Genomic DNA, 576,716 nt, shown 5'->3' on the forward strand with positions numbered 1-576,716 from the left:
GATTTAGCCTATTTTTAAATTGGACTGTTAATGTTCCTTGTCCAATGTAAAGAATTCTTTGTGTATTTTTGATACAGTCCTATATCAGATAAGTCTATTTTCTGCATCTATGACTTGTGTTTTTATTTTCTCTATGAACTTCCTTTTTGCTCTTCAGATATTTTCAGAAAAAAAGTAACTTTGAAATAGTTGGAAAGAAAGCAGCATTGCTCTGATAGTATACTTTACAAGGATATTTATATCTTCATCTTTCCCCCCCTACTTTTTAAAATTACCATCAATTAATTGTATTACCTTTTAAGTCTTGAGCTAACTTGAAATTCTGTAATTTCAGAAAACTAATAATCATGATTCTCCTACTGAGAAATGCAAATAGGCTGAATATGAAATGAAATTGATTTTTGTCCTTAGGAGAGATGAACCTGTTTGCAAAATTCAATTCAGCATTCCTTATTGCTTAGATATGCATGGAGTTTTAAAATTATCCTTTGAATTGACTGTATCAGTCTTACTGCTTTCTTCATGAATTAATCAATTAAATATAGTTTTTGCTGCAAGTATGACTCAAGTAGTAGCGTGCTGGCCTAGCAAGCATGAGGCCCTGAGTTCAAACCCCAATATGCACCAGTAATGGAGGCTGGAAAGATCACAGTTTGAAGCCAGTCAGGCAAAAGTTACTAAGAACTTCCTACATTAATCAATAAGCTAGGCATGGTGGCACACACCTAGGATCCCAGCTATGCAGGAGGCTGAATACAGGATGACCTCAGTCTGAGGCTAATCCTGGGCAAAACTTCAACACCTTACCTGAAAATAACCATAGAAAAAGGGGCTGGGAATATGGTTCAAGTGGCAGAGTGCCTGCCTAGGAACTGTGCATTTATTTCGATGAGTCATAATGTTGCCATTTTTTGGGTGCAAAATATTCCCTAACATACAAAACTTGACTCTCACACAAGATTGCTAAACCAAGAATCACAAGCCCTCTTTCATTATGTCATATTTGGAAGTGAAAATAATTGTGAAATAAAAGCAAACTGCTAGGGACCAGTATGTCAATGGTTAAAGCCATTGCTTCCTATGGGCCAATCAGCTGAAAAGGAGAGCAGATAAAATTATTTGTAAGAAGTTAGATAATCTTCATTTCATGTCGAGTAAGTGCTGCCTCAAAGCTTTACTAGCATTTGAGTATCAGAGCAATTACCAGAGAAATCAGGCTTCTCTGCTAGAGTGTTCATTGAAATTCTTATTTATTTGTTTGTTTGTTTGTCTGTTTATTTATTGTGAGACAGTTCTGGAGCTTGAACTCAGGGCCTGGGCATTATCCCTGAGTGTTTTTGCTCAAGGCTAGTTCTCTACACTTTGAGCCACTTCTGGTTTTCTGGTGGTTAATTGAAAATAAGAATCTCATGGACTTCCCTGTCCAGGCTGGCTTTCAACCATCATTCCTGGATCTCAGCTTCCTGAGTAGCTAAGATAACAAGCATGAACTACTGGCACCCAGCTTCTGAGCTTTCTTTGCTCAAGGCTAGTGCTCTACTAATTGAGCCAAAGCTCCACTTCTAGCCTTTTGATGGTTAATTGAACATAACAGTCTCATGGACTTTCTTGTCTGGGCTGGTTTTGAACTGGGATTCTCATCTCAGCCTCCTGAGTAGCTAAGATTGCAGTCATGAGCCACTAGCACTCAGCTTGGATATGGAAATCTTAACATTCTAAGAGTTGATCACAAGGGGCTGTGTGCACAGGGTGTTGTAGCATTGTGAGAAGTTCCCTTGAGTTAACAGTTGGGTATCAACAGATTCAATGCAGACAGTACTTGGACAGACAATTGAAAAGGTAATGTTTTGATGCTTTCTCCAGCTGTTGCTGACAGATTAGCCAGGATGTCATTCAGGTTCCTGCACCGTAGCTAATAAAACTTTATGGGACTGTACATTATGGTTCATTTAGTTGGGAAAAGAATTGGAAAATTCTGTTGGACTTCTTTTATGGGCAGTGAGTCAAATAGTGTGTTTTGCTTGCTGGGCATTTCTTTTGTTGGGATGGAACATATTACTATAGACAAATGAAGGCAAAGAAAACCACAGCATGGTTATTTCTTAGTTGTCTCGCTGTCATTCATTCTACTTTTGTCCAACTTTGCCGTGATCTATGTCTTCTGCTCGCAATGGAGTAGGTGAAGCCCATCAGGACTATCTGATTTCCTTTGCCCCAGGATGGGGACTCCTAGCCTGTGTAGAGGTGAGTGTGTGGACGATATTCCCTCTGGGAACAGTGATTGTTCAGGGGATGGTGTAAAGTTTAGCGTTTTGGTCCGTTGGTGTGGAAACCTACCATTTTGTTCTGCTCACGGACGCTGTTGCCGTACATTTTGTTCCATGGGTGTTCACGGAAACTGTTGCCGTATATTTTGCTAGCAGTGCTTTCCATCCACGAGAAAAGCCATTTTGAAAAACAAGTGGCTACAGAAACGAGAGACTAAAGAAACATGGAGGACAGTAAAGCACTAATGAAATTGCACTTAAAAGCCAAGTGCTGGCTCATGCCTGTCATGCTCACTATTCAAAAAGCTGAGCTCTGAGTATTGTGGTTGAAAGCATGCCTTATCTCCAATCTACCAGCAAAAAGCCAGAAGTAGAAGTGCAACTCAAACGGGTATAGTGCCAGTGTTGAATGGAAACGCTAAAGGAGAACTGAGGCCTTGAGTTTAAGCCTAAGTACTGATGGATGTATGCAGGCATGTGCGTGCGCACACGCGCACGCACACGCACACACACACGCACACACACACACACACACACACACACACACACACACAAGCATTGCATTTAAAGTCAATTCATTGGACCTCTGGGCTGTTGAGTGACCTGAGCTTGTGAATTCTCCGATTTGAGTCCATTTGAGTTTGATTTTCTATCACTTGTTACGGAAGGAGATTCTTACCACCAAATACTGGGTCTTTCTGTGATCACAGTTGCTTCCTGTCATTTCTGTGGTGAAATGGTAAGCTTGAGTTTGATCCTTGGTGGAAGAGCTAAGATGATGATCATTGATCCCCTTTGGGAGTTCTTAACATTTATTCACATCTTGGAAATTCATTCCCTACCACAACAGTGATAGTCGTAACTGTAACAACATGCCTAATACATTTAACTTAGAAAAAAACCCATAGCTATGAAAGTTCAGTCCATGATTGGTTGGCCCCATTGCTTTTGAGCTCTGTGATGGGCAGTACATCATGATAGAAGCACATGGAAGAGGAAGTTGCTCAAGAAGAGAAAGAGACAGTATCCCATAATTCCCTTTGACAGTATGTCCCCAGTGAGAAGAATCCTTCCACCCAACTCCTCTTAAAGGATTCCACTATGTTCCAGTAATGCCAAGCAGAGAGCCAAGCATGGAATGCATGGGCTCTTGAGGGGACAGTCCAGATGCAAATGACAGCGAAGGTGCAGTTCCGCCCTGGCTTCTTGTCACCTTCCAAGGAAGTGAACTTTCTGAAGCGAGGATATGGGAAAGCTAGAGAACTCATGGAACTGTCCCTGGAAAATGCAATTCCACACTTTTGTAGATTAGGTTCTCATTTATGAGTCTATAAGCTTGTCTCCTCTGTTATGTCACTAATCACCATGGTGTACCTCTTCCCACACTCCTCTCCGCCCAACATAGTGGATGGCCCATTGGTAATGTTCAATAATTATTGATTAAATTAGAAGGACAAACAAATGAATAGGACTCAAATGATACAGAGTTTTGAGTAATTAGCTGAGCGCTGGTGGCTCACACCTGTAATCCTAGCTTCTCAGGAGACTGAGATCTGAGGATCCAGTTTAAAGCCAGCCTAGGCAGGAACATCCTTAAGACTCTTATCTCCAATTAACTTCCAGAAAACTGGAAGTGACCTAACTCAGAGTGCTCACCTTGAGCAAGAGAGCTCAAGGACAGCATCCAGGCCCAAGTTCAAGCCCCACAACTGACAAACATACAAAACAAAAACCAAACAAAAAAAAACCCCTCTAGAACTAAAGTTTTTTTTTTAATCTCTAGAACCCATGATTGTAATTATTGGATCCAAGCCTTTTTAAATTAAGCTCATTGGAAATTTTTATTTCCTTATCCAACTCTTGGTTAATTTTGTCATCCCTCTACTTTCAAAAGAAACTCATCATCTGATTTTCTCTAAGAAGAAAGTTGCTAAATTTGTTAATTGTTGAACAAATATTGGGTTGATGAAATCTATATGAGTCCAGAGTAAAGAAATGAATAATATATACTGAGTATAATTCCTTAAAGAACTGTCACATTATTTTTTTGTTTGTTTAGAGTTTAGTCCAAGCTGGCATTGAACTCAAAATCTTTACAACTTAGCCTCTCAAGTGCTAGTGTTGTAGACATATGCCAATGTGCCTGGTCTCTTTCTCTTTTTCTTTCCTTTCTTTCTTTCTTTCCTCCCTCCCCTTCTCTCTCTTTCTTGCTTTCTTTCCTTTTTTTCTCTTTCTCTCTCTTTCTACACATTCATCTATAACTGGATAAACTTCAATTCCTATTTTCTCCTCCCTCTCTTTATCTTTCTTTCTGTTTCTCTTCTCTTCTCTCTCTCTCTCTTTCTTTCTTTCTGTGGTATTGTGGTCTCATGTTTGCTAAGTAGGTTCCACACTGATTGAACAATGCCTTTAGCCTTTTTGGCTTTCATTATTTTTCTCATAGGATTTGTCCAGGCTGTCTTGTATTTTAATCTTTATTTAATTGGATTTAATCTTTTTTTTTTTTTTTACAATCTTTATTTTTACTTACCCCATAGCTGGGATGACAGGCCTATACCACCATGTCCAACTTTTTAGTGGTCAATGTGGGGTCTTATTAATTTATTGTCTAGGTTGGCCTTGAACACCAATCCGTTTGAGCCACTATACCTGACACACACTCTCTCTGCCCCTCCCCCAATAGTACTAAATGCAGCACCTCTGGTTTAGCTAAGCAGGTGCTCCACCACTTGAACCACAAACTCAGCCCTTGACTCTCCTTATCTTTAAAAAAAAAAACCATAGAATAGCATCAGAATGAAGGTCCATATTTTTGACCAGTTTACATATTTTTTTATTACCATCTCAGCTGCCAAAAAGCTAAATATTATAAATATGGAGGAAAGAAAGACCGCATTGTTAGCTCTTTTTTCTCCATTATATTAGTGAAAAGACAAATTTTTTTCTATAGCTAAATTCCACGAACTTCCAAGGAGGACTAGATAACCACCATTCAATTACAGGTTGCTTATTTATCTAATTCTCTTGACAGGATTTGCTTTTGGTGAAACAAATCACCTGTTGAAGAGGGAAAAAACCCATTTAAGTGATTACAATCTACTTCAGCTAATTTCCTCTTTAACCTATTTGTAAGCCAGCAATAGCCCGATAATTGTAATGAATAGTTCTTAGGAGAAGTTTTCATTGACATTTGGATCTCATTAGACTTTGAAAAACTTCTACCATTCCTATTCTTTTGAGCTCTTTGGCTGGGATTATAGTTTTCAAAAAAAAAAAAAAAGTCTTTGTGGCATGAAATTCAGTGCAGCAGCTTTGAAACACCCCTCATTCGTTCTCCCAAGCTTAATTCCATTTTCATACATGTATGTTGAGTATCATGACTGTGTTCATCTGGGAACTGGTGACTCATGCATATAATATAATCCTAGCTACTCAAGAGGCTGAGATCTGAGGATCATGCTTCAAAGCCAGCCGGGGCAGGAAAGTCCATGAGACTCATCTCCAATTCACCACCAGAAAACTGGAAGTAGAGCTGTGGCTCAAATTGGTAGAGCACTAGCCTTGAGCAGAAATGCTTAGGGACAGCTCCCAGGCTTTCAAGTTCAAGTCCCATGACCAACCAAAATAGAAAGAAAAAAGAGTCTTGAGATCTCCATAGACAGAGAACAAGGGCATCTACAAGGGCCTCTGATATCCTGCCTGCTGGTCTGAGCGTTTCCAGGTCTGCCTAGCAATAAAGCACCTGGGGTGGGGGAGGACAGGAGAACTGACCTGACCCTCTGGGGCCTGGGTTCAGAGCCGTGGGCCTCAGCTGGCAGTGACTCCACTCAGCAGCAGAGCAGTCTCAGAAGTTGAGAAGTCCTTTGGCCAAGGGCTCACGCGTGCGTGTTTCAGTCACCGCGGTGATACCCAGAGGTTCACTCTTTGGCACAGAGGGTGGAGCCACCAAACCATGTACCATTTCTTCACTCAAGTCCCCGACCCTCAGACATCTCTGTGGGTGTGAATCAGAGCCTCTGACTCTCTAGACTGTCTCCTCTGGCTGTTTCCCTCCCAAACACCGCAGGGCGAGTCTCCAAGCTCCTTGACTAGCAGGTCTTCCTTATTTTCAGCTTCTTCAAATGCTCAATCTCAGACAAAAGGCCCTCTCTCCAGATAATGCCTGTTGGAGTTATGGTGCATGACACAATGGATTTTATTTTTTTTTGCCCAAAGTTGGCCTGTCACTCAGAATGAGGACGGTCACACCAAATTCCTGCACAGGCTTTACGACTTGTGAGAACTGTTAGTTTGACCCGTGGCTGGGACGGCCTGTCTTCACCACAGTCTCCTTGCCTTACTTTGTGGTTGTGGCTTCGGCTCTCTTGCCACTCCTGGAGCCAGGGTGTGTGCTGTGGGCTGTAGTCTGCTTCTGTCTGTCTGACCTTTCTGTTTCGCTCTGAATTTTCAGCTCTCCTGTTGCCTCTTCTGCGGTTTCTGATGCTCTTCTTCTCTTTCTTTGGAGTAATGTCTGTGCTTTAGCATCTTGACTCTTTAAATTGCTAGAATCATGGAAGAAGTTTCTATCCTTCCAATTTCCAGAATTTTCTCTCTCTATCTCTCTCTCTTCCTTCCCCCCCCCCCCCCCCCTTTACCTTTCCTCAGAGTCTCCCTTCCTGCCTAGTCACATGCCTGGGCCATGATCTGCCTACTTTAGGCTTCACCACATTGCTGGGGATCTTAGGCCCACACTAGCACATCTAATTTCCCTCTGTGAAGATGAACTCTCAAGAACTTTTCTGCTTGGGCAGGCCTGGAATCACAATCCTCCCAATGTCAGCCTCCTATATAGCTTAGAATGACAGGTACATGCGACTGCATCCAGCCGTAGGTTGAGAAGGGCTCTTGCAAACTTTTGAGTCTAGGCTAGCTCTCAACTGCTATACTCTCAAGCTCAGTCTCCTAAATAGCTAGGATTACAGACCTGAGCCACCAGCTCCTAACTTCCTGAATTCTTTATGGACAACATCTTACCTTAAAGGACAGAATATCTAATACTTCTTGGATAAGAATGCCTTATTCCTAGTGAGGAATTATAAACAGTTAGTATGAATGTCAACTGCTCCTCTTCATGCTTTTATGTGTTTAAGTGGAAAAAAAGTAAAGCTGAAAGAAGTGTCTATAAAGTTTAGAGAATGTAGATGGTATGAAAAAGCGTGAGAAGCAATGGAAATCTATGTTTCTATCAGGAAGAATGACATCGCTCCATTTGTGAGGAAATGGAAAGACTTGGAAAAAAATCATATTAAGTGAAGTAAGCCAGACCCAAAGAAACATAGGCTCCATGGTTTCCCTCATTTGTAATAATTAGTATATGTCTAGGATAGTCATAGAAGAGGATCACAATAGCTCAACGGCTATGTACATAGGACTATATAAAATGATGCTAAGTGAAATAAACTCCAAGATATGGAAACAAGAGGTTCTTCTTTTGTTGTTGTTTTTAATGTACTATGTGAAGGTACTTCTTTATTCTTGCTTTTTTTTCTTTTCTTTTTCTCCTATGGTTTATCCCCTGTCCTCACTGTATTTGATTTTGGTACCCTGGGTATTGTATATACATTTATCTGAGTTAGGGAAGAGAAGGGGAACAACAGAATGATGAGACAAAGGACAAAGGACAAATCAATGCAACAGCGACACTCACAAGACAATGTTTTGGAAACGAATTTTACAACTTGGGCAGGGGGAAGAGGACAGGGAAAATGGAAGAAAAACTAGGGAGGGGGTTACACTGTTCAACAAGAAATGCACTCACTACCTTACATATATAACTGTAACCCCTCTGTACATCACCTTGATAATAGAATAAAATTTTAAAAAGATAAAAATTAAATTTGAAAAAAGAAATGGAATGGGAAAGGAGAGATAGATGAATAGCTTCTCACTGCCCGTGGGTTGAAGCCACACCTTTCATTGTTTCTTTGTAGGTATGCTATTAACTTTAACTTGTAACTTTTTTGGGGGCTAGGAGTATAAATACTCTTCTTGGGCAAATAACCTTTTATTTTCCGTGCTGAGGAAGCACAAATGTTGGCCAAACACTGATTTACAAACACACCAGAAATGTCTAGTGGGGTATATATGAGAATGGTTTAGTTTTCACCATCTCAAAATAATTTGTTCAGTCTAATCATCACATCGGTTCACATTCTTAAACACACATAAATTGTTTCTGCTATCAGGCAAATTATTTAAGGTCTGTTTAGGTACATTCATGGAAAAATAATTCATACTGTGAATCATCTAAGATGTAGAGAAAGTCGTGGAAGGTATTCATTCTTATTTATTCACTCTTTACTTATTCAATATCTTTCTTTAAATGTAGATTTAATCTCTTGTTTATAGTACAAGGGTAAGATAGTTTTCCTAGTCTAGAAGTGGTTTAGCTCAGAGATAAAAGTGGTCTCATATTGCTGTATAAACAGAGTTTGGTACCTCGACGCTCACTTAAAAAATGTTCCCTAATCTGTTTTTGTTTTTGCTGTTGTCTTCTAATTTTCTCTTTTCTTTTTCTTTCCCTTCCCTTCCCTTCTCCTCTCATCTCTTTTCTTCTCCCCATCTTCTCCTTTTCCATTTCCTCTTCTCCTTTCTTTTTGTTTTAGCTCTTTTTTTTTGGTACCAGATCTGGGGCTTGAACTCAGAGCCTTGTACTCTCTCTCTCTCTTGCTCACAACTCTTTGGTGTGCTACCACCACTTGAGCCATGTCTCCACTTCTAATGTTTGCTACTTTTCTACCAATATGCTAATCAGACAAAACCCAAGCCTTAAAATGAGGTAACATCAACCAGAAATGAAATGTCCAGGAGAGCAGAGGCTGAATTTGAATTTCTCTTACTTTGTAATTTCTCTTCATATCACCAACATGCATATTTAGTTATCATTTCTGTCTTGATAACTGATCTTCTTATCAACTTTTCTTTTTTTTGGGGGGGGGGTCTGGTTGTGGGGCCTGAACTCTGGGCCTGGGCTCTGTCCCTCAGCTCTTCAGCTCAAGACTAGCGCTCTACCACTTGAGCCACAGCACCACTTCGGCTTTTTTTTCTTTTTTCTTTTTTGCTTATGTGGTGCTGAGGAATCGAACCCAGGGCCTCATGCATTGCAAGGCAAGCGCTCTACCACTGAGCCACCTTCCCAGCCCCCTCTATCAACTTTTCTTTACCCCAGTTCCTCCAGATTACTTTATAAAATGGCCTGAATACCATCTTGCTCTTCTGAATGAAGAGGGTTACAATAAGAACATGGGAAACACAGAATGCTTTTTATTTTATTTTTTTGTCTGTCGTCTGGCCCGTGATCTATTCAAATAGATGCATTTCTGTTTGAGGAAATATGCCTCTATACCATTTTTCTTTGGACAGAGTGTCATTTAGCTCTTGAGAAGTCTAGGTTATCTATATTAGAAACCTGTATTATCAAGGGACTTATGAGATGGAAGTTATTTTAGTTCTTGTGTTTGTGTTACCTATAGGTTTAGTTTATCTTATTTTCCACCACTTTTATGAGCACATATTGAGTTTCTAGGGATAGGGAATGTGAGATAGAGAGGAAGGATTTGTGGGCGTGTGCAGTTTTTATAAACAGCTGGGGCTAAGAGTGGGAGCTCTTGAAATGGCACATCTGAATGCAGCATCTGGTGTGGTGGGAACAGCAGAGCTCCAGGGACCAGAGAAGAGGCAGAGTGGGGGGAGCCTGTCAGATTATTTTTTGTAGCTTTGACACAGAGCCTTAAGGATAGAATAATCAACAAACGGTAATAAGATTTCCTGTAGCAACTCAGGAAACACAGTTGACAGAACTCTAGCTTTAGTGATGAGCATGGAGACAGTTAAGAAAGAGGTAGGAGTTAGAGGTAGGAGTTAGCCACTGCCCTAAGCTAAAAGGACAAGTTTCTCAAGGTGTGGTTCCTGGAACATTAGCCTCCACATTACCAGGAAATGTGTTAGAAGTGTCATTTCTTAGTCTCTGACTCAGATCTACAGAATCAGAATCTCTGGGTGTGGGACCCAGGAATGTGCATTTTAATATCACCCTTTAAGTGCTTCTGATGCATGTTAAAATTTAAAAACAAATCCCAGCACCAGTGGCTCATGCCTGTAATCTTAGCGACTCAGGAGGCTGAGATCTGAGGATCACAGTTCAAAGCCAGACTGCGCAGGAAGGTCCATCAGACTCTTATCTCCAATTAACCACCAGAAGACCGGAGGTGATGCTGTGGCTCAAGTGGTAGAGTGTTGGTCTTGAGCTGAAGAGCTGAGGGACAGTGCCCAAGCCCAGAGTTCAAGCCCCATGACTGACCAAAAAAAAAAAAAAAAAGATATATACAATGAACTCTTTTTAAAAGCAAATAGAAGTTTGTTCTAGGTGATTGCCAGTTTTATGGGAGGAATTTTTTCTTGATAGTAGAAAGTGGTCCTTCTATTTTTAAAAATTTTATTGTAAGGGTGATACCCGGAGGGGTTACAGTTATGTAAGTAAGTACAATTCCTGTCGAACATTGTTACTCCCTCCCTCATTTTCTCCTGTTTCAGTCTATCTTTTACATTTCCATTTCATTCAACTGCGAGATCAGCTTTCCAAAAACATTTTAACAGCAAAATTAAAGTAGCCATTAAATTAGTTAATGTACTTTTATTCTAGCTGAAAGGTAGCAATATATAATATGCAATTTAACCTTAAGTGTTTGTTTTTTTATTTCCTCAAGGAATTTAGGCTGTGCACATGAAACTCAACTCTTCATAATGCTAAGTTCTTAGCATGTGTCCTCACTCAAAATCCTACCACAGTGTACTCCATACTCCGGCGATCAGTTTATTAGCAGAGGTGTTTGTAATCTGTGTGTGGATTTTTCTTTTTCTTTTTGTTGGTCGTGGGACTTGAACTCTGGGCCTGGGTGCTGTCCCTCAGCTCTTCAGCTCAAAGCTAGCATTCTACCACTTGAGCCACAGTGCCACTTCCGGTTTTCTAGTAAGTTTATTGGAGATAAAGAGTCTCATGGACTTTTGTACCTGGGTTGGCTTTGAACTGTAATCCTCAGATCTCAGCCTCCTGAGTAGCTAGGATCACAGGCGTGAGCCACTGGTGCCTGGCTGTGTCTGTGGATTTTATGATGATTGGAATGCCTTGCTATAGTTGAAAACAGAAGAGTTGATTTTTGTCTCTGAGATCATGAATGGGCTTCAAATACGATGTCAAAAAGAGAATTGAGCTTAACATTGAAAAGGTTTGCCATTAAAAAAATGCTTTGATGGGGCTGGGAAGGTGGCTCAGTGGTAGAGTGCTTGCCTTGCATGTCTGAGACCCTGGGTTCGATTCCTCAGCACCACATAAGCAGAAAAAGCTGGAAGTGGTGCTGTGGCCCAAGTGGTAGTGGTAGAGTGATAGCCTTGAGCTGAAGAGCTGAGGGACAACACCCAGGCCCAGAGTTCAGGCTCCATGACCAGCAAAAAAAAAAAAAAAAAAAAAGAATCTTTGAGATCCTTTTTTGCAAGGTAGAAAATATTCCCTTAGTTGGAAGACAAAGCAAATAGCATTTATATACAACCAGAGCTACTTTTTAGAACCATAAACAGATTTGAGAGACTTTATTTTGCCAGAGTATTATCTGGCAAAATAAAAGTTTATGGTTATAAATAAAAATATGTCACTAAGATAACATGGTAGCTATTAGACAAAACTAGTCCATAAATTTCATATGTTAAATAATTCTTCTTTCCTCTTTTGCTTTAAAGGAAAACTTCTACCTCTAAATGTCTCTGTTGCTAAAACTTTCTTAATTGTGGCAGTCGACACTGGGTGTGAATTGTCAGATGAACTGATGCTTTATTTGAGCCCAGTTATTTCTGGAGAATGATTACACACATTTGGGTCAAACTGGGTCAGTTCAGGTCTTTGGGCATCTGCCATTCCCCAAAATGGTATGTTCTTGAATGACAGCTGCTGAAAATTCAATCAATAAGTGATGTCCAAATGTCAGAGAGAATAGCTCAAAGTGGGGACAGCCTGAGAATTGTATGGTGTAATTCTGGGTGGTCAGAATTTAAATTTGAATGAGGAAAGAAGGAAGTCAGCATCTTTAAACTCCACACATTGCACACCATTTAGTTGGTGGACTTACTAAAGGTCAAGCAATCAATATGGCTGGCATTAGCAGGGATAGGTTACAGGAGGGGTTTGGATTTCTTGAAATTGTTTTATACATTCCAGTGTATAAAAAGGTAGGCTGACTGTCAGGTGCGGTAAAATAATGGGTACCATAAGAAATTTGGGGGTTTGGGAAGAAATGGAGAACTGAGATTTCTTCTACATTGGGTTTTATCAAAGATTTAATACTTTGAATGTGCATGTATCTTTGGGTAGAGAATTGAGCTGCTTTATATAGCATAAATTGAGGGAGATGAAAATGCCAAAAGAAACATATGTTTCTTCATATGTTCACATGAAGAAACTTCATATGCCGTAGCATCTTATCTTGACTTAGATGAGAGGAGGGCCAAAAGGAAAAGAAAACAAAATGAAACAAGATTAAGTTTTGCCCTGGCTCTTTGCAAAATCAATTGGATTATAGTAAAGATAATTTACTGAAAGTATTAAGTTGGCTCATAAAATTGTATTTGTGGATTTACAAACTGAGGAAAATATTTTCCATCTACATATTATTTCTAGAAAGGCAATAGAAATTATTGGCTGAAAAAAATGAGCAAATATAACAAGGAATGTAAAACCTTGTTACTTTAGAGCCATTGAATCATTGTATAGTAAGAGGATTCAGTGTGGTTCTTCTTAAACCCCCAACTACGCCCAAAAGACAGAGTTTCTTAGTTGCTTTTTGCAATGGAAATATTTGTAGATAAAAATATTGATTTTGCAGTTGGTTAAGAAAATGACTTCTACTTTTCTAGGGTGTTAGATTTTATTTCATCATGTGTTACTACAGTTTTTTTAAAGAATGAATAATAACCATTATTACATTTTTAAAGAATATCTATCTATCACCTGCCTCTCTCTACCAACCAAACATTGTATAATAGGAGAAAGAAATTAGGTAAAAAAAGTCAATTTTTTTTCTTGAAGCCTGAACTACTCATGAATAAAGTTTGGATAAAAAATCTAAATTAAGGGTATGATCAGTTTATATCATATACAAAGGCCTTAGAATAAGTCTGGGCTCCTCTTCACTCAGGGACAAAAGTTGTCCTTAAGCTTCAAGCATTTCTTTTTTCTTTTTAATAAGTTTTTATTGTGAAAATACTGTACAGAGAAGTTACAATTTACAATTACATGAGCAAGGTAATGAGTACATTTCTTATCAAGCATTGTTGCCTCCTTTGTTTTTCTCCTACCATCCTTGCCCTCCATCTCCATGACAACACTCCCCTCCCCTTGCCAAAGTTGTAAAATTCGTTTTTCGACATAATGTCTTGTATATTATATCTCATTGTTGCAATGGGTCCATCTGTATCCCTATTTAAGCAATTTGTTTTTTCCCTTCCCCTCCCCAGATTATACCAACATCAAATACAGTGAAAACAAGGGTGATACCATGGGGAGAGATATATAAAGCAACAAAGAAATCATCTTATAAATATGTTAGAAACAATTGCAAGAAAGAAAAACCATTTGAGTCCTTATCTTGGGGTTCATTTTGCCTAACATCAACTTATCTGACCATTTCTGCTTGTCTCAGACATATACTAGTAATTGCAAATAAGGGAAACCAAGGGACCTATGTTTCCTTGGGCCTGGCTTACTTCAGTTTATATAATTTTTTCCAAGTCTTTCTATTTCCTAACAAATGGGGCAATGCCATTCTTTCTGATGGAGGCATAGAATTCCATTGTGTATATATACCACATTTTCTTGATCCATTCATCTACTGAGGGGCTTCCGGGTTGATTCCTTATCTTAGCTCTGGTAAATAATGCTTCAATAAACATAGTTGTGCTAGTAGCTTTAGGATGGTCTTGTTTGTGATCATTTGGGTAAATGCCCAAAAGTGGGATTGCTGGATCATAGGGGAGCTCTATGTGGAATCCTTTGAGGAAGCTCCATACTGCTTTCCAAAGTGGTTGAACAAATTTACACTCCCACCAACAATGCAGTAGGGTTCCCTTCTGTCCACATCCCCTCCAGCGTCTGTTGTTATTAGATTTCTTGATTCTAGCCATTCTAACTGGGGTGAGGTGGTATCTCAATGTTGTTTTGATTTGCATTTCTTTTATGGCTAGGGAGGTTGAGCATTTCTTCATGTGTCTATTGGCCATCCTTCTTTCCTCTTCAGAGAAGTTTATCTTTAAATCTTTAGCCCACCTGTTTATCAGTCAGTTGTTTCTTTGAGGATTTGTTGTTGGGGGATTTAATTTTTTGAGTTCCAGATATATTTTAGATACGAGATCCTTGTCCGTTGTATGGCTAGTGAAGATCTTCTCCCAATCGTGGGCTTTCTATTGATCTTGCTAGCTATGTCCTTTGCCATGCAGAAGCTCTGCAATTTCATGCAATCCCATTTGTCCAGCCTTTCTTTTTTCTTAAATCTTCCTTGGGACTATCTGGAGGGAACTGTTTGTATATTATCCACTGGGGAGAGTGTATGTAAAATATGGACATGTGAGGAATTAGCTAGTGAATTTTATTGACATTTGGGCTTCTAGTTATCGTCTCATTTTTTTTTGTTCCTGTATCAATTTCCATATCCTTTACCTGGTGACTGCATTCCTACTCAGTAAAAAGACAGAATCTATTTCCCTTGGATCTGAGCTCGCCTTGTGCATTGTTTGGCCAGCAGAATGCAGTACAAATGACAGCATGCTATTTCTGAGTCTAGCTCTAAGAAAACTTTATGTGTTTTAGTTAGTTCTCTTGTGAAAACCCTACCACAAGATGATTACTGGTCTAGCTTGCTGGATGATAGGAGATACAGTCTTTCGAGCGCCAGACATGAGAGAGAGCCCAGGAAGTGTCCTCAGACTCATCTCCTTGACAACCTCAGAAATGTGGGCAATCAATGCACAAATGCCATACGCTCCTGGTACCTTGTGACGGTTTTTTACACAGTACTATTGTAGCAATAAATAAATTGCTACAGGGACTGGTTTCCAAATTGACTGAAGGTATAGATTTGATTAACTCTTCATGGACTGCTTGATGCTTCATTAAAAATAAATATGAAGCCCCTGAAGTGACAATCTTGCTTGGCCCAAGCACCTCCCACAAGACATTTATTTACTGAGTAGATTTGACCTGGAGGCCAAGATTTCAGTCTTCCCCTTGGCACTGGTTACATACAAATATATACATGCCTTTTCTAGTCATGACAGATAGACATGTGTTTACAAGATATTAATGTTCACATTGGATCTTCTTACATCAGTATTCCCCAAATCCCAGTAATGAGATTACTTCCATGGAAGGTTAGAATGGCTTAATAATGCTAGGGTAAAACTTTGAATAGTTAGCGGACAGTTTAACAACCTATTAGGAAGCTGCACTGTGTTTTGAATAGGGGATAGTGGGCGGATGAATGGAAAAGGCAGTGGTGGACAAATACACTCACAACATTCTGTTGGTGAAAAAGGAAGTGGGAAACTTGATATGATTAGAGGGGGAAGGGGTAGGTAGGAGGGGGAGGGAAAATGATGAAGGATATACTGAATACATAAATGGATAGGTAAAATAGTTACCCACCTCTACAACCATTTGAACATACAACAATAAATAAAAATTTAGGGGCTGGGAAGATGGCTCAGTGGTAGAGCGCTTGCCTTGCATGCATGAGGCCCTGGGTTCGATTCCTCAGCACCACATAAGCAAAAAGGAAAAAGCCGGAAGTGGTGCTGTGGCTCAAGTGGTAGAGCGCTAGCCTTGAGCTGAAGAGCTGAGGGACAGCACCCAGGCCCAGAGTTCAGGCCCCACGACTGGACCAAAAAAAAAAAAATTTAAAGCCAGGTGCTGGTGGCTCCTGCCTGTAATCCTAGCTACTGAGGAGGCTGAGATTTGAGGACTGTGTTCCAAAGCTAGCTTGGGCAGGAAAGTCCATGTGACTTTCATCTCAAATAGAACTACTCAAAAGGAAAAAAAATAAAGAGCCAGAAGTAGAGCTGTGGCCCAAGTGGTACAGCACTTGAGCATAAAAGCTCAGGAATAGTGCTCAGGCCCTGAGTTTAAACCCCATGGTTGACATACACAAAACTTCTTTTAAAGCAAGAAATAACTTTATAATTGTCCTTGACTTTATTTGTTTTTACCATCAGGTGAAAGAGCCGAATTGCACACGTTTTGAGGGAATTCAAACACATTTTCTGCTTTGCTATGCCATTCCTAAAATATGTGTGGAGCGAGTCAGCGGGCCATCATTTGAAGACTTGTTCCATTGTTTTCTGGCTTTATTTTACCTCTGATTTCTCCCCTTTACTTGAAGAAAAAAAAATAGAATGTGGTAGAAGCCCAGGGCTTTCTGAATCTTAGGACAGGCTTTTATCTGTGCAGAGAAGAGGATTCTGATTGAAAAAGAGAGGCATATGATTCACTCAGAAAAATCTTCTCCTCCTCCATCTTACTTGCCTCCTGGGAGATGGCCGAGCTCCAGACACACTGGATCTTTTCCCAATATATATTTTTTCAAGGACAAACATCTTCCCCTGTAGGTTTTCTCAGCTGCAGTAAGTGTCTTGTACGGGGATCATATTCTGATTAATTCAACTTGAGCTTCCTCACTGCTTCAGTGGATTCCACATTTGTCATGGTTTAACTTTTTTTTTTTTCTCTTGGTAAGTTTCCTGAAAGATGTTGGTGAGAACAGAGTTTAGTCTGCTGCACATCCTTTAGAATGTGCTGGAGGTTTGAGGCGCATGGATTGAAAAAGCATGGGACGAATGCCAAATTCTTCCTGATAAATGCTCGCAGGCCAGGCATCATTCAGGAGTTTTGCAGACGTTTGAATGGAGGGTCTCCACCCAGACAGCCAAAAAGACTGCAGTAAGCAGATGAAGCCAGCAGAGGGCGAGCACACCACAGCCACAAGATACAATCGCTTCACTGTTGGACCAGTCACTGGCTGCTCTCCAAACCAACTGGCTCCTGAGAAGCAAGCCTTTCTTTTTTGAGCTGGTCCCTTCTCCCGACAGCATGGCCAGGAGTCAGTGTGGATAGATTTAAATCCTGGGCACCTACACACATTGTCTTTCTCATGTGAAAAATGGAAAGGCAATGGGTGTGAGGAGGAGGGCTTATTTAGGACAATGTCTGCCACCTAAGAGATGACTTGATAACTATTGTCCATTACCATCCTATCCTGTCCCTTTAGGATCTATTTTCCATCTTCCCTGGTTTGAATGCAAAAATAAGTTATTATGGCAAGAGGTTCCGTAGGCCCACTCTTCGTCACTCTAACCAACCAACTCATCTCAAAGAACAAAACTCACTTCTTTGGTCAATCTGCAAAGTGATTGTCTTTAACATCCAAATCCCAAGAAAGCAAAAGACAACCTAAACTATGGAAATAGGCACTTAGAAAACGACAAGGTCATGAGAGACAGGCTCTGGAATCATTCTAGATTGGAGGGTACCAAAGAGATGTGACAGTGAATACTGGGAGAGGAGGATTCTTTTTCTTTCCTTCTTTATTTTTTCCCTTTCCCTCCCTCTACTCCCTCCCTCCCTTCCTTCCCTCCTATTTTCCTCCTTTCTTCCTTGAATCCCTTCCTTCCTCACCCCCCACACTTTTTTCTCTTGCTCTCTTACTTGGCTTTTTTTTTTGTTTAAGGCTGGTGCTCTACCATTTGAGTCACAACATCTACTTTTGACCCTTTCTGGTTAATTGGAGATGAAGAGTCTCACAAACTTTTCTATCAGGCCTGGCTTCAAACTGCACTCTTCAGATCTTAGTTTCCTGAGTGGCTAGGATTAGACGCAAGAGCCCCCAATGTGCAGCAAGAATTTCTTTTGTCATGAAATATCGATTGGCACAATTACTGACATTTCTGAAGAAGGGCTGTAGATAATCTAGCAGTAATCTATCAGAATTAATTTCCTGGTTTTGTTGAGGCATGGACGATCATGTCTTCACTTTTAGCATCCTGGAGTATTTGAGTGAAAAGGGAGTCATTGGTTTTGCAAGTTACTCTAAAATGCTTTTATATCAGAAATTGATATTTGTGTGTGTGTGTGTGTGTGTGTGTGTGTGTGTGTGTTCATATACATGATCCTATTGGTATAACATTAGCACACCTGGGTATGAGGCTGGTTTATATCATTCTTGAAACCATTTTGTAAGCTGGAAGCTACTACCAAATACGAAGTTCAAAACTAAAAATCATAAATAAAAACTAGGATGCTGTATTTTGGTTACCTCTTTGTCTGTCTGCCCCTTCAGATGGATTAGGAGGCCCTGTCTGTAATCTTGGTCTATGTCACAACACCCACTCGACTGTATTGTGATGATCTGTAATTTATTAGACTTCGAGCACAGGCCAGGAACGCAGGGATGCTATGTCATTGTTTGTCTTTGAATCTCCTGAGCCAGCGGATGTCTAGCCGAGAAGTACATTAAGGATTTGCTGAGAGAATAAGATAGTAGAACTCAGCCTTATGTCCAAAGTTTGATTTTTCAGGGATCTGTTATAAATTTTGTGCTGGCTTTTTAGTTTTTGTAAAGGATGTAGCACAGGTTAGGGACTCAGCACGGGTGGAAAGCTGAGCCCTGACATGGGATGCAGGGGAGACAGTCTCCAGTTGATTTATACCTTAGTGTTGTGACTCTCTGGCTTAGAGACACTGTGAGCTCCATGAAAGAAAGGCAAATATGCAGCGGACTCCCTCTAAAGAGGCCTTTAACATATAGCAATTCCACTGTGCTCAGTGCCGAGTGTATCTAGTATTAACAGAAACATATTTCCTTGTAGCCCCAGAGTGCAAAATATTATACATAATATCATCTTGCATACAATGGGAGGAAAGACAATTGAAATGGACGTTGGGGGACAGATGTGACTCTAAGGACAATCATGCTAATTGTGTGTGTTTCCTAGTGGTGGTTCACCTTTCTTTCTTTTCTTTCTTTCTTCCCTTTCTTTCTTTCTTCCCTTTCTTTCTTCCTTCTCTTTCTTTCTTTCTTTCTTCCCTTCCTTCCTTCCTTCCTTCCTTTCTTTCTTTCTTTCTTTTACTCTTTTCCCTTTGGTGCCACTGCTAATGCTTGAACTCAGGGCCTAGATGCTGTCCCTAAGATTTTTCCATTCAAGGCTGGTACTCTACCACTTGAGCCACAGCTTCACTTCTGACTTTTGATGGTTACTTGGAGATAAGAGTCTCATAGGTTTTTTTTTGCCCAGGCTGGCCTCCAGCTGTGATCCTCAGATCTCAGCCTCCTGTGTAGCTAGGAATACAGGAAGTGAGCCCCTGGTGGCTCCTGGCTCTAATGGTTCCCCTTAAAAAAACTGGTGATGGTACAGTTTTTCTAAGATCAGAGTTGCCCATAGGCAATGAGCGGAGGTTAGAATGTAATGCTATGGAGAGGCACAAGTGCCCTTGCTTGTACTCTCTCCTCTAAAGCAGTCCCATAGGGAGGCTTTTAGTCTGGCTAATTCACCTCTATTTGTATTGAATAGTGACTTACAACTTAGATGATTTGCTATTTGCTAAAGCTAAAAATTTAATCAAAATCAATATGATTTTTTTATCTTTATCAGAAGTCATTAGAGCTCATCCAGAAAAAAGTCTCAAATATTAATGTATGGCTCTAGAAGAGAAACTCACCTACAGACCATGAGAAATGGAAGACATGCGGATAAGGTTCTTTTTATTCTAAACATATATTTTTATTATCTTTAAGTAGTTGCACAAAGGGGTTGCCATTCAACAAAACGGTTTATGAATACAATGAATACCTTGATTAATGTCACCCCTTTCAACATCCCCCTCCCCCACCATGCCCCCCAGCCCACCTTTTCCCTAACTTTTTCTTACTGTTGTTGGATAGACATTGAACTTTACGACTTCATCCTTTGCCCCCTTCCTCTCCTTAATCATTTATATCCCTCCCCTTGGTCTCATCCCACCTTTCACATACCCTTTTCCTGGTATTTCTTTATTTACTTATTTATTGGTACCAGTCCTGGGGCTTGAATGCAGGGCCTCTGGATGTTTGAACACTGTCCTTGAGATTTTTTTGCTCAAGGCTAGCACTCTATAACTTGAGCCACAGCTCCACTTCTGGCTTTTTGGTGGTTAATTGGAGATAAGAGTCTCACAGACTTTCTTGCCCAGATTGGCTTTGAACCACTATCCTGAGATCTCAGCCACCTGATTAGCTAGGATGATAGGAGTGAGCTACCAGCACCTGGCCCTGGTGTTTATTTTCTTGGACTGTGGGTTTGCCTTTCTAAGGAAATCCACTGTTTGAGTTTTTCCTGGAATCTGCCATGTTTCAGTGAATACATTTGTGTATACTTGCATGCCCACTCTGATACGTTTTCTTATATATTTATAAATTAATACTACCTTCCATATATAAGAGAGAGGTAACCTGGGGCTGGAGCATGCCTGGGCTTTAGTTCAGAAGAGAATCTCTTTGAAGATGAAAACTTGGTGGTCTATATGAAGATTTAAGGAACATGCTTAGCTTCTTGTGCCTCAAAAATAAGTCCCTCTAGAAGTTTCTACAGTTAGGTGCTGGTGGCTCTTGCTTGTAATCCTAGCTACTCAGCAGACTGAGACCTGAGGCCTTGATAGGGAAGACAGTGAGATGCGGATCTCCAATTAGCCACTAAAAAGTGAAAAGTGGAGTTGTAGCTCCAGTGGGAGAGCATTTGCCTTGACTGAAGAAGCTCAGGGACAGTGCCCAGGCCCTGAGTTCAAGGCCCAGAACTCTCCTCACCACCCCCCCCCCCCAAATAAAAGAAAAGCTATGAAGGTAAGCCTCCTACCTATACTGTAGTTTTAGTGTGAAGTAGTTTAATCAAACATTTTGATTGCTTTTCTTCTAATACTTCACTTAGACAATAAAATAGTGGTCTTGTTTGGAGGGAGTTGGAATAGGAGGAGGAAATGGCAATTTCAGATGAAGGGATGATTGGTACTTAGAATAGCTGGCAAGTCTTTCAGTTCTTGGAAATTGGAAGGCAGATGTAGCAAGAAGGGCAGAAGTGGCTACAATTCCATAAAAAAAGATCAAGTGGCCCAAGGCTATGTTGACCAATTGATCATTATGTTGAGGATCCTGCTTGTCATACCACGAAATAACACATGGGTCCTAGCACAGTAATTTTCTGTCCTTAAGACTTGACTAGGTTGTTTTTCTTCAGGAATGCACAATGTCTTAAGCAATCAATGCATCCCTTCAAATAGAGTACATCTATGTTAATGTTCAAGCATATATATTTCTGGCACCTTTGCTATATATATGTTGATACTTGTAACAGATTTTCTCTACCCAGGAGTTGACTTTCCAAAGATGTTTACAAAGTTTTCAGCCTAAATTCTTCTTTTTTCTTTCAGAACTTTAAAAATAAAATCAACTAGCTGGGCACTGGTGCATCACCCTTGTAATCCTAGCTACTTAGGAGGCTGAGATATGAGAACTGTCATTCCAAACCAACCTGGGCAGGAAAATAGATGAGACTCTTATCTCTAATTACTTACTAAATGCTTACTAAAATATTGGGAAGTGGAACTGTGGCTCAAGTGGCAGAATGCTCACCTTGAGCAAAAGAGCTCAGGGACAGTGCTCACACTTTGAGTTCAAGTCCCTAAGGCCAGTACAAATAAAATAAAGTTAACAAATTTTATTTTTATTATTTAGCAGCTAATTGAATGATTCTGGCATCTGAACCATGACTATTAAAGGACTCTTTTACCTAAATGTCATTCAATTTCATACAGGAATTCAAGAGCTTCAAGACAAAATTCTTTAAACTCTAAAAATTCCATTGGACAAGGGCAGTGGGGCAGAAAGTTTTCATTCTTGTCAAAATCAATCTTGACTTTGGTCATTACAATGACGGTGTGTCAATGTCACATTCTTGTCCACTCAGATGGATGGGTTTGGTCACTCAGCCATCATTTTAGAAGCAGGAGCTTTTACAGTACAAATCCCAAACTTGAAGAATCGTGAAGGGCAGAGTTCAAAATCAGGAAGAAATGGCCAAGAATAGAGGAGCACAGAGAGGATTCTGACCATGCTCAGGCATTGTGAGGGGGTGGGGGAGGGGAGGAAAGGAGACAACTTCAAAAAAATGGGTAAAAGGGCAAAGCATACACACATACACACACACACACACACACACACACACACACACACACACACACACACTGCTGATACTGGGGCATGAAATCAGGGACTCATGCTTCCTCATCTTGCTTGCTCACAGCTATAGCTGGTGCTTTACTACTTGAGCCACACCTCTGACACAGCTTTTTGCCATTTAACTAGAGATGCAGTCTCACAGATTTTTCTGCCAGGCTGTCTTCAAAAAAGAATCATCCTCCAGGTCTCAATCTTCTGAGTACCTAGAATTATAGGTGTGACCCATCAGTGCAATTTTGGGGAAAAATATAGACATAAGTGTGTATTTGTATATACATGTATATATGAACAGGCACATGTATGTATATGTATATACCTATACACATACACACACACATATATATATATATATATATATATATATATATATATATATATATATATATATATATACACACACACAATGTGTTACTGTATATTTTCTACTTATCTGATCCCAAAATTTCCCTAGAAAACTCTCATGATAATTTTAAAAAATACTATTTGGAGTCAGTTACCAGTGGCTTACCCCTGTAATCCTTATTACTCGGGATGCTGAGATCTGAGGACCATGGTTCAAAGCCAGCCTGGGCAGGAAAGTCTGTGAGACACTTATCTCCAATTAACCTACCTCCAACAAGTTGGAAGTAAAGCACTGGCTCAAGTGGTAGAGTGCTAGCCATGAGTACTTTCCCTCTCTTTCCCTCCCTCCCCCCTCTCTCTATATACAGATATTCTCTCTCTCTCCTCTCTCTCTCTCTCTCTCTGCTTCTCTCTCTCTCTGCTTCTCTCTCTTTGGAGAAAAGCAAGTTTAAATTAGGCTGATGAATTTCTGGATTCCTGATGATGAATCTAACACACTCTTGCTTGCCACCGCCTTGATTTGAAACTGTCTTTTCTCCATTGGTCAGCCAGTCACTCTGTATCTGCTGATGCTGTTTCTGTAGCTTTGCTCAAGCCAGGCCTGCAAAGTCATCTGCTGAGCTACTCCAGGGAGACTTTTCTAAAATGGAAATTGTATTGTGTGACAGTCTGGCTGAAAACCTTCCAGTGACTTTCTGCTTCTTTAACCTTCTCTGACTTCTCTTTATGAGCTTTAGCTTCACATGGTGTTTTGAACGTGTATTTCCAGTTCTTTAAGTCTCAGAATCTGTTTGTTCCTCTACCTGGCAGTGGTCTGAAAGCCGCACAAGCCACCTTCTGACTCTCAAAGTGACAGGATTCATTTATGTTGCAAGTCTATTTAGTGAATATAGCTGACTAGGTGAAAAAATCAACTATCATACTTGTTTATACCTGTATCTTTCCTGCAACATTCTGATTTTCTTCGACATTGATATATAATTTATGTGTGTCTTATGAGCTCAGAACTTAGCACATAAGTGCTTAAGATGGATTATTGGATAATTGCATGAAGTTTTCATCTCAAATTCTGGGATTTAGTCAAATAGCTCTGTAAGGAGAACTAGGGACTGTTTGGTATGAGTCAGTGCTCTGCCTAAAATTGAGCTAGGTGATGTAGAATGTGGGAAGTGAAGGAAATTCTGGTTTGGGCCAATGCACATATGGAGTGTGTGTGTGTGTGTGTGTGTGTGTGTGTGTGTGTGTGTGTGTGTGTGTGTGTCTGTATTCAGACTTGAACTCAGGGCCTCATGTTGTCCCTTGAATTTTTCCCTCAAGGCTGCCAGTACACCACTTGAGCCACACCTCTCCCTCTGAGTTTTTGCTAGTTATTTGGAAATGAGAGCTCACGAATTTGTTTGCTTGGGCTGACTTCAAATGGCGATCCTCATATCTCAGCCTCCTGAGCAGCCAGGATCAGAGGCGAAAGCCACTAGTGTTCAGCTTGGACTTATTTATTTACCTTTTTAAGGGAAACTAACATTAAAAAGACAAACAATAGTAGTGGAATGGTAGTAATTACTGAATAAGGGAGACCTTCACGTCACAATGGAAACCCGTTGTTAGATTCAATGAGCCTTGGTCTAGCTAGCCATGCACTTGTCTCTATAGGAATGTATTGGAGCAGAAGTAGATTTGGTGAATTGGTGAATTGGTCAGCAAGAAATTGAATGTTGTGGCCAGTAAGGTACTGGAAGCTGCTGGTGTAAGATAGCACAAGGAACTCCATAGTTTGGATAATTTGCCAAGGGCATTGAGAGGGAGAGGGAGATGGGAATGGGATCTGAGAGAAGTCTGCTCAGAGAGCTAAGAATGTAATCAAGTGATTCCCCGCACCCCGCCCCCCCTGCCGGTATCAGGACTCCCTTTCCTCTAGTGTGGGAAACCTCCTCTGTCCACAGGGCAATAACCCTAAGGACGATGGGTAATAAAGGTTCATGAATTTTCTATTGGTTGCTGCTGTAGCAGCTGCCACAGTTAGAGGCTCACAGCTTGGAACCTCAACTGTGCAACGTTTCTGGTTTTGTGTGTAGTTTCTTGGAAAAATATTTTCTAATAAAAATTCTCACACATAGGATATTGAGAGACTTTGCTTATGTGCCTATGAGCTAGCACGAATGAACAGCAACATTTGGTGTGCACTTCCTTTCTGAGGATTTTTTTTTTTGGGGTCTGGTCGTGGGTCCTGAACTCTGGGCCTGGGCGCTGTCGCTCAGCTCTTCAACTCAAGGCAAGCGCTCTACCACTTGAGCCACAGCGCCACTTCAGGCTTTTTTCTTTTTGCTTATGTGGTGCTGAGGAATCGAACCCAGGGCCTCATGCATGCAAGGCAAGCGCTTTACCACTGAGCCACCTTCCCAGCCCCATTTCTGAGGATTTTAAAAGCAAATTCTAAATCCATTTTATTTCATCTGCCCCTATATCAATATGCATCTCCTATTGATATGGACATTAAAAATAATATAACCCCCAAGACAAGATCACATTCAGTGGTGTTTCTGTCCCTTCTTCCTCTCTCCCTTCCTCTCTCCTTCCTTCCCTCCCTCAAATCAAGCATGCGCTCCATTACATTCTATTACCAGTTGTCTTTCTAAGAAACAATGACTCTATCTGTTCTCTTTGTGGTAGAATAATCTGTATTTGCAATATCATCATCTGTGAAAAATGAAGGTTTTGGGTTTTGACTTTGTCCAACCTATATCTGATATGTTAATTAGAGGAAGGTGTACTAAAAACCAATCTAGTGCGATTTTGAGATGTGCCCTCTCTTCCATGTCAAAGGATTCATTAATAAAAGTAGTTTGAGAGTTCTGTTATTTTTTCAGTACTGAGATTTCAACTCAGGGCCTGGCTCTTGCTACATAGGTGCTCTACCACTTGAGCAATGCTCCTAGTCCTAATCTTAAGGTTCTTAAAGAATTTAAAGCCCTGTAATTATTCTCAGCCTTCATAGATGTGGAATTGCCGTTCTGCGGATTAGTGTTGGGAGAATTCAAGAAGCCGCTTCTCCTGGTGGCTTTCGCATGTGACCCCAGGCTAGTGATCCTCTTTGCCCCTCTTTGCTTCCAGAGAGGCTGAACTATATCTGCAGAGAGTGGGGTCAGTTCAAGGAGAGGATCCAAGGGATTCTGTCCCTCAAATATTTGTGCTTTGCTTGCTTGGTGCAGGCACTAAAAAGAGTGGAAGGCACGTCCAGTTGTAGGTGTTTTGAGAAAATGAAATTCCTGGACTTTTGCTACTTGTAATTCACAAATGGGGAGGAAGGATGGGGGGGTTGGGAAGGAAAACAGGACAGGCAACATGTTGAAAGGAGGAAACACAGGCCGGGTGGTCTTTCAAGCCACTACCACTGAGCTATGCCTCCAGCCCCCTTGGGCACTGGCTGTCACTGCTATTGTTATTATTATTACTGTGCCAGTCCTATGGCTTGAACTCAGGGTGCTGTTCCTGGAAATATTTTTTTTGGCCCAAGACTAGCACGCTACCACTTTAGCCACAGCTTTGCTTCTGGCTTTTTAGTAGAGTCACATGGTCTTTTCTGCGCAGGCTGGCTTTGAATCGTGATCCTTACATCCTGTCCTATGTAGCTAGGATTCTGTGTGCCTATGTTTGTGCTTATGACAGGTGCTCATCAGCATCAACACAAATGACATGATCTTACAGACTTTTCTGCCTGGCCTGGCCTGGTACTGTGATCCTCCAGATCTCACATCCCCCTGATCACTAGCTGGAATAAGAGGCATGCACCAAAGCGTTCAGCTATTGGTTAAGAAGGGGTGGATCTCTTGTTTAGGGATGGCTCTGAACCATACAAAATCCTCCCAATCTCATTTTCCCAAATAGCTAGGATTACAAGTATGAGTTGGCAGCAACGGGCTTATTTGTTTGTGTTTTGAGACAAGATCTGACTCTCTTACCCAGTCTGGTCTCAAGTGACTGGGATCAAGTGATCCCTGAGTAGCTGGGATGTGTGCCTCCTTACCTGGATGTGGATGCATTCTCTTTTCTTTATTGTGTTCTTTCCAGCCTGGAACAGTAGATACGTGATGTGATGGTTACTTTTAGAAGTTAATTTCACTGGGATGAGAGGGCACAGTTTATTGGTAGCATACTAGTTCAAGGGGTATCTATGAGAGGGATTCTGTAGCAATCCATATTTAAATTAGCAGATCCTATAACGATGATCGCTATTATCAAAATGGGTAGACACTATTCAATCTGTTGAGGGCCCAAGTACAACAAAATGACAGACGAAGGGCAGATTTGCTTGTTTCATCAAAGACATTCATCTTCTTCCCTTAAGCAGTAGGCACTAGGACCCTTAGTCTTTAGAGTTGGGCTGAATTATACCATCACTTTTCCTGGTTCTTTAACTTTACTCCATACTGTGTGAGCCAATTCCTGTAATAATAGATTTATCTCTTTTTCTGTCTCATGTTCTTGGTCTCTTTTCTCTTTCTCCCTCAGTGCTTTTTCTGGAGAGCCCTAACACACACACACACACACACACACACACACACACACACACACACACACACACACACACACACACGGAGTGATTTATACTTAATGCCTAATAAAGAGGTGTAAATATGCTTACTTTATATATATATATATATATACTCTAAATTAAAATATATGACCTTATTTAATGTGTTTGAGGCTGAAAATGGAGCTCCATTTTATTTGGGAAACAAATAAAAGATGCGGTTAAAAGTTTTCAGAGCAAAACTTCCTAGGAAGATGGTCAGAATTACTGTTTATCAGAGCCATGTTTTGATTTTTGGTTCAGAAACTAAAACATTCAGATTTATATTTAAGCCACGAGAGGGTCTTTTTAGAAGTTTCCTAATTGATGTTCAAGTCCATAAAAGTAATTTCTTCTGCGATTCTTTTTTTTTTTTTTTTTCACCAGAAAAGGATGTGAAATCCCTTGGCACCTTTGATTGATAGAAAGTGTGGTGGGGACAGTCCAGAGTATCGGGTCAGCTTCAAAGCAATAGACCCCTAATTCCTGTCCACTTCAATGCGCCTCCATTGTGTGTGGTACATTCTCAATAAATACTTGCTGCATGAACAAACAAAAGTAGTGTACAGTCTCCCCTCCACTGAAAGCATCTCATTACCGAGGCAGAGATTTAGCAAGATCTCTCAAACTGTTTTCTTTGCCCCCAGCGAGAAAGCACAGATGTGAATTCCTTCTCGCTTTCCTGCCTCCCCCTTGCCTGGTTTGGATGGCATCTCTCCTCAGCAGATTTTCTCATATGCCACTGCCATCCGTTCTTAGCACATGGCTGACCCAGCATCTGTGCTTTCCTTCTTGAATGCTGCACTGGGGGAGAAAGGCAGGGAGTTTACTATTTCCACTCGATCACAGTCTTACCTTCAGGGAGGGATTGTGTGGGTATCAAGAGAAAGATAGGGAGTGAATTGGGTAGAGGTATTCGAGTTGTTTGTATAAAGGATTGAGCAGATCTACAGCGATTGCCAATGGGAGCAATGGATATTTGCCACAGTGCCCCCCTGGGTTTTTAAGACTAGAGGCCACCATTTACTATAATATCAAACAAAAAGAAAAACAAAAACAAAGTGTTCTTCCCATGAGGACTTTTACACGTTTTGGAGAATAATTGCCCTCATTTATGGCTATGTGTAATGTGGAAATGGAGTCAGTGAGCTTCGCTAGCTGCATCTGGCATAGTCTCTTTGCACTCCTAAGATCATTGCTTTTGTTAGTAAAATAAAGATGGCGCTGCAGAGCATATAAGGAATCTGTTCCCCCTGGGGGTCATAGAGAAGAGGGTTGGAAGGAGAGTGAGAGTCATTTTTAAGCAATGCCTATTAACTGTGAATTTTGAAAAGCTGTTTTTTTCCCCACAAATTGATGATTAAAATACATATGTGTATACATGTATGCATTTCTAGATTTGGTGTGTTAGCTTTCCTTCCTTCCTTCCTTCCTTCCTTCCTTCCTTCCTTCCTTCCTTCCTTCCTTCCTTCCTTCCTTCCTTCCTTCCTTCCTTCCTTCCTTCCTTCCTTCCTTCCTTCCTTTCTGTCTTTCTTTGTGAAAATATAATACAGAAGGTTACAATTACATGAGCAAGGTAATGAGTACATCTCTTATCAAGCATTGCTGCCTCCTCCTTTGTTTCCCCTTTCCATCCCTTCCCATCTCCCCTCCACCATTGCCCCCCTCAACCTCCATGCCCCCCTTCCCGCGCCAAAGTTGTAAAGTTCGTTTTTCAACATAACATCTTGTGCATCTTATTGTTGCAATGGTTCCACATGTATCCCTATTTAAACAATTTGTTTTTTCCCTTCCCCTCCCCAGATTATACCAACATCAAATACAGTGAAAATAGGGGTTTTACCGCGGGGGAGGGACATACAAAGTAACAAAAAAAATCATCTTATAAATATGTTAGAAACAATAGCAAGAAAGAAAAACCATTTGAGTCCTTATCTTGGGGTTCATTTTGCCTAACATCAACTTATCTGACCTTTTCTGCTTGACTCAGACATATACTAGTTATTGCAAATAAGGGAAACCATGGGACCTATGTTTTTTTGGGTCTGGCTTACTTCACTTAATATAATCTTTTCCAAGTCTTTCCATTTCCTAACAAATGGGGCACTGCCATTCTTTCTGATGGAGGCATAGAATTCCATTGTGTATATTACCACATTTTCTTTATCCATTCATCTACTGAGGGGCTTCTGGGTTGGTTCCATATCTTAGCTACGGTAAATAATGCTTCAATAAACATAGTTATGCTGGTAGCTTTAGCATGGTCGTTTGTGATTATTTGGGTAAATGCCCAAAAGTGGGATTGCTGGGTCATAGAGGAGCTCTATGTGGAGTCTTTTAGGAACCTCCATACTGCTTTCCAAAGTGGTTGAACAAGTTTACACTCCCACCAACAATGCAGTAAGGTTCCCTTCTGTCCACATCCCCTCCAGCTTCTATTGTTATTAGAGTTCTTGATTATAGCCATTCTAACTGGGATGAGGTGGTATCTCAATGTTGTTTTGATTTGCATTTCTTTTATGGCTAGGGAGGTTGAGCATTTTTGCATGTGTCTATTGGACATCCTTCTTTCCTCTTCAGAGAAATTTCTCTTTAAGTCTTTAGCCCACTTATTTATTGGGCGGTTGTTTCTTTGAGGATTTGTTGTTGGGGGATTTAATTGTTTGAGTTCCAGGTATATTTTAGATATGAGACCCTTGTCTGTTGTATGGCTAGTAAAGATCTTCTCCCAATTCGTGAGCTTTCTATTGATCTTGCTAGCTATGTCCTTTGCCATGCAGAAGCTCTGCAATTTCATGCAATCCCATTTGTCCAACCTTTCTTTGATTTCTTGTGTTTCTGGGTCTCTATTAAGAAAATTCAGCCTGTGCCAAGGAGACCTAGGGTTTCTCCTATTCCTTCCTGTAATGTTTTCAGGGTGTTTGCTTTGACTCCGAGGTCTGTGATCCATTTGGAGTTGATTCTGGTACAGGGTGATATATAAGGATCCAGCTTTAGTTTTTTACAAGTGATTAACCAATTTTGCCAGCACCATTTACTGAAGAGGCTGTCTTTCTTCCATTCTATATTTTACCTCCCTTATCAAAGATGAGATGGCTATAAGACTGTGGGTTCATTTCTGGGTTTTAATTCTATTCCATTGGTCCTGAGGTCTGTTCTTGTGCCAGTACGAAGCTGTTTTGATTACTATGGCTTTGTAGTAGAGTTTGAAATTTGGTATTGATATTCCAGCACTGTTCTTTCTGTTAAGGATTGTTTTTGCTATTCGGGGTCTTTTATTGTTCCATTTGAATTTTTGGATTGCCTTTTCTATTTCCTTGAAGAATGAGGTATTGCATTGAATTTGTAGATAGCCTTGGGAAGTATTGCCATTTTCAGGATGTTGATCCTTCCAATGCAGGAGCATGGGAGGATTTTCCACTTTCTAAGTTCTGCTTATTGCAGCATTATTTATCATAGTTAATATATGAAACCAACCCAGATGCCCCTCAGTAGATGAATGGATCAAGAAAATGTGGTATGGCATTCTATGCCTCCATCAGAAAGAATGACATTGCCCCATTTGTTAGGAAATAGAAAGACTTGGAAAAAAGTATATTAAGTGAAGTAAGCCAGGCCCAAAGAAACATAGGTCCCATGGTTTCCCTTATTTGCAATAACTAGTATATGTCTTAGTCAACCAGAAAAGGTCAGATAAGTTGATGTTAGGTGAAAGGAATCTCAAGATAAGGACTTGAATGGTTATTCTTTCTTGCTATTGTTTCTAACATATTTAGAAGATGATTATTTTTGTTGGTTTGTATTTCCCTCCCCCACGGTATAAACCCTGTTTTCACTGTATTTGATGTTGGTATCATCTGGGGAAGGGAAGGGGAAAAACAAATTGTTTAAATAGGGATACAGGTGGACCCATTGCAACAATGAGATGTACAAGATGCTATGTTGAAAAACGAACTTTACGGCTTTGGCGGCGGGGAGGGGGACGCAGGGGAATGGGAAGGCAGGGATGGTAAGGGGAAACAAAGGAGGAGGCAATAATGCTTGATAAGAGATGTAGTCATTACCTTGCTCATGTAATTGTAACCCCTCTTTATGGTATTTAAACAATAAAAACATAATAATAATAATAATAATAATAAATAAAATTATTTTGGACATCTTGGAATCATTAACCATCATTGAACCTGCCAGTTTGATCTTGGATTTTTCTTCCTCTAAGACTGAGAAATAAAATTTTCTCATTTACACATGATCAAATATCAAGACAAAGGGAAAGAGAATTTATCCCCCATGCTCTCTCAGACTCTCTTTCTCTTGTGTGTCATGTGACCAGTAAGGAGGAATTCCTCCACACAACTGGTTTACATCATCCAATACTATTGTACCTTATTTATTTAAATGCATTTTATCATTATTGTCAAGGTTATGTGCAGAGGAGTTACAGTTCCATAGGTCAGATAAAGAGTACATCTCTTTTTGAACAATGTCACCCCTTCCCTCGCTCTCTCTTTCCCTCTTGTCCCCATCTCCAATCTGTATAGCTTATTTTCAGCATAGTGTCTAGTGAGTATCACTGCTCCAGTTGTTCATCCTTTGTCCCACCATTTCTGTGCCCCTCTTACTCTTCCAAAGACAAGTAAGCAAACAGGACAAAAGGAAAAGAAAACAAAAAGAGCAACGAAATAAAACAAAACTTCTTGTTTTCACTTTCTGGAGTTCATTTTGATAAATATTATTTTATGTGGTCAGACGCACATAGGTATCATATCTCTGTGTTCCTCTGCTAAGAATATCCTCCTTTGGTCTCACTGTGTATGAATGCCTAGAGATCTGTATAGTGTGTCATGTCCAGTGTAATTTTTATTTTTTTATTTTACCATCCAGTGTGTTTACTTGTAGATTTATAGGCACATTCTGGCTGCTATAAGTGAGGGAAACAATGAAACCTATGTTTCTTTGGCTCTGGCTTACTTCATTTTTTCCAAGTCTTTCCATTTCTTTACGGATGGTGCAATATCATTCTTTCTGATGGAGGAATTTAATCCTACTCAACCATTGTGTCTTGTCAGAAGTCAACACTAACCTTCTATGTTGTGCTATCTCATATGAAAAGTGGGAGAAAATGGATCGAAGAGACTTTGGGATGTAGCCAGTTAGCCTCATTATAGGAGGGTGGGTATGGTGAAAGAGAAGCCAGTTTGAAAATTCGCAAAGATTCCTCCTTGTACCAATGAGATGTCTTTGTACCCCGGTTATATCTGGTTGATAGTCACGGGCTTTTCTCCTGTGTTGCCTCATATTAACCCCTTCCCCTCCTCTCCCCTCTCCTGCCTTCTCCTCCCCCCTCTTCTTCCCTTCCCTTCTTACATCCTTCCCTCCCTCTTCTTTCCCTCCCTCCTTCCCTCCCTTCCTCCTTCCTTCCTTCCTTCATTCCTTCCTTCCTTCCTTCCTTCCTTCCTTCCTTCCTTCCTTCCTTCCTTCCTTCCTTCCTTCCTTCCTTCCTTCCTTCCTTCCTTCTTTCCTTCCTTCCTTTCTTCCCTTTCTTTTTTCAAATATCAGACATCATAGCATCTTAGGAAGCAGAGCTACAAATCCAGTCAATCATAGGGCCATCTGAAAGTTGGATTTTCCTACAAAAGAGACTCAGTGAAAGTTACTATAGTTCCTGATGTGAGAGCTGGTCCTAAGGCCATGCATGATATTTACCATGTCCTTCCACTCCATCCATTGCATTGCAGAGATGGCTTACCATTTCACTTTATCGTGCTCACTAGGCCCAAAAGATTAACTATTTTTTTTTTTTTTTAGAGAAGGTTAAGATGGATGCTAAAAGTCTTATTGTTTTGTATTTGTAATTTAAGACTTATGTTTTTGACTCTTTCCTCCTAAGGACCTTGACTCTATTAGCAATTATTTCCCGGCCCTGCCCCCCCTCCCCCAAGGCGAACTGCTTTTGAGTGTGTGTGTGAGTGTGTGTGTGTGGTGTGTAATACCCAAGCTTGAACTCAGCACCTCACATTTTCTCTTCATCTTTCTTGTGCATGATTAGCACTTTAATACTTGAGTCATTTCTCCAGTCCAGCATTTTTTCTTGTGCTGTTAATTGGAGAAGGCTTACAGACATCAAGAAAAAAATCTTTTTTAAAATTTAGGATGACTTGGGATGGAGATCCTCCAGATCTCAGCCTTCTGAGTAGATAGGATGATAGGTTTAAGGCACTTGCCATATTATTTTTATATTATAGATTCTTTTTGAGAGATTTAAGTTTTGGTTTAGATTTTTTTTGTACGTTTAAAAATGTGCTTTATATAATAACTTATCTATGATAATTGAAGACGTTTGAAATATTGTTTACAATCGTACTATGTTTAGAATTGACCTTAGGGCAAATTTCTTCTTGCCCTTTGTCAACAGTGCATTGGTTTCCTTCTCAGTTAGGGACCTATAACCTTAGAATACAGTGTCTTGGGTCCCAGCCCAGACCTACTTCCTAAATCAGAATCGGCATTAAAAAAATATCTCTAGAAAATTTGTGTGCACATTCATGTTTGAGGAAAAAAAATCAATTGGACTTTATTATTATTTTTTCTTTCTGAGATCTGTCCTGCTGCAAAAGCAGCTGAGTTATAATGTAATGTTCAATTCCATCCACAGTTTGGAATTGTGATTTATTTGATGTCTTAATGTTTATCGACTGCACCTGGTGTGCTAGGTGCGGCAAGGAAAACTCAAGACACTCAGCCCTTATCTGCAGTTACTTTTCTCCCAAATGAGACAGCGATAATGCACTATTTTTCCTTTCATTGATACTTTAAAAACATATGCATGCAGAGTGAAAGAAAAAAAGAGTTGAGCCAACATGTTTAGAATGCCACTCCAGAGGGATGTTAAAATAAGTTAGTAAAAATAAGAGTTAAAATAAGAGTAGTTAAAATAAGAGTAGATGACACATGTTCACATACACAGCATTGGAAAGAAGTCCATGAACCAACTAGATGGTGGGACTGAGAAAACAAACATCTGGATGCTAAATTGTGTACAATTATTCGCATTTCCTACTTCCCTCCAGATGTTTCAGCATTGTCTTCCCTGGCCTAAGCCCATGGCTCTCAGACATTTCACATTTTTTTTTTTTTGCTAGACAAAGTTCTTTGATTTCATATATACATTTTATACCTCAGGAAAGCTATAGTGTTTTCAACCTTCTATCTGTCAAATTTTTCTCCTCCTCCCCCTCCTTTTGGCTATATAACATTTGTTTAGTCAGTGTAGAAGACAGTCTATCATTAAGACATGATGATGTGGTGAAATAAAGATCTGCAATAGGCCCAAAACACGCTACCTTGAACATAACACTTAACCCCTGTTTTCACTGTGTTTGATGTTGGTATAATTTGGGGAGGGGAAGGGAAAAACATTGTTCAAATAGGGATACAGGTGGACCCATTGCAACAATGAGAGATACAAGACGTTATGTCAAAAAACGAACTTTACAACTTTGGGGAGCCGTGGACTGAGAGGGCAGGGATGGGAAGGGGAAACAAAGGAGGAGGCAACAATGCTTGATAAGAAATGTACTCATTACTTTGTTCATGTAATTGTAACCCCTCTGTACAGTATTTTCACAATAAAAACATTTATTAATTAAAAAAAGATTATTTTTGAGCTGAAGGTATCATGCAGAAAGGCTGCTCTACAGCCCCTCTGCATCTACCTGAAAACAGCACCTTTGTGAAGGAGCTCCTCATCTTCCCAGGAAAAGAAAGGGATGATTCCTATGACCAGAGACAGAACTGGCACTGAGATCAATACATACAACAAGCCTTACGCCTGACAGCAACCCCCTGTCCCACAGGTTCCCCTCCCCCCCCAGGTGCCTCTCAACCACTGTTTCATAATGTAGCTATCCTCAGAATCCTCATCTCCTTTCCTTCATTAAGGAAAGGATTGTTTAAACCCCTGTTTCTATGAGTTTCACTTTTTTTCTGTGAACTTCCATGCATGTAAAATATAAATAAATGCTATATTTCCTTTTCTCCCATTCATATATCTTCTTTGAGTCAAGTTTGAAAGGCCTCAGGCATGGATACCAAGGTGGCACAGGCAAGATTTTTCATCCCGGACATTTAAGCTTACTAAAATTTCCTAAAAAGTGGTTGAAAATCTATCTTGTGAAGAGAAGAAAGGATTAAAGTAGCGAAGATAAAAATTATAGATGTGATGTGTGTGTGTGTGTGTGTGTGTGTGTGTGTGTGTGTGTGTGTGTGTGTGTGTAAAGTCTAAAGCATCAATAGAACTGGACGGAGAGTTTTTAGAAATTAGCTATTTAGTCATCTGCTTCATCTAATCATTACTCAACTTGTCAAAGACTGTAGGCATGCTGGATGGAGAGATTATTATTGTCACACTAAGCCTGCAGTGAGGTCAGCTATTTGGATCAATAACAACTCTGCTCTGTCAGATAACGAATCTAAATGAGAATTGCCACTGTTAATCAGGTATCTTGAAATCCTTGAGCAGTGCAGGGTGATAAATGATTGCTGACTTGTTGTTCTGTCTTTAACCTCGGTGGACTTTGCTCACCCATATATTTAATTAACTCATTTAGTTCAGGACATTTAAAATGCTCAAACCCTTTTGCAATTCTCCCCAAGGGATGTAATTTCTAGGATAGCCGTCAGAATGAATGTCCTTCCTTTCTTTGTAGAGAGATATTTTGAACATTTTAATTTTCTTTTTTTTTTGTGTTTCCCAGGAAGACTTAGGTTTCACATTTCACTTAGTATTTAGTTCTTTACGTCATAGAAAGGTAGCATTTTAAAATTCAGCAAAAATATACAATGTTCTTTACGGGGTATTAAACAAAAGTCAAAGCTTTGGAAAATTATCACCTTCAGTGCAAGAGGAGATGCCTTCTGCTTTTTTTTGAAAGTTAATTAGCAATGAAAAAAATTCTTTCAGAACAAAAGGACTGAGGTATTCTGAGCTGATAGGGAAATCTTAACCAGAAATATTCTTTCATTTTTATTAAATGCTTAAAACAGACTAGGTTTGTATAAGTCGTGAAAAGATAAACTTAGTTTGACATTTCTATGATTTGTGCCTTTTAATCTGCATTTCTAAAGTTGTAGAACTGGTCTGTGTTCTCTACAACACTGAGAAAAGTCCATGACCTTATTTTGGTTAGGTAATTTCCTAAAGTTAGGGTTGGTGTGTTGGCAGACAGGTAAAATCATTTACCCACATTTTCATTTTCTAATTCCTACATCTCATATTTTGGAAATGAGACTGTGACCAAGATGAGATAGTGAGTAATTGATAATTATTTTATTTTCCTTTTTTCCTTTTTTGTTTTGTTTTTGAGTCCAGGTGTGGCTAGTAACCTAGACTGGCCTTGAAATTATAATCCCCTGTCTGAGTCTCACAAGGTCTGGAATTACAGGCATGTTTTACCAGGCCAGGTTCTTTATCATTCTTATTTGAGTAAAAGGTCAGTTAAAACACTATGTGTGAAGTTGGGCATAGTGGTACCCAGCTATAATCCCAGTGTTTGGGAGAACAAAGCAGAAGGATTACTCTGTGTGAGGAGACTCTAGGTTATACAGTGTGACCATGTCTCAAAGTAATAAAACAAGCATCACACAGGCTGTGGTGGGAAAAAATCAGTAGTCCCTGTATTTCCTTAAAGAGTTTTCTGAGTATTGAGTACAACCTTCTGTATCTAGAAATCCTTCTGTCTATTCATAGGAGGTCTGAATAAGTTCCAGCATAAACAAACATATTAATTTCCTTTAGTCATCTAACTATTACACATTTTTATTGTTATCATTTATGTAATTTATGTACTGTCATTTCTGGTTATTTATTGCTATAAAACAAAGCACCCAAAATGTAGTCATGCATAGTAACAATAGTGGGGTAGTAATTCAGACAGGGTTCAATGGCAATGATCTATTTCTGTTGCAAGAAATCTAGGGCCTCACCTGGGAAGACTCAATTGGTTGAACAGTATGTCAAATAAAAAGGGCTACAACTATTTGTAGATTCTTTGCTCACATGTCTGGAATGTAGGCCAGAATGGTTCAAAGGCTGGGCTCCTTAGAGCTATTGATAGGAGTGTATATGCATTGTTTCTCCATGTGGGCTTCTTATAGGATGGTGATTGGTTTCTGGATGGAAGCGTCTGATGGTGGACATCAGGAGTGCAGGAGCTCTAAGAAAGCCAGTTGCACTTCTGTGACATAGTCCCCCAAATCACAGAATGTTGTTTTCTTGTATTTTGTTGATCAGGGTGGAAAGAAGCCAGCCCATCTTCAAAGGAGAAGATACATAATGGGATCATGCTCAGAAATTTGTGTTGAGTTTTACAAATGACTATAACACACAATTCCTTCCTCCCTCCCTCCCTCCCTCCCTCCCTCCCTCCCTCCTTCCCTCCCTTCCTTCCTTCCTTCCTTCCTTCCTTCCTTTTTCCCTCTTGAGGTTTTTCCCTAACAATTATCTAACCAAGAAGTAGTAACTATCTAAAACTTTATAGAGGGAGACCTGAGGTGAGTCTCACATTTGATTATAATTTCAAGTGCAGTCTTAACACTTTTGATTTCCCCAGTTTATCCATCTACATGCAGTGAGTTACAAAAAAATGCTACTGGGAAAAAATTAATTACTCAGGGCATTCCACATGAGTTCTGTTTCTTCCTAGCCTCCTTGTAGTCTATCGGGTGGTTACATTAGTGTTCTTTCTGATGGAGTTGTCATTAACTACAGCTGTATTAGCTGTTCATTTGCAGCATACAATGAGCCCCAATGCAGAGGATTATATTTGAACCAAGTCATTGTTTCATAAATATTAGAATATAAATCAATGCATATTGACTGAGTTTGTGAAAGCATTGCCCTCAACAAAATATGGCTCACTTGTTCAAAACTGCATGTGAGGCTTACAACAAAAGTAAGAAGCACTTCAGTTCTGCAAGATATTGAACTCTTAGGCTCTGAGCTAATAAGTTTATTACTTGAAGTTGAACGAACACATAGTACACTTTCTAAAGTCCTTGCCTCTGTGTGCATAGTGTGGCAAGAGACCAGAGAATGACAGTAACTAGGCAACAATCCTGACATTTTAATGAGCATGTATCATCTCCATTGAATATAAAAAAAACCACATGAGACAGATATTATCACCCCCAATTTATAAGTGAGTCAGCTGACCTTAGAGTTTTTCAACAGTGTGTCAAATGTCATTACTTTACAAAGGTAGAAAGGAGATTTAAGCCTCTCAGACAGAGCTGTTTCTGGAGAGTCATACCTGACTCTCATCAACCAAATTAAAGTGCTTCTTCGCTGAGCTCACAGAATACCTTGCAACCTAATGGTATCTACCACTGGCTGTTGAAATAGCTGCTTTTTAAAAATATTGTAAAGGTGATGTACAGAGGGGTTACTGTTTACATTTGTAAGGTAATGGGTACATTTAGTCTCAAACATTGTTACCCCCTTCCTTGTTTCCCCCCTCCCCAGGACTTTTCCTCCCAAATTGTAAAGTTCATGAAATAGTTTCTTTTGTGTTTGCTTCTCTTCGCTTGACTACAAAGGAAGGATGAGTGTATGTCTCATAAACCTGCTCTCAGTGAGGCTCTGACCTGAAGTGTCTAACGAGCGCTTATCTAGTAAATGAATGAATGATTACAGTTTTCCTCACTTTAAACTTATTTCAAGGGATCTGGGGTGCATTTCAAGAAAGAAATGTTCTGTTAGAATAGCACGAAGAGAAGCCATTATTTGTGGCTAGAACCCAGGAAACCTGGCTGGAGGGATCAAGCACAGCTCTTGGTGCTCTTGCTTCTAATCCCTTCATGTGGTTCTCTTTCCAGCCTTGGATACTTTTTTCCATGTATGTTGATTGGTTTTCAGCTACAGAGAAACAGAAGCCTCTGAGATCTCCAGAATACCATTGCTGTTTTGTTTTGTTTTTCCCCTTCTCTTGGTGTCTTGTCCTATAACTCTAGCTACTTTGGTCTCTTGAATCCTCTGCGTTGTTTCAATTTAGGGAGACAACTGCGCTCTTCTGAGAATCCTTCTTGCTTCACCTGGCCTGGAAACTCATCACAGGTAGTAAGCTGAGGACACTGTAGGACACACATCTCTTATTTTCCAGCTTTCAAGGATATCTCTACTTTTGTGCTTGGTGCTTGAAAACTACTGTTTTAAATGTTTTGTTTTGCATCCTGCTGTTGTTTCAGACAGGAGGATACGTGTTGTCTCTCATACACCATTTTAGCAAGCTCAGAAGTCCCAGTAAATTTGTTACAATTCAGTTCTTTTTGTTGGAAGATGCTATTCATACAATGTGGATTAGCTTGTTGGATTTATGACTCAAAGCAGGACTGTGAGGTAAGGAGGCTTTAAGAGCATTTCTGAGAGAGACAGGGTATAGAGTCTAGATTAGTGGCAGTTAGGAGTCTGATAATACCAGCCAGAGGAAAAGTATCTATTTTTTACTTCCTTAATTATTTGGAAAAAAAGAAAAAATTATTACTGTAGAAAATGAAGTTGTTAAGTTGTTAATATTAAGCTGCTCATTATCTTTTATTTGCCCATCATAAATCAAGAAAAAGATGAATAGCCTATTTTTTCCCTTTGGCTTATTTGATTTCCATAGTGGTTTTACTATAGTTGTAAAGGAAAATTGCATTGATAATCAATATACTGCTTTTAAGATCTGTGCTCACCTGTAAGAAGCAATTCTCTCTAAATGGAAAAAAATGAAAGCTATAAGAGAATAAGACAAAGGAGGCCGGGTTTTCAGAGCTAGAATTTCAATAATTACTCACAAAAGTTCTACCGACAAAGGAAAACTACTTCAAATCTACATGATGGGTTTCTAATGAATTGTTTCTCTTGCTATAATGAATCCCTTGCCCAGCCTTATCCACTGGCATCACCACAAATCACTGAGCTTAAGAAGAGCTGATCAGTTATGAAAAGAACCCACATTGTGTGTGTGTGTGTGTATGTGTGTGTGTGTGTGTGTGTGTGTGTGTGTGTCTGTGTGTCTGTGTGTTTGTGGGCATGCACGTACCATCCTTGTTCTTGAACTGAGGGTCTGAGAACTGTTCCTGAGCATTTTTTACTCAAGCAAGCACTCTACCACTTGAACAACAGCTCTACTTCTGTTTTTGTTTTTTGGAGGGGTGTTGTTTAGAAGAAACCCACAGACTTTTCCTGCCCAGTCTGGATTTGAATCGTGATCCTCAGATCACAGCCTCCTGAGTAATTAGGATGTGAGTCCAGCTAGGATTCCCAATCCCCCTTTTTTTTTTGGTAGATCTCAATCATCAGCTGTACATTATCTTTGTACTCCTCTGCTCACAGTTTCTTTTGTTTTTTCTTCTTCTTTTTTGTTAGTTGTGGGGCTTGAACTCTGGGCCTGGGAGCTGTCCTTCAGCTCTTCAGCTCTACCGCATGAGCCACAGCACTACTTTCAGTTTTCTGAATGGTTCATTGGAGATAAAAGTCTCAAGGACTTTTATGCCCAGTCTGGCTTTGAACTGCAATCCTCAGATCTCAGCCTCTTGAATAGCTAGGATTACAGGTGTGAGCCACCTTATTAATAAGGTTTTTTATTGTGAAAATACTGTACAGAGGGGTTACAATCACATGAACAAGGTAGAGTACATTTTTTTATTGTGAAAAATACCGTACAGAGGAGTTACAATTACATGGGCAAGATAATGAGTACATTTCCTATCAAGCATTGTTCCCTCCTCCTTTGTTTTTCTCCTACCATCCCTTCCCTCCCATCTCCACAACTACATTCCCGCACCCCCCCCCCCAAAATCCCCCCTCCCGTCCCCCTCCCCCTGCCCTGGTCTAAAATGTATGTTAAGCAAAATGAACCCCAAGATAAGGACACAGGTGGTTTTTTCTTTCTTGCTATTGTTTCTAACGTATTTATAAGGTACCACGTGATTTTTTTGTTTCTTTGTATGTCCCTCCCACACGGTATAACGCCTGTTTTCACTGTATTTGATGCTGGTATAATTTGGAGAGCTGAAGAGAAAAAACAAATTGTTTAAATAGGGATATAGGTTGACCCATTGCAATAATGAGATGTAAAAGACACTATGTTGAAATACTCATAGTTTCTTAAAAGCAGGATACTCATTGGGCACTGGTGGCTTATGACATAATCCTAGCACCTCAAGAAGCTGAGCTCAGCCCAGGCAGACAAGTCCATAAGATTCTTATCTCTAATTAACCATACAGAGAATGGAAATAGAGGTATGACTCAAGTGGTAAGGCATCAACTTGGAATGATGAAAGCCAAGCAAGACCTGAGCATGTACAAGTGCAGGCATGTGCACAAAGACACAGACAGACAGACAGACAGACAGACAGACACACACACACACACACACTCTAGCAACAGTTCTCTCTACCCTACTCACATTATAGATAGTAGGTGATTATAGGCACTGGTCTCTCCCCTCTATTATAATGAACTACAGTACTCAATTTCCTCTTTCCATCCAGAGGAGCTGGAGAGGAGGAAACAGAAACCATGGAGATTGAATTAACAAGCTAACAACGGATGCACCATGAAGACAGTTAAAAATAAAAGAAAAAAGGTAAAATTAAAAAAATAAAAGTAAAATTAAAAAATTAAGGGAAGTGAAATTGCTTATCCAGCTCATGGTGTATTTGATTCAAACAGGGTAACAAACAGAGCAAATGGGTTGAGGCAAGGATGTCATTTAGTGACAGTCTCCTACTTGGCAGTGTGAGTCACATCAAAGTAGTCAATAGCTATGGATGAAACTGGATATCTCTTTTAATCCTGATGGTAGAGTAGCCAGTAAAGACTCCATTCTAAAGAAGACATGTGGGAGCCAGGCACTGGTGGCTCATGCCTGTAATCCTAGCCTCTCAGAAAGCTGAGATCTGAGGATCACGGTTCAAAGCCAACTGGGGCAGCAAAGTCTGTGAGACACTTATCTCCAGTGAACTACTCAGAAAAAGTCTGAAGTGGTGATGTGTCTCAAGTGGTCAAGCACTAGCCTTGAGCACAGACAGGCTCAGGGACAGAGCCCAGGCCCTGAGTTCAAGTCCCAGGACTGACAGAAAAACAAAAAAAAACATGTGGGGTCATTCTCTACTTAATGTCTAAAATGAGCACAATGAAAGCCACACGTGGTGAATTTATAGCATTCTATTGGACAGTTTGCTAGATTCGAGCATTCTCAAAATCAGGTATGATGTGAATTGTGAGGTGGACATAGGCATGATTCATCTCATCACCATAAGAAATGTTGAAATGTCCAGTGTGAGACTCTTATTAAGGACTTGGGCTCTGAGCAGACTTGATAAATTGGTATAATTCTATTATTATAATACTCCAGATGCAGTAGCCAAAGACATTGTATTAGAAAGAGAGTAAGGACATAATCTATTTGGAATGAAATGTAGTCAGGTCAGGCTGAAACAAGCTAGAATAAGCAACATGATTAATTGTGTTTTTCTTTTAAGTGTGTCAAATGTGTCTAATGAGAGTTCTTGAATATTTAAATACTTAGTGTACTGGTAATAAAATGCTCATGCAAGTTCAATAGGAAATGAGAATTCAGACCTGAAAGACCTTAGATGTCTAATGATTCTGACAAATTTCCCAGGACATACATTGGGCAGTGAATCACACTCATCCTTACACTATGTGTGTATGTATGTGTATTTAGGTGTGTGTACAGACCTGTTTATTTAGTCTCCCATGTAACAACTATTTATTGAGTTTCTATTTTTGTACCATGCTAAATATTGGGGATAAAGAGATGAGCAAGTCACTCCTCATCTTTAAGTTTCCTGTATCTCGTAAGATGTGACTGGGGTAATAATTTTTATTTGTTATATGGATTTTGAAATTACATTAGCTGCATTGACCAGAGTCCATAAAGAAGATAAGTAGAGGGTGTGAATCGTGTAGTGAGTTTCAGGTTATCTTTGCAGAACCAATTCTTAGGTAGATCCAAGAAAGCTAAAGATTGGAACTCATCTGTTTTATTAAGAAATTGAGTTCTGACATACTTTCTGCCTTCAGGGGAAAAAGCAATTTGCTTTGCAGAAGTGGGAACACATTCACTTCCACTCTCCTGAGGTGCTTTTCATTTTTTTTTTCCTAGGCAGTTGAGATCATTTTTTAGGTTAAGACTAATTCACAGGTGGTGCCTTCATATTCTGATGTCCTTTAGCATTGACTCTTCCCTGTGGGGAACACTAGGTAAGTAGAGGTTTTATTTCCAAGTTATAGACTGACATCCAGGTAGAGTATGCCATTTGCTCAAGGTCACACAGCTACTAAACGTCACAGCAGGGGCTCAATTAGCTCTTCTACCCAAATCCAAATGCCTATATTAAACGCAGTAAACTTTTTCTCAGGGAGGCAACTTCCAGTGTTTTCCCCAACAATTTTAAGAGAAATCAAGTAAACATTCTTCTCTCAAACCCTCACTATTTTCTTTTCCTCTGCAGTGCAAATGGGTATCAAGAAGTACATACTGTCTCTCCAGCAGTCTCAGTTCTCACTAGAAACATTGTTTTTGCAAGAGGAAAGTATTTCTTTTTCTTTTTTCTTATTTGTTGGTAGTGGGGCATGAACTCTGGGCTAGGCTCTGTCCCTCTGCTCTTCAACTGAAGGCTAGTGCTCTACCACTTCAGCTACAGCGCCACTTCCAGCTTTTTCTGCTTATGTGGTGCTAAGGAATCGAACCCAGGGCCTCATGCATGCAAGGCAAGCACTCTACCACTGAGCTACCTTCCCAGCCCCAAAGAGGAAAGTCTTTCTTGAGTGCTGACATCAGACTTGTGTCTTTTTTGCCCTTGTTTTCTAACAACAAAGGGGTAAGATATCATGTGAAACTGAGAAAACAATATTAGACAGTGGATGTAATTTCTTCAAAACCACACAGCCTGTAATTGGTCATGTTTATTTAGGTCACATCAGCATTCAGGTATTCTTTGTCCTCTGACATACTCAGTCCAAAGCAGGAATACAGGAGAAAAATGGAAGGACAGGTAGGCTGTAAATGTAAATGCCTTGGTATTGAGGGTGGTGGTAGGTACTGAAGGAGGTATGTGCAGTATCTTGGATGTGGGCAAGAATTGCTCATATTCTGGCTCTCCTCCAGCCAGAGCCCATCTCTCTCTCTCTCATGTCCTTTCTTCACCTTCAGGATTATATAATTCTATCTCTATTTTTTTTGGGTGGGTAGAAGTACAGGAAATGTCTTTAAATTGCACTTTCACACAAGAATAATGACTTTAACTTGTATGTTTATGTAACATATATTATCATAGCGATTACATCCTAAAATTAGAGTTCCAATAAAGGCTCTTTATTCACAATTATATCATGGATATTGCTTATAATGGGTAGGAGCCACACACTGCCTTTTCTGTAGGGAGCTGAAACTATTCAGTAGGCGGCTGCCTTGAGGCTTGGAGGTAAACGAAGACAGATGGATTTTGAATTCTGGCTCTTGCATGGCTTTGAGACCTTGGTAAGGTTCTCAACCTCCTTTACCTTATATACTTATCTACAAAATGGGGATAATTTCTCCCCCACTGAGATTTTGTGGGGACTTAATGATAAGTGATAAATGCATGGCCTTATATAAAAAAGTGGCCAGAAATGTTTGTTTTCTTCTACTTTCCTTCCCACAGGTCTGAGAGCTGGCTTCAGTCTCATTGCTTCAGTTTTCAGCGGGAGAAATAGAAGGAACACGTGAAGACTTACTGTATTTCCCAGCAGCATTTTGTCCTATTAACATCCAATCTGCGATTCTAGTTTCTGATTCTGTGAAGCTTGCATCTAGAGGCAGCTCTAGAGAAAGGACTATGCTGTCAGAAGATATTAATTGCTGTCAGTTTGATATTTACTGAGGTTCTATGGGAAAAATACTTACTCTACTTCCAACTCTCTTTGTGATGTTGGTCAGGTCATTAGGCCCCTTAGGCCCTTGATGTTTCTAAAACAGCTGGATTTGACCTCTCCCCTAGGACTTACCTTCTTTCTTCACTATCATTACCTATGTACCTACTCACTTTCACAATTAGATCCTAACATTTTTTCACCTGGTATCTTGCAGTGTTTCTTCCAGTATCTCATGTTGTTGATGAGAAATCTTGAATCAGATTTTGTATGTGATGGTATAGCAAGACTGACATTTATAGAAGAGTTACTAATCTCTTAGTGCAATGGAACCTACACACACACACTCCCTTTCTCTCTCTCTCTCCTCACACTCTACTCACAGACTCCTGCCCCCTCCCCCATGTAGGATATTACCATCAAATGAGAATACTGTTGTCAACTGGGCATATTGACGGACAACTATCATCTCAGCACTAGGAAGCTGAGAAAGACCATGAGTTCAAAACCACCCTGGGCTACATAGCGAGTTCTAGCTCGGCTTTGCCCTTTCTTCAAACACAAAACCAAAATTGGAACCGAAACAAGGCACAATCTCATCAGTATCGGTATTTTCTATAGTACTTTTCCCAAATAAACTTGAAATCCTTGTAACCATTATAAAAATAGTCCTTGTCAGATTTATTATTTGCTTGTTTATTTTTTTCTCTTTCTAGTTGTACGTGAGTACCATAAAAACCAGAACCTATTTACCACATTCACTGCACAAAAATAATTCTCAGACATAGTAAGACTTGAAAATACGGTATATTTGAGTAAATTAAATTGAGCAAACAGGAAATTACTCCTCAGGCCAGAGTTACTTGCAAGATGGCTGGGAGCAATTGAACAGAGATGGTGGCAGAGGATGGAAAGATGGATGGGTCTGACTAGAACTCTTGTTCCCTATACAGCAGAAGATCAAGAATAATCCTGAATAGCATGGGGAAGTTGTAAAAGGACCAAGTCTGTAAGAGTTTTCTAGGGAAGAAGGGGCTATAAGGTCAGAGTCACAGAGTCTATTCAAGGCTGGATGACTGAGTCTTAGCATCTCCCCTCTGAAGGACTAATGTCCGATTGGCTCTATGGTCACAGCTCAGGGCAAGGCCTAAGCCTGCACTATATAGCAGTTTTCAGAGAACACTGGAAATATGAGAACCTCACATGATACCCTCCTCTAACCCTGATATAACGTAAGAGCTATACATTTAACATTTCCATATGCTGACTTGGAGTAAAAGACAAGGAGAGGAATATAACCTCAAATATGTGAGCATTTCCTTCCATCATCTAGGCAGGAGCTAACCACAGATTAGAACTGCTTTCACCGTTGCATACTGGTGTCAGTTTTGGGAATGGGACCACAGGAAATACCTGCTCTGCCACCCATGGGCTGGAGATTTCTTTTCACATGGGAAATATTGAGTCTCATTTGCCAGCTGGATTTCGCCACCAACAACATGACTTCCACCATCAGGTTTAAATCAGTTCATGTAGAGGTCAAAGAATTTTATACATCTGAATAAATTCTATAAATCCTATTTCCTTCAGTCGAGCCCTATCCTCTTATTCATGTTTGATATTAAAACATGCAGCAGAGCTGAGGGCAATGGAGGTTTTAGGCATCTGACCTCTAGGACAGCAACAATTTTACTTGAAAAAAAGTTTTCTTTGTATTTACACCGGCTACGTTGGGGCTAGTTCCTAATGTCTTAATGATCTTCAAAAATGTTGAGCATGGAACTACCAACATACATCATCAGCTTTACATCTAAATGCGATTCTTATTTTATTATAGCCAGTATAACTATTGCACACAAAGGTTATGATCTCAACTACCCTGGGAACTTCCACAGATGGAATGATTGGACTTCAGAGGCATTTTTCCTCTTCTTAATCCTTAACTGGCTGCAGACATCTGTGAGCCATATAGTGATTTCTTAACATTGTCCAGTGGATCTATGTGATGCTTAGATGCACTTCAGATTTGAAAACTTCTGGCTTTAAATCCCCTAACATATACTTTAGGATTAGAGCTGAAGTTTAATATGTAGCCCGTGACCACCCAATGCTGGGTCACTCTCCACTGCTCACGGTGGTGGTCACACAGGTGTGACAGAAACTCAGCAAGTTTCAAGGGTAAGCCATCGGACCTCTCCATCATCTCAGAGGGGCATGCCCTTCCTCCTGTCCTCCCTCTCTCCCTCGTCTGCCATTCTGTCTTAACAAAATGCAGAATGGCAGACAAAAGGAGTTGGCACCCACTCTAAGTCTTCAGGGAGAATAGAGGGAGAAAGTGCAGTGCATTGCCAGAAAAGCTGTAATACTCTGTTCTTGTAAGTCTTTCATAAAAGAATCTGGGCTGTTACATATATGAATCACCCTGTCCAACGCAGAACAAACACGCTGAGAACTATGTGAACTGTTGCGACTCCTGTGATTATGGCCTCTGGTCTCGTTGTAAAACTATCCAAGAACATTTTATGATAAAGTTCAAATCAGTTCAGTTATTGACCCAGCAGGGAGCAAAAGGGGAACAATTCATCCACATGGTCCTCAGGCAAAAGACCAGAAGGCCCTAAGATGACAGTATTTTCCCAGTCATGAGATCTATCAACTTGTACTCTGGGTGATCATTGTTTTGTTTTATTGCAATGAGTTTCAGAACAGGGTGGGCATACTTGCTTCTGACTTGTTGAAACGCCAAGGGTGAACGATAATGCGTGATAATGTCACACAAGATTGTAGTTGTATATGTAAATACAGCATGCATGTTTGAACACAATGGAGATTTCTGCTGGTAAATTAGAGAAAAGAAACTTGTGGATTTTTCCATTAATTAAAACTCTCAGATGTCAGCCTCCTGAGCACCTAGTATTATGAATTTGAGCCACCAACAGCTGGCTTCTACATGTTATTCTTATAGAAGGCAAAATAGTCCTTTCCCCAAGGAGAGAGTCTCTGCCCCTACCACTTTATCTGGGTGGTGGAATTGTGATGGCTCTGGCAAATAGTGTATGCCAAAAGCCTCCTCTTCCTCTCCCCGCCTCTCTCTCCATTTTCCCTTGTCAAATGGCAATATTATTATCAACCCTATGTTATGAGGAAGCCCAAACTCAACTATGCAGAGAGTGCTCTTGGGAGTTAATGTCCCCCTTCACCCGTAACAGCCAGCATCAACTGCCACACTCTGGTGAATGATTCTGGCCTCAGCATTTAAGCCTTCCAGTGGAGACCCCATGGAACAAATGTTCTCTGCAGTGCCCCTTCCAAGTTCTCAACCCACAAAAACCACAGCAGAGCACAAGTGATTACTGCTATTACTGTGTTTAAGCCACTGGGTTTTGAGGGGAGATTGATTATGTAGCCTAGTAAGTGAAACTGAAGCCTTCCTTCCTTCCTTTCTTTCTTTCTTTCTTTTTCCCTTCCTTCCTTCTCTTTCTTTCTTTCTTCCTTCCTTCCTTCCTTCCTTCCTTCCTTCCTTCCTTCTTTTCTTCCTTCCTTCCTTCCTTCTCTTTCTTTCTTTCTTTTCTTTCTTCCTTCCTTCCTTCCTTCCATTTGTTTTCTTTCTTTCTTTCTTTCTTCCTTCCTTCTCTTCCTTCCTTCTCTTTCTTTCTTCCTTCCTTCCTTCCTTCCTTCCTTCCTTCCTTCCTTCCTTCCTTCCTTCCTTCCTTCCTTCCTTCCTTCCTTCCTTCCTTTCTTTCTTTCTTTCTTTCTTTCTTTCTTTCTTTCTTTCTCTTTCTTTCCTTCTTCCTTCTTTCTTTCATGTTACCTTGGAGAACTGTGGGTTCTGACCTATGGGTTATGTAAATGTCTCCCTTTCCACAGAGGTTAATATATTGCAAGTTTTAATTTTTTTACTGTTCTGGGGTTTGAACTCTGAGCCTGGGTGCCATTCCCGAGCTTTTATGCTCAAGGCTGGTATTCTACCAATTGAACCACAGCTCCACTTCTGTCTTTTTGTTAATTGGAGATAAGAGTCTCCTGGACTTTCCTGTTCAAGGCTGGTTTCAAACTGTGATCCTCAAATCTCAGCCTCCTTAGTAGCTAGGCATGAGCCACTGGCAGAAGTACTATATTAAGTCCTTTGGCTGTGGGGCTTCAGGCATATATAGTAGGAAAATTTCCTTTCATATTTCACAGATAAGGCATTTTTAAGGAAACTTACCCTGTAACTCCTGGGTTTATTAAGTGCTGTTTTTTTTTTTTTTTCTGGGCTTGGGTAGATAGGTTAGCGGTGATGACAATGCCCTGCCATCATCCATATACTTGTATTTTCTTTCTTTAAGCTGTGAGTCCCAGACAGCAGGATGCTCCTCCCTCACTTGTATGTATGACATTTAAGGTTTTCTGACATCTGGTGAATGTTTCATATTTTATCACTCTAGATTAGAGCCTAAATTATCTAGGCTTTGACTCAGAGAAAGAGGGAAGAGAAGTGAGAGGCTCTAGAAGTAAAGTGTGATATAGGAGAGTTTAAACAATGTTCTGAAGGAAGTATTCCCTATTAGAAAGTGTGTAAAACTCTAGCTGGCTGGAGAGTATGACAGGCCTATCTGTCTGACTGGCTTTGCTCTACTGTGCCTATTGTGGCCAGGACTTGACCTGGAGATCACCCATCATATCTACAGAGGCCCGAGTCCCGCTGTAACCGGAGCACAACATAAACCTAGGATTGATGCGTAGGAGAGGTACAAGGGTTGTTTATTCTCTAAAGAGACAAACATATTAAAATTTTATAATAGAACTTCCTGGAAAGAATGAAGGGATTAATGTTTAAAAGATTGTTTTATTAGCAGCTACTAATTAGTTGCACAAGGCAGTTTTATTGTGATGTTTCTATATTTGTCCACAATGTCTTGTGCTCAAAGTCACCTCCTCCATTACTCTCCATGCTTCATATAACAATTTCTACAGGTTTCGTTGTGTATTTGCATAGGTGCAGGTGAAGGTTTTCTACCACACTTACTCTCATTCACCTTCTTCATTGTTAAGATTGCTTTAAAATAAAAAGAATCTGGGCATGGTGGCCTGGGCTTGGACTGTCAGTGATTACTCATGAGCAACCCGCATCCTACCAAGATACTGACACCATTCCAGAAAAAGATTTTTTTTTTCATAATTCTTCCATTAATCTTCACATCCTTCTCCATCTGAAGCAACCAACATTTTATTATATTTTTCTTCTGTCATGATCAGATTTGCCTGTCTTAAGAATTGATAAAGTGAAATTGCCCAGGATATTTTCTCTGATTTACCATAATCTTGTAATATGTTTTTGACTTTTGAGATGCATCTGTATTATGTCAGTAGTTCCTTTTTTATTGTTGAGTAGTATTTTCTTTCTTTCTTTTTTTGAATAGTATTTTCTTATGACAAGAGCACATTAGAAAATTCATCCTTTTATTTTGGGCCACTGGATTGTTTCCCCCCCCTTCTCTCTCTCTCTCCTGGTCCCGAGGCTTGAACTTAAGGCTTAGGTGCTGTCTCTGAGCAGTTTTGCTCAAGGGTAGTGCTCTACCACTTGAACCACACTGCTACTTCTGGCTGGCATTTTTTTGGTGGCTAATTGGACATAGGAATCTTACAGAATTTACTGTCTGAGCTGGCTTGAACTATGATCCTCAAATCTCAGCCTTCCAAGTAGCTAAAATTGCAGGCCTCGTTTCCCTTATTTGCAATAACTAGTATATGTCTGAGTCAAGCAGAAAAGGTCAGATAAGTTGATGTTTGTGAAATCAACCCTAAGATATTCAAATGTTTTTTATTTCTTTCATGTGATTGTTTCTAACACATTTATAAGATTATTTCTTTGTTGTTTATGTGCCCCTCCCCCACGGTATAACCCCTGCTTTCACTGTATTTGATGTTGGTATAATTTGTGGAGGGGAAGGGAAAAAACAAATCGTTTAAATAGGGATACAGGTAGACCCATTGCAACAATGAGATGTACAAGTCGTTATGTCGAAAAACGAACTTTACAACTTTGGTGGGGGGTGGGAGGAGGATTGGGTAGGGGGGGCAGAGGGAGGAAGGGAAGGGATGGAAGGGGAAACAAAGGAGGAGGCTACAATGCTTGATAAGAAATGTACTCATTATCTTGCCCATGTAATTGTAACCCTTCTGTACAGTATTTTCACAATAAAAATAATTGCAGGCCTTCTCTTTTGGTTTCTCTGATTATCTCTTTTGGTTTCTCTGATTACTTATGGGAAATGAGTGAATAGCAGGATTGGTAACCATCTTATTTGTATTAGAATAACATGCTTTAAAGTATGACAGTGTTTCCTTAAGACTTAGAAGCATTTGTTAATAAGCTTCTGTGTTTGCATTTTTTCAGTTAAGAACCTTAGTGCTTTGCTGTGAGAACCTATCTGTGTTTATGAAAAGCAAATGATATTGCCAAGAAAAATCTCATTTTTTTTTCAAAAGAAAGTTTGTTTTGAGAAGCAAAAGGAAAGCTTCCATAAGCCTTGGTTAAGCATCCTAGGTGTATTGACTGCCGGTAACTTGGCTTTTGACGTCCTGGTGTTTCTGGAAATGACTTTGGACCTGAACTGAATGGGCTTGTGAACAGCTTGAGGATGCTGACTGTGCATTTTGTAGAGCGTTGTTCTCCTCAGGGCTCAGGAGGTAGCATGTGCTGTGATGAGAACCTCATAGGAATGAGTTCTTGGTGTGCTGTGGACATTTCTCCTCATCGCCAGTCGGCCTCGAAGAACTTAAAGATAAGAAAGCTCATCCAGTGGCTGAGGTCTCCTTACATCTTAGGGAAAGAAACCTGGTTCACATGGTAACTTAAACGATGCTTGCACATTGTTTCATGGGGTGTTTGTCCATCAGGCGTGACAGGCAGGATTCATACTTTATTTCTGTTGCTCATAGCTGTTGAAGAGCTTCAGTCTCCAGACTTGTCAGAGACAAGAGAGAGCAAACGTCCAGTGGGAAACCCACAGATGCAGTGTTACATAACACATACCTTGAAGTGCATGGATTAAAATTATTTTTTCCTCTGTAAGATGAAAGTATTTTTAAAACTTGGTTCATTTTATTATAATGGTAGTGATTTAGCTTTCCACTGTTACAGGAATGTAATACTTGATGTCCCGTGGGGAACTTCTCAACCTTGGTAACATATTTACTTACAAAAAATATTCTGGTGCTTTCTCTGTCATCTAGCTACTAGCTAGAGTTTCAGGATGTGTAGCAAAATCCGAGCCAGATCAGGCATTAACTATGGAAGTTCATTATATAAGGTATTAGTAGTCCATGGAAAGCAATGTTGTTTGTCTTTAATTTAGTGCTAAAAATACTTACGTTTAGTTTTTGATCTTTGAATAGCTGAGATCTTGAAGTAATTTAAATCTTTATTAGTCTGCATAATAAAAGTGCTTGAAGTACAGATGGGTTCTACTCACATAAGTTTTTCCCCTTTCAGAGATGGGAGGGGAAAAAAACCAATTCTAATGATGATCAGAAAATATCATAAGGTTTTCTCAGTAATATGCTTCATTAAATCCACCTATTTGTACATTACGGAGATTGTTTGGTTTTTCTCAGAGTAATCATTAGCCATTTATAGAGAGTTTGATCTGAAATCCACCAACAGATTTAGAAATTCGGACATCCACAAGGCAAGCCGCCACTAGCTGTGCACAGAGTGTGGCAGAATTCTGACTCAGGTGATGCTGATAGGCAGAAAAGGAATAATGGTGTAACAATTGTTCATGCCATCCTTACTCTACCTTGTATGTCAGATTCTTATGTCATTTTAAAATCCATATTTAGGATCTTTATGTAATTAGTAAAATGTCATGGTAGTAAGAGAGTATGATGGGATTAAAGTAGCAGGATAATGACATTTGCATTCGCATCCAGGAAGTGGAGTCAGTATGGAAGGGAGACACCATATGTGCAGCTTGCAGAAAGGCACCAGACAGGAAAGCTGTGAAAGTCTGACCATGTTTCCTAAGACAATCATTAAGGATTTGGGAGAAATCGGGTTGTATCTGTGACCCCCTTGTGAATAAATGTGGAACTATAGCTACACATTAAATCTGTGTCTTCAACTGGCACTATTTATACTTCCAAAATCAGAAGCTTTCTTAAAAATACCCATCCTGATCTTTTTCTACTTTTAAGAGCTACTTGGATTTATATGTATTTTTCTATGTGAAAATGGAGGAACTCCTTATTGTTATTCCAGTGCTCACAAAATTGTTCATCTACTGTCTGACTTCTCTGAGAACATTCAGTGGAATAGAATTGGTCAGAGACTCGCTCAGAGGCTGAGCCTCATCTGAGTGGTGGAGGGTGGCTTATTTCTAGAACAGGGAAGATGGCGGTGCCGGGCACAGGAGAGGAAGGCTGGCTGGGATGACTACAGTGTTATTATCCTTGGAACAGTAGAAGCCAGCAGGTAACTTCTCACAGTAAATACCTTCTCTGTGAACAAGACCAGGGAAGCTTTAATTTCCTTTTTTTTTTTTTTTAAATCTGTGAACCTCTCCACACAACAATTTTTAGGTGAAAGTTAATGGAATTGTTAGTACACCAAGGGAAGCCATGGGTTGCTTTTGTTTTTTTTTTCTGTCTTTGGCTTCTGATAAGAAAAGTTAAAAATGTATAGGTAAGACCCAGCTGCCACATTCCTGCTAGAGGGCAGTGCTGTGTTTTTCTTACAAGTATTTCAGTATTTAAGCAGTAGTGTTCCCTGGAGGAAAATTTCTTGTCCAGTTGGCAACTTAAATTAACTTTTTGTCTACTTTGGATAAATCAGTTGAGTTTTAAGTAAATGTCGTAGTGTGAAGTGTGATGTCATTTTGTTTGTGATGTTAAGTGAGCAAATAAAAATGTTAAACTTGTAAAAAAAAAAAAAATAATTGCAGGCCTGAGCCAGCAGTGCCTGTCTCAGTTTGTCTGCCATGACTTACGTAAAGCCTCTTGGAAATGAGTGAAATGGGGCATGGAGAACCACAGGAAGAGGACTGGGGATGGAGCTTGGTGAAGAATCGCTTAGGATGCCTGAGGCCTTGGGTTCACTTCCTAGCAAAAACACAACAAATCAAAGGAAGTTTGGACATATGGGAATGCATGAAACTGCAGAGGTTCTGCACGGCAAAGGACATAGCTAGCAAGATCAATAGAAAGCCCACGGATTGGGAGAAGATCTTCACTAGTCATACAACAGACAAGGGTCTCATATCTAAAATATACTTAGAACTCAAAAATTAATATATACATCAGATTTTCTTGATATCTATCTATCTATAGATAATCAAATTCTATGCTTCCATCAGAAAGAATGACACTGCCCTATTTGTAAGGAAATAGAAGGACTTGGAAAAAATCATATTAAGTGAAATAAGCTAGACCCAAAGAAACACAGGTCTTATGGTCTCCCTTATTTGTAATAATTAGTGTACATCTTAGATACTCTTAGCAGATGAGCAGAATAGCTCAATAGCTATGTACATATAAGATGATGCTAAGAGAAATGAACTCTAAGACATGGACACAAGAGGTTTTTCTTTGTTGTTGTTGTTCTCAATGTACTAGATGATTTCTTTTTTCTTTTGGGTTTTTCCCCCAGTGGTTTTTCCCCTGTTGTCACTGTATTTGGTTTTGGTACCCTGGGAATTGTATATACGTTTATTTGAATTAGGGAAGAGAACGGAACAACAAAATGGTAAGACAAAGGATAAAGGGGGAACCAATGCAACAATGATACTCACAAGACAATATGTTAGAAATGATCTGTACAACTTGGGGGGAGTGGTTTAGGGGGTAGGGAAAGAGGGAGAAAAATGAGGGAAGGGGTAACAAGTTAGACAAGACATATAATCACTACTTATGTAACTGTAACCCCTCTATACAATAAAATTGACAACAAAATTAAAAAACAATAACGAACCAATCAACAAATCAACTTCAGAAGAGATCCTTACACAGGAGAATTCTAGTCAGGGAAGAGTTCTTTTGAAGGAAATTCTTCTCAAATTCTCTTTCTGTAATTTAACTTTCTTGATTAAAAAAAATCTTCCTTGGAATACAATCATGAAATAGATTCTTTGTTGCCTACTTTGGACATTAGTATTTCATTCTGTTTGATCGCACACATTGGTGTCTATGGGGTCTTGTATCAGTTAAATCACTTGGTATTAATCTTTGCATCTCAGTAGGAAGAAGGACTAATGTAGATTGAACAAACTTTAGAGGAGGTAGACAGGAGGAATTTGCTCACAAATGGCTTTGGATGTCAAGTATTGCTCCAGGCATATGCTTCTCACACAGTATTAAAGAGTACAACCAACTGCCAGTCTGCACTTGAGCTTACTGGCCTGGTGAAGGAGGCTCTTCAATTCCTGGCATAGTGAGTTAGTTGATCAATGATGGCCATCAGTCACTGCTAGAGAAGATAGCCATGGACAATGTGGTAATGGGTTTCATGATTAGCTTTGGCCCTTGTGACTCACTGGGCAGCCCGGTGACACTTTGAATTATTGCTAACTACATTGCTACCAAGGAAATATAGACCTGTAGAGGCCCAAAGGGGACACCCCAAACAAGGATTTCAATGGATAGAGCCGCAGAGCTACCAATAGTAGCTCTTCTTGTTTTATTCAAAGTAAAAACAAGTAATCAGTTAATGAGTAATCAAAGTAAAAATGATTCCTTTTCATTTTATCACGGAAATTTGCAAAGAATCTCAACTAACGTGGCAAAGTTGTTTAATCTCAAATTGTGAGGATGGTTGGAGATGAAAAAAAACACAAGAGAACATTCTGATTTAAATGTTTGGTAGAAAGAAAGTAGAGGTGAAGAAGCCAAAAGGCAGAAAATAAGATTATACCTCTTGGGAGAGAGAAAAAGGAAATAGATTGAGAATTCCAGGATGCTTGAGGATGGGAGCAGAGATGGAACTGTTTTGCATACTCAGCACATTTGTCACTGAAGTTCATGGCTCTTTACAGACTAGTTAATATCAAGGAAATAACTTAGTAACTTTTCTCCTTACCTCAGTCCTAATTTAATCCTGAGAACATTTATCAAAGCTTGAGTTTGCTTCTAAAACTTTTTATTTATATATACTTTTGCATTTTATATAATTTTCTTTTCCAGATTATTGCTAATACATGTCTCATCCTTGTAATTCTTTTACTCTTGGAAAGGCGATGCTAGAAGATTGAGAGTTTGCTGCTAGCCTCAGCTATATAGTGAGATGCTGTTAAATTTTATATGTAAGTAGTTTTTATATTTTCACATTTGAAAGCATAGTGATTTTCTTTTTTTTCTCTTTTTTTTTTCTTTTTACCAGTCCTGGGGCTTGAACTGGGGGCCTGGGCACTGTCTCTGAGCTTCTTTTGCTTAAGGCTAGCATGCTACCATTTGAGTCACAGCACCATTTCCAGCTTTTTCTGTTTATGTGGTACAGAGGAATCAAACCCAGGGCTTCACGCATTCTAGGCAAGCATTCTACCACAAAGCCACACTCCCAGCCCCAATATAGTGATTTTCATAGGCTTAATATCACATGAGTTTTCCTTTAATAAAGAATACAGATACTTGGGAAAAAACAAAAACAACAGACAGGCCTTTAATTTATTATTAACTGAGAACTTTGCTTTACTTTATTAGAAAAATGACAGTTCTTACTGGATTTTCTTTCCTTTAAATGGAAAAACTAAAAAAAAAATAAAAAATAAGAAAAGGAAAAACTAGTAAAGATCTAACATTTACAGCATAGCTTCCTTTATGAATTTGAGAATTTTTGAATAGTTTTTCATCTATTCTTGATATTGATAAATTTTTGCCTGAACTTAAGTGTCCAAATCCCAGTTAAGGTGTGTGAAGTAGGGAATAGGTCACAGAAAAAGGTGTCATGGTACCTTAAATACTAAGAAAGCGGTAGTTGTTCTGTTAAGTGAATCAAATTATTATAACTATCATCCTTCTAACAAAGTGACTGACAACATTCTCTATAATGAATGAGAGTGCTTTATCAACAAGAGCAGAAAAATGACAAAATAAGGGCTTAACTATCAAGGAAGCTTAGTGGAAAAAATTAAAATGTGGGTCTGAAGCCATGGCTCAAATGATAGGGCACTTGCTTAACAAGGACAAAGCCCTGAATCCAAACCCCAGTATAAACAGATCAAATGTAGAATATACTCTGTAAGATCCTGAAGATATCATCTAGCATTTCCATCTGAACTTTCTGGCAGATGATAGAAGTGGGAAGCAATCAGGACACAAAGCAGTTCTTCAAAGGAAGGCACTCCATTATTCATTAGTGGGAATAATTTTACCGGTAGCTCCTCTGGGGCTGGCTATAGGGAGAGATCATGAATGGTCTTCTGAACATTAGCTTTGTAAAGCCTTTTTGCAGTGTGCAAACAGGGTCAGTACAACATACTTTAGCAAAATCTGGTTTAATTTTTCCTTTCAGGAAGGAGGATGCAGAGATAAGACGTTGAGTGCTGAGTGCCAGTGGCTCATGCCTGTAATCCTAGCTACTCAAGAGGCTGAGATCTGAAGATCACAGGCTGTTCAAAGCCAGCCCGGTCAGGAAAAGTCTGTGAGACTCTTAGCTCCAATTAACCACTAGAAAACCAGAAGTGGCACTGTGGCTCAAGTGGAAGAGCACTCACCTTGAGCTGAAGAGCTCAGGGACATTGCCTAGGCCCAGAGTTCAAGCCCCAGGACCAGCAAAAAAAAAAAAAGAAAAGAAAAGATGGTGTGTGTGTGTGTGTGTTGTGTGTGTGTATTGCAAGTGATCTGGTTGGTTCGAATGGGATTGTTGAGAATGCTCGTCAAACTTTGGGTCATGGGAAATCATATTTCTGGGACATTGCCTGAAGGAGAAGTAGTCCTATATGATTTCCCATGACCCAAAGTTTGACAAGTCCTGAGTATCAGGGATTTATTTTTGCCAGTCTTCGGGCTTGAACTCTGGGCCTGGGCTTTGTCCCTCAGCTCTTCAGCTCAAGGCTAGTACTCTACCCCTTGAGCCACAGCACTACTTCCAGTTTTCTGAGTGGTTTATTGGAGATAAGGGTCTCATAGATTTTCCTGGGCTGGTTTTGAACCGTGATCCTCAGATCTCAGCCTCCTGAGTAGCTAAGATTATAGGAGTGAGCTGCCAGTGCCTTCTTTTCTCTTCCCGTTAAAGCAGATTATCATGCTCAAGGTCAACAAAGTCTGCCCCAACCTATGTACAAACGGTTACCTGGGATAGGTTACCTGATGTCACGTGCCTGTCCATTATAATTTTCATTTGCACAAATGTTTCCATATATCCGCTTCAGCCACAAAATTCTCAAAGAATACTAAGACCCCTTTTTATTTATTGTTATTATTACTTTACTGTTATTTTAAAGCCAGAGTCTTGCTATGTAATCCAGTCTGTTGATATTTGTCTCAAGATCTTCTTTTTGCCCAGCTTGGCTTTGAACTAGTCTTCTTGATCTCAGCCTCCTGAGTGGCTAGCTAGGATCACAGAGATGAGCGACTGTGCCTGCATCTCCTTACTTTTTGAAACAGATCTTGCTGTATGCCACCATAGCTTGGCCTCAGATTTGAAACCTCTTGTCTTAGCCTCCTGGGAACTGGCATTATAGGCATGCACTACCACCATATAGCTTGTATATTCATTCTTTGTTCATGGCATGAAGGACTGGTCTCACAATTGTCCTCAGTACTTGCCCTTCTAGTAGTCTACTTCTACCCCCATCTGACAGTGTGCCCTGTAGGTAGACATGGACTTTTTTTACAAATGGAAAGATCTAATATCATGGAGTTCTTACATGACAAACATTGGAAGGACATCTGTACGTACAGATGAGCATGTGTTTTTTACCAAGAGGAGATATGGAAAAGAAATAGTAGTTGAGGTAATGTGACTTTTGTGTTATATTAGTGGTATTGGTAGATAATTACCTTGTGAAAAAATAGGATGTCTGCTGCTGTTGGTAATAACACTCAAAGATAAACCAGTCAACAAGTAAGTTGTAGCCTAGGTCTCTCCTAATGACTTCTGTCCCTGCACACTGGTGTGAAATCCATCTTGATGTCACTGTCATAGAAAGAAATATAGGAAAATGATCTGGAACACTAATGCCTCATGGCAGGCCTGAAAATGCTCATGATCCAGAGATAGCCTGGGCTTTGCAAACAGCTGAGTGAGAGAAGAGTTGGCAATTTGGGAAAGAAAGAAGTGGAAACTTTGGGGTTGAAGAGGCAGAAGAGAGGCTCCCAGTAAAGAACTGGAGCTGGAGCAGAACATGCATGTATATGGTACATTCTCCTGCTGTCTAAGGAATTTCTGGCTAGACAAACAAGTTTTCCTATAGAGCACAAGTAATCAGTCACCAATACTCGGGGGCTGAGTGTCTGGCTTTTCACCCTCAACTTTGTCTTCTTGGAATTTTCTTGCATGGCTCTATCTACTGAGAGAAGTCAGCAGTGGAAATAAATGGATCTATTCTGTTCACTGCCCTCTCCTTCACCCCTAAAGAAGAAGAGATCACTAATGGTCCACAGAGGAAAAGGCCTAACTCACCTAAAGATTGGAACAGAGGAAGGATGGCGCCTATTCTGATGTCTACATTTCCCCAGTCTGTGATTGTCACTAACTTAGTCTTCCCCTCCCCGAATGCTGAGTGGGCCGTACGTTCCCAGACCCTCTTGGAATTACTAGTCACTCTGCATTAATAGGACCTGCGCTAGTCAGGCTTTTCTGAGCATTCCATCTTGCACCTGGCTCTGCCATCTGTCACTGTAATGCCGGTGTCACCGAGGTTTGAGCTATAATACTCATACTTCATCAGCTCCCAAATGCTTCCATGGTGTGTCAGCAGTGATCAGAGCAGTGTAATAAGACAAGGCAGGGCATTTCCAAGTACTGTTTTAGGGAGGACTGGGAAGGAAAAAAAGAATCAAAACCTACAGACATTTGAATTCACTCTGTGCTGAGTCACTCATGAGGTATGTGCAATACTTGAAGTGGGCCTATTTTACTTTTTTGTACCCCACAGAACAGAACTGATTGGAGACTGATGTGGCATGATGAGCAATTAGAAGCATATTGTATAAACCTGTGTAACCCTCTATGCATCCAAGACTGTCTGTGTTGGCGGGACAGAGGAAGAGAATGGATATGTTCAGGGTTAGGATTCATGGTGAAAATGGAGATGGAGGTATTGCCTATGTGCTTGTGCGCCTGTGTGCCTCTGTGTGTGTGTGTGTGTGTGTGTGTGTGTGTGTGTGTGTGTGTGTGTGAGAGAGAGAGAGAGAGAGAGAGAGAGAGAGAGAGAGAGAGAGAGGAGGGAGCTGGGAGGTTATTCAACGAGTGTCAGAAAACCTCAGTGAATGGGTGAAGGAAGGTCACTTACACTACATTTTTTAGAATCTGTTTTCTCCCAGGTGTTAGGCTAGTGTCTGAAGTGCATTTTGTAACTTAACATTTAAGAGAAATCCAGGTAAGTATCAGGGTCCATATTTATTAATAGGTTAAAACTATTTTCTTTCATAGGTAGAGAGTAGACCTTGATCAAGGTCATATGGATAATTCTATGTCACACCATAATCTTGAGCAATTTAAAATGTGCCAGATTCTGTACTATATGCTAGTTCTATAGTTCATTAAGCTTTTTGACTATCCTGGTGAACCCCATACCTCCCACGAACAGTTTGGGGATGGCTTAAATTCTCAGGAACTATTATCTAAATCTATCTCTCAAGATACTTTTCAGCCTTATTTCCTATCATTTGAAAAACATTTATTTTATCTTTACCACTGTGGCAGTCTGCTTGGAAATAGGTCCAATGTATCATTTTCCACAATAATGGAAGGCAGGCTAGGAATTACCTATAATTTGTTTCTCCATCCAGGCACGTCAAACTAAGTTATGATGAAAGTTGGAGCAGCAACCTTGATCACCTACAGTTTTATAGCTGATGTGATTGTTTTTATGATGTCTATAACATTTTTTTTAACATCACAACTGAAATGATCTTCATTCTGGTCTTAGAATAATACTGTAAGAGTTGAGTCAATTCTGATTGCAGAGGACAGGAGAATGGCTTTTAGTGACAGGGTTTGAAAGAAAATTGCTTAAGCCTATTCTCTTGGTCCCCATGAGCTGATGATTATGTAAGTGCCTATGCCCAGCATTCTACCACCTCCACGAATCATTCAGTTTTCTGTTTGGTGAGAGACGTATCTATTGAAGCCAAGTTATTTGCAAATAGCTAGAAATTTAGGACAAAATTCCTGTTGACATTGAAAGAAAAGACATGGGTTAAGGCTACTAGTAGAATCAGATTGTATTTTGAGAAGATTTTAAAAAATCACATACAGAGTATAAATGTTTTTCCTTTGCCAAAATTCTGTAGTAAGAAGGAAGAGACATAGGGAAACATGCACTGGCAATCACATCCCAGATACTGTCTTTGGTATCTAACTTGATTTGAACAAACATTGACTATCTGCCATTCTTATGTTCCATAGAGAAAATAAAATGAAGTACTCTGCACAGCAAAGCTCAGGGATCTAGACTTTTAAAAATTGTGATACATCTTGACAAGTGCTATAATAACATTATGAAAATGAAAATGATAGAACTTCTAGAAATGATCAGGAAAGACTACAGAGAAGTAGTAGTATTTGTGGTAATAAGGACATATGGTAGGTACTTCTGAGAAGGCTTGGAATTAAGCCTCGTAAATTTAAGATGGAACAATTTTTGATTGGCTTAGAATGCCATAATGAACAATTTAGACTCGGCATCGTAGGTCATAATATTGTCTCCAGGGACCAGGAAATTAAATAACTGAGAGACACTGACCAAGACGTGATTGTGGTCTCTGAAAGGTCCCTTGTAAGTAAGGCAGCTGTGTATCCATTCTCATAGATGGTGGCTTTCTGCGTATATGAGCCTCATATTGCCAAACAATCTCAACTTGCCAAGAAACCTGAAATCTCAAGTTCTGTGTGAGCTGACATGATAATTAAATGCTTTGTAACTAATAAAAAAAATTGTTTTGAAGCAGAGCCAATTTTACATGCAAGTCTGCCCAGATGCGAGTAGCTTGTAACTAACAGCTAGAGACAAACAGAAACCCACAAGTATTTATACTCAAGAAGCCCACTCACTCCCACTTGCTTCTGAGAGCAGAAGGAAGATGTCACATGAGGTAAGGAGACACTCAGGAGGTGGTAGAGAGGCCATTGGCAGGCATGGAGGAGGGGAAGTGGAGCTGCCAACTTGGATTGGAATGGACTCCTGGGAGGAACTTTGGGAGGAAAATAAAAGGAGTAATGACTCCATTTTGATTTTTTACCTATTCCACAATGACTCTTTTTTCTTTTTAAACCATAGCTTTTGTTCTTGATTTCTATGACCTATTCTAAAAATCTGGAAACTTTATTTGGTGGAAAAGAAGATAGATTATTTTCCCCCCTTCACCTAAAGAAATTACCCTTTTTCCTTCTTTCCATTCATACTCCAAGATGAACCATGAGCATTAACTGCTAGATTTGAGATTCTCGGTGTAGCATTAAACACATTGATGTGGTTGAGGCAATAAGCGGAAAGTATTTTAATCCTTGATGGATAGCAGCGGAGGAGGAATTTATGAGTGCAATTCTTTTCAAGTTGGAAGATAATGATTCTTGCCTTTTCTGCCTCTGCTTTCTCTCCCCCTCGTGCATTTTACATTTTGCGACAGCAAGTCAGACACACTATTATTCTATTCAGCAGCCTTGACATTCATAGCAGATTTGCAATTTGCACCAACTAAGGAAGGGCTGTTTTCATCTTATTGTCTTCAATTGTAAGCAGTGTTTATCTCAGTGGAGATTTTAGGTGGTCTTTCCATTTATAACTCCTAATTTTGTAAGCACCAGCTATTGTTTGTTGATTTGCTTACAGGACCATTGGGAACAGAAGAGAACCCTGCATCTTGGATAGCAGGGTTATGAATTAATTAATTGAACACTGCTCAGGTTACCTATGGAAAAGCTATTCTATAGTAGGATCCTATCCTGTGGGCTGAACTCACTAATATTTCCCAATTGTACTGTGTAGAATGCCCTTTGGTGTTTGACCTCTGGCCAGTTAGGACTGAAGATTCTGACTAACAAATTGCCAAAGGTCACACATATTTTTGTTCTTTTTTTGATTGCTACTCTCTCAGGTTTTTATTTCTGCCCCAAACTGGATAAATTCTCATTAGATTGAAACATTTCTCAGTATCTTAGGATATGGTGACTTTGATAGGGTTTTAAGGTAACTTGGAATACTAAAAGCAAGTAGATGCTTTAGTCATCTTCACTTCTCCCTAGTTACTCACCTAGAGTTGAGGATTCTGTTCTGTCTCAATTTCTCTGAAATGATCCATAAGGGATTTCTGAGATAGGAAGGCTTGGCCATATCTTTTGTGCCTTAGCAGGAAATAATCATTTATATAGGACATGCATGCTTAGAATTGAAAAGAGCATGCGCAGATTTGGAGAGATAATCCAGTAGTAGATTCCTGTAGGGCTGCTGTTGTTGAGTTGCTGTTGTTCTTTCACTTTAATGAGATTATAAGTTTGCTTAGCATCCTTTCATCTTTTATTTTAAAGTGTGCAAATACTGAGATTCATTTGCATACAGTAAAAATGCCAATAGGATCATTTATTCTTAGTCCTTGTTAGATTGTGTCAAGGCCCCTAGAAATGAAGAGATTTGATTTCCAGTTCCACTACTGACTTTTGCTACCATTGTGACAATTATAGTCCCAGTTTATTCACCTAAAGATGAGAAATGGGAATCTTTGCTTAATATTCTAAGCATTGTTTTAGAAATGTGCTTTCTCTATTCTCTGGTCAGGTTTGAAGACCATCAGTGTTAGTTCTCTGGAGGTTTGGCAAAAATCAGGCAAAAATCAGTCTGGTCTTAGAATTATGTTTGGAGTTCGTTTGTTTTATTAAGTTTTCTTTTTTATTGTGAAAACACTGTACAGAGGGATTACAGTTACATGAGCAAGGTAATGACTACATTTCTTATCCAGCATTGTTGCCTCCTCCTTTGTTTTTCCCCTACCATCCCTTCCCTCCCACCTCCTCAGCTGTACCCCCTTCCCAGCCCCCTCCCACCTAAATTGTAAAGTTTGTTTTTCTATATAGCATCTTGTACATCTCATTGTTGCAATGTGTCAGTCTGTATCCTTATTTAAACAATTTGTTTTTTCCCTTCCCCTCCCCAAATTATACCAACATCAAATACAGTGAAAACAGGGCTTATACTGTGGGGGAGGGACATACAAAGCAACAAAAAAATCACATGGTACCTTATAAATACATTAAGAACAATAGCAAGGAAGAAAAAACCACTTGTGTCTCTATCTTGGGGTTAATTTCGCTTAACATCATCTTATCTGACCTTTTCTGCTTGTTCCAGACATATACTAATTATTGCAAATAAGGGAAACCATGGGACCTATGTTTCTTTGGGCCTGGCTTACTTCACTTAATACATTTTTTCCAAGTCTTTCTATTTCCTAACAAATGGGGCAATGTCATTCTTTCTGATGGAAGCATAGAATTCCATTGTGTATATATACCACATTTTCTTGATCCATTCACCTATCGAGGGGGCATCTGAGTTAGTTCCATAACTTAGCTATGGTAAATAATGTTGCAATAAACATAGTTGTGCTGGTAGCTTTAGTATGGTCTTGTTTGTGATCCTTTGGGTAAATGTCCCAAAGTGGGATTGCTGGGTCATAGGGGAGCTCTATGTGGAGTCTTTTGAGGAACCTCCATACTACTTTCCAAAGTGGTTGAACAAGTTTACACTCCCACCAACAATGCAGTAAGGTTCCCTTCTGTCCACATCCCCTCCAGCATCTGTTGGTACTAGAGTTCTTGATTATAGCCATTCTAACTGGGGTGAGGTGGAATCTCAAAGTTGTAAAGTTAGTTTTTCAAAGTAATATCTTGTACATCTCATTGTTGCAATGGGTCCACCTGTATCCCTATTTAAACAATTTGTTTTCCCTTCCCCTCCCCAAATTATACCAACACCAAATACAGTGAAAACAGGGGTTATACTGTGGAGGAGGGACATACAAAGCAACAAAAAAAATCGTCTTATAAATATGTTAGAAGCAATAGCAAGCAAGAAAAACCATTTGAGTCCTTATCTTGGGGTTCATTTTGCCTAACATCAACTTATCTGACCTTTTCTGCTTGTTTCAGACATAGTTATTGCAAATCTTATTTCCTCTTCAGAGAAGTTTCTCTTTAAGTCTTGAGCCCACTTATTTATCGTGCAGTAGTTTCTTTGAGGATTTGTTGTTGAGGGATTTAATTTTTTGAGTTCCAAGTATATTTTAGATATGAGACCCTTGTCTGTGTGTGGCTAATGAAGATATTCTCCCAATCTATGGGCTTTCTATTGATCTTGCTAGCTATGGTCTTTGCCATGCAGAAGTACTGCAGCTTCATGCAATCACATTTGTCCAACCATTCTTTGATTTGTTGTGTTTCTGGGTCTCTATTAAGAAAATTTTGTCCTGTGCCAATGAGACCTAGTGTTTCTCCTATTCCATCCTGTAATGATTTCAGGGTGTCTGCAGGGTGATCTATAAGGATCTAGCTTTAGTTTTCTACAAGTAGTTAACCAATTTTGCCAGCACCATTTACTGAAGAGGCTGTCTTTCTTCCATTTTTTTTTTTAGCTTGCTTATCGAAGATTAGGTGGCTATATGTCTGTGGGTTCATTTCTGGGAATCTTTATTAACACCTTAGTCTCATTCCTTTTGGTAGGTCATATATGTCTAGGTAATTATCTGCTCAGTTTCTCTATGTGTGAAGCCCCAAAGAGTCTGGAGTTGTCTCTCAATCTTTGATGCATAAAGCAGATGATCTGAAGACTGCTTTGTGTGTGCTGTCATGTCCCAGTGCTCTATGTCCTTTTTTATGTAATTCAGGTGAGGGATTTGCAAAAATCACAGAGTCTGGTGTGTCTGGTAGGTCCTTGCCTCGTGTTTCTGATGTGGTTTGTCCTATTTACCATTGTCATTGCTATTGGCACAAATACATTATTTATCAATTTGTGTTTATCAAAGTGTGCTGCTGAATGGTACCTGTTTACTTGCATAAACAAGATGTGAAGTCATTCTCTTTTTGCCACTGATACTCAAGATGGAGTAACTTAGGTTAAAATTATTGCTTTAAAAATAGGGTCAAGCTAGGCATAAGCCTGAAAGCTGCTGTTCTACAAGTGTAGGCCCAGCTTGCTCTCTTCATTCTTTATAAGCTCCAGTGGGCCATGCTGCTCCCAGAGCATGGAAGGTCAGACTGCCTGTGTGTTGTGCATCTGTCCTGTGCCAGTTTCATTCACTTTGCCTCTCCCTTCCTGTTAGTGTCTACGCTGTTGTGCTTATGGTGGACTAGGCTCTAATGTAATGTTTCTTGGCCTCTGGTCCAATAACCCAAGTCTCTGGCTTTCTCCAAATCTATCTGTCTGTCCCACATAAAACTTCAGAGTGTCCTTCAGTGGGGAGCATTTCAATACTGGGCAATGACAACCTGAAAACAATGCTGCTTAATGGACGAACCTGGAAAATATTATGATAAATGTAGTAAGCCAGGTCCAGAGATACAAAGAATATATGTTCTCTCTCATACATAAAAGCTAGATCTAATTTGTAAATGTTGCTTATTTATAATCTGCCATCTCTTTTTTTTTTTTTTTTGTTGGTCATGGGGCTTGAACTCTGGGCCTGGGCGCTGTCCCTCAGCTCTTCAGCTCAAGGCGAGCGCTCTACCACTTGAGCTACAGTGCCACTTCCTGCCATCTCTTCTCTAATAATTCAACAACATTTTATAATGATTTCAAAATATATCAAATGTGTGTAGAGGAATTAGCCAATTCCTATGAACTAGATATTGGTTTCCATTTTTTTTGGGTCACTGTATGCAATGTAAATTTCGTTGTTTAAGAGTCTTTGTGGGCATCCTAGAGATGATGCTCTCTGAAAGAGAATGGGCATCTTTAAGCCTCAATATATATTGCCAAGTTGTCCTAGAGAAAGGTTGTACCGATTGATTCTTCCTCTGAAGCTCTATATTCTACTTTCCTGAAGATGACAGGACAATTATAAAAGGCTAAATTAGGACAGGACCTTTAAGGTCAGCACATGTGCTTGTTCAGGTCCTTGCTCTGATGCAAGGTAAATAAGGAAGAAGTGGATAATTTGTCCAAGGGCACAAGCAAAGGTTGAATCCCAATCTCCTAACTCTTGCTCTGAAGGGAATGTCACATGACTTCTAGCAAAATGACAATGGTACTCATTAATGATTAAACAATGGATGGGGTAGGATGTGCCCATGTGGTAATAGGAATAATATCAGTTACCATTCAGTGCCTTTACTTGATGCAACTCTCTCAAATCCTAGATTCTTAAATCCTGAGATCTCAGCAGCTTGTTCTCCTCATTAGAACTATCCATCATGTTTTTTTTTCAAGCAGCAATTTCAAAATGACAGTGGGAAGACTGAGAGCAACAGTGTGGGAAGAGTTCAGACCACATTTACAAAGCTTCCTTTGAGCACATGGAGCTACCTGTCAATATGGCAAATATCAGTTGTTTGCAAAAGACATGTGTTTCACAGTGTCAAGAGCAATGCAAATAAAAATTAAATTTGAAATCAAAGGAGGAGATGAGGAGACTGCAGCCAAGATAAGGACACAAGTAGTTTTTTTCTTTCTTGCTACTGTTTCTAACGTATTTATAAAGTGATTTTTCTTGTTGCTTTGGATGTCCCTCTCCCATGGTACAACTCCTGTTTTCACTGTATTTGATGTTGGTATAATTTGGGAATGGGAAGGGAAAAAAACAAATTGTTTAGAGATACAGGTGGACCCATTCAACAATGAGATGCACAAGATGCTATGTCGAAAAATGAACTTTAAAACTTTGGTGGGGGGAGGGTGTAATCGTGGAGATGGGAGGGCAGGGATGGTAGGGGAAAAACAAAGGAGGAGGCAACAATGCTTGATAAGAAATGTACTCATTACCTTGCTCATGGAATTGTAACCCCTCTTGTATGGTATTTTCACAATAAAAACTTATTTAAAAGAAGATTCACACAAAAAAAGAATTCATTGTATATACAGCACCACAAAATTAATAAAAGTAAGGGAAGGGGTGGCTCAAGGAGGGGGAAGATGTTGGCAGGGTGACACAGATCAAGATACATCGCAACTGCTTTGTACAAGGGAAAAAATATATATCTTAACGACATTAAGAAAAGGAAGGGAAGGAATGGGTTAGGAAGGATGGGTGAGAATGTTGAAAGGCGTGACATTGATCAAGATGTACTATATTATAAATTACTTTGTTACAGGGCAACTCTTCTGTTACGAGTAATTAACGACAATAAAAAAACATCAATGCTTTTCTTTTTGGCCATTTGTGTTATTCCACAGTTTTTGGTATCGCTAGATGATATGGCTGTGATAGGTAAGAGTTTGCACAAATAAGTCTCCTTGACATCATTTGTAACTATTCAGAAAAAGATTACTGCCTTAAAAACTATCTGAATATCTTATGAGTGTTAATATATGGTGCAAGGTACCTTCTGAAATCCTGGCATGATTAAACAGCCAATATATAGTATGGTATTTTAGATATAATTTAATATTCAATGATTCATGTTAAAAATTTTATGTCACCTGAGCCAACTCTAGTTTTTGTTTGTGGGGACATGACTGCTTCCTTTTTAGAGTGTTTGTCTATCATGTATTTAGTCAAGTGACTCATTATTTTCCCTAGCTTGGAGAGAGGAAATGCTATAAGATAGATGGCCATTCAGCCAGTGCCAGGCATAGATCTGGCCCAGCATTACCTTACATCTATAGCTTGGGGCCAGGATTTTGTCTGCTTGGGACTCTCTGACTTGTAAGGTTGTATTTGTCTTTCCTAACTCTGAACATAGTTTCAAGCCCTCTCCTTACTTGTTAGATTTGCTTTAATGCTTTGATGAACAGCTAACAATGAGTTCCATGACTTTTTGGATCATTTCTTTCTTATCAATTTGTTAGTTTTGACAAGACCATATATAATTTTTTGTATGTGAGAAAAAGACACAATAATTTCTCAAACATATTTAAAAAAATTTTTTTTGTCAGTCATGGGGCCTGAACTCTGGGCCTGGGCACTGTCCCTTAGCTCTTCAGCTCAAGGCTAGCTCTCTACCATTTGAGCTACAGCACCATTTCTGGCTTTTTCTGCTTATGTGATACTGAGGAATCCAACCCAGGGCCTCATGCATACAAAGCAAGCGCTCTACCACTGAGCCACCTTCCCAGCCCCTCTCAAACATATTTTTATCCAACTGCCTCATTGGGTAAGCACTATTAGTAGAAATTGAAATGTAGGGATATTGAGGAGAGAAAAATGAGCTGAAAATTTAAATTTAACTTGATATCCGAAGATGACACTAGAAGGAAGCTCTCAGGCTATAACAGCAGGCTTGCTACCTTGGAAATCTGTGGTAAGAAAAAATGAGATTTGTAATAGCAGAGAGATGGTAGATAAAGTGATTATGATCCTTAAAAAGAGCAAAAGAGTTAAATATCTTCGGGAGATGTTAAGAATGGGAGCTCGTCCCCAACGACCCAGCAATCCCACTTTTGGGCATTTACCCAAATGATCACAAACAAGGCCACACTAAAGCTACCAGCACAACTATGTTTATTGCAGCATTATTTACCATAGCTAAGACATGGAACCAACCCAGATGCCCCTCAGTAGATGAATGGATCAAGAAGATGTGGTATATATACACAATGGAATTCTATGCCTCCATCAGAAAGAATGACATTTCCCCATTTGTTAGGAAATGGAAAGGCTTGGAAAAAATTATATTAAGTGAAGTAAGCCAGGCCCAAAGAAACATAGGTCCCATGGTTTCCCTTATTTGCAATATCTAGTATAGGTATGAGTCAAGCGGAAAAAGTCAGATAATGTGATGTTAGGAAAACGAAACCTCAAATATGTATTTTAATGTTTTTGTTTCTTTCATGCATGTGTTTCTAACGCATTTATAAGATTATTTCTTTGTTGCTTTGTATGTCCCTCCCCCACAGTGTAACCCCCCGCTTTCACTATATTTGATGTCAGTATAACATGTGGAGGAGATGGGGACAAACAAGTCGTTTAAGGATTCAGGTGGACCTGTTGCAACAATGAGAAGTACAAAATGTCATGTCAAAACCAGCTTTACAATGTCGGTGGGGGGGGGGGGGAGGGGGGGGTACGATTGGTTGGGAGGGAGGGGGGAGGCCGGGAAGGGAGGTGAAGGGTAAACAAAGGAGGAGGCTGCAATGCTTGGTAAGAAATGTATGCATTATCCTGCCCATGTAATTGTAACCCCTCTGTACAGTATGTTCTCAAATAAAATAAAATAAAATTTAAAAAAAAAAAAAAAAAAAAAAGAATGGGAGCTCGGAGTTCAGAAATGTAACCTGGATTAAAATCTTGAGTCTCACAACAAGTTGGAGAGAGACTCGACAAATGGGACTACCTTAAAATAAAAAGCTTCTGCACAGCTAAATCTATCGCAACTAAGCTAGAAAGACAACCAACTAATTGGGAAAAAATATTTACCAGCAATATATCAGACAAGGGGTTAACATCCTGTATATACAGGGAACTCAAGAAACTAATCCCTCCCAAACCTAACAAACCAATTACTAAATGGGCAAGGGAACTAAAGAGGGACTTCTCAAATGAAGAAATAAAAATGGCAAAGAAACACATGAGGAAATGTTCATCATCCCTGGTGGTGAAGGAAATGCAAATAAAGACAACCCTGAGATACCACCTTACCCCAGTCAGAATGTCCCACATCCACAAATCAGCCAACGACAAATGCTGGAGGGGATGTGGAGAAAGAGGAACCCTATTACACTGCTGGTGGGAATGTACACTTATACAACCACTTTGGAAAGCAGTCTGGAGGGTCCTTAGAAAGCTAAAGATTGACCTCCCTTACGACCCAGTCATACCACTTCTAGGCATCTACCCTGAACAACAGGAACCAATATACAAGGACACGTGCACCTCCATGTTTATTGCAGCACTGTTCGCAATAGCTAGGATATGGAAACAACCTAGGTGCCCCACCACAGATGAATGGATCCAAAAATTGTGGTATCTATACACAATGGAATATTATGCAGCCATTAGAAATGACAAAATAATGGCATTTGCAGGGAAATGGATGGAGCTAGAAGGAATCATGTTGAGCGAGGTAAGCCAAGAACGAAGAGACAAACGGTACATGGTCTCCCTCATAAGTGGATGCTAAATCCAAAAGGTTAGTGACACGACAAAACTAACAGGACTTAAGAAACAAAGAACTCCCGCTCATCTGGTTGAACCACTACTAAATATCCTCATGCTGCTGATCACAAATATGGTATATAACATGTGAACACTGTTATATATTACAGACTGTGGTAGACAATTTGCTCCAGGGAAGTTAGAATGAACTTGTGACTTTGAAATTATGTAATCATTTAATCACAATCAAAAAAAAAAAAAAAAAAAGAACCTCGGGGAAGGGAGGGAGGGAGGGGATGGTAGGGGGAAAACAATGGAGGGGGTAACAATGTTCAAGAGGAAGTGTACTCATAACCTCACTCATGTAACTGTGACCCTCTGTATAGTAGCTTTACAATAAAAAAATAAAATTTAAAAAAAAAAAAAAAATCTTGAGTCTGCCTCTCTTAGTTTATGTCCTTGAGGATGTTATTTACTTACCTGGTCTCATTTTTCATTCCTCCTTAATGGGCATAATACCATCTACCACTGTAGATCTGAAGAGTGAATGAGTACTCCAACTTTCTAAGAATAAATGAATGTTAGTTATTGCTATAAGATCAAAAGCAAATAATTTCATAATCTTCCTTAATTTCAGAAAGGTTGATCTAACCACAAACAAATGGGTAACCAACCAGAACTATTTCAGTTTTAGAAAAAAAAAAAGAATTGAAATTTCCCCCTCCCCTCTTCTTTCTTTCCCTGTGCCCAAAATTAGAATTTCTATTTGGGGAAATATAGTTCAGTCTTTGGGCACTTGCCTTTATTCATATTTGCTAAGAAATTGTCCCTGCTGGAAAAACAAAATGCTTAAATACGGATACAAATTGACCCATTGTAACAATGAGATGCACAAGACACTATGTTGAAAAGGAACTTTACAACTTCAGGGCGGGGCGGGGGGGGGGGGCAGGAGTAGTTGGGGAGGTGGGAAGGAAGGGATAGTAGGGGAAAAACAAAGGAGGAAGCAACAATGCTCGATAGGAAATGTTCTCATTATTTTACTCATGTAATTGTTAATTGTAACCCCTCGGTACAGTATTTTTACAATTAACAAACGTATTGAAATAAAAAAGAAACTGTCCCTACCTTAACTGCCTTCTGGGGCTTTTCTACTGTTGCATGCTCAGAATTGCTGCAGATGGTGTTGCTCAGATGATGTTACCTAGAACAAACACAGAGAAGGGTTATGATACCGACAGAACATATCTTAGTGTCTTACCTTGGAAAAGGATGCTATCCACTTGTTTTGCATGACATTCTGTACAAATGTTTTATCTTCCCTAATAAGCAGAAAGAAATCTAGATGTTCCGGGCATAGCTCTCATTTTTTCAAAGATGATAGGTATGAAGCTCTGTTGTTTGTGTGGCCGGGTTCTAGTGCTGATTGGACTACTAAGAAATGTCTTGCTAATTTTCTAATAGAATATCAAACTTGAATCTCAAGGTACTACCTTAAAGTAGTTTCCCAGTGGGTTCACACATTCTAGTTTCCGGAAGAGATTTAAATAGTTTTGGGAGACATTGATGAGAGAGTCTTTGAAGATTGGTTGGAAAGTGATTGAAATAGCTCAAAAAAGGAACTGAGTAACTTTATAGAATCTGTGCCTAAAATTATTAGCTGTTTTTTTTTTTTATGTTTTATTTTTTCCTCCCCCCTCCCTCCCCGCCCAATCATACCCCCCCCCCCCACCACACCGACATTGTAAAGCTGGTTTTGACATGACATTTTGTACTTCTCATTGTTGCAACAGGTCCACCTGAATCCTTAAACGACTTGTTGGTCCCCGTCTCCTCCACGTGTTATACTGACATCAAATATAGTGAAAGCGGGGGTTACACTGTGGGGGAGGGACATACAAAGCAACAAAGAAATAATCTTATAAATGCATTAGAAACACATGCATGAAAGAAACAAAAACATTAAAATACATATTTGAGGGTTCGTTTTCCTAACATCACATTATCTGACTTTTTCTGCTTGACTCATACATATACTAGATATTGCAAATAAGGGAAACCATGGGACCTATGTTTCTTTGGGCCTGGCTTACTTCACTTAATATAATTTTTTCCAAGCCTTTCCATTTCCTAACAAATGGGGCAATGTCATTCTTTCTGATGGAGGCATAGAATTCCATTGTGTATATATACCACATTTTCTTGATCCATTCATCTACTGAGGGGCATCTGGGTTGGTTCCATATCTTAGCTATGGTAAATAATGCTGCAATAAACATAGTTGTGCTGGTAGCTTTAGTGTGGTCTTGTTTGTGATCATTTGGGTAAATGCCCAAAAGTGGGATTGCTGGGTCATAGGAGAGTTCTATGTGAAGTCTTTTGAGGAACCTCCATACTGCTTTCCAAAGTGGTTGAACAAGTTTACATTCCCACCAACAATGAAGTAAGGTTCCTTTCTGTCCACATCCCCTCCAGCATCTGTTGTTGTTAGAGTTCTTGATTTTTGCGGTTCTAACTGGAGTGAGGTGATATCTCAATGTTGTTTTGATTTGCATTTCTTTTATGGCTAGGGATGTTGAACATTTCTTCATGTGTCTATTGGCCATCCTTCTTTCTTCTTCAGAGAAGCTTCTCTTTAAGTCTTTCGCCCACTTACTTATTGGGCAGTTGTTTCTTTGAGGGTTTGTTGTTGGGTGGTTTAAAATTATTAGCTGTTTTGTGCGAGGATCACTCTTGATCCTTAGCAGGCTAAGAAAGTAGGTTTTATTCAAGATTAGTACCAGGAACTCCTTTAATAGGCAAGATTTCTGCAGCTCACAGGAGAGGAAGGGGCACTTTTGCTTGCAGCATATGATATTTATTGCCTTACATTGCACAGAGATATGCCTTCATGCACAGCTCAGGAAAGTAAATCTTTGTAACACTTAATATCAGAAGTGGCAACAAATGGTACAAGGCTGAGTTTGACTTGCTGAGCTATGTATTTGGTCCTGAAAATATTTAAAAAAAACTATTAGATAGTTGCAAGTATTTTAAAACTGGGAGGTTTCCCACATAAATTTTCATCTGGGCTCCTGGCAAAAAGCAGTCGGTCTGACATTATTTCAGAGTTATTAGGTCATGCATAATCAGAGTTGAGTAAAAGTGGCCTTGCTTGCAGCACCAGTGCTGGAAGTCCTTATTTGTGTAGAGCAAGTGTTTACACATGCTCGCTCCTTGTTTCTCTTCTTTTAATCACCATGTTAGTCCACATCTCATAACTAACAGTTGGGAACCATTATTAAGAAAAGAAAGTAGGCCAGTTGCTACCTCTCGAATTTCATTCATAATCTTGTTTTAGGTCTTTGAGGTAGCATATTTGCTCTAGCCAATGGATACATTAGATGATTCCTCTTTGGGTGAAGGTGCTTCTGAAACCAAAGTTTAGGGATAATGCTCTAAGCAGTACTATCTTCTCTAACACACAGCATCAACGCACCAATATACCAAAGATAAAGCTAATGTTAACATTGTATTGATCTTATAGAGAAACTATTTGTGCCACAGACATATCTAAGGCAGAAAAATCCATAAGATTGCCTGAGGTAGAAGGGCCTGTAGGATGTCACACAGTGTGCAGACTGAACTTGTGAGTCAGGTTTGAAAGAGCTAGCAGAGATCGCTATGCTTACAGCGATATATTTTTAACATCTGTTAATATCAGAAGGGAATTAAACCGAAGGAAGTTTAGATAATGCATGGGACCTGACCTAGAGAATGTCAATATTCAAAGGCTGGATATCAATACGGCCAGCACATATTTATGTGCTGGGTCTGTGCATACTTTTATCTACTTAAATTACAATTTTGTTTTCCGCGTTAACCTATTTTAAAGTAGTACTATCATCAGTGTTGTTTGTACCTATTTTAGGTTTGCTGACTGTAGATTTGAGGTCTCCTTAGGTCACTAAGAAAATATTGAGAGAACAGACATTAGACTTTATTGAGTGTAATACCCATTACTCATGAAAGCAAGCAGTGTGATGCTCAGATGACATCTCAGAGAAGGAACCTGAACCACATGGCAGAAATGAGCCTGCAAATGAGCTCCTTCTCCTTGATGTGGACAAGTTATCAACAAACACAACACTGAGTCACCCCCCTGCCACTTGACATGTAGTGGCTCATCATCGTTTAAAATTCTCATTTGTGTCAGAGTTTTGTTCAGGGTCTGATACTCTCAGCCTAATTGGCAAGATAAAGAATTCAAGCCTTATGTACTGTATCCTAAGTCAAAGGGAATCTAAAATAAAAGAAATTCAAGGCTGTAAGAGAGAAGTAGGAGTTCTAACTCCCTATTTAAAGGAGGAGAAAATGGTACTCTGGCCTTCAAGCTAGGTATCTAACAGAGATTCTTTCAACTTGTTAGAATATCTTTCTTCTTTTCTTTCTTTTCCCTTTCTCATCTTTTCTTCTTTCTGTCTCTTTTCTTGTTTTAGATGTTCTCTTATTTTAATACCTTTCCTTATTTCTTCTAGCCCTCGTGTGTGTGGTTGTGTGTGTGTGTGTGTGTGTGTGTGTGTTGTTTGGTCACAGGGCTTGAATTCAGGGTCTAGGTGCTCTCTCTAAGCTTTCCTGTTCAAAGCTAGTGATCTACTACTTAAGCCATATCTCCACCTCTGGCTTTTTGGTGGTTAAATGGAGATAAGGTCTTATAGACTTTCCTTCCCAGACTGTCTTTGATCTCTAATCCTAAAATTTCAGCCTCTTGAGTAGCTAGTATTTCAGCCACAGGTGCCTGGCTTTAATATTGCTTTTGTCAGCAATATAACTTTTGAGCTGTTTTTCCATATTTCTTTATCTAAAATATGAGGGCGATAGTATCTTATATATATATATATATATATATATATATATATATATATACATACATATATATATAAAACTTAACAGGATTTGGTGTTTGTGTGTGTGTGTGTGTGTGTGCGCACACACGTGTGTGGTCTGACATTACAATAGGTACTAAAATTTGTTTAGGTTCCTCTATGAAGCTATGCATCTCTATATTTGGTTTTAGCTGTATGCTTTTCCATGTTTCTTTATCTAAAATATGAGGGCGATAATATCTAATATATATGCATATATATATATATATATATATATATATATATATATAACTTAACAGGATTTGGTGTTTGTGTGTGTGTGTGTGTGTGTGTGTGTGTGCATGCACACACGTGTGTGGTCTGACATTATAGTAGGTACTAAAATTTGTTTAGGTTCCTCTCTTTATGAAGTTATATTATATTTGGTTTTAGCTGTATGGAACAGAATAGCTTAATGAAATGGATTTCTATAATGAAGAACATTTATTATATCTATTTTGTTATATCTGCATTTGTTATAGTATAAACTACCTGAAGGCTGTTTTAGGATTGGGTGAGTCAGTAACTCAGGGATATCAAGAATACAAATCAGCTTTTTACCATAGTCGTATTCTCAAAATGGCTATGACAGATCCCAGCAGTTCAGCTTTACATAAAACAATATCAAAGGTTAGGGAGAAGAAAGTGCTTGAATTATATCCATTTTTTAACAAATGGTAGACTATTGCCAGCAAATTTTGTATTCTCTGGTTGGGTGGGGTGGATTTCTTTTTTTTTTTTTTTTTAATTCAATTTTATTTTATTTGTAAACATACTGTACAGAGGGGTTACAATTACATGGGCAGGATAATGCGTACATTTCTTACCAAGCATTGCAGCCTCCTCCTTTGTTTACCCTTCACATCCCTTCCCAGCCTCCCCCCTCCCCCCCAATCCCAATCCTTCTCCTTCCCCCCCTCCCCCCCACCGACGTTGTAAAGCTCGTTTTGGACATGACAACTTGTACTTCTCATTGTTGCAACAGGTCCACCTGTATCCTTAAACAACTGGTTTTTCCCCATCTCCTCCACAAGTTATACTGACATCAAATATAGTGAAAGCAGGGGTTATACTGTGGGGGAGGGACATACAAAGCAGCAAAGAGATAATCTTATAAATGCATTAGAAACACATGCATGAAAGAAAAAAACATTAAAATACATATCTAAGGGTTCATTTTCCTGACATCACATTATCTGACCTTTTCCGCTTGACTCATACATATACTAGATTTTGCAAATAAGGGAAACCATGGGACCTATGTTTCTTTGGGCCTGGCTTACTTCACTTAATATAATTTTTTCCAAGTTTTTCCATTTCCTAACAAATGGGGCAATGCCATTCTTTCTGATGGAGGCATAGAATTCCATTGTGTATATATACCACATTTTCTTGATCCATTCATCTACTGAGGGGCATCTGGGTTGGTTCCATATCTTAGCTATGGTAAATAATGCTGCAATAAACATAGTTGTGCTGGTAGCTTTAGTATGGTCTTGTTTGTAAACATTAGGGTAAATGCCCAAAAGTGGGATTGCTGGGTCATAGGGGAGCTCTATGTGAAGTCTTTTGAGGAACCTCCATACTGCTTTCCAAAGTGGTTGAACAAGTTTACATTCCCACCAACAATGAAGTAAGGTTCCTTTCTGTCCACATCCCCTCCAGCATCTGTTGTTGTTAGAGTCCTTGATTTTTGCTGTTCTAACTGGAGTGAGGTGGTATCTCAATGTTGTTTTGATTTGCATTTCTTTTATGGCTAGGGATGTTGAGCATTTCTTCATGTGTCTATTGTCCATCCTTCTTTCTTCTTCAGAGAAGTTTCTCTTTAAGTCTTTCGCCCACTTATTTATTGGGCAGTTTTTTCTTTGAGGATTTGTTGTTGGGGGGTTTAATTTTTTGAGTTCCAAGTATATTTTATATATGAGACTCTTGTCCGTTGTATGGCTAGTAAAGATCTTCTCCCAATCCGTGGGCTTTCTATTGATCTTGCTAGCTATGTCATTTGCCCTGCAGAAGCTCTGCAACTTTATGCAATCCCATTTGTCCAACCTTTCTTTGATTTGTTGTGTTTCCGGGTCTCTATTCAGAAAATTTTGGCCTGAGCCAAGGAGACCTAGGTTTTCTCCTATTCCATCCTGCAATGTTTTGGGTGGGGTAGGTTTCTGTGCTCATATCTAAACTAGCCATTGGCACAGAATCAACATGATCTGATCAGTTTGATTAACATTCAGTTCTTGAAGATGGGGGGTTAGTCAGCTCCCTAAACACACATAGAGAAAAGCACTGGTGGTGATGGGGAATGGCTGAGAATATTAACTTCCACTTCCAGTACTAACTTCCACATGCTTCTGTAAGAAGTAACTTTAATGGGCTTGTCATCTTTGTTGTTGTTGTTGTTGTTAAATTCTAAATAATCCTCTTCATTGTTTTTTGCAATGTGTATTTGGAGAAATGGAGAAGCTTATGGACTTTAATACTTACATTTCCCTGGAAATATGTTTGCCACTTTTGTATTGATTTTTATTTTAAATTCAGTCTTGAAAGAACGATAAAAGTCATTTGTAGATTAAGCAGGGTAGTAGTGATAGAATGAGAATATGTAGCAAGAGAGAGTGTAATTCCAGTCAACAGGATCAAATAGTCACAGTTAAACATTAGATGGGAAAGAGAGTGAGCTAATGTCTTCTGGATGACTATCAGCACCTGTTTCTATCTTTTGTGTCATTCCTCTTGATTGTTCAAGATACTTTAGCAGTCATACACACACACACACACACACACACACACACACACACACACGTATATATATCACATTGCTAAGCTGGAAAGGATGGCAGTTGAGAGAGAAGGAGTGTTGCATTTTCAGGAATGGTCACATATTCAATTAAACCATTGCTTTACTGATAGCATACTTAATATGGTTGGCTTACAAAGGAAAGGAGTTGTTTAGATCACAATTCTAGAGTCTGACAAATCCAAGGGCAGGGCACTGGCCATAACTTTTGAGCTCAGGCTGTGTCAGGACATAGCATAAAAGTGGATGGGCCAGTGGGCCTGTGCTGATATAACAACAAGGGACAGACTGGTTTTATAGCTGGTCTTGACAATCTACTAATCCAGTCTTATGGGAATGACATGAACCCCTGTTTATGAGCTAATCATTTCTTAAAAGGCTCTACCTCCCATTACCAGAGCAAGAGCAATTCAACTTTGCTGTGTGTTTTAGTGGGAACAAACTATATTCAAACCCACCAACCATAATCTATTTTGGAGTATAAATAAGAACCATGACTTCTTCATGGAGGGGAAAGTTCAAAAACTGTTATCACAGAATTGCCTACTGGAAAGCAAAACCAAAATAGGAATATAGAGAACACATTATTTTGAGTGATTGCAATACAGTTAGTTGTATTTCTCAGCAGAGTTAAAAAATTACCCACTTTCACCAAAGAAGTTGGAGCATCCATATAAAAAATTCTCAGGAGGTCTTAGAAAGCAAGCACGCAATTAATAACTAGCTTCGAATCCTACGTAATCTTGCAAGAGACATTATTAAACAAGAGGTCTGAGAGTAAGAGATCATGTTAGGTTGTATCTTGAGTGTGAGTTTTGGAATTAGACTGCCTGAGTTCAAGGCCTGTTGTGAGAAATTTCTTAACACCATAATCTCAGGTGTGAAATCTGTGCTTCAATTTCTGCTTTATTTTGGGGGGGAGGTTGGGAGGCTGGTTTTGGAGCTTGAACTCAAGGCCTAGTTGTTGTCTCTGAGCTTCTTTTGCACAAGGCTATTACTCTACTACTTGAGCCCACAGCTCTACTTCTGGCTTTTGGTGGGCTTAACTGGAGATAAGAGTGTTGGGGACTTTCCTGCCTGGGCTTGCTTTGAACTTAGATTCTCAGACTCTTGAGTAGCTGGGAGTACAGGTGTGAACCACTGGTGCCTGGCTCTGTGCTTCTATTTCTTTAAGACAGACAATTATAATAACTCCTGGATGGGGTTGTTTTCATATATACATAAGGAAATACATAAACACTTTGCACTGCATTTCATACATTATGAATTTATCAATTTATTGACTCTAGGAGTAGGAGAAAAGGATCGGACCCTAAATATGTTCTCTCCTCGCTAGAAATACTCATACTGACTTTGCCAAATCTCCTATTTCATTAATAGAAACAGACATAGCTCTAGGGTGTTATAAGTAGAGACCTTTGGTGGCCAACGTTCAGGCCAAGAGGACCATTACCAGAATAGCACTTGCTACCATCCATATTTTTTACTACGAAGGAGGGTGGAGCCTCATTTGGATTCATGAATGGAATGTATGTCCTTCTTTGTTTCATGCATTTCATGTGAAATTTACTTCTTTAGAAACCTGGATGTGAGTGCCCAATTTGACGGTTCCTGCGAGAGTTCAAAGGGAAATGAATGAGCTGAGTTCACTAATTGAATATCCAAACGCTTCAGTAGATGACATCGGTTCTAAACTCAAAACAATAATTTCTGGCGCTTAATGCCCTTGGAACCTTTAAAGTTGCTTCAAAACAGGTGACATAGTGTCTCAAGGAATTAAACTATGAATTATTAAAAATGTTTCTACTGAGGCAAGCATACAGAAAATTTGCTCTAAAAACCATGTGTTCTATGTACAGCTTTTCCAGAAGTGGCATCTGCTATCCGTTTTTTGAAAGAATTTCACATTCTATGAGGCAGGGACTCCTTTTCTCTTCCCTCTATCTGAAACACTTGCTATTGCATACATAAAAAAGATATGAACAAAACATATGTTATTAACATCAAAGCGATCAAAGAGGGAGGGAGGGAAAGGTGAGTCAAATCATAGATTTTTGTTGAATATTGGACCTAAAGTATTTTGTAAGTTAACATCTTTAATGAGGATAACAAGGTGTGAAAAGATTCTAAAAAGGAAGATTATCTTCTTAATTAGTCTTGAATATAGATTTACTGTCTTGGTTCTCCAAAAATAGACTTCCTCTGTTATTTCTACCATCTCTTAGTCTTTGGTGGAGATCGAGGACCTTCCACAATAATTAAGGGAGGGAAAATGAAATTATTAGTATGAAAATATTTTACATGGTGGGGCTTGAGTCATAGTAGTGATAATAAAATGTCCTTTTCTCTTTCTTCCCTCCCTTCATTATTTCCTGTCACCCACTGCACACTGAAGTTAGGAATGTGTTCAGAGTTAAGTACTGTTTCACCCAGGCTTACTCTAGAAGTTATAGAGAATTAGGGGGTTTAAAAAAATGTTTTTTAAATCTATGCCTTGTTGGTTTTAACCATATCAGTAAGGTATTTTTATTTTGTTTTAAAAAATGCATTCTTAATCCCTTCAGGCCTTATATTTCCTTGGCTATTCTCCATTTTAGCCAGGCTAGACACTGGGTACAGTGGTTTTTCAGTACTTACTGAATGAGACAAATGTGTGTAGTGTTTGAATTCTATAGAACCAGATTTTATATAGGTGGCTAATGATGTTCTGTTTTGAAGAGTGAACAATAAAAATACTTTTTTCATGGACCTATTAGGAACTTCATATAAACAAGCTTTATCAAAGTACAAGACTCTTTAGCCTTTGAAAGGAAAGTGGACCTGACTTTTCCTCTTGTTTCTAAATGGTTTCTGGAAGGGCTGGGTGTATTAAGAGAAATAACGAGTTTATTTCAGCAAGATTGTTGATTGGCCTATTTCCCAGCAGGTTTGAGAGATATTTCCTTCCTATCCTTTTCCTTTTAATTTATGTGAAAACTTTGATCTATTTAGGGAATAAGAGAAGAAGGGAGACATCTGGTCATGTCATTTTCCAGTAACGATTGAGAATCTCATCCAAGAGACCTTCCTAACCCAGTTTTGAACTGCCTGAACCTTCTCTCTAGAAGTAGATACTCTGAAAGGAGCTGAAGCCAGATGGGAACATTTTGGCTCATATTTTATTCCTTCATGGGATTTCTTTTCATCTTTAATCCAGGCACAATTTAAGAATTTCTTGCCTTCAGAGTGAGACAGTGAGTTGAGAAAATAAGTCTACAAATCTTCCCTTATGCCTTGTTCTAATGATAATTTTTTTTTATGTTTAAAGAACTGTAAGACACCAGGCATTTATTGGAAACCTATCATTTTTTTTGCATAGAATCTAATTTCTCATGGGTAGGATCAATGTTCATTTATGACAATTAGCTAATTTGCAGGGTTAGAATGGAAGGAGTTGAGGGGGATATAGATTAAAACAGAAGGAGAATATGAGACCTGGAAGCAAAATGGACAGATCCATTTTGCTGATGATGTATGTTCCAGGCGTGATTGGATTATCCCTTAAACACTACTGTTATATAGAAGGGATATGAAAAGTTGAGGAAAGTAGATATGTTGATTGTATTTACAAAGGAGATAGGAACATACATGTATTACTTAGAAAGCACATCATAAACCCCGAAAGCTGAGACCTAAAACCAGAAATTAGGCACAATTGAAACAGTTCATTTTAGTTAGTAAAACTTTTTAGAAAGTATATACACTGAGTATGAATATTTTCTCCCTTTATATTGTACTCATTGTTGCTGTGAGCTATGTTAAAGCTCTTCTGGTAAAATATAGGGCATGCTGGGAAACCCATATGGTTAATTACCCATAATCATGGGTGTAATTTTGTGAGTCTCAGCCCTACTTTGTTCTCCAGACAGTATGGTGGTGACCAGGTTCAAGTAGGCCTTGGTTATTTTGAGGAGAAGCAACCTAATAACATCTTGATTTGGGCCTATGCTATACAGCTCGCTCTTCCTTATAGGTGTTTCAATATTAAAAGGGAACACAGCTGGGTGCTAGTGGCTGATGCCTTCAATCCTAGCTACTCAGGAGGCTGAGGACTGCAGTTCAAAGCCAGTTGGAGAGGGAAAGGCCATCACACACACACACACACACACACACACACTCACTCACTAAGAGTACATTTTCTCAACATTTGTATATTGCAAAATAGAAGTGTAAATGAGTTTATACTTATGAATAATGAGTAGAAACAGAATTCAGGGATAAATGCTTCTGTCCTTTGTACCGATGGGTGCTTTTCAGATACATTTAATAAATATTCTTAGGACACCCTAGAGAACTGAGCACCAGTTGCCTGTACTGATGGATGAAAGCACATCCCTGCATTTAGTGACGACTCCTAATTTTCCCTTCCTGCTTTCTGAGATCATGCTAGTTTTCTCTTGGGGTCTGTTTTCTGGGGAATCCAATGTAGGATGATACATTAATAGTGGCATTTTAGTATTTCTTATGTCTCAAGTGCATTTGAAAACATTTTTTTCAGTCTCTCTTTACAGAAACCCTATGAAATAATTTACCCATTTCATACACAAAGAAACTAAAGTTCAAAGACTTTCACTTATTGCCATTTGGAACAGAACTAGTAACTGGGTCTCATATTCAGATTTTCATTTTGTAGATACAACGTGCATTCTTGTGATCATATACATATAAGAAGAGCTGGAGCTCATTTTGTTAAACAAAATAAGCCAAGTAGATAAAGACAAGTCCTGTATGTTTTCACTTGTTTGTAGATCTAGATACATGAAAATAAACCAATTGGTAGTGAACATACATGGTGGACTGTTTAGAGGGAGGAAGGAGCAAAGGTTAGTGACAGGTGAATAAGATGTAAGTATATTGTATGCATATGTGGAAATGTCATAATGAAGCCCATTATCTTGTACAATAAAAAAGATGAAAATGAAACTATACTGTAAAACCAAACAAAACAGAGGCCCCAAATCTCATTTTTAGGCTGAGGATGGAGATATTCAGGGAGTGCTTGCCTAGTCTCATGAGGTCCTGCTTTTGCTTCCTAGTATCGTACACATATACAAAAGCTTATTTTTCTTCTTTCATCCATATATTTCAAAATCAAATGCCTTCAGGGGTAGACACCTAATATAAACACAGGAAAACATTTGGGTATAAGACAATAAGGTTTAGTAGGGTCTTGGCAAAATGAAGAGTACTTTCAATATCTAAATACATTTAAATTCAATGCATGCAACTACTTGAAGATAAAAAATGTTACATGGCTTAAAGAATAAATTCAATGCATGGAAATGAATCTGATCAATAGCTGCACTGTGAAGATCACTGTTTTGCTGCTTGTGTCTGATGCTTATTTAAGAGAGTGGAGTAAACTGAAGGACTCAGAATTTAGGATTTTTCAGTTTTGGCACTGAAATTAAACGTATTACTTTCCTCTAATGCTTGTTAATACTCTGCCACTCACCACTATTCTTGCCTATAAACTAGGTAGGCTGTTAGAAATAAGTGTATCTGGCATTTTCAAAAGATGCCTAGTATGTGGATTTATTACATGTGGTTTTCACTAAATAAGTTTTGTTCTGCTTATGAGACTTCATTGTCTTTTATAAGTAGATTTTTGCAAAATTAAGAGAAATGTAAGAAATAAAACCTTTTAATTTCCAAGCATTCATCAGTGGATGCCCAGTGGATGTTGCATCTTTGTTCAGTCCTGTGTTATCATTAGTGGTGTTTAAGCCATTATTTCCCTGCCCTTAATTTTTTGGAAAAATAAGTAATGCTTCTCACGAATCAAATGATACCCAGAAAGCTATGTAAAAGTTGAGGTGCTTAATTGATCACATGAAAGTTTTAGACTTGTTGAGAGGCAGCTTGTCTTTAGTACAAGTTGAGAAGTGCTAGAGAAAAAAGTGAATCAAATATACGCAATACAACACTACACTCAATGCAGCCTGATTATGCGCAGTCTTTTTTCAATGGTAGCTTCATTGAACCCATAGATTAGTGTATATACTAAGGGTCTAATGTATGGAATTTCACCCAAAGTGTACGGGAAACAGAAAGAAATATTTCTGTCCTTGGGTCTCCAATGGTGGGGTTTTCCCCCCAGTGTCTGGTGTATTGTCACTGCTTGATAATAAAAATGTATAGCTTTGAAGGAATTCTTCTTTCAAATGAGGTAAAGACTATGAGGAAGAGGTGACTGTTGATGGTGATGAACATCAAGATGGAAAAAAACAAACAGACAAAACAGTGATGGCAGAGAAGTAAACGTGTGACTATCTTCCCTTCTTTTTCAGGCAGTACTGGGACTTTCCCATTTGTGTGGCCATTTTGTCATTTGTGTTAGCACTTAAACAGGAGGGGACTTTCAGAAACTAGAAAATCACACCCTTTTCTACCTCTGTTGGTGTTTCAAAGAGGAATGAGGGGGCCACATACAGCCGTGACCTTATGCAAAGCTGTAACGTTGAGTATCTTAGCATATTTTTAATTCTCCTTTAAAAAATTATCAATTCAATTTTTTTCTTTTAGTGCTGGCTCTAGGGCTAGAACTCAGGGCCTGGGCACTGTCCCTAAGCTTTATTGTCCATGCCTAGAGCTTTACCACTTCTGCCACGACTCCACTTCTGGCTTTTTGATGGTTAACTAAAAGTAAGAGTCTCACAGTCTTTCCTGCCAAGCCTGGTTTCAACTACAATCCTCAAATCTCAGCCTCCAGAGTAAGAAGGATTACAGGCATGAGCCACCACTGGCTCATCTCAAAATATTTGGAAAGCCTTTCTGTTGGATTGAATGTGTAAAGGTATTTTTCTTGTCATAATTCTGTGAAAAAAATATGCTATTTACATAGCATTTACTTTGTATTAGCTTTCATAAATATTCCAAGAGATGACTTAAATAATGTGTATAGCTTGTATTCAAATACTGTGCCATTTGATATAAGTACATGATCATCCCTGGATTTTGGTTTTCACAAAGGGACGGGGAAGCAATTCTGCATGGATACAGACTGATGACTGTATTTTATTTGGACAAACTTTGTCCAGTCTGTGGTAACTCCAGTTTATGGCTTTTACCTTACCTCTTCCCTCATTTCTATTACTTTGTAGATTCTGAAAGCATGAGTCTGTAAACTGGATGCGTGACAGAAGCCAAAATAGGATGTGATGGATGAAGAGAAGAGGTATTAGTCATTTCTTTCATTATGGCTCAAAAATGGCTTTGCTGATGCGACACTACCTGCAGTTAGAGGTGTTGCACATTAAAGGTGTCTGTGGAAAATGAGAAAGGCAGGCTTAGCAGAAATTTCAGCGTAAACATGTCCTGCAGTTTTGAAGAGGAACAACTTTCATGGAATATGGATAGAATGATACAGTGTCCCACCCCTTTATTTTTACATTTTATATGAACCAAATTTATTTCCCATTATACACAATTTTCCTAATTTATATTAGGTAGAAAGGTAGTAGATGTTTCATTTTATCTAAAATATATAAAAAATTAATGAACCAAACAGAAAATAAACTTTACCATATAAATTAAAGGATGAGACCATCTCAAAATGTAAATGTGCTACTATTAATTTTGACTTGAAATTTGAATTTTTAAATGTATTTTTTGATTTTTTTAACTTTTATTTTATTGTCAAGGTGATGTACAAAGGGGTTACAATACATAAGTAAAGTCATGAGTACATTTCTTGTCTAACAGTGTTGCCTCTTCTCTCGATTTCCCCTATTTTCCCTTTTACCTGTTTCCCTCCCCTGCCCAGTTGTAAAGTTCTTTTTCCAACATACTATCTTATGAGTATCACTATTGCATTGGTTCTTCCTTTGTCCTTTGTCTCATAATTTTGCGATTCCCCTTCTACTCCTCAAATCAGATAAATATACATACACAGAGTACCAAAATCAAAAGCAGTGATAACAGGGGATAAACCAAAGGGAAAAAAAACAAAATGAAAGAAAAAAAGAAAGAACTTCACATAGAGCATTAAAAAAACACAAAAAAATCCTCTTGCTTTTTCACTCGGAGCTTATTTTGATTAGCATTGTTTTGTATGGTCAAATGTACAAAGCTATTGAGCTAATGAGATCCTCTGCTAGGACTATCCTAGATTTACACTAATTATTACAAATGAGGTAAACCATGGAGCCTGTGTTTCTTTGGGTCTGGCTTACTTCACTTATAATTTTCCCCAAGTCTTTTAATTTCCTTAATAATAGGGCAATATCATTTTTTTTCTGATGGAAGCATAGAATTCCATTGTGTATATATACCACATTTTCTTTATCTATTCATCTGTGAGGGGCATCTGGGTTGGTTCCATAGCTTAGCTATGGTAAACAATGCTGTAATGAACATAGTTGTGCTGGTAACTTTAGTGTGACCTTGTTTATGATCATTTGGGTAAATGTGGGATTGCTGGCTCATAGGGGAGCTCTATATTTATCTTTTGAGGAACCTCCATACTGCTTTACAGAATGGCTATCCACATTTACATTCCCACCACCAAGCATGTTCCCTTTTGGCCACATCTCTACCAGCATGGATTATTATTTGTTTTCTTGATAATGGCCATCTAACTGGGGTGAGGTGAAATCTCAATGTAGTTTTGGTTCACATTTCTTTTATGGCCAGAGATGTTGAACATTTCTTCATGTGTCTACTGGCTATTTTTATTCCTCTCCAGAGAAGTTTCTCTTTAATTCTTTAGCCCACTTATTAATGGGGTGTTTGTTTTTTTTTAGGATTTGTTTTTGGAGGGTTTGATTTTTTGAGCTTCAAGAATATTTTAGATATGAAGCCCTTGTCTGTCTTCTTCCAATCTGTGGGCTTTCTATTTATCTTGCTAGCTATGTCCTTTGCCAGGCAGAAGCTCTGCAGTTTAATGCAATCAATTTATCCAGTCTTTCTTTGATTTGCTGTGTTTCTGGATCTTTTTTGAGGAAGTTTTGACCTGGGCCTACAAGGAGCCCTAGTATATCCCCTTATCCCTTCCTGTAATATTTTCAGGGTATCTGCTCTTACCTTGAGGTCTTTGCTCTACTTGGAGCTGATTCTGGTGCAGGATGACATATAAGGATCGAACTTCACTTTTCTGTACATGTATAACCAATCCTGCCAGCACCATTTGTTGAAGAGGCTGTCTTTCTTCCATCTTCCTTATCAAAGATTAGGTGGCCATAAGTCTGCAGGTTAACTTCTGGGTCTTCAGTTCTATTCCATTGGTCCTCAGGCTTGTTCATGTGCCAGTGCCAACTTGTTTTTATAGCTACAGCTTTATAATAGAGATTGAAGTTTGGTATTGATGTTCTTCCAAAACAGTGGCCGGAATGGTGAGCAGAAGCCTGAGGCATCTATGTGCTTGTTTATAGAAACATTTCTTTTCAGGACCTCATTGCAACATCTATGAATGCATGCAATGCATTTTACTCCTATTCTAACATTACAACACCTAGCATGGAGATTTGGGAAGGACATGGTTTGTCCAAATCACAATGAGTTTGCTTGCCAGTCAACCTTGTGAAGGAAATGTCCTACTTGATGAATACCAGATGACTGAAATACCAATAGAAGTCTTTTAGCACAATTAAAGAAAGGCAAGAATAATTAAGACAACTATGCATGTAGTAGAAAGTAAGAAAGTAATCAAGTAGTAAAAAAAAATTCCACATGTGAGTAGAAAGAAGTTGAGCTGTTCTAATATACTGATAGGAACTAAATCTGTTCTTATAAACTTCATATTTCAAGTAGCTGAATTGCGAATGCTTAAATATAGATTAGTTCAGTCATATAATCCATTTTTACTCTAGAAAACATATAAATGCATGGTAGCTTTCATGACCCAGAATGTTCAGGATTGGGTATTGGCTAGGTATTGGCCAGCAATACCTTCTCACTAGTTGTGGATGAAAATTTGTCAAGTTACTGATGAAATAGCATATTGTATTAGGTTTCTCTTTACATCTTTTTGGTGTGACATTATATATATATATATATATATATATATATATATATATAGAGAGAGAGAGAGAGAGAGAGAGAGAGAGAGAGAGAGAGAGAACGAGAGATAGATAGATAGATAGATTGATAGATAGATAGATAGATAGATAGATAGATAGATAGATAGATAGTAGGTCGTGGGGCTTGAACTCTGGGCTTGGGCACTGTCCCTGAGTTCTTCAGCTCAAGGCAAGCACTCTACCACTTGAGCCACAGCACTACTTCTGGTTTTCTGGTGGTTAATTGGAAATGAGTCTCATGGACTTTCCTGCCAAGGCTTGACTTTGAACTCTGATCCTCAGATCTCAGCCACCTGAGTAGCTAGGATTATAAGCATGAATCTCTGGTGCCTGGCTATATATATATTTCAATTGATCTATATTGGCCTTAAGCAAAAAAAAACCCATTTTTATATTAAGACTGAGATAGTAATTATAGCACATTCCAGTCTATTTTTATGCAACGACATAAAATTTGCAACAGAAATTCAGTCATCGGTCTTATTCTACTACAAGAGCTTACCAAAGTCACTATTTTTATTCCTTTCAAATTATGGGACAAAATTGTTTAATGCAGAGCTGACACTAACTGCCTTCTTCAAACTACCTTGTGTCATTGGAGCAAGGGTGGGTTAATAGGTGTCGGATGGCCTTTCCCTCTCTCTCAGGATTAAGCAGAGGAAATGTAGTTTCTGAGATAAATAGGGCCTGAAACACATTTCTCTACTGCTTAATTTTTTCTTTCTATTTAGCTCTTTCTTGCCTCTCTTGATTAAGGATTTTCCATCAATTGCTAGAGGAGAATTTAAAAACTTCACACTTTCTGAGTGTTTTGTTTTATTACTGTTTCAAACTGATTCCATGTTGGAGATTATATCCTTTCCATCTGCATTATTGGATGATTAAGTGAATATAGCATATAGAACATATAGCATATAACATATTGCAATGGCATTTGATAATCACTTATATGAACTAAATGGAGTAACATGAAGTATAAAAAAGTCATTAAAAAAGTACCATGAAATATCAATACAGGTTTAATGACTACAGTAACCTCTAGTACAAGATGTTAACCACTTCCGGTTTTCTAGTGGTTAATTGGAGATAAGAGTCTCATGGACTTTTCTGCCCGGGCTGGCTTTGAACCGTGATCCTCAGATCTCAATCTCCTGAGTAGCTAGGATTACAGGCGTGAGCCACCGGCGCCTGGCGACACTGCACATTTTTGTATTTACACAAAGTCTCAAAAATTTTTACTGTTGATAGTAAATTAATTGTTGCTAGTATCATCATCACAGTTTAATGAATCAGTAAAATGCACAATGAGGCCTTTTCTAATTACAGGGATAGAAGTGTGAAGCCTGAAATATCACTGTGGATGGTTCTGTCTTTCTCACTGCACAAATCCTGTGTAATAGTTGTTCATTTGTCCTCTTCTGAACTGACAAGTTTAGAGATGATTCATAAACCCGCTTTAGTCTCACTCTGTAGACTTTAATAGAATATGTTAAAAAAATAAAAACAGCTGACACAAGGAAATAAGGAACTGATAAGAAGCAGAGGAGAGAGAAGCAACAAAAGCCCCCTGCTTCTTTAACCACACAGACATGATTTTCTATTCTTTAGCGGGGAATCCAGGGCTGGACTGATTTCACCTGGGCCATTTCAGAAATTCGAAGATTTATCCTTGTGTTTCTATGAAGTTTATAAAGAAAGAGTATGGATTTCGAATCAGACACTGGGTCTATACTCATTAGCCCTTTAAGCCCAATATTTTTTAAAAAATATTTTTATTATTTTTAAGTAGCTGTACACAGGAGTTGCCATTCACTGACGCGGTTTATGAATTCAATGCATCTTGATCACTGTCACGCCTTTCAATATTCTCACCCATCCTACCCGATTCACTTCTTCCTTTACTTAGCTTAATTTTAGGTTATGCATTGAAATTTTTTGTAATTTAACAAAGCAGTTTATGTGTACAATGCATCTTGATCCATATAAGCCCACTCTTCCTTCCTTCCTTCCTTCCTCTCTCTCTCTCCCTTCCTTCCTTCATTTCCTTCCCTCCCTCCCTCCCTCCCTTTCCTCCCTCCCTCCTCCCTCCCTCCCTCCCTCCCTCCCTTCCTTCCTTCCTTCCTCTCTCTCTCTCTCTCCCTTCCTTCTTTCCTTCATTTCCTTCCCTCCTTCCCTCCCTCCCTCTCTCCCTCCCCCCACTCTCTCTCTCTTTCTTTCTTTCTTCTTTCCTTTTTTCCTGGAGTAGTAGGTCTCCCTCTGTAGCCCAGGCTGCTCTTGATTTTAAGATCCTTCAAGATCCCGCTGTCCTATGACATGTGCCATCATGCCCAGCTTAAATCCCTTTAGCCTTTCGGGTTCCTTTATTATCACTTGTATATTTTCCCTTCCGGTTGCAGGTTATCTAATGCTTTGTAGTCAGTAACTTCAGCTACTCTTTTCAATTCTGGCGGTCTTTGCATTGGCCCTGTGAATCTTGGCCTTCCCAAATACCAATTGCTATTCCTGTTTTCTCATCTGGGAGGAAGAACACCAGCTTATGACTGGCTGCCACGGAACTTTACTCTCTTCCCATCTCCCTAACTTCAGTGTGGCTCCTCTTAATGGGCGGGCTCTGGAGTGAATTTCCCAGACTACAGCCTCACTCTCACGATGACCTTGCTTCCGTTTGCTTGGAAAGGTTGGTGCTCACAGATAGACACCCTTCGGCTTTCTATAACAAGCTGCAAACACATCTGGATCTGATCTCACCTTATCGCTTCCATCCTGCCTCAGAGAAAATGGAAGAGTAAGCTTCTCTGTGCTCTTGATACCGTCTTTTAATTTTCCTCTCAGAATCATGCTCCTCGTCTTTCCTACATTTAACACCCTCTCTTTCCACTGGCATTTCCTTCATAGCTGGAATCTTACTTAAGTAATTCTTAAAAAAAATCAAGTCTTGCTACTTTGTCCTATTTCTCTTTTCAGTCTTTATATAAAGCAGAGTCAGTTCTAGGAATCACAGTCTTAAATATCTATTGGAGACCAGACCAGTAATAATAACAGTAACTCAGTAGGGCTGAGTTAAAGATTATTGTGGGGTTCACCTTTGTTTGAAGCCGACAGTCTTTTCTGCCCTTTGTTGTCATAATAAAAATGGGGGTCAATTGTGGCAAGAATCTCTGAATCCCTCCCACCCAAGTCAAGTCAAAAATTGGCATTTCTAGCTTCAGTTTCTCAATGTTTACACACACACACACACACACACACACACACACACACACACGCACTTACCATAAAGCACACATGTGGGCTGAACTTAGGTAAGGTGTCCCAGTTTTAACTCTTGCCTTGGATCAACTATATTGTTATCTCATTTAATCAATTGACTGACCTAACACCCTTCTGACAGTGCTTTAGACCAGCACGTTTCAAAGATCTATGTGCTTCTGAATCTTTAAAGGCCTTGGAGAATTGCAAATACAAATTCTAATTCAGTGGATCTGGAGTTAGGGTCTGAGTTTTGAATTTCTATCAAGTTCCTACACGATGCTGCTAGTCTAGGTGCCACATTTCAAGAAGAAATGCTTCAAGAGGACCTGCTGGCCTTTAGAGAGTTTTTCTCAGAGTAAGCCTTTTGAAATATACCGATTCTTTTTCTATGCACCTGACACATTCGAAGCACTCTCCATAAAGACCCTATAATTCTTTGCTTTGGTTATGTGTTTATATGTTTTTATCCAAGCTCTTCTATGGCAAAGACTATTTCTTCCTTGTTTCCTCAAGTACAACTACAGTACTAGAAAAAAGTCAGTCTTAACAAATTTGTCTATCTGTCCTCATTTCACACCTCATGGTCCCTAGAAATATGTGCCCAGTATTTCTTCCCACTGGGGTTAGATTCCAGTGTGGGAGTTCATTATACTAAAGGAGAGTCTCTTTCCACAAAGACTTCTGGCTTATTAGTTGGCATTGTTGGCTCATGCCTATATCCCTAGCTACTCATGAGGCTGAGATTTGAGGATCACAGTTCAAAGCCAGCCCAGACAGGAAAGTCCATGAGACTCCTATCACCAATTAATCACACACACACACACACACACACACACACACACACACACACACACAACTTCTGGCTTATAATGGCTTCTCCAAGAAAGATTAAGTGCCGTATTTTAGTACATTTTCTTCTGTCATATAAAATAGTCTCATAATGTCATCCTTTCAATATGTGTTGCCAATTTGGAAAAAAAAAAAACCCTAAATCCCTGCTGAGTGTTTTCAACACTTCAGTTTGCCAATACAAAGGACATCTGGAAGTTGTCTGTTATCTCTTATTATGGCTTAGTAAATATCATCCAGGGTTTTTCTGGTTTAAAGGCAGCCGGCCAGCTGTCTGAAGAGATCTGCTCTCACTTAGAAGGGAAGCAGAGACAGCAGTACCTGATAAGGAGTGCAAACACTTTCTAGTTACAGGCTTCAGCCGTCATCTTAGCTGCTTCCTTCTGTCTCATCACACCAATCAGCCATCAATCACATCAATTGACCAATCTTGCAGTGTTTATGAACTGCAAGTGCCAAACGCCGCAACAAATGCCAAACACGATGAGATGTCTTTATGCAATTTCCTACTAAGATGTAGATGTGGGATTTTAAAGAAATTTGCAGTGATTGGAGTACCTTCTGGTCGCACAGGTTCTAAAACATATCTGGTATTCTAAAGAACTCTACAGAATTCCTGTATTTAATTGACTCAAAAACATTAGCCTAGCTACTGAGGAGGTCGAAATCTGAGGATGACAGTTCAAAGCCAGCCTGGGCAGGCAAGATTGTGAGACTTATCTCCAATTCACCACCAAAACCTCAGAAGTGGAACATAGCTCAAGCATTAGCCCTGAAGCATAAAAGCTCAGGGACAGCATCTAGGCCTTGAGGTCAAGACCTAAAACGGGCATATTCTCTCTCTCTCTCTTACACACACACACACACACACACACACACACACACACACACACACACACACACACACAGCCGATTGGTGTCTTCTTTGCCTTTTGTACAACTGAAGAAATTGAAACAAGGAAAAATATGAAACAATTCATTCTAGCTAGTAAGATGTACAGCTATAATTGAACAGTTATGCTTGTCTCTGGGCTCTAGCTAGAAACTTACAGTTACAACTCTTGGCAAGAACCTTAATAAAATAGAATGCATCCTATTTCCTACCTTTTGGTTTCTTTCCATGTTTGTTTTCAGGGATATCTAGGTTTAGAGAGAAACTAGGCTCCTACCATGAGTTGAATCTTATAAAGCTTACTTTGGTTTTCAAGACAGAGATAGACAAAAAGGGTTAAAAAATAAAATGAAGCAGATATTTTTTTTTTAATTTAATTTAATTTTATTTGTGAACATACTGTACAGAGGAGTTATAGTTACATGGGCAGGATAATGCGTACATTTCTTACCAAGCATTGCAGCCTCCTCCTTTGTTTACCCTTCACATCCCTTCTCAGCCTCCCCCCTACCCAGCTAATCCCAATCCTTCTCCTTCCCCTCCCCCCCCGCCCCCCCCCCCCCCCCCCCCCCCGCACCAACGTTGTAAAGCTCGTTTTGGACATGACAACTTGTACTTCTCATTGTTGCAACAGGTCCACCTGTATCCTTAAACAACTGGTTTTTCCCCATCTCCTCCACAAGTTATACTGACATCAAATATAGTGAAAGCAGGGGTTATACTGTGGGGGAGGGACATACAAAGCAACAAAGAGATAATCTTATAAATGTGTTAGAAACACATGCATGAAAGAAAAAAACATTAAAATACACATCTAAGGGTTCATTTTCCTGACATCACATTATCTGACCTTTTCCGCTTGACTCATACATATACTAGATATTACAAATAAGGGAAACCATGGGACCTACGTTTCTTTGGGCCTGGCTTACTTCACTTAATATAATTTTTTCCAAGTTTTTCCATTTCCTAACAAATGGGGCAATGTCATTCTTTCTGATGGAGGCATAGAATTCCATTGTGTATATATACCACATTTTCTTGATCCATTTATCTACTGAGGGGCATCTGGGTTGGTTCCGTATCTTAGCTATGGTAAATAATGCTGCAATAAACATAGTTGTGCTGGTAGCTTTAGTGTGGTCTTGTTTGTAAACATTAGGGTAAATGCCCAAAAGTGGGATTGCTGGGTCATAGGGGAGCTCTATGTGAAGTCTTTTGAGGAACCTCCATACTGCTTTCCAAAGTGGTTGAACAAGTTTACATTCCCACCAACAATGAAGTAAGGTTCCTTTCTGTCCACATCCCCTCCAGCATCTGTTGTTGTTAGAGTTCTTGATTTTTGCCGTTCTAACTGGAGTGAGGTGATATCTCAATGTTGTTTTGATTTGCATTTCTTTTATGGCTAGGGATGTTGAACATTTCTTCATGTGTCTATTGGCCATCCTTCTTTCTTCTTCAGAGAAGTTTCTCTTTAAGTCTTTCGCCCACTTATTTATTGGGCAGTTGTTTCTTTGAGGATTTGTTGTTGGGGGGTTTAATTTTTTGAGTTCCAAGTATATTTTAGATATGAGACCCTTGTCCGTTGTATGGCTAGTAAAGATCTTCTCCCAATCCGTGGGCTTTCTATTGATCTTGCTAGCTAAGTCATTTGCCCTGCAGAAGCTCTGCAACTTTATGCAATCCCATTTGTCCAACCTTTCTTTGATTTGTTGTGTTTCCGGGTCTCTATTCAGAAAATTTCGGCCTGAGCCAAGGAGACCTAGGGTTTCTCCTATTCCATCCTGTAATGTTTTCAGAGTGTCTGCTTTGATCCATTTGGAGTTGATTCTGGTGCAGGGTGATATATAAGGATCTAGCTTTAGTTTTCTACATGTAGTTAACCAATTTTGCCAGCACCATTTACTGAAGAGGCTTTCTTTCTTCCATTCTATTGTTTTAGCTCCCTTATCAAAGATTAGATGGCTATAGGTCTGTAGGTTCATTTCTGGGTTTTCAATTCTATTCCATTGGTCCTGAGGTCTGTTCTTATGCCAATACCAAGCTGTTTTGATTACTATGGCTTTATAGTAGAGTTTGAAGTTTGGTATTGATATTCCTCCAGCAGTGTTCTTTCCATTCAGGAGCGTTTTTGCTATTCGGGGTCTTTTATTGTTCCATATGAATTTTTGGATTGCCTTGAAGCAGATATTTTTAATATTGAAAACTTGCAGGGAGTTCTAGTTCAGGGATTCAAAAAATCTCAGTGCATGTCAGAATCCCTGAGAAGCCTTGTTTTCTCATTCTTCCCTCAAAGGTGATAAATTGCAAGCTTGCTCTAGCATCCCCAAAATGTGCATTTCTAACAAGAGTTTGGATGAGGGCAATTTTGGGGCCTCATTTTGAGTAACACTATTTTTTTTGCTGGTCTTGGGGTTTGAACTCTGGGCCCAGGCACTGTCCCTGAGCTTTTTGCTCAAGGCTAGCACTCTATCACTTGAGCCATAGCTCCATTTCTGATGGTTTATGGTTAATTGGAGATAGAAGTCCCACAGACTTCCTGCTTACATTGGCTTCAGACTGTGATCCTCAGATCTCAGCCTCCCAAATAGCTAGGATTACAGATGTGAGCCACAGGTGCCTGGCTCAAATTTATGTTTTTACTATTTTTAAAATTAGGGAACATTTACTTATATACTTCATCTATTCATATTTTTGAGTTATTAATATGAATATGATATGACATTAAATATAGGGGACTCTTTGGTCAGTCCCTTATTGTTGATGATCAAAATAATATTTAATTTTAAAAGACTCTAGTGATGATGTAATTAATATCCTTGAGAATCATACATTTATGACTTAGTTTCTTTGGATAAACTTCTGAATAAGAAAAAAGTTACCTAATTATAGAGGAAAATATATTTAAAGATTTAGATAAGAAGTTGCAAAGATATTTTCAGGAAAAGGTTTGCTAATTTATTGCCTAACAGCAAATATTAATTTTAACAAACCCGCATTACCACAAAGTATTATAATTTCTATTTAGGTTCTTTATCAAAGATATTGACCTTTCACAAAGCTTAATGATTTCTGAAAAGTCTATCAAAGTTTATGCCAAGTGACCTTGAAATAATTGCTTTGTGACTTTCTGGATGACAGAACAGAGTTGTGGCAGGTACCATTTGCATTCCAGGAGAAACATGTTACTACATGATTTTTAAAACATGAAGTCTTCAAGAACGTATTAACAAACACTAAATAGGCTTTAGTGGTTGTTTTGCTAGTTGAGTTGCTTTTTTCAGCCCAGCAAGGCTTTGAATGGAGGACGTAAAACACCTTAATATAGACCGGAGATGAATCCCAATAGCTTCTTCCTGCCAAGTCTGAACACAGGGCTCTTTTCTGCTTATATTCAGTAACGCAAGCAAACTGAAAGAGACAGCAAGCAATGACACTAATATATCATTGACCTGTTTTGTATTCATAAGTTTTCAATGATAGCACCTTTCTTTAATGCAGTATTGATTTAGCCAAGAAATGTTACTCTATTACTTTCTTGAACCATTGAATTAGGTTAAAGGACACTGTGATGACTTTAAAGTGAAGATTGAGAATTTTTATAAAGTAGTATCCCTTATGATTTCCTGAAAGGTACTGGCTGGAAAGTGATTTTTTTTGGTTGTTAGCACATTCTGTGTGTGTGTGTGTGTGTGTGTGTGTGTGTGTGTGTGTTGTGTGTGTGTGTGTGTATGTGTGTGTGTGTGTGTGTGTGTGTGTGTGTGTGTGTGTGTGTGTGTGTATGTGTGTGTCCTGGGGTTTGAAGTCAGGACTGAGCATTGTATCAGTTTTTTTTCCCCGTCAAGGCTAACACTCTACCATTGGAGTCACAGCTCCATGTCTGGCATTTTGGTGGTTAATTGGAGATGAGAGTCTCACAACTTTACTGTCTGGGCTGACTTTGAACCATGATCCTTAGATCTCAGCCTCCTGAGTGGCTAGGATTGCCAATGTGAGCCATTGGTGCCTAGCCCTTTTTTTAAAAAAAATTCAGGAGACCTACAAAACAATTGGAAACATATATAACAACATATAAAGCTGGAGGTGAGAAAGGAGATTTGCCCATCTGCCCTTGGATTCAACCTCCAGTCTATGAAGTATTGGTGGCAAGAAGAGGTGCATACATAATGGCTGTGTAATGAAAAAATAATGTCTGGATTTGTTTGGAAAGACGTGGCTTGCAGAACCTTTTGGATGCAGTGGGGAAATTTTGAGACAAGGTCAGTAGTAGGTTTATGATACAGGATGGAGACAGTTGGGTTAAAGTGCAATGGCATGTTGTCTAGAAGTATACTGATAGTTGAAACACTTGGGAATCAGGTATCCTGTTCTATTCATGAAATTAGCATTAACAAGCATGTACTAATTCTATCCATTCATAAAGCTGGATGCATTTCCTAGCAGCAGTGCTATGTACCAGAAGAAGTAGATGACATAGCTCACCACCTAGCTCTTCTAGCAGGGAACTGTAGATCTTTCTTTTTCCACTATACGTTACTTTTCCTGGATCACTATCTCTGAGAGGTACAAGATGAAAGAGAAGTTTACCCTAATGTGATAATGGATACTCCTAAGAAAAGTGCACTTGTGTGGGTAAACGCAGAGACAGAAAAGGATGGCAGAGATTTATAGAGATTTGAAACATAAAACTCTTTCCTGTGATGGGATTTTCTATAAATATGTATGTAATCAAAGAAGTTCCATAAATGTAAATTTCTTAAGGGCTAAAACACACTTTGGGATACTTTTTATTGGTCGCAAAACTAATGGGTGTTAGATGTTTGTCAGAATGAACTTTTATTTTCTAGGAGAGGTTTCTCCTCAGTCTAGAGCTTATTTGCATTTATTATCTTTTGAAAAACTAAGGTTCTTTTTTCTTTCAGGACACGAGAAGTGTGTGTAATGATTCATTGAGCGGCTTTGCTGCTGTAATAAGAACGTTATTGCACGTTATTTTCACAGCTTGATCCACCCAGGCTGTATACCTCTCCTCTCTTTTCTCTCTTTCCAGGGTCACCTTTGTCTCCCATGTTGATAGCATGCGAGGGTATAAATATGTTCCTATAGTGATTTCTCACAAGTAGTAGACAGTTCTGAATACGTGTCCCTCTGTGCCTGGACTTTCAAGCACTTTAGGAACAGGGTTCTTTCCTCTTGCTGTTTGGATCGAAAACGTCTTTCTAAGGTGAATTTTTTCCTTCTTCATCTTTTATGTATATATTAATTGCATAAAATAATTTTTTGTCGGTGATGGGGCTTGAACTCTGCGTCTGGTTGCTGTCCCCGAGTTCTCCAGCTCAAGGCTAGCACTTTAGCACTTTGAGCCACAGTGCCACTTCTTGTTTTCTGGTGGTTAAATTGGAGTCTAATGGACTTTCCTACCCAGGTTGACTTCAAACTGTGATCCTCACATCTTAGCCTCCTAAATAGCTAGGATTACAGGTCTAAGCCACCAGTGCCTGGCAAAAAATGGGTTTTATTCTGTCATTTCATATGTGCATATGCTGAACTTCTATTGTATTCAACTCTCCTGTCTAGTTCTCACACTTCTACTTCCGTGTCTTTTTCTCTTCTGAATTATGATTATCTCCTGGACATGAGAGATAACTTGAAAAACTCACATTTCTGAATCTGGTTTATTATTCCTTAAGACCATGGACTACAGATCCATTCATTTTCCTGAAAGCCTTATGAGATTGCTCTTTATGGCTCAGTAATACTCCATTGTATAATAAAACACATTTTCTTTCCATTCATCTGCTGAGATCACTTAAGCTGTTTTCATAACTTAGCTATTGTGAACAATGCTATACCTGAGTGTGCAGGTATCTCTGTTATATGCTGACTTTGCTTCTTTTAAAAATATACTTGAGTGATATAGTCAGATCAAAGGGTACTTTTAACTTTTCATTCTATGTGTTTATTTTCATAGCAAATGAACTAATTTACATTCCCATCAACAGGGGGTTTCTTTTCTCCCCAAATTATCTCCAGCATTTGTTACTTTTGGTTTTCTTAAATGACAGCCATTCTGATTGGGGTGATATATAATCCCTATTTTTTTAATTATTAGACATGAATTATCTAAGGAAGGTTTCATTGTGACATTTCCACATATGTAAACAATGTATTCTGATCCACTTCACCTCCTCTATCATGTTCTTTTATTCTAGTTTTTGAGTGGTTAATTGGAGATAAGAGTCTCATGGTGACCTTTCTGCCCCATTTGGCTTCGAACCACAATCTTCAGATTTCAGCTTCCTGAGTAGCTAGGATTACAGGCGTGAGCCACTGGAACCTGACAAGGTGATGTGTTTGTGTTTGTGTGTGAGTGTGTGTGTGTGTGTGTGTGTGTGTGTGTGTATGTTGTCAGTTGTGGGGTTTGAACTGAGGGCCTGGGCACTGTCCTTAAGTCTCTTTGTGCTCAAGGCTAGTGCTTTACCACTTGAGCCACAGTGCCACTTCACTAAGCACTCTTCTTAAAACAATTTTCAACAGATTTCATTGTTCTGTTTTCATACATGCAAATATATCACATTGACCGTATCTTCATTCACCCTCTTTCTTAACCGTCCCCTCCCAAGCCTTCAATTTATTTTTAATTGGTTAAAGAAATAATACAAATTCTCATGCATTTACTGTACTTTGTACTTTTTCTTTTGAAAACTGTTTAGTTCATTTGCCTATTTGTTGATTGGATTACTGGCTCTTTGAGTGTTTAATCTTTCCTGAGTTATTTATAATTTCTAGATATTAATCATCTGATGAATTGCCAGAAAATATTTCCCCTTGATCTATAGGGTATAGCAGAAGTAGTTGGGCTCCCGATGGGTTACTTGTTCAACATGTATGATTTGGGGCTTGAGAATATGTATTTATGACTTCTATTAACCAGGGAAATGAGGAAAGAATAAAGAAACACAAAGGGATACAAATAGAAAAGTAAGAATTCAAATTATTCCTCATTTGATCCTAGATGATACCTTATTCTTAGAGGATCCAAACTCTCATAAGGCTGGATAAACAAATTGAACTAATATCTTAAGTACTCTATTAAATAAACACTGTGAAAATGGGCATACTTAACTTTTCTTGATTTGAGAGGAAATGTTTACAGTTTTTTCCTCACTCTGTGAGATATTGGCTCTGAGTTGGTTGTATATGGCCTCTGGTATGATGAGGAATGACCCTTTCTTCGTTTTTTTGTTTGTTTGTTTTTAATCACAGAGGCATGTTGAATTTTGTCAAAGGCTTTTGCTGTAACTATTGTAATGGTGGTGTGATCCTTGCATTTGATTCTCTTTATATGATGTATTGCATTAGTCGATTTGTGTATATTGAACTGCAACCCTGTGGTGAAACCAACTTGATCATAGTGTATGTCCCTTGGAAAGTGTGATGGAATCAGCTTTTCAAGTATTTTGTTAAGGATCCTTGCAGTTACTCTCATCAAGGAAAGTCTATAGTTTTCTTCTTTGGCTTTATCTTCTTTTATCTAGCTTAGAATCAGGATGATACTGTTTTCATAGAACCAGCTTGGCAACATTTCTTCCCTTCCTCTTTCGTAGACTAGTTTGAGGACCATGGGTGTTACTTCTTTAAATGGTCTGGCAGAATCCAGCAGTGAATTTACCTAGTCCTGGGCTTTTCTTTTTTGAGAGACATTTTGTTAATGAATCAATCTCCATATTTGCTATTGACAAATATTGATAGAGTATAAGCTGTCAGTTTCTGATTGGCCCTGTGTTAAATGATTTAGATTAGTCTGCCATTTTTTTCCTTGTTTGCATTTTTAAAAACATATTTTAAACTGAATTGGGTATATACTGATCATTTATAGCTGATGGTTATTCAGTGGTGCTCTTCTATATTCTTATCAATAATTTTGCATCAAATTCTTCTTTGTGAGCCATTACTGTTTCTTTCCACCTTCATGTCTATTATTTGTAAGATAGATTTTTTCCTTCCGTGTTTTTAAGTTTTGTTGCTGTACTGTTTTCAAGGTGATTTTGTTGCTGTTGCTGTTGTTTCTTGCTACAGTGCCCAGTTTGGATTCAAACTGTGAGCCCATGTGATCCTCCTATTTCAGCCCTCTGAACAGTAGGGACTACACACAATGTCTTATTTTGGTTTGTGTGTTACTAAGCTTTGAACTTGTTCTCAACCTTACTAAGCAAGTGTTCTACCAAATGATCCATACCTCTTGTCCTAAAATGTGATTGTTTCCTATTTATTCATTGTGCTGGTTCTGAGGCTTGAACTCAGGACTCTGTGTTCTCAATTAGATTTTTTGCTCATGACTTGGCACTCTGGCACTTGAGACACCCCTCTAGTCCTATAATGTGATTCTTTTCTTATGGTACTAGTCCCAGGGCTTGAACTCAGGGCCTGAGTACTGTCCTTGTAGTTTTTTTTGTTTGTTTTTTGCTCAAGGCCATCACTCAACCATTTGAGCCACAGCTCCACTTACGGCTTTTTGGCAGGTTATTGGAGATAAGAGTCTCTAATAAATTTCCTTTCTAAGCTGGCTTTGAATGACTATCCTTAGATCACAGCCTCCTGAGTAGCTGGGAACCATTGGCACCTGGCTATAATTCTTTTTTTTATTTTATAGTTTTTTTTATTGTGAAAATACTGTACAGAGGGGTTATAGTTACATGCGCAAGGTAATGAGTACATTTCTTATCAAGCATTGTTGCCTCCTCTTTTGTTTTTCCCCTACCATCCCTTCCCTCCCACCTCCACAACTACACCTCCCCTCCCCCATATGCTTAAATTGTAAAGTTCCTTTTTCAACATAGTGCCTTGTACATCTCATTGTTACAATGGGTCCACCTGTATCCCTATTTAAACATTTTGTTTTTTCTCTTCCCCTCCCCAAATTATACCGACATCAAATACATTAAAAACAGGGTTATACCGTGGGGGAGGAACATACAAAGCAACAAAAAAAATCAGATGGTACTTTGTAAATATGTTAGAAACAATAGCAAGCAAGAAAAAAAACCACTTGTGTCCCTATCTTGGGGTTCATTTCGCTTAACTTTATCTTATCTGGTCATATGTACATAGCTTTTGACCTTTTCTACTTGACCCAGACATATACTGTTATTGCAAATAAGACCATACTAAAGCTACCACTACAACTATGTTTGTTGTATATATTGTAGCATTATTTACCATAGCTAAGATATGGAACCAACCCAGATGCCCCCCAGTAGATGAATGGATAGAAAAGTGGCATATATATATAATGAAATTCTATGCTCCATCACAAAAAATGACATGGCCCCATTTGTTAGGAAATGGAAAGACTTGGAAAAAATCATATTAAGTGAAGTAAGCCAGGCCTCAAAATACAATGTAATTCTTAAAAGCAGTATACAGATAGATTTGTATTTTATGTCAGTGCCCTGCATCTTATATATACACTTCTCTAACTCAGGGAGGGGAAGGGAAAAAACAAAATGCTTCAATAAGAATATGGGTTGAGGGCTGGGAAGGTGGCTCAGTGGTGGAGAGCTTGCCTTGCATGTCTGAGGCCCTAGGTTCGATTCCTCAGCACCACATAAGCAAAAAGTAAAAAGCCGGAAGTGGTGCTGTGGCTCAAGTGGTAGAGCTCTAGCCTTGAGCTGAAGAGCTGAGGGACAGTAGCCAGGCCCAGAGTTCAGGCCCCAAGACCAGAACCCCCTCCCCCCCCAAAAAAAAGAATATGGGTTGACCCATTGGACCCATTGTAACAATGAGATGTACAAAACACTATGTTGAAAACAAACTTTACAACTTTGGTGGAGGGGGGTGGTAGTTGTGGAGGTTGGAGGGAAGGGATGGTAGGGGCAAAACAAAGGAGGAGGCAACAATGCTCAATAGGAAATTACTCATTACTTTGCTCATGTAACTGTAACCCCTCTGTACAACATTTTTACAATAAATGATGTACAAAAATCTAAACAATCTAAAGTAGATATAATTTCATTGTATTTAACAAATAATATTTTGATATTTTCCATTTTCTTTTTGTCTTACTTTTTTACCTCTGAACGAGACACCTTTTCCACATTCCTTTATTCCTTTTTGTTTTCTGCTGATTTGGAAAAAGTCTGCTTTACTGTTATTAGATTCACAATTTCTCCTAAATGTATAGCTTATATAAACTATGTCTGCAAAGTTTTATGTAAATACAATTGTATTTAAATGTAAATACATATAACAGTATGTATTTACAAACTCTAAAGTTATAACCTCTTCATCAGTATAGAAGGGACTGTATATTTTCATTACTCATTTTATATAGGTCCTTATTTCTTCTTGATTGGTTTCTTGTTTTGACTAAATAATATAAAAACTCAAAAATACAGTCATTTTATAGTTAGTAACTATGCATTATTCTTTTTTTATTAGAGACTGGGCCTCAAAGTCAGTATTTGACACTTTCACTCATTTGTTGGTATTCACATAGGTTGTGCCTCCAACCCCAGATTTTTGTTCTTTATTAACTCTTATATGTACTGTTATCTAACTGTTATCCTGGGCTCTTCCTCTGATAACCTTTAATACCACTGGCAGACTGAAATACTTGGTTTAGAGATCACATTGGAGTTTTCACAGATATAGTCACCAAGACTTTTAGTCTTATTTAGATTTGTTAATGGCTTTTTCACTTTCCTTCTAAGCTATTTCATTTATTACTGTTATATATGTGGACTAAAGTGTTTATACTAATGTAGAGGTTCTTGGTCAGAATCTATTGTTATCAAATCTGAATATGTTTGCTTGGTGCTATTAACTCTGCTTGGAAAGTAATTAAAAGGCAAAATAGCACATTATGAATGAAGTCCAATTCATTTCCTGATTTCTTTTGTTGTTTAGCAACTGAGAGGATTGGGGCATCCTATTGAAAAGGAAATGTGAATAATCTGCTTTCCTGGAGTTTAAATGGGTCATCTGACCAACAGGTCAACAGGGATAGTTTTACTCCCTCCCTTTCTCCTTTGGTGACAAGTCTCACTAGTGAATGACCTAGGCTTACCCTTAACTTTAGGATTCTCCTTGGAATTACAGGCATATGCCACGATATTTAACTTTGTTTTTTTTTTTTTTTTCTCTTTAAAAAACCTGGACTTTGTTTCTTTTTACAGCTACTTCCTATGTTAAAAGATAAATCTATTTATATAATCAGAGCCACTATATCAGAGGGATTTTCTACTTTTAGTTACAATGAAAGCAATCAAGGATAAGCCTTCAAGCTCTCAGGTGATTAATCATTTCTTTTTCCTCATTGTTATCTCTTCTAAAAAGTGCTTTTATAAAAATAGTCATCTATGTTAAAGGAAACTCTATCAGAAAAGAGGAAATGAATATCAATTTGTAGTATGATACTAAATATCATGAAAGACATTCCTGTCCCCTTTTAGGGAACCATCTGCAACTATTGAAATTAACATGATTTTTAAGATATAGTTAATTATTGCTGTTTATAATAAAGACATGTAATCATGATAATAGCACCTGACTTCATTTCTGAATAAGAAAATTTGGTAGTAATACTAGGGAAAGACTGCAAAAAGAACTCAGATTGATGTTTCTTTGTGAATTCTATATGCTTTATTTGCCAAGGTATAAAAATGAATATTTGTATTTTTAATCATGATGTTAATTTTCATTGTAACTTCAGTGTACAAAATTGGCTGTAACAGTAGTAAAATCTTCCAATAGGAACCTGAATAATTGGTCAGACAGTAGGAGACACTTACAAGTCACTGACTTAAGTGCATTTGTTTTGTCATTCAACACCTATAAGAAGCTGGTCAGATGGATAATTAGTCTATAGAATCTTTGCACATTTACTTACTGAAAAATACCAGTGAGTTAATCCTCTTCTATTGGGAGTTCTCAGTAGCTAATCAGACTTGAATGTTTAAGCATCAACCCATAAAGACTGATTTCAGAAAAACATCTTTAAAGACTCAGACCGCTGAAGCAAAGTGAAAAGTAGATAGAAGTCAAGGAGCTGCTAATTCTCAAAGTGCAGAAAGAGTCTATGCTCTTGAAAGCTGAAAATAAAGATTACTTGCTCCAGAGTTATGTTTCTGAAAACTTCTCAGAGAACTGTGCGACTTGGTAATTGAAGTTGGAAAGGCTGATATTTGTTGGATTCTCCTAAAAATAAATACCCCTCTTCCCTCCAGCCTGGTGCGTGTGGCTCAGGCCTGTAAGCCTACCTTTTCAGGAGGTGAAGATTTGAGGATCTTAGTGAGATCTTAGGATTTTTGGGGTTTAGAATGATTAACATCAGCCAAGCGATCCTGTTTAGAGAAATACTTAAATAAAGCAAATACGTACACCATTTGTTGCTATACGTTGTAAATGGATTTCTCATTTCTAGAGCTGTTTGAGCAGAAATTGGTCTTAATATCAAAATCACTGTAGAGAAGACTTTAGCATAAGTGAATGTTTGGGCTAGATTACCTGTTATGGTACTATCTGTGAACCAAAATTTTCTTTCTTTCAGCTTATAGTATTGAAGTTAATTAACTTAAGAATAACTTAGGTCATGTACATATAAGAGGGTAAAACTTCCACTGTTCTCTCCGACCCTGAACTTTCTCTTTCTCTTCATCTTTCATTTACTATCATATTTGGGTTTTGTCTCCCAAAAGCAAGCAGGAGCATCCAGTGATGGGGCTTTTGAGAGGTGATTAGATCATGAGGGCTCTGTTATCAGTGGACCAATCTAATGATGGAGTCACACTTAATAGATTATTAGAGAGGCACTGGAAACTTTAGGAGTTGGGGTTTATTTAGAGAAAGTAGGTCATTAGAGGCATGCCCTTCAAGGGAATATTTTGGCCCTGGCCTTTTCCTTTTTCTTTCACTACCTTTCTAGTGAGGTGAGTAACTTCCTTTCACCTCCTACTTTGGTCATGGTCTTCCATTCTTTATATGCCCCAAGGCATTGTGGACAGAAAACTCTCAAAAAATGAGCCAGAGAAAGCATTTCTTGTTTGAAGCGGATTTTGTGATGTATTTGGTAACAGCAACAGAAGCTGTGTAACACATTCTTGCTTCTGATTGCATTCCCCACCTTCCCTCTTTGCCTTCATTCCACTCAGAGCACTCAAAAGAACCTTCAGGATGTGTCCAAGCACATGAAAACGAAATATTTTGCAAGTTGAATCATTGTTTTATTATCTCCTAGCAACCTCTAATTTTATTCTCATTCCATTTGGTAGTGGTAGGATTGCCTTGCAGGTTGAGAAGGGAGCCGTTGGTGAGTACATTTAGCTATTTTACTGAGCTCACTGCCTAGCTCATATAAGTAAAGAGAGTCAATGTGCTTTACAAAAAAATAATGATCTTGGCTTAGAAAAATGGGCTGATGGTTAAATTGAATCTCATTACTTATTTCTCCTATACTGTGGCCTTCACGTGTTCCAGGTTGAGTTTTTGTTTCATATATTTATTAGGGAGACGCTGATTCATATCCACAGCAATAGGTTACTGCATGAAGGTTTCTCCTCTCTGTCACAGTAATTCACTCTTCCTTGAGCCTAACTATAATACCTTTTCAGTACAGCATATTGAATCATGTCTCAGGAGAGGATTTCTATCTCTGATTTATACACACATCCATTTTTGTTGTCACTCAAATGCTGAAATATCTATTGCTGTATTTCAGCCTTTATTAATCTTTTCTTAACTTCCATTTCTGTGGAAATCTCGGCTATACACACATATAAATGGGATTGGATGTTTCATGCACCTCCAAAGCATCTTCCACAAGGTTAGACATGCTGAACAGAAAGAAGGAGAAGGGAAAAAATGTCAACCGTAACAGTCTGATTTTTTTTAAGGATTCTTAATATTCTGTTATATCTTCTTTTTCTTTTTAAATTTTATGGACATGTGATTTTTTTGTCTTCTCTGTATTTTTATATAAATAAATTATTTCAAAGTTGATATCTTTTATAGTTTTATTTGTCACCATGGTAAATATTCTACATATTTACTTTTTCCCTTACTTTATTTTTCCACTTTTTTGTAATTCAAAATATAAATTTGGCCCATGTGTTAGTGTCTCATGCCTATAATCTTAGCGACTCAGGAGGCTAAGATATGAGGATTGTGGTTTAAAGCCAGCCTGGGCAGGAATATCTATGAGAGTCTTATCTCCAGTTGGCTACCAAATGAGCCAGAAGTAAAGCTGTGGCTCAAATGGTAGAGTGCTAGCCTTGAATGAAAAAGCTTAGGGACAGTTCCCAGGGACAATGCCCAGGCCCTGAGTTCAAGCCCCAGACTGGCACTATATATACATACATATACACACATATATATGTATATATGTACACACATACATATGTATATATATATACACATATATTTGTATATATATATATATATATATATATTTCATTTTGCTGTGGGGGAGGTCAAGGGGAGGAGGAAAGACAAATGGAGAGAGGAAGGGTGGGTAAATACAATCATTCTTTTCAATGTACATATGTGAAAATGACCCACTGTAACTTGACAGCATGAGTGGGGTTGGGATTTTGGGGAAGAACAATGGAAGCAGTGATATTGATGAAGATGTATTGTTCTCATGAACTGATTTGCTGAATTCAAACCCTTTTATACAACTACTTAAAGATAATAAGATACTTAAAGTAATATATATGTATATATAAATCTGAATTAATTGGTCTTTTTCTTTGCTAGTACAAAGTGAGAGCTGCATAGTATTGCAAGATTGACAAGTCTATACATGGATAGAAATAACAAGCAAAATGAACCCCAAGATAGGGACACAAGTGTTTTTTTTTCTTTTTTGCTATTGTTTTTAATGTAGTTATAATGTACTATGTGATTCTTTTGTTTCTTTTGTATGTTCTTCCCCCATGGTATAAACCATGTTGTCACTGTATTTGATTCTGGTGTCCTGCATCTTGTATATACATTTTTCTAATTTGAGGAGGAGAAGGGAAATAAAATGCTTCAATGAGGATACAGGTTGACCCATTGTAACAATGAGATGTACAAGACACTATGTTGAAAATGATCTTTACAACTTTGGGGGAGGGGAGGAGGGAAGATTTGGGGAGGTGGGGAGTAAAGGGATGGTAGGGAAAAAACAAAGGAGGAGGTAACAATGCTGGATAGAAAATGTACTCATTACATTTTCTGTAATGAGTACAGTATTTTTACAATAAAAATGTATATCAAAATAAATAAATATTAAGAATAAAAAATATCTTGAACAAGTGGAAATTGCACACTTTTTTGGAGTTAAAATATGGGATATATTGCAAATAAAAGAAGAGAACAAGAGCAAGGGGTACAAATCTGAAAATATCTAAGTAAAAAGAGGGCAGGAAAAGTGAAAACACAGCACAGGTTAAAGTGTGTGTTCCTGGTAGGGACCAATGTTAGTCTTAACTTCTTAAAAAGCAGAATCAATCTCTTCTGAGCTGTCATTGGGTGGCTGCTAATTAAATGATAGCACATCTTCTTATCTTCAGATTTTCATGGTTCTACAGCTAAGTGCTGAACTTGCTTCTTCAGCTGATAAGATTTTCCTTTGGCAGCTACCTATAACTTTCCATGAAAGCTCAGAGCTCCAACTACATTGAGGTATTCAATTGCCAAGCAAGTGAAAGTAGCTTAATTTTGTTGACTGAAATTAGGCAATAACAACAACAACAACAAAAGATTAGGAGTTATCTCTGGATTGTTTTCTCCTTAATTTAAAGGAGAAAGAATTTAAAAGTCATCTTTTATTTAGCAGGAAATTTTAAGCTAGATCCCTTTGATATTTACATGTTTTGTTGTTTGGAGTACACATATTTTTCTTTGTTTCTGTATCTATGTTTGACTTTAGAAAGATTTTTTATTATTATATGCTAATTGTACAAAGGGGCTTTATTGTGATTTTTCCATACATGCATATACTCTGATCAAATTCAGCAGTTTCTTTTTCTTTTTGTTACAATTATTAATTATTTTATTTGTTCTGTTGTGGGGCTTAAACACAGGGCCTACACACTGTCTCTGAGATTTAAGCTTCTATCACTTTGAGTCACAGCTCCACTTCTGGATTTCTGGTGGTTAATTGGAGATAATAGTCTCATGAACTTTCCTGCCCAGACTGGTTTTGAACTCTGATCCTAAGTTCTCAACATCCTGAGTAGCTAGGATTACAGGTGTGAGCTACCAGCTATAGTTTTATTTTTTAATTATTTATTTTTCCCCACTGATCTTTTTTCTTTTTCATTCCTTCTCTCTCTCTCTCTCTCTCCTTCCTTCCTTCTTCCCTCCCTCCCTCTCCTTCCTCCCTCCCTCCCTCCCTCCCTTCCTTCCTTCCTTCCTTCCTTCCTTCCTTCCTTCCTTCCTTCCTACCTTCCTTCTTTTATTTATTTATTTCTTTCCTGCAGTTTTTTGGAGATAAGAGTTTCACAGACTTTGTTGCCTAGTTTGGCTTTGCACTATGCACCTTATATCACAGCCTAGACAGGATTACAAGCGTGAGCCACCAGCACCCAGCCTAATTTTTTTTTTTTTTATTGTTGATCGTGGGGCCTGAACTCTGGGCCTGGGCGCTGTCCTTCAGCTCTCTTCAGCTCAAGGCTAGCGGTCTACCATTTGAGCCACAGAGCCACTTCTGGCTTTTTCTGCTTATGTGGTGCTGAGAAATCAAACCCAGGGCCTCATGCAAGCACTCTACCACTGAGCCACCTTCCCAGCCCTCAACAACAGCAAAAAGCTTTACAAGATTACCCAAGGGGTTATAATTTAACATGTCCATTTAAGTGTCCAGTGCTTCTTGATCAGTCACCCCTTGCACTGGTCTCCTCTATTCCCTTTGCCTCTTTCGCGCAGACTCACTTCAAATTTTCTTTTAGCTTTTCATACCTGCCCCCTTTTGTTTTGTGCCAGTCTCCAGCTTGGATATGTCCCTTAGGTTTTGTTTTGTGATTAAGGCTAATTAACGTTCTACTGCTTGAGCCACACTTCCACTTGCAATATACCCCCTCCTTTTAACAACACATTTTAGTGGGTTTGGTTGTTTATTTATTTTGCTGCAACCAGTTTTTTTTTTAAGCATGAGAGAGAGTTTATTTTTCTCTTTTTTCTTGAACTTTTTAAAGTTCTTCAGAGTCCAGCAGAGTAAGGCAGGCATTACTGATATGACTTCTAAGAACATGCTTCTGGCTCAAAGCAAGTCATTTGCAGGCAGGATGAATGTTGATCTCCCTCTGAGAAGCGTGTGGGTGGAGCTCTGTTCTTGGTTCTCCTTACTCTTAGGCCTCAAGACCCTCATCTCTAGACTCAGATTCGCTGGTGCTTCTGCTATTTCTCATCACAGAGAATCTGCAGGAATTTAGGACTGTCTTAAGTCCAGGGTTTAAACTCAGGCTGTGATATGTGCTCAGCTTGTTTTCCTGGCTTTCTAGCACCTAAGCTCCATCCTTTTGCTTGTCTTGTTGGAGATGGAATCTCATGGACTTTTTGGTCTAGCCTGACCTTAAATTACCATTCTCTGTATCTCAGTCTCCTATGTAGCTAGGATTATATTATCATCCACCAGAGCCTAGTCTGGTTTTTTTAAAAAAATTATTCTTGATACATGGACATACTTCAGAAACATCAGTTGTATTTACCTCCTTGTCTTAGTTTTTATTTTTATTCTTTACATTGACTACTGAGTCAAATGGCATAGATTAAAAAATGTGGTAATTTACAATGTTAGTATGTACTTCAATTATATATAATTTGGTCACTTAAGAACTCCTGTCTTTCGCAATTCTGAGGCATTAGTGCTCTGGAGATATTACTTATTTCCTAATGGTATGGTGTCCCGAGTCCTGTATGGATCCAAAACTATAGGCATAGGCCATCACTTATGTAGGAGGAGTAGGGAATAAGAATTCAGAGTAGCTTGTTGTTACTCTGTTTCTCTGTTACTCTGTTTCTCTGTATAGGTGAGAAATTGGGACTGACACTCAGAATGAGAACTGTGTGATCATTTTTAAATCTGGTGATCAAGGATCTACATCATGTTTGTATATGTCGGTCTCTATCATCTTTCATCTTGGCTAAGATACTGGTGAGATATAGGCAATGTTTGAAGCAACCTGGATTCTCTGTTGCATTTATGTCTTGCTTCAGTGTCTCTTACTTCTCTTACTGTAATTCGTCTCTTGTGTTTTCAAATTCTCCATAAAATTCTTTCTTACGTTTTTGCTTGAATTTTTAAATCCATTTCTTCATGTCATTTTTTAATCCAATGACTTCAATAAATTCCAATAAATAAAACCAACCTGGGATGTTTCTATTTAAATTTTTTTTTTTGTTGGTCATAGGGCTTCAACTCAGGGCCTGGGTGCTGTTCCCTAAGCTCTTTTGCTCAAGGATAGTGGTCTACTACTTTGAACGACAGGTCCACTTCTGGATTTTGAGTAGTTAATTGGAGATAAGAGTCTCATAGGGACTATTCTGCATGAGCTGGCTTCCAATCACAAAAATCCTCAGATCTCAGTCTCCTGAGTAGCTTGGATTACAGGTACGAGCTCCCAGTGCCCAGCTTAAGATTTCTTTTTATCAAGACATCAATTTAAGTCTAGAAGCATTACTGGATCCTAGTACATATAGATCAGTGTGAAAGAAAAATTTTGTATTATACACAAATGGTGTCCACACACACACACTCACACACACACACACACACACACACACACAGTATTTTAGATATGACCTTGAGAAAGGAGTAATTAATTCTAGCCATACCCTTTTACTCTGGTTAAGCCAGTAGAGTTCCACTTGAGTCCCATGAAAAAAGGAGAGAGATAGAGATGATCAAGCAAATTAAAGCAGGAAATAAAAATAAAAATCAATAGTGAGCCGGTAATTCCAGCACTCAATTGGCAGAAACAGAAGGATAAACATTTCCAGGTTAAAAAAAATGCATGCTAAAACCAAGATGAGTTAAACCAGCTTAACAGGCCCATATCAAGCATTGAAATAGAAACAGCAATAAGAGACCTCCCAGCTAAGAAAAGTCCAGGACCAGATGGTTTTACAGCGGAATTTTACAAGGCCTTCAAAGCAGAGCTCACACCAATACTCCTCCAACTCTTCAATGAAATTGAAAGAGAAAGCTCACTACCGAACACATTCTATGAAGCCATCATAACCCTCATCCCAAAAACAGGCAGGGACTCATCAAAGAAAGAGAACTATAGACCCATTTCTTTGATGAATATTGATGCAAAACTTCTCAACAAAATTTTGGCCAATCGACTTCAACAATTCATCCAAAAAATCATACACCACGATCAAACAGGATTCATTTCAGGGACGCAAAGCTAGTTCAATATACGCAAATCAATTAATATTATTCATCACATCAACAGGAGCAAGAATAAGAACCACATGGTTATCTCAACAGATGCAGAAAAAGCATTCAACAAGATCCAACACCCCTTTATGATGAAGGTTTTGGAAAAATTAGGAATCCATGGAACATTCCTCAATACAATAAAGGCTGTATATGACAAACCTACAGCCAGCATTATACTCAATGGTGAAAAACTAAAGCCATTTCCTCTTAACTCAGGAACAAGACAAGGATGCCCACTCTCTCCACTTCTCTTCAATCTAGTATTAGAATGCCTAGCTACAGCAATAAGACAAGATGCAGACATAAAGGGGATCCAAATAGGGAAAGAAGAAATAAAACTCTCCCTCTTTGCAGATGACATGATCTTGTATTTAAAGAATCCCATAGACTCCACTCCCAAATTACTCAAGCTGATTCAAAACTTTGGCAAAGTAGCAGGGTATAAAATTAACCCCCAAAAATCAATGGCTTTTCTGTATGCCAACAATGAGAAAAGTGTGGCTGAAATTAGGAAAGCAACTCCATTTGTAATAGCCCCACAAAAAATAAAATACCTAGGAATTAACTTAACTAAAGAAGTGAAGGACCTCTATGATGAAAACTTTAAAATCTTGAAAAAGGAAATCAACACAGAACTTAAAAAATGGCAAAACCTCCCATGCTCCTGGATTGGAAAGATTAACATCGTGAAAATGGCAATACTTCCCAAGGCTATCTACAAATTCAACGCAATACCTATCCAAATTCCAACCTCATTCTTCAAGGAAATAGAAGAGGCAATCCAAAAATTCATATGGAACAATAAAAGACCCCGAATAGCAAAAACGCTCCTGAATGGAAAGAACACTGCTGGAGGAATATCAATACCAAACTTCAAACTCTACTATAAAGCCATAGTAATCAAAACAGCTTGGTATTGGCATAAGAACAGACCTCAGGACCAATGGAATAGAATTGAAAACCCAGAAATGAACCCACAGACCTATAGCCATCTAATCTTCGATAAGGGAGCTAAAACAATAGAATGGAAGAAAGACAACCGCTTCAGTAAATGGTGCTGGCAAAATTGGTTAACTACATGTAGAAAACTTAAGCTAGATCCTTATATATCAAGCTGCACCAGAATCAACTCCAAATGGATCAAAGACCTTGAACTCAAAGCAGACACTCTGAAAACATTACAGAATGGAATAGGAGAAACCCTGGGTCTCCTTGGCTCAGGTCGAAATTTCCTGAATAGAGACCCGGAAACACAACAAATCAAAGAAAGGTTGGACAAATGGGATTGCATAAAGTTGCAGAGCTTCTGCAGGGCAAATGACATAGCTAGCAAGATCAATAGAAAGCCCATGGATTGGGAGAAGATCTTTACTAGCCATACAACGGACAAGGGTCTCATATCTAAAATATACTTGGAACTCAAAAAATTAAACCCCCCAACAACAAATCCTCAAAGAAACAACTGCCCAATAAATAAGTGGGCGAAAGACTTAAAGAGAAACTTCTCTGAAGAAGAAAGAAGGATGGCCAATAGACACATGAAGAAATGTTCAACATCCCTAGCCATAAAAGAAATGCAAATCAAAACAACATTGAGATATCACCTCACTCCAGTTAGAACGGCAAAAATCAAGGACTCTAACAACAACAGATGCTGGAGGGGATGTGGACAGAAAGGAACCTCACTTCATTGTTGGTGGGAATGTAAACTTGTTCAACCACTTTGGAAAGCAGTATGGAGGTTCCTCAAAAGACTCCACATAGAGCTCCCCTATGACCCAGCAATCCCACTTTTGGGCATTTACCCTAATGTTTACAAACAAGACCACACTAAAGCTACCAGCACAACTATGTTTATTGCAGCATTATTTACCATAGCTAAGATATGGAACCAACCCAGATGCCCCTCAGTAGATGAATGGATCAAGAAAATGTGGTATATATACACAATGGAATTCTATGCCTCCATCAGAAAGAATGACATTGCCCCATTTGTTAGGAAATGGAAAAACTTGGAAAAAATTATATTAAGTGAAGTAAGCCAGGCCCAAAGAAACGTAGGTCCCATGGTTTCCCTTATTTGTAATATCTAGTATATGTATGAGTCAAGCGGAAAAGGTCAGATAATGTGATGTCAGGAAAATGAACCCTTAGATGTGTATTTTAATGTTTTTTTCTTTTTTCTTTCATGCATGTGTTTCTAACACATTTATAAGATTATCTCTTTGTTGCTTTGTATGTCCCTCCCCCACAGTATAACCCTTGCTTTCACTATATTTGATGTCAGTATAACTTGTGGAGGAGATGGGGAAAAACCAGTTGTTTAAGGATACAGGTGGACCTGTTGCAACAATGAGAAGTACAAGTTGTCATGTCCAAAACGAACTTTACAACGTTGGTGCGGGGGGGGGGGGGGGGGGGGGGCTGGGGGGGGGGAGGAAGGAGAAGGATTGGGATTAGGGGGGGAGGGGGGAGGCTGGGAAGGGATGTGAAGGGTAAACAAAGGAGGAGGCTGCAATGCTTGGTAAGAAATGTACACATTATCCTGCCCATGTAACTGTAACTCCTCTGTACAGTATGTTCACAAATAAAATTAAATTAAATTAAAAAAAATGCATGCTAGGGAATATAGCTCAAGGGTAGAGCATTTGAATAGCATGTTGTGTGCCCTGGGTTCTATTAACAGCAGATCAGTGATGATGGAGGCAAAAGTGTTAGGAAACCGGGCAGAAAGGAGAATACAAGTCAGGAAAGGGATCTAATTAGATTTGTGATTTTAAATGTGGGATCAAGAGGGAAAAGGTTGGGGGCTGGGGAAATGGCACAGTCCCTTTCACTGAGAAGAATTAGTTATTTTCATCTAGCTTCCAGCATGGTGGATATAGTTAATAAAACTAGGGGGTTAAAATGTAATTGTAACCCCTCTGTATGGTACTTTCACAATAAAAATACTAGGGGGTTTAATTGAAATTTGGTTTGAGAGCAGATTTTAAGTGTCTTCACCACCTACGTGCACACATACAATTTATGGATGGCTATTGATGTGTTAATTTGATTGCAGTAATCAGCACACACTATATACATATATTAAATGATCACATTGTTCGCTTGCCAATTAAAATCTTTAAATATTAAAAGAAAAAGATCGCAATAACTTCTCAGTATAATGTTCTAAGAACTTAAATGTACTAAAAGTTATACTAGTTTTTTTTTTTTTTGGTGGAGAGGATGCCTGTCCTGGGGGTTGAACACAGGACCTGGGCACTATCCCTGCGCTTTTTTGCTCAAGGTTGACGCTGTACCACTTGAACCACCGCTTTAATTCCAGTTTTTTTTTGTGGCTAATTGGAGATAAGAATTTCATGGACTTTCCTCTTTCAAACTATGATCCTCAGTTATCAGCCTCCTAAATAGCTAGGATTATAGGTGTGAGCCTGGACTTAAATTATAGTATCATTTTGAACTTGAATATCACCAGAATGGTGACCTTTGGAGACAGTGGGCTCTTTAGAAGGCTTTCTGAGAGATTTAAGTCCTTTGGAGTATGCATCTTTATTTCCATTTCTTTAATATCTACCCTCGATGAAAACAAAACTCTTATCCTTTCTATGTGGAAAGACCCATTGCTGTTGTAGGAAATCTTGGATCACACGAAGTAGTGTTATTTTTTAAATACATTTTTATCTCACTAAATAAATAAATAAATACATTTGCCAGGTGCCAGTGGCTCATGCCTATGATGATAGCTACTCAAGAGGCTGAGATCTGAGGATCATGGTTCAAAGCTAGCCCAGGCAGGAAAGTCCATAAGACTCTTATCTCTAATTAACCACCCGAAAAGCGGAAGTGATGCTGTGGCTTAAGTGGTAGAGCCCTAGCCTTGAGCTAAAGAGCTCAGGCACAGTGCCCAAGCCTAGAGTTCAAGCGCCATGACTGACAAAAAACAAAACAAAACAAAACAAAAACATTTCTAAACTAATAGGATAGTTGTAATGCTACCTATAAATGAAAACCAAACAAATAAATACAAATGACATAATTTTACAAAAAGAACAGAAAAGTAAAGGCATTCCTGAGGTTGGCAAGTAAACCCGTGAGACTAGAATAGTCATTTTATTTGTCAGACAAAAAGCAGGAGGGATTTAGAAATGTGTTTGCACATCTGAAAGAAAAGCATATGTGAATGGTATCCTTACATCACTGTTCAGGAGCTTTACCTCAGAACCTTTCTAAGTTAACAGAGTCAGCTGAAATGCTGCACAAGGGTACTATCCACCTGCTAACTGTGCTCTGCAGAATGAGGAATTCTTTGCTGATGGGCAGGCATTTTCTCCCATGGATTTATATTTCAGATGATGGCTTTTTTTTTTGCCATCTGACTCCCAGTTCTCTTGAGGTTATGCATCCCCAATGGTTTGCAACGAGAGCATTCTACTTAACTGCCTGGGTCACATTCAGCAGAGCAGGAAAGAGAGAATCATTTGTGTATTTTTAGAACACATCCGCCATTTGTGACACCTTGTGACTTACTGAGAGAGAATGTATAGGAGAAATGGATCACTTCAGGCCAGGAGAAATGAACCAAATGAGTATTTCAACATGAGAGGGGACAAAAGAAAAGAAGACAGAGGGAGATGCAGTTGACAGAGACCTGGACGACTGATAGCAAGTACGAAAACGGGAACTTATCCTTTGGGGGCTAATATCCATCATTAGAAATGACTTAGCCACATTCATTATCACTGTCATAGGCCACAAATTAACTTGTCTCTGAGATGCCAGCAATCTTGAGGAATTGTGCACTGTTAACATTGCTAAAAATATATTTGTGGAGGCCAATAAAACATAATCAATTATAAATGAGTGGGAATGTATTAAAACATGTGAAGAAGATGATTTTAAATAAAAGCCAAATATTCAACCTAGAAAAGAGATGCTAGACAAAGTCAAGAGAAGTAGTGACGGGCAATAGAATAACACACATACTCTAATAGTAACGTACCCAAGGGCCAAACTTATTTAGCAGCTCTTGGACCAGTTATAATTTTCAGCCATATCCTTTAGTGTTGGTAAAGACCTGAAATTCATTTAAGAGGACAGAAAATAGATTGCTTCCTGTTGTGACCATATAAAATGATCAGGGAGATTTAGGTAAGAGGTGATGAATACACCTGTCTATAAGTCATTACTTTTCATATTTCAAATGTAAGAGTGCCTTTTGAGTATAGCCATGTTTCAGGTGCTGTGAACATGAGGTTAAGAATGAAAGTACAGTCACAAGCCAAGGCAAAAACTTGGAATTCAACAATGCAAGGGTCGAGAAGAGGAGGGAAGTGTTCCATATCCATCAGATATAATGATTTCCTTATTGAGAGCGGAAACATGTTAAGCATATGTGTTTCTACTCAGCTGTCTATAACACATAGAAAATTTCTAGTTGGAATCTATTTAAAATATTATTAAAATTTATTTTAGTGATTTGTTTTGAAATACATACACACACATATAGGTATATGTACATGTACATGCCATTAATTATTTATTTATTTTTGTTCCAGTCCTAGGGCTTGAGCTTAGGGCCTTGGGGCTATCCTTGAGTTGTTTTTGCTCAAGGCTAGTACTCTATCACTTGATTCACAGCTCTGCTCCTGCCTTTTTGGTAGTTTATTGGGGATAAAAGCCTCATAGACTTTCCTCCCTGGGCTAGCTTTGAACTTCAATCCTCAGATATCAGCTTCCTGAGTTAAGATTATAGGTGTGATCCACCAGTGCCTGACTAATTTCTTTTTCAAACTTCTTTCTGTTTACCACATGAGAATTACACAATTTTATAGGACAATTTGGGACATGTCTACAATATACCGTGATGAAAATTATAATTTCCATCTGTAAAATGCTCTCTCAGTTCTGTTTAAAATGTATAAGAAATTTATCATACTATGCTGAAGGACATTAGGACTTAGTATTTTGTGTGTGTGTGTGTGTGTGTGTGTGTGTGTGTGTGTGTGTGTAGGTGTGTGTGTGCTTGTCCTGGGCTTCAGGGCCTGAGCTCTTTCCCAGAGTTGCACAATTGCTCAAGGTTAGTGCTCTACAACTGGAGCCACACCTGTACTTCCAGTTTTTTGGTGATTCATTAGAGATGAGTCTCACTGACTTTCCTGCCTGGGCTGATTTCAAATAGTGATCCTCACATCTCAGCCTTCTCAGTGGCTAGGATTATAGCTGTGAGCCACTGGTGCCCATTCTCTTAATTTAACTCTATTTGGAATTCATTACCTAGTGTTCTTCTGTTGCTTTCTTTCCCACCTTTTCTAGCCTGTAACATCTAGTGAGCACTAATCTACTCTGTATTTTGGTTTTGGATTCTGTGTATAAAAGCAAGCAGTATTTAGCGTTCTATAACTAGCTTATTTCATTGTATGTGTGTATGTGTATATACATATACTCACATGCTCCAGTCTTTTTATAAATGAATTCTGTGTTTTGGCCATTTTGAACGGTTGTGCAGAGTTTTGATCAGAGTTACAGGTATACCTTCTCCAGATGATTTTATTTCATCTGGCTATAGTCCAACCAATGGAATAGCTGAGCCATATGTTTAGTTTTCTGAGGAAATTCCACACTGCTTTCTACGATGACTCTACTAATTACCACTCTTGCAACAGCTTAAGAGTTTCCTGTTCTCTGCATCTTCCCCATTTGATAATTTTAAATTTTTTTAGATAACAGCCATTCTGACAGAGGCAAGATAATATTTAATTGCGGTTTTGATTTTCATTTCCCTGATCATTAATGACGTTGTGCATTTTTTTTTTTATTTGTGGTAGATCCTGAGGCTTGAATTCTATATCTGGGTATGTCTCTGAGCTTCCTTTTGCTCAAGGCTAGTGCTTTACTGCTTGAGACACAGTGACGTTTCTGGCTTTTTGTGAGCAGTTTATTGGAGATAAAAGTTGTGTGGACTTTCTTGCCCAGGCTGGCTTTGAACTGCTATCCTCTAATGGCATCCTCCTGACTGGCTAGGATTATAGGTATGAGACATTGGTGCTTGGCTGATGTTGGGTATTTTTTTTCCTTTTTCTGATTGTGGGGCCTGAACTCTGGGCCCGGGTGCTGTCTCTCAGCTCTTCAGCTCAAGGCTAGTGCCCTACCACAGGTCCACTTCCGGCTTTTTCTGCTTATGTGATGCTGAGGAATTGAACCCAGGGCCTCACGCCTGCGAGGCAAACACTCTACCACTGAGCCATCTTCCCAGCCCCGATGCTGGGTATTTTTGAACAGGCCTTTTTGGTCATTTATCTTTTTTTTTTTTTTTTGGAGAAATATCTATTCAGATCATTGTCCATTCTTATAATCATTATTTGTTTCTATTGTGCTGTTGAATTTGAGTTCTTTGTATATTCTGGAATCCCTTCACAGATGAATGGTTTGTAAATAGGCGCATGCGCAGTAGAGTGCTTGCCTAGCATGCATGAAGCCAGGGGTTCAATCATCATCATAGCAAAATAAAGACACAAAAGAATGAACTAGTACGTATTTTTTCTTTCATTCTGTAGGTTGTCTCTTCACTCCGTGGTCTTTTTTTTTTTTTAAATTACAGTGAAGCTTCTTAGTTTGATATAATCAGTTATACATGGGACCTTCCTGTAGGGAAAGTGGATGGCAGAGATTCTGGGTGTTCCCTGGGGCCTCCGTAGCTCAGTAGGTCAGAGTGGTCTGCATGGCTGCCTCACAGAAAGCCAGATGTTCTGGGTCTCAAGAGTGCCCCGGCTAGCAGGAGACCAGCTGTGGGAGGGAACAAGTAGGGGAAGTCACAGCTTGGATGGAGTTCTTTAGCCATTCAAAGCAACCCCTGACAACTCCCCTAACTGGGAACAGAGACTTAATAGGAAGCATTAAGGCCATAGCTTACCTTTTCCCTGTGATATGATGACCCTCGTGTTTCAGGGTTTACTTCAGGGAAATGCAGAGTCTTATATGTAGCACAATGTAACCTCAACTTCCCAATCTTCCTGTCTCAGCCTCATGAGTGCTGGGATTATAGGCATGCTCTATTATACCCATCTCTTAGTTTCCTTTTTGTCCCAAAGACTATAATGTAACTGCCATGTCTTCTGTGATGCTCTGGCTGAAGCAGTCTAGTAAGTCATGAAGAAAAGGAATTAGAGATGACAGATTGGAGCAGGGAACAGATTTATTGGGGATCTGTTTTTTTTTAGACTGCTTAGTTACTATTGTGTATATATCATGTGCATCAGACACAAAGATATTTGACTGTGTGTGCATGCATTTATAAATTTTTCATTTTTTATGATCTTCAGTTGTTCTAAGGAGTGATCATTCAACAAATCAGTTTATAAGTACAAGGCATTAGGATTGATGTCACCCATTTCATAGGTCTCCTCTATCAAGAATGCATGAATTTTAAGACCCTTAGAAGGCTGAGATCTGAGAATTGCAGTTCAAGGCCAGTTGAGGAAGAAAAGTCTGTGAAACTTTTATCTCTAATAAACTAGCCAATGTGGAGCTATGCTCAAGTGGTAGAGTGCTATCCATGAGCAAAAAGAAGCTCAGGGATAGTGCCCAGGCCCTGAGTTCAAGCAACAGGAGCAACACAAAATAAAAACAATAACAAACACCATGAAAAATTACACGATTGACCACTTGTGAATTTTTATTATTTTATTGGATATTTTGGAAGCTATAACCTATTTATAGAAGGTATTGTTAGACATTATAGCAATGAATCATCTTTGTTAATTGCTATGTTTGGATTCGTTTAGCATATTGTTTCTTACTGTACTCAATTTGCATTATATGCATATTTAATGTTCTGTATTTTAGTTACAAAGAACCCACAAAACATGCAGTTTTTTCACTCTTCAAGTAAATTCAGTTAAAATCTACCACTGCGTACATAAATGTTCCTTAGCTTTGGATGGGTTATGTCCCTCAAAAAAACTTATGATAATTTGAAAATATAGAAAGTAAGAAATGTACTAAATATACTTGACCTATGAAATAGTAGTTTAACCCAGCTTATCTTAAATATGTTCAAAATACTGATTTTAGCCTACAGTTGCAGAAAGTCAGCTAATAGAAAGCCTATTTCATAATAAAGTATTGATAAGCTACCCTTTTCCAATATACATTGGAAAAGAACTCTGGCAGTACTATAGTGTGTATAAAGTGCTATTTTCCCCAGTATTAGCAATCGAATCCAGGACTCCATGCTAGGAAAGTGTGAGAGTATCCACTAAGTATTTGTTTATCTGTGGTAAAATTGACTGATGATACTTTTTGGCTTTGGTGCTCACGGATATCCTTTCTCATTGCAGAAGAAGATGGAATTGAAGAATACAGGACTTTTTTTTAATTGTGTTTTTTGTTTTGTGTGTCTGTAGTCCTAACATGGACAAATTACAGGTGGGTTTGTGATGTGCTAGCAATTAGTCCAGGAAATTCAGGCAAAAATCATTAGGTTACAAGTGGATTGCCACAGTGGTATTCCACGGGCTGGAGTCCATTTCCGAAGGTATGTCTGCGGCTTGTGCTCCCTGAGTAAGATCTGACTTCTACACAAGGAACATTTCTGAAGAGGAGGGGGAAGGAGAGAGCAGGCAGTAATGATTTAAGGACACATCAGGATTTTTGTCCTCTGATGCCAATTAAACAGAAAAGGCAGTGGAGCCAGTTCTTTTCCCCACTGGTCACTGATCACTTGTAGTAAATTAGCGTTGCATGTATTACATAGGCTGGTCCAATTGTTTTGAAATCTGGAGATAACTCTTTTAAAAGAAGAAAAATAAATGAGTGACTTGTGGAGGTTGGAACCATTCATACGCATTGGCTGTGCTCTGGCACTTTCCTTCCTCAAGGGCAATAAACACGCTCAGCTTATTTTATGGCTGCAGTGTTTTTATGTTTGTGTAACTGCATCCTCTGAGTCCCCCTCCCTGCCCACGTAATTCCCACAGAAGGCAGGTGGTGCTGCTGGGTTGGTGTGGCTGTGTCAGACAGGACAATTTGGCTGGTGTACTCATAGCAATGTCAGATGTTTTGCCTTCCAGAGAGAGGGGATTATGTGGGATGAGGCACCACTCCAAGATTTCAGCTGTGTGGGTTTGCATTTGGAAATACATCTCAGACTTTGGATCCTCATTTGAATGTAGGCTAGAAACCTCACTGAACACTTTTTACAGTTCTTCTTGTTGTTTTCTTTTTCTTACTGATTGGACTTGCAATGCTGCTTTCTTTTGTCTGGTTGCTCTTCTCATTCTTCTACAAAATTGTGCAAGGAAATATAATATGGTAAAACAAAAGCAAAATGTACACACTGGACTTATGCTTGATAGTACTGGAGGTATAGCAGGAGTAACAAACAACAGCTACTCAGGAAATTCAGAGTTCAAACCCCAGTCCCACCAGGAGTAGGATGAAGTGAGAAAAGAGAATGATACTTTAAAACAAAAGGTTATTCGCTTAGTTGCATACCTTCCATGTCATGATGTTAGATATCCAACAGTTTGAGATATAAAATAAACGCTCAGCGTCGCTTAGGATGCCTGCTCACTTGAATCTGGGGGATCCCAGGTCTTTCTCAGTTCAAGACTGGGATTTGCATCCCTATTGTTTCCTTCCTATGATAGGTTAGATAATCCCTTAGGCTGGCTAGCTAGTATTTCCCCTTGATATTTAGCTTCTGAGCAATATTGAGGAGAAGTACATATTATAGGATAGTCCAATGTCCTCTATTTGTGGGTTCATAAGATAATGAACTAAGAAGTTTTATAAGTAGAGTACAGCTGCAAAAAGCCCCACTGTACTTATATGCTTCATGAGGTTGCTGACAGATGAGCACTTGCCCAGTTGAATGCAAGTTGACCTAGATCAATCCTAGCCTGCAGCATGAGGACAAAGGGTTGTTCTGTGTACTTCTCTTTGATTCCTACCCAGAAAGGCTGTTACTATTTTCTATTCTCCCTTCACTGTGTCTCCTCTGAGACTGGAAACTCTGCTTTCTGAGAAGGTCTTTCTATGGTTTTCTCATTCAACCTTTCAGTTTTCGAGGGGCCAGTTAAGGACAGCCAGTGGGCCAAAGCTGCCCTAACATTGGTTTTGTATACAAAGTTTTATGAAAACATATATTCATTGTTTAGATTGCTTTTGCTTTACTATGGCAGAGCTGAGAACATTTAAATAAACGACAAGGGTGGAGCTGCTACAAACGGGATGACTCATGAAAACTATAATTTTTTTATTTTTTAATTGTAAAGATACTATACATAGGGGTTACAGTTACATGAGTAAGGCAATGAGTACACTTCCTATGGAGCATTGTTACCCCCTCCTTTATTTTTCCCCTACCATCCCTTCCCTCCCTACCTCCCCAATACTTCCCTCCTCCCTGCCCCCCCCCCCAAGTTATGAAGTTCGTTTTCAACAGTGTCTTGTACATCTCATTGTTACAACGAGTCAGCCTGTTTCCTTGTTTCAGCATTTTGTTATTTCTCTTCCTCTCCCCAAATTAGAAAAGTGTATATACAACCAGAATCAAATACAATGATAACAGGGGTTATACCACGGGGGAAGAACCTACAAAGAAACCAAAAAAAATCACATAGTACATTAAAAACAACAGCAACAAAGATAAAACTTCTTGTGTCCCTATCTTGGGGTTCATATACTTTGTGGTCCTTCACAGATAATTTTTGCTAACTATACAAATATGTCCTCATCTAAAACATAGTTGTTGATGGGGAAACATTTGACTATGTACAATTTTATTGGATCTCTATATAAAGGATCCATTGCAATCTCTTCAATAGTGAATAGTCTTGTGGGAGACACAGGCACGTTGCAATAGCTCAATTATATAATACAAGGACTGAAACAATGACTAAGCATTTAATAGAACAAGAGACACATAACTCTAGGGCAAGAGCCCAAAATCATGGCCTAGAAGAAGGCATCATGCAAATGCAACCTTTCCATTTGAATTTCCAAGATGGAGGAGAGGTTGGATCCTGATGGAGAACAGGAACCCTCAGCCACTTTGCTTACAGAGGACCAAAGTGAGCAAAGTAACTGTGGAAGGAGAGATTTCACTGGGTGAAGAGCAGGTAACTCTTTTATGCTGAAGCCACGGGTGAAGTGAGGGATTGGCAGGAGCTGGGAAGGTAGGCAGGACCAGATCCCAGAATGGCTAGCCGTTAAGATATTTGCACTATCCACAGTCCTTGGATGTTTTCTTGTGTAGTGGAAAGCAGAGGGGAGGGAAGCTGACTGAAGCTGCTTTTGTAACTTAGCTGTGATCTTATCTGTTTTCTTGATAGCCTCTTTAGGGAAAATGGGGAGAAAGAAAAAGGTGAAATTACTGTTATTTTGTTTCAAGCTGGCATAGGTTTCTCCTATGGGAAATGCTGGAAACGCTTCCTCTTCGAAATATTTGTTGCACCCAGGTGCAGGTGGCTTGTATTTGGAATCGTAAGCTACTCAGGAGGCTGAGATGTGAGGACTGTAGTTTGAAGTTAGCCTGGGCAGGACAGTCTCTGAGATTTATGACCAATGAATCACCAAGAAGTCAGAAGTGGAAGTTGGGCTTAAGTGATAGAGGGCTAATCTTGGGCAAAATAGGTAAGGGAACATGCACAGATCCTGAATCCAGGCCTGAATACTGGCATGAGTCCAAATCTTTGTTGTAAAAAGAATGTAGGACCACCTTTATTAACCCATCCAGGGCCCCTGTGCATCATAAATAAAATAACAATGTTTAGTAGTCAATAATGGATTTGACTATTCATGGCAAATATTAAGGTGCAGGAATAACTGTGTAGATCAATGATCTGCTCTTTTATTGTTTGACAGAGCCTCTTGGTGCTTGAAATTACATTGTCCTTCATACAGTAAGCAGGGGTGAAGCAAAGGAAGGGAAAGAAAAGCCCTTTTCTTAGCCATGAAAATGATTCTTGGCTTAATTAAAATATATTATTAATTAGTAGATAACATGAATGGAGATTAACACAGCCAATTTATTTTCCCTTCATCAGAAATGATGTATTATTTATCTTCACTCAACTTCAAATTCTTCTCAGCTTTCTTTGAAGTATAACAAAAGTGTTGCTACCACACTGCAGAGTCAGACATAGTCTTCTAAACCCCTGATCAACTGGGCCATCCACAGGGTAACAGTGGCCAGCGTTTGCATAGAACTTTCAGCATAGGCATGTCCTTTGATCTAAATTATCTCACTTTACCTTCCAACACTTGAGGGGTGGAAGCAATTCTTACCTTGTCACAAATTGGAAACGGAGGCTTCAGGAAGTGAACTGTTTCCCTCAGAGTCTCAAACCACCAATTAAATGGCTAAAGTTCAGAATCAAAATGCTGACTTCAAAGCCTGCCCTTAAAAAAAAAATCTCATGGATGGATTCATTTATTTTTGCTGAAGTAATACAGATGTAACTACCAGTGCTGTAAACAATGGCTCCTTGCCCTGAGAACCAAACCAAGAGGGTAGATCTCACATGCAGGGGTGAAGAACACCTGTGCTCAGTGCTCATTCAGGCAGAAAATTTGCTGCAATGTCTCCTTTTATTTTTCTCTGATGCTAATAAACTTTTGCAGGCCAAGAAAAGTACACAGCCAAACAATGCCCAGCTTCTGACCTAAGATCAAAATTCACACTTACTGCTAATTTATTAAAAAACTTTCATCAGCGTGTGGTTCTGAAAGTCCACTAGCGTAATGCCAGCACCTGCTTAGCATCTGGTGAGGAACTTCCTCTTGGGTCTTAGCATTGTGGCGGTGATGCGATGGTGAGACAAAGCAATCTTGCTGACTTGGGTCTTCTCCTCTTATAAAGCTACTCATCAAATTACAGGACTCCACATTTGTGACAATTTCCAATCCTATTTATTTCCCGAAGGTCCCAAAGGTATGGTACCTAATGTTCCCAAGGGGCACATCTAAACAATAGCATTCGCTTATGTAATTATCATTCTTTTGCTCTTTCTTTGTCTTTGGAAGCTGGACTCTGAAGATTGTGGGACCCCTTGTGTATTTCCTGACTCACTTAAACGAAAGTGCATTTTACTACAATTGAATTCTATTTCATTCAAGTAATATTGTTGGAGCATTATGATACATTCAAAACAAAGTCCTGAATACTTCAGATGGAGAATTATAGAAAAGAGTAGATGTATGGTAGGTGGTTGATGTTCATACATCTGCCATTTAGTTGCTACTTCTCAGTTCCAGACAAGTCTTTCCAGTTTCAGTCCCCATTTCTGCATAGCGACGTTGGTGATGATACTCTTGGCAAGAATTGGTGAGAGAGTTTGTTGCTGACAGCTTCCATCAAAGTAAAGTTTGGTTTATGGGATTTATGGGTATGAATTATTTCAGAAATCATCATCAATGTATAAAGAACATGCTCTGGCTTTGGCAAGAGAGGATGTGAAAAAGAAAATAACCTCTCTCTTTTCCTCTTTGCTTGTTCTTTTTTTTGGTGCCAGTCCTGGGGCTTGAACTCAGGGCCTGTCTGCTGTCCCTGAACTTTTGTGCTCAAGTCTAGTAACTTACCACTTGAACCAGAGCTCCATTTTTGCCTTTTCTTTTTTGTGGTTGATTGGAAAAAAGAGTTTCATGGACTTCTCCTCTCTGGCTGACCTCAGCCTCTTGAGTAGCTAGGATTATGGGCATGAGCCACTGGTGCCCAGCTGGTCTTTCTATTCTTAATTGACAGTTGTTATGGCTTGGATTTTAGCTTCCCATGAAAGGTCATATGCTAAAAGCATGGTGGGCATCTGATGCACTATAAGGTGGGGCTTGGTTGAAGAAAGTACATCACTGAGGCTTACCGATAGAGGGTATATTGGGTCCTCTACCCCTTCTCTCCTCATTCCTGGCCACCATGAGATGAACAGCCTTGCTCCATCATGTGCTTCTTGCCATGATGTCCTGTCTCACAGCAGGCCTGGAAAAATAATTTTAAGTGACCATATACTAAAACCATGAGCTACAATAAATGTTTCTTTCTTTAAGGTGGTTTTCTCAGGAACTTAGTCTCAGCCATGGAAATCTTACTAACATATTATCTCAGTGGTTTCCAAGTGCTCATTTATAGACCATTGCAGACTGTGACCAAATTCTCTGGGTATGTGCAGAACAAATAAGCAAAATGTCTCTTCTGGGAAGAGACTGATGAAAATAAGTGATAACTTAAATAGAAAACAATGGCTTGAAAGCATACACACATAAACACGTGTGCACATGCACACACATGTACACATTTCAATGAAGCATATTCCAAATCCACTTTCCATTCTCCTTTCACTTTATTAAACTTTGGGGATAGGAGAGTGAAAGTTCTGTGCTACTCATAAATCTTCTACTCAACTAAGTATATACGTTACTTGAATATGTATTTTAAATTACAGAGCAGTCTCTCACTACAAAACAGTGGCATCCCTTACTGCTCATTTCCATGCTTTATTCTGTTGTGATATTTATGTGCACCTGCATTCACATAGACATGGTTTAATTTTTAAAAAAATAGAATTTATGATTTGAAAAAACTTTCAGCATTCAACAGCCTGCAGGTTTCATCACCAAATTTTAAAGCTACTATAGCTCCAGAAACAGAGCTTATATCTTTTGGTCACAATCTAGATTCAATAGTAATCCTATTTTGAATTTTAGAGGAGTTATTTCCTTCCTTTGAAAGTACATTATTGCTGGGAGTTGGTGGCTCACACCTGCAATCCTACCTATTCACAATGTTGAGCTACGAAGACAGAAATTTGAAGCCAGCTCAGACAGGAGTCTGTGAGTTGCTTACATTTAATCAGCAAAAAGCAGGAGGTCAAGCTGTGGCTCAAGTGGTAGAGCACTTCTTTAACCCTATGACTGCAGCATTCATTCATCTGGATTTTTAGAGATACATATCAACCAGAAAAAATATAAATGCCAATAGAAAAGTTGCAGAAAACCTCAAAACAATATTTTCAAAGGAAATCCACATAGTCCCAAACTGTATTACAAAGCACACAGCTTCCTTAGTAATCAGGATTACACAAATTAAAGCCAATGAATAATATAACCTACATACAGTAAATTAGAAAAATGTAAAAAAGGTATGACAATGCTATGTCTGGGTGAGGAGCAGTAAGATTAAGAACAGTAAGAAGTCTCATATATATTGGTGGAGACAAAATTTAATAAGACCATTTTATATAAAACTTCTGGCATAATACCAGGTAATATATAAGCAGGTCTCTTATCAAAATGCTATAGAAACAATGAAGCACATGAATTAGGATTCTTGTACAAGAATGTTTATAACAATGCCACCACGAACCCTTCCCTTATTTTCTTGTCCTTTTTTGTGTGACTTGAATCTTTCAAGTACAGGGACTTGGTCTCAGGGCTTTGGAAATCCCACTTAGTTTTCTTTGTTCAAGGCTAAGGATCTATCTTTTGAGTGTCACCTCTAGTTCTTGCACAATTAATATATTCTAATTAAAAATCTTTTTTTCAAAATATATATATTTTTATTGTAATTGTACAGAGAGGTTACAGTTAAATGAGCAAAGTAATGAGTCCATTTCCTATCGAGCATTGTTAAAAATATTTATAATCAAACCATTTGCAGTTACTCCAATACAGAAGAAACTGGTAAGCCCATTATAATAGAATTGTAAAATAGAATGCTACACATCAGCCAGACCCAGTACAGTTATACTCACTTTGTAATTCCTTGAAATCAACTTTGTCCTTTTACTTTTCCATTTCATCAGCTTTCTACTATAGTGACATTTAGGGAGTTTTCTTAAAACAACATAAACTTTAAAAATGTTTCATTTTACATGTTGGATACCTGGCAGTTCACCATAGTACTAAAATTGGATCTAAATGGTGTATAGCATTTGTTTTAGCTCAAAAACAAAGCAAAAGAGAAAAGTCTGGTGCTGGTCTATTGACTCTCAACAGTGCCACACTACCTGTCTTGCATTATGACCTTCCAGCTCTTAAAAAAGTCACTAGGAGTTTCAGAAAACAAAAACACAGTCAGAAATCAATCTAGCAGAAAGAGTTGAACTGGAAGGGAAAATTCTGACCTATCTGGAATTATTTTGAGATCTATACCTGGGAACATTTGAAAATTTGTGACAGAGAATAAAAGCTGCTGAGTGGATTTTGCAATCCTATAGTCTCTCCCCTTCCTCCTTCCCTCCCTTTCTTTCGTCTCCTCTCCCTCTCACCTCCTTTCTCCTTCCCTCCTCTTCTCCTTCTCTTTATTTCCTAGTTCTTCAAAGTTCTGATGGTGTACTTAGCATTAGATTTGGCTGGCTTAGATTTGGGATATTTCATGCAAAACCCATGGAAAAAGATTACATAGTAACCCACAACTCTCTTTAGACCAGTGTACAACTGCTTTAACAGTGCTGTGTGTTTTCAAGCGTGATTTGACAGTGGGCACAGTAGGTCTTGCAAGCTCCAATAGGATGCCTCCTCCAGTTAAGCTAACCTATCACAGTAAGGATGCAATAGCTGTCATTTGCTCACCTGCTTTTGGCAACATTTTCTAAGTTTTCTAGACATAAGTGCCACATTTAAGTGGCAGCATACCAGGATTATAGGTACTTTGGAACATTTAAATTATATTTCCAAAGGAGAGTTTGGCTTTCAAATTCAAGCTTCCCTTTGCCTCCAGGTATAGAATCATGATGCTGTAGAGTAAATGTGTCTTGGTGTTTTCCAGAGGAGGAAGAGACCCAGATTATTAAATGAAGATTCACAAAAGTATCTACCAGGAAACAATCCAAAGACTGTCTCTCTCATATCCTCTTATGGGCTTGATCCAAGATTTACAGCACAGCCTGCTTGAAAGCAACATCTACTGCTAATTTAGTCTCATTTAATGCTCCACTTCTAGAATAAGGTGTTTACCATCAGTTTCGTAAGCTTGATCCTGATATTTGTAGGTAGCCTTCCTTCAGTCTGGATCCATAAATAGTACAGACACTTGATGCTATGTCCATCAAGATTAGATGGCCAATATTAGATTTGCAGCCAGCGTGTCCTTTTCAGGCTAATTTCCCTTCTTGTATATGGAAGGACTAAATGGGTCTTTTTTTTTGTCAGTCATGGATCTTGAACTCTGGGCCTGGGCCCTGTCCCTCAGCTCTTCAGCTCAAGGCTAATGCTCTACCACTTGAATCATAGTGCCACTTTTTTTTTTTTTTTTTTTTTTTACTACTTTTAAGATAAGGACTCTCTAGCTAGATGAATGGGGTGTGAAATTTGTGTCTCTCTATGTGCATGTTTCTGTTTTTAAAAAATTTTATTGTAAAGGTAATATACAGAGGAGTTATAGTTACATAAGGAAGGTAATGAGTACATTTCTTTTTGAACATTGTTACCCCCACCCACATTTTATCCTATTTTTCTTGTCCCCCCCCCCCCCCCCACGTTATAAAATTCATTTCCAACATGGTGCCTAGTGAGTATCACCATTACACCCTTTGTCCCACGGTTTCTGTGATTCCCCTCCCTTCCCCAAAGGGTCCACCACGAGGGTCAGGTTTTGCTAAAACACTTGGGAATATATGCTTTGGGGTGTAAGTGTATTGCATATTATAACAGTACACATTAAGCAAATTTTCTAAATTTAGTTAATGAACTGTATGTTGAACCTAAGAATATACATTCTAAGCATCAGTGGTCCTGCTTTAAGTTTTAGCATCTGACTTTTTTTTTTTTTGCCAGTCCTGGGATTTGAACTCAGGTCCTGGGCACTGTCACTGAGCTTCTTTTGTTCCAAACTAGCACTCTATCACTTGAGCCACAGAGCCACTTCCAGCATTTTCTGTGTATGTGGTACTGAGGAATTGAACCCAGGGCTTCATGCATGCTAGGTAAGCACTATATCACTAAGCCATATTCCTAGCCTGAGCATCTTACTCTTAATGCAAGACATTTAAAGCATGTGTTTTCCTGATTTCATTTATTTCATGTCCTTATTTACTTCCATCTCCACCTCTCTCCATTTCTCTTTTATCTTTTCACTTCTTTCTCTCCCTGACCTACTGTTTATCTTATTTTCTCCCCCCCCCCCCCATCCTTTTTTTCTTTCTGGGCCTCCTCATCTCCAATTTTGTTTTATATCTCTCTGTTTCAAATACATCTAGGAAAGAAATGATTACACTTTCAGTGTATCATCAATCCATAGGAGAGTTCCTAGAATACAGTAGCACTTAAAATATTTGTTAAGTGGATCTATAAATGAAGCACCCAAACTGATTCTGTTATTCTTTTCATTGTGAGGCACCAGATAGATATTGTGTCCAAGAATTTCTGAATTGTTTGTGAATTGGAAAAGCCAGGTTTTTAGAAAGTAGTGACTTGTTTTTCCCTGTGAGCAAGTCCAATAGGTTTTCAGATGTTTATTGTGGTAGCTGGTTTCCAAGGTGACTTGTGATGGCTGATACCTGCAAATCACATTCTCAAATCCTTTTAGTGATTGTATGTTGTTTCCAAGATTAATTTATAGTTCAAGATTGGTTGCTGTCTCGGCATCTCTGTCTCTCTGTCTTGGTGTTTCTGTCTCTCTGTCCCTCTCTCCAGTACTTGCTTAAGGAATGACATGTCATGAACAACCCTATCAAAAGACCTATGTGTGGATGATTTGAAGCCCTGAGTTAGGAGGATGAAATGGAGGTAGGGTCCTGCATATTTTAGATGGTGCAGCCTCAGACGAACTTGAACTTCAGCAGAACATATGTTGTTCTAAGCTGCCAGATTCTGGGGGAGTCTGCTGGGCAGCAACAGAAAATAAATACAGCTGTTAAATAGCAACTTTTGGTGGTATTAGTCAGCGTTGCTGGGCTGACCTTAGCTAATTTTTGCTTATTGTTTTACTGATCGACACGTAGGAGGGACAGTCTCAGATCGCACAGTTCCATTATGACCTTAAAGAAATAGCTTCATTCTTTGGAATTCTTTTTCTATGATACACTTTTAATATTCCTCCTGTTTGTCTTTAGATAATGAAAAAATCGACTTCTAACATCTTACATTTTTTTAATGCATGAAGTTGTGCAAGTTCTACGACTCCTAATGGCATCGGAACTAAGTTGCTCCTGGGGAGAACATTTATTTTCCTTGAATCAACTATAGATATATCAACTTACCTAATCAATATAGAATCTATTGCCCTGATAGAATAAGGCATCATGCTTTTCAAAAGCTACCTGTCTTGGACATTTCTATCATGTGTCTTCCATCATAGTAAGTTATATACACGTGATTTAAAAGTTATTCACTGACAATTGCTGTGAAAGAGGATATTGAGTCTATAAATACTGACTCTGAATCTTTAGGCTGAGGCTGAGTTAATTCTCGGTGGGAGTTTCTTCTGGAGAATCATTTTGGTGTGGTCCAAACTCAGGGTTTCATGTTTCTTAGGCAAGTAATCTGCCTTCCAGCTCTCTTCTTTTTGTCACTTTTGAGATCAGTTCTCAATTTTTGGCTAAGCTTTGCCTGGATCATGGTTCTTCTATTTACACTTTCCTCCCTAGCTTGAAGGATAGGTGACCAACACCAGGCTCATACTGTTTTATGTTGATATGAGCCTCCTGCAAGTTCCCCCTAGTGCCCCAGTCAAACTATATAATCTTGTGATTTCACCCTCCTGAGGAGCAAGGACTGAAAGTGTGAGCCACGGCTCCTGATTGGTGATATTTATGATAGGAATAACCATTGGGTCTATAACAAAAGATAAAGGAAAGGAGGGACAAAAAAGGAAATAGACACTGGGCTAATCACATCCTTTTATGTGTTCATGAGATTTAATTCTTTTTAGAATTATGTGTCTGTCTGAAATTGGATTTGTGTGCATCCATGAAAGCTACTCTACCCTTGGATATTCTACTCACTTATGATGTAAAATTATTATGATTGTTAGAGGTTTCATCTAAACTTCAGAAGGCAATTTTTGTTCTGTGCATGTATGTTAATGTGTTACCTTTTCAGATAAACCTTCACCAGGGTGCAGTATTCATCTACTACTTATAGACAAACAACTCAGAATGAGCAGAAGGAACAACATCATTTTTTTTTCAAACTTGAAAAGCCTTATCAATAAATGATAATGTTGTCATGGTGTTTGGGCAATGTAAATGTGTTTTCTGCCAGTTATCCATTAGACCCTCACAAGGGCAAGGGAAATTGAAACTGTCTTTCTAATGGATCATAAATCCCGAAAATGATTTGAATTCATGGACTAAATGTCAGCTTTGGAAGAATTTGCTGATTTATCTCGGATCTTAAGCGAAAAACATTTCTATGACAAATCAAATTAGTGCATTTTTATATTCAGCAATGTAGTTTTCCAGTATGATATTCTTCAAACAATAGGGAATGCAGATAATTTTTTTCATATTAGATTATTATTAATGCTATTATTATTATTACTACTATTATGTTTCTCTACTATCTAAAAGACTGTTGAAGGTTAGGAATATGAATATAAGTGTTGAATTAGAGTTTATGATTAAGAATATTCTAACACAGCTCAAACATATCGAATTGAATGGTTGCTTAGCTGGGCCAGTGTAACTGAGATCCAATCAGAACTCACACGTAATTTTTTCCTAAGTAGGAAATTCTGACTGCTTTCCTGATTTGGAATGACTTTTGCAACTTCAACATATCTCCCTTGTCCAAGTTCAAATTAAAAGCATTCTACAAAAATAAAGCAGTTTTTCTCTCGGTCCAGGGAATTGCTGTAGGCGTAACCCTCGCCCCCCATGCTTTCATTAGAAATCTTTATTTCCCTCAGAGTCCTTGGTCTCTTTTGTGTCACTTCACACATTTATGAGCACTTCCAACTCTCCACAGACTGATACAGTTTCTGATGTAAGATCTAGGCACCGATTAGGCTTTCTTTATCCAAGGATTTTCTTCAGTTGGCACCAATGGCTCATGCCTGAATTACTCAAGGGGCTAAGCTCTGAGGATTGTGGTTTGAAAGTCAGCCCAGGTAGGAAAGTCTGTGAGATCTTGTCTCCAATTAATCACCCAAAATCCAGAAGTAGAACTGTAGTTCAAGTGGTAGAGTGCTAATCTTAAGCACAAAAGCTCAGGGCTAGTGCCCAGGCCATGAGCTGAAGCCCCAAGACTGGCACCACAAAAGAAAAGAAGAAGAAGAAGAAAATACATTTCTTCAAATGTCCTCCTCCGTGATTCCCACCTTCCAGCCTGAGAGTGATATCTTAATCATGCTTGAAACACAATCAGTCTCCACTGTTGCAGTCAAAGTCTAGTGATCCCCTTTCCAGCTTCAATAGGAAGAAAGGCTGAGCAACAGGGTTTGTTCCTTGGCCACTTGGCTATGATGCCATTTTAAAAGGAAAACATGAAACTTTTCTTCTATTAGGTGAACTTTCTGCAACAATTCTAGTCTTGGTAGCAACATATTGTTAAGGTCCTGGATTTTCTAGCATTGTCCTGGGCTCATGAAGATAGATGGTTTGGAGATTTTTAAGAGAAGTAGTAAGCTGTATTTAAAATTGCAGCTGGCCATGGCAGTTAGTAACTGTAACCTCAGCACTCAGGAAACGGAGGCAGGAAGATTGAGAGTCCCTTCCAGATTCAACTATGTCATGAGTTTCTGGCACCCCAGAAAACTCCCCCTCAGGCTGGTAATATAGTTCAGTGACAGAAAACTTGCCTCAGCATATGCAAGCTCTAGATTCAGTTCACACAGAAGCATGCACACACAGACACGCATGTCCACATTGTATTATATGATCTAGCTTCTTTGATTAGATATTTACTCTTAATCAGGATATAATTGGAGGCTGCTTTTCTACAGAAACACCATTTCAGATGCACCCAGATGGGGTTGTTGCTGTTGTTTTATATGGAACAGAGTCTTCATTTGTCTAGTATACTGTATCTTAATTTTCAGAGACATGATCTCTTGATGACAGTAAAAGTCTACCTGCATGTAGGATACTACAGAACTAAGTCACATTTACAATTGATAATTCTCATCTCTCAATGGATAAAAATTGAATTATATAAATTTTGCTATTCTAGGTACTTAAGTTCATTCCCTCATCTTTAGAAAATCATGAACTATGCATGATCTCATTGGCTCACTTTGAAGATCATCATGACTGAATTTCCTTGTTTTCCTCTATTGTTACATCAGCACTTGCTTATCAGTTGAAACTCTTTATGATGTATATTTATTTACTAACAAAGATGTTATGAGATCTAAATGACATGCATGCTGTATATATATAATATGTACAATCTGATATGTTTGGACATAGGTAGATATCTGTGAAATCATCATCACAATCAAGATAATACATATATACATTTACTTCCAAGTGTTTCTGGTACCCCTTTGTTTAGGAATGCAATATTAACTGATATTTCTCATCTCCTGTGATATAGTCTGAATGGTCTGTAAATTATTATTACATCTAGTTTATTCTGCCTAGATTCTGGTCCATCCCTCCTTTTTTCCCCTCTCCTTTTTCTCTGCTTTCCACTATCCCTACTTATTTCCCTTCTCCCTTCCTCTCTCCCTCTTTCCTTCCCTTCCTCCCCTTTCTGCCTTTCTTCCCTTCCTCTCTATTTATCTTCCTTTCTTCTTGGATATATTTTAATAACTTAGAGGAATTCAGGCACCACTATAGATTCTGGAATACAACAGAGAGCAAATCATGGAGAGCCACCTGCCCTACATTATTGTGGAAGCTTTGGCTTCTAATGGACATCCGGTATAGTTCCATCATCTGCTGCATCTTGACCTAAGTCTTGAACCTCTGTGATTGCTGTCTGTGTGTGAATGTCTCTTCTCTACCCACTGGCCCTACAAAGAAGATATTATTTGTAAGTTCCTATGTTGGCATTAGAATGTAGAGGCACATCTTCTTTATATTTTATGCTATTTATGTGACACAAATTTTCCTGGTATAAGCATTAGAATGCATGGTGAAAGTCTCTAGTGTTAGAATTATTTACTCTAAGCATCTGATATATTAAGATGTATATGCGCATTGTCCTGGGGCTGTAAACATATTTATTATAAGTAGACTTCTGGTTTCTACCCAGAAAATTTACAGATAGTTGAAACCCAGGTTAAAGTTTCCTCTGTAATTATGATGACTTTGAAGCTCTTTAGCATTAAGAGTCACTCTCCAAATTAATAATGATTGCCTTTTAAAAATAATTCATGTTAAGATTTTTTTTCTATCTTCTATTTCTTCAAAGAATGATAATGTACTATTTGGGTAGAGTGCATAATTTAATTCAATAGTGGTAGTACCCACTACCACCCACTGTGATTTGACCACACAAGATAATGAAAGGTATACTCAGGAACTACCTTTGGTATAAAAGGGATTTTCAGGTAATTTTAGGTTTTTGTAGGATCTTGAGTAAAGTAACCCAGATAAATTACTTCATCTTTCTTTCCAAGCAACATCTCAAGGAAGAAAACTACTTTTCTGAGAGTGAGATAAAATGATGTTCTCAGATCCGAAATATGAGCCTCCACTTTGTGTGTTGCAATGAACAATTATGCACTCATGGCATTCCTTTGGCTCCCCGAGTGTACCCCTTCTATCAGTTACCTAATATGAACAGCAACACTACTGGGCCTCACAGGAAAAGCGGGGACAACGCATGCATTAGTTACTATTGTGTTGCTGTGGTAAAACCCCTGACATAAACAATTTAAGAGGAGATTTATCTTGCCAATGGTTTCAGAGGCCTCACTTTATCATGGAAAGGAGGGAAGAGTAGCTTACCTCATGGCAGACAGGAAGCAGAGTGAAACTGTAATAGTGTGAGACCCGGGCGAGATATACAGCCCATGGACCTGCTTCTTCCACCCAAACCCCTTCTTCTGCAACTTCACCGCCGCCCCAGAGTCGATTGACATTATCAATCTATGAATAGATTAAATATATATATTTAGATCAGAGCACTCAGGATCTGGAAACACCCTCACAGACACACCTAGAGGTATATTATAATAATCTCTTAGGCATTTCTCAGTCCAATCAATTTGTCAAGAATAACTATCACAGATTTAAAAAATGCTTCTAGACATTACAGAAAATATCCCCCAATACACAAAACTTCCTGCTGCCTTTCCATTGCTCTGTGCATGTAGAGTGTAGGAATGTGCTATTGAGATTACTCATGGATCAGGATAAGGCTAAACAGGCTTGTCTCTTGCTTTTTCTAAGCTTATATGGCAAAGGGTTTGGAGGGAATTAAAGGAAGGAGGACTTGACAAGGAAAGAAGTCTCCTTTACTTGGAAGCTTCTGTGTTTTATTTCTCATTGCAATCTGAAGTGTAATAATATGCCATGTGACATATAGCATTATAGACATCTATCTGTTAGGAGCACTGTGTTTGGTTGAGTGCAACTGTAGGATTTTTTTCCCCATTATCTGTTATTGTCATTATCAAGTAGTTGTATAGTCCATAAAGTTGTTACAGATCCGTAAGTCAAGTTATGAGTGTAATGATTCTGGATCAGTGTCATTCCTTCCTTCATTCTCCTCCATTTCTCCCTCCTCTTCCTTCCCTCAAGTTACACAGTTCATTTTTACACAATGTACATTGAATATAATGACATTTGCTTACCCTTCCTTCCTCCATTCTTGTGCCCCCTGCAGCTATAGTTTTTCTAAGAAAGCCTTCCAACTAAATGGATTCTGAGAAACTTCACTTAAAAATATGTCCTTAAGAAAAAGTAATGATGGGGATTAACACTTATCTATAAAGCTGTAAGGATATTGTCAGAGTTTCAAACAGAGTTCAATGGTTAAGTGTTTGCTGTGGAACCAGAATATCCAGGTTCAAGTCCTAGCTCTGCAATTTGCTGAGTGTATGACATTAAAGAAATTAACTTATTTTTGTTTTGTTTCTAAAAGGACAATTTTCATTGCACCTATTTCATTGAATTGCTGTACACATTAGATTAGTTAACGGTGTTAAATTGCTTACCATAATGCATGCTATATATAAGCATGGAATGAACATTCGCTATCATTGTTATTAGGTGGTTTATTGCAGCATTGTTTATAATAGTGAAAAATAGGAATGCCATAAATATCCTTTGGTAAGAGACTAATTAAAGGAGCCATTATACTTCCATATAATGTGAGACTATGCAGCTATTAAAGAGGGTGTTTCAGAAGACCATTTAATGACATAGAAAAATAGTGCTCAGTGGAGAAAACAAGTTACAGATTCTTTTGCAAAGGGAAATTCTGTTCAGTAAAGCTATCACATGGAGATGCATAAAAGCCTTACAGAATGGCTGGGTACTGGTGGCTCATACCTATAATCCTAGCTACTCAGGAGGCTGAGATCTGAGGATTGTGGTTAGAAGCCAACGTGGACAAAAAAATGTCTATGGCACATTTATGCCCAGTTAACCACCAAAAAGCCAGAAGCAGAACTGGGGCTCCAGTGGTAGAACAGCAGCTTTGAGAAGAAAAGGTTAGGGACAGTTCCCTGAGCTCAACACAAAGACACAGACACAGACACAGACACACAGAACAGAACACACATATATTAGGTGTATGAGATAGCTTCATAGGTAAGTTTTTACTCTTGTTGTTCTTGGTTGCAGATGCTTTTTGTAACATACACAAGTCTTAAATTGTGATTTCAGAGCTAGGAGCTGAGCCTGGATCTCTATTTCTAGAATTTAATACTTAATCCATTGTACTCTATTTCTTACCCTGGCCATATTCCTACGGCTATATAATAAGTCTTAATCCTCATCAGCATTATTAGTACAGCATTTGGCTTCCAATTACTTAATTGTTCTGTTCATAAAATGGGAGAAAAGTAATGCCCTTGCCACAGGGTTGTTGGCACTCAGATGGAAGCATGTAACATCTTTCTCCCTTGACCTGCCTAAACCACCAGATGGAACTAGACCAGCAATATAGAGTAATCTCCCGACCTTCTCCTTCAGGTTATTTATGGCCTGCTGAAATTCACTTACTTCTTTGTATTTTTATTTTCATCTTTCTTTCTGGAATAAAAATTCACTATCTATGAGACCTTATCAGTCCTGTTCACAGCTAAGGTGTTTAGAATATTGCTTGGCTGCTCAGGTATTTGATAAATAATGTTGAGTGAGTAATGAATATCAATAAGTTTTGCAAAATATTCCCAAAATATTAGCTGCTGTAATGAAAGGCAGAGATATTTTACATGACACAGGGCTGAAAAAACTCGATGAAGAGTTTTCCTCCATGTCATGGAAATGTAAAATATCTCATCAAGAGCCAGTACAAATTTGGGGATTAGCTTAGTGGTACAGTGTTTGTTTAACAGATGCAAGACTCTAAGTTTGATCCTGAGCATTGAAGAAATAGAAAGGAGCAGTATTTAGATTGACCTTTTACATTCCCAGTGCTTTCCTTAATACTCTGATTTAATTAGTTACCTAGTTAACTTGTTTAAAGTGCATGGCAACATTATAAAGTATGTTCTCTCCCCCCCTTTTTTTGTAAATTAGTCTGTGATTTTGCAGGTGAAATAAAGGAAACATTGAGAAGTAGAGCAGCTTAATTTCACAAAGTGGAGAAGGCACAGATTAGAATTGATATCAGAGAGTCTGGCTCTTGAGTTTTTGTTTGTAATCACACATTGTCATGCTAATGACAGGAGTGGCAAAATTATCTGTATATGTAAGTAATTATGAACAATCTGTATGAACAACATCAGGTATATAGGTGATTGACAATTTAAAATTAGGTAGAGTTTTCTAATGATATCAGAAAAGAAGTAGGAATTATACAAATCCAAAATTGCAAAAGGAAAAAGTTGATAAACCAAACTCATTTTTAATATTTTGTGTCTAAAAGCATCTTTCATATACATTATTTCCCCATATTTGTGTGTGCATGTGTGTGTGTGTGGGGGGGGGTATGTGTGGGGTATGTGTATATATGTGTGTGTTCCAGTCCTGGAAATTGAACTCAATTTCTCAGTGCTGTCCTTGAACTTTTGTTCTCAAGGCTAGCATTCTACTACTTGAGCCACAGCTCCACTTCCAGTTTTATGGTGGCTCATTGGAGATGAGTCTTATGGGTTTTCCTTCCTGGGCTGGCTTAGAATCTTGATCTTTAGCTCTCAGTCTCTTGAGTAAGTAAGATTGCAGGCATGAGCCACGGGTGCCAGCTCATTGTCCCTTCTTATTAACTCCAACTCTAAAGCCAGTACTGGAAATATTTTATACTCAAAGATTAATACCTTAACTATGTATTGGACACTTAATCAATAGAAATACTGCTAGTATTCTGAAAAGAAAAATGAAATGATTATATAAATTCAAATAAAAATTAAGAAATTCAAATTACTTTTAAGTGTATGTGGGAAATAATTATAACAGAAATTATAGAAAATTAGTACACATCACAATTCCACTTTTTCTCAACAAGTTAATAAACATGACAAAATGCATAATTGACTGTGCTGGCAAGGACTAGGGAATAGTGAAATATAAATTAGGATAGATTTTTATGACAATCAGTTTGTATTGACATTCTAAGAATATTAAGATGTCCATATCCTTTGTTTATTCAGTTCTTAAAGGAAGTGATCAGAGGTGTAAAAAGTATGTTTGTTCATTTTAGTGGAGGAAGGGAGAGAAGGAGGGAGGGAGAGAAGAGAAGAGAGGAGAGAGAAAGGCAGAGAGACATAATATTTGGTGATGTAATTGAGTAGATAACTGTGTATGTTTCCAAGGTATTTTTTTTTTTTAATTTTATTTTATTTTATTTGAGAACATACTGTACAGAGGGGTTACAATTACATGGGCAGGATAATGCATACATTTCTTGCCAAGCATTGCAGCCTCCTCCTTTGTTTACCCTTCACCTCCCTTCCCAGCCTCCCCCATCCCTCCCACCCAATCATACCCCCCCTCCGCCCCCCCCCCCCCCCACCGACACTGTAAAGCTGGTTTTGACATGACATTTTGTACTTCTCATTGTTGCAACAGGTCCACCTGAATCCTTAAACGACTTGTTTGTCCCCATCTCCTCCACATGTTATACTGACATCAAATATAGTGAAAGCGGGGGTTACACTGTGGGGGAGGGACATACAAAGCAACACAGAAATAATCTTATAAATGCGTTAGAAACACATGCATGAAAGAAACAAAAACATTAAAATACATATTTGAGGTTTCGTTTTCCTAACATCACATTATCTGACTTTTTCCGCTTGACTCATACCTATACTAGATATTGCAAATAAGGGAAACCATGGGACCTATGTTTCTTTGGGCCTGGCTTACTTCACTTAATATAATTTTTTCCAAGCCTTTCCATTTCCTAACAAATGGGGAAATGTCATTCTTTCTGATGGAGGCATAGAATTCCATTGTGTATATATACCACATCTTCTTGATCCATTCATCTACTGAGGGGCATCTGGGTTGGTTCCATGTCTTAGCTATGGTAAATAATGCTGCAATAAACATAGTTGTGCTGGTAGCTTTAGTGTGGCCTTGTTTGTGATCATTTGGGTAAATGCCCAAAAGTGGGATTGCTGGGTCGTTGGGGAGCTCTATGTGGAGTCTTTTGAGGAACCTCCATACTGCTTTCCAAAGTGGTTGAACAAGTTTACATTCCCACCAGCAATGAAGTAAGGTTCCTTTCTGTCCACATCCCCTCCAGCATCTGTTGTTGTTAGAGTTCTTGATTTTTGCTGTTCTAACTGGAGTGAGGTGATATCTCAATGTTGTTTTGATTTGCATTTCTTTTATGGCTAGGGATGTTGAACATTTCTTCATGTGTCTATTGGCCATCCTTCTTTCTTCTTCAGAGAAGCTTCTCTTTAAGTCTTTCGCCCACTTACTTATTGGGCAGTTGTTTCTTTGAGGATTTGTTGTTGGGTGGTTTAATATTTTGAGTTCCAAGTATATTTTAGATATGAGACCCTTGTCCGTTGTATGGCTAGTAAAGATCTTCTCCCAGTCCGTGGGCTTTCTATTGATCTTGCTAGCTATGTCATTTGCCCTGCAGAAGCTCTGCAACCTTATACAATCCCATTTGTTCAGCCTTTCTTTGATTTGTTGTGTTTCCGGGTCTCTATTCAGAAAATTTCGGCCTGAGCCAAGGAGACCCAGGGTTTCTCCTATTCCATCCTGTAATGTTTTCAGAGTGTCTGCTTTGAGTTCAAGGTCTTTGATCCATTTGGAGTTGATTCTGGTGCAGGGTGATATATAAGGATCTAGCTTTAGTTTTCTACATGTAGTTAACCAGTTTTGCCAGCACCATTTACTGAAGAGGCTGTCTGTCTTCCATTCTATTGTTTTAGCTCCCTTATCGAAGATTAGATGGCTATAGGTCTGTAGGTTCATTTCTGGGTTTTCAATTCTATTCCATTGGTCCTGAGGTCTGTTCTTATGCCAATACCAAGCTGTTTTGATTACTATGGCTTTATAGTAGAGTTTGAAATTTGGTATTGATATTCCTCCAGCAGTGTTCTTTCCATTGAGGAGCGTTTTTGCTATTCGGGGTCTTTTATTGTTCCATATGAATTTTTGGATTGCCTCTTCTATTTCCTTGAAGAATGAGGGTGGAATTTTGATAGGTATTGCGTTGAATTTGTAGATAGCCTTGGGAAGTATTGCCATTTTCACAATGTTAATCTTTCCAATCCAGGAGCATGGGAGGTTTTGCCATTTTTTAAGTTCTGTGTTGATTTCCTTTTTCAAGATTTTAAAGTTTTCATCATAGAGGTCCTTCACTTTTTAGTTAAGTTAATTCCTAGGTATTTTATTTTTTGTGGGGCTATTACAAATGGAGTTGCTTTCCTAACTTCAGCCACACTTTTCTCATTGTTGGCATACAGAAAAGCCATTGATTTTTGGGGGTTAATTTTATAACCTGCTACTTTGCCAAAGTTTTAAATCAGCTTGAGTAATTTGGGAGTAGAGTCTATGGGATTCTTTAAATACAAGATCATGTCATCTGCAAAGAGGGAGAGTTTTATTTCTTCTTTCCCTATTTGGATCCCCTTTATGTCTGCATCTTGTCTTATTGCTGTAGCTAGGCATTCTAATACTAGATTGAAGAGAAGTGGAGAGAGTGGGCATCCTTGTCTTGTTCCTGAGTTAAGAGGAAATGGCTTTAGTTTTTCACCATTGAGTATAATGCTGGCTGTAGGTTTGTCATATACAGCCTTTATTGTATTGAGGAATGTTCCATGGATTCCTAATTTTTCCAAAACCTTCATCATAAAGGGGTGTTGGATCTTGTCAAATGCTTTTTCTGCGTCTATTGAGATAACCATGTGGTTCTTATTCTTGCTCCTGTTGATGTGATGAATAATATTAATTGATTTGCGTATATTGAACCAGCTTTGCATCCCTGAAATGAATCCTGTTTGATCGTGGTGTATGATTTTTTGGATGAATTGTTGAAGTCGATTGGCCAAAATTTTGTTGAGTAGTTTTGCATCAATGTTCATCAAAGAAATGGGTCTATAGTTCTCTTTCTTTGATGAGTCCCTGCCTGGTTTTGGGATGAGGGTTATGATGGCTTCATAGAATGTGTTCGGTAGTGAGCTTTCTCTTTCAATTTCATTGAAGAGTTGGAGGAGAATTGGTGTGAGCTCTGCTTTGAAGACCTTGTAAAATTCCGCTGTAAAACCATCTGGTCCTGGACTTTTCTTAGCTGGGAGGTCTCTTATTGCTGTTTCTATTTCAATGCTTGATATGGGCCTGTTAAGATAGTTTACCTCATCTTGGTTTAGTTTTGGCATGTCAATATTTGCTAGGAAGAGGTCCATTTCTGTCAAGTTCTCAAACTTATTAGCATAAAGTTTTGAGAAGTATTCCCTTATAATGTTCTGAATCTTGCTTGTTTCCGTGGTGATGTTTCCATTCTCATCTCTGAGTTTATTAATTTGGGTGTGTTCTCTTCTTTTTCTGATAAGATTTGCTAAGGGTCTGTCAATTTTGTTAAGTTTTTCAAAGAACCAACTCTTTGTTTTGTTGATTCTTTCTATAGTTTTTTTGGATTCTAATTCATTTAATTCTGATTTAATTTTGATTATTTCTTTCCATCTACTGGATTGGGGTTTATCTTGCTGCTCTTTTTCAAGGAGGTTTAGATGTGTCATTAAATTGTTAGTTTCAGATCTCTCCAATTTGTTGATGTAGGAGCTCAGAGCTATAAACTTGCCTCTGAGTACTGCCTTTGCTGTGTCCCAGAGGAGCTGGTATTTTGTGTGTTCATTTTTGTTGAATAGCATGAACATTTGAATTTCCTTTCTAATCTCTTCCATGACCCACTCATGATTCAGCAGTGTGTTGTTCAGCCTCCATGTGATACCGGACTTTCTTTGGTGGCTTTTGGTGTTGAGTTCTAACTTTATTCCCTTGTGGTCAGAGAGAATGCAAGGTATAACTTCAATGTTTCTGAATTTAGACAAGTTTGCTTTGTGGCCTAAAATGTGGTCTATTTTAGAAAACGTTCCATGTGCTGCTGAGAAAAACGTGTATTCTGATGCTGCTGGGTGAAATGTTCGGTAAATGTCTGTTAAGTCTAGTTGATCTATGCAGCTGTTTAGATCTGCGGTTTCTCTGTTGAGTTTTTGCCGGGTTGATCTATCTAGTGGGGAGAGTGGTGTGTTAAAATCCCCAACGATTAATGTCTTTGGATCTATATGGGATTTGAGGGAAAGTAGTGTTTCTTTGATGAATTTGGGTGCTCCATTGTTTGGCGAATAGATATTTAGAATTGTAATATCCTCCTGAAGGAGAGATCCTTTAATTAGTATGTAGCGACCTTCTTTATCTCTTTTCATGAATTTTAATTTGAAGTCTATTTTATCTGATATTAGGATTGCAACTCCCGCCTGTTTATGCGGTCCGTTTGCTTGGTAGATTTTGTTCCAGCCTTTAACCTTGAAAATGTGTTTGTTTTTATGGGCAAGATGTGACTCCTGCAGGCAGCAGATAGAAGGGTCTTGTTTTTTAATCCAACTAGACAGTCTATGGCGCTTAATTGGAGAGTTCAGTCCGTTAACATTAAGAGATAGGACTGAGAGGTATTTGGGAGTTCCTGCCATGTTATCTACCTTCTTGGGGGCTCCGAAAACTGGGTTCTTCCTATGGTTCTTGGATTCTCAGTTTGGGTGCAGTTTCTTGGCCTTTATTGTGGTCTTGTTGGTTTTCTATGTGTAGGACATCTTTAAGAATCTTTTGTAGGGCTGGTTTGGTGGAGATGTATTGTTTCAATTTTTCTTTGCTATGGAAGGTTTTTATTTGGCCTTCAGTTATGAAGGAGAGTTTAGCTGGGTACAGTATTCTTGGTTGATAGTTGTTTGTTTTTAGGGCATGGCATACATCATTCCAGGCTCTTCTTGCTTTGATTGTCTCTGCTGAGAAATCTGAGGTGATTCTAATTGGTTTCCCTTTATAAGTGATTACCCTTTTCTCCCTGACAGCTTTAAGGATCTTTTCCTTGTTCTGAGTTGATCCTGTGTGGATTATAATGTGACGGTGGGATGTCCTATTCTGGTCTGGTCTATTTGGGGTTCTAAAGGCTTCTTGTATCTGGACAGGCCTATCTTTTTGCATGTTTGGGAAGTTCTCTGCTAGGATCCTGTTAAACAGATTTCCTAGACCATTAACTTCTGTTTCTAGGTGCTCCTCTACACCCATTATCCTTAGATTAGGCCTTCTGATGGTGTCTTCCAGGTGTTGGATAGATCTATCATATTTCTTGGACTTGTCTTGGATGGTTGTATGTTCTTTCTCTATAATATCTAGGCTGTCTTCAATCCCTGAGATTCGATCTTCTGCATGGTCTAACCTGCTGTCAAGACTCTCTACTTTGTTTTTTATCTCTTTTCCTTCTAGTTGGTCAGCTTTGATGGCTTCAAGTTCTTTGTTGAAGCTCTGTTTTAGGTCTTGTATGAATTTCTTTACTTCCTTAATTTGGTGTTCAGTGTTTGTCCTCAAATCACTTAGTTGATTGGTTATGGTTTCTTTGAGCTCCCATTCCTTCTGTTGGGTTCCATTCAGCATTCCCTTTGTGGTCTCCCTGACTTCCTTCAGCTCTTTGGTAATGGATTCCATGAATGCCTTTAGTGATCTTTGTGTGTTCTCTACCTGGTCTCTCAATTCCTGTATTACTCTTTGATTAGCTTCCTCCCGTTCGTGGGATTCCTGCAGATCTCTTTGAGTGTTCTCAGCCTGCTCACGCCATTCCTCCCTTTCTCTTTGAGTATTCTCAAGTTGTTCACGCAAATCCTGTATCTGTTTTTGAGTAGCTTCCTCACGCTTATGATATTCCTGTATAAACTTCTGGGATGCCTCCTCTCTCTCCCTATCACGCTCATACAGAGTCCTTTGTACGTTGTCAAACTTTTCATTTATCATGTTTGCCAGCAGTGTTTGTAGAGCTGTTTGGGAACTCTCCTCTGGATTATTCATTATCTGTTCTAACCCCTGATTATCAGGATTGGGAATTGAGATACCCGAATTTGCCATTTTTCTTGTGTTTTTCCGGCTTACTCTGCCCATTTGAGATGAAGATAGCACCAGTTTTGTGCTAGAACACTATCTTAAGGCAACCATCAACCAAAGTTTGCATTTGTACAGTCAATAGTCTACAGATACAATCTAGTTCAACAGATACATCTATTCGACATCAAACAACTATATGTTAAAGAACTTCGAACCGCAGAGAAGAATTTGGAAAGCCAGAAATTATTAGGGTTAGGAAGAGATGTGGGTAAAAAATAGGAATAGATTGGTGTGGGGAGGCACAGGGAGAGTTAACTATGTCCTAATCACAATGCAGGGAATAGGTTGTGTAGGATGTAAGTAGAGAGAGAGAGAAAAAGAAGAAAGGGAACGGGGAATGAAAAGAGACCAGAAAATAAAATAGAAACGTAAAAATTAATGTTATTTTAGAGATTAAAAGACCATCTATTTATATAGGAATATGAACATGTTGAGAGAAAGGGAGGGACATAGAGGAGATGAGAAAAACTTTAAAAAAAATGCTTAAAATATTGTATAGGTATAAAGTACTGCTATTAGTGAAATTAAGTCTCAGAGGTTTTGAATTGAGTAATAAGTTTGTGGATTAAGTGTGTACACAATGGGGGATAGGGTCTACTGGTTAACTACGGGTTTATCTGAGGATGTGCAGGACAAGAGTTAAGTCACATAAAGATGCACAAAGAGGAAAAGATGGAAAGGATAGGAAAGTGAGAAGAAAAGATCAGAAGTTCAGTAGAGCTAGAAAAAAAAAACCAAAAAGATAATTAAGAATGAAAGAAAAAGAGAAAGAAGACAAGAAAAGAAAAGAAAACACACATTCACGTATTCCTAAAATAAAACTTATAAGAGGAGAAAAAAAAAAAAGTTAATGGAAAACAATTATTTTTTCAGAAGAGGCAAAAATTAAAGATTAATAAAAGTTTTAGAAAAGCAAAAAAAATTTTTATATATATATAAGGTAACAAAAAACGAAAAAAAACAAAACAAGAAAAAGAAAAAAAGAAAAGAAGAAGAAAAAAAAGTTCTTTGATTTTTTTTTTTTTTGGGAGGGGTGGGAAGAGTCCTGTATCTCCCTTTTGTCTGTAACCAGAGTCTGGTTGGAGTCTCTGGTCAGCTTGAGGTCCTGTGGCTTGTTTGGTTTCTTAAGTCAGTTTGTTGGAACAGGCAGAAAAATGCTCTGCTTTACCCAAGATTTTGAGATCCCCCTCCCAGGTTAGTTTACTGGGAGGGTGATCTGCTTTGAGAATCACAAAAGAGGGGGATGCAGTGATGAGGCTAGGTTCTGGGTAGAGTTGAGGCTTTTCAACGAACAGTAGCTTTTCCCTGGGGCTATTTTGTGAGAAAAAAAAAAACTCACAGCACCCAGCCTGGAGCCATTCTCAGGGTTTCTGTTTTTCAATTGATTGTGGTGGCTGCTAGAGGGAGGGGCAGCCTCTGGCTCTGGCCACCCAGCGAGGAGAGCCACTCCAATGGCTGGTGCCTGAGCTGGGCGACTCCACCCTGGATGGAACTGAGTCTGTGAGGTCACCTCGCCGCCAAGTTCCTGTGACCTGCCAAATGACTAGCTCTATTCCAAGGCCTGAGCTGGAGCTAGCCGCTCCTCCGAGCTTTGTCGGTATCCAAGATGGAGATCACCGGTGCTGGGGGGGGAGGGGTGGCCTTCCCTCCTCTGCTCGCAGAGAAGGAGTGAGGAAGTGGGGCTTCTACTCACGCGGAGTCTTGGATCTCGGTCGTCTCTGGTCTGCAAAGTGCAGGATGAAGTTGTCCGCTCCTTGTCGGTTCTTGCTGGTGTTGAGTAGAATCCGCTCGTCCGCTGCGTCTGGCTCCTTCGTCCCGGACTGCGTCTCAGGTAAGCCTCCGCGGCGGTGGTCGCCGCTGCGACCCTGCCGCCGCAGCGGCAGCTGCTCAGATGTGTCTGCTTGGCTTCCCCTCTCTTGACTAACTCTCTGTCCTGTGATGGCACACTTGGTGTGATTCTCTGGCTTGGGACTGTTCACTGGAACTCTGAAACTGTTTTCTATGCAAGAGCTTGTTCAGAATCCAGCTTCTCCTCCGCCATCTTCCCGGAACTCTCCAAGGTATTTTTTAAGTTGTGTTGTAAAGGTGATGTAAAGAGGGTTTAGTTACTTAAGTCAAGTAATGAGCTCACTTCTTTTTGAATGGTGTCACTTCTTCCTTTGTTTTCTTCCAGTTTTTCCCTCCCGAACCCCCTCCACTCTTCAACATAATGTCTAGTGAGTATCACTGTTATATTTGCTTTCTCTTTATCCCTCCTTTCTATCTCTTTACCCTTCCCAAGATGATACACTTAACATACAAGACAAAAAGTACAAAAATTAAAAAGCAGGAGGAGTTCCGGGAAGATGGCGGAGGAGAAGCTGGAATCTGAACAAGGTCTTGCATAGAAAACAGTTTCAGAGTTCCAGTGAACAGTCCCAAGCCAGAGAATCACACCAAGTGTGCCATCACAGGACAGAGAGTTAGTCAAGAGAGGGGAAGCCAAGCAGACACATCTGAGCGCCTGCCAGCAGCTGCTGCTGCGGCGGCAGGGTCGCAGCGGCGACCACCGCCGCGGGGGCATACCTGAGACACAGTCGGGGACGAAGGAGCCAGACGCAGCGGACGAGCGGATTCTACTCAACACCAGCAAGAACCGACAAGGAGCGGACAACTTCATCCTGCACTTTGCAGACCAGAGACGACCCAGGATCCAAGACTTGGCGTGAGTAGAAGCCCGACTTCCTCACTCCTTCTCAGGGAGCAGAGGAGGGAAGGCCACCCCTCCCCCCCAGCACCGGTGATCTCCATCTTGGATACCGACAAAGCTCAGAGGAACGGCTAGCTCCAGCTCAGGCCTTGGAATAAAACGAGTCATTTAACAGGTCACAAGAACTTAACGGCGAAGTGACCTCACAGACTCAGTTCCATCCAGGGAAAAGTCACCCAGCTCAGGCGCCAGCCATTGGAGTGGCTCTCCTCACCGGGTAACCAGAGCCAGAGGCTGCCCCGCCCTCTAGCAGCCACCACAATCAATTGAAAAACAGAAACCCTGAGAATGGCTCCAGGCTGGGTGCTGTGAGTTTTTTTCACAAAATAGCCCCAGGGAAAAGCTACTGTTTGTTGAAAGGCCTCAACTCTACCCAGAACCTAGCCTCATCACTGCATCTCCCTCTTGTGTGATTCTCAAAGCAGATCACCCTCCCAGTAAACTAACCTGGGAGGGGGATCTCAAAATCTTGGGTAAAGCAGAGCATTTTTCTGCCTGTTCCAACAAACTGACTTAAGAAACCAATCAAGCCACAGGACCTCAAGCTGACCAGAGACTCCAACCAGACTCTGGTTACAGACAAAAGGGAGATACAGGACTCTTCCCACCCCTCCCCAAAAAAAAAAAAAAAAAAAATCAAAGAACTTTTTTTTTTCTTCTTCTTTTCTTTTTTTCTTTTTTTGTTTTGTTTTTTTTCTCGTTTTTTGTTACCTTATATATATAAAAAAATTTTTTTCCTTTTCTGAAACTTTTATTAATCTTTAATTTTTGCCTCTTCTGAAAAAATAATTGTTTTCCAGTAACTTTTTTTTTCTTTCTTCTCTTATAATTTTTATTTTAGGAATATGTGAATGTGTGTTTTCCTTTCTTTTCTTGTCTTCTTTCTCTTTTCCTTTCATTCTTAATTATCTTTTTGTTTTTTGTCTAGCTCTACTGAACTTCTGATCTTTTCTTCTCACTTTCCTATCCTTTCCACCTTTTCCTCTTTTGTTCTTCTTTATGTGACTTAACTCTTGTCCTGCACATCCTCAGATAAACCCGTAGTTAACTAGTAGACCCTATCCCCCATTGAGTACACACTTAATCCACAAACTTATTACTCAATTCAAAACTTCTGAGACTTAAATTCATTAATAGCAGTACTACCTCTTTATACCTATACAATATTTTAAGCATTTTTTTAAAGTTTTTCACATCTCCTCTATGTCCCTCCCTTTCTCTCAACATATTCACATTCCTCTCTAAACAGATGGTCTTTTAATCTCTATAATAACATTAATTTTTACGTTTCTATTTTTTTTCTGGTCTCTTTTCATTCCCCTTTCCCTTTCTTCTTTCTCTCTCTCTCTCTACTTGCATCCTACCCAACCTATTTCCTGCATTGTGATTAGGACATAGTTAACTCTCCCTGTGCCTCCCCACACCAATCTATTCCTATTTTTTACCCACATCTCTCCCTAACCCTAATAATTTCTGGTTTTCCAAATTCTTTTCTGCGGTTCGAAGTCCTTTAACATATAGTTGTTTGATGTCGAATAGATGTATCTGTTGAACTAGATTGTATCTGTAGACTATTGACTGTACAAATGCAAACTTTGGTTGATGGTTGCCTTAAGATAGTGTTCTAGCACAAAACTGGTGCTATCTTCATCTCAAATGGGCAGAGTAAGCCGGAAAAACACAAGAAAAATGGCAAATTCGGGTATCTCAATTCCCAATCTTGATAATCAGGGGTTAGAACAGATAATGAATAATCCAGAGGAGAGTTCCCAAACAGCTCTACAAACACTGCTGGCAAGCATGATAAATGAGAAGTTTGACAACGTACAAAGGACTCTGTATGAGCATGATAGGGAGAGAGAGGAGGCATCCCAGAAGTTTGTACAGGAATATCAAAAGCGTGAGGAAGCTACTCAAAAACTGATACAGGATTTGCGTTAACAACTTGAGAATACTCAAAGAGAAAGGGAGGAATGGCGTGAGCAGGCTGAGAACACTCAAAGAGATCTGCAGGAATCCCACGAATGGGAGGAAGCTAATCAAAGAGTAATACAGGAATTGAGAGACCAGGTAGAGAACACACAAAGATCACTAAAGGCATTCATGGAATCCATTACCAAAGAGCTGAAGGAAGTCAGGGAGACCACAAAGGGAATGCTGAATGGAACCCAACAGAAGGAATGGGAGTCCAAAGAAACCGTAACCAATCAACTAAGTGATTTGAAGACAACTACTGAACACCAAATTAAGGAAGTAAAGAAATTCATACAAGACCTAAAACAGAGCTTCAACAAAGAACTGGAAGCCATCAAAGCTGACCAATTAGAAGGAAAAGAGATAAAAAACAAAGTAGAGAGTTTTGACAGCAGGTTAGACCATGCAGAAGATTGAATCTCAGGGATTGAAGACAGCCTAGATATTATAGAGAAAGAACATACAACCATCCAAGACAAGTCCAAGAAATATGATAGATCTATCCAACACCTGGAAGACACCATCAGAAGGCCTAATCTAAGGATAATGGGTCTAGGAAATTTGTTTAACAGGATCCTAGCAGAGAACTTCCCAAACATGCAAAAAGATAGGCCTGTTCAGATACAAGAAGCCTTTAGAACCCCAAATAGACCAGACCAGAATAGGACATCCCACCGCCACATTATAATCCACACAGGATCAACTCAGAACAAGGAAAAGATCCTTAAAGCTGTCAAGGAGAAAAGGGTAATCACCTATAAAGGGAAACCAATTAGAATCACCTCAGATTTCTCAGCAGAGACAATCAAAGCAAGAAGAGCCTGGAATGATGTATGTCATGCCCTAAAAACAAACAACTATCAACCAAGAATACTGTACCCAGCTAAACTCTCCTTCATAACTGAAGGCCAAATAAAAACCTTCCATAGCAAAGAAAAATTGAAACAATACATCTCCACCAAACCAGCCCTACAAAAGATTCTTTTTTTTTTTTTTTTAATTTTATTTTATTTTATTTGAGAACATACTGTACAGAGGGGTTACAATTACATGGGCAGCATAATGCATACATTTCTTACCAAGCATTGCAGCCTCCTCCTTTGTTTACCCTTCACCTCCCTTCCCAGCCTCCCCCCTCCCTCCCACCCAGTCATACCCCCCCACCCCCCCCCCACCACCGACATTGTAAAGCTGGTTTTGACATGACATTTTGTACTTCTCATTGTTGCAACAGGTCCGCCTGAATCCTTAAACGACTTGTTTGTCCCCATCTCCTCCACATGTTATACTGACATCAAATATAGTGAAAGTGGGGGTTACACTGTGGGGGAGGGACATACAAAGCAACAAAGAAATAATCTTATAAATGCGTTAGAAACACATGCATGAAAGAAACAAAATCATTAAAATACATATTTGAGGTTTCGTTTTCCTAACATCACATTATCTGACTTTTTCCGCTTGACTCATACCTATACTAGATATTGCAAATAAGGGAAACCATGGGACCTATGTTTCTTTGGGCCTGGCTTACTTCACTTAATATAATTTTTTCCAAGCCTTTCCATTTCCTAACAAATGGGGAAATGTCATTCTTTCTGATGGAGGCATAGAATTCCATTGTGTATATATACCACATCTTCTTGATCCATTCATCTACTGAGGGGCATCTGGGTTGGTTCCATGTCTTAGCTATGGTAAATAATGCTGCAATAAACATAGTTGTGCTGGTAGCTTTAGTGTGGCCTTGTTTGTGATCATTTGGGTAAATGCCCAAAAGTGGGATTGCTGGGTCATTGGGGAGCTCTATGTGGAGTCTTTTGAGGAACCTCCATACTGCTTTCCAAAGTGGTTGAACAAGTTTACATTCCCACCACAAAAGATTCTTAAAGATGTCCTACACATAGAAAACCAACAAGACCGCAATAAAGGCCAAGAAACTGCACCCAAACTGAGAATCCAAGAACCATAGGAAGAACCCAGTTTTTGCAGCCCCCAAGAAGGTAGATAACATGGCAGGAACTCCCAAATACCTCTCAGTCCTATCTCTTAACGTTAGCGGACTGAACTCTCCAATTAAGCGACATAGACTGTCTAGTTGGATTAAGAAACAAGACCCTTCTATCTGCTGCCTGCAGGAGTCACATCTTGCCCGTAAAAACAAACACATTTTCAATGTTAAAGGCTGGAACAAAATCTACCAAGCAAACGGACCCCATAAACAGGCGGGAGTTGCAATCCTAATATCAGATAAAATAGACTTCAAATTAAAATTCGTGAGAAGAGATAAAGAAGGTCGCTACATACTAATTAAAGGATCTCTCCTTCAGGAGGATATTACAATTCTAAATATCTATTCGCCAAACAATGGAGCACCCAAATTTATCAAAGAAACACTACTTTCCCTCAAATCCCATATAGATCCAAAGACATTAATTGTTGGGGATTTTAACACACCACTCTCCCCACTAGATAGATCAACTCGGCAAAAACTCAACAGAGAAACCGCAGATCTAAACAGCTGCATAGATCAACAAGACTTAACAGACATTTACCGAACATTTCACCCAGCAGCATCAGAATACACGTTTTTCTCAGCAGCACATGGAACGTTTTCTAAAATAGACCACATTTTAGGCCGCAAAGCAAACTTGTCTAAATTCAGAAACATTGAAGTTATACCTTGCATTCTCTCTGACCACAAGGGAATAAAATTAGAACTCAACACCAAAAGCCACCAAAGAAAGTCCGGTATCACATGGAGGCTGAACAACACACTGCTGAATCATGAGTGGGTCATGGAAGAGATTAGAAAGGAAATTCAAATGTTCATGCTATTCAACAAAAATCAACACACAAATTACCAGCTCCTCTGGGACACAGCAAAGGCAGTACTCAGAGACAAGTTTATAGCTCTGAGCTCCTACATCAACAAATTGGAGAGATCTGAAACTAACAATTTAATGACACATCTAAACCTCCTTGAAAAAGAGCAGCAAGATAAACCCTAATCCAGTAGACAGAAAGAAATAATCAAAATTAAATCAGAATTAAATGAATTAGAATCCAAAAAAACTATAGAAAGAATCAACAAAACAAAGAGTTGGTTCTTCGAAAAACTTAACAAAATTGACAGACCCTTAGCAAATCTTATCAGAAAAAGAAGAGAACACACCCAAATTAATAAACTCAGAGATGAGAATGGAAACATCACCACGGAAACAACCAAGATTCAGAACATTATAAGGGAATACTTCTCAAAACTCTATGCTAATAAGTTTGAGAACTTGACAGAAATGGACCTCTTCCTAGCAAATATTGACATGCCAAAACTAAACCAAGATGAGTTAAACTATCTTAACAGGCCCATATCAAGCACTGAAATAGAAAAAGCAATAAGAGACCTCCCAGCTAAGAAAAGTCCAGGACCAGATGATTTACAGCGGAATTTTACAAGGCCTTCAAAGCAGAGCTCACACCAATTCTCCTCCAACTCTTCAATGAAATTGAAAGAGAAAGCTCACTACCGAACACATTCTATGAAGCCATCATAACCCTCATCCCAAAAACAGGCAGGGACTCATCAAAGAAAGAGAACTATAGACCCATTTCTTTGATGAACATTGATGCAAAACTACTCAACAAAATTTTGGCCAATCGACTTCAACAATTCATCCAAAAAATCATACACCACGATCAAACAGGATTCATTTTAGGGATGCAAAGCTGGTTCAATATAAGCAAATCAATTAATATTATTCATCACATCAACAGGAGCAAGAATAAGAACCACGTGGTTATCTCAATAGATGCAGAAAAAGCATTCGACAAGATCCAACACCCCTTCATGATGAAGGTTTTGGAAAAATTAGGAATCCATGGAACATTCCTCAATACAATAAAGGCTGTATATGACAAACCTGCAGCCAGCATTATACTCAATGGTGAAAAACTAAAGCCATTTCCTCTTAACTCAGGAACAAGACAAGGATGCCCACTCTCTCCACTTCTCTTCAATCTAGTATTAGAATGCCTAGCTACAGCAATAAGACAAGATGCAGACATAAAGGGGATCCAAATAGGGAAAGAAGAAATAAAACTCTCCCTCTTTGCAGATGACATGATCTTGTATTTAAAGAATCCCATAGACTCCACTCCCAAATTACTCAAGCTGATTCAAAACTTTGGCAAAGTAGCAGGTTATAAAATTAACCCCCAAAAATCAATGGCTTTTCTGTATGCCAACAATGAGAAAAGTGTGGCTGAAATTAGGAAAGCAACTCCATTTGTAATAGCCCCACAAAAAATAAAATTCCTAGGAATTAACTTAACTAAAGAAGTGAAGGACCTCTATGATGAAAACTTCAAAATCTTGAAAAAGGAAGTCAACACAGAACTTAAAAAATGGCAAAACCTCCCATGCTCCTGGATTGGAAAGATTAACATCGTGAAAATGGCAATACTTCCCAAGGCTATCTACAAATTCAACGCAATACCTATCAAAATTCCACCCTCATTCTTCAAGGAAACAGAAGAGGTAATCCAAAAATTCATATGGAACAATAAAAGACCCCGAATAGTAAAAACGCTCCTGAATGGAAAGAACACTGCTGGAGGAATATCAATACCAAATTTCAAACTCTACTATAAAGCCATAGTAATCAAGACAGCTTGGTATTGGCATAAGAACAGACCTCAGGACCAATGGAATAGAATTGAAAACCCAGAAATGAACCTACAGACCTATAGCCATCTAATCTTCGATAAGGGAGCTAAAACAATAGAATGGAAGAAAGACAGCCTCTTCAGTAAATGGTGCTGGCAAAACTGGTTAACTACATGTAGAATACTAAAGCTAGATCCTTATATATCACCCTGCACCAGAATCAACTCCAAATGGATCAAAGACCTTGAACTCAAAGCAGACACTGAAAACATTACAGGATGGAATAGGAGAAACCCTAGGTCTCCTTGGCTCAGGCCGAAATTTTTTGAATAGAGACCCGGAAACATAACAAATCAAAGAAAGGTTGGACAAATGGGATTGCATAAGATTGCAGATCTTCTGCAAGGCAAATGACATAGCTAGCAAGATCAATAGAAGGCCCACGGATTGGGAGAAGATCTTTACTAGCCATACAACGGACAAGAGTCTCATATCAAAAATATACTTGGAACTCAAAAAATTAAACCCCCCAACAACAAATCCTCAAAGAAACAACTGCCCAATAAGTAAGTGGGCGAAAGACTTAAAGAGAAGCTCCTCTGAAGAAGAAAGAAGGATGGCCAATAGACACATGAAGAAATTATTTACCATAGCTAAGATATGGAACCAACCCAAATGCCCCTCAGTAGATGAATGGATCAAGAAGATGTGGTATATATACACAATGGAATTCTATGCCTCCATCAGAAAGAATGACATTTCCCCATTTGTTAGGAAATGGAAAGGCTTGGAAAAAATTATATTAAGTGAAGTAAGCCAGGCCCAAAGAAACATAGGTCCCATGGTTTCCCTTATTTGCAATATCTAGTATAGGTATGAGTCAAGCGGAAAAAGTCAGAAAATGTGATGTTAGGAAAACGAACCCTCAAATATGTGTTTTAATGTTTTTGTTTCTTTCATGCATGTGTTTCTAACGCATTTATAAGATTATTTCTTTGTTGCTTTGTATGTCCCTCCCCCACAGTTTAACCCCCGCTTTCACTATATTTGATGTCAGTATAACATGTGGAGGAGACGGGGACAAACAAGTCGTTTAAAGATTCAGGTGGACCTGTTGCAACAATGAGAAGTACAAAATGTCATGTCAAAACCAGGTTTACAATGTTGGTGTGGGGGGGGAGGGGGGTATGATTGGGTGGGGGGGAGGGGGGTGGCTGGGAAGGGAGGTGAAGGGTAAACAAAGGAGGAGGCTGCAATGCTTGCTAAGAAATGTATGCATTATCCCCTGCCCGTGTAATTGTAACCCCTCTGTACAGTATGTTCTCAAATAAAATAAAATAAAATTTAAAAAAAAAATAAAAAAATAAAAAAAAATTAAAAAGCAGCAACAAAGAAGAACAAACAAAATTAAAACAAAAGCAAACGAAAAATCCCTCTTTAGTTTCCATTTCTTGGCATTCATTTTAATAAATATCATTTTATATGATCATATGCACATAAGTATTGATCCTTTGTGATCCTCTCCGAAGAATATCCTCCCTTGGTCTCATTGTGTAAATGTCTAGAGTTCTGTATCATTTATCATGGCCCAGTGTACCTTCTTTTTTATCTTTTGCCATCCAGTGTGTTTACTTGTAGATTTATAGGCACATTCTAGTTACAACAAATGAGGAAAACATTCAACCTGTGTTTCTTTGTTTCTGGTTTTACTTTGCTTAATATTATTTTTTTCAATTCTTTCCATTTCCTTATGAATGATACAGTATCATTCTTTCTGATGGAAGAGTAAAATTCCATTATATATATATATATATATATATATATACATATATCACATTTTTTTGATCCATTCATCCACTGAGGGGCATCTCGTTTGATTCCATATCTTGGCTATATTAAACAATGCTGAAATGAAGATGATTGTGCTGGTAGCTTTAGTAAAGCATTGTTTGTATTCTTCTGGAAAAATTTCCATGTGTGGAATTGCTGGGTCATGGGGAAGCTCTATGTTTAGTTTTTTGAGGAACCTCTTTACTGATTTCCAGAGTGATTGGACAAGTTTACATTCCCACTAACAGTGTATTAGTGTTCCTTTTTGGCTACATCCCTGCCAGCATCTGTTATTGACAGTTTTCTTGATAATGGTCATTCTAACTAGGGTGATATGGAATCTCAATGTTGTTGTACATTTTTTTAATGGCCAGAGATGTTGACCATCTCTTCATGTGTCAATTGGCTATTCTTCTTTCTTCTGCAAAGTCTCTCTTTAAGTCTTTAGCCAATTTATTGAGTTGTTGTTTCTTTGGTGCTTTATTTTTGGCAGCTTAAAATTTTGAGCTCTAAGTAATGTTTTAGTTATGAGACCCTTGTCTGATGCATAGTTAGTACAAAATCTCTTATTTTGTGGGCTTTCTATTTATCCAGTTATATCCTCCAAGGTATTTTTAATCTAGAATAATGCCCATGATAGAAGGAGCTATGTAAAAATGCAAGAGTCTAAGTACCAAAAATAATATTAAAATGCATATGCTGTTGAAAACGTTTGGAAAAACAGCCACTGTAGTTTCTTCTGGATATGAGATTGAAAGCCTTTCTCTTTACATTTTTCAATTTCCCATAATTTTGGACACTGATCAGGGAAAAAGGCATTCTTAAAAATAAATATAAACCCTAAAATATAGTGTTAAAAACGTACCTATTTTTTTCAGCACAAAGCCAATATGAACAATTTTTTTTGTGCCAAGAAGTGATATTCTCACAAATACAAGTTGTAGCATCAACGAAATGTTATACTCCTTATGAACAACAGTATAAAGAGTCCTCCAAACCTGTGACCCAGTATTCCCACTTCTGGAAATGCCTTCATATCTACTGGCTTCATTCCTTTCTATCTACTGGCTCTGCTCTCACAGATTCAGCAAAAAGATAACTGTATATTTGAAGGAAACACAATCAGGAAAAGATGCACCTCCAGGTTTATTGTACCTCTCTTCACAATAGCCCAGATACGGAAACAAAGTGTCCATTTACTGATGGACATATCTATATAAGAATGTATAATTGAGAATTAGTCATCTACTGAAAAAGAAGAAAACCCTGCTTTTACAACAACATAGATGATCCTGGAATGCTCTACTCCAGGTGAATTAAGTCAGCGAAAGACACAAGTAAGGTCTCATATGTGGAACCTAAATAGTCAAATCCACAGAAACTGAGTAGAATAGTGCTTGTGAAGGGCTTTATTATGGGGGATATGAGGTGATGTTGGTCCAATAGTATAAACATTCAATTATAAGAGGAACAAATTTGGGGGGAAGGTGTCCAAGGTCCAGTATGGGTTGTGATAGTCATGTGAATCTATTCTGGTGAATCATTACATTATTGCTGTATGTTTGTTCTTAGGTGTCTTCAAAGGCCCATGTTTCAGGGGTCCGGTCTTCAGCTTGGTGCTGTTGTGCGGTGGTGTAACTTTTAGGAGATGTGGTTGGTCAGAAGACATTAGGTCACTGAGGGCATGACCTAGATGTCAGAATGGGATTCCAGCCTCTTCCTCTTCTTCTTCTTTTCCTTTCTATCCAGATCATGAGGTGAGTGGTTTTGCTGTGGCACACACTCCTCCAGATGTACTGCCCTCCCAACAGAAGCCTAAGAGCAACGTTCACCTTCCTGATCATTGGTTCAACCCTCCGCCCCTCTGAGCCACATCAACCCTTTTTCTTATGAATTTTACTATCTCAGATATTCCTTATAATGACCGAAACCTTGGAAGGACACACATGTTTGTCTATCAAATTCCACTGTGCACCTTGAATGTATAAACACATCAATTAACTACTTAGGAAACCCAAGAAACAGGTTTTTTTTAAAAAGTATTTTAAAACTCACATATGATAGTGAAATTCAAGCATTCCAAATGCCTTCAGCTTTTTATATGTCATAAGGGACATGACAGTCCACAAAAGCCCTTTAGAATCTGCGTAGAATTTTATCTTGCAGTCTTGTTAGATATCCGATGGCCTATGTATTGAGAGAATAAAACCTTTAAAGTCTATTATTAAATCCCTCTTTCTGCCTCATTGCTTTCCTTTTAAAGCTTCATTGCCTTTACGCTTACAGTTTTAGCCATTACTGTTACCTTGGTTCTGCCAAAAATTAATGCACCACTGATCTACAATTCCTTCTGATGGCCTGCCATTCCTCTTACCTGTGTAGCCCACACTTGCGAGCATGTGAGCAGATGGTCCATCCACCTTCCCAGGTTTCAGCTCATCCCTTTTTTTCCTCTCTGTTCTCTGAGGTTTGGCTCCTCAATCTTGCTCCCTGGATATTGGCTTTTAATGTTCAGTTCTTATCTTCTTAATTGATCTGTCGGCTTCCTTTGCCTTTAGTAGTTATTACTATGTTAAAAATGCTTGGCAATCAGGGTGAAGGAGAATGAGTTTGGTATGTGTTTGGATGGATTAGGTGATATGACTGATAGTAACAAACCATCTCAGAGCTCAGTGGAATCTTACAAAGGTTCATTCCTTTTTGTAACTCATATGTATTATTATTGTAAAGATGCTGTGCAGAGGGGTTACAGTTACATGAGTAAGGCAATGAGTACATTTCTTTTTTTTTTTTTTTGTCGGTCATGGGGCTTGAACTCTGGACTTGGGTGCTGTCCCTGCACTCTTCCTCTCAAGGTGAGCACTCTACCGCTTGAGCCACAGCGCCACTCCCAGTTTTCTAGTCGTTTTTTGGAGATAAGAGGCTGGCTTTGAGCCGAGATCCTCAGATCTCAGCATCCTGAGTAGCTAGGGTTACAGGCGTGAGCCACTGGCCAATGACTACATTTCTTGTCGAGCATTGTTACCTCCCTTGTTCTTCCATTTACCTTTTCCCTCCCCTCCCTCCTTTACCCCCCCCCCCCCCCCCCCCCCCCGCCCCCGAAGTTGTAAAGTTAATTTCCAATACACTGTCTTGTGGGTATCATTGTTGCAATGGGTTGTCTGTGACCTTGTTTCAGTATTTTGTTATTCCCCTTTCCCTCCCCAAATTAGAAAAATGTATATACAAGATTCAGGGTACCAAAATCAAGTACAGTGACAACGGGGATATACCATAGGGGTAAGAACATACAAAGTCAACAAAAAAAAATCACATAGGACATTAAAAACAGCAATAACAAAGAAAGACCTCTTGTGGACTGTAGATTTTAGCAAGGGACTATGCCTGCATCATCTTTTAACTCCATATTCAGACCCACAAATTGACTTCATTTGGAACATTACCAATTGCTCAGGCAGAAGGAAACATAGCCACAAAGCATTTCATCCTAGTAATCAATTGCTCTGGCCTTCCAATGATACACTTTAGCTCTGATCCTGCCTAATTGGAAAGAACCAGTCTCATGACTCTAACCCACAGGTTGAGGGCTCATGACAGCCTAGCTGAGGGAGAGTGAGGAATAATTACAGAACAAAATCAATAACTCTTACTTCTTCTAAAAAGAAATATTTTTGAAGCTGGACATGTGACATGTGCCTGAAGTCCCAACTATTCAAGAGGCTTAGGCAGGAGGATTATTTGAGTCTAGGAGTTTGAAGGCAGATTGGATTATATATAAGAACCACATCTCAAAACAAAAACATACTTTGACTCTCCTTTCTCTTCTCTTCACCTCTTATTCTCTCTCTCCTCCTCTCTACTTTTTCCTCGCTCTGTTCTGCAATCCCCTTCATGCCATAATTGTCTGAAATAGTGAGCCACATCAAACTTTACCTCCCTTAAGCTGTTTTCACAGCAAAGGAACGCTGCTTAGCACAGTGTCATTACTTGATCCTGTCACATAAACCCTGGAATCTCCTTCTGTGCCTTTATCTACCTGCATCAGCTTTACTATGAAGTCGGATTCCTCAATATTCCTTCATGTTCTTTGGTTTGGTAAAGTTGCTCCATTTCTTTTTTTTTTTTAATTTAATTTAATTTTATTTGTGAACATACTGTACAGAGGGGTTACAATTACATGGGCAGGATAATGCATACATTTCTTACCAAGCATTGCAGCCTCCTCCTTTGGTTTACCCTTCACATCCCTTCCCAGCCTCCCCCCCCCCCATCCCAATCCTTCTTCTTCCCCCTCACTCCCCCCCCCTCCCCCCGCCCTGCCCCACACCGACGTTGAAAAGCTCCTTTTGGACATGACAACTTGTACTTCTCATTGTTGCAACAGGTCCACCTGTATCCTTAAACAGCTGGTTTTTCCCCATCTCCTCCACAAGTTATACTGACATCAAATATAGTGAAAGCAGGGGTTATACTGTGGGGGAGGGACATACAAAGCAACAAAGAGATAATCTTATAAATGCATTAGAAACACATGCAAGAAAGAAAAAAAACATTAAAATACATATCTAAGGGTTCATTTTCCTGACACCACATTATCTGACCTTTTCCGCTTGACTCATACATATACTAGATATTACAAATAAGGGAAACCATGGGACCTACGTTTCTTTGGGCCTGGCTTACTTCACTTAATATAATTTTTTCCAAGTTTTTCCATTTCCTAACAAATGGGGCAATGTCATTCTTTCTGATGGAGGCATAGAATTCCATTGTGTATATATACCACATTTTCTTGATCCATTCATCTACTGAGGGGCATCTGGGTTGGTTCCATATCTTAGCTATGGTAAATAATGCTGCAATAAACATTGTTGTGCTGGTAGCTTTAGTGTGGTCTTGTTTGTAAACATTTGGGTAAATGCCCAAAAGTGGGAGTGCTGGGTCATAGGGGAGCTCTATGTGAAGTCTTTTGAGGAACCTCCATACTGCTTTCCAAAGTGGTTGAACAAGTTTACATTCCCACCAACAATGAAGTAAGGTTCCTTTCTGTCCACATCCCCTCCAGCATCTGTTGTTGTTAGAGTTCTTGATTTTTGCCGTTCTAACTGGGGTGAGGTGATATCTCAATGTTGTTTTGATTTGCATTTCTTTTATGGCTAGGGATGTTGAACATTTCTTCATGTATCTATTGGCCATCCTTCTTTCTTCTTCAGAGAAGTTTCTCTTTAAGTCTTTCGCCCACTTATTTATTGGGCAGTTGTTTCTTTGAGGATTTGTTGTTGGGGGGTTTAATTTTTTGAGTTCCAAGTATATTTTAGATATGAGACCCTTGTCCGTTGCATGGCTAGTAAAGATCTTCTCCCAATCCGTGGGCTTTCTATTGATCTTGCTAGCTATGTCATTTGCCCTGCAGAAGCTCTGCAACTTTATGCAATCCCATTTGTCCAACCTTTCTTTGATTTGTTGTGTTTCCGGGTCTCTATTCAAAAAATTTCGGCCTGAGCCAAGGAGACCTAGGGTTTTTCCTATTCCATCCTGTAATGTTTTCAGTGTCTGCTTTGAGTTCAAGGTCTTTGATCCATTTGGAGTTGTTTCTGGTGCAGGGTGATATATAAGGATCTAGCTTAAGTTTTCTACATGTAGTTAACCAATTTTGCCAGCACCATTTACTGAAGAGGCTGTCTTTCTTCCATTCTATTGTTTTAGCTCCCTTATCGAAGATTAGATGGCTATAGGTCTGTAGGTTCATTTCTGGGTTTTCAATTCTATTCCATTGGTCCTGAGGTCTGTTCTTATGCCAATACCAAGCTGTTTTGATTACTATGGCTTTATAGTAGAGTTAGAAATTTGGTATTGATATTCCTCCAGCAGTGTTCTTTCCGTTGAGGAGCGTTTTTGCTATTCGGGGTCTTTTGTTGTTCCATATGAATTTTTGGATTGCCTCTTCTATTTCCTTGAAGAATGAGGGTGGAATTTTGATAGGTATTGCGTTGAATTTGTAGATAGCCTTGGGAAGTATCGCCATTTTCACGATGTTAATCTTTCCAATCCAGGAGCATGGGAGGCTTTGCCATTTTTTTAGTTCTGTGTTGATTTCCTTTTTCAAGATTTTAAAGTTTTCATCATAGAGGTCCTCCACTTCTTTAATTAAGTTAATTCCTAGGTATTTTATTTTTTGTGGGGCTATTACAAATGGAGTTGCTTTCCTAATTTCAGCCACACTTTTCTCATTGTTGGCATACAGAAAGCCATTGATTTGGGGGGGTTAATTTTATAACCTGCTACTTTGCCAAAGTTTTGAATCAGCTTGAGTAATTTGGGAGTGGAGTCTATGGGATTCTTTAAATACAAGATCATGTCATCTGCAAAGAGGGAGAGTTTTATTTCTTCTTTCCCTATTTGGATCCCCTTTATGTCTGCATCTTGTCTTATTGCTGTAGCTAGGCATTCTAATACTAGATTGAAGAGAAGTGGAGAGAGTGGGCATCCTTGTCTTGTTCCTGAGTTAAGAGGAAATGGCTTTAGTTTTTCACCATTGAGTATAATGCTGGCTGTAGGTTTGTCATATACAGCCTTTATTGTATTGAGGAATGTTTCATGGATTCCTAATTTTTCCAAAACCTTCATCATGAAGGGGTGTTGGATCTTGTCGAATGCTTTTTCTGCATCTATTGAGATAACCACGTGGTTCTTATTCTTGCTCCTGTTGATGTGATGAATAATATTAATTGATTTGCGTATATTGAACCAGCTTTGCATTCCTGAAATGAATCCTGTTTGATCGTGGTGTATGATTTTTTGGATGAATTGTTGAAGTCGATTGGCCAAAATTTTGTTGAGAAGTTTTGCATCAATATTCATCAAAGAAATGGGTCTATGGTTCTCTTTCTTTGATGAGTCCCTGCCTGTTTTTGGGATGAGGGTTATGATGGCTTCATAGAATGTGTTCGGTAGTGCGCTTTCTCTTTCAATTTCATTGAAGAGTTGGAGGAGTATTGGTGTGAGCTCTGCTTTGAAGGCCTTGTAAAATTCTGCTGTAAAACCATCTGGTCCTGGACTTTTCTTAGCTGGGAGGTCTCTTATTGCTTTTTCTATTTCAGTGCTTGATATGGGCCTGTTAAGATAGTTTAACTCATCTTGGTTTAGTTTTGGCATGTCAATATTTGCTAGGAAAAGGTCCATTTCTGTCAAGTTCTCAAACTTATTAGCATAGAGTTTTGAGAAGTATTCCCTTATAATGTTCTGAATCTTGGTTGTTTCCGTGGTGATGTTTCCATTCTCATCTCTGAGTTTATTAATTTGGGTGTGTTCTCTTCTTTTTCTGATAAGATTTGCTAAGGGTCTGTCAATTTTGTTAAGTTTTTCGAAGAACCAACTCTTTGTTTTGTTGATTCTTTCTATAGTTTTTTTGGATTCTAATTCATTTAATTCTGATTTAATTTTGATTATTTCTTTCTGTCTACTGGATTGGGGTTTATCTTGCTGCTCTTTTTCAAGGAGGTTTAGATGTGTCATTAAATTGTTAGTTTCAGATCTCTCCAATTTGTTGATGTAGGAGCTCAGAGCTATAAACTTGCCTCTGAGTACTGCCTTTGCTGTGTCCCAGAGGAGCTGGTAATTTGTGTGTTGATTTTTGTTGAATAGCATGAACATTTGAATTTCCTTTCTAATCTCTTCCATGACCCACTCATGATTCAGCATTGTGTTGTTCAGCCTCCATGTGATGCCGGACTTTCTTTGGTGGCTTTTGGTGTTGAGTTCTAATTTTATTCCCTTGTGGTCAGAGAGGATGCAAGGTATAACTTCAATGTTTCTGAATTTAGACAAGTTTGCTTTGTGGCCTAAAATGTGGTCTATTTTAGAAAACGTTCCATGTGCTGCTGAGAAAAACGTGTATTCTGATGCTGCTGGGTGAAATGTTCGGTAGATGTCTGTTAAGTCTAGTTGATCTATGCAGCTGTTTAGATCTGTGGTTTCTCTGTTGAGTTTTTGCCGAGTTGATCTATCTAGTGGGGAGAGTGGTGTGTTAAAATCCCCAACAATTAATGTCTTTGGATCTATATGGGATTTGAGGGAAAGTAGTGTTTCTTTGATAAATTTGGGTGCTCCATTGTTTGGTGAATAGATATTTAGAATTGTAATATCCTCCTGAAGGAGAGATCCTTTAATTAGTATGTAGTGATCTTCTTTATCTCTTCTCACGAATTTTAATTTGAAGTCTATTTTATCTGATATTAGGATTGCAACTCTTGCCTGTTTATGGGGGCTGTTTGCTTGGTAGATTTTGTCCCAGCCTTTAACTCCATTTCTTCTAGAGTCTCCAACTGGGTCTTTCCCTAGGCTGTGTCTCCTCATGCCTGGATCCCTTCTACTCTCTCTTTCTCTCTCAGAGCCCATTCACTGTCACTTTCAGGAACATTTTACTTTAATTGCAAATAAGATTTGAATTATTTTAGGAATGAAGTTATAAACAACAGCACATAGTATAGTGCTTACCTTGCATGCATGATGTCCTGGGTTCGAATTCTAAGCACCACATAAGCAGAAAAACCCAGAAGTGGCGCTGTGGTTCAAGTGGTAGAGCACTAGCGTTGAGCTGAAGAGCTGAGGGACAGTGCCCAGGTCCAGAGTTCAGACCCCACGACCGACGCCCCCCCCCCCCCCCGAAAAAAAAAGCCTCAAAGAAGAATTTGGTGTTAGACCATTTTTTTTCTGAAGTCTTAACAGAAAATGAATTCGGAAAAATTTCAGTTCTTACAAGTTTTTGAAAGAATAATGAAGTCCACATGGAAAATGAGAATGCTAAAAGTAAAGGTCATTGAAGGAGAATGCTATCTTGTATACATTTTATATAAACTCTTTTCACGTACAAATGAAGATTTTGGGGAATATTGTTTTGAAGTTTTACCTTCATTGCAATTTTTCAAAGTTGCCAAAACCAACAACAACTATTTTTCACTCAAACTTTAATCCTTGACCCTGAAGTCACACAAAGAATTCTGTTTCTAGCCTAATTTTAGGTAAATATATTTTATAGGTAAGTAAAATGGTAATTTACATTTGAAGATTTTTTTTTTATCACTTACAGTTTCTGGAAAATACATTTTATTATATCTTCCTACACAGGAAGATATGCAGTGCTGAAACATTGGGTTATTTTCCCATACTTGGGAATATACAGTTCCATAATGACTACTGAACAATCTTCAGAATGTCATGAATGACAGAGGAAGATTTGAGCAGCCATTCGTGGGAGTGTAGCCTGGCACTATGAGCTGATGTTTCGTGAATGCTCCTGGTATAGAAAAATATAATCAACTTTATGTGTCCCAAAATTGTGAGTGAGGTAAAATTTCAAATAAAATGTGGACAATTTTCCATCTGCTCAGGTCTTAATCATAGTCTTGTAATATTATAGATACTTCAATAGTATTCTTGGCTGTGAAAACAGAATCAGTGTTACATAGCTAAAATAATTCAAAATGATGATCCATGGTAGAAATTCTTCATTAACTTCAAATCAAAAGACTTCCCTCTAGAAGAATTTCTGTGTCTCTTTCAGTTCTTTGTTCATGAGTAGTCACAGAAAATATGTCTGGAGTCCTTCTCTGTGTTTTCTGGATGGTTCTTTGTGGTGCTTGGAGCATCTTCTATTGGGTATTGATTATGCTCCTATCAGTTTTTCAGTCTATTTTCTCCCTCATTCACATTCCTTTTGTTGTTATAGTTGTTGTGATTTTGTTTTTATGTTTCTCCTTCAGTTTCTACTTACATTTATCTATCCAGCATCTGGATAGAAAAACTGGTTTGGGGTCTCCTGTTGCTTTTTCTTGTTTATGGTAACAGGAAAACCTTCATATGGATTCCTGTTGATCATGGTGGTTTTGCCTTCAGTCTCTTTATTTGCTCATCTCTCCACTGGATAATGTCTAGTTCATTCACTTTATTTTGTAAAATGTTTCTCCATTGAAGTTACTGGGTAGGTACATTGCATTCCTTAGCATATCATCCTCGTTCCTTAGTATATCATCATCGTTTTTTTCATGCTGTAACTTGTCTTTGTCAGTATCTGGTACTTTCGTTAGATGAAAAGTGAGGGGGAGTTTTGGTAACTGGTTTGTAATTTTCTATAAAATTTTAAGTGTTGTTCTTTAGAGTTTATGGTTGTCTCAATGTAGTTATAGTTATCTTCAGTGGCAAAGGCCTTTGTCCACTGTAGAAACACTGGGCATGGTTGGAGATTTGCAAGTGTTGCTAAGCTCAGAGAGGTCTACACAGGTCTGATGTGCCATGACTAAGGAGCCGCAGTAGATGATTTTCTGTGTTCTCTGTAATGAACTGGAGGGGCACATTGGCTGGTGTTGATAAGGCACAAGGGTCTGGGCACATTATGTTCCTCTGTGTCAAAAATAGGAGCCTCAGTGGATGTTTTTGAGTGGACCCCATTTTCCCCTATGTGGGGACACAAGGAGATTGGATAGATGTCAAAGGGCCAGGAGGATCTACTCAGATAGTCCTCCCTCCTGAAAGTCATGGGAATCCCTTAGGATTTTTCCCTCCTCCTGAGGGCCCACAGTAGTGGAGTACTTGTCATAGCTCATCAAAGAGGCTGTGAGCCAGATCCCTTCCTGAATGTCAATCTAAGTCACCTCTGTGAATCACTAGCTGGTGGAGGCTTGGCCTTCCGCTCCTTGCCCAAAGGCAATGCTCTATCCTTTTTGCTGGGGAAAAAGGAATTTTGAGCATAATGCTGGCTGTAGGCTTTTCATATACAGCCTTTATTATTTTGAGGAATGTTGCATGAATGCCTAGCTTCTCTAGAGCTTTTATCATAAAGGGGTGTTGAATCTTGTCAACTGCTTTTCCTGCATCTATTGATATGATCATGTGGTTCTTGTCCTTGCTTCTGTTGATGTATTGAATCACATTGACTTACATATATTGAATCAGGTTTGCATCCCTGAAATGAGTCCCATTTGATCATAGTGTATGTGAAGTTTGATTAGTTGTTGAGCTCTGTCAGTCAGAATTTTATTGTGAAGTTTTACATCAATGTTTATCAAAGAAATGGGTCTGTAGTTCTCTTTCTTTGATCCGTCCATACCTGGTTTGGGGATGAGTGTTATGCTGGTTTCACAGAATGAGCTTGGCAGTGATCTTTCCCTTTCTATTTCGTTGAAGATTTTGGGGAACATTGGAATGAGTTCTCTTTTGAAGGACTTACAGAATTCAGCTGTAAATCTTTCAAGCTTTTCTTGGATGGGTGGTCTTTTATTGCCATTTCAACTTCATTAGTTGTCCTAGGCACGGGTGGAAACTTGCTAAATAGAGACAGAATCACAATAAATCAAAGAAAGACTGAGTAAATAGGATTGCATCAAACAGAAGAGTTTGTGCATGACAAAGGGTATAGCTAGCAAAATAAATAGAAAGCCTACAGTGTGGGATAATATTTTTACCAGCATTGGACCAGACAAGGACCTCATATCTAAAATATACTTAGAGTTTAAAAAATATACCTTCCAAAAATAACCCCCCTAAAAACTAGCAACCCAACTAATAAATTGGCTAAAGACTTAGAAGGAGACTTCTTAGAGGAAGAGGTAAGAATGTATAATAGACATATGGAAGAATGTTCAACATCTCTGGCCATAAATATGCAAATTAAAACAACATTCAGATTCCACCTCACCCAAGTTAGAATGGCCATTATCAAGAAAACTAACAACTAACAAAATAAAAATTGCTGTGTGTATGGGGTGTGTGTGGCCAAAGGGAACACTAGTACACTGTTGGGAATGTAAATTTGTTCAGCCACTCTATTGGAGGTTCCTCAAAAGACTAAACATAGAGCTTCCCTATGACCCAGCAATTCCACACCTGGGAATTTTTCCAAAAGGATCCAAATGATGTCTTAAAGTTACCAGCACAATTATCTTCATTGCAACATTGTTTACAATAGCCAAGATATGAAATCAATTCAGATGCCCCTCAGTGGATAAATGGATCAAGACAATGTGGTATATATACACAATGGAGTTCTACTTTTCCATCAGAAAGAATGATATTGTACCATTCATAGGAAAAATTATAGGTTGCATGGCTTCTTTCATTTGTGGTAACTAACATATGGCTATAAATTTACAAGTAAGCACAGTAGATGGTTTAAAAAAGTACATTGGGACATGATAAATTAAACAGGTCTCTGGAAATCACACAGTGAGACCAAAGGAGGACATTTTTAGGAGTTGATCACAAAGGCTCAATACTTAAGTGCATATGATCATATAAAATGATTATTGAAATGAACTCCAAGAAATAGAAATGAGATTTTTTGCTGTTTTCTTTTCTTTTCTTTCCTTTTGTCTTGCTTGTTAGTTTATTTATCTTTGGGAGAGTAAGGGGGGTGTAAAGAAAAGATGGGACAAAGAACAGATACAACAGTGGTACTCACTGGACACTATGTGGAAAATGAATTATACACAAGTTGTATAATGAGAGAGTGAGGGAAGGGGTGACATGATTTAAAAGAAATGGACTCATGACTTAAGTAACTGTAACCTCTCTGTACATCACCTCTATAATAACAATAAAATATATTAGAATGTATTTTGGGACTTTACAGTAGGAATATCTTTTAAAAGCCATTATCTTCCAATCGAAAATCTGTCCACAGAGGATTTTGTTAAATTAACTTGAATTTTGATCATCTTCTATATATGGCATGGCTAGGTGCTAGAAACATATGAGTGGGAATAATGGGGCTTCAAGCGGCAACCAGTATAGAAGGTAAAGAGACATAAAGACAAGTAAGCATAAAGCCCTATACACCAGCAGTATAAGAAAGAGAAGCCAAACTGTAGAAAAGCCCAGAGTTCCATGGAATTCACATGCAACCTGCTCTTTCAAGCATTATTGATAGTTGATAGACAGCTCTGCCAGGGAGGACAGAGCAGGCTTTAGCCTCTGACCATATTTCTCCACCCCTCCCACCAATGCTTTGTGCACATCTGCATGTAACCTGCATTTTAGCTGACCAGCTCCATGAAAATCATGTCTGATTGTAACCTACCATTCTATGTCTGAGAAGAAAATCAAGTCTTATTCTATGATTGTCACCACCTCCTAGAAGACTTATCTTCCTCTTATCACCTTTTGTTTCCCCTATGTGGCTGTGCTTCTTACATGTGTCCTATTTTGTGTCACTCTCAAAAGGGACTTGCAGCTTAGTTGGCTTGCACAAAGAAAAGCAACTCAAAACAAGTATGGTTTGTGCAACAGAGTCACAGGTTTGCTGGAGAGTAGGTAGAGAGGTACCTGGTTAGTCACACAATCAACTTTGAATGAAACACAATGCCATTCTTAAAATGCCTCAGTGTCTTGGTAGTCTTTTACTTTATTTGTTTGCTGCTTCCTCCATTTGATGTTCTTTCTCTCCTCCTTCCTCTTTCTTCCATCTACTATTTTATTAATTAATTAATTTATCTTTGTGTCAGTACTGGGACTTAAACCCAGAGACTTACACTTTCACTAGGCACTTTTTGCTCAAGATGAGTACTCTAGCACTTGAGCTACACCTCTGCTTCTGGCTTTCTGCTGGTTAATTGGAAGTAAGAGCCTCATGGACTTTTCCCTGGGCTGGATTTGAGTCTTGATGATCAGATCTTAGCTCCTGATTAGCTAGGATTCCAGGCATGAACCATCAGTGCCCAGCTACTGTCTTGTTTTTTCATTTTTGTTTTTGTTTTTCATCTATTAGATTAGGCTAGATCATGCTATTGTAACAGGAAGCCCCCAGAGACTACTGGCTTAAAATAACAAAGGATTTTTCTTTGGTCACAGTATAAGTCTATTGTAGAACATGGGACGGCTGTTTTTATGTCATCTATGACATAAATGAACACAGTATCTGACAGACAGCAGGTGATTGAAATGTTGACTGAGAAGCCAAATGAATTTTGCTGTATATGTGTGGTATAATTTAGTGTTTATCTTTTTTTCCCCCTCAACACTATCATACCACCACTTGAGCTCCAGCTCCACTTCTGACTTTTTGATGGTTAATTGGCGATAAGATTCTCACTGATTTTTTGCCTGGGCTAGCTCCAAATCACAATCCTCAGATCTCAGTCTCCTGAGTAGCTAGGATTATAGATATGAGTCACCAGGCCCAGGCTCTATGCTGATCTTTTGATGCCAAAGCAACAACCTTATCTTATTCCTACTGGATTTATAAGATAACCCAATTTGATTTACCTTACCCCAACTTGGTTTCACAAACATAGATACTTACAGCTCTGTTGGAGAACTTCTGGTATTTTTTTCTGGTTAAAATGTCAACATATAGGATGTAAACTTTATTATGGGTCTGGCATAGCTCCCTTTTCTAGAAACCTAGGAAGAGACTTGACCCAGGAGAAAGCAACTTTCACTGGACAGCTAATAACAGATGTATGCAGGTCCATTCAAACATATTGATTCCCCAGGATATTGGTATTTTAATTATCTCAACTTTAAATTGTGCTTTAACGGTACGTTCCTGATATGAGTTCTTGCTTAAAATCAAGTTCTGGCTCAACTCAAATATATCTCATTCAGAGAAGTTTTTTCTGATTGTTGTGAAATTACATTATTCATTTATACTTTTCTGAGTTACTAATTTCCCTAAAATTAAACTATTAGGGCAGGAATCTTGCTGTTCTTACACAACCCTCTATTGTATTATTTCATACAACAGTTCGTGGTCCCTAGTAGGCACCCAAGAAAATCTATTGCATAAATTCATATGTGTCTCTTGACTGCACCTTAATGAAAATGTATGTCATGAACATTTCATTTCTCTTATTTTGAGAATTATATCTTGCATTCTCTTATTAATTCTCTTATTTGAGGTTTTGCTGAGTCTGGGTATCTATGAATTCATAAGGAGTATCAATGGGCTCTTTAGAGGACAGAGTATGGTCTACAGAGATTTAACAATTCTTTGTGAAATCCAAACCCAATAATCTATGTGTAAATATCTAGAGGAGTTTCTGATCCAAATCCTTTTTTGAGACAAATCCCCTTGTCAGATGAGCACCAATGTACTCCTACCTTCCTCCCTTTCCCCTACCTTTCTTTTTTCTTTCCTACTTACTTTTCTATTATCCATCTAATGGAGTATCTTTTGTTATTCAGAAAGAGGAAATGGGGCTCACTGCTTTCATCTACTCATTGTTTTCCCTGCTGATTGTAAGGAAAACTTAATTTGAGAGACTAATCTGATCATGTGACCTAATATCAAATTCTCAATTCTCTGATGGGGTAACTTTGGATAAATCACTCTTATGGCCTCAGTTACCTCATCTATTCAAGGTGGAAAAGTCGTTGAGATCCATTCACCTCTGAATATGAAAGTTTAGGAACATCTTAACAATTAAATATTTTTTGTCAGTACTGGATTTTGAATATTATTTTTCTTATTATTTTTGAGACAGACTGCCCAGACTCACACCTAGATCGTGATTTACCTATTTTAAGCCTCCTGTTATAACTGGGATGACAAGTTTGCACCACCATGCCCAGCTTCTTTCCGTTGAGATAGAGTCTCATAAACATTTTTGCTCTTGCTGGTCTGAAGCCGTGATCCTTTCCATCTCAGCCTCCCAAATAGCGAACTAAGTGTCATATTCCATTGTGTCGATCTATGGATTAACCTGTGAATGCTTGGGCCAGCATGGAACTTTGATCTTCCTGATCTCAGCCTCTCAAGTAGTTAGTATTACAGGTGTGAGCCACTGGGGCCTGGCCAAGTTTTAGATTTCCAAGCTGTACTACTTAAAAAAATACTGCACCAATAGTTTCAATTGAACATTATTTTGTGTTGTCTTTTGAAAATACATAGATGATCTTTTAATGTATTGTTCCAAGCCTGTGGTGCACACATAAAATTGGTCTTGTGGAGAGCAATCATCTTTTACAAGGATCTGTTGCAGAAAACAGGATCCTATGTTGTTATACACACCATCATCCTCACTAACTGTGACTTCTGAGTCTGGAAGCTCTTCAATGAGTTGCCAGAGAAACATCCACTGGTGACCTATTATAGCCAAAGAGCTGTTTTTGAAAAGAGAGAGTAGACTTTCAAGGCCCTATGTGAAACAGCCTTACTAACAGCAGAGATAATTCTAGCTAGCAGGAAGAATGGCCAGTGAGAATCATTTCACAGCAAACAATGGTGAATAAAAGTGGCTGGCACTTAGAACTAAAATGTTTTTGCTAAAACCCCAATATCAGTGAGATATGCCTTCATTTGCACAAAAGAAGGAGCAGAGGAAAATCAAACAAACAGAAAACAGGAAGACAAGCAGGTTAACAGGAAGTGTTAGAAAATCAAACTTCTGGTAACTGTAAGGAAGTAATTTCTCCCCAGATGAGCACATAAAGAAAGTATCTTCATTGAGCATCTAAAATACTCAGCAAAGAAATTTGACACATAATGTACTTGGAAACAACAGCTAATTGCTAATTATGCAATCCAAGCCCTCTCTAAACTTACTTTCCCAAGCTGTGCATGAAAGCATATATTCCCCAAGAAAAAGCAGGGAGGATGTTCAATGAATGTCCTATGAGCTGGGGAAAAATGACAGGAGGGCTTGGGATGAGGATAATGATGATAGTAGTGATATTGACCAAGATGCGTTGTTCTCAGAAACTGACATATCCAATGACAACTCCTTTGCACAACTAGTTAAAGATAATAAAATATAATTAAGAAACTATTCCTAATATATCCTAGGTATAAAACTGCTTCAAAAGTTTTAATGTCTGTCTGGATATTTATATTAGTATTCATAAAGCACACGATACTATAAAGAGTACAGAAATCATTTCTAAATCTTTTTGAATATATACTCCCTATTCTACACATGCACAACACAAATAATAGTATATATTATATAATCACATTTCCATAAAAAAGAGAAAGTAAAACATTAGAAGAGAAACAAAAAATTTAAAACTATGTTAGACACCACAGTGAAACATCTTGCCAACCCACTGAAGTTTCCATACCTCACTTGGAAGATTCCTGAAACAATGGATAGAAATGGGCAGACAATGGATGGAAAAGAACGTTCAAATCCAGTTGCCTGTAATTTTGAAATGGCACAAAAGTATAAGGAAATTCCTTGGGCTCATTGCTAGTTGCATTCTGATACTTAGCCTCATATTGACTTCGGTGATAATCACATCCATTGTTTTATGAACTTATCCTTCAAGACAGAATAATGAATGATCACTGACTGGGCTGCAGTCAATAGGCTATTATAATTTCCCTTAATACAGCAATATTGAAGAGTCCCAGTTTGTTCCAAAGCTTACAGTTGCCAAATAGCCATAAAAAATGGATGTGCATAATAATGAAGACAGTGAAAAAATATTCCTAGGTCAAAAACTTGGAAAGAAAAGAGGAAAAAAAATAACGAAACAGAAAATCTTTATTCAAGGTTATTTATTAATTTGGCAAATTTTCTGGTATATAATTTTGAAGTGAATTAGAATTTTAATCTATGTAATATTTCTTTGTGTTTACTGTATGCCAGACATACTGGATAATGTCTCTTATATTTTATTTGGTCTACTGGGTAAAGACTGACTACATTTTTTTGTACTTATACTAGGGCTTAAACTCAGGGCTCTGTGTTCTCAGCCTTTTTTTCTGAAGGCTGGTGCTTTACTGCTTGAGTATACTTCTACTTCTGGCTTTTTGCTAGCTAATTGGAGGTAAGAGTTTCATAGACTTTCTTTCCCAGGTGTGCTTTGAACCATGATCCTCGAATCTCAGCCTCTTGAGTAGCTAGGATTACAGGAGTGAGCTATCATTACCTGGCTGAGCTTGAACACTTCTAATCTCTCTTTATCAGAAATTATTGCTATTCAGAAGGTATTTTTTAAATTATATGAGGCTGTATTACATCTTAATGAAATTATCCTGGGCTCAGCAAACTGTGGCTGATATATTTGGTTTTGTAAAAATAGGATTCTTCCCACGTTGGCTTACTTTTGTGGCATAATTGTAGAGTGGGTAACATTTACAACAGACTGTACAAGATGCAGAGTTCAAAATGTTTACTATTTGACCTGTTACAGGACTTGATTATCTTTGAAGAGATAAACTAAACCAATTACTTTGCTTCACTCAACTTTGCAAGCAGTTAGCTCAGTATCTTCTTAAAGAATCTTGTTCCTATATAGTTGTCATGTCCCTGTGTGTGTGTGTGTGTGTGTTTAACTCATTTATTTAGTATGTGTAAATGTAGATTTATAGGCATATTCTAGTTACCACAAATGAGGGAAACCATCCAGCCTATCTTTCTTTGGCTGTGGCTTACTTTTCTTAATATAATTTTTTCCCCTAGTCTTCCATTTCCTATGAATGGTACAATATCATTCTTTGTGAGGGATAAGTGGAAATCCATTGTGTATATATACCACATGTTCATGATCCATTTAGCCACTAAGGGTCATCGCTGGGACATGGTAAATTATATAGGACTCTAGACATTTATGCACTGAGGCCAAAGGGTGATATGCATACGAATGGTTGACACAAGCTCAATAGCTGTGTACATATGAACATATAAATTAATGGTCTATGAAATGAACTCCAAGAAAAAGAAACAAGAGACCTTTTAGTTGCCATTGTTGCTGTTTGCTTTCTTTCCCATTTGTCTTGTTAGTTTGTTTGTATTTGCGAGGGTAAGGGAGAGCACAGAAAAGGTGGAGCAGGGCTGGGAAGGTGGCTCAGTGGTAGAGCGCTTGCCTTGCATGCCTGAGGCCCTGGGTTCGATTCCTCAGCACCACATAAGCAGGAAAAGCCATAAGTGGTGCTGTAGCTCAAGTGGTAGAGTGCTAGCCTTGAGCTGAAGAGCTGAGGGACAGCGCCCACGCCCAGAGTTCAGGCCCCATGACCGGACTCCACCCCCCACCCCCCCCCCCAAAAAAGAAAAGGTGAAACAAGGGTGAATAGAAACAACAGTGGTACTCACTAGATACTATGTGACTATGTGGGAAATGAACTGTATAACTTGTGGGTGGGGATTGGAGGGAAAAAACAGGAAAGAGAGAGTGAAGCGGAGACATGGTTCAAAAAGAATTGTACTCATTATTCATTACCTTCATTCATGTAACTGCAACCCCACTGTGTATCAACTTTACAATAACAATAAAAAATTAGAGACTCTAGGGAATTATTATTCTATTTTTTTGAATGAGCCTTCTGAGACAAATGGGGGTTAAAGACTGTTGGTGTTAAAGGGATTTGAATCTATACCTCTGTCTTCAAATCTAAACTTTCTATTAAATCCCAACTGATGCCCATAAACCTGTACATTTTTTTCAATAATGTAGAGTTCATTTCAGTTAGCATCATTTTATATGATCATATGTACATAGCTATTGAGCTATTGTGGTCCTCTGCTAGGACTATCCTAGACATAGACTAATGATTACAAATGAGGGATACCGTGGAGCCTGGGTTTCTTTGAGTCTGGCTTACTTCACTTAATATGATTTTTTCCCAAGTCTTTCTATTTCTTTACAAAACCTATGTGTCTTTATCAGTCTAGATTAGAATGAGAAGAACATTAACTTTGTCCTCTCATGACATGCTCTTTCTACACACTTGAATGTGTGTTTAATATTGTGAAGGCAGTAAGAATCTATAATTTCTCATTTTTCATTCTGTTCATAAACCACCAAGAAGAGACAGCAGTTAACCACCACACCTGCATAGAGTCCTTAGACTTTGGATGTACATAGTTAATTACACTCTTGGTTGGCTCTTAGAAGGAAGTAAATCCAGAAGAAAATAAGCCCACGCTGAGCTATGCTAACCAGATCACCAAAACCTTTTTCACAAATTTGAACAGAATATGTAAGATTTGAAAATTTTTGTTATCAAATGTTACATCATGTGTGTATTGACTAAGATAATTAACTTTAATAAATACATTTGATCACTTGAAAAAAAAGAATCTTGTTCTACAATGGGTTGAATAGCTCATGTGGTTTGTGAAGGAAGGTAGTAACTTTCATCTACAATTAACACTTAATATTTGTCTTTATTATAAATAATTTCAGCTAATTAGAGTAGAAGAATAAATTAGGATAGAAAAAATACTAATGAGGTTATAAAATAGTTACTCAAGAAAAAGCTTAACTTTGCCATTATGCTTAAAATCTAGGGTAATGGTCCAGTAAATCATCCCTATGGGAAAGTAGTTTGACTTTTCTTTCCTCTGCTCAAGTTCTTGGCTGGTGTTTTCCTGGCCTGTGTGGCTTTGCATGTGGGTTGAGTTAGTAGGAGAGAACACATTGGTCTGGACTGTGTATGAACTGGGCCAAGGTCAAGGTCAAGGTCATAAGAACAACATGGTTCCTGGAATCCCAACACTTATTTACATAAGGGAAGCAGTTTCAAATTCAGAAATAGAGACAATAGGATAATCTTATGGAACAGTCTTTAACCCCCATTTGTCTCAGAAGGCTCATTCAAAAAATAGAACAATAATTCCCAAGAGTCTCTATTAGTTATTTTTTTATTGTTGTTGTAAAGTTGATACACAGAGGGGCTGCAGTTACATGAATGCAGGTAACGAATAATAAATATCATTCTTTTTGAACCATGTCTCCGCTTCACTCTCTCTTTCCTGTTTTTTCCCTCCAATCCCCACCCACAAGTTATACAGTTCATTTCCCACATAGTCACATAGTGTCTAGTAAGTACCACTGTTGTTTTTATTCATGTATGGCTAGTTTAAATGAAGCCATTCTGGATAACATTTTACAGGGGTCCCGATGGCATCCTTTTGGAGGAAACTGATGACAAAGTGAATGGCAGGCATGTTTTGCTCTTTCATTGTTCTTCTTACAAGTGAAGAAATCAGTTCAGTTAGTTGTTGCTAAGAACGCTGTGCTGGGATTAAGGAAGTTCTTCAAAAGACTCCACATAGAGCTCCCCTATGACCCTGCAATCCCACTTTTGGGCATTTACCCAAATGATCACAAACAAGACTATACTAAAACTACCAGCACAACTATGCTTATCGCAGCATTATTCACCATAGCTAAGCTATGGAACCAACCCAGATGCCCCTCAGTAGATGAATGGAGCAAGAAAATGTGGTATATATACATAATGAAATTCTATGCTTCCATCAGAAAGAATGACACCATCCCATTTGTTAGGAAATGGAAAGACTTGGAAAAAAGCCATCATATTAAGCTGGGCACCAGTGGCTCAAACATGTAATCTTCCTAGCTACTCAGGAGGCTGAAATCTGAGGATCGTGGTTCAAAGACTGCCAGGGAAGGAAAGTCCATGAGATTCTTATTTCCACGTAACCACCAGAAAACTGTAAGGGGCGCTGTGGCTCAAGTGGTAGAGCACTCACCTTGAACTGAAGAGCTGAGGGGCAGCCCCCAGGCCCAGAGTTCAAGCACCACGACAGAAAAAGAAATAAAAGAGACAGAGCGAGAAAGACAGAGAGAGAGAGAGAGAGAGAGAGAGAGAGAGAGAGAGAGAGAGAGAGAGAGAGAAGAAAAACAAAAGAAAAAAATCATATTAAGTGAAGTCAGTCAGACCCAAAGAAACACAGGCTCCATGGTTTCCCTCATTTGTCATAATTAGTGTATGTCTAGGATAGTCCTAGCAGAGGATCCCAATAGCTATGTACATGTGACCATATAAGATGATGCTAATCAAAGTGAGCTCCATGATATGGAAACAAGAGGGGTTTTTCTGTGCATTATTTGCAGTTATTTCATTTTTCTTTCATTTCATCCTCTGGCTTATTCCCTGTTGTCACTGTTTTTTATTTTGGTCCCCTATGTCTTGTATGTAAGTTTATCTGATTTGGGAAAAGAAGAGAAATCACAGCAATGGTAGGACAAAAGGTGAACCAATATAACAGCCATAATCACTAGACACTATGTTGGAAATGAACTTTATCACTTGCCTGGAGGGGAGTTGCGGGGGGTGTGAGAGGGAAAATGAGAGAAAATGAGGGAGTTACCCTATTAGAAAAGAAATGTACATATAACCTTACTTATGTAACTGTAACGCCTCTGTACATTACCTTTACAATTAAAAAAAAAAAGAAAGCTGTGCTGGGACCAAGATATAGCCACCGCAGAGCCCCTCCTCTCTGTCCCTCCTGTCCTTGATAGCAAGAAGCCCTGCCATTGGAACCTGAAATACAAGAGTACATCCATAAATGAATGTATATGATTTAGCATTAGATAATCATTAACACTAGATAAATATGTATGCATGTATATATTTGCATATTTGTGTATACATGTATATATTTTTTCTGAAATGCAAATTTTTTAAAATTTTTATTTTTGTGAACATACTGTACAGAGGGGTTACAATTACATGGGCAAGATAATGAGTACATTTCTTACCAAGCATTGCAGCCTCCTCCTTTGTTTCCCCTTCACATCCCTTCCCAGCCTCCCCTCACCCTCCCACCCAATTCTCGCCCCCCCCCCCCCCCCCCCCGCACCAAAGTTTTAAAGTTCGTTTTTGACATGACAACTTGTACTTCTCATTGTTGCAACGGGTCCACCTGTATACTTAAACAAGTTGTTTTTCCCTACCTCCTTCACAAATTATACCGACATCAAATATAGTGAAAGCAGGGGTTATGCTGTGGGGGAGGGACATACAAAGCAACAAAGAAATAATCTTATAAATGCGTTAGAAACAAATGCATGAAAGAAAAAAACATTAAAATACATATCTGAGGGTTCGTTTTCCTAACATCACATTATCTGACCGTTTCTGCTTGACTCATACATATACTAGATATTGCAAATAAGGGAAACCATGGGACCTATGTTTCTTTGAGCTTGGCTTACTTCACTTAATACAATTTTTTCCAAGCCTTTCCATTTCCTAACAAATGGGGCAATGTCATTCTTTCTGATGGAGGCATAGAATTCCATTGTATATATATACCACATTTTCTTGATCCATTCATCTACTGAGGGGCATCTGGGTTGGTTCCATATGGTAAATAATGTTGCAATAAACATAGTTGTGCTGGTAGCTTTAGTGTAGTCTTGTTTGTAAACATTTGGGTAAATGCCCAAAAGTGAGATTGCTGGGTCATAGGGGAGCTCTATGTGAAGTCTTTGTGGAACCTCCATACTGCTTTCCAAAGTGGTTGAACAAGTTTACACTCCCACCAACAATGTAGTAAGGTTCCTTTCTGTCCACATCCCCTCCAGCATCTGTTGTTGTTAGAGTTCTTGATTTTTGCCATTCTGACTGGAGTGAGGTGGTATCTCAATGTTGTTTTGATTTGCATTTCTTTTATGGCTAGGGAGGTTGAGTATTTCTTCATGTGTCTATTGGCCATCCTTCTTTCTTCTTCAGTGAAGTTTCTCTTTAAGTCTTTAGCCCACTTATTTATTGGGCAGTTGTTTCTTTGAGGATTTGTTGTTGGGGGATTTAATTTTTTGAGTTCCAAGTACATTTTAGATATGAGACCCTTGTCTGTTGTATGGCTAGTGAAGATCTTCTCCCAATCCTTGGGCTTTTTATTGATCTTGCTAGCTATGTCCTTTGCCATGCAGAAGCTCTGCAACTTCATGCAATCCCATTTCTTTCTTTGATTTGTTGTGTTTTCGGGTCTCTATTCAGAAAATTTCGGCCTGAGCCAAGGAGACCTAGGGTTTCTCCTATTCCATCCTGTAATGTTTTCAGAGTGTATGCTTTGACTTCGAGGTCTTTGATCCGTTTGGAGTTGATTCTGGTGCAGGGTGATATATAAGGATCTAGCTTTAGTTTTCTACAAGTAGTTAACCAATTTTGCCAGCACCACTTACTGAAGAGGCTGTCTTTCTTCCATTCTATTGTTTTTAGCTCCCTTATCAAAGATTGGATGGCTATAGGTCTGTAGGTTCATTTCTGGGTCTTCAATTCTATTCCATTGGTCCTGAGGTCTATTCTTATGCCAGTACCAAGCTGTTTTGATTACTATGGCTTTATAGTAGAGTTTGAAATTTGGTATTGATATTCCTCCAGCAGTGTTCTTTCCGTTGAGGAGCGTTTTTGCTATTCGGAGTCTTTTATTGTTCCATATGAATTTTTGGATTGCCTCTTCTATTTCCTTGAAGAATGAGGTTGGAATTTGGATAGGTATTGCGTTGAATTTGTAGATAGCCTTGGGAAGTATTGCCATTTTCACGATGTTAATCTTTCCAATCCAGGAGCATGGGAGGTTTTGCCATTTTCTAAGTTCTGTTTTGATTTCCTTTTTCAAGATTTTAAAGTCTGAAATGCAAATTTGTGGTACTATTACTCTAAATAAGCATGATGAGGAAGATCAGTAGCCTGACACCTGTTTTGTTTTGTTATATGTCGGTTGTGGGGCTTGAACTCTGGGCCTGCTCACTGTCCCTGAGCTCTTCAGCTCAACGCAGGTGGTCCACCACTTGAGCCATTTCTGATTTTCTGGGGGTTAATTGGAGATAAGAGTCTCATAGACTTTCCTGCCTGGGCTGGCTTTGAACTCCAATTCTCAGATCTCAGCCTCCTGTGTAGTCAGGATTACAGGCGTGAGTCACCTGTGCCAGGCTTCTGACACCTGTTTTTTAAGACAGAGTTTTGGTCTAGAGCTCAGACTGGCCTTCTGCCCCTGCTCTGCCTCTGTAGAGCTGAGGTGATAAGCATGCTCCATAATATCCAGCTAAAAACAACCTTTAATTTTCCTAAGAATAGTAGTCTTCTTTTAACATATGCCTGTTACAAAGAAAAGGAAAAAGTTTACTTCTGAATAATAGTTCTTTCTATCCAAATGTGAAAGAATTTTTTTTTCTTTGAAAGTGGAACATGTCTTGTCCTTTATAGGGACAAACACAACTTTGTGCTCCTTGAAGCATGGACAGAGTCCACTTGTTCAGCCAACCTGATTCATTGAACACCGTATCGCTTAACTGGACTTCTAAGATAAAGCTATAGACCTTCTCAGAGAGTGAAGATTTCTCTTTCTTAGGATCAAGGGTACTACGACCAGACATTTACAATGTAAGGAAATCCTACATTGCAATTTCTTCCTAGTCATTACCTTCCCCCTGTCTCCTACAAACAGCCTTCATTTATCCAAATGCTATTAAGAGGACAGGTCATAATTATATTTCATGAAGCTTGTTTTCCCACAGCTGTACAAATCTAAAGGTGGGCAGGGCAAGTTTGGAATACTAAGGGAAGTACAGCAGGGAACCAGAATTTAAACTATAGTGTTGCTTACTTTTGCAAAAGATACCTGAGAGATTGGAAGTTACACTGAAGAACTTTAAATTTGGCAAAACTAAGAACTGAGGAACCAAGCTGCAAATACTATGAAAAAAGTTCTCTGACATTCCCTAGTATTGTTTAAATTGTGTAACAGTGTTCCTTTGGATGCACAGATGAATGGATTTGTGTTGAAAATTTCCAGGCTTCTTGGGGCATTGAAGAATAATTAATTCTACAGGAAGAATTATAATCTTTTCGGTTTAAGTTGTCCTCAAGAGAGAGGATAATTTGAGAGTCAAAGAAACTGGAATTTCAAATTCATCTATCAGATTCCCACCAGTGAATCTTAGAATTCCTAGCATTTGTCAATGTGAAGTGCATAGACTAAAAGCCCTGTTTCTCCCATAGCAATCTCCATCCTGCTATATGCAATGAGATTGATGGGATTCGTTTTTAAAATTTATACTGGAATGGTATGGAACTACAAGAGAATCTTTCCATAGACTTTAAACAGGTAGTAATCTTTCATTTTTGTCTAAATAGTGATATTACTTTTTCCTTTGTTTCCTTGGGTGTGCAAGTCAGTTAGAAAAGAGCTTTAATATTTATCAGGTAATAGGTTTTATTTTGTTTAATTGCTCTTATTGAATGCCCTTTTTTGTACTAAGAAAGAAAATGTGGACTTTGCATTTCTGCTTGTAATTTCTTTCCTTGTATAGTAATTTTGATGATTACTTAGGGAAACATTCTATGCCAGTAATAAGTAGGTCATGTTTGATTTATAGCCGTGATTTAAAACCTACTCTTGCCGGGTGCTGGTGGCTCACATCTGTAATCCTGCTACTCAGGAGGCTGAGATATGAGGATCACAGTTCAAAGCCAGCCCCGGCCAGTCGGTGAGACTCTTATCTCCAATAAACCACTAGAAAACCAGCAGTGGTGCTGGGGCTGAAGCAGTAGAGCACTCACCTAGAGCTGAAGAGCTGAGGGACAGTGCCCAGGTCCAGAGTTCAAGCCCCATGACCTACAAAAAGAAAAAACAAAAACAAAACAATAAAACCTACTCTCATCATTTAACACTCTTTAAAGCTGTATTTTGTTATTGTTAACTAGGGAAGTACATGAATTACATTTGTTATAGTCTTATATTTGTCAAGTGACTCTCAAATGTCTAATAAATTTGACCAAATGTATTTTAATACTCTATTATTTGTAGCATAAAAGCCTATGGCTATTTTTGTTTAATTGTATATTATTCAGTTTATTAATATAAATTTCTCATCTTTATTCAGACTATAGACATAATTTTACATTGCAACAATATTTATTTTTCTCAAAGTTATTTGTGTTCAGATTTTAAAAATTGATCCAGTACTTTTTTCTTATTGAAACCTTCTCTAACCCTTATTCTTGATTCCTCCAAACAACTGTTTTGATTTATTGGGGCTATTTCATCTGAAATTTACTATACATTACTAAATAACACCTTCTACTGACATTACCCTTCTTCATTTATCCTGTCCTTTTCTCTCTTTCTTTTCAACTATATATATTGATTTCCATGTCAGTTAACATTTAGTTCATCTCTTGTAAGAGAAAAAAGGAACACAACAGGAGTTTAAAAATGATATGTTATTTTTCTATGACTTTTTGTATGGATGAACATCTTGGAAAAAGTAATCTGAGTTGTCTGGTAACTTTCAGGATTTATCAGAGATCCAGGTTTCTATTCTGCTATCCTGGCAAGAGATAGGCATATTCTGGTCGTTTCTTTCTCAAGACAGCTGTGGGGTTTCAATACCATCATATTCAAGTCACAGCCCACAAAGAGGAAAGAAGATGGATATGCAGAATAAGAGGGTCCTGCCAGGCAAGATGAATCCCATGAAGGCATCTTTGTTGTAGTCTTTTTCTTTTTTCTTTCTTTTTTTTTTTTGTTGGTCATGGGGCTTGAACTCTGGGCCTGGGCACTGTCACTCAGCTCTTCAGCTCAAGGCGAGTGCTCTTCTGCTTGAGCCACAGTGTCACTTCCGGTTTTCTAGTGGTTTATTGGAGATAAGAGTCTCACAGACTTTCCTGCCTGGACTGGCTTTGAACCGTGATCCTCAGATCTCAGCCTACTGAGTAGGTAGGATTACAGGTATGAGCCACCAATGTCTGGCAAAAGGAAGAATTTATGTTGGAAGTAGGTAGCAAATGGTTCTGTAAGGTAATAAGTTAAACTTTCTTCACTTTCCCAGGCCCTGCAATTTTTTCCACCCCCAACTACACTTCTCACTCATGGTTAAAAAAAATTAGTTAATACCATGTATATACTATTATACCTGTACGAATACTGCTCATCTGAAAGTCACACGGAACACTGATTTCTGTCCTTTTTTTGCACATTGATTCTGCAGCTGTGATGCATAAAATTCTTTCATGTCCATTCCAATCCTCTTTTATCTTGACTGTCCAGGACACTGCAGAACTGAAGCTGTTTTCTAAATTCTTTTGAAGTCAGGGGTGATTGTGTGACACAGTTCTGGTAGAATCAATTTCCCTTCTCCTTCCCTCCCTCCCTCCCTCCCTCCCTCCCTCCCTCCCTCCCTCCCTCCCTCCTTTCCTTCCTTCCTCCCTCCCTCTCTTCCTTCCTTCCTTCCTTCCTTCCTTCCTTCCTTCCTTCCTTCCTTCCTCTCTTCCTTCCTCTTTTTCTTCCTTCCTCCCTCCCTTCCTTCGTCTCTGTGTGTCCTCTCTCTTGTTTTCTTTATTTTCCTAAATGAGGAATTCCTAAATGAGGATTGAAACCTAATGCCCATTTGTTACCAAAAGAAAAGCAGCCTCAAGAGAACCATGGCCATCTTGCTCTATAACAACAGCAAACTTCTGTGTCCAGAATTCCTGTTACATGAGGAGAAAAGAGTTCTTCTCCTTTGTGTGTGTGCTCCCTATTTCCTGTTAGAGTTAACAAATATCATTTTTATTTATTATTGTTCTACCTAGTTATGTCTAATTTCACCTTCCAATATTGAAACATCAACTCTTCGTCAGTGGGAATATCTTATAAATTTTGGTTATTCAAGACCACACTAAAGCTACCAGCTGCGGGGAGGATTGGGTTGGAGGGCTGGGGGAGGATGGGAAGGGATGGGAAGGGGAAACAAAGGAGGAGGCTACAATGCTTGATAAGAAATGTACTCACTGTCTTGCCCATGTAATTGTAACCCCTCTGTACAGTATTTTTACAATAAAAAAAATCTGTGCATAAAAAGAAATTTTGGTTATTTCTTGGCCATAAATCTCAATTTTTGGAAGATTTGCTTCCTGTTCCTTCATTGCTATTTGACTATACATTTTCAAATTCTACCTAAGAACATATTATTTAGCAGCTATATGAATCTGAGGACATCTGAAAAGTTGAATCACTTTTGATTTTCTTTTTTTTTTTTTTTTTTGTCCGTCGTGGGGCTTGAACTCTGGGCCTGGGTGCTGGCCCTCAGCTCTTCAGCTCAAGGTGAGCGCTCTACCACTTGAGCTACAGCACCACTTCCAGTTTTCTGGTGGTTTATTGGAGATAGGAGTCTCACGGTCTCTTCTGCCTGGGCTGGCTTTGAACCGCGATCCTCAGATCTCAGCCTCCTGAGTAGCTAGGATTACAGGCGTGAGCCACCAGCGCCCGGCTCACTTTTGATTTTCATACCACATTTACTCCAGAATTTAGCTTGTTAAATTTAAACATATTGATAATTTCAGTGCATCAAACTTTCATACTGCTTTTTTCTTAAGTAGAGGATTTGGAATATTTTTGTTGTTTTTCGTAATTGATAAGTAGAAGTAGATTTCAGTTAAGCAAAGTGAGGTTATGGTACCAGTCAGACCTGTGTAGATTTAGTGTTAATATCATTCTATCCATAAAGGTTGTTTAGGAAGCAGTAAAGGTAGGCATGAACTCTCATGCTGAGAAACTTCTAACAACCTTAGCACACTAGAATACAGCTCTTTTCATTTTTTTCTTTCTATTGGCAATCCCTTTTGTTTGGCACATAACAAGTAGGAATAAAGTTAGATCTATATATTATTCAGACTTTGCATTTGCAGTTAACGACGCTTTTAAACTTTATTTCCCTTTTTGAAGCTTAATTCTATCTAATAATAAAGGGAGAAAATTGGGTACAGAAATTTTCTTAAGTAATTAGGTAATTAAGTGGTTCTCAAAGTGTGGTCCTTGCACCAGCAACATGAGAAACACGTTAAAAATGCATGTTCTGCTGGGCACAAGTGGCTAAGATCTGAGGATCGTGGTCCAGAGTGAACCCAGCAGGAAAGTCAGGGAGACTCCTATCTCCAATTAACCCCAGAAAACTGGAAGTGGAGCTGTGACTCAGTGGTAGATTGCTAGCCTTGAGCGAAAAAGCTCAGGAACAGGCCCTGAGTTCAACCATCACAATCAGAAACAAACAAAGAAACAAACACAACAACAACAAAACCATGTAAACACAACAACAACAAAACCATGTTCTGGGGTGCTAAATCACACATGTTGAAAATAGATGATTTTTTAATCCTTAGGATGATGAAAGAAGATAAATTCTGGCGAGTCCAGAAGGGCTAAGTTTAAACAATAAAAACGGAGGCAAAAAAAGTATAGAAAAGAGTATTTTTTTCTCTTCTTTAAGTGGTTGCTCAAAGGGTTTCAGTTCACCACATCGTTTCATGAGTACAATGAATCTTGATCGTTGTCATCCCTTTCGCCATTCTCCTTCATTTCTCCCAATCTCATCCATCCCTTCAATTTACCTGATTTTGTTTTCATATCCAGTGTGTATGTTTTGGTAAGCAAGGGCAACAGTTGCTGGCAAACCCCCTTCCTTGGGCGGAAGCACAGTGCTGCTTCATGTGAACAAAGACACAGAAGGCCATTGTTTGGTGACTCATTCCTCAGTGCTGATTTTACTTATTAGTTTCTCTGTGGTACACTGTTTGCTAGGCCTTGCAGTCTATTTTGCTGAGCACATGCATGACTGTTTAACACACAGAAGGAGCACTCTCGCAAAGCATTGATTTCTTACAGCGAGAACAAGGCTGGGAGGGATAAAAAAAGCAAAATGAAGCAAATATTTTAAAGGGGCACAAGTGATGGGCTTTAGAAGCACACAAGAGAGAATATTTAAAAATAGAAGACAAAGCTGGACACTGATGGCTCACAGCCTGTAATCTTAGTGACTCAGGAAGTTGAGATCTGAGGATCATGGTTCAAAGCCAGCCCGGGGCAGGAAAGTCCATGAGAACTCTTATCTCCAAGTAAGTACCAAAAAGCCAAAAGTGGAGCTGTGGCTCAAGTGGTAGAAAACCAGCCTTGAGCTAATAATGCTAAGACAGTGCCCAAGGCCCTTGAGTTTAAGACATAGTATTCCACACAAAACGTTATGCGGTGGGACTATCTGCATAGAAGATGATAGGTAAGCTTAATAGCATTTCTCATTTATGTGTTAAAAGTATCATGAGAAGAACAAACTTCCACACAGATACTTGAGGTGATGACATTGTAGATTGTGTTGTAATAATTTATGCTCCAGGGAGGCTACAGGAAAAACACATAAACAGGAAAATAATCAAAATACTTAGTGGCAGTCTTTTCATCTTCTAAGGTGAGTATTCTGTAGTAGCAAAAGCAATTAACTTAGACAAAACTACAGAGACCAGTTGGAGATACATCGATTACAGTTGAAGGGCACAACAAGATCATTATCTGGGGAATCTGATGCAATCTACTCAGCGTGGATTTTGACCTGTTATTTCAACTCGATCAAATGCATCTCACTGTATTCTAAATGTTACAAGTCAGAATTGACTGAGGAGAAAAATCAACTCCTACTGTTGTTTCTGAGACATTTCTCTAGCTAAGAATTCAATCTCTGAAGATCTGGTTGAGACTGATGTGAGAGAAATGCTTATAATGCTCTCCCTCTTTTCTCTGTGATTTAAAAGCATGAAATAACCTATTTCCAAGTTCAAAGTCTTAAATCAATCCTCTCTCTCTCTCTCTCTCTCTCTCTCTCTCTCTCGCTCTCTCTCTCTCTCTGCCCCTCCTCCTTCTCCTTCCATGCCCTGGATTTTGGATCAGGCTTAGGACAAACTATTTTTCCAAAAATCTGTTTCCAAATGTTCTTTCAGAATTTCTGGCTAGTACTATTCTACCACCAACATATGTCTTAAAGGATGCTCAAATTTTTAGAACTTTAGTAGGGAAACAAAAGAAATTCATAAGAGATCTATTTTTTCCTTATGCCCTGGAGACCTGGTATAATGGAATCAGGTTGTTTACAGAGGAATTGTTCTTTAATAATGACTATTGATGTACTATCTGGATAGCTGGTGTGACTGCTTTCTGGAAGTAAGTCCATAAAACTTAGAATAGAACCTTTTTACATATCATAAAATGACTGTGTCTGAGTTACTGTCTACAAAATAAATAAAACCGTATTGATTTCTCCTGGGGTACAAAACCTATTTTGTGAAGTTTTTTCTCATCTAGTTCAAATCCCTGTATAGATGTTCATGGTAGCTATTTTTTCCCACAGTTAAGAGCAGATTGGAAATACAGGTGGCTACCAGGCAGATACGTTCCAACATTAAACTTATTATGTAGTTTATTTAGCAACATAGTCAATAGCAAAAACATGCCTTTTGGAAGAGCACTTGGTACTGCGATTAAGGCAAAAACTTCTAGGCTCTGAAGTTAAGGGAAATGTAGAAGAAGATAGGAATAGAAAGGTCTGAATTATCCACACATGTTGTAAGTGATGAATTTCCCAAGAAGAGCCTCAGGCTGACAAAAACATTTATTGAAGTTCAGGTACTTCTTTGATTCTACCCAGGGACACACAGTATGTAGACTTTGATCTCAAGGACCATGTTACCAAAGGAATAATTATTGTATTCTGATATTAAATATATATTTTAATATATATAATGTCCATAATTGTGCACTTATTAATTCATCTATTATTTGAATACTATTTATTGATCTATTACAATATATCAAGTATTGTAAGGAATAAAAGATATGATTAAAATACAGCCCCTATCATTTAGAATCTCAGAATCTGGTAGGAAAGTTACTGGTCATACAGCGATGTTTCTGTAATAGAGGCCAGATATGAATGGTTTGTGAATAAAGACCGATGGATTATAGACAGACTATACATATGTATATATGTATAGGCTTATACATATGTACACATGGGTTGGGTTGTAGGTGTAGATAGTTATACAGGTGGACAGATATGTACACAGGTAGGCAGCTAAATGGCTGCCTTTAAGTCGGATGTTTCCAATCTTTAGAGTAAAAGCTAAAGTTGGGCCTTAAAACCTACATGGTCTAGAGTCCTACTATTCCTGGCATCATATTCTTTCTTTCTTATTGCTAGTCTCCAAGCTGTTTCTGAAATGCATGTCATGTGTTCTCTCCAGGGGTTTGATATGTGTTGGTTTCTCTGTTGAACGTTTTACCCCTGAGATATACACATTATCTTTTTTCTTCTCTTAGTTCAGATCACAGTTCAAATGTCACCTCAGCAGAGGGTACTTCCTGACCACCCTACTAATGCCATTTGTCTCTCTAGTTATACTTGGTTTTGTTCTTAATGGAAGCCACCCTGGCATGATATTTACTTATATATTGCTTTCTCTGTCTTTAATTATGTAAGTTCTATATAGTGGGACTGTACAATTATTTATTACTTTCTCCATCTTTTGGAACGTAAGGTCAATAATAGTGTGAACTTTTAAAAATGATCATATCCTCAGTGCTTGGTGGTAGTTGACATATGCTAGGTACTCAATAAATATGTGCTGTTTGAATGAATGCATTATTAGATAATTACGGAAAGGGAATCTGTAAGGAGACCAAGGAAGACACAGAATTCCAAATTAAGGAATTGGAGCTTTATTTGGTAGTTGTATCCATTAACTACTGCCACCCAATACAGTTTCATAGCACAAATACATTTCTCACGCTTTTGCAGATTGGTAACTGATTAGTTGGCTATGGTTCAGAGGATAGATATTCTGATTTTAGTTATTCATGGGTGGCCAGTGTGGATGTAAAGACAATTGTGACTTGCACTCAACTTAAATTGGCTCTGATCTACTCTTCTTTCATTTTCCTCTGGAGACCAGCAGACCAACCTAAGCATTTTCTTCTTAGGATGATGGCAGATCCAGAAAAATCAAGTCTATCTGTGTCCGCAGTTTCCAATTCTTTGTTTTGCATTCTTTCTGCTAATACCCACTGGCCAAAGCAAACAACATGCCTATACCTTGAATTCGAAGGATAGAGAAATCAGTCTGCTCATGGAAGTAGTAAGACTTCACTTGAATCTACAACAGCAGTTGATGTTACATTATGCTTTTGAGCAGTTTTGTGCTCGCTTGTCCATTATTGTATAACATTTATTTTTTTTCCAGTATTGAGACACATTATTTGGAGCCTATATTGAAGCATAATTAATGAAAGTAAACTATTATTTAGGCTTTCAATAAAAGAAAAAAATTAGCCAGGTGCTGAGGGCTCATGCCTGTAAGCCTAGCTACTCAGGAGGCTGAGATCCTCAGATCATGGTTCAAAGACAGCCCAGGCAGGAAAATCCATGAGACTCTGATCTCTAATTAACCACTACAAAACTGAAAGTGGTGCTGTGGTTTAAAGAGATAGTGCACTAGCCTTGAGCGAAAAAGTTCAGGGATAGCACCCTGGCCCCAAGTTCAAGCCCCACAATTGATTAAAAAAAAAAGAAAAAGAAAAATTGTCTAGCATGCATATGATAGTATATGCATGTTTTGACTATAATATGCCTAGTAAGTAGGTCAATAACTTGTGCTGTTCAGACATAGTTTGTCTTATATACAATTTATTTCTCAGTTTTTATTCTAGAAACAACTAAGTGCTCCCTCTGCTCCCATCCAATTTCCCCTTCCTAGGAATTTAATTTATAAGACTGCTGACTTTAATTACAGATGGAAGAATGAAACTGCTCTATCAAAATGTAATTGACTGTCATAATAGTATAGCTTTGAAATTTTCTTATTTTTTTCCTCTCCCTTCTAGAAAGAGTAGACTCTAGAGATTAGAGTTAATGATGCTGGTGCTGTACTGATTGCCAGATTATTTGTTTTCATTCTTCTTGCAATTGGGACTAACCTGATTCTTTGATCGACACCTGCAATTCTTTAGCAAATGTTTAATCCCACTCATGGAAATCAGCCATCGCATAGGCAAATACTATAATATTATAATGCTTTCCCAAAGATGACAAGGTGACAGTGATGTGTGTGTGTGTGTGTGTGTGTTTAGGAGGAATTGCAGCAGGAGACAAGGCTAATATTGATCAAATATCTGGGATTTTAGGACACGTGTCACTCATAGATTTAGACAGCAAATTTCCAAATTGCATTTCCTAGAAAAATTGAAGTCGTTGTGCCAAATACAAGAGGTGAAAGGGGGTGGGAGTGTTAAAAATCTAAAGATAATTCCTATTTTTAGAGGTTATTTGCTCATGAATTTGGTCATTAGTAAAGTAAACCTTTAATAAATGCATACTATATTCCAGATTGTCACACTATTGACTAAAATCCCTGCCAGCTTCTATTAATTGCAGCTTAAATTGGGCTGATTTTTATGGCTGGTTGAATATCCTCATATATGAACAGTGATGCATTATCTCAGTTAGACTTTATCATCATAAAGTAATCCAAGAAAGGTTCTGTGCTACCTGACTTTGCTTCCTATGGTAGAATGGAAGTGACTTCCCTACTTCTTGTAGTAAAGCAATGGTTCGTACTCCAACTCTTCCCTCAATTCTTCACTGTGTCAGCATTCTGTGAATGATTTGTTGTTTGGTTTTTTTTTTAATTTCTTCATTTTTTAACCTATAGATATAGGAAATTAAGTGGTACAGAAGTCACTTTGGATAAACACAACCCAGCAAGGATACCAAGGATAGGAAACAGACACACACACACACACACACACACACACACACACATTGGTTGTGGGACCTGACCTCAAGAGTCTGGGCACTGTCCCTGACCTCTTTTGCTCAAAGATAGCTCTCTACCACTTTGAGCCAGAGCTACCCTTCTGGTTTCTGAGTGGTTAGTTGGAGATTAAAGTCTCTTTGGGACTTTTCTGGCCAGGCTGGCTTCCAACCACGATCCTCAGATCTCAGCCTCCTGAGTAGCTAGGATTATAGGCATGAGCCACCAGAGCCCAGCAGCAAATGTATTTTTAACTTAATATTTTATTTAAAATGCTATAGTTACTTTTTATTACAGAGGTTTGATAAAATATGGAATATATAGAATATAGATATAGAATATAGACTTTGGGTTGTAAAGCTGGGAGTATAAGTCAGTGGTACAGTGATTATATAGCCTGTGTGAGGCCTGGATTCAATACTCAGAATCATAGAAGTAAAGCAAAACAGCCAATCAACAGAAACCCCAACCAAAACTAAAACAAACCCCAAACCAACCGGAACACCTCGTTTCCGAGAATTAATATGGGTTTTTACTTAACTACTAGACAACCTTATCCACACTAATAAAGTTATGACAAATTTCCAAAGGACTTCTCTCAGCACTGCGTAAGTTTTGGAGATGAAACTAGTTACTTTTTGAGGATCCCATCACTCTATCCCTATGGCGTTTTTCATAACAGCTCTGTAAAGACATCACTTGACATTTCTCAATGTTAAGTTACATAGGCTGCTTATTTAGCTAGTGAAAATCATTTTTGCATTAGCTCTGCAGGGCTCAGGGAGAAGGAGTGAATCAGCTGTCCCTGTCACTGTTTTTCTAAGTGTGGGAGGCCTTGGCAGGTAATTTGGCTTTCTCTGATTTGCAGTTGCTGTTATCATTGTTATATGTGATTGATATGTCTGACTGGACAGATCTGCAACCTAACACTAATGCTGATGAATGGTTCAAAAATATTGAATTATTGATAACTTCAGCGATGCCCTGAAATTGAATCTAAGGGGCTAACTTTCCAGCCTTCAGCTCTATGTCAAGGTAAAGATAGTTTTTGTGGGGTGTTTGGAGAATAGCCTAATAATGACTGTTCATAAAATGCAACCAATCATTACATGAATTTTCCCTAGAAGTAAAAAGGTCTGCCTCCATGTTAATTCTGTGTAGACATGTTTTAATTTTTTAAGAGTACATAACTCTGCCAGGTGCTGGTGGCTCATGCCTGTAATCTTAGCTAGTCAGGAGGTTGAGATCTGAGAATCAACTTCAAAGCCAACCTGGGCAGGAAAGTCCATGAGACTCTTTTCTCCAATTAACCACCAGAAAACCAGAAGTGGTGTGGTTTCTCAAGTGATAGAGCATTTGCCTTTAGCTGAGGAGATCAGGGACAGCGCTAAGGCCCAGAGTTCAAGCCCCATGACCGACAAAAAAAAAAGTACATGACTCTCTTTATTGTTATTTCCCACTTTTTGCTTGCAACTACTGATTAATGAAGTGAGGTATCATTTTGTCTTAAGAAGTTTACCATGCTTCGTGGAGATACGGAATATTACAACTGAGTTCACCATTTAATTTTGCCCAGTCTAGTAGTAGTAGTAGTAATAGTAGTGTGTGTGTGTGCGTGTGCGTGTGTGTGTGTGTGTGTGTGTGTGTGTGTGTGTGTGTGAGACAGTACTGGGGTTGAACTCAGGGCCTACTATGTGCTCAGCTTTCTTTTCTTCTTTTTGATATGGAACTGGAACTCAAACTGTAATTTTGATCTTTTCAGCATGAACTTTGTCTAGGTTTCTATAATTAATTTAAACAGTTTTCTTGTTTGTTTTCTCCTGCATTTCATTAGTCAATCTATTATGGCAATAAACATTTTCATAATTTAAAAGCCTTTCTAGCTATATCTTTAGCAATAAATGTCCCCAAACTGTTAATGAAAGGACATGTACATTTTAATATATGACCCATGTTGGTAAGTGACCTACTTGGAAAGCCATCTTCACCAAATGGTATAATTAAAATTCTTAAGTTGAGTGCCAATGGCACATGTCTGTAATCTTAGCTACTAAGGAGGCTGAGGTCGAAGGATTACAGATCAAAACTAACCTGGGTGTGAAATTCTGTGAGATTCTTATCTCCAACTAACTAAAAAGTTGAAAGTGGAGCTATGGCTCTAGTGGTAGAGTACTAGCCTTGAGCAAAAATGCTCAATGACAGCACCTAAGCCTCAAGCCTCTCTCTCTCTCTCTCTCTCCCTCTCTCCCTCTCCCTCTCTCTTTCTCTCTCTCTCTCTCTCTCTCTCACACACACACACACACACACACATACACACACAATTCTTCTCCTCACACCTCCAACTTACACATTTCTGAACTGTTATGAGTGACACAGGTTAGTAGAAAAGCAGGTAGTGAGGGAATTTCAGCCTACATAATTTGTAGAAGGCAAGGATAAGCTGATAAACCACAACATGGCTGACAATGAAATGAGGGAAAGAACTACAAAACAATGAGGAAGAAGGAAAAGAGAATGAAGAAATAGTATCCCTGGACTAAATCTTTGGCATAGGAAACAGAGAAGAGAGCTATCAACCAGAAACCCATCTTCAAGGACTCCAATTCTTCCTATTAAACTCAAGGCCAATCTCTGTAACTGAGGAGATGGTATAAAATGGCAAATTTGGATGGAAGTACTGTTTTTCTGTAGCAGATCTATGCCATGTGCTCCGTTTCTCCAATAAGCTTTCCTGTCACCTTTATCTGTTCAAGTCTTTCCTAAATTCTTCTCTTTCCAGGTATAAAAACTGGAAGTTAACATAGCTTCCCTAAACTTCTGTTAACAATGGCATCCTTACTTGGTTTGGAGCAAAACTATGGTTCAAAAATAGCTTTTCATTCCTTTCTTTGGAGGGAGGAAGAAGAGGCAAAAGAGAAGAAGGAGAAGAAAATACAAAGGAGCAAGGGGATTAGTTGTTATTTTCCTTCTTGACTCAGAGATGTATATTACTAAAACTGGAGTTTTTAGACCCCAGACCCAAACTCCAGGAGTTCCACATGTCAGGTCTGGTCATCTCCTTGCATCCATCAAGTAGACATATAGCAAAGGACAAAGAGAAGAAATTCATTGTATGTCATGGGCATACTATGAGAAGCCAGCACGTCAGTTTTCCTCCATTGTCATGGAGATGTCATCCATCAATGCTGTCCTTTCTGGATGCCAAGGTGATTGCAAAGGGACTGCACAGAGAATGACTAGAGCAGAGACACGGAGAAAATGAATGCAGAGATGCCACACTTGTTTCTTGCTTTTAGTTGATTCATGAGCCCAAGGAAGTAGTCAGTGCTTTTCAGCAAAGGCAGCTTTTAAGTACCTCTTCTGTTATCTCAGAGGGACCTCAGCAGGTTCTGTAACAATGATGAAATGGCTGATAATGAGGAAGATTATTCTCTGTTAAAGGAACATGTAAGAGATAGAGTGAAGCGCCTGTGGTGGCAGTGTTAAATTGGTTTTGTGATGAGATCTGTTGCAGAAGAAATGGAAGAGAAGGTCAGAAAAGAAAAAGGAGTAAGAGCTTGGACACATAGGTCTGCAAGGGAAACCATGATTTCCTTCATGGTTGACACAGCCTGCTAGGACTACTTTGTATGTTAATAGTGTACAGACCTGATTGGAGGCAATGGCTATAGAAGGGTCAGCTAGTTACTGCAGCCAGAGAAAACTCCAGCCTGAGACTGGAGTATCTCCTCCCAAACAAAACCACCCAAACACCTACAATTCCCAATAGGGAACAGGGATTACTCATAGCATTTTATATTAAAAGCTCTTTTTAAAATGATCTACATAATCTTCACCTATGTTTTTAAGGATGAGTATGAGGCTACTCCTGTATCTCCTCCCCTGGGCTTTATACCAATTGCTTGAAGGCTTGTGTGAGAACCACCCCTGCTCTTTCCATTGGTTGTGAGGGCACACAGGGCACTTTGGGAAGTGATTTTTTTTAGTGGGAATTCACAGCACTTTGGGAAGAAGCATTTGAGCAGGAGCCCAAGGCACTATGAGAACAAGAAGCGTCAGGATAGGAGGTGGGTCATCTCCCAGGCATTATGTCTACCACTTTTCATCCCTAGGTTCGAACAGCTCCTTTCTTTCCCTCCCGCCTCTCTTTCTGTATGTTTGTTGAATTCAGCTTAGTATTTCCTGAAGACTGATTCAGCTTTTATCCTCATTGTGATTTCCCTTGTGAGTTCACAAAGGAGTCCATGCTGTGGCTAGTTCTTAGAAGGATGTGATGAGAGATTTGACACAATGTGTTCAGCCCACCTTCATCAGTTGTTTTCTGTGTCTCTTTTTTACCTACTCCTTGTGGACTAGCCCAGTGGTGATGTTTGCCTGTGCCATGTGCCTATGTTCCATGTTTAACAGCCTCTCTAGAAGTCGGTTTCCTGCTACTTCCCATCTTCTTAATTCAACAGAGGCTCCATATGTTAGTACCAAACTGTGAAGTCCAGATTATATTTTCCAGGATTCTCTGTGACATAAACCTTAACTCTCTTTGTGCTCTAAGATAGAGGTCAGCAAATTTCTTCTGTAAACAGCCAGATGGTGAAAATTTTGGGCTTGGTGAGCTATCCTCCACCACATACTTCTTGGGTTTTGTTTTACATCTGTTTAGCAATGTAAAAATAATTTTAGTTCACAGGTCTTGCTAAAAGGGTGAGCTGCTTGGCCCTCGGCCATATTCTTTCTGTCTTCGTGTCTAAGAGGTTCCACAGTTGTAGTGAAAATCTTCCTTGTGTACCACTTGTCTGGGAGATATGCAAGCTTTGGGCTGTATGTTGCTGTAATTTTTCTAAGCAGCTGAAGCTGTTAAAAATTCATGAAGTTTGAATAACCTCCACCAGACCCTTATTAGACTTAATGGAAAATTCATGTTTGACCAATGAACAATGAGATTTATTCTAAACAATTTTGAGACCCAAGAATTCACTCTTTGCTGTTGAGAGCTGGCCCCTAAGCCAATTTCTTTTAAACTGCCTGGTGTCTCCTGCTCCCAGGTGATCTATACCAGTGAATTCTGACACTGTTGTTAATTTGCATGCTAGACAAGTCAGTAAACTCAGGCTTTTCTACCTGCTACCAGCCTTTTCCCATTGATAGCCTTTGTTTTTATCTTTGACAATGTCTTTGTGTGAAATCCACACATTGCAGAGCACGGGAATCTCATGCTTGTAATCCTAACTTCTCAGGAGGCTGAGATCTGAGGATTGAGGTTCAAAGCCAGTGGGGGCAAGAATACCCAGGACATTCTTATCTCCAGTTAACCACCAAAAAGCAGGAAGTGGAGCTGTGGCTCAAGTGATAGGGCACCAACTTTGAACAAAAAAAAGCTAAGAGACAGTGCCCAGACCTTGAGTTCAGGGTGTAGGACAGGTGTGCATATCCGAGCACACACACACACACACACACACACACACACACACTCACACACACACACACACACAGAATTCAAACATTAATCAGTAGGTAGTTCTTTTGGATGTTAGGTAAGGACTTCTGGTTTCTGAAATTATCACTATGGAAGAAATAAATGTAGTCACCTTGGGAAGAATGCTAAGGATGGAGGACATTGTTTAGTGTTCTTATTTAAGAAGATAGAACAAAGATATTGTCAGAAAAAATGATTACAGACTGTCTTGAAAATTATAGAAAATTGATGATGGTGCAAATGATGCATGTTCACAAAAATGCAAATAATTGTTCCAACAAATGTAAAAAATTATCACTCCATGAATAGAACCTATTTTGTATCTTGATTCATTTACGTATGCCTTGCTTCCCATATTTTTTAAGTTCTCTTTCAGATCAGGAGCAATATCCTTATAATTTTCCTACAAATTCATGATTTAAGTAAAATCTTTGCCATGTAGTAACTTCTATTAAGATGAGATTCATGACTGGTGTGAAAATTATCTTTGGGTAATCTCAGGATGTCATAGTGCACTTCATTATAGTGATGACACATTATTTGTGTCACATGCACTCACATTTATATCGTTATGGGGCATATTTTACATTAATCTTGTATCTTTCTCAAAATATGTTTAAGCAAATGAATTATTTAACTCAATTATCTAAATCATTAAATCCAATAGAAATTAGCCTTTAAATGTCTACACATGTTTGGTGCAGTAGTCCTCTGCCTACAGAGACACAATTACAAGAAGTTATTCTTCCCTTCACTTTATTATATCTCTATGACTCAATAAATACTCAATTGGTATTCTTTCTGATTGTTGTGTGATACCTGGGATCAAATGGACCTCATGGACATTTATAGTAAAGATCACGTGTAGAACTGAATGAAGCACATTTTCATCAGCACATAGATCACTTGTCAAATGTCTATTCAGTTTATAAATATTTTGTCGATTATTTCCTTTATTGTGCAGAAGCTTTTAATTTGATGTAGTTTACTTGGTTTTATTTTTCATTTTTTGGCTTATATAGAAAGTCTTCAAGTCAGTTTGTATCAGAGCTTTAATTCTGACCTTCAGTATTGTCTTGGCTATTCTGGATTGATTGCCACTCAGTATAAACTATAGAATCAGTTTGGTAGCTTTCTAGATTCAGCTTTAAGTTGCATTGAATCTATGATGAAGTTGGGAAGAACTGTAATCTTTCCAATATAGGCTCTTCCTGTTCACAGCTTGAATATCTTTTCATTTATGTAGTTCTTCTTTCCTTTCATTGATGTGTTTTTTCTTCAGAGAGCTTTTGTGCATATCTTTTAAGATCATACCTAAATGTTTTACTTTGGGGATAATAATAAAATTGTATTGTGCTTTTTGAAGTTCTACTTGTTTAATCTCTGGTATACAGAAAAGAGATTGACTTGTGCATATTAATTACATATGGAGTAAACTTTTAACAATTTCTTTAGCTATAGGCATATTTGGTCTTTTCTTTTGGATTTCTTACATAGATGATCATGTAATCTGTGAGCAAAGTAATTTTATCTCTTCCTGCTCAATCTACTTATCTTTCACTTCCTTTCTTATTTTATTTCATTGCCTAGACCTTCCAGTATGATGCTAAAAAGTATTGAGGAAGCCAGGTGTTGGTTGCTCACACCTGTAATTCTAGCTCAAGAGGCTGAGATCTGAGGATTGCAGTTCAAAGTCAGCCAGGGCAGGAAAGTCCATGAGACTCTTGTCTCCAATTAACCCCCAAACTGGAAGTGGTCATGTGGGTCAAAGTGGTAAGTACTAGCATTGAGCAAAAGCGTTCAGGTAGAGTGCCCAAGCTGCAAGCTCAACCTCTCTAGCCATAAAAGAAATGCAAATCAAAACAACATTGAAATATCACCTCACCACAGTTAGAATGGCTATAATCAACAACACTAATAACAACAGATGCTGGAGGGGATGTGGAGAGAAGGGAACTTTACTGCATTGTTGGTGGGAGTGTAAACTTGTTTAACCACTTTGGAAAGTAGTATGGAGGTTCCAAAAAAGACTCCACATAGAGCTCCCCTATGACCCAGCAATTCCACTTTTGGGCATTTACCCAAATGATCACAAACAAGACCATACTAAAGCTACCAGCACAACTATGCTTATTGCAGCATTATTTACCATAGCTAAGATATGGAACCAACCCAGATGCCCCTCAGTAGATGAATGGATCAAGAAAATGTGGTATATATACACAATGGAATTCTATGCCTCCATCAGAAAGAATGACATTGCCCCATTTGTTAGGAAATGGAAGGACTTGGAAAAAATTTTAGTAAGTGAAGTAAACCAGGTCCAAAGAAACATAGGTCCCATGGTTTCCCTTACTTGCAATAACTAGTGTAAGTCTGAGACAAGCAGAAAAGGTCAGATAAGTTGATGTTAGGTGAAATGAACCCCAAGATAAGTATTCAAATGTTTTTTTTCATGCGATTGTTTCTAACATATTTATAAGATTAATTCTTTGTTGCTTTGTATGTCTCCCCCCAACAGTATAATCCCTGCGTTCATTGTATTTGATGTTGGTATAATTTGTGGAGGGGAAGGGAAAAAACAAATCATTTAAATAGGGATACAGGTGGACCCATTGCAACAATGAAATATACAAGTTGTTATGTCGAAAAAGGAACTTTACAATTTTGGCTGGGGGGGTGGGAGATGGGATGGGATGGGAGGGGAAACAAAGGAGGAGGCAACAATGCTTGATAAGAAATGTACTCATTACCTTGCCTATGTAATTGTAACCCCTCTGTACAGTATTTTCATAATAAAAAATGTAAAGAAAAAAGAAAGTACAATGAGAAAGTTCATGCTTGTCTAGTTTTTGATATTTAGGGGGATAATATCTAGTTTCTTACCATTAAATATCATGTTAGTTGTCTATATTTTATAGATATTATTTATTCAGTTTAGGAAATTTCGTTCATTTCCTGCTCTATGAGAGTTTGAATTTTTATTGTGAATGAGTGTTTGACATTACCACATGTTTTTGTTTTTGTCCTGATTAATGATCTTGTGAACTTTTTTTTTTCTTCAGGATTTTGTCTTCCTCATTTTGGGGAGACACAAATGAAGTGAAAGAGAAGATACTACTTATTAACATTTCTTCTTTTTTTAAAAAATTATTGTGAAAATACCATACAGAGGGGTTACAATTACATGGGCAAAATAGTGAGTACATTTCTTTAACATTTCTTCTTGATCTCTCTATATTTCTTTTTTTTGGGGTCCGGTAGTGGGGCCTGAACTCTGGGCCTGGGCACTGTCCTTCAGCTCAAGGCTAGCGCTCTACCACTTGAGCCACAGTGCCACTTCAGGCTTTTTTCTTTTTGCTTATGTGGTGCTAAGGAATCGAACCCAGGGTCTCAAGCATGCAAGGCAAGCACTCTACCACTGAGCCACCTTCCCAGCCTGATCTCTCTGTATTTCAAATTGTTAAACCTGAAAAAAATATTCCTTCTCACTTGAAAACACATGTTCTGCTGGTCTCCAAGCATAGAGAGTTGCTTAAGTACTATTAAATATGTGTTTGCTTATTTTCCAAACAGTTTTTTTTGCTGTCCTGCATCATTTTAAATGATTTAAGCACTAGCAGTTGGCACATCCAGAGATTTCTTATTACATGACTTTTATCACATTCAAACTGTTCAGTCCCTCCAAATTTATATCAGTTTCAATTTATAGCTTTTACACACAAACTTCTCACCAGTACAGTGGTATAAACCTTCTTTGAAGGGGAAAAGTTTCAAGGAAATCCAAAATCCAAAATTGGTCTGCCCACATCAACTTTGTATAAAAATGTGATTTTGGCCTTGAAATTCTTTTTAAGAAAGAAAATGCTGATCAAATTAAAACATTCGTAAATTTGTTTGTATTTGCAAGCTGACTTGTGAAGCTTTGAATATTCTTTTCTAGTCAGTCAGTACCCCCAGGCATAAGTATTGTAAGTATTGTGCTAGTTAACATATCTGATAGAAGAACGAAGAAGATAAATGATGGTAATATTGAGTGCCACATGTAGCAATGGAAGTATATGGGCTGCAGTGGGTACTCATGGAGGGATGTATGAATGATCCTGTGCCTAGTGATGGAAGTATATGTGTGGTCTACTGTATGCAATAATGGAAATACAAATGAGGTACAATCTTTAATAATATTATGTCTAAGGTATGCTTTGTGTAATAATAGGAGGATATATAAGGTATGCTTTGTGCATTTCAGGAATCATATGCAAGATAAACTCCATGTGATAAGGAAAGCATTTATACGATGTGTTGTGTGTAATAATGACGTAAATATAAGGTATGTTGTGTGTAATAATGAATGTGTAAGATACACTGTGCGAAACATGGAAGGATGTATAAGGCATGTCTTCAACATACAGAGAGGAATGTGGAATGCAAGGGGGAATCTATAATTTTCACAAATCCTCAAGCCTATAAGTCAAGAACATTCTTAGTTCAAAGTGCATATGTAGAGTGATATATAATTTGCAAAGTACCAGGTAAAGCTTCAGGCAAGCTATAGATAGGGACCATGATATAAGAAAGCCAATGAATCTATTGTCTCAGGAGTGAGACTGGAGTAGGAGAGAACACTAGAAAGAATATGAAGAACGAGTTACCCAGGGAGTCGAGAGAAAAGAGGAAATGATGATATTGGAGGGATCGAGTGAACATTCAGAAATGGTGCAGTAGCCCAAAATAGCAAGGTGAAGAGGAAGCAAAGGAAATGTAAAAGCCCAAGTAGCTACTTAGCTTGAAGCAACATGTATGATTGTGACTTTTTTGCGTGCTCAACTTGCTTGATCAGATGGTGCTCTACTACTTGAGCCATGCTTCCAGCCCTACTGCCTGCTGGTTATTTCTGAGATGGATGCTCATAGACTTTAATGGCTGGGCTAGTTTTGATTTTCTGAATCTCAGTCTCTTGAGAGAGTAGGATTTTAGACAGGAACCACTGAAATCCAGCTTTTATGACAAGTTATGATAAAGAAGAGCTTTACAATGTAATGGGCTATGGAGTGAAAAAGAAGTAAGTGTGGTGCTTGCACTATTTACCATAGACACTTATCATGAAGGGATCAGATGTACATAAAGGCTGGAGGAACAACTATGTCTAAGCATTCAAAGTCCTAGATGATGCTAAGTGAAATGAACCCCAAGATATGGACACAAGATGTCTTTCTTTGTTGTTGTTTTTAATTTACTATATGTCTTTTTTTTGTTTCCTTTGTATGTTCTTCCCCCTATGGTATATTCCCTGTTGTCACTGTACTTGATTTTGGTACCCTGCATCTTGTCTATACATTTGTCTAATTTGGGGAGGGGATAACAAAAAGAACAAAAACAAAAAAAAACCCAAAACACAAAGTCCTGAGACACCATCAGCCTTGTCACCTGCTGGAAACATCTTGAATAGTACCTGTGCATATTGTACACTCACTGAATTCATTTGTTGAGTGAACACACAAACAAGATACAAGAAGATACTTGAGTATGTCTGTTTAAAATGGAAAAGAGCCCAGTTGAAGTAGTAGCTTTCATCAAAGAGAGAGAAAATGTCAAGAAAGCTTAGAGTTAGGAAGATGGGGTGCTAGGAAGAGAGGCTCTGAGACTAATCACAAAACATCGGCCTTACCTGTGTGAATAGACTGGTCATTAATGGAAAATAATTTCAACAAGAAAGTTGAAGGACATGGACACCTTTTTAGATTTCTGGGAGTTTGTGGTTAAAAATAACCCAAACAAATCAATGTATCCTAACCCAGAATTCCTCTTCAAAAGGGCTGGGAATGTGGGAATGTGCTTGCTTTGCATGCATGAAGCCCTGGGTTTGATTCCTCAGTATCACAAAAACAGAAAAAGCTAGAAGTGACGCTGTGTATTAAGTGGTAGAGTGCTAGCCTTGAGCAAAAGAAGCTCAGGGACCGTGCCAGGGCCCCAAGTTCAAGCCCCAGGACTGGCAAAATAAAAGGACACAATAGCAGAGCATTGGTGTTTGGCTCATACTTGTAACCCTAGCTACTCAAGAGCCTGAGATCTGAAGATTATGGCTTGAAGCCAGCCAGGACAGGAAAGCTTATGAAACTTCTGTTCCCAAATAACCACCAAAAATCTGGAAGTGGAGCTGTGGCTCAAGTGGTAGAGCACTAGCCTTGAGCACTAAAGCTCAGGGACAGAGCCCAGGCCCTGAGTTCAAACCTTAGCACTGGCACAAAAATAAAAATGACCCAAAAATCTGTGAGTGACTTGAAAGAGGCTGAATTGTTTGAGATGATTCTACCCTTGACATGCTCAATGGAATTGGTTTTCATTTACAGAATATTCCACCACCTTCAGTGTTAATCCTAATGAAGGCACCTTTTAACACTCCTACATGAATAGAATAAATCATTCATCCACTCACGTAATGGCAACAGGAAAGGTACTAAGTGAGAAATGCAGAGAGTCCAGTGCAAATTTTGCCACAGTCCCATCCAAGACCCAAGATGCTTTCCCAGGGCCTTCTCATTCTTTCTTCCAGATGAAGAAATGCAAGACTGACTCAGAAGAGAATGTGTAGGCAGCTAGAGCATAGCCATCTTGGATTTAAAAGCCTGTCTTTTTTCTTTTTATTAAGTAGTTATACAAAGATTTTTCAATTTCTTAAGTCAAGTTATGAGTACAATAGTTTGTATGGATGTTTGTATTATTCAAGCTAGATTGAGAACAGCTACTAAGTGAAGAAAGAAGTTTTCTTCCAGACTCCATAAGCTTTCCTTGCAGGGCATTTTCAAAAGGATGTAATTCTATAACACATAGTTTGGGTAACAGACTGGTAATATTTGAGTTTTACTAGTCACGGAACTGCATTTGTATTGCCAATAAGGTAGAAAAATCAGGTTATACCTCCATTTTGTGTAAAATCTAGGCTCTCTTTGGACAGCTCAGACTAAACATATGGTACCTGATCCATGCTATAAAGCTAGACTCTTTTCTTAGTTGATTTTTTTCTGATATTTTTTGCTGTTGTTTTAATTTTGGTAAACCTTTCACATTTTTCTTTTCTTTCTTGAATGTGTGTGTGTGTATGTGTGTGAATGTGTGTAGGTCTGTGTGCCTCTAAACAGTAACCAGAAAAATAAAGGAGGTGACTTGTTCATCTGTAGGTTTGGATTTTGTTCTACTTATTAAAATTTGGTATTTTATTAATCATGTATTTTATATCAATTTTGTTTGTTATTATTTTATTTATTCTTTTTTTTACAGGTAACCTTTTATTTTATTATTATCATAAAGATGATGTACATCATAAAGGTGTGTACAGAGGGGTTATGTTACATTAGTAAGATAATGAATACTTTGTGTTTGGATACCCTTTCCCTCACTTTCTTCCAGCTTTCCCTCCTGTCCTCATCCACAAGTTGTATAGTTCATTTTCAACATTGTATCTAGTGTCCCTGCTGCATTTGTTCACCCTTTGTTGAACCATTTCTATGCTCTCCTCTTACCCTTCCCAAAGCAGATAAACTCACATACAAGAAAAAAGGTACAGAAAACAAAAACAGCAACAAAGGAGATAAAAACCAAAAAAACAAAATAACCAAATACCTCGTTTCCATTTCTTGGAGTTCATTTAGATAAATATAATTTTATATCATCAGATTCACATAGATATTGGGAAAGTTAAGAGACATGTATAATTTATCATGTCCTGGTGTATTTTTTAAAATCTTTTACCATCCAGTGTTTACTTATAGGGTTATAGGTACATTCTGGTTACGACAAATGTGGGAAGCCATTCACCCTATATTTCTTTGTGTCTAGCAACCTTGGCTTAATATAAATTTTCCCACGTCTTTCCATTTTCTTACAAATAAGCAAACATATTATATTATACTATTTTGATAACTGAGTTTTGGCCACCCTGCTTTTAAATTTATGTCCTGATAAAGACACAAATTTGCTTCTCCTTGCCTTGGTCCCATGTTGGGACTGTGCAAACTTAACACCACTAGATAGACTATCCTTTTTAGGATGAGATCCAGATGGCAAATTGCTATGCTCCAAATAGATTTTACTTGGGGAGATTTTCTGATACTATTTGAAACAAAATAATGTAGATGGCTAGCAACATGGTTCTGGTAAAGGTAAATTGTTATAAAATTTGCTTTCTTCACCAGAAACTTATGACCCACCAAAACCATTTGGGAGAGCCACTGGGGGGAAAGGCCCTCAGTGTTCCACCACTTACTAAACATGCTGTGTAAAATCCCATCACACAACTTAGAGGCAGTCATTCTTTACCCACAGTGCCTGTCTTGAGGGATGATGATTATTTCCTAATAAATATCATTCTTTACCAAAAGCAAAAAGAGATTCGAAAACATGCCAACTTGCTTCTTCTCAGCATATCTGGGCGCTTTCCATAGATGAGTACATCCTTATTAACAGGGAAATAACTTTAGCTTGCAGTTCATGGGTAGAAAGTACTGCTTAAGGAGATAAATGTGTTCCATTTCTTAATTTCTTTGAAGTCAAGTTCTGCTGTTATATCATTCTTGCTTCATAGCCATTTAAAGTTTGAAACTATAATAGGTATTTTCTTGATGGATGATTTTGTTCTCTGAGAAGTAGTAAGAACTTTCAAAAACCCACTGGCTCCACTCTCAGGATGAGTAGCAATTTATATGCATTCACGGACTTCAAATATTACCTTTGTACTAGTGTACACCGAAAGTAATTGCAAACTTAATTATTGGCTTTTATTTTCCTTTTAGTACTCAAAACTGTTCCTTTGTGATTTTTAAGTGTGTTTGGCTTCAAGTATGTGTTGACTACCTAGGAATTCAGTTCTTCTCATAGTTCTAAAAAACACTTTGAATAAATAGGAACTACTTTAGAAAAATACTTCTTGGCGCCTATGCTGGTATCTGGGGGTTGTTATAAGTTATATTCCAGTGTCGAGTGCAGGTCTGGTACAGCATTATTATGAACTGTTTTGATAAATGAGGCAATTTACTATACTCTACTGATTTTTAAACAGTGTTTTGTTGCCATGTACTGTCGTTTGCCATTTTCTATGCCCTAATGGAAGAACTGACATATTCAAGTGGAGTAGAAGTCCATAATGTCCAGCAGATTTTGACGTATCATTCTTGATTCAATATTGAGGTATAATGTTGATCATTCTGATTTCCCAAATTCCTGTCTCAATTATAGGCACCAAGTGATTGCATGTGCTTGAATCTGCACCAGCGTTTACCCATTTGATTTCACTTATGAGAACTGCAGCTTCACTGGTACAAGTGATTTCAAAGAATTTAAACAAAGAAATTGGAACAGGACAATACGTCCAGTGTTTTAACCTTCTTATCTTCAGAGACTAAGAAAGTGCTGCACAAAGCCTGGCTCATGGAGTGATGTCAGTCCGAAATTGTAGTGATCTGTACTGACCTACATACAGAAATTGAGAGCACATATTTTTAAACTTTTAAAGCAGTTTGATGTTGTCATGGCTTCTAAGCCCTGCAGGACAGAAAGATTGGTCTGTGATGACATGAAGAGGGATGGAAGAAGTTAGGTGACCCTGCCTGTTACATACTTTGAAAATATCTCATCTGTGATATAGGAACATTTCTCCATATTCTTCTCCTTTGAAAGACAACTTTATTGAGTTTTTGCCACATCCCGTGTACTATGCTAAGTGTTTCTCAGTGTCTTTTATTTAACCCTCATAAAGTTCCTATCAATGCCCTTGTTCGATCAATTTTACAGATGAGAAATCTATAGAACACAGAAGTATTTTGTTAGCTGGTTAGTCATGCCTATAATCCAGCCACTCACGAGGCTGAGATCTAAGGATCATGGTTTGAGACCAGCCTGGTCAAGAAAGTCCATGAGATGCTTATCTCCAGTAGAAAACAAGAAGTGGGAAGTGGAGCTCAAAGTAGTAGAGTGTTTTCTTTGAGCAAAGGAGCTCAGCAATGGTGCTCAGGCCCCAGTTCAAGTCCCATTACCGAAAAAATACAAAAAAAAAAAAAAAAAGAAGGAACTTACTAGTAGATTCGCATTAAGATAACTAGAAGAAATAAAGAGGTTTCAGATGAACCAATGATTCTTTTCAATAATACACACTGATTTCAGCAATTACAATTTGCAATCATGGGACAGTAAGTGATGTACAGATATTGCCAGACTCATTGGGAGACATGTACCTTTGGTCTGAAGATGGATGAGTGAATAACAAATTTGGATACTTCATGGCCTTTCTGTTTGAGGTAATCCTCCTCCTCCACTCCAGAGAGAAATATCCAGATAGACACAACCACAGGAGCATATAAATCCCAAGTGGTTGGAGAGGTCAATGCTTACTTGTCACTTCAACTTGTTCTTTTTCTGCATTTGGCTCTGCACAGAAAAGCCAATAATAACCTCCACTGTTTGCTTTTCTGACCTTGTCCACCTTTGTGTCCTGTTTCTTTATTGGTTCTTTATGAAGTCCAGGTTCTCAGTGATGTTTGCAAGGACAAAAAGTTAAGAGCAAGTGTCATCTTGAGCAGATAGCAACAAAAGCAAGAGTGAGAGGACTTGAGGAAAGATGATAATGGTCCATTTCTCTGTGTGAGTACTGAAAGACCCCAGACTCACTGGGATGCTTTCTTCAACGGAAGGGCACCCCAAGAACCAAGACTCCAAACCAGCAGATGCAATAAGCAAGAGGAGTTTATTAGGCGTTTGCGCAAACGGGCTCTCTGTCCAAGCCAGACTGGAAGCCCGGAGCAGCAGCGCCCGCAGTGGTTACAGGCACTTTTAAAGACAAAAACCATAGGATTAGCATAAGATCCCAGGCTCCCCAGGATTGGCTCAGCTTAAAAATCAACTGGGCGGGAAGTTTTGTAACACTTGTTGAAAACTACTTGGTTCCCTAGGGGGAGGCTTCTGGGGGGGGGGGGGGAGGGGGGAGTCCACATAGTTACAGGCTCGCGATTGGTTGACATTTGACCTAGTTTGCTGGGCTCCCCAGATGGTCCTTGTCTTGAGCCCCCTGCCATGAGTTTTTACACAGGAATTCAGGAGAACATACTCTTTTGTTCTTTATCTATGTTTGCAGACCTTGTCCCAGGGCCTGCATCTGGACTCTGAAACTTTTTAACTTATTTCTGGGAGGGGAAGAGTCAGTGTTAGTGCAAGCAGGTTTACAGAAGCAGAATTAGCAGTTAGTAAATTGTAAAATGGACATAGCCCCAATTTCAATCTTTCAAGTACATGCCACTTATACTCATGCTTACTCTCCATTTTTAAGCAAAACCATTGTCAGCTTTCTTTCAATTCTTGGCAAGCCAAGATTTCTCTAGTAAAGATGGAGATGAAGGTTTACAGCGCTTTGAGCTTCTGAGTTGCAAGTCTGCGTTGGACTTCTCTAAAGTCCTTCTATACAAGTCCAAGTAACCACATGGTCTCATGTCCCTCATTGTGTTTGCCTCCCTGTCTTGCCTTTGGCGCTGTTGATTGTCCCCCTTTGTGGGCAAGCATTTATTTATCTTAAAATGTTCACACTCCTGTCTGTTCTGATTGTCCACTTTAAACACATTTTCTTCTCCCTGGGAAGAAAAAGAGTTTGTTTTAGAGTATTGATTGATGTAGAGTGAAGCAGAACAAAGTCTGGATATCATTGTTTCACTCACATTTTTTTTTCCCCATCATCTTCAAAACAAAATCTTACCTTGCTGGGACTAAGTTTCTTGATCAGCGAGAGTTCATGCCACTTGTGTTTGCTACAGTATTAAATGATGTACTATGGCCAAGGCACTTGACGTAAGAGGCTTTTTACAATCAAGGACTGTTTCTTTGACTTTTATTAGGACCCAGGCAAGCACTCTGCCCCAGTTGTTTTGCTTTTGATTTGTTTTCCAGATAGGATGTAGCATTAACTTTGTTGAGCCTGGCTCAAACTACAATCCTACCCCTGTCTACCAAGTAGCGGGGATCAGAGACGTGTGTCATGGTACCTAGCTTGTTTCTGAGACAGTCTTGCTAACTTTTGCCTAGGCTAGTCTTGGACTGTTATCTGTTTCCTTCTGAGTAACTGGGATCATAGGTAGGCGCCACCATATTCTTGGCACAATGTTAGGGTTCCACATAATGAATGAATACAATAAGGTAGAATTAAGTAATATTTTAGTATTATACTATCCTGGGCTCAAATCTTAGTGTTAATACTCTGAGATTACATGGCTTTTGGCACATTCCTTAAATTATCAGATCTTCTGTTTCCTCTTTGAGATGAGAATAATAGGGACCCACTCACAGAATTGTTGTGGGACAGTATATGAAATCTATGCCACCAATGTATTCCATCTTACCCCAGAACATTAAAAACAAAAAACCCTCAGTAAATGGTGATTTCCATATCTCTTCTCTAGGAGTCAGTTTTTCCTAGGTTGGATGAACTGGGTGATGACAGATTATAGATTAAGTCTTTAACTCTATGAAATCCAATTTTTAAAATTAGGAACTGTTCCTATATTAGTACTGTACCATATTAATGTTGATTGACCCATATAGCTTACTATATGTAGAGATTTTTCAGGCTCAAAAGTTAGTGAAACAGCCGGTGCCGGTGGCTCACGCCTGTAATCGTAGCTACTCAGGAGGCTGAGATCTGAGGACTGTGGTTCAAAACCAGCCTGGGCAGGAAAGTCTGTGAGACTCTTATCTCCAATTAACTACCAGAAAACTGGAAGTGATGCTGTGGCTCAAGTGGTATAGAGCTGGTCTGAGCTGAAGAGCACAGGGACAGTGCTCAGGTCCTGAGTTCAAGCCCCATGACAGACAAAAAAAAATCTTAAAAGAAATCTTAACTTTACTGTTAACTAAAAATGAGTTAATTGTGACAGTGAATAAAATTTCTGCTCCTCTACTTTTCTACTCCTTATATTCTAGGTTTCTTTTTGTATTAGATGTGTATTTTTAAACAAATTATGGTAGCTACTGGTTACTTTTTAACAATGTGTCTATTGATTTTCCTACTAAAGATAGATTACAAATCACCATTATAGACTGTTTAAAATTTTGCCATGCATTTAACTTTACCAGTGAGTTTTTATGTTTTTATGCATTCTTGTCTTACAGATTACTTGAACTTCATTTGGCATTTCTAGTGGGAAGTCCATTTTCTTTGCTGTTGGAAAGGTTGAATCTCATCTTCATTTCTGAAGGATAGTGTTGCTGGGAAATTTATTCTTGGTTGCAAGATTCTTCTCTTGTCTTACTTTCTTCCATCACTTACAATATCTGGGACTACATTATTTTTGTTGAGAAATGTACTATCAGCTGTCTGGGATTCCCTTTTATGTGTTCTGGTTCTTTTCTTCAATTGCTCGTAGCATTTGAATATTACCATTGGGTGTTCTGATTACAAGGTGTTTTGAAATCTCCTTGTGTTATAGGGGACCGCTAATTTCCTCTCCTTAGATTTCTAAAATATTTTTTCAGATTTGTGGTATTTTCTGCTATTCAATATACTTTTTATTGATTTTCTTTACTCTCCTTTTGAATTTTTCATTATGTGCATTTTCTCTCTCTTGATGGCATCCTGTATATTTTACAGGTTTCTCCTTGTCTATTTATTTTGTCTTTTCTCTGACTGGATAACTCTAAGTCAGCCATCTTTGAGTTTATTGATTCTACCTTCTTCCTTGATCTCGTCTACTATTAAAAAATCCTATTGTACGTCTGATTTCAGTAATTGTATTCTTCAGCTCAAAATTACTTTGTTGATTTTTCTTTGAAGTTTGGTGTTCTTTATTTACTTTCTAGTTTTATTCTTGTATTTCTTGTTTGTCTAGGTTTTCCTGTAATTTTCTGGGTTCATTTAGAACAATTATTTTAATTTTTTTAAATCAGCCTCTCAGTGCTTTTGTTGTCAGTTACTAGAAGTTTATTGTATTCCTCTGTTTCTCATATGTTTCTCCTATTATATATGGTACTTGTACTGTTTCAGAGGTTTGTAGTGGCTGTGAGAGACTTTTGCTATTTCTATTTGTGACTCTAGGCCTCCTGACTGTGGCTGTGGCTGGAACTATTGAGTCTGATTCCATCAGTATTATGCACACACTCTGCTGTGGTAAGAATTTGGCTTAGGTATGAAGCTAATGGCAGATGCACAAGACATGTTTGTAGCTGAACTTGGAAGTCTGTTATCACACAGGCCAGCTGGCAGACCAGTGGCAGAGCTCAGAGAATTTGAGTTCCTGGGAAGCTGGCGCAGGTCTGGGCTGGAGGAATACATGCATATCAGCTCCAGAGCCACGTGTAGGTGCAAGAATGGTAAGCGGGGATGGATGCCAAGAGGTAGAGCAAGTTTCTTATGCATTCGTGGCTGTGGGTGCCAGGGCTGGAAATGTGTGACAGTCATGTTGTAGGGCTCAGTCTAGGACAAGTGTGGAAATGGAACTGGTCCATCAATGTGAGACTTTGGGCTGTTTTCCCATATACCTATAGTAGTTTTGCTGGGTCCCTGGGGCAGAGCACTCATGGGGGCAGGAGAAAAGTGTATGGGGTCAGCAGCTGGGGTTGTTGGGTGGATGAGAGGTGGTGGAGAGACTGCTCCTGTGCCCCAACCTGAGGCAGAAGGGAAGAGAAAGACGATTCATTTCATGGTGGGGCAGCTGTGGGAAAGGGGAAATAAATACTTCAGCCTATCTCCAGCCTTTTTCAGGCTATAGACATGAACTATCAGTTGAAATAGACAAAGAACAGGGAGCAGAGAGAGAGTTATGCACAGCAATTAGACAGTCATTGTCCAAGTATTGGCCTGCTTGATTATTATTGCAGTCCTTGTTTGGGGAGAGCTTCTAGGGAAGTGGTTAACCCATCATCACTGTGAGATGGTCTGTCCTGTGGAGACTGTATTGCTCCTTAGGAGTAGTTTCAGTCTCTTTTCATGAAGATGTTATTGATCATTCTTATCCTTCCCCGAGTCCAAGGTGATTGCAAAGTAACTGCAGAGAGAATGGCTTAAAGCAGAGACAGAAAATGGAGGAAGTTTTCCCACCCCTGCTTTTAGTTAACTCACAGGCCCAAGTCAATAGTCATCACTTTTCATTAAGAGCAATTTGAAAAAAAATACTGTTTTATTCTTTTACTAAATATTTTTATTACCTTTAAGTAATTGTGCCAAGGAAGTTCAATTCGATGTGCCACACTAGTAATTTTAAGCTACAGACCTCTTTCAGTGACAGCCTAGTAATGATCTGATAAAGAGTAACAATACAATTTAAAATTATTTTGGTGGCTTTTCTTTTCAAAAATACTACATGCAAATGCTAAAATGATTATAATTTTGTGGTTACTACTTGTAAAGAAACTGAAAATTTTATAATGATTCTAAAGTGGCCAGGTGCCAGTAGCTCATGCCTGTAATCCTAGCTACTCAGGAGACTGAAGGCTGAGATCTGAGAATCGCAGTTCAAAGCCAGCCTGGAAGGGAAAGTCCATGAGACTCTTATCTCCAATAAACAACCAGAAAACCAGAAGTGGTGCTGTGGCTTAAGTGATAGAGCACACATTTTGAGCTGAAGCTCAGGGGAAGTACCCAGGCCCCAAAATTCAAGTCCCACAACCGACAAAAAAATAAAAATAAAAATAAAAAGACTCAAAGTAGGGAGGGCTTAATCTGCATAAGATTAATAGGATATGTAAGTTATCACTCATTAGTGGTTTAGAATGGAGCATTTTAAATAAAAAAATATATAATTTTATCGTTATTATGGAGTTTGTACAGAGGGGTTATCATTTCATAGTCCGTTACTTTTTTGGACAATGGTACTCCTTCATCAAAAGCAACTCATAAGCACCTCTTAGGATTGTAAATGCATTTTACAGGGGCTTGGGTGTTTGGATTATGTGACCTCTACTTAGCCCCTGGGCATGTATGGAGTCTGTCCAGTGGGGTTTCTGCTGTTTTCTGGCCAGCTGGAGTGAAGGAAGAGGAAGACTACAGAAGAGCAACTGGGTGACTCCAGGAAATGAGGATGGAGGGGGATATTACCTCAGACATTTGTCCTCTTGGTGGGGGGGTGGTGGTGAGAGCTACTGTAGAACTTTCAGGCGTTCTCTGGGGTTTTGCAGTTGTCGACACTGAGGACTGTGTGGATGTTTGGTGATCACAAGGTTGAAGAGGTCCTCAAAAGAAAAGCTGCTTAAGGAGCCTGTACTAAGCAGAGCATTTGGGGCCACGTGACTTCCCCTGTACAGTTGCTATTGAACTTGTCCTTTTCTCCCTATCACCCTTTCAGATGTCTCAGCTCTGCTATGTCTCCAGTGATCTGGCTGAGATATAACCAGAGCAGGTTGTTTGGACAGTGTCCTGAAAGACTGGGGAAGTGTGTTATACTCTCTGTATGCTTTTTCCTGGAAGGACAATGATTGAGCCAGAGACTTCCTCTCTGTCCTGAGCACTGTTTACTTAGGGTATGAAGTATTCTGAGCAAAATGACATTTTCCTTTTTACATTGATGCGTGGCTTTTTGTGTCTTAGCGTTTTGCTTCTGTTGTACTGTTGTAGCTGTTGAACTTAAGTAGAGTCCTAAACTCTTCTGGAGTTTTCTTTCTGTTTATGATTACCTGTGCAATGATTGCTCTTTGAGGGAAAAATGAAAGCTGGGGTAGACTAATTTACCATCTTGCTGATGACATAATTCTATATAGTCTTTTTTTTACATTTTCTTATATAGATTTTTTTTAAAAATATTTTTATTTCACACTATGGGTCTTTAATCCATCAGGAGGTTTTTTTTTTATTTATGACATAAGATAGACTTACAGCTGTATTTTCTTCTAGAGAGAGATCTGTTGTGTTAGAACCATTTATTAAATAATCCATCATCCTCCCAACTAAACTGAAATATTATCTTTGGCATGTATTTTTTATTGTGATTTCCTCTTGAATATCTGATTTATTCCCTTGAATTAGTTGTCTTTTTCTATACCAATCTTTGTGATGGAATGCATACATGTTATTTACATATACAAGCTATTTTCTAGCTGGCAGCTCCTAACATATTTGGAATCTTTGAAGAGAAGTGTCTTTTCTTGTAAGATGGTAGGATGATTGATGATTCAGGACTCTAGATAGCCTTGGGGAACTAACTCTGTTGTTAGCGGGTTTAATATCTCAGCTTTCAGGGAGGAGAGAGGGTGTGGTGTTGAACTGATCACCAGTGACAAGTGGCTTATTTGATAATGCAATACAGCCTCCCTAGAACAATAAAAGGACAGTGTCTGGGGCGTTTCTGCATTGTAGAACCTGTGCAGGTGTAGAGGGCCATGGACCTGAGGCCCAGAGAAATCATGGAAATGGTGGCCTTCCCCTGGACCTTGCCTTTCATATCTCTTCTACCTGGTTGCTCCTGAGTTCTAGCCTTGTAATTAAACCAGTAATTTTGTAAAGAAGCTGTTTGACTGTGTACTGTGAGCAGCTGTAGAAAACAATCAGACTCTAGAAAGGGGTTATAAGAGGCTCTCTGATTTTCAGACAAATCAGACCAAAGTTGTAGGTGGTTTGAGGTAGGTAGACCACTCACAGTCACTGTCTGAAAAGGGTAAAGGCCAAAAGATAAATAGTGGTCCCTCTCTCTCTCTCTCTCTCTCTATATATATATATATATATATATATGTTATTTAGGATATATGTAGAACACATTTTCTTTTGCTGGATGCTGGTGGCTCACATCTATAGTCCTATCTATTCAGGAAGCTGAGATCTGAGGATTATGGTTGAAAGCCAACCTGGGAAAGGAAGTCTGTGAGACTCTAATCTCCAATTTTTTTTTGTCAGTTGTGGGGTTTGAACTCTGGGCCTGAGAGCTGCCCCTCAGCTCTTCAGCTCAAGATGAGCACTCTACTGCTTGAGCTACAACGCCACTTCTGGTTTTTCAGTGGTTTATTGGAGATAAGAGTCTCAAGGGACTTTCCTGCCTGAACCCGCTTTGAACCGTTATCCTCAGATCTCAGCCTCCTAAATAGCTAGGATTACAGGCGTGAGTCCCCCGGTGCCTGGCCATAAGTTTTTATATAATAAATATAACAATAGGTAATTACATAATAATTATAACAACAATTTTTGTTGTTGCTGTTGGTCGTGGGGCTTGACGTCTAGGCTGGGACACTGTTCCTCAGCTCTTTAGTTCAAGGCTAGCTCTCTTGAGCTACAGCGCCACTTCCTAACAAACTTTTATGTAATAAATACATACATTACTATATATAAAATATAGTATTTCTTAGGTATCACATGATTTTTCAATACTCTCAGTATCCCTGCCTATAATAGCCTTTCTTTTTGCTGATTCTGATTGAGTTTCATGTTCAAAATGCAATAATTGAGTAAGTTAATATACTGAGTAAAAGACAAAGATACTTGTATATAGGCATATCACATGTACACATGGAAGGTGTGGCTTTCAGTTTGTATCTTTTGCTTCTGTTTGGCTCCTAAACTTTGTGCAAACTCATTAATATACACAGTAAACTTGTCAACTACATATAATTTCTTTCTTTTACTTATTCTGATATAGTGAGGAGGGTAAGTAGTATTATCAACATGTTTAGTCTAATAAGTTTAATGCCCAACATATTGTGTGCCTATCTTGACAAAAATCATGAGTGAGATATTTATTTCAAGGAGCAAGGTCATATTGCTGAGCCCTGCTGTTTAGGTTGATTTTCTACTTCAGGACACTGCCTCACTAACATAGAGTTGAACAGGTGCAGCTGTTGCTCTCTGTATTATAATGACACCATTAATTCCTCCTGGCAAATCTAGCTTTTAGGCATAAGTGGTTTATAAACAGAAGACATAATGTGAACTACTGGAACTGGTAGAAGAGTGCTTTGGGAGGGGGTGGTGGTGGTGGTGGTGGTTGTTTTTCTGATTTTTCAGATGGCCTTAAGAGTAGGTCATGCGATGATATTTCCTAGTATGAGGATGGGCAGAGAAAGATTCCATTTTGTATTTAATTTTGCTGAATGTCTTTTGACATTTGAGGAAGCCTCAATTGGCCAAGGTGATGATGTAATCAATAGGGCAGAATTGCTGGGGGAGGGGGTGCTGCAATTAACATGCTATTGTACAAATCAAAAGAACAGAACAAGGCAATTTGTTCAGCTCATCATCAAATCTGGACAATTAGGGTGTAGACAAGGGAGGTGAAACACTGAAAAGAAGCAAGTAAATCAAAACACTCAAGCTTTTGATTTTGTTCCTTCCAGTTCAAAAACTGCTAGTGTCTCCAGTTGAGTGTCAGGGATCAATGATACATTATTTCTTGTTTTTCTAAGTCCTTCATAAAAAGAGAGAAAATTTAAATAGCCTATCAAATTGTTTGGATGTTAATTGTATAATCTTTGGTATTTCATAGAATATCTTTAGTATACTTGGACTTCAGATACTTAATAAAACAGCTTAATTGGGATAAAAATTCATTTTCAGCTTTCCAACAAAATGAACAGATATTCATTTACTGTCCTCTGTAAACATCCTAGCAGATGATCAAATTCATAAAGATAAAGTGGTAGAACATTGGGACTAATTGTGGTATCATTTAATTAATTTTTAACTTAAAAAGTGGAGCCTTTGATAACATCTTAATTTATCCTGTAATGGGAAAGAATCTTATTGTCTTCTCTTTTTAAAATTATATTTTTATTATCTTTGGTTGTACAAGAGTTAGCATTCAATAAATCAGTTTTTAAGTAACAATGTATCTTGATCACTACCCTACTTTCATCAACCCCAACTCTCCTGACCCCTCTCCCCAATTTTCTTAGTTTCATAGGCTATATGTTGAATACTATGATTACATTCTCCCTTCATTCATCTACCCACCTCCTCTTAATCTCTAGCTCAGACATTTTAAGTGCCAGTTTCCTGGTATGTGTTTTGTTGGACTGTGAGTTTGGGTTTTTTTTTTTTCTGAGGAATTACACTGTTTGAGTTCTTCCATATAAACCATACTTAAGTTCATACCTATGTGTGCATTTTCATACAAACCTGATGTGTATATTTGTACATTTATAAATTAGTTCTGGCTTCCATAGATGATAAAAATGCATGTTTCTCTGGGCATGACTTACTTCACAACATACTTTTTTCAGGTCTATTTCTTTGTACATGATCTAATATTTTTCTTCCTATTGGAAGAGTAAAGTTCTATAGCACATATATCACATTTTCTCTATCCATTTGTCCATTGAGGGGTATCAGGCTTGTTCCTAGAACTTGACTATCATGAATAGTGCAGCAGTCAACATGGTTATATGACTAGCTTTACTGTATCCTGATTTGTAATCTTATAGAGAAAGAGAGATTGAGAGAGACAGAGAGGCAGAGACAGAGAGAGACACACAGAGAGATACAGAAGTGGGGGAAGTATTGTTTGAGACTGAAGGTGGTTTAGAGGAATACTTGGCACTGGTGGCTCATGCTTGTAATACTAGCTACTGTATTATCCAGGAGGCTAAGATCTGAAGATCACAGTTTGAAGCCAGCCTGTGTAGGAAGGTTTATAAAGATTCTTATCTTCAATTAGCCAGCAAAAATCAAACAAAACAAAAAACATAAAACAAAAAGCTGAAAGTAGAGCTTTGGTTCCATCCTTGAGCAAAAATGTTCAGGGACAGCAAGCCACAAGACTGGCACAAAAATAAAATAAAATAATGAAGTATTCTCTCTGTTTATGTATGTGTCCACATTTCCTCTTATCATTAGGAAATCAGTCAATGGACTGGGGATCATTCTTATGTTATTATTTTATTCTAATTACCTCATAGAGATCTTATCTTCAAATATGACCTCCTTCTGAGGTCATGAGGGGAAATAATTCATCTCATGTCCTATTAACTCTATAATATGACAATTGTGATAACATTGGCTTGTCGACAATTTCAAGGAAACATGAGGTGAACACTCTTTCTCCATGGTATTGGTAGTGTTGGTGGTGGATAGAGAATTGAGCTTTATGATAAAAATGCTGTTTTATTTTGTGCTGGTTCTGGTGCTTGAATTCAGGATCTCACACTTTCCTTTTACTTTTTTTTTGTTCAAGGTTGAGTCACATCTCTGCTTCTTGTGTGTTGATGGTTAATTGAAAATAAGAGTTTCACAGACTTTTCTGCCCAGGTTGCTCTCAATCTGAGATCCTCAGATCTTAACCTCCTGAATATGTAGGATTATAGGGATGAACCACTTGATCTAGAGAAAATGCTGTAAAAAAACTTAAGAAATAAAAATTCACTTGTAATATAAGCAAAAAAAAGTGGAGTACAATATACAACTTGAGCATAAATACTCATTCTCAGAAGGCTGCTTCTTCCCTCCCACACCAATGCCTTATGAGTCTAAAAGTTCGTTAGCCAAGAGACTAGGAGAAGTGAATCTCAAGCTAGGACCCAGATATAAAGGTGTTTAAAGCTATACATCCAGCTTAGAGTTTGTCCTATGGACAATAGAGAGCTATTGGACATTGTTGATCCAAGTAGAATCATAACTTTTTAAAAAATTAACTTGGCTTAGAAAATTGTTATAGTGGTAATGTGGAGGTTAAATCTATATTTATTGAGATATGGTGCTGATATGGTTGTGAGAAAATGATGATTTTTGAAATAATTTTTGTAGTTGTAAGAATGTAAGAAGAAAATTTGCAGGACTTCTAAGATACAATTGACAAATTTTGGTTGAAGGTGATGAGAGAGATAGAAAAATAAAAGCACATTCTAAAGTTCCTGTCACGACAATGTAAAATTGATGTTTGTGTTGGTGAGGCTATTGGTAAGTACTTGTGTGTGGCATGGTAGAAGGTTTGGATTTAACTTGAGTTACTACAACATTAATCACATAAGAATAAATACAAATATTGCACAAATATCCTCAAACATTCAAGGATACACACAAAATTGCTTTTGCAAGTAAGGGAGACAGGCAAAAGAAAATATGTAAATAAATAAAATGAGAGGGATTCTGCATGGACCAGTGAGGTTACGGTATATGAGACAATTAGTATAATTACTCAACCCTTGACATCTGTGCTATGAGCTAATTAATATGATTATTCAAATTCCTTAACTTCAGGCCAAATAAAGAAATAAAGCACATCTGGAAATGTTAGTTTGGACCAGGCAAATTCCATTGGCTGATTGTAAGTTAAGGGTAATAAAGTATATATTGCCAGCTGGAGGTGTAGCTCAGTGGTAGAGCACTTACCTAGCTTATATATGCATTTGTCCCTATATGTGCTTCCATACGCATTAATATTTGATGTTGAATTTCTACATATAAGAGAAGACATGTGCCATTTGTCTCAATTGAGACTGACTTATTTCATTCAATATGATTTTTTTCCAGGTCCATCTAGTTTGCAGCAAGTGACATAATATAATTCTTCCTGAGTACTGAATAATTAATTAATTATACATATATACATACATGCATACATATATACATATGTACAAACCCATGCATTTTTAGCTTGATGGACTCCCACTTGTCAGTTCTCTCCTCTTTGCTGAGCCCTGGAATTCTATTCAGGAAGTTCTGCCTATGCTAGTAAGTCCTAGATGCTTTTCCTGCTCTTTCAGGTGATGCTTTCAAAGTTTAAGATTATACATTGAAGCCTTTGACCAACTTTGAATTGATATTAAGGCCAGGTGAGAGACAGAGGTCAAGTTCCCTTCTTCTGCAAATGGATACCCAGTTTTTTCTGACATCATTTGTTAAAGAGGCCTTCTTTTTCCAGCTCTCATGTGGGGTTCTGTCAAATATCCAATGGCTGTCGGTGGGTGGGTTCATTTGTAAGTTTCTGAGTTTGTGGCATTGGCCTTCAGGTCTGTTTTCATGCCAGTACTAAACTGTTTAGATGACTATGACTCTGTACAATAATTTAAAGTTTCAAATAATGACACCTTCAGACTGGATATTTTGCTTAAGAATGCTATTTGGGGACTTCTGTGCTTTCGCACGTGTTTTTTGATTGTTATTTCAATTTTGTATGTTTCTTGAGGCGTACTTTATGACCTAAAATATGGTCAGTATTGGAGAATGTTCCATGGGCTGCTGAAAAGAATGTTCATTTGGTAGCTTTTGGATTCAGTATCTTGTATGTGTCAAATTAGGACCAGTTAGTCTATGGTATTTAATTCTGAGGTTACTTTGTTGAGGTTTTACCTTTTACCTGAATGACTGATCTGTTGATGAGAAAACGCCTTTAAAGTCTCCCAATTATCATTAGATTGTGAAGAATAAAACTTGAGTTTTTATAGCTAGGCCACTGAATTTGTAGATGGCCATTTTCATATTATTTCTGACAGTACTTTAATGGGAATTTTTTTCTTCTTCCCCATGTGTGTTTAGTGTTTTATAGGTTTTTTTTTTCTGTCATGGGGCCTGAACTCTGGGCCTGGGCACTGTGCCTCAAGTCTTCAGCTCACGGCTATAGTTCTACTACTTGAGCCACAGTGCTACTTCTGGCTTTTTCTGCTTATGTGGTGCTGAGGAATTGAACCCAGGGCCTCATATCTGCAAGGCAAGCGCTCTACCTCTGAGCCTTCTTCCCAGCCCCTTATAGTTTTTTCTTTTTTTAAACAGAGGTCCTTCACCTCCTTGGCTTATTCCTAGGTATTTCATTTATTTTTAGGCTATTATAAATAGAATCATAACCCTAATTCCCCCTCTTTCTGCTCATGATTTGTATAATGTAAAGATACTGGTGTTTGTGTATTGATTTTATATCCTGCTGTTTTACCACATGTGTTTCCCAGGCCTAAGCAATTTGGAGTAGAATTCTTCGGCTAAAAATGTAATCTCTGCATTGGTTAGGATGTTCTGGTTAGTAGTTGTTAACTTTCAGTTCTACATGTGAATACATCATTCTACATCTTCTTGATTTCATGGCTTATTTTCAGGAATCTGCTGTTGTGATTGTTTTTCTCATTTAAGTGATATATGTTTGCTCTCTTATGGGTTTTAGTATCCTTTATTTTTTCTTTGTGCTTGGTGTTTTCACTAACATAAATCATGAGGAGGTTCTTTTCTGATCTAGTCTATTGGGTGTTTGAAAGTCTCATGTATGTAGATGAAATTTTCTTTTTCAAGATTTTGGAAGGATTCTACTATTAGTCTGTTGAAAGTATTTCCTATGCCTTTGGCTCTTGTCTTTTCTCCTTTCCTCAGAGCCAGAAGAAATAAAGTTGATCTTTTGAGTGATGATGTCTTTACAAATTTCTCTTATATTTTTCTACATATGTTTTTATTTTAATATATTTTTGTATGGTAAAGATATTGTACAGAGGGGTTACAGTTACATGAGTAAGATAATGAGTACATTTCCTATCAAGCATTGTTACCCGCTCCTTTGTTTTTCTCCTACCATCCCTTCCCGCCCCACCTCCCCTACTCCTCCCCACACCCCTGAAGTTGTAAAGTTCATTTTCAACATAATGTCTTGTACATCTCATTGTTATAATGGGTCAACCTACATCCTTATTTCAGCATTTTGTTATTTTCCTTCCCTTACTCAAATTAGAAAAACATATATACAAGGTGCAGGGTGCAGGAATCAAATACAGTGAACACAGGGCTTATACCATGGGTGAAGAAAATACAAAAGAAATGAAAAAAATCACATAGTACATTGTAAGTACATTAAAAACAACAGCAAGAAAGATAAAAACAATTGTGTCCCTATCCTGGGGTTCATTTTGTTTGCCATCATCTTATATGGTCATATGTACATACCTTTTGATCTTTTCTGCTTGTCCTAGACTTATACTAGTTATTGCAAATAAAGGAAACCATGGGACTTATGTTTCTTTGGGCCTGGCTTACTTCACTTAATATAATTTTTTCCAAGTTTTTCCATTTCCTAACAAATGTCATTCTTTCTGATGGAGGCATAGAATTCCATTGTATACATATACCACATTTTCTTGATCCATTCATCTACTGAGGGGCATCTGGGTTGGTTCCATATTTTAGCTATGGTAAATAATGCTGTGATAAACATAGTTGTGCTGGTAGCTTTAGTATAGCCTTGTTTGGGATCATTTGGGTAAATGCCCAAAAGTGGGATTGCTGGGTCATAGGGGAGCTCTATGTGGAGTCTTTTTTTTAACCACATTTTTCTTTTTTATTGTGAAAATACTGTACAGAGGGGTTACAATTACATGGTCAAGATAATGAGTACATTTCTTATCAAGCAATGTAACCTCCTCCTTTGCTTCCCCTTTCCATCCCTTCCCATCCTCCCCCCCCCCCCCCTCCGCCAAAGTTATAAAGTTCATTTTCGACATAATGACTTGTACATCTCATTGTTGCAATGGGTCCACCTGTATCCCTAGTTAAACCATTTGTTTTTCCCCTTCCCCTCCACAAATTATACCGACATCAAATACAGTGAAAGCACGGGTTATACCGTGGGGGAGGGACATACAAAGCAACAAAGAAATAATCTTGTAAATGTGTTAGAAACAATTGCATGAAAGGAAAAAAACATTTGAATACATATCTTAGGGTTCATTTCCCTAACATCACCTTATCTGACCTTTTCTGCTTGACTCAGACATATAATAGATATTGCAAATAAGGGAAATCATGGGACCTATGTTTCTTTGGGCCTGGTTTACTTCACTTAATATAATTTTTTCCAAGCCTTTCCATTTCCTAACAAATCGGGGCAATGTCATTCTTTCTGATGGAGGCATAGAATTCCATTGTGTATATATACCACATTTTCTTGATCCATTCATCTACTGAGGGGCATCTGGGTTGGTTCCATATCTTAGCTATAGTAAATAATGCTGCAATAAACATAGTCATGCTGGTAGCTTTAGTGTGGTCTTGTTTGTAAACATTTGGGTAAATGCCCCAAAGTGGGATTGTTGGGTCATAAGGGAGCTCTATGTAGAGTCTTTTGAGGAACCTCCATATTGCTTTCCAAAGTGGTTGAACGTTTACACTCCCACCAACAATGCAGTAGGGTTCCCTTCTGCTCATATCCCCTCCAGCATCTGTTGTCATTAGAGTTCTTGATTATATCCATTCTAACTGGGGTGAGGTGGAATCTCAATGTTGTTTTGATTTGAATTTCTTTTATGGCTAGAGAAGCTGAGCATTTCTTCCTGTGTCTATTGGCCATTCTTATTTCCTCTTCAGAAAAGTTTCTCTTTAAGTCTTTAGCGCACTTATTTATTGGGCAGATGATTCTTTGAGGATTTGTTGTTGGAGAATTTAATTTTTTGAGTTCTAAGTATATTATAGATATTAGATCCTTCTCCATTGTATGACTAGTGAATATCTTCTCCCAATCTGCGGGCTTTCTACTGATCTTGCTAGCTGTGTTCTTTGCCATGCAGAAGGTATGCAGTTTTATGCAATCCCACTTTTCCAACTTTTCTTTGATTTATTGTGTTTCTGAGTCTTTATTAAGAAAATTTTCAGCCGGGCGCCCATGGCTCATGCCTGTAATCCTAGCTAAGAGGCTAAGATCTATGGATCACAGTTCAAAGCCAGCCCGGGCAGGAAAGTCTGTGATACTCTTATCTCCAATAAAAACCACTAGAAAACTGAAAGTGGCGTTGTAGCTCGAGCCGTAGAGCGCTTGCCTTGAGCTGAAGAGCTGAGGGACAGTGTCCAAGCCCAGATTTCAAGCCCCACAACCAACAAAACAAAAAACAAAAACAAAGAAAATTTTGGCCTGTTCCAAGGAGCCCTAGAGTTTCTCCTATTCCTTCCTGTAATGTTTTCAGGGTGTCTGCTTTACTTCAGGGTTTTTGATCCATTTGGAGTTGATTCTGATGCAGGGTGATATATAAGGATCTAGCTTTAGTTTTCTACAGGTGTTTAAACAATTTCTCCAGCACAGTTTACTGAAGAGGCTGTCTTTCTTCCATTCTATTTTTTAGCTCCTTTATCGAAGATTAGATGGCCGTAGATCTGTGGGTTCATTTCTGGATCTTTGGTTCTAGTCCATTAGTCCTCAGTTCTGTTCTTGTATCAGTACCAAGTTGTTTTGATTACTATGGCTTTGTAATAGAGTTTGAAATTTGGTATTGATGTCCCTCCAGCGCTGTTCTTTCGGCTAAGAATTGTTTTGCTATTCAGGGTCTTTTATTGTTCCCTATGAATTTTTGGATTGTTTCTTCTATTTCATTGAAGAATGAGGTTGGAATATTGATAGGTATCGTATTGAATTTGCAGATAGCTTTTAGAAGTATTGCCATTTTCATGATGTTGATCCTTCCAATCCAGAAGCAAGGGAGGTTTTTCCACTTTTTTGTTCTTCTTTAATTTCCTTTTTCAGGTTTTTAAAGTTTTCATCATAGAGTTGCTTCACTTCTTTAGTTAGGTTAGCTCCTAAGTATTTTATTTTTTTGTGGGGCTATAACAATAGGAATTGTTTTTCTGATTTCAGCCGCACACATCTCATTATTAACATACAGAGAAACCATTGATTATTTGGGGATAATTTTATACAGTGCTACTTTCCCAAAGTTTAGGATCAGCTCAAGTAGCTTGGGAGTAGGGTCCATGGGGTTTTTTAAATGTAAGATCATGTCATCTGCCAAGAGGGAGAGTTTTACTTCATCTTTCCTTATTTGGATACACTTTATGTTTGCATCTTGTCTTATTGCACTTGCTAGGCATTCTAATACTAAATCGAAGAGAAATGGAAAGATTGGACATCCTTGCCTCATTCCTGAATTTAGAGGAAATGGCTTTAGCTTTTCACCGTTAAGTATAATGCTGGCTATAGGTTTGTCATCCACAGCCTTTATTATATTGAGGAATGTTCCATGGTTTCCTAGTTTTTCCAGAGCTTTCAACATAAAGGAGTGTTGGATCTTGTCAAATGCTTTTTCTGCATCTAATGAAATAATCATGTGGTTCTTATCCTTGCTCTTGTTGATATGATGAATTATATTGATTGATTTGTATGTATAGAACCAGATTTGCATCCCTGAAATGAATCCTGTTTGAACATGGTTTATGATTTTTTTGATGAGTTGTAGAAATCAATTGACCAAAATTTTGTTGACAAGTTTTGCATTGATGTTCATCAAAGAAATGGGTCGATAGTTCTTTCTTTGATGCGTCCCTGCCTGATTTTGGGATGGGGTTATGATGGCTTCATCTTGAGTTTGGTAATGAACTTTCACTTTCAATTTCATTGAAGATTTGGAGGAGTATTGGTGTGAGTTCTGCTTTAAAGGCCTTGTAGAATTCAGCTATACATCCATCTGATCCTGGACTTTTCTTGGGTGGGAGGCTCTTATTGCTATTTCTTTTTTATTTCTTTTTATTTTTTTTTACTTTTTTTTTTTTTTTTTTGGGTCCGGTCATGGGGCCTGAACTCTGGGCCTGGGCGCTGTCCCTCAGCTCTTCAGCTCAAGGCTAGCGCTCTACCACTTGAGCCACAGTGCCACTTCCCGCTTTTTTCATTTTGGTTATTTGGTGCTGAGGAATCGAACCCAGGGCCTCATGCATGCAAGGCAAGCGCTCTACCACTGAGCCATCTTCCCAGCCCCTCTTGATGTTTGATATGCATAAGTTAAGTTGGTTTTAATCATCTTGGTTAAATTTGGGCATGTCAAAATTTGCAGGAAATTCATCCATTTCTTCCAGATTCTCAAAGTTATTAGCATAAAAGTTTGAGAAGTATTCCTTTATCATATTCTGAATCTTGTTTTTTTTTCCCACTTTGGTGATGTTTCCATTCTCATCTCTGAGTTTGTTTATTCGAGTATGTTCTCTTCTTTTTCTGATAAGATTTGCTAAGGGTCTGTCAATTTTGTTAATTTATTTGAAGAACCAACTCTTTCTTTTGTTGATTCTATGTTTTTTGGGGGGGCTCTCATTCACATAGTTCTGATTTAATTTTAATTATTTGTTTCTGTTTATTTGATTGGGGTTTAGCTTGTTGCTCTTTTTCAAGGAGCCTCCTTAAATTGTTGGTTTCAGATTTCTCCAATTTGTTGATGCAGGAACTCAGAGCTAGTAACTTGCCTCTGAATACTGCCTTTGCTCTGTCCCAGAGGAGTTAGTAATTTGTGTGTTCATTTTTGTTAACTATCATGAACATTTGAATTCCTTTTTATTCTCTTCCATGACCCACTGGTGGTTCAACAGTGTGTTGTTCAGCCTCCATCTGTTACAGGACTTTCTTTGGTGGCTTTTGGTATTGAGTTCTAATTTTATTCCTCTGTGGCCTGAGAGAATGCAGGGCATAATTTTGATGTTTCTGAAAATTTTAGGTCACAAATTTGCTTTGTGACCTAAAGTGTGGTGTATTTTGGAGAATGTTCTTTATGCTGCTGAAAAGAACCTGTATTCTGTATGCTGCTGGGTAAAATATTCATTAGATGTTGGTTAAGTCAGTTGAACTATGCAGTTGTTTAGATTTTTAGGTTTATCTCTTTAGTTTTTGCTGGTTGATCTATCCAGTTGGCATAGTGGTGTGTTAAAATCCCCAACAAATAATGTCTTTGGATCTGTGTGAGATTTTAGGGAAAGTAGTGTTTCTTGGATAAATTTGGGTGCTCTCTTCTTTGGTGAATAGATATTTAGAATTGTAATATCATCCTGAAGAAGACATCTCTTAATTAACATGTATTGACCTACTTTATCTCTTCTCACTAATTTTAATTTGAAATCTATTTTATCTGATATTAGGACTGCATCTCCCACCTGTTTATGGGGGGCTGTTTGCTTTGTAGATTTTATTTCAACTGTTCACTTTCAGAATATGTTTGTTTTTGTGGGTAATGTCTGTCTCTTGAAGGCAGCAGATAGAATCTTGCCTTTTGATCCAACATGATAATCTGTCACTTAATTGGAGAGTTTAGTTGATTAATATTGAGAGTTGGGACTGAGAGGATTTTGGTAGTTCCTGCCATGTTATTTACCTTCCTGGGAGCTGTGACAATTGGGTTCTTCATATGATTCTTGGATTTTCTTTTCAGGGGTTGTTTCTTGACAGTTATCATGCGCCTGTTGGTTTTCTATGTGTAGGACATCTTTAAGAACCTTTTGTAGGACTGCTTTAGTGGAGATATAATGTTTCTATTTTTCTTTGCTGTGGAAGGTTATATTTGTCCTTCCATTATGAAGGAGAGTTTATCTGGGTACAGTATTCTTGGTTGATAATTGTTTGTCTATAAGTGTGTCATACATTATTCCAGGCTCTTTTTGCTTTTATTGTCTCTGCTGAGAAATCTGAAGTTATTCTTATTGGTTTCCCTTTATAGGTGAATGATCTTTTCTACCTGACAGCTTTAAGGATCCTCTTCTTGGTCTCAGTTGATCCTTTGGGGCTTACAATGTGAGGGTGGGATATTGTGTTCTGGTCTGGTTTAATTGGGGTTCTTTAGGATTCTTGTCTGAACGGGTCTATCTTTCTGCATGTTTGTGAAGTTTTCTGCTAGGATCCTGTTATATAAATGTCCCAGACCTTTCATTTCTGTCTCTAGGCCCTCCTCCATACCCATTAACTTTAAATTAGGTCTTCTGATGGTGTCTTATAAATGTTGAATAGATCTGTCATATTTGTCTTGAATAGTAGTCTTTTCTTTCTCTATAATACCTGGGCTGTCTTAAATCCCAGAGATTCAGCCTTCTGCATGGACTAACCTACTGTCAAGATTTTCTACTTTTTTTTTCCTTTGCTTCGAATTGGTCAAATTTAATGGCTTCAAATTCTGTGTTGGAGCTTTGTTTTAATTTTTTTTTTTTTTTTGGTCCAGTCATGGGGCCTGAACTCTGGGTCTGGGTGCTGTCCCTCAGCTCAACTCAATGCTAGTACTCTACCACTTGAGCCACAGCGCCACTTCTGGCTTTTTTTTCCTGCTTATGTGGTGCTGAGGAATTGAACCAGGGCCTCATGCATGCTAGGCAAGCACTCTACCACTGAGCAATCTTCCCAGCACATTGTTTTAGGTCTTGTATGGACTTCTTTACCTCCTTAATTTGGTTTTCAGTGTTCATTCTCCAATCCCTTAGTTGATTAGTTGTAGTTCATTAGACTCCTTTTCCTTCTGTTGGGCTTCATTCAGCAATTCCTTTGTGACCTCCATGGATTCCTCCAGCTTTCTGTTTGTGGATTCCATGAATGCCTCTTTTAGTCCTTGTTTATTCTCATCCTCCTCATTCAATTCCTCTATTAATCTTTGATTAGCCCCCTCACAGTCGTGAAATTCCTGTATTAATCTTTGGTTAGCCTCATCATGCCCATGGATTTCCCTTTTCACACTAATACAGAGTCCTTTGCAGGCTTTCAATGTTTTCATTCAGCATGTTTACCAGAAATGTTTGTAGAGCGTTTTTGGAATACTCGTCTGGATTATCCATTAACTGCTCTGTTGACTGATTATCATGAGCGGAAGTTGAGATACCTGGGCTTGCCATTTTTCTAGTGTTTCCCTGGCTACTTCTGCCCATTTGTGTATGAAAACAAAACCAATTCTGCACTAGAATACTATTTTAAGGCAAGCTTCAACCAATATGTAGTTGCACATATTGTTTGACGCTGTCAAAATGAGCACATGTACAATCTAGTTCAACAGATGCAGTCTAGTTCAATAACAAACAACTAGGGATGAATGGACTAAGAAAATCAAAGACGGAGACAGCAGACTAAAAAGTAACAGGCTTAGGGAGAATTGTGAGGAGAAAATAATATTAGAGGAATGTGAGGAGGGAAAGAGAGAGAGAGAGAGAATATAGCCATGACTTAAATTCAGAGAGAGGAAAAGGATAGAAGGAAAGGAAAAGAGAGATTAAAAAAATGAAAAATAAAAAATTTAAAAATGAAACACTTAAAATTATATAAGTATAAAGAAATAATACTACAATTAAGGGAGTTAAGGCTGAGAGTTTTTGAATTTATTAATCAATATCTGAATTAGGAATGTACACAACCAAGGATTAGCTCCAATAATTGAAGATGTGTATATATGTAGGGATGAACAGAATGGCAATTAAGTAAAGCAAGAAAACAAAAATGACCAAGACAGAAAAGAGTAAAGAGAATTAAACAAAATGAAAATAAAAATAGAAAACAATTCTTCAAAAAAAATTAAAAATTAGTAGAAAATTGAGTTCTTCAATTTTGGGGGGTGGGAGGGGGGATTTTGTGTCTCCCCTGTGTCTGTAATCAGTCTTTTGATGCAGTCTATGGTTTGCTTGTTGTGTTTCATTTTCCTGTGGCTTGATTGGTTTATTAAATAAGTTTATTTCAGCAAGCAGAAGGAAGCTCTATCTTATCAGGGACTTTATGACCCCCCCTCCCAGGCTATTTCAGTGGGAGGGTGATCTGCTTTGAGTATCACAAAAGAGGGAGATGGCTGTTTCCTCTAGCTTGGAGTTGTTGTGATGGGGCTAGGTTGTGGGTAGGGTTGAGGACTGTCAGCAGTCAGTAGCTTTTCCCTGAGGGGCTACCTCCTGAGATACTCAGAGAGCCCAGCCTGGAACTACTCTTAGGATTTATGTTTCATGAGTTTCCAATTGTTTTTCTTTTCCTTCTGGCAACTGCAGCTGCTGCTAGTGTTACAGAGGGGTGGGGCCACCTCTGGCTCTGTTTACCCAGTGAAGAAAGTCACTCCTCCATGGGCGGAGTTTCTTCTTACTGGGAAGGGCAACTTTCCCCTGGGGTGGAACTGGGCCCTGCAGGTCAGTTTCCTTTGACCTGTTGAATGGCTCCTACTGTATTCTTCCAAGGCCTGAGTTATGGGCTAACTGCTCTGTCTTGGTCTTTGACACTATCAGATACGGAGTTCTTCTCTGGTGGTGGTGGTGGGGCTACTTTCCCACTGCTGCTCCATGAGAAGGAGTGAGGATGTCTTGTGTGATACTCACACCTTTCTTTGCTTTCTGGGATGTCCATGGTCTGCGACTGTCTGTGGTCAGCAGGATGGAGATTCTGCTCCTTGTCTTGCTGGCATTAAGTAGCATCCACTCATACAGTGCTTCTGGTGCCTTTGTTCTGGGCTCTTTCTGTTGATATGGTAGCTGCAGTGGCAGCCATTGCCGCTGCTGTGGACACCAGTGAGTGCTTGAATCTGTGTCCTTAACCAAGCTGCTTCAATTTTTCCTCTCTGGTCAAACTCACTGTACTATGATGGCACACTTGATGTGACTCTCTAGCCTTAGACTTTTTTTTTTTTTTTAATTTTATTTTATTTTATTTGAGAACATACTGTACAGAGGGGTTACAATTACATGGGCAGGATAATGCATACATTTCTTACCAAGCATTGCAGCCTCCTCCTTTGTTTACCCTTCACCTCCCTTCCCAGCCTCCCTCCTCCCCCCCACCCAATCATACCTAGCCTTAGACTTTTTACTGGAACCCTACAACTGGTTTCTACGCGAGACCTTATTTAGCCTCCAGCTTCTCCTCTGCCATCCTTCGGACCACTCTATATTTTCTTATATACTCTTTCAACTATATTTATTCTGTTGTCAAGTGCAGTAATTCTGCCTTCCTGATCATCTTTTGTACTGAGGAGAACTTCCATTTTATTTTATTTTTTTTTGTCTCCAAACCTTCAGTTTGGTTGTTTGTCAGATTTCTATTCTTTTATTGAGATTCCTTTTCATGTCTTGAATTGGCTTTCTCATTTCATTAATTTGCTCAATCATCTTTTTTGATCCCTTTGATCCCTTCTTATTTTCTTCTTCCTTTTTGATGATACAGTCTTGCTAACTTTGCCTGGCAAGCTGGCCTGGAACTAACCATCCTCCTGCCTCCATCTCCTGAGCATCTGGGATTACAGGCATGTACCACCACTTCTATACACTCTATGGTATTTTGCAGCTCTACTACTTCCTTACATACTCAGTAGTGATGGTTTCCCATGATTTTTCTTTTTTCCCAGAAGATTGTATACAGTATGATAGATACTCAGTAAGTATTTTTTTAGTTTTGAATAAATTATGTGACTTATATTTCTTATATCCTAACCTCTCCTTCTCTCAGTATATACTGAGGGCTTCCTATGCATGTTAGGTGAAAATCAAAGATGACTGATGACTTTATTCACAGGGAACTTATAATCTTATAAAGGAAGCAGATTATAAATGTCACTGTAATTAAACATGAAGCAAATTTGTGTAATAACTCTGAGGGTATGAACCCAGCCAGAAAGTTCAGGGTTTTTTTTTTCTACATAAGGTAATATATTAAACAAGGTTTGAAGTACATGTTAGAATTTACTAAGCGGATTAAAGAGTGAGGCCATTTGTTATAGACATGATAGTGGAGCTCTCATGAATTGGATCAGGGCCTTTGTGAGAAGAGACTTCCTCCTCTCTTCACCCTGGGTCATGTGAGTATACAAGATAAAGATATGGGACTTGCAGGAAGTTGGATTTTAGATGCAGTAACCTCAAAGCTATGAAGTACATGTCCATTGTTTAGGACACCCAATCCATAGTAATTTCTCTTTTTTTTCTTTGTGCTGGTCTTGGAACTTGAACTCATGAACCTGGGAGCAGTCCCTGAGCATTTTTGCTCAAGGTTAGCACTTTACCACTTGAGCTTTAGTTCCACTTCCAACTCTGTAGTCATTTTTTATAAAAACCTGTATTGGCTAAAATATTTCTGGTTAGGGAAAGAAAGTATATACATACCATTTCGTACCTAAGCATATGATTTTTAAACTAGAAGAACATATGATTTTTAAACTAGAAAAGCAAAGACATTCTTTTATGCTTTGGATACATGTCCCACAAGTGATAAGCTATGGATGATGATGGGTTTACCACAAAGGGGAAATTTCAGCATTAGGATTTTCACTGCCATGGACTCTGTATAAGAAAAGACCCTATCAATATGTTCACATAACCTTTTAAGGCAAGATTTATTCCTACATTCAGTGAGTAAAACTACTTGGACTTTGTATCCTTTCTTCTAGTATATTGTGTTGTTGAAGTGGTTGTAGATGAAAGTGGGATTGGCCTATGGTGGAGTTGCATGAGGCCTACATATAGTTTGAGTTTAGTTGAGTATGTATTTGAGGTCCTATCACTTTTGTAATATCTAATTTTGTATTTGTAATTTTCCATTGATTTTCTAAATAAGAATTTTCCAAATTATATATGTTTAAAGCTTTACAAAAGTGAATTAACTTACTTGTGCACATTTTTATGCAAAACATTCACAACATTGACATTCCAGAAGAAGATACGCTTCTTTCTGGTCTTCTCTAAATTTCCATTTCCTTTCTAGTCTCCATTAGTTGGTTGATGTAATCATACAGATGTTTATAAACTTCCTCCTAAGTGGTTGACCATCTATTTAAATGAGGAGCTTGTTTAGACAGTTTCCTTTCAACTTATTTCTAAAAGAGCAAGGATGATCTCTGCTATCTTTATGAACAGCTCATAAGAAAAGATTGCTTTGCAAATATCAGCATAATTTCCTCATGGACAGTGAATTTGTTTCTTCGGGGTTTCTATGGGTCCTGGACTCTGATTATAAATATAAGCTTCATTTTAGCATCTAAACCTTTAATTCAATCTCCCTTTCTTTGTTGTATGTACATATGTTGTGGGCACTGTAATCAGGACTGAAGAAACAAGTTATGATTTCGTTTCTGAGTTGGTTTTCTATGGCAAAGATAGAATTGAGATCATCATATTTTAGTTGTAGTTTTTGTGCTGTAATGAATTATTGCTAAAGAACATGTGTCCAAAGTGGGCAAGTTTCGAACACTGAAGTTTCTGATTGCCATTAGAAAATGTAGCCATGTACCTATTAAAAATTTCATCAGAGGAACAAGTGAGAGGATTTAATACTATGTTTCCTCATGTAGTCTACATCTACCTGATGTAGGCAATACAGAAATATCTCATTCTTTTCATGTAGGCCAATAGAACAAATGTTGGATAAGTAATTTTAATAATTAAATAGTGAAACAAGAATTTTCAGCTCTGCTGGAGTGTTTGTCCACTTGGGGAATCAAAAGTAGAAAAAAAATATCTATGCACTGGCTGTAGAATAACTAATGTACAGTGGCTTCAGCTTGGACTTGTTTTAAATAGTAGGCTGAACTCAAGTTTGCTCCAAAATCATGACTCTCCTCAGAACAGTAATAGCTTAAGTATGTTCTTTCCATGACAATGACAAAATCATGACTAGCTAATTTCCACTGAACTAGGATAGATCAAGACTTTGTTTTTATTTTGTCTCTAATATCCTCTTAACCAAGACAATCCACATAGACAAGTCACATGGGTATCACTGGGATAGAAAGCACACTGTGCTAATAGTGTGAGAGGACAGGAAGGAAACATTTGGTGAATATTGACATTGCACTTGTCCCAATTAGGGATTTTAAAAAAAATTATGATTGATATTTCCCTGGTAAATGGAGTTTTTCCTCAAGGTATGGTTTTAAAACAACATCAAATATCTTGATGTGAGTCTACCTCCAGTCACTGGCTTGCAGGGACTAGTGCAGTGAGTTTTCACTGCTCATAAGGTACAGATTTATTTCCCTGTGACCAGTGCCATTAGCTTAGGTGGAACTTGCAACATCCACAGAGAAAAATGCCAGAATCAAATGCTTAAATGAATGGCATATGCACAAATCACTGGCAGTCAGAAATCGCCCTCTACAGAGTTGTGAGCACTAAGGAACCAAGGCAATGCATTCTCTTGACAGGAAATTTGCTTTCTGTCAAACTGCTCAATTTTTTACCTCCAGTATCCCATCTTTTCTGACTTCCTTCCTGTGTTTCCATGCCTCGTAGTTCTGTGATTCATCTAGGGAATTGTTTTAGAAAATAATAATGTGATTGCTTTCTTAGTAGGATGTATAGGAGAAAGAAAAGCAAGAGAAAGGGAGCTGTATTTGGGGTGATGGTATTTCCATTTTTCCTCAAGGTAACAGTTGTTGCTAAGCCTCTTCCAGCAGCCCACAGGTGGAAGATGTGCTCTACATGGGAGAAAACCAGATGTTTATTTGAATGTCCCATGAGAACATTTTGAATGTTGTGGAAATGGAATATTTGAATCATTCACTGTGCTCTGTCTTTCCTAAGTAAATGTGATGTGGCAGAGATGCATTTACTCCCATCAGTTGACAACTTTGCTGTAAAATCTATTGCCTGAGTAATGCAAGAATAAAAATGATGTCCTCTTTCTGGTAGTGTAAGAGGCAACTGAATTACTTAATACATTTTACAGTCCCCTTTCCTTCTCATACAAATACACATACTATATTAAATTTTCATTACCTAAGTGAAAGAATGTTCCTGCCTTTCATACAAATGAGAATCTTAGGTTATAAATGTCAATGCTTATTGCAAGGCATAGTGCATGCAAAGCTTTTGCATGGTTGTTAAGTGTATGATAAGATCCATTTTGGAAATCATATTTTGTTTACTTCTTCATTGTAATCCAAAGTAAATGTTACAGAGGAAAGGGATAAGAAAGTGACTTAGGTCTGATGCTACACTATATTCCATGAAAGCATACTGATTGTGTTTTAGCTGTTTCTACATGTGTACACAGGAAATGCATCATTTATGAAAGGCTTTTTAAAATAGGAAGGTTAAAATATAAGTCAAAAGGCTGAGTTTGCTAAAAGGTAGATGATCCTTTTCCAAGGATTTCATAAGGTCCAGAATGGTTTTGATTTTAGCTTCAGTGATTAATTTTGACGCTCTATTTCAGGGGCCAAATACTCTTGGCCAAGCAATTTAAGGAATTAGATCTATTTTAGTAACTTGACACCTGCATTTCAGCTTTTGAGTATTATTGAAATAATAACCTAAGCTAACCTTACTTTTTTAGCTTAAAATTGAAAGTATTCCAAGTTTGATTTAAATATATGTGATTCTTGAACCACCTCTAGATGCAATTCCTGAAATATACAACCTGGCATTTAGGAGGAGCATCATAATTACTTGAGTTGAAGTGAAATCTAGGTAGAACATCATTTTGACTTATGTCTTGAAGTTTTGAATTTTAGTTCCAAAGGTACCTTGGGATTCATAATTTAATTAACGATAAGTATATTTAACTATCAGAACTTTACACGAGGCACAGAAAGTAATGAGGATAATCTGCAAATGAGGATGGACTCATTTTAAAACAGGTAGTGTTTGTATTGTAATTTTTATTGAGAGAAGGTAGTTATATATCTTTATAGAATACAGTAGTAACACATTTGATACAGGTATAAAATGTGTAATGATCAATGCAAGGTGATATACAATTCCTTCTTCTTAAACATTAATCATTTCTATATCCTGAAAAATTTTGCACTGGTCTAGTTACCTTGAAATATATCATGAATAGGCACCAAACTGTGCTGCAGGTAACTAGAATTAATTCTTTTCTGTGTTTTGATGCCACTTATCAAACATCTACTCAACTCCCATCCTTTCTATTCTTCTCAATTTTTAGTAACTATTTAACTTCATTTTGCTATGAGATCAAAATTTGAATTTCCATAAATAGTTGGGATTTTCTTTATGTTCTGATTTATTTCATTTAACACATTGGCCTCCAGTTCCATCTTTGTTGCTGCAAATAGTAGGGTTTCATTGTTTTTATGGCTGAATAATATTCCATTTGGTAGATGTAGCATAGTTCCGTTACACATTCAACCATAAAATAACACCTTGGTTGATTTCCTGTGGTGACTATGACCAGTGCTGAGCTAAACAAGGACATGTAGGACTTTCTCTCATAAGTTATTTTCATCTCCTTTGGCTATATAGCTAATAGTGGAATTGCTGGATCACATAATAGTTCTATTTTTAGTTTTTAAAGAAACTTCTTTGCTGTTTTTCCTAATGGCTGTACTTATTGCCATTCAGATCAGTTGTAGTGAAGGTAATCTTTTTTTTTTTTTAATTGTGAAAATACTGTACAGAGGGGTTACAATTATATGGGCAAGATAATGAGTACATTTCTTATCAAGCATTGTAGCCTCCTCCTTTGTTTCCCCTTCCCACCCCATCCTCCCTCAGCCTCCCCACCCAACCCTCCGCCCCCCCCCCCCAAGTTGTAAAGTTCGTTTTCGACATAATGACTTGTACATCTCATTGTTGCAATGGGTCCACCTGTATCCCTAGTTAAACGATTTATTTTTTCCTTTCCCCTCCACAAATTATAACAACATCAAATACAGTGAAAGCAGGGGTTATACTGTGGGGGAGGGACATACAAAGCAACAAAGAAATCATCTTATAAATGTGTTAGAAACAATCGCATGAAAGGAAAAAAACATTTGAATACATATCTTAGGGTTCATTTCCCTAACATCACCTTATCTGACCTTTTCTGCTTGACTCAGACATATAATAGATATTGCAAATAAGGGAAATCATGGGACCTATGTTTCTTTGGGCCTGACTTACTTCACTTAATATAATTTTTCCAAGTCTTTCCATTTCCTAACAAATGGGGCAATGTCATTCTTTCTGATGGAGGCATAGAATTCCATTGTGTATATATACCACATTTTCTTGATCCATTCATCTACTGAGGGGCATCTGGGTTGGTTCCATATCTTAGCTATAGTAAATAATGCTGCAATAAACATAGTCATGCTGGTAGCTTTAGTGTGGTCTTGTTTATGAACATTTGGGTAAATGCCCAAAAGTGGGATTGCTGGGTCATAGGGGAGCTCTATGTGCAGTCTTTTGAGGAACCTCCATACTACTTTCCAAAGTGGTTGAACAAGTTTACACTCCCACCAACAATGCAGTAAGGTTCCCTTCTGTCCACATCCTCTCCAGCATCTGTTGTTATTAGAGTTCTTGATTAAAGCCATTCTAACTGGAGTGAGGTGGTATCTCAATGTTGTTTTGATTTGCATTTCTTTTATGGCTAGAGAGGTTGAGCATTTCTTCATGTGCCTATTGGCCATCTGAAGATAATCTTTTGTCACCATTGTCTGAATGAGAATGAAGTAATGCAACAAATACGGAATTAATTTTGAAAAACATAAAATATTAGACACATATAATTTCTCATTCTGCCCCATGTTCAGGGTAAAACTATATTGTAAAGGCAATTGTTGGCCAAATGTAAGATCATTTAGGTATAATAGAATTCTAATAGAGGCCAGCTTATGGTACAAATGTTTTGACTTTTATTTTGATTATGTTCTTTTTTTGTTTGTTTGATTTTGGTGAAAAGAACTACATGAAATCTCATCAACAATATGTGAATTTATATTTTTTGAGTTTATATTGTTTCTATTTATATTTTTCTAGGATAATTTTATAGTGTTGTAATTCTCATTGCTAAAACCATGTATTTTGTATAAAATGAAAAAGTAATATAGATAAAAATGCAGATAAACCATATTTTGACACAACACAATTGGAGGGACAATCTTCCAGTGCTATTTTTGTATTTATGTGTGCCCCAAATTAAACTTTCTTTTTTAGAAAACAACTGTTTTGTGAATTGCTTTAAAAAATTTACTATCCAACTTGAACACTTTTTATCAAGCTCTATAACATTTTTCCTTTATATGATTTTATGGCTGCTCATACTATGTTATATGACTGCCATACTTTATTTTACCTATTCCCTATTGTCAAATATTTAGCTGGTTTCCATTTTTATTATTATGATAAATAGTGCTGTAGTGAACACTTTTACAGCAAGTTATTTACTGGAACTTGGTATATTTCTGCACTTATTCAAGTCATCTTTTTCATTCCTCAGTGAAGGTTTATAACTTGCATAGGATTTGTATAGTACTTACTGTTTTGTTCACTTTATTAAACTTTCTTATTAGTTCTAAAAGTATTATTCCAGACTATGGAGGATTTTCCAGGTATTTAATAATATAAAACAGAAATAAGGAAAAAAAAAAAAGAAATACGGAGCCACAAGCCTGACATTTGTAATCCTAGATACTCTGAATTGGCGATCTGTAGGACCACAGTTCAAGGCCAGTCCCGGCAGAAAGGACTGTGAGACTGTCTCCAGAATAATTTGCAAAAATCAGGGCTGAAGGCATGGCTCAAGCAGTCAAGCACCAGCTAAGTAAGCAATTCAACTGAGCCTGGGGTCCAGCGTTTTATCCCCAGTACCACCAATAAAAGAAGAAATGAAATAATTATAATTGTTTCCCTTTAATATTTTCCACATTCTTGCATTAGTGTTTATTCATTGGGCTATGATAGTGGTTGATAACAGGCATTGTGGAGCCATTTTCACCTTTCACACTTATGCTTCCAATAAATTTTCAGCTATCTGTTTGGGATTACTGTTATTTCTTACATTAAAGAGGTTTACTTATCACTATTATGAAGTATAGAGTGGGTATTGGAATTTATCAGATACTCTATTGGTAACTACGGGATAGTTAATGTAACTTCTGTTTTTGGCTAATAACATGTTTAGTTTTAATATAGTTCCATGTAATGGAGTCATTGTGAAATTATGGAATGAAAACTACACTCAGAGAGAGAAAATAAAAGTTATGGGGGCAAGACATGGTTGTTTAAAAAAACATTTTATAAAATTATGCTTATGACATTGTACAAAGGGGTTCTAATTAAAGATGCTAATGTATGAGTACAGTGCATCTTGCTCAAGATAACCCTTTCTATCACTTTCTCCCAATCACACCCAAACACACCCCTTCTAGTTGCAGGGTTCCATTTTCACATATGTGTGTTGATTATCATGACTGTATTCACCTCCCATTTGTCTCCCCATTCACCAAGACATGGGTGTAATGTGTATTGTATGATCCACCCCCAGAAAAGTCATTTATATGCTTTGAAGTATAGTTTCTTCAGAATTACAGTATTAATGTTGATTTTTCTAAGAGGGCTTTTTGATGTTCCTTTTTTGTTGTTTACAAAGCCTGTAGACAGTGTTTACTGACAGGAACAGAAAGGTGTGCACACTTCAGTGGAAAGCTTGGTATGGTTCTGAGGAAGGGCTCAGTCATGGAACCTCCTTCTGCTTCAAGGAACAGAGCACTGCCAGTCAACCAGAAGTGATTCAAATTTTGATATATTTGCAGTTTTACCTGAATATTTTTAGGACATCAGAATGTAGGCTACTGCTCATCTGCATGCTTCAGAGAGCTGTATTTTATAAGAAGAAATTTCAGTGGCAGCAGACTTTAGTATTTTTTAAATTAGAAATGAAGACTAATCACCTGCAACCATTCTTTGGGGCTATTTCTTCAATAAAAAGCCATCAGCTTTCTTTGACTTTTTCAGCGAGGTGTTACCTTCACACTAATTCCTTGACACAAGCATTTCAAAACAGAGAGACAGTGGCCCCCAAAACTATTAGCAAGCTGGTAAATGTGAGTCTCTGTATTTTTTAAATCTTCAGTAAAGCCTTCAAGAATTTACTAATTCAGGGGTTTAGTGTGTCTTAAAACTTTGACATAGTGTCACTACACCTTTATCAGAGTCTGGCAAAGTAGCCAGATAAATACTAAAAAGCAAAGACAAGCCTCAGAGAAACAGTTAGGAAGTAGAATATTGTTAGTTGCAGTTATTTAAATAAAGTTCTAGGTCTTGATTCCGGTGTGGTGGTGCACACCTATAATCTCAGCACTCCAGAAGCTGAAGCAAAAGGATCTTGCCATAGAGCTTAACCCAGGCTACATAACAAGACTTGTATGAAAAGAAATAAAAAAAATAAAAAAAAGATCTAGTCCCTTATATCTTTGGTGAACAGCATGAATAGGATGTGACCTGTAATGCTTCGGAAGGTTCTATATTTCTGACAGATGGTGCAATTTCCCTTTTAAACTTAGTGAAACTTCACTGACATCTTAGCTGGATGGTTAATAAAAAGCCTTAGGAATCTCGGCTCCTTGGCATTGCCTCAGATTAAAAACTCAGAAATGGGCCAGGATTCAGAGAAAATGGTCATTGTGTCTCGGGGGCTAAGGATTAAGTACCTATCTTGGCATAAGTAATTCAGCCATTCCAAACAAATATATACTATTGTTAACGGAGAAAATAAACAAATGATGCCATCATTACTGGTATAACATGAACCAAAATTTCATTTGCACACAACTTTGGGGATACAGGAAAAATCTAACATTATTTCCCCCAAATTCATAGTAAACAGCAAATCTTGGCATAGTGAGGATCTTCTGGTTTCTTTTCCTTTGCTTTTCTACTAAAATATCATCAAAAGAATGACTCTGTTTTATTGTAAGGTGTGTCAGAGAGCATTATGAGGGAGAATAAAATGTGTAGGAATAGGAGCAAGAAATGCTGGGTGAGAAGAAATCTTGCTCTCTAAAACTCTTACTCTAACACAGAGGCTTACAAGGCCAAATTGCTATTTAGAACACTGTCAGGAAAAGATTTTTGCATCAAAGGGTTGAAAAGGATATGTTATCTTTTCATATCTCTTTTCCTCAATCCCCACCCACTAACAGGTGGGTGTTTAGAATTATTTTCATTCATTAGTGTACTCTGTGGGAACTCAATTGTTCAGTTTCTACAACCCATCTGTTTTGGCAATATTATTCCATTAATATAAATGACCCCAGGAAAAAGTGTGTAAAAACTCACTTAGAAAACACAGGAAGTGATCCACATGCCTGACCTTCATCTATCCTGAACTATTTAAAGTTTCTGCCTGGAAATGGCACATGATCAGAGTTCAGCAGGTCCATTGTTTGATGTACTAGGCCAGCCCATAACAAATACCAGCATATTGTTAAACAGTACATTAACCACTATGAATTTAATAGTTGGTTGTATCATAATTTTGCAGGATTAAAAATGCAACCGGTTTTGGATGTAAACAATTTTTCCTCTGTTCTCAATAACAGTTATGTAACTTCTGAAATCCACAGCATTTACCTTTTACAGTAAAAGTTAGTGCTATGAATATAGATCCTTTTCACTGCGGATTTTGAATTTCTTTTTCTAAAATATCTAATAACTTATATTGTAAAAAAACTGACAAAAATAGAGGGCAAAAATTGAAGTAAGGCTCTATTGACTTTCCTTGGAACGGCATTTTCATTAGGATTTATAGATGATCATGGAGAAACTATTTCAGAGTTGAGAAGAACTTTACAGAGATAATCAAAAGCAAGTCCTCATTTTACAAAAGCATGCTCTCAATATATGAAATTTCATTGAAACTAAAAATTCAAAGCTCAATATTGCACATACATATTGTACACAGGGAGGAAGGGGTAGGCATACGCTTCTCTATTCTTAGAAGCATTTGGTTTCCGTGATAAAGGCTACATCAGAGGGATTAGTCAGTTTCCCATGATCATTTGCCAAAGGCAAATTCCATTTCTCTTTGGGATACCTACAGGTGTTCATTATCAGGTGTGGAATTTTGTTTTTTGTTTTAACCTGTTGGATGCTTATCCCCAATTGCAAGTGGCTCCCAAGTATTTATTTATTTGTGGCAGATGTTGAAGATTCAGATTTTAGCTCACCATTTGGCCATGAGTTGGCTATTTCTTTTTTCTACTGAAAAATTTATTATAAAGGAGTTGCACAAAGAGGTTACCATTCCTTAAGTCAGATTGGGAGTACAGTGTCACCCCTCTGTGTCCTCCCATTTTTCTTCCTTCACTATTATTTCTGTAAGAATCTTATTAAGACTTCATTGACACACACATATAGAATGAATTTCAGTAAATCAGCACTGTGAACATTAGTAGTAGTAGTAGTAGTTTTAGTGAACTTCAATGCAAATACCTGTACTTACAATTAATCTAAAAGAAAAATAACTGTCCTTTGCCATATTTCATTATTTAGACAAGTCAATGAATTTTTCCTCCACAACATATATAGAAGTGGACTTGTATGTCTTTTATCATGAGCCCTTACATATTATGACTAATGATTACATATTATGACTACATATTGTAAGCCAGATTCTTCTAAGTACCCAATTCATGAGGAAACTCTGCATTTAATTTCCTTTCTCTATTATTCTAGTATGACCCATCAGAATACTCATTTACTTATTCAGTGATACAGTTGTTCACTTACATATTAGCATCTGTTCACCTCCTTTTATGTTCCAAAGATGGTGATACTTACTATTGGGATACTGAAGAGAATGAGACATAATATCTTTTTAAATAAAACCCTACAGTCTTTGAGCTAAGATAAGACATACTTGACTAGCTATGATGGGAGCTATTATATGACAAAGCATCAAGTAAGAGATATTTCAGAGTGGAGAGGAAGGAATGTGAACTTAATTCTAGTATAATTCTTGCCTGTCCTTATGCATATATCCATATGTGTATATGTCTCTGTGTATGTCTGTGTGTGTACATATGAGCTCCAGAGTTTATGCTTTCTGTTTTATTTTGTACAGGCAATATTATGTTAAAAGAAAATAATAATGATTATATGACATGAGAGTAAAAGTAACAGTGTTGGGGAAGGACCATTGGTAGTTGGAAATGAGAGGATAAATATGATCCAAGTATGTTATAAGTGAAAATATCATAATGAAACCCTCTAAAGCTGTGAAATTAAGTGGACATGTGGATAGAAGAGAGAAAAGAGTTATAGGATGAATGGGTAGGGTAGGATGGATTGGATCAAAGTACAAATTATGTGTATATAAGTATCACAATGAAATCTCTTTGTATGATAATTTAGATAAAATATAAATTTGAAAGCAACTTCCTGAGCTTTTTAGAAGTGGCTATATATCAAAGGTCCTGACCTAATCAATATCCTTTATCCAAAATTCTACTGTTCCACTCCCAATGACTCTCTCCTTTGTTCTCTTTCTATATAGTGAATACAGAAATGTGGGAAGTGCTGCAGGATGATTAAGTATTACTTAATATTTCATACTTGGATCAGAAAATATGTATTGAATGAATTAACATTGGGAGCCTAGATAAGTAACACTTTTCTATTAACTTGAAAAACTATAAACACTAATAAATATCCAGAATTCTATTGGTGCAGATAAGATAGTTATTAATTAATTAATTAATTAATTTTTGGATAGGTATTTTTTATTTTAATAGTTTTTTATTGTAAAAATACTGTACAGAGGGGTTACAGTTACATGAGTAACGTAATGAGTGCATTTCCTATCAAGCATTGTAGCCTCCTCCTTTGATTTTCCCCTACCATCCCTCCCCTCCCACCTCTACATTAACGCCCCCCCCAACCCCCGACCCCCCACCCCTGCCTAAATTGTAAAGTTCATTTTTCAACAGTGTCTTTTACATATCATTGTTACAATGGGCCAACCTATATCCCTATTTAAGCATTTTGTTTTTTTCCCTTCCCCTCCCCAAATTAAGATAGTTATTTTTCTTTACTTGAAATATCTTTGTACAACTATGCAAAGATAATAAAATATCAGTGAACAGGGGCTGGGAAGGTGGCTCAGCGGTAGAGCGCTTGCCTTGCATGCATGAGGTCCTGGGTTCAATTCCTTAGCACCACTTAAGCAAAAAGAAAAAAGCCAGAAGTGGTGCTGTGGCTCAAGTGGTAGAGTGCTAGCCTTGAGCTGAAGAGCTGAAGGACAGCGCCCAGGCCCAGAGTTCAGGCCCCACTACTGGACCCCCCCCCCAAAAAAAATAAGTGAACAAAAAGGAAGTTATCTCTTATATATGGTGTAAACATATCCAATTTGTTGTAATTTTTCTGTCTTATATATTCACTGTAGAATCTAACACTTCCGGTTTGGTGGCAGGCATGTGAGATGAAGACCTCCAAATCCTTCTCTGATAGTTTTAGTGGTTGAAGCAAATGGCACCTGATTTCTCTAGATTATCCAAAATGTCTATGATTAATGCAGGAACTCACATCATATTAGAATTTTTATATATCTTTACTAAGTAATGTTTCTTCCCATGGATGAATTGAACCTCAACCTCTCATTCACCAATTCAGCAAGAGCAATGTAAATAGCAACCAAATGTAATAGATTCACTGGTTGTTTTATTTATTTATTTATTTAGCATTTCTGTTTGTTACATCATTGTCTGAGAGGAACAGTTCCAGGTTGGATGGGGGTGGGGGACTTACTGAAGACACATTAATATGTTTCCTTGTTTGAAACAGGCAGCATGTTTTCTATTTCTTTATTTTATTTTTGTAACTTCTTTATTATGAAGGTGATTACAGAGGTATTGTAGTTACATAAATCAGGTAATTAGTACTTTTTTTAGCATTTTTTATTGTGAATTACAATTCACATGGGGTTACAATTACACGGGCAAGGTAATGAGTACATTTCTTATCAAGCATTGTTGCTTCTTCCTTTGTTTCCCCTTTCCATTCCCCCCCCCCCCGCGCCCCCTTCTTCACCCCAACTCCCCCCAACAACTCCCCACCCTGACAAAGTTGTAAAGTTCGTTTTTCAACATAACATCTTGTACATCTCATTGTTGCAATGGGTCCACCTGTATCCCTATTTAAACAATTTGTTTTTTCCCTTCATGAGTACATTTCTTTTTGGATAATGTCACCCCTTCCCTCACTCTCTCCTAGTTTTTACCTACAATTTGTGTAGTTCATTCTCAACCTAGTGTTCAGTGAATACCACTGCTGCATTTGTTCACCCTTTCTTCCTCCATTTCTGTTTCTCCTTTTATACTCCCAAAGACATCTAAACAAACAAAAAGAACAAAAAGAAAAGAGTACAAAACAGCAAAACAGAAAAAGTCTCTTGTAGGATTATGTGTGTGTGTGTGTGTGTGTGTGTGAGAGAGAGAGAGAGAGAGAGAGAGAGAGAGAGAGAGAGAGAGAGAGACAGACAGACAGACAGACAGAGACAGAGACAGAGAGACAGAGAGACAGAGAGAGACAAAGAGAGACAGAGAGAGACAGAGAGTGTGTTTGTATGTCATTGGACTTGAACTCAGGGTTTGGGTGTTGTCTCTTAGCTGTTTTGCACTTATCCACGTGCGCCATAGCTCTACTTCTGTCTTTTTGGTGATTAATTGGAGATAAGATTCTCATGGATTGTCTTTGTCTGGGCTGGCTTCAAACCACAGTCCTCACACCTCAGCCTCCTGAGTAGCTTGGATTACGGGTGTGAGCCACTGATACCCGGCAACAGGAACTTTTTTTTGCATACATTTTGTTTTCATTTTAGGAATCCTCAGAACTCTTGTCAGTTTAAAAGTAGTTTTATTAACTATTACTTTTTCATTTTACAGAAGAAACAGCAGGAACATGTAATGGACTAGATCACTACAGGGTGGGTTTTGAACAGATCTATGTCTTTGGGCAGCTGAACTAAATTGCCTTCTTTTTTTCCCCTTGTTGTATTTCTTTAAATGTCAAAAAGTTAATCCAGATGTTTCAAGCACATCTGGATTTTTCCAGGTCATGACATGATAGTTTTGATTTAGGGTCATTTGGTGGTCCTCTAGTGTAACAAAGAACAGAATTGTACTTCCTTTTATTGCTTTGAGCATTAAGACTCTGTTGCAAGTTTCCTTAGCAAGTGGTGATCATCGAGAAGATGATCTTTGACTGGATCATATATATGTTTTCTTTTTTTTTTTTAATCGACGATGGCTTTATTCTTCCAGGTTAAAGAAAATGAATGCTGGTCTCTAATGCAGAGAGGCAAGGCTAGATTTTTCCTTCCATTTCTCTGGATTTCATGTCACATTTTTAATAAGGGCATATGCTTCACACCTTTATTCTCTGAAGGGTAATCACAGGGTATAGCTAGAACTACTACAATTTGAGTGTGAGGCACAAACTGAATGTCTGTTCCGTCTCTAATAATCTTTACTATTCTCCTTTACTATTCTCCATTTGGCTGTTAGTTGGGAAATTTTGGGGGGGCTTGAACTCTGGGCCTGAGCTCTGTCCCTGTGCTCTTTAGCTCAAGGCGAGTGCTCTACCTTGAGCCACGGCGCCACTTCTGGTTTTCTAGTGGTTTATTGGAGATCAGAGTCTCGTGGACTTTTCTGCCCGGGCTGGCTTTGAACCATGATCCTCAGATCTCAGCCTCCTGAATAGCTAGGATTACAGGTGTGAGCCACCTGCACCCAGCAGTTGGGAACAATTTATATTTAGTCCTATTTAGTTTATGTTTTATTCCACTCAGATGGTGGATCGTGTTTTGTGCCAGTGTTCTGCCTCTGTCTCTGTCTCTGTCTCTGTCTCTGTCTGTCTGTCTGTCTGTCTGTCTCTCTCTCTCTCTCTGCTTGTTCTTCCTAAAATGGCACCTAGCTGAATGAGAACTTACAGATACTTAGAGAGATGGTTGTTCCCTGATTTGCTGTCTATTGGTCTCCTAAATTAATCTTGGGTTTTGTTTTTGATTTTTGCATCTCTTCCTATCTTTTGTCTATCTCACTAATCTAGGGGGCCATGGCACCTGCATCACCCCTAAATAAGAAGAGGTCAAGAGAGTAGAGCCCCAAGTCTTTCCTGCATACTAGTGGTATCAGAAGAACAAGAGGCATTGACTTTGGAATGATCATTAAAGGCTTCTTTAGTGAGAGAGAGAGAGAGAGAGAGAGAGAGAGAGAGCGCATGGCTTATTTTTATGTCAGAATGCCATGAATCCAGTCATGGTTACCCAGTCATGTGTTAGTAACACATAAAATATATGCATGTTAAAATTGTGTCATTGATCCATATAATACTTTTTTTTTTTTGGCAAGGGACTCAGGAGATCACAAGGTGTGATTTATACAGCAGATGCACAGATCCTGGTCTCCAGCACTGCTTTACCCTCATGACAAGTGAATTGTAACTCTGCTGCGTTGCAACTGTTGTGAAGTTAAAACATACTTAGTTTAGTCTTCCTCTCACGGACCTTGAGGAAAAGGCAAGGTGCTATTTTTGTTGTTTGTATAAAGGACATGCAGAGACAGCTGAGAGATTATTGTGTGTCTGTCTATGTGTGTACATGCGTGCATGTGTGTGCACACACCAGTATTGGGACTTAAAAAATCAGGGCCTGGATGCTGTCCCTGAGCTTTTTATTCACTCGGGGCTAGTGCTCTACCATTTGAGCCACAGTTCCTCTTCTGGTTTTTTTGGTGGTTAATTGGAGATAAAAGTCTAATGGATTTAACTGCTGGAACTGGCTTTGAATTGTGATCCTCAGATCTTAGCCTTTTGAGTAGCTAGAATACAGGCTTGAGCTACAGTTGCCTGGCTGCTACTGCTTCTTCTTCTCTAGCTCAGGGTTAGTGGAGCAGAGAATATTTTCTGAAAGTTACTATATAAAAATCACTTGAAGAAATGCTCAATCCTTATGGGGTAGAAGAAAGTAGATGGATCATAAAGCAAATAGAAAATTGTTTAACTCTGGGACTCCAGAAATCTTATTTTTGTCACCCAAATCTTTTTTTTAATTGTGAAAACACTGTACAGAGGGGTTACAATTACATGGCCAAGATAATGAGTACATTTCTTATCAAGCATTGTAGCCTCCTCCTTTGTTTCCCCTTCTCATCCCTTCCCATCCTCCCCTGCCCCCCCACCGAATCCTCCCCGCCCCCACCAAAGTTGTAAAGTTCGTTTTTCCACATAACAACTTGTACATCTCATTGTTGCAATGGATCCACCTGTATCCCTACTTAAATGATTTGTTTTTTCCCTTCTCCTCCACAAATTATACCAACATCAAATACAGTGAAAGCAGGGGTTATACTGTGGGGGAGGGACATACAAAGCAACAAAGAAATAATCTTATAAATGTGTTAGAAACAATCACCTGAAAGAAAAAATACATTTGAATACATATCTAAGGGTTCATTTCCCTAACATCACATTATCTGACCTTTTCTGCTTGACTCATACATATACTAGATATTGCAAATAAGGGAAACCGTAGGACCTATGTTTCTTTGGGCCTGGCTTACTTCATTTAATATAATTGTTTCCAAGTCTTTCCATTTCCTAACAAATGGGGCAATGTCATTCTTTCTGATGGAGGCATAGAATTCCATTGTGTTACCCAAATCCTTAAGAAATAGTTTTGTAAAAATAGAAACTGCTGGGCATCTGTTGCTCATGCCTATAATCCTAGCTATCAGGAGGTTGTGCTCTGAAGCTCATGGTTCAAAGCCAGTCTGTGAAGCCAGCCTCTTAGTCCATGAGAGTCTTATCTCCAATTAACCACCAAAGAGTTGTAAGTGGAGCTGCAACTCAAGTGGTAGAGTGCTATCCTTGAATAGAAAAGGTTCAGGGACAACACCCAGGCCCTGAGGCCAATGAATTTTTGGCAAATAATTGTTTCATATTGAGATATGCAATAATCGATTGCATATAATCCAATGCAGGTCTCTACATGTGGGCGTCACCCCACAAAAGAAATGCTTATTACAATATTTCATCATTTATCCCAGTGTTTCATCCTGCCAAGATATTCCACAGTCAACAGGGGGGATGTCATTTGTCCTTGCTCACACATGGTGGAGAAATAGCAGAATCTCACAATTGTCTGCTGCCCTGCAATCCTAAAATCTCATTTAATTATACCAAACAGATTGTTCCAGAGAACAATTAATGGGGGGATATATTGTATTTCTTTCACAGCACAACTTTTGCGGTTTTGTTGTATGTTCCTTAAAGCCAAATTGAGAAGCTCTTTGTAAAATTTAGGACTCATTTTAGGACTCATTTTCGTGTGTGTGTGTGTGTGTGTGTGTGTGTGTGTGTGTGTGTGTGTGTATGTGTGTGTGTGCTGATCCTGGGGCTTGAACTCAGGGCCTGGATGCTGTCCCTGAGCTTTTGTGCTCAAGGCTAGTGTGCTGCCACCTGAGGCACAGATCCACTTTGGCTTTTTGATACTTAATTGGAGATAACAGTGTTAAAGACTTTTCTGCCCAGGCTGGCCTCAGACTGACATCCTCACATCTCACCCTCTTGAAATGCTTGGATTATAGGTGTGAGGCACCAGCACTTGGCTTCTACCTTGTTTTGACAAAGGTTCTAAATCATGTATTGGAATTTACCCAAACTCACAAACTCCCATATTGCTCACAGTATGACTTTTCCCCTCGCAAGCTGATGCTTACATATATCACCAGTTCTTGCCTTGGCAAGAATTGTAAGTGAATTTTGAGGCTTAAGCCTTCTGAGTCTTCACCAGATATGTGAGTTTTGTCGTTAGAGAAACAGTGTTAGTCTGTCTTCTTGTCATGGACAGCAGATGAGTGCAGAGCAGCTGGACTTGTAGCCATTATCCCTAAAAGCAGCGAAGAATGGATATTGAATAGTTAATTAGGCAGGAAGCATTCCAGATTGAAAGGGATTCAATCACAACTTCGATAGAGTAAGTGTTTAGTTTGCTAAATACTACTTTCCCAGGGAAAAACCACGATTAAGAGATCCTTCTGCGAATTATGCAGGAAAGCTATTTTATCCTACCAAATAACGTCCGAGCAAGTAGATATGCTGGAGAAAATTAGTACTCTCACATTCAGATGAAATAATCACTATGTTCCATAGAATATCCTTCATCAAATGGATGAATAAAGTTTGGACCACATGACTAAGCATATCAATTGAAAGCACTGGAAATGTGAAGGTGAAATTTCTTTGAAAGATGGAAAAACATGATTCTGACCATCTCTAGCTCTAGGTAGCTGGGCTTCTTTGGACAAGTTATAACTATCTGGGCCTTATTGGACTTGGCTGGTTCGAACCCTTGTTCCTCAGATCTGAGCCTCCTAAGTAGCTAGGATTACAGGTGTGAACCAGCAACACTAGATATAGTGCTTGCATTTTTTTCCTTACTATGCAAGCACATGACACATTTTTTTCCCTCTTGTACACTTCCCTTTGCAAGGTTAAAAATTTATTTCTTGTTTTGCAGATTTTAAATGTATACACTTGCTAATTCTGTCTTAACTCTCCAAGGCACATCAAAGCCTTTTGGATGCATTAGGGATTCTCCCAAGTTCTTCTAAGAAATCTTTCCCAAAGTCTGAAGTCTGATCAGCTCTGAGATCCACTGTCTGCTCCCTGGGTCTGGGAATACGCTCACTCACCTTGTGCTTTGCTACTGAGCTGTAGCATTCTTTTCTGGCTATCTTTCATCTGGCTGGTAGATTCCTAAACTTTCATTGAGCAGAATGCCTTTTTAGAAAATGACGAGTGGAAGAAAAGTTTACTGAGCATGCATTTACTCATACCGACAGTTCATGGATAATATTGCTGGATAGATTTCCTGGTGGAAATCTCTAAATATTTACTGCCATGTAATCACTATATATTTATTACTTTATAGAAGTTTTCACATATTCTCCATGAAGTTTGCTTTTCAAATTATTTTTGTAATACTTCCTTCTGACTCTTTTGTTTTCTTAATATGGTTTGATGAGAAATTTTTAATTTTTATCAAGTCCTGTCAACAATTTTAAAAATACATATTTTGTGTTCTATGTAAGCAATCTTTGCATATTCCAAGGTTGGGGGGGTATTCTGTATTATCTCTAAGGGACAGTCATTTTCAACATTAGAGTTTAGGATCCAGTTTGAGATTTCTTTTTTCACACATAGTCTGAGATGGGAATTGAGATATTGTTTCCATGGGACCACCCAGGTGTCCCAGAGTCATGCTTAAATTCAAATCTTTTCTCCCCACATAACCTGGCACACACTGTGTGCCATTTATCTATCTGTTTATTCTCATCCCAATCCTATACTATCTTAATGACTGTAGCTTTATAGTAAGTCAGTCCTACTTGTAGCTAATGTGAATTCTCCAACTTTGTCCTGATTCAAGGCATATGATTTACACTTGACAATTTTATATGGAAGCACTTTATTTTTGGATATTTCTGAAAGAAAAAAGAAGAGTCATTTATTCTCAAGTCCTGTCTGAACTACTTTCTCTTTTTCCTTGGGTGTCTTTTTTTAATGTTTTTTTTTTTTTTTCATGGTGATATCTCTTCTTGAATGCCTACCAGCCCCTGTGGGTGTGTTTCTTTTCGAGTTTGTGTCTTTCCAATTGTTTGCTTATTTTAGGCTGCTTTGGTAAAAAAGACTATTTTGTTAACTTGAGATCTTTTCTGTTTTTACTGCTTTAAGGATCATTGCCCTGAGGCAGCTTTCCGAGCTAGGTGCCACAGCTTCACCTCACATTAAGCTCTGCTATTCACATACAATGCCTGAGGCTTTTCCTGGTGGCTGTTGACCTGAACAAATGAAAGTGACCTGGGAGAGTATCTGAACTCGGTTTCCTTTCAGCTTTCGCTCAACCTCTTGGCTCTTCTTCCTTTTTACATCCATTTTCTCTTATGCCTTCTTTTCTCTTTCCTGCCTATCTGGACTCTTCCTCTTCTCTTCAGGCTTCATATCACTACTGTGTAGTATTGTCCCCTTTCCCTCGGTGGGAGGGAGGGAGGTGAAAGATGGAGAGAGAGAGAGAGAGAGAGAGAGAGAGAGAGAGAGAGAGAGAGAGAGAGAGAGAGAGAGAGAGAGATCATTGCTGATAAAATTTCCAAAGTAAATTTTTCTGGTAGTTCCTGGTTCCCCCCCTCCCCCCCATAGGCATAGATCTAAGAGGTTTTTATCTTCTGATGCAGTTGTTCTCTGGGCAATTTTTTCCCAGTGGGATTTTCTCTTTTTATTTAAAAACAATATTTATTGTTATTGTAAAGGTGATGTACAGAGGGATTATGGTTACAGAAGTCAGATAAAGAGTACATTTCCTTTTGAACAATGCCCTCCCCCTTCCCTTGCTCTCTCTCCAGTGAGATTTTCTCTTCTTCCAAATCTTCCTATCCAGAGATGGCTATGGATCCTCTTTGTTTTTGAGTTTGGTTATTTGCACACTTATTATTATATATTTTCTGTCATTTGGGAGTTAGGAATAGGGGACTGATGTCTATGCAAGTTCTTCTCTTGTGACTCTGCCATATAATTCAAATTTATGTTTGTCTCTAATGAACAAACGCATGAGGATGCATTTTTAAGGTTTTTTTTCCCACAGAAATGAATAACGGCATAAATAACTACTTTGATTTCTAGCTTCACTCTTAGAACACTCCCAATGTCATTCAACAAACACTAAAAGTAATGCTTTATACAAACCACTATAATTATTTTTATTAGGAAACTATCTCAAAGGAAATGATATTAGAGCCATTTTAATTGTTTATCCTTACTTAGTTTTACCATTCCCACCATGATTATGCAGTATAACTTGCTTTATGAATTTAAATAAAAAGAAACTTTGGGGGAGGTTAAATGCTCATACTTACTTTCAAAATAGATCTAGTTAATCAAGACCAATTAAAACAACTTCCTGGAATCACAGTTGCTTTACAAAGGAAGGACAAGGCGATTTAGCACCAAAGTGTAGAACACACTATTGGGCCTTATATAGGGCACTGTCCCCCAAAGCCCAGGAAAAGTTTCATCCCATCCTGGCGTTCGTTTTATAGCCAGTAGAATAAAGCTTTGGTCGGGCAGACCTTTCTCAGAGCTGAGATGCAGAGTGGTGCTTCCCATTTGGGGGTGCCACGCCCTCTTTCCCATAAACATCTACTAATGCTCCTGGAAGGCAAAATGGCTGCCTTCCTTAGTTTCCTCTGAGGAATCTGTTTTGTTTTGTTTTTCCTCGAAGGATGAGTGAATTGCAGATTCAGGTTTGAGCTTGGCAGGGAAAAAGGTTCTGAGTTTTAACTTAGGTGGAAACTTAGACATCTTTAGGTTTCTCAGTGAGGACAGTAAAGGAGAAATGTTCAGGGTGTATTTATGTCATCTCAGTTCGGTCCCATCTAAAAGAGCAAGGAAATCAGTTTCCTCTCTAGTGGAATGGATGGCCTTCCCAGAATGTCCAGGACTGAGGGCTTCTTATGATGTGGGGTATCAAAATTTGCTATCAATGCTAGGAAAGTAAACTGAAACTTGCAATAACCCTATTCCGGTGTCTTACTAAGTGCAGTAGAGATGGCTACATTTCTTGCTGTACTTTTTGTTGCTGCTGTTGTTGTTCCTGGAAATTGAACTCAGGACCTGGGTGGGTGTTATCCCTAAACATTTTTGCTCTAGTCTAGTTCTCTACCATTTGAGCCACAGCTCCACTTCCAGATTTTTGATGCTAAATTGAAGATAAGCATCCTGCCCTGCCTGGTTTCGAACTGTGATCAATAGATCTCAGCTTCCTGAGTAGCTAGGATTACAAGCATGAGCCACCAGTGCCCTCCTGTACCTTTATATTTAGGATTTGATAGTACAGACATCTTTATGTTTATTACCAGTAATTATAGCATTCATTTTTATTGTTAACATTTTTCAATATTAAATCTCTATGCAGAGAGTGGGAAAAGCAAACAGAAATAGCAACCAACATATTTATGCACTCAATATTAAAATCGACATTCATGATTTTTATTAGCATCTCATTTCTGGCAGGCTTAGAGATCATTGAGAGTCCCAGGGCCTCATGAAAGAGTCAAACATGGTAAAATGCAGTGCAGAAACTTCAGTTATGTGTTTTGAGACGCTTCACCTCAGTAGTTCCATAGCAGTGAAATGTGAGTGCATGGAGTGACTGTAGCAGAATTAAAAGCTAATAAATCTATCTCCCCTTTTGCTCCCTTTCTGTCTCCAGATTTTTCTAAACACACCTCCTTGCTCTATTCTCTAGGCTATTTAAATCCTAAGAATAAAGCCATCTCTGCAAGAAATGTGGCATAGTATGAAAAGTCTTTAGTAGACAAGATGTGTTAGTAACATTTTTGCTTAAATATTCTGATTTTCTCCACTTTGGTGACATATTCTTTCTTTCCTTAGAGTGTATTCCCTGCTTGGAACTTTAATATTTTGGAATAGATGGTAATTTCTTCTCCGCCTTCTCAGAGGCACTGATGACCAAATGCCCCACCTTCTCTACGCATCGGATGTGAGAGGAACTGTGAAATGAGTAGCTACCTCAGAATTCACTTTAGATCTTGTGTTCCCCATTCATCTATGAAGCTGCCTTATTACTCACTATTTTTAAAGATCAGTCTGGGTGTGGATGTGGTAGATATAATGTTTTCAAAATAATCTGGATATTCATAGGTGTCAAATAAGCAAACTTGCTATGGAATCCTGATGTCTTCTCTGATGAGTAAGCTTCAGTCATGGATGAAAAGAGGGAGGCATAAAAGGCATGGCTTGTCATGCTATCTAGTCTTTAGACGGATTTCATAACCCTACCCAGAGAGCTTTAGCCTCTCTTGGATCATCTTGTGCTGTTATTTGAGGAGGCTTTATTATCTGTGTCTGACTTTCTATAAGTAGGTTGAAAATAACCTTTTTGGCATGTCACAATTTCTCTACGATTATCCAATCATTGATGTTTTAAACTAGGGGCAAGAAGATCTTACTCTTTACCTTCCTATCCAGCTGAAAGCAGATAACACATCCAAAAGGGTGATTAATTTCAAGAAACAACTATTTCACAAATGGACTCGTTGTACAGGTTGGGTGCTGAGTAAAAAGAAATTGATAAGAAGAAATGGAATCGTGTAGGATGGGCAATAGTAGAGTCTAGTACTACCCCCAGGGATAAGTGCAAAGGAAAACCACTGTTCCTTGCTCTAGAGACCTGCAGCCCTTATTAGGAATTGTCTAGTGGGGCAGTGGCTTTGGGAAAAAAAGGTTAGCCACTACAAAATTATGGAGCTGGTAAGAAAAATGGAGGGGAATAATAATCCCTTTCTCTTCTTTCTCTTCCCTGAGGTCCTTCAGTTCCTCCAAATGGCTGAATTAGTGAATTAGAGTTTAAAGTGCAAAGGAATATCATTTATACTGTCCAGGAGATCAGCTTCACAGGGTGGAAAGAAGGGTAGGGAAGGGTGAAAAGTGGTTTAGAGACTATTCAGTACACTGACCAGAGGGAAGAACTCATCAGAAACTGTGTTAAGTACGTATCTTGATTTCACTTACTAAAAGGACATTTTACTTAGATTTAGATTTTTGATCAAGGTTGATGCTCTACCATTGGAGCCATGCCTACACTTTCAACATTTTGGTGGTTAATTGGATGTAAGAGTCTCAAGGACTTACCCTTAACCCTCAGATTTCACCCTCCTGAGTAGCTAGGAATATAGGTGTGAGCTATCAGCACCTGCTGTATATTACAGTACAGGGAATTGAAGAGTGTGTGTGTGTGTGTGTGTGTGTGTGTGTGTGTGTGTGTGTGTATAGGTGACTTCTGCAGTCTTCCTTGAGGAAATAGTGCTTAGTTAACTTCAGAGAGCTTGTAGAAGCTCTCCATGAAAAGAAAAGTAAGAAAGTACATTTCACCTACAAGCCAACATGAGCAAAATCTCCAATTGGGTAAGAATTTGATTCAGAAAACAGAAAGAAGTTCAGGGTTTTTTGAGTGTAAAGAAAGAGCTAACTTAACGGACTGAGATATAGTCTAGAAGTCTTTTTTTGGAAAAATTATAATTTGGTGTATCTAATGAAGTTGGGAGATGTTGGGATGTGTGTGTGTGTGTGTGTGTGTGTGTGTGTGTGTGTGTGTGTGTGCGTGTGTGTGTGTGCATGTGTGTGTGTGCATGTGCACGCATGCATGCCAATTCTAGGGCTTGAACTTGGGTCTTGTGTGCTGTCTCTAAACTTTTGTGCTCAAGACTAGGACTCTACTAGTTGAGCCACAGCTCCACTTCTGGCTTTTTGGTAGTTAATTGGAGATCGGAGTTTCATGGGCTTTCCTGCCATGGGCTTGCTTTAACCACAATCTTCAGATCTTAGCCTCCTGAGTAGCTAGGATTACTCTTAATTCTATGATCAATGTAAGTTTAAACAATTGAACCTGATACTAAGTGAGGAGAGCACACTTAGGGATTTGAATATCCAGCAAATTTGGGACATATGGTTTGAGTCTGCATTTGTAAATTACAAGTTGCAAGGCAGCCTTTGTGTCAAGCATGTTAGAATATTTCCTGAATAGTTTCTTAAAAACTCCTTGTATATCCTGAGTAGTGGCTCTGTTTTGAGAAGTGGTAGAATCTTTAGGGAGTAGGGCTTAGCTTGAGGAAATAGGTCACTGGAGATGGGTTCTTGGGCTATTTTTTGTCCCTAGTTCCAGTTCTTTCTCCCCATCCTTCCTTTTCTTCCTTCTTTCCTCACCCCTTCCTATCCCTTCATCTCTTCTCCCCTTCTCTCTTTTCTCTCTCTGCTTCCTTGCTTCCATGAGGCTCAACCTTGCTCAGCTACATCCCCTCTGCCCGTTGGTAGCCACACAGACATTGACTGAAATCTTAAGTAGTGATGGTTTCCTCTTCCTAAGTCTTTGGTATTGTCCAAGACAAAAGTGAAATTTGGGGTTACTCAGCTTGCTCTTTCTATGTAAAGATCTCTGCACTCAAAAGACAATCAAATTCTGTTTTCCCGGTGTTTAGTTCTTACTTCCTCAACAAGTTTGATTTCCCTTTCTAACTTTACAGTCTCTTTTACTTTAATAATATCCTTCAAAATTTGCATGTATAAAATATACATTCTCATGTGTTTATATATCATCAAAATTGTGTTGCCATAGCTATAAATATTCAGCTCATATCACATCTTGAAAGAATAGGCACAAATTTGCAACATAATAACTCCATCAACATCTTTAAAAGTCAGCAATGATTTTTCCCTCTATTGTTTCTCCTTAAAGCTCTCAATCCTCAGTTGCAAAGCAGACTTCTGTTTATTTATTCTGTAAAATTTATTACAAACCAACATTGAGCTACTGCAGTAAAACTGGTGCTCTGACCGTTGACCAATTTTTTCATTTATTCATTCATCATGCATTCATTCATTCACTAAAGATGCTGTGTTTAGCTTTTTTTGTGACTGTTTTTTCCCTGCTTTTAGAAAAGAAAATTTCAAATTTTAGATTTGCAGACAAATTCTAAAGTTTATATTTATGTACCTCAAACTGTTTGCCTTATTAGTAACATCTTACATTTTTACCATTCATTTATCGCAACTAATAAACCAATGTTGACACATATTATCAACTAAAATCCAAACTCTATCAGGATTTCCTTAGCTTTTCCCTAAAGTCGTTTTTCTGTCTCATTCTATACCACATTAACTTCAATCTGTGTTCCCTTAAGACACCCAGACAGTATTTTGGGCTTCTTGTTTCTTTTATTATTACTTTCAGTTAGTTGTACAAGGAAGGTTCAATTTAATATATCCATTTATGTGTACTATGCATCTTGATCAAAGTCACCCCTCCATCATTGTTCCCCATCCCCTTACCACACCCATATAAATGTTTCCTTGTTCTGTTTTCTCACACATATTTTGAATATTATAACCATATGCACCTTCTTCCCTCTCTCTGTTTGGGCACCTCCTATGCTAACACTTACCTCCCACTCAGGACATGCTTCAGTTTCCGAAAACTCCTTTTGTGTAACTGCTCAAAGGGTTAATTATACCACAGAATCTCGCTTCTGAGCATAGCATACATCATTCAGTTTTTATCAGATATATATGCATACAACTTTGCACGTTTACATATCTGTATGCATTTTAGGTCTAGACGTTGATAATTGTGAAGAGTTCCAGTAGGTCTGTGTTGTGTGGAATGTCTTGGAATGTCTCTACTATTAGATTTCTTTGATTGGCTTTATTTTTTCTTTTGTACTGCTCCTGGGGCTCGAACTCAGGGCTTGGGTGCTGTCTCTGAACTTTTGTCTTCTTCACTTCTAGCTTTTTGGTGGCTAATTGGAGATCAGGGACATTCCTGCCCCAGCTGGAGATCCTCAGATCTTAGCCTCCTGAGTAACTAGAATTACAGATGTGAGCCACTTATTCCCAGTTTTGATCTTTTCTTATGGGTAGATTGAAGCTGAGAGTTTTGGAGGAAGAAGATCAAAAAGAAAACGTGCTATTTTTCCTACCACATTCTATCAAGAGTAGGTACCACCAATCTGACCTTCCACTGATAACATCAAGTGTGATTGAATGCTTGGGTATTGATTTTCAACTCTAACTGATGTCATTCTTTTGTTCTTTTTTTTCTGTTCTGTACTCTTTGAAAGGAAATCACTTTATACAGCTCACATGGAAGGAATAGCGAATTATCATTCCTCAGCCCTTTAGAGGCAGTATCTAAATAAGTCATTGACTTGCCTAATGCCCTGGTAAACCAACATTGATTTTTAAAAATGAGTCAATTTATTTAAGAAAATATAGCAAACAAAAAATCCTAACTTAGAGCCACATGCCAGAGTCTAATGTCCTAATTCTAGTTACTCAAGAGGCTAAGAACTGAAGGATTGTAGTTCAATACCAGCTTTGGTACAAAAGTCCTTGATACTCTGTCTCTAATAAGCCAGCCAAAAACCAGGTGAGATGAATGGTTCAAGAGGTAAAGCATTATCTGTGAACAAGATAGCTGAACAAAAGCTCCAGGACCTGAGTTCAAGCACCAGTATCAGAAAACAAGCAAACAATAAATGAAAACTAAAAAGGAAAACAAAACAAACCTCTCTCTTTTAGTACCATAGTTGTGTAGTAGGTACATGACAAAGTTTATTTGTCCTTTCTTCAAGAAGAAGAGGAATCTTCAAAATTTCAATCATGAGATCACTATTTCAATAGTGATTTTTTTCATGTTTGCACATGTTACTTTTATTATTTATACACATCAGAACTTTGCATTTTTCCTTCTCATCTATATGGTTTTATTTAAGTCTTTTAAACAAATTTTAATAACATACTAATTTCACTTAGTTTTACTTTTTGAGGAAGATAACTTTGGATTCAGTGTTGTATTGATTGCATAGGGCTAGGGAACTAGTTAGGCATCAGAACTGCAGTTTGACTCCTAGTTACTCAAAGCTGTAGACCAGTTATTTAAAACAGCAATATGACCACAGATTCACTTAGAAGTCTGTAATGGCTTAGATTAGAATAAAAGAATTGGCATATAAAATGACTAAACAAAGGAGAAGTATAGAACTTTGATCTTGGAGTAACTGGCAACTTCTTTAAGGCCATGCTGCTAGGAGAAGAATAGAGGAAAAGATGAGTGCTCATGCAGGAAGGATCCTACTCCCAATTGAGAAATTGAATCAGTACTAGCCCATTGCTTTCAAATGATGATACTCACATTGTTTTTCCTGATGAGATTATATTTACGATCTAAGGAGTGGTCCTCAAATTGTGGTATGCTTCAGAGTCACGGAGGAGTAGGAACTTGCCATAAATTCAAATTACTGGGCCTTCTATCCAGGGAGAGAGTTGACATGCTGTCTAGGGGTCTACATTGGTCTAATTAACCCATGGATTATGAGGACCAGTCTAATGAAAGTGCTTCTACCGGATGGGACATTTGCATGCATCAAGATCCACTTTTTCTTGAACTTACCATATTAATAGTGAGGCCACACTTTTATCTTAAAAGAGAAATGAGAGTCTTGGTCCAATCATACAGAAAACTTCTGTCTCTATAAAACGATAGAAACTCGTAGTTGAGTAAAGGCAGAGAGAAAAAAGAAAGAGAAGGAAAAAGACAGATACTATAAAGACAAAAGCTACTAGCCACGAGTACTTGACAGCGGCTGGTGAAATTGGCCATACATAGAAAAGATGAGCCTGAATTTCTAGTCTTGTGCTTGAGGTTGTGGGAGGGGGGAGGGGTTTGTCAGTCTAGCTAAAGAAAATAATATTACATATTAATTTTTTTGCTAGTCCTTTGGCTTGAATTTAGGGCCTGGGCACTGTCTCTGAGCTTCTTTTGTTCAAGACTAGCACTCTATCACTTGAGCCACAGTGTCACTTCTGGCTTTTGCCATTTATGTGGTTCTTACTGAGGAATCGAACCCAGGGCTTCATGCATGCTAGCTATCACAAAGCCACATTCCCAGGCTCCATCTTAATACTTTTTAAGGATTACATAAAAGCCAGGCACAGATGTTTCATACCTCATAGCTATTTAGGAGGCTGAGATCTGAGTATTACAGTTCTAAGCCATTCTGGCCAAAAATATCAGTAACACTCTTTATTTCCAATTAACTACCAAAAAATGCTGGGAGTGGAGATGTGGCTCAAGTGGTAGAGTGCCAGTTTTTAGCAAATAAAGCTAAGGGATAATACCCAAGCCTTGATTCATGCCCACAGTACTGATATCAAAGTGTGGGGTCGGGGGTGGAGGTGGGGTAGGACTCTGAAATAGGAATGTATCGTTTAAGTGTAAAACTTGTAAGGACAAAACCTACTTGTATAACTGTGAGCTGCAATTTTCTATAAGAGCAATTTCTTTTTCCACAATGTATTTTAAAGAGATTTCTGAGTCTCTTGAGGTAAACACAACGTATTATAGACAAGAAATAGAAGAGATGAGTGAAATTATAATTTAATTTGTGTGATCTTAAATTATATATTGAAGCATGGATCCACATCCCTTTATTAACTAAGTGACAAAATCAGACTTAACATTTTCTTAAGCTATTAAATATCTATCTAAATATTGGATGTTGTAGGAGGTAAAAAGAAGAAATAGAAAAAAATGTGTTTGTATTAAGGATCTGGTTCACAGGGAAGGAGTAATATTTAGATGTCTATTCATTTACTTCTTATCAGATTGTGTTTTAGGTTTCTAAAAAAAGGTAAACTAAAGAAAGTGAGAGCTAACCTTCTTCCAGAAGATTGAGAAGTCCAAGAGAAAACCAGGGTTCATAGCTAGAATAGCAAAGTAGAGTCCAAATTACATTGTTAATATTCACACCTTATCTTATTTTTTACCCCTGCACTTTCTTGATTAAGAAAAAAAGCTATTTAGAATGTTGAAGAACCTTATAAACTCCATTTTCCCAGTTACACAAGATTGTGGTTAAGGTGACATGCAGTACTGACAAGAATGGCTAATTACATCAAATTACAGCTTTTAAATGCCAAAGGAGACCTCATTGCAGTTTAAATCCTGTTCAGGCCTCAGCTGGATTTCCAGTAGAACACCTACTCTGTAAATTAAATTGGAACTTTTAACTAGGGAGGAAGAAAATCAACTAAGTAGAGCAGAAGCAACAGGGGTTATGTTGGGTAGATGGGCTAACCTGTTACTTGGCCGTTTTCCATCATGACTATTGCAGATTCCAAAGAATAACTGCAAGATCTTTTTGTAAGAAGGCTGTTTTGAATAAAGAACCTGTACCCAGGGATATAGTTTTCCTGAAATCCTTATTTTAAACAAGGGTTAGTATTTTATAGACAATCTGCTATTTCTTTCAGTTATTACAGTGAAACAAAACACTCCAAGCTTATGTTTAAAATCTATAATAGAGTATTACTCTCAAAGACTCCAGTGCACCTGGCTGATTCGGCTCATCTAGATTAGGCTTGGCTGATGTCAACAAGCTCCATTCTGAGCACGTAGTTGGCTAGGCATGGCATGTGTTGGACAGTGTTAGTTGCTTGACTTTGCTTTGTCCAAAGGCAGCCTAGGCTTTGCTGATGTTAGTAGAAGACTCTAAGAGACATCATGCATCTACAAGTCTCTCGAAGGCTGGGCTTAGAATTAGCAGATGGTCACTCTTGCAGCTTCTTTTAGCCAAAGAAAGTCACAAAGCCAGTCCAATTTTCTAGCAGTGGAGAAACAGACTTTATATCTTGAGAGGAAGAGCCACAAAGTTCCATTTCAAGGGCTGTATATTCAAGGAAGGGTGAAGAATTGGGGTCATTGCCCCTCTAATCTTTCAAAAGTATTCTCTAGAAGTCAAACTCCTCCCTATCGTGCATGGTCTGCACATGCATTCTTCACTTTTTTCAGGCTGCCAATTTCCCCAGCAAGAAGCACATCTATATTTTATTTAAAAAAATGTTTTTCTATTGTAAAAATACTCCACAGAGGGGTTATAGTTACACGAGTAAGGTAATGAGTACATTTACTATTGAGCATTGTTACCTGCTCCTTTGTTTTTCCCCTACCATCCCTTTCATTCTACACCTCCCCACTTCCTCCCTCCCTCCCCCCTACACAAGTTGTAAAGTTTGTTTTCAACATAGTGTCTTGTACATCTCATGGTTACAATGGGTCAACCTGTATCCTTATTTAATCATTTTGTTATTTCCCTTCCCCTCCCCAAATTAGAAAAATGTATATACAAGATGCAGGGCACTGACATCAAATACAATGAAAACGGGGGGGGGGGGGGGAAGAACATACAAGACAAACAAAATAATCACATAGTACATTATAAATATGTTAAAAACAATATCAAGAAAGAAAAAAACCCACTTGTGTCCCTATTTGGGGGTTCATTTCACTTAACATCATCTTATATGGTCATATATACATAGTTTTAGACCTTTCCTGCTTGTCCTAGAGTTATACTAGTTATTGCAAATAAGGGAAACCATGGGGGCCTATATTTCTTTGGACCTGGCTTACTTCATTTAATATAATTTTTTCCAAGTCTTTCTAATTCCTAACAAATGAGGCAATGTCATTCTTTCTGATGGAGGCATACAATTCCATTGTATAAATATACCACATTTTTTTCTCACAAAAGTTATATATTTTCACCAATAACTTAAAACATGTACATTTATTTCCCACCCAGAATTTACTATGATTATCCACCCAACATGAGCCCTCCACTTTCCACTCCCATCATTTTCTAGTTGCATAAAAACTCTTGAATATGATGAACATTCATTTGACATTCCAAAGCGGGCATACATTAATTTTAGCTCTCAGTAGAATTTCAAACAGGAGCCTCCACACTGACATTAAAAAAATATTAACATTTGCAGTTGCAGCCCAATCTGCCGAGGTGTGGGTCCATGCTCAGCCTCTCCTCATCTTTCTCCTTGTTCTGTTTTTAGAAAGAGCAAAGCAGAAGGATTTGGCAGGGTAATTCAAACTGCCATTCAGTGGCTCCAGAGAAGGAAAAGGCTAGTCTGAACCGTATTGCTTTCTGACTGGCAGCAAATCTTTCATTCAAGGTCTTTCTGGGGAAAAAAGCACACTGGTTGGGCCTCCTACTCTCCCTGATGCATGTCCTGTGCTCTGGAGATAACTTCCCAGACTCAAAACGACATCTACTTTCCATTTTCCCAAATGTTTCTAAAAAAGCATCTCTTAAATCTGTTCTTTAACCCCAAGTTATATTTTCCTCCTTGTTATTTGCAATAAAGCAGTCAGTGCAATGAGCCAGGCTTCTGGCTGCAGTGTGGTGGGAGAAGTTTGTTCATGATATGTAAATATATAAAACTCATTCCTTTGTGTCCTTCAGGGAGAAAGCACTTTCCAATGGGGAACATTTATTCTTCTATCCCTTTCCCTCTGCTTCTAGCCTTGCTCATTTTTTATCATCCTCCATCATCATTATTACTCATTATATTTATATCTGTGTTTAGCAGACACACTTGCTTGGTGTCTATAAAGGTGTAATGAGCAATTTGGGTTAATGATTTTCTGCAGCTGCTCAAAACAGTTGGTTTTAACATCATCGTTTATGCCTTCCAAAAGAAATAGGAGTGAAGCATCAGATGTAGACCAAATTGGCTTTGTCTGTTGATGGGAGGAAGTGGAAGTGGGGGGTGAGGTACAGAGGAACTAATGGTTCATGCATGTTTCATACTTTAGATAGATGGGTGGCACTGGGAGGAAAAGTGGGGTGTGGTGCCTTACTCAGCAATATAATAGTTATGCGAAGTGAACAATTAGCTTAACGTCTCTGAGAGGTCAGTGCTTTTCTCAGAGAAGCTGGAAGTACTGAATACCACATAGAACCATGTCAGGATAAAAGTAAAGTACATGAACTGGACACCAGTGGCTCACACCTATCATCCTAGTTACTCAGAAGGTAGAGTTATGAGGATCACAGAAGCTAATCTGGGCAGGAAAATCTGTGAAACTTTGCCACCTTTGTAATTCAAACTGCCACCCAGAGTAGTTGCAGTGAAGGAGATAATTTATCTCCAAGTAAACACCAAAAACAAAACAAAACAAAAAACCCCAAGTCCCCAAAAAACAAAAAAAAAACAAACTAGAAGTGGAAGAATAGCTCAAATGGTAGAGTGCTAGCTTGGAGTTAAAAAAAAAATAAAGGACAATGCCCAGGTCCTGAGTTCAAGCTCCTGTAATGATAATAAATAAATAAATAAACTGATGAAAAGGAAGAAAAGTACATGAAAGCATTATTGCAGTATGCAGTCACTAGGCTATGCTTTTTAAGTGTTTTCTTTAGATTATTTGCCCAAATACCAATCTGAAAATCTCAGCACACAGAAAACATTTTTGACCTGTTGGTTTTTCTAGCACATTCTGTGCTGATAGGTCTCTCCTGGTGAGGTTAGTTTTCATTTCTTTCTGGCCTCTCCCTTGATCAGTTCTCCACTCTGCTCAGTACAAGAGGAGCTCTGCAATTTAGTGCCTATTTAATCCAGAACTTGACAGGAAAGTAATTTAAATTTGACAGCCTATCAACTCACAAAGGAATAGTTCTAGACAAAATTTTGAAAGAGAAAGTTTTCAGCCTTAATCATCTCTCTCAAATATACCTCTGATGAGTATAAATTCTTCCATTACCTTCTCCTTCTCTACCTTTCCCCCTTTCTTTAATGGAACTCTGTGTTCTGAACTCTGCTTGATTTCCTTAGGTCATAACTGGTTCCCAATAATACAAATTACACCTGCCCTTCTCTAATTTAAACTGAAGCTCAAAGCCAAGCCTAGATTGGGTCCATAATCAACGCCTGTTACAACCAATAGACATGAATGTGTAGGGAGAGCCAGTCTGCTCAGTTAATTGTAGCTAAAGGGTTAATTAGTGTAAATGATCTCTTGGATTGTGTCTCCCAGACTTCAAATTTGCCTTCTGGCTGGCATCTACCAATGTCATAATCCGTGGAAGTGGCAGATGGCAAAAAAGCTTTATAACCCCAGGGCAGGCCTTGAGGGTGGGTGAGGTAGGTGGATATTTCTGAACATTTAACCTTGATATGCTGTTCGTATAATTTCATGAGGGCTGACTGCACAGGTAAGTACTTCTTTGGTTAAAGAGATTGAGTACATTGTTGCTTCCTGCCATTGTGCAAAAAGTTCCTTAGAACATTTTAACTTCACAGTTTTATAAATTTTCTGAGCCAGGTTGGGTGGTTCAAGCCTGTAATCTTAGCTACTCAGGAGGCAGAGCAGGGGATAGAGGTTCAAAGCCAACCTGGACATAAAAGTTTGAGAGGCCCCATTTCAATCAGTGGCTGGGAATGGTAGAATGTGTATGTTATTCCAAGCTACAAAGGAAGCACAATGACAGAGATGTGACATGCACCTGCCAGCTCACTGATGTGTGGATCCTTCACAAAGTGGACAGCCTGGGAATCATTTGCATATGGCAAGACCCTCTTTTGAAAATAACTGTTAGGAAAAGGGACTGTGTAGTGGCACAAATGGTAGAGTGCCTACTTAGCAATCATGAAGCCTCAGTGCTGCTGAATAAAGTTAAGGATTCTGAATACTTATGACTGGTATTTATTGGGCTTTAATTGTGGTAGATACTTGTGAAAGGGTGTGGCATGCACAACTTCATTATAGCCTAGTGCCCAACCCTACACATAGATACTATTTCAAACTCTATGTTATGAACAGGGATTCAATGATACAAAGAACTTAACAAGTTGTATATAAAATTCCAATCAGTAACTCAGTCAGAAGTCATACCCAGGTATTTGAGCTCCAGATTCCTCTCTAACCATCACAATGTAATGAATAAGGACACAGAAAATGCTGTGTTTTCAGACAATGCTCAGTGGGACATTTCTCTGAGTCTTGGCAAGGATAATAATGAATAAAGAACTATAGGCATTCATGATGACTATGAAAACTGCATGGAACCTATGTGAAGGAGGCATTCTTGGTTACACTTTGGTGTAGACCTTGGATTGCCAGAGGCATTTCCCTGTGGAGAGCACCTCGGAGTTTTGTAGAATGAGAATGTCGAGACATACACAAAACATCATGGAGACAGAGCATTTGGCAACGACATCTAACTAAATAAAATGCCCTCCCCTTCTTGGTGCTATAGTGTTGGGCCCAGGGAGTACTCTCAGTAGGGTAATATTCCACTTAAAAGGTAATTCTTGAGCTGGGAGCTAGTGACTCACACCCATAATCCTAGCTACTCAGGAGGCTGAGATTTGAGGATAGTGATTTGAAGCCAGCTGAACAGGAAAGTTCATGAGACTTTTATCTCCAATAAACTACTCAGAAAAAGGCAGAAAAGGCACTGTGGCTCCAGTGGTAGAGCACTAGCCATGGGCAAAAGAAGCTTAAGGACAGTGCCCAGGCCCTGAGTTCAAGCCCCAGCACAAAAGGGGGGGAAAAAGGTAATTCTTTGTCTAACCTGACTCACAATAAATGATCACTTAAGTCCCAAGTTCATTAGTAGTAAGTACGACTACTTCCACTCTTATTTGGAATATGGTTTCAGTTACTATGCTGCTAGTGAATCTCTTCAAACCTTATAATTTATTATCTCTCACATTTTCTGTGAGTCAGGAATTTAGGCTTAGCTGGGTAATTCTACAGTGAATTTTCTCATAAAGTCACAATCTGTGCTTAGTCAGAACTGTAGCCAGGTGCCAGTGGTGCATGCCTGTAATCCTAACTACTCCAGAGATCTGAGGATGAGTTTGAAGCCAGACTGGGAAAGAAAATCTGTGAGATTCTTATCACCAACTACCTACCTCAAAACTGGAAATAGAGCTGTGACTCAAAGTGGTAGAGCATTAGCCTTGAGCAAAAAGCTCAGGGACAGTGTCCAGGCTCTCAGTTCCAGCCCCATGACCGACAGAAAAACGAAAAACAAAAAACTGAGGCCATCTGACTTATTGCTCCTGGGGCTGGTATCTAGGTTGAGAAGCCAAAGGCTAGTTAGTTTTCTAGGGCTGCTCATGGAGGCCATTTGTTAACCATTCAGGAATTATGTGTGCCAAACTTTTAGAGGATGATAGCCTGAAGTTGACCATGGTTAAAGATACTTATGCTATGGAAATTAGAAAACCCTTCAAATCAAGACTTGTCTTTTCATAGCTGTTTTATCAACCTATCTCTAGGGCTGGAGTACTGGATGATCCTTGGGCATCTCTTTTTGTAAGCTTTCTCTTTGCAGTCTTCCTGGCATGGTAATTGCTTATACTGCTTACAGGAGTTCAGTGCTTCCAAGGCACAGGTCCCAAAATAGAGCCAAGAGCAACTATGGTGTGTGTGTGTGTGTGTGTGTGTGTGTGTGTGTGTGTGTGTGATTTAATCTTAGCAGTTAGTATTATTACTGATTTACTCCCAGGCTCTCCCAAAGTCAAGAAGAGGGAGTCTAGGTGCTACTTCCGTAGAGGAGTGTAATTCCAGAACGAATGGTATGTGAGGCTGGGGCTGTGCCTCAGTGGCACAGCAATTTCCTAGGTTTTGTTCAGGCTTTAGTATTCGATCTAGTCTTCTCCTTGATTTACCATCCCTTTCCTCCCTCCCTAACTTAATTATCCTTTGCTTGTTTCACTTAGGCCATGCCAATCAATATCTCTAACATGATAAAGCTACTCTTCATTTCCCCAGTCTGCTAGAACAAATGGTCACAAACTTAAAAATGACACAACGTTATTGTCTCACAGTTCTAGTGGCCAGAAGTTTGAAATCGGAAGTTACCAGGCTGAAACCCAAGTGTCCTGAGGTGCTGACTCCCTGGGGGGGGGGGGGGGGCTTTATCAGAGAGCCGCTTCCTGTCCCGCCTGGCTCCTGGTGTCAGCTTCCTGTCCCGCCTGGCTCCTGGTGTCAGCTTCCTGTCCCGCCTGGCTCCTGGTGTCAGCTTCCTGTCCCGCCTGGCTCCTGGTGTCAGCTTCCTGTTCCTCCTTGCTCCTGATGTCAGCTTCCTGTCCCGCCTTGCTCCTGATGTCAGCTTGCGTTGCTTGAGTCGAAGCCATGTTGCTGCAATCTCTACTCTGGTGATGTCAAATCTTCTGCCTTTCTCTTATATGGATATGAGTGATTGGCTCAAGGCCCACATGGATAATCCATAATTATCACCCCCAACTCGACATTGTTGTCTTTATCTCATCTGCAAATATCCTTTCCCTATATGAATCATCAGTTATGGTCCCAAGTATTTGGACTTGAGATACTGTGCCAATTATTTAGTCTATGACAAAAACCCAATTTATTATTTTAATGTTCTTAATATTCTGTGCATGGAGGCTACAATGAACTCTACCATTCTCCAAATGATGATCATTTACCTTGCTGCTTAAAACATTTTTAGAACTTTTTAAGTTATAAAGATAATAAATGCCATAAAAGTTTACAGTTAATGTTTTCATTTTTCTCTTCAAATGGAAAGCAATCTATGTATCCATTCATAATTTCTAGATATATACAATGATGTATATATGTATGTATATTTATTTTTGTATGTGTATGTATGTGTATGTGTGTGCACACACGTGCACGTGCATGTGTGTGTGTGTGCAACTGTACTGGGGCTTGAACTCAGGGTTTCTTGCTCTTCTTTAGCTTTTTTTTTTGCTCAAGGCCAGTGTTATACCACCTGAGCCACACCTTCCCTGCTGGCGTTTTGCTGATAAAGTTGAGATAAGTGTCTCACAGATGTTTCTCCCTGAGCTGGTTTTGAACCTCAATTCTTAGATTTCAGCCTCTTGAGTAGCTAGGATTATAAATGTGAGCCATGAGTGTCTGGTGTATTTTTAAATCACACATATGTATATACATATATATATGTGTGTGTGTGTGTATACATATACATATTTGTATATGTGTGCATTTATATAAAATTTTATTAAGTTACTGAGGCCTGTATTCAGGGCCCTTCTTTGCTAACAAAACACTTTACTCACTTGAGCCATTCTCCCAGTACCTATAGATTTTAATGCAACAGTCATCAGCTGTGTGTGCATCAGAGTTTTGTTATTTACTTTTATTAAATTACACATTATGAGCTAGGAATGTGGCTTAGTGGTAGAGTGCCTGCCTAGCATGCATGAAGCCCGGGGTTCGGTTCCTCAGCACCACATAAATGGATAAAGCTGGAAGTGTTGCTGTGGCTCAAGTGGTAGAGTGTTAGCCTGGAGCAAAAGAAGTTCAGAGACAGTGCCCAGGCCTGAGTCAAACCCCAGGACTGGCAAAAAAAATTGTATATAGTAAATATTTTATATTTGCATATATAAATCATATATATCCACCATAGTCTATTAACCAGTTCTCTGTTAAAGACTATACCTATAGGTAGAGTTATAAATATTGCTGTGATGCATCTCTATTATATACATATCTTTATGTAATTAAATTGGATAACCTTGAAACAAATTTCTAGCAGTGGAAATATTGGATTAAGAGATGTGGGGGCTGGGAAAGTGGCTCAGTGGTAGAGCACTTGCCTTGCATGCCTGAGGCCCTGGGTTCGATTCCTCAGCACCACATAAGCAAAAAGAAAAAAAGCCGGAAGTGATGCTGTAGCTCAAGTGGTAGAGCACTAACCTTGAGCTGAAGAGCTGAGGGACAGCGCCCAGGCCCAGAGTTCAGGCCCCACGACTGGACACACACACACACACACACACACACACACACACGAGATGTGAAGCCTGGTGCTGGTGGCTCTTGCCTGTAATCCTAGCTATTCAGGAGGCTGAGATCTGAGGATTGTGATTTGAAGCCAGACCAGGCAGGAAAGTTCGTGAAACTATCTCTGATTAACCACCAGAAAACCAGAAATGGTGCTGTGGCTCAAGTGGTAGAGTTCTAACTTGGAGCTGGAGAGCTCAGGGACAGTGCCCAGGCCCAGAGTTCAAGCCCTGTGACTGGCACACACAAACACACATACAAAAGGAGATGTGAGCCAAGTCCTGGAGGATTATTCCTGTAATCTTACCTATGCAGGAGATTGAGATATGAAGCTCTTAGTTCAAAGCTAGCCCTGGCAGGAAAGTCTCTGAAACTCTTATCTCCAACTAATCACTAAAAAATCTGGGAGTGGAGGACTGGGAAGGTGGCTCAGTGGTAGAGCGCTTGCCTTGCATGCTCAAGGCCCTGGATTCGATTCCTCAGCACCACATAAACAAAAAGAAAAAAGCCGGAAGTGGCGCTGTGGCTCAAGTGGTAGAGCGCTAGCCTTGAGCTGAAGAGCTGAGGGACAGCGCCCAGGCCCAGAGTTCAGGCCCACGACCGGACCCAAAAAAAAAAAAAAAATCTGGGAGTGGAGCTGTGGCTTAAGTGGTAGAACACTAATGTAGCGCTAGCACAAAAAAAAGCTCAAAAGCTCAGAGCACAAGGCTCAGACAAAGCCTAGGCCTTGAGTTCAAACCCCAGGACACACACACACACACACACACGGGCCCATGTGAGCATGAGAGAGAGAGAGAGAGAGAGAGAGAGAGAGAGAGAGAGAGAGAGAGAGAGAGAGAGAAAGGGACATTTTAAATGTCAGTAGTTATTACCAATTTCCCTTTGAAAAGTGACACTAATAAGGAAAAATCTGGTATTTTTAACAGACTCCAGAAAGTCAGCCAATGAAATATGGTAAGATGAATCAAGATAGAGGTGAAAGGTAACCATGTAAGAATTCACAGCAAGTACTCCTGAACGAAGAGGTTAGTAAGAAAGACATTCTTTGGAGAGAAGGGGGGGAGAAAAATGGAGCAAAGGTGTGAAAATACTTGAGACCTTCACAGAGTAGCTTTGTGCTTTTGATGAATTATTAGTACTAAGATGTCGTATTGCCTCAATAATATTTAGTAATTACTTAAGCAAAAACTTCCCTAAGATTTAAGTTTCTTAAGGCAGACCAAAGTCACTTATCGTAATCAATTTCTAATTGTAGTATGTTAATCAAGTAGTAATTTCATTGTTTCTCTTCTCAATCTGTGCATTTCTTCTCTCAGTCCTTTCAGAATCCACCTAGCACTCATTTCTCTCTTGGGCTCTATCACCTTTAACCCTTTGAAGTTGACACCCTCTGGTGTCATGGTGTTTTCCAGTTAGAGGATGAACACGGCAGGCATGCTTAGCTGCTTTGCTAGTACTTTATCCATACATACCAAATTCTATCAACTTTTAGCAGAAACCCAATAACATACACTTATTGTCTCATCATCTCTGTTGGTCAAGAGCCTTGGGATGATTTGCTTGGGTCTTTTTGTTCATAGTCTATTTCAAGTGTTAACAAGAGCTGAATCAGATAGGAAAGAATATGATTAAATATCTCACATTCAAAGCAATTGGGAAGATTTGGTTCCTTAAGGCTGGTAGACTGAATTCCTTGTTCTGTGGGCATCTTTCAATGTAGCAGTTTGATTCATCAAAGTTGGAGAGACAAAAATCTGCTAGCTAGATGAAAGTCATAATGTTACATCATGTAATTATGAGAATGACTTTATTCAATTGAATAGAAGAGAGTCCCAAGGACAGCTTGGTTTTAAGAGGAAGGAATTACTCAAGGGGATGAAAATCAAAAGATAAGGATTTCTGGGAACGATTTTTGAGTATGTCTGTCACTAAAGTATTAGTTGAAAAATGATATATTTCTTCAAGTACATTTCACTGGCCTCACCTAAAAATGGAGAACTGAGAAATACAGTTTGGCTCTGTGCTCATGAAGAGGAAACACATTTCATAAAAGTTTACTGACCCTTAGTCATAGATAGTAACTGTTCATAATGTCTGAAGTGTCTCTGTCGCAAAGATCATAATGGGCCATTAAATAAAATAGGAAATTTGAGATCTGGGCTACTCTTTGAGGCCATGAAACAATAGCTGCCACTTCCTGTATTATCAGTAGTATTTCTTTAAAACTGAAAATAATAGAATACCAAGTTAGTATTGGAATTAATTTTGATAGGTCCTCAATGGCTGTATAATCTGGAAAATTTCTTACATAGCTATGAACTATATTTTTATGTATATGTTGCATATGTTGATTAAAATGTCACTAATTTAATCATAATTTGATAAGGACTTTTTTCCTTTCCCATATACATATATTTGTGTGTGTGTGTGTGTGTGTGTGTGTGTGTGTTTGCTGGTCTTGTGGCTTGAACTCAGGGCCTGAGCACTGTTCCTGAACTTTTTGTGCTCAATGCTTGTGCTCTACCACTTGGGCCATTGTTCCACTTCTAGCTTATTTTGGTGGTTAATTGGAGCTAAGAAGCTCACGGAGTCTTGGCTTCATGGTCTTCTTTAGCTTTTGTTTCTCAAAGCTGGCTGTATATCACCTGACTCACACCTCTACTTTTGGCTGTTTTGCTGGTAATTTGAGATGAGAGTCTCATGGACTTTTCTGTTCTGACAGGCTTCTGACAGTGACTCTCAGATCTCAGCTGCTTGAATAGCGAGGATTACAGGTGCTAGCCAATGGCATTGGCTTGTAGGTGGACTTTATAAGTGTCATTTATATTATCCTAAGTGATAATTTTATGGGAAGTATTCATCCCATTGGCTATAGAAGAACATATTATTTGTTTTTACTTATTTATACCAGTTCCTTAGATATAATTCCCTTTTAAAATTATATAAGAGCTGGGCACTGGCGGCTCACACCTGTAATCCTAGCTACTCAGGAGGCTGAGATCTGAGGATCGCAGTTAAAAGGCAGCCAGGGTAGGAAAGTCTGTGAAACTCTTATCTCCAATAAACCACCAGAAAACTGGAAGTAGCACTGTGGCTCAAGTAATGGAGTACTAGCCTTGAGCTGAAGAGCTGAAGGACAGCACCTAGACCCAGAGTTCAAGCCCTATGACCCCCTCTCACAAAATATATACATACATATATACATATATGTGTATATATGTATATATCAGAAGGCTTAACCTTCATTTTACAAATAAATCCAGCCTGCATGTCAGTTTTCTTGTTACATATCTTACATTTAGTAAGTCATTTAAAATCTGTATGAAAATAATATAGCCTCACAGCTTCTTTTTTTCTTTTCTTTTTCTTTCTATTTTTTTTTTTTGGTTGGTTGTGGGGCTTGAACTCTGGGCTTGAGTGCTGTCCCTGCACTTCAGCTTAAGGCTAGCGCTCTACCACTTGCACCACTTCCAGTTTTCTGAATGGGTTATTGGAGATAAGAGTCTCACCAGTGCCCAGCTTAGCCTTACTGTATCTTAGTTGCTTACATGAAATACGTATTCCTAATTCATAAATTTCTTCCAGATTTACAATTCTGATATAATGATTGTAATCTAAAAATTCAAATAATTCCCATTCATGAATGTATTTACAGTTCTCATCATAGCGTTTAATTGAACAACTGTCTTAAAATGAAATTGGAGTTATTCTAATTTATTACCATGTGGAAAACTTTCAGTGGCCTAAAGTATCAACACTTTACTATGCTTACATTTTTTTTCTTTTTTTCGCAGATCAGAGATTGAAATAGGGCTCCATCAGGAAAGCTTTTCTGTTAGTATGGGGTTTGGAGCTCTTCTTGTGCCTTGGGTTTCTCAAAACATGGCTACTAGCCAGAAAGCATTGATGCTAAAATAAAAAGGCAGAAATATTTATCCATGGAAGACACGTGATATTGCCTTCACCATACTTGAGCAGATAAACTAGAAATAACCTTGCTCAAACTCAAAAGAAGGAGATGTGAACTGTATTTTCAATAGAAGGATAAGTGTCCAAGAATTTGTAGCTATATTTTAAAACTTTAACAGTTTAAGGAAGTTGTTAAAACTCTTATTCTTTGTTAAAATGTATCTGAATTCTCAGGGTTTGGGCTCCAGGGGAATGCAATGAATAATAGCATGTAAATACACAAGAAGCATAGTGTAGGGTATCTGATGATACTTTCCAGTAAAAGAAACTCTGTGGTAGTAAAAAAAAAAAAAAAAAACCACAATATATTAACAATGACATTCTAGTTGTTTTTCACTATTCTATCTGGTAACACAACAATCTGTTGAAAGGTATTATAAACTGAAGATTATATATATGTATATATACTGTATAGAATATATTATGTATTTTTATGTATATGAAATACATATGCAACAGAACTAGGCAATTAAGAGCCTTGATCCAAACACAAGCAGAGTAGCACAGCTGTCCTGATCAGCTGATTTTTTTGTGCTACCCCTCTGTTCCTGAAGGGGGTGTTTGGATTTTCTTTCTCCAAATTGTAGCACTCACAGTGCCTTTAAATATAATATAAAAGTTCTTCCCCAATAACATTGCTGGCATGGAAATTTTAAAACCTACTTAAAAATGAGAAAATTCAAGTTTAGAGCATGTGTCCCTCTGCTCAAGTTTACCTTCCAGAGAGCTGAAATTAAGTTTGCTTAATGGTAAATAAACAACTAAGGATTTGTGTCAGGATAATTGGTTTGCCAGAAACAGAATATAAATTTTAAAGTGGCTTAAAAATAAATACAAACAGTGCTATCAGACATATCAGATTATCCAAGCGGCTTCACAGTTTATTAATTCCAAGTTCTAATGGTTTTTTTTTAAGGACTGGGCTCTTTTCAACTATTTTCTTTGTTCTCTTCAGCCTTTATTGGCATTGTAATGCAATCTGCCAAAATCAGAGTACATGACACTTCAGCAAGGTTATTTTCTTCTTAATATCAAAAACCCTTCCAAAGAAAGATACATTTTTGATGGGTCTGTCTGGGGAGATGGTCATGATATCCCATTGAAAAGTGATGGCAGAGGTGTGGATAAAGTGCCCTGGGAACTAAGATTGAGGCACCAGATTCTGTAGAAGATAGAAGAATGCCCAAGCAGTTCCAAAGGACTAGTAAAAGTTCCAGAGATAGGTCAGGTACCCCTTGTCTGGGGTTTCTGGAAGGAAGGGGAGCATGTGTAATGGCAGGGAGGGATAGAGTGCACAAGCAGAGTGTAATGCTTTGGGGTTTGCAACAGTCAGCATGTGGAAGGGGGCTATAAGAAGGTGTAAGGGAGCAACCCATCAGAAAGAGGGAGGGAGGGAAGAAGAGAAGGAGCGAAGGAATGAGGGAAGAAGAAAGGTAAGAAGGAAGAAAGAAAGAAGAAAGGAGAAAGGAAGAGAGGGAAGGAGGAAGTAAGGAATGGAGTAAGGAAGGAAAGAAGGAAGGAAGGAAGGAAAGAAGGAAGGAAGGAAAGAAGGAAGGAAGGAAGGAGGGAAGGAGGGAAGAAGGGAAGGAGGGAAGGAAGGAAGGTCAGTTAGATGAAGTTGCTTTGTCTTGGGATAAAGGAGCTGAGTATTTTTTACTTATTTAGAGGGGAGAATGGGAAGTTGAAGAGAAACAGTTGATTTCTTTATTGCTTACAGATGGGCCTCAGGAAAATCAAAAGAGTTCCCTTCAGTTACTTTTGGGTTCATTACTTGTAAAACTCTTGTCTTGTCCTCCTGTGGTGTTTTATGACTCACAAAATGAACTAAACAGGAAAGCCTCTGCCCTTTACTAACTTTTAAGTACAAGCACTGACAGAAAGTTTATGGAAAATGCCTAGGTAAGCATCCATGTCTGATACTATGTCTCTGTCTCTCTGTCTCTGTCTCTGTCTCTGTCCTTTGCCATCCTGTGCTGAGTAGCGGCTTCTTCCCTATTTTTGGTGTGGGTACCTGAGAATCTCACCAATGCACCTACATGAAATTGGAGAGACAATGATTGGAATCATATGCAGTTTCAGGGGCAGAGAACAGAAATTTTTTCAACAAGTGTTAATATTCAGGTTTTTTTTTTTTTTCCAGTTCTGGGGCTTGAACTCAGGGCTTGGCTTCTGTCCAAGAGCTTCTTTTATTCAAGGCTAGAGCTCTACCACTTGAGCCACAGTACCACTTTCTATGTTTTCTGAGTAGATTATTGGAGATAAGAGTCTTATGGACTTTTCTGCCCAGGCTGGCTTCAAACAACCATCCTCAGATCTCAGCCTCCTGAGTAGCCAGGATTATAGGTATTAGCTACCATTCCCTGGCTTGAGGTTTTTCTTTTTTGATTCAGTCCTGGGGCTTGAACTCAGGGCATGGGTCCTTTCCCTAAGCTTTCTCACTCAAAGCTGGTGCTCTACCACTTGAGCCACAGCTCCACTTCTGGCTTTCTGGTAGTTAATTGGAGATAAGAGTCTCCTCAGATCTCAGCCTCCTGTTAGCTGGGATTGCAGACATTGAGCTACTGGTGTCTGTCAAGCATACAAATTTTGTTATTTTCTTTTTGCAAATAACCTCATCATTCTGTAATGGCGTTTTCTTGGTTACTATGTGTTACTAAATTCAGTAAAAAATGGAGAAGGAAAGATAATCACAAATTGAATAAATGACTGGGAGCTGTTCACTTGCATCTGCAATCCTAGTACTCAAGAAGCTGAGATCTGAGAATCTTGATTGGAAGCCAGCCTAGACAAAACATTCCATAAGACTCCTATCTCTAGCTAACTACAAAAAGCCTGAAGTAGAGGTGTGGTTAAAGTGGTAGAGCACCAGCCTTGAGTGAAAAGGCAAGGAACAGTGCCCAGATCCTAAGTTCAAGCCCCAGTATTCTCTCTCTCTCTCTCTCTCTCTCTCTCTCTCTCACACACACACACACACACACACACACACACACACACAATAAATAAATGAAGAGCCACTTGCTATGAATATCATTATCCAAAGGCACAACATGGAGAAACATTACATGATGTTTGTTTGCTTATTTGATTAGCACTGCAGGAGACTCAGGACTTTGTATAACCATTCCATGTTTCCAATAAAAAAATGAAAGACTATGTTTTATTTTAGAAGGTGGTTTGACCACCTTTGAATAATTTTTATCATTTATCTTCTCCTATGTATAACTTCTTTCAAATAAATAAAAGCAAGAAAACACACACAAAAAAAAAACAAAAAATAATTCAGTTTCCTAAATCTTTAAGTCGGAAGATCTCTAGATTACAAAACCAAATGCCTTGCTAGACAAGTAGCTGTTGAATATGCAAAAAGCATGTAGATATGGACTAAAGAAGTATTTTAAAGATACTTAAACTCATTTTTTTCCCTTTGGGGTAGCATGTCATATCTCTTCTTTATTCTGGCTTTTCGTTTTTGTTGGACTGCCTTTTTAGGGAGTGTCATCTGTTACTGGTCTTTGAATTCTTGAACTCAGGTCCTGGATGCTGAACCATAGCTTTTTTGCTAAAGGCTGGTACTCTACCACTTGATCCACAACTTCACTTTCAGAGTTTTTTAGGTGCTTAATTAGTTAAGTTTCTCATGGAGGGGGTGGGCATGGGGAAGGAAAGTAGGAGAAAAATGACGGAAGGAGTAACAAGTTTGACAAGAAATGTACTTATTACCTTATTTATGTAACTGTAGCCCCTCTGTACACCACCTTGACAATAAAGCCTTTAATTAAAAAAAAGATTCTCATGGATTTCCTTGCCCAGATTCTAAGACCTCATTTTCTGTATATTCAAGATTATAAGCATGATATATGTCATCTCTTTTCCTGGTGTAGGCCTAGGTTTAATGTTTGTTCTTCTTTCTATTAAAGAACATGGCAAGGATATTCTCTGACTGAGCAATGCCTCAGGACCTGTAGTTGGCCTGAAGTTAGAACTAATAGCTGCTATTTCCTGCTGCTTTTAAGTTAGTGAGACTAGTTTTCATGTTAGCGTCCTGGGTGCTTGCCTCTGGCTTAGTCCAAGGAGTTTAGAGTTCTATTTTTGTTTAGATTGTGACCTGCATTCGCTAGAGAAATCTTTGTTGTTGATAGCATCCTTTTGAAACACAGTCCTTATCTGCCCCATCTGCTTCTATGTTTGAAATATTTCCTTTGTTTAAGTATGTGATTTAAATGCACCTAGTAACAACCTAACTTTACATCTGCAGTATCTCTACTTGGTTCTCTTTCTCTTTTAATAAAGCCTTGTTCAGTATTGTGGTTTTATAATGTCAAGAATCTCTGTCTTGTTGACAGCCTGCAGAAGCTGGAAAATGCATGCTGAGCATAAGAGATTAAGATAGCAAGTAGCGATTAGTGAGTAGTAGATTCAACTCAAATTCAATCCCAGGTACTCCACATGAATCCATTCATTCAGTAAGGATTCGGGGAGCTAATACCATCGTAGGTTTTTACAAACCGTAAGAGATGTAAGGGAAGTTCCCAACCTTCGTAGATTTTACAATTTTGCATAAAGTGGCAAAAGCCCAAAGACAATAACAACTGAATGTCTTTTATGAGTGTTCATCAGCGTATTAGCCACTCTAATGGCCATTCAGTAATATAACTTAATGGAGAAAGAAAGGACAGAATAAGATGAAATAGGATGGTGCCTGACACATAATAAACAGTCAATGTGTTTTAATTAGTGAGCGTAGTATTATGTAGTACTAGCTGCAGGGAGTTAGGTATATGAGATGGATAAGGATTATTCCTATTTATCTATTCTTCTCCTTCTAGGAATTTCCTTAGAAGATAAATTGTTTTGTCTTTTCTTGGTCCACAGGATTTGTGCATGACTATCCTCACCCTTAACTTCACTATTAAACTAATAGGTGTATTTTATATTCTCTGTTTTATCATGCACCCAAGACTCAAGTCAGGACAATTAGAGTATATCCCAAAAATGTTGTTTATGTTGTAAAGAGAAATATTTCTTTTTCCATTGGGTTTTTTTGGAAGTGTTTTTAAATTTCCTTTGCATATGAAGAAAGAACTTGATTGAGCACAGATCACTATAGGAATGATGGAATGATCACAACTAAATCTTTACAGTCTCATTGAGTCTTTAGAGTTAACTGTGTCCTTGGACTTAGAGATTCATGAATCTCCAATGTGTATCCAAATGTGTTTTCTGTCTGTTGCTAACGAAGAAAAAATTCTGTTAGAGCAAAAGGTGAAATCATCTAACTGTGCTTAGGAGGATATTTTAGAGGAGTAAATCTCCAGTGGAGATTTGAGGATGAGAAGTTGACCAACTAGATAAGGAAGAAAGGGCTTGGCAGGAAGAAGTGAGAAAACTGATACAATCTCATTTCTGATCCCTGCAGAAGAAGAGGCTGGTATTCCCCCATTTTTTCACTCTTCAGGGCTTCTTTTTCCGCTTATAAATTAAATACTGTTATAATACTGAGTTGGAGACATGTCCAGTTTTCATGAAAGTAGGTTAGATAAAAGATTTGGAAGCCAGGCGCTGGTGGCTCACACCTGTAATCCTAGCTATACAGGAGGCTGAGATCTGAGGATTGCAGTTCAAAGCCAGCCCAGGCAGGAAATTCCCCATGAGACTTTTATCCCCAATAAACCACCAGAAAACCAGAAGTGGTGCTGTGGCTCAAGTGGTAGAGTGCTTGCATTCAGCTGAAGAGCCCAGGGACAGAGTTCAAGCCCCACGATTGAAAAAAAAAAAAAAGATTTAGAGTTATGTCCAGTTTACATGAAAGTAGGTTAGCAAGTCAGTAAAATTGATAAAGTTGGTATTGGATATGAATTTGGCTTAAAACCTGGAAGCATGGCCACGTGTTGGTGCCTTACATCTGTAATCCTAGCTACTCAGGAGACTAAGATCTGAGGATTGCAGTTTGAAGCCAGCCTGAGGCAGGCTGGTCTCAAGTTGACAACTGAAAAGCTAGACGAGGAGCAAAAAAAGCTAAGGGGCAGTGCCCAGGCCTGGAGTTCAAGCCCTAGGATCAACACAAAAACAACCAACAAAGCAAAGTGAAACAAAAACAGAAAATCTGAAAACACTTATTATGTACTTAGCCTGTTCCTACAGCTGCAGGTTTGGTGAGCAACCTCAGGCATGCCACCCAGTATTCTTTCTCTTTCCATCTTCTTGCTCTGCTCTTCTGATGATCCTGGCTGTGGGCCTCAGACTTTTAGCCTCATGGTTGCCTGATGGATGCCATAGTGGCAGACATGGACTAACACCTATACTCCCCAAGGCAACAATAGTGGAAACAGAAGAGTTTCCTGACATTTTTACTTTCTTTCTTTTTAAATCATTGAGGATAACATGATTCCCTTCCTCAGGAAAGCCCCCTACCCTGCTCCTTTGTGCTTTTCCTTACAGCTCATTGGTGAGGACTACACCTATTGCATGCAGAAATTAGGGTTGCTATGATGGCATGGTCAAGATTGTACTTCACCTCTTGGGCTGAGCGTGTTGCCATTTACAATGAAGATAAGGTTCGGTTAGCTAAGAAACAACATTTGCTAGAGAGGAAATTACCAGGGTTTTGGATGGTGTGTCAAAATAAATTGATCTCCTTCACTGGTTACAAGCAAGTACTCTTAGCAATCTACTTCTTACAGTATTTTACAGGATAGTTTGACAATAATATCATTCTTGGCAAAGTCCATCTGAATCTAGCAAAACATTTAAACTGTAAAGAATTTCATCCCTGGAGGCAGTAACAAGTTCAACAAGAAATGTATTCACTACTTACTTAATGTAACTGTAACCCCTGTGTACATCACCTTGACAATAAAATGAAAATAAAGAAAAAAAGAAAAGAAAAGAATTTCATCTTTCATTGGAAATTACTCATATTTTAGAGTACTCATTGTGCAAAGCAAAGTAAAAAATAGCCACAATAGAAGTAGAAGAGTTGACACATCATGGCATTCACTTGCAGTGGCTTTCTACAATCGAAATAAATTTATATTAATTGTTCTCACTTCATCCGCATAAACTACATCAAATCGCAAAGAAGTTGAGATATAGAAAATTTGAATTATTCCTTAAAATTATACAATAAATCAGGGAAAGAGTCAGGTCTGAAAAGAGCTTCTCACTCTAATAATGCCCTTTTTGTGATTTTTCAAAAGCTAACAGATGTCAACTATATATTTAAATCTATTTTCCAACAACCTTACTCTAGTAGATGCAAGGTGATATACATAAATATGAAACTTTAGAAATATTTTATTTCTTCAACCAGAGTCAACAATGACTTTTGTATCTTGGAGGTCATTATGGTAAGACTTTGGCTCCCGTTGAGGAGAATGATAGTTTTTTGTTTGTTTTGTTTTTCCTTGTTGAGCATCTGTGAAATTTATGTCCGTATCTTCACTATGTCTTTCTGAGTGATTCAAGGAAGTTCTTGGGCTTTTATCAGCTAAATATAAGCAGATGATGGTGGTTCACATTGTAGTGGTAAGGACCATGAGGCTACTTTTTGACAATTCAGGTTTCTATATAGTTGAAGTTTGGGAATGTGATTGTCAAATGAATTTATTTTCTTTCAAAATGCTCTGTAGAGTTTTGCATCCTTGGTACCTTATTCTGACATTGAAACCCAATTCTAGGGTTTATTTTTATTATTTCTAATTATTTTATCATTTATTATGTTTACCATTATCATTATATTATTTTTAGATACAGTCAGTCTTCTTGGTTTGTTTAATTCAGGATTTCTCAACCATGGAACTATTGATGTTGTAGACTGGGAGAGTCTTCATTGTAGGCCTTTCTTGTACATATCTGCATGTTTTCTTCAGTATTTTTTGCCTCTGGACATTAGATATCCACACTCTTCCTTCTCTGTCTTTCACAGTTGGAATGATTTTTAAAAGTCTTCAGGCATGGGCCAATGAAAAATATTGGCCAACTTTATGATCTGTTTTTTTCTCTCCTGGAGTCAGAAGATGTGGGTTTGTTTAAATCAGCTTCAATAATGTAAAGTGCACTGTGCCTTTGAACAATAGTGTGGTTCAAAAATAATGAACAAACCTTTTATATTATTTTGTAATTCAAGGCTGTGAAATTGTGTACATTCTGCTTTGGAATTTTATCAGTTTAATCACTGAAGTTGATATACAAGGTAATTGAGTTCTAAAGCAACTAATCAAAAATTTCCAATCTGATAAGCTTGATCCTTTTATGCCAAAAAATTTTTGTTTAAGGTATCTGTGCTTTGGTTAGCAACAACATATACACTGAATTTTTTACTTTAGAAAAAGGAAATCCTTCCTATGCAGACTTCACTAAAATGACAGATGGCATTAAACCATGACCACTTTTATTTCTTCTGAAAATGAAATTATGACAGCAAAGGCATTTACATGACATATGCATTGAATCTTAAAATTTTGAAAATTAAAATTAATGTGAGTTTAATAAGAAACATGTACTTGAAAATCTGGATGCCATAAAAAAGAGCTACAGTATTCAATTGTTCATAAATAGAAAATAAAATATCATTAATTTAGCAGTGATCTTGACTCTTAAAAAGCAGCAACAGTTTTTGTCTAAGACTCAAATTCCCCTTGATTCAGAGAGATAAAAATTTCATTGCATGCTATGGAAACTAGGCTTGCTCATTTGATACATTTGAGGTCTCTGTAGCTGTGACATTTGAGTTGTTATTGAAAGACCTTCCCTACCTCAACTTTCTACAAATAGGCAAAAATTCTGTTTGATGTCAAAAAGGTCAAAAGAGCCAAAGGAAGTGAGAAAAAAATGATTCACTTTGCCCTTGTTTATATAGCCTCCCCAGAAGGAGCATTTGTGTTCAAAAGCTTTCATGAAACATTTACAAGGGAATATTTTGAATGAAGATGACCCTGCTGCACTCTATGCAGGAACATTTGGATGAAGTACCTTGCTCTGTTAGTTTGGTTCCATTTCTAAACATCTTGCTCAGCAGGGCATGGGTAGCTCACACCTGTAATCCTAGTTCCTGAGGAGGCTGAGATATGAGGATTGTGGTTTGGAGCCAGCCTGAATAGGAAAATCAGTGAGACTTATCTACAATTAACCACCAGAAGACCAGAAATGGCATTGTGGCTCAAAATGGTAGAGCCCTAGCCTTGAGCAAAAAGAGCTCAGGGACCATTCCCAGTCCCTGACTTCAAACCCCACAATCAACAAAAAGAAAAAAGGGAAAAAAGGAGAAAGAAATCTTGCTCAATAAAATATGGCCAGATCACTAGCTCATGCCTGTGGTTCCTACTTTAATTTAAACAGAATAATCTTTTGTGATTTTGTTTCTAGAATTGTTTCTTTTTTCCCTCAGACATCTATTAGTGAATTTTCTTTAATAACCTTCTAATAACCTAGAAGGTTATTAGAAGATAGGAGGGATGGCAAAAGGAATATTAAATCAAAAGTGGTCCTGGAATGACATTTCGTAGATAGATATCTATCTCTACCTATCTATCTAGAGATAGATATAGATACATATATATATATATATATATATATAGATACATATATATATATCATTGATCTTCCAGATATATCTAGGTATTTATATAATGTAGATATATCTATCTATCAAGCTATCTATCTATCTGGGATATCAAGCTACTGAGGCTTTTTAGCCCATTCTATGATTTCTGTTAGTAAGTTCTTCTGGCTGCTCAGTGTGGGAAGATGTAAAATGATTAGCATAGATGTCGGAATACCTGTTAAAAAATATTGTAGTTGTGCTAGCAAGAGGTAATGGTGGATAAGAATGATGATGATGTGATAAGAAAACAAAAGAAAATATTGAAGAAACAGGTTCTAATAAGACTTGATGTAGTGTATGAGAAAGTATGACATTAAAGATGGTAGCCAAGTGCTGGTGGCTCTTGCTTGTCAACCTATGAGTCTGAGATATGACGATCTCATTTGGAAGGCAGCCTGGACAGACAAATCTGTGAGATTCTTATCTCCAATTACTCAGCAAAAAAAGCTGGAAATGGATCTGTGGCTCAAGTAGTTGAATGCTAGCCTTGAGCAAAAAAAAGCTAAGGGACAGCACTTACGCCTTGAGTTCAAGCCCTAGTACTGGCACAACAAAAAATAAAAAATATTTTTTTAAAAAAGGAAGTGCCTAGAATTCTGACTTCAGCAACAGGACTGGCTATGGGTCATTTATAGAAGTCAGCAGCTTTAGGAAGGAACACATTTTAAAAAGAGAACTTTAGAACATGAGTTTTAGACATACTACTTTTGATAAGCCTTTAAAATACTAAAGGTGTCTGGTGTTTTGTGCTGGGCATTCCGGGAGATAACGGTGGCATTGTGAATGGGCCATAAGTAACTTTTTCCTCCCCTTTCTGTAAGTGAGAGCTTTTAAAAGGTAAAGTTTCCTCTTTACTTCTTTTACCTTTCTGTTTGTATGAGCTGTATCCAAAATGGCAAGCCTTCTCTGATTGTCATTAGAGCTCATATTCCATTGAAAATAGCAATATGTTTGTCTTCATGGTAAATGGGGTGTCAGCCTGGCTTCTCGGATCAGAAACCTGCTTCTTACTTTAATCTCACAGCTAAAAAAAGATTAATGGGAAATGTCAGAGTGATACATCCATGCTAAGAATCCAATAATTTTATTTTAATCAGTTGCATATTATTGGTAACACTGAATTGCAATTTTGCTTGCTTTTCAATGATACCATGACCTTGTGCAACTGTATGGAGTGAATATAAAAATATCTAACTCTATTTAATATATTTTATTAGAAATATTGATATCCCATCCCCAAGTTGGTGACTTTAAGTTATTCAAAACTCTCACATAACAAAATAAAAGTACTTGACCTCAGGAATTGTCTAGGAAATAGTTGGGAAAATTGCATGAAGCTGGGTACCAGTACTCACACCTGTAATCCTAGATACTCTGGAAGCTGAGATCTGAGGATAGCAGTTCAAAGCTAGCCCAAGTAGGAATGTCCATGAGACTCTTATTTGCAATTAACCAGCAAAAAGCCTGAGATGTATCTTGGGCCTAGTACAAATCATGCTAAGTGAGGTTAGCCAAGCTCAGAAAGACAAATTGTGCATATATTCTCTCATATGTGGAAGCTCACTGTAAAATATAACAACATGATAACATACAAAGGGCTCTAGACATTCATACACAGTCAGACCAAAAAAGAACACGCAGGGGAGGAATAGAAAGGTATAACTTTTCTAAGCATTTTAAATACTGTTTATGTGCTATTTATTGAAACAAACTCCAGGAAATGAAACATGTTTTTCGTGGTTGTGGTTATTGCTTAATTTGGGTTTGATTTTTTCCCCCTAAAGGGGTTAAAGGAGGGGTGCAGAAATGGAAGAAGGAATGGTGAACATATGTAATCATGCTATTCAGTATACATTATGTGGAAAATTACCTAGGTGACTTGTAGGAATGGAAAACTGGGGGAAAGTAAAGGACAGGATGACCTTGTCCCAAAAAAGAAATGTCATCATTACTTGATTTATGAAATGGTAGCTGCTCTGTACAACATCTTAGTAATAACAATAAAATTTTTGTTTTCAACATACAAATACAGAGAGAGAGAGAGAGAGAGAGAGAGAGAGAGACAGAGACAGAGACAGAGACAGAGACAGAGAATGAGGATCCATTAATCCAGAATGCCTATTAAACTGGAGACACATGAAAGCAATTTGGTTCTACTTAAATATAAAAAAAATCAACAAAAGGTAAAAGGTCCAAAGTAGGAAAAGGTTTAAAGAGTATAAAGAATTTAAAATAAAGGCTTTTACCACATTGGATTTTCTTTCTTCTCAAAATCCAATCTGTGTTCTAAAAGGTAGAATTTCATAGTGACAGTTCATATGAAATCCTAATTCATTGTGGATAATTTAGAAATGAAACTGTGGAATATTGTTTGCTAACAATTTACATGGCAAGATTTATTTTGCATATTGTTATAGGAATTTCAGAAGTGAGAAAATAAGACATCCACCTTCTGCTGCATAATATCTCTGAATATTTTCTTTGGTATGTTTTGAGGTCCTGAGGCTTGGGAGGATTAGTACTATAAAAGTAATTTAAATGTTCTCTTTGATAGAATACAAAGGATAAAAAAGGTCAATTTATTGTCATAGCAAGAAAGTTATAGTTGAAGCTGAAGAAACAAAAAGAGACTGATAGTGAACCGATTGGAAAATATCATAGAACTCAATTAGCCAAACATCTTTAACCAAACATTTTTAAACAGGTGTTCATGTGTTTTAACAAATGACACAATGACACTGTTATTTTGATGTGTACTACTTGAAACTCTGGCTCCTGTTTATCAGGAAGAAGAATCTAATATATTTGGATGAAAGGCTTCTTAATTTCATGGAAACAACATGAATCAAAAGAGGGCTTGGCTGAATCTGAAAACTAACTTCTCTCTGTGCAATCCAATCTCAGGGCTTGAAATAAACTTTTCATCCATTTTTTATCATTAATGTTTTGAGAACCGATATTTATAACAACAGAAGCCTGTTTCGAGAAAAAGCAATTCAACTGATAAGCAGAATCTGAGTAGATGGCAGTCTTCAGTTTGCTTGTCAGTAGAAATGCCAACAGTTACATTAAGGTGTTTAACTCTCCGAGACCACTGTTAATTCCTGTAAGGTTTGGGGGAGGAGGATGCAGTATTTTGGACTTAATTCAGTGCATTGCACCTGTAAGACCGATGCTCTACTGCTTGAGTCATACCTCCACCCTCTTCACTTTCCTTATTTTTCAGATAGAGTCTCTCTTTTTCCTAAAGAAAGCCCTGACCACTAAGTGTCCTATTTGTATTTCCCATGCAGCCTGGGATAACAGCGATATGCAACAATATCAAACCTTTATTTAAAGAAATTGGTTGAGATTTGTTTTTGTCTACTTTTTTGGGGGAGGGGAGGGCCCAGGAATGGCTTTAACCTGATCCTCCTAATCTCTGCCTCCTAAGTAGTTAGAATCACACACAGGCACGAGTGATTGCAATTGTCTTGTTCTCTACATTTTGCTCAAGCATCAAACCTCACCCTTTGTTGATAACAAATTTGTCAATTACCAAAGGTGACTTTTGAATACATTGATGAAGACTGAAAAAGAAAGTGCTCATTTCTCTTCTGGAAGGTAGAGCTAAAGCACTTCGGGTTTAATATCAGAACTGTCTGAAGTCTGCAATTTCTGCACATTAGCTAGGTGACACTAAGCCAGTCATTAGATGCATTGTGCCTTGCTTGTCTCTTCTCTAAAACCACACCAAGTTTATAAAATTAAGACCATGAAACAGTGTTTTGGAATTGTGCAAGCACCTAGAAATACTTCATAATTATGGTAATTATTATTACTATTATTAATCAATGTTTCTAGGCTGTCTAATCTTCACTGAGCTTTTCATTAACCAAAGCTAAAAACAAGCTCTCATAAAGAGTTTGTGTCAAGGAGAAAACTAAGATTTTGATGCTCTATAATTTTTTTTGCAGCTAGCACAGTAGACTTATTTTTCCAAGTGTTTGATTTCTTCTTTTTGGTGCCAGACTGGGGGCTTGAACTCAGGGTCTTGGTGGTGTCCTGAGCTTGTTTTTGCCGAAGGCTAGTGTTTTACCACTTGAGCCACAGCTTCATCTATAGCTATGATTGTAGCAGGAGCCACAAGCACCCAGCTTTCAACATATTTTTAACTATTTTGTAGTTATTATAGAATTCTTATGCAAAGAATTACAGAATAAGAGGCCTAGATATTAAGTCCAAATATTTAAGTATAACTAAAGAATTTAAATTGAATTTTGATCCTCAACATCACAAGAGCATAGCTATAATTATTACATAGATGAACTGACTTGGGAATCAGAAACAATTCATTTGCTATTACTTGGGCCTTTACAAAGTTGAGATGGCTTCCAAAGTAAGTTAGTCCAGAAATGTCTAATTTTGACCTAATACACAAGTTTAAGTTCTAACTAATATCATTAACTCTAAAACCCACTTGCCAGAATGACAGAAATATTACAATTCTTTTTTGTGTGTCTTTTTTCTTTAAAAAAGTTTTATTACTATCTTTCAGTAGTTGTACAAAAGAGTTGCCATTTAACAAAGCAGTTTATGAATACAATATATCTTGATCAAAGTCACTCTTTCTTAAAGTTTTTCTATGTCTTCTTGACATAATCAAGAAACACAGGAATTCATGCAGTATGAAAGAAAAGAGGCTCTTAGCTAGCTATTGCCCTGAGTAAAATATAGAAAATATACCATCCTAGCAGCCTGGATTGCCCCTGCTTCTTCATGCCAGTGAGAGCCATGTGACAGTTCAACAGAGGCTGCTTGTCCTCTAGTGGGCCAAGGAAGGAACAGCCAAGGCTAAGCATCATGAAAAGGTCACCATCCCATAGAGGAAAAGCAATGGAGGAGGCAACAATGCTTGATAGGAAGGAAATGTACTCATTACCTTGCTCATGTAAGTGTAACCCCTCTGTACAGTATTTTCACAATAAGAAAAAACCCTTATTTAAAAAAAAGTCACCATCCCATTCTCTTGGTTGTGAATGAGGCTGAGGAGAGATGCTACCTGTGTCTAAAGCCAGTCATTTTTTTTTTTACACTCAGTTCCCGGTGTTCCTAAAGCATCCCTTCACTAAGATGACTTGTGCTCTACATTCAGGGCTGGAGTTCCTCTTTCCCTACTTCAGGGCCCAGATGATAAAACCCAAAAGGTTTCTCTTTTCAATTCCCCAAACAAAAATTCCTGGTGCTTTCAAATCAGCAGAATATTCATGCTTCAATTACTAGCTACTGCAAAGGTCTGCAAAGGTGTTTTACAGGATTTCATCTTAGGAGAGGAGACCAAATCCAGAAACTCAGGGTCTCCCAAGATTGAGGTGAAATTCTGGCAACTATCCTGAAACTAAACTTGGAATGGAAACCCCTTTATCAATATAGTTTGAATAAGTCTTAAAAATACCTGCATGTGAACTCTGTTATCAATTCATCAAGTGTTATAGTTGCAAATCAAAACAATATTGAGATTCCACTCTACCCCAGTAGAATGGCCTTTATCAAAAACTCTAATAACAGATGCTGGCAGAGATGTGGCCAAAATGGAACACTACTGCACTGTTGGTGGGAGTGTAAACTTGTTCAACTACTCTGGAAAGCAGTATGGAGGTTCCTCAAAAAACTACACATAGAGCTCCCCTATGACCTAGCAATCCCACTTCTGGACATTTACCCAAATGACCAAAAACAAGGCTATAATGAAGCTACCAGCACAACCATGTTCATTGAAACATTATTTACCATAGATATAGTTATAAAACCTGAAATGTTCATTCTAATATCTATAATTTCAGATTATTTTTGTCTTCAGTCATTATCTCTAGCTAATCTCCATTCATGTGAGAGATTTACCAGTGAATTTGAAGTATAATATTTTTCAAATGGAATATTTAATTATATCATCAATATGTAAGACATACTATGCATATATAGATATATAGATAGACATATTTTGTAAATATTCGTAGAATGTTTGGATTTAGTCATATTTTAGTGATTTGGGGTCTTGTAATGTTTGCATTGTGGCCACATTCATAAAAAATAACAATACAAATGTGAAACAAACCCATGTGTCTGTGTCTTGTCCAGCTGAAGCATTAAATCACTCCAGTATTTGATAAGCCTCCAAGTTTGTTTAATAGTAGACTCTCATCTTGGCGGCCAATTTGGATACTAAAGCACTTGCTTTTTCAAATGTTTTGGTCTATACTGGGAATGAAGAGGATAGGTGTGGTCATTCTTAGCCACATCATTTAATTCTCCTGTCACACAAGGTTGAGAATCACCTGGAGGAGCTGTTATCTTTCCTCTGGACCCCACGCTTCCCCAGAAGATAATGTGGCTATGTGAGAAATCAAAAGAAGAGGTTGCCTCCTCAAGTGGAGAACTGATTTTTACTGCTGGTTAGTTTGTGGCTAGAATTGGCACTGGAGGTGAGATGCAGCTGGCAATTCTCTTTGAATAGATATAAATTAGCTGGGAATATTTCCATAGACCTTCCTTGCCCAAAGATGATTCAACAGACTTGATAGCTATTGTGCACTGTCGGCAGAAACTCACCAACAAATGTGATCTTCTAAAAAAGAAACAAGCTTTCTGTGAAACCAGGCCAAAATTCCAAACTTGTCACATCAACTTTTTGTTGCCAGGGTTGGTTTCAGACTTTGGAGTCTCTTCAGTCAACGTTTGAGAGCTCTGAAAAGTGTCTTGTACATATGTTGCATTAATGGGTTTCAAAATTATTTTTAACAATACCCTAGAAATTTCAGAAATATCCTAGCTTTAAAGAAAATGATTCTGTTAGTTGTAAATTGAAGAGAATAGTGATTTAGAGTTGGGATTATAAGTGTAATTTTGAAGTATTGTTGAAAAACAAAGAGGAAATGGAGTAAATAGCACCAATTTGAACTTCCAAGATAATGGGATGAGAAATTAAGTCAAAGCCCAAGTGCAGAATCCACTATTCTTATTGTGCATCCTTTCTAGGTCTGTGTCTAAGTGCTGAAGAGTTCAGCCTTTTGTTGGAATAACAGGGGATTGTTCTGCAATTATCTCCTAACTGATGCTTTCTCTTTTCTTTTCTTTCTTTCCTTTTTCTTTATCCTTTCTCTTTCTTTTCTTTTTCTGTCTGTCTCTCTCTCTCTGTTTCTGTCTGCCTGTCTGTCTGTCATCCTTTGTGTCAGTGTCCTAGGGCTCTAATTTAAGATCTTATGCTCTTGGTCAGCTTTCTTAATCACAGCTGGAACTCTACTACTTAAACCATGTCTCTAGTCCTGCATTTTTACTAGTTAATTGGAGATGGTGTTTTGTAGACTTTTAAGCCTCTGCTGGAAATTGCTATCCTCTCAGCAGCCTGTGTAGCTAGGATTACAAGCATGAGCCATCAGCACTTAGTTCCTCCTCCTCCTCCTCCTCCTTTTCCTCTCTCCCTTTTAAATATATATATTAATTTGCCAAACATGTATCATTGTGATAGTTCCATACATGAGTACAAGATCTTCCACCTTCCTAAACATTTCATTACTCCATTTTCATACAACACATATAAAATACTTTGATCATACAATTGTGATTCTTACTCTTTTCTTGTGTCCAGGTCCACATTGTTCTTGGGAATACTCTTCTGGGAAAGGTATATTTTAGTTTCAGAACAGGAGGATTTGGGCTTTCATGTTTCTCAGTCATTTCTTAATAGTATGTCTTGCTCTTAATTATTATTAGTATTAATGTATTTTATTCTTGCATATTTACTTACCACCTTCAAATATGGCTCCCCATAAAATCCAGTTTTTTTCCTCATATTTTTAATGTCTCATTTTAAACTGAAAGATTTTTATTCTTAGCAAGGAAAAAAATACCCAGCGGCCTTTATTTGCCCTTGATATCCTTCTATTTTCTTTTGTCTCTTAGCTAAACATTCCTTAGCACTTGCCCTTTTCCTATTAAGTCCTGATGTAGTTCTCACTATACTGAATCTTAATGAATCTAATTTGTGATTTGATTTTTTTGAGAGTGTACAAGAAGAAGTAGAATAATAAGAATTAGAAGATGTTCTACCTGGGAGCTAAAAGGTGAACATGTGGAGAAGGGAGACTTTTCATCCCCTGGAATTTTTATATAATATGGTCTAACTCCATGTGTCTCTTCAGCAGCTGAAATATAACTGCTGTGTCTGAGGAAATGACATAGAATTTTTATTTCATTTTAACTCATTTTAATTTTTTTTTTTTGTCAGTTGTGGGGCTTGAACTCTGGGCCTGGTCGCTGTCCTTCACCTCTTCAGCTCAAGGCAAGCACTCTACTGCTTGAGCCACAGCGCCACTTCCAGTTTTCTAGTGGTTTATTAGAGATAAGAGTCTCGCGGACTTTCTTGCTTGGGCTGGCTTTGAACCGTGACCCTCAGATCTCAGCTTCCTGAGTAGCTAGGATTACAGGCATGAGCCACCAGTGCCCGGCCTTGATTTTAATTTAAAAATCTGCTAGTTGGTTCAACTACCAGAAAACATTTGTATGTTTGGAACAACTTGCATATATCAATTTCCTTTCTCAACTACAAATTTTATGAAATCAAGTACATTTGCATTGTATTTTACTTGACAGTTCATTAAGATATACTGCATCTGTATTAATACAAATATTTGGTTAACACGGGAGAAGCAAATGAATAGATGGTATACACCTTACCTGGAAGCAATATCTGTGAAACTCCAAGATGCCCTGGACACCTTGACATAAAGAATTATTTTGTCTCAGGCTGGGAAGGTGGCTCAGTGGTAGAGTGCTTGCCTAACATGCATGAGGTCCTGGGTTCGATTCCTCGGCACCACATAAGCAGAAAAAACCTGGCACTATGGCTCAAGTGGTAGAGGCTAGCCTTGAGCTGAAGAGCTGAGGGACAGTGCCTAGGCCCAGAGTTCAGCCTCCATGACTGACAAAAAAAAAAAAAAGAAAAGAAAAAAAAGAATTATTTTGTCTTGTAATAAGAACAATGAATATGGTTCTATGGTTGCTGGGCTGCTGCTCTTCCACATGAGTCACACTTCCAGTCAGTACAATCTGAGTGGGAACCTACCATAGTCAAGTCTCTGTAACTCACTTGCCAGTCTCCTCTGGAAATACCTTCATAGATATGTTAGGAAATAATGCTTTAGGAATTTATATTTTTCAGTTTGTGTGTGTGTGTGTGTGTGTGTGTGTGTGTTGTGTGTGTGTGTGTGTGTGTGTGCGCGCACACGCATTGCTTTTGGTACATGAACTCAAGGCCATGGCTTTGTCCCTGAGCTTTTTTGCTCTAGGTTAGTGCTCTACTGCTAGAGTCACAGCTCCATTTCAAGCATTATGGTGGTTAATTGGAGATAATAATCTCAAGGACTTTTCCTACCCAGGCTAGCTTTGAACTGTGATCTCAGATCTCAGCCTCCTGAGTGAGTAGCTATGATTATAGGTGTGAGCCATCGGAGCCTGGATCCAGGCTGGGTTTTTGCTCATTGTTTTGGAGATGGGGACTTGTGGATTTTTCTGCACAGGCTGACTTCAAATCATTCTCCTCCTGAGTAGCTAGGATTACAAGTGTGAGCCAGAGGCACCAGCTTGGCTCAATTGGTATTTCTGCAGATGAGGTTTGAGTGGCTCGACCCAGGATCAATGGCTTTGTTTGAGAACCCTAGAATAATCCTACCCTTTCCAAATAGCTTGGACCTTCTTACTCCTTTGCTAGCAGTAGACTTTTTTTTTCATACAAGAAGTAGGGTACTAACTAAATGATCCCAGTTCTTCTTTTGCCATTTCAGGCCTGGATTTCTTTTGACTGGATATATGGCTTTAAACACAGTCCTTCATGATCCACATCTTCAAGTTCTTTTTCTTTTAATGGGTAAAGTTTGGAAATTAGAGTCTATGTTGTCAGATTTTTCTGGAGATTAATGAAACAACCTATGTAAACTTTTTATTGAAATACTTGATGTTGTGATAAACCAATAGAACAGGTGTGAATCTTTTGTAACTAAACACCGTTGCATAATTTTCTTTTCAGCCTTTCATGTTTGCAACTGTGAGGTGAAGTAAGAATTTGTATGTTCCTCTTGTCCATGAGAAAAACAGAGGTTCACAGATGAGATAAATTAATGCACCTATGGTAGTTAAACAGGGTAAGCAGTAAAGAACGTATACTGAACACTAAGCTGAGCATTGGGAAAAGCTATAAGGGCATTCTCTGACTCTGTCTCCATCTATGTAAAAATGATAATTATTTTTACAGAGGAGATTGTTAAGCAATTACATGAATTGGTATTTGTGAGCATGTAAAATTGTGTCTGCAATATATTAAGTGCTACACATGATCTGTTCCACAAAATTATTGTATTTTCGACTTTTTACTTGAAATAAAGTGATATTCCTTAAGTTTTTATTAAATATTTCCTTTGTACTTGGGTACCAAATATAGGTATTTTGGAACAAAGCATCTCACTATCATTCTGCTACAGCTCAAATCTGGTTAAAGCCACCTTGTACCTTTTCATTTTCATAATAATGTAGAGGCGCAATCATAGCTCTGTGTTTTGGTCCTCGAGCGGTGGCAGGCTTTTGTGGAACATTGTAATCCTGGGACCATGCTTCTCTCTTAGTCTTCTGCAAAAACGCCAGCCTTCTCATGTGATTGGAATTCTTACTCCATATGACTGACATCTAACACATGTTCTCTTGCCAAATGCACTTCTTTCCTTTGGCTGGGCATCTGGGTTTGGCACCCGTTTTCATTTCACTTGAGAAATGTGGTGTCAATCAAGACTGTATTGCTGGGTGAGATAAGTGGGTAGAGAACACATTTCAGAAGCCAATTCATGGAGCTTTGGGGTTTTACCTGGGCTGAGAGATTTAGCAAAACACTCTCAGGCTTTCCTTTGCTCTTTGTAATGCTGTGATGGGTTGCAGAGTATTTTGCTTTGTCCTTTAAATCATGACACTTCCCAAGGCCAAATCTTTGTCTGTATATGAATCCAGGTCTGAATGAATAATATATACACATACATACATAATATGAATAATATATATAATAATTATTGTAGGTGAACCACGAAAGTAATATATATTTCTTATTTTGAAAGAAGTCTTTGTATACCCAGTAGTCAAATAGATGTTTATGTTTGTGGCATTTCTGTTAATAAAAAAACAATAAAGAGGAAATAAAAAGAAATAATAAAAAGGAATAATACCATAGGAAAAAGAATAAATAAAAAAGATAAAATAAAAATTGTGTTCAAATAATTATAAACAAATGTTAATTCCTTGACTACTTCAACCACTCATCAAAAGTATAATTAGAAATGATACTACTGGCTCACACCTATAACCCTAACTAATTACGGAACTGAGATTTGAAAGATTGTGATTCTACTTCAGCTAAAGCAGAAAGTCTTGGACTCTCAATTTCCCAAATAACCAACATAAAACAGTGTCAGAGGTGTTGATCAAATGGTAGAACACTGGGGTGGCTAAGCTAAGAAACTGAGTTCAATCTCCAGTGCCACAATACACACACACACACACACACACACACACACACACACACACACACCCCTCTTACACTTTATATATTTGTAAATGAACTTCCACAATTTCACTTTAGGGGATATAACATCATGCCAGGAAGAGGCTGGAAAACTACAATCTTCAGGCCTAAATCAAACTTCTTCATAGAGCAAAGCAGCACATTTCGAAATTTTCGGTGGCTGTTTTCACAGGACAATGGTAGAGTTGAATTAATATGGCTTGAACGGACACCAAACATATTTAGATTTTGGCTCTTTGATGCATTCAGTTAATTCCTAGGTCATATATAAACAAGCAGGTATGACTGTGTTCCAATCAATTTTACTTTCAAAAATAAGAAGCAGGGTGGTTATGTCTACTGGGATTTAGTTTTGTGACTTCTAGTTAACTGAAAAAGAAAATACTGTAGAATCAGATCAGCTACGTGACAGGCAATACTATTTAACCTCTTTGTACCTCAGTTGGCTCACATGTGAAACAGGACTATTGCTCTCTCACATGATTTTTTGGGAAGATAAAATTAGGAAATATATGTTTGGGAAGTACCCTGTCCTTCTCTTGTAATGTTTGCTCTCATTTTTTCTATTTAGCAGGAGCTTAGTACTGAAAGTGTAGGAAAATGATATCTCTGCCAAACACCAAGGGAGTTGCTTGTCTCAGAGAAATAGGGACAACAAAACCACTTAATTCTTTAAGCAGCAGAGTTTATTTTATAGAAGGACGTTTGTTTGACTTGTATGGATGAACATATGTTGGAAAAGAATGGTACTCTGAAAGCATTATGTCATCTTTTTCTTAATTTTTTATTTGTTATTGTTATTATAAAGGTGGTATACAGAGGAGTTACAGTTATGTAAGTCAAGTAATGAGTGCATTTCTTTTTGGACAATGTCTCTCTATCTCTTTCTTTCTCTCTCTCTGACTTTCCCTCCCATCACCACCCACAAGTTGTGTAGTTCATTTTCACTATATCATCCTGACATCACCTATCTTTCTAGTGCTAATTTAATCCTATACTTTGAAAGGTACACTGAGGGTTCATGAAATGCTCAGGAATTGTATCGGAACTTTACATTATCTTGTAGATTTCTTAAAGTTTAGAAGTATCTCTGCTGCATCATGGAATAAATATTACTACAACCACTATTACCAATGACATATCCAAGAGAGAAAGCTGCAAAACCATCTGTATGCGTGCTTTAAACCAATGAAAAATGAAAGGGCTGTATGCAAATGATGCCCTGGGGCCATTGTCAATTGCTAACACTGGGCACCATCCATCACACAACCCCGTGTGGGGCTGTGGGAAGTTCTGCCTGTACTGCATTTAGAAAAATAAATATAAAGAAATAAGGAAAAGATTCCCTGGATTCTATTCAGGGTCTACTCATTTTCTCCTCTAACCTCTAAGAATATAGTACAGTATGCTCTTTTTTTCTTTTTTTTTTAATGTGAAAATACCATACAGAGGGGTTACAATTACATGAGCAAGGGATGAGTACATTTCTTATCAAGCCTTGTTGCCTCCTCCTTTGTTTCCCCTTCCCATCTCCCACCACCCCTCCACCACCCCACTCCTTCCCCCATGGCCAAAGTTGTAAAGTTTGTTTTTTGACATAACATCTTGTACATCTCATTGTTGCAATGGGTCCACCTGTAACCCTATTTAAACGATTTGTTTTTTCCCTTCCCCTCCACAAAATATACCAACATCAAATACAGTGGAAGAGGGATATATAAAACAACAAAGAAGTATCTTATAAATATGTTAGAAACAAGAAAGAAAAAACATTTGAATTCTTATCTTGGGGTTCATTTCACTTAACATCAACTTATCTGACTGTTTCTGCTTGTCTCAGACATATACTAGTTTTTGCAAATAAGGGAAACCATGGGACCTATGTTTCTTTCACTTAGTATAATTTTTTCCACATTTTTCCATTTCCTAACAAATGGAGCAATGCCACTCTTTCTGATGGAGGCCTAGAATTCCATTGTATATATGTGCCACATTTTCTTGATCCATTCATCTACTGAAGGGCATCTGGGTTGGTTCCATATCTTAGCTATGGTAAATAATGCTGCAGTAAACATAGTTGTGCTGGTAGCTTTAGTGTGGTCTTGTTTGTGATCATTTGGGTTAATGCCCAAAAGTGGGATTACTGGTCATAGGGGAGCTCTATGTGGAGTCTTTTGAGAAACCTCCATACTGCTTTCCAAAGTGGTTGAACAAGTTTATACTCCCACCAACAATGCAATAAGGTTCCCTTCTGTTAAACACCATAGAAGTCAAAAACATCTAAGATGTGCTTCCTGGCTGGCCAGATCCCCACTTAGTGGTGAAAACTGACACAGGAAGCCTAAAGCTTTGGAGTCCTGCATTTTCTTCCAATTTAACAGTAGGAATGAAATGCTCACTAGTGGTGGTGATACAATTGGCAGTGGTAAAATGAACACAAAGGGTTGCATAGTGGTTTACAGGATTATTGATAAGCTCCATTCTACCCTAAATAGATATTACGTTAGAATAAAAGGCATAGACTAGGATGTTAAATCCAGGATATAGGAACAACCAGGAAGCATGCAACAGGTGACAGGGCAAGGGAAAGTATGGGTCAGACAGCAGGAATTTTCTTGGAGGATTCATTTTACTTAGAATGTAGAAAGTTTACTAAGGCAATTTAGAATTCATTCAAACGCTTTCGCAAGGAAACAAATGGCATCTTCCTCTAAAAGAATGTGTGATATGAATGGAAACTTGAAAGGTAATGCTTAAAGTCCAAAGAAATTAAGCCTATTGTCTCCACACCTGGGCAGACTCTGCTTTGTCATCGTGATCCCTCTGTGGAAATGGTTCATGAAAAGCTCTAGCTGAAAGAAAGTGGGACTGCAGATCATACTTTGAGTCCTGTCTTTATTGGCTTTGTATTCTGAGTCACTGAATGACTCTCTTCATCAATCTTGTTGACTCAGTTTCTGTGTGTGTGAAATGGGAATCACGTATTTCTAATAGATGCACTGGAGAAGAAATAGATGACAATGTAACCTAGAGAGAACCTGTGAGATTCTGTGAAGAATGAAACAGTGTGAAGGTATGTTTAATTGCTGTGACCTGATCAATCCTCTATTTTATCAGAAAGATACACTAGGATGATAGAATCAAGGGAAACCCTCATTCTTTGACTAGCTTATTTATTCTTTGCCTGAAAACATGTCAGTCCACACTACTTAACTCAAGTGGTAGAGCAGTTACCTGCAGGCATGAATTCCCAGTCTCAATCTCCACATAGCTCTTGGTGTATGAAACTACCCCTGCTAACCATTATGAACTCTATGAAAAACTACAAGGATGTGAATTTCCCACTGCTTCCTCCTTCTATTGGTAGGTTCAAGATTCCTGAGAATAAAAGAGGAAAGAAAGTAAAGGTAAAAGAAAGCACTTGCCCTTCTGAAAGGCAACAGGAGGATTTCTAGGCATCTTTAGATGTGAAGGAAGAATGTGGAGAATCTCTGCAATCAGAGAAGAAGGCATGCCTTTGGCTACAAGGGCCACTTATGTATAAGAATAACTTAGAAGTTGGTGCCAGGTGCTGCTGGCTCAGAGGCTGTGAATGGTGGTGCCGTGTGATATAACATGCTTTGGATGATACAAAGTAATTCATAAAGGTGATATTTGAACAGAGATTTGCAACCATGAAAGGCACAGAGCATTTGGATATCTGGAGAAGAACCCTATAGGCAGAATCATTAGTAAGTGTGAAGGCTTGGAGTTAGTAGCATGTCTGGCTTATTTGAAGAGAGTGAATGAACAGCTGGACTGAAGCTAAAGGAGGAAGAGGAAGTGGCAATAGATAAAAATCAGAGAGATACTAATCGCCGGACCTTATAGGGCTTGTACCTTGTGGCAAGGATCTGGGATTTTACTCTGAATAAGATGAGAAATCTATGAAGCTTTTTAAGTAAAGAAGTCCTTGAACTGCTTTAGTTTTTCATCTGTTTTGTGGAAAGATGGACAAGTTGGCAAGGATAGAAGCAGGGAGATAAAATTAGGAGTTTATTTCATTGTCCATGATTAGTAGAAAAGTGACCTGGTTCACCAAGAAAAGATGTAAAATGTTTGGTCTCCAGATTTGGTTAAAATTTGATCTAGCTGGGCACCGGTGGTTCACTGCCTGTAATCCTAGCTACTCAGGAAGCTGAGATCTGAGGATCGTGGTTCAAAGCCAGCCCAGGCAGGAAAGTCTGCGAGACTCTTATCTCCAAGACACTACCAGAAAACCAGAAGTGGCGCTGTGGCTCAAGTGGTACAGTGCTAGCCTTGAGCTGAAGAGCTGAGGGGCAGCGTCAGGCCCAGAGTTCAAGCCACATGACTGCCAAAAAAAAAAAAAAATTGATGCAGAAAGATTCACAAATAATTTGCACAGAGTGCAAAGGAAAGAAGCGCCAAAGATGACCAAGTTTTGGGACCCATCAATGAGGAGACAGTAGCTGCTAATTACTGAAAGAGAAACTGAAGAGGAAAACTGAAAGAGAAACTGGTGTCTAAAGAAGCCATCATGAGTTTGGTTTTGAATATGTCACAATTAAGATGCCAGTTAGATATCCAAAGCTATTGCAGAACTGCCTATAGGACAAGCAGAAAAGGTCAAAAGCTATATACATATGACCATATAAGATGATAAGCAAAATGAATCCCAAAACCAACAAGTTGTTTTTTCTTTCTTGCTATTTTTTTTTTTGTCAGTTGTGGGGCTTGAACTCTGGGCCTGAGCGCTGTCCCTCAGCTCTTCAGCTCAAGGCTAGCACTCTACCACTTGAGCTACAGCTCCACTTCCAGTTTTCTGGTGGTTTATTGGAGATAAGAGTTTCACTGACTTTCCTGCCTGGGCTGGCTTTGAACCACGATCCTCAGATCTCAGCCTCCTGAGTAGCTAGGATTACAGACTATTGTTTTTTTTTTAACATATTTATAATGTACTATGTGATTTTTTTGTTTCTTTTGTATGTTCTTCCCCCATGGTATAAGCCCTGTTTTCACTATATTTGATTCCAGTGTCCTACATCTTATATATACATTTGTTTAATTTGTAGAGGGGAAGGGAAATAACAAAATGCTGAAATAAGGATATAGGTTGACCCATTATAACAATGAGATGTACAAGACACTATGTTGAAAACGAAGTGGGGAGGGAAGGGATGGTAGGGGAAAAACAAAGGAGCGGGTAACAATGCTTGATAGGAAATGTACTCATGACCTTACTCATGTAACTGTAACCCCTCTGGACAGTATTTTTACAATTAAAAAATATTTTTAAAAAGCAATGAAATCCAGGTGTTGATGGCTCACTCCTGTAACCTTAGCTACTCAGGAGGATGAGATATTGAAAATCGTGGTTCAGTACCAGCCCAGGCAGAAAAGTCTATGAGACGCTTATAGACTCCACTAGAAGTGGAGCTGTGATTTAAGTGGTAGGCCACTAGTCTTGAATATAAAACCTCAGGGACAATGACCAGGTCGCCGAGTTAAAGCCCTAGGACCAGCCCCCACAAAAATCAAGGCTTGTAGTATTTAATATGTAGGGGGAAAAAACATACAGCTCAGCAAGAGATCAATCCTTCATTCATTTCTTGTGCCCTAAGGTTCTGGCTAACTCAAATGAGGCGAGTCTGACTGAAACTGGAGTGATAGTTTTTATTCCTCTTCCTTGAGTTCAGTTTCCTGTGTGGATGAGCAAAGTCACTCCATGACTTTGGGCTTCCTTTCAGCCTCCAATACAGATGCCTGAGGGAGTTGTTGTGAATCTCAGTTTATTAATATTTGCAAAAGTGCTTTCGAGTCCTTTGTTGAAAGGCATTATAGAGAAGCAGAGGGTTATTATTAAGGATGACATTTGCTCATTGTGATTAAAAATGACAAAATGAAATTTCAAGCACAGAAGTCAACACTGCAATTTAATGTATAAAGGTGTCTTTGCACATCAACGTCTAGCCAAATGAGGTTCATCTGTATTACAGAGATATTTTTTTCTAGTTTGCTTTTAAATGAAGATTGGTTTTCAAGTAGGGATTGAATGTAAGCAGATAACATCAGAGACCAAAAATATACCATTTCAGCTTAATTGCATCCTTTTGCACATTTTTTTTTGTTTCCCTTAATTTATCATGGGCTGCAAATGGAGCCCAGAGAACTGTGCATTAAGGCCACATCTACATGGTTTTATTTACCATTGAACATAGAATTTTATTGGGCTATAAAGTAAATGGATTTCAACTGAAACAATTAGAAGAGTACCTTCTAAGGCCACTGTGCAAATTAGTTCATACCCATGGGCCATTCCTTGGAAGAATACAGCATTAGGCAGAGAAAAAAATAGGGTAGGAGATGGAGGAGAATGGTGGTAAGTTCCCACTCATAGTTCTGTTACTTTCCTGGAAAACGCTATTTGTAACTCCCAACCTAGAATAGACTCATCCAATCAAATACAGTTGGCTGGAAATTTGAGGTGAAATTAAACTTGCTTTTTGAATAAAGACTAGGGAGACAAAAAGAAGACATTATAGATGTACATATGTGAAAATGGAGCTGGATAACTTTAAAGGATGGATGCAGTTGGGAGAGATAGGGGAGAAGGATGGAAGCGGTGACATTGATCAAGACGCATCCTACTCAGAAACTGACCTGTTGTATTGAAACCCTTTTTTATACAACTACTTAAAGAAAACTAAAAAGGAAAGAAAAATGAAGACATTTCAGGAAATACATTTTCTGAATTTTAATTCTCTTTTCGTTTAATGTATAAGGCAAATTCTCCAATGTGTTTGATCCATCATTTTTCATTATTGAAAAATGCTAGAAGAAACTATGGCAACCAGAATAAAAATGAAAGACAAAAGAGTTTTCAGAGATCTAAGAAGAGAAAGAGGGGGAAAATTTGTCTCTGATAAGCTTTTGTTATGTTTACAAGAAGAACATAGTTTCATTATTTTTGGAACTTTGCTTAGTTTTTTTGAAATTTGTTTACTTTTTAGATAGAGTCTTGTGCTTGGTGTGTGTGTGTGTGTGTGTGTGTGTGTGTGTGTGTGTGTGTGTGTGTGTGTGTGTGTGTGTGTTTCCTGGGCATGGGCATGGGCTTGATCTCTTGGCCTGGGCACTGTCCCTGAGCTTCTTTTGCTCAAGGCTAGCCCTCTACCACTTGAGCCACAGTGCCACTTCTGACTTTTTCTGAGCAATTTATTGGACATAAGATTCTCATGGACTTTCCTGCCCTGGCTGACTTAGAACCTCGATCCTCAGGTCTCTGCCTCGTGAGTAGTAGCTAGGATTATAGGTGTGAGACACCAGGGCCTGGTGAGTCTTGTGCTTTTTGTATGGAGCCAGCCTTGGACCTTGATACTCCTAGTTATGCCTTGTAGCTGGGATCACAAACTTATGTCAAAACACCTGGTTATTTGTGAGGGGGTATGTGTTAGGGAGGGTTGGGGGGGGTTTCTAACTCATTTTTGCCTGGGCTGGCCTCAAACCACAATCCATCTGCTCCTTTATCACCATATCCCAAATAAGTTGGATTACAGTTTTGTGTCATCATGCCCAGCCCCTGATATATTGTATTCTAAACTGCAAAGTCTAAGCTTTTTATGCAAATGAATGAATGGATGCATAAATACTTTAAGACATTGGTTTATTTGATTATGTTTGGTTTGTTCCATTTTGAGACAGGAAGAAATAACAAGTTTTTGAGACTTCGTAAAGCTCCTTTAAAAAATTTAATTAGTTGCAGAGTAAGAATAAATGACATAACAAACTCCAGATCTAAAGAGGTTTTAAAAAAATCATCATTAGTAATATTATTTAACATAACTGAACAGTGAACTCATTTAACTGAAGTGTTTGAAAGAATTAGCACCCTCAATATGTAAACCATTTGCAGCTATTATTTCAATAGAATCAGAATTTCTTTCTTTACTGATTACTTTCTGTCTCTTTTATCATCTGAAATCTAAGCAAATGGCACTTATAAGGGTATGAACCAAGTAGCTGCACAAATATTAATGAGTATTTTTCAGATCATATTTCCCTGGGCTGTGAAATCTGCCTCAGATTTTTATTGAGTGGATTAATTTGTCCTAAATACAATTCCTTTTTCCTCTACAAAGAGAAAAGATGCCTCTCGCTTATCAGTACTGAACTCATGTTTGGATTAAATGACATGGATGGTTAAATAATGCCACATTTGGCCTTCAATTGAAAAATGATATTATACCTCTACATTGTTTTCTAACATTCATTGAGCTCTATGGATATTTGAATAAAACTATTAGAAAATTTTCAATCATAATATTCTTCCTTTCCTTATCAGAGTAGTTAAATTTATATCTTATAGAACTTTCTGATGGGTACAGGTGGTGGACTTATAGCAGGCAGATTCAAAAACAATGAAGACCTCAAAGACCTTAGTCAATGAGTTAACACCAATTAGAAGGCCCGTTGGCTGAGTGCCCGTGACTCACATCTGTAATTCTAGCTACTCAAAGAGGCTAAGGTCTGAGGATCAAGGTTTGAAACCTGCTGGTCAGAAAGTTTGTGAGATGCTTACCTCCAATTAACTACTAGAAAGCCTGAAGTGGAGGTGGAGATCAAGTGGTTGAGTTGCAGCCTTGATCAATAAAGCTCAGGGACAGAGCTGAAGACCTGAGTTCAACCACTAGTACAGGCACTTAAGAAGGAAAAATAAATAAATAAAAAGGGGGCTGTCATATGGTAACCCAACAGAAGAGCACTGGGAAAGCAGCAAAGCATGCAAGATCAACTCCAGGCAGAGTTGGAGAGACTTTAAGTAGGCGGTTATGAAAAGTTGAGCAAGGAAAATAGCCAGAATTAAGGCATTTTGAATATAGAAAGACACCAATGGAGACTGTATGAACCAGGTCATTGGTGAAGACCTTGTTCTTCTCTTACAATATATACAGTGTAGATATTTGTTACTTCCACTGTTTCCAACAGACCAAAAGCATCAGCATCCTCCTGTGAGCTTCTTTAAAAAGAATGCCCAGAGATGTACAAGACACTATGTTGAAAAACAAAATTTACAATTTAGGAGCATGGCGGGGGGGGGGGGGGGGGGAGTGTAGTTGTGGAAGTGGGAGGGAAGGGATGGTAGGGGAAAACCAAAGGAGGAGGTAACAATGCTTGATAGGAAATGTAATCATTACCTTGCTCATGTAACTGTAACCCCTCTGTACAGTAATTTTACAATTAAAAATGTATTAAAAAGTTGCCCATTTAGTAGGGTGTGGTAGCACACACCTATAATGTGGAAGGCATGGACAAGATAGCCATCCAAAGCTGGCCCAGTAGCTGATGCCACACACTGTTCTGTACATTTGCATAAAGAGCAGCCCTAGGTAAATATTTCAGTGCTCAAGTTCCCTGAATTCCAATTCCAGTGTCTCTTTTTTTCTTCTTCCCAGCCACGTGAACTTGAGAAGATCATTTACATTTCTCTTCCATTTTGTCACTTCTGAAATGGCAGTACTATATCTTTTGTGAGACTGTTTTAAAAATTAAGTAAGACGGTGCATGTACAACACTTAAAACTACAATATGTATAAAGCAGGATTTTCAGAAAAATGTTCTCACTCATTTTTGGCTTAGGTTAGGCTCAGAGAGTTACGTTTTCTAGAGTTCCAAGGTGTGAATGTTATTGAACCAAGGACTTTTGCTCCCAGTCTTGTACTAGCTATTGCATATTTTTCCTTTATAACTTTTTTTTTAATTTAAATTTTATTGTAAAGGTGGTGTACAGAGGGGTGACAGTTACATTAGTCAGGTATTGAGTACATTTCTTTCTTTAATTTACATTTATTGTTTAATGTATTTTTTATTTAAAGATACTGTACAAAGGGGTTATGGTTACCTAGTAAGGTAATGAGTACATTTCCTTTTGAGCATTGATACCCCCATCCCTTTACCCTCCAAAACTTCTCCCTCCCCCACCCCAAGCTGTAAAATTCATTTTCAGCAGAGTGTCTTGTACATCTCATTGTTATAATGGGTCAACCTGTATCCTTATTTAAGCATTTTGTTGTTTCCCTTTCCCTCCCCAAATTAGATAAATGTATATACAAGGTGCAGGACACTGGAATCAAATACAATGAAAACAGGGGTTATACCATAGGGGAAGAACATAAAGAAGAAACAAAAATATCACACAATACATTATAAGTATATTAAAAACAATAGTAACAAAGATAAAACCACTTGTGTCCCTGTATTGGGGTTCACTTCACTTAGCATCATCTTATATGGTCATATGTACATAGCTTTTGAACTTTCTGCTTGTCCTAGGCATATACTAGTTATTGAAAATAAGGGAAACCATGGGACCTATGTTTCTTTGGGCCTGGCTTACTTCACTTAGTATAATTGCTTCCAAGTCTTTCCATTTCCTAACAACTGGGCAATGCCATTCTTTCTGATGGAGGCATAGAATTCATATATATATATATATAAATTTCTTGATCCATTCATCTACTGAGGGGCATCGGGCTTGGTTCCATATCTTAGTTACGGTGAATAAACATAAGCTGTGATTGACATAGTTGTGCTGTTAGCTTTAGTATGTCCTTGTTAATGGTCATTTGGGTAAATGCCCAAAAATGGGATCACTAGCCACAGGGGAGCTCTATGTAGAGTCTTTTGAGGAACCTCCATACTGCTTTCCAAAGTGGTTGAACAAGTTTACACTCCCACCAACAATGCAGTAGGGTTCCCTTTTGGCCACATCCCCTCCAGCGTCTGTTGTTATTAGAGTTCTTGATTATAGCCATTCTAACCGAAGTGACGTGGAATCTCAATGTTGTTTTGATTTGCATTTCTTTTATGGCTAGAGAAGTTGAACATTTCTTCATGAGTCTATTGGCTATTCTCATTTCCTCTTCAGGGAAGTCTCTCTTTAAGTTTTTAGCCCATTTATTTATCAGGCAGTTGTTTCTTTGAGGAATTTAATTTTTGAATTCTATGTGTATTTTAGATACAAGACCCTTGTATGTTGTATGGCTAGTGAAGATCTTCTCCCAATCTGTGGGCTTTCTATTGATCTTGCTAGCTATGTCCTTTGCCATGCAGAAGCTCTGCAACTTCATGCAATCCAACTTGTCCAACCTTTTTTTGATTTGTTGTGTTTCTGTGACTCTATTAAGAAAGTTTCAGCCTGTGCCAAGGAGCCCTAGAGTTTCTCCTATTCCTTCATGTAATGTTTTCAGGGTGTCTGCTTTGACTTCCAAGTCTGATCCATTTGGAGTTGATTCTGGTTCCGAGTGTTATATAAGGATCTAGCTTTAGTTTTCTACAGGTGTTTAACCAATTTTGTCAGCACTATTAACTGAACAGGCTTCAATTCTTTCATTCTGTTTTTTTTTTTCAGCTCACTTATCAAAGATTAGGTGGTTATTGGTCTGTGGGTTCATTTCTGGGTCTTCAGTTCTATTCCATTGGTTCTCAGGTCTGTTTTGTGGCAGTACCAAGCTGTTTTGATTACTATGTCTTTGTAGCAGAGTTTGAAGTTTGCTATTGCTATTCCTCCAGCACTGTTCTTTTTGCTAGGGATTGTTTTTGCTATTCAGGGTCTTTTATTGCTCCGTATGAATTTTTGGATTGCTTCTTCTATTTCCTTGAAGAATGAGGTTGGAATATTGATAGATATCACATTGAATTTGTAGATAGCCTTTGGCAGTATTGCAATTTTCAGGATGTTAATCCATCCAATCCAGAAGCATGGGGGATTTTCCTGCTTCCTTAGTTGTTCTTTAATTTCCTTTCTCAGGTTTTTAAAGTTTTCATCATAGAGGTGTTTCATCTCTTTAGTTAAGTTAACTCCTAGGTTTTTTATTTTTTGTGGGGCTATAACTCCTTTACTGATTTCTGCTATGTTCTTCTTGTTATTTGCATACAGAAAAGCCAATGATTTTTGAGGTTTAATTTTATACCCTACTACTTTCCCAAAGTTTAGGATCAGCTCAAGAAGCTTGGGAGTAGAGTCCATGGGGTTCTTTAAATATAAGATCATGTCATCTGCTAAGAGGGAGAGTTTTACTTCATCTTTCCTATTTGGATACTCTTTATGTTTGCATCTTGTCTTATTGTACTTCTTAGGCATTCTAATACTAAATTGAAGAGAAGTGGAGAGAGTGGACATCCTTGTCTCATTCCTGAATTTAGATGAAATGGCTTTAGCTTTTCATTATTAAGTATAATGCTGCTGTAGGTTTGTCATACACAGCCTTTATTACATTGAGGAATGTTCCATGGTTTCCTAGTTTTTCCAGAGCTTTCATCATTAAGGGGTGTTGGATCTTGTCAAATGCTTTTTCTGCATCTATTGAGATAACCATGTGGTTCTTATCTTTACTCTTGTTGATGTGATGAATTATATTGATTGATTTGTGTATATTGAACCATTTTGCATCCCTGAAATAAATCCTGTTTGATCATGGTGTAAGATTTTGTTTTTATGAGTTGTTGAAGTCAATTGGCCAAAATTTTGTTGAGAAGTTTTGCATCAATGTTCATCAAAGAAATGGGTCTATAGTTCTCTTTCTTTGATGCATCCCTGCTGGTTTTGGGATGAAGATTATGATGGCTTCACATAAAGAGTTTGGTAGTGAACTCTCACTTTCAATTTCATCGAAGAGTTGGAGGAGTATTTGTGTGAGTTCTGCTTTGAAGGCCTTGTAGAATTCAGCTATAAATCCATCTGGTCCGGGGCTTTTCTTGAGTGGGAGGTCTTTTATTGCTATTTCTGTTTCAGTGTTTGATATAGGTCTGTTAAGTTCGTTTAAATCATCTTGGTTTAGTTTGGGCAAGTCAATATTTGCTAGAAATTAGTCCATTTCTTCCAGATTCTCAAAGTTATTAGCATAAAGGTTTGAGAAGTATTCCTTTATAATATTCTGAATCTTGGTTTTTTTCCCCCTATGGTGATGTTTCCATTCTCATCTCCGAATTTATTTATTTGGGTGTGTTCTCTTCTTTTTCTGATAAGATTTGCTAAGGGTCTGTCAATTTTGTTAATGTTTTTGAAGAACCAACTCTTTGTTTTGTTGATTCTTTATATGACTTTTGGGGGCTCTAATTCATTAAATTCTCATTTAATTTTAAGTATTTGTTTTTGCATATGGATTGGGGTTTCACTTGTTGCTCTTTTCCAAGGAGCTTCAAGTACCTCGTTAAATTGTTGGTTTCAGATCTCTCCAATTTTTGATGTAGAAACTCAGAGCTATAAACTTGCCTCTTAGTACTGCCCTTGCTATCTTCCAGAGTAGCTGGTAATTTGTGTGATCATTTTTGTTAAATATCGTGAACATTTGAATTTCCTTTCTAATCTCTTTCATCACTCACTGGTGGTTCAATGGTTCAACAGTGTGTTGTTCAGCCTCCATGTGTTACAGGACTTTGGTGGCTTTTGGTGTTGAATTCTAATTTTATTCCTTTGTGGTCTGAGAGAATGCAGGGTATAATTTCAATGTTTCTGAATTTGAACAAATTTTCTTTGTGACCTAAAATGCTGTGCATTTTGGAGAATATTCTGTGAGCCACTGAAAAATGTATTCTGATGCTGCTGGGTGAAATATTCGGTAGATATCTATGAAGTCTAGTTGGTGTATGCAGTTGTTTAGGTCTGAGGTTTCTCTGTTGAGTTTTTGCTGGGTTGATCTATCCAGCAGGAATAGTGGTGTGTCAAAGTCCCCAACAATTAATGTCTTTTGATCGATGTGAGATTTTAAGGAAAGTAGTGTTTCTGGGATAAATTTGGGTGCTCCATTATTTGCTGAATAGATATTTAGAATTGTAATATCCTCCTGAAGGAGAGATCCCTTAATTAGCATGTATTGACCTTCTTTATCTCTTCTTATTAATTTTAATTTGAAGAATACTTTATCTGATATTAGGATTGCAAATCTTGCCTGTTTATGGGGGTCGTTTGCTTGGTACATTTTATTCCAGCCTTTCAATTTCAAAATATGTTTGTTTTTGTGGGCAAGGTGTGTCTCTTGAAGGCAGTAGATACTTTTTGATCCAACATGATAATCTATGTCACTTAATTGAAGAGTTAATCCATTAATATTGAGAGTTAGGACTGAGAGTTTTTTGGTAGTTCCTGCCATATTATCCACCTTCTTGTGCGCTGTGTCAACTAGGTTCTTTGTATTATTTTTGGATTCTTGTTTGGGGACTGTTTCTTGACATTTATCATGCTCTTGTTGGTTTTCTATGTGTAAGACATTTTTAAGTATCTTTTCTAGGGCTGGTTTGGTGGAGATATATTGTGGAGATATACTGTAGAAGGGTTTTTGTTTTTGTTTTTCCTTCCATTATGAAGGAGAGTTTGCATGGGTCCAGTATTTTTGATCGACAGTTTTTTGTCTTTAGGACATGGCATATATCATTCCAGGCTCTTGTTGCTTTCGTTGTCTCCACTGAGAAATCTGGTTATTCTGATTGGTTTCCCTTTATAGGTGATTGTTCTTTTCTCCCAAACAGCTTTAAGGATCCTTTCCTTGGTCTCAATTGATCCTGTGTGGGTTACACTGTGACAGTGGGATATCCTGTCTGGTCTGGTCTATTTGGGATTCTAAAAGTTACTTGTATCTGAATGGGCCTATCTTTTTTCATGTTTGGGTAGTTTTCTGCTAGGATTATGTTTAATAAATTTCCTAGACCTTATATTTCTGCCTCTAGGCCCTCCTCTACACCCATTTGGTGGCTTCAAATTTTTTGTTGGAGCTTTGTTTTAGATCTTGTATGGACTTTTTTTAACACCTTAATTTGGTTTTCAGTGTTTATTCTCCAATGCCTTAGTTGATTGAATATAGTTTCATTGGATTCCCTTTCCTTATGTTAGGCTTCATTCAGCATTCCTTTTGTGGCCTCCACGGATACCTGTATTAATCTTTGTTTATTCTCATCCTCCTCACGTAATTCCTGTATTAATCTTTTATTAGCCTCCTCATGCTCACACATTTCCCTATCATGCTCACACAGAGTCCTATGCAGGCTTTCAGTCTTTTCATTCAGCATGTTTACCAGTAGTGTTTGTAGAGCACTTTGGAAATTCTCCTCTGGATTATTCATTCACTGCTCTGTTGCCTGATTATCATGAGCAGGAATTGAGATACCTGAACTTCCCATTTTTCTTGTGTTTCTCCTGCTTGTTCTGCCCATTTGAGTATGAAAGCAAAACGAATTCTATTGTAGAACACTATTTTAAGGCAAACATCAACCAGAGCTCTGTAGTTGCACAGATTGTTTGACACTGCCAAAACGAGTATCTGCACAATCTGTTTCAACATATACAATCTAGTTCAACAACAAACAACTAGGGATCCGTGGACTAAGGAAATCAAAGAAAGAGTCAGCAGACTAGAAATTAATAGGGAGAATTGTGAGTAGAAAATAAGATTAAAGGAATGTGGGGAGGGAAAGAGAGAGAGGGAATATAATGAAGACCTTAATTCAGAGAGAAGAAAAGGATAGAAGGAAAATAGAAGAGAGATAAAGGAAAAGGAAAAAGGAAAGATAAAAAATTTAAAAATGAAACACTGAAAAATTATATAAGTATAAACAAATAATACTTCAATTAAAAGAGTGAAGGCTGAGAGTTTGTGAATTGAGTAATCAATATCTGAATTAAGTACACACACATTAATTAAGTATATACACATACTGGGGGATGAACAGAACAGCAATTAAATAAAGCAAAAAACCCAAAAAGGACCAAAAGGAAAAGAATAATAAGAGAATTAAAAAAAAACCCTAAAATAAAAATGATGAAAAAATAGACAATTTTTAAAAAAAAATTTAAAAAATAGGTAGAAAAAAGAGTTCTTCAATTTTTTTTAAATGTGGGGGATGAATCATGTGTTTCTCCTGTGTCCATAACCAGTCTCTTGGTGTCTCTGTTTTGCTTGTGTTGTGTGGTTTGCCTGTGGCTTGATTGGTTTCTTTTTTTTTTTTTTTTTTTTTTTTTTTTTATTGTAAAGCTACTATACAGAGGGTCACAGTTACATGAGTGAGGTTATGAGTACACTTCCTCTTGAACATTGTTACCCCCTCCATTGTTTTCCCCCTACCATCCCCTCCCTCCCTCCCTTCCCCGAGGTTCTTTTTTTTTTTTTTTTTTTTGATTGTGATTAAATGATTACATAATTTCAAAGTCACAAGTTCATTCTAACTTCCCTGGAGCAAATTGTCTACCACAGTCTGTAATATATAACAGTGTTCACATGTTATATACCATATTTGTGATCAGCAGCATGAGGATATTTAGTAGTGGTTCAACCAGATGAGCGGGAGTTCTTTGTTTCTTAAGTCCTGTTAGTTTTGTCGTATCACTAACCTTTTGGATTTAGCATCCACTTATGAGGGAGACCATGTACCGTTTGTCTCTTCGTTCTTGGCTTACCTCGCTCAACATGATTCCTTCTAGCTCCATCCATTTCCCTGCAAATGCCATTATTTTGTCATTTCTAATGGCTGCATAATATTCCATTGTGTATAGATACCACAATTTTTGGATCCATTCATCTGTGGTGGGGCACCTAGGTTGTTTCCATATCCTAGCTATTGCGAACAGTGCTGCAATAAACATGGAGGTGCACGTGTCCTTGTATATTGGTTCCTGTTGTTCAGGGTAGATGCCTAGAAGTGGTATGACTGGGTCGTAAGGGAGGTCAATCTTTAGCTTTCTAAGGACCCTCCAGACTGCTTTCCAAAGTGGTTGTATAAGTGTACATTCCCACCAGCAGTGTAATAGGGTTCCTCTTTCTCCACATCCCCTCCAGCATTTGTCGTTGGCTGATTTGTGGATGTGGGACATTCTGACTGGGGTAAGGTGGTATCTCAGGGTTGTCTTTATTTGCATTTCCTTCACCACCAGGGATGATGAACATTTCCTCATGTGTTTCTTTGCCATTTTTATTTCTTCATTTGAGAAGTCCCTCTTTAGTTCCCTTGCCCATTTAGTAATTGGTTTGTTAGGTTTGGGAGGGATTAGTTTCTTGAGTTCCCTGTATATACAGGATGTTAACCCCTTGTCTGATATATTGCTGGTAAATATTTTTTCCCAATTAGTTGGTTGTCTTTCTAGCTTAGTTGCGATAGATTTAGCTGTGCAGAAGCTTTTTATTTTAAGGTAGTCCCATTTGTTGAGTCTCTCTCCAACTTGTTGTGACCCTGGGACTCTGTTCAGGAAGTTCCTTCCTGTGCCTATTAGTTCAAGTGTCTCTCCTACTCTGTCCTGCAGTAGTTTCAGAGATTCAGGTTTAATGTTAAGGTCTTTAATCCATTTTGAGTTGATGTTGGTGCATGGTGATAGGCTGGGGTCCACTTTTAGTTTTCTGCATGTGGCTGCCCAGTTTTCCCAGCACCAGCGGTTGAAGAGGCTGTGTTTCTTCCATTGTATGTCTTTGGCTCCTTTGTCGAATATCAGCTGGCTGTAGGCCTGTGGATTTATATCTGGATCTTCTATTCTGTTCCATTGGTCTTCGGGTCTGTTTTTGTGCCAGTACCATGCTGTCTTTGTGATTATAGCTCTGTAGTAGAGTTTGAAGTTCGGCATGGATAGCCCTCCCATATTGTCTTTATCCCCTAGAATTGTTTTGGCTATTCTAGGTCTTTTGTTGTTCCATATAAATTTTTGGACTGTTTTCTGTATTTCAGTGATGTACGTCATTGGGATTTTAATAGGAATTGCATTGAATTTGTATATTAATTTTGGAAGTATCACCATCTTTACTATATTAAGTCGGCCTATCCAGGAGCATGGGAGGTCTTTCCATTTCCTAGTGTCTTCTGCAATTTCTTTCTTTAACTTTTTATAGTTCTCATTAAATAGTTCTTTTACATCTTTGGTTAGGTTAATTCCTAAATATTTTATTTTTTGGGAGGTTATTGTGAATGGGGTTGCTCCCTTTATTTCCCTCTCTTCCTGTGCGTTATCAGTGTATAGGAAGGCAACTGATTTTTGTGGGTTTATTTTGTATCCTGCTATTTTGCCGAAGTGACTTATGATTTCTAAAAGTTTGGGGATGGAGTTTTTGGGATCGTGGAGGTATAGTATCATGTCGTCTGCAAAAAGGGATAGTTTCACTTCTTCTTTCCCTATGCGGATCCCTTTAATGTCTTTTTCTTGCCTTATTGCCCTGGCTAAGGGTTCTAGGACTATGTTGAAGAGGAGTGGAGACAGTGGACATCCTTGCCTTGTTCCTGTTTTTAGGAGGATTGGTTGTAGCTTTTCCCCATTAAGTATAATATTGGCTATTGGTCTGTCATAAATGGCTTTTATTGTTTTTAGAAATGTTCCTTCTATTCCTATTTTCTCCAGAGCTTTTAGCATGAATGAATGTTGAATTTTATCAAAGGCCTTTTCTGCATCTGTGGCGATAATCATGTGATTCTTGACCTTGGCTCTGTTGATATGCTGGATTACATTTATTGACTTACGTATGTTAAACCATCCCTGTGTCTCTGGGATGAAGCCTACCTGATCATAGTGTATTATTTTTTTTATGTGTTTCTGGATTCTGTTAGCTAGAATCTTGTTAAGGATCTTTGCATCTGTGTTCATCAAGGAGATTGGCCTGTAATTCTCCTTTTTGGTTGGGTCTTTGCCTGGTTTGGGGATGAGTGTGATATTGGCTTCGTAGAATGAGTTTGGGATAGCTCCCTCCTTCTCTGTTTCTCTGAAGAGCTTGAGGAGTATGGGTATTAGTTCTTCTTTAAAGGTCTTATAGAATTCTGCTGTGAATCCATCTGGTCCTGGGCTTTTTTTTGTTGGAAGACTTTTGATAGCTTCCTGTATCTCATTATAGGATATTGGCTTATTTAATTGGTTAACTTCTTCTTTGCTCAGTTTGGGTAACTTGTATTTCTCTAAAAATGCATCCATTTCCGCCAGATTTTCTTCCTTTAGAGAGTATAGCTTTTGAAAGTAGTCTGTTAGAATTGTTTGGATATCTTGGGTACGTGTTGTGATGTTTCCCGTGGCATCCCTAATCCTATTAATATGGGTTTCCTCTCTTCTTTTTTTAATTAATCTTGCCAACGGGCCATCAATTTTGTTTATTTTTTCAAAGAACCAGCTTTTTGTTTGGTTTATTTTGGTTATGGTTTTCTGATTTTCTAATTGGTTAATCTCTGCTCTCAATTTGGTTATCTGGCTTCGTCTAGTAGCTTTAGGTCCCATTTTTTCTTGTTTTTCTAGCTGTTTTAGTTGCAACATGAGATTATTTACTTGGTCTGTCTCCATTCTCTTGATGTGGGCACTGAGGGCAATAAATTTGCCCCTCAGGACTGCTTTTGCTGTGTCCCACAAGTTTCTTTGTGAGGTGTTTTCATTTTCATTGAGTTCTAGGAAATGCTTTATTTCTTCTCTGATCTCTTCTGTTACCCAGGCCTTGTTAAGGAGTGTGCTGTTCAATTTCCATGTATTAGAGAAATTTCTGCGGTATGCTTTGTTATTGAGAGCTAGCTTGATTCCACTGTGGTCAGATAGGATACAGGGGATTATGTCGATCCCTTTGTATTTGCTTAAGTTCCTTGAATGAACTATGATATGGTCTATTTTGGAGAAAGTTCCATGAGCTGCTGAGAAGAATGTGTACTGTGTTGTTTTAGGGTGAAATACTCGGTAGATGTCAGTTAATTCCGCTTGAAGTATGGCCTCACTTAATTCGGTAGCTTCTTTGCCAATCCTCTGGTTGGTAGACCTGTCCTTTGGTGAGAGTGGCGTGTTAAAGTCTCCTAGTATTATCGTATTGGGATCTATTTTATTCTGTAAGTTTGAGAGCATTTGTTTAACATATCTGGGTGCACCGATATTTGGGGCATATAAGTTGATGATGGTTATATCCTCCTCTTGGATTGTTCCCTTTATTAATATGTAATGTCCGTCCTTGTCTTTCTGTACTGATTTTAATGAAAAGTTTATTTTGTCAGATATCAGGATAGCTACACCTGCTTTCTTATTGGGGGAATTTGATTGGTAGATCCTTTTCCACCCCTTCACTCTGAGTTTGTTTGTATGTTTGGCTGAGAGGTGGGTCTCCTGAAGGCAACAGATGGATGGGTCTTGTTTTCTGATCCAGTCCTCAGTTCGTTTTCTTTTAATTGGCGAATTCAGCCCATTTATATTAAGAGAAAGTATAGAGAGATGCATTGTTGTCCCTGCCATTCCGTTTTCCTAAGTTTTTCTTCTTTCCTTTCCTCCTGTGCTTGCTCAGTTAGACTTTGAGTAATGCCTGTTTGGGGCAGGTCCCAGTTCCTGGTTGCTTTCTTCAGGTTGTGTCCCCCCTCTTAGAATTCTTTGTAATGCTGGCTTAATGTTTATGTATTCATTTAGTTTTTCTTTGCTATTAAAAGTTTTCAGTTCTCCATCGAATGTGAATGCTAGCTTTGCCGGGTATATCAGTCTGGGTTGGCAGTTATTGGCTCTCAGGGCTCGTATGGTGCTTTCCCAGGCTTTTCTTGCATTCATTGTTTGTGTGGAGAGATCTGCAGTGATTCTAATTTTTTTCCCGTTGTAGTATAGCTCCTTCTTCATTTTTGCTGCATGCAGGATTGTTTCCTTATTATTCAGATCCATCATTGTTACTATTATGTGCCTAGAAGTGTTTCTCCTGGGATCTTGCTTGTTGGGTGTTCGATAAGCTTTTGTGATGTAGTTAAGATGGTCGTTTTTGAGGTGGGGAAAATTTTCATTGACTATCTTGTTAAATAGGTGTTGCATTCCCTTGCTCTGGAATTCCTCACCTTCGTCCACTCCGATTATGCGAAGGTTAAATTTTTTAGCATTATCTGCTTGCTCTTGAATTTCCCTTTGGTTTAATTTGAGTGATTTTTCCATATCTGTCACTTTTTGGTCCAGTTGGTGTATTCTGTCTTCTGTATCTGACACTCTACCTTCCATTTCATTCACTCTGTTGACCGTGGCTTCTATTGTGGTTTGCATGATGGAAATGGATCCCTTTATGGATTCAATGTTGGTTCTCAGAGTACTGATCTCACCTCTCAATGAGGTGATATCAGTATGCATTACCTCTAATTTGGCGTTTATCTCACTTCTTACTGAGGTTTGTGCAGCTTCTATTTTTGCATCCAATTTTTGTTTGATATCCTGTATATCTTTTGATAGTTCATCCTTGTGCTCTTTCAATTTCTGATCCATTTCTCGCTTTATTTCTTGAGTCATTGCCTCCAGCAACCCTTGGATGTAGTTTTTGTCTTCCATTCCTGCTTTGCTCCCACTGGGGCTCTCCCCTGCGTGGCTGCTGGCTTTTGAGGTGAGCTTGCTGTCCTGGGTAGTGGTAAACCTTGTGATTTTTCTCTGTGATTTTCGCATGGGGGTTCAGGAGACTGCTCTTCAATCTTGTTTTGGTGTGTCTGTCTTTGCTTGGTTGCTGATTCTCTATTGGTAGAGAGAGTCTGTGTCTGATCTGGATTCTGTTGGGAGCCTATTTCCAGCTGCTATTCACTTAGGATTCTCAGCTCTCTGCTGTAGCAATTCCCGCCTTTGGAAGGGTTGAGCAGCCTAGACTGCTTGTGTTTGCTCCTGCGGGTGCTCTTGGGAAGATCAGATGCTCTGGATGCACTCTCCCAAATACTGGAGTCTGCTATGGGCTCCTGATGTGTTTTTGTTTGTTTTGGGCTGGTTGTGGGCTTGAACTCTAGGTTTGGGTGCTGTCCCTCAGCTCTTCAGCTCAGGGCTGGCACCCTACCATTTGAGCCACAGCCCCACTTCTGACCCTTTTTGCTTTGTTCAGGCGCCGGTCCCCTGGCCTGGTTCCGGCCCCAGCCTGGAGCGCGCTCGTTAGGCCTGTGCTAATGTGTATACCACCTTGGTTATGCAGCCTGGAGGACACAGTTCAAATTTCTTCTACTGTTGGTAGTCTTGACCCAGGGGCACTGTTCCTGGCTTGAGCATTTAAGCTCCCTTCCCGGGGCGCTCTTGCTCTGGCCTGGCCAGCAGAGTGTGCTCCACCGGCTGGTGGGGCTCTCGAACAGTTCCCAGTTTTAGTGGGTCCTGTGGTCCGGGTGTTGGGGTAGGGAGTCTAGGTCAGGGTCTGGGGATTCCCTCCAGCTCTGGTCTCCCTTGATGGATTCCCTGTCCCCTGATGGGTACTCACCCTGTAGGTCGTCAGTTGTTGTTGCAGTCCGTCAGTTGTTGTTGCAGTCCGAGTTCAGTTGGGGTGGTTGCGGGCTGGGTTGGGCGGCCCCCCGCCGGGTCGTTGCGATTGCGACAGGTCCCTTTGTGGCGCTGCTGGTGCCGGGCGGCTTTGGCGGGATGGAGCCTCTCCGCTCCGGTGGAGAGTGATGGGTGGGGTGGGATCCTCCTGGAGACTCCCGGCTGGTAGGTTTCTCTGTTCCTGGCGATCCGCTGTTCTGCAATCCGGTACCTCTTGATTGGTTTCTTAAATCAGTTTGTTTCAGCAGGCAGAATGACCCTCTGCCTTACCAGGGACCTTAGGACCCTCCTCCCAAACTAGTTCAGTCGGAGGGTGATCTCCTTGGAGTATCACAAAAGAGGGAGATGGTTGTTTCCTCTAGCTTGGAGTTGCTGTGATGGGGCTAGGTTGTGGGTACGGTTGAGACCTGTCAGCAGTCAGTAGCTTTTCCCTGAGGGGCTAGCTCCTGATACACTCACAGAACACAGCCTGGAGCCATTCTCTGGATTTATGTTTCCTGAGTTTCCAATTGTTTTTCTTTTACCCTCATTCAGCTGGGTCTGCTGCCCATGTTGCAGAGGGGTGGGACAGCCTCTGGCTCCTTATCTAGTGAGGAAAGTCACTCTACCATAGCAGAGCTTCCTCTGCCTGGGAAGGCTAACTTTCCCCTAGGGTGAAGCTGAGTCCTGCAGGTCAGGTTCCTTTGACCTGTTGAATAAATGGCTCCTATTGTCTTCTTCCAAGGCCTGAGTTGTGTGCTACCTGCTCTGGCCCATCTTTGTCAGTATCGAAGATGGAGTTCTTCTCCGGTGGTGGGTGAGGGGCTACTTTCCCACCAATTCTCCATGAGAAAGAGTGAGGATGTCTTGTGGGGCACTCACACCTTTACCTTGTTTTCTGGGCCGTCCATGGTCTGTGACTGTCTGTGGTCAGCAGGATGAAGATTTTTGCTCCTTGTCAGTTCTTGTTGGAGGTGAGTAGAATCTGCTCACACACCGCATCTGGTGCCTTTGTCACAGGCTCTCTTTGTTGATGTGGAAGGTGCGACAGCACCTGCTGCCACTGCTGCTGGGAACACCTGTGAGTACTCGAATCTGTGTCCTTAATCAAGCTGCCTGAATTTCTCCTCTCTGGCCAAACTCTCTGTGCTATGATGGAAGATTTAATGCGACTCTCTTGCCTTGGACTTTTCACTGGAACACTAAAACTGGTTTCTATATGAGAGCTTGTTTCGCCTCCAGCTTCTCCTCTGCCATCTTCCTCTGGACAGAATACATTTCTTTTTGAAGTGTGCTACCCCCTCCTTCATTTTCTCTTACTTTTTCCCATCGCATACAGGGGGTAAAGTTCATTTCCAACATCGTGTCTAGTGAGTATTACTGCTGAATTGGTTTGCCCTTTATCCCACCATTTCTGTGATTCCCTTTCCCCTCTCCTTGTGTACAAGGCAAAGGGTACAGTAATAAAAAAAAGAGAGAGAAAAGGGAATAAACCAAAGGATCACAATGGCTCAACAGCTATGTGCATATGACCACACAAAATGATGTTTATCAAAATGAAATCCAAGAAGTGACTGTTTGCAATTATTTCTTTTTCTTTTTTTTCCTTCATAGCTTTTTGATGATCAACTAACGCACTGCTTGAGATATAATACTACTTAAAAGTAGACCTTATCTTTGCCCTAAAAATGTTCTCATAGAAACCACTTGTGAAAATTCATACTCCACCCCACTTATGAATTTTGCCTGTGGATATGAACGGTAGGAATTGTTTTGTTGGGGGTGGGGGAGGATGACTATCTTCTATCAAATTCTGTGTTCATGATCTGGGTAAGAAAGTGGAAGAACTTTGGATGGTGTGTGTGTGTGTGTGTGTGTGTGTGTGTGTGTGTGTGTGTGTGTGTGTGTGTGTGTGTGTTGGTACTTGGGCTTAAGCTCAGGGCCTAGGCATTATAACTGAACATTTGTTTTTCAAGGCTGGTCTCTACCACTTGAGCCACAGCTCCACTTTCAACTTTTTTGGTAATTAATTGGAGATTATAGTCTCACAGACTTTACTGCCTGTCTGGCTTTGAACTATGATCCTCAGATCTCAGTTTCCAGAATATCTAGGATTACAGGCATGAGCCACTGGTGCCTAATTTAAAGTGAAGGAACTTTTAATTCTTCCAAGGAATTGAAACTGCCTTTCCTTGTACAATTACAGTCATATCTGTAACTAAGTAAGATATTTTTCTTTGAGGTGTGCTTATTTTCAATTTCTTTGTTTAGTGTGCTACTTTTAACAGCTAGATTATACAAGTAAGATCTCTCTGGACTGCAGCACTGTTTTATCCTCTGCATTCTCCTCTGCAGTATATCTTTTTTCCATTTTCTTATTTTATTTCTTTCTAAGCCCCTATTTGTCTTCCACCCTCTTACATGAAATAATCCTCAACTGATGTGATGTGTCAATAACCTACTTTGCAGTGTACTCTACAATATACATGGCTTTTCTATTCTTGTGTTTTCTGGTTTGTAGGCTGTCATATTACCTCTCTGTGGAATTATGTGCACATTCTTAGATGAAGGTGACTTATGTCTGACCTTGCATCTCCCACAAGTGGAAGAAAAATCAGTCTTTAATGAACTTGGGGCTAAAGTAGATTAGCTGTTTTCTTTGGGCAAGATGGATGATACTATCAACATTATTAACTCTCTGGGTCTGAAATTCTCTTTTGGTAAATCCAGTGTAATAAGTGCTATTAAACCTGTCAATCCATCTCACAGATAGATTTCAGTGTTTTCTCCCCAAGACAAAAGCATTAGTAGCCCTGATTAAACAGTTTACTTCATCACACAGTCAGCTTACCTTCTGCCAAATAGCCTGGCTTTAGTTACCTCCTGTCATTTAACAATAAACCTTCTTTTTCAATGAGTGCATGATATATTAGAGAGTCCATGATTAGTCTAATTAAAGTAAAACAGTTGAAATATCAGCAGATTAATGAGAAGATTTTTTAAAAAATATATCTCACTGAGGAGTTTGGTAAGGGTTTTATTTTGTTGTTTCTATGCATATATATAATTAACTCTTCAACAGTTCTTTTCCTTAATGGAGGAATAGCTTGGGGAAAAAAACTTTAACAAATGTTCTGAGTTATGATGGCAAAAATGGACAGGCTGTCCAGGCCTCTTTGGAGGAGATTGAGAGTGTCTATTGTGAGGATTGGACCTATTACTGAAATCGCAAGAGGAAAATAAACAATCTGGAATGTTTCATCTATGCCAGATAGGAGTGCAGGGAAGTTCCAGTGATGTTTTGAAGGAATGTAACATATTATTCTGTAGAATCATGTTCTGTTACTCCTAATAGTGCTCTTCTGACAGTGGTCCAAAATGCCATTTTACCTACTTTTCCAAGACAAAAAAATATCAAGTGCATCTTTGGAGGAAAAGCTTTGGAGTTTTGTTGACATGGACATTTCCCTGCTGAAGGATATATTTGTAAATGTAGGGTATGTTGTGTAAGTGTAACACTTTCATATAATAGGAATCCCAGGAGTCTGTGCATAACTTCCAGTAAGGTTTTTTTTTAATTCACTTTAGTCATTCCTAGGGAATCATTTATCCCAGTGGGTTCTGCCTGACCCTTACTTGCTGCTATTGATGAGTTAGAAATAACCTCAAAATAACTGAAATTGGAATTTGACTTTGCCTTCTAACAGGAGATAGAAGTTAAAAAGTTTCAACATAATGCCATCTCATTCACTAAAGGATTGTGTTAATATTAACATGTGTAATGAGTGCATTTCATTATTATTAGAAAAAGGCTGGGTGGAGAATTCGGAGTAAAATAATTTAAATGGAAAAGTAGAGAATTGTTCACTGACTAGTTCCTAAATTTGCTTGCAAGGAGAAAAAAAATTAATGGAAATAGTGTTCTTTTATTATGTTTCCATTCCTCAAAGAAATGGTGAGCAGAGCAAAGAAAGGAAATGTGCTGGCCTATAATTTATCTCTCATTTATATACAAATATGGTTCTGATCGAAATACATTTTGGTAGCTCTGAATGGGGAAAATTTATCAGTGGGAAGAGAAAAACTTGAAAAGGATAATTCTTTAATTATCAATGGTACAAGTCAAGTTCTTTATAGAGTTCATTCCTATACAGAAATCTGAAGAATGGCTGCTGCTTTCAGCCTTGTGTGACTATGTCTGTTCAGGGATGTTTTATCTGACTTTGTGGAAGTCCTATTCATCTATTTTATGTGTGTCAGAATTGCTTCTAATGTTTTCTTTTCTCTCCCTCTGCAAGAATTTTCTCTTTAATAAAGAATTCTATTTTTCTGAGGTCATTTTTTTTTCTGATGCCTTTCTCTGTGTTGTTAGGTAAATTTAGGGTGTAACTTTTTGGTAGGGGTTGGGAACTATGGTTAAGTTTCTCCTTGTCAATTATTAGAGAAGGAGAATTATACTACTGTATGTGCATGCATGAAACAGTCTAGTGACTGCTGCATGTTTTTGTGTATTCCAGGTGGCTCCCATTACTTTCACACTCTTAAATGCTTCTCTGAACAGAGAACTTCAGGTGTGAAGTGCTTCCGTGGTGTATGATCTAGAGTTTGCTATTTGACCTATGGTTCATGTACCAGTTCCATTGACATCTCCTGGGGAGGTGTTAGGAACAGAGTGACAAATGTCCCTACCCCACCACTATGAACCAGGATGTGCGATTCAATAAACTCTCAAGATGGCATATATGTGCATCAAAGTTTGACAACATTTGTTTAGAAGATACTTCTTTACTGGCCCAACAAATTCTCCAAGAGAAGAAATGTAATACTATTACCGCTAACCGTTTTGCACTAGAAGTTAGGATAGAAGTTTTATATTTCACAATTTCACTTACTCTTCACATTGCATGTGAAAGGCTGTTTTGCAACTGTTCCCTTTGATAGTTATTACATTTATACCCAGAGAGGTGAGGTGGTTGGTTCAAGATCACAAATATGGCATTTGTTTATAATATTGTTGAGACAGGAGGATCTTCATTTTGGCCTTTTATTTTTCTCATCCTGGAGCTTGAACTCAGGGCTGGGTACTGTCCTTGAGCTAGTACTCTGCCACTTGAGCCACAGCTCTGATTTTATTTGTGTGTTGCATAATTGGAGATAAGAGTCTCACAGACTTTCCTGCCTAGGTAGCTTTGAACCATGATATTCAGATCACAGCCTCCTGAGTATCTAGGACTACAGGTAGGACTACAATGCCCAACTCACATTAACTTTTTAGAAAGTTAAGTTTTTAAATACATAGATTGAAAATCATATTCATGAATAAGGTATTTTTGTACATGTAACCAATGTTTTAATCAGATAAAGCATTTATCTCCTCAAAGATTTGTCAGTTCTTTACATCAAACCTTTAAGATTCCTTTATCTTAGCTTTCAAACTGTGCATTATAGTTATCTGTACTCACTCTGCTGCATAGCACAGAGCAGAACTTCTTATTCCTGTTGAACTAATTTAGGACCCATTGACCAACCTCTTTGCATGATTCTCCCTCTCCATTTCCTGAGAAACGCTGGTACTGGACCCTTATACTTCCAACTTGTTTGAGACCACCTTTCTTAACACATATTTGGTAGATTATATGCTGTTTGTCTTTCTAACTTGTTTTACTCAACATGATGGCTTCCTACTCCATCCATGTAGTCACAAAGATAATATTTCATTTAGTGTATGGCTGATTTATATTCCCTTATGTATAGATACCACATTTCCTTTATCCAGAACAGGAGCTTGTACTCTAAGCCTGGGTACTATTCTTTAGCTTTTTCTCTCAAGGCTGGTGCTGTACTATGTGAGCTACTGCTCCACTTCTGGTTTCTTTTTTTGGAGATTAATTGGAGATAAAAGTCTATTTCTGCCCTGACAGGCTTTGAATCACAGTAGTCTTCAGATTGCAGTCTCCTGAGTAGCTAGGATTACAGGTATGAGCCACTGGTACCTAGCTTTTGATACTTCTTTGAGATAAGGATAACATTTCTTTTGATATATTCCAAGTAGCGGTATTCTTGGCACATACAGAAGTTCGATTTTGGGCTCCTGTGATGGGGATTATACTCAGGTCCTGGAGCTCTTGCTCAGAGTTTTCTCCTACAACTGATACTTTACCACTTGAACCACTCCTCCAGCTGTATATTGCTGGTAAATTGAAGACAGAGATTGCTTTTGGCCCAGTCTTCTTAAAGCATAATCCTCCAGATCTCCGCCTCCTTTCTAGTGATTGAAATATTCAAACTTTTTCTTCCTCTTTGTACCTACTCTTTCAAAACCCCCCAAAACTACATCTTCTAATACCACCTGAACCATAAGGATAAACAGGAAAATGTGAAAATTGATTGATTTCTGAATACCTTTATAAGCTGGTATAAGCTGGCTTTCATGACAACCCTTTTGTTAGCGTTTGCAAATGTGAAAGGCATAAACCAGGGATTCACTCATCTTGAGAAATGCTGCTTTGTTCAGACACATCTTTATTACATATATATTTCTGATTTAGAGCACCCAATTCAACCAATGCAGGGGGATTGTGAGATAATCCACTAAAGCACAATGAACAAGAAAAAGGATTTGGAAAACAAATCTTAAAAGCAAAGACAAAAAACACATGCTTTAAAAAAAATAAAATTTACTTGTTCTAAACGTGGGATGATGAGAATAGGAATAATTTCATGAGGCATTAAAAAACAATGTTAAATAAGCCTGGTGTCTCCCATTGTGTAGGAATTGGGAGGGGGACAAAAGAAATACAGGATTATTATTGTTCAGAAATATTTAATTTTAGTCACATTTGAAGACTAGGACATGGTATATATGTGTATAAATAAAACAAGTATATATGTAAAACAATATATAGGGCTGGGAAGGTGGTTCAGTGGTAGAGTACTTGCCTTGCATGTATGAGGCCCTGGGTTCGATTCCTCAGCACCACATAAGCAGAAAAAGCTGGAAGTGGTACTGTGGCTCAAGTGGTAGACCACTGGCCTTGAGCTGAAGAGCTGAGGGACAGAATTCAGGGCCTTTGACTGACAGAAAAAAAAAATATATATATATGATAAGTCTAAGACACACACACACACACACACACACACACACACACACACACACACACACACACACACATATATAAACAAGTCTAAGACTTTTCTCAGTTAAAAAGCTAAATAATAATGCAGAATGCCTTAAAATTTATTATTAACAAGGGTAGGTCTTAAGAGAAATAATTAAATCCTAATTAAATCCCTGCAAATACAATTGATGCTCAAAGTTTTGTCCTATGATCAATAGCTATACGAGGCAAAAGTGTTAAACCAGCAAACTGGCTCTTATGCAACTAAAATGTATCGTTTTAGCTTCACTTTTATATGGCCATTTTCTGCTTTGTCCTTCCTCAGAGACTTGAAGAATTCTGCCTAGTATATAGTTAGGGAGACAGCCACACTGATTCAAAATTCATGACAGGAGTAGCATGGCCAAGCAGTTGTCTACAACCATGCCAGCCCCCAGAGTATCACAGGAAGAGCTTATTTTCCATCCATTTTCTGTAGCTAGAATAAACTTGGCCTTGAGAAACTAAGTGTCAGAGTTTTTATGGTTAATAAATTCCATGAATGAGAGCAGACTGCCATTACAGCCAGGGAGGCTTAGGATACAGTGTTGGTATGTCTCAGGTTTTTCACTCTTTTCCCTGCAGGTAAATAAATGAAAAAAAAAGGCCATTCAGAGATCACACTTCATGATCCTTAGGAAATCAATACAGGTCAAGAGGGAAGACTTATTTCTGAAAATTGGAAAGCAGAAAATCAAGATAATTTTACCTTTTTTTGTATCTACAGAACAAAGACAAAGGTAGGAACTATACTTTGTAACACATGAGATAAATAAGAAAGCCCAACTGCATTGAAGTTAATAACATATATATTCTTTCTCTGTGTACTTGTTTACAATTTACTAGAGCTCCCCTATGACCCAGCAATCCCACTTTTGGGCATTTACCCAAATGTTTACAAGACCACACTAAAGCTACCAGCACAACTATGTTTATTGCAGCATTATTTACCATAGCTAATATCTGGAACCAACCCAGATGCCCCTCAGTAGATGAATGGATCAAGAAAATGAGGTATATATACACAATGGAATTCTATACCTCCATCAGAAAGAATGACATTGCCCCATTTGTTAGGAAATGGAAAAACTTGGAAAAAATTATATTAAGTGAAGTAAGCCAAGCCCAAAGAAACATAGGTCCCATGATTTCCCTTATTTGCAATATCTAGTATATGTATGAGTCAAGCAGAAAAGGTCAGATAAGGTGATGTTAGGAAAATGAACCCTAAGATATGTATTTTAAATGTTTTTTTTCTTTCATGCATTTGTTTCTAATGCAACTATAAGATTATTTCTTTGTGCATTGTATGTCCCTCCCCCACTGTATAACCCTTGCTTTCACTGTATTTGATGTCGGTATAATTTGTGGAGGGGAAGGGGAAAAACAAGTCATTTAAATAAGGATACAGGTGGACCTGTTTCAACAATGAGAAGTACAAGTTGTCATGTCAAAAACGAACTTTACAACTTGGGAGGGGGAGGATTGGGTGAGGGGGGAGGGAGGATGGGAAGGGATGGGAAGGGTAAACAAAGGAGGAGGCTACAATGCTTGATAAGAAATGTACTCACTATCTTGCCCATGTAATTGTAACCCCTCTCTACAGTATTTTCACAATAAAAAAAAATCAGGACACACAAGACACCAAAAAAAAAAAAAGCTAGGATAAATTAGATAACACTGATCTTATTTTCTAATGTTGCCTTCTTTGTATACCTGTTGGGTAATCAACAAAATACCTACCACCCAAGAAAATGGGTGGTAATACCTTGAAATGCAGTGAAACATTTCATTGTAATGCAGTGAAACAGCAGACTGTCCAGCTGTTAGCTGTGGGTCAGTATATGCCCCTTGCTTGCAAGCATGAAATTATCACAATTCTGGCATATTGTTTCAAATTTAACACCAACAAGTAATTGTAGAACTGAGTAATATGGAAATGAAGTATTGTGGAACTGAGGCCAATTACCTTTATAGAGATAAAGGTAGACACAAGCTCAAATCTTCACAGAAATAATCTATAAAGTCAAAAGAAGAGGTATGGCTCAAGCTTTGAGAATAAAAGGTAAGGGAGAGAGCAAGGCCTTGAGTTCAAGTCTCAGCATTGGCACAAACACACACACACACACACACACACACACACACACACACACATACACACAGACACAGACACAGACACACACACACACACACACACACACACACACACACACACACACACACATCCTGGTCTAATTTACTGATACGGATAATGTTCCTGAGCACAAAATGATAGTGTCCAGGATATCTGCATTGTCAGGTTTACATTGTGGGCATCTGTAACATGGCTAGAAAGAGGAAATGCTGGTGGGTAGTTGGTTTATGCAGTCAGTTCTAGTTCATTTTTATCAGTTTAATTTGATATCTTAAAGGTGAGTTTAATGGATGATAAAGCTCAAGGAATTCTGGAGTACAGTAGTTACTGTCATGCATTTATTTTCATTTTCCAAAATTTGCTTGATATATTGCTTACAATAATTTTTATCTTTCACTCTTTTTCACTTGTTTCAGAGAATTTTTTGATGATGCTGTTGATAGCACTGTGTTTACTCTAACCATTGCAGAAATTTTTAGTCATTTTTAAAACATAAACTTTGTTTTGTGAGCTCAAAACAAACCACCTCCCACAAGTTCTTGCTTACGGACAAACACTAATAGATGTGTGTACACTGGTACTTCGAGTTTGTGTTATATTGTGACTAGCTTACATATAGTATCTATTTTGTATTTTATGGACACAAATATGTATGTTTATTTTATTTAATTAATTTCTATTCTGAAACCACTACATTTTATTGTGTTGCCCAGTTCCTATTGTAAGGTAAATTATCGGAGAAGCCACATTTTGGGAGATGAAATATTGAAATCTATATTACTCAGCTAGCAGACCACAGATAGCCAGTTGTTACAAAGGCCTACAGCCCAGAAACACACTTAACACAGCTAGGAAACAGGCCAGAGAGGAAAGAGAGAACAAAAACTATACCAATAAACCAATTCAGCTCCCAATGGAGAGCTCAATTGGGACACCATGGTGACTGGAGACAGGACACCGAACCCCACCTCGGAGATCCGTGGCATGGCATCATGGCATCTATGCCCAGGTCTGGGCAGGGGGCAGGGAATACCTAGTCCCAGACACTGAACTGACAGATCCAGCAAAGTATCAGCCAAGTGCCGGGGCATCACCCTCCCCCACCATGAAAACAAGATAGCATCAGCATTTCTCTGAAGCAGACCCCTGCTAGGATGGCTTGTCTCACTTCCAGGCCACGGAGCTGGGTAGACAACCCCTATCTCCTGCCTAGGTACCAGGATGGCTGCAAGAAATTCTTTAGGCTCAGCCACCTTACTTCACTAACCCACAGAAGAAAGCATTGCCCTGGTTTGACCTGTGTCAAGTGTGCAGAGGACAGACTCAACTCAGTTTATTTGCTAATGAAAAAATTAATCCAAATTCCATTTGAGACTCTGGGGCTGGTTAGCAATTCAGTTCTGCCTTTCACAAACTGTAAGCAATTCTTTGATGTGACTGAAATTGAACAACGTCAGCAACTGGATGATGTCACCTGTTTATTGCCACAATTCGCTATTGAAATAATGCAATGGCAGAGTCCCAGAAATAGCACAAAATAGAGACAAATAAGCTAATGAATCCCAATAACAAACACATCTAATTATTCAACCTTTTTCTTTCTAATAGTCTCTTGCCTAATCCCATTTATTAATTTATGATATTAGGTGACATTATACATATCACTGTGAAATTGATAAATTGGTATATTGGTAAAATTGAAGTGCTTCCTATGACCATTTCTAAAGCATGGTTTTGTCTTTTAAAAAGGATTCTATTCACCTAAAACTATTATCCAGGGCTCTATCTGTGGTACTTTGGTGGTAACACTGCATCGCTTAAATTGGAAGTTAGTTTGAAAAATGCTGAGCCAAAGAAAAAAATCCCATTGACTTTATGATGAATGGCTAAGTTTTCCAAAGGCTCGGTATGCCAAGATATTCCCTACTGAGCTTTTATGCAGGCCGAGTGGTTTCTGAAATCAATGCTCTTGACTAATAGAATCCAGCATTTCCCTGTCAAATGAACATTGACAACATTTCCTTCCTGTGATGTGTAGTTCAGATAACTTTTTGAATACAATGTCCTTGTGGTTGATGCTTCCAAAATAATTGTTCTGATTTCTGTATGGACAGTTGACATGTTGTCTCTAATTCCTATTTTCTACCTGCAATGGTTTGAATCTTAAAGATGCCTAAAGGGTTATGGTCTAAGGCTAGGTCACCAGCCTGAGGCACTGAATGGAGAAAGGGAAGCCTGGTGGAGTGGAGCAGTATCACTCAGAGTGTGCCCTTGAAGGAGACATTGGAATCCAAACTCCTTTCCTTCCTCTCCATGAGGTCAGTGCCCTTCTTGGCCACAGGATAAACTCATAGTCAGTGTGGGCCACAGGATCACAGACTGAACCTCTGAAACAGGTCTTCATTTTTAAAGTGGTTTTCTCAGGTATTTTGGCACAGTAACCAGTAGCTAACATTCCACCCCAACCCTTCTGCTTTTTCAAGTCAACCATTTGGGAATACTTCCCAGGATTGGTAAATGATCATAATATTTGTATGTATAGGAAGAGTCAAGCCATATGTATGTTAGCCTGATAGACAAGTTTGTGTGCAGGAGATAGTATGTGTGAATATAAAAAAAAACCTAAACACATTATTTATGTCTGATGGTATAAAGAGGCAAATGATCACAGTTGTGATCGTCAAATGTGATAGTCTCCTGTTTCTTGACTTCTCACAGTTTGAGAACATACAAGGCTGAACCAGATGATGGTTGCATGCAAACCTTCAGAAAAGATAAACATATTTTGAAGGATATGCATATTTTGTAAAGATGTGAATTTTGCTTTAAAATACAAAAACATTTAACAAAGTGTACCAAAAGGACAGAAAGAAGAAGACAATGGGAAAAAGTGGGGAAGAAAAGAAGTCAAGAGGTGAAGAAGGAAGATAAAAATAAAGGGAGGGAAGCCGAGTGCCAGTGGCCCACACCTGTAACCCTAGCTACTTAAAAGGCCGAAATCTGAGGACCACAGTTCAAAGCCAGCCCAGGCAGAAAAGCTTGTGAGACTCTTACCAACAAATAATCACTAAAAAAGCTGAAAGTAGCTGGGCACCAGTGGCTCATGCCTGTAATCCTAGCTATTCAGGAGGCTGAGATCTGTGGATCACGGTTCAAAGCCAGCCTGGGCAGGAAAGTCCGTGAGATTCTTATCTCCAAAAGCCACTAGAAAACCAGAAGTGGTATTGTGGCTCAAGTAGTAGAGCACTTGCCTTGAGCTGAAGAGCTGAGGGACAGTGTCCATACCCAGTGTTCCAGTCCCACAACTGACAAAAAACCAAACAAACAAAAAACCCCAAAACCTGAAAGTGAGCTGTGGCTCAAGTGGTAGAGTGCTATCTTTGAGCAAAAAGGTCAGAGACAATGTCCAGACCCTTAGTTTAAGCCTCAGGCTCATCACAAATAAAGCATGGATAGGATAAGAAAGGAAGGAAGGAAAAAAAATGAAAGAAGGAAGGAAAAGGAAGGAAGAAGGTAAGAATAGAAAGAAGGAAGACTGTAGGGAAGAAGAGTAGGAGAAGAAAAGAAAGGAAGGAGAGAAAGAAGAAAGAAAACACATTTTCGGATGGTCAAGAAAAATGAGTAAGTGAGGAATAAATTTAATAAGTACAGAAATGTAAGAGAGTCATTGATGAAATCTTAGCAAATCTATGCCTTGAATCATATATGTGCTCTGTCCAGCAGAAGACAGAAACTGCAAATAAGAAGATGAAGTAACTTGTGATCTTTGGAAATTCATTGGAATTCCCCAGGTAGCAGAACACTACATAACTCCTATGAACTGAAATTTCTGAAAGAGTGTACTTTAGGGATGATGTAAGGCTTCTCAAAAGTGATTTTTGATCATATACAATGTTTACCTGGTATGTCAAACTTAGAATTATACATTTTATTAAAAAATAGCTTTCCCCAAGACTCTATTAAAAAATAGCTAAAAGAAAAGAGTTATGGTTTAGGAAGCTCAAGGTCTTGATTTCAAAACAAACAAATTTTCATCAAAAAGGAATGAATTGTGGGGGTGGGGAGTGGCGAATGGCTGCCTTTCCACCAGACAGATTCTAGTGGGATGCTTACTATAGAATGTTTATAGAAAAAATAAAAACATTGGTGCCTCAATTCAGTCACTGACCAATGACAGAATTATAAAATGATTTCCCTAAGATCAGAATCAGAACCAGAACATGGTTCCCCTATGTGTGTGTGTGTGTGTGTGTGTGTGTGTGTGTGTGTGTATGTGTGCCTGTCCTAGAACCAGAGCCGGTCATTGAGCTTCTTTTATTTAAGGTCAGTGTTCTACCACTTGAGCCACAGCTCCACTTTGGGCTTTTTTAGTAGTTTATTGGAGATGAGAGTCTCACGGACTTTCTTGCCCAGGCTGGCTTCAAACCACAATCCTCATATCTCAGTCTTCTGAGAAAGTAGGATTACAGATGTGAGCTATCATTGCTTGGCAAGACTTCCAGCATTAATTGCTGTTTAAAAGAAATTCTCATAGCTGAAGAGATCCAGTAACCAATCACGTGGAGAAGCACCTACAAATATGAACAACAAGACATCAAGGACTTGAGTTAGAGTACAGAATGGAATCATTGGTATTAAGAATGAGATTCCCTGTTGTACATTTTTTCCTGATATCGTTCTTTGTTTAGCTTTCTATTTCTTGGGTACCCATAAGGCTTCTTGGACTTTGATCTTCTTAGTTCCTATTTGAAAATGGTATTCGAGTCAAGGTTTTTGAGTATCTCAACTAAGATATTATACATATAAATCTGGGCATGGTGGTTCATGTCCATAATTCTCTGGAAGATGAGATCAGAAGATTGAGGTTTAAAGTTAGCCTTGACAGCAAAATCTGTGAGATTTTTATCTCCCATTAACCAGAAAAAAGACAGAAATGAGCTTTGGCTTAAGTAATAGAGCACTAACCTTTAGCAAAAACCTGAGACATCACCCAGGCCCTGATTTTAAGCCCCAATCCCAGCACACACACACACACACACACACACACACACACACACACAGATATTTTACAATAAAACATTTTGTAAGCAGAAAAATGGTAAATGATGAAGTAGTGCAAAGGGTTATTATTGCTATTATTATATATGGTTAATAAGGGATATTTAACTGTCTGTGGCTTTTCATTGCATTGACAACTCCAACCAAACTTGTAAGTATGTATGGAATGAAATGAGTGCCAAGAGGCCATTGTGCTTCCTCCAGTCTTTGCTCCCAAAGTCCTTTGCAATGTGACTCTGTCACCTTGTCCATCAAGGACCAGTATCTGATTGATCAAGATGCATTGCACTCACACACTGACATGTTGAATTGAAGCCTCTTCATACACATACTTAAGGATAATTAATAAAAAAATGATAGAAGGAATGTCTATTTCTCCCTTTTCAAATCTGCGCTGCCTTGGAAGTTATAATGGCTGATGGTATACAGTGGAACTGACACTACACAACTTTCAGCCTACACCCCAGGAGATTTCCATCCTTGCTCTTGTTCTGCAGAAACAGCCATTTGAAGCAGCTTAGCCTTACCTACTGGAGATAGACATGTGACCTGACTCACAGACAGCATGAGATCCATGAAGGGAGCCATAATGGACTATCAAGCTCTAGTTTGAGGAGAATAAGAAACACCAAGTAAGTAGAAGAGCAACACTGCTCAGACCTAGAGTAGTTCCAACTGTTAAGCAAGGAGAGACAATGCGGCATATCCTTCAAATTTGTGCTTAATTTAGCCCCTGCTTAACTCTCAAGTGTGATTTCATTTTGGTCCTTGTATTCCAGGCTCTACCTGTATCAAGTTACTTTGGTTTCATTTCAAAGACAAATTTCATGTTTCTTGCCTTTATCCATGTGTGTTTGTGTTTGTGTGTATGTGTTTGTGTTCTGGTACTAACACTTGAGCTTGGTGCCTCTCTCACTTTTTAAAAAAATAAATTTAATTGGCAAGGTGATGTACAGAGGGGTTACAGTTACAGTTACGTAAGTAAGTCATATGTCTTTTTCTTCTCAAGCTAGTGCTCTATCACTTGGGCCACAGCCCTGCTTCTGTTTTGTTTTTGCTGGTTAATTAGATATGAGAGTCTCTCAGATTTGTTTTTCTATCACAATCATCAGATTTTAGCTTTCTTAGTAGCTAGGATTATAAGACTAAACTACTGGTACCTGGCTGGATGTGTTACTTTTTATCTTACATTATGGACATAAGCTTTGTGCTGAAAGGAGATGCTTACAAAACACTTTGATTTATGAAGTACTTTGAACTGGTGTCTTCTACACATCCCTGAGATGTCTGCAGCATAAACATTCCACTTTCAGCCAATGAGGTTTATGGTGACAATAGATTTACCTAATTTAATATCATGACAGAATAGAACTAAACCAGGACTTATTTTCAAACCTTCCAGCTTGAGCCCAGTGCTCTTTCTTCTTTACCCTGTTTCTGCCATAGTTATGAAATACAGATTCTGAAATACATGTTTCTCTCATAATCAGGGAGTCTGTGTACTTACAGTTAAAGTAGTAAAAAGATAACCACACTGATTTTAATCATAAAAATGGATTCCAATTTCCTCCCATGACCCTAAGTATACTGACTCCCTGATATGAAATTACTAAAGGAAAGTAAGTTATAACTATCCATTGGAGCAATCACAGGGAGAAGAGGCCTCTGATATTCTTTCAACTTAGAACAATTCCAGTTCTGCCAAGAAGCCAGCAAATTTGTCTTCAGTCTATAATGTAATCCTTTTCCATTCCTTATTATCCTGCTTCAGAACAAGCTCTGTGAAATTTGTATAAGAAAATAGGCCCCTGTAGAAAGAACATACCTTAAACTCCAGAACATATTTTGCTATTCAAGTTTTGCCTTTTCCTTTTTGAAAAAGTCATGGAAGTAATAACACCAGGAGTCAAGCCACAGTTAGAGGTGTTTGAAGTACAAGCTTTCAACCACTTCACTGTGCTATTCCCTGAGCATTAATCACTGTTGCCATCCACATAATAGACTTGAAGGACATGGCTTTTGTAGAAGCAGGGAGGGCCTCTTGAGCACTTTCGATTTATTATTTGCAAAATTCATCTTACTGTAATCTTTGGCATTGCAACTTTGTATAATCTTTGCATTCCATTTAGCTAAGGCACTGTAATTTCTTAGGCAAGAATATGACCACATTTAATGAGCTTTCTGGTCAAGTCCTGGTACTCCCTGATTATTAAGCTTCTTATTCTCTTTAGATCTTGAGTTACAAAGAGGGATTTCAAAGAGGAATCAGTGATTTGAGTCTGTAAGGACTGTGGCATTGCCCTGGCAGTGACATGCCTCGCCAATCTGCTGTGTGCCTGGGGCTTTTTCAGAAACTCTTCAATCACTCCTTTGGGAAAGGGAAGCTGTTTAATATTCTTTTCTATTCTGCAGACCTCTCTGCAGGAATCAGCCCTATGGGAATCAGTGAAAAGGAGAGCCAGTCAAGCTGCTTTTGCTTTCCTTATTCAGCGAGGTCACTTAGAAGCTAGGACTGCAACTGGATGTTGCATAATTGTAGCTGGTCCCTACATAACCTCAGTATTAATATTAATTAAAAGCATTCATATTCTACCAGAAACGTGTAGATATTCTTTTGCCTGCCAACCATCCTCTTGTTACAACTTTAGTTTCAGAAAGGTCTTAAAGTCATTTGGATTTGAAAAGCAGGAGTTTTTTGTAATTGTATGAAAATAACATACACAAGTTGTTGTACTAAGAAGATGATGTTGTGGGAGGATTTCCAAACTAATCCATCTCAATGAAGAAAAATGACACCTTCTGGGTAGATACTCCAGAGATGAGCCGGGAAGAACATGAGCTAAAGGCCAGCCTTGGCTATCTAGTGAGCCCCTGTCTCAAGAAGAAAAGCAAAATAAAGAAAAACCAAGCAGAACCCCAGATCCCCAAAAGCAAGGAGGGAAGTGTGCCCTACACGTGTAAATACTTTTTTCTCTCCTGATGTCCATTCATACTTTTTTTTGAGGGGGGATGGGGTTCAGTCATGGGGCTTGAACTCTGGGCCTGGGCGCTGTCCCTCAGCTCTTCAGCTCAAGGCTAGCACTCTACCACCTGAGACACAGAACCACTTTTCTGGTGGTTAACTGAAGATAAGAGTCTCATGGACTTTCCTGTCAGGGCTGGCTTTGAACCACGATTCTCAGATCTCAGCCTCCTGAGTAGCTAGGATTACAGGCCTGAGCCTCCGGTGCCTGGCTACTTTTGAACTCTGACCAGAAGCTATCGGATATAAATAGTCCAGTTAATTCCCTCATTATATATCTAAAACAGAAGCAGACATATCCTTTAATTTTATTTTATCTAAATTAACCACTTAATTAATTTTTCTTCCAATTTTGGCATTTGAACTCAGGGTCTCAGGCTTGGCTTTTACTTTCATGGGGGAGCTCTCCCACTTGAGCCATGCTTCCAGTTCCAACATTCTGTCTTTTATACATCCTGGTGCTGATGCTAGCTGTAACTGAGAGTAAAAGGTTGACGTTGGTGATTAAAACCCTTAATGTCTGGATACCTGAAATGGCAGAATTGCCAGTCAATTGCTATACTACTGACTCTTAAGATGAGAAGGAATAAACTTACCGTTTTTTCTGAGATTGTCCTTGTTTTAGTCTAAAGGTTACTACCTTTTATTGACTCACTTTGGCCCTGATATGATGATCTTGAGAAATTTAGAGAGCTAAAGCATTGCCAGCCACAGCTGAATTGTGAGAAAGCTAAAGATAATTCTTGAAAGTTATTGTAATTATGTGGTAAAATCTGTGCAGTGGCTAGATGGTCTTCTTTTTGAGCTCCAGTCCCTCTGAGTCTCAATTTTATCATCTGGAAAGTAATGAAAATAATAATACATGCCACACAAGGTATATGTGAGGATTCAGAGAAATGATAGATATGAAAAGTCTGGTGCAGAGAGTTTCTCAATAATGCTACTTCTTTTTCTTATGTTTTAAAGCAGTGACTCCATAGTTCTGTCCATGGAATAATCTATCTCTTGGTAAAATTTACTTTCAGCTTTAGCAAGTTTTTTCCTCTGTTTAAAGATTTGTTTTGTTGACAATGGTACTTGGTATTGATTAAAGCCAGTGTAGTAGTCTAGTTCACATCTTAACTCTCTGCTCTTTTTTTAAAATTAGAGAAAGTCAGTTTAATCTAGTCAATTCTTGTTTTCTCTTTAATCCAAGAATTCTGAGAGCTGGTAAAGCTTCAATCAATCTGAAAATAGTTTCTATTGGGTGGGTGAATGCCTGGCTTAGGAGAAAAAAATTGACATGCTATTTTGCAGAGTACAGCTTTTAATGTCACATAGCAATAAAATGCTTTGAAAAGAAGCATAAAACATGGTTGAGCAACCTTGAGTCAGTCCAAACTTAGATCAAATCCTGGCTCTTTCTCAATTAAAACTAAAAGTTGAATTTTGTTTTTCTTAATTCTAAAATAGAGGATGGCAGTGTTTTTACACTGTAAGTAATTATACCACCTTGAAATACTGTAGCATAGATTCAATGTCTCATGCTGTATGTATAAGCTTCTGGAACATAGTAGACTCAAAGGGAAGTTGGCATATATATGTGTATATATATATGTGTGTGTATATATATATGTAATTGAGGGACCTTTTAACTTTTAGGTTCATAATGCCCACTAGAAAGTAAACCCTGAATCAGACTGAGCTATGAGATTCATCCTATAAATATGTAAATTTAAAACATTTCCCAGGGCTGTGAATGTTACTAAGTGGTAGAATGCTTGCCTATCATGTATAAAGCCCTAGGTTCAATTCCTCAGTAGCACTTAAGCAGAAAAAGCCAGAAGTAGCTCTGGCTCAAGTGGTAGAATGCTAGGCTTGAGCAAAAGAGCTCAGGGACAGTGCCCAATCCCCAAGTTAAAGCCTCACAACTGTTAAAATAAATAAATAAATAAATAAAATATTTCCAAAAACTAGATGTAAGTGGTCAGTTTATATTTCCTTTAGTTTTGGAGAATCAATACATAAACCTCTTATCTTTCGTTAATATGAAATACCTGTTTTCTTTTATAAGCTATGGTATCAAGGATTCCTTACTTGCAATACATTGTATTTTAAATAAAAATCATTCATTATATATAAATAGGTGTAAGATTAGAGAGAAATTTGGGACAGAAACTCTGTAGACTGATTCACTCCCATTTCCAATTCTTCCCCCTTGCTTACTAGGAAGAGTAAAGTGGAGTACTAAATTCTCGTGCAGAAATATATCCACAGTCCCGATAAATATGTAGACATGGAAATCTGCCATGATGATTTAGGGGAACATATTTTTAAGAATAGAGAAAGAACATCGTGGATGAAATGAACTCTTTCAGATTTGGCCCTACTATTTTCATCTTTTCTCATATGTGAACTTATGCTTAGAAGTGAAGAAGCCATCTCGAAATTCAATTTGCTAAGAATAGTGGAGTTTAAACACATAAAGAATGGGAGTTGCAGTGTTTCTCAATGAAACAGCAGAAATAAAACTTCAATTATTACAATAATAACAAATACTTACTGAGGATCAATCTATCTATCACAAATATGCTCCTTGATGGAAGCAAGTGGTAGAGCACACAGAAATGTCTGCTCTTGAGGTTATTACACTTTAGCTTTGGAGGATAAATGGGAAGTAAATTTACAGCCTCCAAATTTATAGTTCTTCTTCTCTCTTTCTCTTTCTCATTCTCGTTCTCTTTCTCTTTCCCTTTCTCTTTCTTTCTTCCTCTTCCTCTTCCTCTTCCTCTTTCTCTTTCTCTTTCTCTCTCTCCCCCCTCTCCATCTCTGATCAAAATAATATGTTAAAAACCATAGGGAGAAAAATAAGCAGGACAAAAAGGAAGCTATAAACTGTTAGGTTATGGGTATGTTTCACTGCTCACAAAAATCCCATAAAGGATCCAATCTAGAAAGCAGGAGATGGCTTGAGTGGCATGTGGTTTTATAACTCATAGCATAAGTTGGGATGTTTATTGATGTGGACTCTTGGGATAGTATCATCTTGTTCAGAGCCCTGGGTATAGACTGATTGCTCAGCATGCTAGCTCTACTCTTGACATGAGGCAATGAGTGTTAGGAAAAAGTCTCATCCGCTTTCTTTTACTCAAGTATTGTTTATATAAAAGAGAATTATATGTGATTATGTTATAGATATATATTACATATATTATGCTATTAAATTACATGTTCAAGGTACTGCAACTTGGGTGCCTTGTTACCTGCAAGCAGAAATATTCTTAATTGAAATAACAATAGCAGGAAGAGGTAATGAACCAACATTTCTTTTAGGCCATGTTTCAAACTCTGGGATAAGCCATTTATATGTCCCAACATGTTATCTGCAGTTGTAACCTTATGGGATAAGTAATTTATTATCCCCCTTTTAAAAAATTCATTGTACCCCTAACAATAAATCTTCAAAGAAACAACTGCCCAGTTAATAAGTGGGCTGAAGACTTAAAGAGAGACTTCTCTGGGCTGGGAAGGTGGCTCAGTGGTAGAGCGCTTGCCTTGCATGCTCGAGGCCCTGGGTTCGATTCCTCAGCACCACATAAGCAAAAAGAAAAAAGCCAGAAGTGGTGCTGTGGCTCAAGTGGTAGAGCGCTAGCCTTGAGCTGAAGAGCTGAGGGACAGCGCCCAGGCCTAGAGTTCAGGCCCCATGACCGGACCCCCCCCCCAAAAAAAAAAAAGAGAGACTTCTCTGAAGAGGAAAGAAGGATGGCCAATAGACACATGAAGAAATGCTCAACCTTTCTAGCCATAAAAGAAATGCAAATAAAAACAACATTGAGATTCCACCTCACCCCAGTTAGAATGGCTATAATCAAGACCTCTAATAACAACAGATGCTGGAGGGGATGTGGACAGAAGGGAACCCTACTGCATTGTTGGTGGGAGTGTAAACTTGTTCAACCACTTTGGAAAGTAGTATGGAGGTTCCTCAAACGACTCCACATAGAGCTCCCCTATGACCCAGCAATCCCACTTCTGGGCATTTACCCAAATGATCACAAACAAGGCCATACTAGAGCTACCAGCACAACAATGTTTATTGCAGCATTATTTACCATAGTTAAGATATGGAACCAACCCAGATGCCCCTCAGTAGATGAATGGATCAAGAAACTGTGATATATATAAATATATAAATAGAATTCTATTCCTCCATCAGGAGGAATATATAAATAGAATTCTATTCCTCCACCACCCCATTTGTTCAATGGAAAGACTTGGAAAAAATTATATTAAGTGAAGTAAGCCAGGCCCAAAGAAACATAGGTCCCATGGTTTCCCTTATTTGCAATAACTAATATATGTCTAGGATAACCTTACCAGACAAGTAGATGAGGTCAAAAGCTATGGACATATGACCATATAAGATCATGCTAAGTAAAATGAACCCCAGATAGGGACACAAGAGGTTTTATCTTTCTTGTTGTTTTCAATGTACTTATAATGTAGTATGTGATCTTTTTGTTTCTTTTATATGTTCTTTCCCCATAATATAACCCCTGTTTTCACTGTATTTGGTTCCATTTCCCTGCATCTTGTATATACATTTGTCTAATTTGGGGAGGAGAAGGGAAATAACAAAAAGTTGAAATAAGGATACAAGTTGACCCATTTTAACAATGAAATGTACAAGATACTATGTTGAAAATGAACTTTATAACTTTGGTGTGGGGGAGGGAAGAGTTGGGGTGGTGGAGGGAAGGAATGGTAGCATATAACTCTATTGTGTATATATAACACATCTTCTTGATCCATTCATCTACTGAGCGGCATCTGGGTTGGCTCCATATCTTAGCTCTGGTAAAGTAATGCTGTAATTAACATGGTTATTATCCCTTTTGTGGAAAAGAGTACTAGGTGCAGTTTTTTTAGTACATAAATAATAACCTAGATTTAAATCTTAAATTTGAATATTTTACCTAGCAAGCATCCTTGATAAAAATGGGTCAACCAGTATCCTTGTTTCAGCATTTTGGAAGGGAGGAGTTGGGGAAGTGGAGAGGGAAGGGATGGTAGGGGAAAAACAAGGAGGGGGTAACAATGCTCCATAGGAAATGTACTCATTACCTTACTCATGTAACTGTAACCCCTCTACACAGTATCTTTACAACAAAAAAAATTTAAAAAGCATTATTGATTATTTTTCCTTTATTCAGACAACAACAATTGTTTTTTCAAGTTCTGGGGCTTGAACTCAGGGCCTGAGCACTGTCTCTGGGCCTCTTTGTGCTCAAGGCTAGTGCTTTACCACTTGAGCCACAGCACCACTTCTGGCTTTTTCTGCATAGTTTATTGGAGATAAGAGTTTCATGGTCTTTCCTGCTTGGGCTGACTTTGAATTGCAGTCCTCAGATCTCAGCCTCCTGAGTAGCTAGGATGACAGGTGTGAGTCACCAGAACCCAGCTTAATGAATGTTTTCTATATGCTAAGCATTCTGCTATATATTTGGGAAATGGAATGGTAACCAGGATATAATTTTATTTCGGGGGGGGGGGAGGTTGGAGATTTAAGCCTCAAGTCTCAGGAGTCTCAGGCAACAAAAGTAAAGTACATGAATAGGATTGAATGAAGCAAAGTCTGTGGAACAGCAAAGGAAACAATCAACAGAGTGAAAAGGAGTAGAGGATGGGAGAAAGTATTTGAAAGCTGTGCATTTGATAAGGGGTTATTTCCATAACATAAAGAACTTGAACAACTTAATAGTGAGGAAACATTCTAACTTAAACTGGCAAGGAACAAGATCCCATATTTTTCAAAAGAAGGCATAAAAATTGCTCACAAGTACATGAAAAAATATTTTTCTATCACTAATCACTAGGGAAATGCAAATGCATTGTACTTTTGACTTCAGTACGGTATCACCTGACACCTGTCGTATTGCAATTATTAGTAAAAAGAAATATAAGAACAATGGAAGGAATGTGGAGAAAGGAGAATCTTGTTGATGGGAATGAAAATTGATATGGGTATTATGAAAACTATAAAAAGGTTCACCAGATAATTAAAAAATAGAACTACCATGTGAACCCATAGTGTTTATGTTGGTGTGGCATTCTGTTATTATAACAAATACCTGAGATAATTAACTTAAAATGAGAAAAATCTTGTTTGGGCTTACAGTTTTGGAGCTTTCAGTCCATAACTGATTTCCTCAGTTGTGTCTGAGTCTATGGCAAGGCAGTGCATTGTGGATGTGGTATAGTAAAATCTCATCTAATGCCTGGAAGTTGAAAAGAAAAAAAGAGGAAGAAGTTGAGGGTCCTAGTGTCCCCTTTAAGAGCAATGACATCCCTGTTTTATTCCTCCACACATGGAAATCTCTTCTTTTATTTAATTCAGATAAATGGACTTTAGACATTTTTAAGAAGAGATTATGCTCATGATACTGAAGTTTCTTCTTCACTGTGTGAAATAAACTCTGTTCCTGAATAATGCTCAATGACATTACATTCTTTTTTATTTTATTTTATTTTATTTTATTTTATTTGAGAACATACTGTACAGAGGGGTTACAATTACATGGGCAGGATAATGCATACATTTCTTACCAAGCATTGCAGCCTCCTCCTTTGTTTACCCTTCACCTCCCTTCCCAGCCTCCCCCCTCCCCCCCACCCAATCATACCCCCCCTCCCTCCCCCCCACCGACATTGCAAAGCTGGTTTTGACATGACATTTTGTACTTCTCATTGTTGCAACAGGTCCACCTGAATCCTTAAACGACTTGTTTGTCCCCGTCTCCTCCACATGTTATACTGACATCAAATATAGTGAAAGCGGGGGTTACACTGTGGGGGAGGGACATACATCAATGACATTACATTCTTAAAATTTCAAACTCACATCACCAAGGAAATGACTTAATAAGTCATTCTTTTCTCCCAGGAAAAAGCTTCACTTAGTCTTGTCTGGATGAATCAAGAGAATGAGTTGCAATGTTTAGGGGGAAAAGTCAAGAATCATTCATTCCTGGCATACAAATGCTTTATGTTCAGCTTACGCAGTTACCTATATTATAATCTAGTTACTTCCCTTCTAGACTTAAGTGTGTAATAAGTGTTTCATCTGAGCACAGCAATGAAACACAGCATGTCTGTCATAAAAGAAAAGAAAAAGACAAAATTGAAACAAAAGCAAACTCAGGCACTTGAAAATATTAGTGTTTCTGAGGTGAGTTGCTCACCAGGTCATTTTCCCCAGCTGTACTGCAGCTGAGATTGGCCACCATCCACTGTCTCCTTTTATGAGCATCAGATTGCTTTATCGTTGCAACGCTCGGCAAAATACTTCTCTTTTACAAGTAATCTAGATCCGTCAAGCTGTCGAGTTACTACATCAGTCACTGCTTTGTAGTTTACTTGGTGACAGTGACTGCCAATAAAATAATGCTATAAAATATTCCAGTGTGAGGAGGCTAATTCAGCTTAGGTTAATAAAAAGGCTGTGATTCATCATTCCATGTAGCAAGCCTTTTATGGCTGGCATCTTTTAAGTCAATGTGTAAAATCATATTCAGAGTGGCTGGAATTTATGCCATATGTGCAGGTTTATTTAATTTATATATTTGCTTTCTTTCAGACCTACATTTTAAATAAAGTATATAGGTTTCTCCCTGGGATGATGGATGATATCCAGGGGTGAATTTTGAGCAGGCTCATGAACTCAGGTAATAAAATGAGGTAAAGAAGCAAAGATGACAGCCTTGGGGCTTGCTTTATTATGGCTTCTCTCTGAATCCATGCAAAGCAGAAGTGGTACCCAAGCTCTTGTGGAGAGTAGTTAAACAGGCTTTCTGAGAACCATGCTCATGAGTATTTTAATGACCTCCGTTCAAGCCAAGAGCAATAAATGTCTCAGAAAGAGGCTGTTAATTGGAAAGACCAGTGATTTCAGAGGGATTAATATGACTGACAAACCGGCTTGCTTTCTCTCCCTTTTAATTTAGCCTTCTGCTTTAATTGCAAACAGCTATGCCAATTGCCATATTAGAACGCAGGAACAGGAATGACAAAGGGAATATAACTGGAGCACTGATGACCAGGCTTAAGATATGGAGCTAGAAGACCTTGTCTCAGCTGTATCACTATTTTTCTTCCTGTAAGTTCCACGTTCTAAGTGTCTTTTAAAATATCTTGTAATGTTGTTATAAAGCACCTTTATAGAATGGGTGAAAGAGTACTCTGTAACACAGTAAAATAAAAATAGAGTGAGTAGATGCAAAGTCAATAGACTAGCAAGTAAATAAATGGAATAGAAAAATTATTAAATGGCACACTACAACACTATGTTCACTTTAGGCCACACATATGTTTGCATGGCTTTTGTTGTTCTAAATAATTAATGGAGTACCTGCAGGCTCTATTTTTTTAAACATCCTATGGTTCCTCTTTTGGGAATTTCCTATAGTTTCTAAACAATTGAGGCACAATCCATCATCACTGATAATCTAGTGCAGTGGTACAGGTGATGCCAGGCTACAGAGCTGGAGGACTGAGCAGATCTGTTGCTACTGTGCCTTTTATAGCTAGGGCATGAGGTGCTGTTCAAATTGCCTTTTGCACACTCCGGTGAATCAACAAGGATGCATAGTACAGTGCCATACAGACACTTGAAGGGACTTGCTATGATGCCATACTTGGAATGCTAAAGAGATCTTGTATCTGTGCATTATTAACAGATAATGTCTCTGTGTGAATGTACACTATGAAGAATAGAACTTTGTCCAAATGGACTTTCACTAACATCCTTCATTCCCCCCCCCCCCCCCCCAAGAAGCTCAATGACAAGCCTACAGCCAGATCATCTGTCTCATCTAACAGTGACCTTCCCTTTAGATACATGGGGCTATTTTATGGCAAAGGCCATTGAAAAAACTGTACTAGTACTAATTCTCTGGATGGAATTATATTATTTTCCTTGCACAAAACTCAGTCTTTATGCAAATGCGCCATTTTCTCTCCATCAGTTTCTCTGGCTATCAAAGAGATGGGAAGAATCAGCCTTTGCCAGATGCAAAAATCCTGCTGCTCATTCCCCCATAAATGTGGTTATCTACTTTGTATTTACCTAACCAGATACTGCTACTGATTTTTTTTTTGATGAATCAGAGGGTGTCTACTCAGAAACCTTTCTCTCTAAAATATGTGAACTGTTTTCAGTAAAAGAAAAATCTAAGTAATGCCTCACTGAGTCCTTTGCTATCCAAGTTATTTTTATATGTTCTTTTTCTTTCCTGCTTTCACTATTTCCCAATTCACTCCCATAAGTCGTCCAGCTCTGCTTTAAGATTTGGTTCCCAAACAATGGATTGAGAGTTTTTTTTTTATGATGTATCTGGATTTCCAATGCTACAACTTGATATTTTAACATACTTAAAATGTTATACTGAGTTATAATGGCTCATGCCTGTTAGCTACTCAGGTTTGAGGTTCAAAACCTGTGTGCATAATAAAGTCAATGAGACTCCATCTTCAAAATAGCAAGAAGCAGGGATTTCAGATGTGGCTTACGTAGTAAAGGTTCCAACAGAGCAAGCAAGCTGAACAAGCCTGCGCCTTGAGTTCAAACAATTTAAATGGATGAATGAGTGTACATGTATGGAAGTTAAGAACAGTGCATTGATTATTTCCTGGATTAGAAGTGTGCAGTCTGTACAAGAGGGCTTCTTCATCAATTTTTCTTCTATCCCATTCTGGAGTTTGTATTCCAGACATTGCCCCATCCAGATCCCATTGCCTAGTACAAAGTATTTAAATTAGTAGAGTTGATTTTACCCACAGACTCTGATATTCATTTTCCCCCATAAATGTTTCTTAATTCTCTTCATTCCATTCTTGTTTCTACTGCCATAGTTTAGGTCTTTATCAACTTTTACCCAGATTACTGAATGCTATACTAACTGTTACTTTTTTTTCAGCAGACTAACTCTTTTCAAATCTATCCTTTACAGTGAATACTTGAGTTAAAGCTCTGCTCTGATTGAGTGTCTCTATCTCATTTCAGTGAGACCTACAAACTCAGGCAAAGCAACCAAGTTTCCCAATGTGACTCTCTTCCATTTCTCATACTGCTTTCTAATATCTCCCCTTACTTTTAATGATTTCTCCCTAATACTATGCCCTACTATGTTATCTACTTATCTACTTCTTTAGTGAATTTCCCCATGGAATTGTAACCTTTTCTTTAATTAACTTATTACTCACTGCTTCATTGTTACTTTTCAGGAGTCTCATAATATTCTGGGGCTATGTTTGTTATTGCCACATTCTATCATGCATGCCATCACTATCTTTCTTTCCTCTCTTCCAGAAATCAATGAGTGATTTGAATGCACAGATTATCTTTCTACAATTCTCTTCAGGGACCACCACATAGAAAAAGCTCAATAACTGATTGTTGAGGGAAGAAGGAAGTCAAACAAATCATAATAAGGAAGTTTATAATGCCTGCCTCAAAGTTTCACTACAAACTTTGGCAGAAGTAACGCATGATGAAGGCACTGAGATGCCTTTGTCACGTAGTACGCATTTAATATATGTTATGTTTCTACTTCAACTATGCCATACAAGTCACATATTACTTAACATCTGGGATGCAGGGTTATGTTAAAGGATAGTACTTCTATGACTGCCATTCTTGACTACTGGTCTAAGTTTTGCAAAACTTTCAAAAACCATTACCCATGATGACACTAAAGAATGAGCATCTTACCAAAAGACAGAAAACCCTGAAGTGACAGCCAATAGTCCCAGTTTTTCACTTGTTACTGATTTTTCCATCACTTGAATGTTCTACAGCTCAAGTGATGACAACCACTGTTAGCACAGAAAGTCCATCACTTCTCAGATCTACTATGTAGCTTTGAGATATAATCTATGGAGTTCAAGGAAAGTGAAGTCCAGAGGAGCTCAAACTAACTTTATGAAAGCATAATTGAGAAGCCATACAGATATAGACATAGACACCACTGGTATACAATGTGATGGAATGGTATACTGTACTTATACACTGTAAGATTATAACCACAGTTTAACACATCCTTTACCACACTTTTACCTGTGTGTGTGTGTTGTGTGTGTGTGTGTGCGTGTGCACGCGTGTTTATTTAGTGAGGTCACTTAAGATCTGCTTTCAGCAAGTTTCAAGTTAAAAATATTCACAGCATTTCTCCTATTGCAATTGTTTTCCTTCCAAGTAGAAATTAATGTTACTTTTCTGACTCAGAGTGTGAAATGGACATTTATTAGCTGGGTAACTTTGACAAGACTTTGACACTCCTTGAGCTTCGGTTTTGTCATCTATATAAATGGAATCCTTATGCTTTTCCTGTCTACTCTACAGAGTTACTGTAAAAGTGCATGTATGACTGTCTGGTTTGGTGTGTGTGTCATGCTGGGGACTGAACCCAGGACCTATCACTGAGTTACATTCCCAGTCCTGAATGCTTTTTTTTAGAGCACAAAATACAGTAAAGATGGATGAAGCACCTAGCAAGTTTCTCCTTTCAGAATAATTCCTCTATCTCAGAATATTTCCATGGCTTTTACGATGTGGATTAAGCCACAGACATCCTTTCATGGATTCTGCAGATGGACATTTAGAACATGATAAGAAATCTTACATAATCACAAAGACATTGACTCAGTGGGTAAATTTTGGCCTCTGAAAGTGTGTTCGTGTAGTAAAATGTTGTCTTTTTTTCCAAATATCTCACAGTACTTTCAAATAGATTGTGTCTAACACATACAAACATCTCCTGTCTCTGTCATTCTTATAATGTCACCTTTTTAAAGACATAGTTGTTTAAACCACAGGCTACCGTCAATCAGAACAAGTAGAGAATATTTTTACCTTCTTGAAAATGACAGCAACAGGTAGCTAGTAACCAGCTAACACTGGCGCCTATTCTTTTAGCAAGAATCATGTTCCAGGTACTATGAAAGCTTATACCATTCTATGACTTAGATTTCTGAGAAAGTTTGGATATTTCTTTAGTTCATGATTGAAGATTCAGGATTCAGTGAGGATAACAATCAAGAGGAAGGGCAAAGAATAGCCGAGACCCCTGGCAGCAAGATGGCTTCAATTTACCTGCGTTTCTGAGCCAGTGAACCTAATGCCAATGAATGCTCCAGGTCAAATCTCACAGGTGAATACCATCACAACTGCAGGGATGATATTAGCATGAGTGATCACAGGTTGGAAGGCCTCATGGACCTCACAAGCACTTCTGAAATCCTTCCATTTAAATGATGTCCTGACTTTCTGCTATTTCTACAAATGTTATTTCTACACTATAGCATCTACCTTATCCCACCCCATCCCCAGACCCAGAAAACAAAGAGAGGAAAAGCAAGTGTTCTGAACTAGCAACTGCATTGGAATTTCCCTATCTTTCTCTCTTTAGTTGAGGCATTTGCCATAGAGCCTAGAGGAAGAATCTGAAGGCTTGCTAGAACTCAGATGACTTGGCTAGTTGGATACACCCTTAGAGTTTCTGCTTTGGAAAGTTTGAAATATGGCCCCAGCTTCTGCATTTCTAACAAGTTTTTAGATAGTATTGGTCTACATCAGAGCTGTCCAAAAGAACTTTCTATGATAATGGAAATAGTTCATATCTGAGCTGTCTAATAAGATTCTGACTGGTTGTATAAAGCTATTAATACTAGAAGTTAAAAGTGTTGTTTAGATCTTATGTAATATTAGTAAATTAAAATTCCATGCTGTATATGTTTATGTAAGCAGCGACTGCTGTATTGGACAATGTGGTTCAGATCACATGGTTTATCCAAGTCCAGTAACTATTGTTGTAGCTTTACTTTTTTGTTCCTCACAATTTCCTTCTTGAAATACTAAAATTCATGTTTATACTTAAGGGATATTTCCTTTTAGATGGACTAGAATAATGGCATACTCATCAACTCAGTCAGACTTTACTCTGATTAATCCACAATATTTTAGAGCTGATATAAAAATAGAATTCATTCATTGTTCAACCAAAATTTTATTTGAGTCTATTATAAGCCAAATTCTTGCCTATGTGTGTAGGTTATAATTCATGTATGGATATAATCCCTTCCCTTTCATCTTTTAAGAACACACACATATTTCTGTCTTTTTCTTGCATATTCATTATACAGTTTTATAATTTTTTGTATGGGTTCTTCTTACTTGTTAAATTTGTTTTAAGGTATCTTATTGCTTTGTTTAGTTTGCACTTATGAGTAGGCCATTTTAAGATTCTATTTTCTATATGGTTATTGGTATCATATAAGAAGATATTGATTAGTGATTATTTACTAAGTTATAGGTGTCTTCTGAATTTTTATCCTTTTAAGACTGGAAAAACAAATCCAATCTTCAATAAGCTCATGATTCTTCTTTTTCAATACTAGACTACCCTGACTCTACTTTTATATAACTTGAAGTTCTTAGTTGTAATCTTTAAATTTTCAGCTGAGGGAAATATGAAAACCATAAAAATACTACTCAAATCTTCCAGGTTAAACACTAATTTTTAAATAAAAGCAAAATGAAAACAGCAAAAATTTCAGAACATTGTCAACAAACAAGCATAAAGAAGATAGAAGAAGAGAAATAACAGTGAACCGCAGGAAGCTAGGAAGGAAATGTAACTGGTCCCCTATTTCCTTGCTAACAGCAAGTGCCACTGGAAGAGATGCCATGAAAAGTATTGTGATTTGAGCTACTGACAAGGAAATCCTAAGAGAGAAGATGGGCTAAGGAGGAGAGCTGAAAATAAAGGCATGTTTACAAAGTTGGAGCAGTGATTATAACATGTCCTCGCCTTTCTCTTACTCAGAATCATCCTTCCAAGAATGGCATAACACATTGGAGACTGCAGCTTTTTTGTTTTGTTTTGTTTTTTCTGGTTGTGAGGCCTGAATTCTGGGCCTGGGCGCTGTCCCTCAGTTCTTCAGCAGAAGGCTAGTGCTCTGCCACTTGAGCCACAGTGCCACAGCTTTTTCTGCTTACGTGGTGCTGAGGAATCGAACCCAGGGCCTCATGCATGCAAGGCAAGCACTCTATCATTCTTCCCAGCCCAAGACTGCAACTTTTTAATTTCTTCAGACAAAATTACAGACACCCTATTGATGACACTCAGACTCCATTCTCTAGGCTGACATAACCTTACCTGATCAGTGTTTAGTGCAAGTGCAGAAGAAAAACAGGACTATTGAGAGACAGCTTCAAGAAGGCAAAGGCAAAATTTAATTCTTTTTGACAATATTTTTTTTTGGTACTGAAGTTTGAACTTAGGACTTAATACTTGCTTGGCCCGTTTGGCTAGCTGTCTATCACTTAGCCATGCCTTCCAACCAGCTGCTTGATGGTTATTTTGTTGAAATCCTGTAGACTTTTCTGCCCAGGCTGCCTTCTATCTGTGATCCTCCAGATCTCAACTTGCTGAGCAGCTAGAATTACAGGTATGAGCTACCAGTGCCCATCTCTTTATGAAAATTATTTTTTAAAATTCAGTTTTAGCTGGCAATAATATTGTATTTTGTATATATAATAATGGAAAAATATGTACTATGTATTGGGAACTAACTGAATCAAGATAATAAACACAAAATACCACCTACAATAAATTTTGAAAAGTCAGAGAAAATTAAAACATGCATCTTTTAATTGGTTGAAATTCACCATAATAATGTTCTTAGTTAACTAAACTTTTTGTGTGTGTGTATGAGCTGGTCAGTAGGTCCAGTGGCTTGACCTCAGGGTCTGGACGCTTCCCTGGGCTCTTTCTTTTTCTTACTCAAGGCTAATGCTCTACCACTGAGTCACAGCAGCACTTCCAGCTTTTTGCTGGTTAATTGGAGATGAGTGTCTGGTGGATTTTCTCCTGCTAGAGCTGGCTTTGTACTGCGGTCCTTAGATCTCAGCTTCCTGAGTAGTTAGGCTAAAAAGGACCTGGCTCTGATGGAATATTTGATGAATCTAGAAAGAAGGAAAAAAATACCCTGTCCTTTTTAAAAGAGAAAGAATTAAGCTTCATTCAGGAAAAACTTTGAAAATATTAGAAACAGAAAACACTAAATAACTGTTAATGTAAACATGTAGACAGAGGAAGGAATTTATTAGTCCTCTGTGTTAGACTGCCAAGAATATATTTGGTTTATAGAGACCACTGCTGGCACCTGAAACAGTTGGAAATCACTACTGAGAGTCATATTTATTGAGCAAAGTAGAAAGTTAAATGGTTACAAAAAGTTGAATAAAGGATTACTAGATTCTTAGGGGTTCATTATCTTGAACATGCCTTTTGAATACATACATATAGGCATACTTTCCAAGATGAGAGATTTTTCATATCTATTTTATTATCTGTTTTATTAAGTTTAGTAAAATTCGTTTATGATATTCTAATGGCATGTGCCTCTACACATGCCATTTCTCTTAACTCATTCCAGATAGCATTTCCTTAGCAGCTAGACATTTTCAAACAGCTTTGATAGATAGGGGAGATTTAAGGATGTTTCTTCATACTGAGTTCCTTTAAGTTTGTTTTGCCAAGATGATCTTTCTACCCTACAGGATAATTTCCAAACCCTGTGACTCAAAGAGCCATTTCTTTGAGATTATATAACCTCTTCTAAAACAATCTATACATTTCTGAATTTGCAGTATTTATTTGAACATAGAGGTCCCTCCCCTTGTTGACTCGATGAAGTTCTACTCAGTGTTAAAATCACAGCTGAAACATCTTCTCTGTGCAGCTTTCTGTAGAGTAAGTGAATTATTTTTTTATTGTGAAAATACTGGACAGAGGGGTTACAATTACATGGGCAAGGTAATGAGAACATTTCTTATCAAGCATTGTTGCCTCTTCCTTTGTTTCCCTTTCCCATCCCTTCCCATCGCCCACCCCCAACCACCCCCGGCCAAAGTTGTATAGTTTGTTTTTTGACATAACGACTTGTACATCTCATTGTTGCAATGGGTCCACCTATATCCCTATTTAAATGATTTGTTTTTTCCCTTCCCCTCCACAAATTATACCAACATCAAATACAATGAAAACAGGGGTTATACCATGGGGGAGGGAAATACAAAGCAACAAAGAAATAATCTTATATATATGTTAGTAACATATATATATAAGAAAAAAAAACATTTGAATACTTATCTTGGGGTTCATTTCACTTAACATCAACTTATCTGACTTTTCTACTTGTCCTACACATGTACTAGTTGCTGCAAATAAGAGAAACCATGGGACCTATGTTTCTTTGGGCCTGGCTTACTTCACTTAATATAATTTTTTCCAAGTCTTTCCATTTCCTCACAAATGGGGCAATGTCATTCTTTCTGATGGAGGCATAGAATTCCATTGTGTATATATACCACATTTTCCTGATCCATTCATCTACTGAGGGGCATCTGGGTTGCTTCCATATCTTAGCTATGGTAAATAATGCTGCAATAAACATAGATGTGCTGGTAGCTCTAGTATGGCCTTGTTTGTGATCATTTGAGTAAATGCCCAAAAGTGGGATTGCTGGGTCATAGGGGAGCTCTATGTGGAGTCGTTTGAGGAACCTCCATACTACTTTCCAAAGTGGTTGAACAAGTTTACACTCTCACCAACAATGCATTAGGGTTCCCTTCTATCCACATCCTCTCCAGCATCTGTTGTTATTAGAGTTCTTGATTATAACCATTCTAACTGGGGTGAGATGGTATCTCAATGTTGTTTTGATTTGCATTTGTTTTATGGCTAGAGAGGTTGAGCATTTCTTCATGTGTCTATTGGCCATCCTTCTTTCCTCTTCAGAGAAGTTTCTCTTTAAGTTTTTAGCCCACTTATTTATTGGACAGTTGTTTCTTTTAGATTTTGTTGTTGGGGGATTTAATTTTTTGAGTTCCAGGTATATTTTAGATATGAGACCGTTGTCCGTTGTATGGCTAGTGAAGATCTTCTCCCAATCCATGGGCTTTCTATTGATCTTGCTAGCTATGTCCTTTGCCATGCAGAAGCTCTGCAATTTCATGCAATCCCATTAATTGTAGCTTTCTTTCCTTCAACTTAAATGAGTACTTAAAAGAGGATGTTGGTATACAAATTTCCTACAAAATGTAATGTGAAATCCCAGATTTTAGAAGGATTTGAAACCAGGACAATGATAACCATGAACACTCAGAGCAAATGCATAGAGAAAGAGAAGAATTCAGTCAACGTACAGAAATAGAAGGTAGAAATTGTCTGAGAAGGTCGGTGGTCAAGAGAGAAGAGTCTGGGTGATGGATAACTGCTTCAGATTTTGATGACTCTTCAGAATGCATCTTTGACCTTTTGAGTTGTCAGGCTTCTTGTTCTTGATTTCATGAAATATGCTTTGGTGTTAATGCATTCTTTTGTTGGCATTCCTCCATGTACTATCATCTACCTGACAAAGAACTTGAATCCCTCCAAGCTAGCTGGACAGACTTTTGTTTTGAAAGCACATAATCTCCTATCATTTATGCCATCTAGCAGTGGTTCATCTCTGCAATTTTAAACAATATGTGCTTTTTTCCATTTCTACCTTGTGTTATAATTATTTAATTATCTTTTTCTTTTTAATCTATGATATCTTCAAATCAAGGACCTCAGCTCATCCATTCTTATATTGTCAGCATTCCACATAATACCTGACCTTTAGTAAATCGTTAATCAATATGTGTTGAATGTATAAATGCATGTACTTTTCATTCTATAACACATTTTACTTTTGAGGAATAATAATCATAGAGGCTATAATTAATCATAATGAAGTCTAGTAATTTGGATGATAGAAAGCTTTTGGAGAGTTTTGTTCTCTCTTCCTTGAACTTTTTCCCCAGGATTGAAATGCCCTTATAGTTGCTTGGTGGTATTCCTATTAACTTTGTAGCCCCCATGAGTGGATTTTAGATGTTCATTATTATCACCTTCTATCCCAGCACTCCTGTATACAGCCTGCTTTTTCAAAGCATATTTGCAGTAAAGAGCCCTGATCAACAAGGTGATAGATTTGTCTGGAAGTTTCCTTCTTTCTCCATTTCAAAAAATATAATTGATGGATAGAGGTTGAGAGTTTTTATAGTGGATATAAATTTCTGTGAGCTTTTATCTCTTATATGGGTATTAGCTGAGACATTTCTTGAGTCCTGTAGCATTAGGTAGTCCATAGGTCAACAACAAATAAAGATTTGGGTATCTCCCTTCTACTTCTCTTCCTTCTTTGTTACTCTTCCCACTGTTTTTATTCTTTACTATTTATTGTAGTTTGATGTGTATAAAGTTGTACCTATTTTAAATGTGCAGTTGAATGAATATGGTTATGTAGCCAGCTTTAGAGTTAATGCCTTCTTTCTGTGGCATTCCACCATGTACTGTCATCTACTTGACAAAGATCTTGTATCCCTCCAAGCTAGCTGTGTTGACTTTTGTTTTGAAAACACACAATCTCCTATCATCTGCGCCATCTAGCAGAGGTTCATCTCTGCAATTTTAAACAATATGTGCTTTTTCCATTTCTACTTTGTGTCACAGACTGAATATAGTTGTGTAGCTAGCCTTAGATAAGACCTCCCTGTGTCCCTTTCTTAGCCCCAAGAGGGTCAAACATACTTATTTTTAACAACAGTGCATACTTTGCCTGATTTCATACTTTATATGCGTGGAATTGCAAAGGACATAACTATGACCTACTTTGCCTGATTTCATACTTTATATGCATGGAATTGCACAGAACATAACTATGACCTGGTTATGTTTTAAGGTCAATCCATGGTATTGGGTGCATTGTGGTTTCTTTGCTCTCGTTGATATATAGTTATCCCTGGATGAATATACCATAATTCATTTATCCCTTCTCTGAGGATGAAGGTGCTATGTATAACATTGGTGTGAACATTTTTAGTGTATCTTTTTGATGCCTGATTTTCTTTCACTTCCTCTGAAGGTCTGCAAGAGACCTAAACATGTTGAATCATCATAATAACAGATCTAAAGAAGACATGTGGTGATTAGGATTTTAGCATCTGCTGAGAGAAATGCATGGCTGTAGGAATACTTATGTCTCCCTATCTGTCTCAGTCAGGAAAAATGTTCTCTGACCCTAGTCACTAATAGGCCACTGGAGGATTCTGTTATTCCAACACTGCCCTTGCAGATGATGTACAAACTGATAAGAAACAAAGGAAGTGCTTCTTGCAAGGCCAAATTATCTGTGGTTGAAAAATCAGGCAGAACATGACATCTTTGAAAGAATGGGGCTTTAAATAAAAGAGAATGATGTGTGATTCAGGACTTTCAGCCTGTCTGCTTCAGGAGATGAAGTTGAACTTTACTACCCCTTCCTGTCTGTGTGTACTACTCTCTACTTAAAACTACAAAAACTAGGCAAAACTTATGCAAAACAATAAGGAACAATTGTGTGTGTGTGTGTGTGTGTGTGTGTGTGTGTGTGTGTACTGCTACTGAGACCTGAACTCAGTTCCTCACACTTTCTTCCACTCACAGTTGGTACTCAACCACTTTAACTACATCTCCAGTTCTGGCTTTGTTTGCTGGTTAATAATAAATAAGATTCTCTAGGGGTTATCTGCTCTGGCTTGCTGTGAATCTTAATTCTGATATCTTAGCCTCCTGAATAGCATGAGCTACTGCTACCTGGCAAGCATCAATATGTTGGTAGTATAGTATCACCATTTATTTAGCAAGTATTGACTGACTACTCAGCCTTTGATAGAATAGGCATTCTTCTCTTTCAGACTTTTATAATTAGCTTATGGGAAGAAGATGACTTTTTAAAAAGCAAAAACACACAAATATTATTCACAATGAAATGTGATGCAGGTTAGTGATATAGAGAGAGGTGAGATCTTCTGGGAAGGGGAAACAAAGGAGGAGGCTACAATGCTTGATAAGAAATGTACGCATTATCTTGCCCATGTAATTGTAACCCCTCTGTTCAGTATTTTCACAATAAAAAAAACTCAATAGGCATCATTTTTAGATGCTGGCTGTAGCATCTTTCTCAGAAGTTGGAGTGATGCCCTCATAGTTTCTATGTTTCCAGGACTTTAGTTCTCTACTCTCTTAACTTTGGAAACCTTTTTTTTTTTGGGTGAGGTCTGGTTGTGGGGCCTGAACTCTGGGCCTGGGTGCTGTCCCTCAGCTCTTCAACTCAAGGCTAACGCTTTACCACTTGAGCCACAGAGCCACTTCTGTGTTTTTTTTCTTTTTGCTTATGTGGTGCTGAGGAATCGAACCCAGGGCCTCTTGCATGCAAGGCAAGCGCTCTACTACTGAGCCACCTTCCCAGTCCCATGGAAACCTTTTTTTTTTTTAGCACTACTGTCACCTACTACAAAACTACTCAATAGAAAGGATATGAGCCATTTACTCAACTGTATCACATTGAATACAACAAAAATAAACAAAGTTTATGTTGGTATTTATGTTATGTCCTCAACATTTCAATATGGAATAACTACAAAAATTACCAATGAGATAATGCACTTTTTTACTTAGAAAAACATTTTAAGCCAGGTGCCGGTGACTCATATTTATCATCCTAGCTGCTCATAAGGCTGAGAACTGAGGATTGTGGTTAAAAGCCAGTGGGAGCAGGAAGGCTTGTGAGATTCTTATCTTCAATGCTGGAAATGGAGCTGTGGCTCAAAGAGGTAAAGCAATAGCTCTGAGCACAAAAGCTCAGAGGTTCCAGGATAGCACCTAGACTTTGCGTTCAAGCCCCTGGGCACCCTCCCCCTACAAAATGTTTAAAATATTGGGTTTATTTTATATGCATAGAGCTTTCAGTTCAGACTAGCTTCACCTCAAAGGCTCAGTAACCACAGGTGGATCATAGCTGCTATCCTGGAATAACATATATAATTTATAGGTAGTTTATGTAGTCATAAAAATGATCAAGTAAGTTAAAACTACGAAATACATATGTAAATAACTGTAAGTAGCTCCCTTTACGTTCCACCTTATTACTTACCTATTGGGTTATCATTTCTGATGGTTAGGTGTTGGTATGTGTTTCAGCTATAAGCAGGAAAGAGACAAAGGGACAAAGAGAAAATGCAACCAGATGTCCCTTCTTTCAAATTCTTCTATTTGCTGCTGTTTTCTGCTTCTTGAATTTTTTAGAATGCATGATTCAAATGCTAAATAAATGAAGGGAAGAAGGTTGTTTTATAGAAATTAAAGCAAGTATTTAATCTAGTTTAATTCGAGTAGTATTTTCTTGTTATATTGGGCTTCATATTCACATGAGAACTTATTTGAGGTGTAATGTTTTAAGTACTGATCCAGAAAGCAAATTAATATAGCAGGTTTGGGATGGGAATTTTAACAACTACCTGGAGTATTTCTTTTTTTTTATTGTGAAAATACTGTACAGAGGGGTTACAATTACATGGGCAAGATAATAAGTACATTTCTTATCAAGCATTGCAGCCTCCTCCTTTGCTTCCCTTTCCCATCCCTGCCCATCTTCTCCCCACTCCCTCACTCAATCCTCCTTACCCCCCCCCCCGAAGTTGTAAAGTTCGTTTTCGACATAAGGACTTCTACATCTCATTGTTGCAATGGGTCCACCTGTAACCCTATTTAAACGATTTGTTTTTCCCCTTCCCCTCCACAAATTATACTGACATCAAATACAGTGAAAGCAAGGGTTATACCGTGGAGGAGGGACATACAAAGCAACAAAGAAATAATCTTATAGTTAGAAACAATCACATGAAAGAAAAAAAAAGTTTGAATACCTATCTTAGGGTTCATTTCCCTAACATCACCTTATCTGACCTTTTCTGCTTGACTTAGACATATACTAGATATTGCAAATAAGGAAAACCCACTTTTGGGAATTTACCCAAATGTTTACAAACAAGACCACGCTAAAGCTACCAGCACAACTATGTTTATTGCAGCATTATTTACTATAGCTAAGCTATGGAACCAACCTAGATGCCCCTCAGTAGATGAATGGATCAAGAAAATGTGGTATATATACACAGTGGAATTCTACACCTCTATCAGAAAGAACGACATTGCCCCATTTGTTAGGAAATGGAAAGGCTTGGAAAAAATTATATTAAGTGGAGTAAGCCAGGCCCAAAGAAACATAGGTCCATGGTTTACCTGGAGTATTTCTGAAGGAGGTTATGTGGGCCACAATTTAGTAGCATCAGGTTAAAGACAGAGCCTGAGAGTGGTCAGTAAGATGTGCTTGGTCAGCAAATATTCTTCTTGGAGAAAGAGCATTAGTTCCAGTGTCTGGCAGAATTAACAGACATGAACTGGTTCTTTTCCTCTTTATTTTGGAAACTTACTGAAAAACAGGTGCACTTTGGTCCCAGCAAACTCAGTCTAAAAGTCTAAGGAAATATTCTACTTCAAAAGACCAATAAGAGCCAGGTACTTTAGATGTTCACCAACCAACACTGGATCCATTCAGCTAGGGGTTTCACTGGTGTGCATGGTACTGGCTTATTTCCATCAAGTATGCTCTATTAGAGGCACCAAGAAATCAAAAGGAAGCTTCCTAAACTGGGCTTCACTGGCACTGTGTCTTGAAGAATAGAGAAGATTTCACCAGGCAGGAAAAAAAAAATCAGTAACAAATCAACCATTTTTCTAGGAAGAGTGTCAGGGGCAAGGAAGTGGGGCAGATTAATAGAGTAAGAGTAAAGTATTAACTTACCACAGGATAGTGATTGCTTCTATCTGGAGCCCATTTTTGGGATAAGGATATTATATAAGTAAAAAAAAAATTGTCCCAGTTTGCATTAGACTGTCTTGCTTTGTGCTTCTTGTCTTGGTGGAATTATTATTAGAACTCTCTTATCATCCACAAGGAACCCAGTTTAGACAAATTATATGGCTATTCTACTGGGACCAAAGGATTTTCTTTCCAGTAAATGCTGAAGAGGGCCGAGGGAGCAAGAAGATCTAAATTATACTTATATTCCATATAAATATGTCCTATTTCACCAAACATAGCTCAACTCTTCTCCACATTACCCTTAATGTTTGGATAATAATAATAATAATAATAATAATAATAATGATGATGATGATAATATTATCCCAATCACTTTCCCAAACAATTTGGGACCAGAGTTTGAAATTTAGCATTTCCTAGATGTTAAGTAGGTTTTATAAAATTACGTGGAAAGGTAATTACACATCTTCCTTCTCTGAGTATGTAGCACCCTTTAATCACCAAAGTACTACTTCTGCAGTGAGCGTATGCATATTCACACAAAATGGAATAAATGAGGATTTTGTAGGCTCATAATAGTTCTAGTTTTATCCTTAATAAGTTTGCCAGAAACCATTGTTAATGTGCTGTTTGGTTATCAGAGCTGCTGATAAGGAATTGTAGGACTACATTTTATTCACAGAGTAATAAATATATTAAATTCCATGTAGAGTACTTGGCAGAATTGTCAAAGAATGCTTCTTAAAGTGATCACTGTACTTATTTTCTAGAGATCCTAGTAAAACATTTGTACAAATTGGTCTTCATCTGCTATCCAGAGTCGAATATCACTCTCTGTCACTTCTCAGGATCAGGTTTTTCTGCCAGCTTTATCATCCATCAACCAGGACAGCACTGGTCCTTAGTTGGCTCCAGGAATCCAGACTCCCTAATGCGATAAAGTGAAAATAAATAGGGTCCTATGCAAATTCTATTAAATCCAATCAAGAAAAATAAACTGCAGACATCTGTTCTTCTCTGTCAGTGTCACTGGAATGCTTCCTCTTGGTATTAAAAACAAAACTAAGAACAAAACAAAAAAGTAGAAACAACAACAAAAAAGGATTGCTTATTTTTCTTGAGTGCTGGCCAGACTAGCATTTGAACATTTGATCCACTAAATAACTATTTGAACAAGAGCAGTGGAAAAGTAAATTGTAAGGTGAAGGACAAGGACACAGTCAATGTATTAGTTGACTTTTGTTTTTGTTTGTCTGTTCGGTGAGCTTACTTTTCTTTCAGATAGCAGTGAAATAGAGTTTTGAATCTCATCAGAAAAGAGGTTTCTGCCTTGTGTCTAAACTTTGGATTGAAAAGAATGCCATTTGGAATATCAAGAAAGAAGGAAAAAAAAGACCCAAACTAACTGAGGCTGCCTGAGTGAAATAACTATTCCACCCATTATTTTATAGTGTTTTTTTTCAAGTAAGAGAATAAAAATGCCCCCATCATTCAGCTCAGTATGGTTTTTGTGATTTCTCCAGCAAATGAGTGAGTGAAATGAGACCAGGAAAATTATGGTTCAAAGTCAGCCCAGGTAGAAAAGTCATTCTCCAGTGAAGAATGAAATATCTAACCAGATAAATATCAGGAAATCAGAGTTTGAAACAGACTTGGAAGAACTTTAGAGAATCATCCAATTACCTGGGCCAGAATGAAGTTAGACATGATGGCTCAGCTAGCCTGGTAACTCTAAGACTTTCCAGGCCAAATTGGTCACTTCTGAGAAACTCCAGTTTTGGAATACTATGAGCCAATTTATAGTAATTGGTCTCGTTATATTCTCTACTATACTTCACTCTGAATTAGGGCCAATCTGACCATTTGTATCACATAGAATGGACCAGATATGTGGATTAATCTCAACAAAAAAAAAACAGCTTATAACATTTCAAGTTTTCAAACTAGTGTGTAAGAAGCTAAACTCAATCACCAGTGCACATTCCAGTGATAAAGGCCAATATCCTGATTATTCTAGCCATGGCTTACAAATATTCCAATGATTCTGGATTCAGAGGCTATCTAATTCTTAGCACCTAGAAGCAGACACTCATCAGTTGGGCACTCTTTCACCTTCTTCTTCCTGGCTACCATTTCATCTCTTGACCTCAGGGATCCTTTGCAATCCAATTCTGTTTCCTAAAGGGGACATAGTTGAATTAAAGTAAGTAGGAGAGTTATCAAGTTCTTTTATTTATAAAGCCCAAGACTCAGCTGGAGTGGCTGAAGAATATGCATTCATTTATTCATTAAGATATGAATGGGCACACATTAATAAGCATATAAAATATGTGTGTGTGTGTGTGTGTGTGTGTGTTTGTGTGTGTGTGTGTGTATACCAGGGCTAAACTCAGAATACTCCTACTTGATTTTATGGCTCACAGTTGGTGCTTTACCACTTGAGTCATGCCTACATTCTGACATTTTGCTGGTTAGCTGGACATAAGATGTCTTAGACTTTTCTACATGGGTTAGCTTCGAACCATAATCCTCCTGGTCTCCATTTCTTAGGTAGCTAGGATTATAAGTATAAGCACTAGAGTCCAGGTTAAAAATACTTTAAGAGGGGCTGGGAAGGTGGCTCAGTGGTAGAGCACTTGCCTTGCATGCATGAGGTCCTGGGTTCGATTCCTCAGTACCAAATAAGCAAAAAGAAAAAAGCCAGAAGTGGCGCTGTGGCTCAAGTGGTAGAGTGCTAACCTTGAGCTGAAGAGCTGAGGAACAGCGCCCAGGCCCAGAGTTCAGTCCCTATGACTGGACCCCCCCAAAAAAAATATTTTAAGAGTAGAATATTGACTACCTTAAAAGTTATGTCTGAGAATAGTGGGGTTATTAGTTAAGTTTATAATAAATTATTAAAAAATGGAAAGTAAACCAGGTGCCAGTGACTCATGCCTATCATTCTAGCTACTCAGGAGGCTGAGAGTTGAGGATTGCAGTTCAAAGACAGTGCCAGACAGGCAAAAGTCCATAAGATTTATCTCAGATTAACCACCAGAAAACTGGAAATGGATTTGTGGCTCAAAGTAGCAGAGTGCTAGCCTTGAGTGAAAAAGCTCAGTAACAGTGCCCAGGACCTAAGTTCAAGAACCATGATTGATAAAAGTAAATACATAAGTGAATAAATGAAGTTATTTTAATGAGAGTTGTTAAGAATTTTTCAGGTGGCTTATGTCATGCTAGGATTAACAATGTAGTATGGGTAAATTAAGAAAATTACAAGGCAAAGAAAGTCACCAGTATTTATTTAATACTTGAATTTTGTTTTACCTAAATTATTAAATTGCTTGTCCCAGTTCACAGATTTGCTTCTTGCAGGTAAATATGCTCTTTGTTAAGATTAATTATGTGTCAAATGGGAATTGTAAAAGTCCACTTAGCAAAAATCTCCATTGAGTGTTTCCCTGATACCTGGGTAGAATAACCCAATTATCTCTCAATCCTATTGAGATAATGTTCCAGTACATGGCTGAAGAGCAGGTCCATAGGTTGTACATTGGAGGATTTGGCACTATATTGAGGCTTTTTTTTTTTTTTTGGGTCCGGTCGTGGGGCCTGAACTCTGGGCCTGGGCGCTGTCCCTCAGCTCTTCAGCTCAAGGCTAGCGCTCTACCACTTGAGCCACAGCGCCACTTCCGGCTTTTTTTTTTCTTTTTGCTTATGTGGTGCTGAGGAATCGAACCCAGGGCCTCGAGCATGCAAGGCAAGCGCTCTACCACTGAGCCACCTTCCCAGCCCTATTGAGGCATTTTTAAAAATTTCTAACAGCCATGTTATATGGCGAGTACTGTTGGCATTCTTCAATGGACAAGATACAACAAAGTTAACTGTGAGTAGTATCAAAGTATAAACTTTATTGTGGATAATAAAACAAAACGTAAAATTTCCATGGCTGGATTTGTAAATCCATACAATGGCTCTACAGTGACTTTCATCTAGTACCCAGCCTGAGTAACTCAGTCATCTCAGCCCAGAGAAGAGACATAATAGGAAACATAACTACAAATGTAGTAAAGAATCTGCAAATCTCTTCTTAGTGATCCACATTACATCGCCTGAGCAGGAAATGCTAATGTGCTCATTATAAAAAGGAAGGAAGCCATGATTCAAAAAACTAATAACATTGAGGAAGTTCAACATAATTGGCAGATTTGGCTTTTCAAGGTGCATGATTCAGATGCTCCAATTTCCAAAGTCAGTGAGATCATGGAATCATTTTCATCAGTTTGTGACTAGGAAAGTACTCTTTAGAAAATCTGGTCTAATGGCCAACATCATAGAAAAATCACCATTTTGTTTATATTCAAAATTAGTCGATAATGTTGAGAGTACAACCTGTCACAGAACCAATTTTAATCAAATTCTATTACTTAATTGACTTTGAAATCATTATACTTAACCAATCAGTGTAAATTTTTAATGTACAAACTAGGGATGATGATTAAGTTTCTCAATCTGTTGGTCTGGGGAAGGGATTGAAAATACATTCCTAATACATTCCTAGGTATTGCCAGTGATAATGGGGGTGGTGGGGCCACAGTTTGAAACCCACTAAGTTAAGAGACATGGGCTCAATGTGCCCTTAGAACCTCAGTTGGAAAACTACCCTTTTCTTGCTGCTTTATTTCGTTAACAACGGCTTATTAACTTCATTATTTATATTGCTGTATTTCTTTCCTGCATCTTTGATGAAAGTCCAGGTAATTCCTGTAAAGTTTTATTCATTTGTATATGTAAGGTTGCTTTGAATCGTGGGGTTGACATTGTGATTTGTTTTGGCATGCTTTTATACTTTGGACCGTTTCTCTTCTTGTGTTGTTCCTTGCCAATATGGAGCATCTACAGTCATGTTGCCAGGCCACCTGCATCGTGGTCACATTGATAGAGGCTGGCTGTTGAGTGTCTTTGTTTTGGTTCTTCAGTTGGCTTCCAATATGCCATACTCAGAAGCCAAAAGCAATATGTACAGAAGGCCCAGTCACACTCCAGTGCTGAATATGTCTTTAACCACACTTACCACCTGTTTTTCAGAGGAGATGAAACAAATTTCTCTTCTCTGTTTGCTCTCATAATTCCTGAACATAGAAATCATAGAGCTTGCCAGAATGTCTCCTCTGAATAACCTCTTTGAAGAGGGTGTCCAACTTATAGTGTTCTTCTTATCATAAGGAGAATTAATCTCATTCCTTGTTTACCTGATGGTAATGAGTGTCATAGTTCTAAAAGGGAAGACTGAAATTTACCTAAATGAAAAGAGGCTAATAAATGTATCTAAATGGACAAGCAGATTTATTGAACCATGTATTTCATTATGCTTGTGGGTAGGTTAGCTAGCGATTGTATTATATGACCCTGCCAGGATGGATTGCATATTTGGAGATTACAGGGAAGGGAACAGTTCACAGGAGAGTGTAAATCCTGTCTCACCATTTTCTGGTCCTATGGATGTGACTGAAAGACCTCTATGAGTCTTAATCCTACAATCTATAAAATGATATAATGCCAGGCGCTGATACTTCACACCTGTAATCCTAGCAACTCAGGAGGCTGAGATCTGAGGATCATGGTTTAAAGCCAGCCTAGGCAGGAAAGTCCTTGTGAGACTTTTTTCTCCAATTAGTCACTCATAATGGGAAATGGAACTCAGGTTTTTGGTAGCTCTGGAATGCTGGAAGCTTATAGTGGTAGAACACTAGACTTGAGCAAAATAGCTCAGGATCAGGCCTCAGGCCTTGAGTTCAAGCCCCACAACAGAAAGAAAAAGAGAAAGAAAGAAAGAAAGAAAGAAAGAAAGAAAGAAAGAAAGAAAGAAAGAAAGAAAGAAAGACAGAAAGAAAGACAGACAGAAAGAAAGAAAGAAAGACAGACAGACAGACAGAAAGAAAGAAGGAAAGAAAGAAAGAAAGAAAGAAAGAAAAAGAAAGAAAGAAAGAAAGAAAGAAAGAAAGAAAGAAAGAAAGAAAGAAAGAAAGAAGGAAGGAAGGAAGGAAGGGAAGCAACTCTGAAAAAATACTATTACTGTAGCACAGGGTTGTTGTGAGGATTGAGTTAGATACTAAATGTCTAGCAATGGCACTTGGGCCAGTGGCGCAATGGATAACGCATCTGACTACGGATCAGAAGATTCTAAATGTCTAGCAAACTTGGTTACTGAATGAACAGACTTCGTGCCATTTATTGTATGTATTTTACATCCCAGTGCACACAAGATACAAAAACATGTTGAGGACACAGTCAGTGATAAATAATATCTATCTTTCAGCTTCACTTTCTGGCTAATGGTATTTGTTTTAATAATAGTTCTTAAAGAACTACCGGTTCTTTATTCAAGAAGACATGGGGGAGTAAAAGACCAAGATCACTGGAAGGTCTCAGCACTTCAAAAATACTTTATACTCAGCCAAGTCTAGTGCTAAACTTGGATTTTTTCATGGTGGTTGGACTTTGATGAGGAGCTTTATAGCAGTCCCTGTGAAAGGTGCCACTTGGATACCAATTATGTTGTCATTGCTGTTATTACTTTGGAAGAAAGAGTCAATTTGCCTTTTCCTGCCCTAAGAGGAAGTGCAAGTCAGGTCAAGAGGGGTCAGTACTTTGTTTTATTTTGTTGGAAAATGTGTAATGAGCCTGCTTGTGATGCAAAACAATGAACATTTCTACTTTCAGCATCTCATTGTTTCAGAGGGCTGGTGCTTTGTTTAGGGTCACATCATTTGACATATAAGGTCATTTTTTAAGCTTGCCTTATCTGTTTTGGAGACAGCTAGGGAAAGCCAAACTATTTTAAAGTTTTTTTGGTCTATTTATTGGTAACAAAATAGTAAATAGATGGAAAGATGTCACCATAGAAACAAAAGAGTTAAAGTGAACTCTAGCTTGTTGAGTTGTGGTTGTTAAGATAAATCTGTAGCTAAAATAATTAACTCTTGCTTATGTTAGCATACTCACCTAAGTCAAAGGATGGCTTTGCATTCACTATCTAACATTTTTGAAAGACCATATCTGGCAGCTTTAGAAAGGTCATTTAAAGATGTGATAACCTGAAATTTGGAGAATGCACTTTAGAATAAGGCAAAGACAGACAAAGGTTTGGAAGTCAGTGCAAATGATGTTTCAAATCTAGAATCTAGCATTGAGTTTTGCATGTCATTTAGAGAGAGCAGGTTCCTGTATTTGAACTTAAGAGTTCACCAAGACAGATAAGGTTGACAGTTAACATTGCTTTTCTTGATCTCCTGTTTTTCTCATCATAAAGGGACTGTCAGAGTCTCACTGTGTGGCTTGAATATAGGGCTTCATACAACTTAAAGTATGGTGAACACCTCTGGATCGCTTCGAGGCAGTTTGTGATGGCAAGAGTCCTGTTTCTTTTACTGGACCAAGATATGTCTCCTTGGAGGTGAATTGGCTCTCTTAGAGAAGACTATATGCAACTGGATCAGTGGAATAATCTGTATCAAATTTAACATGCTTACCTTCACAAATAAAGATCCTTTCATGTCTAAAATATTCCACTTGGGAAAAATGTTTGGTTTGAATTAAAGTCCAGATTAGAAGTTACATGTCATTGTTTTCCCAATAGTTCTTGACCATCATTGCACATTCTTATCTGGTTGCATAATATCAAATTGACTCTGCCTTAGCTGGTGTCAGACTTTATCCAGAGTTTCTGTTATACTGAGCATTGAGGCTGCATTCATCCCGAGTCTACTACCCTGTGTTCAGTTATTCAAGCATTTATGTGCTTATTTCTATAACAAGTAGTTCCACAAATATCTGTTAAAGCCCACTGAATGCCAGCTTCTCTGAGAGATGCTGAAGATAGACTCTTGGGATCTGATGCTGTCCAGACAAAACTGAACATACTTTGATCTTATGAAGTTTATAGTCTAACTGATTCTATAAAACAATGATCTATCTATCATCTCAATATTAAACTGTAGTTGTGCTAAGTTCCCCAAAGAAATTACTGTAGTGGTATGAAAAGGTACAATGGAAATGTAGTCTATTCAAAGAGGTCAGATGCTTCAGATGAAAAAGAAGCAGGAGAGAGAAATGCACTGTTCTAAGGAGATCACATGTCCTTCTCATGGAAAATAATATAAAGTAACATGACTATGACAAAGAACTCAAAGACTGCTCAGTTCCCGCAATTCCAAGGTGAAAGAGAAAGGTATGGCAGATGTTTCTGGCAGAAAGACAGAGATACATCCAAGACAACTTGCTATGTCATGTTGGAAATGTTGTATGTTGTCTTAAGAAGTTAGTGTGTGATTTAAGATACAACTGTGGGGTTGTAGCTTGAAGGGGTGATGACAAACAATAGTGACATAGTCAGATCTAAGTTTCTAAAGGAATTTCTGACTGCTTTGTAGACAACAAGTTAACCAATGGCAGTGTTTAAGCAGTGGTTCTATCCAGACTGTATCTATACATGTATATAATTTGAGCATTTATTTCCTTTCCTTGCAAATACTAAAAAGACCAGTGATTGACCAATGATATACCATTCAGGCATTTGGAACTACCTATTCCACTTCTATTGGAACTTCTGGCTTCTGTTTTCAGAGAAGACTACAATTATAATCAGAACGGTGTGGTAAAAAGATAATGAGCTTTGTGATTAGACATACTTATCTCTAAACCTTGGCTTACCACCACTCAATTCTGAGATAATGATTATTTATTATCAGGTCTCCCAGCCTAACATTGGGGGCTTGGTAATTGGGAATTACAAGGGGTTGCCCTGTGCATTATAAGATTTAGCCACATCCTGAGCTTATATTCACTAAATACCAGTAGGCTTACTCTCTTGTAGAGAAAGATGAATGTCTCTAAGTGGGAGTGCTATGTACTTTGTCAGGTAATATTGTAGCATACAAAATTATAAATACATAATTGATATGGAGGTAAATAAATAAACAATCATAATGAACCACAGAGTTTACATTAGCCAACAAAATTATCAAGACTTTTTTTTTTTTACTAGGGATTAGGAGCCTTGGAGAAGATAGCACTCAGGTGAAAGTCTCTAAGGCACATGACCTTCAGAGCAGCTGAGACCCTGAAGAGGCTTCATATCATCTGAAGATGGAAATGAACTGAGAGAAAAAGCTATTGACTCAATTCCTGCACGGGTTTTCTCCAGCGGCATCTCTGATTTTTCTCTACACAGAGGTAAATGTTCATGCTCCCTCATATTGTGTCCTCCAAACAACCATAATAGTCTTTTTCATCATTACAACGAGTTATTATATTCTAGAGGAGAATAAAACTTTGATTGTACAATCTGTTTTGAACGGGAACCTTTTGTTATTTTTAACGTACCACTTAATTATCTAGTGACAGCTTATAGGCTTATGTTAAAAGCCTATTGATTGGAAGATTGATGGTTTAGTGCCTGAATAAGCAAAGGACAGACTGCAAACATTTGGGAGCTCATTTAAAATGTTAACATGATCTTATCACCTTAGAAATAGCCTTTTGTTTTGGGCTCATTGAGAAAATAATTGCCTGTTCTGAAAGCTGTTAGAATTAGCACATATATCCAAAGATCTATTAAGAGATTAAAGTTTCAAGATTATGCAGTTACTAACTACCACTTGTGTTTAGTAAACGCCATCTGTTCTGAGACTTGGTTATCAAAGAAATATTTTTTATTTATAAAGGAAATTGTCCCTTTTCTCCATTAGGATAACTTTCTTCTTTTTAGGATAATTAGATTTATAATAAAGGGGTCTCATTAAAAATTTGCTTTGGAAGCTGGGTGCCAGTGGCTATTGCCTGTAATCCTAACTAAAGCCAGAAGTGGAGCTGTGGCTCAAATGGTAGAGTTCTAGCATTGCTCAGGGATAGCACCTTGACCCTGAGTTCAAGCCTGAGGACTGGCACACACATTACCCCCTTACCTCCCTCCCCCCACATACACACACACACATACACACACACACACACACACACACACACACACACACACACACACACACATATACAAATTGGCTTTGGGGCCAGGAATGGTGGTGTACTCTTGTAACACCAGCTGCTCAGGAGCTAGACATAGATTTGAGTTAAAAGGTTGTAGTTTGAATCCAGCCCAGGGAAAAGTGAGACCTCATGTCAAATACAAGCCATACATGATGTTACACAAATGTAATCCTATCTACCTGGGAGATATGTACAAACCACAAGTAAAAAGAATGAAGGATGTGACTTAAGTGGTAGAGCACTTGCTTATGCAAACTCAAGGACCCAAGTTAAATCCCCAATTACCCTCCCCCCCAATTTAATCTAATTAAAAATGTTCTGGTGTAATAGGTGTTTTACTGATTTAATATCCAGACATTGTTTTAACACCAGCCAAAAATATTAATAGCAATTGTATCAGTTTGCTAGAGCTGCCATAACACAATACTATAAATTTAATGGCTCAAACTATCAAAATTTATTTTCTCAGATTTTTTTGTGCTACTACTGGGACTTGAACTCAGGTCCTGAGTAGTATTCTTAGTTTCTTTGGCCAAAGTTGTATACTACCCCTTGAGCCACAACTCCACTTCTGGCATTTTGTTGATTAATTAGATATAAGAGTCTTAAAAACTTTTCTGCCTGGGCTGGATTGGAACTGCAGTCCTCGGATCTCAGCTTCCTGATCCTGAGGAACTAGAATTACAGACCATTGGCTGTTTTCAATAGCTGGAAGTTTGGGGGCTGGAAGTCCAAAATCAAAATGTAAGCAGGTTTGATTCTAACAGATCCCTCAGGTACCTGACTTGACGAACAGGCATCTCTTAATATCCGAACTTATTCCCTGGCTGTATGATGCAATGACTTGTAACAAATTTCATTCAAAACCAACTGCAATTAGCTTAACTTACTACAAAATAATAAATGTAACTATTTTACACTATGATTACATTTAAGATACACTCGAGTTCCAGATGAGAAAACAGAGTACAGTGGAGATTTTTTTCCCTGAAAGGATATGATAGTTTATTCTTGTTTTTCAGATGTAGAGTTTATTACCCCATTATTCTTTTGTATTCTTCTTTTTGGCACAACCATGTTTATGTTGTTTTAATTATCTTTAAGTAGTTGAACAAAGGAGTTGCCACTTAATAAAGCAGTTTATGGATTCAATGCATCTGGATCAATGTCATCCCTTTCAACATGTCAGAATGGTATTCTTGTTACGAAACCTTCTCAGAGAGTAGACATGCTCTTGAGGCAAATTGGTGAGTGTAAGAGAGCTAGAAAGTCACACAAATTAGAAGCAAAATTGGAAAAGATAAGAACTATTGACAATGTGTGAACACAAGATTTAAAACCTCAGGTCTTGCCAGAGAGTCTAGACCTAGTGCAATAGACACTGAAAATTGAAAGGGACTGTTTACATGAAAAGATAAAGAAATAAGTCACTCTTTAGAGCAATGTTCCACTTCATGCTCATCATTGCTCCAAATCAGATGAAAACAAATATTTTGCCTTACTCAACTGGAAAGTTTTAAATTAAATTTAAGAAATGAGATACAAAATGTTTGCTGTTACCAGTGAGTGGGTCCTGAGTACAAGTAAGAGGTCTAATGAGAATCAAGAAGAAATTCTCTTATTCGTTCCATTCAGAAATGTGAATATTTAACAATCCTTTCATAAAATTTATTAATTCTCTTCTCACCAAATCTTAAGTGGCTTGCAAATCTTCCTTGCCACCAAAGCAATCTAGAGAAGAAGTTTCAGGTAATCATTGTTATCTAGGGGATAATTTGTAGATAACCATTAAGAAATACTTTATTAAGAGTGACTTTTTAAATTATTAAGATATTTATAAAATATTTTTTATTATTTGTATTATAGCACATTTATAATATAAGTATAATAAGTATAATAAGTGGGATCCATAATTGTACTTGACAATGTACACTACTGGATTATCTTACTAGTCAGGTGACTAGGAATTGATATTACTTCCGGATGGCCAGTGTTTAGACATAGAAGCTCAAATTGTTGATGAATAAAAGAATGAAGGAAAGGATGAATGGTGAAAGGAATAGTTATCTCAAGATTTTTTTAGTTTTTATTTTATTGTTAAGATGCTGTGCAGAGGGGTTACAGTTGCATGAGTAAGGCAATGAGTACATGACTTGTCAATCATTGTTACCCCCTCCCTTCCTTGTTGTTGTCCCATTATCCCTTTCCTCCCCCAGCTCCCACACCCTTTTTCTCCCTCCCCCCTCGCTGCCAGAAGTTGTAAAGTTTGTTTGTAATATACTGTCCTGTGGGTATCTTCGTTGCAATGGGTTATCCTGTGTCCTTATTTCAGTGTTTTATTATTCCCCTCCTCTCCCCAGATTAGACATATGTATATACAAGATGCAGGATATCAAAATCAAGTATAGTGACAACAGGGGATATGCCATAGGATAAAGAACATACAGAGGAAACACCAAAAATAATAAAATCACATGGTACATTTAAAACAGTAACAATAAAAGACAGACCTCTTGTGTCTGTATCTTGGGGTTCATTTCGCTTAGCATCATCTTATATGGTCATTTGTACATGGTTTTTGAGTTTTTCAGCTCATCTGATAAGATTATCCTATATGGATACTAATTATTGCAAATAAGGCAAACCTTGGGACCTAAATTTCTTTGGGACTGGGTAACTTCACTTAATATGATTTTTTTTTCTGTTGGTCATGAGAGTTGAAGTTAAGGCTTGGGTGCTGTTGCTGAGCTCTTTTGCTCAAGACTAGCACTCTACCACTTTGAGCCACAGTGCCACTTCCAGTTTTCTGGTGGTTAATTGGAGAAAAGAGTCTCATGGAGGGTTTTTGTTTTTTTTTTTTTGCCCAAGCTGGCTTTTAACCTCAATCCTCAGATTTTGGCCTCCTGAGTAGCTAAGATCACAGGCATGAGCCACTGATACCCACCTTAAGATTGTTAAGTCCTAGCATCCTTAGAAACTTCCTCATTGTATGAAACTTTTTATGAAGAAATGTATTCAGAGTTACATATTTCCCATAACCTTTTGGAACACAAAATACCTTGTCAGAATGTTCCTGGTAAAAATTTCTATTTCTCTCTCTCTCTCTCTCTCTCTCTCTCTCTCTCTTTATCTATCTATCCATAGATAGATAGATATCTATAGATATAGATAGATAGATAGAGATAGAGATATCTATATCTACATATATATATTTTCTATTTGATCTGTAATTGCTCATTTCAGTGCCTTGTACTTCAGATACAGACTTACTTTCAGTTACAGTTGAAACCGCTCCTTCTGAGGCTTTGTGCCATGTCTATGCCAAAAGATCACATAGGCATGTCTAAGAAAAGAATCAGATGCAATTATATGCTGCAGAAATAGCTTTGGATGATGGCTGCAGAAACTTCCTTCCACTCACTCTCCTGGCTTAGCTACTTACGCTGTGGCTCAGCCCGACCACATTTCTCTCCAGGGCAGGGACATGTGTCTCTGGTGTGGTAACTCAGGAAGCTTATAATGAGGCTCCTCTTTCACCCGGTGTGTGAACTCCATTCCAGGGGAATATCACTTCATCTCTACATGCTCTGTCCTCTGGAAAATTGCTCTGGTGCAGCTTAACTAGAAGGGGGTCTTCTCATTATACTTATTGCTGAATTTGGTAAAAGATTTCTTCCTTCCTGTTAGCATTGAAGATGGAAATTGTCACTCATTTTGCACTACAGTAAGAAATATTTTTCAAGTCTTTCGTGGAAAGGCTAACAGACTGCATTTCTTAAAGCATTTGGGAATGCTGAATTTGTTCTTCTTATATATTCTTTTTTTTTTTTTTTTTTAAATTTTATTTTATTTTATTTGAGAACATACTGTACAGAGGGGTTACAATTACATGGTCAGGAATCTTCTTATATATTCTTATTTAGAGTGAAAACCACCAGATGAGGATACTTCCCATGGCTACAACAAACCAAAATATTTAAAAAAATTTTGAGCATCACTTACAGTTTAACTTCCTTACTTGCCTTTCTGCATCTTTTATATACTTGTAAATACTTTGATTTTAAAATGCTCATGCAACCTTGCTCATGTAACTGTAACCCCTCTGTACAGTATTTTTTAGCTGTCTTTTTTGTGAAAATACTGTACAGAGGGGTTACAATTACATGGGCAAGGTAATGAGTACATTTCTTATCTGTACAGTACTTTTACAATAAAAATCATATTTAAAAAAATAAATAAAATGCTCATGCAAAATCTGTTGGTATGCCCATTTCATTTTTGGGGAAGAAGTAGAAGTAAAGTTGCATCAAATTGATCACACTTTATTTCAATGTCACCGTATGATTTGATGGAGAAAACTTTGAAAACCTTGTGGAAATTATGAATCTCTGCAGTGATTATCAGTGGCTGTGAACAGTACCAAAGTGGCCAAACGATATGTGTTGCTAGTAGAACACAATACTACCTTGCAAAATATTTATGCTGAGAACTTTAGGTCTGAATTTGATCAATTTGATCAAGCTTACATCAGGCTAGCAGTTTTCAGGGACAAAGAGACACGTTAACACTAACACCAGAGAAAAACCATCAGCAAAGTCCAGTATTTATTTGTTGCTTAAATAGGTTGTCCTATAACATATTGGAGGAAAAGTTATGTTTAGAGACTCCAGAGACTCATCAACTTACCCTTGACTCAGTCTTGAGAGACAAAAACATGGGAGCTGTTGGCAAATTTCTTCATTGGCTGATCAGGGAATGGAGTATGAGTAAAGCTAAATAACTTAGCCTAAGTTGTAGAGTTACAAGAAACTTGACTGTTAAAGCTCTTTATTTCCTGATGCTATGTGTCTTAGTATCAGTGCAAAACATCTTAAAATGCACATTTAGGTCATGTTTTCTAACTTAGAGCTCAAATAGAAACAAATGCAATTCATTCCAGTCAAATAAATAAATAGTATTAAATTACCTCAATCATTTTGCATTTTATTATTGGCAATATTTAACATCTACATTATCTTATTTCACATTGGAGGAAGGAATCAAAATTAAATGGAATCATAAGAACATTTCAAAAATTCCTTGCCTCATTCACTCTTCCATGTACATGGCATTAATAAATATATATATATATATATGTGAATAAGTATATGGCTGAATTGCTTTTGAACCTAATTTTAGCAAATCATAGCATATACAAACCCACTCAAAATAACTTCATTTCAATTAGTCATGTGATTCATGAACTAGAATTAATATAGACCAGGATGTCTCTAATCCTTTTCCAGAAACATATAAGAATTATAGTTATACATTATAGTTTAATGTGTAAGAAAACAAACTTTTTCTGAATATAACTTGACTAGCATGAAACTGAACCTTTTGTGCAATATTTCATTTTTTTATATTTCATGAAAAGGAAAAGGAAGCATGCTCAAGGAAAGATATGGTATAGAAAATTCTCTTTTCAAAAGCTTTATTTCTAGCTGGGCACCAGGGGCTCAGGCCTGTAATGCTAGCTACTCAGGAGGCTGATATTTGAGTATTGAGATTCAAAATGGCCAGGGAAACCTATGAGACTCTTCTTTTTTTTTTTTTTTTTCAACTGCAAGAGATTTTTTTTTTTTTATTGTGAAAATACTGTACAGAGGAGTTACAATTACATGGACAAGATAATGAGTACATTTCTTATCAAGCATTGTAGCCTCTTCCTTTGTTTCCCCTTCCCATCCCCCCCCTCCCCGCCCCCCCAATCCTCCCGCTCCCCCCCCCCCCCCCCCCCCCCCCCCCCCCCCGCCCCGCGCTCCCTCCACCCCCCGAACCAAAGTTGTAAAGTTCGCTGTCCACATAACGACTTGTACTTCTCATTATTGCAATGGGTCCACCTGTATTCCTAGTTAAACGATTTGTTTTTCCTTCCCCTCCACAAATTATACCGACATCAAATACAGTGGAAGCAGGGGTTATACCGCGGTGGAGGGACATACAAAGCAACAAAGAAATAATCTTATAAATGTGTTAGAAACAATCGCATGAAAGAAAAAAAATTTGAATACATATCTTAGGGTTCATTTCCCTAACATCACTTTATCTGACCTTTTCTGCTTGACTCAGACATATACTAGATATTACAAATAAGGGAAACCATGGGACCTATGTTTCTTTGTGCCTGGCTTACTTCACTTAATATAATTTTTTCCAAGCCTTTCCATTTCCTAACAAATGGGGCAATGTTATTCTTTCTGATAGAGGCATAGAATTCCATTGTGTATATATACCACATTTTCTTGATCCATTCATCTACTGAGGGGCATCTGGGTTGCTTCCATATCTTAGCTATAGTAAATAATGCTGCAATAAACATAGTTGTGCTGGTAGCTTTAGTGTGGTCTTAGATCCAATTAGCCACTAGAAAACTAGAAATGGCTCAAAGTGGTAGAACATTAGCCTTGAGCAAAAAGTGCTCAGAGACAGCATCCAGGTCCTGAGTTCAAGCCCTGCTACCCACAAAAATAAAAGCAACCTTATTTCTGCATTTTCACTTGTTGAATATGTATATGATATGGATTGATTCAAGACTTTGGGAGATACAAAGTATGAATCAAAGCATGAAAGAGTTTTTCAATTCTTTATTTAGGCAGAAAAGAATATAGTTATAATATCTTTAATTAATGGATGAAAGGTTTTATTTTATTTTGTTTTTTTTTCCAGGGCAAAGATTGAGCCAGACTTTGTGGATGTTAGATGAGTAGTCTACCAGCTGAACTATACCCCAGCCCATTATTGTCATCTTCCCTTAACTTCTTGACCAAATGAAATATTCATAACTGTATTCAGGTATATATTTGAAAATAACACCAGCAAAGTAGTTCAAACTGGAAGACACACCTTCCTACCAGTCAGGTTGTGAAAGAAGACTAACAATGAATTCTCATGGTTTATCTTGAATTAGTTTTCCTCTTTTCTCAGAAAATAAGTACTTAATATTAAACTGGTAAATTAGAAAATCTAGAGAGAATTTGAAATAAGAGACTACACAGGCTGGGAAGGTGGCTCAGTGGTACAGTGCTTGCCTTGCATGCATGAGGCCCTGGGTTCGATTCCTCAGCACCGCATAAACAGAAAAAGCTGGAAGTGGCGCTGTGGCTCCAGTGGGAGAGCACTATCCTTGAGCTGAAGAGCTGAGGGACAGCACCCAGACTGAGTTCAGGCCCCATGACTGGCAAAAAAAAAAAAAAAAAAGAGACTACACAACGATTTGTTGAGGGTCTACTATGTGTAAACACAGGACTATGAATACCTTTCTGGGTAAACAAACTGAATGAGATAGCATTTCAGATTGCAAGGTTCTGACAAGCATTAAAATGACAAGGATGTGACAGGAAGACTGAGGTATGCAGAGCTCAGAAATTTTCTGCAATTTGACTGCCATATCTGTAAGTCAATCACAATTTGTTTTACTCTTCACATGCTATATTTTATAACTTTTTGCTACTGCCTAGGGTAATAAATTTTATAATTAAGTGGATATTGTCAAACAATAGACAAAAATTGAGCTTGCTGTGATTACTCAGTTCATTTATTCATTTACCAAGTATTTGAGTAACCTTTTATGCAAGGTATTTTGTATTTATTCATTGTTTCTTATCCTTTTATCACTTGATGCCACTGAATTTTTAATGTATGAGTAAACTTAGATATAACCCTCTTTTAAATATTGTTTGTACTTTTTTTCTTGTTGTTGGTAGTGGGGCTTGAACTCTGGGCTTGAGCACTGTACCTCAGCTCTTCAACTCAAGGCTTGTGCTCTACCACTTGCGCTACAGCGCACCATTTGTGGGTTTTTTGGTGGTTAATTGGAGATAAGAGTCTCATGGACTTTCCTGCCTGGGCTGTCTTAGAACTGAGATCCTCAGATCTCAGCCTCCTGAGTAGCTAGGATTACAGGCATGTGCCATCAGCCCTGCTTGTTTGCACTTTTGTTTTTGTGTTTCTGTCATCTCAATAAATACTTAAAAATTCATCTGTAGTTCTGTATTTTTTCCCACTTGTCTGGTAAATTTTCTCAATCAATTACATAAAACATGTTTTTGCAGTCACTAATAGCCTAATTATTATTCAGTTAAAGAGAAACTCAATCTTCCCATGACTTCTGGCATAATTGATAACACACACACACCCCCCCCCCCCCCCCCCCGCCTTCTTGACACATTTCTTCATTGACCTGTGCATGGAAAGAGGGGAATACAACAGTTAGCCTAGGAACTGTTCCCCTCTCCTTTATGAGAAAAGTAAAAAAGATGACTGTGTTGCTTTTTGCAAACATGATGCACACACTGCTGTGCAAATAAAATAATGACATTTACTAGGTAGAGAGTCTATGCTTATGAAATGCTTTTAGGAAAATGCTCCTAGTATATTATTGCTGTAGGTCATGGATCTAAACTGGAAAGACATCACAGAAGCCAGTTGACTGTTTGAAATACAAAATAGATATTCTTGTTATCTGAGTGCTCCCCATGGGATGAGATAATTAATCTTCATAAATTCCGTAGGAGCCTTATCTTCTGTAGAACAAAGATTTTGTGTTGAACGGAAAAAAATATAACCCAGTATTACCTTCAGTGTTACAGCCCACTTTCTGTTTTTCCTGTCCCCCTTGTTTAATTGTATTCAAATTATTAGTAAGATCTCATCTTGGGAAAAATCACTGATTCATTTCAGTGAGACTCGATGATCTAGTCCTATGTGTTAGTTCTTGAATTTGTGCATTTACAAATTTCTCTCCTACATCTTCACAGGCTCTTTCTATTTTTGTCAAAAAAATGTTGGCTTTTCTCAAGACTATGTTTTCTCACTTAGTAATTACTGGGCCATGTCATCCTACAACATAGTCATTGAACATTTCTACTCATTTTGTTGTGAATGACTCTACCTTCTATCTAACGGTAGATAAAATACAACTCTTCCTTTTCAAATGTTTTTGGTAACCATGAATCACAACAGCATGTAAATCTCACGCTGGCATGATGCATTCTGCTCCCAGCACCACTGATTTAGTTCAGGCTTGGTCACATCTTGCAACTATGAATATAATTCTTTTTATACCTAAAGGCTTTCTTGCCTTTAGTCTGGCATCTCTACCATCTCCCCATTTGGTTACTGGAATCATTGTGTTAAAATGTCAAGCCAATCACATTACACCAATGTGCACTTTTTTAAAACAATGATCTGTTTCTATCGAGGTTATGTGTTCATTGGAGAACAGCACGTAAGTCCCATGACAGTGTTCTATGCAATAACATTTTGGATAGGACCCTAAAAATACAATCTGCAAATGTGAAGATTGGAAAATGGGATTATAGTACACAAACAAAAAAGGCTCGCACACAGAAAAGGAGATAGTTAACTAATATTTAACCTAGGGAATAGGAGAAAATATTTGCATGCCATCTATGTGATAAAAGGTTAATATCCCAAAGACATCTGACACTCAATAGGCAGAAAACAATGACTGAATTTTAATAGAGTGCACAGGATATAATTATACAGTTCTCAAAGGAAGGCTTGTAGTGGCCAATGGCTCCATGAAGCATTCCTTCACACATCACTATTAGGGAAATGCTTCCTCATTTAGAACAATTTTTAGATAATTCATTTTTAAATTATGCAACTTTTCCTAGCTACTCAGGAGGCTGAGGTCTGAGGCTCATGGTTCAAAGCCAGCCCAGGCAGGAAAGTCTGTGAGACTCTTATCTCCAATTAACCACCAGAAAACCAGAAGTGGCGCTGTGGCTCAAGTGGTAGAGCACTTGCCTTGAGCTGAAGAGCTCGGGGACAGTGCCCAGGCCCAGAGTTCAAGGCCCTCGACCTATAAAAAAAAATAAGAAAAAAAATTTAATTCTACATTTAAACCTAATTTAAATTGAATTTTATTTTCTAAATGTTGTTTAGAATAATAAAAATAATATTTTGGGCAATGTTTTAAGAAAAATAAATGATCTACTCTAAGAAGATTTTTAGCCTTCTTACAGCATCATTGAGAATATTGTTCCTTTGGAGTTCGAATTTTCCTTTATATTTGCTATTACTGCTAATATATTTTTCATGCATTTTATTGTTATTATAAAAGTAAAGTACACTGGGGTAACAGTTACATATGTTAGATATGGTACATTTCTTTTTGAACAATGTCTCTTCGTGTATAAATCTTTCGCCTTTTACTGCTAATATTTTTAATAATAATTTTAAATAATATTTTTAATAATAATTGTTTATGTTGTTGTATTCCCTTGGCTCCTTTTTTGTTTGTTTATTTTTGTTTGGTTTGGTTTTGGGCTAGTCCTGTGGCTTGAAATTCAGGGCCTGGGTGCTGCCCCTGAGCTCTTTTTTTTGTTCAAGGCTAGAGCTTTACCACTTGAGCCATGGCTCCACTTGTGGCTTTTTTAGTGGTTAATAGGAGATACAAATTTCACAGACTTTTTCTTGCTGGCTTGGAACCATGATCCTCAGATCTTAGTCTCCTGACTAGGATTGTGAGCCACCATGTGCCCTACACGCTTGATCCTTTATTTCCTTTACAAATTTACAAATCACTTGTAGTATGAGCAACAACATGGAAGCAGTGAAGAGAAAAATAGAACAAATACACAAACTAAATATATATAGAAGAAATAACCATGCATTATATATACATATACACATGTAAGTGACATAAATAAATTAAAATGTGATGAACTTACCAGTTAGAAGACAAATGTGCTTAGCATGCCTAAAGGAAGGTGATAGAAAGATAGGAAATAAAAGTATGGAATTAAAAAAACAGGGAAAAGTAATCAAGAGGAAGATGATTCAATTATGATATTATCAGATAAAATGGACTTAAAGTTAGAATGATTTCTAGAGACATAGAACATAACTACATAAAGGTAAGAGCTTAGTTTCACAATGTTTTAAAATTTGTATGCATCTAATACAATTTCAGAATGGCCAACTGCAATATCCTATCTGATAGTTGACTGACAAAACATTAGTAAGGATATAAAACATATCAATGCACAATTTTGATAATGAACATATATAGATTTACCAAAGGCAACAGATAGAGAGCCTTCACTTTTTTAAAACACTTAAAATCTTTATGAGAATTGGCTTCAAGATACATGAAGGCCACTTTAAATTTCAGGGAACAAAGATTTTTTTCTGAAAACACCTATTTTCTGACAAGTGTTTGAACAATATTTTCTCTCAGGAATCTACTCCTTTGAGTGGAGTGTACTGCTCTATCAGCACTGGAGAGAATCTCCAGTGAGTTCTGTGAATGACAATGTAGGCATCATTGGACCGTTTTGCATGAAATTGATAAGCCATGATGGAAGTTGGATGGAGCCCTCAATGTAGGACTGAAGAGCTAAAGAAGCTTAATTTTCTTTTTTTTAATTGTGAAAATACTGTACAGAAGGGTTACAATTACATGGGCAAGATAATGAGTACATTTCTTATCAAACATTGTTGCCTCCTCCCTAAGAAGCTTAATTTTCTGACTGTAGATCCCTGCTATACACCTGCAACTGACAGTTACCACTGATGAAGTGGAAACCATTGCTAGTAACCAGAGTGGAAGAGGTTAAAATTGTCTCCTAATTGGAGTTGGATGGCAAGTGTTTTTGTATACCAAAGATCATACTCTCATTGGACCAAGTTGAGCAGATTAGTTGACTTAGATATCAGATCTTTTCCTATTTCTAGGTTGACTACTCAGGTTCTTAATTCCCTTCCAGGCATGTATTTTAAGGTACCCTTGAAACCAGTCTCATAGGTCAGTCATCTAAGTTCAGCACCTCTGTTTCAGCCTGTTCTTTGTGCTAACATCTGACCTCTCACTAAATCTTGGGTCCATCTCAGGAAAGTGACCTGAATCCTGAATCTGATACTGTAGGTCAAGTCTCAGTGAATTGCAATTCCTCTAAACTGTTCAAACCTGGGTACAGTAGACAGACAAAGGTCATTTTTTTAAAGGAAATGAAATATTCAATTAGAATACAAGAAAGCTCCAAAATGCCACTAGATTCACTCCTTTTGTTACAAAGGTCATTATAACAGCCATGGCATTTCTATGAATGGCTTTCAAGCATCTTCCTTCCTACAATAGAAAGCCTGTGCAGTAGGAAGGATATGACTTTGCTGCATTATAAAACTCGGGTGGGGGAAGCGTGGGGGTGGAACACTGATCTTTCTTTCAAGCCTCTGCCAGGATGGCAAAGAAGATAATTGCATACATTTTAAGATAACATACAGACAGTGCCTAAGACCAACTAGAATGGAGTGAATCAGCCATGTATTCATAAACTACTTTGAGGAGTTGTGGCATCAACTCAGAACACTTTCCAAAGCCCCGATTTTGTGCTTTGTTAGCCATTTTTTCAGGATTAAAAAAAAAAGCCCAAGTAGTTAATGCAAGGGAGTCACAGAAGTAGGTCATGACAATGAATTCTTTAATGAGTTATCAACTTTTTTGGGATGGAAATGTGCTTAAGATACACTGGTAACCTTATCATCTGTGTATACACCCCAGATAGGTGGCCGTGAAATATCATTATTAATATCTTGCAGATGAAGAAACTGCATCATAGAGTGAATTTCCTGAGTTCTTACAAGGTATTTAATAAACAAGAAAACAGACCTGGGACTAGAAAACCATTCTCTTTTGACCATTTTGAAGCTGATGATTTCTTTCCTACCACAAAATTTGTACAGTTTGTACTCTTTCAGGAACTAGAAGATAGAATTAGTGGCAGCTGTGATTCTTTCACCAATATACCCTAAAAGGCAGTAAAAATGAAGCAGCAACCTTTGTTCAAGTTAAAGTATATTATAGTCTTATAGTCTTATCATGGATTATGGGGGAAATTGAGAGAGGAATGAATGGAAGAGAAGACAGATAGCCACATCATAAGTAAATAGAGCCATTCAAGATGTCCTCTGGGTACTTTCACTCAACATTACATGTGAGAGATTTAGCCATGGAATTGTACATAGTTTTAATCTATTCATTTCTCATCTATGTAATTCTTCCCTATATAAATAGTTATTTTTTCTTTCACTGTGATAAATGCTTGTTTAGAAATGTGAATGATGGCATCATGGACATATTGTCTTACCTTTTTGCCTGGTTTTAAAATCACTGAGGGGAAAACATATTACGAGGTAAGCTTTGTCTTTTTTTTAAATAGAAGCCAACTTTCTTACCATTTGTTCTATTTATTCAGAGTGAGAGTAGGCAAGGAATTTTTTCCCCAAAGTCCTGAGGCTTGAACTCAGGGCTGGAGTGCTGTCCCTTAGCTTGCTTGCTTATTTATTTCATTTTACATTTTTGTTGGTTGTGGGGCTTCAACTCAGAGCCTGGGGATTGTCCCTGAGGTTTTTTTCTCTCTCTCAAATCTAGCATTCCATTACTTTGAGCCACAGTGCCACTTCTGGTTTTCTGTTGGTTAATTGGAGATAAAAGTCTCATGGACTTTCCTGCCTGGGCTGGCTTCTAACGGCAATCCTCAGATCCCAGTCTCTAGAGTAGCTAGGATTACAGTGCAAGCCATAGCACCCAGCTTTATTTATTTATTTATCCTCAAGGCTAGCGCTCTACCATGTCGAGTCACAGCTCCACTTCTGGCTTTTTGGTGATTAATTAGAAATAAAAATCTCATGCATATACTTTCCTGCTCAGACTGGCTTTGAACCATGATCCTTGTATGTACGTTTCCCAAGTAGCTAGGATTACAGATAAGAGCCCTCTAGTTCCTGGCTTGGAATTTTATTTTTTTAAGCAGATGGAAGAAAGATGGGAAAATAAATAGACTGCAAAGGAGTACTACTTGCAATGTCCTTCCTGACTCATGGTGATAATTGCGATAATGATGTTGTAATGAACACAGTAACAGCTGCTGATCACTGGTGGGTACTATGTGCTTGCTCTAAGTGCTTCATACCTGTTTTGTCAATCCTCAAAGAGAATTCTACAGCAATCACATTTTTCCAAAGACCGAGGTTTTTACTTCTTTCAGCAAACAGCTAGAAAGAGCTAGAAGCAGGATTTCAGTTATGTAGTCTGTTTCTCCATTCTAATACCACTCTTTACAATGTGAGGAATTATATTCCTGTTTTCCAACTGACAAAGCTAGCTGGTAACAGGAATTTTCTCAAGATCAGAAAGACAGGAAGTGGTAGACCTATGTTATGAAAAGATTGACCCAGAAGTACTGAAATAGATGAAAGGAGAATGAGAGAGGAAGGAGACGGGAGAGAAGACAGATAGCCACTGCATGAGTTAAGGATCAACTTGGAAATCTGAAACATCATTTGAAAACTTGAAAAGTGATACTATTAAATACAGAATGAGAAAATAGATAACAGATGAAGCTAAGAAGGTATACCAGTGATTAGGAAATCAAATCAACTATGTTCTATGAACTGGAAGGATGAAAGAGCAAATGGTACCAATCCTGGGAGGCCCATACCACAGGCCTATTGGGGCAACCGGGTAATGATGCTCAGATGTAAAATTAGACATAGATGGAGAAGAACAAGAATTATCAAACATGCCCTAAAGCTGAGGGGGGAGGGTTTTTGGACTTATAGGGGCCTCTGTCATAGGGGTTATCATTACATAACCTACCCTGGTAGTAAAGATAGTAGTAGAAAGAGTGAAAGGGTATTGTAAGTCCAATCATACTTCTAGCATGATTTTTATCCATTTCACAGTGTCCTATCCAAGCACTTCTCGAAATCTAATCCATGCACAGTCACATGGAGATTTTGTGAAAACACAGAATCAAACTCGTATCTCTCTGAGCCATGGAAGGAGTTTCAAATTCTACCATTCAGCAGAGCATTAGCTGTTGCTGATGATGACCCACAGAAAGTAATAAGTATAGTATTCTTCTAGTAGCTAAATTCATTATAAATTTAAAATTTACTTGTTGAGTGAATCATTTTTATCTTCACACACTAGGTCTTCAGAGGATGTCCTGACCTCTTAGAATAGGATGCATATTATTATATCATCATGTATAACGTTACCCTCCCACACCATAGGCCCCCTTCAACAAACAATATAGAAGTTTATTTATTAATGGAGCTACAGATAAATGCCAAGGACCGGCAAAAACCTCATTTGAGAACATGGTTTTTCACTTGAAAATGAAAACTTTTCATTCGTATCCTTATCTTTCAGGTTATGATACTGTATACATGACTATAATTACCTTATCCACATGGAACTAGCTTGTTTATTTAGGATTTGACACATGGATCGACAATGGTGGAGTTTCAATGTCAGTGAACTCTTTCCCTGACATCCATTTAGGGGAAAGTTGGCCAACATTTTCTTTGTAATAAAATTCCATGTAGGGATCTTCAGTGCATGCCTGTTTGGACAGTCATGACTTCATTTTTTTGAATATATATTTTTTATTGTAAAGGTACTATACAGAGGGGTTATAGTTACATGAACAAGGTAGTGAGTCCAGTTCCTATAGAGCATTGTTACCCCTCCTTTGTTTTTCCCCTACCATCCCCTTTCTCCCCACTTTTACTTTTTTTTTGTCATGGGGCTTGAACCCTGGGCCTGGGCACTGTCCCTCAGATCTTCAGCTCAAGGCGGGCACTCTACCCCTTGATCCACAACATCACTTCTGGTTTTCTGGTGGTTTATTGGAGATAAGAGTCTCATGAACTTTCTTGCCCGGTCTGGCTTTGAACTGTGATACTCAGATCTCAGCCTCCTAAGTACTAGGATTACAGGCGTAAGCCACCAGTGTCCAGCCTTCACTTTTTTTGAGTTGGGTAAACACTACTCAACTCTGACAGCTTGACTGACATACATATTTTATGATTTAGTAAGAATATTTTCATGGACATTTCTCATCTACTCTGAGCCTTTACTCATCGTTCTCTGTCTCTGTGTCTGTCTGTCTCTGATTTTGTCTCCTGTCAGTCTTTCTTTATCTCTGCTTCTGTCTCTGTCTAACTCTGTGTCTAACTCTGTCTCTCTGTCTCTCTCTCTGATCCCTTATTCCTTCTAGAATAACTCATTGCTCATAAGTATTGATCGAACCTCTCTTCTCATTTGGTCAAGACCCTCTGAAAGAACAGAACCTATTTTGCATCTGCAAATTCAGATTTTCTTCTGAATGTGAATCTTACTAAGATCTGTAATCATATGTTCGTGCCTAGGATTAACATCCATTTATTCCCTGTTTTGTCTTTCTTGAGCCAAATTTCTAGTTTATTTATGATTTTGCTTGAATGCACAGCCATTGAAATATTTTTTTTGCAACACATGTGTCATGCTGGAAATATTATTGCTTATCATGGTGTTATTTCTTTCCAAGTTCAAGTTGTTATAGAAAATGAACAGTGTTTAAAGAAACATAATATTGCCAAATATAAACCAATCATTACTGAAATGTGAAACATCAGCTTTTTTTTTGTTTGGAGTCTTGAAATGCTCAGAAAAGTGGAAGCAAACAGAACTGCAGCAAAATTGAGTTATCAAAAGAAATGTGCCAAATGGATGATTCATCGGGAAAATAGGATATATGGAAGGCATTGATGTAGAATAATTATTTTGATCTCTTCTAGGTCACTAAAAGCTCTAAGGAGCTTCAGTTCCCACATGAAGCCATACCTTAGCTCTAGGGAAGAAAGAAATCTTAGGAAAAACAACTGGATTTCTTCTTGTTTTGTTTTTGTTTTTTTTTTTAATTTAAATACATTTTTATTGTAAAAATAGTGGACAGAGGGGTTACAGTTACATGAGTAAGGTAATGAGTACATTTCCTATTGAGCATTGTTACCTCCTCCTTTGTTTTTCCCCTACCATCCCTTCCCTTCCCACCTCTCCGACTCCTCCCTCCCTCCCCACCACAAGTTATAAAGTTCATTTTTAACATATTATATTGTACATCTCATTGTTACAATAGGTCAACCTGTATCCCTATTTAAGCATTTTGTTTTTTCCCTTCCCCTCCCCAAGCTAGAGAAGTGTATATACAAGATGAAGGGCACCGGAATCGAAGACAGTGAAAACAGGGGTTGTACTGTGGGGGAGGAACATACCAAAGAAACCAAAAAATCACATGGTACATTATAAGTACGGTAAAAACATTAGCAAGAAAGAAAAACCACTTGTGTCCCTGTCTTGGGGTGCATTTCGCTTAACATCATTTTACATGATCATAAAGTACATAGCTTTTGAACTTTTCTACTTGTCCTAGACATATATATATATATATATATACGTATATATATATATATATACGTATATATATATATATATATACTAGTTATTACGAATACCATGGGACCTATGTTTCTTTGGGCCTTACTTCATTATAATTTTTTCCAAGTCTTTCCATTTCCTAACAAATGGGGCGATGTCATTGTTTCTGATGAAAGTACAGAATTCCATTGTGTATCTCTCTCTCTCTCTCTCCACATATATGTGTATATATGTATACGTATATATGTACATACATATATACTTATGTGTATGTATATGTATATACATATATACATATACATTTATACATGTATGTATATACATATGTGTACATATATACATATATGTATGTATATACATATATATGTATACATATATGTATATATGCATATGTATATCAAGAAAATGTCGTGTATATATGTATATATACATATATACATAAACATATATGTATACACATACATTTCTTGATCCATTCATCTATTGAGGGGAATCTGGGTGGTTCTATATCTTAGCTATGGTAAATAATGCTGTGATAAACATAGTTGTGCTGGTAGCTTTAGTATAGCCTTGTTTGTGATAGTTTGGGTAAATGCCCAAAAGTGGGATTGGTGGGTCATAGGGGAACTCTTCTTGTTTTTAAGTAAGGTAAGAGCTAGGCAAAAATCAGTGACACAGCCTTCTTCTGTGAAATTTCATGGGAGGAGAGCCTTGTAGCCTTCCTGGAAGCTCTCTGTTCATTATTTAAGTACCCTCACTCTTCTCTTATTCATGTTGTCTGTGTATATGGAAGCCTGGACTGACTGTTTCATGACTTTGTATTGTTGATGTTGACAGGGTAATTGACTTTTCTCTTCCATATTTCCCCCAACACACAATAAACTTCAGGTAAAACAAGATCATGTGAATTAGGGTTCACTTTGTGGAATGAACAGACCTGCTGCAGGCTAGTTTTTGCTTTCAAGTAACATAACCAAAATAATCATTGCATTTGCTGATTTTTTCCTGAATATTCAATCAGCTTAAGAAATGTAGATGTTTCGTACTATGGCATAGCATATTCAGAGTTGGAGATAGAGTTTTGACAACTTTAGTCTCCTGAGTAGATAAGAGTCACCAGTGCCCAGCCCAGCTGCTATTTATGTGCTTCTACACAGAAATCAGTCATGATTTTGAAAGAGGATGAGGATGTGTTGTATTTGTTCATCAACTTTTAGAGTTGCCCCATTATGACAAGAGTTAAATCTTCCAATCTTGAAACATGGGATATCACATGAACTCAGGTTTCCTTTAATTTCTTGCAGTGATTTTTTTGTAGTCTTCAGTACATGAGTATTACATTTCTTTTATTAAATTTATGCCTAACTACTTTATTTTTGAGGTTGTTATAAATGTAAGTTTTCATAATATAATGTACTGTGTATAGATATACAATCAAGTTTCTGTAGTTAGCTTATAACCTGCAATCTTAATGAATTCACTTACTGACTACAATATGTGCACCTTATTGAAGATTTTCTGTATGCAAAAATATGTGGTTAGCAAATAGTTTGGCTTCTTTTTTAACCTGAATGATTTTTGTTTGTATTCATTTCCTAATTACCCTGGTCAGACCCTCTAGCAAAATCCTTATTAAACGTTGCAAGAACAAAACTACTCATCTTTTTTTCTGTGTTTACTTAGTATACTTCTTTCCTTCCTTTTTTCATTTATTTTGTATCCTTTATATTTTGTTTTATTGTGATGTAGAGAGGGGTTACAGTTAAATAAGTAAGGTAATGAGTACAGTTCTTGTAAACAGTGATACCCCTTCCCTCATTTTTCTCCCATTTTGCTCCTGCTGACTCCCCTCCCTCACAAGTTACAAAGTTCATTTCCAACATAGCGTCTTGTGAGTATGGCTGTTGCATCGATTCACCCTTTACCCTTTGTCTCACCATTTTGTGATTCCCCTTCCCAATGTAGTTTTGGTTTGCATTTCTTTTTTTCTTTTTCTTTTTTTTTTTGGCCAGAGATATTGAGCATTTCTTCATATGTCTATTGGCTATTCTTATTTCCTCTCTAGAGAAGTCTCTTTTTAATTCTTTAGCCTACTTATTAATGGGGTGGTTGTTTCTTTGAGCATTCATTATTGAGGAGTTTACTTTTCTGGGCTCTAGGCATGTTATATAGCTAGTGAAGATCTTCTCCCAATCTGTGGGCTTTCTATTTATCTTGCTAGCTATGTCCTTTGCTATGCAGCAGCTCTGCAATTTAATGCTATCCCAATTTTCAACATTTCTTTGATTTGCTGTGTTTCTGGATCTTTACCTAGATCAACCTATGGCAAGGAGCCTTAGTGTATCCCCTATCCCTTTCTGTAATATTTTCAGGGTATCTGCTCTTACCTCAAGGTCTTTTATCCATTTGGAGTTGATTCTGGTGCAGGGTGATATATAAGGATCTAACTTCAGTTTTCTACACATGTATAGCCAATTTTGCCAGAACCATTTGTCTTTCTTCCATCTGATGGTTTTGTATCGCTTTTCAAAGATTAGGTGACCATAGGTCTGTGGGTTAATTTCTGGGTCTTCAGTTCTATTCCATTGGTCCTCAGGCCTGTTCATGTGGCAGTACCAACCTGTTTTATAAATATGGCTTTGCCATATTTATAAGATTATGTCTTTGTTGCTTTGTATGTCCATCCCCCATGGTACAACCCCTGCTTTCACTATATATGATGTTGGTATATGTGGAGGGGAAGGGAAAAAACAAATTGTAAGAACAGGGATACAGGAGGACCCATTGCAACAATGAGATGTACAAATTGTTATGTCGAAAAACGAACTTTACAACTTTGGTGGGAGGGGGCGGGGGGGGGGGGGGTAGGATACGAAGGGACGGGAAGGGGAAACAAAGCAGGAGGCTACAATGCTTGATAAGAAATGTACTCATTATCTTACCCACGTAATTGTAGCCCCTCTGTACAGTATTTTCACAATAAAAATATATTAAAAATAAATATGGCTTTGTTTTTGCTATTCAGAGTCTTCTATTTTTCCATGTGAATTTTTGGATTGCTTCTTCTACTTTATTAAAGAATGTTGTTGGGATATTGATGGGTACTGCACTGACTTTGCCATTTTCACAATGTAAATCCTCCCAATCCAGGAGCATGGGAGGTTTTCCCACTTCCTTAAATCTGCTTTAATTTCTGTTTCAAGTTTTTAAAGTTTTCATCATAGAGGTCCTTTACCTCTTTGATTAATTCCTAAGTATTTTCTTTTTTGAAGCTATTACAAAAGGAGTTGCTTTTCTGATTTCAGCCTCACTCCTCTCATTTCAGCCTGCTTCTCTCATGATTGGCATATAGAAAAGCTACCAATTTTTTGTGGGTTAATTTTATACCCTGTTACATTGGCAAACTTTTGGATCAGCTCAAGTTACTCGGGAGAGGAGTCTATGAAGTTCTTTAAATGCAGGATCATGTCATCTGCAAAGAGAGTTTTACTTCTTCTTTCCCTATTTGGATCCCTTTGTATTTGTTTCTTGCCTTATTGCATTGGCTAGGAATTTCAATACTATATTGAAGAGGAGTAGAGAGTCTCATTCCCGATTTTAGAAGACATGGTTTTAACTTTATCATTGAATGTAATGCTAGTAGTAGATTTGTCATATACAGTCTTTATTATATTGAGGAATGTTCCAAAGATGCCTAGCTTCTCCAGAGTTTTTATCATAAAGGGGTGTTGGATCTTGTCAAATACCTTTTCTGCATCTCTGGAGATGATCCTATGGCTCTTGTCCTTGTTCCTATTGATGTGTTGAACTGCATAATTAACTTGCTTATATTGAACCAGCTTTGCATCCCTGCAATGAATCCCATTTGGTCATATTATATGAGGTTTCTGGTTAACTGTTGAAATTGGTTGGTCAGAATTTTATTGAGAAATTTTGCATCAATGTTCATTACAGTTCTCTTTCTTTGATAGGTCCCTGTCTAGTTTAGGGATGAGGGTGATGCTGGCCTCATAGAATGAGTTTGGCAGTGCTCTTTCACTTCAATTTCATTGAAGAGTTTGAGAAGTATTGGAGTGAGTTCTCCTTTGAAGTCCTTATAGAATTTGTCTGTGAATCCTTTTTGTCCTGGGCTTTTCTTAGATGGGAATTCTTTTATTGCCATTTCTACTTCAATACTTATATGAGTTTATTTAGATGTTTTAAATCTTGGTTTAGTTTGCGCATATCAATATTTGTTAGAAATTCTTCCATTTCTTCCAGATTTCTCAAATTTGTTAGCATAGAGTTGTGCCAAACATTCCCTTATGATGTTCTGAATCTTGCTTGCTTATGTCATGAATCTTGCTTGTTAGTCTTGTTCTAGTCTCTAATTTTATTCATTTGGGTGTGTTATCTTCTGGGGTTTTTTTTGTCACATTTACTAAGGGTCTGTCAATTTTGTCAATTTTTTTCAAGGAACCATTTGTTTTATTTATCCCATCAAGCGACACTATTGAGGGGGACGTATTAAAATAAAAAGCATATAAGCTGGGCACTGGTGTCTCACGCCTATAATCCTAGCTACTAAGGAGGCTGAGATCTGAGGATGGCAGTTCAAAACCAGTCTGGGCAGGAAAGTCCATGAGACTCTTACCTCCAATTAATCATCAGAAAACTGGAAGTGGCACTGTGGCTCAAGCAGTAGAATGGTCACCTTGAACTGAAGAGCTTAGGGACAATGCCCAAGCCCAAGGATCAAGCACCATGACGAACACAAGTAAACAAACAAACAAACAAACAAAATAAAAAGCATATAACCTGACTTTATAAACTCAAACTCTGAGCTACATTTCTAGCCCTGAATTTGATTAACAACACTTTGAAACAAAAATCCAAACAAACAAAACAAAATCCTGGCAGGCTCTGGGAGTAAAAGCTTTTAACAAGAGTCTAGTAGAGAATGCAGAAGCAGAAAATACTGTGGCCAAGGAATTGTTTTCAAGTGGGTCAAGAAACATGAACAAAACAGAAATAGGATAGGACAGCATATAGCATGTTTGGGCACTTCCCCAATGTTTAGGCTGATTTATTGTTCCTGAGGATTAAATATAAACATGAGGAATATATGAAAAGTGTGAAATGATAAGGACTTTAATTTTGAAATGATTGAATTCATATACATTCTCAACTGGAAGGTAGTGATGAAACTTGGGGGTTAGTAAGTGCATTGTGCAGAAGGTAGTGTTCCATGCATGTTATTTATGTAACAGAGCCTTAGTGAGCATTCACCTCTTCCTATCAGACTGCTCAGAGAACATTTCTGAGTATAATTAAGGTATTCTCTTTTGGCTTCAGGATCTCTCTGGTAGCCACAATATAGGATAAGGAGGAGCTCTGATGTGTTTAAGCAGCCTATGTAAGTAGCCTATAACCAATAGCAGATAAAGAACTCTGGGTAATACTTCTAAAGCTTGTCCCCAATCAGAATCAGACTCTGAAATGTGTCATTTATTGATTTCAAGTTTCCAGTGGGACTGCATTCTAGTCAACATGGTAACAAAATTCAAATTTGGATAGCAAACATTTAGTCTCTATTATAGGGTAGGCTCTTCTCTGCAACAATAAGTAATTGTTTCATCAGGCCTCATAGTTTGAATCATTTTCAGTGTTTCCTTTGTCTGGCTCTGTATGTGTGTTTGTATGTTTGTGTGTGTGTGTGTGTGTGTGTGTGTGTGTGCGCATGCACATGTGCACGTGTGAGTGAGAGACACACACAGAGACAGAGACAGAGACAAAGAGAGAGTAGCAAACAGAAACATGTTCCTCTGTGAAGCACACAAAGAAGTTATGCTTTGACAAACCCATTGGTCTTCCTCCCTTTTTCCTGTGGATACATGGCCATGGAAGTTGATAGACAAGTGGGATGGATTAGATCATAAATCATTCTCACTACTCTCCCTAAAAAGAATAGTAGCTGAATTCAAAGATGTTCAGATCTTTCTGAGCAGTCACTGACTTGTCCTTAGGAGTTCCACCTCTACTTGATGACTTGACTTCAGTGTGGAGCTTAGTACCAACTCCTTACTACATCTTCTGCCTTCTAACTAAGTGAGCTCACAAGCATTTGGGAATCCTGCTATGGCAAGATGAAATTGGAAAGGATGGAGGTCACTTATAAACCCCAGAATGAACCAGTCTATGTGAACCAAGGCTCTTAATGCATCTATAATTTGTATAATCCATTGCACTGGGACCTTCTTCAGCCAGTGAATCCAAGTTTTACAACTGACCTGGTGGCACACACCTATAATCCTAGCTACTCAGGCAACTGAGATCTTCACAGTCCAAAGCCAACCCAGGCAGGGAAGTCTCTGAGATTCTTATCTCCAATTTACCACCAGACAGTCAGAAGTGGAGCTGTGGCTCATGTGATAGATCACTAGCCTTGAGTACAAAAGCTCAGGCACAGTGTCTAAGACTTGAGTTTAACTCCCAGCACTGGCACAAAAGAAAAAAAAAAGTTCTACAATAGTCTATTGCTTCTATGTAGCCCTTGTTCATTTTAAATCACCATCTATTTGATTATTTCTTTAGTTCAATAATCTTTCTCAACCACATCCAACATTTCTGACACGAAAGTGCTAGAGATGAATTTATAACACATATTTGTCAGAAGTTATATCCAAGTTCCTTTGATTTATTAGAACCATTAGAAAAATGACCAAATCAAATATTGTCTTCTTTATGTTTTTTAATTCTTCAAAATATGCCCAGTTCTTGATTATTTCCTCTCTAAACAATGGAGTGTGTTCTACCTATGTTCAGCTGGCAAACAGCACTGTGGAACTTGTGGGAAACTGAACTATAGCTGCAGCATACTTGGCTAGTCCAGCCAGTTTTAAAAATGGAAAGTGACTTTAAAAATGGCATCATGAAAGCCTGAAACCAACATGAATGGATACACATCTTCACCAGAGGCTTGCATAAGTATTTAGATTTCTTCTTTCCAGATGTCAAACTGGTAATGTATTTCCCTCAAAATTGCATTCTAATTACCAAATGTGTCAATCACTTTTGGCAGGTGGTGAGTAGGTACACAGCATTTGAATCTAACTGCTGATAAGTATATGGTGTGAATAATTATTCATTACTGAGACAGTCAGTGAGTTTTTCTTTAAACCTGTCCAGTTTTCTTTTTCAGAAAAGTTACTGGTGGCAGATTAAAGAATGAGAACTCTCGTGGAGCTATTGATGGAATAAATGATATTAAAATTTTATAGAGGCAACCGAAGAGAATATATAAATGCATATAACTCATGTGCAGTGTCAGGACTGTACGTCCAAATGCTAGATGAGTATTAGATACACCTTGTGTTTATAAAATAAAAATGTCTTTCTCCTGATATCCCCCGTGACTTTTATAAGGATGTTAATGCTCCAATTTTTTTTTCCTCCTGAGATCATTACCTGTCCGGTCACAATTTTTCCTGTACAAGAAAAGAAAATGCATTTCAGGAGATAGGGGAGAAACATAATGTGGTACTCACGGTGAAAATGGAAAGCCAGGGCAGCTTTTTCACTGTCAGCCTTGTTTCGTTTCGATGCAGATGTCATGGGGGCCTGTCTGTGTGTCAGAGGCAGATACATTCTTCATTATTACAGCTGTAAACAAGACAAGGTAAAGGGACTGAGTAGCTTCACTTCCTGGTTTTCTTAGGTGCCATCCGTCCCCATTTAGGAAATAGTTAAATAAATGAGACTGTGAGTTTTGTCATCCAAAAAAAAAATCACCTCTAATGTTTGCATCCTCAAAAAGGAATTTATCTTTGTTTTTGCTCCCCCTAAGATTCTTAAAAGGGCATCCTCATAGACACAAGCTATTAGACAATAAGAAATTCACTATGGGCTGAGAGTGGTGCTACATGCCTGTAATCCCAGCCAGAGAGAAGGGGATTTTCAAGGCTGTCTCTCTAAAAACAGGTCTTACCTGAAAAAATAACTTAGAAAGTACATAAGGCCTTAAAAGGTAAAGCACTTGCCTGGAAGTACAAGGCCTTAAGTTCATACACTAGTGCCAGTGACCATTTTTTTTTAAAAGAGATTTCTACCAGCATCAAGGGTAAGGTTGCCTCTTGAATGCCACTTCATCACTCATTTTTTTCCCAATGTGTTATAGAATCCTTGAGTTCTGACCTCTTGGATGACTTCTTGTCCACACCCTTGTCTTCAGAGAGAATCACTCTGAATTCTTTTAGTACTGGGGCTTCCTTACCTCCATCTAATTTTGCATAAAGACCCTACACCAGGTTTTCTCCCTGGAAGAAGAAGCCAGTGAAAAAACATTTAATGAAAACCCTCTTTTCCAGCAATGCTTGTTAGAAGCTGTGAGACGATGTAGGTTGTATTGAAGTCAAGGGGATGTTGCAGTTTTATAATCAAACCCAGAACTCTGTTTTCTTACCTTCAGATTACCTAAGTTCACACTTTCCTTTCCTCGAAGTGGGTTTTGCAGGTCAGTTGCTTTGCAAGTATAAGCATATACTTCAGCTGGCTCCAAATTATGTAATACTGTGGCAACAGTTCATATTTGGGATTAAAGGATCTGAAATTTAGACCTGGAATATTTGTTTATGGGGACTATTTGAACATTCCTGATCTGACTTACAAAAATGAACCTGATCCAGGAGACGGTGGCTCACTCCTGTAATTCTAGCTTCTCAGAACACTGAATATAGAGGTTCAAATCCAGTCTGGGCCCAAAATCTCCAATTAACCACTGAAAATGTGGGAAATAGCAAAAGACAGAATAAAGAAGGTGTAGTGACCTGGTTGTTTGTATTTTCTGTTTTGTATTTGTGCTTTCTATGAACCAGTCTTAGAGTATAGAATGCCACAGCAAGAAAACTAAGACAGATATGGACTCTAATCTTGATGAAGAGATATTGATTTGTGTGTGTGTGTGTGTGTGTGTGTGTGTGTGTGTGTGTGTGTGTGTGTGTGTGTGAAGTACATTTATTCACTATCAGCTATTTACCAGAGGTGGTACTTGCTGCTGGAGATGGTGTGCATGAGACACTGGGTGCTTTGGTTAAGGCTGAACAAAGTAAAGGATAGTCTATCTGGATGGGAAAAGCGGGCAGAGCTTTTCACATTAGTTACTGGAAAGATGCTTTTTGGGGACTTAAGCAGAAGTTGTATGGTTACAAAATGTGGTTATAAAGAAGTGTTTGCTTCATCTTTGAGCTTTTGGACAGGGTAGATATTAAGACACGTTTCTACTTCCATGATTTTTTTTTAAATTGTGAAAATACCATACAGAGGGGTTACAATTACATGAACAAGGTAATGAGTATATTTCTTATCAAACGTTGTTGCCTCCTCCTTTGTTTCCCCTTCCCCTTCCCATCTGCCTCCCTCATGCCCCCCCACGCCAAAGTTGTAAAGTTCGTTTCGACATAACAACTTGCACATCTCATTGTTGCAATGGGTCCACCTGTATCCCTATTTAAACAATTTTTTTGCCCTTCCCCTCCACAAATTATACCAACATCAAATACAGTGAAAACAGGGGTTATACCGTGGGGGAGGGACATACAAAGGACTCAAATATTTTTGCTTTCTTGCTATTGTTTCTAACATATTTATAAGATGATTTCTTTGTTGCTTTGTATGTCCCTCCCCCATGATTTTATACTACACGCACAGTTTAGTCTGTTTCTATTGATGCCTTTTACTTGACTTTATAGTTTGCTCTTTATCCTGAGGACTTTGCCAATTCTTTGAGACAAATCATTTCCTAAGCGCATAGCAGGGGAAATTTCTATTTTTTTTCCCTTCCTTTTGGAAAGAGGCAAAATGACCTGTAACATTTGGCAAGCACATATTTTCTGGCACAAGATAATTTCGAAGGGACTTTTTTGAACAGCACAATTCAGACAGCTGGGAATAAAGAACAATTTACTTTATAGAATGCCCCAAGTACAGAATGAGGTAAATGGAATAGCATGATGATCTCCTTGGTATATAAGACTGTACTCAGAACAGATAGCAGGGAGGCATTGGAAAGATAAGCCTGTTTTCCTTTCATGGAGCAGTACTATTGTGAAGGCAAGGTCAAAAATGTTAATAAAACAGGAAAAATTGGAGTCAAATTGTGTAGTGTACAAGGGCCTCTTTTTGGATGCTAATTAATGTTATCACAGGAGATGGTTAAAATGAGAATATTACCTATAAGCAAATTAATAGGAAATGCTAAAACATACCACTAGGGAGGAATTGCCTATGCTAATATAAAGTAAAAGAGATTGCTACTGGCAAATGGTTCATGGTAAAGAATTTTACATTATGTATAAACTCTAAGAGATATGACTTAAAGTATGCCATGAATCTTTAATTGAGGGAAAATCATTTGCACAAGATAAAAGTAGGATGAGACACCCATATGCCCTTTTTTATTACCTTAAACAAATGTGGATTATGAGTTATTTGGAAAGAAGATATTGCACTAAATTACGATGCCATAGACCAAATTACTCAGCAATGTCTGTGTTTTCATTTGATAGAGACTCTGAGATTATTTCTATTATCAGAGATGTCACCTTTGACTGTGGTCTAATTGCTAGCCCTCATTACAAGGTACTTAAACTAGGTTCATTCTCTGCTGTAGTTCTGTACACATCTATGTTTCTAACTTCAGAAATGAGAGGTAATATTTTTTCTTGCATGTTCAATTTGTACTGGATATTTTCCTCAATAGTTGAGTAAGAAGAAGGTCTTAATAAAATACAGAAATAAGAAAAAAAATACAGAAAAGTAGTGAAAAAGTATGGAGTGAGAAATTCAGAAATACATCCAGGCATTGATTTTGGTTCCTATCTTATGTATCAGATTGGGAGTTTCTAAAATGTATTGAAGTAAATTTATTAATATATTTCAATGGATATACCCAGTGGTCCCATTTAATAGTATTATATGTACAAAGATAAAAACATACACTTTTTCAATGTCTCAGACTCCATACCTGTGGGTTGACATCCTAAGTTATTGGTTTTTTTTTTTTTTTTTTGCTTTGTTCTATTCCTCCCAACCATGTGACAAGATGTCAATCAAATTCTATGTATTGTTTTATTGTTTACATATTCTCTGTTCCTTTCTTCTGTTATTATCCTTACTTGTAGTTTTAATCAAAGTCATCATGTCTCATTTTCTTTGAAAATTATGATCAACATCTGCAGCTCTGAATTTTACCTCATTCATTAATAGCAATTACTCCTATTAGTCATTCTCAGTAGATCCTATGGCCTCAGTACTTAACATGGCTCTTCTTCCTCCTCATTCTCCTTCTTCTTCTTCCTCTTCATCCTCTGTTTCCTCCTCCTCCTTTCCCCTTCCCCCTTCCTCTTCTCTTAGCCTCCTCTTTATTTACTTTTTGCTAGCTATGAAAGTCTATTTTCTATCCACTCTCAGAATACCAGTACTCTTTACCACTTCAGTTCTCCTCTCAAGTTACATGACTTACTTGAGCAACCTAAATCCTATGTTAGATCTTCAGCTATTTGAGGAAGACAAACATCTCTTAAATCTTTATCTCCTTGTAAATCTATTATCTGACTGAAGGCTGGCTTAAGGTTAGATTCACTAAGTCGGGATTGAGACATCACAAATTTAAAGCGAACACATATTTCTCAAATTTTCCCCTCTTACGGTTATAGAGCTAAGTAGCCTTATGTTCTACTTTGTTTCCTGAGACTCATGTCTCAAATATTCAATCTTTCTGTCTCTCTCTACTTGGCATCCATCTATGTATGTAATTGACTTGATAATTAGAAGCTGGAAGGAAAAGAGAATGGTAGTGGGCAAACACTACTGAAATGCATTGTATTGGTGAATTGAAGAGACTGAGAACTGTTGAATACTAGGGGATATTAGTGATGGATGGTGTGAGTAAGGAAGGGAGTCATTGACATGCTGTATATTCATGTGTGATATAGCAAAGTGAAACCCCTTTGTGGAATTAACATATTCTTTACAAAAATGAATGACCAGAAGGTAAAACAGGTCTAGTCTGGGGTATGAGTACAAGTGGGATTGGAAGGATGAAAGAGAGTGTGAAGGAGGGTAAATATAATTAAAAATTATAAAGTATAATAAAATATTTAAAAATTGTGAAAATAGAACCATGAAGGTTTTTGAGAATGGTTGAGAAAGTGGGGAAGGAAGGAAGAAGGATGAATGAAGAAGAATGACAGACAGGTCACCAGACCAAGATACGTATGAATCCATTACTAAATGCAGCTCCTTTGTACAACTTATTGATGCTAATAAAGTGTGTGTGTGTGTGTGTGTGTGTGTGTGTGTGTGTGTAGGAATGATGAATGAGCAATTCCCTTACTTTGTACCATAAATTATTTCACATGCTCTTGACTGTGTATTTCATACATTTTGGATACTTCTATTTCCTCTTTTCTCTCTAAAATATGATCTCTCACCAATACTTCTCCCAGAGCCTCCTGTCTACTGTACTTCCAATCATCTCCAGACTTAAAATGTTCATACTTCAAGAGGATTTTTCTATGCTACAAATCTGCAGTAAGTCATTTCCTATTTAAGTCCTACTCTTTTACCCTCAGAATTGAGCTCACTAGTTTCACTTGCCAGTCCTTTTTTGTCTTTGATTTTTAACTTTTTGTAGTTTGATCGGTGGGTGGTTTCTTTTTATGAAAATAAAATCACCTGAATTCTCAAAAATCTCTAGACATTTTATCTGGCAATCGTACAAGTTTTTCTTCTACTTAGAAAACGGCTCTCATTTTAATTTCCTTTCTCTCGGCTCTTTATAGAATTCCTAGTCTTACTTCTGTTCTTATTTGTTGTATGATGCCTTTGCTTTGTTCTAGCAGTTCTTATATGAACCCTGTGCCTACTCACCTTATTCAAGTATAATATCCCACTTACCTCACCTACCGAATTTTGAACATCTTGAGAATCAGGACACACGCTTTTCTTCTCTTTCTTTTTTTTTTTTTTTTTAATTTAATTTAATTTTATTTGTGAACATACTGTACAGAGGAGTTACAGTTACATGGGCAGGATAATGCGTACATTTCTTACCAAGCATTGCAGCCTCCTCCTTTGTTTACCCTTCACATCCCTTCCCAGCCTCCCCCCTCCCCCCCTAATCCCAATCCTTCTCCTCCCCCCCCCCCCCCCCCCCCCCGCCCCACACCAACGTTGTAAAGCTCGTTTTGGACATGACAACTTGTACTTCTCATTGTTGCAACAGGTCCACCTGTATTCTTAAACAACTGGTTTTTCCCCATCTCCTCCACAAGTTATACTGACATAAAATATAGTGAAAGCAGGGGTTATACTGTGGGGGAGGGACATACAAAGCAACAAAGAGATAATCTTATAAATGTGTTAGAAACACATGCATGAAAGAAAAAAACATTAAAATACACATCTAAGGGTTCATTTTCCTGACATCACATTATCTGACCTTTTCCGCTTGACTCATACATATACTAGATATTACAAATAAGGGAAACCATGGGACCTACGTTTCTTTGGGCCTGGCTTACTTCACTTAATATAATTTTTTCCAAGTTTTTCCATTTCCTAACAAATGGGGCAATGTCATTCTTTCTGATGGAGGCATAGAATTCCATTGTGTATATATACCACATTTTCTTGATCCATTCATCTACTGAGGGGCATCTGGGTTGGTTCCATATCTTAGCTATGGTAAATAATGCTGCAATAAACATAGTTGTGCTGGTAGCTTTAGTGTGGTCTTGTTTGTAAACATTAGGGTAAATGCCCAAAAGTGGGATTGCTGGGTCATAGGGGAGCTCTATGTGAAGTCTTTTGAGGAACCTCCATACTGCTTTCCAAAGTGGTTGAACAAGTTTACATTCCCACCAACAATGAAGTAAGGTTCCTTTCTGTCCACATCCCCTCCAGCATCTGTTGTTGTTAGAGTTCTTGATTTTTGCCATTCTAACTGGAGTGAGGTGATATCTCAATGTTGTTTTGATTTGCATTTCTTTTATGGCTAGGGATGTTGAACATTTCTTCATGTGTCTATTGGCCATCCTTCTTTCTTCTTCAGAGAAGATTCTCTTTAAGTCTTTTGCCCACTTATTTATTGGGCAGTTGTTTCTTTGAGGATTTGTTGGTGGGGGGTTTAATTTTTTGAGTTCCAAGTATATTTTAGATATGAGACCCTTGTCCGTTGTATGGCTAGTAAAGATCTTCTCCCAATCCGTGGGCTTTCTATTGATCTTGCTAGCTATGTCATTTGCCCTGCAGAAGCTCTGCAACTTTATGCAATCCCATTTGTCCAACCTTTCTTTGATTTGTTGTGTTTCTGGGTCTCTATTCAGAAAATTTCGGCCTGAGCCAAGGAGACCCAGGGTTTCTCCTATTCCATCCTGTAATGTTTTCAGAGTGTCTGCTTTGAGTTCAAGGTCTTTGATCCATTTGGAGTTGATTCTGGTGCAGGGTGATATATAAGGATCTAGCTTAAGTTTTCTACATGTAGTTAACCAATTTTGCCAGCACCATTTACTGAAGAGGTTGTCTTTCTTCCATTCTATTGTTTTAGCTCCCTTATCGAAGATTAGATGGCTATAGGTCTGTAGGTTCGTTTCTGGGTTTTCAATTCTATTCCATTGGTCCTGAGGTCTGTTCTTATGCCAATACCAAGCTGTTTTGATTACTATGGCTTTATAGTAGAGTTTGAAGTTTGGTATTGATATTCCTCCAGCAGTGTTCTTTCCATTCAGGAGCGTTTTTGCTATTCGGGGTCTTTTATTGTTCCATATGAATTTTTGGATTGCCTCTTCTATTTCCTTGAAGAATGAGGTTGGAATTTGGATAGGTATTGCATTGAATTTGTAGATAGCCTTGGGAAGTATTGCCATTTTCACGATGTTAATCTTTCCAATCCAGGAGCATGGGAGGTTTTGCCATTTTTTAAGTTCTGTGTTGATTTCCTTTTTCAAGATTTTAAAGTTTTCATCATAGAGGTCCTTCACTTCTTTAGTTAAGTTAATTCCTAGGTATTTTATTTTTTGTGGGGCTATTACAAATGGAGTTGCTTTCCTAATTTCAGCCACACTTTTCTCATTGTTGGCATACAGAAAAGCCATTGATTTGGGGGGGTTAATTTTATAACCTGCTACTTTGCCAAAGTTTTGAATCAGCTTGAGTAATTTGGGAGTGGAGTCTATGGGATTCTTTAAATACAAGATCATGTCATCTGCAAAGAGGGAGAGTTTTATTTCTTCTTTCCCTATTTGGATCCCCTTTATGTCTGCATCTTGTCTTATTGCTGTAGCTAGGCATTCTAATACTAGATTGAAGAGAAGTGGAGAGAGTGGGCATCCTTGTCTTGTTCCTGAGTTAAGAGCAAATGGCTTTAGTTTTTCACCATTGAGTATAATGCTGGCTGTAGGTTTGTCATATACAGCCTTTTTTGTATTGAGGAATGTTCCATGGATTCCTAATTTTTCCAAAACCTTCATCATGAAGGGGTGTTGGATCTTGTCTAATGCTTTTTCTGCATCTATTGAGATAACCACGTGGTTCTTATTCTTGCTCCTGTTGATGTGATGAATAATATTAATTGATTTGCGTATACTGAACCAGCTTTGCATCCCTAAAATGAATCCTGTTTGATCGTGGTGTATGATTTTTTGGATGAATTGTTGAAGTCGATTGGCCAAAATTTTGTTGAGAAGTTTTGCATCAATGTTCATCAAAGAAATGGGTCTATAGTTCTCTTTCTTTGATGAGTGCCTGCCTGTTTTTGGGATGAGGGTTATGATGGCTTCATAGAATGTGTTCGGTAGTGCGCTTTCTCTTTCAATTTCATTGAAGAGTTGGAGGAGTATTGGTGTGAGCTCTGCTTTGAAGGCCTTGCAAAATTCCGCTGTAAAACCATCTGGTCCTGGACTTTTCTTAGCTGGAAGGTCTCTTATTGCTGTTTCTATTTCAATGCTTGATATGGGCCTGTTAAGCTGGTTTAACTCATCTTGGTTTAGTTTTGGCATGTCAATATTTGCTAGGAAAAGGTCCATTTCTGTCAAGTTCTCAAACTTATTAGCATAAAGTTTTGAGAAGTATTCTCTTATAATGTTCTGAATCTTGGTTGTTTCCGTGGTGATGTTTCCATTCTCATCTCTGAGTTTATTAATTTGGGTGTGTTCTCTTCTTTTTCTGATAAGATTTGCTAAGGGTCTGTCAATTTTGTTAAGTTTTTCGAAGAACCAACTCTTTGTTTTGTTGATTCTTTCTATAGTTTTTTTGGATTCTAATTCATTTAATTCTGATTTAATTTTGATTATTTCTTTCCATCTACTGGATTGGGGTTTATCTTGCTGCTCTTTTTCAAGGAGGTTTAGATGTGTCATTAAATTGCTAGTTTCAGATCTCTCCAATTTGTTGATGTAGGAGCTCAGAGCTATAAACTTGCCTCTGAGTACTGGCTTTGCTGTGTCCCAGAGGAGCTGGTAATTTGTGTGTTCATTTTTGTTGAATAGCATGAACATTTGAATTTCCTTTCTAATCTCTTCCATGACCCACTCTTGATTCAGCAGTGTGTTGTTTCTTCTCTTTCTTGATGTACAACTTAGTAGCCAGCAAATATTTATTGAGTAAAGGAAGGAAAGCAGTCTAAGCTGATTTCCTGGGTTTCCTGGAAGCTACCAGAATTTTACTTACCTTTTCCACTTCATCTGTACTTTCCAAATCCTACTTATTTCCCACATGAAGACTCTCTCTCTCTCTCTCTCTCTCTCTCTCTCTTTCTCTCTCTTGTCCTGAGACTTGAACTCAGGGCCTGGGCTCTGTTCCTGAGCTTTCTTACTCAAAGCTAGTGCTCTGCCTCTTGAGCCACCTCTGTCTTTTCTTTGTTGTTAATTGGAGATAAGAATTTCATAGACTTTCCTACCCAGACTGGCTTTGAACTGTGATGTTCATATCTTAGCCACCTGAGTAGGTTGGATTACATGCCTGAGTTTCCTGCACCCGGCTGTAGACAGATTTTAAAATACAAACAATAAAGCAAACTGCCATATATCAACAAATTTGCTCAAAATCTTATGAACATCTTTCAAGACCTGATACACTGTAATGGGTATTACCTCATTACAACTCACCCACTTCCACTTGATCTCAGTGTTGTAGTTATTATTCACCTGCTTGGCTTTGTTACATATTGAAGCATGAATCTTTAAATGACATTGAGTTTTCATCTTTGGGACTTTTATATGGATCAAAGTATTAAATGTATTTGTGGATTTTGACAAGCCACTATCATGTTTCTGAAATCAGCTATGTATGTATGCCCTGGTTTATTCATATAATTTTTTACAGACTTCCATAAAAATTTACATCAGTATATTTGCTATTTCTTAAGTTCATGATGTTCCTATTTAGGCCCTTGAATTATTGTTTTCTTTTCTTACAGTGCTCTCTAGTTTGAATATATCTGAGTTATATGAGCTTCATAAGGAGAGCTGGGAATATTTCTTTTGCCATATTTTCTTTTTTTTTTGTCAGTCATGGGGCTTGAACTCTGGGCCTGGGCGCTGTCCCTCAGCTCTTCAGCTCAAGGCGAGTGCTCTACCACTTGAGCTACAGTGCCACTTCTGGTTTTCTGGTGGTTTATTGGAGATAGGAGTCTCACCGTCTCTCCTGCCTGGGCTGGCTTTGAACCACGGTCCTCAGATCTCAGTCTCCTGAGTAGCTAGGATTACAGGCGTGAGCCACCAGCGCCCGGCTTTTTGCCATATTTTCTTTCAAAGAAAGTGACTTTTTCATAGCTTGAATGTTCAGTTGAGTTCACTTCTAAATTTTATTAATCCAGTAGTTTCACTTAGTATTACTTACAATTAAATATTCAGAGGCTTAAGATTATATGAATAGCTTGGTTCTCTTCTGTGTTTATGTGTGTTAATAATAGTCTTAACATGTCTTCAAACCCTGTCATATGTTTTTATATCTACATTTAAAATAGCCAACGTGCTAGTTTATTAGTCTTTTGCAAACAAGCGCTACTTATTTTGCTTGATTCTCTCTATTCATTTAATTCAATATTTTATTTTTGTATTTATCTTTATTTTTATTGTCAAGATGATGTGCAGAGGGGTTACATTTATGTAAGTAAGGTAATAAGTACATTTCTGGTCAAACTTTTTTACCCCCCTTCCCTTCATTTTTCCCCCACTTTCCCTCCCTCCATCCTCCTCCAAGTTGTACAGATCATGTGTTTATCTTTATTATTTATCTTTTTTAGTTCTTTTTCAGGAGAAAAGGCTTACTATTATAGTGTCTTTTAAACTTAATATTTTTATTTTATTTTATTTTTTTGGGAGGTCCGGTCGTGGGACCTGAACTCTGGGGCTGGGCACTGTCCCTCAGCTCTTCAGCTCAAGGCTAGCACTCTACCACTTGAGCCACAGTGCCACTTTCGGCTTTTTTTCTTTTTGCTTATGTGGTGCTGAGGAATTGAACCCAGGGCCTCATGCATGCAAGGCAAGTGCGCTACCATTGAGCCAACCTCCCAGCCTTAAACTTAATATTTTAAGTTAGATATTTGCTCATTAATTTTCACATTGTTTATTTCCTAAATTAGCAAGTATATATGTTTCATTTTAAATATAAATTTATCTATATCTCACCAACATTATGATACATAATATTTGTATTATGGTTGCCTGCCAAATATTTTCTATACTTAGAGTTATTTATTTATTTATTTTATTTTTATTTATTAATTTTTTGGGGTCCAGTCATGGGGCCTGAACTCTGGGCCTGGGCGCTGTCCCTCAGCTTTTCAGCTCAAGGCTAGCGCTCTACCACTTGAGCCACAGCGCCACTTCCGGCTTTTTTTCTTTTTGCTTATGTGGTGCTGAGGAATCGAACCCAGGGCCTCATGCATGCAAGGCAAGTGCTCTACCACTGAGCCACCTTCATAGCCCTGAGTTATTTATTTTCTAACATCAAATTTATCATTCAGAAACTTTGTGTATTATTTAAAACGTACTTGTATTAAGGTTTATCTTTGTCAATTTTATTCAACAATAGAAAGAACAAAATTATGTCTTTTTCAGGAAAATAGATGAAAGTAGAGATCATCACATTAGGCTCATGTTTTCTCTATATATGGATTCTATATTTAATTAAAATTTAAAAGGGATATGAATGGAGAAGGAAGACATTTTGGGAAGAGGAAAGATATTGTTTTGTATGTATTCTTTTCAACATTTATGTTCCTTATTCTGAATATTTTCCACTTTTACCAGCTGAGAAAGATTCTTCATTTTTCTCATCAAATTCTTCTCTCCTATCTTCCTTCTTGTCTCTCTAAATTTAATTGTTTGGTGGATGTGACTCCTTCATGTGCTTTGCTTCTCAGCTCATTATTTCCTATCTTTTCTTCTTCTGTAAAATTATTTTAGCATACTTCCGTTTTTCAATTTACTAATCATCTCTTAATTTGTATCTGATTTGCTATTTGTCCAAGTTTTACATTTCTCTCTCTCTCTCCCTCTCCCTGTTCCCCTCTTCCCTCCCTCCACCTCTTCCTCTCCCTATCCTGCATTCTCTCTCCTCCTTCTACCACCTCTCTCCTCCCCCTTAGGCTGGTCCTAGGGATTGAACTCAGGGATTGGGTGCTGTCCTTGAGCATTTTTGCTCAAGGGTAGCACTCTACCACTTGAGCCTAGCTCCACTTTCAGCTTTTTGATGGTTAATTGGAGGTAATAGTCTTACATATTTCCTTGGACTTGAATCCTGGGCTAAATTTGAATCATCATTCTTGATCTGAGCTTCCTGAGTATGTAGGATTACAGATGTGAGCCACTCGTGTCTGGCTATAGTTTTCTCCTTTTAAAACATTGTTATTTCCCAAACCAGTCTGTGTGTATGGACATGTGTGTGCATGTGTGTGGGGGTTTGCTGGTTTTTGTTTTTGTTTATTTTTAATGACAGTACTGGGCCTGAACCCATAGTCTGGGCTATCATTCAGATTTCTTGCTCATGGGTGGCATGCTACCACTTGAGCCATACTTGCTGACTGGTTTTCTACTGATTAACTGGAGGTGGAGTATCACAGATTTTTGGCCTAATTGGCTTTGAACCAACGTCTTCAAGTTCTCAGACTCCTGAGTAGCAAAGATTACAATTGTGAGTTATGAATTCCTGACAACCTGTATGTTTTTGTTTGCTTGATATCTTGGTTTCTTTCTGTAATGTGTCTTTTAAAAATGATTTTTAAAAGAACAACTTGGTCTACTATTTTGTATATGATAATTTTATATCCATGTTTTATGTGGTCTAATTTGTTTCCTGGAGTATTTGATAACTTTTCATTGCCAAAGTATTTTTTTACATGCTATCAATGTAAACATTTTGAGATCCAGTGAAATGTGTCAGAGAGAGGGAGGGAGAGAGAGAGAGAGTTACCTTTGATTCCTACTTAGTATAGATGCATTCTTATTGAGGACAGAGATCCAATTAACATTTTTTCTTGTTATTCTGAAGCTCCTAAGTAATTCTTTGTTCTTGTTGTTTTTCCAGTACTGGGACTTGAACATAGAGCCTTGGTGCTGTTTCTTAGCTTTTTTGCTCAAGGCTATAACTCTACCACTTGATCCACAGCTCCATTTCCAGCTTTTTGATGGCTAATTGGAGATAAGGGTCTCCTTGACTTTCTTGTCCAAGCTGGCTTAGAACTGCAATTCAGATTTCAGATCTCAGCCTCCTGAGTAGCTTTGATGACAGGCATGAGAACCCTCGTGCCCGGCTTTTTCTTACGTATTTTAAATGCTGGTCTTTCACCAGCATGTAGCTACAGATTTTCAGATAAAACTTTTCTTAAATAAAAGGTAAAGCATGTAAACAGTTTTACTTCCTCTTCCATCTTTAAGTCAGTCTACCCCACAGCCAAGAAACTGATAGTAACACATTTTTATGAGCCTTGATTTTATGTCTTTATTTGATTCAAACTTCTGCCTTATTCAAGTCACCAAACATTAGGGTGGGACACAATACAACTCAAAATCTCAATGTGGAGGGCACCTTGGACTACCACAAACTCCTTCAGAGAATGAGATTAAGAACTTGTTTGCTTTCATAGGTATTTTGTTTAATATTTAAGTAAGTTGTAAAACTTTGGCTATGACATCAATTTATTTATAACTAAGTGCTAAGAATTTTTAACATTTGAATAATGGAAGATAGTAGATAATCTAGATTTTGGTACTCTGAGGAGTATTTGATTTAATAACTTCACATGTGAGTTATACCAAACCTTAAATTTGTATCTATCGGTCTATCTATCTACCTATCTATCTGCTTGCCATTTTATTAATAGATTATTCAATCACCTTAATGGTAAACAGGAATTTTTCACGTTTCCCTATAGAGTTCTCTGAGAAATTTCCAGAAAAGAGACTGATTCTACTGGGTGGAGTTCACTGTTAGTGTGAGCTTTCCATGGCAGTCACAAAATGCTTGAGGAAAGTCATGTGGCTTCATAGTGAGACAGGACAAAATGACCTGGAGCAAATTGCAAAGCACAGGTCTTTATTTCACTTACTTTCTTTGGTTTCCCTGTCCAGAAAACCAAGAAGAGAGGAGGGGTATCTGAATAGTATCTGTAAAGGCACACTCCCAATAACCAACTTCCTTCCACTAGGTCCCATCTCTACCCTGTGAAGTGAACGTGCCAGCACCTCCAAACAGCACCAAAGCCTAACAACCAAACTTTCAACATGTGAATGTTGAAATGATTAAGATACAAACCACAACAATGGTTGAACAATGCTAGTGCTGAACCACTTTGTTTTTTGTTGGTTATGGGGTTTGAACTCTGGGCCTGGGCTCTATCCCTCAGCTCTTCCGCTCAAGGCCAGTGCCCTACCACTTGAACCACAGTACCACTTCCAGTTTTCTGGTGGTTTTTATTGGAGTTAAGAGTCTCGTGGATTATCCTGCCTGGACTGGCTTTGAACCATGATCCTCAGATCTCAGCCTTTTTAGTAGCTAGGATTTCAGCATGAGTCATCGGCACCTGGCCTGAACCACTTTTTCCTGAATGAAATTTACTTGGTGAATGATTTCCATTCTTATTGCTGAAATAAATTCCACATACTGATGCTAAATAGCTAATGTGTTGTTTCTCCAAGGCAATAGCTGCATAGGAGAGAAAATTGTTTTGATCCAATACCTTCATACAAATTCAAGTTAAAAGTGTGGAAATACCAGATACTCCAGCAAAAGCTTTGTACATCTAAATTTTATTTGACCATACTTGAAATATGTCTCTAAGGTAAAACTAGTTCTAGATATTAGTAGTGATGCAGAGATGCCAAGATGTCTATAAACTTTGATCTAATCTTTCTAGAAAAGGTATAACTAGCTTCATTCTTTGAGTTATCTCCAGGAATTAGTGACAATAGTTAACAGGATCATCAAATACATGCCACAATATTGACACATAAAAGAAAACTTAAATAAATTGAACCAAACATTATCATTGTAATCATTTTATTATTCTCCCTTTATGGACCTTCAGTAAGTGAAAACGCTTCTCTTGCTCTGTAAAGATAAGTGATTTCACTCTGGTCTGAATAGCATGGCACTGATGAACAGCTGTGAATGAATCAAGAGCAGGGTAAATATACAAGACAGCAAATGATTTTTTGAGCTCAACAGCCCATGAACAATAACTGTAATTAAACTCAATAAAGAACTAGAACAGAGAAAAGATGCAGAGTGCGGGGAAAAAAAATCACCATAATAGCGAAACAGCCTGTGAAGATTGAAAAGAATCAACAGTGCACCCAAGAATTGATGCAGCTACTTTGCTTTGTATTCCCCAAATAGAATCTCCCTCCCCACCCCACCCCAAAGGTTATAAAGCCTAAATTCACAGTCAATATGTTCTTGAATATTTTTACCTGATTTTGAATTATACAACTAATGGCTGGGAAAAATGAAGGACACCTCAGGTTTCTTTCATATTTCTTTGCTTTCATATTTCTTTCACCTACTTGCTTTCTTTTCACGTGGGAGTTATTTTAGGAAACGATTTTCTGCATTTAATGGAAACACAGCATTGGGAAGTGTCTTCTTTAAGACAGGTTTTATCATTTTCCTAGTTTGCTCTCAGTGTCTTCATAGTCAACACTTGTGACTCCAGCATTATTTATGTAGTGTTTTTCCTCACGGTTCTCATTTTCTTGTCTTCCTGTCATTCTTCGTGGAGTGAGTCTGACAGTTCACTCATGCTTTCGTAAAACCTGGCTATTATATTTTCCAAATACCACATTGAAAAGGTACAGAAAAGTCACCAGATACACATGGGTACTAGTGTAATTATTGCACGGAGAGTGAAGGAAATAGAAGGTTAACACACCAATCTAAGTAAGTAGGTTCTTCTCTCTTATTAATATGAAAGAAAAAAAATGTTGCTTCTGACTTTTCCCTCGAAAAGTATCTTTCTCAGTGAAAACTTGATCAATTTCAGGCAGTCATTCTAGTCCAGCTAAAGCAGGTGGCATGTAGGAGAAATGTGTGAGCAAAAAAAAATGAATTCATTGCAAAGTAAAAGGTGATGACCCTATTTTGTTCATAAGCAATGGGAAATATAAGTCTCCTTCACTCTTTTGTGAAGTAAATAGAATAAATTGAATAAATAGCCAATGATAAGCTCTTATGGATGTGGTCATGACACGAGCAGAAATGGTAGGAGAGGAGATTCAATGGAAATTGAAAACAGCTGGAACCAACAACTATTTGGTTGTTATTGAATTTTCTGTTTTTTGAAAAGCTGGCATTCGAAGTGGTGATGTACTGAATAACCTCCACAGATTTCTGTCGGGGCTTATCATCATGCTGAATGAATTGTGTCTCTACAGATTTATGAGCTGAAGCTTTAACCCTTATTGTGGCTGTATTGGAAGTAGGGCTTTTAAGGAGGTAATTAAGGTTAACTGCATTCAGTAGGAATGGCGTTCTCATAAGAAGAGGGATTCATAAAAGGGTTCTTTATGTCTATCTGTGGAGAGACATGGGAAAACTTTTGCTAACCCAAGGGGAGACGCTTTTCCAGAAAGCCGTTTTACTGGACTAGCTTCTTCATCTTAACATTCATTTTTAAAAGAATTTCCAGAAAACATTTTTTTCCCACTACTTAAGCTTCCTAGTCTGTAATATTCTGTTAGGGTTCAGGTAGACAAGACTGCTGTTTCTAGCTATTTCCTATTTGTCCTTCTCCATGCTTTTGCTCTACCAGCGCATGGAAACTGGGAGAGCAATTAAAACTTACTAGTAAGAGGTAAGTTATAATATTAGGAGCCTAATTATGGACATGATATCCCCTTTAATGTACTCCATTTTTTTGGCTAACATGAGGTCAATCAAAAGGAGAAGGCATAGCTCCAAACCTACAAATGCAAAAAAGGTGAAGATCACCTTAAGAGTTGCCTAGTACACTACTTGATCATAGGAGCTGGGCATAAACTTCTCTTACCGTCACTTTGGAGTTTCTGGCTAATGGTGACACTCAAGGGCTAATCTATTATTTATTCCCTCTTCTTTATTATTGCTTATTGCCTCTTTTGAATTATCTTATGAGGTTGCAGGGTAATCCTTTTCAGATCTCTCTCTCTCTCTCTCTCTCTCTCTCTCTCTCTCTCTCTCTCTCTCTCTCTCTCCCTCCCTCCTAGTTTCAATGATAAGCAAAACAAAGCAGAGATCTGTTTGCTTTGAGACTCTCACATATTTCCCTCCTTTAGGAATTGGACTTAAATCACTCTTCTTTTTCTTCTCTCAGTCCTTGGAAACTAGAAAGAGCCTCCTACTGGTTTTTCCTTCCTATTTGGGAAAAAAAATGCTGCTTTGTAAAATTCTAAGATCAAGCTGATAAGGATTCTTTTTTATATTTTAATAGGAGAATGATAATGAGAAAATTAATATGAATGCCTCTATTAAATAAGTCTTTGTTTCTGCTGGTCTTGCTGTAGGTCTTACAATGCAGTTTTAGGTGCTAGAATCCAAATCTTCATTCTAACTGTGCTGCAATTGCTAAATTAACCCCTTGGCACTTCCTATTTCCCAGGGTCTAAATAGCTTCGTGCATCCAAGTGATGAGGAAAATCAGTGGGTCCCTGTGTAAGGAAATACAAAGATAAACATGTGCATTCATAGTTTTGAGAATATTTGGTCTAATAGTGTGCCTCTCAAAGGCAGAATAGATCTATAACCTAAGGAATTGGTCTAATTCTTTGTCCCATAGCTTTTCTCTGTGCAGAGCACAACTTGGAGCAAAGTCAAGCCACTCTGAATCTGAATCTGGCTGGATAGCAGTACATCTGTTACCAGGCTAATAGAAGGCCTTGGGAAATTGTAATTTTGTATTTGAATCCATTGCAACTTCTTAATCGGCAATTAGGAGAATGGGTGTCAGGATTTAGGGACACTCTTAGAAAGTGTTAGATTATGTGGACCTCCAAGCTAAATGGATAACAGCCAGAATCATTGAGCTGCCCATTACAAGGGTCATTCACAATCACCTTGGAAGCACAGATGCTGGGGCACCTGATCAAGTCAAACTTCATGTTCTTCATCTATGGCCTTTGAATTTGTGTTCTCACAGCTGCAGCAGCAGGCTGGGCCAGCATTAGTCTGCAAGTCTCAGGGGTCGTAGGAAGGTTTTTTTCTGCCCAGAAATAGGATAAAAAAATGAGTTATATTTTAGATAAATCTTTGGAGGGCTTATATAAGTTACCCAATCTTTCCATGAGGTACCACATTTTTAATTTCTTCATTACCTATCTCAAAGCAACCACTGGTTTGCGGGGCCACTTGAGCACCATGAGAAAATAAAATCTATATCTGGATTAGGAGAAAATGAGCTCTGTGCAATCATGATCAGATTGTGAATTGAGTTACACTGTGCTACGATAATGTCACATATGTTGTCATTCTATACTATCAGCGAATTAAGCTAAATCCACATAAGCAAAAGTCAGTAGACATGTTTGCCTTTCTTAGGATGTAAGGAACACATCAGTGTGCTGTTTGGGGTGGTTCCAACTGCATAATACACAAATGCTTTTTTCAACCATTCATGACTACACAAAAATACTGAATTGTCACTACCCCCTATGCGCTGCTGAAGGCATCAAGAAGGTTGGACACACATGCTCTCAATAAGAAACCAAACATGGGCTCACTACTTCATTTCTTCATTCACATATGCTTTCCTGAAAGGTAAGTTCATTAGAGCATGCACTAAGCTTTCAAGAGAGAAGGACTGATAGGAAAATGAATATGATTGCTTAGTATTATGCATTTTATCTGGAGGTAGGTAATTCTATAAAAATCACCCTATTTTGTACAATCTTGAGATTAGAAATAATTTAAAGACTGCTTTTATTTTTAGCTCTTTAGAAGGCAAGAATCTGCCCATTCTGTGAGATTTAGTGAAAGAAATAGGCTCATTTTGGTTTAAAAACAATTGATTGATTATTCCTAGAATTTACAGAGTGGGATCCAAAACATCTTTGTTCTACCCTTTTTTCTGTCTGATAACATTCCCCACAAGTCTTCAGGAGGAGATAAAAAGGAGATGACAAAAGCAATACACTTGCCAGGACTTCATGTGATCTAATACATAGAGAGGTAGGTATTATCCCAGGGCGGCTGCCATCAGCCCTTTCCTCTTTTATATGCACATGCTACTCCTCATATTGAAGGACGTTTTCAAAGCTGTGTTCCTTCCTTTGGTTGAGGGTAGACTTAGTGAACCAGAGGTGACTGAAAATGATGGTCTGAGCCTTTCAAGTCAAGTCAAGGTGGAAAAGGTACTTAAATGTCCCTTTGGTTAAGCCCATGAATCAACAACAACCATAACAACAACAACAACAAAACTAGGATAAAGACTTATCATAACATTCTCTCTGCAGTTATTTTACAGTCACGTTGGATCCTGAGGACAGGTGTTTAGGAAAAGGGATGGAAACTAGTGTTGAGGAACACTAGGGCCTCTTCAGGACAGACTCCCCAGCAGGCTATGATGTCTTGTTTATGCTGACAGCAATAACTTCCCCTAACAACTTCTCCAGATCCCCTATAGGAAACAGGACTGAGGTAATAGTCCACCAGACCCAGCCTGTGACTGGGACTCTTAAACTATACATATCTTTCTCTCCCTGTCCATTTAAATGCAGAAATCATGTCTATATCATGTGGATGGCTGAAAATGTACTGAGGAGGTTAATCTCTCTTTATTTGACCTGTAGTTTGGCAACTAGCCGGACATGATGTATGAAACTTCTGGAGTTTGGGCCTAGGGTCTAAAACTTGGTTTCAATAAGATGTTTTGAAACTTTTTCCCTGTCCAACTCGGAAGACTGTTCATGGTTCTCCTTTTTGGAAGCAGAAGTCTTAGGTAGAGCCCCTGCAATGGTGCCATAAGAGCAATTTTTGTTGTTTCCTTTTGGTGGCTCTAGCTTGAACATTTCTGGTAGAATCTTTGCTTCCAGAGAAGTTGTATTTAGCCATTCTGGTTTTTTTTGGGGGGGTCCGATAGTGGGGCTTGAACTCTGGGCCTGGCACTGTCCCTCAGCTCTTCAGCTCAAGGCTAGCGCTCTACCGCTTGAGCCACCGCGCCACTTCCGGCTTTTTTTCTTTTTGCTTATGTGGTGCTGAGGAATCGAACCCAGGGCCTCAGGCATGCAAGGCAAGTGCTCTACCACTGAGCCACCTTCCCAGCCCTGTATTTAGCCATTCTAAGGTTCTTTCTAAGAAAAATTGAGTTCAGTTTTGCCACTGAACTCTTTGTCTCCTTCACTCCCTACTACCTCCCAAAAGACTTCTTATTAAGTCAGTGATTTACATCTTTCCTTGGGTTCCCTACTGTCCTCATGGAGCTTTAGAATTGATCTAATGCAGCTTGCCAAAAGGGCCAATTATAATTGAATGATTATTCAATTAAGTTTTATGATTATTCAATGTAAATTTCTAGTTTTGCTTTTGGAGTATCATCAGAGACATAAGTACAAAAAAAATCAGTGGGGTTTGGTAGAAAAAGGATGTTCTCATTTCTTTCTTTTCTACTTCCATATTATCCAATATTTGTCCCCATAGCAGTTTATGGACAGAAATAGGATAGGCATGTATGTCCACATATGAAACACCTGTTTCAGAAAACTCACCTCATGCATCTGCTTCTCATGTCACAATCAATGCTTAATATTTTCTTGTCAGACTATCCCTTAGAATAGTATTGTTGAAAATCAAAAAAAGGTTGGACAAATGGGATTGCATGAAATTGCAGAGCTTCTGCATGGCAAAGGACATAGCTAGCAAGATCAAAAGAAAGCCCATGGATTGGGAGAAGATCTTCACTAGCCATACAACAGACAAGGGTTTCATATCTAACATATACCTGGAACTCAAAAAATTAAATCCCCCAACAACAAATCTTCAAAGAAACAACTGCCCGTTAAATAAATGGGCTAAAGGCTTAAAGAGAAACTTCTCTGAAGAAATGCTCAACCTCCCTAGCCATAAAAGAAATGCAAATCAAAACAACATTGAGATACCACTTCACTCCAGTTAGAATGGCAAAAATCAAGAACTCTAACAACAACAGATGCTGGAGGGGATGTGGAAAGAAGGGAACCTTACTGCATTGTTGGTGGGAATGTAAACTTGTTCAACCACTTTGGAAAGCAGTATGGAGGTTCCTCAAAAGACTCCACATAGAGCTCCCCTATGACCCAGCAATCCCACTTTTGGGCATTTACCCAAATGATCACAAACAAGACCATACTAAAGCTATCAGCATGACTATGTTTATTGCAGCATTATTTACTATAGCTAAGATATGGAACCAACCCAGATGCCCCTCAGTAGATGAATGGATCAAGAAAATGTGGTATATATACACAATGGAATTCTATGCCTCCATCAGAAAGAATGACATTGCCCCATTTGTTAGGAAATGGAAAGACTTGGAAAAAATTATATTAAGTGAAGTAAACCAGGCCTAAAGAAACATAGGTCCCATGGTTTCCCTTATTTGCAATAACTAGTATATGTCTGAGTCAAGCAGAAAAGGTCAGATAAGTTGATGTTAGGGAAATGAACCCTAAGATATATATTCAAATGTTTTTTTTCTTTCATGTGATTGTTTCTAACACATTTATAAGATTATTTCTTTGTTGCTTTGTATGTCCCTCCCCCATGGTATAACCCGTGCTTTCACTGTATTTGATGTCGGTATAATTTGTGGAGGGGAAGGGGAAAAACAAATCGTTTAACTAGGAATACAGGTGGACCCATTGCAACAATGAGATGTACAAGTCATTATGTTGAAATCAAACTTTACAACTTTGGTTGGGGGGGGTGAGGGAGGGGGAAGAGGATTTGGTCTGGGGGCCGGGGGAGGATGGGAAGGGATGGGAAGGGGAAACAAAGCAGGAGACTACAATGCTTGATAAGAAATGTACTCATTATCTTGCCCATGTAATTGTAACCCCTCTGTACAGCATTTTCACAATAAAAAATTAATAAAGAATAGTATTGTTGAATTCATGGAAGGAAATGAAACATTTATTTTTCATGCTTATATTAACTAAGATTCTCTCACCTAAGAAGAGATTTTTTTTGAGCAATGGGCTCTAGAATATTTATTTTGCATCACAGAAAAAAGTAACTATTAGCAGTACATTTAATGTTCCTTTGCAGTCACTAATCCCTTGAACTAGCTGGCTCTCATAAACAGCTGTAGTGAAGTCTAGATGAGACTTGGTATACAATGAATTTTAGAAAAAGAATTGTAGAGTCCCTCAAATAAAACAAATATTACTTATGTACAACAGAATTGCTGTTCAATAAAGATTACCGGAGCAGAAAATAAGCAGAGACTCAGCATTTTTTCAAACTAGCTTATATGTATACTCTGTGCTCTCATTACCACACAGAAGGAGAAAAGGGGTTTATTGTTAGTTTTGCAGAGTTCTTGACTAAACAAAGTTATAAAGTAGGAAGAGCGACTTGTAGACATAAACCTATTGTCTTTCCTCATTGGATTATGCCAACAACATGGAATGGAAAGTATAACACATTTAGAATAGTCTCCTCTTTAAAGGTAGAGTTGGTGGGCAGAAATTTGTCATAGCAGATCAAGTTGTCACTTGCATTTAATATATTCCCAGAACTCCAAGAGCCCCAGTGAAGGACATTTTTTTATACTGCTTTAGTTTAGGTTTCTGAAAAATAGACTGATACAGAGATATTGGAGATTATTCTCAGGAACAGACCTGTGGGAATTGGAAGGGAGCAGCGGGAGGTGCTGAATTGCAACATCATAGCAATTGAAGGCCCTGCTCATTCCCCAGGGTCCTTTGGAGCTGATACAACCTTTTACAAAGGGAAGGTGGCTAGAATTTGTGTTTTGCATCATCTAATCTTGATTGCTTTCATCTCCAGGGAGAGAACATAGCATTGGCTGGGATAGTTCCCTCTTTCAGAGGGAAACACATCTGTGAATGTACATAGATTTCTGGTAGTTGACGAGTGTCTTTTTGTTGTTGTTCTTCTGGTCATGAGGCTTGAACTCAGGGCCTTCGCGCTGTCCCTAGGCTTTTGTGCTCAGGGCTAGTTCTTTACCCCTTGACTCACAGTTCCACTTTTGGCATTTTGGTGGTTAAATGGAGATAAGAATCTCATGGACTTTCCTGCTCAGGTTTTAAACCATAGTCCTCAGATCTCAGGCTCCTGAGTAAGGATTATAGGCATGACCCACTGGCATCCAACAAAGGGTCTTGACTCTGAAGTGGCATTGGAATGACATGCTACATCATCCATTACCTACATCAAATTTTTTCCCTTTGTAGTTGGGGCTGGAATTCAGGGCCTGAGTTCTGCCCTTTAGCTTTTTCACTAAAGACTGGCACTATACCTCTTGAGCCACAGCTGGACTCTCAGATTTCTAGTGATTAATTGGAAATAAGAGTCTCATGGACTTTCCTGTGTGGGCTGGCTTCAAACTGTGAACCCCAAATCTTAACTTCTGAGGATTATAGACATGAGCCAGCCACCAGTTCTCAACTTCTCTGTCACAAGGTTTAAATTCAGGATCTAAGGTACAGCTTGTAATTTTCACTGGCTGAGGATGCATTTTGACTTAACTGTGGGTATATATTTGTATCACTGTTGAAGATGTTTCATTGTTTTATTTCTGTACATGAAAACAGTATACTCCTCCATTCTATTTCCTTTCTTCTTATCCAAGAAAAAAATGTTTATAAGAGTCTGTCCTTAGCATCACGTTAAGCATTTGGACAAATCACAACCAACTGTAGGGTGAAGGAAACTGAATGACAGGTTTCAAAGTTGCCCACAAAAGAATAACAGAGAAGCCGGAAGTGGCGTTGTGGCTCAAGTGGTAAAGTGCTAGCCTTGAGCTGAAGAGCTCAGGGACAGTGCCCAGGCTGAGAGTTCAAGCCCAATGATCCACAAAAAAAATAGAACAACAACAACAAAAACAATAGAGAAGCATCTTTTTTATACAAGGAGATAGATTAGGCTCCTCCTTCCCCTCTGTGTTTGCCTTGCTGTAGCTATGGCTCTTGCCCCTCAATGACATCATCAACCTGGTTTCTGCTAGGTTGTAAATAGAGTAAATAAAACTGGTAGACGTGACAAAGTTGGATATAGATATATATTCATACTAATATGTATATGAGTATATATTATTCATTTGTATTTATATATACTTATGGAAATATATTTATTTATATCCACATGTATATGGGTGTATACTATGCAATATATATATATACACACATATATATATTCACAATATCAGCTCTTACATTAGGCAGTTATTGTGTGCATGTATGAATATTCTACTTGCCTTAAATATTCTACTCATATGTATATGGTTATTCTACTTACCTTAAAATGCACACAGGCATTAACTTGAGTTCTAATTTGTCTATAAAATCTACTCTCTGGACTGCATATAAATGGACATCCACTTAGAAGGCTGTCAGTAAACATCATTTTTTCTTGGTAATTTATTCTGTCACTACCAATAGGACCCCATGCTTCAAAAGTCAGAATTGCATGACACAATCCTGGCAGATTAAGATAATAGTAAAACTAAGAAGAAGATCTGGAAAGGTAACTGAGCTTTGATCCTGCTGCTGTCTCCCTTATCAAAGGAGCATAGTCTAAGACGTTTGAACTGAGGCACAATGCTTTCTTCTTTCTTTGCTGGGTAGATTCTGGTTGGCATTTTTTTTTCTTTAGTCAAATTGAAGCTGGATAGAATAGGAAAAATGAGGTATGGTCAGCTAATAGCAAATACAGGAGATATTTCTTCATGTACTTCCCTTAAGATTAAGGGAACAAAAGTCATTTTGGGGAAAATGAAGCAGGAAAACTTATGGAAACTGAGGCCTGGTGTAGGCAACTCAGAAATATGGTATCTAGAAACTTAGGAATGCTATCTTTGCTTCAAAGAGAAGCAACTGAGTGCATTCTTTCCTAAGTGATGTATTTCCCACCCAAGAATTCACAACTGCCTGACAGGATGCCCCAAAATGCAGATAGCAAGGTGTCTCCTTGTTTCAAGGAGAAGGATCTGTTTTATGGCAGGATGCATTCTTACCTGGAACACCAAGTGTAGTTAAAGCAAAGACAAAGCACCTAGCTTTGCATAACTTAAAGCCAGACCCCCTGCCTTTACCCTATAAATACCCAACAGCCCAAGGAGCTGGGTATCTCTCTGGGTGTCTCCTTGTGTGTGTGTGTGTGTGTGTGTGTGTGTGTGTGTCTGTGTGTGTGTCTCTCTCTGTGTGTGTGTGTGTCTGTCTGTGTCTTTGTGTCCCTATGAGAGCACCCACACTCTGCTAGAGTGTGCCTCTGCCCTTCTGTTTGTCTGCTTTTTTGTCTGTCTGTTTCCTTGCTTGTTTACTTAATAAAGCTCTGCCAAGTTTTCTTACCATTGTGACTTGTCCAGAAATTCTTATTCTGCAATTGAAGTCAAGAACCCTAAATGAAGAATTCCTATATTTAAAGGGGAGCTCCACTAATCCTCACCTTTGTCCAGTGACAAAATCTTTTAAAGGCTTATTGAAAAATTTGTTCTGGAAAGAATTATGTCCTTTCATAATAAGAGTTTGCAACACATTTTATAGGTTCTCTACTGCCTCTGAATTAGTGAAAGTCATCATAAAAGTATTTTATGAAAATATATAAAATACACAAATGTATGAAATATGCCTTTGACAATACAGAGTAAAAGGTAGAAGAGCCTATTGAGTCTGTTTCTCTGCTGAGTTTGCAAAGGAAAGTAGGCACTGCTTGCATACAACTAGCTAAATAATGAAATACTTGTTCTTACATTCTTCCATGATTTATCATGAGTTACTTACAGTAGAAGCTAATAATTTATCAATGAGTTACTTATAGTAGTAGCTAAGATATAAGGCAGGGAACACAGAAATATCTATGTGTGGAGTGACTATATCCATTGAACCCTTTATCCTCAAGCTGAGGTGTAGAGATTGAATTATGTTCACATCAGAACAGAAAAATCAGGAAACATAGGAGCCATGCTTTATCTCATGGCTTCTTTTCTGCAATCAGCAAACATTTAATGACCACACCATGCACCAAGCAGTGTGTAAGGTCTGGTGAGGATAGTGAACAGAAGGAAATTGGTCTCTGCCTTTAGAGAACTTATAAACAATGGCCATATATCCTTCTGTAAGGAATAATAAATGTTATTAGAACTCTAAGAGCCTACAAAAATTTGGATTTTTTTTGTAATTTCAGTAGGTATCCATACTATTTTATTCTTTGTCAGAGATAAACAGGACTGGGGCCTGCATGCCATTGCTTCATGCCTGTAATCTTAGCTACTTAAAACACTGAGATCTGAAGACCATGTGTGAAGTCAGACAGAGCAGTAAAGACCTTGAGACTCTTATGTCCAATTAGCCACCCAAAGCTGGAAGTGGAGCTATTGCCTCAGTGGTAGAATATACTTGCCTTGAGAAAAATAGCTCAAGAATAGCACCCATACCCTGAGTTTAAAGTTCGAGGACTAGCAAATACACTCAGGCACACACACACACACACACACACACACACACACACACACACACACACACACACACACACACAAGAAACAGTACAAAAATGGTAAGAGATTTTTTTTTTAAAATCAGTAATACTGTTGGAGTAGAAGAGGGACCCAGAGCTAATGGAACTTGACTTTGATTTGTACAGAAGTGAATGTTTTCTTTTCCTTTTCCTTTTTCTTGTTTTATTAAGAGAGAAAGAAAGAAAAGGAAATGGATGGGGAGCAGGGAAGGCTCAGAAGAGTCAAGTAAGTGAACAATTACAAAGGCTTATTGTAAAATCAATTAGGTCAGCCCTTGTCTGACAGCTAGCAATGGTGAAGTTAGAACTCTTCCTAGTAGAGACCAGACCAAATAGCCTGAGGTCAACACCTGATTGGAAGGCTGGAATAAACAGAAAGTTGTTTTGGCAATCTTGAGTTTTAGAGGAGAGGGTTAGCCTTTGAGCTGCTAGAAACCATGCTAGCATTTTTTCAAGGTGTTTTTGTTGTTGTTGTTGTTTTGTTTGTTGTTGGTCATGGAGCTTGAACTCTGGCCTGGACACTGTCCCTCAGTTCTTCAGCTCAAGGCTAGCACTCTACCACTTGAGCCACAGTGACACTTCCAGCCTTTTCTGTTTATATGGGGTTGAGGAATCGAACCCAGGGCCTCATGTGTGTGAGGTAAGCACTCTACCACTGAGCCACTTTCCCAGCCCTTTTTCAAATTTTTATAGCCTGAGGGTGGGACCTAGTTGAAAAGGAGAATTCAAAGGAATCTGGATAGAGAAAATACCCCAAACCTCCTCTCTTCTCCTTCCTCCTCTCCTCTTCTTCCTTCTTTTTCTTTCTTCTCCTCCTTTTCCTCCTCCTCCTTCTCCTCCTCTTCCTCTTCCTCCTCTTCTTCTTGGTCATCTTCATCTTGATCTTGGTCTTGTGTCTCAGGTTAACTTTGCTAAGTTTGGCCTCAGATCCTAATTCTCTTACCTCTGCCTCCTGAGTAGCTGGGATTCTAGGCATGTATTATTAGGTCTTGTCCATTTACAATCTGAACAAACATGGCTAGTTGCTTAGTACCTCTCTGAGTCTTAGTTGTTTCTTGTTTAACCTCTTACATTGAGACTGGTAGTACCTACAGACATTTTGAGGAAAACATAATGTATTGGAATATTTAAGATTATGACTTGAAGTACAAAATGTATGTATTCTGTGTATTTCATTTCCTTTCTGTTCTACTAGTGGTGGTTTGTGGACTGTATTTCTTTTTAAACATATTCTATGGTAGAAACAAACACTCAAAGAAACATTTTCCTTATGGGCAAAGAAGAAAGACTTGGAATCACTGTAAGGTTATAATTTTGTAAATTTGTTGTTGTTCTGAAAAGGCTATGAGTGTGAGAAAGGCGGAATGGGACACAGATAGGTTCAAGAATGTCATCAATGGCTCCTTAAAGAGCAGAGGCAAGAATCATCTCTAGCCAGGAACAGAAGGCCTAGGTAACAAAGCAGAGCCCCCAAGATCTCCTCCCTGTTTCCACTTTTCCTCCCATTCCCTGTGGGCAATTCCACTCACTGCGCCTTAGTTCAGTTCTGGATATCTGTCAACCCTCTTTCAGAGAGAGAGAGAGTGGGCCAATAGAAGTTCTCTTGGAAAAACTGGGACATGGGAGGAAAAGGAAAAAAGAATCTCAGCACCAAAATGAAATTTAGCTTTGCTGGGAATTGAGGTGGAAAGGGACACACTGCAAATGTCATAACAAAATTCCTAAATGCACAGTAAAACATTTCAAAAATGTAAAACATTTCAAAAATTATTTCAAAGTAGTGCATTCTCTCCTTCCTCACTCCAAATTCCATCAACACTTACGTACTTGTTTACCTCAACCCTTCATAAGTCAAATATGACCAGGAGCATGGTTTGCAAATATGTTGCTTGTTCCTCCCTGTTGAGCGCATCTGCTGGGTTTGCTCTTCTCCATGGCCTCAGTGTTCTCCCATGGATGGCCCACAGCATGGGGAGCCATTTGGTGGCTCCCTTGTCATCCAGCAGTGACTGTGTGGAGCTTTCAATTTAGCAGTAGCATCCCTGCTTCTCATGGAGATTGCCAATGTGAACAGATGGGCCATTCTTAAACCCAGGTGGCCTGCTCTATGCAGATACAACTTAAAAGGTTTCTTCTTGGAAATGCTTGTGCTTTGCTTTCTGAAAAATTTGGTTCCAGGTGGGAAACTGCTACAATCCAAAAGACAGACCCTTCCAACAGGATGGTGACTGGTATGTTGATTCCTCTTCTCTCAGAGGAAGGAATTACCATCTGTTTCATATAACAAATCCACTGTAAGAGTCATAGTGCACACAAAAAAGAAAAGCCGTTAGTATAGACTGAAATATATGTCTGCCTATCCAAAGTTTTAAATACTCGGAAGTTCTCATCTTCCCCCAGAGGTATTGTTGTGATTCCCCAGTCTCTTTCAGTTGTCATATCCAGGGCAGCTTTTGAAATTTGTACTCATTCAGAAAAATTGTATCCTTTTGACTACTTAGATTACATTTCTGGTGTTATTTTTCTTAGAGAGAGAGAGAGACAAGAGTGTGGAGAAACCACAATTCTCAGTAGGGAAATGTTTTTTAGACCAAAGCCTTCTAGTGCAGGAAACTGGAGAGTCCACAGCATGAGTTAGTCTGGATAAAGTGCAAAGCCTCAGTTGATTTCTACTTGCCAACTCACACAAGGACTTCATAGCGACGTTTTTTTCAACCCCATCTGGTGCTGTTGCCTGGAATGCTATAAACCTCCCGTCAAAATTCTGTGTGCGAGGACACTCTAGCAGATCGTACATTTTCTGTTGTATGCTTGAGCAGAACTAAGAATATAGGGCATTTATTTAAGCATTGGGCTTATAATTGCTTACACAGGATAGTCTCTGTCCTCACTTTTTGTTTCCAGGTCTTTCTTAGCTCAGCTCTAAAACACATTTGTAGAGTTTACATTAGTCTTGCAAGAGTTAAATTGAAATCTAGGGCCAGAACTCCTTAATTAAGCTCCCTGTGAGTTGCATCTGAAAACAAGTATTCTAATAGAGCAAATGATAAAGAATGACCTAGAATACATTTTCTCTTAAAGCTTCCTGACAAAGTTTCAGACAATCAAAGTGATTAAACTGAGTCTGCTCTCATCAACTCCATGATATGGAGAAAGCTGAGTGTTCTTCATATTTCCTTCTGGCAAATTATGTGAAGAGTGGACCTAAGTTCTGGAGTAATTAGAGGAATGAATTAGGTTTAGCCTGAAACCGGAAGCTCATAGACATTATCCCTGGAAGACTATGAGCGGTGGTGTGAAGCGGAGTACAGAGAAGATGCTTCAGGTTGACACCTTTAAATGGGCACTAAATGTTTAATTTCCACATTAAAAATCCATCTTTTTTTCTGTAGTCAGAACTTTCAGCCTTCCTTCAACACTTCTCTATATTTTTAGATGTTTTCTGTTACTATCCTAAGAGTAAAATATTGGATGCCCTCAGCCTTCTGTTTTAAATTAGGCCCTTTGAGGTGAGGAATCAAGAAACATTTGTCTTTACTTCTTCAGCAACTAGCATTGGATCCAGCTGACAATAAGGACATAACCAATGTTTATTTAATTTAGCCATCTACCTCAATGTAGGCATAAGGTACAGTGGGGACACTGCCTTGGAAGACTTACATCAAGATCTTAATTTAAAAGTATTATGTGCACCTGTTTATGTGTATGGTTTTAGCATTATTGTTAATATTGTGCATCGTTATTTCAGTCCTCTATTAACAGCTACTAACACTGTAAATGCTGTTTCTAAAGTAGCTTTTCTTTTCCTACAATTCAATTTATCTATCCACTTTCTAGAACCAATTTCTACATAAGACTTTTTATTTTCACCTTGAGTTTCCTTGGGCTTGTGTTCTTTATTAATACCTTTACATACATATATAACACATACATATGTACACACGTATAAGCATGTATATAAACCTGCATCTGCATATATACTAAGTGCTGGGAATGGAAGCTTTATTGTTTGCTAGAATGTTCCACCTTCTGTATCCTTTTTACTTATCTATTCTTATTTTTTGATGTTGTCCATCACACTAAATATTTCAATTTAAGAGTTATCCTTGAAATATTCTTTCTTTTCCTGAAAATAAGTTATTTAGAAGACTTTGGGTAGAGGATCCTAATATTCTGACTTTATGTTCCAGCTTTTGATACTCTTTCCTCCTATATACTCCTATCTGTTTCTCCTGATTGTCTACTTCATTGTCATAAAGCCTATACTTTTCCAGTTACTTCAGGTATATACATTTCATATTTCTAAATTTGTTTTAAACAATTTTCATAATTAAGCCTTTTCATGGCTCTGACTTTGCTGTAGACTGAATTGTACCCTCTTTTAAATCCCTCTGAAGTTATAGCTTACAATGTGGTTTAGTTCTCGGAGACAAAACTTTCTAAAAGTAATCACAGTAAAATGAGGTTGTAATCATGAAGTCTTTACTTCTACAAGGCAAGGACTCTTACAAGAAGAGGATGAGATGATTGAGCCCTCTTTCCAAGTAAGATGCAATAAAAAAGCAGTTGTCTATAAACCACCCAGAGATCCTTTGCCCACAGCCACAGCTAATAGCACCTACATAGTACACCTTATTGCCCAAAGAACTGAGAGAATCAGAATTTCCATTGGTCAAGCCATTTAGCCTATAATGTTTTCCTACAATAGTTTCAAGTTTCTGACTAATATACTCCACTTTCACTTTACAATTTTTATCTCTTAAAAATGTTTTCTGGGCTGGGAAGTTGGCTCAGTGGTAAAGTGCTTGCCTTGCATGTATGAAGCCCTGGGTTCAATTCCCAAGCACCACATAAGCAGAAAAAAGCTGGAAGTGATGCTGTGGCTTAAGTGGTAGGGCACTAGCCTTGAGCTGAGAAGCTGAGGGATAGTGCCCAGGCCCAGAGTTCAAGCCCTATGACTGACAAAAAAAGATGTTTTGTCCTCATATTTTAAATACATAGAAAACTAGTTATTATCTGTAGATTAAATGCCCTTGAGTAAGTTCATTGTCCTTCTCAGATGAAGAAGCTGATGGCTGCAGTAGAACCCAGAGTACTTGGGCAACTGAGATTATGCCAACACTTGCAGGAGTCAATTTTAGCTGAAATGAAATTGATGAGTATTCTTCCATAATCCTGTGAACATTTTTGTTTCAATGTGATAAATTAAGAAATAAATACAGGGCTGGGAAGGTGGCTCAGTGGTAGAGTGCTTGCCTTGTATGCATGAGGCCTTGGGTTCAATTCCTCAGCACCACATAAGCAAAAAGAAAAAAGCCAGAAGTGGCGCTGTGGCTCAAGTGGTAGAGCACTAGCCTTGAGTTGAATTGCTGAGGGACAGTGCCCAGGCCCAGAGTTCAAGCCCCATAACAGACAATAAATAAATAAATAATAAAAAATACACTAATTGACATAGAGGTTTTTTAAAAAAAAATTTTAAAGGACAATAGTCTGGCTTTCAAAGTAGATTACAATTTCAAAGTGGATTCCAGTATTTCTTTTTCCAACCTATTCTCAGTATTTGAGTTAGATGCAAACTAAAAATAATGTGTGTTCATCTGTCACTTGGAGGCACTATAAATAATTATTTAGTCCTTATAATAACTTATATGTGAGCCATACTAATATTGTTATTAGAGGCTTACTTCGTGGATTTGGAATTTGAGACATAGAAAAGTTATACAATTTTCCCTAACACAATTAATAAATAGTCCTGCTGGGAACTGACACTCTTGAGAGAGGTTTCCTCCACAGACTATCATTTTAATTACTGCCTGAGACACCAAATAACATTCACTTAATTCCAGCTCAAACAAAATGGTCTGGAGCAGCATAATGACATTTCTGTCAATAAGGAATCATGTACTCAAAGATAGTCCTGAAAGACTAAAATGAAGCTGAAAATTTCCTATTGCCAAGTCACCTGGTAGCCATCCTAACCTGCGAAAATTTACTCATTTGTTGGTGGTAACGCTGGTGTGAAGAAATTTACCACACTGAAAGTCATATAAAACTATAGCACACACAATCATGCTTAGTAACTAATCTTTGATGGTAATAATAAATGTCATGAATGGGTATGCTATTGGCTTGTTTATTTTACTATACTACACACACACACACACACACACACACACACACACACACACGTAGTACTGGGGTTTGCAGAGTCTTGCATTCATTCAGCCTACAAGACCAGCTGGTGCTCCACCACTTGAACCCCACCTCCAGCTCTGCTTTTTACTAGTTATTTTGAAGACACAGTCTCAGAGGCAGTTATGGCCTTTGCAACACAATACTCCAGATCTCAGCCTTCTCTCGTGAATATTTTTTGGGGCAGGGGGAGTTTAATGGCAAAATCTAATACCTAACCAGAAGCTATTTTAGACAAAAACTACAAAAAAATCCCTATGTCATCTATTGGTGCCATTAAGGTTAAAAATACACAGGAAGACACAAATGCTTTAAAGTTACAACTAGCAGAACTGCTATAGGTTTTATCCCTTGAGGTCAGTCAGTGTGTTCACAGTGCTGGTTTAGTTGCCAGTCTGAAAATGGGCTGGGGAGAACTGCTTAAGTGTTCATTGATACTGTTATTCTTCTCTAATTAGGGCAGGGTAAGCGCCTTTCCTTTGAAAGATGATGGAGCTAGACCTAAAGTATATACATCTTCATGGACATGTGCATACGTATAAAAAACTATAACTATACCTACCTTACACATAAAATGTGTATGTGTATACAGAGAACACGATTCTAACTATAGTACCATGTAGGAAGATGAAGGAAGGGAAGAGGGGAAAGAAAGAGAGTAAACAACCTTAAAAAGCATATTAAGAATTTATGGAATTGTCATAAAGAGTCTCAGTGAAAGATGGTGGGCAATATAATGATGAGGGGTTGGTGGGAAAAGCAGAAGAGATGGACATTCAGAACCAAGTTTAGGAGATGCAAGTCTACATACCCTCTCTCAATTAATTACAAATTAACCAATTAATACACACTAAAAGAAAGGAAAAATCCCTGAGAAGCAGGCTCCATTGAGAAAGATGGAGGGGAAAGGGCTAATGAGGTGGGTGAATGAGGATGAATATGGCTGATGTAGTTTGCTTTCATATAAGAAAATAGAACAATGGATCTCATTGAAATTGTTTTGGGAAGGAGGAATGAGATAGGGGATATATATATATATATATACATATATGTATTTATATACATACATATATGTACATATATGTATATATGTAGATGTTACAATAAACCACTAGCTACATACGTTACAGCTAATGTATGCTGACAAAAAATACAAAAGAAATAAAAAAGAAAGATGATGGAAAGCTGCTTCTCATTTCCACATCTTAGCTCTAACTTAACCTTCCATTGGTCAAATTTCTGTTGATCAAAGTAAACATAATCTTCAAAGTATAGTAAAAATTTATTTTTTTTCTTGCTGAATGTTTTCTGATGAAATAAAAAATGGCACATTTTGGCACACTTTATTAATTTATATTTATTTATTTATTATTTAATTTATTGTTTTAGTCAGTTGTGGGACCTGAACTCTGGACATGGGCACTGTCCCTCAGCTCTTCAGCTCAAGGCTAGTACTCTACCACTTTAGCCACAGTGCCACTTCTGGCTTTTTCTGCTTTTGTGATGCTCAGGAATCGAACCCAGGGCCTCATGCATGCGAGGCAAGCACTCTACCACCGAGCCACCTTCCCAGCCTCAACCCTACTTTAATACATATTTCTTCATTATTTCTTTATAAATTAGGACAAATGTCATTTTTTTTTTTTTGGGTCCGGTCGTGGGGCCTGAACTCTGGGCCTGGGCACTGTCCCTCAGCTCTTCAGCTCAAGGCTAGCACTCTACCACTTGAGCCACAGCACCGCTTCCAGCTTTTTTTCTTTTTGCTTATGTGGTGCTGAGGAATCGAACCCAGGGCCTCTGGCATGCGAGGCAAGTGCTCTACCACTGAGCCACCTTCCCAGCCCGACAAATTTCATTTTGACTGATGTTTCTCCTCAGTTATCATCAGTAGCTCACCTTGCACATGGGTGCTGTGTTGAATGGAAGAGGCCCTGGTGCTGAAGGGAAAACAGTTGGTGTTTTTCAGTTTGAGCTCTGCTTTGGTTACTTTCTGGTTGTGGACCCTGCGATATGATTTTAAACTCAACTTTGATTTCTTGCTTTTAATATGTAGGCCATACGACCTATGTTTAGGATTGCTGTCAAATGAAAGGAGCTAAGTGTCATGATCTGGGCACATAATAGGAGCTTCCTAAGTGATATTTATTTTTCTTCTGCTTTCCATGCCAGGTGCTATTGGGAGCATTCTATAGTTCTTCCGAATATTAACATGTTAAAATAGATGGTGATTCTCATTTATTCAGACAAGAATAGGTTCTCAAAACAAATTAGTTTTTCTATGAAACTACACATGGGGAAGATTCATTCCCTGTGAAACGTTGACAAAAGTAGCCATTACACTTACATACTTAAAATGTAAAAATGTAAGAATAATAAAATTATCTTTCCAAAAGCTAAGCAACAGCTATTTTTTTTTCCTGGCTGTATAGTGCCTTCTTTACTTGGGAGAGTTATATATGGTAAGTAACACTTTTTGGTTATATACCCAGAGCAATTCCTCTTTCTTTCCTTTCTCTTTCTTCTTTTAAAGAACATTTCCTCCTGTTCCCTGCTGCTGTGTGTAGCTATAATGATTGTATGTTGTGTTCATTTCTTATAGGATTTCATCACAGCTCTGTCTACACCAACTATTCTCTCAGGTGCTCATTGTGAGCGCAGATACATAACCTGAGTCTGGCAAGTCTAGCTTAACATTATCCACATCAATCTCAGATTTAAAAGGAGTCTTTAGGTCCTAAATCAACAATACTTTCTTCCTAGGCAGGGAGACAGAGATGAAATGAAAGTTAAAAGGCTGTGTTCTTTTCTTAGAGAAAAAGAGAGAGAGAGAGAGAGAGAGAGACAGACAGACAGACAGACAGACAGACAGACAGAGACAGAGACAGAAAGAGACAGAAACAGAAAAAGACAGAGACAGAGAGACAAAGAGACACACACAGAGAGACACACAGAGACAGGCAGACAAAGACAAAGAAAAAGAGGCAGAGAAAGAGAAAGAGAATACCGCAGCAGAAATTCTGTGTCACATAGAATATTTTTTTAATTTTAATTTTTTGTCAGCCATGGGGCATGAACTCTGAGCCTGGGCGCTGTCCCTCAGCTCTTCAGCTCAAGGCTAGCACTCTACCACTTAAGCCACAGCACCACTTCTGGCTTTATTTTTTTCTGCTTATGTGGTACTGAGGAATTGAACCCAGGGCCTTCTGCATGCAAGGCAATCACTCTACCACTGAGCCACCTTCCCAGACCAACATGGAATCTTTACAGACCAAATTATCTGCTGCAGAGAGAAATCTGTGCAAATTTCCACTAGGAACATGTACTGGACATCTGGTAATTTGCTCAGTTCTAGCCACCTCTACAGTGTGTTAGCTGTATAACCATGGTTATTGGAAAATGCTGGAAAAAAGTGGAATTCAAATTTCCACTTAAATTTCTTTTCACTTGTTATCTCATTTATAACTCTGTTTGACTTAGTTTCCTTATTTGTAAAATTGACCCCCTATGCCAATCTTATTATATAGCCCAGACACATGAAAAGATACCATGAATGGGATAATTCATGGAATACATTTGCCAAATTGTCAAGTATTCTAGAAGTGTGAGGTGTATGCTTTTTTTCATAACGGATTAAGTTGGAATTCAGATGAATGTTAAGAAGTTCTGTGGACAAAAATGAATGGAAAAATGAAAGCATAAGGTAATAGTAATTGTCTAGACATAGAGAAATGATTGTTTGAATTTAGATTCCCCAATAAGAATAGAAAAAAATAGATGAGAAAAGCTTCAGAGGAAAACCTTCCCTCATTTATGGTTAGTTTTGACATAGCTGCTTATGTCCTACAGCTTGAATGACAAACGCCCCTGCTATGACCCATGGAAAATGACCTAGCAATTAAGTATTTAATGACTAATTTGGATGGAGATAAGAGCACAAGAGTACAAGAGGAGATCTTGAGAGGTTCATTTTGAGAGATTTAGAAAAATTGGGCATAAACTGTACAGATAACTCACTAGTCTAAAAAAGAATTTTGTTTCAGAGGAAAGGATGCTTCGTTTTGAACATATTCATTTTGCCTATCAATAAGACATCAGAATAGAGCTCTCAACAAAGAAGCTGAAAGTTTAAAATATAATTTGAGATAAAAAGGGCATTTGTTGAGATGATAGGTATAATCTATAACTCTTTTTTTAGGGGGGAGGGTGGTTGTGGGGCCTGAACTCTGGGCTTGGGCGCTGTCCCTCAGCTCTTCAGCTCAAGGCTAGCGCTCTACCACTTGAGCCACAGCACCACTTCCAGTTTTTTCTGCTTATGTGGTGCTGAGGAATCGCACCCAGGGCCTCATGCATGCAAGCCAAGCACTCTACCACTGAGCGACCTTCCCAGCCCTCTGTAACCCTTTTTAAGTGCTTACACACACACACACACACACACAAAGTATATACATAATTTACATAATTTGCCTGAGTCTGGTGAAAATACTTTCAGAATAAAGTTAACATTGATTCTAAACTTTTAGGCTTGAAAGAGGTTACGTTTGTCTGCGTGTAACAGAACTTTCTCAAATGTTTTTTTTTCACCCTTCTCTTCCCCAGATCTCACATATATCAGGATATATCAGGAACACTTCCAGATTCTTTTTTCTTTTCTTTTCTCTTCTCTTCTCTTCTTTTCCTTCCTTCCTCCCTCCTCCCTCTTTCCCTCCCTTCCTCCTTTCCTTTCATATATTTTTTTGTTATTGTTGATCATGGGGCTTGAACTCAGTGCATGGGTGCTGTCACTGAGCTTTTTTGCTTAAGACTAGAGCTCTACCACTTTGAGTCACAGTACCATTTCTGGTGTTTTCTGGCAGTTAATTGGAGATAGGAGTCTTATGGACTTTCCTGTCTGGGATGGCTTCAAACCATGATCCTCAAATCTCAGCCTCCTGAGTAGCTAGTATTACTATGAGCCACTGGTACCCGGCATATCTTTCTTTTCTTTCCTTCCTTCTTTCCTTCTTTCCTTCCTTCTTTCCTTCCTTCCTTCCTTCCTTCCTTCCTTCCTTCCTTCCTTCCTTCCTTCCTTCCTTCCTTCCTTCCTTCCTTCCTTCCTTCTTTCTTTCTTTCTTTCTTTCTTTCTTTCTTTCTTTCTTTCTTCCCTTCTTTCTAACATTTATCAGGGTTTATTATTTGTGTTGTTTTTTATTGTTATTATTAAGGAGTTATACAAAGGGCTTACAATTTCTTAAGTGAAGTAATAAGTACAATGCTTCTTGGACAATATCAAATCTTCCTTTGCTTTCCCTACTTTTTTCCTTCCAACTCTGCCCACAAGTTACATAGTGCATTGTTTTTGCATAGTATATATTCAATACTAATATTTAATACCATGACTGCATTTATTCACCCTTCCTGTCTACATTTCTTTTAAAAATATTTATATTATCTTTAAGTAGTTATATAAGGCAGTTGCCATTCAACAAAGCAGATTATGAATACAATGAGTCTTTTCTTTCTTCTTTAAAACTTTTACTTGTATCTGAGCTCTGAATGCTTACACCTGTAAGCCTAGCTACACAGGAGATTGATATCTGAGGAGCACAGTTCAAAGCCCTCCAGAAAAGTCCAATTAACCACCAAAATAGAACCGTGGCTCAAGTGCTAAACCACTTGGCTCAAGGACAGAATTCAGGCCCTGAGTTCAAGACCCAGTACTAGTGTGTGTGCATGCACACCCACCCCCTTCCCACCCCCTCAACCCACAAAAGCTAATTCATATGCTACATTGTTTCTAAAGTATATTGATCTGAGAACTGTTGATGTATTGCCCGATGTCATGCCAAAAGTTTTATCCAACATTGTTCCCACTTACAATAAGAGGATTCTCACTGTTCTTAATTTCACTGTTCCTCACCAACACATGTCACTCCCATATTTTTTTTTTACTTTTCTTCCAATCTACTGGATGTGTGTTGTAGTATGTACTGGTTTTAATTTGTGTAGTACTGATCTCTAAGGGTAACATGCACTTTGTAATATGAAATGGGACTTTGTAGCTTTCCTCCCTTCCACAATATTGCTTTAGGTATGTTTTTGCAACTTTTCTATGGGCGTTTATATTGTTTCCTATGGTTCTGAGATCTTTCCTTTTCTTCTCCCTTCTTACTGCTCTGTTCAACTTTATGTCTTTTGTAAGCTTTCCATATTTTTTCTTTTTTGGCATTATGAATTGGTAACACAGCAGGTTCAGGGCCCAAAGCAAAAGGAAAACTTTTATTTTGATGGAAATCAAAATGTGAAAAGGTTTGAATATTTACATGGTAATGCAGTTCTTCAATCATAATTGACATTGTGACAATGGCACGTTCAGCTTACTCTGGTTGTAGTACAAATCTAGAGAAAACAGTGAGAAGCTACTGAAAAATGTAGTTTCATCAGGAAAATGACTTTGATTTGAGATCAAAGGTTCATGTACAGAGTGCTTTAGCAAAAGTTGGATCATAGTACTGCTTTATCTCTATGATCATCCTGATAATATCATCTGTTTTTGAAATTCCAGAAGTGCCACTTAGTGCTAGTGTGGCTACAGAGAAAGCTAGGCTTCCTGGCCTTGCTGTAAAACAAATCCATAGTGGGCAGCTCCAATTATTATTATTATTATTATATTTTAGGAATGCCTACAGGACTTAAAAATTATCTTTAAGTAACTGTAGAGAGGAGTTGCCACTTGACAAAGCACTTTATGCAGTTAATGCATCTTGATCAATGTTACCTCTTGTATTTTGTTGTTGGTCATGGGGCTTGAACTTGAAGTCTGGATCTGGGCACTGTCCTTAAGTTCTTCAGCTCGAGGTAAGAGCTCTACCACTTGAGCCACAGTGCCACTTCTGGTGTTCTGACAGTTAATTGGAGAGAAGAGTCTCATAGACTTTCCTCCTCAGACTGTCTTTGAACTGTGATCCTCGAGCTCAGCCTCCTGAGCAGCTAGAATTACAGGCATGAGCCACCAGCACCCGGCTGTCACCTCTTTTTATTTTAACATTTAATTTTATTGTTAAGGTGATGTACAAAGGGGTTATAGTTGTAACAAAATGAGTACATTTCTTGTCAAACATTGTTACCCCCCTCCCTTATTTTTCTCCCACTTTCCCTTCCCTTAATTTCCCCTCCCCCTCAAATTGTAAAGTTCATTTCCAATATGTGAGCAATGTCACCTCTTCCGATGTTTCATCCATCCATCCCCTGCCCCCCACTTCCCTCAGTCTTCTTACTTTTGTAGGATATACATGGAATTCTTGGCTCTATTTGCCCCCTCTTCTCCTCTTCACTCATCTACCACTTCCCCTTGGACCCTACCCCACCCCTTTTAAATACCTGCCTCCTGGTGTTTATTTTGTTGAACTTTCATTTTGCCTTTCCAAGGAATTACACTATTTGATTCTCCCTTGAACCTATCATGTTTCAATTCTTTATGATCGATGATTGTTAAGGATTGCTTCCAAGGATGATTTCCCACTTTCAATAGTTAACCAAGTCTAATGCTGGCTACAGTTAATCACAGAGTGCTCAGGCTCATTCAAGGGCCTTCCCTTCCTTTCCCTTCCCTTCCCTTCCCTTCCCTTCCCTTCTCATCTCTTCTTTCTACTTCTTTCTCTTCCTTGTCTTTTTTTCAATGCTATAGCAGTCTTTAGCATTTCAAAGTTTTAATAATAATAATAGTACATGTAATAATGAACATTTATACAACCTCAAGAGGTGCATGCAATTGAATTACCCAGCACAAAGTAACTTACATGATGTTCAGGCAAAATCTAAACCCCATAGTCCTCAGCCAATGAGGAATTGGGGGAAGCTCCTCATGGACCAGGCATATATAGCTTATTATATTTGCATGGGTGTACCTATCAGACACCCAATCTTGCAAGACCCCTCTTAAAGTCTCGCTGTTGCTATACTTGTCTCTGGGTCCATCTTTGGAGCTGGTACAGGTGAGTGTGTTTCTCCCTGTGTGCCTCAAATACTGACTAGCAAAAATTAAGACTATTTTTTTTCCATTCAAGTTGGTGGATCCCATGGGAGAACTGGCATAAATCCCAAGGTAAGAACCTAGGGTTTTGTTACTTGACTGTGCTCTAAAAGCTGGAAGATAGAGAAATAATAATATCTAGAAATTTAATTTTTAGTCTTGTTGTTTGAGATCTTGGTAGAAAAAACCACATCTAGGATCCATGTCTACTTGCCTTGTACAATTATTCCTATGATGATAATTGATGGGTAGGAAGATCAATACTTTTGATAAGTTTCATAATGAATTAAATATGGTCTGGGCAGTATGCAAAAGAAGCAACAGTGTTTTAGGGTCAAATCTGAAGAAATTTCTTTCATGGCTTTAAATTGATGTATATGTATTTCATCTTATCCAGGAATGGAGTTACTTAAAGGTGCAGGAAGTATTAAATGGCTTCAAGAACAGCATGGCAAACTGAGACAATCGCTTGTGAATTCCACACATATGAGTCAGGTTCTATATATTTTTTAGGAATTTACTTTGTAAATCTCCATGTCTCATGGATAATATCTACCTTCCAGGGATGAAAAATGCTCAAAATTCTTCACAGAATGTGTAGCATAGTGCTATGCACTTAAAGGAGACTAATGTATTATTAATGTCCAAGTTTACACAAATAATTAGCTAACTCTGTGCTCTCACTGTGTACCAATCATTACACTAAACATCCAACTACTCATTTCAATTAATGTATGTCCTACTGTCTGTAATGATCACTAAATTGCATATGAGAAATTTGACATTTCTAGATGTAAAATAATCTGCCTAAACTTGTAGAACCAGGAAATAGCGAAGTTGGATTCTTAGATTCCAAAAGCTCTCCCCATACGTAACCATGTATGCACAAACTATTTCCAATCAGCAAATTAGTTGCAGGTCTTGTAATGAAACTTGAAAGCCTTTTAGTGATTAGAAATATTTTTTTAATATATAATGTTACATAGTGTAACTTATCATAAATTTTAAAACTATCTTCCCAGAGTGTTTAATTCAATCTATAAATACTCTGTATTTGTCATTTGAATTTCTTATTCCATGCTTGTTAATGGACAGTTCGGCTTGTCTTCTTTGCTTTTTTTCTGCTCCCTTCCTCTTCTTTGTATTTCTTTCCCTCTCTTTTCAACCTTCCCTCTGTCACCTTCCTTCCTTCCTTCCTTCCTTCCTTCCTTCCTTCCTTCCTTCCTTCCTTCCTTCCTTCCTTCCTTCCTTCCTTCCTTCCTTCCTTCCTTCCTTCCTTCCTTCCTTCCTTCCTTCCTTCCTTCCTTCCTTCCCTCTTTTTCTTTCTTTTTTAATTAGTCCCCATCTCATGCAAATTAATTCTAGTTCTTAAAATGGGAGAACAGGCTGTTTCTTTTGCCTATTGACATTTGATTTTATAAAGGGCTTTGCACAAATCACTTTTACAAGCCTTTGAGGCAAAGCAAGTGGCTGGGTAATGTTAATAAGTAGTGGAAAGGCAGGTAAATTGACTGTGTTTTCTTTTCTTTCTTTCTTTCTTTTATAAAAACGACTTTCATTTCCATCTAGAACATGATTGCATATTGTAAAATAGCACAACAGAACAGTTGAGCATTGAAAAGATAAGCTTTAAAACAGAATATAAATTCTTAAACTACAAAGGTCATAGTTTTTTTTTAATAGGGGGAATAAAAATACATGTCAGAAGGGCTTTTCTATCACAGCTCTAAAAATGATTTTGTATGTCTCTCAGTTGTTTTTCACTTTTTAAAAGCTAGTTTAATCGCAGCATTACTTTAACAATTTCCATTGAGTAGATTTTCAAATGTGAAAAAAAGGAATGTGAGTACTTTGGGAAATGAAATACTTTAAAAAAGAAAGCCCAGCTAGAGCAAAAGGTCATAAATGTTGTTCAGTGGAATGTTTCATATTTGCACAACCTATAATTGATGAGTGATAAAAAAGGCTTTTGCAAGGGTAGAAAGTCACTATTTTAAAAAATAGTTGAAAATCTATTGCAATCTTTAAAAAAAGTCCTGGTTTTTTATTCTGCATGTGAAAACTACTATAATTTCACAGCATGAAAAAGGAAAGTCTATTCACAAATCACAAAGCCAAGTGTTTTCAAAAGATACAGGAAAATATTCAGCTTTTAACAAAGATGTTCATTTTATTTTGAGTATTTCCTCTTACTGTTTTTATTCACTGAACCCACTGACAGTGCATTTAACAAATAGTTAAAGCATTTGTGGTTGACCAAAAATAAAATAAAATTTGATTCTGATGATTTTGTTTTCAAATTCAGTAAGTTCAGTCAGTACATTTATTAATGACCATTGTGTGTGTGTGTGTGTGTATGTGTGTGTGTGTGTGTGTGTGTGTATTGGTCTATTACTAGAAGTTTATGTTTTGCTACTTGATAGAATCTTAGCAGAACTATGATTCTCTTCCTTCACCTAAAAGCTAGAGAAAAATCTCCAGAATATCTCCAACATTTTGGTCTGGAAGGACTATATTTCTTTTTTTCCTTTTTCTTTTTTGTCCAATCCTGGGGTTTGAACTCAAGGTCTGGGCACTGTCCCCTGAGCTTCTTTTGCTCAAGGCTAGCACTCTACCACTTAAACCACAGCACCCCTTCCAGCCTTTTCCATTTATGTGGTACTGAGGAATTGAACCCAGGGCTTCATGCATGCTAGGCAAGCACTCTATCACTAAGCCACATTCCAAACCAGATCCTATAGTAGAGAAAAATCATTCATTTATTTATTCATTTTCTTTCCTATAATAAATATGCAGTAAAATCTGTGTGTGAAGAACAAGACACCTGGCTTTTCTAACACATAATCATTAAGTGGGATGGAGAGGAAAATAGTCATCCATCAAAGAGTAACTGAAATGTAAAATGAACATTCCTGTGATTGCCCCAAATAATAGAGGCATGATGTAATGAGAGTATATTGTTCTGGTTAGGAAGAGGGCTTCAGCTCACTCTCACTTCCTGTACTTGTATTCTTGTAGCTATTCCCATTTACAGGTGACCTTTGTTTACTTACTCCTACACTCTGCTAGGTTTTTGTCTTTGGTAAATAAAGAAGTTCACAAAGGTTCACAATGTGCCAGTTCAGGATCTAAGAGGCCTTGATGGTGTCCTCTTTCTGTTCCTTTGTATTCAGAAAGTGTATTTGGGCCAATCTGCAGATTCAATAAGATACAGAGACCTGGGTGACATCCATCCAGTTGTCCCAGCTAAGATTCTGGACATAAAAGAGATATTAAAGAAAACTGGCAAATGTATCTGGTTCACTCAGCTGACCACACACAAATGAGCGCAGGCAACTTCTTCTGGAAGAAGCCCATTCTTCAACAGAATGGACTACTTATCAAAGGCTCTCAAACAAAGATAAATGTTTCTATATCACTAAGGTTGGTTCCAGGACTCCTCTGAGACCCCAAATCTGAAGATGTATAGGTCCCTTTACATAGACCTTTGCATATACTTTGAATTATCTCTAGACTACCTAATGTTACTAATATTATATAACTAGTTGATGTACTAGATAGTTTAGGAATAAGGACAAGGAAAATGGTCTGTGTGGGTTCAGGAGAAATGAAAGATTTTTAGAATCTTTCTGATCTGTACTTGATTATGTCTGCAGACGTTGGAGCCCATGGGTGAGGAGGGCTGACTGTATCTGTAGAATGTAGGCAACTGTATTTGTAGAATGTCGGCAAAGATTTTCTGGGGTAGTTATTCTTTCTTGTTTTGTGAAGACTATAATCAAAACCTCAAGATAAATAAGGAAAATATAAGGATAAAGTGCATCAAAGTAGCTACAGATCGGAGCAGTCTACTGGAACAGTTATAAGGGACCTGGGTAATTAGAATGTGAATGTTCAGGTGAGTGTGCCAGAAAAACTGCAAGTAAACCTAGGGCATTGTAGATGAGTTTAAGTTCCTTTTGAAAAAGAATTTGATTTATTTTCATTAGAGACAGACATGGCTAAGATGTTTGACTACAAACTTTAGCCAATTATTAAGGATGAATTAATATGAAATTAAATTAAAATGAAACAATAATTCCTTCATAATTTCTAGGATGAATTCCTAGGATGAATCAAAATGAAAGTGGTAAGTTTTGGTGTAGAATTATGATTCAAGTCATCAGCCTACACCTGGGTCAGAAGAGTAACTGTATGATAGGTTTTCATGTCTACTTTCTTTGATCACTTTGGTAGGCAACACAAATGTAGGTGATAAAAGAAAAGAACCTGGTGGATTGGTCATGCTGGACATCTGCCACTGTCCCAAATTTATGAGCTTTACTTCTTTAACCTGGTTCACTAAAACACTTGTACCAGCTGGGTGCCAGAGGCTCACACATGTAACCTTGGCTACTCAGAATGCTGAGATCTGAGGATTGTGGTTCGAAGCTAGCCTGGGCAGGAAAGTCCACGAGACTCTAATCTCCATTTAAATTCTCAGAAAAAGCCAGAAGTAGAGTTGTGTCTCAAGTTGTAGAGCATTAGCCCTGAGCAAAAGATGCTCAGGGACAGAGCCCAGAGATCAGAGCCCAGACCCTGAGATCAAGTCTCAGGAACAGAACAAACAAACAAAGACAACAAATAAACCTCTGTTTAGCCAATTCTACTTGAATAGTCTAGTTACACATTGGTCCTCCAATATGCTTAATTTATTTATTCATATTTCTATCTCCCATTAATGTTCTTTTTACTTTCTATATGGTGCAATATTTTCTTTAGTAAGCTTTATAACATAACAAAGTCACTAGTTATGATTACCTGGCTGAAGCCACCCCTTCCCTTAGAAACTATTCTTAATTATTTCCAGCCACTTTTCTCTGATGCTCAGCTGGTCATTGGCATATAATTATTACGTTAAAATAGCAAGGATGATTGGGGCTGAAAATATTAGGTTACTTTTTGTGACTTAAAATATGGTATTTTGAAATATAAACAAACAAATTTAGGTTGGATTAATGGCACCAGGACTTTAAATTAATATCACTCATTTCTATGTCTTGGTTCTCTGGGTTTAAAAGTGTCCGAAACCTTTTCTTTTGTTATGTTGGCCAAAATCAGGTCATGTGCAACATCGCACATCAATACATGGCAAAGGAAATGGAATTTTCCAGACTAGCTTAGGCCCATTCAACCTCAAATTTGGATACACTGAGCACATGTGGAAAGTAAATGGCTGATAGGTAGAGAGCCAACAGTAGCTGCCGTCCAGGGCTTAATGGTTGGTCATGTTCTCATTTTCATCTACCCAAGTGTTGCTACACAGTTTTAACATTGATCTAGCACTATGTCCATAGCTCTCTGGATATGTACTATTATGTTTCATTAGAACTTATCACATGATCATTTCATTTGGGTTAGGTAAGATCCTGACCCTGGGCCATGTAAGAACTGCAAAATCATATGATCCATAACAAGACAGTCATGTGTGTACCTTGTATGCCTTGTATGCTTCTCAAGTGTAGCTTGTAGGGTTGGGAATGTGGCTTAGTGATAAAGTGCTTACCTAGCAGGCATGAAGCCCTGAGTTCAATTCTTTAGTGTCACATAAACAGAAAAAGACAGAACTTGGTGCTGTGGCGCAAGTGGTAGTGCACTAGCCTTAAGTACAGAGAAGCTCAGAGACAGAGCCCAGTCCCTGCCTGAGGTTAAGCCCCAGGGCCAGCAATAAAAAAAAAATAGCTCATATCTCATAGTTTTCCACCTGTATTGATAATATTTTATGGTTCTTGAAAGCTATTATAAATATTCAAAAGGTCCTCCGTCCCTACTAGAATGCCATCCATTGGTCCATTTGTATCTATCCAGAGAAAGATTTAGCTTCTGAGGCCCTACAGAGTCAATCCTCACTCTGTAAAGCATTCGCTGAACCCTACACTCAGCTGCACGTTTTATTGGTAAGCATTTCCTTTTCTCTGTTAGTTCTGTGTGTTGAATGCACCTGTATTTTGGAATACATTAATGCTGTATTATGACTTATGTGTCTATACATGCTTCAGCATCCCTTTCCATAATTCATTGTCCTGGCTGAAATCCTCCATTATTTACCCAGTTGTTTACTTCAGTTCAGACGTCAACATACCTGGAATGATGCTGGGCAATGCAGAAACCACCAGAGGTGAAAGTTGGGCATATTATTGAGGAAGACATCTTGCTGAGTCTTGATGACCTGTAACAGACACCTGTGGTTGGGAAATGTGAGGTTCACCAGCATAGTTTTATGAGAAAGGAATGTTTGTTCCGCTAGAGTAATTGCAACATTGAGCTTTGAGTTGGCATCTGTGGTATGAAGGAGAGGCCTTCAGGGGAAGAAAGAGGGTGAGAAGAGGCACAAAATGTAGCCAAGTGCATGCTGGGCATGTTCCCTTTGTGAGGAATGACCAATGATATTAGTTGTTTTCTATATTGTGTTATGCTAAAACTACTTACTCCCTGAGCATTCCATAAAAGCTTGCCTCATGTAGTATCAGAAGCAATGGTTCTGGGAACATCAAGAAGATCCCTATGTAGAGAAGCTGATGTGGGGTGAGGTTGGAAAGAGCAGATCCTACAATTGCAAGGAGCCATGATGTTTATACTCTTCCCCGCAGCAGTAGAATTTCTCACATAATCTCCCAAATTAATCTGGTAGTTTATAGAATATACAAAGAACTCTATCTTTTCATCTTTTGATCTGAGGCAGTGTTGATCAGGGGCGGTTGCTGGGTAGGATGAGAATTACCAAGTGTAAAGCGGTTTATGTGATATAGCTAAGGGGAAGATCAAAATAGAATTTAGATGTTCAGATTCAATTACTTGAACTTAGCCTCAGGAATACTTTAAACCACCACCCACAACAAAATTTCATTTCCATTTATACCCTGAAGACACTTTTGTCTTTTCATAAAAAAAAAGATTGCTTAACATTTTATGTGTTTACAAAAATCATACAGATGCTGGTGGTGGGGTATCAAATTTACAAAAATACTAAAGTGTCAGTTATTAAATGAATTACCTTTTGTCACCAAAAATGTGGAGCATAGTGAATAATGATTTATTCTGATAGCCCTGCATATCAATTTAGAGGGATAGACAATTGATCAGTGACATTAACAACTTTCTAGTCTATGGAATCTCCACTCTCTCGTGATGGTATTTCAGCTAGGATTCAAGACCTATCACTCTTGCTTTTAGGTACTCTACTACTTGACCCACATTTTTACCTTCAGCCTTTTGGCTGTTACTTGGAGATAAGACTGTCATGTATTTTTCTGCTCCAGCTAGCTTTGAATCACAATCCTGAGATGTCAGCATCAGAGGTGGTTTAAAGTGTTCCTGAGTAGCTAGGATTACAGGCATGAGACACTGGTGCCAAGCTATTTTGACAATTGGTGATGGTTTCATTGAAAAAGCATTTATTAGCCTCAGTTCCTGGCCTTAATCTCTGTTAACTTTATCTTACATTTAAAAGTCAGTGACAGATTAAAAAGCATTGATAGGCAGATGACAGATAGATATAGACAGATGGTAGATTGATGGCAGATTGTTAAGCAGAACTTCATCATAAAAGATCCACTCACTTTAGCAAACCTGTTTGACCAATAACCTTAAGTAAAATGAACTATTTCAATCCTGTTTCATGGAATATATAAGGAGTTCCCATAATTTTTCATGGGCTAGCCCAACTGAACAAATGAAGATCAATATTTTTCCCTTTTGAAGAGGAAGGATGTTCTGTAAGGAGAAACAAGCAAGACAATGGAAGAATAAATCTAATCTATCTGTAAAAGAAAATGAGAAAAAACAATACCAACAATCTATGCACATTTGTAAGTACTCGCATAACACTAGCTTAGCATCTGAGACATAGTTGTTATTACTATACTGTTGGAAAAATGGTAAAAGAAAAAATACACATACTCCAACATGACAAATTACAAATGCATTAAAAAATTCTTTCCACTTGTGAATCACAACAAAACTGTAAGGAATTTCCTTTGAAGAATCCAAGCTTTGTTAGAATCCTATTCTTTAAGTCTTTGTGTGTTGATAACACTTTCTATGTCACTGGGTTATCAAAGTTTGGTTTGGGAAGAGTCAGGATATTGGCAGAGCTCTTATTCATAAATGGTCCGATCTTTGTGCTGTAAGAGCAGAGCCTAGACAAGGTATCAGCAAAGTAATGTTACAAGCCTTCTTTCATCATATTGTTGCAGCTCTAATAATCATGTTCCACAACTTCATCAACCACCCTTAGAATTCACTTTTGATTTATGTATATTTGTTTATTCACGTTGAGAAGACTTAAAGTGCCAGTATATTCTTATTATTCTAATTTACTAGATGAAGTAAAAATTGCCTCTCATCAAGAGAAAACCTAATCATTTTATTTTATTGTAAAGATGCTGTACAGAGGGGTTACACTTACATTAATAAGGTAATGAGGGGTTAACACCTCTTCTTTGTTTTTCTCTCACTATTCCTTTCCTCCCCCACTCCTCCCCTGTCCCCAGAAGTTGTAAGGTTCATTTTGGACACACTATCTAGTGAGTATCATTGCAATGGATCATCCTGTGTCCTTGTTTCAGCATTTTGTTATTCCCCTTCCCTTCCCCAAATCAGATAAATGTTATATAAGACACCGGGTACCAGAATCAAAGACAATGATTACCAGGGATAAACCAATGGAAAAAGAAAAAGGAAATCAAATAAAAAGAAAGAACTAGATACAATACATTGGTGACAACCAGGTCAACAACAAAAAAAGACCCGTTGTTTCCATGTTTTTAAAATATACTATTTGTCTATTTATTATCTATCTAGATAAATATCTATCTGTCTGCCTGCCTGCCTGTCTGTCTGTCTGTCTGTCTGTCTATCTTAGTTAACTACTTGTATGGCTTGAGTTTAGAGCCTCTCACTTTTCCTTTCCTTTTTCCATTCAAGGCTAGCACTCTGTCACTTGGACCAAATCACTACTTCTTTAATTTCTGTAATTGTTTGATGTACTATGCCTCTGATTGAACATCTTTCTAACATTTGAAGCAGTAGTTGGTAAAACGTAAGTGCTATGTATTTTGTTTTGTTTTCTTTTGTGTTTGGAATGAAGAAAATGTTTTAATGTTGCCTCCTCATTTTGTGTATGTGTGTGTAGGTATGTGTGTCCTGGAACTTGAACTCAGTGCCCTGGCACTTCCCTAAGCTTGACTGCTCAAGGCTAAGGTTCTACAACTTAACCCACATCTCCACATCCAGATTTGTTTTTTGGTGTTTAATTGGAGATGAGAGTCTTAGGTGTTTTCCTTCCTGGGCTGGCTTTAAACCATGATCCTTAGACTTCAACCTTCTGAGAAGAGAGGATTACAAGTATGAGTCACCAGTACCTAGCTATATTTTTATTTCCCCCTCTGAGTCTCAATTTCTCACATCTTTTCCTATGCTAAGAAATATAACAACATTAAATTCATACCAAATGCAACTCTCCCTCTATTTTCTACTGCTTTTAAAAATGAGGAAAGTGGCCTAGCCCCAGTGGCTCACGCTTCTTATCCTAGCTTCTCAGGAGGCTGTGATCAGAGGCTTGTGGTTCAAAGCCAGCTAAGACAGGAAAGTCTGTGACACTCCTATCTCCATTTAACCACCAATTATCTAGAAAAGTATCTGTGAGACTAATAGCAGAGTGCTAGCCTTGAGCAAATAGCTCAGAGACAGTGCCTAGACCCAGACAGTGCCCTTAGGACCCGTGCACGTGCACACACGCACACACACACACACACACACACACACACACACACACACACTCCAATAATGTCAATCATACATGAAGTTTAAAACAATGGTTGAATTAATCTGGACAACATATTTAAGTTAAGCCAGTAAATGAAATATGAGCACTAATAAGGAACATTCTACCATTTTATTTGTACTATATATTCAAAATCTGGTAAGTACTTTTCGCACACCGCCTCATTTCAAATGCTTAACACCCACAGGTGGCTTGGATCCTCTACAGTGAACAGATCCAAGGGCCTAGTGGATCAAGAGAAGCAACAGAAAAAGAACTTTAGCAATAGATATGAAAAGTAAGAGTGAAAAATGAAGAATTTAGAGAGAAATCATGTTTTCCAAGTATGTGTATACCACCACCCCACATAAACATTTTATTTTATTGCCAAGGTGATGTACAGAGGGGTTACAGTTACTTATATAAGGTAGTGAGTACATTTCTTGTTGAACACTATTACCCCATCCCTCATTTTCTCCCATTTTCAAATATCTACGTTTCCATAAATTCCTGGTGAATTAAATTTCCTTTTCTTTTAGTCAGAAAAGTTGCTTAACCCAAGGCTTTTGATGCACTTGCAAGATGTAAACACATAAGAACTATCATACATAGTGCTCATAAACTTTGATATTCTTTTTGGTTTTGCCTTTAGTTTCTTACAGTGAATCTTATAAAACTATTTATGTGGGCTATCATTTATTTAAGCAATTCTTCACGAGGAGCAGATAGTCTATTTGTATTTTTATTGTTAGAATAATATTGAATAAACATTTATGAATAAGCCTGTGTGCTCATCTTTGATTATTTCCTCAGGCAAGAATCCAGGGAGTGATGCCTAGAATCAATGATTATCAAATATGGGGCCTCATGTCTTCCAACAAGCTGTGTAGTATGCTGATAGGACCATTTTTACAGCACTGTATTTCTTAGAGTAATGCCATTTTTTAATGGGACACCTTTTGGAAATTGTCATTTATTGTTACTGTTTTCTGGGTCAAGTTTTGAATCTATATAGTTGAACATTTCTCTTTGATCTTGTTGATCGTGTTTCTTCCATTTGATTTCTAAATTGCTTGTTGTTGTGTTGTGCCTACAAGCTGGGTCATTACCTTTCCATTCAGTCTCCCTTTGCTGTCCATCTGAGTGGAAATGTCCAGGAGAAAGGGAGGAGCAGTTCCTGCTGCTGGCCCTTGGAGTTCCCCCATACTGATCTCTGATCATAATAAAGCAAACTGCATTTATGATCACTTACATCTGGAAGTAAGCTAACCTTTGAATAAAACTATATACCCCCAAGGTCTCTCTGCTATAATAGCAAAATGAAAAACTTAGACAAGTACTTTAAGTTTTAAAATTTAATTTCACTATCCCCTTTAGAAGATGATTATCTTCCTGAATATATATATATATATATATATATATATATGTATGTATGTATCTACAGGGCACTTTGGGGTCTGTGTGCTCTTAATGCATTTAATCACCTATTAAAAAGTTCCTCAGAAGCTACGACCTGCTAGGTTCAATCTGGTTTCCCTAATAAATTAGTTAAGCCTGGAAATTTCCAACTATTCCTGTTCAAAAACCTGATAGAGATTCTAAAAGTCATTCTTCCATCTTTGCAGAAGAGACAAAAATAAAACAAAAGTAGTTCAAATAGAATCTGTTCAGTATGACTCTGTCAGCTGTTCCTTATCTAAAAACACTTACTTGTTTATGTACCAGGACATATTCATGTGTCTCTTGTCAACCACGCGCTAGTTTAAGAAAGAATCGATCATAAAGAGAACAAGGTTTTTTGTTTTTTTTCATAGAGGAGTTCAAGTTTGTCAAACTAAAAATATAAGCAAAACAATATTAGCTGGTAAATGCCATAATACAAATGTGGTCCAAGAGCTAGAAGAGCCTTAGAGAAAAGAACAATCATCCAGATTGTTTCCCAATTCCCTTATAATTAAGCAAATTGAAACTTGAATTAAGTTGGGGGTATGCGGGGAAGTTCACAGCCAAAGGAGGAAGGGAGAGAGAGGCAAATTTGACAGAGTAGGACCAAAGAATGCAGCCCTAGTGAAAGGTGAGTTAGAGGGCTTTGGATGGGAATGACGGTGATGGGCATCACATTCCTGCATCTCTTCTGGGTTGCTATCACTTCCTTCACCTGTGAAGTTTCAGAGACGTCACCCTGTCCAGCTCAACTATGATCGCAAACCAGGAAGAAGAGGAAATAAAGACCCCTGCATTCCCACTGACTGAGGATTACAGCTATCTTCTATCACATATGCCTGCCATGAAGACTGTAAGTGAAAAGGGCAGATTTGTATAATTGGCATGCTGGACATTTCTCTTCACTCAATACTTTCTGCTGTGTCTTAACATTTGAAACCAACCCATGACTGTAAGCAAGCCACAGTGACCTAAACCGACTAAAAATAGAGACTGCTGTTCATACTGCACCCCATTTCTGCAAATCTGTTTTTCCAAGTAAAGTATTCTGTAGTAGAACTAAATGGGATTTGCTAATAATCGCTGTGAAAATGATGCCAGTGACTTCTTTAGCTCCAGATAGACGCAGGTAACTGGCAGTATAATCTTGAGCAGGACAATAGCTAGTTTTCAACTTGGAAGAAATAAAGAATAATGTAATACTGTGGCAACCATGAAGGTGACTTTTCCAAGCCATTGATTAGCAGGTTTATGCCCTGAAATTCAACTTAGGGAGATTCATTACAGTTCCTTCAGTCACTGGAGTATTAAAAATCAAAATGCATCATTAACTCAGAGGTGGGCTATCTTGACTTTGGTGACAGCCATCTGTGCAGATTCTTTGGATTTCATCAGAAAAGGAAGTAATTACTTTTCTAAATTAGAGATAAAAGCAATCATTTTTTCCTATTACAATAAACTTTTGTCTATTAGGCAAACAGTATAGATTTCTGGGAAGAACCTTGGCATGAGTCAGCTCTAATGAACAAAAGAGAAGTTGGATTTTGTCTGAAAAACATTCAGTAGATTTTCATGGCGATAGTCTGCCAGGAAAAAGTTTAAAGGAATTTAGGGTGCTGAGAAGTGAGAGACTGGAGTGACTAGAATGATGGCTGAAGAAAAACTACCATTTTCTTTTCTTCCTACTGTCTAAAAAGAGCTAAGAGGACTTACCTCCTTTCTCTCTGATTTCTCTCTTTGATTTTTCTCTCTGTCATTTTGAAAAATGACAAAGCGACTAAGTAGGTAGCATTAGTATTAATAAAGTTTGGCTTCAAATGCTGGTCAATCATTTTTCATTCCTTTCTTTTCAGGGCCTTGTGCTTACTATACAAACACTGTATCAGGAAAGCCACAACTCTACTCCTTTTGATTTTAGTTCGCTTTTCAGATAGGTTCTCGTGCTTTTTCCTGCACTTGTCTTGAATGACTATCCCCTCACCTCCACCTACCAAGTAGCTAGGATTCTAGTCATGTACCTAACTGGCTTCTTTTCCTTTTGCCAGTCCTGGGGCTTGAACTCAGAGTCTGGGTACTGTCCCTGAGTTTCTTTTGCTCAAGGCTAGCACTCTACCTCTTGAACCACAGCACCACTTTCAGCTTTTTCTCTTTATGTGGTACTGAGGAATTGAACCCAGTGCTTCGTGCATGATAGGAAAGCATTCTACCACTAAGCCACATTCCCAGCCCATACCTGGCTTCTTTTTGAGATAGAGTTTCAGTAGTTTTTGCCTGGGCTCGCCTGGGATGATTGATCCTTCTTACTCCATCCCCATGTAGTTCAGATTTTAGACTTTAACCACCAAGTCCAGCCTTCATTTCTTTTCAAATAGGTTAACAGTAGTCTTCTGAAGTGAATTTGTTATATGTTCTGTTTCCTCTTATATTCTCTCTTTATTTTAAAAGAGTATTATAATCTTACCAGTAACCTCTAAATTCAGAGCCTGAAAAAACAATGTGTGGGCCAGACGTGAAAGGCCAATCTAAGGATTCTTTTCAACTAAGGTGCCAAAAGCAAACGTATTAACAAGTGTAGAATCCTTGTCAACCAGAGTAGATTACATGCCCCTGACTATAGTGACCATTTTGTTTTCTGCAGGTCCAGTTCAAAACAAGTTGGAAAAAGAGACACTGGTCATTGTATGCTATGAAAAGGAGTATCTGCACACCAAGGGGCTGTGAGCCAAACAGAAGTACGGGTTCATTTATCCTCCCTGAGTCTACTGTTTACCCAAATTTTGGAGGAAAGGATAAAAGGCAGAGGCTGGACCTAGATATCAGTTTAGTAATCGATTTATGACAAAGCAAAAGAAAGCTGGGAAGAATGGAACGATTCAAATATCATGAGATATGTCTCACAGAGGCAATGAAAAATCACACATGAGTGGCTTATTTCATGAGCCAAAATTTTCTAGGTCTTTCACTAGCTCTGTCCAGATGTCTTCTATAGGAAACCTAAGCTTTGCACAGTCCAATTTTCTAGCGGTAGGTGAGAAGATGGCTTAGATTAGGAGAGTCTCAGAACTCCCTCCTATTCTCATTCTGGAGTGAGTGGAAAGTGTCACATTGGGAAGCTTATTATTTAAATAACTTGGCTAATATGCATGAGGACATTTCCCCAAAATATGTGAGCCAACAGAATTTTTATAGCCGTGTATGCTTATTTTCACATTAGATTATTCAGCATTCCTAAAATGCTAAAAGTTTTCAAAATGATACAAGGTGAGATTAAGAAGTTTTCTTTGGAATAAATGTATGCCAACCTAGAGACATGTCTTTGATTAGGAAACTAGAAGATTGAATTGTTAGACACTTATCATTCTGCAAAGATGAGAAAATCTTTGCATTGTAGAAAGTTGCTCGGTAAAAGCTGTTCTTTTTCATTCTCCTCTGAGAGAAAGAATTTTATTTTTTTCATGAAGCATATTGCTGCTAGAAATATAATTAACCCCCAGATTCAGCTCTAGTTATTTTAGAGTGTTGAAGACTCTGTAATAACAAGGTTAAATATTATGCCAATATTAAGTCAAAGAAAGCAAAGGAGGGAATGTTTGCTGATTTGGGGACCAAGATATTTATTAGTATGTATCCCTGTCTTTTACCACAATTAGTATTGTACTCAACACCACCCTCTCTTGTGAGAAAGCTTGGCACTTATCTATTGAATTTTTCTCACTCTAGTACATGTGAAAATCTCTTTCCATAGGTATGCTATATATCTTCTTTGTAAAACATTGTTCAAGATTTCAGCCTATTATTTGTACAGTCATGATCTTATTAATTTGTAATGCTTTGTTAAGTGTCCTGATACTTAATAAAAATAAAATACTCTTGTCAGGAGTGTTTTATTGATATTGTTTTTCCACTCTGGTGGCTTACTTGTTGAATAGTATCTTTGATGAGAGAAACTTTCTATTTTAGTAGGAGAATCGCATAGTTTTGATGAAGATCAAGGAAGCTATTTTATCTGTGTTAGTGTTTATATGTCCTGTCAGTTCTATAGTTTTATTGTTGTTGTTGGTTGTGGGGCTTCAACTCTGGGCCTGGGCCCTGTCCCTGAGCTTTTCAGCTCAAGGCAAGTGCTCTACCACTTATGGGACAGCACCACTTCCAATATACACTGTCAGAACATGTTTTCTGCCACAGTTCTTCAAGATTATTGTCTTGTTTTGTTTACTCTGATTCTGTGTATATATTTTAGATACTTATTAGATATAATATACATATAAGTAATTTATTACTCTATAATATTTATATAGTCTATACTACAGTATATATTTGCATATATCCATATACCTGTGTAAACCTACATATGCATATTTAGAGCTACATGATTTATTTCAGAGAAATTTTGTATATAAACAAGGTAGAGAGAGAACAAGGAAGATGGCATAAAATAAATAGGGGACCAACAGAGCTCACTCTGAAGAAGTAGAATTTTTAGGATCACATTAAGTTATCAAAGTATCTGCATTTGGGCTGGGCAGGTGGCTCTGTGATAGAGTGCTTGCTTTGCATGCATGAAACCCTGGGTTCGATTCCTTAGCACCACATACACAGAAAAAGCCAGAAGTGGTGCTGTGGCTCAAGTGGTAGAACCCTAGCCTTGAGCTGAAGAGCTGAGGGACAGTGCCGAGGCCCAGAGTTCAGACCCCCCTGATTGACAAAATAAAACAAAAAAAACCTATCTGTGTCTAAAGATTCATACAAAGTAAGCTATAAATATACAGAAATTTATACCAAAGAAGAAAATTATAAGCTGCCTGCTGAAGAAGAAATATATATTTGAGCACCTACTGGAGTTGGCAGTGGTAACCAGGAGCAGAGGTTGTGGTATTGGTCAATGCCAGCATGCCTGCAGGCTTTCCACTCACCACTAGAGTGAATTTAAAGACCAGGAACGAGAATCCACATTCCAGGCAGTCATATACAGATATAGAGACAACTTGTCACGTCAGGGACACTCTAAAACATGAAGGGAAACCATGAGTATCACACAAGAGACATCCTTCCAGAAAATAGTATCTGGAAGGAAACCTTCCCACTACCTGAGAGCACCGTTTTTGCAAGTGGCATAGAGCCTGCCAGAGCACCTGGCTGGAAACACTTGCTGGAGAAGCAGGGCCAGTTTTGAAGAGGGACAAGGAATCTGATATTCTTGCACAGAGGGGTAACAATTACATGGACAAGATAATGAGTACATTTCTTACTAAGCATTGTAGCCTCCTCCTTTGTTTCCCCTTCCCATCCCTTCCCATCCTCCTCCCCACTCCCCCACCCAACCCTCCTCCCCCCACCACCAAAATTGTAAAGTTTGTTTTCGACATAACGACTTGTACGTCTCATTGTTGCAATGAGTCCACCTGTATCCCTATTTAAATGATTTGTTTTTCCCCTTCCCCTCCACAAATTATACTGACATCAAATACAGTGAAAGCAGGGGTTATACCGTGGGGGAGGGACATAAAAACAACAAAGAAATCATCTTATAAATGTGTTAGAAACAATTGCATGAAAGAAAAAAACATTTGAATACATATCTTAGGGTTCATTTCCCTAACATCAACTTAACTGACCTTTTCTGCTTGACTCAGACATATACTAGTTATTGCAAATAAGATAAAACATGGGACCTATGTTTCTTTGGACCTGGCTTACTTTACTTAATATAATCTTTTCCAAGTCTTTCCATTTCCTAACAAATGAAGCAATGTCATTCTTTCTGATGGAGGCATAGAATTCCATTGTGTATATATACCACATTTTCTTGATCCATTCATCTACTGAGGGGCATCTGGGTTGCTTCCATATCTTAGCTATGGTAATAATGCTGCAATAAACATAGTCGTGCTGGTAGCTTTAGTGTGGTCTTGTTTGTGAACATTTGGGTAAATGCTCAAAAGTGGGATTGCTGGGTCATAGGGGAGCTCTATGTGGAGTCGTTTGAGGAACCTCCATATTACTTTCCAAAGTGGTTGAACAAGTTTACACTCCCACCAACAATGCAGTAAGGTTCCCTTCTGTCCACATCCCCTCCAACATCTGTTGTTATTAGAGTTCTTGATTATAGCCATTCTAACTGGGGTGAGGTGGTATCTCAATGTTGTTTTGATTTGCATTTCTTTTATGGCTAGAGAGGTTGAGCATTTCTTAATGTGTCTATTGGCCATCCTTCTTTCCTCTTCAAAGAAGTTTCTCTTTAAGTCTTTAGCCCACTTATTTATTGGGCACTTGTTTCTTTGAAGATTTGTTGTAGGGGGATTTAATTTTAGAAAAAATTTTATTAAGTGAAGTAAGCCAGACCCAAATGAGCATAGAATGTATGGTTTCCCTCATTTGTAAGTAATGTCTGTAAATCTACAGGTTAATATAATGGATAGTAAAAGGCAAATAATTTTACTTGGACATGATTAATTAAACAGCACTTTAAGCATTCACACACTGAAAACAAAAGTGGCTATTTGTTAGAAAGGATCACAATGGCTCAATAGTTCTGTGCATAAGACTATATAAAATATTGCTTATGGAAATGAGCTGCAAGAAATGAAAACAGTAGTTTTTTTAATTGTACTGTTTGCAATTATTATTTTTCATTATTTTAATCCATTGGTTTAATCCCAGTTGCCACTGTTTCTTATTTCTGTACTTTTTGTCTTGTATATAAGTTTATCTGATTTTTGGAATTGAAGAGGAATCCTAGACACAGTGGGAGAAAGGATAATCAAATTTAACAGTGATACTCACTAGACACTATGTTGGGAATGAATACTACAACTTGGAGGCAAAGGGGTCGAAAGGCATCAAATAGGAGAAAATAAGGGAAAGCGTAACATCACCTTTACAATAAAATTTAAATGAAAAAAAAAGTGAGGTAGAGCTCACAGTTTACTACTTCTGTTTGTTTTGTTGTTGTTATTGTTGTTTGTTTTTTTTTTGGTCAGTCATAGGGCTTGAACTGTGGGCCTAGGCACTGACCCTGAGCTCTTCAGCTTAAAGCAAGCGCTCTCTACCAGTTGATTCACAGCACCACTTCCAGTTTTTGGTGGTTAATTGGAGATAAGAGTCTCAAGGACTTTCCTGCCTGACTGGCTTTGAACCATGGTCCTCAGATCTCAACCTCCTGAGTAGGTAGGATTACAGGCATGAGCCACTGGCATCTAGCCCAGTTTACTACTTTCTATGGTAAATAGTTTCAGAAACATTTGAGAAAAAAATGAAAGAGAAAGAAGACTTGTTGCTGTTCACTTGTCTTTCACATCTTTGTGGAAAACCATTTGCTTGCATATACTCAGGGCTGTGTACCTGTAGGGCTGTGCACGAGCAGGGCTGTATACAGGCAGAGTTATATATATATATATATATATATATATATATATGCAGGGCTATACCTGGTTCTGGTTTTGTTCTTTGTCCTATCTTATACTGCCATCCATGTAGAAGCTTTATAGTATGTCTTACCATTGGTAGTAGACATCTTTCCAATTTTGTTTTTTCTCGAGTTTATTCAGGCTCTTCTCAGGCCTTTCTATTTCCATATAAAATTAAAACCAGATTTCCCTAATGAAATTTCCATAGGACTCATGTTAAATCTATCTGTCAAAAGAGAACATTGAACAAATATTGTCTTTGTTATGTAATTTTAAGTCTAATTGTGTAACTAAGGCTAGGAAATAAAGAAAATGAAGTTATAACTAGCATTTGATTTTTAACTCCATAATGCAAGAAAAGAAAAAATACATGTTGTTTCCCCTTTGGCTCATTAAGTGAGAATTTTGTCATGGTCACTGAAAGAGAAAACAAAGTTGCCTCTCTTTAAAAAGACCATAGTTTCTAATATGCTTTGTTGCTACATTAAGAAGTATATTGCATTTCTTTTTTTTTTTTAATTTAATTTAATTTTTTTTTTGTGAACATACTGTACAGAGGGGTTACAATTACATGGGCAGGATAATGCGTACATTTCTTATCAAGCATTGCAGACTCCTCCTTTGTTTACCCTTCACATCCCTTCCCAGCCTCCCCCCTACCCCCCACAATCTTCCCCCTGCCCCCCGCCCCCCCCCCCAGCACCAACGTTGTAAAGCTTGTTTTCGACATGATAACTTGTACTTCTCATTGTTGCAACAGGTCCACCTATATCCTTAAACGATTTGTTTTTCCCCATCTCCTCCACAAGTTATACTGACATCAAATATAGTGAAAGCAGGGGTTATACTGTGGGGGAGGGACATACAAAGCAACAAAGAGATAATCTTGTAAATGTGTTAGAAACAAATGCATGAAATAAAAAAACATTAAAATACATATCTAAGGGTTCATTTTCCTAACATCACATTATCTGACATTTTCCGCTTGACTCATACATATACTAGATATTGCAAATAAGGGAAACCATGGGACCTGTGTTTCTTTGGGCCTGGCTTACTTCACTTAATATAATTTTTTCCAAGTTTTTCCATTTCCTAACAAATGGGACAATGTCATTCTTTGTGATGGAGGCATAGAATTCCACTGTGTATATAGACCACATTTTCTTGATCCATTCATCTACTGAGGGGCATCTGGGTTGGTTCCATATCTTAGCTATGGTAAATAATGCTTGCATTTCTTTTTAATCAATGTAAATTAAATGAGTGATTCATTTGTCATCTTTGCTAATAGTTTATTAATATTAAGTATCACTGTTTTTATATTTCCCTCTCCCATTAACCACATATTGTATGGGTCATGCAGATATAAAAAGGGCCTTGGGACTTGCTACTTTATATTCTTTTTTAAGTGTAAGTTTAGGCCAATAGAATTGCATAATTTTTTCTTTCTTTAAGAAATAACTACAACAATTAGCTTTGTGGCTTAGAGGCTTACAATTCCCTTCTTCAGGCTTTCCTCTCTCTGTTGTCTGGGCATCACATCCAGATGCAATTCTGTTTATCTGAATTTCCCAGGAGCTTGTAGGAATAATCAGGTTTGCAATACCTCCCCAATTCTTCACCTCAACACTTTTGATTTCCTTCATCTGGTTTTCCATGATCTGAATCATACATTTATTTGCTACATGTTAGCATGTCTTTCTTACTGTTACCAGATAAACCACCCAGGAAGGAGCACATAGATTCAGCACGCTTGGTACATCACAGGAAGATGACAAACATATGCTCAGTAAGCTAATTGATTTTTCAGTTGATTAGAGTATTTTAACTTACACCACCATTAGCTAACTCCATCCTTTCTTTCCAATTTGAAGTCTGAGAAAGATATTAAGGTTTATAAATGGTTATTTCCATTCTATCTTATTTTTAATAAGGTACCTGGCCTTATTCATGATGTAGGCTATTTATACATATCTCATTAATAATTATACTTTAAAATAATAATGTCTTACTGAGTGGGAAAGTGAAATGAGATCTGATATTATCATCAAAGTAATGGGCTCCAATCCTGGTTTTGCTCAAGCTTGCAAAAGTCAGTTCATGTTTCTAATCCTCCATTCCTTCATACATCAACTTATAGATAATTTCAGCTCTCTTCAATTCATAAGAGGTTATGAGTGTGAAATTAGAAAATGTATTTGTGAGAAGATTTTGTAAATGGAATATGTAAGGTCATATTAAATATAATGTACTAATTCATTGCCTAATGGACCGAAAGAGTTAATTGTTCTTCCAAACTTAACTAATTTATTTTCAAGACTGAGGAGACTTTTATGCAAGGTGCTACTAATAGATAATAATAACTCATTTGTTCCTCTGCCACACCTTTCCTTAGGAGATTCCGAGAGCTTTATTCTATCTCATTAATCCTTAACAGTGCTTTGTAATCATTCGACAACCTGGTGGTAAGCACTCTTCTGTGCTTTTCCAACTTGAACAAATGAGGCACGGAGAAGTTGTGTGACTTTTCAAAGTCACACAGAAAACAATGAGGCTGCTGTGGTAAGGGGAAACTGTGTTAATGAAAGATTGCTAAATAAAAAAAATACATAATCACATACTTACAATGCACAGTTCAAGATCATTGAGACTTCCATTAAAAATAACACAACTGGATGAGATTTTAGAGAGGTGTTGGGGTGGCGGAGGAAGAGGGGGAGGGGAAAAGAGAGAGGGAGATTGGGTCTTAACTCTTTCTTAACTCTGAATACGACACAAGTAAGCAGTTCATAGCCAAGGATCAGTGGATGAAAAATTATCAAAAGGAAACATCCCAGACCTTTTTGAAGATTCTGGCTCAATTGACCAAAAGGATTCTTCCTGAAACAGGAGCTAGGGTGATCTGATATTAAGCCAATATAGTAGCAAAAGTGACTTAGTAGAGTTCTTGTTACTATATTCTACTAGGAAATACATGGATGAGACTTGCTGGGGAGAAGGTTCAGGAGTGTCACTAAAGTTTGGTAAAACAGAGACTCTTTGAAAATGAATGCTGAAATCACTTCAAACATTAACCATTATTATTATTACTACTGCACAGAACAATATATGGATGCATAGTTATCACTGGAATTAAAAAACATTGTGACACCATTAGTCATTACACATTGATGGGAATGGTTGCGAGGCTGCCATGACCAATTGGAGTTTTGTTTAGATTTCCCATCCTTTCTTGTGCCGGGCAGTGATCCACTGAGCACACCTAGGACTTGCAGTTCAGAGATGGGATTTGCTTTGCACACAGAACACCATCACATGTGAGATAAATTGAGGCATTAAGTGAGCTGATACCCTTTGCCTTTTCCTCTTTCCATAAAATTGGCATCAGAAAAAAAAGGCTTTAAGTCAAGTCCTGGTCTAAAAAGGAACAGACCTAGATTCAGTGCACAGTGGGGTTAAAATCCATTTATAGTCAAGCCTGAATTAAATCTGACACACCCACAGATCTGAAGTAATGAGCAAGCTGTTTATTTTGTTGGCCATTGTACTTTGCAGTGATTTGTTATGTGATGATTGTTAACTCTTCTGGCTGTAATATTTAGTCTGAGTATGCTATATGAAGCTTCATTTTAGTGACCTCCAAAGGGTCATTCAAATAACAGCCCTTATAATCATTTTCTTATTATAAAGTAGTAGATTAATGGCTTCCAGGTCTCATACGGTATACAGTTCATATAAAGGAATATAGGTAGTTTTCTTCTGAGCCATGAACAAGTGATAAAAACTATTATTTTCTGAAGCATATGAACAAAGAGAATAGCATAGCTAATGCTTGACTCATTTGATTGTGTGTAAGACAGATGTAGTACTGGGAGTCCAGGTAGGAAGGAATTCACAATATTGAAATGCAAACAGGAGAAAAGTGACAAGAAGAAAGTACATGCAGAAAATCTTTTTTGGAATTCACTCTGTTGTGGGAGTTGTTGAAAGCATAAGGACAGTCCAAAGTTATTTGAGTCTTTGAGACGATTCTCGATTGTCAGACTAACGATGTCATTCTCAAAAATGAAGAAATCATATGAAGAGCAGTTGGTTTGTATAGTGAAGGACTAATGAGTTTCATTTTTAACATATGTGTTTGAAGTTCAGACAAGGATTTGTAAGATTGTCATAAAAGCGAAGACCCCACACTACTTTTACCTGATTGTCAAATGCCTTTCAATGGGAAAAATATTCTTTATCTGCAGTTGAAAAGAAAAAGTCATTGCATACCGAATTTCTAATCTCAGTGAGGAGCTTTAAGAAGAAAAATCAATAGAGTACTGCTGAAAGTCAAGAATATTATGTTGGTGTTTAATTAAAATTTTATTACTTGAAATTGCAATAATCCTTTCTGAGAGAAGTCTGGGCTTGGCCATCTATGGTGCCTTGGGGGGAGATTCTAGTATGCTAATAGAAAGGCTCATACCCCATACACTTCATCTGGCAATCCAAACTTACAAATTAGTTTTAATATACATATGAAATGCAATGTTCTATATCTTTAAATGGTTTCTAGATGATAAAGAATCTTACAGAGATTTCTTTTCTTGGCTAGTAATTGGGCACATTACAACGAATGATAACGTATGACCTATAATGGTCACTTTTTCATTAATATAAGCAAGTACTTGAGGCAGTATAACTTTAAAAATAAAAGAGGTTTATTAAGCTCACAGTTGTGGAGGTTCATAAATTTTAATCTACTGATAGTTTTTATGTTTAATGGAGATTGTATAGAATGTCATAGAGATTATTTTGTATCTGTGTTTAGCCAGTCCATCTCCTTATTTCTTTGAAGTCAACAGGTTTTGATCATGAAGTCTCTGTCTCAGTGACACTCTAACTCTGATCACTACCCCATGACTCCAGCTCTCAATACCACAGTTGTATTAAATTTCATCCTCTGCTTTATTGTTTCACAATAGGAATTACTTTTCATGAAGACTTGCAGGACATACAAGCAATATCCAAACCATGGTATTCTGCCTCTGCCTCCCATGGTTTCATGATCTTCTTACAGTGTACTCTCAATAGTCCAAAAGTATTAACTCATACAAAGATCAATTCAAAGTAAAAAAATCTCATGTCAGCTCAAGGCAAGATCTTTGCAGAAAGACCGCATGAAGTAAAATGAAGTTATCTACTTCCAATATAAAGTGGTAAAGTGGGCACAGAGCACACATTCCTCTTCTAAAATGGAAAGAAAAGACAAAGAATCGGGAATAATCAGTTCAAAAGAGTCCCCAGTAAATTCCAGAATGTTGAACAGCAAATCCACAATCCCTAATCCAGGCACCTTGTGCACACTGCTATGAGAGGCGGGCCACTGGCATCTTGGGGTTCCATGTCCCTATAGATTTGCTTGTTGCTGCCAAAATGGATGTTCTGCGGGGCTGCTGAGCCCTGATGTTGGTTGCTGGTCACTCTTCCTTTTCAAGTGATCTCCATTATGGCTTTACTCCTTCAGCAGCACTTGGTCTCATTCCATTAGACACTTTATATAAGTGGTCCAGCCCTGCAGAAAACTTCTGCCTAGCTTCCCAGACTTTCCTTCAAAAACAAAGTGGAAGTCATTGGGATTACCATAATAGTTACATTCTGAGTGTCTGAAAAATTAGCATCATGTACATGAAATCTGCTAAAAATGCAAATATACAATTACTGTTTACCTTTCCCTTGTTCATTTTCATCCTACTGCTATTATTTGTGTGAATTAGGTGTTAAAGAGTGGGGTAATGGTGCAATGTCTGAGTCATTTAACCTGGTTTGGAAAAGACACAGGGAGAAGAATTGGAAGCTATCCTTGATGTCATTTCAGAGACATGTATGATGGCTGACACCAGAATATTGCTATTGGAGTTGATGGTTAATGACTAATTTCTAAATGTACTCTCATTTTTAAAGCCAATAGACTTTCCAAAGAGATTAAGTTATAGGGTATATAAAAGAGGAATCAAGGGTGACTACAAAAGAATTAGAATACGTTGGTTGATAGCATGAACAGGTACTAAGGAGTTAAGATATGTGCATTGAGAGAACAAGTTATGTTCTGAGACAGTACATAAGTATTAAAGTCATCAGTGTCTTGTTGCAATATGTAACTAGGTGAAGTCACTAAATTGAAAGGAGGAGAGGTCCAAGGAAATAATCTGAAGTATCCCAGAGGATACTGGGAAGCTAACAATGAAACAGAGAAAGCCTGTGAAGGAAGCAGCCACCAGAGTGTTCACTGAAATGAATAAAGATTCCTTACTCAGTCACATAATTAAATATATTTTTACTTTTTGTTCCCTTCTTACTATGTCACAAAGATGAAAATATAGCATGATTTTACCTGTATCTTGCTAATGAGTGAGGCTGTATGTGATTAGAAGTTAGGAACCACTGTTATAACTTGTCTGCCCTTTTATAAGTTCTAGGTTTTTCATTTATAAAGTAAAGTCAAACTTTCTATCCTATCTGATGTGACTGTGTAAATGACGTAGGATTATGATTGTACAGGTAGTGAAACAAAAGTCCCAAGAAATTACCTCCTTATAGACTCTACTTTGGGAGAAATATCAGTATTCTTGTGGTAAAGAATGAAATACAAGCCCTACACTAGCAGGTCATACCTGTAATCTCGGGAGGCTGAGATCTGAGGATCATAGTTCAAAGCCAGCCTGGACGAAAAGTCTGTGAGACTCTTATCTCAAATTCACCACCAGAAAACCAGAGTGGTGCTGTGGCTCAAAGTGGTAGAGCACTAGCTTTGAGCAAAAGAGGTCAGGGACAGTGCCCAGGCCCTGAGTTCTAGCCCACAACCATCAAAACCAACAATCACAAAAAGAAACACCAAAAAGTTTGACTAAGACTATGTTTAAGCCTAAAACTTAAACATGGAGAAGGAAAACCTGTATTTCTAGAGAGGGATTTTGGAAGGAGTATGAGGGGGCTTAGAAAAACAAAAGAACAAGAATGAGTGGATAAAAATGAAGTCAGTCATGAGAAGGCTCAGTGTTAGGTGCTTTCCACAAGATTTAAGAGGAACAGAATCAGTTAAGAAGAATTTCAAGTGGACTCTTCTAAACCATATAGTAGGATTAGCACAAGAGGGAAGCGCACAGGAATAAGTTCTCTATAATTTATAAAAATTTTTAAAAAAATTAAAAAGCTACAGAATGGAGGTCCACTTCAAAAAACAAAGACTTCGAAATCCAGAAGTCCAGAAATGAAATCTGGTCTAAAACTAACATTGCATAGCAGAGAGTAAATAGTAAGCAACAGCAATAACTGCCCACCTAGCCCCCTCCCTTAAGCAAAGGCCAATTATGCAAGTGTTGCTAGTATCTTACTTTTTTACATTCTTTGTGATTAAATTTTTTATTTCTCTGAAACAAGTCCATATTACTTTTGTAATAAGAAAAACAATAGTAAAACACATGTTAGAAGATAAATAAAACCTAGCTTTATAGAGCCATATGGAGTCTTTGGAGCCAATTGGAAACAGAGAATAAATATGACTGGGTTAATCATTGTAAATAATCTCCAGGGCTTTCCAGGCACAATGCTACCACCAGTAACAATATGTCACCGAGTCTTTAAAGTGATACTTTGTTTGAATAAAAATTTAAGAACAGGAATGTATTTGCAGATACAGTCACAATTTCCCTCTTTGTAGGATCCCATTCATCTTAATTTTGATTTTCCAATTTTATTTTGAATTATTTTGCTCTCATACAAGGATGTATAGAAGTCTACAATCATAAAAATCCTTTGAAGAAACTTTTGAATTATAATATTTGTAATGGTCATATTTGAAGACATAATCCAATTCAATTCAATTTTTTTTCACTGAACTGTGCTGATTGCTGGAGGTCTAGATATGAACAAGACACAGCGATCATCTCCTACCTGGGGCAAATTGATTTACCTGGGAAGTGCAAGGTTATGAATGATTAATTCTATCTCTGAATTCACAGATGTCTTCTTGAATTAGGAGATCCTTGAGCTAAAGAGTAAAATCAATCCAAACAAAAGAATCCAGGGTTGAACAAGGCATCAAAGTTGGTGAAGACTAGGAAGAGTAAGGTCTAAGCCTACAGAATGAACAAGTTTCAGCCAACAGAAGGAAACTCAAGAAACCTGTTCAGCTGTCGCACTAAGGAGCTATGTTTTAGTGATGTAAGTAGAAATGAGAATTATGAATTCTGTGAGGTAGAGGAAGCTATGTGACAAGATGACTAAGACCATCAGTAACTTATAAACAAAGCATGAAATGTGCACGTAGATTATGTGGGAAGAGTGAAGAATGAGTACAGAATTTGTGCACCTTTATGTGTAACAGAGTGGCACAGATGAAGAAGATACAGGGAAATAAGAAATCCTTTCTACATGACTGGAGCAAGGTGTGAAGCACTGGGAGGTTCTAGGTAGGACATGGTGCTTCAAAGGACAAGTGGAAAGGACTAAATCCACAGAGAAATTATTTTAAAGAGCTGAAAGGGAATACAAAATGGAAGATTTAGTGGAATTTAAGAGTTTTGAAAGACCATTTATTTGGGTTCAGTGGAACATGTCTGGATTCCCAGCAAATTGGAAGATAAAGATAGGAAGATCTCTATTCAAGACAAAAATGGTGGACTCAATCTGATAAAGAGAAAAGATGGGTGCCCCGGTTCAAGGAGTAGAGTACGTTGCCAGAGTAAAGCCCTGAGTCCAATCTCCAGTACTCACAAAAAGAACACTTAAACATTGTTCTTATTCTTAAGGTTGTGATTAATCATGCAGCCAGAAAGACCATAAAATGACATACTTGTTTCTTCAAAAGTTAAGTTCATAAACATTTCATGAAGTGACTGTTATATGTCAGATACTGTATACTTCAGTGCCTGAGGCAGAAGCTTGCAAAAGGTTTGGAAGCTTTCATTCTATGTGGCTCATCAGATCTGTAAATCCTTAGACTCACACAACTTGTACAGTGACAGGAAGATTTTAGAAATAACAACATTTCTGTGCAGTGGATTAATTCAATTAGTGTAGCACATTAATGAGGTAGTAGCCATAGACTTCTCATTGGGGCATCACTTAGCTTTACTTGAATCCTGTGACTGAACAATGCTTCCATAAATGAAGATAATGGCTTTAACTGACATATGGGAAAAGATGGGAAAATATGACAAAATGTGTATGTATGTGTGTATATGCATATACGTGCATATATATATATAGAGAGAGAGAGATATACATTTTCCTCATGAATGGGTTAATGTGCCTATTGTATGACTTGGTTAGTTATTGCCAGAGTGGGCTTATTACTAGAGGAAGGTATGGCCACATCTTGCTCTCACTGTTGATGCCTGCTGCAATAAGAAAACCCTCACCAAATATGGACTCTGGGTTGCAGCTTTCCAGACAGTAGAGTGGAAAATATACTATTTTTCTTTATAAATTACCCAGTGTAAGATATTCTGGGCTGTTTTTTTACATTTATTTTTGCATTTAATTTATATATAGCCTCTATATAATTTTATGAAGTAAATCATACAAGATAACAAATGAGGTAGAGGCTGGAGTTGAACCTAGGAAGATAGGTCTGGTTTAGATATTAATCAATAGGTTGCATTTCTTCTCAAATATAAGAAAAGATTATATAAAACATTTCTTATTTTTGATTTTGGAAGTGAAATTTTTTAATTTTTATTTTTTTATTGTGAAAATACCTTATAGAGGGGTTACAATTACATGGGCAAGATAATGAGTACATTTCTTATCAAGCATTGTAGCCTCCTCCTTTGTTTCCCCTTCCCATCCCATCCTCCTCCCACCCCCCCACTCAACCCTCCCCCCCGCACCAAAGTTGTAAAGTTCATTTTTGATATAACTACTTGCACATCTCATTGTTGCAATGGGTCCACCTGTATCCCTATTTAAACTTTTTTTCCCCCTTCCCCTCCACAAATTATAACAACATCAAATACAGTGAAAGCAGGGGTTATACCGTGGGGGAGGGACCTACAAAGCAACAAAGAAATAATCTTATAAATGTGTTAGAAACAATCGCATGAAAGAAAAAAAATTTGAATACATATCTTAGGGTTCATTTCCCTAACATCAACTTATCTGACCTTTTCTGCTTGACTCAGAAAAAAAAAAAAAACATTTTTTAAATAAACACAAGTGGAAAAAATAAAAAAAAATAGTACACAGACATTTTAAGTGGCTTTTGAGGGAGGAATTATTGTCTTGTGTAGTACTTGATTCCGATTGTTTATATAATCAACAGTTCAGATGAAAGAATATGGAAGAGACATTTTATTGTGGAATTCTAGCTCTTGGTAGATCTTGTTTCAGTTTTAAGACCTCTCTTAGAACATCAATGTAAGAAACGTAATGTCCACGGTAGGAAATGTAGACAGAATCTACATTCTTCATACCAGAAGCACTGGAAAACTTACTAGAAATATCCTGAGCATAACCAAGAGTTATGAAACTGGGTCTAAAATAGCATGGCATTTGTATTTTCTAATAGTTCCCTGGCAATAGTGATGCTTCTAGTTCAGGGATCATACTTGAAGACCCAATCCTTTCTATTGTCCTCATGTCTGTTTTGGTGCTTACAAAAGGCTATCAACAGTCATTCTAGTCCCTGCCTTGCAGCTTGATCTTGGTGACAGTTTGATCTATTAACCTTAGTAATTAATGCCTTGGGCCATCCCACAGGGACATTAACAAGCAGATTGGACATTCTTCAGAAGCAGCAAAGCCCACAGCCCTGCACCTTCCTTTCTGATTGCAATGGTACACGGACACTTGTGTCTGACATATTCTGCTCCCACACTTCTGCTCAAGGTAGCCAAGCAACACTAGACAGCTAAATAAAGTTTTCTGCCCCCATTGATAGCACCAGTTGCGATCAGTTGAAAATCCAAGCGACTCCATATGAGGAGAAGTATTCAAGCCCAAACTATCATTGAAATCACAAACCACTATTGAATCTAAAAAGGGAACTACCAACTACTGTAGAATATTAAGATAGGACTGAAAAAAATCACTTAATAAGGCCAAAACACTCAGGATAAAACTAAAAAAAAATCATACATTATATCTAAGACTACAATGAGAAAAGACAACGTATATAATACCAAAGTCACTTAGGTGCTCAGTTATCCAACAAGAATGTAAAAGAATAATTATTAACGCATTTCAAACACCAACTACAAATTTTTCTGAAACAAGAGAGAAAATGCCAGCAAGGAAATAGAAGTACTGACAGATAGTCAAATGGAAATGATGTAATTTGTGAAATACAACAAACAAAGTTAATATTTGTACTTGATGTGCTTGGACAAAGATACATGGAATTTACTCAGTCGAATCAATAAACATAAGATAGACTAAAATCACTGAGAAAAGCATTAACTTATATGGGAAAGTTGCACCCCAGAAAGATGAAGGCTGGAACTGAAAAACATATTTAAAAATTTGCCAATGAAAAACTTTCTGAATCTCACTAACATTAAAAAAATCTGAACACATCTAAATATAGTAGACTTAGAGAAATTCATGCCAAGACATAGCCTAAGATAGTTCTTTAAACAGAAAGAAAATCATATTAAGTGAAGTAAGTCAGACCCAAAGAAATATAGGTCCCATGTTTCCCTTATTTGCAATAATTATTATAAGTCTAGAATAATCTTATCAGAAGAGCAGAAAAGCTCAAAAGCTATGTATATATGATCATATAAGATGATGCTGAGTGAAATGAACCCTAAGGTAGGGACAGAAGAGGTTTTCTTTGTTGGTGTTTTTAATGTACTATGTGATTTTTTCTTTGTTTCTTTTGTGTGTTCTTCCTCCTATGGTATATCCCTGATGTCACTGTATTTGATTTTGGTACCTTGCAGCTTGTAAATACATTTACGTAATTTGGGGAGAGGAAGGGGAATAACAAAATTCTGAAACAAAGACACAGGATGACCTATTGCAACAATGATACTCACAAGACACCATGTTGGAAATAAGCCATACATGGGGGAGGTAGAGGAGGAAAGAATGGGAGAAAAACAAAGGAGGGGGTAACAATGCCTGACAAGAAATCTATTCATTACCTTACTGATGTAACTGTAACTTCTCTGTACAGCATTTTTACAAGAAAATAAAATTAAACAAAAAAGAAAATTAGAAGAAAGCTAATATCCTAAGAAGAAAATAATTAAATCTAACAGCTTATACTTCACCTCATGAAGCCCTTTAATCAATTTTATGATAGACTAGAAAAATATAGCCCTATCTGATACAGTTTTCATTGTATGCTGATGAAATACTTAGCACAATTAACTTCAAAGGCAAGAAAGACAAAGGGGTCTCTGTAGGAGTAAGCTATCTATTCTCCAAAGTGGTAAAATTTTAACCGATTGTACTGTCATCAGTTCTATATGAATATGCTAATATGTAGAACAACCACTAATAAAAATATACAAGCGGATAGAATAAAAATCAGTAACAATAAAAAATGGAGTTCTAAACATGTCACAGTAATTCACAGGATGGAGCTACTTAGAAATGAGAAGCAGACACAAACAGAAAAGAAGGAATAAAATAGAACATTTAACTCCTGACTTATCACTAATTATTGTAAATGTAAATGGTCTAGATACATCAGTTAAGATTGACAGAATGACTTAAAAACATAACCTACGCTAAAAGTGAAAGAACAAAAACCAGTGATGAAAATATTGAAGTGAAGTAATATTGGCTATATTAATGTAGAACAAATGCTTGAAAAATCTATCAGTAAGACATTACATAATTTTAAATAAATCACAATACCAAGATAAAATAACAATCTGGAACTATAAGACATATGTAGCTTATATAACACTAAATAAAAGATCTTCAAAATAAATGAAATAAACATTAATATTGCCAAAAAGAGAAACAGACATATTCTCAAATATTGTGTAGGACTTGAGTATTCCATTCTCATCAATTGCTAGAACTTATAGACAGGAATTCATCAGCCCTATGGAATGATTGCACGATACTATCTATTCATCAATGTTAAAAACGACACTCACAAAATACTAATTTAACATCTGTAGAAAATGCAAAGTTTTCAAGACACTACAAAATGTACATGAAGAGGTACTACAACTTGCACCATGAAAAAACATTGACAAACTTAAATACAAAAATTAAATACATATAACATGTATCTTCTGACATTAATGGAGGAAAACTGTAAAATAAGGATAAAGAAAATGTTTCTAAAACACTTAGAAATAGATTCATGAGTTAAAGAAACTTAAAAATTGAACTCAGTAGATGAATGGATCAAGAAAATGTGATATATATATATATATATATATATGTATGCATGTATATATATATATACATATATATATATATATAATGGAATTTTATGCCTCCATCAGAAAGAAAGAAATGACATTGCTCTATTTGTTAGGAATTGGAAAGATTTGGAAAAAATTATATTAAGTGAAGTAAGCCAGGCCCAAAGAAGCATAGATCCCATGTTTCCCTTATTTGCAATAACTAGTATATGTCTGAGACAATAAGAAATGGTCAGATAAATTGATGTTAGGCAAAATGAACCCCAAGATAAGGACACAAGTATGTTTTTTCTTTCTTGCTATTGTTTCTAACATATTTATAAAGTGATTGTTTTGCTGCTTTTTATGTCTCTACTCCACGGTATAACCCCTGCTTTCACTGTATTTGATGTTGGTATAATTTGGGGAGGGGAAGGGAAAAAACAAATTGTTTAACTAGGGATACAGGTGGACCCATTGCAACAATGAGATGTACAAGACGTTATGTTAAAAAACAAACTTTACAACTTTGGCTGGGGATGGATGGGGAGATGGGAGGTCAGGGATGGTAAGGGGAAACAAAGGAAGAGGCATTAATGCTTGATAAGAAATGTACTCATTGCCTTGCTTATGTAATTGTAACCCCTCTGTATAGTATTTTCACAATAAAAAATTATTACAATTTTTTGAAAAGAATGAAATTATGATGTTTAGCTATCTTCATAAAGAACTCTAAGGAATTTACAGGAATATATCCTAGAACACATAAGTGACTTCAGTAAGGGATTGGGCTAAATGATGAGTTTATAAAAGTCAATTACGTTTGTGTTTACTGATTAAAAAACAAACAAATGAAACTGAGAATCAGCAGCTCGTATTTGCAATCCTACCTACTTAGGAGGCTGAAAACTGAGGATCTTGATTTGAAGCCAGTCCAAGCAAGAAAGTCTGTGAAACTCTTATCTCTAATTAACTACCAAAAATTGGAGCTGTGGATCAATTGTAGAGTGTTAGACTTGAGCAAAAAAGCTAAGGCTCAGCATTGAGTGCAAGCCTGAGGAAAAGCACAAATCCCAAAATGCAAACCATAGCTTAAAGATTTAGAGACTTCTCTGAGGAGGAAATAAGAATGGCCAATAGACACATGAAGAAATGCTCAATCTCTCTGGCCATAAAAGAAATGCAAATGAAAAAAAAATTGAGAGTCCACCTCACCCCAGTTTGAATGGCTATAATCAAAAACAATAACAACAGATGCTGCAGGGGTTTTGGCCAAAAGGGAATGCTACTGCATTGTTGGTGGGAATGTAACCTTGCTCAATCACTCTGGAAAGCAGTGTGGAGGATCCTCAAAAGGCTCCACATCGAGCTCCCCTATGACCCAGCAATCCCACTTCTGGGAATTTACCCAAATGACCACAAACAAGACCATACTAAAGCTACCTGCACAACTATGTTTATTGCAGCATAATTCACCATAGCTAAGATATGGAACCAACCAAGATGAATGAATCAAGAAATGTATATATATATGCAATGGAATTCTATGCCTCCACCAGAAAGAATGACACTTTCCCATTTGTTAGGAAATGAAAAGAGCTGGAAAAAATCATATTATGTGAAGTACGCCAGATCCAAAGAAACATACGTCCCATGATTTTCCTTATTCGCAATTATTAGCTTATGTCTAGCATAATCTTAGCAGATAAGCAGAATATCTCAATAGCTATGTACATATGACCATATAAGATGATGCTAAGGAAAGTGAACTCCAAGACATGGACATAATAGGTTTTACTCTGTTGTTGTTTTTAATGTACTATGTGATTTTTGGGGGTTTTCTTTTGTAAGTTCTTTCCCCTATGGAATATCCCCTGTTGTCACTGTATTTGATTTTGGCACCCTGGTATAGTATATACATTAATTTGAATAAGGGAAGGGGAACAACAGAATGGTGAGACAGAGAACCAGTGCAGCAGTGAAATATACAAGGCAATATGTTGGAAATGATCTGTACAACTTGGGGGTGGGGAGGGTGGGGGCGAGGGAAAGTAGGAGGAAATTGAGGGAAGGGGTAACAAATGTGGGAAGAAATGTACTTATTACCTTAATTATGTAACTCTAACCCCTCTGGACATCAACTTGACAATAAAAAAAAAGAAGAAAGAAAAAAAAACAGGTGAAAACCAATTTTTTTTAAATGCACTAATATCATATGCAATTGCTACAGTTTATACTTGGGTGTAAACTTATACAATGCTATAGATTGCCACTTACACATAAATCATAAAATTAATTTGAAAGAAATAAAATACCATATGTGTGCGTATGAAAAGCATAACATTTTTAGTTTGTAAGCCTCAATATTGTGAAAGCTCAATTATCCTGAAATGGATCTATCTTTATATTTAGTACAACTTCTATCAAACTATCACAATTTTAATTTTATAGAAGGCTATAAAGCAGAAGAAGGGGAAAGATGGTAGATTAAAAACTTTCCTTAATCTGGGTCCAGTGGCTCATGACTATAATCCTAGCTACTCAGGAGTCTGAGAACTGAGGATTGTGGTTCCAAGCTAGCCTACGCAGGAAAGTCTGTGAGATTCTTATCTTCAATTAAGCACCAGAAAAGCCGGAAGTGAAGTCGTCGCTCACAAGGTAGGTGCTCATCTTAAGCCAAAAATCTCAGAGACAGGGCCCAGGACCTGAGTTCAGGCCCAGGACCAGCACAAAATTAAAAAAATAAACTAAACCAAACCCAAAACAACTTCCTCTATCCAACTCTGACTATCTGAAAAGGAAAAGTAGGTAACAAAGAACAAACAAGACTATATTCCAAGGATAAATAGGGAGGAGGAATATTGAGGATCAGGAAAGAAGTAACAGGACAACTAAATAAATTTATTCAGAGAAACAAAGAAAATTGCCCTCCCATTAGGCCCCGCTTCCCTGTGGGGGAGGGGAGCCAAAATACAGCTACAAGATAATCCAGACCATCCTGGTGACAAAAGACTGGTATTCTAGCACGATGACAAACCGATACTTTTTTGCAAGCTTTAAATCCAGTGTGGGTCGCCAATGTGAGATTCTTCCACACGCATGGCTAACACTAGGGAGGAAATCCATCGCCTCATCCCCGTTATCTCTGAATGCCATAGTCAGGGCTGTTTCAGAGTTAGTTATTCTGGGATGTAAAAATAAGGAACAGTCACATCCCAGAGAGTCTGGAACACCCTGTCATAGTATCTGGGTGGAAAGCAGTCACTGGGGAAAGTGGTGGAGAGAAGTCTCAGTGGGCAGGCAAAATCCCTGCCCCCCTCCAACCCCCCACCCGAGTGTGGCTGAGATTGAGCCCCATTGCCTGTGGATTACTGTTAACAAGAGCTCTCTGAGTGAATGGCCTTTACAGATGCTTCTGGTTCTGTGTGGTTCGTTGCTTGGCAGGGCTGAGACATCAGAGCCCAGGTTCAGCAGATTGTCCCATTTTCCCAGCCTCCACCCGCAGCGTGTTGTACTGCTGGGTGGAGTCCGAAAGCACTAGGAGAAAGAGGCAGAGTTCCAGGTCTCCCTGGATTTCTCTCCAATACAGATCTCAGGGTTATGTTTTTTCCAATCTCCGATACACTTGGGGTATACTCCTCATAACCATACTAGACTCTACCTACAACACATTATCCCAAATGAGCATTGGAACTTTCCCATATCAGACCACCTAGGGTGGGGGTGGGGAGAACTCCTCCAATTCTTTGCCATATTAAAACTTTTAAAAAAATGGTATCATATTTATTATTGCTTTTGCTTTACTTAAATATATTTTATTCCTGTTCTTACCTTTATCCAATTATGTATTTTTACTTATTTTGTAATCATATGTCTTCTTTAAATTACTTTTTGTTTTCCATCCTTCCTTCCCTCCTTCCTTCCTTCCTTCCTTCCTTCCCTCCTTCCCTCCTTCCCTCCTTCCTTCCTTCCTTCCTTCCTTCCTTCCTTCCCTCCTTCCCTCCTTCCCTCCTTCCTTCCTTCCTTCCTTCCTTCTTTCCTTCCTTCCTTCCTTCCTTCCTTCCTTCCTTCCTTCCTTCCTTCCTTCCTTCCTTCCTTCCTCCCTCTCTCCCTTTTCCTCCTTCCTCCTCCCTCCCTCCCTTCCTCCCCTTCCCTTCCCTTCCTTCCTTTCAGTATTTGAGTTTAAACTCCAGTCCTCATGCATGCTACACAGGCATTCTTACTTCTGAACTATGCTGCCAACCCTGAGTTTTGCTTGTTATTTTTGAGATAAGTTCTAATCTTCTGCTCTGGCATGTCCCTGGGTGTAATCTTTCTATGCTAGGCTTCCTAGTACCTAGATAACAGATGCATGCTATCATGTTCAGCTCTTCATTGAGAACCGATCTTGAGAATATTTTCTCCCTGGTGTAGCCTCAAATTGTAAGCCTAACAATTCCAGCCTCCCAAGTAGCTGGGCTTATAAGCAGTAGTCATTGGGACCTAGCTTCATTTTTTTCATTCATTTCTTTAATATTGCTTTCTTTTTCATTTGCTCTGATATTATTATGGTTATTATTATTACCACTATTAATTTTTAATGTTATAGTTTATTGTACATTATTTTTGCCACTTTCCCTTTGACTACTAGTTGTGTAATAATTGTTATTAATTTTCGATTGTATTTCTATATCTGATTTGTTTTAGTGCTGTTGCTGTTATTGTGGTTTGTTTTCTTTTCTCTGTGTGATGCTGAGGATTGAACCCAAAAGAGAAGGCTGCACAGTAGGAAAACTCTCATATAAAAACGGTAAGAGAAATCTGTCTCAACAGATGTGCAAATCACAACATAGTAGAAGTAGTAATATGAAAAATCAATGTGACATGACACAAAAGTTTATTCCTCTTCAATAACTGAATCCAAAGATATTGAAATTAAAAAAACAGTGGAAAATCATAAAATAATTCAAACTCTAGTGTAAAATGATCAATAACCTCACTGAGAATTCAGATTAACAGAGGAATGGAATAAATGAAAGAAGTAAATTCAAGACTTGGGTGAGAAATTCAAGAAAGGGAGAGATAATCCAGAAAAAAAGACAGAAATTTTGGAAATGTAAATTAGATAAATTAGATTAAAATAAATTAGATTAAAAAGCAGTAGAAACCATCATCCAAACAGTAGACCAGATAGAGGAAAATATGGATTGGAAATTAGGGAATCCTAACATACTCTTAGTGGCAAGAACAATTGCTGGCAAAGATATGAGGAAAAAATAATCGTATACACTCTTGGTATGAATGTAAACTAGCCCATCTACTATGGAAGTTTGTATGGAACTTCTTCAAAAAACTAAAGTAGAAATAGCATACGACCCAGTAGTAACCTTTCTGCGTATAGTCAAAGAACTGCAAGTGTGCATGTAGTAGAGATACCTGCACACTCACGTGTATGACGGCATTATTCACAGTAGTCAAATTATTGACTTAGGATTGTGCCAAGAAATGATGGTATCCACAAATTAAAATGATAGTCAACCATACAGAAGAATGAAGGATCAGGAAGAAGCCTTAAAACCAGTCTCCCTCCGCCCCCCTTCTTTTGTTTATGCCTTGGCAGCCTGGACTGTGATTCTTCTATTTGTACTTCCTTGTCTTGATATGTGCATACCAATGCATGCAGCCAGTGATTGACATGGAGTCTCTTGCACTTTTTTTTTTAATGAACTGAGTTGGCCTTGAACCAAGATCCTTCAATTTCTGTCTCTCAAGGAAGCTAAGATTACTGCTTGAGCCACAAAAGCTGGCTCATTGATTCATGTTAACAGACCATTATTTCATAATTCTAGGTCCTAAAATGCTTCTATACAAAAAATACAAAATTAGGGATGGGGACTTAGCTTAATAAAAGAGCACTGTTTTGGCAAGTGCAAGGGACTGAGTTCAGTCTTCAGACTAGAAAAAGAAAACCACAATTTACATTAAAGAAAATTTTCTGGTGTCCTGATGTAATTAGATATTTAATTTCACTTCCATTTTTTCACTAAGACTAATTAGCTAGTAAAGGGAAGAGAATGTTGATGAGAAGAAAAAATGGAAGAAAAGCAATTATAAAAGACAAAGAAAAATTAATGCTAGAATGAGCCTTTTTTAAAAATGTCAAAATCTTTGGATTTGGTGCAATAAATCTTTTTTTGTCTCAAGCAAAAAATTTATGGGTCCTTATGACCTTTTTATGTTTAAATATATTTTTTAATTCTTGTGTTATTATTACGGACACAAATTTCTGGATTCTGTACTATATATAATAAAAGTCTACCTTCTTAATGAAAATAAAGGAAATCCCTAAGAAATATGTAAGAATTCAGAAATAGATTTGGTGAAGACATGGGAGGTAAATGTAGTTGGTACTAATAGGCTTATATTAAAGATCCATAAGCTTTACTTACAATTTGTTGTTGTTGTTACCACTCCTGAGCCTTGAACCCAGGACCTGGACACTGTTTTATACTCAAGGCTAGCACTCTACCACTTGAACCAGAGCTCACTCTATTTCTGGCTTTTTGTTGGTTAACTGGAGATGAATCTCATGGACTTTCCTGGATTTTCACCTCAGTTCTCTGATTTCATCCTCCTAAGTAGCTATGTTTACACGTGGGAGGCACTGGCACCTAGCATTACTCCAATTCATAATTGAACATCTGCCTCCCAAAGCATACTATTTCCATTCTTCCCTTCCCAGAAGGGAAAGACTTAGGGTGGAGGTGAAATTTCAGTGTGCACTGCTCTGACTTAGCTATTCCTAAACATCAATTCCTTTACTGGCATTATATCAAGAAACAAGAGAGCAAAGGAAGCATGCCACAATGGTGTAAAAAAATTGAGGACAATAATGTAAGTTCCTCAGTTTTTAGTAAATTGTTTAGTGTGAAGGTACAGAGAAGAAACACCAACTGAAATGCTCAAATGAAGACAACGAACAGCCCTGAGGATTTGGAGAAGAGATTTCTGGGAGGCCAAAGATAAATGTTTCTGTGCAGTGAAACTTCACTGGTCTCTCATGGAAGGAATGTGTGCCAAAGGTTTTCAAGGCCTGCACTTGGACAGTTTTCAAAGGATTTATGAGGACTGATATGCGAAAAGAAAATATGAGCACAGGGAATATTATCAACAAAAACATTTAGTGGTAGGACAATTTAAAATACAGTTTTGGAAAGAAGGTTAAGGGGCCAAAACATGATGATTGAGAGAATATGAAATAAATGCATTTGCTACAAGCTCTGAATCTTCAACTTCACTGGAGAGTAGGTACAGACTACTTCGTGTAAACTGGACATCAATAATCAGTCTCCAATTTAGCTCATTTAAAAAAATTGGTTTTGAACTCTTCAGGCTCTGAAACCATGAAAGTTTGAGGGTATCACCCAGAGCATGTACCTGTCCTGAATCCTGAGAAAGAACTAGAATGGGAATTGAGCATGAGGTTAAACACCAAATGCCCACCAAAGTTTAGGAAGCACAAATGTATTGGTCCATGAATCCTGACGGTCAGCTGAGCACTGAAAACATTTCTAGTTAAGTGGAAATGCATTACACTGAGATTGAACCACTTAGTGTTTACAATGCCAATCCTTTTTATATCTGTTAATGTCTCCTGTGAACCCAGTCAGAATTCCAAGCTTTTTCACAAACAACTGACAAGCTGATTTAAACATGTATTTAGAGAACCAAAAGATCTAAAAATTAAAAAAATTATTGAAGGAGAAAGCAAAGATGTAAGGAAGGACAATACATCTGATAAGGTAGACATCAAGTAAAACTACACTGAGCACCTTACTTTTTGCATAATAAGTGTAGGCTTCTTCTACCATAAACTATTTATATAACCTATGACAAATATATTTGTGAATAGAGACTCATAAAATAGCCCTATATAGATACATTAGTTATTTGACAAATGTGCCAGGGAATCGAATGTGTAAAGACTATCATTAAGAAAATCATGTTATACCTGGTTTATGTCTATATGGAAAAAAACAAACCTCTGTTCTTTTCTACTTCTGCATATGAAGATAACTTGAGGTTGTTTATAAGGTGCTGCTGGACAAATAAAAGGAGAGGACCACTTTGCAAATACATATGAGCTAAAACTATAAAACCTCTAAAAGAAAATATTGGGAAATCCATTTACTTAAAATGTAGGTGAATGCAATTGTTTTATAGAGAAATATTAAAATACTAAAGTAGTAAGCTGCGTTGTACTCATAAACTGATGTGTTGAATTGAAACTCTCTTTCACAACTACATAAGGATAATGAAGTTAATAAAATAATAATACAGTAATAATAGAATTAAATTAAACAATTTAAAAAGCAGTAAGAAAAATGGCTGGGAGACTGGCTTATGTCTATAATCCCAGCAACTCAGGAGGTTGAGATCTGAAGGTCTTAGTTCAAAGTCCACCTGGAAAAGAAAGTCTATGAGACTCTTCAATTAACCAGCAAAAACCAAGAAGTGGAGCTGTGGCTCAAGTGGTAGTGATAGCTTTGAGTACAAAAACTCAGGGACAGTGTCTCCGCCCTGAGTTAAAGCCCAGGACCAACATACACACACACACACACACACACACACACACACACACACACACACACACACACACACACACACACACACACACACAAAGTTGTAAGCAAAGTAAAATAACAAAGTTGACCTTACCTGTGCTGATCTTTAGCTAATATTACAAAAACAAAGAGGTACATCACAAACCGGAGGCCAATGCTTACAATAGGTATTTGTTACAAAAATATTATGTCTAGAATGTGGGAGAAGCAGAAAAGGTCAAAAGCTATGTACATATGACCAGATAAGATGATGTTAAGTGAAATGAACCCCAAGATAAGGACACAAGTGATTTTTTTCTTTCTTGCTCGTTTCTAACGTATTTATAATGTAGCATGTGATTTTTTTTTGTTTCTTTGTATGTTCCTCCCCCACGGTATAACCCCTGTTTTCACTGTATTTGATGTCGGTGCCCTGCATCTTGTATATACACATCTCTAATTTGGGGAGGGGAAGCGAAAAAACAAAATGCTTAAATAAGAATACAGGTTGACCCATTGTAACAAGGAGATGCACAAAACACTGTGTTGAAAAAAGAACTTTACAATTTAGGTGGGGAGTGGGGGGGGGGTCGGAGGGGTGAGGGGTGGGGGGGTGTAGTTGTGGAAGTGGGAAGGAACAGATGGTAGAAGAAAAATAAAGGAGGAGGTAACAATGCTTGATAGGAAATGTACTCATTACCTTGCTCATGTAACTGTAACCTCTCTGTATAGTATTTTTACAATAAAAATGTATTAAAAAAAAGAATGTATGAAGTAGAAATGCATGCACATATAAAAGAAAAGTGTGGCGCATCGGTGGCATTACAGGTATTATATCTGTAATATGAACTTCTCAGAAGGCTGAGATCTGTGGATTGAAGCTTGAAGCCAGCCAGTTCTTCTTATGTCTTCCAACCTCAACCAACGTCCTGTGTATACTAAGGGAGAAAATGAGGTGGCTCAGTTATAAACAAATATTATGAAGGACTTCTCTACCATATGCCAATGACTAAAATTCTGGAGAAAATAAAGAAAATAGAAATAACTGACAGTTATTGACCACTTAATATATAACAGCATTTTGGGGACTACTTAGGTCACATCAATTTACATTTTCTTTCCAAAACTGTTATATTTATTATTATTATTATTACACTAGACATAACCATACTGAGATTTAAGAAATTTGTCTTAGATTTCCAGATAGCCAAGTCAGAATTTTCACTGTGGTTTTGATACTAAAGCTTATAATTCCATGTCGTTGTGCAGAGTGCATGAACAAATAAAATATAATAATGAAGGCAAAACTTTGCATGTTAATAAGTCACTAAGCAAACATGACAGCATGATTCAGAGCTTGAGTGAGAAAGAGTGAGTAAGGTTTGGAGTTGGAATCACAGGGAATAAGTAGTTGAAATAGACATCTATGAATAAGAATTTGAACCAGGGGTGGAAGACAATGTCCTTCCAGGTAACAGGAACAAATTGCACAAGATGGCTGTGTGGAAGTATGATAAATCAGCATTAAGTCTTTTCATTCTCCAGTGAGAAATCTATATTGAATCTTTTAGCCTCTGCATAGGGCTTTCCAATGAAAACCTTTCATATTAATCAAGAAAAAAAATGGTATTATGTGGATAAAATATTCTTCCTCTTCTTTTTTTTCTTCAGACTGTCACAGGACCACAGGGAAGTTTCTGGCACAAGAAAAGAAGTCAGAAAAGACAAAGACAAGGCTATTTCTATCAACTTGCGACTCTAGTGGCAGCATTATTTGACTACCTCAAGCCACACTGATTTTCTGTAGAGCAAAATTGTATCAGATATTAGCTTTTCGTTTGAATCCTTTGATACCTAAGACAAGAATATTCCACATTTCCACATGTTGCATGCCACAAGGTCCCTTGGATACCTCTGTTAAATCAAAGATTCTCAATTCTTTTTTCCATCGCTTGTCTTTCCGTTTCCATGACCTTATGCCTTTGGGGAGATCTTTTTCCATCATCTTCTAACTGTACAAGCTATTCGTGTGCAAAGCCCCACAGAGAAAGGCCATGCTATCCATTTTGGGGAAATGGCCTATCGTCCTTCCATTTCTCTAAATGGTCTATTTTAGCAAATTACTATCTAGGTTCTCTGAGATGATGGCTGTAAACTCTTCTACCCAGCAAATTCTGTCAGTCATTCTGCACCATTGGCCCAGGTATGGGTCTTGACCCTGCCAGGCCATATACTATCTACACTGCAGTGCTTGCTGGTCTGTGATTCTTTGTCTGCTCAGTAGATCTACAGCCCACAATAGTTACTTGGTGAGCCAGTGGTTTTGAATGATGAACACACCTCATTGTTTGCTCTGAAACTGTTCATTGTCCTAAAATCAGTCCTGTTGCCTATCCTGATACTCATCCTTTATCATTCTTTAAGTTCTGCCTTATAGTTTTGCCACCTCTGGGCAACTTGGGTTTGCAAATGTAGGAGTTTCTTACACAGCAGTTAGCAGCTCCTCAAAAGAAAAGTCTTGGAGACTCATCTCCAATTCACTAGCCAAAAAATGTAAGACTGGAAGCATGGCTCAAGTTATAGAGCATCAATACAGTACGTGGGCCTGAGTTTAAGCTGCAGTACTGGCAAAGTAAAGCAAAGAAAAAGGAAACAATCCAATATAAAAATGAGCCCGAGACTTTTAGGGATAATTAACAAAGCTTACAGAAATGGCCAATAAGTACATGATCTTTCTAGTCCTCAGTGGAGTGTTCAAACAAATGCTCAATGAGGCACCACTAATTGTGCAAAGACACTGATATTATTAGTATTGGTAAGGGTTTAGAGTGTCTGAAATGATTCTATACTGTTCTTATGAATATAAAAATCAGAACCACATGGGAAATATCATTTTCTCATCTTCTTATAATTAAGTAATTCCTTCCCTATGTGCTCACCCAAACACTGAGATCATAATCTCAAAATAACTTGTGTGAAACTATTCAATATAGTTTTAGTCCCAATAATATAAAGAACTAGAAATAATCATAACTCAAATTTTCACCAATAGTTGATTGGATGAACAAATGATAGCATAAGCATTAAGGAAGGATTTTAACTACTGATTATATACATATACACATATATGTATATATGTACATATATCATTATGATGTCAGTTTCAGAAATATTAAGCTAAAGAAGTCTGAGACCAAACAAAACACATACTACAGTAACATTCCATTTATAGAACATTCACCAAGGAAAACTAGTTTATTTTTTTTTAATTTTCTTATTTTTCTTTGTTGGTCAGGGGGCTTGAACTCTGGGCCTGAGTGCTGTCCCTGAGCTCTTCAGTTCAAGGCTGGAGCTCTACCTCTTGAGCCACAATGCCACTTCTGGTTAACTGGTGGTTTATTGGAAATAAGAATCTCATGGACTTTCCTGCCTGTGTTGGCTTTGAACCGCAATCCTCAGATCTTAGCCTCCTGAGTAGCTAGGATTATAGGCGTGAGCCATTGGCACCTGGCTTCCTTCCTTCCTTCCTTCCTTCCTTCCTTCCTTCCTTCCTTCCTTCCTTCCTTCCTTCCTTCCTTCCTTCCTTCCTCCCTTCCTCCCTTCCTCCCTTCCTCCCTCCCTCCCTCCCTCCCTCCCTTCCTTCCTTCCTTCCTTTCCTTCCTCCTTTCTTTCTCTCTCCCTCTCTCTCCCTCTTCCTTTCTCTCTCTCTCTCTCTCTCTCTCGCTCTCTCCCTTCCCCCACTCTTTTTCCTTTCGTTCTTTCTTTTCTTTCCTTCCTCCCTCCCTCCCTCCCTCCCTCCCTCCCTCCCTTCCTCCCTTCCTCCCTTCCTTCCTCCCTCCCTTCCTTCCTCCCTCCCTCCCTCCCTCCCTCCCTCCCTCCCTTCCTCCCTTCCTTCCTTCCTTCCTTCCTTCCTTCCTTCCTTCCTTCCTTCCTTCCTTCCTTCCTTCCTTCCTTCCATTCTTTCTTTCTTTGTCTTTCTTTTTTTTTGGTTGGTCCTGGGTCTTGAACTCAGGGCCTGGGTGCTGTCCCTGAGCTCATAAGCTCAAGGTGGGTGCTCTACCACTTGAACCATAGGGCCACTTCCAATCTTCTGGTGGTTAATTGGAGATAAGTCTCATGAATTTTTCTTCCCAGGCTGGCTTTGAACCGCAATCCTCAGATCTCAGCCTCCTGAGTAGCTAGGATTACAAGCATGAGCCACCGGCACCCAGCTTCTGTGTCAATTTTTAAATGTAGATATATACAATTATCAAAATTTTATTGAAGTAGACACATATATGTGTTTCTTTGTAAAGTAGCATTAAATGTAAGAAAGATGGAAGATCTATTTTATTTTAATTAGCCTTCCACTAATAACAATTACCTTTACATACATTTTCAATTCGAACCATGTTGCATTTTGCCAGTTTGGATTGATTTTATTGCAGATGGATATATTGTGCTGTCTTAAAGTTATATCTTAATGCTACATAGGCTTAACTTGTGAAATAAAGAGTGTATTAAATGCTCGCCAAATTTCCTTCAAAAGCACTTTAGGCAAATATATAGAACATTCAACATCCTTCACGTAATTAAGACAGCCAAGTTTCTAAAAATAAAAAACAAAATCTTAGGACTGGCATGTCACTTGACATCTGGACTTTGTGAGCATACACTGCATCTATTCTAAACAAGCGTACACAATTTGCAAATTACTGACAATTGGCATTATCTTTGGCTTTGGAGACACAGAGGGGCTAGCTCCAACAAACATCATTATGGAAGTTCTTATTCATATTTCTGTCTTGGGCAGGAAAGTAAAACTCAGGAAACAGCAATGTGTTCCTTGGAGCCACGTAGAATACTTTCTCTTTTCTAAGGGGAAATTTGGACACAGGAAAAGGATTAGGTATTTATCCCTGCCCTTGACTTCTAAGCAGAAATTGGAGAGAGCTGTTTTGAGTTCCAACCTAGTTCTGTAACTTTGGATGAACCACTTAAAAACAAGCCACTTAGTTTTAAAACCTTCATAATAAAGAGGCTACCTGGAGGAAACGCCAAATTCATTAGAGCAATGATTCCTCTTATTTAGTGTCTTTGCACTTTCCACCTGTCTTTAATACCCTAGGATTTTTCTTTTTGAAAATGTCAAACTAATTTTCTTACTCTTCAGGTTAAATCTATCACTAACTCACTGCCATACCCTGGCTTCTTAGAGAAGTTTGCACCTGCACATATTAACCCAGTTTGTCTCTTGATTATCCACCCTCTTGTGGCCTTTCTAAATAAGCATTAAGTATGGTTTCTTTACATGTACTACAAAGTCACAGATTTTCAAAAACTGGCTTCTCTGTTTCTCTCCTGGAGAAGCCCAACAAGAATAATTGAACTTGCTAATTTCTATTTCCAAGTTTCAGTTCAAAAATTTCCCTTTTCAAAAAGTCATTTCCTTTGTTTAGCTCTCTTCACACTCTCTCCCCTTGTTAAATTAGGGTTCTCCTTTTTAATGGTCTATATCCCATGGTATGTACATAACTTTACAAACATTAGTTACATTTCTCTAAAATAGATACTGAATTTCATTCTTTTCGATGTAAGGAGGAATCCTTCCCTATCACATAGACATTCAGATATTTTAAACTAAATCACTAATGATAATACTTAGTTTCTTTGTATTCATGATTGGTTATTTTGGTATATCCTCTTTCCCACTAGAATTAAACATCTGTATTTTAAAAATATTTATTTTTTAGTGGTACTAGGCTTCGCACACAGTGCTCTGTGCCTCTTAGGCATTCCGTTTAAATGATGCTTGAAGCCCTAGACTTGAAGGTTAAAACAAATTTTAATCAATTAACTTTAGTAATTATCCTCAAGTAGTTGTACAAAGAGGTTTCAACGCAACAGGTCAGTTTATGAGTACAATGCACCTTCATGTCACCCTTCCATTGTTCGCTCCATCTCTCACTTTAAGGTTGGAATGCTTCAAAGTAAAAGGTGCTCAAAATAAACAAATATTAGAAAATAGTGAACCTTACAACTCTTTTTTTGGGGGGGTGGTGGAGGAGGGAGGAGAGGGAAGGGATAGTGGGAGAGCAACAAAGGAGAGGGTAACAGTGCCCGACAACAAACGTACTCATTACCTTACTCATGTAACCTCTCTGCACAGCGTCTTTACAAGAAAAGAAAATTTAAAAAATCCCCCCAAAAATATTTTATATCACAACCTTTACCTGTTCCATAGTATATTCATGCATACCAGGGAAACCACACCATTCTAACCCTGATTTGATGAAGGCAACTCCACGTATGAAAGTACTGACAGGGAATTTCTACCAGTTTAATACTAGTTTTGAAATTCTAATATTGGCAATTTGGTACTTTTTTCTAACACATTCCACATCCTTTTAAAAAATGAGTTGCTGTGTTACACTGATACTTGTTTGGTTTTTAAGCTCTTGTTTTCTGTTTATCTTTGCTTATTTTTCCTGTTGAGTAGGTAGCCAGTGAGGAAGGAAAGGAAGATGCTCTCTATATAACTAGGATCAACGAGCCTCAGGTCCAGTAAGTGCTGGGTTTTGTGCCTTTGTGTTTGGGAGCTTTAGATCAAGAAAGAGAAGTAAACCAGAAGGAAGAGTGCACTTGATATTTGTCATCAGATTTTCCTCCATGAAGATGTGGGAAATGAAGGTGCTATAATCTCATTGGTGTCAGGGGCTACTGGTTGGCATATCTTATTAGCACATTTCATATTTGCTGAGACATCTTTATAGACATGTTAAGGACTTCATGCAGATAATAATTTGCCTGCTGACTCCCATCTGCAGAGCTCAAGGGGTTAAAGTTTATCTGAGAAACAAAACAAAATTGTTTTACCCTATCACTCAACAATCACTTAGAGAATAAGTGCTTTAGCATTTTTTTCCAATAAGAAAGATGTTTTAAAGTTTCAATAATGAGAATGGAGAGGTAGAAAACTAGACAGTTCATGCAAACATTCAACTTTATATTAGATAATATGTATGTGTGTGTTGTTCTATTAACTCCTCTGAAAGAAATGCTTATTTTGTGTCACTTGTTTCTATTTACCTAAAAGGCAAATTTAGATTTGAGAATTTGCACTTCTGTGATATTGCTGGGTAAGTGATTGGTCATATTACTGTGACCAAATGGCTTTTTCCATGTTGTAAGACATGTGTCTATGCATAAAACTCTATGGAAATGTTCTATTGAGTCTTTGCTTTCCTTGAATGAACTTTTGGGACTGTGGTGAGTAGAATCTGTGAGTTTATAAATGGTGCCAATTGACATTAGATAATGTTCAAAGACCTTAATTTCCAATGTCATTTTTACATGAACACAGGTCCAGCAGACACAAGACTTGCTTTGGAATTAAATATTGACTTGAACCCAAGACCTACTATGTATGGGAAATGTTTGTGTGCTTGATTTTCAGATGCAGAATGAGTTCAAATTTTTTTCTTAATATATATTTTTTATTGTGAAGATACTGTACAGAGGGGTTACAGTTACATGAGTAAGGTAATGAGTACATTTCCTTTCAAGCTTTGTTACACCCTCCTTTATTTTTTCCCTGCCATCCTTTTCCTCCCCACCTCCCCAACTCCTCCCTTCCCTCTCCCCTCACAAAGTTGTAAAGTTCCTTTTCAACATAGCGTCTTGTACATCTCGTTGTTACAATGGGTCATTCTGTACCCTTATTTCAGCATTTTGTTATTTTCCTTCCCCTCCCCAAATTGGAAAAAATGTATATACAAGAGGCAGGGCACTGGAATCAAATACAGTGACAACAGGGGTGGTACCATGGGAGAAGAACATACAAAGAAACAAAAAACCACATAGCACATTAAAAAGAACAGCAAGAAAGATAAAACCTCTTGTGTCCCTATCTTGGGGTTCATTTTGCTTAGCATCATCTTATATGGTCATATATATGTACATAGCTTTTGACCTTTTCTGCTTGTCCTAGACATATACTAGTTATTACAGAATATCTTTTTTAAAATTTTTTATTGTGAAAATACCGTACAGAGGGGTCACAATTACATGGGCAAGGTAATGAGTACATTTCTTATCAAGCATTGTTGCCTCCTCCTTTGTTTCCCTTTCCCATCCCATGAGTTCAAATTTTTATGTTTCTTCAGGGGATTCTGGGACAGTAATAGCAGGACTCCTTGACTTGGTTTGCCTGTTTGAAGTATCATATTAGGTTATTGTTGGAATCACCGTATCCCATAAACTTCCTTAACAATATAACCTGAAATATTATACCTGATAAGGTCGCCTTGTCAAAGTAGTATTTCCCTCAATTATTGAGACTTCCTTCATTTATTACACTTAGAAAAGATGTCCTTCATTTAATGTAATGCTCTCTGTATACTGTCTTGAAATTATAAACATTCTAAACAAGGGCTACAACAACTGGCAGACAAGATGTGCCAGTCCTGGGGCTTGAACATAAGTTCTGGGTGCTGTCCTGAGCATTTTTGCCCAAGGCTGGCACTTGAGCTCCAGCTTTGTTTTGTGATTAATTGGAGATAATAGTCTCATAGACTTTCTTTCTCAGGCTGGCTTTCTCAATTGCTCTCCTCAGATTTCAGCCTCGTTACTTGTTAGGAATAGGCATAAGACCCTGGTACCTGGATCTCAACATTTTTATCTTGAGTGAATTCAACAAATTGTGTAATTGGTCTTACCTCTCATGCCAAGAGAAGCACAATGACACCTATGTGGTTCCAGAATAACAAAACATTATAAGAAAGACAGAAGCTCTTTAAGATATGCTAAATAGATCTGCTAATCTGACACTGTGAGATAGTGATAAATTTTTCTCAACATGGAGGATTGTATAGATGTTTCTAGAAAAGGTAGTTACTGGAATTTGTAGCATCACTAATAGTGAGAAGCAACAGGATTGTGGGCTGGTGCTGAGATACCATAGGTCTAGACCCCTGAGACACCACAATCCTGGAACCCTGGAGCTTCTTTGAAAAACTTATAGGGATGAGAGCTGCTGTGTCTCTGGTTCAGAAAACCTCTTGTTTTGGATACTCAAACAAAGTAACTTCATCCACAGAGGACATGTGTGAATAGTGTAAACTGACGTGGTCTCCCTCTCAGATTCCACAATTGTTTTTTTAGCATTTTATTTTCTTGTAATGATGCTGTACAGAGAGGCTACAGTTAGATTTCCCCTTTTAATACAAGTGAGATGCATGCTAAGGAAGGAAGAAGAGAAGACCCAATGAAAGCAGAAGTTAGCAATTCCAAAGAGGGCTAGAAATCTAAAAGATAGAATAAAATCCATATAGAGAATTGCTTATAGCAATTGGATCTTGTAAAGGTAGGGTCTTGGAAACAAGCATGTAAACTAAAATTTCCATGATTTAAAAAATCTTCATAAAAACAGAACTGCTTAGTGCTTAAAATAAGTCAAGGAGAGATCCTGAGAGAAATCTCAGAGGAACTCGACCTTGATTTATGTAACATTTTATGAAAGCTGGAAGGAAGATATCATTTCTGTGCTTATTATTTTAGTTAAAAAATGCATATTGTGAGCACAGATTTATGCAAAAAAAGTCTATGAGAAAAGGCTGTAAAATGGGAATTCTGTGGAGTTTGGTAGATGTATAGTTGGGCTTTGCATGAAATACTGTGGGCACTAAGCTTTCAAACATAATTGAAAGCTAAAAATGACAATGTAGTAGATGTGTGCACTAAGCTGTGGACAAATTCTTACATGTTTTTATCTATCTATCTATCTATCTATCTATCTATCTATCTATCTATCTATCTATCTATCTACTAGCTAGCTATTATCTTAGTTTTCAAGAAGTTCTCCAGGCATCTATACAAAAGAGCAACAAGACGGTCCGAATGGGGATGAAAGTCTGACCTGGAATGTGAGTATTGGCTCACACCTGTAATCCTAGTTACTCAGGAGGCTAAGATCTGAGAATCATGGTTCAAAGCCAGTGTGGGCAGGAAAGTCTGTGAGACTCTTATCTCCAATTAATCACTAGAAAACCAGAAGTGATGTTTTTGCTCAAGCATTAGAGCACTCGCCTTGAGCTGAAGAGCTGAGAGATTGTGCCAAAGCCCAGAGTTCAAGCCCCACAACTGCCTATATATATATATATATATATATATATATATATATATATATATATATATATATATGGAACCTGTGTGTGAAAAACTGGAACCTAAGCTACATGTTCCCTGGGCTGCTGAAGGATCAACAACTTCTATGAATCAGAAAAAAATACTTTCTGGGAAGTGCAAATGGAAAGATATCAATTTATTCCACAGTTCTGAATAGAAAAATAGCTCTGAATAAAAATACTTGTCTATAGAATCTGTAAACGTGATTAATTCCTAAGCTGGCCTTGAGTCTCTATGCTGTTTATACAGTCTGGAAAATTTAGGGATAATACACTTCTAGGCTGATGGCTCCCCTAGTGGCCAGTGGAAACAAACAAGTATTCTTTAGAAGAAAGCTTCCAATTCAGATGTCAGGAGTTAACTTCTGGCAAATGAAGACTGCACTATATACTCGTTTAATATATATGTATATATATGTATATATATATATACATGTGTGAATTTATATTTAAAATTAACACATAAGGAAGTCATATACATAACAGTAAAAGTAAAAAATGATTAGAAAAATAATCTTTATTGTCATAGCTTAATACATAAATATGTATACATATATATGTATACATACTTGTGTCTATATATTCTAGGATATGTGTATATTATGTTTTACATATACATATTGTATATCTTTCACATATAAAATTACATGTCATATGGATCTGATACATTGTTTGTCTTTTTCCATTATATTATACATCATAAATATTAACATCTACTAATTCTGTAACTAATAATAGTCTCACATATGCAGTAATCACACTTCTGACAAACCATGAAGGAAGCTTGTGAGTTGATGTACATAGGTTTATGTATTTATAAGAAGGAGGGTCTATAAGAAGGATTTGGTGGTCTATTTTAAATTTTAAATTTTATTCATTGTAATTTTTAGGAATAAACTTATTCTGGGGTTATTTTTACTTTATAAAAACACAATCTCTTATGCATAGAATATGATGAGGAACCTAGAGCAATATCATCCTCAAGTTTAAGAACCATGCCTGAGACTGATTTTTGTTGAAAAAGGCAACTCATAGAATTATAGAATGATTTCAAGAAGACATACATTATAATTAATTTTCAGACAAGATCAGGCACATTCAGGGTGATATGGACATAGACAATATAATTCATTTTCTAGTAAAGAAAGCTGTATACCTCCAAGTAGGCAGGACTTCAATGATAATTGATTTTTCTATGTCCCATTGAATCTTCCTCTGAATTTAGATCTGACAACAATCTGTTTACCTGTCTGTCTGTCTTTTTTTTTTTTGGCGGATGTGGGGCTTGAACTCTGGGCCTGGGCGCTGTCCCTCACCTCTTCAGCTCAAGGCTAGCGCTCTACCACTTGAGCCACAGTGCCACTTCCGCCTTTTCCTATTTATGTGGTGCTGAGGAATCAAACCCAGGGCCTCAGGCATGCAAGGCAAGCGCTCTACCACTGAGCCTCCTTCCCAGCCCCTGTCTGTTTTCTATAATCAATCTCTTATGTCTTCTATCTATTATCATCTACATTTTATATATCAACCATCTCTCTGTCATTCTTCCTACCCATCTATGAGTATACCCATCTGATCTTGGGTAGCAGAGATTAGGTTTTCAGGGGTTACTTTCAAAATACCTTTTATGAAAGTGAAGATATCTATCATTTATCTATATCACCCTATATACCAGTCATCTGTTATTCTATCTACCTAACACCTATCATTGAATATAATCATCAATGTATCATTCTTCCTCTATTTTTATGTCTATCATCTCTGTCTTTCATTCTACTTGTTCTACTCTATCATCTATCATTACTATGTATGTATGTTCCTATGTAGGTGCGTACATATGTATGTATCTTTTATCTGTCTGTCTATCTTGCTATCTCTCTCTCTCTCTTGTTAGCACAATTTCTAAATAACTACGTACGTGAGAGCAGAGTTGTCCTAAATGTTCACATATTGCATTACTGATATCCCTGGAGTCACGTCTTCATGGTCCTTCAAGTCTCTTTCAGTACATACTCTGTGCACCTTCAGCAAGCTCAGAACAACAACAAGTAAAATTAAGTACCAGAATGGATATCACCTGGTGTGATTTATTTTCTATTTTCTTTCTTTGAGTTGACAGATTTTGCCTCAGCATTTCATTTGGTTTGGTTCTTCTTCCATTTTTAATAAGTTTTTTATTGTAAAAATACTGTACAGAGAGGCTACAGTTACATGAGTAAGGTAATGAGTACATTTCCTATCAAGCATTGTTGCCTCCTCCATCTTTTTCCCCTACCATCCCTTCCATCCTACCTCCACAACTACACCCCCCCTCCGAACTAAATTGTAAAGTTTGTTTTTTGACATGATATCTTGTATATCTCATTGTTGTAGTGGGTCCACCTGTATCCCTATTTAAACAATTTGTTTGAACAGGGGTTATATCATGGGGGAGGGACATACAAAGCAACAAAAAAAATCACATGGTACCTTATTAATACGTTAGAAACAATAGCCAGAAAGAAAAAAACCACTTGTGTCCCTATCTTTGGATTCATTTCACTTAACGTCATAATTTCTGGTCATATGTATATAGCTTTTGACCTTGCTGATCGCAGACGGCCCAAGAGCCAATTGTCTGGCATGAGTAGAACCCTGACATCCTTCTTTCATTTTTAACAGCAGCCACATACTGGTCTCATAGCTTTAAGGATTTTTCTACAGCACCCTTAAATCTCATTTGTGATTTTTAATAGAATGTAATTGACCATTGGTCTACTGTGACAGTCCATCCTACATGTCCTTGGCTTCTGAGATTTTACTGCAACTGTGTGTATCAATCTAATAAGGCATTACCACCAATGGAGTTAAATTTAATAAAAAGAGTTTTATTTTGGATCATGATTCTTGTCTAACATTCAGGACCCATATCTGGTAATGGCTTTTTTTTCTGGCAGAGATGTAAGGCTCTGTAGGATGCATCACAATCAAGAAAGGAAGAGAACTTGTGTGTCTTAGCACAGGTGGCAGGGGCAGTGGCAAAATTTCTCTCTGCTTGCTGTAAAGGTAATCTTGTTCAAGTACTGTTAGAATTCACTTTAAAACAAAACATATTTCATTAATAATATTGCAAGCAATTCTGATCATGTTCTTAGGGAAATGGGGAGCAAGTCATACTTGGGGCCCAGAATCTACCCAGTAGGAACTGAGGCATTATACACTCTGAAACAGTACAATTCCAAGGGATTTTTTTTTTCTTCTCAGTATCACTAGTATTGTTTAGTGACTGTGTTTCTGATTAGACAGCTACATTATTGAAATGATTCAAGTTCTTCATTTCTTCATGTGTAAGATGAATGACTAGAGGAGTGTCTTCCAGTCTTCACTTCCTGAATTTCTAGAGATTTTACACATTTCAAAGCCTTGTGGAAATTGCCTTTTGTTTCCAGACAAAGTTGCCCAAATAAGCCGGGTCCTGGCAACTCATGCCTATGATTCTAGCTAACTCAGAAGGCTAAAACTAAAGATTGCAGTATGAAGCCAGCTTGAGCAGGAAAGCCCTTGAGACTATTTTCAATTAATTACAAGTAAGTAAAGTGGTGGCTCAAGTGGTAGAATGCTAGCCTTGAACACAAAAGCAGGAACATTGCCTATACCTTGAGTTCAAGTCCCAGGACTGGCATACTCCCCAAAAAAGATGTACAACTAGCTAATCATCTTTCCTTTGCTGTTAGCTTGATTTAGACTTATTAAGCAATTGTGATTTTTTTAATTGGGTGGACATTCTTTTTTATTTATTTATTGTTCCAGTCCTGGGGTTTGAAACTCAGGGCCTGTGTGATGGCCCTGAGCTTTTTAAAAAATTTTTAAAAAGTTTTTTTAATTACCAAGGTGATGTACAGAGGGGTTTCAGCAACATAAGTAAGGTAATGAGTACTTTTCTTGTCAACCTGATTCCCCTTTCCCTCAATTTTCTCCTACTTTCCCTCCTCCCAAACCCCCCAAGTGTACAGGTTGTTTCCAACACATTGTCTTGTGTGTATTGGTTCCCCCCTTGTCCTTTATCTCACCATTTTATTGTTCCCCTTCTCTTCCCTAATTCCAGTAAGCATATATATACCAGGGTACCTCAATCAAATATAGGAACAGCAGAGGATATACCACAGGGGGAAGAACATACAAAAGAAACAAAAAATCATGTAGTACATTAAAAACAGTGTGCTGGTCAGAAGACAACTGTTGAGCTAAAGTCTTTGACAATAACAGGGAATTGTAAGACAATCCTTATCTATTGATCCTGTCTCCCACCTGGATGGTGCCACACCTTTTTCACCTCTTTGCCAATTTGAAAATGGTCCATACTTGGTTCACTAAGTTTTTTTCTATACCAAGGAGGTTTCATGATGTGCTAATATATACTAACCTCTCAGACAGGGTAGGTAGTTCTTCACTGTCACCCTTCCTTTCTCTCTTCTCTCTTTCCTTTCTCTCTCTCCCCCACTCTTTCGTTTTCCCCCCTATGTTCCTTGCTGTTCCTCTTTTCCCCTTCCAGTTTATCTTTCCCTTTGCCTGTCCATTTCCATTTCTATTCTCTCCTCTTCCTCTTCCTCCCCCCATTGCTCTTTCATTCTCTTCTGTCTACTATTGAGGATTGAACTCAGGCCTCACACTTGCTAGGTACCACTGAACCACTTCATGGATTTTTTAAAAAAATTTTACTTTTAATCTTTCCTCCCTCTGTTAATGGAATTCTCCCTCCCTCATTACTTTTGAACATGTTTCCTCTCTCCTAAACACTTTGTTGAATTGGTTATTTTTCAGAGTGTCTCACTTTATACCTGACCTGGACTGTGGTCCTCCTACTTGTGTTTCTTTTGGTCAGATGACAAGCAAATACCACTGTGCCCAGCCACTGTGCTTTCCGCATCACTTGGGAAAACAGGCATGTGCCACCATACCCAGCCATTGTTGAGATAGAGTCCGAAGTACTTTTATGTCCATACTGGCCTTGTACTTCAATCTTTGACTCCCAAGTAGCAAGTATTATAGGCTTGAGCCATCAAGCCTGGCTTCTTGGGCCCATTCTCAGCTTCAAATTCCAGAATTTTAATGCCTATCTGCACCTCTAATTCTGTGTATTGCCAGTACCTTCAACCTTTAGCTTTTTGTCCATATTTCTAGACACTCAAGGTTCTCTGATTCCATCTGCACTTGGCGATGTCTTCTGAAGGAACTGAGCTCTGTGCCTCAAAATACAAAGACTGGGATCCTCAAATGTTCAGAGATCTCTGCCAGCAAGGAGGCTAACAATTCCATTAAAGTAGTACTTCATGGAACTTGGAGGAAAGGAACTGGACCTACAGGGGATCCCATGTTTTTCCAACTCCCTGACTCCACAAAAGCAAGCACAAACTAGGAGCCAGCTTTCTCTTTAGGGGTCCAAAATACAAAAAGATTTTTAAATGTTTTTTTCTGTTTCAATGCCAAGAAGTGTTTCTATTTTTGTTACAAACTAAGACATCTACATAGCCATGTGTACATTCTTGTCCTGAAGCTAATGTTCAAACCTCATCAGCTCTCGCCTAAAGGACACGTTTTCTTATTTGAAAACTTTCTCTTTAAAACCTGCATTAGTTTAAAAGGAGGAGAAAATAATTCCATCATTTTATTATCACTATGCCTTGTACAGAACAGATACATAACAAATAGAAATTGACAGGATATATTTGCTTATGCCATTTACAAATATTTCTTTCCTCTTGTCTATCCACTGGTTTGATTACAGAACTGTTGCATTTTCTGGTCTTGGGGAATGAATATTTTTAAGCTCTGAAAGGTATATTAATAAAATAATAATAGCAATAATAATAATAAATGAAGACAGAATGGGAGCACACGAAAAATTCTAGGATATTGGGTAGAGAGGGCTTATGCTTGTAAGTCTACCTATTCCAAAGACCAAGATCCAGAAAAAAATAGTTCAAGGAAAAAAGTCCAAAGAATTCTAACTCAAATTAACCAGAAAAATGCTGGAAAGGAGGCATGGACCAAGCCTAAGGAGCATGAGACCCCTTGAACCCTGTGTTTGAAAACGTACTCATGCCGACAAAATAGAGATATAATTCCCAAAACATCCAAAAACCTGTGGATATTCATAGGTCTAGGAAAGAAATTCCCTTGAAATTCCCAAATTTGGTTTTGAGAAGATTCAAGTTTCCTCATAGTTTTGGTGAATGTGCCTTTATATTCACTCTGTAGTTCTGATTCTTAGGTTATTTCTGTTCTTCCAAACTGCTTTTTTCTTTTTTTGATTGACATTCAAACCTATGGTTGATGATCTTGTAGCAGATCCAATGTTTGTGTGATAGAATCCCCAAAGGAAGAGATGGACAAATCATTTAATTTTACCATTTATTAACAAGAGCTGAGGTTTTATGTAGTGAACTGGGGTAGTGACAAACTGAAAAAACAGGTTAACACCTGTAAGGAAGTATCTTGTCATCTTGCAAGTTGTAGGGCTTCAGAAAATGGGCCAGGCTCTTGGCTGAATCAAAATAGTCAGAAAGCAAGGGAGGATGAGTGTTGATTCACAACAGCAATCATGTTGTGTATAGAGGAGGATTTGGGGATTAAGAGAAATTAATAGAACCTCTGAGTCTTGTTAGAAAGTTGGACCTGTGTCCTGAGGTCTGTTAGAGCGTTTGATCTTCTAGGTTTCAAATTTCTGCTTTCGGCAGTTGTTGGGTGCCTCAGATTTGGACCGTGAACGTTTGGTGGATGTTTTTAATCCCAAGTGTCCTGTATTTGATGGCTCACCATTTCCCATGGTGGCTGATATTGCAGGAGTGGCTTGGTTCAGGGATGAATTAGGGTCACAAGAGACTATTCGTCTGGAGATTTTCTTTCCAGTTTTCCGTATGGAAGTGTTGACAACACCTTGTGAGTTGCTACAAGAGTTGTTCTGGGGAGTAACAGCAGGATTCACTGCGGGAACAGGCACTGTCATGGACAAATGTCCTGATTGCATGTTGGTGTTAAGAGGAGGAGGTTGCATTGTAGACACAGTTAGACCAACAGCTGGTGTTGGTGGGGGTACTGGATGGCTCAGGGAGAAAGTGTTAGATTGTCCATTGAAGATCCCTAATGCAGGGTGAGGAAGGGCTCCTGAACTGGACTGATAGCCAGCATTGGGGCTTGGTCCCTGCATGGGCTGGGTCTGTAAATATTGCTTGTTGGGGTCTTGTGTGCTGGAAATAGTGCCACTCTGTGGCATGTGGCCAGCAGCAGGATGGGCCTGGTTTACTGCAGAGTGGTTGTTTGTCAAAACCGGAGGAGACGGAAAGATTGATGCCAGGGAAGGAGGTGTTGTATCCATCATATTGTCATTGTCCATGGATAGTTGTGTTGGTGGAGAAGCACCATTTCCAGGAATGGGTCCAATGGGTGGGCCCATGTTGGGAAGAATTGAAGGAGCAGCATATGGGGGGATAGAAACACTGTGCTTCTGCTGCTGCTGGATCACATTGGTATAGGGTACCATGTGTGGGTTTATTGCAGACGAAGGTGCTGCCATGGTCATATGTCCTGATTGCATGATGGTGTAATTCGATGGCTGCAAGGGAGCAGCAGTCAGGCCAACACCTGGTGTTGGCGGGGCTGTTGGATAGCTCAGAGAGAAATTGTTAGATTGTCCCTTGAGCGCCCCAGATGTGGGATGAAGAAGGGCTCTTCTTGTAGACAGGTGACCAGTACTGGGGCTAGGTCTCTGCATGGACGGGGACTGTAAAAGCTGATTGAATGGACCTTGCATGTTTGAAATATTGCCACTGTGTGGCATGTAGTGAGAAGCAGAGGGGGCTCCGTTCAATACAGAGTAGCTGCTTGGAAGATATGAAAAGTATGACACCCCTGAAGGTGGCTTTTTATCCATCATATTACCAGCATTCATGGATCGTTTTCTTGGTTGGGAGGCATTGCTTCCACGAATGGAAACGATTGCTTGGCCTGTGTTTGGATGCACTGAAGCAGTAGTGCATACGGGCATAGAGGCACTGTGTTGCTGTTGCACAACAGGTATCGTGTTGGTCCAAAGATTACTTTGTGGAACTGAAGGTTTGGAAGTATAGGGTACCATGTGTGTGTTTATTGCAGACAAAGGAGCTGTCATGCCTATATTTCCTGATTGCATGATGGTGTAATTAGCTGGCTGGGTTGGAGTAGCAGTCAGGCTAACAGTTGGTATTGGTAGGGCGGCTGGATGGCTCAGGGAAAAATTGTTACCAGAATGTCCATTAAAAACCCCTAATATGGGGTGAGAAAGGGCTCCTGTACTGGACTGATGGCCAGTATTGGGGCCTTGTCCCTGCATGGGCTGGGACTGTGCAAACGGATTGATTGAGTTTTGATTGCTAGAAATAGTGCCCCTCTGTAGTCCATGGTGAGGAACAGGAGGGGCCTGGTTCAATGTAAAATGGTCATTTTTTAAGATCAGAGGAGATGGCAAGATAGATGCCTCTGAAGGAGGCGTTGTATCCATTGAATTATCATTGTCTGTTGATGGGGAAGCACCACTTCCAGGAACAGGAGCAATTCCTTGGCCCATGTTGGGAAGGACAGAAGGAACAGCATATGTGGGGACAGAGGCACTGTGCTGATGTTGCATCACAGGGATGACATTGGTGGTCCCAGAATGATTTTGAGGGACCAAGGCTTGGGAAAAATTGGGCATCCTGGGTGGATTCACTGCAGGCAAAGGCATTGTCATGGCCATATGTCCTGTCTGCATGATGGTGGCACTGGGTGACTGCATTGGAGGAGCAGTTAGGCCAACAGTTGGTGTTGGCAGAGGTGCTGGATGTCTCAGAGACAAATTGTTGTCAGGTTGTCCATTGTAGACCCCTAATGTGGGGTGAGAAAGGGCTCCTGTATTGGATGGATGGCCAGTCCTGGAGCTTGGTCCCTGCATGGGCTGGGACTTTAAGTTGTTGGGAACTTGTATGCCCCTGGAACAGACGACCAGGGACTTGGGGAACTGGATTGGCATGGTGTGTAGGGGGACAGTGGGGGCTGGACCCATCAACTGTCCCTGGGGCACATTGCAGCTGACCTGGGGTACAGGTGCACTGCTCGGTACTTGGCTATTCAGAATTTGTCCCTGGTTCAAGCCACAGGGCACGGGTGGACAAGGATGGGGGTAGGGTGCAAGGGAGTTGGTGGGGACTGGACCTATGGTGACATGGCCCTGAGGCGGACTGCAGAGCGCCTGGGGTACTGGTGGGCTGGTGGGCACTGGCCCATTCGGCAAGTGTCCTGGTTGCAGGCCACAGGGGGCCTGAGGTATTGGTTGTGGGGGAGGTATAGGTGGGCCGCTGGGTACGGGCCCATTCAGAAAGTTTACTTGTTGCAGGCTATTGGGAGCCTGCGGCAATGCACAGGAGTCAGTGGAGTTGAGGACTGGAGGAGTTGAGAAAATAACAGCCGCGGAAGGCGGTGTGGTATCCATGTGATCAACGTCATCATCGGTGGCTGGTTGCAGGGTCACATTACTACAGCTGCTGGGGGCAGCTGCAGCCAAGTCAGTGGTGGTAGTGTTAGTGGTCAGTGGGACTACAGGAAGGGTGGGGAAGGGAAGAGGACGGGAATCAGGAGAAGTAGCAGTGTTAGATTCCTTTGTGCAGGAGAGAGTGGAATGATCAGGAAGAGGAAGTTTGGAGGAGAGAGAAGTAGTAGGGGTTGCAGTTGTCATTAAAGGAGCATGGTCCTCATTGTTATCCTTTAGAATCCCCAATTGAGAAGCAGGGGTACTGGAAGGAAGCGAGTCTGCAGGAGGAGCCAAAGAGGAACTAGGGATTTTAGGTGCCAGACCGTCGTTAGAGTTAGATGAGGATGCTGGCACAATGTTGGCCCCAGCAGCCTGCTCTTCCACATTAGTGGTATTGGGAAGAGCTGGGATGTTTAAAGTGCAGGCAGGCAGGGTCACGAAGACATAAGTCTCTACAACAGGTGGAGGAACAGAAGAGGCAGTGTTGATGTCACTGCCATCTGTCACTTCTGATCTCCCTGAGCATTTTGTCTTACGAGTAGACTGAGTGATGTCACAATCATCCATATCTTTCTCCATGTCCATGCATGGAAGTTTAGGAGGTAGGGGAAGCTCACCACGACCCCACTGTACGGGCACTGGCACAATCTCTGGCAAAGGCAGAGCTGATGGCAATGCTGCTTTCCTTTTGGATGCTCTGCGAGCTGCCAGATTTGGGGTAGCAGGGCTTGCTGGTGGTCTAGCTGTGGGTGTTTCACCTGCCACATCCTTCACTGACTGCGGGGAGTCTGGTGGTGGATGAGCCTTGGGCTTTTCATTGTCCACCATCTTCGTGGACATCTGGGAGTCTGCTGGTGGACAAGCTTTGGGCTTTTCACCCACCACCCCCTTTGCTGACTTCTGGGAATCTGATGATGGATAAGATTTGGGCTTTTCACTGTCCACCAACTTTTTTGACTCCTGGGAGTCTGGTGGTGGACTTGCTGTGGGGTTTTTGCCCTCCACCACCTTACCTGACTCCTGGTAGCCTGGTGGTGGACTAGCTTTGGGCTTTTCACCCACAATCCCCTTCTTTGACTCCTGGGAGTCTGGTGGCTTTTCACTGCCCACCATCTTCACTGACTCCTGGGAGTCTGGTGGTGAACAAGCCTTGGGCTTTACACTGTTCACCCTCTTCATGGACTTCTGGGAGTCTGATGGTAGACTATCTTTGGGGTTTTTACTCACTACCCCCTTTGCTGACTCCTGGGAGTCTGGAGGATGAGTTTTGGGCTTTTCACCCACTACCTCCTTTGCTGACTCCTGGGAGGAGTCTGGTGGTGGACGAGCTTTGGGCTTTTCATTGCCTACCCCCTTCACTGACTCCTGGGAGTTTGGTGGTGGTCTTGAGGTGGGCTTTTTGCCCTCCACCACCTTACCTGACTCCTGGGAGTGTGAGCCGTTCGGGGGCTGGTTTTCACCCAGATTGTCCGCGGTGGTGTTTTGCAAGCTGGGAATGTCACGACCATGAGATTGGGTACCTAGAGGAGACACAAGCACCTTTTCGTTCCTTTCCACACTGGGAAGAGTTCCCTGCTGGGGAGTAAGGCAGCATCCATTGAGAGTAAGTCTCTCCTGACGGTCACAGGACGGCATGGTGCCGTTGCTCCGTTGCTAGGTCGTCCCCTCCCACTGGCCTGTCCCTGATGGTCTCCCTGAAGTTTGAACTCACCCTCTTGGCCTTCGAACTCCTCGCTGTTGGAGTCGGGAAGAGGGACGTCCCACGGCATCCTGGGCACCACAAGATGATTGCGCGGTCTGGGTGTTGCAATTCGGGCTGTGGACTCGAGCTGACCCGAAGGGGTGCTTGGGCTGCTGGGGGTTTCCAACCCCGAGTCTCCAGCTGGCAGCAGATGCGCAGGTCTTTTTGGCGATTGCTCTGGAGACGCGGGAGAGCCCTGCCCCGGGGTGGTGTCCGAGGCCTCCGGCTCAGGGCACCTCCTCTTGGGGGCCCTGCGGGGATCGGCTGCGGGGGGCGCCAGCCTGGGACCCGGCCTGACCTTCCTACAGACGGGGCAGCGTGCAGGCTCGGGTCCTGCGCTGCGACCCCACCTCGGGAAGGTGAGGCCGCGCAGGTCATCATACAATTTACTGAGAACGTTTGCCATAACGGGAAATGTGTGCGAATTATCAGCTAGGAGAGGGAGAAGTGGCAGCAGCTATCTCTCCCTCCTTCTCCTCTGGGAGCTGAGGCCACTCTGCCCAGCTTGATTTATACTTGGCCTCTGTGACGTCACCTGCATATGCCACAGAGGAAGTACGCAGGCGCGCTGAGGGCACTGAGAGGTAGGTTCAAGACAAAACACCCCTTATGCGTTCAGAGGAGTAGCAGGCCCAAGGCTATTGGCTGGATTTCAAGCTCTGACGTCTTCCCTTGCTGCCCCTTGTCCAGCAGCTCAGGTTGAGTTGGTTGCCCCAGCTCTAAGGATGCCCTGATGGTACCTTGATTCTCTGTGGTTTCTGGTTCTGACCAGAGGACCAGTGCCATAAGCTCCCTGGGTGCCACAACCCCCGCAACATCTCTTCCTGCCAGGCAAGTTCTGAGGCAGGTTCTGTTTGCTTCCTTTTATTCATGTGGTAAGGCAACACATCCTTCTTCTGGTCACACAGATGCGAGTGGCCCAGCCAGGGTCTGGAACCAGGATGAATGCACTCATTTGCCTTCTTGGAATGCAAGCATCTGGATTACCACCTCCATTTCCATGGTCCATCCAGGCCCCTCATCCCCTTTTCTTATCTATAGTGAGCACAAGCACTGTCTGGGGGAGTCACCTCCTAAGTTACCAAAGGCCCATATTGGCTTGACATCCAGAGCCCTGAAGAGGGTCAGAGACCAACTGTTAGTGCTTCTTCATCCTTCCTCTCTCTGTCTCTTTCTCTCTGTCTCTCTCTCTCTTTCCCTCTCTCTCTCCTCTCTCTCTCTCCCTCCATTCCTCTCTCTCTCTCTCTCTCATACTTAAACCTGGCGGAAAATGTATTTTTTGGTTTATTTGGACAAATTTGTCTATGTGAAGTTTAAAATGTATTTGATAGGGAAAATATAAAGGAGAGTGTAATAATACTCAATAGGAAATGGACTCATTACCTTGCTCATGTCACTGTAACTCCTTTGTACAGTATCTACAATAAAATATACTTTTAAAAAGAACATGAAGGATTAAAAATTATTTGGGTGGGTGCTGAGGAAATACAGTGGCATATTATTCAATACAAAAATAATGGAGCCAGAGTACTGATCGTGGAATGTCTCCAAATCATTGATTGGCTGGCAGAGTGGAACTATGTATTAAGGTAAGATCTACATAATTTGTTCATTATGAGGTCACCAGCTGAGTATCCTTCAAGAACATTAGTGTCAATTTACTGTAAGTTTAGATTTCTATATGCCCAAGAGAAGAGTCATTTTGGGGGTGAGGAGAAGGGAAATGCACAAGGACAAGTGTAGGCAGCTCTTTTCTGTCTCTGTTCCTGTCTCATCTTTTTCCCTTCCATCATCTTTTCTTCTTTCTTTCTCTTCTCGCCTTCCTTCCTTCCTTCCTTCCTTCCTTCCTTCCTTTCTTCCTCCTCCTTCCTTCCTTCCTTCCTTCCTTCCTTTCCTTCCTTCCTTCCTTCTTTCCTTCCTTCCTTCCTTCCTTCCTTCCTTCCTTCCTTCCTTTCTTTCCTTTCTTTTCTTTCTTTCTTTCTTTCTTCCTGCCTTCCTGTCTTCCTGTCTTCCTTCTTTCCTTCTTCCGTCTTTTCTCTTTCTCTTTTTTCTCTCTCTCCCTTTCTTTCCTGTCCATTTCCCATTTCCCATCCTGATTGTGTCATGAGTGCTTTGTTCTGATGACTGTATCAAAGCCTAATAACTTCTCTAGGCCCCACCTCTAAACCCTGCAGTCAAGTTGAATTTATGCCCTATTAATACCTCACATTGAAGTTTAAAATTTAACAGAAGAAATCCTTCAAAGATTGACTCATGCCATGTTAGAACAGTTGTATAAATTTATAGTGTGGCAGGTGAGGAGGAGGATTTTTAAGCCTGATTTCCCTCTGTAGTCTTCAGAGCATTGCTTTCTATTTATTTTTGCCATCTGAACTAGGTATGTGTTAAAATTATGTCAATGGGTCAAAGGGAGAACAAATGTAGCAAATGATACCCACTAGATACTGTGTTGAAAACGAGCTGTGTAACTTGTGGGAAAGGGGAGTGGGGAGGGAAAACCGGAAGGAAACAAGGGAATAGGTGACACTTCTGACTGAAATGTCATTACCTAACTTACTCAACTGTAACCCTCTGTGCCTCACCTTTAAATCAAAAACAAAACAAACTATGTAGAACAAGAAAAGAAAAATTATTAAGAGAAGACAAAAGTAGAGAAGGAGAAATAATGGAAATGAAGAGAAGTGCTTATTGGCATACAGTGCATTTGATTTTGCTTGATCACATAATGGACTCAGTTAACTCATTTCTTATCACTCTAGGTGTCTCCGAGATGCTTCAGGATTTTAAAGGTAGGCTGGATTGTTTAAAACATTTGGGTCGAGAGCCAAGTGTCATGGTGCAGGCCTGTCATCCTAGTGCTAAGAGTGCTGAAGCAGGAGGAATGTGAATTTGAGGCAAGTCTGGGCTAAAGAACAAGTCCAGATTCAGCCATATAACAAGATTATATCTTTTTAAAAAATGGAAACAGGATATGAAGAGGATGGGAGAGAAGGGAGAGGAGAGAGAGAGGAGAGAAAGGATAAAGGAAGAGAAGGAAATGAAAAAAGTGTTCTAGTTATGGTTCAAGTACCAAACAACACTAATTTTAAGAACTGGCTTTGGCTTCATGGGCCTTGCTTCCTTATCTGTAGAATAAAGTTTTCCAGATCATACACCTGAGAATCCTGGCTGCCTTCTAGACATTCTTGAGTTCATTCACAATGAGTTCACCAGAGCAGATCTGTTGCCCATCTGTCTACAAATGATTTTGAGGAAAGGAAAGTCGTCGCTATGAATGGTTTCCATATTCTTTTTGAACTCCAAAACCTTGTGCATCTGTGAAGGTTTTCACCTCAATGGTTTTCATAAAAGGAATTTTTCTGATACCAAGTCATTACTTTTCAAGCCTGGTTCTAGATCAAATTCACTTTGGAGATAGTTCATTTTGTTTATTTCTGAGAGCATTCCTTACCTTTATCTTCAAATGACTAGGCCTGAATCCTTACATAATAAGGTCTTGGCAGCTGAAATTTAAAAAATCCCCTCCCCAGATCCTTCCCATGTGAGACATCATTGAAACGTTGCCTGAGGTCCAAAGTGTGAAAATGAACTCAAGAAGTCTGTTGAGCCATGCTTGTGGCTTGATAGAACAGCTAACAATGTCTAAGTGCTTTATAAATGTTAAATATATTTAACAAGTCTGGCATTACCCTTTCCAAGTTTGAGAAGTAAAGAATCAGAATATATTTTTCACCAGAGTATATTTTTCTTCCATTTGTAAATAATGTCCTTGTTTTATCTTTCACATATATTAAAGGTTTTTGTAAACTAGTTAACTAGAAAACATGTATCTTGGGTGAGACAAAATATTTAAAGTTCAAAATAGTCTTATCAATTCCAATAATAATCATTTTATTATTTAATTATGCATGCATAATACATAATAATGTCTATCCATTGATGCCTACCTCTTAGCATTATAATTGTGTGGGTGCATTATGTTGTAATTATGACAATCCTGTGTGTTTGTTACAGATGAGGACAAGAAAGCAGGTTTACATTATACATTAGCAGAATATTGTAAAGCTGGTGTCAGGACTAGGATTCGAATCAGAACTACTACTTATAAAATACTGGCTTGTGCTTTTTGTTAGCACTTCAAAAATTAGTTGGAAAATGATCACTTCTGATACCTTGTCATCACTGGATAAAACATTTCTTCCACATGGCAATAAAGGGTGTGAAGTAAGAGGAGCAGCAACTTATTCAGAGATGTATATTATTGCTGACAGAAAGACTTTCCTTTATACTCATTGTCAGAGGTAAATCTTGGGAGAGACAAGGGACAAAGGAAGTTTTCTACAACCTCTTTCTTACTTATTATCTCCACAGAAGCTAGAAATCATGCTATGGCTAGAGAACATTTTAGCAATAAGAGATGCATACTTTGGTCCATGTTTTTCTTAGGGATAAAATTTTTAAAAAGTTTATTACATTCATATTACCATAATGGAAAAATTATAAACTTTTATCTAATTTTATAATTTACTGGAAATATCTGGACTCAAAATTAGACCACATAGTGAAGCGTTGCAAAATCATATTGTACAAATCTTTTCCATATAAAATTGAAGTGAAAACAATATATATATATTTTTTTTTGGTCCGGTCATGGGGCCTCAACTCTGGGCCCGGGCACTGTCCCTCAGCTCTTCAGTTCAAGGCTAGTGCTCTACCACTTGAGCCACAGCGCCACTTCCGGCTTTTTTTTTTTTCTGCTTATGTGGTGCTGAGGAATTGAACCCAGGGCCTCATGCATGCACGGCAAGTGCTCTACCACTGAGCCACCTTCTCAGCCCCCAATATTATTTTTAATATGGAAATAAAATCATGGGTATATGGGTACCAATTATCTAGGTTTCATTTGCTGATCGTACATTTTGGCTCCTTAGTTGAAAAATAAAAAAACTTTTTGAGAGTAATTTCATAGGTTGAAAATAGGCTTTTCTTGGACTCACTGTTATCTCTGACATAGGGTATTAAATTAAATAAGTAAATACCATCTAGAATTTTAAGAAAAATTCATATCTAAGGTATATCTAACCATTATTGTCCTTTTTATGCCAGTTTTTTGAGTTTGAGCTCAGGGCTTAGACACCATTCCTTAGCTTTTTTACTTAAAGCTAGCACTCACCATTTGAGCCACAGCTCCACTTCTGGCTTTCTACTGGTTAACTGGAGATAAGAGTCTCAGAGACTTTCCTATCCAGGCTGTCTTTGAATCTTGATCCTCAGATCTCAGTCTCCTAGTAGCCAGATCATAAGTATGTTTCACTGGTGCTTACCTATTCTGTCAAGTCTTGAGATTAGGGAAGGAACTAGCTTCAACCAGGTACCATGAATGCCTACCCTCCAATTTGTTTCTGTTGATTTATGACTCCCCATTTGAGAAGAGTGCTTCTAAAATTCACCTCCCTTTTTTTTTTTGCATAGAGTTTTGAAGATTTTTTTTTTCATGTGAATAAGTACAATCAGACAGATGTCTAGACTTTGGTCTTCTGAAATCTTGTCTTGTTGGCTTTCTCTATAAATTGTCAAGACTTTTTCCACAGAACTCACCTCATACTCTCAATTTCTCAATATCCTCTAACCTTTTAGTAATATTTTCTTTCCCCTTGGCTCATCTCTTGCGATGGCCTTTGAGTTAGAGAGTTGATAAGACAGTGCAATTTGCACATGAATGCGGAATGCCCAGTCATCCCTCTAATACTTGAGCACAGAATATATTATGGCACTATAGTCCTGCGACTCTGTTCAAAAGAATCAACTTTTGGGTCTTTTCAGAGTCAATCTGTGCAGGATTTATAGCTCAGTTATTTTGAATTCAAATCAAGCTGAAAACTTCCTGGCACTCAAGCAATTTTAACTCGATTAAAATTTGGCTTCAATCTGTCAGGCTGTTCTTTTGGCACAACTCACTACCAAAGTATGAAAATACCTGAGATTTTCCTGGAACTTGTTGAATGGTGGGATGTGTGGTATAGATCTGTGGTTTCCCTGGGCGTATACTTATTTCCTAATTAATCTATACAAATCAGACTGATTTTCTCTTAAAGTGCCATGGAACAGTTTTTTTTTAAAATGACAACTGTTTATTTTGAATTAGTTAATTCAACAAATGTAAACTGATGCATAAAATGATTTATTTAGATGAAAGATAATTACTTGACTAAAGAGCCTGATTAATTGCATTATTCAATTCATGTTTCTACTGAATCTAAAATGTGAGACCACTTTATTCCATTTAAATGGGTGGAAACTACCACTATTAAAAAAAAAAAGCGAGATTTGAGACAGAGCCTTTGTTGCTATGATTATGTTTGTGATTTTAATTGCTGAGATATTCGTGTTTGAAAAGTATCTGCTGTCAAAGCAGAGAAGCGGTAATGTTCCTAATGGTTTCCCTACAATAGCAATCACACTGACAATCCATTTGGAGAATAACCATAATGGTTATTCCATTTAGTGTGTGCTCGGTGCTAGAGTGTCAGGGTCAATAGAATGGATATGAAGATGTCCCATGTAGCCGATCCTTCTATTATGTCATTTCCATTGATGTTATGGAAGGGAAAATGGAGACCTGAACCTGAAATAATGGAGAAGAAAAGGAGCCTTTTATTATATTGCTATTATCCCACAGACAGGCCCTCCCACTGGAAGCCATTCAACAGGATCTTCCATTGCAATATTTTAATGCTGTTTTTCTTTCTAAAACTAGGGAAGAAAGGAAACATGGATTAAAAGAAGCAAATGCAGACAACTCTGCAAAAATATTGAGTGGTAAAGGTAAATTAATGACTACTGCTACATTATTTCTTCCCTGTAAATATTTGAACACAGGGCTTCAAGCTTGCTCACCTGGCCTTCTTAACATCTGAGCCACACCTGCAACTTGGCATTTCGTTCATTATTTTGGAGACAGACCCTCATGGACTGGCTTTGAATCAGAATCTCAGACTTCTGAGTAGCTAGGATTACAGGTGTGAGCCACTTGTACTTGGCTTGCATAGTTTTCTGAAATAAATGCACTTTTTTTCCCATACTACAAGAAGGAAAAATGAACTTATTCTGATAATATGAAACATGTTTTGTTTTTAGTCTAGACCAGTTAATGTCAGCTTTAAAATAAAGACTTAAACTAACTCAAAAAATAAAACAAAAAAACTCTCAATACAATTCTAATGTACCAAGTTCTAAGATATCTAGGACACTTCTCATAATTTTTCCTGACTTAATTAAAAATCCTGGAACAGAAGGCTTTGGAAAGGATATCAGAAGGGCAAAACCATTTTTGAATTTCTACTCCTCCTTTTCAAGGTAGATGGAATAAACTAAGGGAAGGATGGCCCATGTGGTTCTACAGTAGCATGCTACAGCCAAGCCAACTTACAGTGGTTCATACCATCATTTTTATATGAATTTCCACAGTATGTATATCTTGCCTGTGATATGAAAACAAAGAAAGGAGTAATGGGCCATTCTGACTATCTATCTATCTATCTATCTATCTATCTATCTATCTATCTATCTATCTAATCTATCTATCTGAATATGAGATGTCATAGTGAAACCCTTTGGTACAATTTTAATACACAAAAATGAATGACAGAAATCGAAAACAGGCTGTGTATGTGGATGTAGTGGCAGGAGTGGTTAGGTAACAAGGGGAGTGTATGAGGATGAATATTATCAAAGTAGTTTGCTTATATGTAGGAAAACAAAACAATAAAATACATTGAGCAGAGCACTGGTAACTCATGCCTGTAATCCTAGCAAATCAGGAGGCTGAGATCAGAGGATCACGGTTTGAAGCCAACCCTGGGCAGGAAAGTCCATGGGAATCTTATCTCCAATTAACTACCAGAAAACAGAAATTGGCTTTGTAGCTCAAAGTGGTAGAGTACTAACTAGCCTTGAGCAAACGATCTCAGGGACAGGGTCCAGGTACAGACTTCAAGCCCTGCAACTGACAAACAAAACAAAAATGAAAAAAAAAAAAAAACAAAACACCTGTAGAAATTGCTTTACCAAAGGAGGATAAATGACTGTTGATTGGAATACATTTGCACATGTGTGAAAATGTCACAATGAAATGCTCTCATACCATTAATGCAAATTTTAATAAAAAGAAAACTAAGCTAGGCATGGCTGGCTCACACTTAGAATCCTAGATACTCAGAAGGCTGAAATCTGAGGATCCCAGTTCAAAGCCAGCCAAGGCAGAAAAGTCTGAGACTCTTATCTCCAATTAACCATCAGAAAACCCTGTGGTGCTGTGGTAGAACAATAGAGGAAAATCACAGGCCCCTGAGTTCAAGCCTCATAACCAACAAAAAATAAAATAAGTAAATTAAAAATAAATTAAAAAAGAAAAACAAAGTAAGTTGAGAAAAACGATATTGTTGCCAAAGACTTTGGTCAACAAGTAAATTAATCATGTATTCCATGAGATATAATGGGTATAAAAGAGATAATTCTAGCTTTTTTGTTTTGTTTTTTGTCTTCTTCTTGTACGTTTTCAGTATGGTATTTATTGTGAAAATATCGTTCAGTGGGGTTACAATTACATGGGCAAGGTAATGAGTACATTTCTTATGAAGCATTGTTGCCTCCTCTTTTGTTTCCCCTTCCTACCCCTTCCCATCTCCCATCCTCCCATCCCCAAACCCCTCACCTGCTTCCATCCCCTGCTAAAGTTGTAAAGTTCATTTTTCGACATAATGACTTGTACATCTCATTGTTGCAATGGGTCCATCTGTATCCCTATTTAAACGATTTGTTTTTTCCCTTCCCCTTCACAAATTATACCAAATCAAATACAGTGAAAACAGGGATTATACCATCGGGGAGGGACATACAAAGCCACAAAGAAAATATCTTATAAATATGTTAGAAACAATCGCAAGAAAGAAAAAAAAGTTTGAATCCTTATCTTGGGGTTAATTTCACTTAACATCAACTTATCTGACTGTTTCTGCTTGTCTCAGACATATACTAGTAATTGCAAATAAGGGAAACCATGGGACCTATGTTTCTTTGGGCCTGGCTTACTTCACTTAATATAATTTTTTCCAAGTCTTTGCATTTCCTAACAAATGGGGTGATGTCATTCTTTCTGATGGAGGCATAGAATTCCATTGTATATATATATATATATATATATACCACATTTTCTTGATTCATTCATCTACTTAGGGCATCTGGGTTGCTTCCATATCTTAGCTATGGTAAATAATGCTGCAATAAACATAGTTGTGCTGGTAGTTTTAGTATGGTCTTGTTTGTGATCATTTGAATAAATGCCCAAAAGTGGGATTGCTGGGTCATAGGGGAGCTCTATGTGGAGTCTGAGAAACCTCCATACTACTTTCCAAAGTGCTTGAACAAGTTTACACTCTCGCCAACAATACAGTAAGATTCCCTTCTGTCCACATCCCCTTCAGCATCTGTTGTTATTAGAGTTCTTGATTCTAGCCATTCTAACTGGGGTGAGGTGCTATCTCAATGTTGTTTCAATTTGCTATGTCTAGAGAGGTTGAGCATTTCTTCATGTGTCTATTGACCATCCTACTTTCCTCTTCAGAGAAGTTTCTCTTTAAGCCTTTAGCCCACTTATTTATTGGGCAGTTGTTTCTTTGAGGATTTGTTGTTGGGGGATTTAATTTTTTGAGTTCCATGTATATTTTAGATATGAGACCGTTGTCCGTTGTATGGCTAGTGAAGATCTTCTCAGAATCCGTGGGCTTTCTATTAATCTTGCAATTCTACCTTTTAATTATTAATCTGACATTATTTATGGCTTTTATAACTATAAAATTTTTCCTAAATCCTTTATATTTATGTTTTTGAGATGATTTATAAAATGTGCATCTGCTATGCTCAAAGAAAGTGAAGTCTTTGTAGTTGAAATTTGCAAATCCATTGCTTTCTTTCTTTCTTTTTTTAAATAAGTTTTTTATTGTAAAAATACTGTACAGAAGGGTTACACGTACATGACCAAGGCAATGTGTACATTTCTCATCATGCATTGTTGCCTCCTCTGTTTTTCCCCTACTATCCCGTCCCTCCCACCTCCTCAACTACACTCCCCCCTCCCCCCTGCCTAAATTGTAAAGTTCATTTTTCAACATAGCATCTTGTACATGTCATTGTTTCAATGGATCAACCTGTATCCCTATTTAAACAATTTGTCTTTTCCTGAAGATGAAAAGTTTACTCTCAAATTATATGACTCTCAGTTTTGTTTCATTCTTCAAGAAGAGAATCTTGGAGGTGTCAAATGTAAGAAGAAAAAGTAATATATGAGTGTGATTAAATATTTGGGTACCACTTAGCAAAAAATAAAAGTAATGAACATTTAAGTACAATTTTCTATTTATTTTCTGACAGTTCAATATGTTTATATCTACTGGATGTATCTGGGGAAAATACTAAGTGCTAGTGTGCTAGTACTAGTACATTTCTCCCCACGGTTGTACAATGATGTTTTGGTAGTTTGAAATGAAATAGTATAAGAATATTTGCAAATTGTTCTGTTGGTAGTACTTACACCTGTTATATATGTCAGCAAATGCTACAGATAATTTTTCATTTTTTTTATTGTGGTGTTAACGTTCTGGATTTGAGGAAATGATGGAGGATGTTGGGTATGTAGCTCAGAGGAAGAGGACTTGCCTAGCATGCCCTGGGCCCGGGTTTAATCTCAGTGACACATACATACATACACACACACACAATATGGTGAAGCATTAGGCTTAAAATTGTGTAACATCTCTGTACTACAGTGGATGTCCATGAGTCTGTGGGTTTGCCAAGTGTTAGCTGCTCTAGACTGGGCTCTACTGATCTTGACTGTACTCTCATATCCTTTGTTGGAAGCTTTGTTTTGAGTCAGAACTGAGTAGGAATAGTTAATCTGATTCAGTATATCTGCTCCATATGACAGACATCCTTCTGAAACCAACAGGTCCAGTGATGTCTTTCTCCAGGCAATGGCTTTAAATATTTTTGAAGTAATTGAACAAAGGAGCTTCAAATAGACCGCAATGGCTTTGTAAAGGCTTTGTTTGTGATGTTTGCTAAGGCCACACAGTTTAACAAGTCATACAATTTAACAAGTCATACCCTCAGTGAGAGAAGAGTAGAAAATTGGGGAAGGGGCAATAAGGCATATGTTGGGATTGAATGTTGATGTACCCCATCAGGTACCTCACACACTAAAGCTAAGTGATTGATGATTTTGGGCAAAAATAGAGTAGGCCATCCTGCAGATAAACAATGGAAGGAAGTACATTAAGAAAATGATAAGAATATTATATTATTTGCAAAGAAATGGATATTTTGTTAAATGAAGTATTTTTTCAAATGTGAAAGCTAGATTTAATTTACAAGATCTACAGGTACAAGTGGACACATATCTAGTTGAAGGCAAATGTACACAAATATATTGACATAAGCATGGCCTTTGTAGATGAGATTTCAAATGATGCAATTCCTTAGAAAAACAAATTCACAGCCCAATAAAATACAAGTCAGGAAGCTAGCACTTGAAAGGTGTTGGGGTTGGGAGGAGTTTTAGGGAAGAAAGGTGGGAGAATGTAATCATCATAGTCAATGTATAGTCTATGAAAATAGAAAAGATTAAGTGAGGGGTTGAGAAGGGAGGGGTTGTGTTAGGGGGGAGACTGATGAAAGGGATGGCATCCATCAAGATACATCTCACTTATAAACTGTTTTGTTAAATGGCAACCATGTTGTACCACTACTTAAAGATAATGAAAATAAAACAGTAACATCAAGATTTTCTATGACAAATACCACTCACTGGCCAAGTAGGAGGAGGATTCGACATTTGGTGTTAGAATTGGTGTCCCTTGGAACAGCAGTTCAAAAAAAAAACGTGATGGGAAAAATGTGGAGATAAAATTTTGATCTGTGAAGAGATTTAGGTGATCAGAGCAGGAGAGAGATGGGAGAACTAACTATGGAAAACATCTCATGGACTTTTCTGCAGAAAAGAATAGGGATATGGATTGATCCTTGGCAGCCAAATGGGGCAAACAAATCTTTAAGTAGTACTTATTTTAATGTGAGGTTCATAGGCTAATGGTAATTGCTTAGCCTAGGAGGGAAACCAGTGATGCAGTGTGAAGAATGAAATTGGTGGAGTCATGGATTAAAGTAGATGAGGCAGGCTGTACTGCACTGTTGATGGCCTTAGGTAGGTTCTGCAGAGTTTAGCTATAGGAACTAAAAAGACAGTCAAGCATGTCTTTCCTCCTCCTCTTCCTCCTCCTCCTCCTTCACCTTTCCTCCTCCTCCTTCTTCCCCTCCTCCTCTTCCTCCCCTCCCCCTCCTCCTTCTCCTCCTCTTCTTCCTCCTCCTCTTCTTCCCCTCCTCCTCTTCTTCTTCATCCTCCTCCTCTTTTTTGTGCTTATCCTGGGCCTTAAATACTGTACTTGGGCATTGTCCCTAAGCTCCTTTGGCTCAAGGCTAGCACTCTACCACTTGAGCTATAACACCACTTCCAGCTTATTCTGTAGTAATTGGAGATAAGAGTCTCATGGCTTTGAACTGTGATGATCAGATCCCAGTCTTCTGAGTGACCAGAAGTACAGGCGTGGGTCACCATGATATGTATTCTTATCCCAATAGATTTTTGTCATGGAAGCTGTAGAATTTCCCTAAACTCTACAGTTCAATCACATAATCTCCTGTGACTGATAACATTATTATTCCTTCAGAATTAAGTCCACTCCATACATGTTTGTTTTAGGCACTAATTCTCAGTTTGATTATTTTATGATTTTTTCAACTAGTTTGCCTGGCTTCCTCTCTCGGGCTGGGTCACCATGCTAAAGTCCTGTACCTCTAATTGGTTACAAGAAGCTCTGACTTTTCTCTGCCATCTTCCCAGAATTGGAAGTCAGCATATAAACATTCTTCTGCCTACTCCAAGTACAAGAAATCACATCCAAGCACATTTATTCTCAATGTTGCTTTACAGCCATGAGTTTAAAAGTCTTCTTTAAAAAAAATCTCAACTGAAACTGACTGCAGAGTTTAAATTACTCTTGAAGTACCTCTTCATGATTAAACATCCGAAACATTTATTGATGGGGAAGCAAGCATTGATAATGATTATTAAGACTATTTTTTGTAGTGACTAGGGCTTGATTTACTCAACAGATAAGAAACCCAAGTAGCTGTCAAAGAAAAATACCTCAAATTGGGAGAAAAAAATCAAAGCTTAAGATGAACAAAATATCCTATAATGTTCTTAACACCTAAGTGAAATTTTCTCAAGAATGCAATTTCTTCTCTTTATCATGAATTTTGTTTTCAGGAGGCATCTAACACGACTGTCCTCAAATACTTAAAAAGTATTTAACAGAAGTCTCTGCATACATAAGTTACAGACTCTATGCTCTGCCTTTTATCCTGTCATAAATGAAAGCGGCTGCTAGCAGTAGTCTGGGGTGACCTTGTTTTCACACCAGATTGCTTAGCCCAATATTGGAATGAAAACAGATAATGCTACCCTATAAATCTGTCTTTATAATCATAAAAAAACTTGAGGTAGTGAAGAGTGGCAGATGGATTCCAAACTAAAGGAATCCGTCCACTGTGAGTTTTGGCATTGAAAGACTAAGATCAATGCCAAGGACAAGATGGACATTTGGGACACCCTTGGCCAAGGCTCTTTGTGTTCCTGTCTTTGGGACCATCTTTGTGACTACCAGCTTCCCTGCATATGCTGCGTACTATGACCTCAGCCAGCCTCCTCTGCCAGCTCCTGCAGATGCCCTCTGCTCTCAGGACACTTGCGTGTTTGTTTGGGTGGAAACATGGCAATGTGCTCTAATCCTGCCCTGTGTCCTGGAGTGAAGAAATCCATTTAAATGACTGAAAACTCAGCTACCTTTGATGAGATTTTCAAATTTGTTTTTCTTACCAGAAAAAAGATACAGCCAATTTAAAATTAAAACCAGGCTTATAAATGACATACTACTATTTTCTGTCTATTTTGATTTACACAATTATGGCATTCTTACCCTTTGGGTCAAAACATTTGTAAAGGAAAAAGTTTCCTCAGAAGGACACTGAGACAATTGTATATCAAAATTGTTCTTGGTGATGTCTAGAAATATTTTTGGTCATCCCAATGGTGAGCATGGGTTACTCCTGGTCTCTAGATGGCAGAAGCCAGGGGGTACTGCCTACCGTCCATAGAACTTCTTTTTTTCCCACATCATCACCAACGGGCAATGTCCGGTTCAAAATACCAGTGGGGTGTTGCAGAGATCAAGAACACTTCAAAATGTCAGTCTTGATAAATCTTCATTCTATTTCCTATGAATCCATATGTTACTATTTTTCTATCAAGAAAAGAGACCACTCACCTCCCCAAAAGAATTTCCACCCCCAGTGTAGAATGTGAAGTGTGAGAGCCAAGCCATTTACTCGTGGTAAAACCAAGCAAAACGTGCATCATATAAACATCTCACCTGTTTGTGTGATTATTGAGGAAATCTAGATGCAAGTAGACTTTGAGCTAATTTCCACTGTCCGATCCCTATATAGTGGAGCAGCCAATTGTATTTATTTCTGTGCAAACATTGAATATTGATGCAGAAAGATGGTGGAGAGAGTGTGACAAACCCTGGAACTTTGCGGCTGGCAAGGGAACTGGGTCATGGGCAGCGATGTGAGCAAGTACAATGGACTGGAATCTGAAATTCTCAACCAAAATTCACAATCACAAAATTCACATAACAGTCCTCTCCTTCACATTTTTTAAAATGAGAAAATTAGTTGAAAATGGGAATGAGAACCAGAAAGATTGAGGGCAAGCTTGCACACTCTCAGTGCCTGAAAGGATTAAGTCAAATAGTTCAGCCTTAGATTACCCTCTCTTGGCTTGGTCTAACCCCTGGATGGTGGTAGGGAAGTTCTGATTGAATAAATATCAATAAGCTAAGGGGTGCTATCTGGGCTCAGGTTTCTTTACCTTGTGGCTTCCTCACACATCATGATGCCATTTTTTACTTCAGTGAACAGACATTAAGAAGACTTACTAGTCTCAGGCAGTCACAATATTCCTCAGACTCCTCCTATTCTTCTTTATAGGCAATGACTGCCATGTAAGAAAAATAAAAAAAAAAAAAAAACAGGCAAAGAAGCAAATAAACAGAACTTGCACTCCCAAAATAACTTGCACAGAAACTAAGCTCCAGGTGACCCAGATACTTAAGAATTTGTTGGAAAATGTAGAAGAGATGGGATGAATGAGTTAACTTAAGATAAGGAATCTTAGTGAAGAAATGGAAAATACAAAAATGAAAGAGAAAGCCTGGAAATGAAAAATACAATATCTAAAGTTGTAAAGTAAGTTAGATTAAATTGACCACAGAACAAAGGTTGAAAAATAAAGGACCTAGAGACATATCAGTGTACACTATCTAAAATACAGAATGGAGAACAAAATATTAGTAAGCAGTGGTGTGACATCACGTGATCAAATATGTGTGTACTAGGATCAACAGAAGACAAAAGAAGACTTGGGACCAAAAAAAAAAAAAACCAAACACAATGCAGATAGATGAAAACAAACACAATGCAGATAGATGAGAGTATTATATTTCCACTTATCTGACTTTCAAGATTGGTCCAAATTAATTTATGGTGACAGAAATCAGAATACTCTTCTGGTAGAAAATAAACTGGAAGTGTGCCACAAGAATACCTAGAATATTCTTGTATGTGGCTTTATATCTACTGTTGAATGGATGAGAGATAACGTGAATAAATTTGTAGAAGTCATCATGGCTCTTTCCTATCTGTTCATTTTAAAATGAGAATCATCACAATGTGATAAGCCAAACAAAAATATTATTTAGAGTAACATGGTGAAATATTTACAAATCAATGAAAAGAATATTCCAATATGCATTAAATTAGCAGTTTGTGGAGTAAGTTCAGTGTGGGTGCACTAAGGATGGTGTAGGAGGTGCTAGTTGTAAGTACCCCATGAGTTGATAAACACTGGAACTGAGTCACCAAATACACAGGGATTCATTCTTCTATGATTATTTTGCTAGTTTTTTATTCTTGTATGTTAGGATAATGTCTTTGAAATAATTGGTTTTCTTTGTTTGAATAGTAAGTGATGTCAATCACTACAGTAAAAGGTTCATCTTTAAAAAACAAGGGTCATCAAGTAGTTTTATCTTCGTTGCTATTCTTTTTAATGTACTTATGATGTACTATGTGATTTTTTTGTTTGTTTCTTTGTATGTTCTTCCCCCATGGTACAACACCTGTTGTCACTGTATTTGATTCCAGTGTCCTGCATCTTGTATATACATTTTTCTAATTTGGGGAGGGGAAGGGAAATAACAAAATGCTGAAATAAGGATACAGGATGACCCATTGTAACAATGAGAGGTACAAGACAGTATGTTGAAAACGAGCTTCACAACTTTGTGGGGGAGAAGGGGGGCTGGAGACAGGAGGGAGGAGTTGTGGAGGTGGGGAGAAAAGGGATGGTAGAGGAAAAATAAAGGAGGGTGTAACAACGCTCAATAGGAAATAGACTCATTACCTTGCTCTTGTAACTGTAACTCCTCTGTACAGTATCTTTACAATAAAAAAATTAAGAAAAAAAGTGCCATTTCTTTGCTCCTGAACTTACCCCACTATAACCAAACAACAAAATTTGAAACTGACAGATCCCTTTGAAAGATCTGTTTTCATTGATTAAATTAGAAATATGCCTTCTGATGTAAGTTTTCTTTCTGTTTAACAATTTTGAAGTATAATATAGATATAGAAAAGTACCCAAGTATAAATCTTGGTGACTTTTCACAAGGTGAATTGCACAAACATATAACTCCCATGCATATCAATTTAGAGCAACATAGAAATTCAATTAAGTCACCTCTAATCCTACCCCACCTAGAAGCTTAAGTATTACCTTGACTATTAAAAAGCATACTTCATCCAGTTTAGTATTTTTATTTCAATTTGGCATTTGGACATTGTATTTTTTTTTTGCATGTGAGAAATCACAGATAAGGCACAGAGTACTCAATCTCCTTGTTTTGTAGTATTCCACTGTAGAACTATGCCACACAGCTCACTTGTTTCCAATTAGGCAATATGAGTTGTGCTGCCATAAACACACCACAAGTAATCTTCTAGTACATACTTATATGTTGGATAGAAATATACCCAATTAGCAAGGCACTAGTGGCTCACGCCTGTAATCCTAGCTACTTAGGAGGCTGAGATCTGAGGTCACAGTTCAAAGCCAACCCAGGAAGGAAAGTCCGTGAGACTCTTATCTCCAATAAACCAGGAGAAAACCAGAAGTGACGCTATGGCTCAAGAGGTAGAGCTCTTGCCTTGAGCTGAAGAGTGCAGGGACAGTGCCCAAGCCCAGAGTTCAAGCCCCATGACTGACCAAAAAAAAAAAAAAAAAAGAGAGAAATATACCCAACCAGAATTGCTGAGTCAAAAATTCCTACACTTAGTCAACCAATTCTATAAAATGATTGTATGAAATTTTACAGTGGTGTCAAGTAGTTCTCACTCTCGTACACTTGGAGAAACAGCAGGTTCACTGTGGCTTTGTCATTTCTACCATCCCATCTGTAAAGTGGCATTCATGGTGTGCGTGGGTATTTGAAACAGAGCTATTAAAGAGGTCATTGACATACAATAATCCTCACATAATTTAGTTAATATAGCAGGAGCAATTTGTAATGAGAACTTGAGAGGCTGGGATAAAAGGATAGTTTGAGTATATTTGGTCTATAAATAGTGAGATCCTCTCTAATAGAAGCCATCCAGCCAACCAAACCAAGTAGACCTCTATAGTCTCACATCATTTGCTAAAGTTTGGTTATGTTTATTCATTCTTGAAGCCATCATCAGAAACTGAGATAAGATATGAATAATTGATATCAATTATCCCACAACTGTTTTCTCATGCCCCTTTGCAGCTGCTTTCTTCCTCCTTTTCCCATGCTTGCTTGTTTGGTCATTCCCACACAGGAGGGTAAATCTGCATTCACTTGCTTTTTAGGTACAAGTGAAAGTTATATTGGAGTTGCATTTCCTTGATAGTTGATAAAATGGAATAGTACTTTCAGTTTTATTTTCCAAGACATTAATTTTTAACTTTGTTTTGACATAAAGATAAGTATAAGTGGTAGCATCCAAGCCACACAATTGGCACATTTATCATCTCCTCCTGGGAGATCATAGTTCAGCTGCCATCATTCATCTGGTATCAACTTATTTTCAGCTTATGCACCGTACTATAATAGCAGTCATATATGCCAATCATCCATCTCATAACAAAGCTTAATATAGAAAAATTGATTTAATGGCAACGCAATGTGCTTCACAGGTTATAACATTGGGGGATGCTAGAATCAGCCACTTACTGACTAGATCCTTTCTAATCTATCATAATAAGAAACTGTTGAGAAATAAGGAAAGGAAAGAAAACATACAAAAGTCAAAATGTCAAGTTCATTAAGTTGATACTGGGAAACAATTCAAATATGTGAAGAAGTTATCTTTGCAATTCAAAACTAGGCCTTTGACAGATTTCCCTACTCAATGTCAGTCTAAGTATCACTAGACCAGAGAGGGCTTTCCTCCACTGCTAGGTAGGGAAGGCATAGTCTATACTCAACTTTTCCATCTAAAGACAAGCATATTATATCTTTCCACCCACAGGAAAGCTGGGGATGATAGGGTGAGTCAGAATTGCCAATATCAATAGAATTCAGTGAGGGGATAGAAATCATGGGAGTTCCAATGAGAGGTTAGCACTTGTCTATTCTTTTAACCTACTGATTTAAGCGTGGAATGTTCACTCTGCTAAGATTGAGACTGTCTGACTCAGGAGAAGAAAATGGGAACTACAAGAGAGTCCATCTCTCATCTTCATGAGAGTAATTTCCCAAGTCAAAGTACTGTGTGATTAGCTGTATTTCTGGACAACTGTTTTGATTATAGGTACTTGCCCAGAGGACTTTACAATAGGCCGGGATTGTGTGTTCTTTATATCAGCCTCCAGGCATCTGCTAAGGTTGAAATAACTAAAAGTGGCGATTGTCATTTTTCATCCCAAATTATGTATGACATTGTCCAACATAGCCTATCACAAGTTCTACAACAAAATAGATTGAGAAAAAGCAGTATTAAATATAAAACCAAATAATGCCTCAAATCTTAAATAAAAATAATTCAAAGGAATCGAAATTCTCTAAAATATACTTGGAACTCAAAAAATTAAATCCCCCAACAACAAATCCTCAAAGAAACAACTGCCCAATAAATAAGTGGGCTAAAGATTTAAAGAGAAACTTCTCTGAAGAGGAAAGAAGGATGGCCAATAGACACAGGAAGAAATGCTCAACCTCCCTAGCCATAAAAGAAATGCAAATCAAAGCAACATTGAGATACCACCTCACTCCAGTTAGAATGGCAAAAATCAAGAACTCTAATAACAACAGATGCTGGAGGGGATGTGGACAGAAGGGAACCTTACTGCATTGTTGGTGGGAGTGTAAACTTGTTCAATCACTTTGGAAAGCAGTATGGAGGTTCCTCAAAAGACTCCACATAGAGCTCCCCTATGACCCAGCAATCCCACTTTTGGGCATTTACCCAAATGTTTACAAACAAGACCACACAAAAGCTACCAGCATGACTATGTTTATTGCAGCACTATTTACTATAGCTAAGATATGGAAGCAACCCAGATGCCCCTCAGTAGATGAATGGATCAAGAAAATGTGGTATATATACACAATGGAATTCTATGCCTCCATCAGAAAGAATGACATTGCCCCATTTGTTAGGAAATGCAAAGACTTGGAAAAATTATATTAAGTGAAGTAAGCCAGGCCCAAAGAAACATAGGTCCCATGGTTTCCCATATTTGCGATTACTAGTATATGTCTGAGACAAGCAGAAAGGGTCAGATAAGTTGATGTTAGATAAAATGAACCCTAAGATATGTATTCAAATGTTTTTTTTCTTTCATGCGATTGTTTCTAACACATTTATAAGATTATTTCTTTGTTGCTTTGTATGTCCCTCCCCCACAGTATAACCCCTGCTTTCACTGTATTTGATGTTGGTATAATTTGTTGAGGGGAAGGGGAAAAACAAATCGTCTAAATAGGGATACAGGTGGACCCATTGCAACAATGAGATGTACAAGTAATTATGTCGAAAACAAATTTTACAACTTTGGTGGGGGAGGGGTTAGTGGGGAGGATTGGGTGGGGGGGTGGGGGGAGGATGGGAAGGGATGGGAAGGGGAAACAAAGGAGGAGGCTACAATGCTTGATAAGAAATGTACTCATTATCTTGCCCATGTAATTATAACCTCTCTGCAGTATTTTCACAATAAAAAAATAAAATAAAATAAAGCATGTACAAAAAAAGCATATACACCTATGACACAGAATATGTAAATAAAGATTAAAGGATCCATCTCCAAAAAAAGAGAGCTAAAATTTAAAGAATTTAAATGGAAATTCATGCTCTTTTTGTACTTGAATTTTCATCCTAACAGCCTGGTTCTCTGTAAACTGCATTTGACTCTCTCTCTCTCTCTCTCTCTCTCTCTCTCTCTCTCTCTGTGTGTGTGTGTGTGTGTGTGTGTGTGTGTGTGTGTGTGTGTGTGTTTACTGGAACTAGGGCTTGAATTTAGGGCCTGGGAATTGTCCCTTAGCTTTTTTACTCAAGGTTAGTATTGCCTCTACCACTGGATCCACAGCTCTACTTCTGGTTTTGATGGCTAAAAATTAGAGTCTTGTGGCCTTTCCTGCTTGGGCTGGCTTCAAATTGCAATCCTCAGATCTAAGCTTCCTAAGTAGCAAAGACTATAGGTTTGAGCTACAGATGTTTGACTCGCATATAATTCCCTTTATTTTTCACATTATATTGTTAAATACTAGTGGAATGAAGTTACAATTCCGTAAGTCTGGTTATAAGTATCAGGCATCTTGATGAATGCCACCCTTCCATCCTTCTCCCCCATTTCCTCCTCTCATCCTTACCCTGAAGTTACACAGTTAATTTTTTACACAATGTGTATCGGCTCTAATGACTGTATTTGCTCTCCTCCCTCCATTTCTGTGCTCCACCCTCATCACATATGATTCTTTAAGAACCCAAAGATTTGTTATAGTTACACCTACATCGTTCACTTTCCTCTCTTTTAAGAAAGTTCAGAAGCAAATGTTCACAATTGAATTTGCCCCCATTTCAACAGAATTCAGAAGATGTTATTTCCCAGCTCATGAGCAGTATTCCCATCCCAAATTATGTTTCTAAAAGCCAGCCCTTAGTTTGATAAGGACCACAGCAGACAGAGAGTGGCATTACAACAAGCCAGAGTACTGGAGAAAGTCTTGCTTTTAGTTGGATGTTGTCTAAGCATTTTGTACTGGGGCAGGAGATGCACTATCAATACTAACTCTTCTCTTCCAGGGATTGGCATTTAAGACTGTAGGACTTTCTTAGAAGCTTATCAAATTTTGTCTGTTGCTGGGTTTTACAGATGACTTCCTTTTTTTTTTTTTTGACAAAACCCATTGGCACCGTTTTACTTTGCCTTCCATCTTCTGGCAACCAGTGCTGCTGAGGGTGAATTTAGTCATGTGTCAGATGGCTTCTGTTTTCCTGGCTTCCAGCTGTGGCAGTATGTTTTAACACCTGGGGCGATTTCCATATTTGATGAGCCTCTCTCTCCCAGAGAATATCCATGGTATGCTATGGATACTTGATAATGCCCCTGGTGATTCTTACACACAGCCAAGACTGAGAACAACTATGAAACTCTGTTGATACATATATTCTCTGTGAGCTTCACAGGCAGCTTCCCTTACTTGCTTTGGAACTGGAAAGTTGGGCGAGCTGGTCGCTGAGTTCAGGCAGCTCATGCCAGCATTATTCAGGAAGCTGAGATCTGAGGATCGAAGTTTGAATCCAGACCAGGCAGCAAAGTCTTTGAGACACTTATCTCCAATTAACTACTCAAAACCAAAGCAAAAAAACAGAAGTAGAAATGGAGCTATAGCTCAAGTGGTAGAGCCCTAGCATTCAACAACAGAAGCTCAAGGCTAGTGCTCAGGGTATGAGTTCAAAACCGGCACACACACAAAATAAGTCAAAAGAGATGTGTGTATCCTGTCTCCTTTGAATGTTTCATCCCTCCGCTTCATACTTATTCTACCCACAGATCACTTTTCTGCACATGTATAAATTGAGCTTCTGTTAATATTATTGAAATCTACGTGATAGAGGCCAAAGGAGGATCAAGGCTCTGGTTAAGGTGTTAACCACTTTTGAAATACAGAGTGTATAATGTGTTTTAGTCATCAACACTGGAATACAACTTGGATATTGTTTTTTTGCCCTTCATCTCTTCTTCCAATAGGGTTCAATTGAGTTTTTATTGGCTTAATGTTTCAAAACTGTTCTACTTTCTTTCCTATCATATAAAATCCAGCACTGTTTGGTGGATTTTAGTGTATTTAAATATGGAAACAAGGCTAAGTAACTTTCAATATAAGAAAAAGAAAACTTAACAGTTCTCTTTACAGCAAATACGTACTATCAATGTTTTGGCCATCTTAAGTTAAACCATAAAATATATGTTTTTACACTTTACTTAAATTGAATATACAATCCCCCAAGCCTCCCTGCTTACCTGTAACAAAGTGTGTAGTAAAATTAGCAAATATTTAACTATATTGGTAATTTATAATTCTTAGATTTTAGTTGTAAGCTGTATATATACCAAAAACATTTTTAGTTCCACAGTGATTAGAATATCCTACAACTCTCTTCTAGGCTTCCCTTTAAAATTCATCCTGAATTTGTTTACAGCTAGTTTTACTATTCACAGGAAAGTCCCTAATTATGCTCATGGTAAGTGGTGTTAAAACACTGCTTGTCAGGGAAATTCTGGACTAGGTAGCCTTTGGTGAAGTTATGTTGTCCTGTTCTGTGAGAATGTACCAGAGCTCCTTTACTTTATGATAGCTTTGGACCTTGGTCTAGTAATGCCTAATTTTCCTCTTCATTTTTTTCTGGTATTCAATTCTCTATTCCATTTATGTCTAGCCAGCTATGAAAATTGTATTCATCCTTCTAAGAAAAAAAAAATCTCTCTTTTCCTCTGGCTTACCCAGTCTTCCCCTTTGTGTTTTCCACTGCTCATCACTTCTATTTTAATGGTAGAACTGAAACAAGGTTTTCAAACTACTTCAGTCACTCTCATATTTCCTGCACATGGACTTTTTTCCCTAGGACTTTGCACTTCTCCTTTTATCTTTGTGATTGTGACCATTGTTGCTCGGTAATTTTTCTAACTTAACTAAAGATAGTGAGATATTCGTTTTCTAATAGGATCCAATTTGTTTATAAATAAATTATTTTTGTCTTCTATGAGTAAAGCCATGTTTATGGCTTTAGAAATCCAAAGGCATGAACAATATTTATGGAATGAAGAAATTCAGAGTGAGTTTGAGAAGATAGAAGTTCAGATGATTAAATTCCTCACATCCCAGGTTAGTCCCACTCTTGTCTCTGTCGGGCAAAAAAATAGTATTAAAATATAAGACAAGGGTACAATCTTGTATATTTTGCACATAGTGTGTTTTTGAACTTGTCACTAGTAACTTTTTCCAGGTCTGGAGCTCTCTTTCATTGTGTTAGGTATGTATATTTAGGAAAAGATGTGCTTGTATTTGATGTTGGTATAATTTATGGAGGGGAAGGGCAAAAACAAATCGTTTAAATAGGTATACAGGTGGACCCATTGCAACAATAAGATGTACAAGTCGTTATGTCGAAAAACGAACTTTACAACTTTGGTTCAGGTGTGGGGGGTGGGAGGGTAGGAAATGGAAAAGGATGGGAAGGGGAAACAAAGGAGGAAGCAACAATGCTTGATAAGAAATGTACTCATTACCTTGCCCATGTAATTGCAACCCCTCTGTATGGTATTTTCACAATATAAATAAATAAATAAATGAAAGAAGAAAAAAAAGATGTGCTTGTTGTAATTCAAAGACAAGCTGTAGTGACTACAACATAGTCAAATAAAAAGCCCCTAACTCATAAATATCTCATTTCCCAGGTATCAGTATCATGTAGGTGAAGTGATTCTCATTAAAACCTTATAAACAGGTACCATTATGCCTACTTCAGGGATATTGAAATGAATTCACTTTAAAATGTTAAGAAGCTTGTATAAATACATAGAGTCAGGAATTGGCAATAAACTGTATTGTCAATAGGTGGGCTGGCAACCTGAGTTTTTTCTTGCCCATGAAAAAGTATATGAAAATATTCATAGTCTAATCGCCTATAGGACTAATAGGTCTAATCTACAAACCTCATTTTCGTTATTCATTCATCATTTGGTGGCTATTATGAATAGAGCTGTTAATTCTTAAGGAAAAAGATATTAGTCCTAAGAAGATGTTCTTTACCTCTTCCTTTGGAGGTTATTGAATGTCTACTCTTCCCCTGAGAGAAGATAGAGGAATTTCTTCCATTACTGAGGAATTTGGCATACATTTTTTCTGGTTTTTCAATTACTGTCCTCTACCTTTTCTAGGATTGGGTTCAGGCACCACCCTGATCTTGTTTTTCATGTCTTTTCAGTCTCTTGTGGTTTATGGTGATTTCTTTGTCCTTCTATGTAAATTGGGTTGATTTTGTTAGTTCAGAACAAGTCATAGGGGACCTTGAAATAAAGAAGATGGATAAATATGCTGCCTTTAGAAATAAAATAGAAAGTACAAAGGGGAAAGAGTAAATATACTATCACTGGGGGAAAATGATATTGACAAGAATGGCAATATTATTTCTCTGAATATAATGAAAGAGAAAAGAACAAAGTCTTACCTTTTCCATATCTGACAAGTAATATGTCAAAACTCATAGCAAGGTTTGAGGGAAGTACATGTCACACAATGAAATGAGAATTCATTCAAAAATGAAGCAAACAAACAGAAACAATGAAAACAGAAATGTCATATGACCCAGCAATTCATCCACTAAGTTTATAGCAAAGGAAATGAACTCAGCCTATAAAGAGATACTTGGCTTCAAGGTTCACTGAAGAACTACTTAACAACAACCCAAATATTGAATCAACCTAGGAGTTTAGTGGTTGATAAGTACATAAAAGTATAGCATATACAATTATTTAGTTATAAAAAGGATGAAAATTTATCATTTGCAGTAACACATTAAGTGATCTAAGTTCAATTAATTTAATATTTACATATGAATTTGTAAGTGTGATTTCACTACAGTAGAGTAGAATGGTGGGTATAAGTATAGGGAGGTGGAGAGAGGATAGTTAGGACTTTCAGAGGGTGGGGTTGATCGGAGGAATAACTTCGAGTGCTTCCTAGCACAGGAAAATTATTATTGAAACAACTAATCATATATTTTAATATTGCTGGTAGAGAGGGTTTGAATGTCTTCAACACAAAGCAGTACTACATGTTTGAAGTGATAGATATGCTAACGCATCTAATCATACCACATTGTATAAATGTGTTGGAATGTCACCATTTACCTCATACTTATGCACAATCACTGTGCATCAAGTAAAATTTAATATTAAAGCTCACCCTGAAAGAAATAAGAGTGTTTAGTCCAAACAAAAATGCTCATATATTAGTGAGAATAGTGCATATTGTGTGGACATGGTCAGAACAATAGAAAACATTAGTGTATTTGGCAAGACACATAAATGAATCTATAAAATTATATACCCAAAGCAATAAAAAGTATATTAGCTAAATATTTAAAATAATTATAATGTATAACGGGTATCAGCATTGTACAGATTTAAAAGTAGTCTGTTTTTCAGTTCTGTCCAGACTTAGGTAATAACAATACATTAATTCAAGAGATATTTGGGGGGAGGGGTTTGAAAGGGCTTGATGAACAAATAACTATATTCTGTGCAAAGGAAAGATAATACAAGAAAACAGTAAGACTTTTCTCTGAAGAAGAGAGGCCAGAGAATTATTGCTAAATAGACAGTCAGGAAAATGGGTGTAACAAACTGGTTTGTTGTGAAGTGATATATGGTACTACCCTATAGTCCTCTGACAATGCAGGTCATAGGTTTCACAAAATTTTGCTTCTAGAGCTCATATCCCAGTTTGCCTCAGAAAGTTACAGTTTAAGTCTGTTGTCCAGGAGTAATTCTTAGTTTTGCCTTATAAATGTGTTCTATTTGTACAATTATCTTACCTGTAACTAAAGTGATGTGAAATCCTGGGATTTCTTGCAGTTTCCACGTGCCCACAAGTTTGATATGCAATGCTTAAGAGTTGGATGAATTCCAAAAGGGCCCCGGTGGTACAGGTTGCTCATCCAGACAAACAAGCATCTCACAATGTGGAGTGTATCTTCCAGTGTAACTGTGAGACAAAAGACATCTGAAGCTAACTTCCTGGTTTCTTTTTTCCATAGAAATGAAAAGATCATTTGACTTTTAACAGATAATTCAGTTGAAAGAGGGAAAACAAAGAAGATAATGCTAAAAATGCATACTGCATGATAGATTACTAAGTTAACCATACAAGAGACAGTGACTGGAAAAAATGGCCCCTGAGAATGGTTTTAATTTATATTGTCTTAACATTGAAATATAACATCTGTGCTGCACCTGAATGGAAATCTAGTCCCTACCTGGGCTTAGGAAGACTTGACTGCCTCGAAACAATTTAAACTTTATTTGAACCAAAATTGATTAGAGTGTATTGGAAACACAGAAATGGATATCTCCCACTTGGTATCTGTCAGACTTCAGCCACGAACTTAAAAGATTTGGGGTCAGGGAGAATATTGGAAACAGATGGAAACTAATTTAGGTGGGTTGATTATAATACTGTATCTCCAAATCTTTCCTTCTCTCACGTACTTTACATAGTGCATCTGCTTAGGGATCTTCCTCAGTGGAATAGTATATAAAACAGATACAGATGCAGACTCTGAAGGATGTTAGGGGAGAAGGAAGGTCATATGGACCATATCCAGCTGAATACAAAATTTAACATCTGGAGGAGTTGAATTTTTATCCCAGTCCTGCAATTGCCTTGCAATATCATGCACAGAAAATCCCTCATTTCCTCTGCTCTCCAAACCCCTCTCTTTTAGAATGGGTAAATCCTGATATCAATTGCATGTGTTGAATACAAAATGAAAAAGCTCATCTCACAATGAGATGGGAAACCTTACCAAGACAATCTAAACTCTTGTTGTGTTTTAGGGTAAGACACACAATTCATCTTCAGAAATGCTCTGGGGGTCATTCTTTGCTTGGGATTATAAATCTATGTGGAATGATACTATCTCCACAGTTTCCTCCCCTGATTATTCCAGCCAAATCATAGGCTCTCACTCACAAACTAGTACTGTTTCATGATTGCATAACCTTGCCTCTGACTAAAACTCAAACTCATACGTTCTGATCTTCAAAAAATTAATAACTTAAATTCTTTAAATTATTTCACTACTCAAATGTAAACTTTTAACACTTTATTGTATATACCTTATCTCATTATATTTAAGTAGCATACATAGATGTAGTTGTATGTTTGTACGTGTGTGTATCCTGCATCTTCCTGATTAATAAGCTTTTACTTTTTTATATTTTTATTTTTTATATTTTTATTGTAAAGATATTGTACAGAGGGGCTACAGTTACATGAGTAAGGTAATGAATACATTTCCTATCAAGCATTGTTACCTCCTCCTTTGTTTTTCCCCTACCATCCCTTCCCTCCTTACCTCCTAAGTCCTTCCCTTCCCCCTCCCAAATTGTAAAGTTCCTTTTCAACATAATGTCTTGTAAATCTCATTGTTACAATGGGTCCTCCCGTATCCTTATTTCAGCATTTTGTTATTTCCATCCCCCTCCCTAAATTAGAAAATTGTATATGCAAGATGCAGGGGACTGGAATCAAATACAGTGAAAACAGGGGTTATACCATGGGGAAAGAACATACAAAAGAAACAAAAAAAAACCACATAGTACATCATAAGTACATCAAAAACAACAGCAACAAAGATAAAACCTCTTGTGTCCCTATCTTGGGGTTCATTCTTTTTCATGCTCTTTAAATTTTTTTCAATGAGCTGGGCATTGGTGGCTCTAATACTAGCTACTCAGGAGGCTGAGATCTGAGGATTGTGCTTCAAAGGCATCCCAGCCCAGGCAGGAAAGTCCTTGCAACTCCTATCTTCAAAGAATGATCAAAAAGCCAGAAGTGGAGCTGTGGCTCAAGTGGTAGAGCACAAGCCTTGAACAAAAAAAGCTCAGGGACAGTTCCCAGAACCTGAGTACAAGCCCCAGGGCTGACACACACACCACACACACACAAACACACTCACACACACACACACACACACACACACACACACATATAATGACATGTCTAGTTCTTTATCCTCAGCAAATTGTCTCATCTCTAATAAGGAGAAATGAAAGGCTATAACTTGGAAATATTCTCAACTTCTTCCCACTAGGCAAGTAAATGTGGCCATATGCAAATCCCTCCTCTCTTTTTGTATCCAGAGCACCTCCTGTTTTCTTTCCCCTGGACAATGAAAGAAGCATCCATATTCTCAGGAATTTTATAACAATTTTCCTCTCAGGTTCTTTCTTCATAATGCCTCACTTACTTAGACATTTAACTTTATGTTTTCAGGCAGAGAGAATGTTGTTTCTATTGATGTCAGTTGAATATCTGAATTACTCATACACCTCAGTTCATGGCTGTCAATCAATAATTCTAGATTTTCTTTCTTTTACTTTTGTCTAAGTAGCAGCCAATCAGAACATCCTGATTCAATGTGTTTTTATTCTCGCAGTCTTTTCTCTGTGTATCTATAAAGCATTCTTAGTATTTTGCCTTTATCTAAGAGAGATGTGTTCCAAGACACCTAGTGGAAGCCAGAAACTGTAAATAGAGTTGAATCTCCCTAATCTGCATATCATGTCATTGCTCACAAGGTGTTAGATTCTGGAACATTTCAATTTTCTGATTGTCGGGTTAGAAATATTCCATTTGCACAGTCTATGCAAATATTCCCAACCCAGAAAACCTCCTTAAATAGTACGGATTTTTATTTCTTTTCTATAATTAATTTTAATTTGTTAATTAGATATGGTAAAAAAATCACAATTGCCAACAAAATCAAATAATTATAACAGAATATTATAACAAAATATATAACAAAAATTTTACTGAAACAAAACAGGTGAATATGATCTCTCTCTTTAAAAATATCTCATTTTTAGCCATATCCCTTCTTTTTATGAGGAGGAGAATATAGTGCATGTGTTTGTGTGGTGAGGGAGGGGGGGTGAGTGACTTACATTACCACTCATGGAGGCCGAAACTTTCCCAGTTTGAGATGCAGCAAAATGAACCTGAAATGATTCTTCCTTCTTCACAAGTTCAGATAGAACATTTATCCTTCAGGCCTTAGCAGCCCTCAGCATGTGACTTATTTTCTTTATTCAAATAATATGAATTGTGCTGGTAAATGTCCCTACGTTAAGTCTATCCTATAGTAAGAAATTTTTCATATTTGGACATGAGGTATTACCTTTTTATTGATGGATTCAAAACCTCATACTTAGTCAAAGACTTGCTTGTCTATGTTTCTAAGGAGTACAGTCCGCAGCCTGTGTGGAGTGTTTGTTTTGTGACATCTTTCTTAGGTTTCATCTTTGAGATCCTTAAATAAATTGAAACATGTCTTCATAATTTTTTATTTTCTTTGTATGTGCAAGTCAGCACATAAGACATCTGGGCCTAGACTTTGTCTCATACATTTTATGAAACATTTAAATTCTTTAAGATCTGAAACTTCAGGAGATGAGGTCCAGCTGGGTGAGTATTCTTGGGAGAATCATGTCACTGGTCCCTTGGTCTGTCTGTCTGTCCTCTCCTCTTCCTGTTTTTCCTTCATGTCTACTCTCGCTGCCTCTTCATTTCTTCCTCTCTCTAAGTAGAGAGAACTTTCCTGTCTCTCCTTCCATCTCTCCTTTTTCCTGCTTCCTGTCTCTTTGATCTGCCTTCTATCTACTTTGAAGTGAACAGCAGCTTCTGCATTCATGGTCATAATACTGCCTCATTGTCAGCTTAGAAATACTGAACCAAGTAGACATAGGCTGAACCTTCTGAAACTGTGGCCCAAAGAAAACAATTCCTCCATTTCTTCCTTACTGGCCAGGGTTAGAATTCTCAGCATATTATCAGAAACATTTCCATCACCACACCTTGTAATTTCTATTGGTATAGTTTCTTTTTCCTGCTTTTTTTCTTTTTTCTTTTTAATTACGTAGCTCAGTGTTCCTCAGCTGTTTTGATAACTAAGTCTCTTTAATCTTTCTCCTCTTCTACTAGCTATTCTTGATTAATCTTCATCCATATTTTGGATTATTTTTTACCCAGTGGCTTGTTCAGTTGATGTACTAATACTTCCTTTCCTTTCTTTTTTCTCGTGATGATCCTGGTGTTTGAACCAGGGGACCAGATGCTATCTCTGACCTTGTTTTGCTCAAGGCTAGTACTCTACAACTTAAGCCACAGGTCCACTTCCAGCTTTATTTTTGGAGGGGGGTTTGGCAGTTAATAGGAGACAAGAGCCTCATGGACTTCTGCATGGGCTGGCTTTGAACTTTGATCCTCAGATCTCAGCCTCCTGAGTAGCTAGAATTACAGGAGTGAGCCATCTGGGCCTTGCAATTTATCAATACCTTTAGACTCACCCAAAACTAAGTTTAAAACAGAGTTTTAAAACTCTGACAACTTTCTTTTTCCTCTGGTGTTTTCACCCATGTATACCTTCTCTCCAACCTTATTTTTTAATTTAGAATTATAGCTTTAGATCTCAGGTACATACATTTGTTCTCATCAGTTTAGTGAACAAAATTAATTGACTTACCCACATCGCATTGCATCCTCCTGCATTTGTTTCACTTCTTGCTAATCTGCTTCTTTCAGTAAGAGGAGCATTGTCGGAGGGGTGAGATTTCTGAAGTTTTGAGTGATTGCTCACATTAGTTTCCTCTTGTTATTAAATGAGTAATTTTCAGGCTCTAAAATTCATTGGAGGGACTCCTCCTTGGAGCCCTTCTCTTTGGAAAAGATTACTTTGATTTTTATTTTATTTTTAAATAAACTTGCTACATATGCATTAATTCATTGTAAATTTATTTTATTTTATTGCTAGCAATCAATTTGCTCCATAATGTTTATTCTAATAAGTTTCCTGCAGACACTATTGTACCGTTCCTTTGCTGAAATTTTGGGGGAGTTTCTCATTCTATTTGATATTTTTACATGTGCCTTGGAATGGCCTTTAAAAAATGTTTAATGTGACCTGCCATTAACTTTTCCATTCTAGAGTTGTACATCTTCCTGTAAAAATGTTAACTGCAATGGTAGCTTCTTTTGAGGAACTATTGAGTCAAGATATATGTTCTGAGTTATTCATGAGAAAAATGGATACTAGCTCAGTGGGACAAGAGGAAATAAAAAATGATACAGCTTTGGTCTCGTAACAGCCATTATCTCAAGGTGAGAAAACTTCCTGTTAGGCTAATTCTGTTGGCTTTGGTTGGGGGACATTTGTATAGTTTTGTCCTGTGCACTTTTTTTTTTCTTTTGGCAACGTGGCCTATGGGTTTCATTCTAACTTTTCTTTATGAGAAGAAATCCCATCTGTGACCCAGAAAGTCACTGTGTGATATTTCTAATGTTTAATTTCTGCTTAAGCTTACATTTTGCAATCTTTTGTTTTTCTTGTGCAAATCCTGGGACTTGAATTCTGAGCCTGGGTGGTATCCCTAAGCTTTAGTGCTCAAGGCTACTGCTCTTCTACTTTCAATTTTTTTTTTTGTGGTTAAGGAGAGATAGGAGCCTTACAGACTTTCCTTTCCTAGCTGGTTTTGAACCAGGATCCTCAGCTCTCAGCCTCCTGAATAGCTAGGATTACTGGCATGAGCCACTGGTACCTGGCTATTTTGGAACATTTTATTGAGTGATTTCATAAGATTATGGAAAAGGGCATTGCTAACCTATTTTCATATGTCTGGAGTGTAATAAAGAAAACTTTTACTTCAGATTTCTTATAGAACTCAAGACTGAACAGCTGTTGCTTTTTAGTTTCCCAATTTCCCTCCACTCTTTTCTTTGGATACTTCTCTCTTTATTCCCTATATAACTGTGGCCAATCAATCACCTTTTTCTGGCTCAGAGTAGAGTACCTCATCTATGAGTTGAAAACTGACTCTGACTGCATGTAGGAGAATGAAATATTCTCTTATGATTCTTAGACTTGAACAACTGGGAAAATAATGGCAAAAGTTATAGAATTTGGAAGAGACATTTTTCCCTGCCTTACCTTGCCTTGCCCTGACTTTCCTTTCCTTTTCCCAATTCTGGGGCTTGAACTCAGGTCCTTGGCACTGTCCCTGAGCCTCTTTGTGCTCAAGGCTAGTGCACTACCACTTGAAACACAGTGCCATTTCCAGCTTTTTCTGAGTAGAGTATTGGAGATAGAAGTCTTATGGACTTTCCTGCCTGGCTGCTTTGAACTACAATCCCCAGATCACAGCCTCCTAAGTAGCTTGGATTACAGATACTAACCACTGGTACCTGGCTTTCCTGTTCTTTCTAAGCCTTGTTTGTAATATGTCTTTAGTCTATAAACTACCAACTGTCCTTCTAACGCCTTCTTTTTCTGTGAGCCAAACTTAATGTTTGTTAGAAACAATGGTGACTGAGAAGATTTTGTATTAAGTAGTTTGCAGGAAATATATCTTCTGATACACGGCCATATTTGTACGGAGCTGTTGGTTACAGATGAACTATATTAAAAGCTGTTTTCTTTTTTTTTCCCTTGTTCATTTTCATGAACTTTGAATTAGCATCCCATGGAATCCAATTCAGAAATAGATCATTTTCTTGTAGTCTGTAATCATCTGAAATCATGCATATATCATGAGGACACCGGGTAGAGAGATGCTGTCAAAATACAGTTTAATGTGTGGTGATTAAGGAAACAAGGCGGAATAGTTATCTCTCATTGGAGGGGATAAGTTAAAGCAAAAATATGACAAGAAACAAGGTGAGAAATCTTGGCTTAATTCAGAGGCTGACATTCAGGTGTGAGAGTGTAACATATCCTTATGTGTTCAGAGTTGTGAGTTTGCAGTTACTGGAAATGAACCCATTAATCAACAGAAGTGCTGACTTATAAAAGTGGAAGTCACCCTCAAACAGGAGGCTTTGTATGTGAAAGATACAGCATTGCTCATTGTGATACTCTGAAACAGTTCAACTAGACTTTCTAAATCTGATGATTAAATGTTGCCTTCTTAAGAAAAAGCTAAATGTGTTTCCAATCTATGTCTTTTACTGTTGTTTACCCTGTAACAAAAGCTTGAATTTGAGATTGCCAATTATGTACAATCAGAAATGAGAGAGGGAGCAGGAGAGGGAGAGAGAAGAGGAGGGAAAAAGACAAGAGGAAATGAGGAGAGGGAAATCAAGAGGGAAAGGAAAAGAAAAGGGGAGAGGGAGGAAGAGGGAAAGAGAAGAAAGAAAGAGATTTATTTACAACACTTAAATCTAGAAATTATGATTTTAATAACTGTACCATGGTTATATAAGATACTAACTTTAGGTAAATCTGGAGGATAAGCAGAAAGTCTCTATAAATTCAAATTAGATTGCTAGGGCTCTTATGCCAAAATACTACAAAATGAGGGCTCTCAAGACCACACTAAAGCTACCAGCACAACTATGTTTATTGCAGCATTATTTACCATAGCTAAGATATGGAACCAACCCAGATGCCCCTCAGTAGATGAATGGATCAAGAAAATGTGGTATATATACACAATGGAATTCTATGCCTCCATCAGAAAGAATGACATTGCCCCATTTGTTAGGAAATGGAAAAACTTGGAAAAAATTATATTAAGTGAAGTAAGCCAGGCCCAAAGAAACATAGGTCCCATGGTTTCTCTTATTTGCAATATCTAGTATAAGTATGAGTCAAGCGGAAAAGGTCAGATAATGTGATGTTAGGAAAATGAACCCTTAGATATGTATTTTAATGTTTTTTTCTTTCATGCATTTGTTTCTAACGCATTTATAAGATTATCTCTTTGTTGCTTTGTATGTCCCTCCCCCACAGTAATACCCCTGCTTTCACTATATTTGATGTCAATATAACTTGTGGAGGAGATGGGGAAAAACAAGTCGTTTAAAGATACAGGTGGACCTGTTGCAACAATGAGAAGTACAAGTTGTCATGTCGTAAACGAGCTTTACAATGTTGGTGGCGGGGGGGGGGGGGGGGGGGGGGGGGAAGGATTGGGGGGGGGAGGCTGGGAAGGGATGTCAAGGGTAAACAAAGGAGGAGGCTGCCATGCTTGATAAGAAATGTATGCATTATCCTGACCATGTAATTGTAACCCCTCTGTACAGTATGTTCACAAAAATAAAATAAAATTAAAAAAATAAATAAATAATAAGAGTTTGAGTTTTTCATTTGGAGTCTGAGGTCTGGGACCATGGTGGCAGTCTTGGTTTCTTGTAAGACTGCTCACTGTGACTAGATGGTACCTACTTCCTGGTTCTGTCCTCATATGGACGTCCTGTATCTTGTGCTTCTTTATATGCCTACATGTTTGTCTCTTATACAAATACTTAATCGCATTGGATGAAGACATATTTCAATGGCTGCATTTTAATTTAATCACTTCACTAAACATTCTATTTCCAAATACAGTCAGGTTATGAGGTACTAATTTTTGGGCTCCAATATATGGATTGGGGATGGAATTTAACCCATAACCAAAGCCTAAAATGATTTCAAATTAAAAACTTAAAATAAAAAACCACTAGGCTTTCTTCAAGAAATTCCGTGTTTCACCAGTAAAAGAAATTACTCTTAGATAGTAAATTGTAAGTAAATTGTACCCATTCTGAATTCAAGGTAGCATCAGGAGCTACATATGTTCAGCTGAATGATGTCAAATTGAGTCCAGCAAAGTCTAACCCAAATGGCTTTGGGGAGTCAGAAATGGCTCATGAAATAGTCTTGAAAAGTTGGTTTTAATAAATGTTCAGGGAGGGGGATTTGCTTGTGATTCTTGTTCTTTGACAATGAACTGCAACTGAGCCCCCAAACTTCATGTCCAACTTTGAAGATTAGGTTAGGAAAAGGACAAAAAAATGTGTTTTTGAAAGAGGTTTTAGAGCTTGTATCCTTAGTGCTTTACATTCTAGCTAGAAGAGATCTTATTGAGTTGAATTCCCACTGTCAAGCACCTGACAGAAACAGATTGCAGCAGCATAGTTCCAAACAGCTGCAGAATCTGAGAAAGGTTGGTTCCCAAAATACGCTACCAGGAAAAGTAAAGCGTTATGGTCCTAAACTTCTTTCTCATTATACATATACATGCAGATAGATACATATATATACACATATATATGTACATCTGTATGTGTGTATGTATTTGCATTTTTTGTTCACTAATTTGGAAAAATACTGTTAAGTAGAAGGTATTCAATAAATGAGACAATATATGACCCATAATAAAAGCGTACCAATAAATGTTTGTTAGTAATAATAATAATAGTAATAATCACCTTTTTTTTTGCTGGTCGTGGGGCTGAATTCTGGGCCTGGGCACTGTCCCTCAGCTCTTCAGCTCAAGGCTAGCACTCTACCACTTGAGCCACAGAGCCATTTCTGGCTTTTTTCTGCTTATGTGTTGCTGAGGAATTGAAACCAGGCTCTCATGCATGCAAGGCAAGCACTCTACCACCTTACCAGCCCCAATAATCACCTCCTTTTAATAAGTACTTGTTATGTGCTAATTCTTTTATAAAGTCTCTTATGAAAGTTGTCATATCATCAAAACATCTCATGAGCATTGATATTGTGTTACTTTCCTTGTTACTCTTGTAATATTAGCACGGATATTAAGTGATGGCCACAACTGAGATTTGACTCAAGTGCCATGTGATTGAAACTATTATTTCTAGAATTTCCAAAAGAACTGATGATAACTATATTCTCACCACATGATCTTGTGGGATGAGATGGATTAGAGTAGGACCTAGAAAAGTTCAATCTGTGACACTGATTGGAAAGTCAAGAATCTGGAAAAAGAAATGTTAGTAGACTTTCTGAAAAGTTTTAAAGATGATATGTAATAAACATTTAAAAATAAATCAAAAGAAGAAAAACTATCTGTGCACCACATGGGTGCTCAATCACGTTTCTCTGCTTCAGTGTGGGATACTGATAAAGAAGGAAGTTCATATTCTAAACAGATTGAACTTCTACAATTGTCCCGTAGTTGCTCAGTGCCTTCGTTGACAAGTGGTCCATTATAGCCATAAAAAGGGGCTCTAGGATTCCAAAGCACAACTTTACAGTTCTCAGGTCCTGCTGAGCTAATTGCTTCTATCAAGTTCCTAAATTATTAGCACATAATCCTAAAAGGAACAGTTCAGTTCCAAGGGAAAGTTTGATTACAAAAATTTCCTCTGCTACAGAAAGGAAAGTACAGATTTTCCTCAGAATTACAAATCTCATTTTAGAATTGTCTTTGTAATTTTTCTGAACCTAGCACTTTATGCATCCAAATGATACCCATTTAATAAAGCTTCCAGGAAACTCTGTTAGCAAAGTGAAGGATGATCAAGAGACTCAAAAATATACAGATACGTATCATTCACAAACCACTGGCTTTACAATGTTAAAAAAATCCAGTGAAGCCTTACTACCATGCTGATTATGTTGTGGAGACTTATTTAATAAAAGTGCAAAATTTTCACATCTCAGACAAGTCACAATTTTGTGGAGTATACTGAACATAATATATATATATATATATATATATATATATATATATATATTATTGTAAAGATACTGTACAGAGGGGTTACACTTACATGAGCAAGGTAATGATTCCATTTCCTATTGAGCATTGTTTCTCTCTCCTTTGTTTTTAGTGACTATAAGTTGGATCTTTCAGGTCTGTAAACACAAAGATTTGTAACTGTTACATTAAACAAAAGATAATATGTTAACAAATGCCATGAAGTCACAGTTGATAAATAGAAGCATGAAAAAAATCACTGTTCAATAATTTGTACATTTATAAATCAAACTATATGAAATAAAATGTAATTGAGCATAAAAAATGAAAAATTTTATTCATTTCTTTTATGTGGTATATTGGTACAGAATAGTCCTTTACATGGTCTAGATAATAACTACATATTATTAGCAGTGTTGAATAGATTTTTCCTAGTCTGTGCCTTGAATATTTTCATTCTGCAGTTGATTGAATCAATGGATGTAGAACCCATGGACACAGAATGCTGACTTTACCAAATTTTATTAAAATAATTCACTGCCTGGGAAAACTCAGTGTGTGATTAAGTGGTTTATATTTGAGTTATATTGCAGATTTCTATTTCTATCTGAAAGGTTAGAGCCAAGTGAACTCTTAGAGCTGAAGGATTATGTATAAGTATTGGTCAATTCATTTTTGATAACTTATGGGTTATAATCATAATAAAAATACAAAATCAACCTTAGAGTGTTTAAAGGACATTTCTCAGTTTTAGAAATTTAGAAATTCCCTAGATCATTTCAAATATGCATAAACTAAAACTGCTGGTGTTATATATTTTCGATTGCCATAAAAATTATAAAAGACCCTACAGCAAACAGACACCAAAATTTGATGATAATCTATCTCACTGAAACCTTGAATATGACTAGTGGAAGACAAACTAGTAATGGCCAAAGAAATCCTGTCATAGAACGTCGAAAAATGAATGAACAAGATAGCTGAAAGTTCTAAGAGGAATAGAATCTGAATAGCCAACAGTAACTCACCACAAGGGTCATGGTGGCAATCTGAAGTAGTTGAAGCTTAAAGACAATTACACTCTAAAAGAGATTGATGGTAAGGTACAAAGGAGAAACGTTCATTTCTGTCCTTGCTATGAAATCTCAGAACCAAAGACCAAAGGCTAATATAATGGAGACACTACCTAGATTTATATCTATATTGAAGAGGATAGGGTAAAGGATAGAAAAAGTTTAGACGTGACCATGGCCCACACCTGTAATCCTAGCTTCTAAGGCGGCTGAAATCCAAGGATCATGTTTAGAAGTCAGCCTACTCAGGAAAATCCATGAGACTCTTATCTCTAAAAAATTACTCAGAAAAAGCCAGAAGTAGTGCTGTGGCTCAAGTAATAGAGTGCTAGTCTTGAGCCAAAGAAGTTCAGGCACAGCATGTAAGACCAGAGGTCAAGCCCCAGGACTGGGGGAAAAAAAAAAAAAGGCCTAGACAAAAATTACAAAGGAGAACTGGAGCTGGAGCTCAAGTTGAGCAAAAAAGCTTGAGCTGCAGCTCAAGACTTGAGCAAAAAAGCCCAGTCATAAGACCCAAACCCTGAGTTCAAGACATACAACTACCACCAAGGGGGGCCGGGGAAGATGAGGCCGAGGACCAATGCCTGAAGGTCTCTGTAAATTTAAGGGTAGTTTGGTAATTCTACGAAAACAAGAGAAATTTATTTTCCAAAGATATGAATGAAGCTAGGAAGCCCTCTGAACCCAACCCTACCTTTTAGTATTCAAGAAACCTGAAGTTGCCAAATAGTAGAAATAGAAACAATAATTAGTTTAATTCCATACAAGCGTAATGTTAGGAAAAAGTGGGAGAGAACAAAGCAGCCATATAACAAACACACAGAAAATAGCAGGACAAACAGAAAAAAAAAGCACCATCTTAAAGAGGACTAAAGTAGATTAAGGACATGGTAGAAGACATGAAAACTAACACAAATTAAAACAAAGAAAAACTAAAAAAAAAAAATTACAGAAATCAATAAGTAACCATAGTAAAAGAAGTCTAGAAATTAATATAAAACTACAAAAGACATAAAAGGAAACTAAAACATAATTTTTCAAGATATATTAAAGATTAAGAGGTATACTATTAAAAGAAAATGACATCTCATAGAGGATCTGAAAGAGAACAGTCTATGTTGAAAGTATTCAGAGATTCAGTGTATTTGTGATAGGAATTCCAAATGCAAAAAAGCCAAGGAAATGAATATAACATTTTCTTAAAATTATAAGCACCACAATGACCAACATTACAGGAGTGAATCTTAAAATATTCTTTCAGCTGAACACCTAAGGCAAATGTCTTCTATTTTTGGTATGTTTTTTTTAATTGTAAAAATGCTCTAAAGAGGGGTTACAGTTACATGACCAAGGTAATGAGTACATGTCCTGTTGAGCATTGCTGCCTCCTCCTTTGTTTAAGGCAAATGTCTTAAAAGAGAAAACAGTTATCTCATAAAACTTTAAAAACAAAAATTCTTTTAATTCAAGTGAAAATGCTCAACCAAGGAAACATGCAAAGAAAGAAGAGATACATCAGGCATATTATATTCCCCACACCTATTTTCAAAATAAAAGCAGTATTGGTAGTCTGATGCGAACTTCCAGGAAACTTTATCCCCTTGAAACTTTCCTGTGGGATCTTTAGGGTATGTCCTTTAGTTTAGAAAACTAATTGGGAGATTATAGATTAAAATATGTAAGTATTAAACAGGGTATCAGTGGCTCACCTCTGTAATCCTAGCTACTCAGGAGGCTGAAATCTTAGGATTGCAGTTCAAAACTAGCCTAGGCAGGAAAGTCCATGAGATTCTTATCTCCAATAAACTACTCAGAAAAAGGCAGAAGTGGTGATGTTGCTCAAGTGGTAGAGTACTAGGCTTGAGCACAAAGAGGCTCAGGGACGGCACCTAGTACCTGAGTTCAAGCCACAGGATCAGAAAAAAAATGTTTTAAATGGTTGTGTGTGTGGCATCTTTAAGAATAACTCCTAGCAAAGTTATAAGAATTAAAAGGTGTGGCTGGGTTATTAAAAATAATAGAATGGAGAAGTCATGTTCAAATGTAAAATGGTAATTGTTAGCTACAGGGGAAGCTACATTACTTAAAATTAGATGCTATGTGACAGGTTAGAACTGAGAAAGAAAATGGCATTCACTAATATGAGTCTTCTTTCTAAAAATGGCAACAAGAGAAAATAACTTATAAAAGGAAATAGAATTGTAAAAATACAGATACTCATATAAGAAACCATACATTAAATATGATATACTGCCTTCTACTTTAAGGCATTATATTTTATAGATTTTTTTTATCAAAAATGGTAAGAAGATAAACTAAGAAAAATCATGGGGTTAAGGTAAATGGTAAAGCTCTTGCATAGCTTATGTATAGTTAGGATTTTTTTAAATAAAAATTTAATTACCTATTAAAGTAGGGAAGTAATAGAAAAGTAAGTGAAATTTAAAATATTTTGCCTTGACTTACAGATCTGACATGAACCTATATAAATACTTTAGGTAAAATTGTAATATAACTTTTTAAAACATTACTGAAGTAAATATCATGATATAAATAAATTAATATACACTTACATTTAATAGGATTATTCTAAGTGTTCTGAACATATTAATTTGATACTAATATCTAATGTATTACACTGAATTATCAGAAGAAATAGCAACTGAAATTTCATACACACTTCAGAAATCATATCAATGATAATGTCAGAAGTATATTTTTGCTTTCCTGTGTGTAGTTTGGGGTAAAAAGGGATACAGGTGGACCCATTGCAACAATGAGATGTACAAGACATTACATCGAAAAAAGAACTTTACAACTTCAGCGGGGGAGGGGAGGATGGAGAGCAGGGATCGTAAGGGAAACAAAGGAAGAGGCAACAATACTTGATAAGAAATGTACGCATTTCCTTGCTCATGTAATTGTAACTCCTCTGTACGGTATTTTCACAATAAAAATACTTATTAATAAAAACAATTCCATAAAGATACATTTAGCAAAATCTAATCCATGGCTAATCTATAAGACATATTTTTTGAATAAATACATTTCAAAAACAGAAAGAGACAGACAGACAGACACAAAGAAAGACACACCGAGAGAACAGAGACTTAAAAATATCATTCTATACCATTTGAATATTATTTAGATCTGAATTTAAACAAAATGTAAGTGCAAAACATCTCTGTCATTTATGAAGCATTGAATTTGTGAAGCATTGAATTTATGAAGCATCTGAATTTATGAAGCATTGAATTTGTGTGAACTGTCTCTGTATTTGTAATAAGAAGATACTATTGTTAATTTTTTTAGATGTCATGAGGATGTGGCTGTGTTTAAAAGAGAACTCTAATATTTTAAAGATATGTAGTGATATTGACAGGTGAGATTATAGGGTATTTTGTAGATAATTTTTAAATGGTCATGTGGATAGTGACTGAGGAATTAAAGTAAAGCAAATTTGGTTGTGAACAGATAACAGCTGGTGGTTGGTTCATTATATCACTCTGTCTACTTTTGTAAATGCATGAAAAGATCCATGATAGAAATTAAAATAATAATGATCATATTAAGTACAGATGCTAATGTTGGGGCTAACAGAGATCACAAAGGATAAAATACACTATTTCTTTTGACTCTAAGGAATTTCTTATTCCTTTCTTTTGTTTTATGTTGTTGGAAAACTTTTTTATATGCTGTATTTTCTCAGAGCTGTTTGATTTCTTCTCATGGAGCATCAGACTATGTCATTGCTTCTTATTTTTGTCTATCTTCCATAGAGCTTGTCTACCTCACATCATGTTTATCATAATAGAGTAAATCTATTCCCTGGGACTACCTGGGTTCTTTTCCTTAAAAACATTTCTTTTCATACAGACTAGGAAGATGGTTGTGAATGTGCCCATAGGCTAAAATAGACATCAATTTCATGGCCAAGCTCTGTCAAATTCAGTTATTTGAACATTGTGAGATCAATTTGTGGTAAAATTTTGGTTAGATCAGTATATTTTAATTGGCTCTAGACAAGCACTGGGTTTTAAATTTCCTCTTGACGTCCATAATTGCAATGCCATTTATTGCCCTATTCTGGTAAACACCTGCTTTAAAAAAGCCATTCTGTCCAAACTTCAGAGACTCCTGCCAGGTGTTCCTAATAGATGGCACACATCACCAGAATATAAATTGACAGTCACTTCAAGCCTCAAAAACTTAAAAAGAAAACTTGACTTTATATTCTTTTATTTTAAAGGAATATCCTAGACTCTTGAAGTAGATGCGAATACCAGGCCAAGTGAACAAGAAAAGAATTAACTTTTGGAAGATAAAGAAGTGAATGTCACTAACATTTTACCTTTTAAATCATTTGCCTTAAAATCAATTTAGCCAGTAATAGCAGGGATTTCATTCAATTTGGTTGCATTAAAAGGATTTTCTAGTTCATGATCAAAATATCTCAAAAAGTTACCTAGATGTTGGTGGCTTATGCCCGTAATCCTAGCTACTCAGGAGGCTGAGCTGAGAACAATCAAAGCTTGAGGTCATTTGGTACAGAATAAAATCCATCAGACTCCACCTCCAAAATGATCGGAAGAAAATGTGCTAGATGCATGGCCCATGTATTAGAACAACAGCCAAGTAAGCAAGTAAGCAAGCAGATCAAGTGAGAGGTCCTGAGTTCAAAACTTGACACCAGCAAAAATATTAGAAATTCAGAGTTTTAGAAATATCAGGCACTCAACTAAAATACACATTTCCTTACAATTGACTCTTTTCTAGGGTCTTTGTCTCTGATGACCTTGGTAATTTTGGTTATAGGATTTATCAAAGTTTTTCAACACGTTGCTAAGTTTAAGGATGCACCATTGCATTCCTGAAGCACAAAGCTCATCCCAATAGTGATTTACCTTGTAGTTGTGCAGAATGATGGAGTATTAAAACTATGCATTAGAGAATAGCTCCCTAGGAAGATAACAGGGTATTTTTCCAAGACCCACATAAGAAGGAAACATTCTCCAAAGGTGAGTTCTTTTTGAATTTCACAGCACATTTTCTCCTTGATTGAAAACATGGATTTTTGCAACAAACTTAATTAAAAGTAAAATGTTTCTGTAACCAAATAGGAGACTGTGATATTTAAACTGCAAAGATTCCTGTTGAAAAGCAATTGTTGATTTCTTTCCAAGGCGAAGAGGGGAATAAAGTAGAATTTCAAATAGCAGTGTTGAGGAAAAGAGGTCAAATGTAGCCACAGGCAAAGAGATCGTCAAGTTTTAAGGCTTCTGTGCTATAGTGAATTCCAAAGCTATTATTTTTAAGAAGGTTCTAAAGTTGGCAACAAAATTTCTCCAGATCCTAATGAAAACCAGTGAATTTAATGTGATGCTCTTAGAATTAAATATACTTTAGTGGACTGTACTGGCTACACTGGAGCCGAGTATTGTGATTGTAAATCCTTTGAAAAATCAAAGATGGTGCTCTGAGAGATATATTTGAATTAGAGTTGGTTCTCCTTACACTAATTTCTTGGATCTCCAATATAAAAAGCTATAATTATTTCAGATATTAAGATTCTCTAATGGCCAGTGAATTTTTCAATTTTTCATATGTGTTTGTATGTTTGTGAATTCTTTTGTTAATGAAATCTAATTTAATTGTACTTATCTGAGTTTGTGCCCAAAAATGTAATTTTAAAACATGTCTAGTATGACCAACTTGGGAAGTCTCCCATATCAATGTTCAAGGCAAGGGATGTGTATATATTAATACATTTGTTTCTCATAATAATGATCAGAACTTCCATTTGTTGGTCAAGTTCAGGAAACAGTTCGTGGCTACCTACTATTCTACTAAATATTGGTGGTAACTAAGGGAAAACAGACTCTCCATTCTCTAACAACTTCATTTCTTCCTCATTCACAGCAGGAGTCATAATCCTGGTGACTTCAGTATTGCCTTTGTTTTATTTTTTTAATGAGCCAACTTTCTTGCTTCTCCTCTTATGTTCAAGTTCATGAATGGTACAGTGCTAGCTTCTTGATGTGAAACAAGATGGCCTTTAATTAGAACTTAGTCTCAGTATTTTGCAAAGACTTCTGAAAATATGGGAGAATACATTTCATCATGTTAAACAAGACAACTTAGCAGCATTATTTGGAGAGGACATTTTATTTCTCAGTGGACAAATACCAGGCTATCCTATAGGAAGTGTGAAGGATCTAAGGTTGGAAAAACAACAAAGAAGTTCTTTTGTTGAGCTGGCATTTTGAGGACATTTCTACCCCAACTGGCTTGGAACTGTGACCTTCTGGATTTCACTCTCCAAAGTAGTTATGATGACAGGCGTGAGCCACTAGTGCCCAACACATATAAAATTTTTAATATATTACCAAGCATAAACAGAGAATGGATAGATGTGAACTGTACTGACTGAACAGTCATTGTTGCTATTCTAAAGTTGGCGATCAAAATTTCCACAGTCCCTGAATGATAAACAGTGAATTTATGTAATGCTCTTAGCATTAAATACACTCGAGTGAACAGTTACTCTTCAGGCAATATGGCTAATATCTTTTTTTTTTTAAGTTGTTACACAAGAGGTGCCATGTAAGTTTTCTTCCAACCTGGAATTCTCAGGCTTTCCAGTAAATAGTTACAAGTTGCCAACTCAAACAACCAAGCTCAAAAGGTCCCTAAGACAGGGAGAGAGGTGGTAGGTAGTTACTTTTAGCATTTTTGTGATGAAAACATCTGAGAGAACATGAGGGAGATGAGATTTATTTTGGCTGGTGGTTTTAGCTGGGTCAGTTCATAGTGACTGGCATTGAGAGTGGCGATGTGTAGCAGAATGTCATCTATCACAGTGGTTAGGAAGCAGGGAAAGGGACAGCGTAGGAAGCACACGATACACATAGAATAATATGTAAACTAATTCCTCTAACTCGGTCCCACCTCCAACTTCTACCTCTCCATAGTGTCAGCATATGATGAAACCATCAAGTGGTTGAATCTGCTCATTTAGTCAGAGGCCCTGTGATCCAAGCCCTCATGGACCCATCTGGATGTGTGCTTTATTAACCTATTCATTTCTTAGTCCAGTCAAGTTGACAATGCAATTTAACCAGTAAATGTGAAGGAAACTTTTTATTTTCAGAATAAATGTGCTTTATCTTCACGGCACCAGCTAAGCATAACCTGGAGAATATCCCTGTCATATCGATATAGAGGACCACTTCATCACAATGGCAGCTTCCTTTCTTCCTATCAACTTTGTATCATAAAAGACAAGCAGATTGCCTACATGTTCCCTGTTATGACACACAGTGACACAATTGATTTGAAGCAACTTCCACGTTGCCTAAATGGAAAGAAAATAATGGTAGCACATAGTCAACGGAAAGCATCTGACACAGAGGACCTCTCCGGGGCCAGAGTCAGGTGTTCTTGCATCCTCAACAAGATAGGATTTAGTCAAGGGACTGGGATAATACTTTCAACTCCGTGATAAAAGGTCTGTTTTAATAAGATACATATTGAGTCTGTTTTAACGACTTTTTAAAAATAATATGTAATTAAATAAGGAATTTAGCCATTGCCAAACCAATTCAAAGGTCAATCTCCAGAAGAGGCAGATGTTTAAATCAGGATGAGTGAAATGAATGTGACCAATGAAAGAGAAAGAAATTCAAATGTGCTTCTTAAGTAGTATATTTTATAGTGTAAATAGTTGTAATAGTTCCCACTGAGTCGCAGTCAAATAAGTTGAAAGGGTCTGTTCTATGGATGGCAAACTATAGCTATGAAGAAGTTATTGAATTTTATAAATAAGGTTTATTTGAACATGGCTATATCGATTTGTTTACATTTTTCTTTTCTTTTCTTTTCTTTTCTTTTCTTTTCTTTTCTTTTCTTTTCTTTTCTTTTTTGTGTGTACCAGTCTTGGGGCTTGAATTCAGAGCCTAAGTACTCTCCTTGAACTTTTCTACTAAAGTCATGTGCTCTTCTATTTGAGCCACACCTCCACTTTCAGCTTTTTGTTGATTAACTGGAGATCAGAATCTCTCGGACTTTTCTGCCTGGGCTGGTTTTGAACCTCAATCCTTAGATTGCCTTAAATCACCTTCTGAATAGCTAGGATTACAGGACCATCAGAGTCTGGCTTGTTTATATGTGTCTTAATTATTTCCCCTGGTTTTGGGGCTTGAACTCAGGGACTGAATGCTGTCCCTGATCCTTTCTGTGCTCAGGCTAGCACTCTACCACTTGAGCCACAGCATTTTGGAGTGGTTTTTGAGTGGTTAATTGGAGATAAAAGTCTTATGGAACTTTTTTTGCCTGGGTTGACTTTGAACCACAATCCTCAAATCTCAGCCTCCTGTTAGGATTATAGGTAAGAGCCTCCAGCTCATGGCTGTTTAAGTATTCCTTATCACACCAAATGGCAAAGTTTGACAAGGAACTTCATAGTTTGAAAGGTTTAAATGTTTACTACTGAGCCCTGCCAGGAAGTTTGTTGTCTCCTCCTATACATAATGGAAGTAGGTTTTCATTAAAGCACAGTTTGTGTTTCTGTAATGGTAATGATAAGCAAAGAATTTGGGAGCTACTCTAGATCCAGATTTTAACTGCATTACTTAATAAATTTGTCCTTTGGGTAAATTTGCATAAGCTTCTCAGTATTTAGTTATTAACCACATACATTCGGATGAACTACAATAATGTATACAAAAAGCCTCATCAGAGTTTCAGATAGAATGTCTTAGGAAGTTCAAAGAATAATCTTATTGATCATCTTTGATCAGAGCACGAGAATCTTTATCTGGATTTTGTCCTTGGGGCAAAAGGAACCTCTAAGTTAATAATCTGAAGATATTTGACTTTTTAGCAAAAGAATTATGTTGCTTGCAGTAAAATCTGGCCCCCACAGTATTCTTTGGGACAAATGAGTAGCAAGAGTAGACCAGCCAGTACCATGAACTGGGGATTAGGAAATTAGAGTCCCAGCTTGGTTAATGTGGAAAATTCACATATTTCTCTTTAGCAATTACTTTATTTCTAAACTGAAAGTATGGGGCAGAGATCTGCTGAGATCCTTTAGGGCTTTGAAATTCTCTGAAATCAAAAGCAAATTCTTTCTTACTATCTCACAAATGAGAAAGTAAAGTTTAGATATAAAGAAAAAGATGGCAGGAAGGTATATATATATATATAAAGATATATATATATATCATATATATAACTGCATATATATGTGTGTGTACATATGTATATTTGACATAACACGATTACTTCCTTTTTACATTTTCTCACAGGGATTCACTTAGGTAGAAAATGATGTCTGATATACACTTTGTTATCCATTACTTTGCTTCTTAGAGACTTAATAGAGTTCGGCACAGAGTGACACTCAGTTAATAACCAATGAAGACAGAAATAATTCTTTAATGATTATTATCATCAACTGTTCCTCATACGATCCCTCAGAAGCAGTGTCAGGATAATTACCTCAGTTTTACAGGTGAAAAATCAGGAGCCTGGAGAGAGTAGAGCTGCACAGCTAAAGACACACAGTTTGTAATTAGTAGAGCTGGGAATAGAATTCAGCTTCCCAAGTCCTGGGACTTTGTTCAAACAAAATTATAATCGTAGCCTGCCAAGGGACCAGGATCCTTGTGGAGGGGGGAGGGGGGAACAGTCCTGTGAAAGGACCAGAGGCATTTTGGTGCCAGCCAAAAGCATGGAGCAGAGTGCGCTCCTGGAGAGCTATTTATTTCTCACATATTAATCTATTTTCCCAATCCTTCTGATGGTTTATATAGAAAGAATGTCCTAAGGTTCTCCATGGAGAAAGGTGTAAGTATAAAGGGTGAGTAAGGTTAAGGGGTGAACAATTAAGAACAGAGGTGGCATTTCACTCATGCAGGCAATCGATATTCATTAAATGTTTGCCACCTGACAGGCACCATATAGACATTAGACTACAGCCATGTAGCATAGCTCCTTGCCTAAACGACTTTGGGTCTGGTAGAACATAGAGAATACGTAAGAGAAGGTTAGTGCTGACATATGTTAGGGGAAGCATGCTTTTAAATTACTGAGCTCTATCTCATCAAAAGAGATGGAAATCATTTGTGATGTCCGCAACAAAATCTGGCTATTACCTGGACAACAAAGACTAGTCTTGCCTTTTGTAAAAGAGAATGGAAGCGGTTACAGAGCTCACAATCTCTTCACAATTCCCAAGAAGTGTGGTTCAAGGGAGCTGATCTCTGACAAGAAATCTAAATGAAGTTAGGAGGGGATGCTGGGACCCAAGTAGGTGGGAAAATTAGGAAGCACACAAGCCTTGAGATAGTAAGAACTTAGTGTTTGCTCATTCAGTTGCTAGCTGACAGTATACGTGGAACAAGATGGGGGCGGGGGGGCAGTCTGAAACTCATCATGAAGGGAAAACTGAGCCAACCCCAAGGCACAAAGACTTAGAACTTCATTCTATGTGAGTAGAGAATGTGCTGGAAGTCTTGAGGCCTAGAAGCAATATGTTTCTCTGACTTAAATTTTATATCACCACTCTGGTAGGAGCATCAAGAATGGACTAGAGAAGGTACAGACTAAGTGGAGAATCCAGAGGACACCTCAGTATTCGTGGTGTGAGATTAAGCAGCTGTTGTGGACATGGTAAAGTTTCAAGATGGGACACTATATTTGACCCAGCTTAATTGCTACACATTCTAATCTCCGAGGACAGTATTTCTAAACTCAAAAGACCCTTTGTGGGTGAGCTAATAGTAACCAGGTGGACCAAAGATAACTGTGAGACAAATAGCCAGACAACCAGTAACGCTATTCATCTGCTATTCATTCTTGATGACATACTTGTCCCCAGAGCCATGACGACTGACCATCACCGAAGGTGACGAGGAAGAGCCATAAAAAATGAGTGAAAAGAGTTAGTTCCCACCTGTATTCCTGGAAAAGCTCCACGCATGCCTAGGAAATACATGGGAATTCTCTTCATTTCTTCTACTCTGTGTGTATAACCTATAAGCCTCCCAACAGACTAAGGATTGACTGGTGAGTTTAATCCCTTAATTTTTCTATTCTTGGTCTAGAATAAAATTCTCCTTTATTTCTCAGTTGCACTGGGTCTTGTCACTGGTTCCTAACTCCAAGAGAAAGAAAAGACTTAGTTTGGGTGTAAAAAAGGGTAATAATACAACTTGAAGGTAAAACCAATTGATTTCTAATTGACTAAAGAAGAGGGGCTTAAGTATCAATGTGAATGATGAAATAATTTAGTAGAACTTAGATAAGGAAAAAAGGAGGCTCTAAGATTTCACTTTTACACAAATTATATTTTAAAGTTTATTTAAAAATTTAGTTCCATAGGTAGGAAGATTTGTGAGTTTGAAGCTCAGACACAAGTTAAGTCTAAATAGACTTTTTGGTGTAATTCGTATGCAGATTTGAAGTGTGCCATAGGTCAAGATCACACCTAGAGTGGATTAAATTTGCGCTGTGGGGTACATAAAGGTGCAAATGATGAGAAAGAGGAAAAGCCTGGTGAGTGTGAGATTCCCAGGACAGGTGAAGAGTGTTTTCTGTAATTACCAGTGGCAAATGCTCTTGGGAGTGGAATAAAGACACTAGTAATTGACTACAGAATGTGATAATGCTGACTTTGCTAATAAGGTCCTTGGTAGGTAGACAAAGATAGTTTTAGTGAGGAGAAAGGGATGTACTTTCTCTCAGAGTATTTAAGAGAGAATTGGAAGAGAAATATGAGAAAAAGAACAACAGAAATCTTCACTGGAGATTTTTTTTTCTTTTTCTTTTTTCTCTCTCTGTCTCTCTGTTTTGTAATGCTGGTCCTAGGGTCTAAATCCAGGTCCTGGTCACTGTCTCCTGAGTATTTTGCTCATCTAGTGCTCTGTCACTTGAGCCACAGTGCCACCTCTGCACAAATTATAATATGTAATGGTTAATTGGAAAAGAATCTCATGGTCTTTCCTGTCTGGGCTGGGTTTGAACTACAATCCTCAGATATCAGCCTCCTTAGTCGTTAGGATCACAGGCCATTGGCACTCAGTTTTAATGAGATTTCTTAAAGTAATGATTAAGGAAATGGAGCAGTCACTGGATTGTTATAAGTAAAGGAATAACTTACTGTTTAATGTAGGAGATAGTGTCTCATGCTTGAAGAAAATAATGTAATAAAAGGGTTTCTCAATTGTCGAGGTGGTAGTAAAGACTCCGAAGGTAAATGGTTTGGAAATTCATATGGTTTAATAACTCATTGAATGTATGTTGTTAGGAAGAAAGAACTATAAATATTAGAGATCAGGAAATTGGAAGATTCAAATCCAGCTCTTGTTAATAGATAAGTTGCAAGGATGTAATGGAACGAGGGGATTGTCTTCTTGTGTACACTTGTTCATTATTTGATCCCTGCAGAGAATACATATTCATGCTACTCCTATTTTCATGATCAGTGCTCAAAATAAAATCCAAATATAGCTCACAGTTATACAATTTTGAAATTGTGGTTTGAACATGCATACCTGTACAGTGGGAATGGACAGAAGACAGCATTATTGGAGTAAAGACAGCGATGACTTTCTTTGGGATTCTAGATGATAATTCATCTATTCTAACAGACAGGCAAGTGGAGTGCACAGGACAAGGAGAGGCACATTGGCAAACCTGGAAGAAGCAGAGACAATGGAAGTTCTGATGGTCCTAATTGCAGTTTTATCAGTGAAGTAAGAAGCAAAGCTCCAAGCAGAGAGAGTGAGCTGAGTGGAGAAATGGAGGACAATTGCCAGACAGCCTGAGAGCCAACTTGACATTTGTGGTAGGAAATTTGAAATGAAACCTGCTGGCCCTTTCATGTGTTGTACATTATTAGAGTTCTCATTGAAATTAAAAAGGAATAAGTATTGAATTCCTTCCTCTTTTTTTATATTTTTTATTCTTTCCTGGCATACAGCATAATATCTTCAGGCAATAGAGAGAATTTTGTTTGCTCCACAATTGGGTGATATAATTAGGCAGCCTATAACCAACATTGTTTCTGAAAGCTGAAGTAAACTCAATATCTAAAACAGTTCTCTGCTTCTATTGGAAGGTTTACTTTGGCCACATTTTGTTTTCTTCTAGAGATTTGTATGTAACCAGGCTTGCATTTTATATTATGATACTGTACTATTATTGTATATTATTGTATAATGTATATAGTTATGTAATGATAACTCCCTGTAAAATGCACTGGAGTAAATTAAAATATTACAAAATAAAAATCATATGTGTTCCAATTAACCAGGGACAATCACTACCAGTGTTTTAGACTCTTGCTTTCTGTGTAAGTCTATACAAGTAGATTTTTCTCTTCGTAAGGGCCACACTTACACATTTTTATTATCTGTTCTTTTTGTGTGTGATAACATGCACCTAAAATATCTTCAATGTCATTCTTGAGTGTCATTTAAATGAGTTCTTGGATATTCTTAATCTATCATGAACAATTTCACCATAGAATTGACAAATTGATTCAAAGTTGAAATAGAAGAAGAAACGTGTGAGGAAATCTAAGATCTGAAAAATAAGAGAAAACATAAACCTTGAATACCTCTTGAAGAATTTAACCATTTAACTCATTTTAAAGATATATATTCTATAGAAATAGCAGTACTTCTACAAAAAGACATGCATCTAGAGAATTTATTTAGATGTAATAATTTAAAATTTGAAACCTGCCAAATGTTCTTCAATTATCTTTCAGGAAAATAAATAATAATACATTAGATTTAAAAGACAGGTTTCTAAAATATTTTGTTTAATAAAAAGAATATTATCAAATAACACATATAAGATGATGTTATTTATGAAAATGAAAGGATAAAACTTGTATATTTAAATACATATGGAAGAAAAGTTCACAATTTTGCTATATCAATTAACAATGATTTATTGGGATTTGAGAAAAATAATAAATATATAGGAACTCTTTGTATTTTTACTTTTTATATTTATTTTACATAGAAAATATATCAGTTCTTTTAGATATAGTTTAATAAGCACAATGTAGTATATTTTATAAGACACTGAAAGTATTAAAAATGGAGAAATTGCCGGAAATCTTTTAGAGGTTGTTCCAGTTAAATTGACGTAGGATTTGTGTTTGTAGATAAGACCCAGCTGAGATCTCAGTGAGTAAGTGAATTTTAAATTGAGGTACAAAGGATTAGCAGATTCTAGGCAAAAAATATCAGAGATGTAGGAACAACATTACAAGTAGGAAGAAGACTCAGAAGTCGAAAAAAACATGGTAAATTTGAAGACCAGACCTAAGGCTTGGCCTTCATCAAGATCAAAGGTGAGAATCAGGTGGGGGAAGAATGCTGGGACTGGCAAGACTGCTCATCAAGGTGGGTCTTGTGATGTATGCCAAGGTTTGTGGATGGTCTTAGAAGACAGTCATTAAAAGTGTTTGTGATTTTAAGTGTTGACATCAGATGTAAAAATCTCAGGTTTACTTCAGAATGGAAAATGATTTGATGAGAGGATATTTGAGTAGGGAAGACCTTTTCTACCCATTATGGTCTAGTTGAAACAGGATTGTAAGATGGACAAAGGTGGAAGCAACACACATGGAAACTCAGGGTTGACGTAGAGAATATACATGAAGGATCTCTCATAGGAAAGGCTAGTTATCAAACATGGATGCGTGTTCTGTAGAACAAAGGTTCTATAGAAGAAGAAAAGGTGAAGAAAGGGCGTTTGAAAGTAAATTGATTAACACATAGACGTACACACACAAACACACACACACACACACACACAGACCCAAGAAGAGTACTCACTTAACTGATATTGTTATGGTACCATACACAATTATGCATATGAAACAAAGCATTTCTAAATTATGGTAAATTTTAAATTATAGTAAATCTCAATTGATTAGATAAAAGTTAATTTTTTCTTGTTTATTTTTTTAAAAGTTTTTTTTATTGCAAAAATACTGTACAGAGGGGTTACAGCTACATGAGCAAGGTAATGAGTACATTTCTTATCAAGCATTCCTGCCTCCTCCTCTGTTTTTCCCCTACCATCCCATCTCCTCAACTACACTGCCTTCCTTCCCTCCTCCCTTTTCTCCCCCCCCCCCGGCCACCGCCCCCCTGCCTAAATTAGTGGTGGTGTAGCTCAAGTGGGTGAGTGCTTGGCTCACCTTGAGCTGAAGAGTTCAGGGGCAGTGCCCTGGCCAAGAGTTCAAGCCCCACGACTGACAAAAAAAAAATTATGTATACTTACCATATCCTGATAAAATGAAGAAAAAAATTTAAAAATACACATAAGTGTAAGCTGGCATCTACTCTCCAGTTAATAATTAAGCAAGTAATAACTCAGTCAAAAAAGTGAGAACATTTGTGTAAAATAGTGTCAAACATATAATGACATACAACAAACTTATAACCACAACAAAACCACTCTTGTCTGTTAGTAAATTTGAAGTGAACAAAATTATTACTATTAGAATCTCCAAATGGCCTCAACTAGATGGCAAACTTTGCAGTATTGGGCTGGGTAGGTGGCTTAGTGGTAGAGCACTTGCCTTGCATGCATGAGGCCCTGGGTTCAATTCCTCAGCACCCTATAAGCAAAAAGAAAAAAGCCAGAAGTGGTGCTGTGGCTCAAGTGGTAGAGTGCTAGCCTTGAGTTGAAGAGCTGAGGGACAGTGCCCAGGCCCAGAGTTCAGGCCCATGACTGGACCCAAAAACAAAACAAAACAAAACAAAACTTTGCAGTATTAATTGATTGAAATCAATTCAGATATTTTTAAACTATGAGTTCTCTTAAATCTTTTTATTATAGTGATATTTGTTTACTTTATTTTTAATGCCATTTATTTCTTTTTATTATCTTTAAGCAGTTGTATAAAGCAGTTGCCATTCAACAAAGCAGCTTATGAATATAATACATCTCTTGAATATTTTTACCTCTCCTTAGCTTGATGCACTGTATTTATAAAATGTAGAGCAAACACATATTATTTAAGATGTTGATAATTCCTTGCAAATTCCTTGCAAATTTCCCTATTCATTTATTACTGAACATTTGTGATAAAGATTACAATCCCATAAATCAGGTTATGAGTACAGTGCTTCTTGGTCAATATTACCCCTTCTTTTTCCTGCCCCATTTTCCCTCTTCCATTCCAAACCTCGTGTTATATAAATCATTTTTTCCATAGTGAACATTGGCTATAATTATTACATAGTATCACTCAATTCATGGCCTACATTTTTTCCTAATAAAACACTTAAAAGAATAATTTATATAGTTTGTACAACCCATTGCAACAATTAAATGTACAAGATGCCATGTCGAAAAATGAACTTTACAACTTTGGTGGGGGAGATGGGAGGGCAGGGATGGTAAAACAAAGGAAGAGGCAACTTAATAAGAAATGTACTCATTACCTTGCTCATGCAATTGTAACTCCTCTGTGAGATATTTTCACAATTAAAAAATTATTAATAAAAAATAAAATAAAAATGCATTCTAAAAGAGTGATTTACATGGTTTAGATAGTTTCTTGGACTAAATAATTTCATGAATAATTTTTCTTATTTTTAATTCTAAATTTTCTTGTACAGAATATGAAACAATAAGAGCTTATATACAATTTTTATTCAAAGAATCTTGCAAACTGAATTTCATTAATTTTATGTTATGAGATGCTTAAAACAGAGTGATTTAATTGTCAAACTCATTGATTTTATGTACCCAATTAGTTGAATCAAAGTAAAGATTTCCCAAAGTAAAGATTTGATTCTGTCAATGTCAATTTAATTGGCATTATTGTTACATCTAAAGACTGTAACAAAAGATTGACATGGAATTGTAATTTGTTGATTTAAAGGTGAGCACACTGCTACAAGATTGTGTGATACTTATTGAGTGATACTGGTGACTGAACCAAAACCCTCAAACATGCCAGGAACGAGTTCTACCAATGAGCTAAATCCTTATCTTTTCAAAATTTTACCTTCAGACAGGGTTTTGGTACATTGCCCAAGATGGCCTTGAACTTAATGTGTAGCTTGGGTTGGCCTTAAATTTGTTTTCTCCTGCCTTAGCTTACTGGGAATATAAGCAAATCCCAGCAGGCCCTGTTAGAATTTGTTAAGATGTTGTTTATAAAGTAAAACATTTTTCAGGATGTATTCATAAACTGTCAAATGGCAACTGCTTTATACAACTACTTAAAGAGAATAAAAATAAAAATACAATGAAATGACCCATTTAGAAAACAACCCAAGAAATCAAAAAAATCTACTTTTCTTATTCTGGTGAAGAAAATAAGGAAAATAGTAGAATAAAGCAAGAACAGATAGATAAATATCTTTACATCAAAACTAGATATATGAATACGCTTATATACCCTCCTTCCTTTCTTCCTTCCTTTCTTGCTTCCTCCTTCCCTCTCCTCCTTCCCTCCCTCCCTTCCTCCCTCCCTTCCTTCCTTGCTTCTTCCTTCCTTCCTTCCTTTTTCCTTTGTTTTTATCCATGTGAATGTGTGCAGATACCATGGTTTGTACTCCAGGCCTTAATTTGCATGTTTTGATGAACCTCTAACACTCATGCCAAGCCTCCACTTCCAGCTTTTTGCAGGTTAATTGAAGATGAGATTCTCATGAATTTCTCTGTGTAGGCTGGATTTGAACCTCAATTCTCATATTAGAGTGGTTTAGTAAGAAAAAGTATGTGGATCCCAAGAATAGTTTCTGACATATTATAAGCAACTAATGATTTTAGTTCATATCAGTGCATATTAGTAGTAGTAGTATTACTTTTATGGTAGCCTATACATAAATTTCAATTTGTAGCACAGTGCATGATAACTATTGTCTTCCCTAAATGAATGAATGCATAAGGGTCGTCTCAAGACAGAGTGATTCTACTGTTATTTTTGATTTTATTAAACTCTGTATATCACAACCAGAATCATCCAATTTACAAAACTGGTTTGAGGAAGCTTCTGGAGGAAGACCTACTCAATGACAAAAGTTATTAGTGAGGTAATAGTCAAGTATGCTTTGAACCTTTCATTGAGGAGGAGAGGGAAGACAGCAGCTGTCATGTATAATTTTGGTGGAAAAATCTCAAATTTGACAACAAATGTACTCCCTACCTTGTGTATATAACTGTAACCCTTCACCTTGACAATAAAATTAAATTTTAAAAACTCTATCACGTTATCATAGCCTCTACCCTCTTTAGTTGAGACAGAAATACCACAAGCCATGGAAATACTTCCTCTAGAAGTACCTGCCCTGCCTTTATTTTACTTGTTCCTTCGGGCGACTCAGCAAATTCACAGAGTGAAGGAAGCAGTAATTCTCTGGCTAAGAAAAATGCTGAAGTAAAACAGCATGTGTTTTCTATCGCCAAGGGTAACACAGAGTCGTCTGAAGGAATGCGGACCCTCTGCCACTTGAAACCATTGTGTTCCAAAAAACGGAGGAGTCTGCAGCTCAGTCTCTGTAATCTGTTGTTCTTAGATCCCCATGTGTGTGTTCCCTTTGATTTTTGAAGTTGTAGACTGCTATGATTTAAGACAGGATAAGTTCAGGCCTGTCTTTACAGAATAAATTATGATTTTTATCCAAGAATTGTTTTTTGTAGCCTGCACATGTTTGAATACACAATAAAATATAAAACAAGACTTTTTCAAATGATAGTAGGAGAAAAAAAAAATGACACAGTTCTACCTGGACCTCTGACCTTCTGCATCTAAGCAATTTAGGAAGGAAGGTAGGTTTCTTGAGCAAGTATAGGAATGAAACTCTAGAATTGTGTGAAAAGAATGAATGAAGGGGATGTTTCACTGTCTTTAATTAGTCTGTGCATTGCCTGCCCCCTGATTGGTCATGTAATCTTCCTTGGGGATGCATGTGGTCAATATTGTTCCTGCTCTTCAGGATCATTCACACTCCTGACAGAATAGAGATGAATCTCTCTTAAGACAAACTTGTAGTGTTTCAAAAGGATATTTTAAGGAAAGGCAAAGAAGGCAACTAAAACAAGAGATACCTGAAGACAACAAATTGCCTTCCTGAAACAATAGTGGAAGGAATAAAAATACGGACGAGACACGAGCCATAGAGAGAGAGTCACTAACCGCAGTGTAGCTCTAGATTGGCTTGTGGGTGAGCTCTAGCAGGAACTCAACACTTGCCTTCTCTTACCTAGAAAATCCAGCACTTACCTCAAACTTCCTTTGTCCTGGGCTTTTAAAAGAGCACCCTGCTTCTATGTTCTATTGATCACCCATCTGTCATTGGTAGGTAATCTTTGAAGCCCATATACTGCATAGAACACCCCTGAATTGATCTACTTTAAATCATGGACTCATTACATTCTAACTGATTTTCCTATGGGCAATGCATCAACTGTAATAGACTGAATTTGTAAAACTTGGAGGGTTGTACTAAGAACTATATGGAGTCATTTATATGGAGTCCTGCACAATGAAGAATTCAGGAAAATAGTATGTGAATATGATGTCTATTTCTTTCTATGGCTAACCTTTGCACCTATTAGAGTATTATAAATCTGTTGATATTTGTATTCAAACATAATATCTAGCAGATTCTTAAGAATCATTTCTAAATACCAGTACTTCCTGAACTTTTGGGAATGTTGGGAGATCTGTGATGAACTTTCCAGAGTCCAGTGGGTAGTCGGTATTTAGTTCTTTCATTCTCAGGCAGCAGCTTCTCCTCAGAAATGCTGGAGCCCCTTTCAACAGTTAGAGAATGGTTTGTTTCTTATGGAGTTGTGGGTGTGCAATTGGAAAGGGAGACCAAGTCTGTGAAGAATGAAATGATATGTAAATTCTGCTTCCCTCTTCTGGCTTCAATTGTTCTATAGTGAGTTGATAGGCTTACATTTAGGCTTACATTTTCTCTTTATGCAGTTGTTATTAAATCTATAAGATAAATCTACTATATATTATATGTAAGCTCTGTTACACACTGTATTCTTTTTACTTGGGCATCAGCTACACTGGACTTGGGAAGTCATGTGAAGGCTAAAAGACAACTGAGATGTGAAATTTCAAGAAGAATGCATAAGCAGAGGCCAAACAGTAAGTCTAGAATCCTACAACAGATAGAAGCCCAGTGAGATGTCACAGCTGTGTAGTGGTCAAGACAACACGTACATTTTCCACGGAGAAAGAGGCATTAAAAGAGAAGCAATATGTGTAATATAGAAGGAAGTTTATATGCACTTCAGTGCTGCTGAAAAGAATTTAAATTCAAGTCTGAAATCAGCATTTGGTCTTTTTCTAGTCCCTGGATATATAATTATAATCAAATTCCCTTTACCCTTATAAACTGCAGTTTCCTTACTTACAGAAAGAGAATGTTTATCGTTATACAATCCATAGTCCTTGTGATATATTTCTTTTAAAAAGCCCTTGATAAACAATCGGGTTCTAAATACATTCAAAGATAACTATGGATTGGATATTATGTACATCCAACCTATGGCTAAAGGATAGATGGATCTCTGGGATTCCCTGCGAGGCCAGGAGCCTCTGGGCCAGTATGACTGGGAAACATCAATTGGCCGAGCAATGGAGTGTGTGACCTATAATTAGAAATTCATGTATTCTCTCAGTTCAAGTTCCAGACCTGACAGTTTCAGGTGTGGTTAATCAGGGCTCAGGGCTCAGGAAACAGTTCTACCTACTTGACAGAGTCTGGCAACATCTTTGCAATGGATTTAACAACACAGTGAACTGATGACCTCTCTGTGGAGGTATGGACATATGACATCATTACACAGAACGCAGAGCCAATCATTAACATAGATAACCTTGAACTGAGACATTAGCTGCGTGTTGATGTAGCTTCACTTACAGTATATGTGGATAAGTATTGTAGAAAAGGTACAGTGAGAGCAATGGTACACAAGGCTTAGCTGGGCACCAGTGGCTCCTGCCTGTAATCCTAGCTGCTCAGGAGGCTGAGATCTGAATATCATGGTTCTAAGCCTGCCTGCGCAGGATGGTTTGTGACACTCTTATCTCCAATAAACTTTTTAAAATCTAGAAGTAGAGCTTTGACTTAAGTAGTAGAGTTCTAGTCTGGAGCAAAAAGGCTCAGAGCCAGTGCCCAGGGCCTGAGTTCAAATTCCAGGACCAGCACACAAAAATTACAAAGCTAATTTTTACCATCCAAGCCCAGCTTGAAGGAAAACAATGTGGGGATAGTGTTCATTTCTCAGACACTTCAGTAAAGGTCTGTTTTCACATGCTATCTTTCTCTTTTTACTTGAATTCTTTTTTCTGCTCTGGACAGTGGTAGATCACTGGGATGCAGTGGTAGTTTTTTGTTTTTTTTTTGAAGATGTTAGTACTCCTTTTTATGTGTTTTCTCATGTTTGAACAGTCCAGCATATACCTACTTCCGGGCACACCTCCTTTCTCTTAATCCCTATTCTTGTCTCACCGTAGGTCTATGATACCATTCAACAATCAAACCATGAGGAAGAAGATCACAGATTACACCATGAGGAACCTCTTCCTTCATGTTTGATTTAGGCCACTGCCCCAAACACAGGGATCTCTTCAGAACTGTTTGCTGTAATACCCAGCAAGAAACCTTAGAGTTAGACAGAACTTCAGGCAAGTTTTGTTTCTGCTGCTTTTTAAAAAGGAAGACCCTGCGGGATGGGCTGAAGTCTTCTAAGCTAGAGTTTCTTCTTTCTGCAAACGGGAACTACAGGGAAAGGCAATGGTAGTTACTGGTTTCACCTGGTTGCTTTGTCAGCATTAAAATGCATGAAATTTCTGTGTGCACTCTGACTCTGCAATGAGCAGATAATTTGGAATTTAGTGTGATTCACAGACCAGAAGGACTCAGACTTGGGAGGGAGAAAAGGAGGGAGAGGGGGAAAGAGAGGGGCACAAAATTCTGAATGGAGGCAAGTAAGCATCAGCTATGCTTTCTAATCTGTACCTCTCAGAGGATGTGATTCATGTGGTCACATCCTTGATTGACTACCTCTCTTGTAAGGAACCCATCTCCAGGACAAAAGAGAAGTCACTAGTGTCATTCACACCAGGGGCCCTGGGGTTGTTTGAAATTGCTTGGTTAGCAATGAATAATAAGTTTATGTTGCATGTGAGATATTTTTCTCTTTTGAATCACATTATATGTAGTACTAAAGTAGAATCACATGGAACAGACCTGACAGAAATCTATGCCACAAACCAGTTTGGCTTTTTCAATACCAATTTTAGACATAAGCCTTCCACTGATATATAAATATATATATATGCATTATGTATATAATATATACATACTATTTTCTAAACTGAGCTTAAACTCTGTTACTGAGAACAAAAGCACAACATCTAACTCCAGTGTTGGTTTTTCTCAGGTTTTATCAGTTATCTGCATATTCTACTTCTACGCTAGCTAACTGAGAAGAGCTACAATACCACTCTGCATTCACGTTTACCATTTTTGTTTCCTTCTCTACAGAAGTCACATCTAGCTATTCATTTTTTTTTTCACATTTTCAGCCAGCATTTAGTGGCCAAGTAGGACACCTGAAAACAAAGGATTGAACCCGACCCAAGTAAACACCTACTCAGTATTAGACAATACAAGGTTAGGGATCAAGAGGCAAGATACAAAGGAGCCCTAGTAAAAAAGAGAAACAGGACATTGCTAAATGACTTGACCTCAATTTTTTACACTTACAGCAATATGAGGTCTCCTTCTGTATGTACATGTACCACTTCTAGTATGATAATTTTGTTATTGAAGAAAATCAATCTATATTGTGTATGAACTTTGGTTTTATACAAAGGAAGAGATACTATGCTGAATGACCATTGATTTTTTTTAAAGTATGCTGGTAGCACCTAACAGGAAAGAAATAGAATAGGTGTAAGTAGGAAAGGAAATCACCAACTTACCAAATCTAAATTTATCTGAAGTTTTCCTAATGTGTTCTGCGGCATTTTCATTCCACGTTTAACATACTTCATTTTTAAAATCTTCATGTTTTACTCTTAAATTTTTGTGGGGTAAAGGTTTTAATAATATAATACTGATTTAAATTACATTCTGTAGTACATTAATTACTTTCATTAATTGGTCATGAACATATTGCTGAATGAATTACTTTCCATTATTGGAAGGAGCGCCACTATTTGGGTCACAGTCAAGAGAATTGTCAGTCACACCAAAAAAAGCTAAAATAGAAGCACCAAAGAAAGATGTCTCTCAGCTCCAAGTTCTGTCACATTTTCTGAATTTGGAGAGCCATAGTAGCTCATCAATCAAATTATAGCATCTGGAGATGGGATAAATGAGATGAAGTGAAATTATATGAACAAACTGGCACTTAGAAGTATTATCATACCCACAATGTTCATGGACTGCTAATAATAAATTTAGATGTAATGGGCAGGTCCTTTCTTTGGAATGAAAAACACTGTAGACTTCTTGAAGAATAGTTTCAAAAGTGTGCTTTTCTAGAGCCACAAATGTCAGTTCTAAATTATTCTAGGTTCTTTTCCCCCAATCTATCTTCATCCTCTGTCTTCAGAATTACTGTAAGTATGACTTAAGATATAACTTATGTTCCATCTTAAACATAGACAAATAGATGATAGATATATGAATAGATACAAATAGATTGGATGGATAGGTACAAATAGATAAATTGGATGGATAGATGACAGATGTAGATGAATAGATACATACAGAGATTGTATGGATAGATATAGACAGATAAATTGGATAGACAGATAATAGATAGATATAAATCAATAGATACAGATAGGTAGATGATACAAAGCTAGATAAATAGATACAGATAAATAGGTACAGATTCATTGAGAGAGATTGGATAAATACGATTGCTAAATTGGATAATTAGATGATTGAAGGTAGATTATAGATGTAGATTAATAATTTAGGTAGTAGACAATAGATGGATGGATAGATAGGCAAATCCATTTAACTTTACTTTCTCCTCTAGCTGCCAATCTCTTCTATTCAGAGGGAAATTCATGAAAGCAGTGGTTTTTGTTTGTTTGTTTGTTTGTTTGTTTTGGATGATCTTGGGGCTTGAACTCAGGGCCTACAAGCTGTCCTGAGCTTCTTTGTGCTCAAAGCTAGTACTCTAGCACTTGAGACCCAGCGCCACTTCTGGCTTTTTCTGAGTAGTTTATTGGAGATGAGAGTCTCATGGACTTTTCTTCTTGAGCTGGGTTTAAACTGTAATCCTTAGATCTCAGCATATTGAATAGCTAGGATTATAGGCCACTGCTGCCAAGCCAGTATTCTTGGACAAAGGGGGACCAATGCAACAGCGATATACATAGACATTATGTTGGAAATGATCTGTACAACTTGGGGTAGGGGCGGGGAGAGGGAAAGTAGGAGAAAAATGAGGGTAGGGGTAGCAAATCTGACAAGAAATGTACTTATTACCTTACTTATGTAACTCTACATCACCTTGACGACAAAATTTTTTTAAATGATGTTAAAGGGAGAAACTGCAAGTGAAGTTGATAGGAACTTTGTGTACTATCTTTTCAATTTTTTCTGTAAATGTAATGTTATTCTAAAATAAAAGCATTTTGTAAAAGAAACCATAATGTAATGTCTCTCATTGTCTTCATTTTCCTAAACTCCTACTCCCTAGTCAAACCACTGACAATCTGCTGAGTCACTCAGAACTAGATGAAAATGACTCTCAATCATTACTTACTTATAACCTCTATGCCATCAAGTCCAGTATTAATGTTAGTTTTATTCCCAACTTTTGACTCATTCACATTGGGCACTTCTGATCTTTCATTGTCAAGCAAAGAGATTATATCTACCTGGAAAAAATGCTATATGTGTTTTGTGCTCAGTAAAAAAGACAACTTGTCCTTTTTTTTTTTTTTCCTTTTTAACTATTCTGAGTAGGCAGACAAACATCCCTAGATTGAAATGCAACAACTCCCTTGAAACCTGGTAGAGTTTGGGAAGGCATGTAGTGCAGAGACTGGCAGATTTTCAGAAACAGGAATGTACAGGGACAGAATGATGCTGACTTTTAAATGTATGTTTATTAAAGCCAGTTGTAGTCATACTAGTAATCACCAATTCATTGTGATGGGTTTCAATCCAACTCTGGAGACTATTGTTCTGATTTTGAACTGTAGCCAAGAACACTCAATATTATCCCTTAATTACTGGAACAAAATAGCATTTTAATTGCTTTCTTGCCTGTGTTCCTTCTCCTAACTTTCCTCCTACTCTTCTGCCATTTTTTCCCTGCCTCACAGACTTTATTTTTTTTCTAAGATAAATTTTCTCCTCCATTTGTAGAAAATAAGTTTTTGTTGAGTATGATTTTTAAAAGTTGTATGGTCAAGGTAGCATACAAAGGGGTTAGAGTTACACAAGTCAGGCAATGAGTACATTTCCTTTTGAACAGTGTCACCTACTCTCTCATTCTCTCCCAGTTTTTCCCTCCCATCTGCCCTCCTCCCCAAGTTGTATAGTTCATTCCCAACATAGTATCTAGTGAACATCACTGTTGAATTGGTTCACCGTTTCTCCTACTGTTTCTGTGTTTCCCTTTTTCCCCTCCCCAAATCATATAGACCTCTATGTAAGACAAAGGGTGCAGAAATCAAATACACTGACAAAAGGGATTAAACCAAAGGAAAAGAGAAAGAGGAATAACAAAATGCTGAAATAAGAATACAGGTTGACCCATTGCAACAATGAGATGTACAAGACACTATGTTGAAAACGAACTTTACAATTTCAGGGCAGGGGGTTGGGACAGTGGGGAGGGAAGTGGTAGTAGGGGGAAAACAAAGGAAGAGGTAACAATGCGCAATAGAAATGTACTCATTACCTTACTCATGTAACTGTCGCCTCTCTGTACAGTATCTTTGCAACAAAAATATATACAAAAAAGAATCACAAACAATACAATAATAAACCTCTTATTTCCATTTCTTGGAGCTCATTTCGATAAGTATCATTTTATATGGTCATATGTACATAGTTGTTGAGCTCTTGTGATCCTAGCCTAAGAATATCCTTTTTTAGTCTCACTGTGAATGTTTACAGTGCTGTTTAATTAATCATGTCCAAGAGTAATTATTCATCTTTTACTGTCCATTGGGTTTATTTGTAGGCAGATTCTAATGATTACAAATGAGGGAAAACATGCAACCCTTGCTTCTTTGCATCTGGCTGGCTTTGTTTAGCATAAATTTTTCCAAGTCTGTCCATCTCCTTACATTTTCTTGATCCATTCATCTACTGAGGGGCATTGATTCCATGTTTTAGCTATGGTAAACAATGCTATAATGATATGGTTATGCTGGTGGCTTTAGTGTGCCCTGGTTTGTGGTCATTTGGATAAATGCCCAAAAGTGGGATTGCTAAGTCATAGGGAAGCTCCATGTTTAAGCTTTTGAAGGACTTCCTCTTATGTCTTTAATTTCTTTCTTTTGAATTTTATTTACCACACTAACTTTCCTTTTTAAATATGACATGTAAATGTTGACATTCCCTAATTCCATATATCTTAAGTGTATGATGCCAACACATTTCCTCCCTTTATTAGTTTCTTGATAATTTACCTAATCTTGTGAATTTTCTTGCTGATATTCCCCAAAGTAAATTTATAGTCAAGACTTTGAAACAATACCTCATATTTACATATCTAACTACCTAGTTAGATATCTTTACCTAGATATCTAATACATATTTTGAGCTTACCCTGACTAAAATATGTCTTTATTGCGACTCCCCTCTATTCATAGACTTACTTAACTCAGCTGTTGGCAGTGTAGTCTTTTAATCTGAAGTAATCTTCACTTCCTCTCTTCTCATACCACACTATCCAGTCTCTCAACAAATCCAGTTATCCTGAAATTCAGGATAAGTTTATAACTTGATCACTTCTTGACAACTCCCTGGCTATCATCTTGCTCACAAGTACTATGAGTGCTTGAGATGACTGCTCTCTTTCCTCAGCCAGTTTCCTAACTTTGAACTTCTAATCTCTCACAGTGAATTTGAGCATATATTTGTTTTGGGACTTACATGGTTTTAAACTACAGTTGTGATTGTCAGAAAAATCTCAGAGATCAAGAAAAACTAAGAAAGAGGGTCACCTTGTCTACCATGTATTTTTAAAAATAACAGCAAGAGTTTGCCTTTAAAAATACAAATCATGTATTATTCTTCTAGTAAAATTCTTCAATGATTCTTTTCTTTACTCAAAACAAAATGTAATTATCTTTACAATGGCCTGGTAATCTCTATGCATCATAATCACGGATTCATCATCATTTCTGACCCCCTTTTTGAAATTTAATTTATAGTAGTGACATTTTTTGGATATGTCATATATGTTCCTTTTTAAGGTGTTTATACTCACTGTTCCCTTTGGGACATTGGTCCCTTTCTATATGCATGGTTCATACCCTCATATGTTAGTCTTCCCTCATATTATTATTTTCATTTTTCTCCCCTTGGGCCATCTTATTTAATGTTAAAATGACCACTCTTAATCTGGGTCCTAGCTTCCATGCTTTTTAATTTTTCTACTACAAGTTCAAGTCCTGGGACTTGAACTCAAGGCTTAGGTGTTGTCCTTGAGCCTCTTTGTACTCAAGTCTAGTGCTCTACCACTTGAGCCACCAGCACCACTTCCAGATTTTCTGAATAGTTTATCAGAGATAAGAGTCCAAGTGAAGTGAACGCTAAGATAAGGAAACAAAAGATTTTACTTTGTTGTTGTTGTTGTTAATGTACCACGTGATTTCTTTTTTCTTTTTCTTTTTTCTCCTTATGGTTTATTCCCTTTTGTCACTGTATTTGATTTTGAGTATTGTATATACACATATGTGAATTAGGGAAGGGAGAGGGAACAACAAAATGGTGAGAAAAAAACAAAGGATGAACCAATGCAACAGTGATGCTCACAAGAGAATTTGTTGGAAATAAAAATGAACATGGGACTAGGGGGGTTGTGGAGGAGGGAAAGTGGGAGAAAAATGAGGAAGGGGTAACGAGTTTGACAACAAATATACTCACTACCTTATATATGTAACCATAATCCTCTATACATCACCTTGACAATAAAATTAAATTAAAAAAAGAGAGTCTCGGGAACTTTTCTGCCAGAGCTGGCTTCAAACTGAGATCCACAGGTCTCAGCCTCCTAAGTAGCTAGGATTACAGGTGTGAGCCCTGGTGCCTGGCTCAAAAAAGTTTTTATTTTTTATAATAGTACAATACCATACCTGCTTTTTCATGACTGTGGCCAAAATACCTGTGAGAACAATTCAAAGGAAGGAAGATTTGTGTTGTAGCTTCAGGTGGTGTAGTTCTGTTGATTGGCTCCATGAGTTTGGGGAAAATGTCATGGTGATGGTGGAGCAGCTGCCTTTCTTTACAGTGAAACAAAAGAGACTGAGAAACAAATGAGATCTAGTGCAAGAGATAGTGGGTTGGGGAGAGATAGAGAAAGGAGAGAGAAAGTAAGACAGAGTCTGGGATAACATATATTCACAAGGATATGCCCCCAGGTACTTACTTTCTCAAGTTTTCAGAACCTCCAAAATACTGCCATTAACTGGAGGCCAAGTATTCAACTCCTGAGCCGTTGTTGGAACCGTCACATCTATCCGTTTCGCTTATTACCCCTATCATTTTCCGATAGAATGTAAGCAGCAGGAAGACAGGAAGTTGGGACCGTTTTGTTAGCTGGTTGTATCTCTACGAAGTAAAGCAATCTTCCTAGGGAAGGACAAAGCACAGCAGAAGCCCGGGCATCACAATGTCCCCAGTGCTAGAAGTGACTGCCGGTGGAGCTTGGGAAGAACAATTTTCCAGGCAGAGACAGGTGAGGAACATCTCGCCCGACCTTGAGTCCGAGGTGGAGCTCTCGGGACAGAACATCGAGGGGTTGTCAGCCGGCTGCATGGCCACCTTCACCATGACATTGCTGTTGAAGATGTAGGCTGAGAAGAACACCCTGAATGCATCCGAGGTGAGAAGCAAGCAGGAGACGTTAAGCCTCGGCAGACATTGATTGTGACTTCTTACAACAGACAGACAGACAGACACAAAGACAATTTGTGTCACAGAGTAGATGTTCAGTAAATATAGCGATGCTGGATTTATGAATCATATACACCTGAAACATTTTTTTCTCTCAGTGTATCTAGATGCATAGATATTAAAGCCAATTGTAGCCATGTACATCTAGGAAGGAGAGACACTGCTCTGATCACAAGACTGGAATTACTTTTCTTATTAATGATCATAGATTGATAGTCAGCCACCTCTAACATGTGAGTTCACAACAAGAAGACACAAAAAATAATAAAGAGATGCTTGATCAGACCCTGAGTCTGTTGGTATCTTCATGTTGGACTTACCAGCCTTCTCAATGGGAGAAATGTTTTGTTGTTGATAACTTATTCAACCTGTGGTACTGTATTATATCAATTTGAGCAGAGCAAGGCACACACATATTCATACATACATGTACAACACGTGAGTCTGTACATGCAAAGAAATTCCATGTAAATGATAAATGGAGGTATATATATATGTGTATGTATATATGCTCGTTATATATTGTTATATATTATATATACTCATTATATATTTTATGTAGTATCATATCCTTTTTGTATTTATCTATACAGAGAAAGAGAGAAGAGAGATGTATGTATTCTTATGTGCCACATAGTCTCTGTACAAGAGGACCACATATATAGCCATGACATTATAACCAACTGAGTTTGTAGAAGCACATTTTGTGATAATGACACAACAATGAAATCACCTAATGGTATATTTCTCAGAATGTGTCATTTTCACTGAGTGATTCATGACTGTACATAACTAGTCAATGTCCATGCATATGCTCCACGCTCCACACTCTATCATAGCTGTAATTCCCATGCATTCAACCAAGCCTGGATGAAAAATACTGAAAAAATGTGCATATGTGCTGAACATGTACAGATTGTTTTTCTTATCATTATTCCCATAACAATCTACTATTTAACCACTGTTTACATAGTACAGGGCACAAATTTTGTTGGATATTATAATCTATGAATGACAAAAGTATAGAAGGGGAAGTATGTCAGTTACATGAAATGCTATGCAATTTTACCTAAGGTATTTAAATGTACAGGTGCTTCGACATCCATGAGATTCTTGGAAACTTTCCCTGAAACCAAGAGACAACCATATGTATTCTCTTCTTAATCTCTTTCCTTGGCAGTACTCTGGTTTGAACTTAGATAGGCATGTCCTGTACTACATAAACTATAGTCTCAGCTCATACATATGTATATGTGTTTGTGATATGCTTACATGCATATATTTCACTTCATGAATAGTTTCACTTTCATGAATATTTTCCTTCTGTCTGTATGATCTCCCTTTCCTTTTTTCTTTTTTTTAAATTAACACCTGCTACAGAGCTTGGTTCAAACATTGTTCCTTATAGAAAGGGTATTATGAGACTTGTCACCTTGCCACTGTCACTGGATTGGCACTGTTAAACCATGTGTGCTTTTTCTCTAGGGTCCTTTAAAAAACAATTTAGATCATTATATGATTGCCTTTTCTCATGTGTATGTGTCAAGCCTAGGGCTTGAACTCAGGTTTTGGGTATTGTCCCTGAGGTTTTTGCTCAAGGCTTGCACTCTAAACTTGAGTCACAGCTCTGCTTCTGTTTTTTTGGTTGTTAATTGGAGATAAGATGCCCATTCCTGCTCAGGCTGGCTTCAAATTGCAATCCTCAGACCCGTGCCTCCTGGGACTGTTCTCTTAGGAGAATAGTTGTGAGCCACCAATGCCTGGCTTATTGGATTGCCTTTTAAACATCCTTCCTCCAGTAAAAGATCACCTGTCTGAGGAAAGGAAGCATGATTGTTTTCACTGTTATTTTCTGGGTATTTAAGAAAGTTTTTGCACATCTGTGGCATTCAATAACCATATGTTGGATCAATGGTTGGCTGGATGAATCTGGGAGTGAAGAGTAATTCACTGGTTGACTGCTTCCTGATTCTGTTCTTCCTCCATTTTATGGAGTATTGACTATGTTTCTGGAAACTTCATGATAGATATATTTTATGCATCATATCAGAGCAGTCTTTCTTCCAATAGTGAAGAATTTCCTTCTTTCTTTAGTGAACATAGCTACAAGTTAATCAATACTTAATTTTCAACTGTACATTTATGTGTAAAATGGAAAAGCCTCATAGTGGAGTCTGCTTGCACAAAATATGAAGCCAGGTTACCAAGACGTTAAAAACCTGTACAAGTCCCCTTACTTCAGAGGCTTAGGTAAAGGGGGGAGGTTTGAGTGGGGGGTTGTGGGGGGATAATGGGAAGGGATGGGAAGGGGAAACAAAGAGGAGGCAACAATGCTTGATAAGAAATGTACTCGTTATCTTGCCCATGTAATTGTAACTCCTCTGTACGGTATTCTCACAATAAAATAAAATAAAATAAATCAAATCAGCTACAAAGGAGAAAAAAACAAAAAAGGGAAATAACATAAAACCTCTTCTTTCCATTTCTTGGAGTTCATTTTGATAAACATCATTTTAAATGCTCCTTTGCCCATAGCTATTGAACCTTTGTGATCCTCTCCTAAGAATATCCTCCTTTGGCCTCACTATGTGAATGTCTAGAGTCCTGTATAATTTATTATATCCAAGTGTATTTTTTTGTCTTTTACCATCCAGTGTGTTTACTTGTAGATTTATAGACACTTTCTAGTTACAACAAATGAGGGAAACCATGCAACCCATATTTCTTTGGTTCTGACTTATTTTGCTTACTAAATTCTTTTCCAAGTCTATCTCCTTACAAATAGTATGTTTTGTATTTTTTTCTGATGGAAGCATAGAATTCCATAGAATTTTTTGATCTATTCATCTACTGAGGGACATCTGGGTTGATTCCATATTTTAGCTATGGTAAACAACACTGCAATGAACATGGTTGTGTTGGTGGTTTCAGTGTGACCTGGCTTGTGGTCAATTGGATAAGTGCCCTGGAGTGGGATTTCTGGGTAATAGGGAAGCTCTATATTTAGTCTTTTGGAGAACATCCATGCAGCTGTCCAGAGTGGTTGAACAAGTTTATATTCACACCAGTAGTATAGTAACATCTCTTTTGGCCACATTCCTGCCACGATCTGTTATTGTTAGTTTTCTTGATAAGGCAATTCTAACTAGGGTGAGGTGAAATCTCAGTACTGTTTCAATTTGAATTTCTTTTATGGCCATGAAATTCTTATCTCCAATAAACTACTCTGAACAAAACTGAAAGTGGCACTGTGGCTCAAGTGGTAAAGCACTAACCTTGAGCAAAATAAGCTCAGGGACAGTACCCAGGCCCTAAATTCAAACCCAAGGACTGGCATGAAAAAAATAAAAGAAATGCCTTATCTTCAGTAATTCAATCTTCTCCCCAACTTTGTTTCCTTCATAGAAATTTACAAATGTAACTATATAAATTTCAGATTACATATTACATATAATAGTACATATAATAGTTACAAATTACATATAATAGTAAGTGAAATATAAGTTATTTCCTAATATAGGAGTAATGGCCGTATGTTTGGATTCAGATTGTTTTTATTAGCAAGGAATAAAATAATGGCTTAAAATATTTTGAAAGAGAAATGTGACAATATAAAGTTCAGACTATGTATGGTATTGGGATCCACATCTAGCTTCTGGCTTTCCAGATGATGCCATAATCCAGTGTCAACTGGATTCACATTAAAGCTCATGAAAGAAGTGCAGAGGAAAGGGAGAGCATACCCTCCCTTTTGCTTTATCTCCTTAACTTAGTAATGTCCACAATGGGCTACAAGGGAGGTGGAGAAAGGCATTCCAGGTCAGAAATGGTCATGTACATGAAACTGGGTGTAATGGTAAAGAACAAGGAAGAAACATTTAAGGGGAAACAAAAAAAATTGTTATACCAAGTAAATTTAATCTTACTTCTTCATTCTCTCTGGGTTATTTTTTTTTCTTTAGAGAGTTTCTTTTTGAAGATTTTTTTTTTGGGGGGGGGCAATACACACAGCATTTGATTTAAAAGTAAAGTAAAGTAGTAACAGGTCAATAAGAAAATAATGACAATACAAAAATTTTAGCAAGAAATAGGTAGCAAAATCAGTTGGGTAGTTTTCTTGAAGCAAACAGTATTTTATGAATCTAGACTATGTATGCAAAAGCTCTGTGCCTTTATTTTCCTCCTGTTTTACAAGAGAAAAATGGAATGGTTTGTGATATTCTTAATTAATTCTTGCTTTGATCTGTGGCACTCAGTGAATTCAGGAGAAAAATCATCCCCTGTCATTAGCACTTATGTACTAATGACACCTCTTTCCACCCCCCACCATGTGACTCAAACAAAGCACTAATGTATCTATCAGATTTCACCCCGGATATTCTTTTTGTATGACTATTAATATGCATTCATGCTAAACATTCCATCTCAATCTCAAGGTATTCATTAAGTTGGTTTCTTAGTTTCTTTAAAAATTTTTGGACTTAATCTCTAGCATTTTTTTCTTCTTTTCTCCTCCATCACTCTCCAAACTCTTACTTGTTATGTGAAATATCTTAGCTTTTCTGTATTTCTTATATTTTCCTCTAAGCTCTATTCATATGCAACTATGTTTTTTTTTGTTGTTGTTGTTTTTCTTTTTGGTAATACTGAGGTTTGAATTCTGGTCCTTGCTTTTGCTAGGCAGGTTCTCAAATTGCTGAGCCAAACTAGTTATTCTTGAGATATGCATGCACAGGACACAATCCACCCATTATAGGCATCCCAGTAGCTAGGATTATAGACTCATGCAACAGCATCTAGCTATTCATTGAGAAAAGGGATGTTTCTATATTTCTGTATGGATTGGGGTTAAACCCTACCCCTAATAATCTTAAAATCCAAATATCTAGGGCTATAGGTGTGAACAATCAACATCTGAGGGAAACTACTTTTCAAATATAGATGATTCTTAACATTTTTCCCTCCAGATATTGTATTTTAAATTTTTGTTGGTTCAGCTATATCTGTTCTAATAATATGTATTATCCTAGATCAGAATCATCCAATATAAATCATTTTTGTTGTGTTCTTTTTTTTTCTTTTTTGGTCGGTCGCGGGGCTTGAACTCTGGGCTTGGGTGCTGTCCCTGCGCTCTTCAGCTCAAGGCGAGCACTCTAAGCTTGAGCTACAGCGCCACTTCCGGTTTTCTAGTGGTTTAATGGAGCTAAGAGTCTCACAGACTTTCTTGCCGCGGCTTGCTTTGAATCGTGATCCTCAGATCTCAGCCTCCTGAGTAGCTAGGATTACAGGTGTGAGCCACCGGCCCCCGGCTTTTTTGTTATGTTTTTATGATCCTGTAAAAAAAAATAAAAAGGTATGCATATATCTATATACATACATATATACAAAACCAATACTAACAGCATATTTAACTCAGTGTTTTTATTGTAAAGATATTGTACAGAGGGGTTACAATTACATGAGTAAGGTAATGAGTACATTTCCTCTTCAGCATTATTACCCTCTCCTTTGCTTTTCCCCACTCATCCCTTCCATCCCAATCTCCCCAACTCCATCCCCCCACCACAAGTCGTGAAGCTCGTTTTTAACATAGTATCTTGTACATCTCATTGTTACAATAGGTCAGCCTGTATCCTTGTTTCAGCATTTTGTTATTTCCTTCCCTTCCCCCCCAATTAGAAAAATGTATATACAAAATGCAGGGCACCAGAATCAAATACAGAGAAAACAGGGTTTTACCATGGAGGGAAGCTCCCTTATGACCCAGCAATCCCACTTTTGGGCATTTACCCGAATGATCACAAACAAGACCATACTAAAGCTATCAGCACAACTATGTTTACTGCAGCATTATTTACCATAGCTAAGATCTGGAACCAACCCAGATGCCCCTCAGAAGATGAATCGATCAAGAAAATGTGGTATTTATTTACACAATAGAATTCTATGCCTCCATCAGAAAGAATGACATTGCCCTATTTGTTAGGAAATGGAAAGACTTGGAAAAAATTATATTAAGTGAAGTAAGCCAGGCCCAAAGAAACATACGTCCCATGGTTTCCCTTATTTGCAATCACTAGTATATGTCTAGGATAATCTTACCAGACAAGTAGAAATGGTCAAAAGCTATCCATATATGACCATACAAGATGGTGTTAAGTGAAATGAACCCCAAGTTAGAGACACAGAGGTTTTATCTTTGTTGCTGTTGCTTTTAACTGAATATTTTAAGTCACTATAAGATGCAACCAATGTAGACACTGAGATATTTCATCTTTTTTTTCTTTGTACTATATCTTTAAATCTTTTGCATTTTATACCTGTAATGAAATTCAATCCAGATGTTAACTTTTCATGAGTTATATTTGATCTCTATATAAGTCTCATAAAATTTATAGTTGGAAGAGTTACATACTCAGGTCATTCCAAACATAAAGTTTTCCAATAAGTAAATTGAAAGTCAGAATATAATTTTCATTTAATAAGCATATCTATGATGACAAATATGGTTTATATTTTATAGAACTGACTGTAAACAATAGCAAATCAGTTTGAAAACTTCTGCCCAAGTAAATTCATTATCTCTTATGTCTATTTGGAATTAGGCATATTTATTTCAAAGAGGTACTGCAAAAATTGAGGGCAAAATTCAAATTCAAATAAATCTTTTTATCGGGGAGTTTAGTGGCTAAATTTACACAGCACAGTATATTCTGCATAGTAATTGATGTTTGAAAAAAGCTACATTCAACTTTTTAAAAATCTTCATTTCAAAATAAGTTATAGTAGTTTCCTAGTTTATTGACAAATGTTTCCATTCTTTGAAGTTTAAAATTTAGCTCATCATTTACTGTGTAAAAACAAAGCCTAAAATATATTGCCCTGTTGTTATTTTGACTTTTAAAAATCTGGCACTGCTGCATTTTCCTTAAGAAAATTTTGAATTGAAATTAGCAGTACAGTAAATCTTTTTATTTCTTCTCTTTTCTCTCCTTTTTTTTTGTCTGAGACTGGTAACGAAGTTCTTTTAATTTAATTTAACTTTATTGCAAAGGTGATGTACAGAGGGGTTATAGTTACATAAGTCAGGTAATTTGTACATTTCTGGTCAAACAGTGTTCTTTTGCTCTTTAGCTGATGCTCTGCCATCTTTAGCCATGCCTTCAACATCTAGAGTAAATCATTTTAGAAATAGCCATTGCTCAGCAAGTCAGTACTAGCAAACACTTTACATCATTAAATACACTGTTTCATTTCTTTCAAAGGTTCCAAAATCTGGTTATGATTAATTAATTTATGATACTTTTCAGAGTCAACTTCAAAAATCAAAAAAATAAATATTCCCAACATGTGTAATACAGGAAAAAAAGTAACAAGGGATCAATCCATGGCTTTCTTGTTTTAAAATTTTAGGATGTCTGTGATTTTTTTAAATAAGATTTTTATTGTGAAAATACCACACAGAGAGGTTATAATTACATGAGCAAGGTAATAAGTAGTATATTTCTTATCAAGCATTCTTGCCTCCTTTGTTTTTCCCCTACCATCTCTGCCCTCCCATCTCCACTAACACAGTAATGTTTATGATGATTTAAAAGTGTTTTAATAGCTAGAACTCTTCTCGTATTTGCTAAGCAATTGCTCAACTACTTGAGTCATGCCTCAATTATTTAAGTTTTTAATCATTTTTTTAAATTTAGAGTCTCACTTTTACTTGAAGCCAGGTTTAGACTATGATTCTACTGTTTTTGCCTCCAATGTAGCTTGGATAAGAGACATGTCACATTATACCCAGCATGTTCTTTGAGATAAGGTCTCAGTACATTTTTCCCTTGGGATAGTCTTGAATTATAATCCTATTACCCAAACTTCTGGAATTACTGTAGAATTGTGTGGTATTTTGAACTACCATACATGGCTCAGAAATCCTTCTTTGAAAAATATAAAATATTTTTTAAAAATCTACATGCTAGTAGTTGGTATTTTAGGCTGAAAACAGACAATATTACCCCCATAAAATTTCATATCAGGGGCTGGGAAGGTGGCTCAGTGGTAGAGTGCTTGCCTTGCATGCATGAGGCCCTGGGTTTAATTCCTTAGCACCACATAAGCAGAAAAAGCTGGAAGTGGCGCTGTGGCTCAAGTGGTAGAGCACTAGACTGGAACTGAATTATTCAGGGACAGCACCCAGGCCCAGAGTCAAAGCCCCATGACCAACCAAAAAAAGAAAAAAATTCAAATCAATTCAGATAAAACATGCCCAAATATTTAATTAGGCAGAATATTTTATGTTGTGTGATCAATAGAGAATGAAAACAAATATTTTCAATTTGGATTCTCTTTGTTGTCCAAAACACCATAAACTTAATATAAATTGTAAACAGCACAAGTCAATACTGTATTTTTTGGGGGGAGGGATTAGGAGTGCCAGTCCTGGGGCTTGAACTCAGGGCCTCTGCGCTGTCCCTGAGCTTTTTTTGTTCAAGGCTAGTGCTCTACTACTTCTGCCACAACTCCAATTCAGGCTTTGTGGGTAGGTAATTGAAGATAAGAGTCTCAAGGACTTTCTTGCCACCGCTGAGATTATAAGATCCCTAGGCAGGGGCCACAGGACCAGTTTTAACCTGTGGAAACATTCCTGACTTGGAATCCTGGCCAGTTAGTGCTGTCCAAACTGTACCTGCCCAGTGTGTACAATGATAGGCAAGGAAAAGATCCTAATTTGATCTTCAAAAATGCATATTGAAGGTGTGTTGCTTTTGCACCGTTATAAAAATAAAATAAGTCAGTGATAGTTATTTGACATTTTTTTTTTCCAGCAAGGCAAACTTTACTTCTCCAGAAGGATGTGCTATCAGCCCCGAATCTGGCAGGCAAGCACACAGAGCAAGCAGGCTGCTCTGATAACTAGTTTGAATAGAGTAAAATGTATTTATATGATTTTTCCTATGTCTTTAATGAACTGGTTTTCCTGAAACAGAGTCTTACTATGTAGCACCTTGGACTTAGATGTCTGGGATTGCTTAAAAGTACAACCATGCATGGTTTTAACTAATCTTTCATATTGCTGGAAAATTTTCCTGTGACAACTGGTTGTTTTGGTTTCACTGATAGTTTTTTAACTTTTAAAAGTTAGCTTTAAACATTATTTTCTTGAACAACATGCAAATGAAATTTTATATTTGAATTTTTTCTTGCCCTTTCTTCATCTAAAATTGGCTCTTTGTGTGTGTAGGAAAACCCAGACTAGTTTGTAATGAGCCAATGTTATGAACTTGTATTCTTTTATAAGGTTACTTTTTGAACCTTTGTAAGAGTATTAATTTCTTCAGTTTTTGGAGGGGCCATTTAGGTGACATTTCTTGTCGAATTTATTCCATCTGCTTGACCCTGGTTGTCTTCATGACAAGATTATTTTTGCAACTCAAGCAAAATCAGAGCTTTTGCGGTGCTGCAAAGATGTCTTATTTTCTGGAGAAGAATCAGAATTCATTACAATATAAATCATATATCACCAATTAATTCTCTTTCTGAGACTTATCACCAAACTGTTAAGGAAAGGATTCAAGAGCACTAAAAGAACTAAATATTAAGTAGTTCAACTTTATAGTAAATTGATGTCTTTCCCATATATATGAAACCCTTCCCAAGAGACAAACTTATTAACTTAAAGTTTTCTCTTACGTCCAGGAAAATTTTACTATTTTAGAATTTTAGACACCATAATGTAGAGGAAGCGTTGAATGTGAGTAAAAAAAACATGTTCTTATAGCCAAGTCATGTGGGATATAGTCTCTGTTTCCCATTCAAAAATATGTGTGTATGTGTGTGTGAGAGAGAGAGGCAGGGGAGGGAGACAGAGACCCCTTTAACACTATATTATATCAAGCTTACATCAAATGTAAGGGAACTAATCCTTGAGACCAGTTTGTAATTACACTGCCTAGTTAGAATAAATGTAATGGGGGAGGGGAGAAGCTAAAAGTACATGTTGTCACATTAAAAAAAAAATTGTGATAGAAACAGTAATTGCATTGCCATTGTAAGAAGAAAGTCTAATTGAAAACTTAATACACTTTAGAAAAGGAAGAAATAGTCTAAAGTGCTCATTAAATCTTTCAAATATACTCCCATGCAGTCTCAAACATTACTTAGAAAGAGCGCTAGTGTTTTCTTTGTTCAGCTATTATATCTCCTTATTTGCTTGTGTCTGTTGTGTGCTCCAGTGTGCTCCAGTGTTTTTTTTAAAATAATCCAGGACTTGTTTTCATATCTGGCTGTCCTAGTTACAGAAAGAAATCAAATAGAATCACACCTGTCTTAAATACCAGACAACGGACTCACAGTGACTTCAAATGCTGGATCCAAGGCTCTCAAAATGCTGGTGATGGGATGTGGCAGTGTGTGGTTTGAAATTTTGAGGGTTTCACATTGTTCTGCTTTTCTTTTCAGGAGTCATTTGAAATATATTCTTGTATATAGTCACGTCATAAATAACGGGGCTTCAAGTCTCCTGCACCAAGCACAATCTCTGGTTCCTTTTCACGTTTACCCAGAAATGTTTATTCTCACACCTGTGTCTCCCAACCTTGATTTTGGAGGAACCAATAAATGATCCTTTGAATCCCTTAGCACAGTGTGGTCGGGTATAAGTATGTGTTTCCTTCACAAAGCTGAAACTCTCTTGTAGCCACATTTTAAAAAGGTAAAGCAGGTAAAATTGCATTAGTGTATTTTACTTCATTCAATATGCCCCAAAGATTTTAACTTCAACTTAATGATAATACAGAAATTGATAATAAAATAGACTAAGAAATTATATAAAGTATATTTAATAACTCCAGAAATTATTAGTGAGTTATGTCATACGATTTCCTGTGTGTATTTTACACTTATAGCACATCTTAGTTTGAGGAAGCCTTACGGAAAGTGCTCATTAGCTACATATTTAGATAGTACAGTCTGAGAGCAAATGGGATTTCTTATTGTCTAGCTTGACTCTTGCTTAAATAAAAGAGGGTTCTTAGGAATTACGCTCACAGAGTTACCATGGAAGCCCTGCTAATTAACCATTGTTGTCATAGTTGCTGTATAATATTTTTTGGTAAT

This window comes from Dipodomys spectabilis, unplaced genomic scaffold (genome assembly GCF_019054845.1).
Source record: "Dipodomys spectabilis isolate Male_0828 unplaced genomic scaffold, ASM1905484v1 ptg000054l, whole genome shotgun sequence".
Lineage (NCBI taxonomy): Eukaryota > Metazoa > Chordata > Mammalia > Rodentia > Heteromyidae > Dipodomys > Dipodomys spectabilis.